General features: G+C 47.4%; 1 protein-coding gene across 3 annotated transcripts; it reads left to right on the forward strand.

Moving 5' to 3' along the window:
• The first annotated feature begins 23,046 nt into the window (after positions 1 to 23,046).
• CIMIP1 (ciliary microtubule inner protein 1) lies at positions 23,047 to 480,949 on the forward strand. Of its 3 annotated transcripts, XM_069651076.1 has the most exons (5): positions 23,047 to 23,118; positions 109,120 to 109,232; positions 270,820 to 270,901; positions 323,625 to 323,726; positions 474,501 to 480,949. In XM_069651076.1, exons 2-5 carry the CDS (start codon positions 109,141 to 109,143, stop codon positions 474,654 to 474,656), a joined length of 432 nt encoding a protein of 143 aa, XP_069507177.1. In that variant the 5' UTR covers positions 23,047 to 23,118; positions 109,120 to 109,140; the 3' UTR covers positions 474,657 to 480,949. The 3 variants fall into 3 exon arrangements, with proteins under 3 accessions (XP_069507177.1, XP_069507178.1, XP_069507179.1); XM_069651077.1 differs by lacking the exons at positions 23,047 to 23,118; positions 109,120 to 109,232 and adding an exon at positions 126,163 to 126,309; XM_069651078.1 differs by lacking the exons at positions 23,047 to 23,118; positions 109,120 to 109,232 and adding an exon at positions 219,928 to 219,956.
• Positions 480,950 to 576,716: the final 95,767 nt, after the last annotated feature.

Raw genomic sequence — 576,716 nt, forward strand, 5'->3', positions numbered from 1 at the left:
CCCAGACGGATGGGAAGCAGGAGTAGTGATATGCCGAGCATGGATGGTCCTTGGAGCCTGCAAAAAAGCAATAGAAAACTCTAAAAAAACTGTGCAAACCCCAAAATTGGTGAAGTTACTAACATGGGTCGAAGATAGAGGGGGACCCCTGCAGGTAGTGCCACTGGAAAGCCAGAAACTATGCTTTAGGAACAATGGCACAAGGAAGATGGGAGAGAATCAAAACTGCGGACGAATCTTTGAAGCCCCAGGAATGACGCAAGGGACCCCAGTAATTATGGACCATTACTGGGCGTGTGGATCCAAGGCATACATAAGACTACCGAAAAATTGGGGAGGCATATGCACACTAGTGAACGTCTATGTTCCTGCACTAGTGATCCCGAAAAATGACCTGAGTATTGACAGTTTCCCAAAAGCAGATGCTCATCTAAGGAAGAGGAGATCTGTGGAAATGGTATCCCGAATAAAGAGAGAGAATTACTTTTCTGCCAAATCAGAAGAAGCATTTCATGCAATCCCATATGAGCACAGGCTGTTTAGCCTCATCTCAACAGTATTCACAACATTGCTTTTGCCCCATGTCCAAGTTGGAGTAAATACGAAATGGTTTCAGATAACCAGAGGGGAGTTATTGCAGACCATCAACACTACCATAAAATGATTCACTGCAATCAAAGAAGAACTGAAAGCAATCTGATTGATGACCCTCCAGAACAGATATGTACTTGACATGATCACAGCAATGGATGGAGGTGTTTGCACAAAAATCGGAGAATCATGTTGCAAGTTTATACCTTCACATGATGAAGAAAATGGAACCTTAACAGAAGCCATAAGTATGCTGGCAGATCTGCAGAATCAGATGATTAAGGAAACTGACGTAGTAGATGATGACAGCTAATAATATGGCCTGCACTCCAGCCACTCACGTCGAAATGCCAGAAGCATACCCGCCAAGATATGTGACATATAAGGAGCAAATGAATCAACATAGAGCCCCGGTGGGGCTCTATCCAGTGCCCATCAGAGGGACATGTATACCTATTGAAGCGCCAATAACCAGACAACCGTGGGCTGCAAGGTATCCACTGAGACAACCATACCAGCAGATGACACAATACGAAGACTACTTAAAGACTGTCCCCGAAGAGGCCCACAGAGCCTTAATGGAAGGCTATTGGTGACGATATAAGAGCCTAGAGGTGACGTACAAACATCCTTAGAACGACAAGCAAAAGAAAGTACACAAGGACGAACTGTAAAAGAATAATGATATGACAAACGTATAAGAAAGATAGCACGTTGCAGCACAAAGAACGTACCCAGGATCGAATTGTGCAATTGACTGAATGCATGTAAATAGGCTTGGAATGCAAGAAGCTAAGTAAATGACACTGCTTGCAATGCTTAGTAGAAGTTTAGAGTGACATGCGCCAATTATATCTCTACCTCAAAGAAGCACGCTATATGAGTGCAACTCCATTTTGTAAAGCAGAACTAAGCCCAGGCTGCAAGGGGGCCACCAAGGCCGAGATTCATATTCCAGCTAAAGCCAGAAGGGAAGAGCGGAATCGAAACTCAGCAAGAAGTAGATCATGCTTGGGAATTCGAGGTCAACTCCAGGAAGGGAGGAGAGCGGCTACTCTGAAGACTCAAAACGTCAGAGCATGACTGCCAGCCAGTGAAGGTCGAGATAAGAGGCCCCAGGCAGGTGGCTAGGCTGAACAAAGAATCAAATATACAAAAAGAAGGAAAATTAAGCAGATTCATGGTGAACAGACATGTGACCAGCCAAGGGCAAAGAGGTACCAATGTCTGATGTCACCCAGAACCCGAGGATGCCATAACTTTTCCTGATAAGAACTACAGTTTCAAGGCCATCCTCAGCCAACTAATTGACACATAGCCCTAAAGGTACTGATTGATGGAAGGGAGGCAGGGTGAATCTTGGGGCACTCCGCATCTGGGTGTCTATTCTGCATGCTGCTAATTAAAGTGGAGATTTATGTCTAGGGGTGTAACCCACCCAATCACAATGGACCAAATAATCTAGCGTCCTATAGCTTGTATAACCAATGAGACGCCGTAGTTGTAGTGACGTCTATCACGAGTGATGTAGTGGGATGGGCGTAGACACCCACATGATGAGAGTTATCCAATCCGCATGCTCTTTTACCATATACAGATATCGCACCTATACTTAAGTTACCTTTCCGACCAATAGAAATTGGATGACAAACATATGAGTTTTACACGTCAAATGATGACAAATTTTGCCCATAAAAGTTGCTGTCTGAATGAAGAAGTTGGGAGTTGAAGCGAGACAGGCGATCGCATCATTGATGATTACCATTTGTGTCCCCGTCTTTTGTACTTGTCATTAAACGGACTTCCCTTTGCCAAACCATTGAGTTGTCCTTATTGAAGTGTGTCGGAGTAAGTGAATCCTGCACCCTAACCTCCTCAAGGTGCAGCTATCTTGTTTTACAGGTACTAGAGGGTGAGCTCTGACCTATGGCCCGTCAGAGGATGCTCTGCCCTCCTGTACAGACACTTTCAGGTTTCTCATATACCCTTCCTCCATGCGATGTAGCCACGTTTGTTTCACAGGGGAACCGGGAAGGAAACTCTACATTTCCCTGGTCTTTTCCTTTTTGGTGTTCCACGGTGAAATAATAAGGTTATAAGTATAGAAACTATCGCATGACCCGAGGGTTGGATTCTTTGTATTTGCTAATCCAATCTAGGGGTGAGAGATTTGTAAAGAGTGTGAACTTTCATCCTAATAGGTAGTATCAAAGATGGATAATGGTCCACTTCATGGCCAGGGCCTCTAGTTCCAACACAGAGTACTTTTTTCACGTGGGAACAGCTTGCGACTAGCAAAAAATATGGGGTGTTCCAATCCGTCGCATACTTGGGACAGGACTGCTCCTAACCCTGAAAGGGAGGCATCCATCTGTAATACAAACTCTTTAGAGACGTCAACTACCTTCAGGAGTGGGTTCTGGCACAGAGTCTGTTTCAAGGTGTTATAACATATATCATCTTCGTCATTCCAATGAAGTCTCTAGGGTTCAGCATTCTTGAGTTTATCTGTCAGCCGGACTGTTTTGTCCGAAACGTTGGGGATAAACCTATGGTAATATCCTATTAACCCGAGAAAAGCTCTAAGATCTCTTTTGGTCTTGGAGGTTGGTGTATCTAAAATGGATTTTATCTTCTCATGTTAAGGCTGTACTTTCCCATTCCCTACAAAGAAGCCGAGGTACTTTACGGCTGATTGGGCTAATCTGCACGTAGCTGGGTTAGCAGTTAGGCCAGCCCCTCTTAGGACTTTCATGATGGTATAAAAATAGAAGAGATGGTCCTCCCAAGTCTTACTATAAATGACAATATCGTCCATATAAGTTCCACAGAAATCAGAATAGGGTTGTAGGATTTGATCCATGAGGTGTTTGAAAGTGGCTGACGTGCTGTGTAATCCAAAAAGAAGGACTTTGAATTGGAACAGTCCAAGAGGAGTTGAAAATGCTGTCTTTTCTTTATCTGGCCCATACACAGGAACTTGCCAGTACCCTTTGGTTAAATTTAGGGTAGATAGAAAGGTGGCTGCTCCGAGTTTATCAATTAGGTCATCGATGCATGGCATGGGATAGGCATCGAAGTCCGAAATGGCATTTACTTGACGGAAATCTATACAGAATATCCAGGAACGGTCAGGTTTAGTGACCAACACCATTGGAGAGGACCATGGACTTGAAGAAGGCTCGATAATATTGTCTTTCAACATTTTCTTGACTTCCTCAATCACTATCTGTTAATGGGCTTCTGGCAGTCTATACAATTTTAAATGGACCAGTTTACCCTTAGATTTTCTAATATAGTGGTTTTTGCCTTTTACTCTTCCTGGCTTTTCTGAGAATACCTCGGGATATAGGTAACTAAATCTTTTAGCTCTTCTTGTTGTTGGATAGATAGCTCGGGAGGAATCAAATCGAAGTTATCTATCTCTTCAGGAACTAGACAGGCTAATACTTTGGCATTGGTGACTGATGGGTACTCTTTCCACACTTTCAAGAGATTTACGTGAAACAAATGGATCTTCTGTTTTCTGTCTGGTTGGGCTACTTTATAAGTACAGGTTCCCATTCATTCTACTATCTCGTAGGGTCTATGCCACTTGGAGACAAGCTTGTTTTCTGAGGTGGGTAGGAAGAGCAGTACACTCAAGGTTCAATTATGTCCATCCCGATTCTTGAAAAGAGGACTTCTATGATCGGCAACGGGTTCAGAGGGGCATGCAATGGGGTGTGCATGCTGGTTTTTTTACATATTTCGCAAGTTTGGATGAAGGTCTTCATATCGGTGTGGGTACCTGGCCCGTAAAACGTGCCACTAATATGTTCCTGGGTTTTAGATTGTCCCAAACGCCCCCCGGTAAAATGGGAATGCGCGATCTCCAGCACAACCTTCCGGGTGCTCTTGGGTATTACCAACTGTATTTTTTAAAGAATGTTTCCCTTCTCTAAGCCTTCTCCTTCCAGAATTGATTGTAGAAAAGCTTCAGCAAGAGCTGGATCATTTCGCTGGGCGAAGGCTAAGTCGGGATAGATGGTAGTCTCTTCTCCCTTCCTTTCATCGATGTTAAGAGATTTATGAGTTTCCCCGGAGCCTAAGTTACCTCTTTCTGTTTTATTTGGTTCACTTTCTTTAAACTGAGAAAATAGAGCTCTTTCCAAAATTCCTTGGGCAATTTGATCTCCACGACATACTTCAAAAGGGATTTCACTATGATTCTGTAAGAGAACCTTTACATCTCCCTGGAAGTTGGGATCGATAACGCCTGCTAAGACGTCTATCTTGAACTTCCACACTAGGCCAGATTTTGGGGCCAATCTTATGTAGCACCCCAGAGGGGGTATCAAAAGCAAGTTGGTAGGAATCATTCCTCTTTTCCTAGGAGGGATAATAGCTGCCCTACTGCTACAGATATCAAACCCTATTGATTCCTTGGTGGCAATGGAAGGGTTAGAAGCTATCTGACTATGTTTTTGAAATTGAAGGGTTCCCTCAATTAGTTTCAATTGAGTCACATCCCACGCCGACACCATATGTAAGGAACTCATGGTGGCAACAGTAAAGACAGACACAAGTGATCACAGTTCAAAGGTGTTTATTAAACTGTACAAATGGGTTGGAAAAATGCCTAATCCGAACCTAAATCTAAGATGGGAGCTAGATACGACCATCAAACAATAATAAGGCAGTCCTAGTGGCGTCTTGTCAAATAAAAGAACCTATACTAAAAGACCTATTACCAGTCCTTACAGCTAAATTCAAAAGGAGTGTGGGATAGTGTTTACAAGAAAAGAAAGAAGTTTTCACAAATGATAGGTCAGGATGTTATATCTGGGGGACTCCCTTCCCTGGGTTTTTAGCACGGGACAAGGCAGGACCTTTGAGCACAGCACACCCCTGGGCCTCGCCAGCACAAGGTTACAGTTTCTTTCAACAATGTTAGGACCTTCTGGGGCCAAGTCTCTTTCCTGCAAAGTCTATTGCTTTAGAGGTCCTGCTGAACCATAAACAATAAACAAAACAAAAGTTCCTTCGGCAATCTTTCACACAAGACAATTGCTCTTCGCCCCTTGGATCCCCTCAGCCGGGCTCCGATCCTTCTTTCAACGTACGCCTCCCGCAACCGGGTTCACTTTGGCCATTCACTCAAAATGTAGCACTCAACAATCGCACTGTCTTTCACACTTGTCACCACAATGTTCACGTGTTTATAACTGTATGCTCCCAATTTGCAGGCATCCCTCCTTTAGGTTCACATTTGCCAATTTCACAGTTCACTCAGTTTTATCCAGTGTGTCAAAGACCTTCGAGTGTACCAGGGGTTTTGCCCGACCCTCGTAGGACCACTTTGACATGCCACACTAGCCTCTCCTATGGCATCTTGGTTTTTGTAGTTTCAACAAATCAACACAACCCAAAAGGGCTTCAGTCAGAGTCCTCCGAATGAGCGCCCCCTTGACGCCTGACCACTCTCCTTCTGAGCCTTTTGCTAGGGTTTCTTTAAAGTTCAATTACACAAGTCTTTTGTTCAACAAGGTTTCCGCCTGCAACCTTGGGCCCAGCACAGTTTGGTTTTACTATCTGTCTTCTCCGACTCACCGGCTGTGCTGAAATGTTGGAGTTTCTTGTCTCTGGATTCAAGGATGGCACCACAGCAGCACACATTTCTCCTTGTTTTGACTATCAGCATGGGATGGACCTTTGTGCCGTTGACACCTGGTTGAGACTTAACTATTTGCTATGGGGGGATAGGTTTGCGCCTGTGTGAAAACAATCTCTACTGCTCCACAACCTAGGTATAGAAGGAAGGATGCAGTGTGGGGTACAAAGTGTGGAGTACTTGGGTCATTTATTTCTGCTGACGGAATTGTTCCGAAGCACAGTTTAGTTGAAGTGATAAGTCTGGTCCCTGAGTCTAAAGATAAAGAGCAATTACGCTCTTTCCTGGGATTGTCAGGGTATTATCAAAAATGTGTAGAACATTTTGCAGTTCTGTCAACACCTCTCAGATTGTTGCTAAAGAAAGGTGTTAGATACGTGTGGTCTGAAGAGTGCAAGTTTGCTTTTGAGAAAATTAAGCAGAGCATAGCCAATGCTCCCTCTTTGGGGTAATTTTCATCTAACAGCAAGGCATTTTTCACTGTAGTTTCAGCATTTTAGGTCCAGGGGCTTCATTGACCCAGAGTGGTAGAAAGGGGGAAGAACGTGTAGTGGCGTTTGCCTCACGGCCATTAAGGGGTGCGGAATACAATTACTAGGTTGTGGAGAGAGAAGCATTGGTTGTGTATTGGGCAATTCTAAATATTTTATTGTAAGATCAGATCACAATCCGTTAGTGCAGATAATGCCCAGTGTGGGGCGGAGCAAGGATTCCCCCAGAATATCAAAGTAGTTGCTGGGTTTTCAAGGATATGATTGTTGCGTTTGTTACCTACCTGGTAACAGAAATCCTGTAGCAGACTGTCTATTGAGATTACCGGTAAGCTCATCTGAGCTGGAAGAATCTGGTTGTGCTGATGAATTGGTGGTAGCGAGTATTGAGCAAGGTGCCATTGGTGAGGATGAATGGGAACTGTCAGGTGTATTGACCCACGTTTGAGTCATTAAGCTGTAACATTTGGTGCTGTGGGCTTAGCAAATCCAAGATGGCCAAAAAGCCCACATGTGTGCCAGAATCCAGGAGAACCACGCAGTTTGTACGCACACCAAAATGGTCGCCTAACCTTCCACCCACCAGTGTGAGCGTGATGGGCCAGGGGTGCCATGAGTGGAATGTGTGCCAAAGGAAAAACAGCAGTGCCTGTTAGCTTAAAAAGCCCTTTGAAATCACCTTGGTTTCTCTGAATGCAAGCTCAAAATGCCTATTCCAAACATTGCAGGATATTCAAAAATCTCACTGAACACCAGCAGACATTTGGCAGAATGAAGTTTTGTGTGCATACAAAATCTGGAAAGAAAAAGAGCCCAAAACAATGTTCATAACAAAACTGGCTGAGCTGTGGAGGTCAACAGCTTAAGTTAAACTGAACTGAAAACCACTAAAATCGAAATGTTTAAATTAAATGAGGGACCTACTTTTGAGTGTCACATAGTTTGTAACTGTTGAAATGTCATAGTTTTGAACTTAGAATCAGCATTCTAGCTGCATGTGTAAAAATTGTCAGTTTGATTTGAATGTAGAAAACTGGGAACTAAAGTGACATTTAGCTGAATTCTGCCTGACAACTAACCCCGACAGGAGAAACCTGCTCAGCCACTCTTCCCAGGCCTAGTTGCATCCTGCTTCCCCACCAAAAGGAGTTGACACCTCTCTGATTAGATTAGGGGAGGGGCACCGCAGGAGGTTGAACAAAGCCTTGTCCTGGACTCAGGCAAATGTTATATTGGGGGGGCCGTAAAGTGGCTTCCTCTTGGGAGAAGTGGGAGGAGAAGTGCCTCCGGGAGCCACCCGAGCTGGAGGCGGGGACAGGCAGAAGCTTCCCCCATGTGCTTTGGAACCCAAACCACACCCATCTGGGCCAGAGCATAATTTTAAAAAGATAGATAACTCATAGTGCGGACTTGTCAGAATTATATAAGTAATATCATTATTCTTGTGATTTTTCTGTGCACATTTTAAGAGGTGTTAGGAGCCTGTAGTGTATTCTGGGGGGTTGCTAGCGTAAAATAGGGTCTTACTCCAAATGTCTGCATGTTACAAATCTGACACTTCATCAATTAATGTCCATACTCCTTGCGCACATGTGTGTAATTTTTGGTAAATGTCCGATATTGGTAAACCAGTCCAAAAGCACAAAATGTTGTCATTTTTAATGCAAGCCCCCAGGAAGATCAAAGGCGGACAAGCATGGACCATAAGGAATATATAATGTGTACATGTAATTTCAACAAATTGTGTATCTGGGAAATATGTATTTGAATCAAATATAGATTTGTGGGCAAATTGACCAGGGGAGGATCCTCTGACCCATAAACAGACCTCATCATAATGACAATCCATTTCTTTCCCCCAATCATGGGAGAGGGGAGAATTGGGCCAATGACAAGTAGAGAGGGGCAGGCTTAGCTAGGCCCAGGCACACACCTATTTTCAAAACACATAAAAAGAGACTGCTGGGACAGGTAGAGACATTCAATTCCATTTTCTGCGGGACACTCTGCCGGGAGACTCCAGACTTCACATCCATCAATCTTCAGAGACCAGAAATTTACTTCAGAACTTAAAGCAAGGGCCTAAACCCACAAACTGAGAACTCTTCTCAGCAGGCCTCAGCATCCTTAAAATCATTTGCAAACTATTCCACAGCCGGACGAGCTGTCTGAATTCTTTTGCCAAGAACTTTTGCCAGTACCCAGAAAGCAGTGTTACATCCAGAATCCACTTGATCCGGACCGGAAAGCAGAGCAGACCAGACCCAGACCGCTGTGAGCAGAACCAGAGATCCGGATCGCTGTGAGCAGAACCGGTCTCTTAGTTAAAATAATCTAATGCAAGCTATTTTAACCTAAGTAGAACTGCCTCCTAGAAATCGTGTCATCTGTCATTTTTAAAGCTGCACAACTGTAACCTGTCAATTCTGCAGCTGCAAGCTGTCACCTGTCATTTTGAGTGTTACTTTAAATCCGAAAATCTACCTTTATTAAATCGTCCGTATCTCTTGAACCGTTTGGGCTAGGGACGTGGTTTAACTTTCATCTTAAAGCTGTGATTCTAGGATTCTACCGACTTCCTACTCCCTCTACGATCTGCGATTTTGGCTCAATTTCTCGACTTGTCAAAATAGCAGCTCCATTCTTTCCTTTGTTAAAAATCTGTTTGCAACCTGGTAATAACTCATAGAGCATTGCTAAAGTGAGCCTGAACTAATGCCAACAAGCATCTCTCACTCACCCTGAATCTCTAGAGGGAATTAAAATCAGTTAGCACAATTTCCCATCCATTGCCATCACATTTAAAAGCATTTTGGGCCTGTGTTTCAAACTTCTGCCTGTTTCCTCTAAGATTGCTGGGGGGGGGAACTGAATTACGTATTGTATTTGATTGTATTCCCGAAGACTGTGTGTGTTACTTCCATCTCCTTGCATTGCATATAGGGGGGGGGTGAATTGCCACCAGGGGAAAAGTGAACATATTATCTCTTGTGAAACCATATCAGTTTATTTTCTGTACTGCATTTATTCCACCTTGCGTTTCCTTGAAACCATAAAGCATTTCAGCTACCTCATCCTCTATACTACTCCTAAGTAATCAAGTGTACCACTGTAACATTACCCATTGTGGATCCACATCATATGTCTAAGTGTACTATCAGATATTAATTTGTTATAAAAGTGTGACACATATATATTGTTTAATTTTTCAAATAAACCTTTTAATTTGCAAAACAAACCTACTTCTTGGCTCAGTGGGGTCAGGGGGATTCTAAGAGGGGGGTGTTATACAAGGGTTGTCATCCAGAGTAATGAACTGGACATAAAAATACATCAATAAGGGTTTTGCTCAGCATCCCAGACTAGGCATTGACTTATCTGTAGTGTTGATTGAATATCGCTTACAGGACATGCAGTTGTGGAAGATGTCATTTTGAAAACAATCGTGGAATGGATAGTCTTGATGGCCAGACAGAGATGTGTTGGATTTGAAATTCAAGCCTTATCTTGGAGTTAAAGATGAACTATCTTTGGCTGGGACGAGAGTTAGGAGGGGAACAAAGATTGTGCCGCTGGACAAAAAAAAGGAAGAGGTTAATAGAGTTGGCTAACCAAAGGGCATTTGTATGTTAATGGCACAAAGAAGATTGTGTCAGAGCTATTGGTGAATGGCCATGGACAGCTCAGTGGAAAAACAAGTGGGTGATTGTGTGGAGTGTTCAATGAGCAAAAAGAGTAAGATGGTGTGTAACCCCCTTGATTCCTGTGAAAGTGCCATCTCAGCCATGGCAGAAGGTGGCTGTGGAAGTTATGGGACCGATTCAAGGTTTGGGAGACAATCATTTTTATTTGTGTTGGTGGCTTACCATTCTAAGTGGGCGGAGTGGGTAGGTGCAAGGGAAACCACCACTATTGAATTGACCAGGTTTCTAGAAAATGTGTTTTCAGGGAGGGGTTTCCCAGAAATTTGGTAACAGACAGCAGAGTACAGTCTTCCTCTGAGATGACGAGGACGTTTTTGAGTAATATATATCACACGTAAGTACATCTTTGTATCACCCCACAGCGAATAGTCTAGTGGAACGGGTGAATAGGTTAATGAAAGGGGGGATCCAGTTGGTATTGTGAGCTGCTTCGCCGTGGTGTGCAGTACTGAGACAGATGATTTGGGGTTACTGCACTACACTGCAATGGACTTAGTGACAAAGAAATCTCCTTTTGTCCCATTGAAGGGCCGTGATCCGGGGATTAAAGTGTGCCTGATTGGTTGGGTGTAGCAGTCCCTGTTTCGGTGGATTGAGTGCAGTTGATGAGGGTGGTGAAAAAGGGTCAGGAATATTACAAAATGGTTTTGGTAAATAATCCCTGATTGGGACTTAAATGTCTTGAAAGTACATTTTAGAACAAAAAAGGATCACAGCTTTGAGAGAGAGAGAGTGGTGATTGTCGAAGGTGGAGAGGTGTGGTCAAATGGCAGGTTGGCTCCCTACAAAGAGGTGATGGGGAAGCGATGTTGGTGAGAGTGGTGGTTTTTGGTGAGAATAGAGGGAAATGAGAATATCAAAAGTGATGTCAAATGCAATGTCTTGGATTAATTTGTTGCTGATGGGATTATCAAAAGCAATGTTAAAGACAATGTTTTGCATAAAGGTGTGCCGGATGGGATTAGAGTGAGTTGTAGAGAGAGGAGGGTTCCGGGTTGAAAGATGTTGTGCAATGACTAAACCATATTCTTTTGTACACTTTTGTTTACAGTGTTATATTTTTCATTGTTCTGTTGTTTCTTTTTGCTCTACTATTTTTACTGCTGTTTTTCCTCGAGGGGAAGAAGATATGTTGGGCTCAAATTCTGATTCTAGAACTGTCATGTTTGGACTGGGTTGTCAGTTATCCAGTGGACCAGCAGTTCGTACTGGGCTCTGTGGGCTCCAATATAAAGACTTGCTATACTTTTACCTGTCATCTTTTCAGGATTCCCACACGCTGTAGACATGGAAAGTGAAAAGGGACTACCTCAGAATATAGACCTGAATACACCTCCTTCCATATTATATGTAAGCCTGACGGCCATCTTAGACTGGACTGCTCAGTCCTGCACATGCACTCCCTATATGGTGATCAGACCAAGCTTACTGCTATAGTTATAGCTCACCCAGGACAAGGGAAGAACCTTCTAGGGGGGCTGTGCTACACCAGTTGATAGTGGCCCTCAGTGCAAACACTCAAACAGGCAAAAGCCAATGGCCTGCGTTGTGCCCCATCTACCTGTGTATCAATAGAAGGCCACAGCACCTCCCTGTCAGAGTCAGAAACTCACCTAACAAGTGAAAAATGATGAAATGTTTTCTCTTTTTCGAGAAATGGGGCGCAATGCAACATGTGCCCAGACCAGGAGAAGGGTGTCATTGTGTCAACGACAGCCAGTGTATTTCATAATTCAGGCTGAGTAGTATGCTGTTCAATCTATATATCCAAATCTGCTCCAGTCTGAACAGGTGTGATTTTATTGGAAGTCGAATCTAGGCCGATCTGTTTTTAATTGGTCGATGACACACCATTGGATGTCATCTGCACTGTGTTTGTGTTCAACAATGTGTTGTACCAGGGGTGCAGTAAGGACCACATTTCTAATCCTACTGGGATGTTCTCCTGTCCTAACTGAGATCTTCCAGGTGGTCATCCCGATCTAAATCAGATTTCATGGACATCAGATAATATAATTAATGTTAGTGGAATTGCAATTAGAGAATTTCCACAGTTGCCACTTGAAGTTATCTAACACACGATAGGTTGTTTTTTTTGGTGTGTAACGGCAAGCCCTACAGTTGCCACATGGATGGTTCCCCATTATAGTCATTCTCAAAATCTGCCCATATGTAGCAAGAGTGGTTTGACGCAGTCCATCTCTAGCAGAAAAGTGGGAGTACACAAGTTTATCTTTCACGTTGTAACCTTGTTTCGGGACAAAGAGTGAGGTACAACCTGTCGAAGTAACCAGATGCCAGTATTTTTTAATAAGCTGGTGAATTTTGTTAATATGTGATGAAAACGTTGTTACGCAAACCAACCTACCCCTAGGTTCAGGCAGGTCTCTCAGGGCCAGCAAGGTCTCCCGGTTGGTACACCGGTACCTCTTTGCAGCATGTGTAACAATTTTGTAGGGAAATCCACATTGACACAACCTTTCAGCTAGATTTTGCGCTTGTTTCTCAAAATCAGTGATAAACTTACAATTTTGTATCCCAACGGCCTTCAGTTGCTGGCTGCCATAAATAGTGTGTTATGTACTGTGGATTTCCTATACAGATTGGTGTAGATCAACCCATCCTTGCGGCCTATTTGAAGATCTAAAAAAGGCAAGGTGTCACAAGCAATGTTACTGGTAAATTTCAAGTCAGGGTGGCAGGAGTTTAGCCATATCTATTTTTTTTATTGAAGATTATATTTAAAAATGTTTTTAATACACATAGTACTTACATAATGTTACAGAAAGAAAGAAAGAAAAAGAAACAATTTAAATACACTTCATAATGTCCAAATACTAAATTCATTTGATTTCCTTACAAGCCAAAGTAAATACTCCACCCAGTTCCCAGTATTTAGTTGTGGCTTTTCCCGCTACAACTAAGTCAGAGTAACAGCCTTCCTAAACTCAATCTCAATCCCCGTTCTCTACCCCCTCCCCCGCAACTTAATTCCCTCTCCCAGCATGAAGTATTCGTCCAATTTGGATGACACCCTTCACACGTCCCACCAGTTCTTCTACTTTGAGCTGAGCTGTTTTCATCACTTCGTCCAGTCTTCCAAAGATTACTATCAAGAACTATACCTAGGCCAGAGTGACAGGTGGGAAGTAGTCATTAGTCTATGCCATAGGTCAGCTGCTATGAGGTGTGACGTGAGTTGATGAAGGGCAAGAATGTTGTAGTCCTCTTGTCAAATTCCTTAGGACAATGCATCCCCAGTTGTTGCAGCGACTCTGTTTCCTTTCCACATAGCTGCAGTGTCTGAGCTCAATGAGAATCCCCAATTTGGGTCCCACCAATTCTAAGGTCGGCAGGCAATTGAGTCTAAATTTGAGGTACCAGTCTCTCAGTTTCACCGATGGAAATGTTTTAATATACACATTCTGAGCTCACTCGTAGGCAGCTACAGAAATGTCCTGCCCTCTGTACCCTTTTAGAGGTTGTAGGTCTCGGAGATCAGCTATGTTATCCCTATTCTTAATCTTTGATTTCGACAGAGCATCAGAGACTGGTCCCTGGAGATCACGGTGTTCCATGAATTCTTTGCACCTTTTCTTAAATTTGTGCAAGAAGGGGTTAACTCCCTTACCCATGATGGAGTTCAAGTAGAAGTCAATCTGTGGTTGTTCTGCTCTAGCCATCTTAAAGGACAGGGTGAGGCTATGCTTAATTAGCTGGGCCCACCAAGATACTAGTCCCAGTTCCAATCTTATATGGCTGAAATCTCCCTTCCAGGGTGTCAAGAAAATTCTGCTCTTACCTTGAGTCAACTCGACTCCACACAGGACAGTTGCCGATATTTTAGCCCTGTAGAAGTTGACTAGGGGAAGCAAGGAAAATTCATACAGCCTGGTTTTAACTGCTTTGGCCAAGGACAGACAGGCCCCCACTTTCTCTTTCATTTTTCCTTCCTCGATTATACATCACTGTTTGTGGGAGACAGAGAATCCCAAGTATTGGATGCACTCCACTTTACTAACCCAGGAATCGTTGATTTTCCACTTGTAGCTAATTACCTTTTTCTTCTTGGTACAATTCACCACGTGCGATTTTACTGGGTTTACCGTGAGATTGTTTTTTGCTTTGCAGATCATAAGTCCTGTAAGGCAGCGCTGCCATCCTGCAGGAGTGTAATCAATCAGGACTACATCATCTGCATACGCGATGCAGCCCACTTGCAATTCCCCCCATCTACGGGTGAATCCCCCACATATTTGCTTTCTTCCACAAATCGGCTAGATACAGATTATAAAGAGTGGGAGCAACCACACACCCCTGTCAGACCCCCAAACCTATGAAAACAAATCTTGAGAGGGCACCTCTGCTGTTAACCCTCACTTTGCAGGTGGTATGCGAGTAAAGCATCTGAATCATTGCCTAAAGACCTGCATCGATGCCCGAGTTTGCCATCTTCTTCCACAATCGTGGAAGAGTCACATTGTCAAAAGCTGATGAGGGGTCTATGGCTGCTACATACAAATGTGTAGGCCCACTACCTTCAACCTCCTAGAGACAAGCGTGTAATAGAAAACCGCTCTTTAAGGTGCCCACTCCGCTCCTGAATCCGGTTTGTAATGGGTGCAGGCGGTGGGTAGCATCTGGCCAAGACCTCAGTTCTCGTAACACCATGGTGGCAAAGACATTAGAGGGCGTATCGATGAGTATCGATGAGTGAGAAAGGGCGACGGCTCCCTGGCGCTCCGCTATCTCCCTTTTTGAAGATTGGGATCAATATAACCATATCAAAAATTCCAGAAGATGTTCCTCAGCACATGTCCAGATAAAGATATCATCAATATAACATTGCCACATCATTATATTGGCTGCATGTGTGTTGTTATTAAATATATAGATCTCTAAAAACTCATCTGTTTGAATATTGTCAAAGCCAGGGGCAAAGGCTGCCCCATGTCAGTACCTTTTTCTAGGAGTATAGATTTTGGCCAAGGGCAAGAAAGTTGTTGCAGAGGGCTAGATCGAGTAGTGCTAATATGAAAGCAGCAGGTACCACTTGTGGCCCAGGTCTGGCATCGAGTCTTTTTCTAATCACAGTAAGTGCCTCACCCTGTGGTATATTTGCATATAATGCAGCTATGTCAAGCGTGACCAAGAATTGAAAGTTAGGGTCAATCATCAGGCCATCTGCATTCAATTATCCAGCCATAGAGTGTAGGAAACTCTGTCTCTTCAAGCAGTTGTGGCAAATCTTAAAACATCTTTTGCATGTTAATTCCAATGAACTAAAATGACTGTTTCCCAAAAGGGAATGCCCTTATTGCTGTGTGACTATCACCACAGAATACTCGTTTGCCTTTATCTGTCATCTACTGTTGGTCCAAATGTGTGTTCGTTTCGGTTTGATGTGACTTGGAGCCTGTGATTTGCAAATGAGAACAGACCAGGATGTCCAACTGGAGTGTTGGACAACTATTTGAAGACACCACAGCACTTTTCTTGGAACCACCTTACCTTAATCTTGCCATTGAACTTTGCATGCCATTGAGGACTTTGTTAAATGTGCTTATCAAAGGTAAAATAGATTCAAAGTTATTCCAGAATCCATTCACATTCGTAGACTTCAGCATACATTGTGTGTCTTGCAAAGTAAAGACAGACGAATACACAAAAAGCTAAGAACTGCCTACCCAGGTTCTGCCTCCATGGCGTATAACCCTGTGAGAACACCATTCTATAAAATCCAAACCTTTCATGCCCTATGCCCAGGGTGTTGTAGAAAGCTGAACGCAGGAATACTATAATGGCCTCTGTGCAGCATTCTTAAAGTTGGTGCCAGAACCTTTGTAAACACAGAGTAGACTTGAGGCCTTGAGGTTAAAGAGCAAGGCCCAGAGCTGATAATGGGTGGAGCAGGATATGAGAGTGTGTGTCAGTCAAGCCTAAGGATGCCATATATTTTCCTCTTTCTCTTGGGGGATAATTTGTTGGAGAGTTCCCCATCTTGAAATCGACTGTGGATATGAAATTGTTTATGCACTTTAGATCCAGCATCAACCTCATTCCCCTTAATTGATTCTGGACCATGAAAATAATCGAGTATGCACATCTGCCCCTTAGGTGTCCTGCTTCTCTGTGTGTTTGCCCATCCTGATAGTAAGGGCGGAAGATACCAGTCCTGACAAAAACACGAACAATGCCTTCAGCCTGCTCTGGTGGCCAGTGGTCAAAGGGCATGGCGATGGGGTTTGTGGGGAGTGGGGTGGGGGGGCAGGCTAGCAGGGAACATAGTTCCACTACTTTTTCGTACACTTTGACCACTGCTGGTGGCATTACCTGATCCACGAATGATGGTCTAATGAAGTGTCTATGCTATTAATCCCCTTCTATGAATCAGTGCTCATGCGCATTGACGTCCTATTTCCATCATGAAGAAACCGGTGTGCGCAGAACATGTCTATGCAGCGTTCCCGAGTCTGCCATTCTGCTCGAAAGGGGGAGTGCCATTCTGCTGGAAAGGGGGAGCAGAGGACCCTGGCCAGTAGCCCTTTTACTGTTGAATCCCAGCTCAGCCTGCTGCGACACCCAGCAGGACCACAGGGAGCAATGAAGACCGACCGCCCCGATGTCCCCCACCATACCCTGAGCTCAGATTTGGAGGTGTTACAAGACAGGCCCGGTGCTGAGTGTGTGCCTCCCTTTCATTGAAAGGGGTGGAGTGTGGGAGCAGCCACGCTCAGTTCCTGGATGGTGGTACATGAAAGTGTTCCCATGGGGAGGCTGGCACGTGATGAAGTGAAGACTGGGATGAGGGCGAGGGAAGTGACGTTAATGAGGCTGTATTTCTCTGGATAAGGCGAAGCTGCCATGTTTAACATGTCTGCTCTTCACGTTTGTCATTTATTTATTTATTTGTATTTATTTATTTGCATGTATAAAGCGCACAACAGCGCTTGGGCATCGCAGCGCTGTTACAGAAGGCTTACTTAATTGCATAAGTGCTAGCAAAAACATACAGGAACATACATGTTGCCTAACCCCATGTTGCAGGGCAGCCTACTTAGTTACATAAGTGCTTGCAAAAAGATACAGGCTGCCCAACATCATGCTGCAGGGCGGCATGGATTTAGTTTGCTAAGTATACTGGTGAGGTGGGTCTGATGATCCACGATGCCACATAATCCGTATTTTCATTGCCAATCTGTGCCCTTGTAGCATCCCGATGTGCGTTTCTAAGAGCCATTTGTACACAGATGACTAAGGCACCAAACTAAAACTCACTTTAGTTTGAGTGGCACAATCAGCCATCCTCACTAACCCAGTGCCAGTGGACCTGCCATCTTCTTTCCCAAGGATTTCATTTTGCTTTGCTAATATGAAAAATAAAAATGAATGCGATCTTTATCATAATTGTGTTCTTAAATAGTGCTCATGCGTCCCTGGAGACACTTATAGGTAATGGCAGGTGGATTGTGCCAGACAGCACTGACTTTTCTCTCTGCAGGGAAACGTCAGAATGTTGTGTCTGGTGTGTTTTGGAGCGGATGGAAGATGCACGCACGGCGCTGTGCCCGCGGTGCTCCCTGGCGCGAAGTAAAAGCATTAGGCGTCTCTCGCTTCGGCAGCGGGGGGTGTGGGGAGAGAATTCTGACGGCGAGAGGCGAGAAGGCCCTGTCAGGTTCAGGTCGGGCCGAGGCGCAGTGCCACGGCAGCAGACTGGCCTTCTCGGGCCGTAGGAGAGGGTGAAGGGAAAAGAGGAAGTCGGCGAGTGAAAGCGGCGAATGGTTGTCGAAGGCCTTGTGCTGTTGTTGTCTCCGCTGCCGCACTTGGCTCGCCACTTAGAGGGTGACCTCTCCACCTTTCCCATAACTAGATTCAAAGAACACCGTGATTACTGCAGAAGGATGACCTTGGCACGCAGCGCTCCAGCACACGACAAATGAGAGAACTTCTGCTTTTTTGAGACTAGTCTGTTTTTCACTTAAATTAGGAGCCGGGAGAATACCGCCGTAGTTTTTCCCGGTCGAGCTGCAGTCCTCTTTGTTATCTCAAAAACCCAGGGACTCCGACTTGTGTACTTTGCGAACAGCTACCGACATTCCTTTGAACTTCCAAACTGGCTGCAATTGTGGTGGAACTTCCAAGTCAACAAAGTAACTGGATAGACCCTCTAGCGATCAAGTTTATGGCAGGTGAGTGTTGGTAGAAATAATCACCATGGAGCCGAAATGTGTTATGACCTATTCTAATACATTGTCAAATGTATTCAATTCACTCTTACTCTCCTGATAATCCTGGCTATGCCTCTGCGGATGGCCCTCTTCGCCAAAACCATGCTGTCCCTCGTAGTAGGAACTTCCACTTCACCAGGCACGCAAAGCACAGTTTCGGTAGATCAGACGTGGTAAGCAGCTGTATATGCAGTGTCTTCCTCTCCACCTGTGGTGTTCCCCAGGGGTCTAATCTCTCGCCCTGGCTTTTCAACAATACCTGGCAACTCTCACCCGCTGTATTGCCATTTTCTGCCAGTGCTACGCAGACGACACTCAACTCATTTTCAGGCTGCCCGCGGTCACCTCCTCCACCTCTCTCATCACTGATTGCTTAACCTCCATCCAAGATTGGTGTGCCGCCAACAATCTCTGTCTTTATGCCAGCACGACAGAGATCCTTCTCATTGGCACACCATCACCTTCCTTTCCCCTCACTCTCAGGCCGGCCTCCCTTGGCCCTCCTCCTATCCCCACCTGCGAGGCCAAGAACCTTGGTGTCACCTTTGATTCCACACTCCCCTTCTCCGCCCACAACGCTGATGTATCAAAAAAGTCAAACATCCTACTGCACCTCCTCAAAGGTATTCTGCCTTTCCTCTCATTCCCCCAGAAGCTCACTGTCTCCCAAGCTCTGGTTCTCTCTAAGTTGGACTACTGCAAAGCCTCTTTCTTAATCTACCTGCCTCTACTCTCCGCCCTTTACAACTTATCCAGAACAGGACTGCGAGACTTGTCCTTGGCCTCAAGCCCTGGGATCGTATCTCTCCAGCTCTAAAATCTCTCCATTGGCTCCCAGTGGATGCAAGGATTAAATTCATTGTCCACAAGGCTTTCTGGGGCCTGGGTCCAACATACCTTCAGCTATCCCTCCGCAAATACCCCACATCTCGAGCACTCCAATCCTCTACCTCTAACTCCCTCAGGGTCAGTTGTTTCTCAAAGAAACAAGCTGGGGGTAGATCTCTGTCTTCGGCTGGGGCCTCCCTCTGGAACAGCCTCCCTGCCACTCTAATACTTGAAGAGAACCATCTCCGGTTCCGGAAGCACCTCAAAACCTTCCTCTTTGCTTCTGCCTTCTCCTCCCCTCTCCCCTGTTGATTCTACTCTCCCTCGGCACCATGCACCTGGCCACCCTCTGTCCTCCGGGCCCAGGTACCTGCTCATCTTGCCACCCTCACGCACTGCCACCGAGCCACCCCCTGCACTGGGGTCTGTATCTGTACCCATACAGCCCTCCCCTTTTCTTCCTGCACTTTCAGACCTACATGGCCTGCTGCCATAAACCCAGCACTTGCCACTTGCTGGCTGCACTCCCATTGTTTGTTGCCTTTTTATTTATCATTTTATTATTATTTTTGTTTTTTCCTTCTCGCTCCGCACTCTCCTTTTGTTCCCCCTTCCATGCACTTCTCTCCCTTCTCCCTCTACCCTCTACCCTGCACTTGCACGTTCTCAATGTCACTGGGCCTAGTAAGATCGTTGTTTTTGTTCTCCCCTGTTCCCCTTCCCTTGCCTTGTCGCGCTCTGAAACACTTGTGTATGAGCGCAATACAAATAAAATATCATATCAATTCAATTCACCTCCTTATTGCGAAGAAAAATCGAAGGGGCCCCTATTGAGTCACAAAACAGTATTAAGGGGCAATGTCTTTAAAGTGGTTAGCGCACCCTAAGAATCGCAAGTAGCCGGGGCGTTGATTTTTGTTTTTCTGGCAGGGACCAAAGGGGCCGCCTGCAACAACAACAAAAAATCCCATTGCAACCAATGATGGGATGTATTTCAAAAAAAGGTAGCAGGCGCTCTTCTCCAGAAAGAACATGGCATGATAACCTGTTCTGAGATGAGAGTTTGCAGCACACGCTTTTTGTTCACTGTACCTTTCACAGATGGGAAATATCCATTTGCATATCCGTCTTTGTCCCGCCCACATGGGCAGTCCAGCACCGAAATGCTATGGCAATTCCTCTCTGAACAAGAGTACCAAAAGCAACCCCATACACGTGTTTAAGCCTTGTTGGGCCTCATCATTGAGGTGAAGCTTTGTCTCTCTGAGCACAGTGAGCAGGGAGTCCAAGTCTGGTTGCCCCCAGGTAACTCAGGGTGACCAACTAAAATGATGGGGTGTACCTGCATTAACATGGCACAAGACAACATGTTAACAAACAGCATTCGTTCTAGAAGAAAATAAGGCTTTCTCACCTTCAACACATGAATTTCGATTCAATAACTTTAGGGCATGCTTTCAAGGGGACCAGTTTTTATTTAACGCATTATGGGCCTCATCACAAGTTGGTCTGTAGCCCTTAAATCTGGCGGTAACGGTATTACTGCCCGCATTTAAGGGCTTGCCCTATCAAGAGTTGGGCGCTAAATGGGCTGTTTTACCTCCGTTTTTTTTCTGGAGGTGAAAATCCCATTTAGCGCCCTGTTTTCGGTGGTATTACCATCGGCTGTATTAGCATGCAGTATTAGGGCCTCAAATGCCCCATTGGATCCAATGGACCCAATGGGGAATGGGGATTTACTGTTAACGCCCAACCTATGATCTAGCGGTAATACCGCCAGACCAGTGGGCGCTAACGCTATTACAGTTGGGCGGTATTACAGCCGAGATCCCGCCCGACTCGTGATGAGGCCCTATATGTGAGGTGCATGGTTTCTAGGTGGTTCAGGTTTTGACGGATACGTAAACTGGGGCACAGAGGATGAAACATTTTGAGAAAGCTATCAGGGCTTCTGCAAACATTCCTAGCCCCCAAAATGCTAGGAGTGCCATGGGTGCCAGCGAACATGGATCTTTAGAATGGTTGCACATATTTCCAAGCTGTTTTAGAGGCAGGGCTAGTGCTAATATGTTCTGTGGGTCACCTAGAGTCATCATAGTTCTTAGGTCTTACTGGATCCTGAAGTAACCCCAGGATATCTCTCACGATTGATCAAGGTGGACACAGAAGAAAGCCTGACAGAAAATGGCCACCGCCTGCAAGTATCTTTCCCTAGAAACTTAAGGAGGACCCGATCCACAAATGCACTAAAAAATCTATGTATGTTAAAAGCTGTGTATTCTGGAGACCACTGACTCCTTCTGAAGTCCGAGGATCTGTCTGTGGACCCAGCTGACAACTAAGAACCTTTCAGGGTTTCTGGAAACTCCTGTCTTTTAAAGCCTCACAAAAGGTTTGAAAATGTGTCAGTCTATTTAAACCATGTCAATTAATTTCATTGGGGCATATGATGAACTAGGAGGAGCTTATTCACAGCTCCCGCAGAGTGCAAAAATGCAGACTTTGTAGCAGAGAAGGAGGGTAGAGGGTTGTTCACAGGAGAAGACTAAGTACTTGTTTCCGAGATCTAATTTGAAAGATATTTTAAGAAGATAACATTTTTCCACTGAGAGACATTGCAGAAAAAAAGACAGCGCTCCAAATTCCAGGACAGAGTTGAAATACTCCAATCCCAGAATACATCTCTGATCTAGAAGCCAATCTGACCAAGAGTCCTGGTAACAGCAGCGTTATGGGGTTCCTTTGAAACGGATGCATAGGGAGAAAGGAAGGGTGTTAGTGACCTTGTGCACTTTCTCTTTCACTGGATTGCACAAATGTTGCAGAATCCATCACTAAGCACCAACGATTTGCCCCGAGACCTATTCTGATCTCTGTCATAATACTGCACTGAGGTTTGGATAGTCTACAGGGGGCCTATGGGACAGTCATCATTTGCCTCCACTGATCCTCTGCGGTCTACCTGTTCTTACAGATGGAGACACCTATATGTACTCTCCTGCCTGTGTAGAAAATAGCAAATGCTCTAAAATGCACCTAAGCCGCTTTAACTGCTAGATAAGCAGAAGATATATCCCCTGAGGTATCACAGCCTTGTCCAGCAGAGTCGATGATTTACATACTCAAGTAACAGCTCTTCCCAGACAAGGTTGTTTTTTAACCACTATAACCCTATTCTGATCTCTGTCATAATACTGCACTGAGGTTTGGATAGTCTACAGGGGGCCTGTGGGACAGTCATCATTTGCCTCCACTGATCCTCTGCGGTCTACCTGTTCTGACAGATGGAGACACCTATATGTACTCTCCTGCCTGTGTAGAAAATAGCAAATGCTCTAAAATGCACCTGAGCCGCTTTGACTGCTAGATAAGCAGAAGATATATCCCCTGGAGTATCACAGCCTTGTCCAGCAGAGTCGATGATTTACATACTCAAGTAACAGCTCTTCCCAGACAAGGTTGTTTTTTAACCACTTTAACCCAGCTCATCTTTGCCGTTAACTTCATATTCCACAGAGCCACTGATGCCTTCCCTGGTCATTACTCGGCACCCGTCTGCACCTCTTGTGGTGCCATAACACTTCACTGGGGACCCACAACCGTTTCACATCGTTTTGACCCAGGTAAGGGTGAACTTCTTTCTGTAATCCGAGGGTATTTCCTGATGCGCAGCCCAAACTAGCCTTCTTGCTTTTTGTTCCGAGCAGTGAGTCATGTAGCTACATTGTCCTACTAGCAACAAAAGGGGACGATGGGCAGGCCCAAAGGACACATCTCAAATGTATTCTATATGTTAAAACACTGATTTACTTCAATTGCGAGTAATTTCCCAAAAATAGTCTAATGCCATATTTTTACATGAAATTATTAATATTAATACATGATTCATTCATGCATTTATATGGAAAAACATGGTCTCAAGAACATCTCACAGAAATGACAACATAAATGAGCTGGCCGGCAATCTTAAAGGTGATTATTGCATCTTTTTCCATCTTGGTCGATAGTGATGTATGATCGTTTTTTATCAAGTATCAAGTATTAATTTTTGATTCACGTCTTTAAGTAAGGATAATAAGTTGTAGAATAAGCTCATTATAAAACAGAAACATTCGGTGATACAACTTAGCAATCAATGTTCACTGCCTTTGGCTGTGTTTTGATGCTGCCAAAGAGCTTCTTATCTCTGCATCATCTTCATCAGGCCAAACTGCATACATTAATCCCAGATAAAAGGGAATCCAAAAATGGGTAATCCAAATGTTCTGAATCGGAAACAATAGCAATGCTCCTAATTAACTCCTTAGTCATCATTGCTGAGCTGGTATAAAATAACAATATGACATGAATCGAGATGCCCTTCACTCCCCGGTTCACTCAACCACAATGACCATTTTTTTCTCGAGCCCCTCGGCGGACATTTATCAAATGATAAATCAGCACCATGAACTGGGACAACCCCGCCCTCTAAGACGAGGTAATAATACTTAGAGATGAATGAGGATGCAGAAGTTACTCAAACATCAATAATCAAGATGACTCAGGTAGTTGGCAAAAAGGTTCACTGTTTTAATATCAATTATCTAAAACAGGGAGTGCAAGGGACATCAACGGGCGTCTCACAGCATGATCTCAATGATTTTCATAAAAACATCATATTTATAATAAAAACTCATCATTGATGACATTGACCTACGTATTTGCTAACGCCATCCTACATGGCAAACTACAAAAACCTACTTAAGAAAGTGATTGGTTCCAAGAGAACATCTAAGTATACGTTCCATACTAGTCTAAAAAAAGTGATAGGCTCTTTAACATCAGGTGGGGGCAACTAATCCCTCCCCTGAAATAGGTCATCATGAACGTCACTTAATACACAACGTCCCATTGGTTACACAAACTATAGGGCCCTTAATTACGCAGCCCCCTACTATTGTTTGGCACTCTTACATCTGTCAGTACTTTTCCACCTACGTTAGCAGCATGCAGGCTGGACTTTCAGGTGCTGGTGATCTGGTCACACCATAGCTTCCCGCCTATTAGCATATCATCTATCATCACCTTAGTGGTCTGCATGACAATTAAGGCTTTGAACTCGGCCTTGGAAATGTTCTTTGCTTTGGAGAATTCAGGGGAGTAGAGGCACACTCTCCCTCCCTACGTAGCTGTGGTTCGTCATGTTTGTCCAACTTCATCCTTCCACGTGACTGAAGACCACAAATTTGAGCTCTAGTGTATTTAAAATACTATTATTTAATAGACCTCTGACGTCTTCCTTGTTTTCGTTCATGTCTTCTGAACAGGAGTTTCGTTCTTTCACATGATAGTAACTAATATCTGTTTGTCACAGTACAACATAACCTTGGCTTCTTGGGGCTCATCCAGCCTCGCCCTTCTGAGATTCTCTCCAGAATCTTAATTGCTTTTTCCACTGCGACATACTGGAAAGGCCTTTTCTAGTCCAGCTCTGCTATCATCCATACTTTACTTGCTCCTATATATGTATACATTGGCGCATGCTGCAATCTAGTCACTACTTAGCTAGCCTCAAGAATACTTTGTCTGCTTGCATTTCTTTGGATATGTACACGTGTAAAATTACTTAATATCTTCATCGTTTCTGTAGCATAAGCCTCTTCATCTTGAGCCCAAGATGTCAATTATCTTGGATACGTTCTTGAAGCCTTATAGAATATCTTCATTCTCTTGTCTCTGCATCTCTTCTATGTACGTCAGGCTGGCTTTGTGTGACATCACCATTCTGTTCTTCCAGACATTTGCTCTGTTTCTTCTGTGATTTCATTCAAATGGCCATCATACTGTCTCGTATGCAGGTATGATTTTCTCAATAGGAACCTTGCTTCCAGAAATCTCCTTGGTATCTGTATTTTCAATAGTACTGCACATGTCTCACACTCTGGTTCCCAACATATAGGCAATATGGGCGAGATGGTTGAGGTGGGGTTACTTGGCTCCTTCTCTACAACCCAGCTTTGATGTCTGACATAGCACACCAATTAATGAGATGAGGATCCTCTCAGAAATTAAAATGGAACACAACCCACCTGAATAGACATTAATTATATGTGTCACTTTGTTTTGGAGATTATTAAGCAATAATCAAGTGGATGTTACAATACATTACATCCCTGTTGCATAAGTGCAGGGTGGCTGAGAGGAAATGGAGGGCATCTTGTTCATCCTCTGACAAACTGGCCTGTTGCCTGCTCCAAAGGCAATACTGACTCTCTGTCCTCACCAAGAAGAGAGTCCACATTCAAGCTTGTGTCTCTGCGGCATCTAACAATTCGGCCAAACTCTTTAAAATCTGCAAGGAGCTGGCCAACCCTGCTGCAGTCTCTACCCCTCCTGTTGCCACCCAGGCTCTTTGCAAAGTCCTTGCCTCTCACTTTATCTCAAAAACCCAGGACATCCTGTCCACCCTCTAAACCCCTCCCTCTCTTCTCCCCTCTCAGTCTGTGCTTGCTGACCCTCCGTCAGCCACCCCCCCACCCTCCTTCTCATCCTTTCCTCTTTTCTCCCCTGATGAGGTCGCTAGAAAAAGTCCCATCTATGAAAGCCTCGTCAAAACAGGTTCATCCCTGTTCCTCTAAAACCATCAAGGACCACATTGACACCCTCGCTCCGGCCCTTGCTGACTTTTGCAACCACTCCTTTGCCTCAGGATCCTTCCCCTCCCCTCTGAAGCTCTCCCTTGTGCATCCTCTTCTCAAGAAACCTACATCTGATCCTTCTTGTCTGGCTAACTATCGTCCAATTTCCATTGCTCCATTTCTGGGCAAACTGCTGGAAAAGTTGGCCATCTCTCAGCTTAACCTTCATTCTGATTCTGTTGGCTGTCTCCATGACCACCAGTCTGGCTTCAAAGCTGCCAGAAGCACAGAAACTGCTCTCCTGAACATCCATGCAGATCTGCTCTCCAACCTTGACTCTGACATTCCCTCTGCCCTCATCCTCCTCAATCTCTCCTCTGCCTTTGGCACGTTCAACCATACCATCCTGCTCAACTGTCTCCGTGATAAACTGGGTATCACTGATCAGGCTGTGGCCTGTCTGACCTCTTTCCTCTCTGATCGACCTTCCCAGATCCGACTTGAGTCCTTCCTATCATCTATCTTCCTCTCTACCTGTGGTGTTCCCCAGGGTTCTAACCTCTTGCCGTGGCTTTTCAACCAATACCTGCCAACTCACGCCCACTGTATTGCCATTTTCTGCTCAAATTTCCAGTGCTAGGCTGATGACACTCAACTGATTTTCAGGCTGCCCTCGGCCACCTCCTCTCCTTCTCTCATCTCTGATTGCATAAGTGCCATTCAAGATTGGTGTGCCGCCAATGATCTTTGTCTGAATGCCAGCAAGACGGAGATCCTTCTCATTGGCACTCCTTCACCATCCTTTCCCCTCACTCTCTGATCGGCCTCCCTTGGCCCTCCTGCTACCCCACCTGCGAGGCTAAGAACCTCTGGGTCATCTTTGACTCCACACCTTCCTTCTCCGCCCACATCTCTGAGGTCTCTAAAAAGTCAAACATCCTACTGCACCTCCTCAGAGGTACTATTCCTTTCCTCTCCTTTTCCCGAGAAGCTCATGGTCTCCCAAGCTCTGGTTCTCTCTAGGTTGGACTATTGTAACAGCCTCTTTCTAAATCTACCTGCCTTTACTCTCTGCCCTCTGGAGCTAATCCAGAACAGGACTGCGAGACTTGTCCTTGTCCTCAAGCCCTGGGATCGTATCTCTCCAGCTCTGAAATCTCTCCATTGGCTCCCAGTGGATGCAAGGATTACATTCAAAACAATCTGCATTGTCCACAAGGCTTTCTGGGGCCTGGGTCCAAAATACCTTCAGCTATCCCTCTGCAAATACCTCCCCTCCCGAGCGCTTCACACCTCTACCTCTAACTCCCTCATGGTCAGTCGTTTTTCAAACAAGCTTGGGATAGATCTCTGTCTTCGGCTGGGGCCTCCCTCTGGAACAGCCTCCCTGCCACTCTAAAACTTGAGGAGAACCATCTCCGGTTCCAGAAGCACATCAAGACCTTCCTCTGTGCTTCTGCCTTCGCTCCGCCTGTCCCCTGCTGATCTGTTCTCTCTTGGCACTGTGCACCTGGCCACCCTCTGCCCTCCAGGCCAGGTACCTGCTGACCCTGCCAACTGCCTCCGGGCCATCCCTTGCACTGGGGTCTGTATCTGTACCGATACAGTCACCCCCCATTTTTCTACCTGCACTTATCAGACCTACCCTGTCTGCTGCCTTAAACCCAGCACTTGCCAATTGCTGGCTGCACTACCACTGTTTGTTGCCTTTATTATTTATTTATTTATTTATGATTATTCATCTATTTCTCCTTTGCTCCGCACTTTCCAATTCTCCCCTTTTCCATGCACCTTTCCCCTCCCCCTCTCCCATGCACTTGCGCGATCTCAATATTACTGGGCCTAGTAAGATTGTTGTTTTTGTTCTCCCCTGTTCTCCTCCCTTGCCTTGTTGTGCTCTGAAACACTTGTGTATGAGCACGATAGAAATAAAATATCAATATCAATATCAATAACCAGTGAAAATTCAACATTACCTTGAGAATATTCATAGTCCGTTGACAGACTGAAATGGTCACATTCGTTCACAAACTAAATTTCCAGGTCAAAGATATGTATGGTGAGTTATTGGGCTTGTTCCATATTCTAAAATAGAAGTAAATGGAGTGAGGGACAAAAATGAATCAGTCGGGCATGAGTAATATAGCCTCATACAAGAATGTAACACACACAGATGGACTCTACACTCCCTAACTTTCCTTACCTCCTAAAGTGCTCAAAACCAGCACGTTGTGTTGCATCCACTCGATCCACTCCTGTGGGGCTGAATGTAACGGGAAAAAAAGCTGGCAGCACGTTAAACTGTGCATCTGATATGCACCAACGTCAAGTACATATCACTTGATAGATCACGTCTTAGCTCGCAGCACAGGATTTCTACAAATCCGTCAGACTTTGCAGTTTTCAACCAAAGTTAAAAGTGTAAATGTAGGACTTGGTCCAAATGGGAGAATTCATACTTTGGACCTTTGACAAGAGAGTTAGCCAGCTTATGGTAAAAACTTTCTGGATATAATGAAAACAACTTTTATTAATTATCGAGCAATCACCAATTTAGCAAAAAGATGCAATTAGCATAGTTAAAAAGAAGACAGTGTGATAATCAAATATTGTTCCTTCCTCATCAAAATCACTTCCAAATTCCACTTCCTCGGTGAAGATTGCATTTTGCCAATTACTAACCATTGCAAGTCAGTATTCGCATCAGATGCTCATCTAAAATGTTTAACAAGATGTGTATGAGGTTGACAAGCGCTACATAGATCAAGCCACTTAGACAGTGCAGAAGATAAATGAGCTGGGTACTCCTACAATATAATGGAATAGTTTTGCTATCTCCATGCCTTCTAGTGTTAAAGTACAAGCAACACATGAACTTCATTTATAATATCCAAGGATTGTTGGTTCCTCTGGTTCACATAAGTGTGGACTAAATTTAGACACAGATTTTTGCACTCGGTCTAGGCAAACAATAAACATTCCAGAGTTCTTTTTGTGGCCAAAATGAGGTGCAAATGTGTATCAATACATCTTTTAACAGCATTACTAGCTGCACAAAATGTGTCGAAAGCCACCAAAAATTATTTTCCACCCTTGGTACTCTTATAAACCACCTTGAGTTACTGATCCATAAATCGGACCCTTTTTAAGGTTTTATTAAATGTGTGTTTCGAGTAACCCCTATTCCTCAATAGGTCCTTCAGGCTAAGAGTGTGGTCCATGAATCCCTCCAAATTAAGAGCAATTGACCATATGGTAGATTGTCACACATACTTTGAGGATGGAAGCAATCTAATGAAGTAGAGCGTTTCTGTCCATTGTTTTGACATGTAAACCCACTAATAATGTCTTCTCTTCAGTTTTGATTATTCAAACCAAAAAATAGAACTTGGCCATGGTCCCATGTCAAAGTAAGCATTTAATTAAAACTATATGTATTGATCAATTCATGAATGAGACTCAGGTCTTCTTTAGATCCTCGCTAGATGAAACAAATATCATCAATGTCATCTCTCCATTTGGATTTGTTTTGCCTGTATCAAACCATATCAGTTGCCCCATTAATGTGCCTTTTATTTCTGCAAATATGCCATGTTGAAAAATAATATTGTTTTAATCACAGCTAGTTCCGGTAGCATAACAAAGCAATCTACTTGGGATGCATTCTATATCTATGAGTTGCTTGAATGTGTTGAAAATAACGTCCAGCGCTTTCCGCTGTGGAATGTTTGGATGCAGAATTTCGATCTCTAATGTGAATAGGATTTCTTAGGCCTGTATGAAAGACATAACCTCAAGCACTGAGATCATTTGAATGTGATCACATTTAAGTGATGAAGAATGTATCACCCTAGGTCTTATGGAAAAAATACAAATTGTAAATAAGACTCTAAGACTGATGTTATCCCATCCTCTGCAGGTATGTCTATTGAATTGACCTTATTTTTGGGTCATTTTGGCAGTATGTAGATTTCTGGAATAATAGGAACTTGCCCAAATAATAACATACATTGTAATTAATCCACCAATTCGCAAATCCTTCAACCACAAACTCAGGATCCTCTTTCAAAAGATTTGTGTAGGGTCTTCACTTAAAGAAATATAGAACTCCCTGTTCTATATCTGACTTTCAATTTCTCGATTGTACATGAATTACAATGCAACCGCCTTAATGTTATGTTATCTTATGTTACTGGAACTCAAACTAAAGACTGCTTCCCTTTGCACGGTGTCCAAGTGCTCTATTTGCAGGTTTCTTCATGAGGTTCCTGTTGGTACTCAAGGCATGTAAGGAGATGCATTCTGTCTTGGCCATGTTGATTCGGCTGTGCCACGGCCTGTCCCTTTATCCCTTCCAGATTATATTTTCCAAATATACGTTTTTTGGACTCATGGTATCAAAAGGATTATAGGTACTGTTGTCAAAATGGTATTTAGACTGTGTTTTTCTCAGAAAACATCAAAATTACAGCTATAGTTTAGAAAAAATAGATCCATCTAGATGGAAAATAATATAGGACTTTATTTAATAAGCCTAAATCTGACATAGACAGGGTATGTAATGATACATTCAAAATTGGAATTTTTCTGGTTAGTATCTTCCTGTTTGTTGTCGCTGCCCACTGCCATGCAACCTGGTTTATCTATTCTTTACAGGGAGGGTCCTCTGTTGGACAGTTAAAGCTTTTTGAAATTAATAAATATTGGCAAACGAAAAGTAAAGGGTTTATATGCAAGGCTGAGGGCCTTGTTAGTCCTACCTTTTCATCATTATGGGTTTAGGTCTCTGTCTTGGTCAGCCTTAAGCCCTCTGGTATCACCTGGAGGTAAACTCCTGCCAGATGCTCTGCCACAACTAACCTCTGGCAGTCTCTCTCTTGGGTATTTCTTTTCTCATTTGCATGACACTCCCTGTTCTCTCAACTGCACCTATCTCAGGATCAGGCACTCAACAGTTCAGGGGGCTTTGCTAAACAAATGATATCACTGTCATGATTCCGACACAAAGAGCAGTTTTTGCTGAGAACCATCACGCAACTTTGACACCACCCCACCCCGCCTCCTTTTCTGCATCAGACTCCCCCTATTGCTAAAAGCATTACAGAAATATAGAGATGACACATTGCCATCTCAGTGAGCCCCACATGGGGGGGGGGGGCTTACATGCTGCCCCACTCTCTGCCATTTTCCAATCTGTTCTATGCTGAATCATTCCATCCTGTGCCACTGCCTCTCCAAGGTGTCATAAGAAGTCTGAATGATCTCTCTCCAAATACCCAATATATAAATATATACAATAAATAATGAATGGATGGAAAGAAAACGCTGTCTTTGCAGGTTTACGTAGGCAGAGAGAGTGACAGAATACTGTTGGCTTGTGTAGGGCATGACAAAAAGCTTTTATTTTGTATACAACTTAGAATGTGTTGGAGTCAGGTCACCAAATAAATATAGGTTCTGTTATGAGGGTATAGGAGTAGATGCACACATGCTCAAAATGTTCATAATGTTATAGGCTATGCATCTGATATGACCATAGTCCTGAGTTCCAAAGGAATTCTACTGTCAAAGTTCCTGGTCAGTCTGAGAACCTCTGACTGACATATAGAAACAAGAAAAATTCCCTCACACTTCTGTGGAAGTTGGTACTTGAGGTTCCTAATGCATGTCACTCATGAGCCTCGGCCCTCCTCGGTCATGGCCACCCCCACAGACCATTTGCTGTAGCACTCCTGAGCCATTTGCTATAGCCCTCACGAGCGAGCTATTTGCTGTTGCGCTCCTAGGCAAACTGCTGAAGCCCTCCCGAGCCACTTGCTTCCAAGAGCCTACCAAAGGGTGAAGCTTATCCCCTCCTATTTGGGTTTCCTATTGAGCCCCCTATCTCCAGTCCTAAACAGGCAAGTGCTATTTCTCCTTGGTGGGCTTGCTGATACCACTGTGTGCCAGGCGTTTGCCCCTGACTAGGCTCCCTCACTGTCTTTCCTCATAGCTTTTAGGCAGTGACCCTACCTTGTCTGGGTGAAGAGGACAAGGCTCTCAAACGTCTTAGCAACTGTCCCGTGCCTGCACCCAAGCTCATGTCTCTTGGGCTTGTCACCTGCATATCCATAACCCCTGTAGTGTTTGGTTCCACTGAACTGGCCAAGATGTGTTTTTTGATGCTGGTCTGTTTGCCTCCTTCTTATCCAACTCTTTCACCCTCCTTGGTTTCTCACATTAACCTGGCTCCTCTCTTTGCTTCTGTCATTCATTCTCCTCTAGTCTTCATCTTCTCTTTCCTCCTCTTCTGACTATTTTGCACTGCAGCCGCTCCATCAAAGATCTGCCTTTTCCCCTCCCGAATCTTGCGCTGTCTCAGCTTTTCTGTTCTTTATCCCTCCTCCACCATCATTTTTTCGCGCTTTACTTCACCTTCCTCTTGTCTGCATATCTTTGCATCCTCTACCAACAAGCGTATCACTACCAACCTTTCTACTCTCTCCTTCCAGCATGAGAGTTCTCAGACATGTTTGCTCTCCAACTTCCGCACATGCTCACTGTAAAAGCAGAGTCTCTTTTCTATTGAAGGAAATTGGCTGATTGAATTGGCAAACTCACTGGTTGGCTGGTCTGGGCTTGCCTGGTTGGTTATCAGTTTCTGTGGCCTCAATGTATTCTGAAAGTAAGCCCTCCCCCTCATTGACCTCAGAAGAGAGAAGTTCACTGCAGGTGTTGGGTATTTTTCCTCCATCTTCAGGTCAGGCACAAAGGTTGTAGCTGTTTCCTGACCCAATTGTATATGTGTGTTTGTGTGGGAGATGCCCTTTTTTTACAGCTAAAAGGGCTTAAACATAGGGATTGGATTACTGCCTGTGACGATGCTATCACTGGAACAGTTGTTTGGGTCTCCCTTCCAGATGTCTCTGAGAAAACGGGCCTTGCTTGATGTTGTGGAGTCCCCTTCTGCCCTTTTGCCCTCCATCTCCAGTTTGGAAAATCCAGGATCTGTTTCAGGCTTTCAGTGTTTGGGACTGGGGCACTATGGGACATTTAGTTCCGAATTCTCCCCCTTTAATATTGAGTGTTGTAGGGTTTTGGAGGGGAATGTTTCGCTTCCTGGCCTGTTCCCATTTTGTCCCTTGCCCTTTGTACTCCAAAACCCAAAATAGGAGGATCTTTGCATACACTACAGGGTCTGTTGACAATATCTTACAGGGTTTTGGGGGGATGCATCTTCTACACTCCTCCCAGAATAAGGGGATTCCCAGAAACAGCTGCAGTCAACGCTTAAGGATTCAATCCTACGTGACATCGTCGCATGGAGCATCAAAGCCAGTGGTTCTACTCTGGGGCCTTCAGGCAAGCCTGACCGTTCATCTCATGCTACAGGTGATGTAACACATCACCTGACAAGGAGAGACAGGGCTAATGGTTGTCCAACCTCCTCTCTCCAACAAAATGTCAAGAAATGACATCGCTTCTCCTGGTTTCCTTTGTATACTTGCGGTATTGCCTAATGCTTTGCAGCCTCCTTATTCTGGAGGGACGTGGAAACACATCCTAGGACATAAAATCTTATGTGCAACAGATTCTAAAAACTGCTGGGCTGCTTCAACCTCCTAACCAACTCAATGGCATCTTTCTAGGGCAAACAGGCGCAGAAGTGACATCACAAAATCCGTCATGCCTGAATGACATCTGCAACCCTTTTTATATATAGTTGGTACTATATGGGCTCCCTGGTCTGGTAAGCCTGGCCATCTGTTGCTAAATTGTTGACAGAGGGCAACCTGTAGGTGAATGACAGAAGAGGGCTCATCTGCTCTATGAGTGTGCCTCCGTTTGACTTTGGTATCAGGGGGCTGGAGACAGAGGGTAAGGAAAAAAAAAACATTGTAAATTCAGTGACACCACCGGGGTGAATGTGAGGGGGGTGCTCCCGAAATCCCTTGCTGGAATGAGAAAGGTATCTTACAATTCAAATGCTTGCAGTGATTCATAAATGGCAGCCAAGGAATGAACAGTAAACATTTCCACACATAAATGTGGTTTTAAACCTCTGCGCCGGGTAAGTAACCTTTACAGTAATAGATGCATAGGTAACTCCTCTCCAACTGCAGGCAAAAACCCTCACTGAAATAGTCAACCCTCAATAAATACAGAATACTCAGATGAATATAAATGGTAGGCAGTTCTTAAATATAAGTAAAACCATGCACACCAAACTTGAATGTTCACTACCCCAGCAGTGAGTGGTTATATATAAAAAAAAGAAAATCACAGGCCCAGACGCAACTTCTACTCAATTCTCCTCCCCCGCTCCAACGCAGGGCCTGAATTATACAATTCCTGGCAGTTCTTCATTGATGCCACTACTGGGGTAAAGTTCCTGACCAATTACTTTCTGGAAATGGCCACTAACTCAAACTTAATATTACCGTCTTTGTAAATAGTTCCTTAACACACTCTATTCCTAGGACTCACCGCTAACTAAAAAGTAGCATCAGACTTCCAAAAAAAAAACAAGAATACACAAAAAAATAGGATAAACCTTAGGGCACCACAAAAATTCAAAATATTGAGAAACACCACACAAATAGGCTTATGTGTGCAACCACAGGACTCGCTGGATGCAGTTTCAGACTCTGAGGAGCACACGCCCAGAGGACCTACGACTGCATTGTTCCGATGAGTTCTTCCTTGCTGATCCATCGCTGTATTCAGGTGATGCAGAGAGGTACTGGCAGAGACTAGCAAGGCTAGTTACTTGCTCTGCTTGCTGCTTCTGTTTGAGGTAGTGCAGCCTCCAGCAAGGGGATGGAGGGTGCCTTCAGGGGTGGACTGGGAACCAAGAGGCCCTGGAAATAATTTTCAAAGTGACTGCATATTACACATTTCCAGCAAGCCCAAACGTTTTCCTATGAGAACATGTGTACATTCTACACAAAAGAGGCACAGGGTGCAGAGGCCTACTGTGAAATCTCCAGAGTTCCCTGTAGGCCAGTTCCCTGTAGTGGGTAAGCTTCCTGAAGAATAAGTGCTGGCCCTGGCAGGTGTGCTGGGCCCACACTGGCTGGTGGGGTTGGAAGTGCAGCTGCTCCCTGGTAATACATGCTTTCTCAGACACAGGGTCAGCTAGTGGAGGCCAGGATGGCTGGGCCACTACCTCCTGGGACTCTTCTGTGGGTGACGTGGCTATGGCTGCTGAAGAGGCTTCTAATGTTTTCTCAGTCTACTTGAATGGGGATAGAGCAGATGCTTTGCTGGAGCAAGGTTTTGCAGGGGTTAAAAAGGGTCGGGCCGTTGCCTACTTCTCTTGTCTCTGGAATTAAAAAGGGTATCACATTTTACTTCTACACTTACTTCTACATTCACTTCTCCATGCATTTACTTCTTCATGCATTAACTTCTTCTTACCTTTACTGTATCTTGATCTCTTCATCTTCACATTGTCAAGGTGCAATGCATATGGTAAGGTTAGCTGTAGGGTTAAGGCTGGGGCCAAGAGGAAGGGGAGAAGAATATGAAAGGAAGTGAGTTACAGGAGGTCTCCCCTGTAATGAGGAAGTAAATGTTAGAAGAAGGGAAAGACAGAACAGAAGAAGTAAATGTATGAAGAGGGAAATCTGACGATGTGACTGTAAGGCTAAGTGAATGCAGAAGAAGTAAACACATACATCCCTTAAAAAATAAGGCTTCCTCTAGAAGCAGAGAGGGATTTTGAAAGTATATTTTGCTTGCACTATTTTGTTGCTCAATTGGTTCTGTACTGGCAACAGGGGTGGATAACCAACAGGCCGTGCTTCTTTTTCTATGTGAGGGCTCTCAGTATCGGTGTAGAGTTCTCTCGTTTTATAAACTTTTTGTTCCACCCAGGCAGGCGGTGACACCAACACATGCTTTAATGGAGATCTTGGGCACGTTTCCACACAGGTAAACCCACCATCTGAAGGAGGATGGGTGATGTCAGGGTGGATTTGATGTGTTTTGTCTCTCGACCGGCACTGGCTTCTTTGTGGTATGGAAGGTCACGGCGTAGACTGCTCCACATGCCTGGGGATGAATTAGAGTGCTGACACAAGGCAGGGCTTGTAGGTGCCCTTGACCATTCCTGAAACTCTGGAGCACCTTGGAAGCAGGGGGATCAGAGTTTCTGACTACTACACATCAGATCCCCATACACCAGTAGATCAGTTCTGGCCACTTTCTTCTCTGCAGGAGTAGAAGCTATCAGGGCTTGTTTTGCTTTGTTTTTAACACCCACAATACACTTGAACACAGGTGCCGGTGGACGCTGGATCATCAAGCGGAGGCTTGGGCAAAGAGCGTTTTACCAATCCATGACTGCTGTACTTGGAGCACAGCAGCCTTCTGCTTTCTTCTCTCTTTCAATGAAATGCTCCTATAAGGAGCCTGGAATGCCAAAAGAGGGTGTTGGCCTGGGTGGTGGGGGGGTATTCTTCTTTTTTTTCTGCTAGCCTTGACAGGCAGAATAGCTTGAGGGGCAGCAGGAACTAACGCATGGTGCCGGGACCTTAAGTTTCCTGTGGCCAGCCATCCCCACACTCCACGCAAGGAATTTGAACAATGCAGGACACTGGGCATAACAGGAGCAATCCAGCCCTCACTAAGATAACAGCAAGCTGGCCCTCTTACTATTGCTTGACTTATTGGCAGCGTTTGATCTGGTTAACCATCAAATTCTCTACCATCATCTGAAATCTGTAGCCCATTTTTTCGACAAAGCCACTACTTGGATTAGATCCTTTCTGGCAAATAGATCCATGAGGGTCTTCTCCCCATCGGCCTCAGCGGAACCCTCTCCAGTCCTGTGCGTGGCTCCTCAAGCATCGTGCATTTCACTTACACTCTATAAAGTATTCACAAAGCCGCTTTTCAATATTCTCGACTATTTGGGTGTCACCTACACTAATTATGCAGATAACACCCAAATACTCATCCCTATCACTGCTGACCACACAGTTGACACCAAGGCCTTAAACAATGTCTATCAGGTCATTCAGGCATGGGTGGCACAACACAGGCTCTGTCTCAACGATGAGGAGACAGAGCTACTCATCCTTGGTTCCCAACACAGATTTAAAAGACTAGATCCAGCATTCAAATCCTTCATCATTGATGACAATACCATCAAGGTATCCAATGACACGAAAACCTTAGGCATGTATCTCAATTCCACACTATCTCTTACTAGAAACACCAATGTCATAATCTCATCATGAGCCTACACATGTAAACTCATTACAGCATGTCGACCATTCCTCACCAGAGCCAACTCCACCATCCTTGCCAGAACCCTCATTATATCGAAACTCGACTATTGCAAGACCCTTTACTTAGGGACGAGCCAATGGAACCGTAGCAAGTTACGGATAACCCAGAACAATGCAATCAGGCCAGCACTAAATATTCAGAGGAATCAGCATATCTCTGACACTAGACATAGCCTACAGTGGCTTTCAGTGTTCCAAAGAATCTCCCTCAAAACTATTGCACTCACTCACAAATGCCTAGACAACCAGGCTCCAGAATACCTGGCAAACCTCTTCACACCCCACACCTCCATCCGCCCACATTGAGCTGCACTAGCACACTGTCTCTAACTACCTAGGTTCAAGCTTCAGAAAGCAGGGTGGGGCAGTTTCCTGGTTCTCACCACTTATTTGTGGAACTCGCTGTCCAATCCACTCAGATCTGAATCCTCCTTCCACTCATTCAAGAGTAAAGCTCAAATGTGGCTCATAGCGCAGGATTCTTAAAACCTCCACTTGTCACTTTGACTTTAACAAGCCACAATGCTCTCCTGTTGCCATGCCTTGCTAGGCTGTGCCGTTTTGACCTTCACCTTGTAACTTATCTTGTAAACATCCTGTAATTATTTTTGTAATCTATTTGTGTAATTTTGTAATATATGTTGGTATATCTGTGCTGCACACTATGAGATTGTAACCTTAAGAAATGCGCCCAGATGCCCTTGGCCAGGCGTGCTATATAAATAAATAAAATACAAATAAAATACAAATACAAATACTTTCCACTGGAGTGCTGCGAAGCTGCAATCGGTAGCCGTGTCTTATTTCCCTCTCCTCATACATCTCTGGAGCGGTCCGGCAATGCAAGACACCAGGGGTCTTCAGGAGTAACATGGAAGGTGCCGGAGGGGCCCCTCAACAGCAAGCAGGGCAGTGTTAACAAGGTGTAGGGCAAGTCACACATCTCCTCAAAGGATGCCAATGAAGCAGCCGTCTTGCTCAGTCGCATGTCCCCTCAGCTCGCCTCATACGAATGCAGCCTTTTTCCATAGATATCAGCCAGTGGGCTGCACTACTTACACCTGTCCCCAGAGGGGTGGGAGCAGAAGTGACACAATGTATGTCCTGAAGGAACTGTGGCCTCCCTGTTGGGATCCCACCATAGGCGGCCATTAAATGTAGTAGCGTATCAGGTGAGTAGCTGTGGCATCTGAAATGGTGGCTGTGTTTACATATTTTTTCCCTACAGGAAAACAATGCTTTATAACTACAGGGAATGTATACAATTTACAATTGAAATCAGGTTGTGTATTACGGTTAAAAACACAATGAGGATGACATGCCATTGAAAAACACTCCAAATTCAGTACAACATAGCAAAGACTATTACATATGCATTTTATCTTTGCAAAACCAGTAACGTTTTTTAGGATTTCAAAATGTGTCCCGGCCATTATTTTCCCTCACAGGGAGTGACTTTAGACTGATCACAGACCTTTCTTTTTTTGTTCAGAAAATGTATGAAGACTTGAGTGTGCAGTATCTTGGTAGTGATGCATAACAGGCACATAAACACCCAGCTGTTAAAAGTAGCATACTCTAAAGGCATATTTGTGAGACATTAGTAGTGTGATTGTTCAAATCAGAGGTGGTTGGAAAGTAGTCTACAGGGGTGGCCAGCAGCAACAGGGGAAGGGGGATCGCTACCTCAATTTCCCTCCACGGACCTCCTCTACCTGGATCCCTCGGGAATGTCATAGGGTGGTGCGGGGAGTCAATCAAGGCAAGCCAGCATCCTGTGTCCATGGTTAGGCATAGGGGATACGGAGCTGCTATTTTTTGGCTCCAACATCCGCCCTGTGCTTTCTCGGGACTAAACCTGGCGCCTCATTACGACCCTGCCCGTCCGGAAAGAACGGTGGCGGTATAAACGCTGCCACCGTTATTTCCGGACTGGCTTATTCAGAGTCCTGCAAGCGGGAGGGGCCACTCCCGCCAGGTCTGACCTGGCGGGAGTAAAGCCACCCGCCTGCAGGCGCAAATGGAAACACCGGCTCCGTCATAGATGGAACCAGTGTTTCCATTGTCCCCATAGAGTCCTATGGGACTCCATGGGAATGGGGACTTCCCGGGTCACCAGGGTCGTTATGCCACAGTGAATCTGGGAATCACAGAGGCGGAATGGTAATACAGGTCCGGCGGTAGCCTGCCAGTTTTTCCGGCACGGTTACCGCCAGACTCGTAATGAGGCCCCCTGGTCTCAGAGATTGCCAGTCAGCCGAGAGAAGGCATGAGTTTTAGTTTTCACTCCTGTAATCGTTTCAGACTGTGGTGTTGTGAGATGTGTTTGGGATCCTCAACAGTTCCTTGGCTTCTCCCTTGCTATATCCCTTTACCTGGGTCTCGGGACCTAAAGGCTTTTTCACTGTAGGCTTCAATAGAAGCAGGGAGTGTAACATGCCTTAAAACAGGAGGCTGGCCGCCAGCGCATCTCTGTAGGATGGGATGTTCTCTCAATTCCACCTCGCTTTCTAAGGGTCCTGGTTCTAATTCCCAACCCTCCATTCTCGTCACCCATATCAATGAATTACTATGATCTCAGGCCACGGACCTCTTTTTCCATAACCTTGACTTTCCTCCTCGCCCCCTCCTCGATGCTCTGCCCGCCGGTCGTACCTGCATCCTATGTTCGGTAACATCTCCTTGGCTCAGAGTGCAAGTCCCTCACTTTCGTTCCTCTTGGTCCTCCTCCACCTCCGACCCTCAACAGTCTTCTCCTGTACACAATCCTCCTTTGCTCTCTTGATGTCACCTCCAACCTGCTTGTTAATATAAATGTTTCTCCTTCCTCCTTCTTTTGCTCCTTTAGCTCTCTCCATGTCTCTCTCTGTCCAACCACCTCGCTCCTTCTGGTGGTCTTCCTCACCTTATCCATATGCTCCAGCTCCTTCTTACACTGTATCATACCAGCGTCGTGTCCTGCTGTCTGGCACCCTCTTTCCAACCTTCTTCCTCCTGCTCAAGGTCCTTCTGCTTTCACCACCATACTCCTCCAACTCTCAAAATCTATCTAAAAACCTTTACTCTGTAGTGGCAAAAATATGTTCCCCTGCTGTGCGGGTAGCTGGCTTTATAAAAGGCTATGCCTCAATGTCCTAAGCCTGGTTGGTTGGAGTGGCCACTTAATGGGTTTGAGCATGCTCAAGGGGAGGGGGCTGTGCAGAGCTGCGCCTGTGAAGGAAGTCCTTGAAAATGGCAGACACATATCTTGAATGGTAGTCCACATAGTTGCCTCCACTGGATGGGAAAAAGTGGCTGGTCTCTCTCCATGTCTCTTTCTGGAGGTGTCCTCCTCTTAGGACTTTGATTTAGCTGGCTCCTGTGATCCTGCCCTGCGGAGGCTGAAAACACCCTTCTTCTGCCTGCGGCATGGCAGGGACCTTTCTCTCACTTGCTTCCCTGTAAGGGGATTTGAATTTACTGCTGCCCCTCTAACTTTTAGCAGGGGAGGCGGGTGTAGATTCTTCATGAAGATCTTTTGTTGGAGCTGGCAAGTACTCCTATGCAGTATTACGGTCTTTCTTGTGGGAATCCTGCTTCTATGCTAGCAAATGTGTCCTTCTGTTCCATTGGGGGTTTTCCTTCAGTAGGAAAGGGGAATTGTGGGAGATGTTGCCCTTCCCACTCTGTTGCCAATGCCCGGGTAGCCTGGGATATAGAGGGGGTCTCTGCAGACTTTCTAGACTCTAGGGATCTCCATATGGATTTTACACTGGCATCTTCCTCCCATATCTGTAAGGAAATACCCCAAGTCTGGTCCATATGTTTCTCCTAACCAGGAGTTGGATTCTAAGAATCATGGTTTCTGGATTCTGAGCTTTACGGTCTCGGCTGGGTGGATTGGTTTTGGGATACTGCTGCTCCAGCACTACCCTCCAGCCAGAAAGCTATGCTCTTTGGTGGGCAACCAACTCTCCATCCTCTGCTTCAGCAGATGCAGTTGAGGAGGAAGAGCCTTCATTGTTCTTACACCGCAGTTACAGAATGGCCTACCTATTTGGGCTTGCATTATTCCTTCCCCCTTGCCTTTCACGTGGCTTTGAAAAACTGCCTCTTCCAGTGACAATAATCCCACTGTTTTATTACACATCATCTTTCAGCACTTGGTGAAGGACATTGCCCTTCTAAAATATTAATAATAATACACTAGTAATAATACTAATAATAGTAATACTAATAATACTAGTAATAATAACACTAGCTAAACTAAAGCATTTCCCAAGTGGCATCCATCTTGCATTACTGTTCTCCTTTGTGTCTCAAATGTGTTTATAGTTGGGGTGCACACTATTGACCCAAACAAAGGAATCAGTCACCCAAGTACTGAATGTCCACTCCTCCCTTGAATATCAAAAAGAGATTTAGTTAATGAAAAACGACATATTAAAAATAGGGCAACAAGAGAGCAAACCATAACCTTTACAGATATTGATGAAGCTCTGCTACCGAATGAACCCTCCTCATCTGCTCAGCCCCACCCCATGGGTAAGATATTTGAGGTGAACTCTGTGCACCCAACCAAAGTGTTACATGCATCACTAGCTTGCTCATATACTTGATGCTTTCCTGGGAAATGTGTAGGGTAGGGTCCATGCCACTAGCATGCCCCCTGCCCTCCAAAATGTGTCTCTTCAAGCCCGCAGGCTGTGAAAATATATGACTTCCCTGCCCCCTCCCATTGTTATCAAATGGTGAGAGCAGCTAAAGCATGGTGAAACCATGTTTTCATTAATGCTAAATCTAGATGTTTGCTCTCAGGCAGACCCCTACGTTGGTCACTGCAAATGGATGTGGTGGTCTTCCTGACCATAGGGTATGGTTAAGTACCTCAGGTTCCTAATACCCCTAACCTAGTGTCACACCCTCTGCCTATTAGGAGGTTTCTCCCCAATCCTGCTTTCCAGCACTGGCACTTCTGATCTTCTCGTCCGGCCCTGTATGTCTCACAGGGGCCATCTCCCATGTCCGTGATGCAACATCCTAGATCTCATCCTTCAAGCGACTGCGCCATCCCGTTCTGAGAAGGTGACCTACTGGTCCCTGGCCTTGTGCACCACTGAGGCGACCCTTAACATGCAGGGTTTCTCAGTGGCGCTCCAAGCTAAAGACTTCCCCAAGAGAACACTACCTCTGAGAGTTTTCCTCTCACCTTCTTCGCAGACACAGCCGGCAAGTTTTATCGGCAGAGAGTTCAAGAGTTTCCTCAACCAGAAATGCTGCATGCATGCCTGATGCCGCTCTTCACTTTATGACGTCGACACTGACTCACCACAGTTACCAACCAATCGACCTTGAATTCAGCTGTCTGGGGGTCAGGGGAGCCCCACCGGAGAACGTGCCACCAATTCCATCTCTCACTCATCCTGAGGAGAAAAATTGTATCTCGTCCCCCCACTATCCAGGTTCACACGTGGCAGCAGTCTCTAGGTGTCAGGAGCATTCTTCATTAGTCAGAGGCAGTCTTCCCCCACCGCTGGCATCCATCTTACAGCACTAGTTCAGACTTTCAGCCAGCACTCAATAGCGTCCCTCAGAGCTTAAAGAAACGGGTTCACATTTCAGAAATAAACACACTTCCTTCATTCAGATAGACACAGGCAGTGCTTAATTTGTAAAAAAATAAGTGCCAGTGCCCAAAAAATATTGGCCCCATAATGCCCGGTGGGGCGCCACCCGCAGTGCGGCGTGGCGCCGCCATCAGCACGGCCCCAGCACCGCCCTCAGCGCGGGTGTGCCAGCCTAGCCAGTTCAGTGCTAGACCTACCTAGATCGGCCCACCACTGGCCCATCACACTGCTGCCGCTCCATGTCACATGTTTGGTGCTGCAGCAACTGCTGGCAGAGGCTAGTAGTGGGATGGATGGGGAAGGACACAAATGGGTTTAGAAAGTATAATGCTTTAAAGTTGGAAAACACTTGTTATGGTAGGTGTAGTGGTTCCAGCATTCCGGCAAACCCAGAGGCAAAAGAGTGCATTTGAACACACTTCTAAGTTCTAGAACACACTTGTTAGACGTCTGAACCATACTTGCTGTCCTCAAAGTGATAATGTAGTTGATAAAATTGTTGCAAACGTCTGGATGTTATCTTATTTGTCAATTTTGTAGAATGACCCCCCACCGCCCGGCCCACCCACTCCCACCGCCCTGTTTCCCAAATGGCTCTGAGTGGAGCTGCGTTGCAATCATTGTCTCGGAACTCAGGATAGCTCAGCAGCAATGTGCTCGATTGGAAGCAAGACGACACGAAGCAACACAGGTTCGATCCCCGACTCCTTGCTTAGAAACCTCTGGGCATTAAGCGCGTTATAAATACACAACTAAGACATGCTCCTCCTGTAACTGCGCCTCGATGCCCCCGGGCTGTGTGAGCGCTTTAAAAATTCAAATAAATAAAAAAGCATTCTGTTTCAGTCACTGTTGCACTGTATTTGTCTCTACCCCTTCTGCCCCATCTGACAGTCTGTTATAGTACACCAAGTATTGCTAATCGGTTAACTCAGGAAGAGCACCCTCCCTTCAGCCCGTTCCTCAGTCACCTCATCCAGGTGTTTTGTGTAATCAATTTACTCTCATGCCCTTATCAGTCATCACATCTCATAAATGCATCCCCCTTCACCCTTCCTTCAAGCATGAGCATGGTATTGTATAACTTGGAAAAAGTAATTTCTGCAAGACATTGTTGTGAAATAGACGGCCTGTGCTACTTCTGCTTTAGGGCCTCTTTCCACCTTAACACATATTAAAAAACTAAATATGTTTTGTCACCCAGTATTCAGGAGCCAGAGGAGAATGCATATTCGGATATCTCCTTCCCACTGACATGTTCTTGACATACTTCACTATGCTGCGGGGTGTTACTGTAAAGACTGGAGGGGGGGTCTGTACTTCTGCTCTCTATATGGTAGAGGAGAGGCACAGAGGACCCCAGTCAAGATTCTCTATTACGGTATCAATGGATGAGCAATCAAGGCCTAGCTTCTCAGGAGGTGATGCAGGCTGGTTCTTAAGTGCAGTGTATTCCCCAAGCCCCCACAAAGGAATTTCCACACACTGTATTACTGAAAACACAGTTTTTATATAATTAATATGCAAGGTTATGTACACTATCACAATAACTCACTTTGTGCTCAGAAAATCTACCATGGAAAATATATACAGTTCTAAGTGTTACCACAATTATTATCAGATTTCATTAAAGTGCATCAACTGTACTCTGGTTAAAATGTCACACAAATCAATTAATAAAGGGAACCAATAATAGACATAGCAGGAAAGCAGTTGCTTAGAACAATTGGCAGAATACTAGCCTCTACCACTAGACACAGTTCTGTGTGGAGATCCCCCCACCTGGGCAACCTGTAAAATAAAGATATACCACAGGCCCAGTCCATATATTGTTCTATAAGTCTTATTTCCTTCCATAATGTTTCTACCCCCCCAATGTACCTGGTGGAGCAGAGTTCTTCGAAGAGGTGTTGATGGATCCTTCTTGAGTGACTCCCTTTAAAGCAGGAGCCATGGATCGTCGAGAGGCATCGAAGAAGGTGAACTTGGCATTGATGGCATCAATGAAAAGTTCGAGGGTGCCGAGACCACAGCATCGATCCAGGCGGTGCTCATCAGCGACGTCTTGCGAGGATGAGGTGTGCGGTGCACCTCAGTGTAGGATAGTTCAGGACCACAAAGAGTTTCTGAAGAACTGTGGGCCAACAAGGGCGTCGAGTCGTCGAAGTCTTTGTGGTCTTTGGATGGCGGAAACCCACCGGTGGAGTCTCCTCGGCGCGTCAGCGTCCTCGACTTTCTCCGGCGGGATAAAGCGGCCGTTGGTGCGGACAAGGGAGTCCTTCGATTCAATAATCTTAGGCAAAGGAGCGGGCAGCTCTGGGCGTCAGCGGCACAGCGTCATCCGGTCCCCTCTTCTGGGCAACAAGGCTTTGACGGGCCTCCAGCAGTTATAGCGATACTCCGAACCCTGAACAACGGCAATGGACTTTGACAGCGTCGATGTCCGGGTGCTTCACTTCGTTCTCCTCGGCGGTCCCCGTCTCCGGTCAGCAGCCTTTTGAGGGTCTGTCTTCCAGGGAGCTTCGGCAAAGGTTAGCAGTGCTCACTGGTCCCGCAGAGCACAGGGAGAGGGCACCTAGCCAGGTCCTCTCTCTGATCAGTCTTTGACGAACACAACAGCTTTCGGATCGGGTCGAAGCTAATGCAGCAGCAGTTCATCTTCTTCCAGCAGAGCGTCGAGGATCAGCATGTCCAGTTACTCTTCAAGTATAGACACAGCTTCTGAAAAATTTCCAGTGGTGAGAGGTCCCCAGATATATTATTCTGTCTCTCATCCACACTGCTGGGTCACACTCAGCAGCCAATCATACAGAAGGGCATTCATGCAGTCATTCAGGCATACAGTGCATACAGTGCATTCAGGCCATACTCCTCCCTCTCAGACACTCACAACAAGGAATGTGTATTGGGACAAGTACCCAGCCATTCAACACTACACACTGCATTCATACCAGGTTCGGGCAGGGCTGTCTCAGTCTTTGTCTCTCATACCAGAAACCAGACAGCCACAACAAGAAGTGCATATTTGTCACACACCCCATTCACCCAGGTCCCACCCACAGGGTGTACCCACAACATACAGTCACTTGGAAGGCTCCAGCCAGTCTGGCCTGGACTTCACAACAACACCACATATGGGACTTCCACCCAACAGCCAGTCAGGGGGAAGGGACAGAGTCAGGGCTTCCCAGGACTTCGGGAAAACAAGGTAACAGGCAATAGAAAGCAAGAGGCCACAGGGGCCATCTTGTTTCCTATCAGGAATCAACTGATTCCAATGGCAGGGTCTGGGTATCCCAAAATGGAGGATACTTAGAGCACCTGTCAAATTCAGCATGGAGCTGCCACCAGCCCATACCATGCTCTGTGGGCCACCCACAGGTGGCCAAAAACATATACTAGGGGCAAGGGTATCCCATGGGTCTGTACACCAAACCAAACACAGGAAAAGCTGCCCTGCCAGGAGTCCCACATGGACTCCTGGGCAGAAAACAATACAGAACATAACTGAAAAAGGACTATAGGAAACGGACAGGGAGGTCCTGTCCCTCCAATGCATTTCCAGCATCACAGTAACAGACACCCACCTTTATTTGAAGATTCCTATCTGAGGATTGAATGTGCTCTCCTTCGGAGCACATGCTCAGAGCATTTTGTACCCAGGTTAAGGGGCCACATCTGGTGTATAAACCACACATCAGGATAGAAAAAATGCGCTGTAATTATGGAAGAAAATGACAGCAAAAGACAGTTGAGAATTATACACGAATACTCAACTAGTGCTTTTATTTTTGACGACAGATTAGTGGGCACGTGCACCATGTTTATCCCCATCTAGTTTCCATGTGTCTATCTTTGCCTGAAATGGCATTTCAGAAGTTCATCTTTGCATGGGCTTTTCTTGCGAAGTGCAGCCGGTTCGGTTTCAGCCCAATACGTGCACCGTTCCAGACAGGTTCCCCTCGCTGAAGCTCGTTTGTGAACTAATGAGGCCGATAACATTAAAAGGAAGAGGGGAAACACCCAGGCAAAAATTCACAGTTCATGTTTCGCTTAGATGAATGCTATCCAGGGTCGGACTGGGGCATACAATTGTCTCGAGTCGGGCTCGGCACCAATGAAAAAGTGTCCAAAGTTGCAAATGACATCTTTTGTGACAGACTAGTGGGACCACGCTCCTGTCCGTGCCCCGCCCGGTCTTGGGCCTTGCCCTGCCTTGCCTCAATCACTAGGCTACCTTCCGTGGGGCCGCCACCGCCACGGCCATGCTGAGCCTGATGATGACAAAAATAGGTGCGCAGCGGCCACACGGAAGGTATGATTTTAAAAGAAAAACATATATTTGGACGGCTGGGGCCCATCACTTTCGAAGTGATGGGCCACAGCCGCCACTCAAAATAAGTTATCAAAAACATACTTTTGGGCACAATCCACGGGCCCGGCCGCCCGCGCAAGAGTCACCTGACTCAGTCTGCGGCAGCCGGCAGCCCCTGGTCACAGAAATTGGCCTGGGCCTGACATTGACTGCAGTCAGCAGCTCACTGCACAGAAACAGAAGCCTTGGTGCGATTGAGCCCCTGGTGGGGTCCTGACTCCTGGGAAGTCAGGACACCACCAGGGGACCGTGCCGCCACCCGGGTCCGACCTGGGCCTTGCCTGATCACTAGACTGTGACAGGCTCAGGCTGCACCGCACACACCAACAAGTGACTTACCTGCTTTGCCGAATGGGACTTGGTCTCCTGTCAGGGCCTCAGGGTGGGAGGGGCGGGTGCGCACACTGGCACCTGCACAAATGAAAAAGCAGGCAGAGTGGGCCCCAGGAAGCAACTAGGCTGCACCACGCAGCGCAGACTCTCTCTCTCATCAGTCAGGACCGACGACCCCACACCTCGACACCTTCACTTCACAGTAACTCGTGAAATGAAGGTGGCGCCGCACTGCCTCCTGTGGCAACAACAACACGTCACCATGTAATTTCACTGGCTCAGAGAAACAGCCAATGAAAACTGCACATTCTGTGTTACTATACAGAATGTATCAAATACTGCATAGTAACAACAGAATGGTAGTTTTCATTGGCTGTTGTTTGTAACAGTTTGTTGTTCATTGCTATTGCTGGCCCCTCCCAGGCCCAGCCAGCCATGGCCTGCAACCTGCAAGCACGAGAGAGATCGAGATCAGAATGACAAATCCCAATGATTTATAATCGAAGCAAAGCGAAGTCGAAGAACAAACAAAGCAATTGCACATGTCATGGCCCCGCATGAGTTCCGGTGCCCAAAAAAGAGTGCTGGTGTTGGCCACCGGCAACCACCCCTACAAATTAAGCACTGGACACAGGAAACAGGCAGTGTTCGCAAAACCTCCTACACAGGTGTCTCTTTCTTACGAAGACATAAAAATGGCAAAGCCTGGAAAACAAGATTTCACTTGAGTATGAATAAACTTTTTTAAAATAAAAATGTGAAAACAAATACATCAGACCAGTCACAGTTGACGTTAGGACAAACCAGATTAAGGTTTCCAATAATATCAATGCCACAGTCACCTTTGCGGTACCAATTCCAAAAAGTAAAGGTCCTGTAGAGTGATATCAAAATTGACAATAATTCGAAGCCACAAGCATCTCTAAAGTAATGCGCTTAGCGCAGACGGAGATTCGAACCTGTGACCCTGAGCTATAGTCCCGAACCCGCCCCAAGTTACGTATGTTAAATAATGATACTTGTTTTCCAGTCTTTGACATTTTTGTTTGTCTGTATATATAAAGTATCCTGGGAGGTAAAGGCTGGGTACCAGGATCCTCCATCGTGTGTTACTCTTACGAACTACAGGAGAATATAAATATCGTTATTGTCCACCACTGGCTTGTACCTCCCAAATAGTGGCAGTCTCCTACCAGAAGAGGCGCTACTGCCTTTGCTTCTGAAAGTGCAAGCTCTGCTCTGACCCTATCCTTTCCCTATTGCCTGCACACTGAGATCATTCCTAACGTGTGCTGCCACATAGAATGTATAGAATGCTCAGTTAAAATTAGCCGGCAAAAATGTATAACACCGAAAATTAAGAGATAAATCTAGCTTTTCTTAAAAATAACTAAACTTAAAATGAAGAAAGAAAAAAATAAACCAAATTTATTATAAAAGACATATAAAAAAATCTAAACTAAAAGAAAAAGAGCAGGTCAGAAGGATGGAGGAGTGTTTGACAGGATACATTGATGGATGGAAATAAGTAAGTTCAAAAGAAAGGGTTCTGCGCTGAGCTGGGGATTTAGGGAAGGATAGACAGCTTGTACTAGAAAATACACAACAAACTAAAAACAGACATTCCCTTTTTAGAAGAAAAATAAGTAAAGTTATAAAGTAAGCTCTTTTTTTCTTTCATGTTTGTCCTCATTCTGATTATGACAGTGTAGTAAAAACGTAGTGGCAATTCCATTACTGCCACTTTACCGCTGCATTACCGCACCAGGGTCCTACAGGTTTGGAGGTAAAGTGAAGGATATAACTGTGCATCCAGAATTGTCTCCACTCTACCCCAAACCCAGTGGATTTACCAAGTGATATTACTGCTCAATGTAAATCCATTGAAAATACACATGGAGTCCTATGCACTCCAAAAATGGGATTTAGCAACAATTACTGCCATGGGACTGAGCGATGGTAACTGGCAGTAATCTGGTGGCAAATCCGTGCAATTATTGCCAAAGTCAAGGCAACTTGATTTTACTGTGCACATTACCTGAACACAAAATAGCGATTTTACCGCTTTTTCTCAGTCCAGGCTATTATTCCCAGGACATTATAACATTGAATCACTGAGCTGCTTGAAACCCAAGGTCTCTTTAGGGAGCAGCCCTTCGTGATGGGTATGAGTCTGCTTAGCGGATGGATTGCTGACATGTCCTGAGAAAGAAATGGAAGACTAATGGCAGAGTTGGGTTGCCAGTGAATGCCTACATTTCAGAAGTCTTTGTTCATCCTCAGTCTCCTTCTGCAGTGCATGAACCAGAGATGTGCTCTCTTAGTCCCATGGTGTGTCAGCATACTTTCGTTTTCTTGACCCATGTGAACAGCATCAGACGACCATGGGCCATTGACAAGTTCATATCCATGGAAACCATTTCAAGTACATCTTGCCTCTTGTACCAGAACATCTATTATTTTACATGGGATTTGCAAAGTGCACCTTTGCCATTTACTCGCAGGTGCACGCGATAAGCAGAGCAGATCAGCGTCTACCCGCTTTGCTACTCACTGGCAACCAAGGGAGTTCTGCCAACATTTGTTGGAGCTATTGGTGTTAAATTTCTCAAGCGAAACATTGCTCTTGTTACCAGATTCTGGAGTCTGTGAAGACTGGTTACGAGGTAGGCGTGCAATCTGCACAGATGGAATTTGTATAGCCCCGCCTGGACAAGAGGACTGTCCAGACAAGTAAAGTCCTCTGATCTGTTTCAGGAAATGTAGCCATATTCTTGCCCAATTGCAACTAGCAAGTACATGCCTGCACTACCTTTGTTATCTGTCTGTCAAATGAGAGGTTTTTGGGCTACAACAGCCCTTCTTTTTAAGAGGAACTCCTAGCATGGGTCACACATGTAGCGCGCTCTGTGGTGCAGCCATTACCAAAGGCAGCTGCCTACAGCCAGCGAGGGGCACCCATCTCCCACAAGGCATTTCTGCACATTGGTTATAAACCCTGATAGGATAAAACTCGAGTAAGGAAGGGTTTTTCAAGTCATTCTTATTGACACAAAGAACGCTTGTGTGGCTTCCCGAATACAAACAGCATTCGCAGAGAATAACGGATCAAGAGACCTTTGTTGCACTGATTGGTTTACATGGCTGAACAATAAGCTGCGTAAATGTGGAATGCTGAGCTCCTCTGCAGCAACCCTGCTCATGGAGCTCACCAAGTATGTTTCCAATATGGTGGCCAGCCTCCATCAAGGCTTGGTCTGTGTCTGCACCGCAGAGGCGCAGGGCCACGGAGTTTGTGGCAATGCAGCAAAAAGTGCCGATTAACCAATCCAGCAACCCACCTGAAAAATACAAACCCCTAAATGTAGTTAAGCAGGTGCAGTCCCTGGGGACAGGGTCAGTCTGCTTTATAAGCTGCAGGCATAATAACAGTAGTGTGGGTGTTTGGAGGTGGAAAGGGGCTTTGAGAGATTGGGTGTGAGACCAAGAGGAGATTGAGGTAGAGACTGGGGCTGAAGATATAAGGTCAGAGGGCAGGAGAGGAGGAGGGAAGTGGTGAAGAGTGGGGCGTAACATCAGAAGGTGTGAGGTGGCTTGGAGGAGAGCTAAAAGAGCAGAGGATAGAAACAGGAGTATAGTGGAGTAAAGAGGAGTACAGAGGAGGGTGGAGGTGGCACGCTATTTCCTTCTTAATTATCTATAGACCCCCTATTCCCCTCTCATCCTTCTATGATGACCTTGACCACCTTCTCTCTCTTATTTCCCCCTCTCCCCTTACTGTACTCTGCGACTTCAACCATCACCTCCCCTCTTCCCAATAGCCTTCCCCTCTTTTCTCCCTTCTTGACTCCTACCTCCTCACTCCCCTCCCTACTTCTCCTACTCACTCCTCTGGCTCCACTCTTGACCTCATCTTTATCTCAACGTTCTCCTCCTCCCCAGTCTCCACCCTCCGCAACTATCTTTCTGACCATGCTTTACTCTCTTTCTCCCTCACTTCCCCTACCCCTCCACTCACTCCCTCCTCTTCCCCCATTTCTTTCTCTCGACGGGATCTCCGTAACTTTAACCATTCTCTCTTCTTAAACACCTGCTCTTCCTCCCTCCCCTCTCTCTCTGACTTCTCTTCTCTCTCTGCCAATGAGGCCTCATCCTGTCTCTCCTCCTCTATCTCATCTAGTCTCGACCAACGTTACCCCCTTCCTCCTTCCGCCCTACCCGTAAACCCTCTCAGCCCTGGCTCTCTCCTCACCTTCTATCTCTGCGTCGCCTCTTTGTCGCCTTGAGTGACGCTGGCTCAAGCTCTGCTCTCCTGCTAATCAGGGCTCCTATTTTTCTTACCACTCTCTTTATGACTCCTGCCTCAGCTTAGCTAAACGTACCTACTATTCTAAACTTCTCCAATCCCAAGCCTCCCATCCACGTCGCATCTTTCAGACCCTATCTTGTCTTCTCTCCCCGCCTACTCCTGACCTCTCTACTAATTCTCCTCTCTCCCCTTCTTACTTCGCCAACTTCTTCTCTTCCAAAATACTCTCTCTGCCATAACATTCTTTGCTCCCCTTTTTACTCCCATCCTCCCCCTTCTCTCCCCAACTCATTCCTCTTACTTGTCTGACTTCTCTCCTGTTACTCCTTCTGATGTGTCCCTCCTCCTGTCCAAAACTCACCCTATGCTGCTCCCTCCGATCCCCTGCCTATCCCACTTATTCCTAAAATGTACCCTCTTCCCATTCCCTACATCACCTCCTTCTTCAATATCTGTCTCGCCTCTGCCACCTTCCCATCCTCCTTCAAACACGCTACCATCATCCTCATTTTGAAGAAGCCCTCTGCTAAGCCCCATCTTGCATCCAACTTTCATCCAATCTCACTCTTAACTTTCCTCTCTAAGCTTCTCCAACGTCTAGTCTACTCTCAACTCTGTACCTTTGTAACCAATCTCTCTCTTCTTCCCCCTCTCAATCTGGATTCACTGAAACTGCCCTCACCTATGTTCTCAACTCCCTCCTTACTGCTTGATACTCTAAGCATTCCTCTGTCCTCATCCTCCTTGACCTCTCTGCGGCCTTTGATACCGTTGATCATCCCCTACTTCTCAACACTCTCTCTTCCTTTGGTATCACTGGCTCTGTCCTCAATTGGCTCTCCTCCTACCTCTTCAACCGTTCTTTTGCTGTCTCCTGGGGCGGTCGTACTTCTGCTACTCTCCCACTGAACTTCGGTGTTCCTCAATGCTCTGGTCTTGGCCCTTTCCTTTTCTCACTTTACACTTCCCTTCTCGCCCCTATCATTTCTTCTTTTGGTATATCTCACCATTTCTACGCCCATGACACCCAGCTCTACCTCTCCTTCTCTTCTTTCACCCGTGAACTCCACCGTAATCTTTCTTCCTGTCTTACTTCAATCAAAAACTGGATGTCATCTCATTTTCTCTCCCACTTTCTTATCTTGGCTAGCTTCCCTTTCACTCGCAACCTCCCAGATGACAGCGGCGGAAAGGGGGGAAGCATAACAAGCTAGCAGAACCAGATGGCAACAGGAGATTAGGAACATTGCGTTCAAATTTAGTACGTAGGTACTCAGCGCCCTGATTGTGCAACACCTGATGGACGATGCAGAGGGCCTTGAACTGAATATGCTGTGCCACAGGGAGCCAGTGGAGAGTACGCAGCACAGGGGATATATGAGACCCATAAGGGGTCCCCATTGCCACCCTAGCTGCTAAATTCTGAAGGCGCTGTAATCTGACAACTAGCCCCTTTGGTTGCGCCAAATACAGGAAGTTGCAATAATCCAGCCTGCTTAGGATCATAGCTGCAAGCACCGTAGGACGCATTCCAACAGGAATCAGATGCAGCACTTTCCTTAAGATTTTAAGATAAAATGCCCCTGATGGCATACTGAAGGCACTTGGGCTGTAAAAGAAAGGTCAGATGACATAGCCACCCCAAGATTCTTTACCTTCAAGGAAGGAACCTGAAGAGGACCCAAAGATAAAGGCCAGAAAGAGGAGATCCACAGAGAGGGTTCAGGGGGGAAACTACCACCAGTACCTCGGTCTTGTCCCCATTCAGTTTCATATTAAAGAGCAAAAATGAGCAAGGTCATGGGATACCTGGCTGATGAACGAAGGGTGAACACACACCTATGGGGGTTACACCTTGGTAAGTGTGTACACGTTCCTGTAAATGACTTCTGACAGAAATGTATCAGGACAATTCTGAGTACTGCAGTCAGATTTGTAATAAAACTGCAGTTTACGTGTTTGCAGATACACTTTTTTTTTTTTAACTTCTTTTTATTGGTTTTACAACATAAAAGGGATGGGAGAGAACAAACAGAACCAAAAACAAAAGTCCCCCTCCCGTTGTCTTTTCCCCCTCCCTCCCCCCCTCCCTCTCCCCAAAGGCAGCCGCAGTATGTTCATGGTCCTTTGCCGCTTCGGGCCGGCGCCGGTCGTTGTCAAGTTCGTGGCGGAGGGGCCAGTCTCCCAGTGGCTTTTCTCCTTTCCTCGGAAATTTCCCTTGGTCTTGTCTTTACGTGTAGTTGTTGGTCTTTCCCAGTTGGAGTTGCACTGTTCAGAGTCTGCGCAGGTCACAACCTCTTCTCTTCCTTCCCCTTAGTTCTCTCCGTTGTGAGTTATGTAGTGCCTCCCGACGTGGGCGGTTCAATTTCGTCGTTTCCTGTGTCCCCTGGATCGCTAATGTCAGTCGTATCGTCATCGCTTCTGCTGCCAAGCAGGTCTTGCACCAGGGAGTTCCATGCCTGTAATCTGGCTCCGCTGTTGCTCTCTCCCCTTTGTGTGGCTCTCGTCCAGACTGCCGTCTCCGCTATTGCCCATTTTTGTAGGTCGGCCCACCATCCTTCCTTCGAAGGGCCTTCACTCTTGTTCCATGCCATCGCTATGCGGCGTTTCGCTAGTATCGTCATTAAATCTTTCATTTTTGCCACGTGCGTCATCTGCCGGTGCCCTCTTGGGAACAGGCCCAATAGGTATGCTGCTGGTGTTCTTGCTGGCATCTGTATGTCTGCTGTCGACGCTTTTTCTCTCACCGTGTTCCAGAAGTCTGCTATTTGCGGGCACGACCAGAACATGTGCACCATGTCGGCCTGTTCGTCTCCGCACCGCGGACAGCTCCGGGATTGTCCTTCTCCTATCTTTGACATTCTCTTGGGGGTTAGATATGCTCTATGTACTATGTATATCTGCAGTTGTCTGAACCTGGCGTTTCTGGACACCTTTTTTGTGTACATGAGGACTTTGTTCCATTCCTCGTCTTCGAAGGGTTGTTGCAGTTCCTCTTCCCATTTCGTCCGTGCCGTTAGTGTCTTTTTGTTGGTGTGTCCCAGTATTCGCTCATAGAGTCTGGACACCGTATGGCCTCCTTCGGATATATCGTACCATGCCTCTAGTTCTCCTTCGGTGTCCTCGGGTTCTGGCATAGTGCTCCACCTCTTCTTTATTGTCTGGACTAGGCTATTGTGTAGGATGAATTGGCCCCTGTGTACATCTTGTTCATCCATCAGGGTCTGGAATTCAACCCACTGTCCGTCACGCCACAGGTCCCCAATTTGGGCCACACCCTTGTCTTCCCATTGTGCCCTGTACGTGGTCAGGCTGGCCACTCGGGTGTCCACCAGCCCCGCCAGTGGGATGTGTCTTGAGCAGGGGTCTCGTATGCCCTGTGTCTTCCAGGCTCTTTTCCATAGTATTCGGCCTAGTTGGGCTATTTTGGGCAGTTCTTTTGCTTGGGCGGCATTGACCCATAGTAATTCTCTCAGGTGATACTTCCGGAGTGCTGGCCCCATAATTATTGTGTCTATTGAGGTCTCCTCGCCCAGCCATCGCACCACAAATTGGAGTTGTGCTGCCAAATAGTAATGCTCAAAATCTGGGAGTTTGATGCCTCCCCACTCATAGCTTCTTTGTAGTGTGCTTAGTGCCACCCTGTTTCGTCCCCCTCCCCATAGGAAGGTTCTCGCTATGGTGTGTAGGCGCTTGAAAAAGGGCTTTGGTATGTTGTATGGGATGTTCGTGAAGTAATATAGGAGTCGGGGTAGGACTGTAATTTTTAGTAGTGCCGCCCGGCCTATCATGCCCTTTTCAATTTTGTCTAAAGCTATTTGTGTGTTACCTGCGTGTGTTTCCATGGTGTCGTGATAGATCTCCACTCCCAGGTATTTGAAGGTGTTCGGGGCCCACGTGATGCCCAGAGGTGGTAATTGATCTGACGGCACTGCTCGTAGGTCTGCCAGGGGAAACAGCACGGATTTTTCCCTGTTGACCACTATTCCAGATAACCTACCGAATGCGCGCAGCGCCTCCAGTAGGTCTTGCAGGTGGGTGCGTGGGTTCTGTATGTAAAGGAGTATATCGTCTGCGTATATGGATATCTGGTGTGTTTCCCCGTCTATCTCTATTTTTTTTTTTTTCAAAGTATTTTATTAGTTTCGTGGTAAGGTGAAACAATACAAACTCGTGAATTAAACAAGTGAAGAAGAAGGAAAGAAAGAATGAGATGGGGAGAAAAAGAAAACAAAAGGAAACTTATCTTAAACAACGATAGTCTTCGTGTGATGTGGTAAGTGAAGTTCGTGATGGTGGTTCAGTCCAGAGTGTGGCTTCTCAGGAAGTGGAGGGGAACAGCTGCAGGAGGCATATACTTGTGATGGTGGGAGCCTGTTACTGTGAACCGCAACAAGTGTTCAAGGGGGCTTATGGTCCGCATTGAAGAGCATGTTCGTCAGAAGGGCCCTCCAGGCGACCAGGGAGCCGCTTGTAGCTTCTCCGCTGGATGTAGTTCCTTCCTGCCAGGCTCTGGTCTCTGCAGCCGTCCACCTCGCCATTTCGTTTAACCAGCGCTCATGTCTGGGGCCCGCTGGTGTCTTCCAAGCCATCGCTATGGTCCTTTTGACAAGTATACATGAAATGTCCATTAGTTTCACGAGGTGTTTGAATTTGCTCGGTCTGGGGTATGTACCCAATAGGCACTCTCCTGGTGACCATTCGTATCGCTCCATGCCGGCGTCTCTGCAGGATTGCTTGGCTTTCGACCAGAGTGTCGTCACTTTGGTGCAGGACCAGAACATGTGGATCATGTCTGCCCTGTCGTTCCCGCACCATGGGCACACCGGTGGGACCTTCGCGTTGAACGAAGCAACTCTGTGGGGGGTCATGTAAGTTCGATATAGGACGTTCAGCTGTATCTGGCCAAATCTGGAATTTCTCGACACTTTCTTGGGGAATATTAGTGCTCTTTCCCATTCTTTATCAGTGAGCGGGGCTGCGAGGTCTGCTTCCCATTTTGCCCTCAGTGTCGGTCCCTTAGGGTTAGGTTTGTCGATGAGCCTGTTGTATAACCTGGAGACAGGTCTCCATCCATCAGAGAGGTCGTACATTTCTTGTAGTAGAGGGTCCGAGATTGGTTCCTCTGGCCAGGTGGGCCACTGATTCTTGGCGGTACGTTTGAGCCTATGGTACCAAAGGAACTGGCCTTTGGGTAGCCCTTCGATTTCTTGGATCGATTCGAAGTCCCTGAACAGTCCATCTTCAAACATATCTCCCCATGTGTATATCGCGGCTTCTTCCCACCTCCTTGCTATGGGGAGGTCTGCCTCCTTCTTGCACACATCTGCCATTATGGGATGGTCCGGAGAGTATGGGTGTTGCACCTTCCTGATGTGGCAAGTCCTGGTCCATATCTGTCTGCCAAGCTCGACAACCATGGGGGTTTCCGGAGAGCGGCAGATGGGAACCCATAGGATTTCCTTGGGAGTTAAGTTGGTGTGGTGTTGCTTCAGTAGCCCCAGTTCGGCTGAAGATTCGTCTGACAGCCATCTCGTGATGTGACTGAGCTGGGCGGCCAAGTAGTAGAACTGAAGATCTGGTAGTTTTATTCCACCTTCTCTGTGTGGGAGGGTCAGAGTGGCCAGTGACAGCTTATGCCTGTGAGGACCCCATATAAAGTCCTTGATAATAGCTTCCAGTTTCCTGAAGAAAGGGGGCCGTATGTAATGGCAAATATTCACAAAGAAGTATAAGAAGCGAGGGAGGATTATCATTTTGACGATCGCCGCTCTTCCCACCATCGCCAGTGGGAGTTTGGACCAGAATTTTATGGACCGTCGGAGGTTGGTGACGGCTGCTTCTGTGTTGTGCTCATGTGTGAGCTGTGGGGTGTGGCCGAGATTAATCCCCAGGTATCTGAACTTCTCGGGTTGCCATTTTATCCCTATGTTCGGAAGGTCCTCCGCTGAGACGTCTCTCAATCCGGCCAGGGGGAATGCTGAGGATTTGCGTCTACTAAATTGGATTCCGGAGTATCTCGCGTAGTTGTCGAGTACCTCCAGTGCCGTCGGTGCATTGAGCTCTGGGTCTGTTAGGTACAGGAGAACATCATCAGCGTACAATGATATTATGTTATGAACGTTGCCCACCTTGATGCCGGCGTCAAAGAGTTGCTGACGAAAGTATAAAGCAATCGGTTCCAGTCCCAGTATGTACAGCATGGGCGAGAGTGGGCATCCTTGTCTCGTGCCCCTCTGTATTTTCCAAGGTTCTGAAATTGTTCCGCCTGTCTTGACCCTGGCCACTGGGGAGTTGTAGAGAACCTGGACCCATCTGATGAAACCATTTCCGAAGCCAAAAGCCCGCAGGGCCTCCACCAACCACTCCCAGTAGATGGAGTCAAAGGCCTTAATGGCGTCAAGTGACAGTATCGCTAGATCTTCCTCCGAGTCATGAGTTTCGGCCATGATGTGTTGAAGCCTCCTCAAATTGGCTGTGGTGTTGCGACCTGGGACAAATCCGTTCTGATCCTCATGGATTATGGACCCTAGCACTTTAGCAAGTCTGCTGGCCAGTATTGAGGTGAGGATCTTGCTATCATAATTGAGCATGGCCAGGGGTCGGTATGAGTCGCAGTCAGTAGGTGGTTTGTGGGGCTTGAGCATGGGGATGATTATAGTTTCTCTCATGGTGTTGGGGAGGATCCCGTTTGTGTAAGCTTCCTGATAGACTTCGTGTAGGATGGGGGTGAGGATGGGTTCGTATGCTTTATAGAATTCCGGCGTGAGTCCGTCGCTACCTGGGGTCTTGGAGGTGGCGAGCGACTTGATGGCCCATCTTACATCGTCGGGAGTAATGTCCATGTCTAGTTCAGTTCTCTGTTCGCTGGATATTTGGGGCATATCGATCTCATCCAGGGTGTCTGTTATTTCGGTGGTGGGGATCCGGGCTTCATGAGCATATAGTTTTGAGTAGAACTCGGCAAATGCTTTGTTGATCCCCATCTGTGTCCTGTGGGATGCACCATCTGCATCTATTATTTCTGTTGGCAAGTGTTTAGGGTGCTCTCTTCTGCATAACCAGGCCAACAGCTTACCTGGTTTGTCTGATTCCCTGTGGGATCGAGCGGTGTATGTAGCGAAGTCAAATTTTTCCAGCCTGTCCCAGGAGAGCTGGCATTTTTCTCGGGCCGCTTTCAGTTCCGTTTCGACTCCTGGGGAGGTGTCAAGAGTGGACTCCAGGCGGGTGATCTCTGATTCTTGGGCCTCAAGTGATGTCTTTAGTTGTCTGCGGATGCCTCCAGCTCTAGATATGATTTCTCCTCTGGTGACCACCTTCATGGCTTCCCACAGTGTGCTCCAAGTGGAGACGGATCCTTTATTGATATCGACGTACTCCTCTAGCCTCTCGGCAAGGTCCTCTCTGAACTGTGGGTCCTCTAGTGTCGCGGAAGGCATTCTCCACATGGGAATCGGGGGTCTGGGTCCTCTCTGCCTCCATTGCATGATTAACGGGGAGTGATCAGAAATAGATCTCCCCAGATACTCTGTGGTTATCGCCAGCGGGGCTTCGTCACGATCAATAAACAAGTAATCTATCCTTGTGTGGACGTTGTGTGGGGCTGAGTAATGGGAATAACTCCTATCGGCTGGGTGCTGTATCCTCCAGATGTCCACTAGGTTGAGTTGGTCTAGTGTTTCTGCCAAGGCACGGGTTGCAGGGTTGCTAGATTGGGGGGGAGGAAGCGATCTGTCCATAGTTGTGTCCATAACACAGTTAAAGTCTCCTCCCCACAGGAAGGTTTGGCCTCGGTGGTGTGCCAGCTTGGAGCTCAGTGTGCTGAGGTACGACGGGATTCCATGTTGCGGGAAATATGTGTTAGCTAAGCAGATCGGGGTCTGCTCTATAGTTCCCCACATTATTACATATCTGCCGTCCCTGTCAGATTCGCATCCATGTAATTGGAAGGGCACATTAGGGTTTATCCATATTAACACACCCCTTGCGTATTTGGAATATGGGGATCCTCTCACAGTTCCTTCCCATCGGTCTGCCAGTTTAGACAGAGCGTCCTCGGTGAGATGTGTCTCCTGTAACATCGCTATCGAGACTTTCTTCCTCCTGAGGTAGGACTGTATGCGGTTCCTCCTGAGGTACGAGCCCATTCCCCTTACGTTCCACGTCATAACATTGAGTTGTGATGCCATTGGTGTGGTGTTCTGAGTTTGGCGTGGGGGGCAGCCGCGGCGGCCCAGTGTGGCATCAGAGCGTGATTGATAAGTTGTAAGTGATAGGCCTCTGGTTCATCAATTTTTGAAGCGTATCTTGTGGCCATCACGGTATTTTCAAGCATCAGTGGAACGAAGACTATGGTACTAACTGAACTGATAACATAACTCAAACTGGTGCGCCCAGCGACTACAACTATGTCGCGGTGCTCAGGCGCTCTCGCGCCGTCTGTGCCCATCCGGGAGTCGGGCGCGAGTTGGGTCGGGCAGAAACTCGCCCGGTTGGTTCTTTCGCTGGGGGCGGGGTTGCTGCGAGGCGGCGAGGCCAAACGAGGGTCGTTTCCATATGATATACTGTTAATTGAGTTACCTGCTTGGGTCCGGCTGTTTATGCTTCATGTGTGGGTGGTGTGGGGGGTCCCTGGGGTCCAGCCCTGCTCCCCCAGGGTTCAGTCTTCCCCACCTGGGTTATCTGCACCGTCGGCAAGGTTATTGTCTTCTAGCCACATGTTGGCCGCTTCTGGATTTTCGAGAAAGATTGCTCGCCCTTTGTGGATAACTTTCAGGCGGGACGGGTACAGCAGTCTATATTTAAGGTTCAGTTGGCGAAGCCTCGCTTTGACCGGAACAAACGAGTTCCTCTCCCTTTGTACTTTCTGGGTGTAGTCCGGGTATATGGAAATCTTAGCTTCGCCCCGTGTGATAGGGCCTGTTTCCCTGGAATATCTTAATATGGTTTCCCTGTCCTGGAAATTTAGTATCTTGGCTATAATTGGCCGTGGGTGTGATCCAGGGGGGGGTCGTTTCTGTAGGGACCTGTGGGCCCTCTCCACCGAAAATCCCTGAGTCAATTTGCCGGCCCCAATTTCCTGTAGCAGCAGGGTTTCAACATAGGACGTGGTATTTAGGCCTTCATTCCCCTCCGGGATACCTAAGATTCTGATGTTCCCTCGTCTGGCCCGGCCCTCGGCCTCCTCCGCCCTTTCTTCTAGGAATGTGACCTTCCTTTTCAGGTCCGAAACTTCAGATTGTAGGGTCGCCGCGGCCGCGGACCCCGCCTCTGTGGTTTTCTCCATGGCCGTCACCCTTTCCGTTAAGTTGCGGGCATCTTGGCGAATGAGTTGTATGTCTATTTTAAACTCGTCTATCTTGGAGTCGATGTGGGTCTTTAATGAGGCAATAGCATCCATTATCTGGGAGTGGTTATCTTTGGGGTCCGTCTCTTGTGAGCGAATGGTTTCGGTGGAGCTGGCCCTGGCTTGGGTGGGAGTCTTCGCCCTGGCTGAGACAAAGGAGTCCATGGTGGCGGCCCTGGTTTTATTTTTGGCGGCCATGTTGGGGACGTAATAGTGGTTGCCCCGAAGTCTTGAGTCTGGAGGGGTGAAGTTCGGGGCCGCTCTCTTGTGTAGCCCGGAGCGGTGTTCTAGGGTGGGTTGTGCCCTGGGAAGTTGTTGTTTCAGTAGTTGGAGGCTGTCCAGGGCGCATGAGGTGGGGCGCTCCTCCGTACTTCCAGGTGCTCTATCCGCTATCCTAGCACCTGCGTCGCTGTCCCTGGGCTTAGGGGTGATAGTGTTGGGGCGCTTAGGGTAGAAGTTGTCCCCTCTTGGTGAGGGAGTCCTGCTGGGCCGCCCGACCACGGGGACAATGCAGGCTGTGGTTGGGGAGGGTAGTTGGGGCCGTACTCACAGTTGCTCCTTGGCTCGGCGCACCGTCACGGCTTTCCGGGTCGTTTCCGATTTCCAGGCCTGGTCAAAGTAACGGGCCACAGTGGCCCAGCGCCCCAGCAGCTCCTCCGGCTCAGCCACCGAGCGGTGGCCTCCCTGCAGTTGAATGTAGGCTCAGGAGGGGGAAGGCCGGAGTTGTCCCCCCCTGGTGGAGGAGTCCAGTTGGGCGGCCCGGCTGCATGGACGATGCAGGCTGTGGTTGGGGAGTGCAGCCGGGGCTGTGCTCACGATTGCTCCGTGGGTTGGCGCTTCGTCGCGGCCCTCCGGGCCATTCCTGATTCCGGGACACCGGGCGAAGCAACGGGCCACAGCGGCCCAGTGCCCCAGCAGCTCCTCCGGACCGGCCACCCGGCAGCGGCCTCCCTGCAGAAGATTGTAGGCCCAGTAGGGGGAGGCCGATGGTGTCGCCGCGTGCTCCTGACCCCGGAGCACGCGGCGTGTTCGTTTTCGGCTGGGTCTCCGGTAGAGGGGAGAAAGTTGGAGGCAGGTGAGCTCCCCACCGCCGTCTCCAAAATGCAGTTTGTGCCTCGGTGGAGCTCCGGGAATAGGGCAACTCCGGCACGTAGTGTCGACCGGGGCCTTCCGAAGTGGTGGTAGGGGAGTAGGGCGAGGATCGGGTGCCAGCCGCGGTCAGGTGTTGGGATGGGGGCCGCTCCGCTGTGATGCTCCTCCGCGGTGTTCCCCGCCTGGATGTGCTGGCGGGGGTGCTATGCGGAGGCTTCGCTAGACTCCGTGAGCCGCCATCTTGGATCCAGGCGCGGCGGGGGGAGGGAGTGCGTTCGGTGATCAGCGCCGGCGTCTGGGGGGCCGGAAAGTCCGACCCCTCGAGGAGGATTTATGTGGGATCGCCTCACACACCGCTGCGTTCTATTCAGGGGGCTGCTAACCCGCTGAAGCCGGAGATAAATGATTCGGAAACGGCGTCTCGGCCGGAGCTCGGCGAATCAGCCTCTGCTCGCCATCGACTCCAGGCCACGCCCCCCCCGTCTATCTCTATGCCTGTGTCTTTATAATCCGTTCTTAGGAATACGGCGAACGGCTCCAGGGCCAGGATATATAACATTGGGGACAGGGGGCATCCCTGCTTTGTGCCTCGCTCTATGCCCCATTCCCTAGAGATTTGTCTACCCGTCTTGACTCTCGCTCTCGGGTCTTTGTAAAGTAGTTCTATCCATCTTGTGAACCCTTGGCCTATCCCATAGTGGGTGAGCGTTCCCAGGAGCCAGTCCCATCCCACCGAATCGAATGCTTTAATTGCATCCAGTGAGGCTACAGCACACTCCCCATCTTCTTGGTTTGTCTTTTCTATAACGTAGTGGAGTCTACGCAGGTTCCAGGACGTGTTCCTTTCTGGCACGTACCCTGTCTGATCCGTATGGATCAGGGTGGGTAGCACTCTTTTCAGGCGGTTGGCTAGTGCCGCCGTCAGGATCTTGGAGTCCTGGTTTATTAGGGAAATCGGTCTATAGGAACCGCATTCGAGGGGGGGCTTGCCCGGTTTAAGGATCGGGACTATTATGGATTCCGACATACTGCTCGGGAGTCTTCCCCTCTCGTATGCTTCTTCTAATGTTTCTAGTAGTCTCGGGGCTATATCATTTTTGTATTGCTTGTAAAATTCCCCCGGGAGCCCATCTGGCCCCGGAGATTTCCCTGTCGGGAGCTGGGCAATAACCTCCGTTAGTTCCTCTACGGTGAGAGGGGCATCTAATATTTGGGCCTGCTCCTCCGTCAATTGTGGGAGTTTGATTTCCGCGAGGGCTTCCCTCAGGTCCCCCTCCTCTGCCTCCTGGACCCTGGAGTATAAGTCCTCGTAGAACTGCGAGAACACCTCGTTTATTCCCTCTTGGGACCTTATCACCTCTCCTTCCCTGTTCTGAATTTCGTTAATTGGCTCCCGCTTAGTCTCCTGCTTGGTTAGCCAGGCTAGGAGTCTGCTAGGCTTATCCCCTTCAGCATGTAGTTTCTGTATGTATTTCCCGTAATCTAGTCGTCCCAATCTTTCCCAGGTCTCCACGCACTGTTGTCGCAGGGTGGTGAGGTTTTCTTGTTCCGCCCCCTCTTCCCCCGCTTGTCTCTCTGCCTTCTCGATTTTCCTTTCTATCTTATCTAGTTGTGCTAGGGTTTCTTGTCGGAGACCTCCCATTTTCCCCATCGCCTCTCCTCTGACTACCACTTTAAAGGCTTCCCAGACCGTTCCTGTGCTCTCCACACTACCCTCATTATGTTCAAAATAGTCTTCTATCACGCTTTGGATGTATTCCTGGAAGCCCGTGTCCAGTAATGCCTCTGCCCTCAATCTCCATGTTGGTATAGGGGCTCTCCTGTGTGTGTGCGCCCATGTGATCGTCTGGGGGGCGTGGTCAGATAGGGTTCGCGCGTGTATGTATGCCTCAGTGAATTCTCCCAGTGTTTCCCTGCCCGTGAACAGGTAGTCAATCCGTGTGAATGTTCTATGTGGGGCACTGTAATGCGTGTATCCTCTCTCTTCCCCATGTACCTTCCTCCAGACGTCTTCGAGTCCGAGCTGGTCTAGTATCTGTTGTAGTGCTCTCGCTGGCGGCGCCGCTCTCTTGTGCTTATCGTCCGACCTGTCCAGCCGGGGATCCAGAGTGCAATTATGGTCACCTGCCCAAATCATCGTTGCATTCCTGTACGGGGCCAGCCGGGGCGGGAGCATTCTGAAGAAGGCTGTAGCGTCGTGATTAGGGGCATAGGTGTTCACGAGGCATATCTCCCGGTTTTCTAGCATCCCATGGACTACCAGGATTCTCCCTTCCGTGTCTTTCTCCTGGTTGATGAGCTGGAATGGGACGCCCGGGGCGACCCAGGTTATGACTCCTCTGGCGTAGTTGGAATACGTCGCACTATACATCTGGCCTCCCCATTTTTCCTTTATTTTGGCCTGTTTTTCCGCCGTCAGGTGCGTTTCCTGCAACAGTGCAATGTGAGTCCTTGTTTTGTTTAGCCAGGTATAGATCCTTAGCCTCTTGACGTATGCGTTCATCCCCCTGACATTCCACGTGACAATTCTTAGGACATCTTGGTCTTTGTGGGGACTAGCGCTTGCGGCCTGCTCATTCCCATGGGCTCGCTCGGTGTCTCATTCTCACGATGCGTTCCTGCTGGGGATCTGTGTCCCTTCTTCTGGCAGTTGAGTTTTTTGCCTCGTGCCTCCCGCCAGCTTTTTGTTTGTGGGTGCTGTCCCCTGGATTTGTTTTCCTTGCTGATTCTTTGTGTGTGACAGCTGTTATTTCTTATTCTGCTCTCCTCCTCTCTTTGTGGGCTTTGCCTTAACTTCCCAACTGTTATAACTGTTAACCTAAATAACGTCAACAAACGCCCAGCCTCCCCTCCTCTGCTCGGGCTCCGTCGCTTTCCAGGTGCCGCTTTCTCCTCCTCGGCCTTTCCTGTCGCGGCGTAGTGTCTTGAAACTGACACTATAAACATTGTTTTTGCTGGGGCTTCTCTGTGGGTCTTGGCGGTTCCCCTTCTCCAAGTCTCGTGCTCCCATTGTAAGTCTCTTTACTATGGGCTTTTCAACTTGATGGTTGTCGGTTGCTCTTTTTGTTACTTCCCGGTAGGGCATTTCTACCGTCTTGTTCTTGCTCCTGTAGCGTTGAGTATGCTTGTCGTGCTCGGTTCTAATCTCTGTTTTGCTGGGGGTGGTTTCTGTTTCGCTCGTTCCTCTCTGCCGACTGCGGAATCCCACGCTGGTCCATCCACTCCTGGGCATCGGTCGTTGTCTCGAAGATCTGTGTTTTTCCGTCATGGAGTATTTTTAGTTTGGCTGGATACAGCAGCATGAATTTCACCCCTGCTGCTCGGAGGCGCTCTTTAGTCTGCCAGAACTGGGCCCTCTGCTTTTGCACCAGTACCGTATAGTCTGGATATATTGTTATCCTGGCCCCGTTCCTTGTGATGTTCCCTCCTTCTCTCGAGAAAGTCAGGATTTTCTCCCTATCCTTAAAGTTCATAATTTTTGCTATCATTGGTCTTGGTGGTGCTCCTGGGCGCGGTCTTCTAGTCAGCGCTCGGTGTGCCCTTTCTACTACGAAGCCCTGGGATAGGGTCCCTGCCCCTACTTCTTGGATCAGGAGGTTCTCTATGTAGTCCGTGGGGTCCCTTCCTTCCTCTCCTTCTGGCAGCCCCACTATTCGTACGTTATTGCGTCGGGCCCTACCTTCTGCGTCTTCCACTCTGCGTTCTAGTATATTAATTCTTTCCAGTGCTTCCGACATTTGTGTTCGCGAGGCGGACACTTCCACTGAGTTACTCTGTGCTTGTTGTTCCACTGTTGTCATCCTTTCCGCCAGATTTCTCGTGTCTTGTCTAAGAAGTCCCACATCTACCATCACTGCATCTAGCTTTCCTTCTATCGACGTCTTTAACGCCCCTATGGCTTCCAGTATACTGCTTTCCACTTGCCTGATCTCTCCCTGCGTGGCATATGACTCCGGCATGTCTTTCTCCTCGGCCCCTGGCTGCTGGTCGTCGTTCTTCCGGGTGAATGTCTCCATGACTGTTTGTCTCACTCTGCCGCTTTTAGACTTGTCTGGCATATTAATGCCCACTGCTCTTGGCCTGTAGTTGGGCCCTGTTCAGTTTGGCTCCGTTTGCGCTGCAGTGGGTCCCTTTTCAGTTCCCCCACTCGCTTCCACTCTTCCTGTGTGTGTTACCTTGTTATTAAGCGATATCTCTTTGAGGCTTTACCCTTTCTGTCCGTTTGCCGTGTCTTTCTTCGGTGTTCTCTTCCCTCTCTCTTTAGGTGTTTAGAGCTGGGTCTCGGCTTCCCTGACCCGCCCTGCGGTATGTTTCTTGTTCCTGGGCCCGGTTCCTGTGTCTCGTCGCTGCCTCTCCTCTCCGGATCTGCTAGTCACCTCTGCGGCAGGGAAGGGCTCTTCTTAGTCCGATTTGTGGGCTGCTTCCTGACCGTGGGTCTCGAAGCCTTCCCCCTTCCTCGTTCGATATCGCGCCGTTTCCGTGGTGCTGTCTCGGGCTTTCTTCCCCGTTGCTGCCGTCGGTGCCTCCTCCCGCTGCCGGTCGGGTGATGTTCCGATCCTGCTTAAGCTGGGTGTTGATCTGCTGTCTCCCTCGGTTCCGCTCCGGACTGGCAGGTGAGGACTCCTCTTCAGCAATCCAATTTGTCGTTGTTGCTCTCTTCTGCGTCGGTCGGGGGAAGCTCTTCTATGGTCCGGCCCTCGCTCTCCGTTCCTTCTCGTTGTGGGGTCCCTCGTTGCTCCGCTGTCGCTCACCTCCGTTTCAACGTGAGGGAATCTGCCTCGGTTCGGTCTGTGGGCCGCTTTCAATCCGTTCTGCCTTGTTTTCCGGTTCTCCGATTGTTCAGCTGGGCCTCCGCCGCTTCTGCGTCAAGGGGGGGCTCTCTCGGTCCGGTCCTCGGGTCGGCTCCCGGTCTCCGCCGCCTCGTCTCTCGGGGTCCCACGTCGCTCTGTTGGCTCTCCGCCGTTAACTCTCACCTTCGCTCTTCCGGGGCTCAGTCTGTGGGTCGCCCCTCGCCTCCGCTGCCTCACCGCTCAGGTTCTTCCGTTGTACCGCAGGGATCCTGCTGCCGCTGCTCGTCCCGCTTCGGCTGGGAAAAGCTGTTCTCCAGTTCCGGTCCGCGGGCCGCTCCCCGTTCTCGAGCCGTGCCGTCTTCACCTTCTCCGGGTCGGTGGTACGCGGCTATCCCTGCAGTCGGCGTCTCGGGTTTCTGCCACTCCGGTGGTGTTTCGGTCTTGCCTGCGCTGGACGTCGATCAGCTGTCTCGCCCGGTTCTGCTCCTGCTCTTCGGCCTTCTTCGTGCTTTGGGACGCGGGTCCTTTTTTCAGCGCTGCGCGTCCGCCATTTTGTCGGTGGTGCCGCGCGCTTCTTTCCCTTCTCGTTTTCACTCTTCTGGTCTCCGTTTTTCCTCGGGTCTTCTCCCGTGTGTGCCTTGGGTCTTCCGACGCCTTTTCCTCGCGTTTGTTTGTCTTTTTATTTACTGATATACGCCTTTCTCAGGATCTCTGGTCGGATCTGGCGGGAGCTCCTCGGAGTCTGCTCACTCTCGCATGGCCGCCAAGCCACGCCCCCTGCAGATACACTTAACTGAGAGTTACACAAGATACAACAGTATTTACACATTTTTCCGGTATAGTAACCAGTTTGTAAGTGACAAATTTCAAATATTTGTGACGTCATTCCAATGCTTACACATCCACTGAGCGGTCCTTGGGAAGGAGACCAGTGGATTTAGTGAGGTGATAGCATGTAATAATCAGCACATATACATCAAAACAATGTGGGGTTGAACAAGGACAACGCAGATAATCTAACAGTCAACACAACAGTGTTTCGGCCAGAAGGTGAGCTGGGATGAGCTCTGATGGTGTGGCCTTCATCAGGATGAGATATTCCAAAGCGGGAAGTATCTTGTGAGGTCTGTTGAGATAAACAGATGAGGTGTTATAGGAGTGGGCACATTCGCGGGTATCTAGCACAGGTAGAAGTATCAATACATGAAGGACCGGTGCTTACCGGAACTTGGGAGTGCAGTGGCTCAGGGAGTAGCAGTGTCAAGAGTACACTGGAGGATTTTCGAGGTCCTAGAAGTGGCTGTTCCTGTGGAAGTAGGAAGGACATGGAGGCTGTGTTAAACCTTAAAGAGTGGGGGAGCAAATAAGGGTACAAAGGGGTAAGGGCAAGCTTACCTTGAGGAGGCCTGTTACCACGTAAATTGTGGGTGGAACAGGCTGGCGTGATGAATACGCAAAGTCAACCGCAAGCGTGATCGGCTGCGGAAAAAAAGACACACGGGGCTAAGATTGCGGGCCTCGGAGTATATTAGGTGTCATGGTGCACGTGAGGGCTGGTGAGACGTGCAGGTCACAAATGGCCACGGGTGAGGAGTGTCGGACAAAATCACATGTGGATAACATTACATGTGTGTCAAATGAGGAAGTCGGCCTGAGCATGACTTCGAAAGGGACAGAAAGGTCCGTGATGTTAAAAAGGGGAGTAATTACAACCTTAAAAACCCAGGCGGCGGATTAGCAGGATTGCCAGTGCAGGATGTCATGTTGGGGTGAGGAAGGTCTAAAATGGAGGCTACCCTCCCGTTTTTGAGTGAAACATGCAGCCGAGAAATAGGAGCAAGGGATCACATAGCTGCAGTGGTTGCATGCGCGTACGCTCACCAACGGTTGAAGGAAGGATGAGCGCTGCAGAGCAAGCTGTCAGCGGTCGCGGTCCCTGGCTGTGCACGGAGTGAGCTGGGGAGCGGACTGTGATTAAATGGGGTGAGCGGCCATGATGAGGTGTGCGAGGCCGGGGTGCCCGTAAGGGTGCCTGACCAAAAATGGCGCTAGGTACCAAAGGCCAAGTAAAAAAACACACTCAGCCATGGAGGAGCATACTAGTGTGTACGCATACGCATGAAAAGATCCGTGGCTCAGGTAGGTAGTCCATGTCTAGGCAGGTGGGCAGTGGACGCCGCACTGCCAGGCTAGGATGCTGATTGGTCGGCGTCAAGGGTGTGGTGGTAATGGTGCCCAGAGCTGCTAAAGAGGGGTAAAGAAATGGAATGGATGATGTGAGCATACCAACATGTTTGGGTGACACATATCAATATACATATTTACAGGAAATGCCCCATTGAAAGTGGTTATGTTTAGCAGTGACACAAAACAAGAACATAGTAACCAAATGGGGTGGTGTTTCCAAAGTCCAGCGGTGCCACATGAGGTCAATTAGGAGTGGAAGCATTGTCTCAATTACAGGAAGTGGTTCCACTCTACACAGATGTTTAAACCTGACCTGACAGAATTTAATTTGTGCACGCATTTCTGTTCTAAACGGGTTAAGATTCCGTTGACGTCTCCCCCTCTGATGGTGGCAATAACTTTCTGTATTACCACCCATTTGAGATCCATATTGGTGTGATTTTTCTTGACAAAATGATCTACAAGGGGTTTATCAGGTACTTTGTTTTTTATGCACGAGCGGCGCTCGCATATCCTGGTCTTGACTGGTCTCATGGTTTTGCCCACATAAATGAGTCCACAAGGGCAAGTTATAGCATATATGACCTGTTTTGTATTGCAATTGGTATGGTCCTGCAGAGTCCTATTAATGTCATTATGTTGGAATATTTTGGTGGTCTCTGTGAATTGGCAGACAGTACATTTGCCACACCGGTAGTGGCCTTGTACGGGTGGAAGATTCCATAGAGTGCTGGTAGACTTGGTGGGCTCGATGAAGGTGTGTACCAAGGATTCTCTGATGTTCCAGTTTTTCTTGAAGGCACTTTTTGTAGTGCCTCCACGTTTCTGATGATGGGCCAGTGTTGTTTGATGGTCTTTTTAATGAGGTCACTGAGTGGGCTGAACATGGTGACGCATACCAGTCTGTCAAGTTCCTTTTTGGTTGTTTTGGTGAGACATATAGCGCGGTCGGTGTTGGTGGCCCGCTTCTTGGCGTTCTTGATAGCTTTTCTGGGGTACCCCCCATTCAGTTTCAGCCAGTTATGGCCCATCCACTCCCTAATACATTTCTAATCTTTTTAACCCTCCGTTAGGTTTGTGCCCGATATTGATCCTGTTCGGCTTCCTGACACATACCTAATGGGATTTAATTTTGGGCTCAATACTATGTTGCCTGATGGGTGCACAGAGTATGTTGTCAGCAAGTGGCTGGCATCAAATGCCTGATCGTGGTAGAGTCTATACTGCCTGATGGGATTGCATTTTGGGCCCATTGCTATACTTCTGGATGGGCTCGCACAATATACTGCCAGCAGTCAACTTCATAATAGCAGATGAGGGGAATCTGATTAACAGTCCTATGTGGCCATTTCTTATGGATTCCATTGCCCAAATGTGCCTGAAGGCTGCAGCACCATTGCTGTAATCTCTCGCCTGCTGTGTGAATGTATTCTTTCCGCCCTGAGACCTTTCCCTCTAAGCCCCATGGATTAATTAATTACCTGCGCTTCCTGATCCCTTTCACATCCCCACTATTTCAGCCCAAGCCCAGCGGTAACACTGCCCTCCTAATCTGGTGAGAGACCCCTCCCACAACCTCTACATGCTTCTCACACAAACCACTTGATCCTCTCGTAGAGTGGCCAACTGTCCCGTATGTTGCAGGATTGTCCCGTAATTGGGGACTCTGTCGCGCAGTTTGCAGAGTGGCTGTGTGGGACGCAGTTTGTCCCAACTTGTTTTGTTCCCAGGAGACAGCAAGTCGGGACAATCTGCGTCCAGCACAGCCACTCTGCAAACTGAAGTGGCCGTCTACACACCACGGCGCTGCCACCTGCTGCTTTCTTTCTCTGGGCGGCTCTGTGGCCCCGGCTCTAATGTGAATGACGCTGTGACATCCCACATCATCACCGCCTTGTGGGCAAATGTCCTGCAAAAGGATATCAAACAGTTGGCCACCCTATCCTCTCTTTGCTTACTGTTGATCTTCAGTCGAGGTTCCTGTACCCTGCTCGCCCCCTCTGTGGCCATGCCATTTCCCCCCACCTGCTCTCCCTTATCGCACTCTGCTACGAGTCCTGCTTTCCATCCACTCACCTAAACATGTGCCTGCGTTGCATCCCAGTTACCGCATTACACTCGCACATTGGACTTTTCACATGGTCTTTTATCAATCGGCCTTTGCAGTAGGGACCGCTATTCATACTGCCTAGTGGAGCTGGGGGGTGGCCCCATTCTTATGCTACTTGATGAGGACACAGACCATACTGCCAAAAAGGACTATTTGATTCTCAAGGACCTTAATGCAGTGGCGTCGCCACAAATCCAATTTAGGAGGGGCACATAGGGGGCCACAGACACAAGTAGGGGGGCCACAGACAAAAGAAGCGGGGGCCAAGTAGCGGGGGCCATCTATAAAAGGGCAAGGTGTGACGTCAGAAGCACTCCTGCAGAGAATCATTTGTGCACACCAAATACCACACCCCACTGCACCGCCTCCCCTCCCACAAGAATGTAGGCACTAATCCATTAAGTCACTAATGACCCATCATTAATGGTTCTGTGTGCTACATTCGGATTGGAGGGGCTGCTCTTGGCTGCCGGGGGAATTTAACAGCTCTTCATTGTTGTGTGGCAGCCTTGATTGTGGCCCTGTGCGGGCTGACAAAGCACTGTAGACAGAACAGAGAAAGTAGCCAGGCTGAGGTAAGCGGGGCATAAGGGGTGGGGCAGGATTTCAGAGGAGTGGCCCGGGCCTCTCCAGGTCCCCCTAGCGACAACACTGTGTTACTGCAAGTAGCTCTGACTTGCGCTTGGCTTGCTCCTGGAGGGGCCTTTGATTCACGTGACCCAGAATAGCCCACAGTATCTTCTTTGTGAATTGGCCTCAGGAGATTTTTGTGTAAGTAGTGGGTGTGAGATTTTAACTACAGTGTTGTAGGTGGGATCAATTCTCCCCAGTCTGTCTGTAGGCTGTTGTATAGTGCGACAAGGGGGTGACAGCTATACCTGATGATGGGATTGAGTTTAGGCTCATTCCTAAAAAAAAAACTAGTCATAGGCAGAACACCTTGTACAATATACACGCAAGTCAGACATCATCTGATTTCCACAGGTGGCCTCTTTCAAAAAGGACGCTTGCCTTACTATTTTGTTTTAGTTTTTTTGTGTGCGTTTTTCCCATTTGAGTTTCTTTAGTTTTCTATCCTTGACTGGCTGCCTCAAGATTTATCTGGAGGCATGCCACATGGGGAAATCCAATGGACGCCTTGCCTTTGAAATGCAGTAGACATGAACATTGTTTGTCACCCCTCCCCCCTTTGCAGTGGGATATGTGTAGCCATGTGTGAGAGGTGCAGATTTCCTTGGGAAGAGTGGGCAGGACATATACAGTTGCAGGAAGATTTCAGTAGTTTCCCAGTGGGAAATGAGAAGACAAATGAAGGACAACCATCACTCCGTGCGAACAGTGACTCAAGCCTGGGAGCAGTCTTCAACGCTACCAGGACAGAACGAACAGAACCTCGAGGACTAGGATAGAACATACACCGAGGCACAGGTTACCCATTGCCAAGCATCCACAAGATATGAACCAGGACATGCAGCATTCACCCATGGGTTGAGCAGATTTAGTCAATTCTTGAAACCAACAGGTCCTGAAGAAGATGATGCATGAAAAGATATATCATTGAAACTGGTCGGCCACAGACCCAGATGTCCAACCAAATAAGGGAGGACACAGATCTTACACTTAGGCCAAGAGGAACGACTGAATACTATTGCCCAAGCAGGACATTATAGTATGCACAGTTAGTTCTCTGGCATAAGGGACTCTGGCTTCCCAGCAAAAGCAGCCAATCTTTAAGTGGCATAAGAAGCAGCCACACAAATAACGGGGAGACAATATAATTTACTACCACTCTCACCCGTGAAAAAGTTTTATCCTAACACCCCAGAAAGGGTGAACAGACAACACCCCACATAGGGCAAATAAATAGCAATAAATGCACAGAGACCCACGTGGACTGCCTGTTTCTACTCTTTTTTGCTGTTTTTTACAGTTCATAATTTAAATTTTGTTCTTACAAGCTTGGTTTTTTTAGAAACGTATAATAATCTGATTTGTCTGTCAACAACTCAATAACTAGTGCTTAGCATCAGTTAAACACATTGTAGACTGAGGGAAAGTCTCTCCTACCAGTCCCTTTTAGATAGGCGGAGCCACAGCGCTATCTAGAGTAAGATCACCACACGAGGGAAAGGGTGTGCTTCAAAAGGTGGGCCAGCAAGAGGGTACACAATAATAGAGAAAAAGCCTTTGCTGATAGGCACCAACAAGCCAAATGTCAGCTTTTTAGTGTGTTATTACACTTCCCACTAAGCCATCTTACTTTCTGTATAACCTTGGCCAGCAGGTTAAATGCAATTCTTTGTGCAGGTACACTACCTCCTGGGCTATTTGGAACTTACTGGGATCTCTTCAATGGCTATATTGACCCACTTAATTATATTATTTGGATTGGGAATTGCTCATCAGCAAATCAATAAGAGCCTAAAGAAAATACTACTTTCCAATAATAGGGGTGTCACGGTATTCGTTTTATGACGGTACGATAACCTTCTTGCCAAATGACGGTATATCATGGTTATCGCGGTATAGCAGGTGGAGTTAACTGATAGTAACAAATATTTTCTAAAAGGTCATAAATTGACAGATGTATCATCACAAAGAAAACCAGGCACCCAGGGCCATAATTGGGCTTTTCAACATACTTTCCACTGAAATGCCTTGCTTCCACCAAACACAAACACACGTGTGGAGAGGAGGGCGTGGGGTGGAGGCCTGCTGCAACTGGCAAAGCAAACTGAATAGCTTTTCTTAAGTGGTCATTTAGGCTTTTTGCTTCCCCACTGGCTACTGGTGAAGATGAACATGTTGCCATCTTGATAACCTGCATGCCACAGATCAATGGAGGCTGATGGTAGTATACACTTGTGCACATACACATACACACACACACACACACACACACACTTTCTCTTTACGTTACAGCCTTTAGTTTACTTGCGGGCCAAAGGGTGTTCAGTAATCACTGACATGTTACCCTTTGGTATGGCAGCAGGGAATACCCACAGAGATTAGTGACTTTCGCAGTGTGACTTATTATATGTAAATTCAATTATAGAACCAGGGAAATCCCCCATTGCCATATGTTTAGAGAACATTATCCATTATAAATATATAAACCCCAAAGCCGCCACCCCAAAGTAAACCCTTTTCCTTCTTGGCACTGTATCTATTCTTCCTATTGCTAACATATTGATTTTGTGTAAGGCACGTGTGGTTTATGGAATGGCATTAAAAACTGCTCCAACTGAAACTACTTGGCAGATGGCACATCCAACAGTGCAAAACCAAGACTGCGCAGCAATTGCTTACTGCAGCATTTCCAAATCAGATTGAAAAGCACACTTAACGGTATGAACGGTATAACGGTATAAACAATGTGACGGTTATTATTGTTCAATTAAGTGGTTCACAGTATCTTTAACGGTATACCGTTATACCGTTACATCCCTAATAGTGAATTCATAAACTATTGTTCCAGCTCAGTGGTTTTCATCTGTAAAATATAGGTGAGACCAGAGATACATTAAAAATATTGATATTTTTGATTCAGCTGACCCCTCCCCCAAAAAACACCAGATGAGTGTGGTCTGTCCAGCACATGAAGGTCAGGGATTTTGTTTGCACTTTCATACCTCTGCACTGCTAATACTCAATCAAAAAAGTGACAGCAGACTTGTGTTTAAAGATCCATTTAAAGGATAAACATGACATGCCTGAATGATTCCAGGCACACAGTCAAGGCAGTACTTAATGTATTTTGTAGGGGAAACTATTCGGCTTCGAGTGATAAATAAGTATTTGGCCGAAGACGAATATCTCATTTTCAGCCGGAAATTCACGGGAATACTTACTCGAAGCCACATTTTGGTACACCCCTAATTGGTACATTCTGATGTGTAGGTCTCAAATTAAAGACTTAAGCCACAGAGATAGAATATATACACCCAACAAGAACATATACAAAAAGAAGACATTAGGGAGAGTAGTGGTTGGCGAGGAGAAAGCTCTTCAAGAGGAGGGGGCTTGCTGTAAGTGGACGGGGAGGCACATGAGGTACACTGGAATAAAGAGAGATGGAGTCTGTCGGGCTGAGCACATTTTTTGTAACATTTACAAGAAAAAAACACTTTCTTGTGATAGATTTTTAGAAAAAGTTTATTGACATTTCATTATTTTCTGCTGCACATCGCAAGCCATTGAGAGGTGCTGCATGCCGTTACCACAGTGACGGGAAAATAAGGGGGCACATTTGGTCGTGCTAGATGTCAAAATAAGATTCTTTTGAGAGTTTGTCATATCCAAACCTCCAAAACAAGGCTCATCACTGGGGTGAGACTTAGCAGTCAATTGTTTGAAGCAGGTTTCAGTAAGGGCAGAGCAAGGGACACACTCTTGCAGCATAAATCTGATGTTTGTAATTTAGTGACACTGCAGAGCTTACGTTGAACGTACAGCAGCAAATCAGAATCCCTTCCTTTTTTGTACCGTGTTCCGGACTTAGGTGTTTATTTTGCTCAGTATTGAGATCTCTTGCCAGGGTGTAATTAGGGTTGGAGAAGGCACTGAAGTGTTTGCTGTTGTTGTTGTTTTCTCCCTCCTCATCTATACATTTACTAATGCACTGCTTGCTGCATCAACTCAATTACTTTGTGGTGTTTGCTGTCTCAAAGACAACGATAATGATTATTATTATGACATTTCTGATAAGGAAGATTTGGATGGCGCTCTTTTCAGAAATGAATACTGTAGACCACAATAAAAGAAAAGACAAAATGATGCCCTGTTCTGCTGGATATACAAGCATGGGTAGCACACGAGCACCTTAGCCATCCCTTTCTGCGCCCCCCTCCCACAACTAATACTGAAACACTACTAAGTTCAGTAAATCATGGCTGAAGTAAAACTGTAACATACAGATGCAGAGTTAAAATTCAACAACAAGAAAATCAAGAAATGCTTTGCAGCATTCGCACAACTAATTAGAAAGAGCAGTTTTCTATCTTACAATTTCAGACATCACATTCTTGCAGCGACCGTGTTGTGTAGCGATGCACAACTGTTGTCTGCCACCTCTTGCGAAAATCCACTGTGTGAAGATAAAGGCTCCTAATCCCCAACACACACATATTCCCCCAAACAAGAGGCTTAGTCGTTTTCTTTTCCACGCAGTCGAGCAAACCCCCTTTCCATGCAGTGATTTTTTGCAGTGATTTTTAATTATGATGAAACTGACAGTGAGTCACTTGACAATCTCATGAGCTGTATGCTGGGGTTTGTCATCATTTCATAAAAGTGTTGCAAGGTAGTCTCGGCCCACCTATGTACTGCCTTTGAAGCAGGATGACCTAAACACACCCATGCACCCAATACTGCCAAACCTATGTAAATAGCAACATAGACCACCGTTCCAGCAATTGTGGGGTACAAAGTGAGTTATCACCCCATGGCAGAAGCACACAGGCATGTTGGCCTCTTTGTGAAAGTTCAGAACAATTGGCGAGAATATGAGTACTAATTTGACAGGATTTGGGGTTGTTTTACGTAGGGCTATTCTGATCTCTTGAGGGTTCAAGTTGGCTGAACTTACCTTTTCCATTTTCTCTCTATTCTTCTCCTCTTCCCCTCTTATTACCCCTTTATTCCCTACTTGTCCCGCTTTCTACTTTATCCCGCCCTCTATTTTTCGTTTTCTCTTTTTCCTACCCTGGTAATCGCCAGAACAGATTTGGTGTTTATGGTCACATGGTGCCTGCTATACCATGTTATTATATTAATTTATGATCATAAAATGTCTTTTGCTCATCTTTGTACTCTGTGGGTTTTAGACTATGTGAGCCTTGTGGATATGTGCTTTGTGCGACTTCAAATGAAAATAAAGAATGACTTAGGAGTTAAAAGCTCGAGCTAAACGTCCCATCCCAGGTAGCTCAGCTACTATTGTCTCTGGTGTCCACCCTCAAAGAAGGCTAAACGATAAGTATATACTTTGTGACCCACACTACCCTTATAACCTCACGCCAGGGTGTTGCAACCTTTAGATATATACAAAACCCATCAGCCTTGTATAGCATAGTCAATGTTGAGGGTCTATGGAAACATAGACCAAACCTTCTGGTGGCCTGTACTTTGCCGCCCCTACCCAGGCCATAAGATACACATCCATACTCCTTAATATATATATGAAATTTGAATCCATAACTACATATAATGGCTGGGTCTTATCAGTCAAACACATACACACACACACACCAACAATACCAGTCTACATGAACCAACTCGTTCCCAATCCACCTCCACCAGTATACTGTATGATCTGATAACTCTCACTGGGAGTGCCACGACCTCACCATCTTTGGAAAGCACACTTTAGGAACGAGTGACACACCCACTGACCAAGACCCTGGTAATGTCCTTGCGAGTCGTAGAGAGCTCAATCCCTACTAGACATTGAAACAAACTCCTTACCCTACTGCATCTGACAATGCAAAAACGAAATAAGTAACTAAGGGACTAAAATGGCAAGAGGGAGACAGATTTATATAAGAATACATTGTCGGGATCAGCAGTGGGATAGAGGGTGATATGGCTACTTTGCAGTGGGGGACTATGCCTTTGTTGAGGCAGAGATTATATTGTGAGGAGAGAGAGGAGGGTATTAGCTGAGCAATAGGGAAGTGGAATAGCAAGGCGAGAGTGGGAGTGTTAGGAAATGGAGCAAGTGTAGGGATGGGAACGACAAGTGGGTGGACAGTGTGTTGAGTCTTTTAGCGATCTTGGAGGATAGGTAGAGGGGAAAGTCGTCATCAGACAGAGGGGGATATGGAGAGGTTTTGACATCAGGGAAACCTGGAGAGTCATGGTAAGTTTGTGGGGGTGAGAGTGGAGGGAGTTTATACGGTCAGCATAGTATGAGGATTTAGTGAAATAAAGATCAGTACTGGGGGTAGGAAAAGTGTTTGTAGGCATTCAGAAGAGGAGGAGAGCTATCCTTGTGCTAGTGGTAAAGCTGATAACAACTGTCTTCAGATGTCGGATGGCTTGGGAGGTTCTTGGTTGTGGGTTGGACGAGAGGGTGACACGGAGGAAGCCTGCTGGTGTTTGTTAAAAGAGGTCACACGTGTATTATTGAACACCACAAATTCAAGTTCGATGTAATGGGCAAGCAGAGGGGAGAGGGCTTAGAGAGAAGACTTTGCATGGCCAGAATTAGGGCTGTGGAGTCACGTGTGAATTTCCTTTTGGTGATAAAGAAGAGATGTGCTGTGTGCATTGAGGAAACAGTGATGGGAATACGTGAGTGGCCAGAGAGAGCGGGGCAGGGGGTCCATGAAGTGAGCAGATGCGATGAATGTGGAGGATAGGAAGATGAGTCAGAGTTCCCATGAGTCTGAGTTGGGAAGGTTATGTAGTTTTGAAATGGGGTGGTCAAATATAAGTAGTCCGGCTGTAATTGGTGGGCTTTGCTAATTTTTAATCCATTGAGGTCGTCAATTATGACCAAGGAAACATCAGTCGAGTAGTATGTAATTCCAGGAAGAAGAGGTTAGGTGTGCCAGGTGGGTGATACATGAGGGGGATGATGGGAGGAGTAAGAGCAACAAGCTGAGCAGAGATGTGTTTGAGGGGGTGGGTCGGGACATAAGGCGTGCCTTTGCTCATTAAGAGGCCAACAGCAGTGCCTTTTCTGCTCAATTTGTTTGGGTGAATTGAGCAGAGCATGAACCAGTATCAATCAATATCGAGGACAGCAAAAGTTGCAGGATTATGCATGAAGAGATACAGATTTCAGTGGCAGCCATCACAAAGAGAAGGTGCATCTAGGTTTTTAGTGACTGGTTATGCTCACCTTGAGATGGCATTCAAGTTCAGAAGTGGTGCAAAAGGCTGTGTTGGCTGTGTTGGTGGAGATGGAGAAGGGTTGGGGAAATGGGACCTAGGACCCTATAGGGCCTAAGAGATGGAACCCTTGGATTATCTGACCATTTGATTGGAACGCCAGGTAGGGGGTCCTCTGGGGTAAGGGCACAAAGGTGTCAGGGGGACGAAGCAAAGTTGGTAGAGAAAATAATGACAAAAGTGGCAGTTCAGGTGCCCGTGCCAACACCAGTACAGGAGGAGGGAACAGAGAGCACACAGCAAGTTGTGAGTGCCACTATTTTAGTGCTCTGGGCAGAATGAGGACAAGAAAAGTGGGGCAGGGGGTTACAGTACCCCGGCCCAAAGTGGCAGCGAGGAGGGCCACAGCGAGGAAGAGGGGGATTTTGAGGAGGAATAGGAGGAGGGTTTGGACCCATGCGAAGTGGGTTTGGACGTTCTCAATGTTGGAATTGTTTAAGGTGGGGACATTTCGCAAGGGAGTGCAGAAGCAAGTCCGCGGTGGGGTATAGTTACGGGCCGCAGCAGCAGGCCCAAGGGCCCCAAGGACCTCAAGGAGCAGGGTACCAGCAACAGGGTCAAGGGTACCAGAACCAGGAATATCATCAAGGGCAATACCAAACCTCAGGGCAGTGTTGCCCCGGTAATCAGGGCACCAGGTGGGGAGGCCGCTCCCTTTTGGGGGCAGCAGTAGTAGGAGGTAGCCCCTTCTCATTCCCTGGAACTAGCACGTATTGTGATTAGGACAGCCCACAGAGAGCACTTGTGTGTCCGGTCCTGTCAACGACTATCCACTCTGAAGAGGAACCGTTGGTGGGGCGGAGATAGGAAATAAGCAATTCATCTTCATGGCGGATTCTGGTGCAACTAAATCTTGTATCATAGAAGGAAACTTTACACTATCCGGAAAATATCTTAATGCGCAAGGGTTCTCTGGCGTTATAAGGTTCCATACACTGAGGAGCAGGATGTAACGGCAGGAGGAAAGAAAGTACGGGCACCCCTATTATATTCTGAGAGTTCTCCTGTCAATCTACTGGGTAGGGACCTGCTAAGTATGTTAAACATGACCATATTTTTCATAGATCATGGAGTAGTGTGTTCCACACCTGGGATGTGTGCTGTAAGAGTGATGTTGATTAACCACACAATGACAAGGGAGGTGGTAGTCTGCAGGATTCCTGTGGACCCAGACATGTTTATCTATGGTATCACGGTACTTGTGAAAGTGGTACCCCAGATTGCCAAGCAATGCTGGTGAGTGCCTACTGATTTTATTTTTTGGCCAGCTGTGTTGCCCACGGTGGTGCAAGAATGATACTATTGCTGGACCTGCAGGGGTTGGTAGTGTCGGACAGAAAGATTGTCTTATTAGGGATGGATAGGGATGGGTGTCAGTGGCACACAGTGCTCTGTGTAGACCCAACAGTACAGGTAAAGGAGGTGATGACGATGAACTGTTTCAGAATAACAAAAAAGAGGGGGAAATAATACTGGAGATTTGCATCCCTTGTGACATAATGATATAATATCGAAGAGTGCAGTGTCCTTTAATGGCTATGCCCATTTTTTTTAGGAAGATTTACAGGATGTGCCCTCACAGTTATTGAACACAAAATCACATGATGTAGGGTTGTTGAAAGATGTAACACCTGTGCGTATAACCCTGAATCCATGTGCGGTGCTGCCCCGTGTCAGACAATAAGCAGTGTCAAGAGAGGCGGAGGAGGACATTAGGAGAACAATACATGCCCTACTGGATCAGGGTATTATCTTGCCATCCACATCCCTGTGTAACGCAGCAATATGTCCCATAAAAGAAAAAAATGGGGGGTAATTGGAGAATGATCCAGGACTTGCACCCTCTAAATGATGTGGTACAGAAAGAGTTTCCAGTAGTTCTAAATCCTGCAATAATTTTATGTAGTATCCGCAAGGATGCCACATATTTCACTGTAGTGGATCTGAAAAATGCATTCTTTTTGATTCGACTCCATCCTGAGTCAAGGTACCTCACAGCATTCACACCGGGCCAGGTGTGGTTCGAACATACTAGGTTAGCTCAGGGGTACTGCGAGAGCCGGAGTATTTTTAACAGAATACTTCATACTGATCTTGGAAACATTCAGGTGTCTAGCACTATTATCTAATAAGTGGACGATCTGCTAGTATCCAGTGACAGCGAACAACAATGTCGAAGGGACTCCATTTCACTCCTACAACTGCTGGCCTGCAAAGGGTACAAGGTTGACAAGGCTAAACTACAATATTGTCAGCAGGAAATAATATATTTGGGGCAGTTCATATCAGTGAATGGGAAGATGATACTACCCGAGAGGGCAGCATCAGTACACGCCACATCCCCAACCCGCCTCAGATAAGGAGATGCAGAAACCTTTGGGCCTTTGTAACTACTGCAGGGCCTGGATTTTGGATTACGCTGCATACACGAGACCACTTTCGCAGGCCCTGAGGGAAGCACAGAAAACAAAAGATCACAAGTTACAATGGACGACAGAAAGGTCGTCCACAAATGATCAGGAAGATGGACAGAGATGGACAGGGGCAGCAGTGGTACGACTTGAGGGAGGAGAGTACAAGACGGTGGTCATGAAAAGGTTGCCTACACAATATTCTGCACAAGCGGCCAGAACTCGTGGCACTCATCGAAGCACTGCGAGCATCGCAAGGGCGTCATGTTACGATATATTCCGACACGCTGGTCCCTCCCGTTGGAAGAGCAAGGTGTTCCAGAGGGCAGACGGAGCCCCAGTGCCACAAGCAGCACTATTAGAGAGGCTGACAGAAGCGTTATCACAGTCATCTGTTGTGGCGGTCGTCAAGTGTGCCACCCATATTCGTAGGACAGACGGAATTTCAAGGTGGGATGCAGTCACTGACACAGCAGTCAAAATGGTGGTGTACCAGTCAAGTGAAACGTCCACTGGGCACGCTGTGACTACCCCATTGACAGATGAGCACCCAGTGCCTTATACCGCACTGCCCATCTCCCAGATTATTGAGCTACAAGGAAGGACGCCTGAGTGGGAAGAGGAGTTGTGGGCACAGAGAGGATGTAAGCAGTCTCCTACAGATCTGTTTTGGAAGCAAAAGAGCTCTGGGAAGACAGTGATGCCCTGGGAATTGCTAGCTGTAGCATTTGAACAATTGCACTACCCTCCCATAGTTCGAAGCAACATATAGCCGCAGACATACAGGAGGAATGGTTCACACCAAATATGCAGGAGAGCATCAGTGAGATGGTCGTCCATTGTACCACATGTCAAGGTTTTAGCACAGGGATGACACTACAGACATTACGGCAATCGAAGAGTGTGTCTGACAGTTAGCATTCTGTGCTGCATGTTTTGTTACCATTGATACTGCACTTTATGATGATTTGCACTATGAGACCTTTTGATACTACTCATTTATTTACAGTATAATTTGACATTTTAGTGATTTGTGCTGTTTGTTCTTTTTTACTGTTGATACAACACTTTATGATGAATTGCGCCAAAATAATTGTTTTGGGTATGGTCCATTTTTGAATAGTACAATTTGAGAGGAATGCCATTATTAACCCTGGTTGCTGCAGGGCATGTGCAATTAGGCTTAGTTTGAAATTTATACTACCCCACTATCTTATTCTCTCTTGAAAATAGATTTACCACTTCAGTTTTAGGCAGTACCAAAACTGGATGATTATAATGTGGATTTCATTAGTTTTATGATCTACCATGTGTTATTGTGATTTTTTATCATTGTTTGTAATTGATGAATAAAATATGAATATGTAATTCCTGTCTGACTGAGCCTATCCCCTTTAGTTCACACATCGGAGTCGAATTTTGCAGTTTATTCTTTCTTTACCAGTATTTGCCCGTGTGACCACGCTCTTTGATTGTCTTGATTTCATATGCTCCCCAGGTCCACGACGAAGGGGATACCCATCCTTTGGTTTCAGTAAAAAGGAATAAGCCATATGTGTGTAGAAACTATCCCAGAATTTGTTTCTGAGAAGAACAAAATGGGGGATGTTGGGAAGGGGATAGCCCCACACCCACCTAAGGTGCTTTAAAGTAAGACCAGACACATTTGAGGTGCTGGATGATACAGGGGGAAGGGGGGGTCAGTGAAAGGGATGCTTTCCCATTCAGCAGCACCCTATGCTAATATAATCAGTTATAGTTTATTCATATGGTGTAGACCAAGGTACGGGTGGCATCGCTATTTTGCGTAGATATTAATATTCCTAGTTAGAAGAGAAGGCTTGCGCGGTAAGCGCGATAAAGGCGGCATTGCATGCACTAGGCCCAAATCCAGAAGGCTACAGAAATCTCCAATTATGCCCGAGCTCCCATGAGGAGAGTTTGCACCCCAACCTCCCACACTGTTTGATCATTGTTCTTGAAAGTGTTGCAAAGATGCGTCTTTCACCCAAGAGGAATGTGCCCTACAAGGCCACGATCAGAGGCCGATGCCTGGTGTAAATGTTATCTCACTTTGGCCAAAGCATGACCCGGTCCATTCCTGAGTGACCACAAGTGATAGCCCATATAACTGACTGAACCACAAGATCCCTGAATTCCATGAAACCAGGTGCCCTTTGACCACCAATCCCAAAGTAACAAGTCTTGAAATGTTCAAAGAGGATGGACGCGGTTTATCGTAGAAGCGGCAATAATGTGATTTGCATTGCGAGGTGCTGGGAGGGAGTCCTTGGAGCCAGATGGCCCAGACAGAGTGAGTGAAATGTGTGTGTGTCAAGGTTAAAGTACCCTAGAACCTCCTGTGTGTCCGTTTTAAGGCCTGCCAACTGCACAGTATGAGTGATAAACAAGCTGTATAGTAGGAGTATAATTACTTTGTTTTCTGATCTTCAACGTGAGATGAGCCCTGCAACACCCACGTGATAGAAGATTGACAGACTGGGCTAGGACCAATAAACTGCCATCCCATATGTATAAAGGCAGCACCTGTACAGGGTCCATCCAATCAGCCGAGCAGGTTTGCGTTGCATGTATTGCATCATTTATGATGATGATTTGCTTGAAAGGTTTCTGCTTGTACCTCTCTTTGGCAGAAGGTTCTTAGCAGCAGAGTTCTCTGTGCATGAGATTAAAACTTGTTATCCTTACAAGATCGACTTGGGCCTTTCTTCTCTAGCGGGTTGTATTCTCTCTGGTGTGAGCATTCAGGGCTTGCTTTCATGTTTCCCATTCCAATGCCCTATCCCTTACATAAATGCATTTATTTTTTATACTATAAATGTGTTGTATATTGTTGTGTGATATTTCGCTTTTATAAAAAGCCCAATTATGTGTCTGCAGACACCACGACTGTTCAGGGTGTCCGCACTCAAAATGGAGGTGCCCCTGGACACGCGCGGTGTGTACGGGCATATCTGTTCTCGCATGATGCACTTTTAATTAGTCCGCAGACAGCGCGCCTGTTCCACGGACACCCACGCGCATGCGCCCTGCGATTCCCACCTGCTGGGTGTCCGCAGACAACGGTCATGGCTGCGGATGTCCCTGGACGTCATCATTTGACTGGTGGTGCTGGGGGTGGCTGGGGAGGGAGTCATCATTTGACTGTACATGTGCGGCGTGACGGCCTGACCATGAACAGTGTTCATGCTCCGTGGACAGTTTAAAACTGCATTTTCTGGTCAATCTAGGTTGTTTCAAGTTTAAAGTTTACCCTTCCAGAGCTCCTAGAGCCATTCATAATTGATCTGGCAACTTTTTACAACTTTTCAAGGTCCATTTTCCACTCTGTAGTTTGCGGACAGTCGCGCAGTAAGCAGGCAGCTCCTCTGAAGAGACCCGCCATTTACTTTTCCTCATTCTCAATCTGGCTATCCAGGACAGAGCACCTGCTTTGGAGATCTCTTTTATTGAGCTTCTCATTTGCTCTAAATGCATCTGTTGTGGCCATTCCCCCTCCCCAGCCACCCCCAGCACCACCACCATCACCCTCTGAAGGGCCTAGACAGTGGAACAGGCATGGTGATACAGATCAGGATGAAGAGGAAGAAGATGAGGTGGAGGAAGTCCCTATCTCCAGCACCCTGTGAGTACTGGGTGTGGCAATTTTTCACCATCATTGGGGATGTCCCGAAGGCTTGTGCAGCCAAGGTGAGATGCACTGAGTGCAAAGTTGTACTCAGTCACGGAAAACCTGGGCGGTATTCCTACTGGACCACCTCCATGCAGCACCACACCAAAACTAACCACCCGGGTGCTCTGAGGAAGGCAATACCTTTCTCAGGGAAAAGTAGGTTGACACCCTTTACTGCATCTTCTTCAACTGCTCCTGTTACCAGAAAGGATACTCCTTGCAGGCCATACAGAACACCCTTACCTTTCGAGGGTCACAGTACTATGTATGCTCTGATCTGTAGACGGGGCAGGTTTCGAGTTCTTTCGCGGCTGTGGTAAAGGAGCACAAGAAACTCTGCCCCTTGCCTTAAATTTAAGGCCCACACAACATCTTCCTCTGTCCACCTGCCCCTCCGTCTGTGTGGTTGGTCCCTCACTTCCCTCCCTTCCCTCCAGCACCTTACGTTGCCTCTCCTGGAAAAAACACAAAAAACACAAAAAATACAAAACCAAAAAAACACAAAAAAAGGTTCCTTTAGGAGCTACCTTTCACAGTTAAAAAACAGAAGTGAGACAAAAAGTCACAGGCCCCCTTGCAGCCTGCATAGTCCGCGGACAGTGTGGTAGTGCGCAGACATCAGAAAATTCCAGGTGGGGGGCATGAAAATCATTCTAATTGTTTTTCATGCAAAAATGGTACCTCTTAAAAGAACCTTTTATTCTCTTTTTAACTTTCATTTTTTTAATTATTTTGTTTCATATACTAAACCAACAAAGATTCTACACAATGTAATCATTTTTTGTAACTTGCACAGAAAGTGCTTCATATTTTTTTGTGTATTTTTCATTCTTTTTAATGGAACCTCTAACGAATACTTGAATCCATACTTCATGGGTTCACAAAAACTGCTTCAACGCATTTTGAACATTTTCCAGAAAAATCTGTTTGCCCACATCAGTTAGAGGGACTCCATCACTCTGAAAAAATGTTGACAATATCAAATTTAATGTTTTCATTATGACAAGATGTCATGCTAACATCTCGTAAAAAAGCACACACAGCTTTATTCACTTTGCACCTTGCTTTTTCCAGTCTCGGACACAAAACATTCAAACGCATCCACATTTGTCTCTGAGCAATGCGAGAAAACATAGTTTTCGAATTTGGAAACATTTCTGTCAACTTTCCAAATGTATCCTTCTTTGCAAACTGCAATGAAATTCCGGTAACGTACCCCAAACTGTTTCCTCCACATTGAGCTACAATGATCTCTGGATATTTTAAGTGAACCATATTCTTACAAAACGGGAGTAAGTCGGGCCACTTCATTCATTGCACTCCATACCATGGCACTTCCAATTCTTGGAATCCAAGATTCTCAGCCAATCCACAGTGCTCAGAATAGACCGTCAGCCAATGGATCCAATTCATACACTCTGCATCCTCAAAGACATAGCCATACCCATCTTCAGTGCTCTCACCAAACAAAACTCCTGCCACCCTCTCTTCCTGTACACCACATTGAGGAAACCTGATTGGCTGATCCCCAATGTCCGCAGACACCACGACTGTCTGTGGTCTCCGCATTCCCATTTCCATGCCAGGCACCTTTAAAAGACCTGGATGTGCATGTGCTGCGCGTGGACTACCACAGTGTCTGTGAATATCATAGCATAGGGCAGCCCTTCTAACCTTTCCACTTTCATGTTTGTAACCCTCCCTCATTGGCTGCTTTCAAACAGTCACACATCCATCCACCAACAACATCCAAATACTGTACACCTAATCCTGTCATGTCAGTTCAACACTTCAGATGTACATTTGAACTCTCAGAGTACATATCACCTGTTAATCACAGCCTTCTGCATCTAAAACTACAGTGAAACTCTCCACGATTTCTATTTCCAGATTCAACAACATCTATATTTAACAATACATAGTACAGGTATGCTTATATTTTTTAAAGTATTTTCTGAAAACTCTTTTACAAATATATATATATATATATATTTATGTAAATATATATATATATATATATTTTGAAGGCTCCTGCTACTTACCCTATAATAAGCTTCTCCATAAGCATATTCTCTTTTTTAACCACTCCAGCCAAATCCATGCATTGCAGCATGCAGCATCTACTCACATCAAGCAGCAATTACTTACAATGCTGTTTATTTAAAAAATGTTCTTTTTAGGACCAATTTGATCAAAGGTAAAACATTTGTATGTCCGTTTATAGCAGCACTGTGTGAAACTTTTTTCTAACAGAAAGAAAAAACAGATGCAAAACATTTATAAAACATTTTTAAGTGGCTCTAGCTGTGTGCAAGTTAAATATATTGTCAGTACATGCATACCTGCCAACATGACCCATTCCAATCTATAGGAGCTTAATAAGTCTTCATTTTCTTCTTTGCATTCTTTCGGCTTCATCACGAGTTGGGCGGTAGCCTTAAATCCGGTGGTAACAATATTAGCGCCGGCAATACCACTCCGCCAGATCATGACTGCAATCCAGCCGAGATAATTTCAGTCGGACGCTATTACAGCCAGCCATAATAGCGCTCCTAGCGCCGGAAAACCGGTGCTAATACAGCTGAAAATACCCCCGGCAAAATGCTGGAGGTAAAAGAACACGTTAGAGTAACAAAGCCCCAGGTGGAAACAATGCACACAAGAGGCCTAAAAAAGACCCATCCATGTCCCACACACCCTCCCCAATACCATGTTGCCATTAGGAGCAGGGAGGAGACAGCAATAAAGCTCAAGGTGGAAACAATGTACATAAGATGCCTACAAAAGAACCACCCATACCCCACACACCCTCCCCAACACCATGTTGCCATCAGGAGCAGGGAGCCGGGATAAAGCCCAAGGTGGAAACAATGCACACAAGAGGCCTACAAAAGACCCACCCATGCCCCACACACCCTCCCCAACACCATGGTGCCATTAGGAGCTGCGAGGAGACAGCAATAAAGCCCCATGTGGAAACAATGCACACAAGAGGCCTACAAAAGACCCATCCATGCCACAGGGAGCAGAGGGGGAGGAGAAGGAGGATGAGACCAGGCCCACAGTTTGATGCCATTGCCCAAGTCCCGAAAGTGATTGCAGCCCTAGACTGCACACATGTTGCATTGGTAGCACCCAGGTACCATGAGCCATCCTACAGGAATCAGAAGCGTTTCCATTCTCTCAATGTGCAGATGACCTGTAACCCAGACCCAACTATCAGCCACTGCTGAGCTTGATACCCAGGGTCCACCCACGACTCCATGGTGCTGCTCAACAGCACACTGCCAACCTACATGGAGAGGCACTGAGCCCAATGCACATGGATAGTGTGTGAGTTCACACACTGCCTGAAATGCATACCAAAGTACACCGACTGTAGTGGGGGGCAGACCCACAGGAATCCTTGCATGCTACCAGGAGAAACAGCCAGCACCATCACAGCACCAGTTCCATGTATGTGTGGCACACAAGGACACCTGCACATGGCCAACACACCTGAACCCACAGAAGGTTATGGGCACACACTTTTGAAATCACCATAACATATGGGACAACAACCACAATGCACCTTGTCTGTGTTGCAGTGCTGCTTCTCCCCCTGTGACCCAAGAGCAACCTTACCCAGGGCACCCCACAGAAATGCTAAGTGAGATTAATGCAATACTCATCCACAAAACCACTGTAGATGATCCGGAAAAAACACAACCATGAACATCCCTGAGGGAGTGGCCCCAGAATGCCCATTTACATGCATGCAAAAAATATTGGGCCATGTAGCTAACGGCACAAAGCCACTGAGACAGCCACAACCCAATACATGATGGGAGCCTCATTGTGACATAATGGATGCACCACTGTGCCAATCAAACCCACAGGGTGTGCATAAAGAAAGTTTGCTACAAGAGACATGTCACAGATTGCAGAGCAAACCTGGGGCACATGAATAGACCATAATCACAGGACAAGTGGTAACATGAAGGTACTTGTTGAGCATGAGTGTCCCAAACAATTACATACACACAGTTCATCATCCACTGCTGCAAGTCCATTAACACCAAGTGCATGCAAATGTAACTGTCACAATCCCTGCCCCCAGCCGCCCGGCATATCAGGCTGGAGCCAGGTCACGGCCACCTAGTCGGCCCCTAAGGGCCTCTCCATCTCCACAGACACCTCCTTGGACTCAGACTTGGCACCTTTGGCACCAATCTCACACACAGTCCTGAGATCCACTTAGTATTGGACTTGCAATGTATTATGGGGCAATGGATGCCCCCATGTAATTCAGTTCCTTGAACTGGATGAGTGGTGTAGTCTTTCGGGTGTGGCTCAGCCCGGGGATACCTGGGATACCTACAGACTATTTAAACCACACCCGGCCTGAGAAACATGCTTTGCGTTTCTCTGCACCTGCAGCGTGACACTCACTGTGCTCGGATCTCCTGAAGAGGCACACTTCTTTCTTCAGTGCCAGCGCACCTGCAAGAATAAGTACTTTGTTGCCAAATACTAACCTCGAAGAGCATCCAACTTTTGTCCAGCTCTTCCCAGTCTTACGGATTCCTACGGCAGAGTCATCTCCATCTCGGCACGCCGCGCCCTACCAAAGGGGAGAAGAATAGAAGAAAAGACGTTAATAAGCATTCTGCAATACTTAGCTCTCTCGAATTTGCAAATAGAGTTTAATCCTTACCTGAACTCCCGTCGATGGGACAACTTCTGCTCCGGAGCATAAAAGACACATCAGGTTAGCGAAAAACATTTAAGAGGTGCCGCACATCACGCTTTCTCACCGCAGCTTACCTCCTCAGCTTGCTTCCGTGCTGGGTTACTGCGGCACCTAAAAGGACACGGAAAAGACGAACATTGGTTAGTGCTAAGGAAGCCAATAAGCATCACGCTCCGCATTCCTACTTACTTCAGCAGCGCATCACCATCCTCAAGACCTCCATCACCTAAGGAAGGAAAGACACAGTATTAAAGGGTCTAGAGCCATCAGAACTTTTTTAAGACTCATTCCAATTACCGGTCGGGCTGAATCCGCAGCAAGCCTCGTCCGCCGGGCCCGTGCCAGTGAAGCAACTAGGCACCCTCCAGCCTGCATCACCCAACGCACCCCTGCATCGAAGGCAGGACGGAGAGTGCCCCACATCGAAAAACAAGGTGAGGAGAGGTCTGGGGGAAGGTTGGGGCCCAGGGAAGAAAAGGGGGGCCAGACAAGGAAGACCAATAGGGAATTGACCTCTGATAATACTGTGTTTCAGGCCCAGTGCTTGGTTGAGCAAGTCCAGGGAAGGATTCGAAGTGGTCGGAAGTCCGGACCGGCTGTGTGGCATCCCCGTGGATATCAGGTGTGAGTTACAGTAACCTGCCACAGAACACCTCAATCAATGAAACTGGCTGCATCTATGGATGTATGGGTCACATCATGCATGTCCCTGAAGATGATAGATGTGTCCCAATCATGCAATCACATTGCATGTATCTGTTGCACACATAGATAACCACAGTGCATAGTGTATTGATGGGTATTCCTTGCGCACACATCGATGACTATAGTGCATAGTGTATTGATGGGTATTCCTTGCACACCCATTGAAGCAACCTAGACCTCATGTATACATTTCATCCTATGCAGGTGATTCCGGATAACTGCATCTCACATGGCTGATGACCGCTACGCGGAATCCACAAACTCCGGCAGAGCTGACATATAAAAATGCACACAGTCGTACCCACATATGTGTGGAAATGTTTTTGGTTTGTTAAAAGCATGTTCCCGGTGCGTAGACCATACTGGAGAGGCACAGATGTATGTGCCAGATAAAGTCGGAAAGATTGTACTCACCTGTGCCATGCTGCACAACATCTGCTGCTTAGGCATGTGCCACTACCCTCTGATGTTGATGCGCAACACCCAGGGGATGGGAGTGACGATGACCATGTGCCCGTTGCCGGGGCTAATTTACACAGGGATGGGGTGAGGGAGGGGAGATTGGCCAGACAGGCGTTGATTGACAATTTTTTTGATTTGGTGGATGGGTACATGTCACAACGATCACTTGTAAAATAAACAGCACTTGAACACAATCCTGAATGTCCGAGCTTTCTGTTATGTTTCAACTGGCATTAATTAGCATTGAACAAACCCCCTCCCCCCACCAACTCCCCAGCACACATTCCCCCTTCCCCCTCAAACTCTCCAGCACACATTCCCCCCTTCCCCACCAACTCCCCATCACACATTCCACCCTCTCCCACCAACTCCCCAGCACACATTCCCCCCTCTTCTCACCCCGACCAACTCCCCAGCACCCAATCCCCCTCGCCCCACCAACTCCCCAGCACACATTCCCCCTCCCCCAACGACTCCCCATCACACAATCGCCCTCCCCCACCAGCTCTCCAGCACACATCCCCCTCTCCCCAGCAAATCCCCAGCACACATTCCCCCCTCTCCAACACAGTGCATATGGGTCCATGTGCTCGGCCTTCAGGCCAACAGTGCAGTTTTCAGGTGAGCACCGTTGGGAATTCTGCATTCAATGACGCCTGGGTGACCCCTATAGGGAGCCCTCGGTGGAGGTTGTTGAGGTTGATGGCAGTGATGCTGCTAACTGTACCTGGTGCCAGAGGAGGTTATTGGCCTGTTCTGCATGTGCAGATTGCACCTCGCATAGTTCACAGACTCTCTGCCCAAACCCTGTGAGTGCTGCAGTACATCCCTCCACCACTTTACATGTGCAGGCATTGTCCCGCACCATGCTTTTTTGCACTCCCCCTGAATCACAGTGCTGATGGCCTTGATGTGGTGGTTGTGTTGGACGTCCATGCCCTCGATCCGCATCTGGCGTGCCTTGATCAAATCCAGGCGTGCCATGACTGTAGTGCCCGGCCCTGTTCCTGTATTACATGTGGGGCTGCTGGACCTGGCAGGGTTTGGGGGGGGGGCTGTTGCATGCCATGGTGGGCAATCTGGTGCAGCTGCTGTGGACGGAGGCGCTGCCAGGAGGTGACCCATATGAGGTTGTGTCCTCACCCGCCACTGGTGTGTGTGTGCAACAGCGGCGTACACAGACATGGAGACTGTGGCTTGCACTTTGCACATGCTCCGGGGTCCCTTCGGTTGTGGCCATTTGCTGCTCCGGACTGTGGATTGGTGTCAACACAGGTATGGCATGCTGCTCTTCACATGATGAGTTGCTGTCCTCTGGGGTGGTTGCACTGATGGCAACGTCTACCTCCTGTGAACCTCTAGTGGCTTGGGGCCATTTAGGTGGTGAGCCCTTGGTGGCTTGGGGCCGTTGAGGTGGTGAGCCCCTGGTTGATTGGGGCTGTTAAGATGATGAGCCCCTGGTGTGCTGGTTTGGGGTGTGTCCTCTGCCTTGGCATCTCCTACCGGGCCCTTCGTGGGGTAGTGGTGCTGGTGGAGGCACGTCTGGGTAGACATCGGGATGGGCCTGCCTCCTCGTCATCCACGTTGCCCTCTGATGATTCCTGCGTGCCTGTAGGGTACATGGGGTTTGGCATGAAGACAGGGCACCTACTATTATTTTCATGAATTTCATGGTTTACAGGGGGGGCAGTTTCAATCATGCTTGCGCCTAACCCGTTTAGTATTCATGATGTTGGAATTGCTGGGGCATACTACGTGGGTGGAGAACACAGTTCAGACTTGTTGGGTTGGCATTTTCATGTATTTGGTGCAGATGCAGAACTAGCATGCCGCTGTCAGTGAGGCATCATTTGTAATACACACGCCCACCTGACATTGCTATGCCCATGACATGGATGTGTGTTCCATGGTGATTGCATGTGTCCATTGGCTGCCCTACTGACTACTCTGGATAGCTGGGTTTGCTTGGGTGCACTGGTACAAAGGTGCCGTTGTGGGTGGCTGTAGTCTGTCACACGCACTGCACCCCCTCACAGTGCCCGGCTGTCTGATATTCATCACCGGTTATGGAGTGGTGGCCTACTTACAATCCTATTTGTATGGGAGGGTGACTCACCTGCAACCTCCTGGGTGCCAGTGCCTGCCTCTGCTCCTCCCACTCCCTCAATGGATGTCATGTCAATGAGGGTGGTACACTGCTCCTCCCATGGTTTCAGCTCTGGTGGTGGTGGTGATGGCCCTCTACCAGTCATGATGGACTCACTTCTGTGCTGGGCCAGGAGCCCCCAGACATGGACCTGCAGGTCATTGAATCACTTGCGGCAGTCCTCTCCATCTGTGGGGACACTGGCCGCCGCTGTGACCGACTAGCTGATGGATGTCCAGATCTGGGTGGCTGTGAGCCTTTCTTTTTTGTTGTGGCCCATAGAGCTCATCTTGGTGGGAATTGACCTCCTCCACCAGTGTTGCCAGTTCTGAGTCAGAAAACTTGGGTTTCTGCACCTGGTACAGGGCAGACCTGCCCCTCATACGCTCCTGAGACATTTTTAGTTTTTTTTGGTGTGGATGGCTACCAGCGGCTGCGATTTTGGGCGGATTGTGATTTCCAAAATGGCTGCTGCTTTGTTTCCCATTCTGTGGTGACACATTTCCTGCGGCGCAATTAGCGCACGCTCACAGACACAGTCGTAATGAGGCCCAATGCCTACTAAAACGTGACTCCATCGTCTTGCAAAAACTAAAAGAAGAAAAAGATACACAAAGAAAAGCAGACCTACTAATGAACCTAACACTAGGGTCCAATGCACAGAACATTTTCCTATGGAATTGCGCCATTATAAAATGCTTCTGTGAATCAGGTGCAATATGTACCAGTGTTAATATAACCACTATAAAGCAACCCAAAAAAATGTATGTTACAAAAAATGTTCCACCATAGAGTTCTTCACAATCTTATAAAAAAAGCTGAAAAGTCATGATTTACCCTTAAACACTACCGCAGGAGACTAATCCTTGAAGCTCTAATTGACACCGCATTTCTACTAAAGAGAAAACTGTATTTTAATCAGAATGAAGCCACTAACAAAATGAATTGATAAATTACAAAAAGTATTTCTAAACATGTGCAATGTGAATATCGATACCTTTTCAAACTTCTGTGAAGGTGAATGGATTCACACAAGCAGCACTGAAACATATTTCAATGAAGAGACTTATAAACAAAAAAAAACAAAAAAAACAATTGCCATAGACAGCGAAGGCCAAGGGTATGAAAAGGTAGAAGAGACCATTAGGAAACCCTTATAGAAAAAACATCCCAACCAAACTTTCAACAAAATGTTCCTTTCGCCCAAACAAACTGTCCAGTGTATGAATGGACGTGCAGCTCAATGTGTAATGTAAGGCAACTATCCTTCAAATGTGTACAACAATTCCTCAATTACTTTGTCAAACTAAAAGACAAAAGTAGAATGAAAATGTTACAAACCATGGACTCCTGTCCGGTGCACAGCCACACTGGCCTGCAAGGACATTCATTAGCCTGCATTTTGGCAACTGCTTGCAAAAGCACCTTCCTCCACATCAAAATGTTCACAACGCACCATTCCACTGTATGGAATCTTGTGCATAGACTATACTATGCAAAAAGACCCGCTCTAAAACTACAAAATTTAAATAACATTCTCCTACATGGAACAGCCAAAGACCTCCTTCATAAAATAGAGCACTTTCAAAGTAAGTACTTTGGATCCTCAAGTTGAGTTAGACAATTCAGTAACCTTCAGAAAACATTACCAAAAATCTCACACACACCAGCCTAACAAACACATACAAAAAGGTAATAGCTAAGTTTCAAAACACATCTGCTCAAATATCAGACCTAGTATGTGTCTGTTGTCGGAGAACGTTTTATAAAAAGAGCACAAAAACAGCAGATAAGGCTTACAAAATAGAGGACAATGAAGAATCCAATGGTTCCAATTAGCTTTATATCTAACAGCAGAAAATAAACACAAAATAACAGACCCCTCAATGTTTGCTGCAATCCTGTCCAGCACTTCAGGCTGCAGCCACAACCCACATTTTTTTCCCATTCAAACCTATCCCGATTTCGAAAAACTGTACCACATAGCCGGTCTCTGGTGGCCATGCCCACTTTAACCCCATTGTCAGTCCCTCGTGTTCATGGCCAGTAACCAGATTGTCCGGGTCATGGCCTTTGGCCCTATGGCCAGGGGCTATACTGCCCATGGCCAGGGGCTATACCTCAGTCATCAAAGGTAAATCACTATTTTTGTACCTACATTATGGCACTTTTAAAAAAATAAAACAGACACATTTGCAAAACCATGCTTTTGGATCATTGTCAATGCTCCTTAAAGCTGCAAAACGTAAGCACAAAAAATAGTCATATAACTTAGCCTCCACTTGACAAAATCCATTAAGACTTTGCACAAACATTCAAAATGGGGTCTATAATCTTTCTGAAAACCTTTGTGCAGATTTGTCAAACAGCAACGAAGTTATAATCCATCTACAAATGTTGAGACTCCCCTTCTAATTTTTCCCCCTCTTGACAGAATCCCACCAAACTTTGCAAAATCATTACAGATCTGAGTCTAAAATCGTTGTACAAGCTTTTGTGCAGATTCGCCAAACGGCACCACATTTAGAAGCCTTTCAAATATTTTGGGACTCCGCCTCTAATTTGCCCCCTCCTGGAGAAACAGCACCAACCTTTTTTGCAGAACCGTTCATGGTCAGGTCCAAAATGATATTGCAACATTTCATGCAGTTTCAATGAGTGACACCAAACTTATAAGCATTCCAAAAACTGCTTTTCACCTATCCTGTAATGCAGAAATATGCATGAGTGTCCCAGAACATCTTAGATGTTTGCGAACATCACAGAAATGTCCCCGAACATCTGACATGTTCGCTGACTTCGTAGAAGAAACAACACCTGATGATTGGATTTTTATGGCTATATCCCATCCCATCCTCATCACCCCTCACATCCCCAGAGATTATTTTGTTAGTTTGACAAGTGCAACGCTGCGTTTTTTAATATGTTTTACTGCAATGTCCTTGGACTACGTGCACACTTTCGGGACCAAGCTGCCGCTTCTCGTGCAAATTTGCTGCAAATCCGTCCAGCGGTATAGGCTATAGGAACGAGTATGCTTTTCTTTCCATTCTGTCTAGGAGGATTTAAAAAATTTATGGACCCCCCATAACCTTGCGCCCCCTTAACAAAATCGCATCAAACATCGCAGAATCCTACCATGTGAAAGTGACCTTTCAATGAGTTGAGCAACTTAACCATAACAACGGGGCCGCTACCGCAGGCCTTGTTAAAAAAAATAATATATATAGATCAATGTAAGACAATGGGCCTCATTACGACATTGGCGGTAGCCATGCAGAGTTATTTTTTTATCGGCACCCGGCATTCGGGATGTACAGGGGCATTCCAGCCCCGGTGGACCCGGTACATCCCCATTGCCGGGTGGCAGTAATAATTACTCCCCATTCCCATTGAGCCTGATAGGGCTCAATGGGAATGGCGAGGTCGGATGCACCGGCACCATTCGTGAATGGTGCCGGTCCATCCGATATGCTCTGCTCGCGGGTGCCGGTATGTTCGTCAGGTCAGACCTGGCGGGCGGAAAGGCACCCGCCAGCAGAACTCGTTGTTTGCCGGTCCGGTACTAACGGCACCGGTTGCTTACCGGCACTGTTAATACCGGACCGGCAACTTGTATTGAGGCCCAATGATGCACTATTTGTGTAAAAAATGTGTTTATAAAAAAAATGCAAGACTACTTTTCAAATGAAATACTTTCCTATTTATCTATTTATGTTACTCTCCAAGGTGGCAGGCATACCTAAGGTAAGCATGGCACTTAGACATTAGTGCTCTGGTAGCCTCAGACTATCATAACTGGCAGATATGCAGAGTCATTCAACTATGTGGATTCCCAATGTTTCTTCCTGCGCCCAACCCCCTTTAACAAAATGTGCGAAGCATTTCTGGTGTTGAGTCCCTGTCAGACGTGCAGGGCCTGGGCCCCAGTAAAGACCACCGGGCACAGCTCTCAATTTACCTGCATTTGGATGGTGACATCCACCTTTCACACGCTACCCCACCTCCTCTCTTCCTCGTCCCAGTCCTTAAGCTCATGAAGGCAGTTTGCCTTCCACCAGTCTGTATTCTAAAACTTTTGCCTTATATGTTCTCCCCCACACCGCACCCCGAATCCGAGGTAAAAAAAGGGATGATGTACCCACAATCCACCTTTACTGTTTGCTGTGCTGCACCCAGTTCTTCTACAGGGGTAGTTTGCTGGGCTTTTTGTCTCCTGCAAGCAGAAAGTCCTTGCAATTTTGCATCAGGTGCTGCCTCCTCTGCCAGTCTCATCCACAAACAGGTCATGGTTGAAATTTGACCAAAAAAACACTGGTAAGTAGACGGGCACCCTGACTTTAAGCTTGGCCGAGGGCAGCAGAATCAACAGGGTACTCGCCAAATATCCAGCAGGAGCCTGCACTGGGGCAAGGCCCAACTGGAGTCAGCGGTGAGATGCAGAGCACTGCAGGAAACATGCAGCAGTGAAGGTAAAACATTACTCTTCTGTGCATGTACGCTTGGTCAAGGCAGCGGCAGCAGCCCACCCCAGCACAGGCGCAAAGTGTAAAGATGGATTTATCTGCAGTGCTCTCTTGTTTCCAGTGCGGTGGAGCTGGACAAGTGGATGGATAGCTATAAACACATTGCGCAGAGCACAGATTCTGATTCTTCCACCTCTTCCACCTCTTATCCACCAGGGAAGAGCTCGGGAAAAGGGAGACATAAATCAAAATCCTCCTAAAGGATGAAGTTACTGTTAAAGAGACCGTACAGAAGGAACCGAGAGCTGCAAGAGACAACGTATGGAACAAGGGGTGCCAATTCACACATTCCTCCTTTTTTCCTCCCTGTGCATATCCTCCTCCTCACTATGTCATGCTGATAATGGGCCTCATTACGAGATGGGTGGTAGCCATGGTGCTATTACACCATGGCTGCCTCCCATACCGTGCCCGTGTCCGGTCTCTTTCAATGGGGACTTACCGGTGCAGTCCGACCCTGGCGGGACCGGTAAGTCCCCACTGAACAAACCATTCCCCATTCCCATTTGGGGGAATGGGGAGGGCACTAATAACAGGCTCGCGAATGGCAAGCCCATTATTAGCGCCCTGGTCCATTAGCGGGACCCGTAAAGGATGTGTTGTCCGACCACACATCCCTTGCGGTTCCCGTTAGGGGACCTCGGAATCGGGCGGTAGGGGATTACTGGCACCAGTCTCCTTACCGGTGCCCGGTATCCCCTACCACCCGACTTATAATGACCCCCAATGACTCCAAGGAAGAACCAGGTGCAAACACGGGAAAGCCATATGTCACGTTTTACAGTGCATGGTATCTTCCAAAAATGAACTCCTTCACCCCAATGTCAAACCCACCCATAGGTAATTCATAAAGACACTGAAAAATGGATTGCCTCTGATTACTGATGTTGAGACAACATCATGTGGGAGGAATCTTGATTGGATATCTCTTCCTCAGTTTATCATCAAACTCTGCCACTGCATGGGGGAAGAGCAGTCCCTACCATTATCTTTTAATGTTCTCTTGCTAGTATGAAGCCTGACTGGACCCCCTTCATGTCCTCTGAGGAGATGGTGGTTCATAATCCAGTCTATAGGAAGGTGGTGGGCACAAAGAACTAGCCCACCTATCCATTTGAACATGTACGTATGCCGTCTGTGCGGCTCAAGCATTATGAGGTGACTTCCAGGTGTTAAAGACCCGGATGGAGGAGGGATTTGACTGCGCTGCTCACCTAAACACCATGCACCAGAAGACTGCATTTCTCTCCGACCCTGTGTTCAGTGGAGATTGTGCTGCAGTTTGCAAGATGGGTACTTCAGACTTGTCTTGAAGACACATCCACAACAGATCCATCTCAGAAGTCCCTGGCTCTCCACCTTCCTCTCCAGAGAGGTTAACACTTCCTGGACCACTGGACCAACTGGAGAAGAAAGCGCATAGTGTTCATAATGTGGTTAATAATGAGGGTACTGTATGACAACAGCAATACACCTGCTCAACCAAACCAGTAACCACCTTCTACAGCTACATTAGGACACATCTCCCAACACTGTGATCAAGGATTAAATGCCTCCCAAGTCGATTTGCACTTAACTGGGCCAGCTCCCTACCAGATGATCAGTTGGACGAACAAGTCTGTCATATTTCCCCACATTGGTCCCTATCCATCATAGATCCTTGGATTCTCAACAGCATATAGATAGAATACACTCCCTGCCCTCCAGCCAGGTGAGTCAAGACACATTCGTGGGCCAAATGTTCATACAAAGGAGAAACAGGATCTTCTGAACATGAATGCCATCTGTGGGGTTCCCGGTCCCTAAGGGGCATGGCTATTAATCAACCACATTCTTAGTAGCCAAGTCTTCAAGGGGTTTCAGACTGGCAATGGACTGGAAGGGAGCAAATCTTTAACAAAATCACATTCAAAATGGAGACCCTGCAAAGGATCATACCTATTGTCACAGCAGGAAACTGGTTCAAAACCCTGTATTTTCTGGACACTTTCCTTCACATCAGATCAGAACATCAGATCACAGATTGCTGAGATTCGCCATTGTGGAGCAACATGACCAGATTACCGTCCTTGCCTTCAGGTGGAGATCTGCACCAAAGGTGTGCACCAATATCCTGCAACCCTTGGCATGAATGCTGCAAAGGGAAGGAGTAACTATCTACCCTCACAGTTACGTTGTACCTCAGTTCACAACAACGCCTCCCTAGTGTAAGGAACTCATAGTGGCAACAAGAAAGACAGACACAAGTGATCACAGTTCAAGGGTGTTTATTAAACTGTAAATGCAGGGTGGAAAAACACCTAAACTAAACCTAAATGTAAGATGGGAGCAAGCGTCGACCATCAAATGAAAATGAGGCAGTCTTAGTGGCGTTGTGTCAAAATAAAAAAGGGCCTATACTAAGAAAAACCTATTGCCAATCCTTACGCTAATAACAACATAGTGTGGCATAGGGTTTCAATAAAAAAAGAAGTGTTCTCAAATAATATGTCAGGATGTGATTGCCAGGGGTCTCCCTTCCCACGTTTTCAGCACGGGACAAGGTGGGTCTCCCGAGCACAGCACACACTCGAGCTTGCTCTTGCCCGAGCCGACAGTTTCGCTCCAGCTGTCGGGTTCTCCGATGGTTAAAGTATCTTTTCAAGAAAGTGTCCTTGCCTTCGAAGGTTTGATACTCTCAATAATCAAACACAAAGGTTCTGTTCCACATTTGGTTGTGGGTGATGGCTTCGCCCTTGGGTCCCCCTCTTCTGGGCACAGACCTCTCAGACTCATACTCAACTAATCAAACAGTCCCTTTCTTACTGAACTTTTGTAGATGACTTTTCACCCCTGGATCGCCAGGACCCCAATTGACAAGGAGGACAGTTGCCTTCTGCTTGTCTTGCAATAATTCTTGATTCATGAATCTTAATGTCCTTTTCAACAAATCTGCAGGGTTTACCCCTGCTAGTTGACCTCCCTCTTCCAGGTTCACTCTGGCCACCTTTTGCACACCGTTTCACTGTAGGTGTCCTTCGGTAGGTTCACTCTTGTCAGTACACAGCTCACACGGACCTCAGGCCTCGCCCCTTCTCATTAGCATGCCTCTGCCGGGTTCACTCTCTGCAACCTTTATGATACACAGTTCATGCATTCACTTCACTAAGCGGGATTCACTTCGCTTTCGCTTCACGATCATCCGTTGGTCAAAGACTTCCGATTGTACATAGGATTTTGCATGACCCTTGTATGACCACTTTGACCCTCCTTCTCACCTTTCGCCCAAGGCTTTCGGGTACCTGTAGTTCTACAATAGGGCAATCACCACGAGAACGCACCCTCATGGTGCCTGATTCTGCTCGGCTGGTTTTCCCCTGTTCTTTTAACAGTTCTTTGTATTCAAAGTTCAATTAGCCTCTTGCTACTTCTGTTCAGCACAATACGGTTTCTTTATCGGTTCTCCCCCTTGACTCACCGATTGTGATGAACGGCGTTGCTTTCTTGCCTGTAGAGTCAAGGCCGGTACCATGCATCCATACATATCTCCCCAGCTTGGCTGTCAGCAGAGGAGGTGCCCGAGTGCCATTCACATCTGGTGCAACACACATAGGCCATTGTTCCTGGCCTTACGATTCCTTCTCTTGAGGCTTTACGGGTCTCTGTTGATAAAGGCGAGGCCACTTCTCCCCCTGGTCTCCTCTCACCTTGTGCAGTCTTTTTCCTCCTCTTGAACTGCCAAACGGGACTGGCTCTCACGTCGTGCTGTCTGCCTTGCTCGTTCTGTGCTCTTGTGCTCGTCCTTTTATCCCTGTGGGGAAGGGAAAGGGCTGTCAGGTGTGTGTGATTCTGGTCAATTGCCTGACTTTGCCTGGCCCTTGTATTGGGACATGTCCGGTAAATGGCTCTGCTGTTAGTCTTCTGTGTCATGCAAAATAGTTTGTGTAGAAAAAGGGGGGGCAGTGTTTTGGAATGTCCTACTTGGTAGGCTGTGGAAAAGGTATTGGAAGGAGGGGGGTCCGTGTCTCACCTGTCGGTGCCCCACTCCCACTCCCCAAGGACCCCTCATCCATGTGATCCTCCCTCACTAGTCCACCCCCAGGAACTGGATCCAATAGCGATGGCCGTGTCCTGGCCACCTGGATGACAGATCCCTGTGGACTAAGCAGGGAGACACCGTCAGGTTTCTCACAATAGTCGCAGCGGCTTCCGACTGGTGAACATATCCCATTACCAAACACATAACTTTGCTGTTTTTATTTTCATGTTGTTCTCCTCCCTGTCATTAGCGAGTGCTAATAGTAATAATGGTCTCTGAAGTGGGCTATACCATCTGGTAACAGCCCCCTGCCCCTGATAATCCCTTCGTCTGGGTCATTACCTCGCGGCAGAGGGCCGCTCCCAGGTAGAAGAGCCTGCCTCGGATGCCAATACCATCAGCAGCTAAAACTGTATGTTTGATAAGACTGTGTCTGACCTCGGAAAACAGCTGAAAAGCAGCAGGTTTGCACTATAAGAAACACCAAAACAAACAAACGTAATATCTGATTAGGAAACTGCTGGATTAACGTTCCTATTACTTACCTGCAATCTTCATTACACCTAGTCCTACTCATCCTTGTCAAAGTATGTACTTCTGAGGTGCCAAAATGCCTTATCTTGAGGCTTGGTGTCTCCTATCCTCTCTCTGATTCTCGCCACGATCTACAGGACCCCTGGCCCGCTCTCCCACTTCCTTTCATAGTGGGCTGACCTCACCTCGTCTCTCCTGGCCTCTACCTCCAAGCTTCTCCTCATTGGAGACTTCAATATCCACCCTGACTCTCCTGATGCGGCAACTGGACTCTTCTGCAGCCTCTGTGACTCTCTTTCCCTCACCATTCTGCCCTCCAGTCTGAGCCACTCAGCCGGACACACCTTGGATGCTCTCATCTCAGCAGACATCCCCATCTCCAACACTCTCATTACACCTCTCTCTTGGTCTGACCATGCTCTCCTGTCCTCTCATCTGGATCTCTTGGGTCCCACGGCCAAGCATCTGTCCGCATTGCCAGTCTCCTTCTCTGTCGTTTGACTGAGGAAGCGAGTGTCAGTTGCTACCTTTGCCGCTGCTTTCATTCTCCCTCCCACTCCAGCCATAGGGCCTGATCACAAGTTGGCCGGTATCCCAGCTGGGATACTGGCCAACTTTATTAGCAGTAGCGCCCATCCGTCCAGCAGTATTTTCAGCACAATAACCGCTTGTGGTCATTGTGCCAAAATTGACATTTTTCTGGCATGTTTACCCCCCAGCTATGAGCTGGGGTAAACACGTCAGACTCAAGATTGAGCGAATCCTTAAATGCGGTGGTAACACCGTTACCACCGCATTTAAGGCCTACCACCCAGCTCGTGATCAGGCCCATTGACTCTTAGACTGATACAGCACTTGCTAACCTTTAGCTCTCCATCTCCAACTCCCTGGACATCCTAGCCCCTGTCATGAGGATCCGCATGAAGGCTGCCTCCAAGTGCAACACCTGGTTTGAGTCCGAGCTAGCCACTCTGAAACGCAAGTGCAGAGTTGCTGAAAGGAAGTGGCTGACTTGAGGCACATCCACTGACATACTGGCTTGCTGCTTGCACCAAAGGCAATACAGACTCACAATCAGCTCAACGAAGAGGACCCATATCCAAGCCCTTATCTCCAGGGCTACCAACAACCCGGCTGAACTCTTCAAAATCTGAAAGGAACTCACCATTCCTACTGCAGTCTCCACTTCTCCTCTGCCATCCCAGGCCCTCTGCACTACACTGGCCTTCACTTCACAACCAAAACCTGGACATCCTGTCCTCACTCTCCTCTACTCCCCTCTTTCTTCCCTCACCCGCTCTCCGACCTCCCTTGGCCCCCTCTGCCCTTCCCTCCTTCTCTCCTCCTTCTCCCCCATAGCACCGGATAAGGTCTCTAACCAAGTCCTCCAAACAGGTGCTCCCTTGATCCTGCAGAACTATCAAAGACAACATTGCCTCCCTTGTTCCAGCCTTGGCTGATTTCTGCAATCACTATTTTGCCACAGGCACCTTCCCACTACCGCTCAACCACTCCCCTGTGCACACTCTCCTTAAAAAGCCTTCTGCCGACACTTCCTGGCCGGCTAACTACCAACCTATTTTCATTACCCCCTTCCTGGGAAACCTCTTGGAGACTTTGGTCATCTCTCAACTGATCCACCACACTGAATCTGATGGTTGTCTCCATGACCACCAGTCTGGTTTCAGAGCAGCCAGAGGTATGGTAATTGCTCTCCTGAGCATCTGTGAAGACTTGCTCTAAAACCTCAATTCCAACTCTCCCTCTGTTCTCAGCCTTCTCTGTCTTTCCTCTGCCTTTGACACGGTCAATCATGCCACCCTCATAAATCGACTCTGTGATACCCTTGGCATCACAGACCTGGCACTGGACTGGTTGACCTCTTTCCTATTTGACTGATCTTCCCAGGTTCAACTGGGCCATTTCCTCTCCTCCACCAAACTCTCCACCTGCAGTGTCCCTCAGGGCTCTATACGCTTGCCGTGCCTCTTCAATATCTACTTTGCCTCTCTGGCCCACCTAATCTCCACCTTCTCCTCACTTGCAGTGTTATGCAAATGATACATAGCTCTCCATGAAGCCTCCCTCCACTTCCTCCTCTTCTTCTTCCTCTCTCATTCCTGACTGTCTGGCTGCTATTCAGGCTTGATGCGCTGCTAACTATCTCTGCCTTAATGCCAGTAGGACTGAGATACTTCCCATTGGGACCCCTCCTCCCTCTTTCCCTAGTGTCTCTGGCCTCCCCCTACATGGGTCCCCTCCCCTCACCCTCTTGTGAGGCCAAAAACCTTGGCATCATCTTCGACTCCTCTCTCTACTTCGTTCCTCACATCGTGGACCTTGCCAAAAAAGCCCACTTTCAGCTGCACCTCCTCAGAGTCATTCTCCCTTTCTTCACCTTCCCCCAGAAGGTCAATGTCTCCTGAGCTATGGTCCTATCTGAGCTGGGATACTGCAACAGCCGCTTCCTCATTCTGCCTTTATCCTCGCTTCGCCCCCTTCACCTAATCCTGAATAGGACTACAAGAATTATCCTTGACCTCAAGCATAGGAACTGCATCTCTCCAGCCCTAGAATCTCTGCACTGGTTCCTGGTGGCTGCAAGAATCAAGTTCAAGACCCTCTGCCTCATCCACAAGGCTTTCTGAGGCCTGGGACCCTGCTATATCCAACTCTCTCTCCATAAATAATACCTCCCTGCTGCAGCCCTTTGGTCCTCTAGATCCAACTCTCTGCAGATCAGATGATTTTCCAAGCAGAGTGGGGAGTAGATCTCTCTCTTTGGCAGGAGCCTCCTTCTGGAATGGCCTCCCTGCCCCTCTCAGACTTAAGCCGGATCTCAAGTTCTGGAAGCTTCTGAAGACCCTAATTTTCTCTTCTTCCTTCCCTCTCTCCCTCCCATGCTAATTCCCCCCTCAGCTGCAATGACGGGCTGCCTGGTCCCTCCTGAGTCCTACAGGGGCACCAGGCCCTCCTCGCCCAGGCTACCCCAGCAACCTGGTCTCCCTGATCCTGCCACCTCCAACCTGCACTTGCCCTTCCGGGCCCCCTTACCCTGATTAGCCTGGCAGGCTGTGCATCCCTACCAAGCCTGGTCCACCCCTGTCCTTGCACTTAGCATTTGTCCTCACTCCCTGCATCTCCTGGCACTTGCCCACCTAGTGTCCCCTTAGCTCTTGCCTTACCCCAGGGGCCTCCTTCTTGCCCTCCTCCTCCTCCCCCTTGCACTTGCCACCACTCTGCCTTTCACTTCCCTCCCACGCTAGCATTTTCCCTTCCGCGCGACCCGCACACACTCCCGAACTCCCCTCTCCCTGCACTTGTTGTTACTTCACTTGCACGATCCAAATGACACAAGGTCTAGTAGGCCCGTTATTGTTGTTTTGGTTGTTTTCTCCCCTACCTTCCTTTTTTTTGTCTTGTGGCACCTCAAAACACCATTTGATGTATAGACATTTTATAACTATCAAATACATAAATAAATACATGAATTACAGGAGCCCATTGTTTCACCCTTTAAGCCCTACACTTCTTTACTGAGTGAACATGAACCATAGCATCCCATCATGCATTAGTTAAATCTCCTTACTACATTGTGGGCTCGTTCCGGAGATGTGGTTCATAAGTACTGTGACGAGGAAGAGTAGGACTGGGGTAGTGAAAATTACTGGTAGTAGGTATATTACCTTTGCGTGCCACTTTTCCGGCCAAGTACTTACCTCTGTGGTGTACCAAAGATAGCCCATGAAATAAAAACACAGACTACTCAGGAAGCTGCTTACACACACTAACATCAATTTGTTCTAAGGACGACCATTAATCGGTCCACACATTGACTCCTGGTGCTACAAACTCCTCTAAGAAAAAGTGCTCGACCCCTACCTATGCAAGTTAAGGTGGTAATGTCTGACCAAAATATTTGAATCTGCTCAGGAAGCATCCAGACAAATGACCTGCATTGGTAATCCTTGGGTTTCTGACCACAATGCTGTCATCCCTCTTGACAATCTTGGTCCAATCCTACACTGGCTCTAGCAGAGGAATGTTCACTGCAGAATGTGCTGAAAAAATTGTTTGTCGAAACCATCTGCTGATGGTGGAATCAATGCTGATCTCCCTGGTGGTGCTCCCCCAAAGGTGAGAAACAGACTTTCTGACTGTCTGGAAGTTGGAGCTCTGTCACAATATGCGATGACTGGTGAACTTGACATCCAGCTTATGCCATCGCTCTTCTTCTGGAGATATGGAGATACGGGAATCATAAAAAAGGATGGAAGTACAATATCTTGGCTCTGGTAAACACTAACTTTCACCAAATGTTTTTAATGTCACTGGAGTCCACTGTTTCTAATGAAGGATTGTGTAAAGCCCTTAATAGCAAAGGACCATCCCAAGGAGGAAACCTTGCATATGCTATTGGTTGTGCCAGTGAAAAACCCTAAAGTAAACTGGCTACTAAGGTCTCCTTATCTGATCCCAGACTCCAGTGTCCCCTAAATGCCAAAATGAACACCCACTCAGCCTTCAGGGTGGACAGAAAACAACTCTAAATCCTCCTCAAGGAATTGCATTACCATAGGTTTGGAGCAAAGGAAAGCCAGAGAAGAATTATTATCACGTCAACATTCTTCCAAAGCCAGTCATATACTTTCAATGAAGCCAGCCCTCTACAGTTCTGAATTACCAAGGCTTGTTGAGGGGAAATACCCTGCTTATGCAATCACTGCATTTTAGTTTGCAAGCCCCCCACCATGGTAGCATCCTATTCCCTTGGGCAGACAGAACATTGAAGTTGCTTCCAATTCCACCGGAAGTGGGAACTGTGCTCTCCCTGGCTAGACTAGAGCCAGAAGAATAACCTCTGATTCTTACCACCACCTTGAGGAACAAGGGAAAAGTTGGGAAGGCATTTAGTAACATGGACAAGACTCCCGGAAGTTGGGAGTTCAGTGGAGAATCTAATAGGTCTATGAGAGTAGTGCTGAATTTTCTGCAGATCAACCCGAATATCCCTGTCTGAAGCTCTCTTGTCGATTATGGGGAGACCCTGCTCAAGCAGTCTGCTCCCCCATTATCCACCCTCTTGATATGGATCACTTTGAGGCAGGGAAGGTTATTCACTGCCCAGGTCCCCAACTCGACAGCTTATTGTCCCTGGGAGTAGAACCTCCCAGCCGGTTGACATGTGCCATTGCGGACATGTCTGTTCTGGTGAATACTGCTTTCCCTCGATCATCGGGGCTAAGAGCCCTGGCTGCAGCTGCCCGTGCCATCCAGTTGGAGGAGTTGCTTAGCTTCTGAGGCTTCTGATTTCCTTGATGCTGTAGATCTCCCAACATTGTGCCTCGTCCCGTACCCCTGGAGTCTGTGGCAATCATGGCCAACAACAGCTGTTCCAATTGGAACCCTTTCAAGAGATTGCTCCTTTCCAACTCCCACTGCAATTTGCTGATCAAACCTGGGGTAATTAAGATATGGGATGCAAAGTCCTGCCAGCCTGGATTCCAATGTTTTTGCAGGTGTGTCAGTAGTGGGCATATATGCATCTTTGCACAGGAGTTCATGAAGACACAGGCTGCAATGTGCCATTGGACCTATAGCCTCTCCCTGCCTGAGGCACAGTTCTGTGATAATAGCTCCCTTAGCACCCTCTGAAACCTTGCTGCAGCGCTGTCTTCTGTTAGTATCACCAGGCCTCTGGCCATCCATAAATAAACCACAATGATTTGGAGGTCTTGCGGTGGAATGAGATTATCCTTCTTTAAAAGATATTCCAAGTGACTTAAAGTTTCACAGGTTACTTTGATATGTTTCTTCAGTTGTCCCATGGATGAGGCACTGATCAGCCAGCCATACAGGAAAACCTAAACTCCTCCTGAGTAGAGAGCTGCCACCGCAAGACCGAGAACACGCCGGTCACTGGTTTGTGGCCAAATGGGAGGGCCATGAATTGGAAATGCATTCCTGCTGTTGCAAACCGTAGGAACCTCTGAGGTGCTCGTGAAGGTAGGGGTCCGGTAGATCCAGCAGTGCCAAGAAGTCTGAATCTCTGATCAGGGGGGTCATTCTCTACAGCTTTCCATCTTGGAATGTTGTGTGGGGATGTACGCATTCAGCTTCTTTAAGTCCAAAGTTAGCCTGGATTTGTGCTCTTCTTTGGCACCAAAAAGATGTTCCCCTCTTCTACTTGGGGACATCCAGAATAGCTTCCTTCATCCATAATTCCTTAATTCCCTGTATCATCACTTGTTTTACCCTCTGGGCAGAGGAGTGCAAAATGTTGCTGGAAGGCCCATGGGGAGCTGACCATTCTGGCAGGTATCTCCTATTGACAGTCTTTTTCATTCAGGTGTTGGAAAGCAGCCTTTCCCTTGCCTCTGCGAACTCCCTGAGCCTGGTTCCCACACTTCTGGCGTTAAGATTGCTTCTTAGAAAACCTTCTCTTCCCTTTTCCATCAGATTTCCTAAATCCGCTCCTGGATGAAGTCTGGGTCAACGCATCCTTGCTCACTCCATATGTCGCTGACTTGGCTTTGGGATCTGACTGACTGTGCAACGTATGATATGATATGGTAAGTCATTTATAACGTGCCTGTACACAAGTGTTTCTAGGCACGATCTGTATGTTTATCTGCATTAAGCACTCGATGGACTTTCTTTCCCAATGAGTCTCCAAAAAGTATTAGTCGTTTTGTACTAGACCAGAAACATAAAGGATAAGAAGTGAAAATATTAAACTCTATAACTAGTAACTGGATTCAATGTAAAACACCAAACTGCAATAAAATGCAAATATAAATGCTCCCATAAGATAGAGAATATGTTAAGCCTAGATAAAGCCTGTACAAGCTAAAACATTTGCACGTGCGCCAGTGGGTTGATGTTGGCATATGTGGTTTTCTGTTATATAAAATCAAAGCCATTTGTGTCTGTGTTTCATAAAGAATGCAAGCAGTAAGTTGCATTAGTGTAAATTTCAAGACCTATTAGACCTATTAAATACATGTTTATATTATAAAGATTGTATTCATTATGAGAATGTTACTTGTGTGCACCAGGACCGAGCGGATTCGCCTGTTTCTTTGCTCCCTATTTTGCTTTCTGCTTTTAGTGCTTTCTTGAAAGCGTACACCATCTCTTTATCTGAGAGAGCGTGGCGGTCTTTTCTTTTTCCGAACCCTTTGCTTTCTCTGTGTCTTTGTTGAAAAAGAAGAGGAGGCTCAATCGGTGTCCACCTCCGCGCCACATGCTTTCTTTTTTCCACAAGCTTTCTGGAGCGTATCTTATTTATTTATTTGTATTTATTCATTTATGAAGCGCGCTAAACCCAGGGCCATCAAGGTGCTGTTACAATCAGTTACACAATTTCTTGGGGGGAAGGGGAGAGAAATCAAGGAGGAGAAACAAGTACTTGTAGCAGATTTCTATTCTGGCACTTAGTCAGAAATACAATAAGGTAGCTGCGCTCTTGGCCATGTTTATCTGGCTGCTGGGCAACCGCACATGTGCTAATTCTGCCATGCATCCCAATCCAAGATGGAGATGATCCACCCAGTAGAATCGCGCATCCATGCGCGCATTGAACTGGGAGCATACACGGCCCAGTTAAACCAGTGGTAAGACCAAATAAAATGTACTGAACTCGAGAGCCAACATGGTCCCCTGTCCAGGGGCAAATTTAAGATAAAAAGCCCCATCAGCAAGACAGAGGGCACTGAGTAGGCTGGACGTGGCGGTGGAGCTTAGGGTGGGAAGAGCTAATGGCTGCAATGAGTGCATCAATGATGAGCTTTAGGGACAAATGTTCCATGTTTTTTAAGTTGATTTTCTCATGTAAGTTGTTTGTTTAGGTATATGGCTCTGACTGGAAATTGCATGGTCACTTCACCAGGTTTGGCTGACAGTGATTTTTCCATGATCAGTCTGTTTGAATGGAAAATCCACTCTCCACTTCCATCCATCCATCCCTTTGAAAATCTCAGTCTCTCCGGTACCCCTTTCAAAATATTCCACTCTACTCTGTGAACGTCAGAAGAAGACTTACCTTAAAATTTGGTGATGGTTAAGCAAAAGGATTTATTAGTTTGCTTGCAAGACAAACAGACAGCATCCTAGCCGTTACAGTATTCCCCATTGACTAATCCACCCCGCCTTCCAGATCCACCACTTAATAGGCCTTTCGGCACATTTTTCTCACCACCCGCCTAAAACAATGCTACCTTTTATCCCAAAACAAAGTCTGTCATCAATGTTCATGCCGAGTAATACCACGTCATGAACCACTTCTGGGTAAACTTAGGCAATCAGGTGTCTACTTCCAGTCTCGTCTTTCTCAGGTGAGGTGGGTAGGCCTTCCACCCCCATGACGCCTTCCGGTCCAGACGAAGATCCTATAATGTGAGCAGGTATGTACCAGCGACATCCATTGGCCTCCGTTCAATAACCTTGTCCCAGTGCCCTTTGTAGGGCACAAACCTCGTAATCCCTGGAAATGGTACACATGCGCAATTCGGTTCATGATGGACAAGTGTACCTAACGCCAACAGGGCAAAATGGGCGCAATAACCAAAGTCCGCTAGGAGAAAAAGGAAAACAATAAACAGTGGTATTAGGGGCACTGGATAATGTCATGCTGGGGTATATGTTTGACCTGATAAACGCCCTCAGCCCTACCCTGTCTGCTGTTTTTCGTGCCCCTGATCAGTGTTTCATTTATTTATTTGACTCAGGTCTGCGTTCATCCACATCTCTTCCTCTTCCATCTGCTTCTTCCTCTCTTACTTCTAAACTACCCATTCCTTTCACCTTTGATTCACTACTCCCTTATATTCCTGTCAGCCCTCTCGAATCTTCCCACCTTTCATCTACTACACGTCACCTTACGTCCACTCTCCCCCTTCACTGTAACGAAAACTGCTTTTGTCACAGCATGCAAAAATGAACTCTACACACTGCAGACCCTTCAACAAGAGCCTGAGAAGCGAATCCTATCATGCATGCCTTAAAAATAAAAGTAATTTATATTATCATATGGTTTAATTGAACTATAGTAAAAGAGTACAAATGCAGAGCAAAAGAAAGGCAGGAAAAGGTGTGAGAACATCAATCTACTGATCTTCTGATTCCATCTGCTCTCCCCTTTCTATCCCACCCCCCCCTTCACATGTCACCCCCAGTTACCTTCCATTACCACCATTCCTGTTCACCACCACTCGCAGCATGTCTTCTTGGCCTGGCTGGGGAGAATCGATGATGATGTCTCCTCTCCTTTGGAAGGGCTGAGTAACAAGGCCCACAGCCCTTATTCAATTTCAGTTTCAGCACTGTAACAATTCCACCCTGAACTCTGGCTACTCCCAGCAGGTCGCAGAGGAGTAGCTTGGGGTCCTGGCAGCTTGTTGGTTTAACAGCAACAGCAATTGGAAATGTAACCAATAACCTCAGGGTGACATAAAACATTTGGAAACATCTGCTACTTTATATGGCAAATGAAGGGTCACTCTTATTTATTTATTTAATAATAATAATACACATATAACCACCTATTGGTTTTGCATATAACAGATACACACACAAAGTGAAAAAGAAAAGAAAACCTAAAGAAGGACAGTCATTATTAAAAGTCTCAGATTTTCGTGCTAGAATTAAAAAGGAAAAAACAACAATAAAACTATATACAGTCATTTAAAATAACCCTTCTGAGAGGGCCCGAAGCACAGCCATACATATTCCATAAAATGTCATCATATGGTATATTAGGTTGATGTCATTACCCTCTAATATAATGTCCCACATGGTCATTACTTCATCACAGTTGGTCAGATTGTTGTATGCTTTCATGTGCTTGTTTCTTAGGGAGTTTAAGCTATTGCAGTGGCACTTAATGAGTTTAGCCGACTCAATTACAGCTTCACCACATAATCTACATAATCTGTCTTTACGTGCTATTCCCAATTTCGCCACCTCTGATATCCAATACTTCAGGGGCGTCAAATTTAAAGAGCAAGAATAGTCGTATTATCCTACTATTTCGATATGCAATGATGTACTTTTTTCGTCGTGTTATTTTCCATATAGTTTTGGATCTAAGTCCCACTAATGATATCTGTTGCTAAACGAACAACCTGTTCTTCCTTCGCCAAACACTGTCATTTCTTCTTCAACCATCTCTTCAGGCTCATGTTAGTGCATTTTATGTGCTCAGTTTCAAATCCTCTTACCCATCGACAATGTATCCGATGCATATTACCAAGTACACCAAATTCATTATATTTGTTTATGTTTTTAAACGCTTGGTAAACATCCACCATGATGGCTCCATTATTCAAGATGGTTAAATTTTCATAGCTCATGGTTAATCTCAGCTCTATTATCTCTTTTATACTCATTATGTCAAATTCTACAAGTATGTATTCTCTTATAAATGGAGCAACATTAGCCTATTAAACCATACATTATTCTTTTTGGAAAAGTGTACAGTGTAAATTGAATCACATCAAATCCCCTCATGGAGTCCTACTGGACTCCATGAATGGGGATTTACACCATTCCTCCGGCACTTGTAATCTGGCAGCAATGCCACCGGACCGAGTCCCTGAAACGGTAATAGCCTTTGCTGGTATCTTGGCGGGTTTACCGCAAGGATACGGGCAAGATTGTAATGAGGTCCTTTGTCTGGAAAAGTGCAAATGCTTCCCTCAATTAATTATTGCAGAGGCATCTACAGTGAGTTACTATAGTATATATATACTTTTACCAGCTGTAAAATTCAGGCAGATTACAAAGGTATCCATTGTTTTCTCTGCCAGCATAAAAATACATGCTGGTGGATAACCAAGCAGATTTGTCAGGCAGACCTGGAAGAGTAACCACATTTGTTTAGTCTGCTTGGTCTCCAACTTCTCCTGCCAAATCACACAAAGTTCTGTGTGGCAGAAAAAGTGGAGGTGAACACTTTTACTGCCTCTTTTTCGCCTCCTTGGAACTTGGAAAATGACCCGTATGGTTGTGGCATTATTCTTACCATCCTCAATGGAAGCCTACAAGTTATAGATAGCATTTATAAAATAACCATAACAAAAACTGCTACAGACACAAAGTAACATCAAATGTAGGAAAAGGTCATTGTTTCACATAGCTTGTAGTGTTTGGGTACACCCATAATTTCATGCAACAATCACACCCAAATTGTTAAAACCTTATACAATTCTAAGAAACAAGTGCCACATCAATAGTCACTCCTAGTAACCTGTTGCCATTGGTAATCGCTTCACATTTCAAAGCGCCCGCAGACCATCAAAATGGCAGCGGTGCACAGCATAAATCTCAATAACATAATATGTTACAAAGATAAAACCACACTGGGAGTCCATGTGCAGCCTTGGGTGTTTGTCTTTGAGGTGAGAAAGTCAAAGCAGAGGTGGGCTCTGGGCTTTTGTCCCTTGGCCTACTTTTAAATCTGCTTCTTCCCATGTCACATACACTGTTCATAATCATGCCTGTGTCTGTGCCCAGGAGTGGAGTGACACTATCCTGGGCATGTCGACGGTAAGCCTGCCAGCAGTGCCATCAAAAAGGACCCCCATCTAAGCTAAGGTCTCTGGCTTGAATAGAATCTCTTGCTCAGTGGGTATCTTTGGAGCTTTTTCCACCTCTCTCCCTCGCCCAGGCGCCACACAGATTGTATGAGCCTTTGTCCCTCTAAAGCCCAACAGTGAGAGGGTGCTGTAAGAGTACTCATCTACACACCTGAGTCTTATGTCCATGAGGCAGGAACGTTTGGAACTGATGCTTGATGGGATGCTCGGGGTCATATACTGTCAAAAGAGGTGTGGTATTGGGCCCACGTTTAGGGACTAGGCTCTCCCTGGTTACAGAACGACACAACACTCTCAGTAGGGATCTACGCAATGGCCCAGTCACGGAGCTTGTGCCTTTTCTATATTACCCTACTTTGCGCACACCGCGTCATGACACTTGTCATGATGCATTCCTTTCCAACATCACATCCCCCCCCCAAATTGGATAAAGACAATGCAATTTTCACAGCATCGTTAGTTTTGAGATCGCCGATATACCCCATCCAGGGCAAAACCTCTCCACTTTGTAGATGGCTGGGACTATTCTCTTAACACATACTGTGATTGACTGCTTCTTCAGCTCTTCCTTTGTGGTACATTCTTGGGGAAGCTATGGTTGTTGGGGACGCCTCTGTACTCTCAGTTTCGGGAGAGTGAGCTGATGACTCACTCTTGTTGCTACCTTGTCCCTTCCCTTCACTACCACCAGTTGACGTTGTTGGTGTTCGCTCTTTGACCTCCTGCCACACGGTGGGAGGTAGTTTCCTAAAATGAGATGCCTTGCGAGTTACCCTTTCATCCTGTTGGGCTGCCATGATCCTGCCATGGTCCGTGCTTACTATGGTCCAGGGTTGTGACTCATAGGAGGGCCAGCACCTCCTTTTCAATGTGTGCATAGTTTTGCTCAATCTTTGTGAGTGCTCTGCTGGTAAAAGCTATCGGATAGGTGTACCTTCTTGGATATGAGATGGTGCAAAAATCCATGCTGATTGCCTCCCATCTTGCGTGGCTGCGGGAAGCGCTTTCTAGTGGTTCTGGTGGTCCTTGTCATTGGGAAGACTAACAGGCTGCAAATGCTGCCATCAGGGCTTTAACATTCTTCTGTATGTTTGGAACCCATATTCTCAACTTGAGGTAGGCTTGAGTCTTCACCACCTCCTGGTGGCCTTCATAGGCTAGTCGAAGAGCTTGGTCCTCCAAGTCATCTGGTAGTACGATCCAGTACCCTTTTAGAATTAGGCCTTCTGGGGATACGGATAGCTTGTGTCTGATCCAAAATAGCCCTTAAAGCATATCCTGCACCACTGCTGTGCGATGAGTGAGAGTTGTCAGGAACAATCTCCAGTCCCCCGACAGTATGGCTCCCTTTAGAATTAGGAGGCATATATCGTCTTGTGTGCTATCAATGATTTCTTGAGGTTTCATTGCCTTATGTCAGGCACATGGGATCATGTGACAGACATGTTTGTTGGTCTCCTTCGCAGCTTCGCTCTCAGCTTGTGTAGCTGGCCGAGGGTGGCGGGACAGACAGCCAGCTGGATTTTCTGCTCCAGCACTGTAGGACACCTCTATATCAAATGGTTGCAACTGTAGCATCCAGCATTCTAGCCGGGCAGGATGATGAGACGCGGACCCTTTGAATATGTGTACTAGGGGTTTATGGTCCATATATACTTTGAAAGGGTGTCCGACTATCTACATGTGAAAATGTCTGCATCCCCATAGGAGGGCCAGCACTTCCTCTTCAATGTGTGCATAGTTTTGCTCAATCCTTGTGAGTGCTCTGCTGGTAAAAGCTATCGGATAGGTGTACCTTCTTGGTCCACTTGTGTCAGGACTGTGTCTAGCCCTAATGGGCTAGCATCAACTAGCAACTCAGTATTATGCAACGTGTCAAAAAATGCCATGGTCATGCCAGTCAGAAGAGTCTTGCATTTTCTGAAAAGCCTCCTTGTGTCCCTGGTCCAATTCCCATGGGACATCCTTTTTGGTCAGTTCTCTGAGTGGCGTTGGCACTGTTGCTAGGTCCGGGATAAACCAACCACAGTACGCTGCCATGCCGAGAAAACATCTTATTTCTGTGGCCGACAAAGGGGGGGGGGCCGTCTTCCTTGATGTCTGAAACTTTTGCTAGGTCTGGCGAGACCCCGTTTTCCTTGAACACGTAGCCAACGAACACCAGCCAGCTCTTCCAAAATTCACAATTCTCGGCATGGACTGTTAACTCTGATTCCTTGGGGCGTTGGAGGATTGTTGAAAAGCACCGATAGTGTTCCTATGGTGATTTTCCATATTCCTGGATGTCATTAATGACATTAGTGGCACCTCGTAGATCCTGGAGCACTTTCAATATTTCATTCTGGAACACCTCTGTGGCTCATGAGATGCCAAAGTTTCGTCACTGTACCCCTTGAAGCCCAGATGAGAGGAGAAGGTTGTAATGTAATGCGATTCCTTGGGCAGTTTGATCTGGTGGTACCCGGAACGCAGTAACTAACACCTTTGCTCCCGTCAGATTGGAATTTTATGATCAGACAGAAAAAAAAGGTCTGACCGTACAAAAAGTCTGAAAAATGATACCACCAAAGGTTCGAACACCAAAAGTTCGAACCTTTGGTGGTAGCATTTTTTCGGACTTTTTGTCCGAAAGTTCGAACCTTTGGTGATAACATTGTAGGTGAGTATAAAAAAATTTTAAAAGTCTGTAGGGGCTACGGGGGTGTCCCCCGCCAACACCCGACTCACTATACTGTGTGGTATAGTGAGCTGGGTGTTGCGGTGGACACTCCCGCAGCACACCCAAAAAAGAAAAAACAGGGCTGCGGGGGTGTCCCCCGCAACACCCCGCTCACTATACTGTGTGGCATAGTGAGCAGGGTTGCAGGGGACACCACTGCAGCTCCTGAAAAAAAAATGAAAATGACCCAGCGGCGCCGGTTCCCGATCACAGAAGTGAAAGGGAACTGGTGCCGCAGGGACTCCGCGTGTAAAAAAGGTAAGTAGGGTTTGTTTATGTTGGGGATGTGGGTGGGGGTGTGTTAAGGGTGTGGGAGTGTTGTGGGTGTGGGTTTGTAGGGGTTTTGAATGCGTGTTTGAATGGGAAACGTGCAAACCTTTTGTGCTTCGCACATTTCTCATGCAAACCTTTCCATCGCTGGCTTTTCCGTGACGGAAAAATCACGCAGATCCATCAGATCAACTATCAGTTTGTTGATAGTAGGGGTGATGTATCGCTCTCTACAAATCGCTGCATTTGGCAGGTGCATGTCTATGCAGATTCTCACTGCCATTAGCGGTATGGGTTTTGTCATGACCGTCATTGGGGATACCCAGAGTGTGAGGCCACACACCTTCTCAATAATATGAAAATCTTCTCGTTTCGTCAGTTCAGCTTCTACTGCCTCCCGCATGTGGAGGGTACCCTTCTGTGAAGCATGGCTTTTGGCTCCACTGTGGAGTCAATGCGCAACATTACCGTCCGATTTCTCAGGCATCCAATCCCTTGGAACAGTTGTGAGTGTCTGTTTAATAACCTTTCTATTTCAGAATGCTGAACGCAAATGTTCGGCCAACTTGCAGCTGAGTAGTGTTTTAATGCCTGCATCGACTATGTAGATTCAAGTGTGGCAGGTCTCACAATTGTATGTTAACATCGACTTACATGATCCCTGAATGGGTAGGAGCTTCTTGCAGATGTATGCAAATAACTTCACCGTTTTCAGTTTCAGTTGGGGCTGCAACAAGAGATTGATGAATCTTGATATTGGCATAACATTCACTTTAGCTCCTATATCAATTACCACCTGTGTTATTACTCCATCAGCTACGACCATGCAGTGTTGTGTTCAGCATTTCAACCTTTTGCTCTCCTTTTTAGTTTCAATTGCTGAAATTAAGTGAACTTTTTCATTTCACCTTCGACAGTGGTTTGCAGTTCTTTCCTGTGACGAGTTGTTCTCTGACTGTTCGTCTTCTCCACTCTTGCTGTCACTTTGTTCATTGGCTATTGTTCTTGCCTTTCCTTTGTCTTTCCCATGGGGGCTTTTTGTCATCTTCATGTCAGATTCCTTTCTTGGGGAGGAACTGCGACAGACGGTGGCAAAGTAATTCAGCCGGCTGTATTTTCTGCACATTGTTCCTTGGGCTGGGTAGGTCTCCCACTTGTGCCATGTTGCTCCGCCACACTACTTGGATGGTTCTGTCTTTCTGGGTGCCTGGAAACCTCTGCCTTTGTTTCTCACCTCAATGGCTACTATTGACACTGATGTAAAGCAGCCTTGGTATGCTTTGCAGGTGAAACACTTAAGGTTTATTCTTAGTTACATCACATTGGAGGACACCGCTGGGTTCCATTACCACTAGGTCATACTGGCATAGGCTGGAACCTTCACACACATTCATAGAACAACGTTTTCGGCAAGACTCCAATATTCTCACATCTCATGCAATCACAGATAAGCACTTTACAACCTATCTCCCTCTCTTACTTCAGACACACACACATAACAAATCTACCTCACAACACATCTCCTTATCTCACGATAATACAACGCACTTTCACACAGCAACTGCACCTTTTAAAGAGGGTGTGCTACTCTAAAAACATCATGGGGTTGACCCCACAGCCAACTTAGAAACACTGATGGCTCAGGCACGACCCAACCATCATTCAATGGAGGCTTGACCTCTCACTTCATCTCTGTGTAAATCACTATCCCACCTAGGACACATGGCGGTAGGCCCTACCTCCCCATGACAACTTTCAAGGAACCCTCCCTCTTCTAGAAAATGGTTCTTAGCACGACCTAACCATTACCACCCTGTAGAGGCATGACCTCTTACTAAATATATTGGGAAACTTACTACTCCCACATATATATCTGAGTACAGGCCTGACCTCACCCCCTTAACCATTGCTGAGGCACGACCTTGTATAACATCTGATTTGGGCATGACCCCTACTTCACATCCCTACTTTAATCTGACACCCAAATTCTCAATGTGGGAGGCACGCACAACCTCCCTTTAAGTATATTAGGCACAACCTCAACTTAAATATTCGAGGGTACACGACTCTTGCACATTTGCTGACATAATCACTCTGATTTCTCTGTCATCCTTGGTACATTTCAGATCACTTAGCGCTATACTTCCATCCTTACCAAAAATGATCTACATGTTCAAAGTATTACAATTTGACTTGGTTTTTCTAGGACCAAACAAAAACATGCATGGTGAAAAATCATGTTGTAGTGCTAAAAGTCTTTGTTGTATTGCACAACATAAAAACTGCAATGCCTTAAAAAGAATGACCTCTAGCCCACTTACACTGGCTCAAACATCTTGCTGTACCAGGCAAACATCATTCAAGGCAATAACTAATTTCTATAAAGTCCATAAATGTCCATTAGTAATGTACAGATACCGGCAAAGCCTAAAAATCATTATCACTAACTAACACAAACAGGATCTTCCGTTTCGCCACTCCTGGCATAATTCATGCTTTTCACTTAAACACACTTAACACAATGACTGTATTTCTAAAAAGTCGATAAAAGTCCATAGATGCCTGCAAATCCTTAAAAAGTTATATTCTTTATTGCACCATACGTTAATCATCAATTCAGCCAACTACTTCAACATGCCGCTCTAGCACACATACCTTTCATGCATGGCAATTCTAACCAGAACAGTGACATCTCATAAACCATGTTATACATTGTAAAAACGAATTTTTAAACAAAAGGATACTGCAGACGTAATATCACCCGATAACTTCATTTTCTTCTTCAGAATTATGCTCCATTAATGTGCACAGCACTTCACTGCTTTATATCACCCCTCACAAAAAAATTGCTTCTGTTCCCAAACAATTTCTCTATGCTCCTGATGCTGTCCTGCTAGCCCCTTGTGGCTGCCATACAACTCCTAGCATACCCTGAAACGGCGATCGGGGATCTCTTTGCAAGCCGCAGCTCCATTAAATGCACCGGCTGGTATGTGTCCTTTGACACTTGATGCTGCACCCACCCTTGCACTGGGCTTTAGTCCCTTTCATATTCACTATTGCTCTTTAGACCCTGCGCTGGGAAACCTCTTTGTTCAGCATTCCCTTTGATACTTCTCTGGAGTGCGTCTTCTTCTTCACTGGTGCCCTGGACAAGCGCTGGGACCTTCTTTCACTACACTTCCCCCTGCATTTTGCCCCTGCTTATACTCCACTTTGGGACTTGCTTCGCTCTTGGGGCATCAATTCACCTTTGGGGCTTAACTTCACTTCCCCACAGTGTTATTCTTACAGTTCGCCTGCAACATTCCTCTGAGCCTAGCTTTAACATCTTTCTTCTTGGGCTCTTAACACTCGTTTCCTTTTAATGTCTCTAGCCCGTTTCAAACGCACATTCTTATGTTTTCTCAGTAAACATGTTGCGCAGGGGACATCTATTATCACTCTCCCATTTATTACTGTGCCTTTCTATGCTGGCATTTCTCTTGGGTTCTGCGCAGGACACTAACTAATGGGGTTCTGCATTTGTTAAACTGGGTTTTTCCTCCCCCTGCATATCGCATTGGGTGATTACTAACCTTACTTTGGGCTTTTCTTCCCTGGGTGATGGGACTTACTTCATTTCTTTGGGGGGCAATGGTTCCTCTTCTCATCTTGCTGCTGCCCCCTCAGCAGACAGTTTCTTCTTTACTTTCAGCACGCTTGCTCTTTGTTTCTATTTTCCTCGTCGCCATTGTAGAAAGGTAGCTTCTTACTCTTTGTAGGTCAAACACTTAAGGTTTATTCTTAGTTACATCAAGATCTTACAATAGAGGACAGCAATGGGTCCCATCACCCAGGAAGGCCCACCTCCAACTGGCATAGACTGGAACCTTCACACACACTCACAGGACAACATTCTACAGCAAGACTCCAACATTCTCACATCTCTTGCATTCACAGATAAGCACTTTACAACTACAACATATCTCCCTCTCTTATTTCAGACACACACACACACACATAACAAATCTACTTCACAACAGGAACTTCTGGCTTCTCTGTATGAATCGGGAGCCTGCTCATGGCTGCTTTTCATTGCCATTGCATAGGCATCTGTGCGTTTCCTCTGGTGCCCTATTTCTGAGATCTGTTCTAAAGCTACATTCCGTTCAGCTAGAGTGGCCAGCTGTAACTTTTCAGACGATGATCCATGAGTGACCGGTTGCCGTACTATGGAGTTGTCATCTGGGAATTCACAGCCGACTGCCACTTCTCTCAATCTGGCATGGAAATCGTTGATTTTCTCTCCTGGCCTGTGTCGTCCTAGGCTCATTTGAATATTTCTGGCATTTCAGGCTTCTCTGTATCAACCGGGAGCCTGCTCCTGGCAGCTTCCCATTGCCGTTGCATGGACATCTGTGCATTCCCTCTAGCGCCCTATTTCTAAGATCTGTTCTAAAACTGCATTCCGTTCAGATAGAATGGCACTCTGTAACCTTTCAGACGATAATCCATGAATGACCTGTTGCCGTACTATGAAGTTCTCATTTGGGAATTTACAGCCGACTGCCATCTCTCTCAACCTGGCATGGAAATTGTCGATTTTCTCTTCTGGCCTCTGTCGTGCTAGGCTCATTTGAAAATGTTTGTAATTGTTACGCTCACCTGATATCCCCGGGGGCGTCTGGAGGCTCTCAGATCTGGAACCCTGGATGCGTAGTTGCCCAGTGCTGAATAATGAATCTTAGTTATTTGTAGGGTGAGCTATCTGTCCTGTGTTTCCTGTGCAGGGGCGCATGACATTTGTTGGCGAGCTGCCCGAGTTGCTTCATTGGTGCAAAACGCCTTCTTTGGGCCCAGGCCTGCTGTGACCCCGAATCTGCTGGTAGACAGGTAGGTTTGTGAATTGTAAGTCTTTGTTCTGTTTATGGTGGGAATTCGTTAATGTCTTAATCTCCTTCTTTTCAGGTGCAACGGTCTTGATGCTGGCGTGCTGGATGGAGAGGCATATTTTCTAGGTAAGAGAAAGTACGAAGCGCAGCGTCTTTATTGTCTTTTAAAGCTAACCTGTGTTTTCTTCTTCTTCTCCCCACACGCCGCTGTGGTGCTCCGAGTGGATGAGAGCCCGATGAAAAACAGGCCCCTGCATTCTGTTAAGGTAAGTACAGCACTGTGCGGTTGTTTAATATTGAAAGCGAACCTGAATTTGTCTCTTTTCCTTTGCAGATGTTGCTGTGGTGCTCCGGATGGAAGCGTGGCGTAGCGCAATGGAATTCAGGTAAAACTGATGGAATTCGATGTTTTAGAAGTGCGTGTTCTAATATTGTTTTTCCCTTTCTTGTTATTGCAAGTCGCAATGTTCAAACAGCAGCTGTGGTAGCGGTTTGCCGGAAGTCCTTAAACTAGTACTCACAGGTGAGTGATGTTTCTTCTTCTCTCGGTTTCCACAGAGTGCAGCCCAGTTGAGATGCTGAGTGCTGGATCGTGTTTTCTCAGGTAAAACAGAATAATCTTGTTCTTGCAGGATTACAGGAAGATGCTGAAGACCAGGAGCTGGACACAGTGAGCGACACACTGCTGGTTGCAGAATGACACGAAGCGTGTTCTGCAGTCAGGGTGTAGTTTATATAGCCCAGGTAAAGTAGTACCAGGGAAAGTAGTTCCAGGCATGCCACACCCAAAACACTAGACCACATGGCTTGGTTCTTACAACTAAACTGTCTGGGTGCTTCCATGTTGGATTTAAAGGCCCATGTACATAAATGTGACCTAGTTTGAACAGCTCTTCCTTCCCTCATATGAGCCTGGTGCCAAAGGTGCCAGGACTGGCTCCAGGAGCCCTTTTGCAGTGGTTTTAAGGCCCTCAGGGTTCTGGTGGGAGCCTGCATGTGGCACAACTTGTGCCCCCTCACAGTGGTCATGACAGTAATCTGGATTGAGTTTTGGTTTAAATTTGCTGTTCAATGCTGTCTTTGCCTACCCATAGTCGAGATCTAGTCTGTCGTTTGTAGCTAGTTAAAAAGTCTCAGGGCCAGTGTACGTAAGTTGAGAATCAAAAATGCTCTTTTGTCTTCCTCGCTGTGAACTTCCTTGATGTAAGGTGTAGCTCGAATTGTTTCAGCCACAATTCCCACCAATGGGGCGCTCCAGGTGCATATGGTTCAAAAGGCTTCATAAATGTGCCTTGGGAGGAGTCTAGCCATGTGGCGGCATCCAGTGGCAATGCATCATCTCCAGCTGCCCCTCCTGCTGATCTTGACACTCCTGTCTCGCTGGCGATGCTTGCAGATCATCTGCCATCCTTCCATAGAGAGGCGTTTCCTACTGTGTGGTAGCTGCTTGAGGGCTTTGGAGTGCCTGTATGCACACAACATGCAGTTGTTGGCTCTGTAGTGGGTCGATGTAGTGTTTCACCTGTCTCCCAGCATGTGTATTCTTCAGGGAATTGGGCCTCCCCACTTTGTATGCATCTTTAGGGAATCCGGCCTCCCCACTGTGACTCTCAGCCTCACGGCTCATCCCAAGCTGTCCTTACTTGTTTATCAGTGAAAAGATGCCGTCCTAGAGTTAGGACTCTCCTGTCCCCTGCACACCTTATTGCTATAAACACAGCCAAAAGTAAACACATATTCGTATAAATATTTAAACAAGTCACCAAGAAAGTAATTAAAAATACACATTTCTACAAAAAATGATGCTTCTTCAGTTGAGAACAGTGCTCAACGTGTTAACTATACTTGTTACACGTGGATTGACATCATTAATTATGTTTGAGTCATCTTTTAATACAGCTATTAGACTGCTGTTGGAATTAAGTATCTTTTTAATAACTAAGTTTACTATTACTCATTGTATTTGCAGTTTTGCTCCATAGAAGGGGTTTTCCCCCAAAACGCGCTGAGCACTGTTCCTCTCAATTAAAGAAGCTTCATTGTTTGTAAAAATATGCATTTTGAATAGCTTTCTTGGTGACTTTTTTAAATATTGATACCAATATTTGATTACCTTTGGAAGTGTTTACAGTAATATAGTGTGCAGGGGACAGGGTGTCCTAACTCAAGGATGCCATCTTTTCAGTGTTATTGTTCTCGCAACTCTGTGTCACCTCTCCTGCACCCAAGTGTCTGCTAGTGTTTCCTTGATAATCATTTCATGTGATTCCTCAAAAAGAATAGCTGTTTCTTTCTCCGGTGTAACTTAGTTGTGCATCACAGCCAGTTCGCTCTTTTCTCTGTGCTGCTCCAGCAATCTGCTTCGCTTCAGCATGGCTACCTGGTGGCAGTGTTGCCAACCGCTAATGGGGCTGACTGGCCTTATCTTGGGTGAAAATTAATTTGTTCTCTTTTTTTCTTTTGGCGCCCTGCTTGCAGGAACGATCTGCCACGTTCAGTGTGGGTAGTGCATCGTTTTTGCTGCTGATCTCCCCGCCGCAGGTGTGCGGCGCAAATGTGTCCACCGCGTCACGGTCATGATCGTGTCTCCAGAAGAAAGGATGTGGCAGGGCAAAATGTGCCTGCAGCATGTTGGGGCATGTGTAGGCAACACGCCGCCTGCATGAGGTACTAGCACCTTCGTCGCCAATGTGATATTGGGCCCACGTGTAGGGACTAGGCACTCCCTGGTTACAGGTAGCAACCAACACTTCTGTCCAATCACCTTCAGCCTCCGCCCTCCCCCTGCACTTGCCTTTGGGCACCCACTGGCCTGTGCTGTCTCACAGTCCTGCACTTATTGTACTGGCAGGTGACCACTCTCTTACCAAGTGGTCACTGCCTTGCACTTACCTGTTGCCCTGCAACTGGCTCTCTGGCACTTCCCCTCTGTGGAACCTCCAGCACTAAGCCCCTTCCCCTGTCCCTTCTCACTCTCTGCACTTTCAGGTTTCTGAATGTTCACAAGTCCTAGTAGGACCGCCTCTGCCTTTTGCTCATCATTATTAATTTGCCCATTGTCTTGTTTTGTTCCTTTATTCCCTCCCACAATTCCTTGATGTATGAGTTCCTAACAAATGCACAATAAATAAAATAAATAAATAAAGTAGTGGTCTACGCACTGGCCCCATCACAGGGCATGTGCCTTTTTTAAATTACCCTACGTTGCATGTACACCGGGTCGATGCTTGTCGTCATGACACATTCCTTTCCAACATCACAAGAGGGGCAGAGTTTGAAAGTAAAAAAAATGGGTTCCCTTCACCTCAGAAGTGTCTGGTATAAGGAAGAGGGTGTGGAGGTAATGTATCAATTAACAAAAACAATCATGGTGAGCAGGGCCGGCCTTAACTGCAGCAGAATCCCTGGTGGCATAACACAAATATGGCACCCAACCCTCCTAGCCCATGTGCCCCTGGTCATGCGGTGTGGACAGGGGTAGGGGGAGCGCCACATTTTTTAATATGCACGATGCAAAAGCATCAGCGCACCCTATTGTTATTAAATGCACTCCGCTCCCGAGAGTGGGGAGAATTTAATTTTAATAGGGCGCTTGCTGCGCCATTTACCACCACACCAGCTTGGGGGAGACCTTGAAAGACTCCCCAGAACTGGCATGGCAGGGGGCTAAAGGCGTCCGGGCGGTCACCCGAGTAGCGCTACTCTAATGTCATCCCGGATGGCGAGCCCTAAAATGTAAGAGGATCTGACCCCGCTCCAAAAGACTCTAGCTATATAAATTCCACGACGCAACACTTTATTCTGCCATACACGCTGCTCTGGCTGTTTCAGAACCGGCGTTGGCTGAGAATGGAGGGTGCCGGGAGGCATTCCACTTATTTACGATCTACTTACTATCCCCGAGAAACCTGTCACCAGACCGCCTCAAACATGCCAAGGAATGCACGGTCACTCAGCCAAGCCGTCTGGAAAAAGAACTTTGCGTTTGTGCTGCCAGCGTCTATGACGTCAACACGCAGAGTCTCTCTTGTTCCCACGACAACGGAAAACAATTGCAGTCCCTGAGTCAGGTCCCCAGGGCAAGGGGAGAGCTTCTGGAGCACAGACCGAAGATGGCAGCCCCCAAAGCCGTCCCGCAGGGATCTGACGCTGTCAAGCAGTGCAACTTCGTGGCGCAGGACCAGATATGGTATAACGAATAAAAGAGAAGTTACTAAAGGGAAAAAGCTGTATTTGGTATTTAAAACGATTACAAGGGCCTTCTTATTCAGACCTTTCAGACAATGATAGATACGAAATAATTATCCCGTTTAAACGTTGCATATACCTTTTATGATTAAAAACTATACATATACATAGGTATTTATTGAGCGCGTACCTAGCTTCGGGAAGCAAGGGAGCAATTTACACAGTGTGCAGGTCTCACTTTTTAAGGGCTTCTTCGTAATGTTGTAAATTTGACTTTGGTACATATTTCATTTTTTAGATTTCACACATTGAAAGCATTATTTTTACCATGTACATGTAACAATATATAGTCATTTTTATATTAAATAGTATTGTACAGAAAGTTGTATATTTACAAACTCGCTTCTAAAGACATAATAAAAAACAAGCTTTGGCAAAGCCACCAGTTATGGGTAGGTATGGTGCAGGCATTTTGGCAGGCACTGTCATAATGGTAATACCTGGCCATTAACCCTCAGAAGAGTGCTTAGAAATAAAACTAGCAGTACCTATATTGCACAAAGAGTAATGTTCACCATGACAACGGTAAATCAATGAGATCTCAGAAGGGTGTCTTTTGGGTGAGGAGTGGTAGGTTGTGGGACGGAATGGCATTAGGGATTATTATAGCCATGAGCAGTCAATGGGTGGGTAAAATACCCAATAACGCTGACAACCTGTGTTTCCCTCCTCTCATCTCCCTCCTATCTGTACTCCTTTGCAAATGTGTTTGCTTATAAGTGGTGCTAAAGCACTACATAATAGCCAATAATAATACAAACATAAGATCTGGGTGTATGTTTGTTTGTTTGTTTATTGATTTGTAGGGTGCACCAAACCCTTAGCTAACTGGGCGCAACAAGGTACAAGGATACTTAAAGCTCAGTTACACAGTGAGAAAAATACAGTGGGGCAGGGGGCCAGGTAAGGTACAGAGAATACAAGCAAATTTAAGGGCAAAGTGCAAAAATACAAACAGGTGCAGTGGAAGTACAAGGTTACATAGGCTGATATTAGGGTTAATGTAGCGGGGTTAGTCATACATCACTAGAGCGCAGCCAGTTGAGGTATATCTCATTTACCAAGGCCGTATCAGAGTCAAAATTGTCCAAAAGGGGAATGAGAATCTGTGTGTCATCCGCATAATTCATGTAGGTGACACCCAGTCTGTCCAATTTGTCGAATAGGGGCTTGGTAAATTTGTTATACATGGTTGGCGAGACGCAAGTGCCTTGCGGAACGCTGCATGTGGACTGGATCGGGTCCGCTGGTGCCATTGTGGAAAAAACTGTCATTGTTCTGTTACCTAGGAAGGACTGGACCCAGGCTATAGCAACGCTCGGGAAGTGGGCTACCAACACTAGGTGTTTGCACAGAACTGCATGGTCCACCAGGTCAAAGGATGCCGACAGGTCCATGAGGAGCAGCATGGTAATTTTTCCTTTGTCCTTGAGCTTGTCAATTTGAGTTTTAAGGTCGATTAATGCCGTTTCCGTGCCGTGTTGTTGCCTGAATCCGGATTGGCGAGAGCCTAGGAAGTTGTTAGCTTCAAGATGGTTCTGAATTTGTAGGTAGGCTACTCTATTATTTTAAGGAGAAAGGGTACCGTGGTGATGGGCCTGTAGTTAGTAGGGGTGGAGGGGTCAAAGGTCTGTTTCTTAAGTAGAGGTAGAACCCATGACTCTTTTAAGTTGCTTGGGACAGTGTTGGACAAGAAAGAGGCATTAATTAACTTTGAGATGAAGGGCGCTAGGTCTCTTGCGGCATCTTTTATAAGTTGGGTGGGATAGTTGTCACCCTTACAGTTAGATGAATGGAAACTTTGGTGAATCTAAACGGGGCTAGAGTGCTGGTGACTTTAGTGGGACTGGTGAGGCGCGTCTCAGTAGAGGGCAAGGAGACTTTTATATGGCAATTTTAATTTGAAGTGTTGTTATTTTGTTCTATATGGCTTGGGGTTAGCGCTGGCATTGGAGATTCTATCATTAAAGAGATCTTTTTCGGTGCAAATTATTTCTTTTTAGCAACTATTTGCAAAGTGGGTTAGTTTAGATTTGTTTTCCTCTGAGGGGGAGTGCCACCACAGGGATTCCAATTTTCTTTTTTGAAGACTTAATTCTTTAAAGTGGGGGGTAAACCAGGCATTGAGATGTGCCTGCTGTTTACTTTTGCATACTTTGAGAGGCGCAATAATTTCAAGGGCCCTAGTCATAGTGTTATTATATACCTCAACGAGGATGTTAGGGTCAGAATTACTTGGGAGAGAGTTAATGGAGGGAAGGTGGTGTGGTAAAAGTTTGTCAGGCGTGATATATTTTTTGGATCTGGTTGGGAGAGGTGGTGCAATAACTTTTGCTTTCAATACTTGCTTGTCTATTGCTACAGAGAAGTCAATTAGGTGGTGGTCAGTCCACAGTTGTGGGGTTATTTTGGTGATAGTAGTGGTGCAGTTCAGGTCAGCTACCCAGTCTAGGGTCCTTCCTTTGACATGTGTTGGGGTGAGGACTTTTTGGGTTAGTCCATGTTCTGAGAGTGTGGCCGCTATTGCTTGGGCTTGTTTGTCCTCTGGGTCATTAAATCCCAGGTTGAAGTCGCCCAGTATTAGTATTTGCGAGAAGTCTTTAGTGTTGTTGGCCAGAAGACTAGATAAGTCCTCCTCAAAGGTACTGGTAGGTCCTGGGGGTCTATATATCAGATAGATAGTTAAGGTGCGATAGCTGGAGATGGGCACTTTGGCTATGAGTAATTCACAAGATTTAAGTGGGGGTGGAGTCAGGAGTCTTATGGCGAGGTTAGCTTTAGCTATGATGGCTAGGCCGCCCCCTCTGGAATTAGGTCTTTCCACTCTGATTATTTGAAACTTCTCTGGTATCGCTAGTGTGAGGGCAGGACCAGCTGTGTCATGCAGCCAGGATTCCGTGACGGCTAGGATGTCGAGATAATTGGAGGATAGGAGGTCTGCTATTTCCGTGGCATGAACCACTAGAGATCTGGCGTTAATAAGGGCTCCAGATATAGTGGTCATGTTTATTGGCATCTGAAGTCCAATATCAGTCGGTTTAGGTTGGTTAGTTTTATTGTTACGTGTCGGTGGTCTAGGTGCCGACTCAAGGCCTAGGTTGGTGGAGTTGTAACTGGAGCGGGAATTTAGATTCTTGTTGCTACTGGTTCTGAGCTCATATAGACAAGGTAATCTGGTTCGGAGTCTTTTATTTCTGTCAGGAAGGGGATAAGGTGAGTATCTAGTTTGGGGCATGGTTAGATAGTTTAACGGTAAGATGAGCAGTAAAGATGTCAGCAAAGTCTTTCTGGAGAACATAGTTCTGTGAGGGCGCAAGTCAGGCTAGGCTAGTCCAACATTGGCATGGGTGAATGCAATTAGAAAAGGCTAGTTCAACATAAGCATGGGCAAATGCAGTAAAAATAGGCTAGTTCAACATGAGCATGGGTATGTAGCATGAGCTGCCATTTTTTTAAAACATACATACCGTTGAACCTGGCTGAAAATGTCACAAAGTATGTGCAAAATGTAAACTTGTATATTGCTTCCATTGTCTTGCACAAGTCCCTTTAAACTTGATCTTATTTTTGACTGTCCCTTAGTCACTGTCGGGCTCTAAGTCTTATCAACAACCCCTTCATCAGCTGGTTTACTCTTGTTCAGACATCCACCCCTATTATAAAGCCACTCTACCCAGGAACTGCCTTTGTAACCTACATTGTTATATTGTTTACCATGGACATCATTTCTCTTTGAAACAACATCCATAATGTGCAATTCCCTGTATTTCCCCAAAAGTAAACATTTGTGGGTTTCTGGCCTGCCGACGAAGCCGTAAGCCGTGTTCACCAGGAAGGGGAAATAAAAAATGTATGGTAGGCGAATGGACCTGAGAGGCGAAGGTGAAGGCAGGTAGCATTCCAGAAGTTTCCAAGTTTTTTGCTGCATCAGGTGAAATTATTTTTCCAGAGGATTTTTGCGAGATGGTGCCTGCCGAGGAAGCCGTAAACCATGTTCACCAGGAAGGGAAACCAAAAATGTATGGTAGGCGAATGGATCGGAGAGGCGAAGGTGAAGGTAGGTAGCATTCCAGAAGTTTCCAAATGTTTGCCGCATCAGGTGAAATTACTTTTCCAGAGGATTTTTTGTTATATGGTGCCTGCCAACAAAACCGTAAACCATTTTCATCGGGATGAGGCCACAAAATTATTTTCTCAACCGGTCCCGACACAGGGAACAAAACTTGTGGTTGAGTTGGACTCCAAAAACCACGTTTCAAGGCTTAGGAGGCACCGTTTCTTAGATATTTGCACCATAATGTACTACAGCAAACTACACCACTCCAGGGTAAGGCGGGACAACGACGTACAGGATCATTCATTTTCAACCATTAATGAGAGTATTATTATGTCGATCTACAGAACCTGTTCGGAGAACGGGTACTTCTGCTAGTGTACAATAAATATAAAATACAACATATGTCCTTCATTTTCATGATTTAAACTAGCAGAAACAAAGGAATAATTGAAATGAATGCTACAGAGCCATTTATCAAGGTGGCAGGGTGTTTATAAGAAGTGTTCAAGATGAGAATGTAGACATGACCTGGAAAGCTCCTCACCTTCAGCTTCCTGCCCCTCACACCCCTGTCACTATTATTTATTTATTTATTTATTTATTTATTTTATTGCAAATGTGTAAGGCGCCTATACAACAAATGGTGTTTCAAGGCACCACAAGACAAAAAAAGGAGAGGAACAAAGGAGAAAGATAACAATAGCGGTCTTAATAGGCCTTGTGACATTCAGATCGTGCAAGTGCAGTAACAAGAAGTGCGAGGGAGGGGGAATTCAGGTCTGTGGGAAAATGCAAAGTACTAGTGTGCAAAGGGGTGTAACCACTTTCTACTTGACACTTGCCCTCCTGGAAGTCCAGGAGAGCAAGTGCCAGTGATTGCATGGGGAGCAGTGGGTGAGGGTCCACATGCTAAGTGCAAGGGGTGGGGGTGGACTGGGTGGGGAGGCTGGTGCCCTGTAGAACTCAGAGGCAGCCATGCATTCAGTCACTGAGGCAGACAGGGGTGTTGGCAGGGGAGGTGCGAGGAAAGGAAGAAGTGAAAAGGAGAGTCTTTTGGTGTAGTCACAGGGATTGACATGCTGAGAATGGGGGCATGGGCTACATTGCTTTTGGGTAAATGTTAATTCAAGCATGTGCGACCTATTAAACTTCACATTTTTAGCAACTCAAGCAGGGGTGAGCATTTAGGCACAAAGGTTTTGATGAAGTTTCGAATAGTCTTGTTCAAGGCCTAGAAATGCTCACACTGCTCCTTTATCATGCGGGCAGGAAGCTTCCTTTACACCGCTAACCAGACTCAATTTTGGGTGGATGCCATTCACGTTCAGGACGTGGCCCAATACGTAACTTCAGCTACTCTAAACTGGCACTTCCCGTCCTTGATTGTGAGCTCTGTGTTCTTTAGGGTGTTTAGAAGCTGTGTATGGCAAATATCGTGCTGAAAGGCCCCTTTGGGAAACACTAAGATATCACCTTGGAAATGCAACACATTGGGGTTGTCTCTAAAGAGTCCTTCCATGATCTGCTGGAATACTGGCACAGCTGATGTGAGGTTGAAGGGAATCTATCCGTGCCAAATGGGGTGATGAGGTACTTTAGGTGTTTTGAGGCATCATGTAGCCTGATCTGATGGTAGGCCCTAGATAGGTCAAGGGTAGAAATGTGTTTTGCTCCCTCTTGGAGGGCTAGCATTTCCTGTAGCCTAGGAAGGGGTTGGCAGGCCACAACCATCGTTTCATTGAGGGATCGTGGGATAACACACATCCATATGGCCCTATTGGGCTTGTGGGCCATACCACTTTGCTGCATCATTCTTTTTTTCGATGGCATTGTTGGCACACAGGATGCATCGATTTTCTTTTAGCTGTGCTCTCACCATGAGTCGAATGTGATATGGCACCCTTTTTTAAAATGCTTAAACCCTTGAGGCACCATGGTTGGAGACTAACCACTTTGGCAAACAAGTCATGTGTGTCACTAGCCACCTGCGTTACTGTTCTGGGTCCATTGGGATCAAGTCTAATGCTCTTTTCTTTTTTGAGGTGCCAATGCAAGAGGGCAACATCTTTCCTGGCAACGTACAATTTACTATGTCCTCTTCTCTCCTTAAATTCAATTTTGGCCATGCATAGTCCAAGTATGTCTATGGTGGCACCGCCATAGGCTTTCGGGTTTATGTATGGGCTTGACAGATCTTCAAGTTCCCAGTAGAGTCTGAGATAGATGTCTGCTCTAATGAAAGTTTATTGGGATCTAGACAGTGAAAACTCACATCACACCACAGTGCATCCACATCAACCTCTTCTTCAGTGGCAATAAGAAGATTGACAATCTCTTCCCTTACTAGGTACATTTCATTGACTAGGTACCTGATGGACCCTGTCCTGCATGCCCTTGCCATGTAGCCCCTTCTGTTTCAAATGTTTCATGTAAGCACCCTCACTTGACAGCAGGAATTGTTGGCCATGTGGTCTCCCCCTCCTCCATGCAAAGCATGCATGCCTCTTTCTCTAGGCAACCTACGCTCTGCATACACAACCTGGTGTCATTCATTCTTGTGTTTTGGCTTTGGGGCATTGGGTGTTCTGAGCATACTTGGCTAATGGTTAACAGTGCTACGGCATATTCGATGGACTGTTCTACCATGCGAGCCATGTTGACAGCTTTTCTAGGGTTAGGCCTTTAAGTAGGAGGATTCTTTCTTGATGTTTATTGCTGTTATAGCAACACACTACCTGGTCTCTGATCAAACTCTCAGTCAAGGAGCCCAATTCGTAGTCTTTAGTGAGACTGTGCAGGGCAGCAATGGAGGGTGCTACTTTTTCATCGGTGCCTTGACTTTCCAGTACGATGTACTTTTTGCATCTAAATTGTTCCTTCTTGATAATGTCTTGGGAATCAACTGATCCTTCTCCTACATGTTTTGGAGAGGGGTTGCCAAAGATTATACGGCCCTCCACGCAAAGGCAATTCAGTAAGATAGCTTGTTTGCGTTTTGCATCAGAGTTTTCTTCCCCAGTGCTATGGTATATTATGTGTCAAATAGGTTTTTCCACTGTGTCAATGAGCCAGCACAATACTACAGTAAATAGATAACTTATATGCCCCCTTGACCGTTCTTAACACATGATAGGCTAAAATAACTAGCTAACATAATTACCCACAGCTGTTCTGCTGTAATGCTGTGTGGGGTTGTGCGTGGCTGCTTCTTCTGGTGGTACCTTGGTGCTGTTTCTGCTGCTCCCTCTCTTGGCATTTTTCTGTGCAGCCATTCTGTGGTGGAGGGGGAGGGCTCAATGCCCACACAAGCTTGATTCCTCTACGAGCTACGGCTCCTGTGCATTGCATTGTTCGTTTTGTTCCATTGCTAGTCTGCGATACTGAGCTAGGCGTGATATAGTATGGGGAACACAGGCCACACATATTTCTTTGCAATGATGCCGTACAAGGCACAATGCATTCCGGGGTGTGCCAGCCCTGTGCCTCTTCATTGCCAAGCAACGGTGCCTATCTTTTACTTTTTATATATAAAGAGATTTATATGGCTTGTATAGTTAGATTACAGATGCACTTTATCCTAATGGCGCTCCATTATTTGTGTTTATTGTCACATCTTGTGTACTTCACTGAGATACTGCAAATGCCAGTATATAACGATAAGAAGAAAAATGTTGAAGGAACACTGGGCCAATAGTAGAAAGATTTCATTAAAATGTATTCCACAAAAAAGTTTTGTAAAGGTTTTTATTTTTATGTTTGTTTAATTAATTCTGACTACTTATTGAGAACATATATGTTTAGCAGTCCTTATTCCTTTTTAAAAAAGCTTTATTGCTGTGTTGGAAAGTCCATAATCATCTTATGAGTCCTTGCTTGTCTAACAGGTTTTTGAAAATTCTTTTTCCCTCATTTGATAAATTCGCAATCCTCCAATAAGTCCTTCATCCTCAAGTTCTTGATCCTCAACACATGTTTCACCACATCAAGTGGCTCATCAGGACGACAATACACTAAAACGCAAAATATATACATCATATATAACTTGTAGATTCTATGCTATTCTTCACTGATTCACTAGTTTAAATTCACAATAATCGTACATTGGTTAATTACTGACGTTTGGCATGTTTCTGAGATCCCAAATAGTGTTCATTAGTTACATTCAGATCATCCTCAAGTGGTTGAAAATAGGATATTGTTGGTATTAGATATTTATATAATGTAAGCATTCAGTTGATACTGATGTTCTCTCTGTTTATGGGAAAAAGTAGGCCAAAAATGTACTATTGTTTTGGGTTGTGATGTATAATTGTAACTAATTGTAGTGGTAAGGAAATATTATAGTTCTTTATCATAATTCGATTATAGTTCAAATACAGTAATGCTAATAACTTATTATAGAATGCAGTTTGTTTTTTAAATAAAGTTCAGAGGATAAAGTGCTGGAAAAAAATAAAGGCTTCCGTATTTCAATACAATATATTCAAATGGTAGCTTACCTATGCTGCTGATGGGGAGACAAATGTGTATTGCTGACGGTTTTCCGCGTTTGTTTCATGCCCACAAATCGTATTCAGTGTTATAATACAAAACAGTGTTTATTTATATTGACGTTGGTGACGTCATCACGCTATGTGTTATGATCTCACTACGTCACATGGCAGCCATTCATAATATAAAACATTCTAAATCCTAGTGTATTTACAAACTCCATCTTTAGTGTCCATTAATGTTATAAATATGTAAAATGAAAACAAAATATAGATTCAGTATGTATAATCTGTAGATCTATGTTAGAGGCACAGAGTTAGTTTATGCAATTTATGACTATCGTGGTTATGTGTGTCTGCATTTGTGCCTATAAAGACATGTATGCATGAAGGGTGGCATTCATTTTAGAGTTGACCTAAAATATGAATAGGACAAGAGTAGAAGATACTTACTGGTCGATTCATGGAATTAATGTGCGCCGAAAATTCCCGCGCAGAGGTGCCAAAATGTGCGATTCACAGTAAAAGTGCGAAAATCGCAGGGAAACCAGCGCACATCGATTCATGGAAGTCCGTGTGCGAGAAAAACATTGGATGTGCGCTGAAAAAGTGTGCGGCGCATGCCGGCGCACAGGTCATCCAACGGCGTGCGCCACGGCCACTGCGAAATCGCACATAGCGCGGCGCACATCACAAAAGTAGGCGGAACACGGGGCGTAACACTCGGAATGGGGAACAACGCGTGAAAATATGGGCGTCACGGGGGAAGTACAGGAAGCAAGTGCGCGGAACGCCCACACGCTCGCCTACAACCCGTATTCATGGAATCGAATAGGGCAAACCAGCGCACGGTGAAAGACGTGCACAGGGCCAAACAAGTACGCCACAAGAAAGCAGGCGGTAGCGTCCCTGCGCCTGAAATAAATGTGCGCCAAAATGTGCGCTAACAAAAAGCACCCATATACAGCTATGATGAATGGTCCATACAGTGGCCCTCTAGGCCAAATGAGGTGCAAAGGGGTACCGACAAACACGGACACCCGCTGTGTGAAAAATAGCGTGTGCGTGTATTACGGGGTTTGCGGCAAGTTCCACACGCGATTGGCGTGGGCACGTGTATTCCGGGGTGCGTGTGAAGTTTCCCACGCGAATTAGCAGGGTACATGTATTACGGGGTTCGCGGGAAGTTCCACACACGATTGCCCTGGGTCCATGTTTTTCGGGGTGTGCGGGAAGTTTCACACGCAAATTAGCAGGGTACGTGTATTTCGGTGTGCGGGGAAGTTTCACACGCAAATTAGCAGGGTACGTGTATTTCGGTGTGCGCGTGAAGTTCCACATGCAATTTCAGCAGGGTACGTATACTCCGGGTGCGCTGCAAATTCCACACGCAAATCCAGTAGCCTACGTGTATTTCAGTGGTGCCGGGGAGTCCCACACGTGAATTGGCCGTGTGGGTCCTCCCAGCTGTTCCCTCTACACCCTCCACGGCCCTTGCAGGCGGGCCACACCACAGGGGACTACCCTGCACCCCTGCACATGTCCCGCAGGCAGCCCATCCACCATGGCCATGCCCCCCAGCCAACCCACATGTCACCTTGCACTACTGCCCACCAATGCATTGCTCCCAGCACCCCCACCCCTCACCAGTCAGGGGCACCCTCCACCAGGCCCCCACTCATGTCTCCCAGCACCCCCACCCCCCAGCACTGTGGGGCACCCTCCACCAGGCCCCCACTCATGTCCCCCTACACCCCCACCCCCCTGCATCCAGGGGCACCCTCCACCAGGCCCCCACTCATGTCTCCCTGCATCCCACCCCCCACCAGTCAGGGGCACCCTCCACCAGGCCCCCACTCATGTCTCCCTGCACCCTCACCCCCCTGCATCCAGGGGCACCCTCCACCAGGCCCCCACTCATGTCTCCCTGCACCCACACCCCCTGCATCCAGGAGCACCCTCCACCAGGCCCCCACTCATGTCTCCCAGCACCCCCACCCCCCAGCACTGTGGGGCACCCTCCACCAGGCCCCCACTCATGTCCCCCTGCACCCCCACCCCCAGGCACTGTGGGGCACCCTCCACCAGGCCCCCACTCATGTCTCCCAGCACCCCCAGCCCCCTGCATCCAGGGGCACCCTCCACCAGGCCCCCACTCATGTCTCCCTGCATCCCCACCCCCCAGCAGTCAGGGGCACCCTCCACCAGGCCCCCACTCATGTCTCCCAGCACACCCACCCCCCTGCATCCAGGGGCACCCTCTACCAGGCCCCCACTCATGTCTCCCAGCACCCCCACCCCCTGCATCCAGGGGCACCCTCCACCAGGACCCCCCTCATGTCTCCCTGCATCCCCACCCCCCACCAGTCAGGGGCACCCTCCACCAGGCCCCCACTCATGTCTCCCAGCACCCCCACCCCCCTGCATCCAGGGGCACCCTCCCCAGGCCCCCGCTCATGTCTCCCAGCACCCCCACCCCCCAGCATCCAGGGGCACCCTCCACCAGGCCCACACTCATGTCTCCCAGCACCCCTACCCCCCTGCATCCAGGGGCACCCTCCACCAGGCCCCCACTCATGTCTCCCTGCACCCCCACCCCCCTGCATCCAGGGGCACCCTCCACCAGGCCCCCAATCATGTCTCCCAGCACCCCACCCCCCAGCACTGTGGGGCACCCTCCACCAGGCCCCCACTCATGTCCTCCTGCACTCCCACCCCCCAGCACTGTGGGGCACCCTCCACCAGGCCCCCACTCATGTCTCCCTGCACCCCCACCCCCCTGCATCCAGGGGCACCCTCCACCAGGCCCCCACTCATGTCACCCAGCACCCCCACCCCCCAGCACTGTGGGGCACCCTCCACCAGGCCCCCACTCATGTCCCCCTGCACCCCCACCCCCTTCATCCAGGGGCACCCTCCACCAGGCCCCCACTCATGTCTCCCTGCACCCCCACCCCCTACATCCAGGGGCACCCTCCACCAGGCCCCCACTCATGTCTCCCAGCACCCCCACCCCCCAGCACTGTGGGGCACACTCCATCAGGCCCCCACTCATGTCCCCCTGCACCCCGACCCCCCAGCACTGTGGGGCACCCTCCACCAGGCCCCCACTCATGTCTCCCTGCACCCTCACCCCCCTGCATCCAGGGGCACCCTCCATCAGGCCCCCCACTCATGTCTCCCAGCACCCCCACCCCCCAGCACTGTGGGGAACCCTCCACCAGGCCCCCACTCATGTCCCCCTGCACCCCCACCCCCCAGAATCCAGGGGCACCCTCCACCAGGCCCCCACTCATGTCTCCCAGCACCCCCACCCCCCTGCATCCAGGGGCACCCTCCACCAGGCCCCACCCATGTCTCCCAGCACCCCCACCCCCCAGCACTGTGGGGCACCCTCCACCAGGCCCCCACTCATGTCCCCCTGCACCCCCACCCCCCAGCATCCAGGGGCACCCTCCACCAGGCCCCCACTCATGTCTCCCAGCACCCCCACCCCCCAGCACTGTGGGGCATCCTCCACCAGGCCCCCACTCATGTCTCCCAGCACCCCCACCCCCCAGCACTGTGGGGCACCCTCCACCAGCCCCCCACTCATGTCCACCTGCACCCCCACCCCTCAGCATCCAGGGGCACCCTCCACCATGCCCCCACTCATGTCTCCCAGCACCCCCACCCCCCAGCATCCAGGGGCACCCTCCACCAGGCCCCCACTCATGTCTCCCAGCACCCCCACCCCCCTGCATCCAGGGGCACCCTCCACCAGGCCCCCACTCATGTCTCCCAGCACCCCCACCCCCCAGCATCCAGGGGCACCCTCCACCAGGCCCCCACTCATGTCCCCCAGCACCCCCCTGCATCCAGGGGCACCCTCCACCAGGCCCCCACTCATGTCTCCCATCACCCCCACCCCCTGCATCCAGGGGCACCCTCCACCAGGCCCCCACTCATGTATCCCTGCATCCCCACTCCCCACCAGTCAGGGGCACCCTCCACCAGGCCCCCACTCATGTCTCCCAGCACCCCCACCCCCCTGCATCCAGGGGCACCCTCCACCAGGCCCCCACTCATGTCTCCCTGCACCCCCACCCCCCTGCATCCAGGGGCACCCTCCACCAGGCCCCCAATCATGTCTCCCAGCACCCCCACCCCCCAGCACTGTGGGGCACCCTCCACCAGGCCCCCACTCATGTCCCCCTGCACTCCCACCCCCCAGCACTGTGGGGCACCCTCCACCAGGCCCCCACTCATGTCTCCCTGCACCCCCACCCCCCTGCATCCAGGGGCACCCTCCACCAGGCCCCCACTCATGTCACCCAGCACCCCCACCCCCCAGCACTGTGGGGCACCCTCCACCAGGCCCCCACTCATGTCCCCCTGCACCCCCACCCCCTTCATCCAGGGACACTCTCCACCAGGCCCCCACTCATGTCTCCCTGCACCCCCACCCCCTACATCCAGGGGCACCCTCCACCAGGCCCCCACTCATGTCTCCCAGCACCCCCACCCCCCAGCACTGTGGGGCACACTCCACCAGGCCCCCACTCATGTCCCCCTGCACCCCGACCCCCCAGCACTGTGGGGCACCCTCCACCAGGCCCCCACTCATGTCTCACTGCACCCTCACCCCCCTGCATCCAGGGGCACCCTCCACCAGGCCCCCCACTCATGTCTCCCAGCACCCCCACCCCCCAGCACTGTGGGGAACCCTCCACCAGGCCCCCACTCATGTCCCCCTGCACCCCCACCCCCCAGAATCCAGGGGCACCCTCCACCAGGCCCCCACTCATGTCTCCCAGCACCCCCACCCCCCTGCATCCAGGGGCACCCTCCACCAGGCCCCACCCATGTCTCCCAGCACCCCCAGCCCCCAGCACTGTGGGGCACCCTCCACCAGGCCCCCACTCATGTCCCCCTGCACCCCCACCCCCCAGCATCCAGGGGCACCCTCCACCAGGCCCCCACTCATGTCTCCCAGCACCCCCACCCCCCAGCACTGTGGGGCATCCTCCACCAGGCCCCCACTCATGTCTCCCAGCACCCCCACCCCCCAGCACTGTGGGGCACCCTCCACCAGCCCCCACTCATGTCCCCCTGCACCCCCACCCCCCAGCATCCAGGGGCACCCTCCACCATGCCCCCACTCATGTCTCCCTGCACCCACACCCCCCAGCATCCAGGGGCACCCTCCACCAGGCCCCCACTCATGTCTCCCAGCACCCCCACCCCCCTGCATCCAGAGGCACCCTCCACCAGGCCCCCACTCATGTCTCCCAGCACCCCCACCCCCCTGCATCCAGGGGCACCCTCCACCAGGCCCCCACTCATGTCCCCCAGCACCCCCCTGCATCCAGGGGCACCCTCCACCAGGCCCCCACTCATGTCTCCCATCACCCCCACCCCCTGCATCCAGGGGCACCCTCCACCAGACCCCCACTCATGTCTCCCAGCACCCCCACCCCCCAGCACTGTGGGGCACCCTCCACCAGGCCCCCACTCATGTCCCCCTGCACCCCCAACCCCCAGCATCCAGGGGCACCCTCCACCAGGCCCCCACTCATGTCCACCTGCACCCCCACCCCCCAGCATCCAGGGGCACCCTCCACCATGCCCCCACTCATGTCTCCCAGCACCCCCACCCCCCAGCATCCAGGGGCACCCTCCACCAGGCCCCCACTCATGTCTCCCAGCACCCCCACCCCCCTGCATCCAGGGGCACCCTCCACCAGGCCCCCACTCATGTCTCCCAGCACCCCCACCCCCCAGCATCCAGGGGCACCCTCCACCAGGCCCCCACTCATGTCCCCCAGCACCCCCCTGCATCCAGGGGCACCCTCCACCAGGCCCCCACTCATGTCTCCCATCACCCCCACCCCCTGCATCCAGGGGCACCCTCCACCAGGCCCCCACTCATGTATCCCTGCATCCCCACTCCCCACCAGTCAGGGGCACCCTCCACCAGGCCCCCACTCATGTCTCCCAGCACCCCCACCCCCCTGCATCCAGGGGCACCCTCCACCAGGCCCCCACTCATGTCTCCCTGCACCCCCACCCCCCTGCATCCAGGGGCACCCTCCACCAGGCCCCCAATCATGTCTCCCAGCACCCCCACCCCCCAGCACTGTGGGGGCACCCTCCACCAGGCCCCCACTCATGTCCCCCTGCACTCCCACCCCCCAGCACTGTGGGGCACCCTCCACCAGGCCCCCACTCATGTCTCCCTGCACCCCCACCCCCCTGCATCCAGGGGCACCCTCCACCAGGCCCCCACTCATGTCACCCAGCACCACCACCCCCCAGCACTGTGGGGCACCCTCCACCAGGCCCCCACTCATGTCCCCCTGCACCCCCACCCCCTTCTTCCAGGGGCACTCTCCACCAGGCCCCCACTCATGTCTCCCTGCACCCCCACCCCCTACATCCAGGGGCACCCTCCACCAGGCCCCCACTCATGTCTCCCAGCACCCCCACCCCCCAGCACTGTGGGGCACACTCCACCAGGCCCCCACTCATGTCCCCCTGCACCCCGACCCCCCAGCACTGTGGGGCACCCTCCACCAGGCCCCCACTCATGTCTCACTGCACCCTTACCCCCCTGCATCCAGGGGCACCCTCCACCAGGCCCCCCACTCATGTCACCCAGCACCCCCACCCCCCAGCACTGTGGGGAACCCTCCACCAGGCCCCCACTCATGTCCCCCTGCACCCCCACCCCCCAGAATCCAGGGGCACCCTCCACCAGGCCCCCACTCATGTCTCCCAGCACCCCCACCCCCCTGCATCCAGGGGCACCCTCCACCAGGCCCCACCCATGTCTCCCAGCACCCCCACCCCCCAGCACTGTGGGGCACCCTCCACCAGGCCCCCACTCATGTCCCCCTGCACCCCCACCCCCCAGCATCCAGGGGCACCCTCCACCAGGCCCCCACTCATGTCTCCCAGCACCCCCACCCCCCAGCACTGTGGGGCATCCTCCACCAGGCCCCCACTCATGTCTCCCAGCACCCCCACCCCCCAGCACTGTGGGGCACCCTCCACCAGCCCCCCACTCATGTCCCCCTGCACCCCCACCCCCCAGCATCCAGGGGCACCCTCCACCATGCCCCCACTCATGTCTCCCTGCACCCACACCCCCCAGCATCCAGGGGCACCCTCCACCAGGCCCCCACTCATGTCTCCCAGCACCCCCACCCCCCTGCATCCAGGGGCACCCTCCACCAGGCCCCCACTCATGTCTCCCAGCACCCCCACCCCCCTGCATCCAGGGGCACCCTCCACCAGGCCCCCACTCATGTCCCCCAGCACCCCCCTGCATGCAGGGGCACCCTCCACCAGGCCCCCACTCATGTCTCCCATCACCCCCACCCCCTGCATCCAGGGGCACCCTCCACCAGACCCCCACTCATGTCTCCCAGCACCCCCACCCCCCAGCACTGTGGGGCACCCTCCACCAGGCCCCCACTCATGTCCCCCTGCACCCCCAACCCCCAGCATCCAGGGGCACCCTCCACCAGGCCCCCACTCATGTCTCCCAGCACCCCCAACCCCCAGCATCCAGGGGCACCCTCCATCAGGCCCCCACTCATGTCTCCCTGCATCCCCACCCCCCTGCATCCAGGGGCACCCTCCACCAGGCCCCCACTCATGTCTCCCAGCACCCCCACCCCCAGCATCCAGGGGAACCCTCCACCAGGCCCCCACTCATGTCTCCCAGCACCCCCACCCCCAGCACTGTGGGGCACCCTCCACCCGGCCCCCACTCATGTCTCCCTGCATCCCCACCCCCCACCCATCAGGGGCACCCTCCACCAGGCTCCCACTCATGTCTCCCAGCACCCCCACCCCCAGCATCCAGGGGAACCCTCCACCAGACCCCCACTCATGTCTCCCTGCATCTCCACCCCCCACCCGTCAGGGGCACCCTCCACCAGGCCTCCACTCATGTCTCCCTGCATCCCCACCCCCCACCCGTCAGGGGCACCCTCCACCAGGCCCCCACTCATGTCTCCCAGAACCCCCACCCCCAGCATCCAGGGGAACCCTCTACCAGGCCCCCACTCATGTCTCCCTGAATCCCCACCCCCCACCCGTCAGGGGCACCCTCCACCAGGCCCCCACTCATGTCTCCCAGCACCCCCACCCCCTGCATCTAGGGGCACCCTCCACCAGGCCCCCACTCATGTCTCCCAACACCCCCACCCCCCTGCATCCAGGGGCACCCTCCACCAGGCCCCCACTCATGTCTCCCTGCATCCCCACCCCCCACCAGTCAGGGGCACCCTCCACCAGGCCCCCACTCATGTCTCCCAGCACCCCCACCCCCCAGCACTCTGGGGCACCCTCCACCAGGCCCCCACTCATGTCCCCCTGCACCCCCACCCCCCTGCATCCAGGGGCACCCTCCACCAGGCCCCCACTCATGTCTCCCTGCATCCCCACCCCCACCAGTCAGGGGCACCCTCCACCAGGCCCCCACTCATGTCTCCCAGCACCCCCACCCCCCTGCGTCCAGGGGCACTCTCCACCAGGCCCCCACTCATGTCTCCCTGCATCCCCACCCCCCACCAGTCAGGGGCACCCTCCACCAGGCCCCACTCATGTCTCCCAGCACCCCCACCCCCCAGCACTGTGGGGCACCCTCCACCAGGCCCCCACTCATGTCTCCCAGCACCCCCACCCCCCAGCCGTGCGATTTGCCTGGGTACGTGTACTCCAGGGGTACGCGGGTAGTCTCACACGCGATTCCATCAGGGTACGTGTATCATGGGTCCGCGTGAACTTCCACACGCGATACCAGCAGGGTACATGTGTTTCGGGTGCGCGGGAAGTATCACACATGAATTTGCAGTGTATTTGTATTTCGGTGTGTGCGCGTGAAGTTCCACACATGACTGCACATGTGAGAATGGGGTACGTGTATTCCAGGGGTGGGCGGGATTATTTACTCGCGACTGGGCCTGGGAGAGCGTGTTATGTGAATTCCTGGGGTGGGCGGGAAGATTTACACGCTCGCCTACAACGCGCCAAAAAATAAAAGGACCAATCCTGAAACACGTACGCCAGCATGAAGCAGGCGCACGTCCCGCGCAGCATAAAAGAGTGCGCAAACAACAAACAAGCTCAGACGCCAGGATGAATATACCGTTCCTAGAAGCAGTGGCCGTGGGATACCGCAGGAGGAGGAGAAGGATAGTCAGGGCCAGAATCTTCACACCCAGAACCAGCCTATTTGGTATGCCAGATGACCAGGTGTATGGGAGGTACAGGTTTCCACCACACATAATACTCGACCTGGTCAGTGAGTGGGAGGATGCCCTCACATCACCCACCCTGTGCTCCCAAGCACTCAGCCCCCTGGAGAAGGTCCTCAATGTACTGCACTTCTTTGCTACCGGATCATTTCAGCAGACAAGTGCCATAGTGGGGGGGTGTCACAGGCCACGCAGTCACGGTGCCTACACCAGGTTTTGGCCATCATCACTGCACGCCCATCAGTCCGCAGGCACATATACCTGCCCAGAACAACTGCAGAAATTCCCCAAAGTGCTAGTGGCCATTGATTGCACCCATGTGGCTCTACGTCCCCCCAGGGCATCTGAGCACATCTATAGAAACTGCAAGCACTGGCATTCCATCAACGTCCAGGTAATATGTGATGCCAAGGGAATCATCACCTCAGTATATGCCAACTATCCAGGGTCGACCCACGACAGCTTCATTTACAGGATGTCAACCCTAAACCGGGACATGGAAGCTGGGCGGCATGGCGATGCATGGCTGCTTGGTGAGTAGAAATGCCACAGCACACGAATGCATGACAGATACAGAGTAATGCCAATACCCCACTAATGATCCCCATCACCACCTCCCCAGGGGACAGTGCCTACCCTCTGAGCACACACATGATGACGCCAATTCGGAACCCCATCACGCCTCCCGAGGTAAGATACAACACAGCCCATATTGCAACACAGGGCATAGTGGAGCGCACATTCGGCATGCTCAAGTCACGCTTTCGCCCCCTTGACCGTTCTGGCGGGCAGCTGTTATACGCTCCCCCAGTAGTGTGCAGGATCATAGTGGCAGCATGTGTCCTGCACAATGTTGCAACACGCCGGGGCCTGGCTGTGGACATGGTGGTGCCCCCACATCCCCAACCACATGCACGCCTGCTGCGCATGGGAGGGGAAAAGGCACGGGGTGAGGCAGCCCGTACGCAGCTGGTGGCTAATTACTTCACATAGAAAGCACACCCCTGTGGAATGCACACAGCCCTGGCACATACCATCTGACAATCAATGATGACTCAATCTGACAATTCTGATTAACAAAGGGACAGTCAACTGTCAGAACCATAGCAGCCTGAGATTGTTCATCTGGAAGTGTCACAATGTGTGCATCCCTACTTACACAAACACCACCAATACAGTGTCATCAAAAGACACACTTCCATGCAGCAAAAATGAATACCCACTTGCAAAATACAATATGAGAACAGTAGCATGTCACCCTACCCCTCCCCGGCACGGCCACACAACACACCATGGCATGTCATGCAATGTGAGAGCAAACAAATTAATCCCCACAACATGCCCCAAGTGTCACCAACTACAGTGTCCCTAATGGAAACTGGCCACACATGAAGTGCTCACAGTAATGCAGGACCAACAACACACATTACCAAATAGTTACCAAGAATACTAATCACCTACACAACCTCCAACCTACCATAAACATGACAGTACGGACTTAAAAAATTGGTAGCCTCACTACCTGATAATGGCAGCACTTCGAACACTTCCAAGTATACAGTGTTAGCGCCACGCAAGAGTGTAGGTGCACTGCTTACAACATGGACTCCAGTCCCAAAGTAGAACGCCTTGTGAAGACATGAAAAATGGACCTGAAAATTAGGAGGATGAGATGGATGCAGAGGCACATATCAATACACCATGCAGTGTACAATACAACAACAATATGCACTAGGAATGTATACACAGTATTGACTACAGACTGCCCACACATCAAATGGGAGTCCAACGTCACTGTGTAAGTCAATGTCACTTGGGCACACCCTTTGCAAGCCCATGGAAACGGGAAGCAGGAGGGGTATGTGTCACACAAACCCAAGCATCTGACCCAAATTCAGGACAAGCCTGCATGTGCCCAGCCACAATACAGCATATGCCCACGGAAACCACACAAGGCAACACACTGTCCAAAAAATCAAAAATAAAAAAAATAAAAAAAAAAAAAAATGGCCATTAATGGGCCCTGGAGGGTGGGGGATGCCACCCAGGAGGTCCGAGGACAGGGTGCACACCAAAACCCACCTGTGTGGATCTTGCGAAAAAAAAACACCTCCATGGGCTCATGGCCTGCACGGCTACCCTATTGTGGGAGAATCGCTGCTGTCGCTCTCCTCACCCTCTGCAGCTGAATCAGGAGGTGGTGGCACTATGGGAGGCAGCCCACGCAAAGCCCTAGTCTGGTCCTCCATGGCAGCAAGCATGCGGGTGTGGAAGGTCTGGTTCTGGAGTATAATTGTGCGGAGGTCCCCATGCAACAACTCATGGGATGCCCAGACCTCCGCCCTAGTTGCCTGCATCTCAGCTGAGAGCGTACGTGTGAGCCGCTCCAGCTGCTGTTCTGTCCTCGTGTTAGCTGAAGCCTCAAGCTCAACCAGAGTTGCCCTGAGCTGACGGAGTTCCACCCTCAGGGCTTCCCTGTAGCCCTGGGACTCAATGGAAATGGCTTCCCGCAGAGTCTCCAGTGCCGCCCGCCTGTCCCTGTTGGACGCCAACATGTCCTCCCTGTGTGACTGGCTAATGGAGTCTGTTGCCTGCTGTAGTTGTTCCATCAGCCTTTCTTGGGGGACAATGGAAGTGGCCACCCTATCCATTGCCTGAGCTATCATCTCAGTTGATGCTGCCTGTTGGTTTGCCATACCGTATATGGATTGCTCCCATGCGGTATTGCCAGGTGGCGTACGGCCACCGCGTCGGCGGGCACCACACCTGTCTGGGGCAAGGCGAACTGCGCCTTGCTGTGCCGGCACTGCCTGGGGCTGCAGGACTGCATTCCCCCTCTGATCTGCTGGCCCAGGAACAGGATCAGATGTAGCGGAGTGTGACCCTGGATCCGTAACCACCAAAGGCTGACCTACCAACACTGACATCCCCATTGAGGGTTCTACCTCTGGTGCAGGTGGGTTGGACAGTACAGAATCCCTCCCAGAGACACTTAACTGCGACGCAACATAGGTCTCATCATCCGAATCGACACCTGAATAGAGCTCGGGGGTGGTGCACCCAGAGACACCCCTTGAGATGACGGCCTGCAGCAAGTGTGGGTTCTCACCCACCACCACACCACGTCCCTCACTGGTGCCCGGTCGGGCCTGAGACCCCTCCTGGGTCTGCACCATCTCCACAACCCCAGCAGTATCAAGTGCGTCATCTCCTGCAAAGACATGAAAGAAAAGAAATGGGAACAGGCATTAGCAACATGGAACACAATTAGGGCTGAGAAACAACAGAAACAGTACTTCATTGACACATGTACCACATGACTATAACCCTCCCATGCATGCACTGTCACTGCGTATGAAGAGGAGGCAAATGGCACACATTGATGACACCAAGATGGAAGACCAACAAATTTGCTGCATGCTGCCTAGCAGTGCCATCACACATTGGCCTGTGATTGGCATGTCCAATACACATACATGACACATGCCATCACACAGATGGCATGTACCCTAGCCATGTCACACATGTGACAATAGGACTGAGAAATGCCTAGTGAAAGTGGTGGAATGCAGACAATCAGCCTGAATGAACACAGAATAACATGCAACTATGTTGTGGCAAGATGACAATTCAAGGGCAACTGGCGTGAGGTTGGGCTGAATGTCTACTGTTGCCAGAAGGGATACTGCAACACCCAAATCCTGGTGCGCAGAATGTATTGGATGAAGCACATGGGTGACCCAAACCACTCAGGCACACATCCCCTCACCTGGCACTCAATCAGAAGCACTCCCACACACGCCATGCACATGGATGACACACACATGCATGTGCACTCACCGGACAATGCCTCGTAATCTGGCAGGTCTCCCACACCTTGGATCTGTTCCTCCGTGACGTAGGTCCCAGCAACATACCCATGTGGAGTGAGTTCTATGTCCTCTGCCGGAGACCCACCTCCAGTCACTAGAGTTGCGGCATGACTTGAGGCCAGCTTTTTCTTTGCCCTGCGCTTAAGGTCATTCCAGCGCTTGTAGCAATCATTAGCTGTGCGCCTCACGAATCCAAGGGCACTTATGAGTTCCGCAATGGTCTTCCAGGTGCCTGACGTTGTGCAGGTGTGGTCTTGCATCCTGCAGTAATCACCATTTCGCTGTCATGTGCGGACACATACTCCACAAGTGCATCAAGTTCGACCCGATTGCAGCAGGGCTTCCTTGGTGGGCCGGACTGTGTAGCCGTGTCTGGGGCATCAGCCTGTACTGGACGAGCACTCTTCCTCTTCCGCTTGGAAGGTGGTGGTGATACTGAGTGTCCTACGCTGCTCTGGACACTAGGGGCAGGAGCCCCAGTGGACTGTGGACTAGGAGTGTGGGAATGAACACTCACCATGGGACTTGGTGCAGGCATTAGCTGAAGTGTGATGTAGTCAGGGGGAACGTCAGCAGGATGGACTAGGACCGACACTGTCCTGGCTGGGACACTCAGAGCTGGGGTGGATGGAGCCGCAGCTGCCCCTGCAGCCTCCCCACCCTGCCTACTCGGGGCAGCAGATGACATAGCTGCCCCTGATCCACGTGGGCTGGTGACACCAACGTGCACCGCCACACGTGGCCTAGACCTGCTGACCTGGAAGTCAGCCATGGAGTCACCCAGTGCCAGGTCTGGTGCCACAATGGGCTGGTCCAACAAGGGCTGAGCAGGGATGGTGTCAGCCACGTTACCCTCAACCAGGGGTGGGGCATGGGTGTCCCTGACTGGTCACCCACACATGGGGGGCTAGGGGCACCCTGCAAGTCCTGGCCACGTCCCCTACCGTATCCACCACGGCCACCTCTTGTGGCTCACCCACCTTTGCCACCCTTACCGTGTGCTCGCCTCCCAACCATGGCACTGATGTAGTTGTGCGTATGGGAGTTGCAGTAAACTATTGTCCTGGGCAATTGGGGGTCAAAGGGGTAGGGTACTAGATGGAATTTGTACCCTAGTGCTCTAGCAAGGCTGTATGTGACCCCTGAGGGAAGATGACGGGTCACGCAACGCACAGGCACCCCGAAAAAGGGAGATAATGTGCACGCAACCCCTCCTAGACCATGTGCATGGAAAAAAAACCTGGACTACGCTGTGGCACCCAGAAACACAAAAATGAACGTATGTGTGTCACACGCAGCCTAGACTGACCTCTGAAGGGGTAGGCAACGCACGGGGCAAGCACAGATGTCAAATACGTGCGCAACTCACCGTCTGCCAGGAAAACATCGCGTGTAAAATACGCGTGTGTGTGCATTGGCAACACCCCTGCCAAAAGAAGAATTGTACACTGTCTGAGGAGACAGGACAACAGGAGAAGTGAACTCTGTTTGAGGAAACAGGCCCAGGAAAAAGACAAGAAGAGAAAAAGCTGTCAGAGGTAACAGGGAGTACGAACTTGGAACGCCGTGAAGTAAATCGCGTGTGAACCGACAAGAAGTACAGATTTCACCCACTCGCTCTCCACAAAAAGCACATACAAGGAAATGGCGTTCTACACGTACCTTTTAAACATGCCCACACGTCCAGCGTCACTTCCGCGTTTACGCGCTAAGGCCCCATCCTCCCATTACACACAATGACACTCTGACGTGCAGTCATTGGACGTGTAACATGCACCCGTGTACAGGGAAAAGCCCGCGCACGCACATCACAGACGCGCATACGCGCTGTTGGCCTTTGGGCCAATGAATTTGCATATGTGTGCTGACGCGCTTACGCGCTAAGGCCCTTTCCTCGAATTACACGCAGACGTGCTGGATTTTCACGTGCCAAATCACTCTGTATCAAGCTGGCCACGTGTAAGCACACGGAAGACCACGCTCCTGCCCAGAAGGCCGAATTATTGCCCCCCAGAGCCCCGAGCACGCTCCCACCTGCCTTCTGCTGCTGGCTGATTGCCTGCTGCCCACGTGCCCTGCCATTTGCTGCCTGCACATCAGCCAGGGGTTCTGTTGCTGTGACCACCCCTGCTGGAACCGAAGACTCCCGACTGGGATTCCATCGCTCCACAGCCCAGCCCCATGACCCAGTTGCCCACCCACTCCTGCCTCTGGGGTTGTTATGTCGGGCACTGCAACATCTGGCACCACTGACAACCCCCGGCCAGAGAGGCAGGGGGGCACCAGCTTCACTGCCACCGAAGTTGGTGTCCTGGTGAAGCAAGTCCTGGGGCAGTATGATGCCCTCTTCGGAAGTTTGTGCGCCGACAAGGAAGGACGGACTCAGATCTGGACGGACATTGTGACTGCCATCAACGCGGAGGGGGTGGCAGTCTGCGACTTCCAACATGTCAAGAAGCACTGGGAGGACTTCAGGTCCAGGACCCTCAACAAGGCCTGGCGCCTCTTGAAGGCAGCGGATGCTAAGGGGCGCCGGGGCCACTTGTCGGACGATCAGATGAGGGTCCTGGAACGCATATCCCCAGCGCTCCACGTCCAGGTCCTTGAGAGGCAGACCCGTCTGGAGTCGAGCGGTAAGTGTACATGCATCATGATTGTAAGCTGTGCGTGTGGTGATGTGCCAGTAGTGTGCAGGTTGCCCATCTGTTTGTATGGGGCCGAGTATGGGTGGGGGTGTACAGGGCCGTGAGGCTAACACATGCAAGGGCTGTCATGTGTGAGACATGGATGGTGCTTGTGTGTGTAGGCTTGCATGCCAAATGCAGTTGTGTGGGCAAACATGTTTGGATGAATGTGTATGTAAGTAGGCATGTTTGTGATGTCACACATGGCTGTTGTTTTCAGCTGCATGTATCAGCACTGTGTACATGTGCATGTGTGTGTATTTGACGAGGGTGCAACAGTGATGCAACATGGATGCATGTGACAGCGAGATGTGGAAGCCTGATTGGCAGATGTGACATGGATGCCCATCTGAACACTGCGACAGTTGGCAGAGGTGTACACATGCATGCAAGTGTGGTGGTGTGTGTGCATGTGTAGTGCACTCCCTGTGTTGCATGTGATGTCTAGCTCACCTTTGCCTGCTCATGCTGTTGTATGTGTATGGATGGTGCAGGCAGTTGCGATATGGCTGTGGTATGGCTCGTGTGCAAGTTGAAATGACATGTGTGTTGGCGATTGTGATGCCATGTCTGAGGTTTCCCAATGCCACTCATGTACAACTGTCATGTGTGTATGTGTCCATTGTACAGTGCCCTGATGCCTGTGTTTTATTTCTCCCTGTCTGCAGCTTCAACTGATGAAGAGGGCGGAGAAGGTGCTGAGGAGCACAGCGGCGGGGATCGCACCGCCAGCCGGAGACGCAAGGCCCGGCTCCCCTCCCAGGTTGTGATCTCGTCGGGGAGTGAGGAGTCCGGTGCCGCGTCCCAGGCCGCAGCTGCCGGGGGGAGGTCCAAGAGGCGGAGGTCGGAGTTGGACTCCTCGGCAGCAGAAGGGGCAGCTGGGACCCCACAGGGCCCAACGGGGGAAGATGGCACAGAGTCATCCAGGTTGGTGGGGGGTTTGGTGGAGGAGGAGGCCGTGCAAGCAACAGAGATGGGGTCTGGAGGTGGGGATTCCACTGGTGCTAGTGGTGCAGTGCAGGACCAGGGACAGGAGGCAGCACAGGCCACCGCAGAGGTGGCTGTGTGCAATCCTGTCCCTGATCCTGTCACTGCATCATCTTGCACCAGCAGGGATGCCTACGTCCAGACCCATTTTCAGGCAGGGGATGAGCTCACAACAACTGGCCTTCCTCTGCCTGCAGACGTGGCTATCCGGGACCGGGTTGAGCCTCTCCTGACTGGTGTGGCGTTGCGTCAACGGGCCATGCAAGGTGACCTGCAGTCTTTTCATGAGGAGACCGCACGTCATCTTGAATGGCTCGTTGACCGCGTCGGCCTACTGGGACAGGTCACCCAGGCCGGATTCCTCCGTTTGATGGGGCTTGCTCAGACCCCCTCCTCAACTGAACCCCCTAAGCGCCAGTCGTCCTCCGTGCCACCTTCCCACCCATTAGTCACCTGGGTGCCCTGTGGAGCTGCCTCTGACGGTGCGGCCAGGCTGGTCGAGGAGGCATCCCTGCCACAGTTGGGAGTCGGACGTCCAGCAGGGGTGGCCACATCAACGACTGCACCCCAGCCAGTGGAGGATGTGCAGGCAGCAGGAGGCAGGGCACGGGCAGAGGCACAGCAGCAGCATCAACAAGGTGGGAGCCATGATGGCTCGGGGCCTTCGACATCAGAGGGACAGGCATCGGCCGGAGGGCAGGAGGACCCAGGACGGGAAGTGTCTTCCGTGTGGCAGCGGTTGGGCCACGCCATAGATGCGGAGCGGCAGCGGGCGGAAGAGGCACGGCTCACAATGGTCAGGGCGGAGAACTCCATGCGGAGGTCCCTGAGGCGGGCCGAGTGCCTCGAGGCAATCCGCAGGGAGTTGGAGGTGAACATGTCGACGGCCCTGCTGACCCTCGGGGTCATGGAGGAGGACTGCCTCCGGGACATTGAGCAGGAGTTCGATGATGCCCTGGCCCGGAACATCCCGAAGTGAGCCGTCGGACTAGCCTGCTGCCCTTGTAAATAGTTCTGTAGTTAGTGTTAGGTTTCTATATAGTTTTTTTTATTAGGTAGTGTTATTAGATAGGTTTCATTTCTTCTGTTGGGATCATGGACCCTGGATTGTTTATCTGTATTTAGTTGACTGTTGGATTTTCATTTTCGTTTTTATGATTTACCCATGGAGCAATGGTTTTCGATTTTAATTTTCCATTGGATTTACTTTTGTGAACTGTGACTTTGGACACCTTTCCTTTGGATTATGATTTGTGGTTTTACATTATTTCACGGACATGCTGCTTTTTTTTTTTTAAATTCCCATTTTTGTTTGTTTATTTTTGATTCAATTTATGTTTCTTTTAATACATATTTTTTCTTCAAACTTCAATGTGTAGTATCATCTCATTGGTTTCATGCATATCATGATATGGGTTTTGACATTCACTGACACCCATTGTGTGTATGTGAGGGACATGTGTTCATTTACAAACTTGCAATTGGGGTTCTATCATGTAATTGCCATTTCTAAGTGAGTGGATGCAATACTCGGGTGGGTGTTTGGCATTTGGAGGCTGACCATAAGGGCCAGGGATCTAGATTGTGATGACATGTTGGCTGGGGGACATGTGTGGGGGCCTGGTGGAGGGTGCCCCACAGTGCTGGGGGGTGGGGGTGCAGGGAGACATGAGTGGGGGCCTGGTGGAGGGTGCCCCTGGATGCAAGGGGGTGGGGGTGCTGGGAGACATGAGTGGGGGCCTGGTGGAGGGTTCCCCTGGATGCTGGGGGGTGGGGTTGCAGGGAGACATGAGTTGGACATGAGTGGGGCCTGGTGGAGGGTGCCCCTGGATGCAGGGGGGTGGGGGTGCTGGGAGACATGAGTGGGGGCCTGGTGGAGGGTGCCCCTGGATGCTGGGGGTTGGGGGTTCTGGGAGACATGAGTGGGGGCCTGGTGGAGGGTGCCCCTGGATGCAGGGGGTGGGGGTGCTGGGAGACATGAGTGGGGGCCTGGTGGAGGGTGCCCCTGACTAGTGGGGGGTGGGGGTGCAGGGAGACATGAGTGGGGGCCTGGTGGAGGGTGCCCCTGGATGCAGGGTGGTGGGGGTGCAGGGAGACATGAGTGGGGGCAGGTGGAGGGTGCCCCTGGATGCAGGGGGTTGGGGGTGCAGGGAGACATGAGTGGGGGCCTGGTGGAGGGTGCCCATGGATGCTGGGGGGTAGGGGTGCTGGGAGACATGAGTGTGGGCCTGGTGGAGGGTGCCCCACAGTGCTGGGGGGTGGGGGTGCAGGGGGACATGAGTTGGACATGTGTGGGGGCCTGCTGGCAGGTGCCCCACAATGCTGGGGGGTGGGGGTGCTGGGAGACATGCGTTGGTGGGCAGTAGTGCAAGGTGACATGTGGGTTGGCTGGAGGGCATGGGCATGGTGGATGGGCTGCCTGCGGGACATGTGCAGGGTAGTCCCCTGTGGTGTGGGCCGCCTGCAGGGGCCGTGGAGGGTGTCGGTTGAACAGCTGGGAGGACCCACACGGCGGATTCACGTGTAGGACTGCCTGGCACCCCCGGAATCCACGTAGGCTGCTGGATTCGCGTACAGAATTTCACTTGCACCTTGGAATACACGTACCCTGCTGAAATCGCATGTGGAACTTCCTGCGCACCTTGGAATACACATACCCTGCTGAAATTGCGTGTGGAACTTCCCGCGCACCTTGGAATACACGTACCCTGCTGAAATTGCATGTGGGACTTCCCGCGCACCCCGAAATACACGTACCCAGGGCAATTGCGTGTGGAACTTCCCGCGAACCCCGTAATACACGTACCCTGCTGATATCGCGTGTCAGACTACACGCGCAACCCAGATATACACGTACACAGGCGAATCGCACTGCTGGGGGGTGGGGGGGGTGGTAGGAAGGAGTGGGGGCCTGGTGGAGGGTGCCCCTGGATGCAAGGGGGTAGGGGTGCTGGGAGACATGAGTGTGGGCATGGTGGAGGGTGCCCCACTGTGCTTGGGGGTGGGGGTGCAGGGAGACATGAGTGGGGGCCTGGTGGAGGGTGCCCCTGGATGCAGGGGGGTGGGGGTGCAGGGAGACATGAGTGGGGGCCTGGTGGAGGGTGCCCCTGGATGCAGGGGGTGGGGGTGCTGGGAGACATGAGTGGGGGCCTGGTGGAGGGTCCCCCTGGATGCAGGGGGGTGGGGGTAGGGGTGCTGGGAGACATGAGTGGGGGCCTGGTGGAGGGTGCCCCTGACTGGTGGGGGGTGGGGGTTCAGGGAGACATGAGTGGGGGCCTGGTGGAGGGTGCCCCTGGATGCAGGGGGGTGGGGGTGCTGGGAGACATGAGTGGAGGCCTGGTGGAGGGTGCCCCTGGATCCAGGGGGGTGGGGCTGCTGGGAGACATGAGTGGGGGCCTGGTGGAGGGTGCCCCTGACTGGTGGGGGGTGGGGGTGTAGGGAGACATGAGTGGGGGCCTGGTGGAGGGTGCCCCTGGATGCTGGGGGGTGGGGGTGCTGGGAGACATGAGTGTGGGCCTGGTGGAGGGTGCCCCACAGTGCTGGGGGGTGGGGTGCTGGGAGACATGCGTTGGTGGGCAGTAATGCAAGGTGACATGTGGGTTGGCTGGGGGGCATGGGCATGGTGGATGGGCTGCCTGCGGGACATGTGCAGGGTAGTCCCCTGTGGTGTGGGCCGCCTGCAGGGGCTGTGGAGGGTGTGGGTTGAACAGCTGGGAGGACCCACACGGCGGATTCACGTGTAGGACTGCCCGGCACCCCCGGAATCCACGTAGGCTGCTGGATTCGCGTGTGGAATTTCACTTGCACCTTGGAATACACGTACCCTGCTGAAATCGCATGTGGAACTTCCCGCGCACCTTGGAATACACGTACCCTGCTGAAATCGCGTGTGGAACTTCCCGCGCACCTTAGAATACACGTACCCTCCTGAAATCGCATGTGGAACTTCCCGCGTACCCCGAAATACACGTACCCAGGGCAATCGCGTGTGGAACTTCCCGCGAACCCCGTAATACATGTACCCTGCTGATATTGCGTGTCAGACTACACGCGCAACCGTGATATACACGTACACAGGCGAATCACACTGCTGGGGGGTGGGGGTGCTGGGAGACATGAGTGGGGGCCTAATGGAGGGTGCCCCACAGTGCTGGGGGGTGGTGGTGCAGGGAGACATGAGCGGGGGCCTGGTGGAGGGTGCCCCTGGATGCAGGGGGATGGGGGTGCTGGGAGACATGAGTGGGGGCCTGGTGGAGGGTGCCCCTGGATGCAGGGGGGTGGGGGTGCAGGGAGACATGAGTGGGGGCCTGGTGGAGGGTGCCCCTGGATGCAGGGGGGTGGGGGTGCTGGGAGACATGAGTGGGGCCTGGTGGAGGGTGCCCCTGGATGCTGGGGGTGGGGGTGCAGGGAGACATGAGCGGGGACCTGGTGGAGGGTGCCCCTGGATGCAAGGGGATGGGGGTGCTGGGAGACATGAGTGGGGGCCTGGTGGAGGGTGCACCACAGTGCTGGGGGGTGGGGGTGCAGGGAGACATGAGTTGGACATGAGTGGGGGGCCTGGTGGAGGGTGCCCCTGGATGCATGGGGGTGGGGGTGCAGGGAGACGTGAGTGGGGGCCTGGTGGAGGGTGCTCCTGGATGCAGGGGGTGGGGGTGCTGGGTGACATGGTTGGGGGCCTGGTGGAGGGTGCCCCTGGATGCTGGGGGGTGGGGGTGCAGGGAGACATGAGTTGGACATGAGTGGGGGCCTGGTGGAGGGTGCACCACAGTGCTGGGGGTGGGGGAGCAGGGAGACATGAGTTGGACATGAGTGGGGGCCTGGTGGAGGGTGGCCCTGACTGGTGGGGGTGCAGGGAGACATGAGTGGGGGCCTGGTGGAGGGTGCACCACAGTGCTGGGGGGTGGGGGTGCAGGGAGACATGAGTGGGGGCCTGGTGGAGGGTGCCCTTGGATGCAGGGGGGTGGGGGTGCTGGGAGACATGAGTGGGGGCCTGGTGGAGGGTGCCCCTTGATGCTGGGGGGTGCGGTTGCAGGGAGACAAGAGTTGGACATGAGTGGGGGCCTGGTGGAGGGTGCCCCTGGATTCAGGGGGGTGGGAGTGCAGGGGGACATGAGTGGGGGCCTGGCGGAGGGTGCCCCACAGTGCCGGGGGGTGGGGGTGCAGGGGGACATGAGTGGGGGCCTGGTGGAGGGTGCCCCTGGATGCAGGGGGGTGGGGGTGCTGGGAGACATGAGTGGGGGCCTGGTGGAGGGTGCCCCTGGATGCAGGGGGGTGGGGGTGCTGGGAGACATGAGTGGGGGCCTGGTGGAGGGTGCCTCTGACTGGTGGGGGTGGGGGTGCAGGGAGACATGAGTGGGGGCCTGGTGGAGGGTGCCCCTGGATGCTGGGAGACATGAGTGTGGGCCTGGTGGAGGGTGCACCACTGTGCTGGGGGTGGGGGTGCAGGGAGACATGAGTGGGGGCCTGGTGGAGGGTTCCCCTGGATGCAGAGGGGTGGGGATGCAGGGGGCATGAGTGGGGGACTGGTGGAGGGTGCCCCACAGTGCTGGGGGTGGGGGTGTAGGGAGACATGAGTGGGGGCCTGGTGGAGGGTGCCCCTGGATGCAGGGGGGTGGGGGTGCTGGGAGACATGAGTGGGTGCCCCTGGATGCAGGGGGGTGGGGGTGCAGGGAGACATGAGTGGGGGCCTGGTGGAGGGTGCCCCTGGATGCAGGGGTGTGGGGGTGCTGGGATACATGACTGGGGGCCTGGTGGAGGGTGCCCCTGGATGCTGGGGGATGGGGGTGCAGGGAGACATGAGTTGGACATGAGTGGGGGCCTGGTGGAGGGTGCACCACAGTGCTGGGGAGTGGGGGTGCAGGGAGACATGAGTTGGACATGAGTGGGGGCCTGGTGGAGGGTGGCCCTGACTGGTGGGAGGTGGGGGTGCAGGGAGACATGAGTGGGGGCCTGGTGGAGGGTGCACCACAGTGCCGGGGGGTTGGGGGTGCAGGGAGACATGAGTGGGGGCCTGGTGGAGGGTGCCCCTGGATGCAGGGGGGTGGGGGTGCTGGGAGACATGAGTGGGGGCCTGGTGGAGGGTGCCCCTGACTGGTGGGGGTGGGGGCGCAGGGAGACTTGAGTGGGGGCCTGGTGGAGGGTGCCCCTTGATGCTGGGGGGTGGGGGTGCAGGGAGACATGAGTTGGACATGAGTGGGGGCCTGGTGGAGGTTGCCCCTGGATGCAGGGGGTAGGGGCGCAGGGGGACATGAGTGGGGGCCTGGTGGAGGGTGCCCCACAGTGCTGGGGGTGGGGGTGCAGGGGGACATGAGTGGGGGCCTGGTGGAGGGTGCCCCTGGATGCAGGGGGGCGGGGGTGCTGGGAGACATGAGTGGGGGCCTGGTGGAGGGTGCCCCTGGATGCAGGGGGGTGGGGGTGCTGGGCGACATGAGTGGGGGCCTGGTGGAGGGTGCCCCTGGATGCAGGGGGTAGGGGCGCAGGGGGACATGAGTGGGGGCCTGGTGGAGGGTGCCCCACAGTGCTGGGGGTGGGGGTGCAGGGGGACATGAGTGGGGGCCTGGTGGAGGGTGCCCCTGGATGCAGGGGGGCGGGGGTGCTGGGAGACATGAGTGGGGGCCTGGTGGAGGGTGCCCCTGACTGGTGGGGGTGGGGGTGCAGGGAGAATTGAGTGGGCGCCTGGTGGAGGGTGCCCCTGGATTCTGGAGGGTAGGGGTGCAGGGAGACATGAGTGGGGGCCTGGTGGAGGGTGCCCCTGGATGCAGGGGGGTGGGGGTGCAGGGGGACATGAGTGGGGGCCTGGTGGAGGGTGCCCCAAAGTGCTGGGGGTGGGGGTGCAGGGAGACATGAGTGGGGGCCTGGTGGAGGGTGCCCCTGGATGCAGGGGGTGGGTTTGCTGGGAGACATGAGTGGGGGCCTGGTGGAGGGTGCCCCTGGATGCAGGGGGTGGGTTTGCTGGGAGACATGAGTGGGGGCCTGGTGGAGGGTGCCCCTGGATGCAGGGGGGTGGGGGTGCTGGGAGACATGAGTGGGGGCCTGGTGGAGGGTGCCCCACAGTGCTGGGGGGTGGGGGTGCTGGGAGTGCTGGGAGACATGAGTGTGGGCCTGGTGGAGGGTTCCCCACAGTGCTGGGGGGTGGAGGTGCAGGGAGACATGAGTGGGGGCCTGGTGGAGGGTGCCCCTGGATGCTGGGGGGTAGGGGTGCTGGGAGACATGAGTGTGGGCCTGGTGGAGGGTGCACCACAGTGCTGGGGGTGGGGGTGCAGGGAGACATGAGTGGGGGGCCTGGTGGAGGGTTCCCCTGGATGCAGAGGGGTGGGGATGCAGGGGGCATGAGTGGGGGACTGGTGGAGGGTGCCCCACAGTGCTGGGGGGTGGGGGTGTAGGGAGACATGAGTGGGGGCCTGGTGGAGGGTGCCCCTGGATGCAGGGGGGTGGGGGTGCTGGGAGACATGAGTGGGTGCCCCTGGATGCAGGGGGGTGGGGGTGCAGGGAGACATGAGTGGGGGCCTGGTGGAGGGTGCCCCTGGATGCAGGGGTGTGGGGGTGCTGGGATACATGACTGGGGGCCTGGTGGAGGGTGCCCCTGGATGCTGGGGGATGGGGGTGCAGGGAGACATGAGTTGGACATGAGTGGGGGCCTGGTGGAGGGTGCACCACAGTGCTGGGGAGTGGGGGTGCAGGGAGACATGAGTTGGACATGAGTGGGGGCCTGGTGGAGGGTGGCCCTGACTGGTGGGAGGTGGGGGTGCAGGGAGACATGAGTGGGGGCCTGGTGGAGGGTGCACCACAGTGCCGGGGGGTTGGGGGTGCAGGGAGACATGAGTGGGGGCCTGGTGGAGGGTGTCCCTGGATGCAGGGGGGTGGGGGTGCTGGGAGACATGAGTGGGGGCCTGGTGGAGGGTGCCCCTGACTGGTGGGGGGTGGGGGTGCAGGGAGACTTGAGTGGGGGCCTGCTGGAGGGTGCCCCTTGATGCTGGGGGGTGGGGGTGCAGGGAGACATGAGTTGGACATGAGTGGGGGCCTGGTGGAGGGTGCCCCTGGATGCAGGGGGTAGGGGCGCAGGGGGACATGAGTGGGGGCCTGGTGGAGGGTGCCCCACAGTGCTGGGGGTGGGGCTGCAGGGGGACGTGAGTGGGGGCCTGGTGGAGGGTGCCCCTGGATGCAGGGGGGCGGGGGTGCTGGGAGACATGAGTGGGGGCCTGGTGGAGGGTGCCCCTGGATGCAGGAGGGTGGGGGTGCTGGGCGACATGAGTGGGGGCCTGCTGGAGGGTGCCCCTGACTGGTGGGGGTGGGGGTGCAGGGAGAAATGAGTGGGGGCCTGGTGGAGGGTGCCCCTGGATTCTGGGGGGTAGGGGTGCTGGGAGACATGAGTGTGGGCCTGGTGGAGGGTGCACCACAGTGCTGGGGGGTGGGGGTGCAGGGAGACATGAGAGGGGGCCTGGTGGAGGGTGCCCCTGGATGCAGGGGGTGGGGGTGCAGGGGGACATGAGTGGGGGCCTGGTGGAGGGTGCCCCAAAGTGCTGGGGGTGGGGGTGCAGGGAGACATGAGTGGGGGCCTGGTGGAGGGTGCCCCTGGATGCAGGGGGTGGGTGTGCTGGGAGACATGAGTGGGGGCCTGGTGGAGGGTGCCCCTGGATGCAGGGGGGTGGGGTGCTGGGAGACATGAGTGGGGGCCTGGTGGAGGGTGCCCCTGGATGCAGGGGGGTGGGGGTGCTGGGAGACATGAGTGGGGGCCTGGTGGAGGGTGCCCCACAGTGCTGGGGGGTGGGGGTGCTGGGAGTGCTGGGAGACATGAGTGTGGGCCTGGTGGAGGGTTCCCCAAAGTGCTGGGGGGTGGAGGTGCAGGGAGACATGAGTGGGGGCCTGGTGGAGGGTGCCCCTGGATGCAGGGGGGTGGGGGTGCAGGGGGACATGAGTGGGTGCCTGGTGGAGGGTGCCCCGCAGTGCTGGGGGTGGGGGTGCAGGGAGACATGAGTGGGGGCCTGGTGAAGGGTGCCCCTCGATGAAGGGGGGTGGGGGTGCTGGGAGACATGAGTGGGGGCCTGGTGGAGGGTGCCCCTGGATGCAGGGGGGTGGGGGTGCTGGGAGACATGAGTGGGGCCTGGTGGAGGGTGCCCCTGACTGCTGGGGGGTGGGGGTGCAGGGGGACATGAGTGGGGGCCTGGTGGAGGGTGCCCCTGGATGCAGGGGGGTGGGGGTGCTGGGAGACATGAGTGGGGTCCTGGTGGAGGGTGCCCCTGGATGCAGGGGAGTGGGGGTGCTGGGAGACATGAGTGGGGGCCTGGTGGAGGGTGCCCCTGACTGGTGGGGGGTGGGGGTGCAGAGAGACATGAGTGGGGTCCTGGTGGAGGGTGCCCCTGGTCTGGGGGGTGAGGGTGCTGGGAGACATGAGTGTGGGCCTGGTGGAGGGTGCCCCACAGTGCTGGGGGGTGGGGGTGCAGGGGGATATGAGTTGGACATGTGTGGGGGCCTGCTGGCAGGTGCCCCACAGTGCAGGGGGATCAGGGTGCTCAGAGACATGCGTTGTTGATCAGTAGTGCAAGGTGACATGTGGCTTGGCTGGGGGGCATGGTCATGGTGGATGGGCTGCCTGTGGGACATGGGCAGTGGTGCAGGGTGGTCCCCTGTGGTGTGGGCTGGCTGCAGGGGCCGTGGAGGGTGTAGAGGGAACACCTGGGAGGACCCACACGGCCAATTTACGTGTAGTGCTCCCCGCGCACCCCTGAAATACACGTGCCCTGATGGAATCGCGTGTGATACTTCCCGCGCACCCCTGGAATACACATACCCTGATGGAATCGTGTGTGATACTTCCCGCGCACCCCTTGAATACACGTGCCCTGATGGAATCGCGTGTGATACTTCCCGCGCACCCCTGGAATACACATACCCTGATGGAATCGCGTGTGATACTTCCCGCACACCCCTGAAATACACGTACCCTGCTGATTTTGCATGTGATACTTCCCGCGCACCCCTGGAATAAACGTGCCCTGATGGAATCGCGTGTGATACTTCACGCGTACCCCTGGAATACACGTGACCTGATGGAATCGCGTGTGATACTTCCCGCGCACCCCTGGAATACACGTACCCTGATGGAATCGCGAGTGATACTTCCCGCGCACCCCTGAAATACACATACCCTGCATATTTTGCCTGTGATGCTTCCTACGCACCCCTGGAATACACGTGCCCTGATGGAATTGCGTGTGTTACTTCACACGCACCCCTGATGTACTCGTACCCAGGACAATCGCATGTGATACTTCCCGCGAACCACTGAAATACACTTTCCCCGCTTGGCGTTTGCTGTTTGGCTGCCCTGTGAACTGGTCCAGGGTTAGCGCAGCCCTTTGCGATGAATTGGGAATTTTGAAGGCTTTTCCTTGCGCGAGGGCGTTCTTGGGGGCGTAACTGACTCTGCTGCTGGGTCGCTGCGGCACTCTGCACCACGGATGGTTTTGGAGGCTGGAATCCATGAATACGCTGTGCGATGAAATGGATTTTATCGCACGCTGCTGACGCAGTGTATCACATGGGGACACTGTGCGCGAGCCGCGTGCACCACTTTTGTGCGAAATTCTATGAATTACCCTGCTAGTATTATAAAGTTATGGAATTTACAGGTAGTCCTAACTGAAATAAACACTATTTAAGTGAAAATAATTAGTATAGTTTCAAACATTGGGTCAATTTCAGTTATTCAATAATTTGAATACAGTCATTCCTAAAAAAAAAAGCATAACGTTCATTATCCTCATTAAACCCGCTGGGCCCTGCATCCATAGTGTTGAACCATTTAGCTACACACTGTCTAAGGAGCAGTTCTGTGTTTCCTCCTATTTGCGGTAGAAATACAGGTTGAAGTCCTGTGTACTTTAATTTCTCTACTTTGTCCGGTTGGTGTTCAGTATTCCAAAGTTATGCAAACCGATACTTCGAATCATTATTTTTAATTGCTATCACGTGTTCTTGTGGTGTTAACTTCAACTGTCGTATGGTTCTCCCGATATACCATTTCTGGCAGGTTCATTGAATTCTATAAACCACAAATGTTGTATTGCAGTTAATAAAGCTTGTGATTTTTTGTATCCTTCCATTGGGTAATGTTACTGTCTTTAATTTGTCCAACATGAGCAGACAGATGTACTGTGTCCACATTTGTGGTTGCCTAAATTCTGTGATATCTTCCTGGTTGTTTGTTGTTATCTGGCTTTAAAAACTACGTCTGACTTTGCTCTTTATTGTTAGTGCTCTCAAATAAGTTAATAGCGGTTTCTCTGGTAGATATTTGCGAATGCAATTGTCCTTATTTAGTATTTTCCAATGCTTTGTCAAAATCTTTCTTACTCGATAGTTGTCACTACTGTACATAGTAAGTAATCAGATTTTATTTTCCTTTGTTTGTGATCTATTTTCTTTAGGTTGTAACAATGAGATCATGCTGATATTTTCAACTCTTTCTTGTGCTTTGGATATAATATTTTGTTTGTAACCTCTCCTCTGGAATTTGAATATTGTTTCTTGTGCATGTTTATCATATTCCATTTTGTCACTACAGTTCCTCTTAATCCTCAGACATTCTCTACATGGAATATCATTAATGATGTTCATAGGGTGATTGGTGTGGTATGAAGCATTGTATTCCTTGTGATTTAATTCTTCTAAAGAGTGGTTGTTATCAATATAGTTCGAGATCTAAGAATATGATTCTCTCAGATTTTTGATTCATACTAAGTTTGATGTTGTGATGCTGGAAATGCTTTGGAGGGACAGGGCCTCCTCGTCCTTGTCCTGTCACTTCCATGTTGGTGTTTATGTGTGATTTTCTGCACAGGAGTCCAATTTGGACCCCTGGCAGTGCAGCTCTTAATTGCTACCTTTTGTTGAACTATACCCCTGGGATACCCTTGCGGCACCCATGGGCAGGGTTACACCCTTGTACTCCTAATGTATGTTTTTGGGCACATGTGTGTTGTCCACAGAGCAGGGTATGGACCGGTGGCAGCTACATGCTGACTTGACAGAGGCTCTGAGTGTCCTCCATTTTTGTGACACCCTGGCCCTGTGTCAGGTCCAGGGGTGTCAGAGTTTGACTATCCTGAGGGTTGAAGGGAGTATTCTGGGTATTTTAACTTATGTAACATTATTTCAAGGATCCCTTTGGTTTCGGCCTTAATTTTTGTTTTCAGAGTAGGAAACCATCTCAGGCCAAGATGGAGGAAGTGATCTACACAGTGATTCATTCCAGTAGGACAAAGGCTATTTACTCAACATTATAAACGGCCTTTCATCAGTCTTTGCCCTAGAGGCAGGTCATGTTTTGTAATATCTCTTAAGTTAGCCCCATATACCCCCAACACCAAGATTTGACAGTTTTTACGGCAAGGAAGAATCAGAGGATCAGGAGTCGGGAAGAAAATGAGAGACAGAGCAGGAACAAGCAGCTGCAGCAAGAGATGAAAGCTAAATTCTAGAACTGTATTTCATTAACTTCACTTTTCGATTTCTCAAGTGAACTGTAAATAATTTGGAAGTCTGTTTGGACTGTAAAGTGGTGGCAGGCTTCAGAAAGCAGTCAAATTCAGCTAGACCGCACACATGTTCTCAAAAGCAGGAGATTTTGTTTTGTGAGGAGAATTGCAGAGTGAGAGAGCGCATTGGATTGCAGCCAAATACCTCAAATGCTGCAATCGCAGCGTGTGCGATTGTAGCACTCTCAGTAGCGCCCTGTTTACAGGAGTGAAGGAAGGCTTTGCGCAGGTTGCACAGTGACAAAACATGGAAGCTCTGTGTCAAGAAATCCTTGGAGACTTGTTAGCACGGCTTGTGGTGCAACGGAGCTTCATATAGAAGCTATCATGTAAGGAGGTCCCACTTGTGGGCGTACACAGTACTGCACATGTGCAGCAGAAATATTACTTTTCGGACTTAAATACTGTTTTCTTTGGTCACATGGTTGGTGCAGTATGTTTTAAAAACTGTTTCCTCTTAAGGATTGAGCAAAAGAATTAGTTAAACCCGGGAGGATAGCTCAGCGGCAACGTGCGCTCCTTGGAAACAAGACGACACGAAGCAACACAGGTTTGATCCGCGGGTCCGCTCTTAGAAACCTACGGGTATTAAGCACGTTATAAATACTCAACTAAGAAACACATTCCTGTAACAGCACCTCGATGCCCCCGGGCTGTGTGAGAGCTTTAAAAATGCAAAAAATGCAAAAATAAAATAAAGCAGAACCCTCTGTATCCAGCAATCAGGAAATACAGCTTATTATTGTAGTGCTTACATGAAGAGCTTTAGTGCAAAATAACTAAAGGTTTAAATGCAGACAAAAGTGCAGGAAAACTTCAGGAAAGAGTTTTTAAATAAAAGTTCACTCTGAACATCTGTTTAAAGAACTTTGCCAACCAAGAAGATTTTTAATGCAAAGATCCCTCTTTGCATTTGCAGAGGGAAATCAGGTACAGTGAGTTAAACCAAGGGGATGATGAGAGAGGAATGTATAACCTAATGTAAAATTCTTTCTCGCCCTCATGCAGATATCCTCAAGAGCCAAGATCGGCAATCTGAACAGTTTGTTATGTTGTCCACCTCACCTTTCACTTGGGGTGTTCTGGGCTCAGCTGTCTAAAATCAGGCTGAGTGTGCAACACCTTGAAGGCCCTTTGGGGCACAGCAGCTCCCGGGGACATCTTGTGAAAACATTAACCTGACACCCTGCCATAGGAATCAATGAATTGCTACACAAATTCAAGATGGCCACTGTAGCCTCTTGGTTTCTTTTGCCTTTACCCCTTTTTTCTCAAAGTCCTGAAAAGCCCTGGCTCTGTTTCCTTCCCCTCCATGGCTGTTGGGTGGGAGGACCCTATATCACTCTGAGGCTGCCTCCTGTCAGGCTGGCTGAAGCCTTCCCAGTGGCTGTGTTGTGGGTACACCCTTGTAGGTGGGACCTGTATGAATCGAGTGTGGAGTCAACTCACATTCTGTGTTAAAAGTGTATTGTTTTGGCTGTGTGATGCAATGCCTGGGCCAGCCCCGAGTGAAACTGGAGTGAATGAAGTGTAGTGCTCTGAAAGGCTGGGTGTTACCTCCACTCCACGTTCTGTGTTATGGGTGTTTGGTTTTGGGTGAATGGCCAGAATGCCTGTGAGCCTGATTGGTTGCCTTCCTGCATGAATGCACTTGTGTCTGACTGATTGGCTGGCGGAGCCTGGCTCAGCCTAAGAGAATGGTGAACATTTGTATATAACTAGGGACCCCTCACTCACAAATTTGTTCTGAAGCCGAAGTCCACTGAAGCTTGTATCCTGGGTCCAGTTGGAGAAAGGAGTCTGCGTCTACCACTCTTCATCAAATCTGAAGACTGCAGAGCTGATCCAAGGACGGAATCGAGAGAGGACCTGGAGATGTGAACTCTTCCCATGGCTATGAGGGACCATCGTGAAACTGCTGCTCTTCACCCAAAGTGTCCTGGAAGCCAGTGCTGTATGCCTGCCGTCCAGAGAAGGTACATTTGTTGGTCTAGAAGTAGAGTGCCTGGACATCCTGAGTTCAAGAAGTACATCTCTGTAGTTCAGGATGCAGCTTTCATTACCTAATAAGAAATTCGGTAGGGAACTGGCGCTGTGTGGTAGTTCTCAGTCGACAACGTTCCATCACAACTCCAATTACTTAAACATTTGCATATTAGAATAGGCACGGCTAATAACAAAGAGACAACTTTAAAAAGTAATTTCCCACTCTTTCCAAATCACCCCCAAATCAATCCCTGCTCCATCAAGTAAAAGTTGAAGCCCACTTTTTGGGGAAATAGTGTTGTGTGCCTAGTGTGCTGTGAGCATGTTTGTCTCTCCTTTTGTTCTGCAGGGTGGGCCCTGAAGGAGATGTTATGGGCACAGCAGGTGGTGGAGAGAGGAGGAGGGAGAGAGTGCTGAGCTCAGTGCTGTGCCAGCCCCTTCTACAAACCCTCTGTGTTTGTCCTTCGCTTTTCAAACAAAAAGCAGGAAGATGAATAGGTAACGTCTACGATGCGCTGAACACAGTAATACAAGCCCATGTGCCTAATCGATATTTGTCAGGTAGACTTTTCCCTTATTTTCTCAGCTCGCCTTTAAATGCCAGTGTCCAAAAAAAACATACCGTTTACTTACTCCAGTGGAAACCCTGTGTAAGTGGTCGCCTGGATGCAGAGCTGTACGCAGTTGCAACCCCTGGTATTATCTGAAAGGATGCGCCACTCAGGTACACAATGTGCCATTGAGATGCGCCCCGCGTGAAGGAGCTGCATCTGCAGGCTCTTTGACCCCACTTGTAAGGATGGTATTCAGCTGTTGATTTGAACCCCCCACCATTCACCTCTAAAGTGGCCGCCATTGACATGGATGATGACCTTAATTGAACTTCCACAGCCAAAAAAAAACATGTGGGTCGTGTCTAGGAACTGACCCCTCTGGTGTTTCCTAACCCCCCACACACTACCCTGGTTGTACCCACTGGAATTTGGTCCCACACGATATTGAGGACCAATACATGCACTGGCATAGAAATAGCAAAGACCCTGGATTTCCAGACTATTACCGAACTGTAGTGCTATGTGTCACGCCCTTTATCTCGGGGATGACCTACATGAATTTTATGATCTTCTTATGCAGATGATAAGCAGTATGGGGCGGTGAGTGCTGTGGCTCGGGTGGAGTGAAGCAGTGGGTGTGTGGGGGAGGGATGGATAAAGTTGAGGTTGACATTGTTTCTGCTGTATGTCTCCAGCACGTCCCTTCCGACCTGGGTGAGAGGGCAGCACTCTCTCAGCGAGCTCGGGGTCTCTCTAATTATCTTGGGCTGGTGCCAGGAAAGCGGCTACTCTGGCCGTGCCTCCCTGGATCCTGCAACCCCTGTGATTAACGAGCTTTTGTGCTAAACAGCTAATGGCTGTGCTGTACAATGACGTAGCTTTGGCCGCACTGGGAGAGTGGACACTGTTTTGCCGACACAGTTTTATAAATTGTCTCGAGGAGTGAGCAAATCAATCAATGACTGTGAGTGAGGTATGCCGAATACACCATTGAGGGACACACACACTCAAAATTAGACATCAGGGTGTTCTTGCAAAGCAGGTGAGGAATAGAAGCAGGTTTACTGTGTTTTCACATTAAAAAGGTTTTTATTTACTATAATGTATTTTTCTACCATAGCAATTTAAACTGGAGGTGTAACTTCGGCTTTGAGCAAGGATTCATCTAAGTACTTGTCTGAAGCCGATTAGCTGTTTTTGCAGCAGAAATCCGCCCGTATACTTACTCAAAGCCGAAGTTCGGTACGCCCCTAATCAAAACCAAAACATTAGTACATTCTTGGCCTACATTTTCCTATAAAAAAAAACAAACATTAGTATCAACTCAATGCTTGTATGAGACTGACAAAGATTGGACTAGCTGCACTCATAATGATTCTCCTGCCACTGCATATTCTCTAGATTACCTCATAGCACCCATCCACATGCTTGCTTGACATGGGTCCATATCTTTGTATTGGCTAAAATGCACACACCCGTCCTAAACTCCTCTGACAAATTTTCCATACCTGGATTTCGATGCCCCGAGGGCGCTTGGAGACCATACCAATGGGAAAAGGTGTTATACAAATGACAATTACAGTATATTACATATACCTATCTAATACCAACAATATCCTATTTTCAGCTACTTGAAGATGATCTGAATGTAATTTATGCACACAATTAGGATCTCAGAAACATAACAAAGGCATGTATAATAGTATCCCAATTTACTATTACTGTGTATGTAAATAGTGAACCAGTCAAGAATAGCATGGAATTTAAGGAGTGTTATATATGATTTTTGTTTTTCATTTTTGGTGTGTTATCCTCCTGATGAGCCACTTGATGTGGTGAAACACATGTTGAGGGTCAAGAACTTGAGGATTAAGGACTTATTGGAGAACTAAGAATGTATCAAAAGAGGACAACATAGTTTTGAAAGGATCAGAAGTTTAAAGACCTGTTAGAGAACCAAGGATTCATAAGAGGATTATTGACTTTCCAACAAAGTAATAACACTTTTTAAAAATGAATAAGGACTGCCAAGCATATATGTACTCAATAGGAAGGCAGAACTAACCAAATAAAAATACAAATATTTACGCATTTATGTTTCTCCATATAGATTTATATATATAGTGAGGGACCCAAGGGTCTTCTCACTCCTACTCCCCTTGGATCCTCCGCAAAGGTGGCCATGGAAAGGCCATCGCTCTTGGATCCTGCCCCTGGGGATGGAGAAGCGAGGGATGATCACTTGGATGGAGGGTCCTTGAGGATTGGAAATGGGGAACCTTTGGGCAAGACAGGGTATCCCCCTTTTCCCATTAATGACAAATCTAACCCTCCCCCAACCTTTCTGGGTTATTCTAAATCAGCCCCCCTCATTTTGCCACACATGACTTTTGACAATACTGGGACGAGGAAGAGGCGACTAGGAATAATGCACACCAACATGCACCACTTTGGTACAGAGACAAGGAAGACAGCCGCAGAAGAGTACCATAAATACATAAACTATCATATAATTTTAAAGATCAGGCAAGTCAAGTCTTGTTAACAAGCCTGACTATAGATAGGCAATTAATGGAAATGACACACACTTGCAACCCCTTTGCACAGCTCAGGTGTATACAAATGGTGTGTGCAGGAGAGGAGAGCGAGACGCTGATGGGAGCAGATGGAATTCCTGTTGCATCCATAGAAACACACCGAGGACTGGAGCAGCTGAGGGTCCGGACGAGTGTGAAATCGGAGCAGGAGCTCCATGGTGCAACGGCGAAGGAAAGGGAAGGAGACCAGATGCGATCAAGAGACTGCTCATTCTCCCGTGGTGCTGCAAGGAACCCAAGGGTATTCTCACTCCTACTCCCCTTGGATCCTCCGCAAAGGTGGCCCTGGAAAGGCCATCGCTCTTGGATCCTGCCCCTGGGGATGGAGAAGTGAGGGATGATCCCTTGGATGGAGGGTCCTTGAGGATTGGAAATGGGGAACCTTTGATCAAGACAGGGTATCCCCCTTTTCCCATTAATGACAAATCTAACCCTCCCCCAACCTTTATGGGTTATTCTAAATCAGCCCCCCTCATTTTGCCACACAGATGGAATTAATTAATGGAGGCAATGAATGGAAATGACACACACTTGCAACCCCTTTGCACAGCTCAGGTCTATACAAATGGTGTGTGCAGGAGAGGAGAGCGAGACGCTGATGGGAGCAGATGGAATTCCTGTTGCATCCATAGAAACACACCGAGGACTGGAGCAGCTGAGGGTCCGGACGAGTGTGAAATAGGAGTAGGAGCTCCTTGGTGCAACGACGAAGGAAAGGGAAGGAAACCAGATGCGATCAAGAGACTGCTCATTCTCCCGTGGTGCTGCAAGAGCGTGGGAGTGTTTAAGGGGCAGAGTGAATCTCCTTTTGCTAACGCCATCCAGTTTGTGACCTGTGTCATGCAGAAGAAGACTCCAAAGTGAGCTGGTGAGTTTTTCCAGTTTTACTGTAACCATGAGCTTTGGGAAGTGAACCGATAGTGTCAATGAAACCTGAAACTGATATAATGTAGCAGAGTGGTCGCGTTCCTTGTTAAAGGAACAAGCATGTTTTCAAAAGCCTCAGAGTGTTGCCAATCCTTTTTTTATGAACTGATTACATTTGGTGAAGTGGTCATGTGCCTGAAAGGAACGTTTTCAAAAGTCTTCAGCAACAGAATGAAAGTACTGAAAGCAATGTATTTCGAATACCAAATTAAAAGGAGGTAGGTGCACATTGAATACCGAACCCAAAGGGAAGTTTGACATTAAAACAGAACAGTAACACACTGAATGCTGAATTCATGTTGCACATCAAACAAACTCAGAAAAGAGTTAATATTGAATACCAAACTAGAAGGGAAATTTAGCAGTGAAGCAAACCACAACAAACAAACTCAAACCTTGAAGCTGAATACAATTAGCTACATAATACTGCATTAAACTATGAACTACAATTAAACATCATTGAATGATTGCTGCACAATGAAGAAAGTCTAAACTGTGAACCACAAGAAGTGAATGAAGTGTGACAAGGCTGCCATTTGGAAAGTGGTGTGTGACACATGGTGGAAGAGCCACGAGGAAGCCAAGGAGAAACCGGAGGAGCCCAGAGAGCACACCCTAAATCCTGAGAGCAATAAAGGGAATCAAGTGAAAGTAATTTGATGCCAAGGACAAAGTTCCAAGCAGCCAGTGTGAGACATTGAAGTCTTGGGTAAGGGGACCCTGAGGCTTGGCAAGTGTCTTGGGATTGGGATTTCAAGACCCTGTCTTTTGTTTGGGTTGCTGTGTTGGCAACCTGGGGAAGGGAACCCCGATCGCTTTTGAACTGGAGAAAGGTAAACATCAAGAGTCTTTTTCATGGAACTTTCATGTGCTTGGGGAAGGGGAGCTGAGAGGAAGCTGTAAGCTCGAAGAGGCTCAGAACTTTAAGTTGAACACTGCTTCTTTGGACTTTGACATACCTGCACATTTGTTTGGTCTAGTTCTGAGGGCAAGAATAGGTTTTGGACACAGACAGGCAATTAAATTGAACTATTTGATTCATACTTTCTTTAGTTTTATTCAGGTAGGGAAATCCCACCTTAGCATATGGCAAGTTAGAACTTCAACCATCCCGACATTTGAGTTAATAAATACCTTTTGTTAAACCTTTACGTCTGTTTTCTGTGTCTTGCTTCATGATGCCTTCACAAATGGTTTCAGTAGTGAGATATCCCTCAACTGATACATGTTTGAGGACCCTACAGTTTGGAAAATTAAGCATCAGAGCATCAGACCCCTCAATGGCCACTACAGACTCTTTTGGGTTTCATATCTGTAGCAGTAGGGATGAGATTTTTCCTCCAAATGAAAGAAGACTAATACCCACTGAGTTGATATTATTCTGCCCCTTGATACCTAGATCAGACTTGCACCCAAGTTAGATTTAGCTTGGAGTTTTGGGATTGATGTTTCGGCTGGATGATAGACCCAAACTTCTGAGGTGATGTCAAAGTGTTGCTACAAAACTCCGGACAGGACCAATTTCAAGTTTATCAGGGCCATAAAATTGCTTAACGTATAGTTGAGAGAGCGGTGCTTCCCAGATTTAGGGAATAAACAGAGAAGGAAAACATTAATGAGGAACCCAGGGTCCTGGAGAGGTTGATGAGATATTTGGTAGCCTTTCCACGCCTGAAACCCAAAAAGATTATGGGGGAGAATGAACCACCTTTCCAAATTTGGATAGAGCCCAAATAAACAAACCCCTTCTGACTGAGGCCTTTTTACAAGTGGTTTCAGAAACTGACGGCTGTTAGAAAGACTGGGGGACCTTTCTTCCTTTTGAAACATGGGTTTCTCTATCAAGGAGATACTTCTCCAGAGGGCAGGATAGGACACCAGTTAGTGATCCCCGAGAGTTATAAGAAAATGGTCTTAAAAAGAGCCCAAATGTATCTGAATTAATGTCATATGTCTACACTTCGGAGACATATAATGGAAAACTCTTATTGGCAAGGAACTCATATTGGTATTGACACTTTCATGCAGACGTGTGTAACATGTCATGAAAACAGCCAGTATGTACCATCTACCAGTTTCAGCAATAGAATAGCATGCCAAGAAACAGATAATAATTACTTTAGGTTTACAGCTTGATTTCCCTCACGGGATGGGCATCTATGTACTACCCCCTAAAGTAATAGGATTGAGAATACAACCCATACTTTCCCGGGGAGGTGAATTAAGTTTGCCCTTTTGAATTTCTCTGATGTCTCCAATGAGATCCAATGAAGCCAGGTGGTAGGAATTTAAAAGTGTGAAATCTTATGAAACCCCTCCACTGATCCAACCTTAAAGAAGAATTATTGGGAGAAGATCTTCAGCAAAGAGAGGAGTCAAGGCCTTTTCATTGATTCTTTAGGAAAAGAAAGATCATGTTTTCCTTGGGAAGCTATGTTGTTGTCTCAGCCAAACCCCCAAAAGACTTGGGAATCAAAAAAGATAGGGGAAAGGAGGTAAAGAAATACATTTCCGACAGTACTTCTGGAGAAATTCCAAGAAACCCCAAGATGTCATCTGATGCCCTATTCTCCTCACCAGGGTTACTTGATATCCATCTTCCCCAAATAGCAACAATTGTAGGGAAAGAGGAAACAAGATTCAAGACCTCAAATTTAACAGTAAAGAAAACCACAACAAACAAACTCAAACCTTGAAGCTACCCAATACTGCATTAAACTATGAACTACAATTAAACATCATTGAATGATTTTTGCACAATGAAGAAAGTCCAAACAGTGAACCATAAGTATTGAATAAAGTGTGACAAGGCTGTCATTCGCAAGGGCCCCATTGTCTCTGGCACAATGTGGCAGAGACACGGGGCAGCCAAGGAGAAACCAGAGGATCCCAGAGAGCACACCCTAAATACTGAGAGCAATAAAGGGAAGCAAGTGAAAGTAACTTGATGCCCAGGATCAAGTTCCAAGGATCCTGTGCGAGACATTGAAGTCTTGGGAAAGGGAGCCCTGAGGCTTGGCAAGTGCCTTGGGTTTGGGATTTAAAGACCCCCTCTTTTGTTTGTATTGTTGTGTTTGAAACCCGGGAAAGGGAACCCTAGGAGTGATTCTGAATTATATTGCTTTTGAACTGGAGAAAGGTAAACTTCAAGACTCGTTTTCATGGAACATTCGTGTGCTTGGGGAAGGGGAGCTGAGAGAATGCTGTGAGCTGGTGGAAGCTCGGAACTTTAAGTTGGACACTGTTTATTTTGACTTTGACATTGCTACACATTTGTTTTTTCTAATTGTGGGGTAAAGAATAGGTTTTGGACACAGACAGACTATTAAATTGAACTATTTGGCTCAGACTTTCTTCAGTTTTGTTCTGGTAAGGAAATCCAACCTTAGCATACGGCAAGTTATGCCTTCAACCATCCTGACATATAAGTTAATAAATATATATTTTTTAAACTTTAAGTCTGTTGTCTGTGTCTTGCTTCATGATGCCTTCACAGTACATACATTGCCAATTGCCATACTTTGCACATCCTTCTTGCAAAAAGTACACTCAGCCAGGCAAATTGACAGGGAAGTTGACCACACTTTGAAAATACTCAGACATCCTGCTACAATACAGAGACACAAGAGAGAAAGAACAAATACATTTGGTTGTCACCTAGCACCCAGTGGTCGAAGTGCATGAAAATAAGTAGTGGAACTATGTTCCCTGCTGGCCTGCTCCGTTCCTCACAAACCCCATTGCCACCCCCCCTCCCATGCACAATACAACCCCACTGCTGTTTAAGCGAATGTTCAGTGCTGTGCACTGAAGTGTATGTTTCAACTGCTTCCCACACTTTTATTTTAAAAGGAAACCATTACGGAACAGTTTCTTTTCAAAATAAAAGTATAGGCACAGTACAACTTTATTTTAAAAAGTAGAGGAGCACCGCTCCCAACTGCTCCTGCCCACTACGACCACTGCTACCACCCTGCGCTCACCCAACTGAATAGGATTGTTAAGGATCTACAACCAATTTTCCTCAAGGATGATGAACTGAGAGACATCTGCATAGAAGCTCCTCTAATTACATAGAAAGCATCCATGAAACCTAGCATAGTCTTTGATCAGGAGTACATTTTCACTAGATCAAGAACAAGAAAGACCTGCAATGTACCCGTTCATCATCAAGAGATACAAAACATGCCAGCACATCTGCACCAGATCTGCCCTAACAACTCAGCAGAACCGAACAATATAGATACAAGAAACACACAACTGCAGATCATCCAATGTTGTAAACCTCATCCATTGCAAATAATGCATTCAAGGAAATTACGTGGGTGAGGCCTGCAAAGAGCTGCATGAAAGGATGAACCTTCATAGATACACCCTCTGAAACCAAAAACAGAAACACCAGTGGGTAAACGCTTTACACAGCAGTGGTGGACTGCAAACTAAAAGAGGCCCTGGAAATCATTACTGGGGACCAAAGGAGGCCCTGGAAATAATGTTCAAAGTGGCCTCATATAACACATTTTCAGGAGGGCCAATGTTGTTCCTATGAGACAATTTGGAAATACCACACAAAAGAGGCCCAAGGTACATAGGCCCGCCGGGAAATCTCCAGAGTTCCCTATAGGCCAGTCCACCCCTGTTACACAGGATGGGCATTCATTGCAGGATCTATCTGTGATGGTTTTAAAAAGTGGCCTCTCAGATACCACACACTGAAGGACATGGGAGCTCAAGTACCTGAAGATGCTTAACCTAAAAGACATTGGTCTTAACATCGATATTAGATTCATGGCACACTATGGCCAACTGTGAGTTGAGGTGCAGCAGTGCAATCACATCACATCACAATGTGAGAAGACTCCTTTACAGCACCATTTTTCACCAGCAGCTGCCAGACGCTACTGTTTAGGATCCCTAATGCGTGAGGGGCACAGGACACCCACAACTGAAATCTTGGGCGTCTAAGCTCAAATGTTTGGCACCCATTGCAGAGCATGAGACAACAGCAGACACTGCACTGTCCAAAAATAATGTTTTTTTCATTTGCCATACTTCATACAAGCCAGGAAACCATTGAGTTGTCTCACGCCTCGCAAGGTTACACTGGAGACTGCATCAATTAAACCGTCGAACGCATTTTTCTAGTGCCAAATTGTATACCAGCCAGTAAGCCTTAGCTGCTGCATTGGAATTACTAAAATGCCCAGACACTACTTAGAGGCTGCAGAACACCTTTTTAGACTCTGTGATTAAAATACAAACAAACCCGTTTCCCAATTATGTGTTTTCAAACCACTCACTTAAATACGCCTTTTAAAGTAACAGAAGTAATTTGAGGAAAGTAGCAGGGCCCACCGTAACACTGCTTGCCCCTAACTAAATGGTTACGTGTGAAAAGAATCAATTTTATTCGCATTTTTTCTGTTAAATGCAACTCGCAGATTGTGTACTGTTTCCAACCCCTTGTGATCCAGGTGTTTCTATGGCCTTTTAGATAAGAAAGCAATTCTATGCTCACATTCCATTCATTCTGGTCCTCCAGCCAATGAAAGGTTTTTTGTTTCATTTTGATAATGATCTGTGCTGTGGCTTTCCTTTACAAATCATTTCTTTCTGCAACATCTGATGAAGACTGTGGGGACTTTGTAAGCTAATGTTTTGTTCCATCTCTGCATAGATTTTTCAGTTAGTCCAATAAAAGATTTCAACATCTGTAAGTAGGTTTCAGTACTTAAACACTACCATATATCAAAACTTAAAGTACCCCAGCACTCAGTCTCTGTGGAAAAATACATTTATTACACAATTATTTCATTAAAATAAGGCATTTACCAGCATGGATTTACTGCAGCATAGTAGTTCACTCAAGCCATTATTTATTTATTTGGTTTTTTATAATGTGCCTAATACCGTACCTGAGTTCAGTTCTAAAGGGCGGATTTGTGATTCAAACCTCTGTTTCCAAGACCAGCGCTTTGACCCTTTGCTAGCCTCTGTTCACTAATCTTTATCATTAGCTTATCACCACATGTTCCGTCTCCATCACAGAGACTTTGTCAGGCAAACTTCTGTTACCATCTTACAAAGCGATTATTTAGTTCCATGGCTCACCTTGCAGTTCACATTCTATTGCGTTCACATGACCCATCTGAGATTCCATGTGCCCACATCATGAAGAGTACGCAAAACACAAATATGTCAATTATATTACTGTAAACGGAGATATGCTTGATTGTGAGCCCCATGTTTTTTAGGTCATTTAAAACCTGTCTAAGGGAAGTATCATGCTGCAAGGCATCTTTGGCAAACACTGAGATATTGGGCCTTATTTCGACTTTGCCGGTTCGGATACAAGGGTGCTGTTAAACACAACGGGACCCTTGTTTCTAGACCGGCAAATTACAAGTTTGCCTGTCGGGACCCCTGCACCCAACAGGTGTGGCCCTGCCAGACGCAGCGGCCAAGGGAAGCAGTGAGGAAAAAAGTTCTGTGCCGCCCAGGTGCCTGCCATAGTGAATGAATAGGATGTCTTAGTTGTTTAGTTTATCTAGGAAACATTGTGGGCTATGCATGCCCTGACCTTCACTGCGATGATGAGCCCAGCTGACACACGCGGAGCCAGATCAACGGAGACGAACCAGCCAATTACTGCTTGGCATCCCCTATGGAGCAAGCCCATATGTAGGGTGCCTCCAATCAGGAGCACCAAAATGTCCTGTATATTGATGACGCTTTTCCTGGTTATAACCCCATGTTTGATGATGTAAGGCCAGAGCGCTCTCGAGCAGTGGAGTTCTTTGCTGGCACTTGTATTTTGTACAAGTAAATGTTGTTATTCTTCTAAAGCTATCTCTAGGCTTATTTCCCTGGATTGTGCATATAGAGGGACTTGCCTTCATAGGCCTAAAGTAACCAATGCAAAAGATCCAAAACAAACACCAAGGTGTATGTGGTGAGTAGGCTGAGGAGTGAAAGCAAAAGACATGCATTTTTTGAGTGTCGGGGACAGACCGCATGGCCAATCATTTCTGCTGTCCTGTGACAGGGGTTTCATGCCACAAAAGCTACAGAAGCGGCCACATGGCAAAGGCATGCCACAACCGCATAGGGTTCATCAGAAAATTAGCAATCTGCTTATCACCACTGTAAAGAAGGTTGATGTGGATGTAGTGTGAGTATTACCGGTAGGAAATTGCAAATGATGGCTGACTCTGGATCCCAATATACTGTGATTGGGGAAGACACCTGCCTTTGACTTAGCTCAGACCTTGAGAACCTGTCGAGTCCAGACAAACCAAAATCATATAATGGTGCCACCATAGACATCCTGGGATTCCTCATATTTGACATTGAATTTAATGTTGAAGATGGTAAATTGTACTTTTCCAGGAGAGGTGCCCCCTCTTGAGCTTGAGCTGGTGCCAACAGAAAGAACTAATCATCAGACTTGACCCCAACACAACAAACCAGTAATGCAAGTGCCTAATGACACAGGCAACTCATTCCCCAAAGTGTTTAGTCCTACCTGAGGTTGCCAGAAGGGGTTTAAGCAAGGGATGATCTTTAAAAAATCCAGGCCACATCAATTATGCACCATATTAGGACTGGCGCATTCAGGCTGAGAACCCAGCGGAAGGAAGAAACAGATGCCCTGTGCTACAGAAATGTCATTGAAAAGTCCTAGGCAGTGGAGTGGATATCGCCAGTAGTAATGGCCCTCAAACCCAATGGGGCAATATCCAATCACATCCAATAATCTGGACTTCCTTGAGGTAACAGAAACTTGGCTAAACCCGGCAGCTGGTCCAACCCTGGCTGGCTGACTTCAACTGTTCCACCACTATCCTCAACAATGCACCGTGTGCATGGTCTAACCACCACTGCATCACCTTCTACATCCAGAAAGACACTCACACCATCACTAAGGCCGCCATTGCCCCACAATCTCTGGCCAGGAATAAATGCAATATGTTAGACAACCTTCTACCTCTACTTCATCCTATCACTGGTCTTCTCCACAATTAAAATCTGGACCCCTCCTCCTTGGTTGACCTATACAACGGCACCATAGAACAGGTCCTAAATCAAAATGCACCTATGAAACTTAAAAAGGCAAAACCAGCTGCCCACTTAAACAAATGGTTCACCGCTGAACGAACAGCTCTACGTAATGTCAAACGACTATCTGAAGCCAGTTGGAGAAAATCACCCTCTATATTCAACAAGGAAAGCTTTGCCTCTGCAGCAGCCACTTACAAAGCGGCCATCACCAACACTAAAAGAGAGATTTACAATACCAGGATTTAAAATGCTAAATCTGGTACCAAAGAGCTCTTCTCTATTCTAAGAGAACTAGAGTCTCCAGCTCCTCCAAAAGAGGACAGCACCAAAGACAAAGCCTGCTGTGCGAACATCCAGAAAGCTTTATCAGACAAACTAGTCTCACTGCAAAACAAAATCAAGCAGCCACCTACCCAATCTGCCAACTCATCAACAGCCCCCCTGTCCTCCTTTCCACTTCTCCCCAGTATCCAGTGAAGAAGTGGCAAATGTAATCTCAGACCTCAAACCCACAAACTGCCAGGGAGACACTTGCCCTGCTTCAGTCATTAAGGAAGGCGCAAAAGAATTGGCATCTTTCATCACAGCTTTGATTAACTTGTCCTTCAAAAGCTGCGTGGTCCCTAACAACCTCAAAGAGGCATGGGTCATGCCTCTCCTGAAAAAACCTAACCTAGACCCAAACATACCGTCAAACTACAAACCCATAACAACTGTCCCATTCCTTTTAAAGATAATATATAGAGTAGCATATCTCCAAATACAAAAACATTTGGAAGATAACAATCCTCTCAGTCTACGTCAGTCTGGCTTCAAGCCCAGACATGGAACGGAAAGAGCCTTTCTGGATTTAAAGATCCAAATGGAGGAAGCCAAAGACAAAAGCAAGTTGTCCACCCTGCTCCTGCTGGACCTATCGGCTGTGTTGGACCTTGTGGACCACTGAATTCTGTCTATACATCTCACTTCCGTGGCAGCATTTTCACCAAATGCCACTAGTTGGATAGAATCCTTCCTCACAAATAGAACAACTGGAGTCTCTGCACCCACTGCGGCTGCGGAGACGGCTACAATCCACTGTGGAGTCCCCCATGGCTCTTGTGTTTCACCTACGCATTATAATATTTTCACTAAGCTCCTCTTCGATCTTCTTGATAACCTGGGTGTCACCTACACTAATTATGCGGATGACACTCAGTTCCTCATCACTCTCACTGGTTGCTATGAGAGAGACTCTGGAAAGCTTAGTGAAATCTATCTCGAAATGCAGGCCTGCATGGCCACACATAGCCTTTGCCTAAATGATGACAAGACTGAACTCTTGATCGTCGACACCCAAGCCCGTCTCAACAAACTCAACCACCTGTACAACTCCTTTAATATCGATGGCAACATCATTAAAGTTGCCAAAGAGGTTAAAACCTTCTGCATTTACCGGGATTCCACCCTCTCACTTAAAAAACAAGTTAACGCTACAGCCTCCGCCACTGCTTATACCAGTAAACCAACGCGTGCAACCCGTTGCTATCCACAAATAGCTGCCTCACGCTACCCAGGGCCTTGATCTTGTCAAAACTATATTATTATAACACACTATAACCTGGATAGATTACAAGTTCTCCAGAACAATGCCCTTTGCTTTGCCCTGAACATATGCCGCTCCTTCCATATCTCAACCACCAGACGCGACGCTCACTGCTACCAATATGTGACAGAATTAAACTTCGTACACTTGTCATAACTCACAAATGTTTGGCTCACGTAGCCCCTCAATATTTGTCAGTGTAATTCTCAAGGCATCACTCTACCAGATCCACCAGATCTACTTACCTACACTGCCTCAATATACCCAGGTATAAACTGAAGATGCCAGGGGAGTCTAGTTTCCCAGTAAATGCAGCCAAATGCTGGAACACCCTCCCGCCAGCTATTAGAGCTGAACATACCTTCTGGCCCTTCAGTCACAAAGTGAAAGATTGGCTCTTCGCCTAACCACCCCAGCGGCCACTCTCAGACTAAATCAATACTAGCCAACTTCTGCGTAATGACTTTTGTTACCTTTGCACCTGTGTTAGTCTTATCTGTCTTGACCTTCTCTTATGGGCTACCACGATCCAGGTTATATTCATACTGATCACTTTGCATCGATGATTGCCAGTCCTAGGACCACTTTTTGTAGCTTGTGCTTTCTATTCTTACATCACCTGCCATGTTGATTATTGCCATTACCATTCTGACCACCTGCAACCTGGTCCTAAGCACTATTCAATCTGCTGTAGTTGTAACTGTAACCAATCTGTTATGCTCAAGCGCCCAGATACCTCAGGGTTAGGTGCGCTCTTCAAATCAATAAACTAAACTAAACTAACAAAAGGTAAGTGGACTTCCGTGGGAACAAGGCTCAAGCGGAGCCAGCATACTGTGTAGAAATTGAGCTCTATGAATGGAGAACGTGAGAAGCATGGGTCTGCAGCCTGTCTTGTTTGGGGCCTATTACAAACGTAGTGGTTCTGCATTGTCCTTAGTCTAAGGACTCTTAGTTCCACCTTGATGACGGTGAATCCTTCTTCAGTATTGTTTGCTAGCTGGATCAATTCCCACCTAACGATCTGGAGCCATTTAGTGTTGGCCGTAGTCTAGATGATGGGCACAATTGGATGCAAAAAATGTCTCGGCGGAATTGTACAGTCTAAGTTTGTTGGGTATTTGCATGAGCAGATCAGAAGATGCTTGCGACAAGTAGTTAGAGAATTGCTTCTTTCTTCGGAGTCGCTCATGGCTTTCCTTTTCTGGGAGGATACGGAAGTCTGGAGCCAAAATGGTGGGTGCTATTTCTGTGGTTTCAGGCACTGGTTGATTCTCGTCTGGGAAGGGTCTCCCCTTCAGTTGTTGTTCGGGTACTACAAGTAGGGCCAAATGCAGCGTTGCAAGTGAACAGTAGCCCCTCCAGGTTGGTGGGAGGTGAAAGTACGCTTTCTGGCCACAGACTCAGTAGTAATCCATCAGTGCTGCGGTGCCTTTTCGGAGATCTGAAATGAGCAATGTTCGATTGCATCGTTTGTTTTATCCTATCGAGACCGTTCCCTCAATAAAGAAACAAAGCTCTCTTCTTGTTGCACTTTCACCGGTTTATCAATTGCTGTGACCCATGTCAGTTTTGCAACATGTTCTGTCCATATTTGTGCACATACTTTGTCAACGAGGGCTAGTGTTTTTTCTGACTAACCGACAAGTCCTTCTGCTTTGCACATGAAAGTTGCTTCTTGCCATTTATTGTGCATATACTGTGTCCCTTGTACAGCGAGGAATGCTTCCTTGAAACAGTTAGGGTTGGTGGAGCTAGTTTTGCATTTTTGCATGTCTGGCTCAAGTAATTGTAGATTAACACTGCATGCCTCGAAAGTGCCTTTTATCCTACATAGTGCAAGATGAATCAGACATTGGGGGTCATTCCGAGGTTGGAGGTAAGGGAAAAACGATGCCGGTAATGGATTACCGGCATCGCTTACCGCTACGGTCTATTCTGACCAACCAGACCGCTATTTACAGTACCGTAAAGTACGATGCAGTAAATAGCGGTCTTGAGTCACGCGCGCGACATGCCATTCCGATATTAGTGGCATGGCGTAAACCGGAGCTGATCACAAGTAATGCACACATGTAAATAACAGCCTCCTGAAGCCCGTAAAGTACCTTACCAGCATGGAGTACATACAGGCATCTCAGAGAAGGTGTTAAGAACTCTGAGCAGTGTTTACCAGAGCCACAGGTGCACACAACAGCACAGGTGTAGGCAATGGAGTCTGCCACAGCAGAAAAGGATCACACCCACACACCACACCCCCTCCCACACCAAGATGATACCAATAGTGGTAGCATTACTGAAGCAGGAGGCCCTGCTTGCAAGGCCTCAACTACAATAACAACACCAACAAAACCAGGTCCCACCACAGAGGAGACACAGGAGGAGAAGGAGGGTGAGACAGGCCCAGCATGCACCACCAATGCAGCCACCGTTACCACCCCGGCAGCCCCCAATCCCATGCATCAGGTCCAGTCCCTCAACCTAACCCCTGAGCAGATCCACACCTGTACCAGCTTGACTGTGACACCATCACCACCATAGTCGACCTGAGACATGACAACATAGTGAGCATCATAGAAATACGCACCGCCATCCCCCCTCAACTGAAGGTGGTGTTCCACTTCCATGCCACAGGCACCTACCAGCACACAGTGGGGCACATGCATGGATCACAACCGTTCATTTCACGGACACTGAACCAAGTGCTGGATCACCTCCTCAAGCACACAAGGGGCTACAAATACCTACCATGGACTACCCAGGATATATACGATGCAAATGTTGGCTCCCATGCACTGGCAGGCATGCCAAATTGCATAGGTGCCCTTGACTGCACCCACGTGGAGTTGGCGGTCCCGCATGGCATGGAGGTGGCGTATCGCAAACGCAAGCAATACCACTCCACCAACGTGCAGACAGTATGCAACGCAAGCAAGATCATCACACATGGGTGGGGCCGACATTCAGGATCAACTCATGACTCAATGGTCCTGCTGAACTCCACGCTACATCGCTACATGGAGCGACATGCAGGACGACGTGCCTGGCTGCTTGGTGAGTTGCCTGACTGTGCCTTGGCAGCGCATCAGTGTCATGAGGTGGGTGCCTGCATACTCAAACCGGGTGGAAATGTTGACACCAGTGCACAATGTTCTTCTTTTCCCCAGCTGAGCGTGGAGAGCGGTCGCCGGTGGCCTGAGGGGATCAGCAGGCCTGGGAAGCCCTGCCTGGGCCTCCGTGAGTGTGTTTTGTTTTTTTTTTTAAAAAAAAGTTGAATTGTACCTCGCGCTCCTAGCGCGGTGTTTGTGCCTGCTCCTGCTCCCCCCTCCCACTTCCTGGTCTTCCTCTCCCTCCCCGCCCGCCCACCCCCCCCTCTGATTGGCTGTGTGCCTGCCTCCCCTCTGGCCTACTCGACGGCCGTTCCCCGCGCTCGCTTCTTTTCCCCAGCTGAGCGTGGAGAGCGGTCGCCGGTGGCCTGAGGGGGTCTGCAGGCCTGGGAAGCCCTGTCTGGGCCTCCGTGAGTGTGTTTTGTTTTTTTTAAAAAAAGTTGAATTGTACCTCACGCTCCTAGCGCGGTGTTTGTGCCTGCTCCTGCTCCCCCCTCCCACTTCCTGGTCTTCCTCTCTGCCCGCCCACCCCCCCTCTGATTGGCTGTGTGCCTGCCTCCCCTCTGGCCTACACGACGGCCGTTCCCCGCGCTCGCTTCTTTTCCCCAGCTGAGCGTGGAGAGCGGTCGCCGGTGGCCTGAGGGGATCAGCAGGCCTGGGAAGCCCTGCCTGGGCCTCTGTGAGTGTGTTTTGTTTTTTTAAAAAAAAAGTTGAATTGTACCTCGCGCTCCTAGCGCGGTGTTTGTGCCTGCTCCTGCTCCCCCCTCCCACTTCCTGGTCTCCCTCTCCCTCCCCGCCCGCCCACCCCCCCCTCTGATTGGCTGTGTGCCTGCCTCCCATCTGGCCTACTCGACGGCCAATCCCCGCGCTCGCTTCTTTTCCCCAGCTGAGCGTGGAGAGCGGTCGCCGGTGGCCTGAGGGGATCAGCAGGCCTGGGAAGCCCTGCCTGGGCCTCCGTGAGTGTGTTTTGTTTTTTTAAAAAAAAGTTGAATTGTACCTCGCGCTCCTAGCGCGGTGTTTGTGCCTGCTCCTGCTCCCCCCTCCCACTTCCTGGTCTTCCTCTCCCTCCCCGCCCGCCCACCGCCCCCCTCTGATTGGCTGTGTGCCTGCCTCCCCTCTGGCCTACTCGACGGCCGTTCCCCGCGCTCGCTTCTTTTCCCCAGCTGAGCGTGGAGAGCAGTCGCCAGTGGCCTGAGGGGATCAGCAGGCCTGGGAAGCCCTGCCTGGGCCTCCGTGAGTGTGTTTTGTTTTTTTTTAAAAGAAAGTTGAATTGTACCTCGCGCTCCTAGCGCGGTGTTTGTGCCTGCTCCTGCTCCCCCCTCCCACTTCCTGGTCTTCCTCTCCCTCCCCCCTCCCCCCCCCCCCTCTGATTGGCTGTGTGCCTGCCTCCCCTCTGGCCTACTCGACGGCCGTTCCCTGCGCTCGCTTTTTTTCCCCAGCTGAGCGTGGAGAGCGGTCGCCGGTGGCCTGAGGGGATCAGCAGGCCTGGGAAGCCCTGCCTGGGCCTCCGTGAGTGTGTTTTGTTTTTTTTTTTTAAAAAAGTTGAATTGTACCTCGCGCTCCTAGCGCTGTGTTTGTGCCTGCTCCTGCTCCCCCCTCCCACTTCCTGGTCTTCCTCTCCCTCCCCGCCCGCCCACCCCCCCCTCTGATTGGCTGTGTGCCTGCCTCCCCTCTGGCCTACTCGGCGGCCGTTCCCTGCGCTCGCTTTTTTTCCCCAGCTGAGCATGGAGAGCGGTCGCCGGTGGCCTGAGGGGATCAGCAGGCCTGGGAAGCCCTGCCTGGGCCTCCGTGAGTGTGTTTTGTTTTTTTTAAAAAAAAAGTTGAATTGTACCTCGCGCTCCTAGCGCGGTGTTTGTGCCTGCTCCTGCTCCCCCCTCCCACTTCCTGGTCTTCCTCTCCCTCCCCGCCTCCCTGCCCGCCCAACCCCCCCTCCTCTCCCTCTGCCTATAACCTCCCCCCTCCTGGGCAGCCCTCTGCCCGGCAGCCCCTGCGGCTAAGGGCCCCAGGCCAAGGGCGACTCCTACAGTGCGGCTCCCTGTGTGTCTGCAGGTGTCCGCAGGGGACGCCAGGCGCCAGTTCCACCTGTTCTCCGTTCCCCGGCCCACCCCTCCTACTCCTGGTTACATCCGCATGGGGCCTTGCCTCACTGTATTCACAGTTGTGGTTTACTAGGGTGTTTTTTTTCTCCCCTCGCAGGATTCTCAAACTTAGGTGGCCCGGTACCTAATACGCATTACTGTTTTTGCTCTGATTTGTGGTATACTAGGGTGTTTTTTCTCCCCTCGCAGGATTCTCAAACTTAGGTGGCCCGGTACCTAATACGCATTACTGTTTTTGCTCTGATTTGTGGTATACTAGGGTGCTTTTTCTCCCCTCGCAGGATTCTCAATCTTAGGTGGCCCGGTACCTAATACGCATTACTGTTTTGCTCTGATTTGTGGTATACTAGGGTGCTTTTTCTCCCCTCGCAGGATTCTCAATCTTAGGTGGCCCGGTACCTAATACGCATTACTGTTTTTGCTCTGATTTGTGGTATACTAGGGTGCTTTTTTCTCCCCTCGCAGGATTCTCAATCTTAGGTGGCCCGGTACCTAATACGCATTACTGTTTTGCTCTGATTTGTGGTATACTAGGGTGCTTTTTTCTCCCCTCGCAGGATTCTCAATCTTAGGTGGCCCGGTACCTAATACGCATTACTGTTTTTGCTCTGATTTGTGGTATACTAGGGTGCTTTTTCTCCCCTCGCAGGATTCTCAATCTTAGGTGGCCCGGTACCTAATACGCATTACTGTTTTGCTTGCTCTAATTGTGGTAACTTGTGCTTGCCGCTCACTTCCTGTCTGCGTGCTCTCGTTTCGTCTGTCTACCCCCCCCTCCCTCCCTCCTACTCCATGGTGCTCTCCGTCTCGCCTATCTTCTCTAACTGCTTCTCCATTGACTATCCTGCTCTCCTCACTAAATCTGGTAGGAAAAAGTTTAAAAAGGACATCCTGGTCTCCAACCCAGGCCTCCCTATCGCTGACACCTACACTATTGCCTGCTCTAGGGAAACTCTCACTGACATCCTCTTTTTCGTGCCTTCGCCTGACCTATGGACCCTTCATATGGTCTCTGTGCTCTCTCCTTTCTCCTCCTGTCCCATTAATGGTGGCACCCGTTGGGATGTCCTCTTGGCCCCCTTCCGCTCCTCCAAGGCCATCCTTAATGTCTACGCTAATGGGACCGTCTTGGTCCAAGGCCCTCAGGCCAACCTTCACCTCTTCGATAGACGCTTCCCACACCTCATCAACTTCCTCTCCTCTCCTGCTGTCCCCCCTCCTCTATCCTTGGCTACCTTGCCTCTACCCTCCCTCCCTGCCCCCTCTCGTGCTCCTTCTTCACCTCCTTCTTCAATACCTCCACAGGGCGTACCTCTGATCTGTACCCCTCCCCGGAAGTTCTTCAAGGATGGCAGCCTTCTCCACATTGCCACACTAAACACTCGCTCTGCCATCAAGCACTCCTCCAATATCTGTCACCTTCTTGAGGAACTGGACCTCGACGTCCTTTGTCTCACTGAGACATGGTTCACAGCCAGCTCTGCCACCAGCTTTGACACACTCCTACCTGATGGTTACAAGATCCTCTCCGTGCCCAGGCCCAACCGTGCAGGGGGTGGTGTTGCCCTTATCTTCCCTGAGTGGATTCCTGCCACTGTCACTCCTACGCAGACCTACTCCTCTTTTGAATGCCTTGTCTGCCAACTCTCTCTCTCTCCTAGCCATTCCCTTACCGTGGCTACTATCTATCGGCCACCTGGTCAAATTTCCTCCTTCCTCTCTGAGTGGGCTGACCTCTCCTCCGCACTCCTGTCCTCAACCACTCAACTCCTCTTTCTTGGCGACTTTAACATCCACCTTGATGCCTCCAGTCCCCCCACTGGTCTCTTTCGTGACCTCTGCGTCTCTCTCTCACTCTCTATTCTCCCATCTGGGCCTACTCACTCTGCTGGGCACACTATTGATGCTCTGATCTCTTCTGACCTTCCCCTCTCCGTCCCTCTCGCCACTCCTCTCTCCTGGAGTGATCACTTTCTCCTATCCTCCCACCTCACCCTGCCTACCCCACAGGCAAAGCCACCCTCTTCACTGCCACCCACCTTCTCGGTCATCCGACCCATGAAGCGTGTGTCAGTTGAGGCTTTTGCTGCTACCTTCTCGCCCCCCCCTGCCCCTTCGGCTGACTCCCACCCTGACACAGCCCTCTCCATGCTCCACTCTGCTATATCTGTTACTCTTGATATCCTTGCCCCCGTCATGAGAATCCGCCTGAAGCCCAAAGCCAAATGTAACTCCTGGTATGACTTGGATCTCGCCACCCTAAAACGCAAGTGCAGGGTTGCAGAGAGGAAATGGCCTGCTTCATGTTCATCCTCTGACAAACTGGCCTGCCGCCTGCTCTAATGGCAGTACCGGCTCTCCGTTCTCACCAAGAAGAGAGCTCTTATCCAAGCCCGCATCTCTGCGGCATCAAACAACTCCGCCGAACTCTTTAAAATCTGCAAGGAGCTGGCCAACCCTGTTGCAGTCTCTACCTCTCCTGTCCCCTCCCAGGCCCTCTGCACTGCACTGGCCTCTCACTTCATCTCTAAAACTCAGGACATCCTGTCCTCGCTCTCCTCCTTTCACCTCCCTCCCTCCCTACCCGACCCTTCCTCTGGCCCTTCTGCGGTCACCCCTCCTCCCTCTTTCTCTGCCTTTCCACCTTTCTCTGCTGACGAGGTTTCCAGACAAGTCCGATCTATGAAAGTCTCGTCTAAACAGGTTCACCCCTGTTCCTCCAAAACTATCAAGGACCACATCGACTCCCTGGCTCCTGCCCTGGCTGACTTTTGCAACCACTCCTTCGCCTCTGGAGTCTTCCCTTCCCCCCTCAAGCACTCCCTTCTGCACCCTCTTCTCAAGAAACCCTCTTCCGACCCCTCCTGCCCGGCTAACTATCGCCCTATCTCCATCACTCCCTTCCTGGGCAAGCTCCTGGAGAAACTGGCCATCTCCCAGCTTAACCTCCATGCTGAATCTGTTGGTAGTCTTCATGACCATCAATCTGGCTTCAGAGCTGCCAGAAGCACGGAAACTGCTCTCCTGAACATCCGTGAAGACCTGCTCTTGAACCTCGATTCCAACACTCTGTGTGCTCTCATTCTGCTCGATCTCTCCTCTGCCTTTGACACTGTCAACCATGCCATCCTGCTCAACCGTCTCCGGGAAAACCTGGGTATCACTGGTCAGGCTCTGGCGTGGTTGACCTCTTTCCTTTCAAATCGACCCTCCCAGGTCCAACTGGGGCCCTTCCTCTCCGACATCTTTTTCTCCACCTGTGGTGTCCCCCAGGGATCTAATCTCTCTCCCTGGCTGTTCAACCAGTATCTGGCACTCCTTGCCCACTGCATCGCCGCTCTCTGCCCTAATTTCCAGTGCTATGCGGACGATACCCAACTCATCTTCAGGCTACCCTCAGCCTCCCCCTCTCCTTCCCTCATCTCTGACTGTCTGTCTGCTATCCAAGAATGGTGTGCCGCCAATGACCTCTGCCTTAATGCCAGTAAGACTGAGATCCTACTCATCGGTACTCCCACTCCCTCCTTCCCTGTAGCTCTCTGGCCTGCCTCCCTTGCCCCCCTCCCTGCTCCTACCTGCAAGGCAAAAAACCTTGGGGTCATCTTCGACTCCACACTCTCCTTCTCTCCTCATATTTCTGACGTCGCCAAGAGGTCACACTACCAGCTGCACCTCCTCAGAGGTATTCTTCCCTTCCTCTCCTTCCCCCAGAAGCTCACTGTCTCCCGAGCCCTGGTTCTCTCGAAGCTGGACTACTGTAACAGCCTCTATCTTAATCTGCCTGCCTCCACTCTCCGCCCTCTGCAACTCATCCAGAACAGAACTGCGAGACTTGTCCTTGGCCTCAAGCCCAGGGACCGTATCTCTCCAGGACTGAAATCTCTACACTGGCTCCCAGTGGCTGCGAGGATAAAGTTCAAAACCCTCTGCATTGTCCACAAGGCCTTCTAGGGCCTGGGTCCTAAATACCTTCAACTCTCTCTTCCCAAATATCTTCCTTCCCGAGCCCTTCGCTCATCCGCCTCCAATTCCCTCAGGGTTAGCCGCTTCTCGAAGCAACGAGCTGGGGGTAGATCTCTCTCCGCGGCAGGGGCCTCCCTCTGGAACAGCCTTCCTGCCTCCCTGAAACTTGAGGAGAACCGTCTCCGGTTCCGGAAGCACCTCAAAACCTTCCTCTTTTCTTCTGCTTTCTCTCTCCCTCTCCCCTGCTGAACAGCTAATTTAATTCCTCACTGAAACTGCACTGATCCTGCAACTGGACCACTCTAAACGGCCTCGGCCCTGGGCCCTGCCACTCTCCACTTGCACTGATGCCCTGGAACCCCTTTGCACTGCGGGACTGTCTCTGTATCCCTACAGCCCCCTCCCCCAGCACTTGTTCTGCACTTACCTCACACTTGCCACCAGCTGGCCCTATTTATTTATTTATTACGTTACGCCACTTACCTTGTACTGCACTTCCCCCCTCCCCTTCCCCTTGCACTTTTCCCCCTCCCCCACCCCTGCACTTGCGCGATCTGAATGACACCTGGCCTAGTAAGATCGTTGTCTGTCTCCCCTTGTCCCCCCCTCCCTGCCTCGTCGCGCCTTGAAACACATGTGTATAGGCGCGTTACAAATACCATATCATATCATTCATATATCATATCATATCACCCCACCAAACACTGTGCCACAGAGCCAGTGTAACGGCACATGACTACAGAATCCCACATTGATGAAGCAAGGCCCACACCTAACACTACATGACCAACAGGTGACAAGGCCACATCCCACAACACATGCACCACTCATCGGCGGCCCTCACACACAGTATGGGCATGTAGGAAAACACACTGCATATACACTATGTGGCTGCCTCCAGCATATCACCACACCGAAGAGTCATCCCTGGGAGTGGATTGAACTGAGGTAGCAGGGATACCACACTGCATCACCGGTTCAGCACACCCATAGTGTGGAAGACACCATAGTACGGATCAGTGCAGTATGATGAATATGCTACTGACTACAGCCAACACACCCAACTATGGAATCTCACAGTACTTAGCACTTCAAGGATCTTACCCCAAGACTGCTGCATGCATAAACGATGCTTGTTCTACAAGATGTGCATGCCATAGTCCATAGACCATCTCGAAGAAGCTACCCCCTACATCATTCCATTGCACAGGACACATAGCGGGTCCAGGAATGGGGTCAATGCATCCATGGACATGTGCGTATGGGCAGAAATTACCTGCTGCCATGTAAGACTAGTTCAGTTGTCCACCGTGAAAGTTCAAACACGTACCTTCATTCCCTACACATGCAGGTGATGGTGGCTGTCCCTTCACGCCCTGGCTCAGGACCCATGTCAGAAACCCACAGAACAGGCCTGAGGAGGCCTACAAAATTGCCCATACCCGTGCACGTGTGGTGATTAAGCAGGCACTTGGCCTGTTGAAGGCACAAATAAGTTGCCTCAGCCAGTCGGGTGGGGCACCCATCTACTGCAATGAGAAGGTGTCCAAGCCCCCCATGTCATGTGTAATGCTGCACAATATGTGCATCCCTTGGAACGTGCCCTTGTCCCCTGACATGGGACTGCTACCACCAGATGATGATGAAGGGTAGGAGGAGGAGGAAGGGGCAGGACAGCATCATGGTGCTGATGCACAGGAGGGACATGCCGTGTGGCAAACATTGATTGGATGTTAAAACGAAACACAAGTCAGCAGAGGGTGTCATGACATGGGGACATAGGGCACTGGGTGTGGGGATACATGTACACCATGCACTGTCAGATATCAGAATACACATGCTCAATGATTAATGTCCACACAGGTTTACCTTTGCAACACAAACAGTGTATTGAAATTGTACGTGCATAAGTGTATAACAAACCCTCCACCACCTCACCCACTTCCCCCTCCCTCCCAACTCCCCAACACACCCTCACCCCACTCCCCCAACACACTCCCCCCCTCACCCCCCAACACACCCTCACTCCCCTCCCCCTGCCCCCCAACTCCCCAACAGTAGTCCCATGGTGTCCATCTAGGCCACATGTGGTAGGTATGCAAGTTACTCCGCGCTCCCGGGGCCTGGGGGAGCCATGTCCCGGCAGTGCTGGGGACGGAGTGAAAGACGCAGTGGGCTCATCCAGGTTGAGTGACTGGTCGAGGGGGTGTCCTAATGCTGAGCCGCTGAGAAGGACGCGCAGCCTCAAGGGCATCAGCAATGCGTCCGAGGACTTCACATAGACGGTTTGTGCTGTCCGTCACCACCTGCCGCATTGCCCTTAGTTCCTCCTGCCACTCCTCCCTGCCCTGGCGATTGTCTTGCATCACCTCAGTGATGAGGGCAGTGAACTGCGCTGCATGCTGCGCATCAGCTGATGGGGTCTCGTCCCTGCAGGGGATTGGGCTTCCATGCCCTGACAGGGCTTCAGCTGGGGGACTAGGCACAGGATTGGCCTGTTCCTGTGCTTCTCCACGGCACATTGGCCAGGTGTGTCTGGCTCCCCTGAGTCACTGCATGACACCTGTGGGTAGTTGCTGGCCTCTGGGGTGTGGACGACTGGGTATGTTCCTCCTCTGCCGCTCCACAGGTGGACAAGGGGCTGTCCACGGTTTCCAGGGCGGCAGTGGCTGCCACCTCCCCAGCGATGCTGGACTCCTCGGACCTTGTGGTTGACAATGTACCTGCCACCAATGCAGGGAGGGGTGGGGGTGGTGCACTCTCCATGGGCCTTGTAGGAGCCGGTGAAGGTGTGTCCTTCCTGGCTGGGATGCGGCGGACCCTGCCTTTGCCCCTGGAGGTGTTGGGACAGCTGGTCTCGTGGTCCTCGCTGTCATGCTCACTGCCTGTGGGGGTAGAAGAGAGGGGCAGCATGAGTGATGATTTGAGACGCAACTTACATTCATGGCTACATTCACATTTTCAGGCATTTGGGGTTTATGGGCATTTGGGTATGAAACAGCACTACATTCTATTTATGGGTGTGATATGTATGCAGGTGTCGGTGTCACTCTTCCTGGCCGGGTACTGTGCAGTCTGACTTGCACATTGGCCACACCAGCTGCACAGTGTGCATCATGGGATGTGCCAGTTTGTGCACTATGTGTGATGTGCGTTATGCCCTTGCACTTGGAACTTGCGTGGGTCGCAGTTGGTTCGGCATGATTTTAATGGGGGGGAGGGCACCATGCCGTGATTCCTTGGCCGGGCCTTGGGAGTGTATATCAGGGAATTGGCATTGGCAGTGTTGACTCTGGACACTCACCTCCATCAGCGGACGACAGTGCCCCACACTCCATGTTGCCGACGCCTTCTATTGATTCCTGTCCGATCAGGCCGGCACACATCTCCTCTCATGGCATCAGTTTCATGGGGGAACTTGGGCCCCCTCCGGTCTCCTGTGCCTGGCTGCGGTAGGCCGAGAGGTTGCTCCGCACCCTCAGCCGCAGGTCGTCCCACCGCTTGCGGCAGTCCTTAGAGGTGCGGGGGGGTGGTGCCGACTGCACTCACCCTCTGGGCCACTAATGCCCAGATGTTCTTCTTCCGGAGCACCGGCTCTCTGCGCATGTCCCCGCTGAACAGGATGTCAGCGTGCTCCTCAATGGTGTCAACCATGATCTGCAATTCGTCCGTGCTGAATCGCTGCTTGCGGAGCCAATCTGCTGTCTTCTTTGGTGCTTTTGGCATTCCTGCTGATTCTGATGGCCTTTTCCAGGGTTCAAAATGCTCCCAGGGGTACTGCCTGTTGAGGATGGCAATGGATTGTATTTTTAAAGATGGCCGCCGCGCTCCTTCCCGTACCTGTGCGATGACGATATTTCCGGTTCCGTTGTTTACGGACATCGCTGTTTTCACTTTGTTCTATGGCGGTATTATTAAGTATGGTGCACTTCATGCCGGTAAGGGCTTTTTCGGGCCCTTTTGCACCTTGGCGCTAGGTATTTAACCGGCATGGCGCAAAGCTTGTGCCCGCGAAGTCGTTGTAGGCCGCAATTAGCGGTCTGTTACCAGATCAGACATGTTGTTTGCTCCATGCCGGTAAAGCCCGGTACGTACCTCCAACCTCGGATTGACCCCCATTGTGTTTCATTTCATGGTATTAAAACTTTTGGGCACCCCAGATGTGAATGTAAGCATCCCCCAATAAGGCAGTTAACCCCCCTCAATGAGAGGCAATAAAGGACACACCCCAGGTGGGAATGAGACCACGACCAAGTGCGGGTGAAGTTAAAAGGTTTTATCTAAATCGATTTAGGGCATGCAAAGGATTCTGCAAACTCAGAGTGCTCTGTCTGACAATAGCAAAGACAGTCATACTTGTTACAAAAATACGCCATGCGTGATGTAAGCTATAGGGGCCACATAGTCTTTGGGATTGGGTGGCATTAGCTAAACTATATACAATGTGTAGTTGTGCTGCTCCAGGATTGGTGAGCATCTGCACGGTGCCAACGTGGGGTAGACGGGTCAGCTGGGCTCTTCGAGGTGGAGCTGTCAGTCCGGACGCAGCTTGTATTGATGATTGGCAGCTGTACTGACACTTTGCCCTTGTGGCCACACACCCACAATCATTCACTATACTATACAGTTTGTTGTCCTGTAAATCCTGTAATGCATTAACCTAGGATCAGAAAAGGGAGACAAAAACAACAATATGCAATGGGAAGTTCACTAATACATCATTGTAAAGGCACCCTTGGTAAAAGGGCCTAGTCCCACGAGTCCAGGTGTCTCGTCAGGGGGCACAAGATAAGCTGCGTTGTCTCTCTATCCTGTTAGATGTAGTGAGGGATGGTTTTATGGTATGTTAGGACAAGGGTGAATACCTAGCTCCATGGCCCGTTAAACTTGGGGTGAACTGGAATACCATTGGGTCAATAAGGGCATGTAACTGGTACCTGAGAAGTGGTGGGGTTTAGGACCAGGTAGCTCATAATTCACATGGCCAGGCCGTGGTGGCCTCTGACATGGGGGAGGTAAATACTTGAAGCGGGTCCAGCAGGAATGTGGGGAGGTGAGGCTGTGCTGCTCAAACACCAATGAGCCTTGGCGGGAGGAGGGGGAGGTGACCTTGTAACTCTGAGTGTTTCTCTATTCACAGGACTGCACACTGTACCCGTGATGGGGGGCGATTGTTAAAGCTGGAAGCATTAGGGGCATTACACCTTTCTTCAGTTTCACATATGTTTGCATTCGTAGGTTCACAATGCTGGGGTTTTGTTATTAGCACAAATATTACATATCATCTGTTGACATTATACTTGCAGTTCATAAGAACGATAACCATATAACAAACGTAAGGTAGTGTTAGGTTGGGTTATGTGCTTGGGAACAAAAAGAGCGATGTGTTTAATCTAACATTTCGATTGTAGTAAAAACTGCTCAGTGCCCTAAATGGGCTACATATAGTACAATCATGTGATATCATGTCATATCCAGGTATTTTACATATTGCTTCTTAATCACCCTCTTCACAATAGCAGCAAACGTTAGTCAACACGACATAGATTTTTCGAGTGATCACACATTAGGGTTCAGAGCACACAGTGTCTTGGGGTGGGTGGGGGTCATGGGCTCCAAATATCACAAACACTCGGGGTTAGGTGCAGGGTCGGGGCATGTAGTGTTGGGATGGTCTCTGTTATTTTCCAGACTCGTTGACTACAAGTCCGGTCAAGCCTGGGGCAATGATCTACTGCGGAAGGTAAACAATACAGTGTTTGTTCTGTTATTTGTTCTCGTCTGGTTGCTTGTGAGAACGGGCCTTCAGCGGATCTGCCATGAGGTGGAGGCTGGGGGAAGTTCAGGCCTCTCTGTGCGTGGTCAAGTGGGGGCTAAGCTGCATCTCTGTGTGTAAGCTATTCTGCATGTGTTGGGATTTAACACTCTTAACAATAGAGTCTTGTTCATTACAAAATGGTGTCTATGGGTTTATAGTCATAATGTCGACAACAAAAATGTCGACAGTCAAAATTTCGAAAAACAAATGTCGAAAAAAAAAATGTCGACTTTTTTTTTCAATGCATTTTTTTTTAAATGGGGGGTTCCCCCCAACCCCTCTTTTTAAATTTTCTTTTAAATGTTTCCCTTTTTTTTAACTCCCGAACCCCTAAAATAAATATATAATTAAAAAAACCGAAAGTCGACATTTTTTTTTTCGACATTTTTTTGTCGACATTTTTGTCTGTCGACATTTTTTTTCGAAATTATGACTGCCCACCGTGTCTATGCTATACCAGGCTATTTGTTCATGCAGCTTCACGCATCGATCGCAGCCACCCTGCCTCTCGGGCCCATGTGCATGGGGGGGCTGCCGATGAGTCATGAGCTTCACCTCGTTGGGCATGTAGGTGAGGGGGGGTCCTTCCGCCCTGTCCTCCCATACATCTCCCCCCTTTCATTACTTAAGTAACAAATACTGTAATTCGCCCAACCTCTGGCGTTCCTTCTCATTCATAACTGCTTCCTCCCACGCCGGTGTCCCTTTTATTGGCATTTAAGCTCTACACACCCCTCGGAGACTCTCCCCCTTCTAGCATATTCGTCTGGTGTTCTGGTCATGCATATGCATCCCACATCTCCCTTCAGGTCTACCCACACCTTGGTATACCATTCCCGTTCCAAAGGTTCCTTTATTGTTGTGTGATATAACCTATCCACTACGTCCCCGTCATAATATAATGGCACCATTCTATATTTGGGTTCAGGATCCTCACCTGTTTGTACTTGTGCCTGCTGCATGATCTGTGCTGCTCCTCTGGCGCTGCCCATTGTCACCATCATCATTGCACCGTTAGGGACTGTGTTTGCGCAGCGTCTAAGACCTAGCTGGCACACACAAAAAATCAGGAGCAAAAATACAAAGATGGGTACCAGCATCTTGATAGTCACTCCCAGCCATGAAGGTACCCAGGAATAAATGTTGTTGAACCACTAGCTTGGGTCTGCTCCACCTTCCTTCTTCATGTGCTCCCCCAAGTTGTGCACTGCTGCGATAACGTGTGATAGCGTTCCAGTATCCGCGTCTTCAGAAGGTGCGGATGTGCCGCATGCGCTCCCAATTTTTTGGCAAACACCTCCATCCATCGCCGTTAACAGGTCTAGGACATACCTGTTCTGCATTGTCATTAGCCTTAGGGCCCTTAACTCCACCTTGATCACGTTGAACCCTTCTTCCGTGTCGTTGCCCAGTTGGATCAGCTCCCAGCGCATGATTTGCAGCCATTTTGCATTGGCTCTTGCCTGGATACTCGGGACGAGGGAGGCAAAGAATGTTTCGACAGAGCTGAATAATCTATACCTGTCCGGGATCTGTGCCAATAGTTCTAAGGAGGCCTTAGATATGTATTTGGACGATCTCTGCTTTCTAGATATCACACCTTGTACGTTGTCCGCGGACAGGGCATACAGTGGTAGTTTTTCTGTTGGTTGTGGATTGTTTGGGTAATGGGCAGCTGGCAGTCCTCCTCCTCACCATCAGAGCGGAATGCAGCGTCGCCAGAGAACATGTGCCCCTCCAAGATGATATGAGGTGCTAGTACGCCTGTTTGCCGCAGACCCAGTAAGTGTCCATGAGGGCTGCTGTCCCTTTCTTCATATCTGGGATTATGAGCGTTCTGTTACAGTTCTTATTTATAGCCATGTCATTTTTCCCTTCACTGATGAAGCATAGTTCGTATGTAATTTCCTTTTGTAGTTTAAACGGCTTTTCTATGGCTGTCACCCATGTTAGCTTTGTGATGTGTTCTGTCCAAACCGGTGTGCAGGTTTTCTCGATCCATTGTAGTTTTTCTGTAGACAGCCCTCGAAGTGCCTCTGCTTTGCATGTTATTACTTCATCCTTCCACTTGTTTTTAGAAATCAATGTTCCTTTTATCACAAAAAAAGGGTTCTTTCAGGCAAATCACTCCTTTGGCTCTCGAGTAGCAGGTTTTCTCATTCTACAGCATTTCAAAAGATACTGTGTGTGCCTGGAAGGTGTTCTTAATTCTACATAGGGTGAGATGAAGGAGTCACTGGGCATCTGCAAGAGGCAGTTCTTTAGGCAGCAAGACCTTAGGTGTGCCTGAGGCATGGGGAATCAAGGAACATACATAACAACTCTCGTTGGTTGTCTGTTTTGCAGTGGAACTCATGTCTGCATACCACGTATTTGACTGATGTGGATGCCTAGGGTCTTCTATTGTATCTAGCCCTATGCCGGAATATTCGTCATATTTTTTCCTCCCCACCCCTCTTCTCCTTCTGCTGCTTTTGAGTTCTCTTTTTGCATCTTTTGCTGCTCGCAGTGCTGTGCCTTCTTTACCCGCCCCCCTTTTCCCATTCATCATATAGGATCAGGAATTCCTCTGCCATTTCTACATTTTCTTTCTTCCTACCTGTGGGGGTTTCAGGTTCTGCGGATGGGTTAGCTGTTGGTGTGGGTAAGGTGGCAGTAGTGTCATATAACCATGATATAACGTGGCATTGTACTGGGGAGTTGGGCGTGAGGCCAACCTATTGCTGGTGTCGTTTGGGTGCTGTGCATGGTCAGGGTGGGTGTCATAACGCCATATAAGTTGAAAGCTGTCCAAAATTAAATAGGCTCACTCTTTAACCATTTTCGTCCCATTCTCCATGTTGGTTCCATTCCCTCCCCCCTCATTCATCTCAATAGAGATGAATGCAACAGCCCAATAAACAACAAGGCCAAACATCAGTGTAAAGAATATGACTGCACACACAAACAGACCACACTCATACGAATATCTACGTAAATCAAAATTCTCATTTCTACTACTATGTGCCCCAACATTGTCCGTTGCGGGCTGCCCGTTCGTTGCCATGGTTCCTCCTATACATTAAAACATAAAGGTGTATTAAGCATCCTCAATCAATTATATGTATATCATTTTACATTAGGGAATGAGCATCTTCAAACAATTATATGTAGATATATCATTTTACATTAGCAAATGAAAGAGAGGGTGAGAGTGGGAGAGAGAGAGAGAGAGCTTTTACTATTTCATACTTTACAATTTCTGTACAGTTTTTATATCTTACAACTTGTATCCAGTTTATTCTCTTTCGAGCGTGTGCTTTTATTCATACATATGATGTAGTCATATCTATTTTTTTCAGCTATTATGGCATTTCTTCTGTGGTTTGCACCTGTTTGTCCTGTTCTTGTGTGACACTATCATAAGATTTTCATACATCTGTCAAATGTTTCCAATACTTCAGGCCCTTCACCTTCACCGCTGTGGGTGTGCAATAAACTACCTCGTATGGGCCATGAAATCTTGGGGCATTCCACCTTTGTACGAAACTCCTGACATACACCATTTCCCCTGGCATTAACTGGCCCGTTTGGTTTTCTTCTCTGAGTGTTACTTCCTTGTTTCCCTCCTCGCGTGTGAATGGTGGTGCGAGCTGTCTTGCTATCATGCGAGCTGCTTTGGTAAGTTTTGTCAGGTATTCATTAAACTCTTCACCGAGTATAGTAGTGCTTCTATGGGCGTCTGAATGTCTCCAGAGTGGGGAGTGTGCTGTGTGCATGCGTCTCCCTGTCACTATTTTGTGCGGTGACAGGTGGTGGTCCTTGCTAGGCTGATTTCTCAGCTCAAACAAGGCAAAGGGGAGGCAGTGTACCCAATTCTTTTTAAATGAGAAACACAATTTTGATAGCCTTCCCTTCAGGAGGCCATTTATTTTTTCAACTATGCCCTTACTTTGTGGTTGATAAATCGAGCATAGTTTGTCTTTTATTCCTAGCAATGCCGTAACCTCCTTAAAATGGTTGTTGACAAAGTGTGTGCCATTATCCGAGCGAATTACGTCACAAATTCCCCAGCGAGGGAATATTTCCCTCACCAAGAACTTTGCAAGACATTTGGCATCTGGACGTGCACAGGATTCTGCCTCAACCCACCTTAAAAATGGACAGACTACCACTATCATGTACCGTGCTCCATTGCACCTTTCTCCCATATCTGCAATATCAATATGCAGCTCTCTGAAGGGGCCTGTTGGTTTTGGTATGGCTCCTCACAGTGTTCTTAAGGTCATGCCTGAATTATATATTTGGCACGTTGTACATTCCATTGCCAGTTTTGAAAGTTGGTCCTGTAACCCTGGGATGAACCAGTGCTCTTGTATTTCTGCGGCAATATGCTGTTTTGCATTGTGCGCGGGAAAGTGTAGTTGTTGGAAAGCTATTTCCAAAAATTTAGTTGGCATTACCACCTTTCTGGTGTTATTTTGATGCCATAAGAGATCTGTTGCTGACTGGCTGCATCCCCTTTTTTCCCACATGTCTTTTTCTTCCTCAGTTGCCCCCTCCTGCAGCTCCAATATTTGCGAGACGGCATGGCATTGTAGCCGTCTGGGAGATTCTCTTCTACATGTTTGTGTATCAAGCACTCACCTGTCCTTTCTTTTACTAAGTACGAGGCCTCCTTGGCGGTGGCGTCCGCTGCTGCGTTTCCCAAGGAGATGACATCTGTGTTGGTTGTATGGCCTGGCACTTCACTATGGCTACCATCGTTGGGCCTTTTAATGCCTCAATAAGTTCTTTTGGGAGCTCTGCATGTTGTACAGGAGACCCATCGGCCCTGTGAAATCCCCTCCGTCCCCACCTTGCTAATCCTCCTTGCACTGTAGTAGTCATATAAGCTGAGTTTGTATAAATCGTAACTGCACACCCTTTCGCTGCATGCAATGCTTCAATGAGTGCTATCAGTTCTGCTGCTTGTGCTGAGTAATGGGCGGGCAGGCGCTGCTGTATTAGCACTTCGTACTTGCCTTCTTTTAGCCTTACAACAGCTATTCCTACATGTTTTTCTCCTGTTTCTGAATTTATTGACGCTGACCCGTCTATGAAGAATACCTCCCCTTCATTTAGTTCATTTTCACTCACAATGACCGCTCCTCCTTCTTCCCCCTTGTATGTTGCACCGTCGTGTGCCTGCATGTCTTCCACAGTGCATGGTTCTTTAATGACTCTTGCATGTCTTTTGTGTCAGAACTGCTGTCATGAGTGACCCTTTACAATCTGAGAATAGGTAAAACTCAAACTCATAATCTGGGTTCACGAGTACTGGTGCGCTCGAAATTAGTTCTTTGAGTGAGGTGAAAGCATCATTGAGTTCTGCAGACCAATGTATTTCTGTGTTCTCTCTTTGAGCTTCTTTGATTCCCGCAATAAGTCTTGTGTATGCTGCGTAATCTAATATCCATGCTCGGCAGTAGTTACACATGCCGAGAAATGTTTGCATTTCCTTCACTTTTTTTGGTCTTCCTAATGCTGTGATGGCGGCTACTCTGTCTGGTATTATTTTCTTGCCGTCTTTTGAAATTAGTTGTCCCAGGTACACTTTTCGTTGGCAGTATTGCAGTTTCTCTTTGTCAACCTTGTAACCTTTGTGGGCCAACAATGTTAGGAGAGTACTCAAGTCTTTCCTACACTCTTCCTCATTTTTGCTGCAGATCAGCAAATCATCCATGTATTGCTGCTGTCATATTCCCGAGATCTTCATTCAGCATTCTATTGAATATGCTGGGGTTCTCGCAGTAACCCTGGGGTAATCTGCAGTGCTAATATCTTTTTCCTCCAGTAAATACTGTTAAATACCTACACTCTTCTGCAAGTGGTATTGAGAAGAATGCATTCTTCAAATCCACCACTGTGAAGTGAGACGCATCTTTTGGGATGCTGCACAGGATAGACGCAGGTTTGGGGACCAAAGGGAACTCTTTCTGGATGACGTCATTGAGGGGGCGTAGATCTTGGATCATCCTCCCAGCCCTTCCTTTGGCTTTTTTAATTGGGTATATTCAGGTGTTACATGGTGAGTTTGAGGGCACTATTATTCCTTGCGCTAATAACGCACCAACCGTTTCTTTTATCCCTTCTTCTGCTTCTCATGATAGGGGGTACTGTTTTACTCTGGGTAGTAGGGCTCCTGGTTTGAGTTTTATTTTAACTGGTGTAACCCCATGCAATAGTCCCACATTGTGGGGGCCGGTGGTCCACAGTTTACTGGGCACGCATTCCATGTCGCCATTAAAGAAAGACGGTGCTGCTTCCACCATAATCATCAGTTGCACTGGCACTTGTCTTTCCTGTATCATGATATCACAGGGGATTGCTATTTCCATTATTATTTCCCCATCACTTTCTGAATCTGTGAAGAGGTCTTTGTCTGATAAATCTTGCAGTGCGATGTCGGCATTGATGCACAACACTGTGCGCCTCTCGCCGCCGTGTATGTCCATTGCAATGACTGCTATTCTTTTGGCTGAGATCTGAACTGCGTGTAAATCCAAGGACATTACTGTCCCAGGCACTATCTCCGGGCGTGCTATTGGACGGAAGTTAAATTCTGCAGGCACTCTCCATTCTAAGTTTTTCAGTTCTAGAACCACCCGAGCTAATGTTTTCAACCCTTGAATGAACATGTCAGGGTCTACTGGTATGCCGCGTACTTCTGGCGCTGTTGCTCACGTGTGTACCACCAGCATTACGCGCATAGGGCAAATCCTTGGTGTTGATCAAACTATTCCTCTCTCTGTGAAAGATACGGTCATTTTAAGTTTATTGAGGAGGTCTCTTCCCAGTAAGTTAATTGGGGATTGTTCGTAGTACGATAGGGGTGCTCTGACTGTTTTCCCCCCCACTGTGACATCCAAATCTTCTGTGTAAGGAACTTCGACCACCGCCCCAGAGAACCCTGCGTCTCCAATTTACGATTAGATAGCGGAAACCGGCCTTCACGCAAACATGATTTCTCAGCTCCCGAATCCACCATAAAAATGTATTGTTTGTTCCCTATCTCCGCCCCTATCAATGGTTCCTCTGCTGCATTGAGGGTCACTGATAGTACTGGACACGCAAGTGCCCTCTGTGGGCTGTCCTATGCTGGGTGTCTCGTGGTCCCCCCTTGGCTGAAGACATTACCCGACACTACTGACACTCCTCTATATGGTGCTGGTGTACCGTTTGCTGTCGTGGCGAAAGGGTTACCCGGTGTGTATAGTATATGTTCACTGCATTGTGGGTGCTGTTGGTCATTACGTGGTTGTTCCCTGTGTTGTTCAGGGTACCTCTGTTCTTGCTGTCCTTGTGCCCCTCCTATTGGTAATCCGTACGGACTTCCCGGGTGCGGGTGTCCATACGGTTGGTCATCTTGGTAATCTTGGTTTGGCCTGCTCCTGCATTCACGTGAGAAGTGTCCCCACTTCCCACAGTTCCAACAGTTCCCTTGCCCCCCCTAGGTCCTTGCCCCCTATACCTGCCATTTCCTCCGTACCCTTGACCACCCCTGCGCCCTCTGTACCCACGTCTTCCTCACTTGCCACTGCGATCCTCCGTACTCCTCTTGTCCATTCCACTGTGTCTGCCCGTTGCCTGCCCAATTCGCTGCCATGCCCCCTTGTATCGCTGCTAGTCCCTCCTCGCCCTCTCTATCTGGGAGGAGTGCTGCTACAGCTGCAGCGACCTTCACCAGTTTCGTTTCTATTAATTTTGCCTCGTCTGCCAGCCTTTTCTGTGCAATTTCCTTCTCCCTTTCTATAATTCTCTTGCAGTGGTGCACTATTATGCTTTGAATTTCTGGCCAGCCTTTCGCTTCAATCCCTGCTATTTTGTCGAGTGCTTTTTGAACTTCTTTTGGGAGTCCTCTTTTTATTATAAAGTAAATAGTGACGTTGATTGATCCAAGGCCATACCCGTCTCCGCTCTCCACATCTCCTGCACCCGAAAAATGAAATCCATAGCATCTTCCCCATCATTCATGGTACATTGCATTACTGATTGTAAATCTGGTGTGTCTGGGAAAGTTTCTCTTAAAGCATCCCAGATTCTCGCACGTACTGTATTAAAGGAGGCTCCATCATGACGGTCACAATCTAGTGTTAACCCCGGGAAACCAGCCTTTGCCCATACTCTATCTGCTTGGTCACCCACTGCCGATACCAACAAACTTTTGACATCAGCCACTGCTAATGGCACTCCTGCGGTATGCTTTTCAAATGCATATATCCATTTACTTCCTCCTCCCGATAGCGGGGGCAATGATTTTAACAAGTTTGCCTTGTCCATCTGAGCCCACGGTATGTAATTCGGTCTCCCACCTCCTCTATGGATCAACGGGAGCTGTAGTTTTCCTTTAACTCCTTTTCCAGTACTCACCTTCGACCCTTTTCTCCCCAACGTAGCCATTCTTCCCATCCTGTTTCTTAACCTCCCCGTCCACTCCTCTTCCATGGCTCTCCGATGAGGTGTCTCATTCAACCTTTCTAATCTACCTCCTGTTGCCGTTCCCAGCCTTCCATTTTCCTGCTCATCGTCCTCTATATCACACCACAGTTCTTCCATTCCCCCAGTAGCCATTCCTTCCTCTCCTGTGTTCTCGTTGAGATCATGTGTTCCCAGTTCTATCCTAGTTGGTTCCTCCTGTAGTCTGAAGAGTATCTCTCCCTTTTTCACCCTTCCTCGGATGACCTGTTCAGTGGTGGTGCTCTAGGTGCTCATTCTGTTCTTAATATACTTGTTCCACTCTGTTCACATATGTTTTGGATTCTAGATAGCTCATCTCTAGCCATCGAACGTCTGGAGTCTAAGTCTTCTGTCAGTTTTGCTATGTCCACTGCAGGAGTACTTACCTGTCCACTGGTCCTGGGGCAATCATATGGTGGTGGTGCAGTTGGTCGTGCGGTGTGTGCGGGGGTCGTGGTAGGCACATACATGGGATCACTACACCCCTCGGTGGGCACTGGTTTGTTTAGGAGTGAGTACAACTGTGTTACTTCTATTGACCCTTCTTTCCCCCATCCTCAACTTCCCCTTCGTTTGCCGCCAAGGGAGTGATGGTGAGGGTGGGCTGGTCGAGCGATGTGTCTTTCTTTTTTGGTGGGGGCACTTCTTTAAACTTTCTCCACAGATCTAGTATTTCTCTTCTGTTATGAAACTGTTTCCCCTTGTATGAATATACATGTGGCTACCATATCCAGGACACTTTTATCAAATGACCCTCCTTGTGGCCATACTTGAGGCAATCCCTCTCCTTTTAGTTCCGTGACCCATTGGTCATGGTACTTGGTTATGCGTTCTGCATATCCAGGTAGATTTTTAAAAATATGGGCTAGAGGTGTTTCTGCCCCGATGTTGTCTTTCTAGTTGCTCATCCTCCTATGTTATCTGTTACTTCCGCTGTGCCTTCACGTGTATGTGTGCGTGTGTTCTAGCACTAACAATATTTGAATTTTAAAATGCTTTTTTTTCACAATACATCTATCTTGAAGCTCCCCGGGTCACACTTACAATGACCATATCACAGAATTCCCTCTTCGTTTCAATCATCCAACAATGTTATTTTGCAGTGCAGTTTTTGTTAACATAAATGGCATAGCATGTTTAACACAAAACAGACATTTAACAAACACTTAACGTACAACATGTGACATAGACCCTCCCTTTTCTTGCCCTAGAATGTTTCTTTAAAAATACTCTCTGTCCCTCACCCAGTTCTTCCCTTCGACCTTTATAGGTTATATTCTTTTGCCTAACCTTAATTCACCCACAATAAAGAAGAAAGAAAGAGAGAAAAAAAGCAGTTTTCTAATGTATACACCGTGTCTCCCTTTTCTGAGACACCACCATTTCTATTTCCACTATTTCATTTATTCCCAGTACTAGTCAAGATAGCACTATGTGGCACCGCCTTCTACCCCCTTGCAGTGCTAGGTTCCTGTCTTTCTTCTTTTTTACCTCACTATCCTAATGACCATATGCAGAAAAAGAGAGTAGTATTAACGTATTGAAATACCCATTAGTTCACCTCTAAGAAAGTATTTCTTCCTTAGCTCACCTGACCTCGTATACCCTGGTTTCCCTCCCACTCCTTTAATTGTCACTCACACTTAATACTCACTTGCCCGTCTTGATCCAAGACTCTCCGGACTTGGTCCGTCCAGGCAGCGCTGCCTCACACTCAAGGGCTGCCCCCGGCGAGCGGTACTAAGGGTTTTTTGGAATGGGACCCATACCCTCTCGCCCGACTGCGTGCGCACGTCTAAGCGTACCAGTTGCCATAGGCGGGCAGCTCCCTTGAGCGGGTGTGCCATGCGTCTCCACTTCGGCCGGGGTCGTCTTGTGCCAAAAGGGGACAATTAAGCCGAATCACGTCTATGGGGTCACCACTGAATTTAAGCATCCCCCAATAAGGCAGTTAACCCCCCTAATGAGAGGCAATAAAGGACACACCCCAGGAGGGAATGAGACCACGACCAAGTGCGGGTGAAGTTAAAAGCTTTTATCTAAATAGATATAGGGCATGCAAAGGACTCTGCAAACTCCGAGAGCACTCTGTCTGACAATACCAAAGACAGTCATACTTATTGCAAAAATACGTCATGCATGATGTAAGCTATAGGGGCCACATAGTCTTTGGGATTGGGTGGCATTATCTAAACTATGTACAATGTGTAGTTGTGCTACTCCAGGATTGGTGAGCGTCTGCGCGGTGCCAACGTGGGGTAGACGGGTCAGCTGGGCTCTTCGGGGTGGAGCTGGCAGGCCGGACGCAGCTTGTATTGATGATTGGCGGTTGTACTGACACTTTGCCCTTGTGGCCGCACACTCACAATCATTCATTATACTATACAGTTTCAGTTGTCCTGTAAATCCTGTAATGCATTAACCTAGGATCAGAAAAGGGAGACAGAAACAACAATATGCAACAGTAAGTTCACTAATACATCATTGTAAAGGCACCCTTGGTAAAAGGGCCTAGTCCCACGAGTCCAGGTGTCTCGTCAGGGGGCACAGGATAAGCTGCGTTGTCTCTCTATCCTGTTAAATGTGGTGAGGGATGGTTTTATGGTATGTTAGTACAAGGGTGAATACCTAGCTCCATGGCTCCTTAAACTTGGGGTGAACTGGAATACGATTGGGTCAATAAGGGTATGTAACTGGTACCTCAGAGGAGGTGGGGTTTAGGACCAGGTAGCTCATAATTCACATGGCCAGGCCGTGGTGGCCTCTGACACGGGGGAGGTAAATACTTGAAGCGGGTCTAACAGGAATGTGGGGAGGCAAGGCTGCGCTGCTCGAACACCAGCGAGCCGCAGCAGGCCTTGGCGGGAGGAGGGGGAGATGGCCTTGTAACTCTGAGTGTTTCTCTATTCACAGGACTGCACACCGTACCCGTGATGGGGGCGATTGTTAAAGCTGGAAGCATTAGGTGCATTACACCTTTCTTCAGATTCACATATGTTTGCATTAGTAGGTTCACAACGCTGGGGTTTTGTCATTAGCACAAACATTACATATCATCTGTTGACATTATACTTGCAGTTCATAAGAACGATAACCATATAACAAATGTAAGGTAGTGTTAGGTTGGGTTATGTGCTTGGGAACAAAGAGAGCGATGTGTTTAATCTAACATTACGATTGTAGTAAAAACGGGCTCAATGCCCTAAATGGGCTACATATAGTACAATCATGTGATATCACGTCATATACTGGTATTTTACATATAGCTTCTTAATCACCCTTTTCACAATAGCAGCAAACGTTAGTCAACACGTCATAGATTTTTTGAGTGATCATACATTAGGTATCAGAGAACACGGTGTCTTGGGGTGGGCGGGGGTCAAGGGCTCCATATATCACAAACACGTGGGGTTAGGTGCATGGTCGGGGCATGTTGGGTTGTGATGGTCTCTGTTATTTTCCAGACGAGTACGAGTCTGGTCATGCCTGCAGCAATGATGTACTGCGGAAGGTAAATGATACAGTGTTTGTTCTGTTATTTTTTCATGTCTGGTTGCTCGTGAGAACGGGCCTTCAACGGATCTTCCATGAGGTGGAGGCTGGGGGAAGCAAGTCGATCCGCAGCCACCCTGCCTCCCGGGCCCAGGTGCATGGGGGGCTGCCGACGAGTCATGAGCTTCACGTAGGTGGGCGATGTAGGTGAGGGGGGGTCCTACCGACCTGTCCTCCCATACAGATGCATGCAGTATTAAATAACAAACATAACACATGTTGGGTCGGGGAAGTGTCGTTTGGTGTGGTGGTTGTAGTTTCTTGGTTTTCTGTCTAGGAGGCGCGATTTGTTTCGAAATGCATCTTATTGCACATGTATGTTGTGTGAGGTATTGTTTGAATTACTTTCCTAAAATTGTGGCAGCTCTGTGGGCATCTGATGCTCTCCAGACCGGCGACAGTGGTGTTTGCATACGTCGGCCAGTCACTATTTTGTGAGGGGACAGGTGGTGAACCTTGCTGGGCTGTGTGCTCAATTGGGGTTAGCAGTAAACCCAGTTTTTCTTTAGGGTGTTGCATAGTTTGGACACTTTACTTTTGAGGAGGCCGTTTATTTATTCTACCAATCCATTCACTGGTGGGTGGTAAATGTAGCACATTTTGTGTTTGATCTCCAATAAGGTTGTTACTTCCTTAAACACCTCATTGAAAAAGTGAGTCCCATTGTCTGATAGTAGGACATTACACACTCCCAATCAGAGGAACACTTGTCTAACAAGGAATTTCGCTGCACATTTGGCATCCGGGTGAGTGCATGGGCCTGCTTCCACCCACTGAGAAAATGAACACACCACCACAATCAAATATCGTGCGCCTGTTGCACCTTTCCCCCATGTCTGCATAATCTATGTGCAGGTCACGGAAAGGGCCAACAGGGCGGGTCAAGGTGTCCCATAATATTCTCAATGTCATCCCTGTTCTAAATATTTGATATGTGGCACATTGGACCACCATTTGTGTCTCGTGCTCCTGCAAATTCAGAATGAAACAATCTTCCTGGAGATCGGCAGCAATGCGTTGTTTGGAGCTGTGGGATGGGTAGTGAAGCTGTTTGAATGCTGTATATTGTAGCTCGACAGGCATCACAACCTTTCCTGTTGCCTGCTGTCTCCAAAGGAGGTCTGTGGGTGATTCAGTACACCCATGTTTAAGCCAGAGGTCCTGCTCTTCTTTGGGTGCTCTACGCTGCAACACAATGATCTGTGCTGTGGGGAGTGCTGTGTATGCATCTGTGGTGGAGGGCACAGCCATACTGGTTAGGACATATTCTGCTCCCATATGTACTGGAAGGTACGCTGCTCTTTTGGTCGCCGCATTGGCTGTGGCTTTCCCCAATTATATTTCATCTGTGTTTTGAGTGTCAGCTGAACATTTAACCACTGCTAGTACTGAGGGTTCTGCGAGGGCTGAAATCAATGTGTTTAGTAGGTCTGCATGTTGTACCTGGGGAGCCATATGCTTTCCTGAACCCATGTCTTCTCCACCGGGATAGACCTGCATGCACTGTAGTAGTGATGTATGCAGAGTCTGAATAAATGGTAACACAACATCCCTTTGATGCCCGCAGCGCCTCGATCAGTGCTACAAGCTCTGTGGCCTGTGCGGAATAATGTCTTGGCAACCTTTTCATGATCAGTTTCTCATACTCCCCCTCCTCAAATCACACTACAGCTGCCCCAACATGTTTTTCACCTGTTTCTTGATCAATTAACGCTGACCCGTCAACAAAGAATAATTCCACTTCTTCTAGTGTGCTATCCTTGGCTTTGGGAATGTCACCCCTTTCCCCTTCGGTTCCATGTGTTAAAATCGCTGCAAAAATGGCTGTGAACACAAAATATCGCTGCAAGAATGCTGTGGTTTTGATGCCGTAATCCATGTAAAGGATGCGGGGGACACCCCTGCAACCCCTGGACCCATTATACCATTTAAGTGGACCGGGGGACACCCCCGCAACCCCTGCTCCCCTTAAATGTTGTAATGGGGTACACCTTTAACGGGTCCAACCACAGCATTTATGACACACTTTTTTTTACAGGTGATATTTTTGCCACAATTTTATCACTGCATACATTCCCCTTCATATGTTGCACAGTCATGCTATTGCATGTCCTCTGTAGTGCATGGTTCTGTCAGAAATGTCGCTGAGTTTACTGTTCTGCATCGCACCACATGAATATTTTGGCTTCACAGGATTATTTCATATGCAGACGCTCTCTTTGTGGTCAAAGTGGATTTTGAGCATTCCAGTATTGCAAACAATGAGTGCTCACCTACCAATGTTATGGAGCATCCCATCACAATAGTGGAACTTTTTTAAATGGCGAATGCTTTAGCAGTGAGTGCCTGTTCACAAGCGAACTGTCCCTGCATAACAGAATCAGGTGTGCCACCATAGGAGGCCAAAGGTTGTGTCCCATGGCGCTTTTCTGTGTCAGTACTGCAGTCATGAGGGTGCCATTGGAGTGCGAAAATAGGTAGAACTCCTGTGTATAATCTGGGGTCGCTAGAACGGGTGCTGTTGAAATAAAATTGTTTAGGTCATTCAAGGCAGCCATCATTTCTGCTGCCAATTGGATACTCGTTCCTTCCTTTTGTGCCTCCTTGAGCCCTTGCAGGAGCGGCCTAATGTATGCCGCATAGTCTAGAATCTATGCTTGTCAGTAACTGCAGAGGCCTATGTAATTTTGTATTTCTTTTACTGTAGTTGGTTTAGGAGTTGCACATACTGTGGCAGCTCTATCAGGTATTATTCTCTTACTATCTTTGAAAATGAGTTGCCCTAGTTAGAGCACCTCTGGTAAACAGTACTGGAGTTTGTTTTTGCCTAACTTGTGCCCTTTCTGAGACAGCAACTGGAGTAAGTCAATGGAGTCCCTGCAACCGCTCTCTTCACTGTCGCTGCAGACCAGTAGGTCGTCTATGTATTGAATGATCATGCTGGGCACCTGAATGTTGCCAAGGTCTTTGTCTAAGATTCTGATTAAAGATGCTGGGGCTTTCACCGTATCACTGGGGCAAGCAATGGTGTTTGTATTGCTTTCCTCCCAGGGTGAATACTGTAAGATACTGTGATTCAGGTCCACTAGTGTAAAATGGGTGGCCTGTTTCAGGATACTGCACAGGATGGAGGCTGCGTTGGGAACAAGAGGAAACTCCTTCTGTACAATGCCATTAAGGGGGTGCAAGTCCTGGATCATCCTCCAACTACCCCCTCTGGCTTTTTTGATTGGACAGATAGCGGTGTTGCATGGTGACGTGGAGGGCCCTATAATTCCCTGCCGTAGCAGGGCCTGTAGTGTCTCCCGAATCCCTTCTTCTGCTTCTCTGGACAGGGGATACTGTTTTACTCTTGGTAACACTGCACCCGGTTTGATTGTTATTTCTACTGGGGTCCCTAACTTTAGCATCCCTACATAAAGTGGGTTTGTGATCCATAAGTGTGATCGAACCTGCTGTCGGTCATGTTAACAGAATGGGTGGAGGACAACTAACAATTGCCATAAGCGGGCTCTGTACCGTCCGATATTGTACCATGATGTCACATGGTATACAAATCTCCAGTATTATTTCTCCATCGTTGTTCCCATCATCAAATAGCTCCTCTTCTGTTAGTTCTCTCAAAGGTATATTGTGGTCAATACATAACACTGTGCATCATTGGCACCCATGGATGTCTGTTCCCAGTACCACAAATCACTTTGCAGACACCTGTAACTCTTCTAAATCTAGGGACAAGATCGTACCAGCAACCACCTCAGGGAGTGCTACAGGTCAGAAAACAAAATCAGTAGGTACTCTCCACTCCTTTCTTGTAATTTGGGCACTGCTCTAGCAAGCACTCTAAGGCCGTAGATGAACATATCTGGGTTCACAGGTATCCCTCTCACTACCACCTCATTGGCCACAGCGTGTATTACCAGCATTGCCCAGAGCGAGCACATGCCTGGGGTGGCACAGACAACTCCTCCATCCATGAATGAGATTGTCATGTTTAGTTTACTGAGCAAATCTCTTCCCAGTAAATTGACAGGGGAGCTTTCGTAGTAGAGGAGTGGGGCTCGGATGATTTCCCTCCAATTTTGACATCTAAATCTTCTGTATTAGGAACCGTTACTACAGCCCCAGTGATTCCCTGCGTGTTGAGAGTTTTTCCTGATAGCGGGAAGTCACCTTCACTTATGCATGACTTTTCCACCCTGAGTCCACCATGAAGATGAATTGCTTATTTCCTATCTCTGCCCCCACCAGTGGTTCCTCTTCTGAATGCAAGGTCATTGATAGTACTGGACATGCAAGTGCTCGCTGTGGGCTGCCACAGTCGGGATAGGTGCCTGTCCCTGGAAATGAGAAGGGGTTCCCTCCTACAATGGTGGCTCCTTGGTAGGGGTCCACAGCACCGTTAGATGCTGTGTTGAAAGGGAGTCTGCTTCCCTCAGTCTGTGCATTGGGGTGGCAGTGAGTGTTGTTGCATGGCCTGCTGTTGTAGTGGTTGGAGATATGGGCCAGGGATCTGGGGAGGTAACTGAATGTATGCTTGGAGTACTTTGTATAGAATCATGGTTGACCCGTGGATGGGCCCCTGTGGGCTCCCGTGGTGGCGGCCTCCGTAAGGTGACTGATTATAGCTGTAGTTCCCTCCTTGTCTACTGCAACATTCTCGGGCAAAGTGAACCCACCTCCCGCAAGACCAGCATTGTCCCTGTCCACCACCTCATGGCCCTGGTCCCCCGGACCCTGCTCCTCTTTGCCCTTGGAACCCACCTCATCCTCCTGGTTGCTCTCCTTGCCATTGGGGTCCTGTGTATTGTTGATTTCCTCCCCACTGTCCTTGCTCATTGTCTGCCCATAATGCTGCCATTCTAGCCTTTTTAGCAATAGTGGCACGCCCCTCTTCTTCTGTCTCTTCTGGGGGCGGTGCTGCTGACACCGCAGCTACTTTCACTCGTTTATTTTGAACTAGTTTTGAATAGTTTTCTTTTCACGCTCTTTGATCCTCCTACAATGGTGCACTATGATGCTTTGAATCTCAGGCCAACCTTTTGCTTTCACCCACACTATCTTATCCAATGCCTTCTGTACTTCCTTTGGGAGCCCCCGCTTCACAATAAAATAAAACAAAGCCGTTGATTGCTCCCAGGCGCTGCTCGTCTCTGCTCTCCACATCTCCTGAACCAGAAGAATGTACTGCGCAGCATCTTCCTCATCCCCCATTGTGCATTGCATTATGGATTGTAAATCAGGGGTATCTGGGAAGGTCCTCCGCAGTGCATCCCAAACACGTGCCCTGATATTATTGAACAATGCCCCGTAATGCAAATCGTTGCTCAGTGTTACCCCTGGGTACCCTGCCTTCACCCACACTGATTCTGCCTAGTCTCCAACCACCAATACCAATAGACCTTTAATGTCTCCTATTGCGAGGGGCACTCCAGCTGTGTTCTTCTCGAATGCATAGATATATTTCCCCGCCTCTGCTGTGAGTGGGGAGAGGGACTTGAGAAGATTGTTCTTGTCCATTTGTGCCCACGGGACATAATGAGGGCGTCCTGCACCCTTGTGAATTAGGGGCAACTGTAACTTCAATTTGATCTTCCCTGTTTTCTTTGCTAATGCTATTCTCCCAAACCGTTCCCTCAACCTACCATCCCACAAGCTTCCTACCCTTGGTGTGGTGTGGGGGGGGTACTCCCTCGGCCCCACCTACTGCCCCTTCCTCTGTGTCATCAAAATCTCTCAAATATTCCTCATCCCCCTTTGCCAATCCTACATTCTTGTACTCCAGGCTATCCGTCTTTCCTTCCTGTTCTACATGTACAGCCCTTATAGGTGCAATGTCAACTCTGAACAAAATGTCGCCAGATTTTCATTGCGCCCCAGGAGGTATGGGAGGGGTGCCTGGGGGCAGCATCAGGACTTCTACTTCACTTGCTGTCTTGCATGCTGCCCTCAATCTAGCTAATTCTGTGCGTGTGGTGGGTAGTGCCACTTTGAGGTCTCTAGTGTTCACCCCTGTGTGAGTGGATACTGCAGGGGGTGCATCATACGGAGGGGGTGGGGCGGTACCGGGGTCTGCTAAAATCGTTCCCCCAGAGACAAATATCAGGTTTGTATATCCCACTGCTGGTTTAGTCAATAATGGATAGCATTTCTTCGTTTGGTTTCCCCCTTCTCACCCTCCCCCATGTCGGTCACTGTCTCTTTGTTTGGCATCACCCTTCCTGTCTCTAGGGCCTCTGTTTCCTCGAACATCCTCCACAAGTCCAATATCACTCATCGGTTCTGTAATGGCCTTCCCTTGTATTTGGCAGTTAAATATGTTGACATATGGTCTAATGCGCACTTATCCAAGGATCCCCCCTCTGGCCAGGAGTGGGGCATTCCTTCCCCCTTAGTTCCCATCACCCATTGACTGTGATAGTTCTTAATTTTGTCATGGTACAGGGGTAGGGCCTTGCATATGTGGCTTAGGGGCGTGTCTGTCCCCATGGTTGTCGTCTGTCTAAAGTGCGTGTCCACGATATGTTCGTACAGTATCTTCCCCGTCAGTCCACACCCTCAAGTCATGCAGTGTTGGTCACTACTCCTCGACACATGCACGTTACAATTCTCTCTGTACTGTCAGTCAATATGGTCACGATAATTTTTCTATCAAAAAATATATACCTTGAACTATTTTCGCCCCCTCGGAGCATCCCCATACACTCCCTACACGCCTTCTCTACTCACTTCTCATCCACACCATACATGCCCCTCCTGGCCTCCTCCATACATATGGAAAAAAAGACACTGAAAATAACGAACTAAAATAACATTCTAAAACAACAACCACAAATTTTTCCTGAGCCCTCTATTTACACGTGGCTCCTAAATTTCTCCTTATTTTTATTTCCCTGCACTGGTCGGGACAGTGCACTGTGGCTGCCACCTTCTCTCCTCATACGGAGAGGCTTCCTTTCCTTCTTCTTTTTTATTCTCCATATAACTTGAAAACTAGAATGTATAAAAAAGGCCATAGAAAACCTTAATAATCAAAAATACACATTATCCATCCACTTTCCTTCATCGTGTGTTCCCCTCTGTCATACTGCTCCATACCCCAACCCAGACATTGTTATTCCTTGCAATCTATACGCATGTGTCCACATTTTTCCAACAGCTTCCGTTCACGGGGAATCCACAACAGGTCTGGGCTTCTCCCTGGGGCGGCACCCCGCTCCAACCAGCAGGTGGGATTTCTGCAAAGCCGGCACCCACAAGGACCACTTCTGCTGCGTATGCGTTTTTGGGGGACTGGTCACTGTAAGTGGGCACGGCCATTCCGGGGAGGCCACCTGGATATGGCTGCAAGTACAGGAGCTAAGGAATCAGGTCATAGGGGTCACCAAATGAAGGCAAGTTCCTATATGCACACTCCAGAGTAAATGTAACCCACTAGGGAAATAAGCCAAGAGATAGCTTTGCAAGGAAAACCAGGTTTAATCATACAAAATACAAGTGCAGCAAAGAACGCTGCAGCTCGAGAGCGCTCTGGCCTTACATCATCAAACATGGGGTTATAACCACGAAAAAAATCATCAATATACAGGACATTTTGGTGCTACTGATTGGAGGCACCCTATTCCTCCTTGGCTTGCTCCATAGGGGATCCCATGCAGTAATTGGTTGGTTCTTCTCCGTCCACGTGGGTCAGCTGGGCTCATCATTGCGGTGAAGGTCAGGGCATGCATTAACGACAATGTTTCCTAGCTAAACTAAATAACTAAGACAGCCTATTCATTCACTATGGCAGGCACCTGGGCGGCACACGAAAGAGGTGCCAGGGAGAGTGGAGGATAAAATACAGTCATACTGACCTGTACATTCAAGGCTCCCTTGATATTGCAGTCCCAGCACCCAATGTGTCCCCTCTAGGGATTCATCTTTGATTTACCCTTCCTGGTATCTGGAGACGTGTGTTACTGCTAAGGAGAAATACAGTCATGTGGGCTTTAGATCTGTAGTGGGCACTTTATTGAGGTTAGGACCTGGGGGTGAGGTGATTATCAGAGAACAGAGGGAGTAGGGGTTGGGTTAGTGATGTGCGGCCAGCACCGGACTGGCTGGGTGGGGTTAGAAGCTCAATGGCAGTTTAGTGGAGATGAATGGACATGTCGCAGGGCCTGGTACTGTCTCACGCTCTGTGTCTGGCACATTCCTAAAGGCGATACTGAGTATTCGCAACACTGCACAGAGAAAAGGGAAATGGACTTTCGTGGGAACAAGGCTCAAGCGGAGCCAGCATGCTGTGTGGAAATTGGGCTCTGTGAACAGGGAACGCGAGCAGCATGGGTCTGTGGCATGTCTCGTTTGGGGCCTATTACAAAATGGCGTTGCAGAGTGGAGGCATTTCTAGTGCTAAACATCAATTTCTATGCGCTACAAGGTCTCTGATTGGAACCAGGTGGTACAGACTGTTCCCCCCTTGTAAGTTACATTGCCTCATATGGGGTTCACCTTATTTGGAAGCGCCCAGGGGGGTGGGATAGGTTCATTTCCATCCCCCACCTACTTGGCTATCCTGCCCTTTTCCATTGGCGACAACATATGCATATTCGATAGACTGTTCGGCCATGTTGATGGTGTGTTCTTTGGTGATGTATTGGCATCCCAATGTACGATAAATACAAAATATGTTACTAAAACTACATTTACAATATTTTAATAATTTACAATAGCATAAACGAAGGAATAATACCCTTTTACCAATAAGAAAATAAGAAGACACAATTTAACATCACAAAACTCATGGTTTTGTTGACATAGTGACATTTTTTTTAATTTCTTTTTTATTTAATGTGTTATAGTTCATAAGGAACTTTTCACATAAACACACGATAAAACATCAATCTAGAAAATCATATAAAAACAATTTGACTTCAACTCAAGCTTCACAATATACCACATTTCAAGCATTACATTACAATTAATTTCACATTACACACATGATTAAAAAAAGTAGTGTACCAATTCATTAGCATAGCTTAATGACTCGTACTAAACTTCCCCTGCGTTGGCGTCTAAGGGTCCAATCCTCACTAGCCGTTCTTGCCAATGGTGATAGAATATCTTTTAAAAAACGTATTGCAACCAAAAACCATTTAAAAGATGCATCCGTGAAAATGCGTTGCCAGAGCCACCCTGTGGGAACCTCCTTATTGTCCTTTAAACGATGAGAAAAAGTAGTCTGGCGTTGGATGCTCAGTTCACGGCAGTAACCCCTCAAATGTTGTATGGTTTCTATTGAGTTTTCCAGTTTGCAAAATCTACAACTCCTCATGTTGCAGCATACACTGCCTCGGGCTCCCAATATTTCATTAGTTGGGAAAAAGTTCAGGTGAAATCGCAAACACTGGGCAGGCCAGTATTGCCCCGGCCATTTCCTCAGACGGTATGATAATATATTATCGCATCTCTCATCTAACAGTATTCCCTTGAATAGGTGGCACTTCCTAACACAATCAATCCTGTCAATCCAGTTGGTCTCCCAAACTCTCTTTTTCACTTTCAATGGATTCATTAGTAAGTACTCCACCGAGGCATCAATGGCGCTTAATATTTCTAAGCACTGACAGTGCCATTCTATGAGAGAGGCCAGGGACTTACTTTCTAACCCACACTTTAGCAGCACCCAGCTTGACCCTTCTTCCGCCAGGTTGATCTTTTCTAGGAAGTTTAGATTTTTCCACTTAACGAGAGCTTCCAGTGAAACTAGGCCCAGTTCATACCTTATAACCGGGGCTGGAACACTAGCTGGTAACTTTAAAATGTTCCTCCAGAACGCTCCTTCAAGCTTACCCCATTGCCCATCCAGGAAGAATAATGTCAACCATGCACCATACGTCACCACACAAATCACCTTTTTGCAATAGTACTCTCTTACAGGGATTATCGAAAAATGCCCACATTTCTTGTTCAGGAAAGCAGCCTGTGGGGCTAAAGCGATAATCTTTTGTTTCTTTACAGCTTGCTGCTGAGCTCTATTTTCTTTTGGGAAGATTTAAGAACCCAACTTTACAAAGTATTCAATTTTCTCTAAGGGTTTCTTGCTAATGGACCACTTGAATTGTCCTCCTGCCTTACCAGGGCCCTTTTACATAATCAGGATTTTCGATTTGGGAATGCTAATCGTTAAATTGTTCTTTTTTGAGTAAACCTCCAAAGCCTTCAACTGACGCTGCAACCCGATAGACATGTGGTCCATTAAAATCAGGTCATCAGCATACAATAAATAGTTGATCATTGTAGCGTTTCATTTTGGGGGAAAGAATTTAATGTCAGAGAATGCTTTGCCCAGATCAGACAGAAAGAGTATGACTAGGATCGGGGCCAGTAAGCAGCCTAATTTCAGGTCTCTAGCCGAATTGATTGGAGCAGATAATCTGCCCTCTCTATCCAATCAAACACACATGAAAGTGTCCGTGTGTAATGAAATCAGGATCACCAGTAATGCTTGAGGACTACCCCAATTCTCCAGTTTGGCCTATAACTTGTTCCTTAGGATGGTGTCAAAAGCCATTGAGAAGTCTATGAAGGTGACATAAAGCTGTTTATTATTTTTAATTGCTTCCTTCTTTAGCAGTTCCAACACAAAGCCGTTCATCTCTGTCCCGACGCCTTGGCAGAACCCTGTTTGGAAAACATCCATCCTTCCATTCTGTTTTGCCCAGTTTTGCAGGTCTCTTAAAACAAGACTTGGTAATCCAGAAGGGAAATAGGCCTGTAGTTGGAAGTGCTTAGACGCGAGCCCTTTTTAAATATAGGGACTATGATTGCTGTTAACCAAGACTCTGGCACAGCTTTCTTCCTGAGTATTGTCCTAAACATAATGTCTAGGACTCCTACCCAAATTTCTGCATTATTTTTACGGACACACATTCGCAGGCCATCTCGTTCCGGAGCTGAAGATTTTTTACTCCTGGAAATTAGGTAAAACAAATCCTCCAAGTCCCATGCCAGCTTCAAATTTATTATTCTTTTCGTGTCCACAAGTCAATCCTGATCTATATCACCATCTCGTTTATAGATCTCAGTGAAGTGGGCCTCCACATTTTTTCAGAACATTGATTTATTTGAGAACCTGTTTGTACCTTATCATTGTCTTTAATTAGGTTCCAGAAATCATGCGTGTTGTTACTTGCCATGGCCTCCAGCATTTTATGAGCGTCCCTCAGCATCAACTGGTGGCGGTAGTATCGTAACCAGGCCTTGTAGATCTCCTTCAGGCGCTTCCTACCCGACATGTCTTCTTGGGAGAGCCCCTTAAGGGAGAGCCGGAACTCTCTCTTTTTTAGCACAATCACCCTATTGAATTTGTGCCTGTGCATCATTTTACCCTATTTCCTTTTAATCAGGCAGTTATAAATCTGCTCCCAGATTCCTCTAACACCCTTTCCATCAAACCCTTCCTCAAAATGGCTGTCAAACTCGCCGGAGGCCAAAATACTGTTGAAGGCCATCATCTCATGCTTGTTCCAACTGATTTTGTTCCCCCCCTTCGTTTACATCTAAGTCAAAAGCGTAGCCTCTCAAGGTCTGCTTTCTCGTGGTTATTGCCCATACAATTCTAAGCGGCAGTTGGACGCTACTAATGTATCCTCCTTGGGCAACGACTCTATCTCTGAGTAAATAGTCTCTGAGAAGTAGACGTAATCCAAGAAGTTTCTTTGGGCACCCCTCTCCCACATGTGGTGGAGGACTTCATCCCCATTGATGTTTCCATTGGGGATTAGTAACCCCCAATCCTCCATAAGTTTCCCCCAGACCTGGCCCCTTCCCGACTGTGCTCTTCGGGTCCAGAGGTGTCTTTACCAACCGGCCATTCCACACACCTACTCTTCAGACCTCCACATATTATGGTAGAATTTAGGCCTCTACCAACCCAATTGAACAAGATCTCCTCGACTAATTCCAAGAGGTCTTTTTGAGTATTTTTTGCATTTTTCCAGTAGATTTATTCCAGACATGCTTAATTCCCTGTACATAGTGGTTAGGATTGGCAATACTCTCTACCTCCGCCCAGACCTTTTTGGACACTCCCGTCAGCAGACCTGCCGACGGGTGCCCCATGTCACATCTAATGGCTGGTGTAAGGACAACAGAATACCCATCAATGGCAGGAGCCTCGGTCAACCAGCACTCCTTAAGGCTAAAACAAGTCCGAGTTTAAGAGGTCCACATTGCCGGTCTGAAACAAGTGCGAAAAAGCCCTACAATTAGAAGGAACCAAACCAAGCCGTGTACACCCACCAATGGACCTCCTTCATGTTTTTCTTTAAAAAATAGTCTATGCTTGTTGGCTCATGAGCTGGCATGACTATCTGTTCAAAAAATGATTTTATTAAACAATCCAGGATACGTATAGAGCTTAGAGGGACTGTGCCCGTTAAATGGTTTACTACTTGTAATAAAACCATTTCATTTGATGCAAATGTTCACAGGGAATGTTAGTATTGTGTTAACGCAGTGATTGATCTCAAGTCCAAAAATGTAAAATATGGTTTAATGATATTATTAGTGAAATCTCAGTTTAACTACAAAAAAGGCCTTAGGAAAGATATTGTAAAACATTTTTTGTACGAAAAAACATTATTTTAAATTGTTATTTAAATGTACAAAGGTTTCTATGTTTAAAATATATCTATTCAAAGGTGCATATGAGAAACGTCTGTAAGTACTTATTTTTTCGTTGTTTGAGGAATTTGTTGATTTGATCAGAAAAATCCACAAATAGGGTCGTTTCTCCATCATTACACCTCATCCCTCTTCATTGCCCCAGTCCTTATCGTGTGAGGCAACTGCCTTCCAATACTGGCAACTCCTGGCTGAAGAAAATACCTCGTGTTGACCCCTGACCGCTCCCCTGTGGCGTGGGGGGGGGGTATAAGTTACCACGGAATCACAATTCCACCTGTTTTCCCTGTCTTCCGGATGGATGACGTCCTGCGGGTAAGCATGGCGTCTTTAATGTTCTTTTTTTTCTTTTGTCTCCTTGACATACAGTTTTATCTCAATTCTGTTTCCGAATCTACGAAATGTGCATGCATTGCTATGCTATGAACGCAATACAGATTGCTGGAAACTCTGGATCGTGCAGCGTTATGCCTTAAAACATCTCACAGCACTAGGAGGCTGTACCTATGTTAGTTGAGTGCTTGACATATGCCACCTAACATAGCATAATATAATGCTCTATAGTTAAGGTGTAGTGAAGCGCTGTACAAGAAACGCACATAAAAAACAACGTACACATATTATCGTCCCACCTCCACAGACCTGACGCCTTGTCTGTATATCGCCTGAGGCTCATCAGACAAGCTTTTCTTACCGCTGTTCGCATGTGTGGGTAATTAGTATTTACATCTCTCTGTGGTGTTTGAATGAACAGACGAACTTGTTTTACAGACACAACCATAGCAGGGGTAGTCATAACAATAGCAGCAAGAGGCAGCTGTGCCCGCAAGCCGCGTTATGACAAGTGAGCCAATTACCACATTCCTCGTGCCACTCATGGGCGATGAAGGAAGATAGTGCACCCCAGTAACACAAATAATTGTCTGACGGCCATGGGTCAAAGACAAGGAAATATGTGGAGGGCGGTGTTAACACCTGTACTGTTGTGCTCTGGGCAAAACAGAAACCGGAGGGAATCATTTGGGAGGGATCAGTGGGTCTGTTCCAAGTGGTTCCAGGGAGTTACTTCTTGCATGAGTGCTGCCGTATAAAGAGCCTGGGGAGGCCCGACTTTCATCACGATTGTGAGCCATTCTCCTTTTCTAAATCCACAGAGCCACCCGCTCTGCCTTGATCCAGTTGACCAGTCACAAACGGCTTCTTGGGAATCCAGTCGCTGGCATGGAGGTTGCTGACCTTTCACTGCAATGTTCTGTTATGTTGAAGGTACTTATATAGCGCACTGTCACCAACGGAATTGGTCCCAAGGCGCTCTGTAAACAGGAAGGTTGGGTATGGTTAGTCTGGAGGAGGGGAGCAGGAGAGTGGGAGAGGTGATGTACTGTTGGCAGCTTCAGATCGGTATACACTGAGTGCTGGGATTTTTGATGCTAGTATCGATTGTGCGAGACCTCGAGTGCGGTAGGTGATGTTTATGTGTTGTTGATGCTGCGTGGTTAAGTGCGTGCAGATTGCTGGGAGAGAGATGGTTGTGTGGCTTTGTGTGGTTTAAGCATGCAGAAGATTGAGGGTTGGGTTAGTGGGGTTTGTGTCCCGATTCAGGTACTTTCTGATTCCGTTATAGTTGTATCCCTGTGTGTTAGGTTGATGCTGGTTCCTCATGGGTCGACTCGCTTTGTCGGTGTTGCTCTGACCCATGTGTATCATAGTGGGTATTGTTTGGGTTGATGGGTGCGTCTGAGCCTTTCTTCTGGTGTGGGGGTTGGTTTGGTAGTATCTATATTCTCTTATTATCTGGTGTGACAATGGTCAACACTTTAGATGCAGAGCCACATCAGAAGGCGTTTTTGGGGCGTGTGGTTCCATACAGCATCATTTACCCCCCCCCTTTATCAACCATATTCATTTTTAGGGCAACGCACACACATTCACACACACACACACATGCACGCCCCTCCCTCCAACTCCCAGGAAAAATACACATAGCAGGCCTGTAGCACTGTTATGCATACAGGGAACCTGCTAGAAATTTCTGAGGGCCTGTGCATCAAAAGGGAGGCAGACCACCTGATTTGCATATGTATTGACATCATCAGAAGTGACATAACAGAAAATAACATTTGAATGAGTGTCATTTGCCTTTCAGATGCTAGCACATCACTGGTCGTGAAATTTCCATGTGTAAACCAAGAGACATGCATTTCCGATGCACACTATATGAATAGTATTATTGTACAAGTAGCAACTGTATAGTCTAGCAAACCGTGAGAGCAGATTTTTTTTATTAGAAAAAGATGCAAACTGAACCACTTCTAGGGACTCTCAATTTTGGCGTCTGAGAAAAAGTGACATTAAACATTTGTCTAGGATGGCACACTTTGGTTAAGTGTTGAAGCAGGGATTTGGGCACAGTCAACTATGTAAGCATTTGACCAGATATATTTTCAGTTTTCGTTCATAAGTATTTATTAATGTTTGGTTTCTTAAGGTTAAATAATGAACTTTAAACCAATGTCTTGAAAAGTTCACAAATGGCACAAGAAACTAACCTAGCAACATATACATTGTTATAGAAACACACGGTGCAAAAGGAATATCATTATAGCTTACATTTTTAATCTTGGATGGAAGATTGCAGCAGGAGCTTGCAAATGTATGTGAACCTAAACAAATTTCATTTAGGTTTTAAAACTGTATTCACAGAGAAATAAAATGCAACACATTATGCAATCATCTACTTGAGTCATTATTTCACACAGCATGCAAGTTTATGCTCCCCTTTCATTTATTATCACTCATGATTCACAACTCTTGATAATAGTACTTCCCCAAGCACCCAGTGTCTGGGCTATCAGCCTCTAACAGCTCTTATTGTAAATCTCTGCTGCAAAAAGGGTGACCTCGGTAAAGCCACTGGGCTCCCTTGCCATTTGAATTGTTATGTGAACAATTGTGAAGTCTGAGCTGGGGAGGTTTGAACACTTTATCCTGCTGCAGAGGGGCAAAGTCTGGACTTTAACTCATCGCAGACAACCGGTATGCGGGATGCAGGACACAGCCCATTAAATCAGGAAAGTCTGATGGCCTTCCTTCCTCTTCCCCTTCCCCTCCCCTTGTCCCTCCTCCTCCTCCGTACCCCGGTCCCATTTGGGCAGTAGGCCCTTTTTGTTTGTTGTCCCTAGGGTAGCCCACTGTTGGTCGCAGCCCTGCGGTGAAGGACCCTGAGGCTAAGGACAGCTCCAGTGTGGCAGCTCCACATTGTGTCAGCCGGTATCTGCCATTGTAGTGTAAGTGATTTCAATCCGGCACACACCCAAGTCACGCCCAGCGTGTAGTGCGCAATTGAAAACCTTATTTATTTTTATCTATAAGTTCAATATTCTGAACAATATACCACTCATATCGCACTCTTCTCCTGGAACCCCCCCGGTCACACTGAACCAGGAATCAGGCTAGTATGCAAAGGTAAATATTTATTTATGTATTTAGAATTCAAAACACAATATATTTTAATAGGTAAACAACAATCACCAATGGGGTGACAGAACACTGAATAGTTTCTTTAATACACTAGGAATCAAGGAATGAGCATAAAACAAATGCAGCACAGAAAATAATACTTTTGTGTTTGTTTGGTATAGATGGCGCTATGGTTAGGGGTTCCTCCTGCAACACCCCTCACCCCCCAATAGGCAATTAAATGGATGTGAGGAGAGAGCAGGTAGTCAGGAATAGCACAAAGCAAACAGAATATCACTCCCACCTTCCACCTTCTGCCTTGAAGCACAAGAGAAAACGGAATTGACTTTTCAGCTCTCAGGATGGCTTTGAAATTGTCTTTGGAAATGACTGAGCAAAAACACCAAATGTGGTCAAAAATACTTAAATTATTATAAATTCCTATGGGAGCCACTTTGAACAGTTGCACGCAATCACAAACAATGATTTAGTCAAAAGAAAACATTTGAGATCTCAAAGTCCAAGTAGGAAACAATTTAAAGCTATTTCACACGTGTAAAGACCTTTCAGAATTTCAATTTGCGGCAGACTTTTCCTTGCGCGATATTCGCTATAACGGGTGAAGCGCACTGTTTTGCACTGCGGTTTTGGGTTCTATGTATAGCTAAGGATGTTGGGTACACGTAGGCGTTTCGCTTCTATCATAAGAACTGAGGGAGTTATAGAGGTTTTAGTGAAGGTCGTTTTTGTAAAATAGGCGCGAGAATGGAAAACAGAAATTCGGGTTTAGAAATTACAGATATGTTTTCTTATGCTATATTAAAGACTACAAAAAGGAGAATGCCACACAGGAAGGTCATTCATGGCCGCTCATAAAAGTTCATTTGTGATACTCTAGTTTCCATTTGGTTTGGGAATTACTTTTCTTAATCAATCAATAAGAGGTTAGGGTTTAGGAACACAGATGAGAGAAAGGTCAGCCCAAGGATAGTTCTAGCAATACTATGGTTCTGAATTAAAGATGGGATGGGTTTGAGATAGGGATCATACAATGCAGATATATTAGGGTCACTTTTCTTCCTATTAATACTCACAAAATAAGTTATTAATTTGGACCATCAGTTCTGGTCATGGATTGGATCTGTCAGGGAAGAACACCACATCAGGCACGGTACTGGATCAGCTATGCCGGTCACTGGATTTGTACGGAAATCAGCCTCCTTGTTTGTGGATATTTCAATCAGCTGGATAGCGAGTTCCTCAGGCAAGTCTTGTGGTAGCTAGCCAGAGAATTTCAGGATACTAGTTCAAAAGGCCTTCTCACACCACAGTGCTTCACTGGGTTGCAAGAATAAGTTTGAGGATTTAGGCCTTGCTGAAATCAATAGTTCTCTACTGCTTTGCAAGAGTCTTGACATCTGGATCTGGAAGGATGTTAAAGCTGGATGTAGAATGCTGGATCAGAGTGCTTCACCGGAATCAAGAAAGTGAGTGAATCAGTGAGTCCCTATGTGTTGTCAGCTTTCTCTATTTATCCTTTAAAATGACATCACAAAATGGGTGTATGGGCCGGCTTAACTAAGCTTTCCCCTGTGAGCTGGGATCGGATCAACATCTCATCTCCATCTTGCAACTGAGTGATTGGATCAAGGCCAGATGATGTCACATTTTATGGTTTGCTCTACAGTTCTTAGAAACCTCCCTTTAGCTACTAGTTCCAAAATGGGATTTCATCCTAAATACATATTTCTACATTGGTCACTTTTACACAAATCACCCACAAAGATGCCATATTTTATGTAGTGTCTGCTCATCAAAATCCTGCAGCTGTGGGGTCTTGTTTCACCTATCTACAGAATGTTGTCCTTTTCGCCATGAATACATTTTCCACATTTTCTGCAAATTACCACAAAGGTGCGCGTTCAACATGGGGATGTGTGTGTACATTTTCACAATTCTAATATTAATACATTTCACATAAAACCACATATATTGCCATTCCTGTCCAGAACATGTTACACGGTTCTGCCGCCTCTTAAAACGTGCAGCCAAACTAACAGATATGTCCTTAGTATATTTTTCACCAAGTTATGAGTCTTTAAAAATTGTTCTTTGTTCATGCTTAACAGCAAATGGTGTGCCCATTTGTGTCTCCCTGCAGTCCAGGACAGCCCCTTTCTTTGTGAGTCCCTTCCAGGAGCAGTTTACAGCCCCTTTCGAAGCTCTGCCATTGTTCCTTCTCTTTCTGTAGACAAAAGTCTGGGCTAACCTGCAATTAACATCTCCCAGTGAGTTTCTGCTGAGAGGATTTTCCCTCTCCCTGGGAGAAACCTGCTTTTCCCGTTCTTGCAGCTCAGCCAGGCTAATTTATTCTGAATTAAAATCCAGCAAAACCAAACTTTTTGCATCAAATCACATAAATATATTACTTTCTTAGCTTTCAATCTGTGGGATTGTTTGCTGGTCTGCACTCTGTTTGCTGGTCACGGAGCCCACTGGCACATTTTCTGCAGTGTGCTCTATGGATGGCAGGTTGTGCATCCATTCTTTTGTGTGTTGCAGGACGCGGTTTTTGTATAATTTTGGTGCACACGAGGGTTTTGCTGCCATTGTAGCAGTTTCTTTCACCATAGCTAGCAGGGTGATGCCGCATAGCACAGCGGAGTGGGTCAATACATCCCACAGTAGCATGAGGGCTGCAGCCATCAATCTGCTGCATCTCTCCAGGAAAGTTGAATCTGGGTGTTTTGCATTGTGCTGTGTTTGAAACCTGAGCCTTTCCCCCCCTTCTAGGAATGTTGAATCTGGGTCTTTTACTTTGTGCTCTGTTTGAAACCTCAGCTTCCACCCCCTCACCCCCCTTCTTGGAAAGTTGAATCAGGGTGTTTTGCATTGTGCTGTGTTTGAAACCTGAGCCTTTTTCCACTGTTCTAGGAACGTTGAATTTGTGTGTTCTGCATTCTGGTAACTGTGGCACTGCTACTGGGTCTCTTTAGGCTGCCCCACCTTAGATCCCCACGCAAGTTGTGCCATTCACTGTTGTGTGTTACTTGTTCTCCCCTTAAGTCTTCCTTTGTTGTCATCCCAGCTCCCACCCTGCGCATCCTGAGTTGTGTGCCAGAGGGCTATCCGCCTCTCTCTTCCCTCAAGCCCGTCCCCTCCCTACTACCTCCTTGCACCCTCTATGGTGCTCGCTGTTTCTCTCATCTTCTATAACTGCTTCTCTATCTCCAAACTATCTCTCTCACTAGGTCTGGTAGGAATAAGTTCAAAAGGGACATCCTGGTCTCCAACACAGGCCTCCTTATTGCTGATACCTACACCAGCACGTCCTCCAGACAGACCCTTACCGACATCCTCTTTGTCGTTCCCTCTCCCAACCTATGGACCCCCCATATGGTCTCTGTTCTCTCCCCTTTTTTCCTCCTCTTCCATTAATGGTGGCACTCGGTGAGAGGTTCTCCTGGCCCCCTTCCACTCCTCCAAGACCATCATTAATGTCTATCTGAATGGCAAGGCACTGTCTTGGTCCAGGGCCCTCAGCCCAATCTCCTCCTTTTCGATAGGCGTTTCCTGAATCTTATCAACTTTGTTCTTTCTCCTGCTTCTCCTACCTACACCCCTCTGGATCCTCCTCCACTGCCCTTTTTTGCCACCTCTCCGGTACCCTCTACATCCTCTCGGTCTACTCTGCCAACTTCTTCCTCCGCCACCTCTCTGGTGCCCCCTTCATTCTCTCTGTCTAATCTGCCATCTCCTTCTTCCTCCTTTGCCAAATCTCGGTCTCCTCCACTACCTCTGCAGGGCATACCTCTTGTCTGTACCCCTCCACGGAAGTCTCTGAAATGTGGCACTCTGCTCCACGTCGCTACTCTCAACTCTTGCTCTGCTGGCAAACACTCCTGCCGACTCCTCGAATAACTTGATCTGGTTGTCCTCAGTCTTACTGAGACATTGGTTCATGGCCAGCTCTGTCACAAGTTTTGACACTCTTCTCCCCAATGGCTACAAGATCCACTCTGAACCCAGAACCAACCTTCCAGGTGGTGGAGTAGCTCTGATCTTTCCGGAGTGCATCCCTGCTTCTGTCATTCCTACGCAGGCCTACCCCTTCTTTGAATGCCTGGTCTGCTGGCTCTCTATCTCTCCTGACCGCTCTCTTACTGTGGCCAGAATCTACAGTCTACCTGGCCAAGTTGTCCTCTTCCTCTCTGAGTGGACTGACCTCGCCCCCTCTCTCCTTTCCTCTACCTCTCACAACTTCTCCTCTTTGGAGACCTCAACATCCACCTGGATGCTTAAAACCCTCCTTGGGGCTCTTTTGCAATCTCAGTGACTCTCTCTCTCTTTCTAGTCTACCCTCTGGGCCGACATACTCCATCGGGCACACTCTGGATGTTCTCCTCTCCTCTGACATCCCCCTCTCAAACCCTCTCACCACTCCTCTCTATTGGACCGACCACTTTCTTCTCTCCTCCCCCAGGTGAAGCTGACCCCAGCACTGCCACCCACATTCTCGGCCATCCGGCCCATGAAGTGTGTATCAGTGGAGGTTTTCGCTGCTACTCTCCTATGCCTGCGGCTGACCTACACTCTGACACAGGCCTTTCTAACCTGCATCTCTCTATCACTAAGACTCTTGATGTCCTTGCCCCTCCAAGTGCAACTCTTGGTAGGACTCTGACCTCGCCACCCTTAAACGCAAGTGCAGGGTGGCTGATAGGAAGTGGAGGACATCAGGCACATCCTTTGACAAGCTGGCTTGTCGTCTGCTCCAAAGGCAATCTGTCCTGTCCAAGAAGAGAGCCTACATCCAAACCCGCATCTCTGCGGCCTCTAACAACACAGCCAAACTCTTCAAAATATGCAAGGAGATTGCCAATCCTGCTGCAGTCTCCACCTCTCCTGTTCCCTCCCAGACCCTCCGCACAGCACTGGCTTCTCACTTCACCACTAAAACTCGGGACATCCTGTCCCATCTCTCCTCTTCCTCCCCTGCTACCTCTCTCGGGTCCTCTCCGGCCGCCTCTCCCTCTCCTCGTATGTTCTCCTCTTTTCCCGTGTTCACTCCTGACAATGTTTCTAGACAAGTCCAATCTATGAAAGTATTGAAAATCAGAGGTCCAAAACAATACAGCCCTTTACCTGATATTTGCCAATAAAGAGACAACACAGAGTGTATTGTGGTGTGCCAAATGCAAGGTAAACCAGCTTTTATTGGAAGAATGCAGCCAGGGAAAACACAAGATCAACAGCAAAGCTCTCTCTCTCAAATTGCTGGTGAGTCCCTCTGATGTCATCATAATCACTGAGCTATGAAAACCTATCTCTACTGCTCATTGGTCCTAATTGCTAAGCTACATATAGTATCTATATGTCCCACCCTACTGATTGGGTAGCTCTCTATCTAAAGTCCCAACCATTAAATATTCCATAAAAATGTACCACCTCATCATGCTTGAATATTATTGATAAGCTCTAAATAACTTCTCCGGTGAAAAGGACATATGCTCATCGGATTAACATGCGGTCACACTCTCTGTGAACTGGCGTCTTGATGACATGTTTATGTAGATGGGAAGAGAGGACAAGCGTATCGCCTTTGTTCTGAATTAAATAAAACAGCCCATGTTATATCCGCCATGATGTCTCTGAGTTTTAAGGACCCGTTCTTGCTCATATTCCAGTAATTCCGGCCCTCTCTATTCTTGCAACAGTAACCACGCCATTCTGTTCTTAACACATTTATGAATAACTGTTATTATGAGTAATGCTGCTTTCACCATGTGACTATTATGTTGCAGTAATTATTTGACTTTTTAGCCGCATTCGCGTTTCTCTGTCATGCCTAGCCAATCGCTGAGAAATGTATCTGTCTGACACTTAGGACATTTCCTGAGATGTTCAGTTCGTCTCATGGACTTCAAATAATGGTCTGTGTTGTCGTAACTTGATTTACCTTAATAGTTGAATGCTCACAATGGTATCTTGTTCTGTTATGTAAACCTCACCTATGGTGTCCTGGGCCTTGACATTCCTTTGAGGCAGCTACCTTGAAGCCACTGCATCATTTTCCTTAATTAAATGTATTTGTTTCCAATAGCGTGCCTAGCTGGGGGCCTCTCTTAAAGCTACAGAGATTAATTCTCTACTGTGCTGGTGCAATTTAAAATGGAAACTGCTTGTCACATTTTTTCATCTGCAGGACACATTTGCTTTGGTATCTACCGGTTTCCTGGTGCATGCCTGTCACATCATTTCCCTCCCTATGTGTATTCAGCAACCATATCTGCCTACAGTTTACTGCCCTACTTGTGTAGTGAGTCCCTACCTTGTGTACACGCCTTCCTGTCACCTATTCTATTCTATTTTAAAACACAGTAATTGTGCAAGATAATGCCTTATTTGTTCCTTACATGTGTGGTGCAAAAATAACTATTATTTGTGTCAGCTGCATTTCCAGAAGAATTTAAAGTGCAGTTTCAAATTTGTCCTTTCTTATCTTATAATGTCTTTTCTTCTGAGGAAGGCAGGGGGCAGTCTGAACATGCTCTCTAGTCAATAATTGGCCTACTACATTACCCCCTCTGGCCGAGTCATCTCCTTGTGTGCGTATTCTGCTGGACTGCATGTCATAAGCCAGCACTTGCCATTGTTGTCACATTTCATGCAGTGCTCATTGTAGTTATGGGTAGCTTTAGGGCATGTAACCAATGCTCCAGGTTGTCTAGCTGGCTGGCCAATGGGTAAATGGATCAGTAAACTTCGTCATCAGTTTGAGTGTACTGATGTACAGTGTCAGCCACATTAACCATTAATCTCATTTGGAGTACTTTCTTGCCAGTCTTTTTACATTGGCTTATTGCTATTCTCAAGTTGCAAAAAGCCATCAGAACTAGTACCAAAATTGCCAAACGAAATGTAATGCATCTCTCAGCCAGGTAGGCATCCAGGAGAATATATCATTGAAGCAGCTATCATCCTCAATGTCACTCACTTCCTCCTCCATTTTATTGTGCAGCTCTTTCAAGGAGTATAGGGCCTCTGTCAAGGTCCCATTCTCCTCATCATGTGCAGGAACATATGTACAGCAACTTTGCGCACACTCCGCTATGGCTTTGAGGGTCATCAATCTGACCGCTCTTAACTCCTCCTTGATGGCATTGAAGCCTTTTATTGTGGCATTAATAGTTTGTAACAGGTCCTACCTAGTTATCTGGATTCAGTGCTGATTGCAGGACAGGCATTATTAGAAAGGATGTGAAGAATGTTGTTGTTTTACCAAACAACTTATGACTCTCTGGGATTTCACTGAATGTAGCATTGGCCTCCTTGGAAAAAAGTTTGTTCTTTTCGTGCATTTTAGGCCTAGGGGGGATCTTTTCTTCCTGTTGTGTGCCATTGAAGGAAAAGTCCAAATGTCAACCTCACGTTGTGGTATTACTAATGCTGGTGCATTTAGTAGCACTATTGTACATATGCATCCCAGTTGGGTGAAAGCTGCATCTAAGCTCTTGTACCGCAGGCCCAGTAATGGTCCATTAGTACAGCATTGCCCACTTTCATACCTGGTAAATCCATAATACGTTTGCACCCTTCATTGTTACGAAGCTTTACTGAACCATTATTTCTAAAGCATAATGTCGGTACTTGTAGTTTGGTTAGGGGTAGTGGTCCTGCTTCATCTTCCACCCATATTAAAAAGTTAGCAATTTGTTTCCATTGCTTACGGCACACTCTGTCTGTGTTTCTTATCACTTCTATTGGCACAGTCCATACTGCCTCTGCTTTGCATCCCATTATTCCATTCAACCCATCCTCCCGATGAATATAGTTTCCCTTTTATTTGCAATTGTGGTCTGTCGGCACAATGAGGTATAATATTAAACATTGCCATTAAACACAAGTAAAACTGAACTCCTCATAGTGGCTACTGCTCCAAAACTAAAAACCCTGGCCCCAGAGTATGCCAGCTTCACTATTCTTAATGCCATCATTACTGTGTCAAAAAAGGTAAAAACCCTTTGGTAAAAAACGTTTGATTCTGAGCTCACTTGAAGCAACATGCGGCGCAGGTTCGGAGCTCTTGCGGCCTTGTTAATAAGTTGCTTGGTAACATCCACCCTTTTGTGTCCCAGGAGAATGCTGCCATCCTTGTCATTGCCCTTATAAACTTGCGCTTAGATTACCACAACAGTCTTCTGAGTGGCTATTCTCAGGCTATCCTGTCTTCCCTCCAGGTAACCCAAAACAGCGCAGTTCGTGCTATTACTGGCTTGTCTAAAGGCGCACATATCACATTGGCAAGACAGGACTTGCACTGGCTTCCGGTAAAGCATAGAGTGACCCATAAGATTCTCACTCTGACACATAAGTGCATCTCTGACACAGCACCTAAATACCTCTCTGCTCGACTCAAGCAATATATTCCCTCGAGAACTCTAATATCTAAGAACCAACTTAGACTGCTACAGCCCCATTTCAGAGTGGCCTCTGTAGGCAGTCTCAGCTTTGATGTGCAAGGCCTGATTGCTTGGTACTCGCTCCCACTGTCTTTGAGAACTGTCACTACGAAGACTGATTTTAAAAAAGGATTGAAAACACTGTTATTCAACCACCCTCCTGATTAAACTTAATGCTTTCTTTTGTCTGGTACCATTGATTTATCGATTCTGGACTTCTTACTCTGACTCTCTACCTGTCTGTTTTGTATTGTTTTACGTGTGCCATGAGGCCTGCGGGCATGTGTCGCGTTATATAAGAAACCTAATAATAATAATAATAATAATAATAAACAGGAACATAAGGCTATGAAAACATTTGTACAGTTTACTTAGTACCGGGCAATAGTAGATTATTATTTTTCAATGGTGAGTTAAGCGAGCTGCATATACCTCTTTCAATACATTTGCAACCAATTATAATGACAATAATAAAAGATTTTGATTGATGACTTTTTTCAAATGACTTCCACTATTATGTTGTTCATTGAAAAATATATAAATATAAAAATAGTGCTAATAAAAAAATTAAAATATAAAAATGTGCAAGATAAAACATAATCCCAATAAAAATGTAATGAGAAAAGTAAAAATAAGAGTCCATTATAGATGTATGCTCTTGTGAAAAAATAGTTCTTAATACTGTGCTGGTGATATATTATTCAAAAACTCCTCAGCATCAACTCCTTTCTTACTTTTCCAGTGTTAGTTCAGCGTCAGTGTTCCTCAAGTGGTGCAACGTGATATATATCTCCTTTATTCTCAAGTTCCTTATTCCTTTTATCTTCTTTCTCAACATGCATTTGGGCTCTTCTCGTAGGTCTGTTCTCATTCTCTTCTCCCTCAGGATCCTGGTAGTTGGGGAGGGAGCCGGCACTCTTGTATCGTTTTATGTTGGCTATGTTGACCCACAGAAAAAGTTGATAACTGCAGCAGTATTCAATTTTATTACATCTTTTTCTGTACATTTAGTGATACCTTCCTGCCTTTCCCTTTCCTGTCAAGAAATGAAAGAGAGAGGTATTTAGCCATGGACATCAAATAGTCATGTAACTCATTTACAAGCAGAGTCACAGTGTTTTGGGCATCTGTCTGCACGCGCATAATACAGCTTGTCTTTATGCAGCATATCACACAATCTTGCTAACCCGTGATGCCCAACAGTTTTGTTCACTTTATAAATGTAAAATAAAGAAATAAATACATCTCCTCGACCCTCCCCTTTTTTCACTATGTATACAGCAGTCCTGCAAGGAGAATCTGATGGCACTATCACTGCCTGCTTAATAAGTACATTTATTGTTTCATAAATACCCTAATCTGCTTCTTTGGACATTGGATGCTGTTTCAGTCAAGATAAATTGATTTTTACTGCTCCAATCCCTTTTAACAATCCCACATCATATGGACTGGTCGTCCGTAGTGTGCCGGGTACCCTTGCCAAATCTTCTTCCATAAATGATGTTACCTTTTTAGCTAGCATTATTTGTTGTGGCACCTCTGTATACTCTATTCTCAATTGGCATGGTATATTTATCTCAAACAATACCTCATCATCAGAGTCACTGTAGTCAAACAACTCATAATCTGTCAACTGGGTCAGTCTGTGTGATGCGTCAAGAGCTATTACTGTGTGCCAACTCACCCCTTCCTCAGCAGTGCCGTGTAGAATCACTCTATCCTCCCTCACTACAGCCATCTCTAGCTCGATTATAACCAGTTCCCCTTCAGTTTACATAGGTAGGTATCTGTGTTCTGAATTAAAAGTCTGTGGGCAGTCTCAATAACTGTCCCTCACTGTGGGGAAGTCATGCTAACATCACTTGTACTCCAATGAAAAATACTTCAGGATCTACTGGTACTTCCCTCTGTACTTTCTGCCCATGAAAGGCTTGTATGTATTCCTTTGCTGTCTGGAAATATATGCCTGCTGCACAGCATATTATGCCATCCTTTGTGAATGATATTGACATATTGAGTTTGGCCATAAGATCTCTTCCCAATATGTTAACAGGTGTCTTCCTGGAATACAGGAATGAGATAGCTACCGTCTGCTCTCCTACTGTCACAGGCAAACTGTCAGTGAAAGGAACCATTTTTGTGCCCCAGAAAAGCCTTTAGTGTCCATGAATATTCCTGACATCGGAAGTCTGCCCTCTCTGACACAGGATTGTGTTGCCTCAGTGTCGACTAAGAAGGAAAGAGTCCAGTCATCTATAGATACCTCCACCCTTGGTTCCTGTTCAGGGTCTATAGTTGATGATAGAATAGGGCACATCAAGCTATTCTATAGGCTGTCCTATTGGGGATACATGTTCAGTCCTGTCCCTGTAAAAGGGTTCCCACCAACCGCTGTCACTCCTCCTATCCGGGGTATGTGTGGACAAATGTTTGTATCCCACTGTGTGACTGCTTGTTGTGATTGTGCTGCATTCTGTGGGTGCCGTGTCAATGTCTGCTGTAGTTGCTGTGGTGCTATATGTGGCTGTATCTGTGGCCCTTGTGGTTGCTGCACATGCTCTGATTGCATCTTATCTGGTGAATATTGTGCGTAGTCATAATAGCCAGAGCCTTGCTGTGGTGCACCATATGGTGCTGGATATGCCATCACCGCTCTCGGCCCATACTGCATTGCACCTTGCTGCATTGCTCCTCTGAAATGAAATGCGCCCTACTTTCCAACATGTCCAATGTACTGCTCCAGTGCCCCCAGGTCTTCCGAAGTGGAGTTGTCCCTCACCAAACCCAAATCCTCTCCCTCTGTGAACAAATCCTCTTCCTCCTCTCGGGTAAAAACTACTCTCTCCTCTTCCTGCAAAATAACCACCCATGCCCTGCTGTGGCATGACAGCTCCCTGTCCCTTATTCCTGTCTCCTGTATTTATCAATACCGCTCCTTCTACCGCCATTTCGGATAATTTCTTCTGCATCACTTTTGCCTCTTCCTTTTACCTTTCCTCTATTTTCTTTTGATCCTTCTTGTGCTTTAACCTACAGTCATGGACAATAGTCAATTGTATCTCTGGCCATAATCTCATTTCAATCCCCACAATCTTTTTTAACTCTCTCTGTACTTCTTCCGGCAGTCCCTGACATAAAATATGACAAAACACTGGTATATTTTTATCCCAATGATCTTTAGTTTCCAAACACCAACATTCTCAGTAGGACCCATCTTCCTAGTCATTATGGCGCTCATGTTAGATTGGTCTGGAAATAGCACCCTCAGTGCCTTCCATATATTAGCTCTACAATTATTGAATGGTGACCCGTCATATTTAGTGGTGTTATGTTCTGTCACTGCAAAATAGCCTGCTCGCTTCCACACATCCTTTGCCTGGTCACCCAATATGGATGCAAATAGGATTTTCATGTCACCTATGGCTAATGCTATCTCAACTGTCTCTCGCTCTAGCTTGTAGATCCACCTGGCCACCACTGCAATCAGTGATGGCAGCTTGTCCATCAAGGAATTTTTGTCTGTCTGATTCCATGGAGTATAGTGGGGCTACCCTAATCCCTCGTGGAGCAGTGGGAATTCTGTTATGCCTTTCTTACGCAAAGGTGATGATGCTCGAATTCCCCTTTTCAATGTCTGAGCTACACAGTGTCGCTGGCATCCAGGCATGTTTCTTAAGAAATGGTCTTGATTTATGCATGGGGAGTACTGATGTGAGGGGTGGATATAGGCTCAAGTTTGTTCCCAGAAAATCTCCTATCTCTCCTAGGCCTGGTACTGTGGTATCCATTTGTGGCGCTTGCGCTGCCTCCTCTCCCCCATCTTCATCATCAGTTTCTACCTAATCTGTCTCTCTGTCACTTTCTCTACTCTCGTCATCCTCAAATATGAGATCAAAACTCACTCCCTTAACAGGCCCCCTTTCATATGTTGCGTTCATTATCTCTGACAACACAGTTTTGCTCCTGATCTCTGAGGTTATTGTCCCACTCCCTTCTCCCCACATCTCTGGCATCATATTTCTGCTCATCTTTTGGCTCATCTCCTTCCTCATTCTTTCAATTTCTTCCTTTTCTCTTGCCATTCTCTTGTTCTTCTCATTTAGCCTCTTTATAATCATCCCTTTCTCCCACCTCCCTTTTCCTTATTTGTCTTTCCTCTTCCTCTCTCTGCATCTTCTCTGCCACTTCTCTCTGTTCCCTCTCTTTCTCCTTTTGTGCATTTTGCTCTATCTCTTCCTGTGTCTCCCTCCTGACTTCCTACCTGGATGCTTCCTTCATTTCTTCATACTCCACTATCTTCACATAATTATTTTATGTGCCTTACCTTACCCAATATTTTTCCTCCTACTCATTTAGCTGGCTCCATCATTGTCTCTCCACTATCTCCATTACCTATGGGTCCGCTTCTTACCATGTGACTATCTAACTGCATGCCTCTCACTCTCCGGAGCTCTTCCTTATCTTCTCTTGGCTGCTTTTCTAAGCTACGTAACCCTCTATATTCTTCCTTATCCCTTAACTGTGTCTCTGAGCCATGCTTCATTCTCCATTGGCAATAATGGCGCCTTTCCTTTTACCAATTTCACTCTCCTCCTACTATCATCACTTTCCTCATCAGGGGATTCATATCTGGGATTACTATACAGTACAGCTGCTGCTTGTACTGGGTATATTCCTGGGATGGTCAGGGCTGGGGTGCTCTCCTCATATGGAGGTGGTACTGTGAATTGTGTGTGGGCACTTGTCTCAGCTGATGATGGCGGGGCTGTTGGCTGTGTGCAAGCGCTCTCCTCAGAGGGAGGAGGCGGCAGCACTGTGGGCTGCTTGCGCTCCCCCTCACACACATTAATCATTAATTCCTTCTTAGGCACCTCTGTTTCTCCCTTAAAGGCCTTCCAGAGCTCTAATAAATCTAGCCTGTTCTTAAGCTTCCTGTCCTTGTGTATGGCATGTAACTATGTGTACGTATGTTGGAGTACATCTTTAGAGTGAGTGCCTTCTTGTGGCCATGAAATGTACATCTTTCCATCAGTCCCTTTCTCCCACTCAGCATGATACTGAATGATTTTAGTACTATATCTAGGGAACGGTTTGCATGGACGAATTATTGGGGTATCAGACATGGTGACAACTTTTAGGAGCATGCAGCTTGGCACTTACACAGAATAAACAATACAAATAGTGGTCAGCTTACCATTAATCAGGACAAAAATAGTCCTCACAATTCTCTCACACTTTCCCCTTACACCTCCTCCCCACTTCAATTATACACCACCTATTAAATCAGTTTTCATTGTCTGGGGTCACGCTCCAATATCCAAATCCTACCTCTGGGTCACAACAACAAAATCTGCTCACAATCTAAATGTTCCTACTTACCCCATCAACCTATACCAAACAATTCTATCTGCTATGCTCACAACACACAAACAAAAGCACCTCTACAGGACCTGCCTTACAACACAACACAATGCTGGCAATCTACAATTTAATCAGTTAAACACAATAAAACACAATAACATACTGCTGTCTTCCATTTTTTTCTTTTGCCCCGGGGTATCCTTATCACTCTGTCTCTTTAACTCTACCCTCAAAAAAAGGTTGGGCCCTCAGGAGCCCTACTGTGCAGCCTTCCAAGACCTTGTCAAGGGATATCCTTTATTAACTTTGCTGTTTCTTAAATACCATACAATACATTTCCTAAACCCCAAATGTTACCGTGCACATAGCATATTCACTTTCTATGTATCTTTGAGGATTGTGGGCACTGGGGTCCCCTCAACTTTCCAGCTCCACCTTTGCTTCCAGCAGATGGTGGAAGACCAGACAGGATTCCACTCTAAAGCTGGCTCTTGCTGTCCTCCTGTTAAGTTGTGCACACATGAAATAATGCTCTCCTGACCGATCTGCTGTCCCAAAAGGAGGGTGGTGGAGGGCACCCAAAGTCCACAAAACTCCAACCGTACTCTGCTACCAGATGAAAATCAGAGGTCCAAAATAATATAGCCCTCTACCAGGTAGTTGCCAATGAAGGGACAACACAGAGTAGATTGTGGCATGCCAAATGCAAGGTAACCCAGCTTTTATTGAAAGAATGCAGCTGGGAAGAACACAAGATCAACAGCAAAGCTCTCTCTCTCTCAAAACCCTCACCACCTTGAACAGAAAATACAGTTTATATAATGCCGGTGAGTCACTCTGATGTCATCATAATCAATGTGCTATGAAAACCTATCTAGAGCTAGGTAGACTGCTTATTGGTCCTAATTGCTAAGATACATATAGTATTTATATGTCCCACCCTACTGATTGGGTAACTCTCTATCTAAGGTCCCTCCCATAAAACATCCCATAAAAATGTACAACCTCATCATGCTTGAATATTATTGGTAAGCTCTAAATTACTTCTCCGGTGAAAAGGACATATGCTTATTGGTTAACATGCGTTCACATTCTCTGTGAACTGGCTTCTTGATGACATGTTTATGTAGATGGGAGGAGAGAACAAGTGTATCGCTTTGTTCTTAATTAAATAAAACAGTCCATGTTATATCCACCATGATGTCTCTGAGTATTAAGGACCTGTTCTTGCCCATATTCCAGTAATTCTGGCCCTCCCTATTCTTGCAACAGTAACCGCTCCATTCTGTTCTTGGCACATTTATGAATAACTGTTATTATGAGTCATGCTGCTTCCACCATGTAAATACTGTGTCTGGGTAATTATTTGTCTTTTTAGCTGTATCCGCGTTTCTCTGTCATGACTATCCGATCACTGAGACATTAATGGGTCTGCCACTTAGGAAATTTCCTGAGATGTTCAGTTCATCCCATAGACTTCAAATAGTCTGCCGTGTTGTCGTAACTTGATTTAGCTTAGTAGTTGAATGCTCACAATGGTATCTAGTTCCATTATGTAAACCTCCTCTACAATGTCCTGGGCCTTGACATTCCTTTGAGGCAGCTACCATCCAGCCACTGCAGCATTTTCCTGTATTAAATGTATTTGTTTCAAATACTGTGCTTAGCTGGGTCCTCTCTTAAAACCACAGAGCTTAATTCTCTGCTGTGGTGGTGCAATTTAGAATTAGCTACTGCTTGTCATGTTTTTCCCTCTGCAGGACACATTTGCTTTACTATCGACCGATTGCCTGGTGCATGCCAGTCACATCATTTCCCTCCCTATGTTTATGCAGCAACCTTATCTGTCTACAACTTTCTGCCCTACTTGTGTAGTGAGTCCCTATTTTATGTACACACCTTCCTGTCACCTAATCTATTCTATTTTAAAACACAGTAATTGGGCAAGATAATGCCTTATCTGTTCCCTACTTGTGTGGCACAAAAATAACTATTCTTTGTGTCAGCTGCATTTCCAGGAGAAATTAAAGTGCAGTTTCAATGTGTCCTTTCTTATCTTATCATTTTGTTTCTTCTGGGGAAGGCAGGGGGGGGGCAGAGCCTGAACCTGCTCTCTAGTCAATAATTCCCCCACTACAGTATCATCCAGGCAGGTGTTACCCTGCTCCTCCCGAACCATCAAGCACCACGTTGACACCCTCGCTCCAGCTTTCGCCGATTTCTGCAATCACTCATTTGCCATGGGAACTTTCCCCTCCCTCCTAAAGCACTCCCTTGTGCACCCCCTCCTGAAGCAGCCTTCTGCTGATCCTTCCTCTCTGGAAAACTACTGCCCGATCTCTATCACCTCTTTCCTGGGAAAACTCCTGAAAAAGCTGGCCATCTCCCAGCTTACTCTCCATCCATACCGAATCTGTTGGTTGTCTCCATGACCATCAGTCTGGCTTTAGATCAGCCAGAAGCATGAAACCTGCTCTCCTGAACGCCCATGAAGACTTGCTCTCAAATATCGACTCTAGCCTTCCTTCTGTCGTCATTCTCCTTGATCCTTCCTATGCTTTTCACACATCAACCATGCCATCCTGATCAATCATCTCCGTGATAACTTGGGCATCATGGATCAGGCCCTAGCCTGGTTGACCTCCTTCCACTCTGATAGACCATCCCAGGTCCAACTGGGGTCCTTTCTGTCCACCACCTCTCTCTCCACATGTGGTGTTCTCCACGGCTCTAACCCGTCTCCCTGGCTTTTCAATCTTTACCTGGCACCTCTGGCCCATCTCATCTCCACCTTCCCTCAATGTTATGCAGATGACACTCCTTCTGGCTCCACTCAGCCTCCCCTCCTCTCTCGCTCATTCCTGATTGCCTATTCGCGATTCAGGAATGGCGTGCCTCTAATTATCTCTGCCTGAAGGCCAGTGAGACTGAGATCCCTATCATTAAGATCCCTGCTCCCACTATCCCTCTTTCACTCTGGTTCCTGAAGGCCAGTGAGACTGATATCCTTATTATTAGGACCCCTGCTCCCACTTTCCCTCTTTCACTCTGGCTACCCTCCTTGGGCCCTCTACCTGTGCCTTCTTGCGAGGCAAAAAACCTTGTTGTCATTTTTGATGACACCCTCTCCTTTTCTCCTCACATAACGGATGTCTCTAAGAAGTCCCACTGCCAGCTGCGCCTCTGCAGAGGTATTATTCCTTTTCTCACTTTCCTCCAGAAGCTCATTGTCTCCAGAGCCCTGCTTCTCTAGGCTGGATGACTGCAAAAGCCTCTTTCTAAACATGCCTGTCTCTACTCTTTGCCCTCTGCAACTAATCCAGAACAGGACTGCTAGACTTGTCCTTGGCCTCAAGCCCAGGGATCGTATCTCTCTATCGCTGAAATCTCTCCACTGGCTCCCCGTGGCGGCAAGGATCAAGTTCAAGACCCTCTGCATTGTCCACAAGGCTTTCTGGGGCCAGGGACCACACTACATCCACTCTCTCTTCCTAAGCACTTTCCTTCTCAAGCCCTCCGCTCATCCACCTCCAATTCTCTGAAAGTTAGACAATTCTCCAGGCAGAGAGTGGGGGTAGATCTCTCTCCTCGGCTGGTGCTTCCCTCTGGAACAGCCTCCCTGCCTCTCTCAAACTTGAACCGGACCACCTCACGTTCTGGATGCAACTCAAGACCTTCCTTTTCACTTCTGCTTTCTCTCTCCCTCTCTCCCCTGCTGCTTGTCTGCTGCACTAACTGGTTACCTGGCTTCCTTCTGGAATTAACGGGGGACTAGTCTCCTTCACAACCGGTAGCCTCACGCACTGCCTCCAGGAAGTCCACTCACTAGAAACTGTATTGGCAACCCTACAGTCCCCTGCCTCCTTGCACTTACTTAGAACCGGCCACCCCGGCAGGACTTACTTGAGCTTTGCTTCTTGCACTCTCCCTTTCCCTCCACCTTGCACTTCTCCTCTCCCTTCCCCTTGCACTTGCACAATCTGAATGCCAAAAGGCCTAATAAGATTGTGTGTTTTGTCCTCCCTTTGTTCCCCCTTCCTTGTCTAGTCGTGCCTAGAAACGCTTATTTACAGGTGTGTTTTAAATGACTTATATCAATAAATGCCGATTGGCCAACTAACAGGTGACTCAATTTGCACCATGAATATCTCTGTAGAATCTACTGCTTCTTACTGGTTTTTGGTAATATTTGTATTGATCTACGTAGGCCCCTTGCTTTTTCCAGCTGTATGAATGCAGTCCAGTATAATGTAAAGTGGTTTTTGATAACTCAACCCCTGCTATTTGGCACTAGGTCCTGTAAAAGTGGTAGGGAAGAGGGAGAGGCAACGTGTGGAGCCTGACGTGTTAATGAGCGCAGATCTAAAGAAACTGTTCACTGTGTGTTGGTATGTTTCAAGGTGAGTTGTGGTGAGAGGTCCTGGGGGAAGGGGTACATCCAGAAGGGAGCCCTATGTGTAATTATCTTCCCCAGTTTGCTACCTACAAGTTTGCCCTTAGAGCGAGGATGGGGTGAGGGTTGCTGGAGTATTGTGTGAGACAAGCTTGCAGGGGAGGTGTAGTGTTCGGATGGTTTTTATGTGTTCAGAGTATGGTGTACATGCAGCGTCTGAGTGGATAGTTGGTGTGTGTTGTGTAAGGAGGACAGTTGTATGGTGAGCAGGTTGAAGAGAAGTGCAAATGATCACTAAGCTATGCATAGAAAAAAAAACATCCATCAAGAAGCACTGCATAGAAAGCAACAATCACGCAAGTAGCAATATATGGGAGGCAACAATGTAGGAGTCATGTACGTGAAGCAACAACCCAGGATCAATTTCCATGTGGTAACAGTCTAGAAGAAATATGCACGAGCAGCAATCAAGGAGCAATACAGCTGAAAACAATTGAAAACACAGGCAAGGACAGACCACTAAGAAAAGCTCCAACATCATCAGCACCAGGGTTAATAGCAGGGTTTGACACTCAGGCGAGGTTCGAAACTCACCTGCAGCAGGATGCATAGGATAGGCCAGGGATTTTAAAGTATTATTCCAAGCAGCCAGTTGACTGTCCCACACAGCCAGTTGACCGACCCACACAGACCTACGGAGGTCTACCTGTAGAGAAAGTATGCATGCAGAGCACCAACAAAGGTATAGATGTTGCCACCTTGGAAACACACATTTTTGGCGGTTCTATGTAATATTTCCACATTTTAAAGCCTGACCACACAAAAGCCTGTTTTTTGGGGCCGTTTTTGTGTTGGCTTTAAAGTGCGGCAATATTACATACTGGCCCCCCTCCTTTATCACCCACCAACCCCTTCCTGCCTCAAAACACCAATTCTCCCCACACATACGCACACAGACACATTCACGCATACACGCACACACACATTCTGTCTAAAACGTACCTCTCACTCCCACACCGAGTCCGTTGTGGTTCACAGAGCCTGTTGCCCTTGCGCACGCTCGTGTGTGCAGGTGCGTGACAGTTCTATTTAGAAAGACTGCTATGTGTGGTCATGGAGCAGTCTTTCTAAATCGTTTTTTTTTCTTTTGGAGAAAAGAAAAAGGTCTTTTGAACTGGTACCCTTTTTGGCATTAAGTAGAGCTGAAATGCTCTAAACACAATACACTTGCTCCATGCCTGGCCCGACCATGTGCAAAGACACGCGGGTGTCTTTTAGGGTACAAAGAAGAAAGTTGTTTGTTAGTCACAGAATATTGTCACATCACAGTACATTTCAGACATTGCAGGATGTCGAAAGCATCCTGAAAGCATGGAAAAAATTGCTTAAAGTTGCAAACATGTCATGACAAAATGCAATCCTGCATAGCACGCCATAGCGAAGTAAAACGTTGAATATGGGGTGATGCAGAGTGGGAGTGAAGGTATAGGCATATGTACTTTGTCTCTCTCGTTCTATTCTTTCCGTCCATTTCTTTCCCCCTGTCAAGTAAACACATTGTGCAGTTTCCTTAACACACAAACATGTTTAGGCAGTGTAATGTTCTCAGTAAAGCAGGGTTATAGCAGTTGTGGGTGCCTTTCCCCGGCTTACTACGTGTGAGAGAAAATAAAATAACCACCCCTGTCGGGGAAGGAGGCACTGAGACCCAGCTGCAAGAGTTCAAAGGATGGTTTATTTCTCCAGCTAGGAAATAACCCAAAAAAATCCCACCAACATTTACATCAGAGCTAGTATATATATTAATTAAAGTAACTCTAACAAAAAATGGTAAATGGACTCGATTGGCCAGGCGGCGTGGAGCTGTAGGTGTGGGTGGCATCTCTTCCTTTTGGTTGGCTGAGTGGCTGACGAGATGATGGACGTCAAATATCTTGGGATCCACGCAGGTCAGGGTCCGGTCACTGTGGTCACTACCTAAGCTAATATGTTGCATTCGAAAAACACTAAATTATCTAAAACATTTTATGCTACTTTTCATATTTCTACACAAGTTACACATAACAATTATTGTCAGTACAATTGGGTCATTCGTGGCTTTAATTGGAGGCATTGACCTTATTGTGCATGTAAAAGAATCAAGCTGAGTTTACATATCTGGTAAGTTTTTAGACCTATTGGTATAAGTAAAAACATATATTGTGATAAGATGCTTAAGGTCAGTAGTGGGTGTGTTGGGTGGGTTTTGCAGCACAGCCGAGGGTCTGGCACTTGAAAGAAAATACCTTGCAGGGAGTGCAGGGTCAAGATGGCAATAAATTGTTCTTAATGGGGATGGGTGGCTGGCAGGTTTATGGGAATGAATCGAGCATAAAGTGCTTAGCTCATTCTGGTTCACATGCTGGTTCTCAGGCGAGCAGTGATCTCAGAGGAAGAAAACTGTATCATATTGTTTGTTGCAATTTTCTCCAGCTTCTGCGTGAGAATGGAAGTGCAGAGCTTTCCTTCGCAGTGGGAGTGCAAGGGTGGGGGCCAGCCAGCTGCCTGCGCGCCTTGTGTGTGTGTCTCTGTCCTTGGCTGCTGCGGTGGAAGGGGAGCTGAGCATTGCTGTACTATCGCAGTGAGGGCTGTTTACCCAAGATGGCGTCGAAAGGGGGCACAAAAGATGGATGCCCCGTGTCCTGCTCAGTAGTCCCATCTGTGTAGCAGTCAACCGTGGTTAACTTTACATAAGGGCAAGGGGCAATCCCACTACCGGAGGCATGTGGTCCAAGCCTTATACTGAGGAGCGTACGACGCCAGGGGGCCTGAGGACCCCTCGCTCCCATACATTCCCCCCTTTCGTTACATCTAAAGTAACAAACTACTTATCTCGTTCTTTCCGTTCTCCCTTCGGTAGCGCTCAGCTTCAGCCACAGCCTCATCCCAAGCAGGTGTACCCTTTATTGGCATCCATGCTTTACACACACTTCTTAAGCTGTTACCTCTTCTTGCGTATTCTTCTGGGGTGACCATTAAGTATATTCCACCATCCCCATCTAAATCTATCCAAACCTCGTTATACCACAGCAAGTTCTTTGGTTCTTTAATGGTAGTGTTATGTAGATTATCAACCACGTCCCCATACTGCCTATAGATGGCAGTCATCCTATACTGCGGTGTGGTGTATTCTCCAGTTTGTACTTGGGCATCTATCATGATAGCCACCGTTGTCTGTCGGCCCACTGTTACCATCATCATTGCTGAATTAGGCATATTATTTCCACAGCATCTTAGTCCCAGTTGGCACACACAGAATATTAAGAGAAGAAAGACAATAATGGGAATGAGTATCTTCGCTGCTATGTTCACCCATGATGGTATCCAGCTGAACAGATCGTCGAACCACGTGTTGTTGTCTGCTCCACCTTCTGCTCTCATTCTTTCTCCTAAATTATGCACTGCTGTTATCACGTGTGACAGTGTCCCGTTATCAGCATCTGAAGTTGGTACGAACGTGCAACACGCCCCCCCCAATTTTTTTGCAAACACCACCGTCCATCGTTGTGATAAGATCTAAGACATATCTGTTTTGCATCGTCATCAGGCGCAGTGCACGGAGCTCTATTTTCATGATGTTGAATCCTTCTTCAGTGTCGTTGGCCAGCTGGATCAGCTCCCAGCGTGTTATCTGCAGCCATTTCGCGTTTGTCCATGCTTGAACGCCTGGTGCTAGAAATGATGCAAAACATGTCTCTGCAGATGAGAAAAGCCTGTACTGCTGCAGAATTTCAGCAAGGAGTTCTGACGATTTGGATGAAATATAATTGGATATTTTGCTGCGTGATAACTTGGTTTTCAAGGTTTCTTCTGACAATAGTTCGTATGCTGGGGGCTCTGTGATTGTCTCATTGGGCGCTGTCGATGTTTCAGCCGATTGCCCTGCTGCCAATATGTCAGCCGATTGCCCTGCTATCGAACTGTCAGCCGAAGGCCTTGCTGTAAACTGAACGTGGCTCTCTGGTATCACCATTAATGCTGAATGGAGTGTGGCTAGGGCACAAGTCCCGCTCCAGGATGCTGGGAGATGCAGGTAAGCTCGTTTGCCACAGATCCAGTATATGTCCATTAATGCAGCAGTGCCTTTTTTCATATCTGGCATTATTAAAGTCTTATTGCACTGTTGCACGGTTCCCATATTCACCTTCCCTTCTCCATGGAAGCAGAGTTTGTGCAGTATTTCCTTTTGAATCTTTATGGGTCTCTCCAGGGGTGTGACCCATGTCAGCTTGGTGATATGCTGTGACCAGATGGGGATGCACGTTTCTTTTGCCCACTCGTATGTTTCATCTGGCAGTCCTCGAAGCTCCTCAGCTTTGCATTTAATCGTTTCATCATGCCACTTGTCGTCTGCATACCTTGTCCGTTTTATAACGAAAAATGGCTCTTGGAGGCAGATTACTCCTTGTCGTCTGCTGGTGCATGTTTGTTCGTTTTCCAATTTTTCGATGGCGACTGTGTGTGCCTGAAATGTCTTTTTTATTCTACACAGCATCAGATGAATCAAACATTCGGCCTCAGACAAGGGTACTTCCTGTGGGATTAGCATTTTTGGGGTTCCAGTTGCATGAGGAATAAGTGAACACACATAGCAACTTTCATTACTTGCTTGTTTTGCTGCGGTGCTCATGTCTGAATACCATTTATTTGATTAGTCAGGGTGTCGGGGGTTCTCTGTTTCATCTAACCCCAGGTTATGATAAATATCGTATCTGTTTTTTCCCACCCCCCTTTTTCTCCTTTTGTTTTTTAATTGGGTACCAACTCGTGAATATTGCAGCGGGAATATTCTAGACCATGCTTCATCTATGTTGTTCATGGTGACATGTGTGTATTCAGTAGTGGTTTCTGGTGCAGTGTGTGTGCGCATGCTTGTATTTCTGGAGTTAGTCAACCAATAGTAATCGTCATTTACATTCAATCCAAGCTCTATTTCCTTGGCCATAGTATTACTCAACAAAGGAATAGCAGTTTTGTTTACATGCAATTGTTCATAGGGTGACGTTGTCTTTATACTATTCGATTCAATGTCATAAGTGTCCTTCAAAATAGTTGTTGCTCCACTCCATATTAGTTTAGACCCTGGTTTTGTCATTTTAGCCCCGTTCTCTCCTTTGTTCATTTCATTTGCCACGTATAGAACAACGTTATACCAAATCAAATAAAACATCATTATTGCAAATAGTATGGCAGCATATTTTATAACACATTCCAAATTATTTAATCTACTGGCCCTAGTGGCATCCCTATTTCTATCTAACATCTCAGCCTGCTCAGCCGTTTCATTGCATTGGCTCATGTTGAACTTATGTGGGTGAGACAAATTTGTTAAGTCATCATGAAAAGAAACATATTTGTAATTGTTCATTCTTTTTCATCTCCTTGCTCAATTAGGCATTCAAGAATTTATTTTCATTTATCATAAAAATAATGAAGAAAAATAGCGAAAACAACACCATTTACATGAGAAGGAAAGAAAGAAAGAGAGAGACAAAATATGTAAAAACATTTGCTTTTCCACTATACTTTCCCTGTCTAAGTTGCAGTTTTCATCATGTCAGACTGTGTTAGCTATGGCATCCACACAGTCGGTTTCATTTTGGGGAAGTGCGACCATGTGTGCCCTTCTCACATCTGAGAGGTGCATCAGTATTTTAACCCCTTTACTTTAACTGCAGTTGGGGTGCTGTACACCACTGTGTATGGACCATGAAATCTTGGTGAATTCCACCTTCTTACAAAACTTCTCCCCTGGCATTAAAGGCCCCTCCGGGCTATCTGCTGCCGGCATGGAGGTGTCTGTTGCTACATCTTCAGTAAATTGCGGAGCAATTTGCTTTGCTATGCTGCGTACTGCACGTGTTAGCTGTGCTAGCTATTCCTTAAACTCTTCCCCCAGCACTGTGGAAGCCCTGTGTGCATCCGGCGCCCTCCTAACAGGAGAGAGCGGCGTGTGCATTCTTCTTCCCGTCACAATTTCGTGCGGGCTTACATGGTGACCCTTGCATGGTTGATTTCTGAGTTGGAACAGTGCTAGGGGCAGACAATATACCCAATTTTTTTTCAACGTGCTGCATAATTTCGATAAATTGCTTTTGAGCAGCCCGTTGATCCTCTCCACAACTTCATTGGCCATTGGATGATAAATTGAACATAGTTTATGTTTCACCCCCAGAAGGGAGGTTACTTCTTTGAAGAGGTCATTCACAAAGTGCGTGCCGTTGTCTGAACGGATCACGTCACAGATTCCCCACCGTGAGAATACTTCTCGCACAAGGAACTTTTGTATCAGGATGGGGACAGGGGCCCGCTTCCACCCACCGTGAAAAAGGGCATACTACCTCAATCAAGTATCTCGCTCCATTACATCTTTCTCCCATATTGGCGTAGTCGATATGTAATTCTCTAAATGGACCTCTAGGGTGTGGAAAAATGCCACGCAGAGTTCGTAATGTCATTCCTGAATTGTAAGTTTGGCATGTAGTACATTCAATCACAAATTTAGACAAGTATTCGTTCAGATTAGGAACAAACCAATCCTCCTGAATATCTGAGGCGATGTGTTGTTTTGCAACGTGAGCTGGGAAATGCAGTTGTTGGAATGCTACTTCTAATAATTCTACAGGCATCACTACCTTGCCTGTCGTTTCCTGTCTCCAAATGAGATCTGCGGCTGATTACTTACACCCTCGTTTGCCCCACAACTCCTGCTCTTCCGGTGGGGCCCTTCTCTGGAGTTCTATCAATTGTGCTATGGGCGTGTTACTGTATGCTTCTGCTGTTTACTCTACTGTGGCTGTTTTTACAACGTACTCTGATGTTGGTGTCTTGTTGAAGTACGAGGCTACCTTCGCTGCTCCGTCGGCTGCCGCGTTCCCCAATGAGACGGCGTCTGTGTTATTGGTATGGGCTTGGCATTTAATCACCGCTACTGCAGATGGCTCTGCTGAAGCTTCTATTAGTTCATTTAGCAACGTGGCATGTTGTACGGGGGACCCGTCTGCTCTTCTGAACCCTCTCCTTCGCCAGCATTATAGCCCTGAGTGAACTGTGGTGGTGACATAAGATGAGTCTGAATATATTGTTACGGCACAATCTTTGGCTGTGTGTAACGCACTGATTAGTGCGGTCAGTTCAGCTGCTTGCGCAGAGTAATGCGAGGGGAGGCGCTTTTGAACAATCACTTCGTATGTGTCTTCTTCCATGCGCACTACTGCCATCCCCACATGTTTCTCTCCTGTCTCTGAGTTTATGGATGCTGACCCGTCTATGAAATAGATTTCTCCTTCTGTAAGGGCATTTTCTCTTGCTTTGGGAATGTCATCGCCCTCTCCCTCATTCGTGCTACCATCATGTTCCTGTAAATCCTCAGTTGTTCTTGGCTCTGTAATGAATGTGGCTGGGTTCACTGTCTTGCATCTGACCACATGTACATTTGGACTTGATATTATTATTTCATAAGCAGAGGCTCTCTGTGTTGTGAGAGTAGATTTTGATCTTTCCAAGATAGCAAATAATGAGTGTTCCCCATATAGCGTCACTGAACATCCCATTACGATCATGGCACTTTTTTCAATGGCGAAGGCCGCTGCAGCGAGGGCCTGTTCGCAAGCGAAATGTCCCTGCATTACTGGGTCTAATATTCCACTGTAGTACGCTAATGGTTTGTGGTCTAGCGATGTCTTATGTGTCAATACTGCTGTCATCAATGTTCCATTGCTGTGTGAAAACAGGAAAAATTCCCTTTCGCTGTCACATATGACCGTTACGCCACGGAATGGTGCACCGTTTGCGGCTGCTGCAAAAGGGTTATTGTTTATGTTCTCTACCGGGTTTTGTCTTGCCATGGGCTGTAGTGCGTTTTGCTGTTGTGGCTGCTGCTGTGGCTGCTGTTGTGGGGCTGGCTGTCTTTGTTGCATTTGGGGGTCATAGCAGTACTGATCTTGTTGTCTGGATTTGCAAGGACTGGGGCGTCTGAAATAAGGTCTTTTAATCGAAAGAATTGGGCAATTGTCTCTTGTGTCCATTTTATTGGGGCTCTGTTCTTTTGTGCTTCTTTCAGTGCTTGTAGCATTGGCCGTGCGTATGCTGCGTAATCGAGGATCCATGCTCGGTAATAGTTACATATGCCAAGAAATTTCTGCATGTCCTTCACTGTTTTTGGTATGATAATGTGTCGAATGGCAGCAGCTCTGTCTGGTAGTATTCGTTTTCCATCTTTAGATATTTGCTGACTGAGATATACAACGTCTGCAAGGCAGTATTGTAACTTTCCTTTGTCCACCTTGTATACCTTGGCGGCCAATACGTTAAGCAGTGTTATCAAATCTTCTCTAAACTCTTCTTCTGTTTTGCTGCAGACGAGTAAATCGTCTACGTACTGTATAATGGTCCTCCCTTCATCTATGTTGCCAATGTCTTCTCGTAGTACTCTGTTAAAAATGCTTGGGCTCTCGCAATACCCCTGTGGGAGTCTGCGATGTTCATATCTGCTGTTTCCTAACGTAAAAGCTGTAAGGTACTGTGACTCTGGTGCGAGTGGCACAGATAAAAAGGCATTTTTCAGATCAATGACAGTGAAGCAAGTTGCCTCTTTTGGTATACTGCACAATATTGATGCCGGGTTAGGCACTAATGGGAACTCTTTTTGGATGACGTCATTGAGTGGGCGGAGGTCCTGGACCATTCTCCACGCCCCTTCTTTCGCTTTCTTAATCGTAGAAATCGCTGTGTTGCATGGGGAAGTTGATGGCACTGAGATACCTTGGCTTAGGAGTGCATTCACTGTTTCTCTAATACCTTCCTCTGCTTCTTTGGATATTGGGTATTGTTTCACTCTGGGTGGGAGGGCACCTGGTTTCAGTGTTATCTTTATGGGAGTCACCTCATGCAATAATCCCACATCGTGTGGCCCTGTGGTCCAAATTTCAGGTGCTACCCTGGCCATGTCTTCCTCAAGACTATCGGTGGGGCCTTTATGTTAGCCATGAGTGGGTTGTGTATTTCTCTGTATTGGATCATAATGTCACATGGAATGCTTATTTCCATTATTATTTCTCCATCCCCCTCGTAATCAGTAAACAATACTTCATCAGTTATATCTTTTAGCATTATGTTTGGCTCTATGCATAGCACACTTCTCCACTCGCGTCCCTGCGTGTCCAGGCCTATGACCACAATGCGTTTGTTGTAAACTTGAACTGCCTCAATGTCTATAGATACAATTGTGCCTGGCACTACATCTGTTGGTGTGATTGGGTGGAATATGAAGTCTGATGGTATTCTCCACTCTTTTTGTGTTATTTCAGGCACTACTCGGGCTAATACCTGTATTCCATAGATGAACATGCCCATGTCAATGGGGATCCCTCTTACTGCAACTTCCTTTGTAATTGTGCTTATTATCAAGAGTGCTCGTACGGGGCATACCCCTGGCGTCGAGCACACTATTCCTCTTTCAGTAAAGGCTATGGTCATGTTTAACTTACTGAGCAAATCTCGTCCAATCAAATTGATTGGCGCGTCTTCGTAATATAATAAGGGTGCGTGCACAGTTTTTCCCCCTACTGTTACATCAAGATCTTTTGTATAAGGAACTTTTAAAATAGCCCCAGAGAACACCTGCGTCTCCAAATTTCTTCCAGAGAGCTGAAACCGCCCTTCTGTGAGGCATGATTTTTCTGCTCCAGAGTCTACCATAAAGATAAACTGCTTGTTTCCTATCTCTTCTGCCACTAGTGGTTCCTCATTTGCACTTTGTGTGGTGGATAGGACTGGACACGCAAGTATTCCCTGTGGGCTGTCCTAGTCTTGGTATCTTTGCTGACCTGGCACTGAAAAAACACTGTCACATATGACCGTTACGCCACGGAATGGTGCACCGTTTGTGGCTGCTGCAAAAGGGTTATTGTTTATGTTCTCTACCGGGTTTTGTCTTGCCATGGGCTGTAGTGCGTTTTGCTGTTGTGGCTGCTGCTGTGGCTGCTGTTGTGGGGCTGGCTGTCTTTGTTGCATTTGGGGGTCATAGCAGTACTGATCTTGTTGTCCCCCCCTCCCCATTGGAGCTCCACAAGGGCTACCTGGGTGTGGGAAGCCCCACCCCTGTTCATTGTTCATGGGCTGCTGCTGCTGATGGTCGCATTCTACAATCTCGTGAATAATGTCCCCATCTTCCACAATTCCAACACGACCCCTGTTGTCCTCCCCTTGGTCCTTGCCCACCATACCCTCTGTTTCCCATTCCTCCGTACCCCCCCACTGCCCGCGGTACCCACCTCTTCCTTGGGCGGCCTGTTCTGCCACTGCGATCCTTGGCATGGCTGTTCCTCTCCGTTCCACTGTCCTTGGTCCTCTCCAACCCACTGCGCTGCTATCCCAACGGGCCTTCCTCCCGCGTTTTCCTCTCCTTCGTTTCCTCTATCTGCGGTTACGCTGGCAGTAATGGCAGCAACCTTCACTAATTTCGTCTGTACTAATTTTGCTTTGTCGGCCAGCCTCTTTTGCGTGACCTCCTTTTCCTTCTCTTTGATCCTCCTCCAGTGGTGTACAATTATGCTCTGTATTTCAGGCCACCCTTTGGCTTCGATCCCAGCTATTTTGTCCAAGGCCTTCTGCAACCCTTTCGGCAACCCCTTTTTAATGATAAAATAGAATAAAGCTGTTGATTGATTCCATGCCGTACCAGTTTCCCTTCTCCATAAGTCTTGCACTCGCAAAATGAATTGCGCAGGATCCTCGTTCTCCTCCATTGTGCACTGCATTACTGCATGTAAATCTGGAACGTCTAGAAATGCACACCGCAATGCATCCCACACTTGTGCTCGAACATTGTTGAATGGTGACCCATTGTGTCGGTCACAGCTCATTGTTACTCCCTGGAACCCTGCTATTTCCCAGATTGTGTCTGCTTGGCCCCAGATTGCTGATACTAATAAGCTTTTCACATCACCTATAGCTAACGGCATGCCTGCCGTGTTCTTCTCAAATACATGTATCCACTTAACTGCCCCTCCCGTCAGCAGGGGGAGGAGTTTTAACAGGTTGGTTTTGTCCATTTGGGCCCACGGGATATAGTTTGGCCTACCTGCTCCTTTATGTATCAGTGGCATTTGTAGTTTCTGTTTCTTTCCCGTTTTGCTTATCTTCCCTTTTTTCGTTTTACTTACCAGTATGTTTCCTATCCTCACTGTTCGTTGTCTTAATCTACCTTGCCATAATGGTGGCGATAGTGTGTCTGGGTAACGGCAGTTTGACAGTGGGGAACCCTCTGCGGCAGCTGCTCTTCGTATTCATCTAAATCATCCCACATTTCTTCTATTTCTGACTCCAGCTCGTTGTTCGCCTGTTCGCCTCCCAGTTTTCCTTGGGTTCACTTCCTTGTCTTTCACCTTGATCTCCACTTTGTAGACTCTCCGGTGTATCTGGGCGTATAATTCTCACTGGTTTGTTATTGAATTGCACAGGAACTGCCCTGACTGCCACGCTTGTTCTTGTCTCTGCTGCGATGACGTCCCTTGCGATGCTATAGATTGCCCAGATACCGAGGCTGCTGGGGTTGCATTGCTTGCTGCCCCTATCGGGGGTGTGAGATCTGCCAGTGACAGCGGGGGTACCTCCCCTCCCCCTGGTAGCATTTGCCCTTTGTCACATAAAGCTCTTAACTGTGTTATTTCCAGCGTCCCCAGATAGCACGATCCTCCCCACAGTGAGAGACAATAATGGACTCTCCCAAGATGGGAATAAGGCTAAGACAAAGTGCGGGTGAGCTTAATGGGAGTTTATATGAGTCAGAATAGGGCATGCAAAGGACTCTGCAAACTCCGAGAGCGCTCTGTCTGACAATAGCAAAGACAGGCGTATGTATTTACAAAACGCGTCATAAGAACCTACACACTATAGGGGGCACAAGTTTGTGGGGATTGGGTGGTGACGACTAACTGCTGCTGTGATGTGGTTTGCCGTGGTTGGTGGACGTCACTGGTTACCCACGTGGGCCGGGCCAGGCCGGGCAGGTCAGCTGGGCTCATCCGGGCGGTGTTGTTGTGCCAGCCGTGACCAGTGTCAGTGATGAACGTCTTTCTTGGCTTTCTGCCCTAAAGCCACGCACACCGCATTCATTCAATATTGCAATATTATCTTCCCCGGAAAATCTTCCAATAGGTTATTCTACAGGTTAATGCAACACAGGAGGAATGCACCTAGAGTGGGGTCTTTTGGTGATACATCAATACATGGTTACCATCGTCCTGTTGACCGGGTATCATAGGTCGCGAGGTTGGGTCTCAGGGCAAGGGACGAGCTGTCCAAGTTATCATGTCTCGTTAGAAGTCATTATGAATGTGTTCCTACAGTGTTGCTATAATATTGGGTGGCCTAATTTTACAGGGGCCATTAACCTGGGGTGAGCTGGTGGGTCGTGGAGCCTAAGAAAGGGCACCTTCGGGCCTGCGTTTATGGCCGGGGTTTACTGCTGGGTTGTAAATAATTCAGGTGGCTGGCCGCGACCCTGGGAGCTGCGGCGGAACGTGAATGTTTGAAGCGGCTCCAGCCGAATTGGGGGAGGTAAAGCAGAGCAGCACAGGCCTCTGCTTTCCGTCTGGCAGGCTTCAATGGGGAGGAAGGGGGGAATGGCCTTGGATATGCCCACAATGGTATTTTCCTTGTGCGTTGCAGATTATGTGGAAGAGGCATAAACATTCATATAATGTACAATACTCATTGAGTCTTTTCAAAGCTTATGTTTTCTACATTGTTATTGCCTTTTACATGGCCATTTCAAATGCGTTACCTATACCCATTTTGCAATTAATAACTATATGTTAAGTATTTAACAACCACAACTTTTTGTTACATTTCTATACATGTACGGTAAGCGAGGTAGTAGTAAGGTTGGTGGAGCACGCAGGAACAACTGGCCAATGAGACTGATGGCAGTGACACATGGTGAGCTTGGACATTCAAATACATATTGTGCATTTTTGTGCACCATTTACATGAGCTCCCAATGGGGTTGAATGTGTCTTCCTTTGCACTCTAGCAGCATTAGTTCAGTTATGACATGGGACCTTGGGGTGCATTCCTCGCGGCGAGTCATATAACATGAAAACCCTGGGATACTTTTACCATTCGCGCATAGCTATGGGGATGTGGGTACTTCAACCAGAATGCCATATAAACACACATTCTGCTCTCTTCCTGGAGGTTACATGTTTTAATCAAAGAAGGTCCCAGAGAGTAGAGTTTCGTCACGCGCAGGTTACATATTAGTATTTGGGGTCTCTACCTATGTCGGGGGACCATGTTACAGTTCTTTTCCACCCTGGCCCTGCTGGCCGGGTCATGCTGAGGGCAGTGATACACTGCGGAAGGTGAATGTTACAGTGTTTGCATCTAGCACTAGCTCATGTCCGTCTGCTCGTGGGAACGGGCTCTCAGCGGATCTGCCAGGGAGCTGCGGCCGCAGGGACAAGTGAGACTCTCCAAGGGTGGGGGCCGCGCTGCGGTGCACAGGGCTCATGCCATTTTGATTTCACTAAATGGTTTCCAGGGCCTAGCTTAATACAGCATGTTTGGTCAATGTCTTCAGCCAGTGGCCCACCCGCCACCTGGGCCCTGGTGGCAGGGAGAACCCCCGACGAGCCATAGACTTCACAAGGGGGAGAGGCTGCAGGGGAGGGGGGTCTCTTCCTCCCATACATTTCCCCCCTTTCGTTACTTAAGTAACGAATACTGTAACTCCCTCAACCTCTTGCGTTCTTCTTCCTCAGCTACAGCCTCATCCCATGCAGGGGTGCCTTTTATGGGCATCCATGCCCTACACACTCCTCGCAGGCTTTCTCCCCTCCTAGCATACTCGTCCGGGGTGCAGGTCAGATATATACAACCTTCATCCTCTTCCAAATCTACCCACACCTCCTCATACCATTCAAGTACACGGGGCTCTTTAATTGTAGTGTGCCACAGCCTGTCTACTACATCTCCGCTGTGGTACATGGGCACCATCTGGAATCTTGGTGTGTTTTCTGTTCCTGTTTGTACCTCTACTTCCTGCATATGTTGTATCGTACCGCGAGCGTTGCCCATTGTCACCATCATCATTGCACCGTTTGGTACTGCGTTTGCACAACAGCGAAGGCCCACCTGGCACATACAAAAAATAAAAAGGAGGAACACTACTGTCGGCATAAAAAATTTAACAGTCATCCCCAGCCATGATGGGACCCAGGAGAAGATGTTGTCGAACCATGTGCTTGCTTCTGCTCCACCTTCCATTTTCATTCTTTCTCCTAGGTTATGTACGGCGTCGATCACGTGGGAAAAGGAACCATTATCTGCGTCTTCGGAAGGTACGAAAGTGCAGCAAGCACTTCAAATTTTTCGGCAAACACCTCCGTCCATCGCTGTTAACAGGTCTAAGACATACCTATTTTGCATGGTCATTAGTCGCAGTGCTCGCAGCTCCACTTTTATTACGTTAAATCCTTCTTCAGTGTCATTCGCCAGCTGGCTCAGCTCCCAGCGTGTAATTTGGAGCCATTTTGCATTTGCTCGTGCCTGGATGCTAGGGATGAGTGAGGCAAAGAAAGTCTCTGCAGAGCTGAATAATCGATATTTGTCCGGGATCCGTGCCAGTAGCTCTGAGGATGCTTTTGATATGTAGTTCGATGATCGTCTGTTTCGTGACAGCATCTCCCCCTTATTACCGGAAGACAGGACATATACTTGTGATTCTGCAGTTGGTTGGGCCTTATTCTGCTGAGGGGTCTCTCGCATTTTCTTGCTCCCATCAATGTGGCTTTCCGGTATCACCATTAGTGCGGAATGTAGGGTGGCCAATGAGCAGCTGTCACTCCAGGATTGTGGGAGGTGCAGGTATGCCTGGTTGCCACATACCCAATAAGTGTCCATGAGGGCCGCTGTTCCTTTTCTCATATCCGGGATGGTGAGGGTCTTGTTGCAATTTTTGTTTACCCCATGATAGCTTTCCCGTCTCCCTTGAAACACAGTTCAAAGTTTATTTCTTTCTGTAGCTTGAAGGGCTTTTCAATGGCCGTCACCCAAGTCAATTTTGAGTTGTGCTCCTTCAATACTGGTGTGCATGTTTTCTCTATCCACTGCAGTTTCTCTGGTGCCACACCTCGCAGCGCTTCAGCTTTGCACATTATTTCTTCATTTCTCCACTTATCTTCTGAAAATAATGTCCCTTTTATTATAAAGAATGGTTCTTCCAAACATATCACTCCTTCTGCTTTCGGATAGCAGGTCTTCTCATTCTGCAGCATTTTAAAAGTTACCTCGTGTGCCTGGAAGGTGTTCTTAATTCTACATAACATGAGATGAAGGAGACATTGGGCATCCGCAATAGGCAACTCTTTTGGCAAGAATACTTTTGGTGTACCTGAAGCATGGGGAATGAGGGAGCAGACCTAGCAACTCTCCTTTGTTGTCTGTTTTGCAGTTGCACTCATGTCTGCATACCATTTATTTGTCTGGTGGGGGTGTCGTGGGTCTTCCATCTTGTCGAGTCCCAACCCATAATACTCGTCGTATTTCCTCCTTCCCGCCTCCCTTTTCCTCCTATTATTTCTAAGATATCTCCCAGCTTCATGGGCGAGGAGCAGTGTAGGCCCCCCCTTTCTCTCCTCCGCCCCCCTTTCCCCATTCATTGTATAATGCTTTGTATCTTACTGTCATCTCTTCATTCTCTTTCTTTATACTATCAAGCAGTGTGTTTTCTGTTGTGGGAGTGGGCACGCTGGTGGGGGTGTTATAAAGCCATGATATAACAGAAGGGTTGCGATCATTTAGACTGTGGGCATTGTAATCAAATGCTTTCGGCAGGGAAGTTGTCTTGTTTCGCATTTTTTCCTGCAGTCTTTCATTTGGCGAGGTAGCAACATTGGGCGGTGTCGTGTAATATCCCCATCCAAGTTTAGATCCTTCCCACACCAAAAAATCACCTTCTTTAGTATTTGCAGTTGTGGTTTGATTTGTTACATTAATCCCGTTAGAGATGAACGCTATAAACCAATAAGTAACCAAGCCAAACATCATTGCAAAAAATAATCTAATGCATACAGACAACCCACACTCATACGAATATCTACATCTTTCAGCCAAAACGTCTCTACATCTAATCAATCTATTCGTTGCAGACTGCCCGTTTGTTGCCATGGTAGTTCCTGTTTGAGATATAAAAGTGCATTAAGTACGTGCATGTAAACATTTTTGTTGGCACTGTATGTACCAGGAGGTCATAAAAGGGAGATGGTTGGGGGGTGGGGGGGTTTGCACAGAGAAGGGAGCAGACAATACATATATTTTACACCGTTATTTTCACTTAAACACAAAGTTGTTTTTTTTTTTCTTCATTTATCTCGATCAATAACCTGTAATAGAATTCTTTTGTTAACAGCTTTATATATAAGTTACACTTCTTCATTCATATGTTCATGTTCGCTCATCATTTTCATTATTCTGGTTTGCTGTTGTCTGTGCCTCTCCGTCCACCTCTTCCTGTACACTATTATATGCCTTTCGCACATCTGTCAAATGTATCTAATACTTGAGCCCCTTTACTTTTACAGCTGTAGGTGTACAAAATACCACTTCGTACGGCCCATGGAACCTTGGGGCATTCCACCGGCGCACAAAGCTCCGGACATAAATTAACTCTCCTGGCATTAATTGTACCTGTGTTTCAGGTTCCGCAAGGGACACCGTTGTGTTCCCTTCTTCCCTTGTGAATGGTGGTGAGAGCTGCTTTGAGATTGCACACGCTGCCCTAGTTAGCTTCTTCAGGTATTCTGTGAATTCATCTCCTAATATTGTGGCACTTCTGTGTGCATCTGAGTGTTGACGCAGTGGGGAATGTGCTGTGTGCATCCGTCTCCCTGTCACAATTTCGTGCGGGGAGAGATGGTGATCCTGGCTCGGCTGATTCCTCAGCTCAAACAGTGCAAGGGGTAAGCAGTAGATCCAGTTTTTCTTCAACGAAAACACAATTTAGACAATGGGCCTCATTCCGAGTATGGCGGTAAGGGATAGCGGCCACCGGTAACGAGACCGGTGGCGGTGATCCCTTACTGCCATACTCCGAGTTCCCTTTGCGCCCTCGCCCTTAACGCCTGCTTTGAGCAGGTGTTAAAGTCGAGGGCGCAAAGGGGCCTCCAAGCCAATAACGGTGACCGTAATGAACGGTCACCGTTATTTGCATCTTCCCCATTCCCATTGAGCCCTATGGGGGCTCATTTGGGAATGGGGAAGAGCCTTGGTGAATGGGGAATTACTGCCCCGCCGACCTTGGAATGGGGCGGTAATTCCGCCATCCACCAAGGCGCTGCCGGTCCGGGTACGGCGTCAACCAAGGCGTTAATAGCGCCATTGGTTAGCGCCGTACTCGGAATGAGGCCCAATCTCTTTTCGACAACGCCGTTACTTTGAGGATGATAAATCAAGCACAGTTTATGCTTTATTCCCAATAACGCGGTCACTTCTTTGAAGAGCTCGTTCACAAAATGAGTGCCGTTGTCTGAGCGAATTACATCGCAAATTCCCCAGCGCAGGAACACTTCCCTTACTAGGAACTTTGCAGCGCTCTTAGCATCAGGTCGCGCACATGGACCCGCTTCCACCCACCTGGAAAATGGACATACAACCACTATCATGTAGCGGGCCCCATTACACCTCTCCCCCATGTCTGCATAATCAATGTGCAGTTCTCTGAAGGGCCCTGTTGGTTTTGGATTTGTCCCCCTGAGTGTCCGTAGGGTCATCCCAGAGTTATATATTTGGCACGTTGTGCACTCCATTGTCAATTTAGATATGTGTTCCTGGAGACATGGCACAAACCAATCTTCCTGTATCTCTGCTGCAATGTGTTGTTTAGTATTATGCACTGGAAAGTGTAATTGCTGAAATGCTATTTCTAACAGTTTGATGGGCATTACTACTTTTCCTGAGTTATTTTGGCGCCACAATAAGTCTGTTGCCGATTGGCTGCACCCCCTTTTTCCCCACACCATCTTTTCATCACAACTGGCACCTTCCTGCAGCTCTAGTATTTGTGATATGGGCATGGCATTGTTTCCTTCTGGAAGCTCTTCATTCGTCTTGTGCTGCAATAGGTACTCGCCTGTTCCATGTCTTTCAAAATACAAAGCCTCCTTGGCAGCAGCGTCTGCTGCCGCGTTCCCCAAAGATACAACGTCATTGCTGGACGTATGTGCTTGGCACTTCACTATTGCTACCACTGTTGGATCTTTTAGGGCCTCAATCAATTCCTTCAACAGTTCAGCATGTTGCACTGGGGTCCCATCTGCCCTTCGAAACCCTCTCCGCCCCCACCGGGCTAGACCTCCGTGTACTGTTGTCGTCATGCAGGCTGAATCTGTGTATATTGTTACTGCACATCCTTTAGCTGCATGTAATGCTTCTGTTAGGGCGATAGGTTCTGCTGCTTGGGCTGAGAAATGGGACGGAAGGCGATACTGTACTAGTACTTCATACTCACCTTCTTCTAGCCTCACTACTGCTAGTCCCACATGTTTCTCTCCTGTGTCCATGTCAATCGACGCTGACCTATCCACAAAGTACACCTCTCCCTCGCTCAGGGCATTTTCACACACCACCGTGCCCTCTCCCGTTTCCCCTGTGTATGTTGCACAATTGTGTTCTTGCATGTCCTCTAGTGTGCATGGTTCTGTGATGAATGTTGCCGGGTTTACTGTCCTGCACCTTACCACGTGAATATTGGCGCTGGACAATATTATCTCATAGGCAGTTGCTCGCTGTGTGGTCAGTATGCTTTTTGATCTTTCAAGTATTGCAAATAATGAGTGTTCCACAAACAACGTGACAGCGCACCCCATTACTATTGTGGCACTTTTCTCAATGGCGAACGCGGCGGCGGCGAGAGACTGCTCGCACGCGAAGTGGCCTTGCATCACCACATCTAATGTGTCACTATAGTAAGCCAATGGTTTGTGTCCTACGGAAGTCTTTTGTGTCAGTACAGCTGTCATAAGAGTTCCCTTGCAATGTGAGAACAGGTAAAATTTGCGCTCATAATCAGGATTGGCGAGTACTGGAGCACTCGAGATCAGCTCTTTTAGCGACCCAAACGAGTCACTCATTTCTTTTGACCACTCTATTTTCCTGTTCTCTTGCTGGGCCTCTTTCAGTGCTTGCAGTAATGGCCTGGTGTAGGCTGCATAATCTAGTATCCATGCTCTACAATAGTTACACATTCCCAAGAATGTCTGCATCTCCTTCACTATGGTTGGTTCTCTCACTGACCTTATTGCTTCTACTCTGTCAGGTATTATTCTTTTCCCGTTTTTTGATATCAGCTGTCCCAGGTACAGCACTTCTGACTGACAGTATTGTAGCTTCCCCTTGTCCACCTTGTACCCTTTATTCGCCAGCACCTTCAAGAGGGTTACTGAGTCTATTCTGCACTTCTCTTCACTCTGTGCGCAGACGAGCAAATTGTCTACGTACTGAATGATCGTGCTTTCAACTGATAAATTACCCAGGTCTTCGTGTAGTATGCGGTTGAATATGCTTGGACTTTCACAGTACCCCTGAGGTAGCCTGCAATGCTCGTATCTCTTCCCCCCTAATGTGAATGCTGTCAAGTATCTGCTTTCTTCTGCCAAGGGGATGGAGAAGAATGCATTTTTCAAATCAACCACTGTGAAATGTGATGCCGTTTTTGGGATGCTGCACAGTATGGATGCAGGGTTCGGAACCAAAGGGAATTCTTTTTGTATGACGTCATTTAGGGGGCGTAAATCTTGGATCATCCTCCAAGCCTCTCCCTTTGCTTTTTTGATCGGGTAGATACAGGTGTTACATGGGGAGTTTGAGGGCACTATTATCCCCTGTGCTAGCAATGCATTTATTGTCTCTTTTATCCCTTCCTCAGCTTCGCGGCACAATGGGTAGTGTTTCACTCGGGGCACAATTGCCCCTGGTTTGAGTTTTATTACCACTGGTGTCACTCCATGCAACAAACCTACATCATGGGGGCCTGTTGTCCACAAATTGTTTGGCACCAGTCGCATGTCATCATCAAAAAAGGACGGTGGCGTTCCCACCACTGCCTTCAACTGGACGGGTACTTGTCTTGTCTGAATCAAAATGTCACAGGGCATTGCTATTGCCATTATTAACTCGCCATCACTCTCTGCATCAGAAAAGAGATCCTCATCAGATAAGTCTCGTAGGGCAATATCAGCATTGATGCACAGTATAGTGCGCCATTCACACCCGTCTATGTCCATCCCAATTACTGCAATCCTTTTTGCTGATACCTGTACAGCATGCAGGTCTAAGGATACCACTGAACCTGGTGCTATGTCTGGGTGTACTATTGGGCGGAAGATAAATTCTGCGGGTATTCTCCACTCTAACTTTTTTAGCTCGGGAACTACTTGGGCCAGTGTTTTTAAACCTTCGATGAACATTCTTTCGTCCACTGGCATGCCGCGTATTTCCGGTGCTGTTGCCCGAGCCTGCACCACCAGCATTACGCGTAATGGGCATATTCCTGGGGTTGAGCACACTATCCCTCTTTCTGTAAATGATATTGTCATGTTAAGCTTGCTAAGAAGGTCCCTTCCGAGCAGGTTAATTGGTGATTGTTCATAATACAGTAAGGGTGTCTTTACCGTTTTACCCCCCACTGTCACATCCAAATCTTCTGTGTGAGGAACTTCAATTACAGCCCCAGAGAACCCCTGCGTCTCTAACTTCCGGTTAGATAACGGAAACCAGCCCTCACGAATACATGATTTCTCGGCTCCCGAATCCACCATGAATATGAACTGTTTGTCTCCTATCTGAGCCCCTACCAATGGTTCCTCCGCTGCATTGTAGGTGGTAGATAGAACAGGACACGCAAGTGTTCTCTGTGGGCTGTCCTATGCTGGTTGTCTCGTTGTCCCCCCCTGGCTGAAGACGCTTCCTGACACTACTGACACACCACTATAGGGGGCTGGGGCTGGTGCTCCATTGGCATTCGTTGTGAAAGGGTTGCCTGGGGTATAGTGCATAGTATCGTTATTTTGTGGGTGATTCTGTGTTCTGTAATGATGTGCTTGCCTTTGCTCTGGGTACCCCTGTTCTTGTTCCCTTTGTTGCCGTCCCATTGGAAGACCATATGGGCTTCCCGGGTGAGGGTTGCCATAGTGTTCCATCTCTTGAAATCCGTTGTTTGATCTATTCCTGCACTCTCTGGAAAAGTGCCCCCACCTCCCGCAGTTCCAACAGCTTCCCAGCGCACCTCTGGGACCTTGCCATCCATTTCCTCCGTTTCCCCCGTACCCTTGTCCACTCCCTCTGCGACCCCTGTACCTACCTCGTCCCCCTCGAGGGGCCCAATCTTGCCACTGTGGACCTCCACTCTGCTCCTGCTCGTTCCACTGTCGTTGCCCTGCTCCTGCCCAATTCGTTGCCATCCTCCCCTGTATTGCTACCAGCCCCTCCTCCTCCTCTTCTCCCTCCCTGCTGTGTGGAAGCGCGGCTACTGCTGCAGCGACCTTCACCAGTTTTGTTTGTACTAACTTTGCCTCGTCTGCCAATCTTTTTTGCGCTATCTCCTTTCCCCTCTCTTTTATTCGTTTACAGTGGTGAACTATTATGCTCTGTATTTCAGGCCACCCTTTTGCTTCAATACCTGCAATTTTGTCAAGTGCCTTTTGTACCTCTTTAGGGAGCCCTCTCTTTATTATAAAGTAAAATATTGATGTTGATTGATACCAGGGCGTGCCCGTTTCCGCTCTCCACATCTCCTGGACCCGAAAAATGTAATCCATAGCATCTTCCCCAACATTCATTGAACATTGCATGACTGACTGCAAATCTGGGGTGTCTGGGAATGTCTCTCTTAATGCATCCCACACCCTTGCACGTACTGTGTTAAAAGAGGCACCATCATGGCGATCGCAGTCTAACGTTACTCCCGGGAAGCCAGCCTTAACCCATACTCTGTCAGCTTGATCCCCAACTGCTGATACTAGCAGACTTTTCACATCACCTATTGCTAGAGGTACCCCGGCTGTGTGTTTCTCCAATGCATATATCCACTTGCTTGCCCCACCTGATAGCGGTGGTAATAGCTTTGACAGATTGGCCTTATCCATCTGAGCCCAGGGTATGTAATTCGGCCTCCCTCCTCCCCTGTGTATTAGTGGGAGTTGTAACTTCCCCTTTGTTGTCTTATCTGTACTCACCTTCATTCCGTTCTTTCCTAGTGGCGCCATTTTCCCCAAAATATTCCTTAGTCGTCCTGTCCACTCTTCTTCCATGGTTCTCCCTGGACACGCGCCCTCCACCCCTTCACTTCCTCCTCCCATTGCCATGCTTAATATTTCACTCTCCTCTAAGTCCTCTTCTATATCACACAATAGCTCCTCTCTCCCTCCTGTGGTCCTTATCTCATCGTCAGTACGCTCCCCCCTCTCCTCCAGTTCAATTATTCGGGATGGTTCTTCTTGTATCCTAAACAATATCTCCCCCTTCTTCCACCATTCCTCAATGGTTTTATCATGACTCTGTGCTCTTGATGTCAGCTCTGACCTAGCAGCATTAGTCGCAGTCTGTTCACATATGCTTTTTATCTTTGAGAGCTTGTCTTTTGCTACAGAGAGCCTGGACTCTAGGTCTTCTGTTAGTTTCTCTATGTTCACTATTGGTGTACTTACCTGGTCGCGCTCTCTATGACTTTCATATGGTGGGGGCGCTGTTGGCCCTCGAGTCATAGTGACTGTTGTTGGGGGTACATATGTTGGGTCACTGTATCCTTCTGCGGGCACTGGCTTATTTAGTATTGGGTACAACCTAGTTACCTCTACTGGTGACTCCCCTTGTCGTCTTTTGGTATCAGCAATGGATTGTCAGTGGTAGATGGCAGATCAGTACCTAACTCCCTTTTCTTGGGCGGGGGTACTTCTTCAAAAAATCTCCATATGTCTAATATTTCTCACCTATTATGTACCTGCTTCCCCTTGTATTTTAAACAAATGCATGTAGCTACCATATCTAGGACACTCTTGTCAAATGACCCCCCTTCTGGCCATATTTGGGGTAACCCTTCCCCCTTTAGCTCTGTAATCCACTGATCGTGATATTTCTTAATACATTCAGCATACCCAGGTAGATTCTTACAAATATGGGCTAATGGTGTTTCTGCCCCCATAGTTCGAGGTTGCTCGATACGGATGTATATCTATATATATCTTTATATAGATTTATCACCAGATATCTCTAAGTATTTGTGTATCACTGCTTGTGGGGACCTGCGTGTGTTTCCACCACCTGAACAATATAAGAATGGCCGCGCACAGCCTCTATTCTGTATACTTTAGGGGGCACATACAAAAGCAAACCACCCTTCGTACACCACCAATATCTTCAGCAAATTTACCCAAAAATCAAAAAAATACCAGTCACTTTACTGCATTGCGCTCTTTCTTGTAAAATTTCTTCTGGTCACACTTACCATGACCACACAATAATTATGCACTTATGACCACTTTTACACATTCATCGTGACACATATGTCCTGGCACATATGATGCGTACACACCCATAGGCAACACTCTATTCACAGCTCAATTTGTAATCCCTTCCTCCCTTGCTAGCTGTCCCTTTCTTTCTTAATCTGATATCAATTTGTCTTGTAGTTTTGATATAAACTCATCTTTCTACTTAGATTATCTTTTTTTTTTTTTTTACTAACCCTGTTTTTTCCCCGTAAACCGAGAGAGAAGAATAGAAAGAATAGCAGTCACTAATGTATTCACTGTGTCTTCCTTTTACCAGACACCTTTATCTTATTTTCACTTCTTCATATATTCCCAGTACTAGTCAAGATAGCACTATGCAGCGCCGCCTTCTACCCCCTCGCGGAGCTAGGTTCCTGTCTCTTTATCTCTTTTCACCTCTTGATCCTAATGGCCATATGCAAAGAAAAAGTAAAGAAAGCCTAGCGTGGTTCTTAGTAGTCCCAAAGTGTCCACTTTCAAACAACCTCGTTCCCTGTCCTGTTTTCCTCCCCCGCTCCCTTTATGGTCGCTCGCACTTAATACTCACGTGCCCGTCTTGAACCGAGAGTCTCCGAACTGGGTCCGTCCAGGCAGTGTTGCCGTACGCTCAACGGTCAGCCCCGGCTCTGGCGAGCGGTACTCAAAGGGGATTTTTCAATTGGGATCCCGTACCCTCTCTCTGTTGAGTGCGCACTTCTGAGCGTACCGGTCACCGTTGGCGGGCAGCCTTCCGGAGCCGGCGCACCGTGCGTATACCTTTTCGACCAGAGATTTTCGTGCCAAAGGGGACGGTAGGGATATATATAATAAGGAAAAATAATCATCACACTGTCGGGGTCACCACTGAAGGCGAGCGTCCCCAGATAGCACGATCCTCCCCACAGTGAGAGACAATAATGGACTCTCCCAAGATGGGAATAAGGTTAAAACAAAGTGCGGGTGAGCTTAATGGGAGTTTATATGAGTCAGAATAGGGCATGCAAAGGACTCTGCAAACTCCGAGAGCGCTCTGTCTGACAATAGCAAAGACAGGCGTATGTATTTACAAAACGCGTCATAAGAACCTACACACTATAGGGGGCACAAGTTCGTGGGGATTGGGTGGCGACGACTAACTATACGTGCAGCTGTGATGTGGTTTGCCGTGGTTGGTGGACGTCATTGGTTACCCACGTGGGCCGGGCCGGGCAGGTCAGCTGGGCTCATCCGGGCGGTGTTGTTGTGCCAGCCGTGACCAGTGTCAGTGATGAACGTCTTTCTTGGCTTTCTGCCCTAAGGCCACGCACACCGCATTCATTCAATATTGCAATATTATCTTCCCCGGTAAATCTTCCAATAGGTTATTCTACAGGTTAATGCAACACAGGAGGAATGCACCTAGAGTGGGGTCTTTTGGTGATACATCAATACATGGTTACCATCGTCCTGTTGACCGGGTATCATAGGTCGCGAGGTTGGGTCTCAGGGCAAGGGACGAGCTGTCCAAGTTATCATGTCTCGTTAGAAGTCATTATGAATGTGTTCCTACAGTGTTGCTATAATATTGGGTGGCCTAATTTTACAGGGGCCATTAACCTGGGGTGAGCTGGTGGGTCGTGGAGCCTGTTAAAGGGAGCCTTCGGGCCTGCGTTTATTGCCGGGGTTTACTGTTGGGTTGTAAATAATTCAGGTGGCTGGCCGCGGCCCTGGGAGCTGCGGCGGAACGTGAATGTTTGAAGCGGCTCCAGCCGAATTGGGGGAGGTGAAGCAGAGCAGCACAGGCCTCTGCTTTCCGTCTGGCAGGCTTCAATGGGGAGGAAGGGGGGAATGGCCTTGGATATGCCCACAATGGTATTTTCCTTGTGCGTTGAAGATTATGTGGAAGAGGCATAAACATTCATATAATGTACAATACTCATTGAGTCTTTTCAAAGCTTATGTTTTCTACATTGTTATTGCCTTTTACATGGCCCTTTCAAATGCGTTCCCTATACCCATTTTGCAATTAATAACTATTTGTTAAGTATTTAACAACCACAACATTTGTTACATTTCTATACATGCACGGTAAGCGAGGTAGTAGTAAGGTTGGTGGAGCACGCAGGAACAACTGGCCAATGAGACTGATGGCAGTGACACATGGTGAGCTTGGACATTCAAATACATATTGTGCATTTTCGTGCACCTTTTACATGAGCTCCCAATGGGGTTGAATGTGTCTTCCTTTGCACTCTAGCAGCATTAGTTCAGTTATGGCATGGGACCTTGGGGTGCATTCCTTGCGGCGAAACATATAACATGAAAACCCCGGGATACTTTTACCATTTGCGCATAGCTATGGGGATATGGGTACTTCAACCAGAATGCCATATAAACACACATTCTGCCCTCTTCCTGGAGGTTACATGTTTTAATCAAAGAAGGTCCTGGAGAGTAGAGTTTCGTCACGGGCAGGTTACATATTAGTATTTGGGGTCTCTACCTATATCGGGGGACCATGTTACAGTTCATTTCCACCCTGGCCCTGCTGGCCGGGTCATGCTGAGGGCAGTGATACACTGCGGAAGGTGAATGTTACAGTGTTTGCATCTAGCACTAGCTCATGTCCGTCTGCTCGTGGGAACGGGCTCTCAGCGGATCTGCCAGGGAGCTGCGGCCGCAAGGACAAGTGAGACTCTCCAAGGGTGGGGGCCGCGCTGCGGTGCACAGGGCTCATGCCATTTTGATTTCAAAAAATGGTTTCCAGGGCCTAGCTTAATACAGCATGTTTGGTCAATGTCTTCAGCCAGTGGTCCACCCGCCACCTGGGCCCTGGTGGCAGGGGGAACCCCCGACGAGCCATGGACTTCACAAGGGGGAGAGGCTGCAGGGGAGGGGGGGTCTCTTGGACCAATCCTCCCATACAGGTTGCATTGCTTGCTGCCCCTATCGGGGGTGTGAGATCTGCCAGTGACAGCGGGGGTACCTCCCCTCCCCCTGGTAGCATTTGCCCTTTGTCACATAAAGCTCTTAACTGTGTTATTTCCATTTGTGTGTGTGCTAACTGGCGGTTCTAATCACCTGTTAAACGTGCTATGTCCACAGGAGGCGCACTCGTGGGGCCATACAGGCCTCCTTTGTCATATGGTGGAGGTTCGGGGGCTGTTACCCCGCCCTGAGAAGTGGCGGTGGGTGGTATATACAGGGGTTCACTAAACCCTATCGCTGGCCTAGTCATTAAGGGATAGATTTTTGTTACTTCGGTTGTAGTTGTTGAGCATTCCCCTTTTGGTGTCCCGCCTAATTCTTCAGGTTTTTTCTGCTTTTCTATCATTCGGCTTGTACCTACCTCTGCCGTGGGGACAACTTCCTTGGACATTCGCCATAAATCTAACACTTCTCTCCGGTTCTGTAACTGTTTCCCTTTGTATCCTGCTAGTAAATGTGTTGATACTAGGTCCAACACTCTTTTGTCAAATGACCCTCCTTCTGGCCAAATTGGTGTAACCCCGTCTCCTTTTATCTCAGTGATCCACTGATCGTGATACTTCTGCATCCTGTCGCTATATAGTGGAAGGTGCTGGCAAATATGTGCCAGTGGTGTTACTCCCCCCATGGCAATGTTTCTTTTCCTTTCTTGTGTTTTCTGGTACCCTTGAATCTCTTCCCACCTCTCACTTGGTAGGTCAGTTACGATATGTGAAAATAGGTTCTTTATCAATGCTCACAAATATGGTATGTCACATTAGCTGTTCTTCTTGAGAGGTGTTACCTGGTCACCTCTCACCATTTATTTCTTTGCCTATTATTCATTAATCACAAATTATTTGTACTGAAATACTTTGGCGTGTTCAACAAGACATATACACAAAGCAGACCAACAAACATATAATCATGCAACATACACATGCACTGCCTGCGCGCATTTGTTCTTTCCCTATTCCCGTTACTGTCCCTGGCTTTTCTTCTTCCCTATTCTACCTATTATTTCGTATTCACTCCCCACCTCTTTCACCTTTATTATGTCTCAAGATTTCTTACCTCCATGGAAAAAGAATATTCTAAAAACTACTCCGAGTCTACTCGAGACCCCTACTATTTTCTCTTTATCTCTATTCTGCACTTGGTCGGTACAAATGTTATGCAGCGCCACCTTCTACCCCTTACGGGCTAGGATACCACTTCTCTTCTTCTCACTTCTTACAACACCTAATGGTCATATAAAGGATAGATCAGAAAAGCCTCACCGTCACTCACGCAGACCCTATTCTTAACTACCTTCCCTTTGTTGCTAATTCCCTTCTTCCCGTATTTCCCCTTACCTTCCTTTGGGGTCTTTGCAACCGGGACTCCACGTGTTCAGTCAGGTACCCTGAGGGTCGCCGCTCACGGCCGGACCTCGGTCAGGTCCATCCCCCAACCAAGCCGTGGCCTGCCTTGGCGAGCAGCTTTTTCGATCGGGTATTCGTCAACCAGGAACCCTTGACCCTTTCTTCTTGGTGTGCACAGTCTGGTCAACCGCGGAGGCGATGGTTCTGCTGGGGGGTGCCCTGGATCTCGCTGCCGGGCGGCACAGGCCTCAAGGCACCTCTCTAAATCACGTCTGGGTCACCAAAAATGTAGGTGCCTTTCCCGGCTTACTACGTGTGAGAGAAAATAAAATAACCACCCCTGTCGGGTTAGGAGGCACTGAGACCCGGCTGCAAGAGTTCAAAGGATGGTTTATTTCTCCAGCTAGGAAATAACCCAAAAAACTCCCACCAACATTTACATCAGTGCTAGTATATATATTAATTAAAGTAACTCTAACAAAAAATGGTAAATGGACCCGATTGGCCAGGCGGTGTGGTGCTGTAGGTGTGGGTGGCATCTCTTCCTTCTGGTTGGCTGAGTGGCTGACGAGATGACAGACGTCAAATATCTTGTGCTCCACGCAGGTCAGGGTCCGGTCACTGTGGTCACTACCTAAGCTAATATGTTGCATTCGAAAAACACTAAATAACAAATTATCTAAAACATTTTATGCTACTTTTCATATTTCTACACAAGTTACACATAACAATTATTGTCAGTACAATTGGGTCATTTGTGGCTTTAATTGGAGGCCTTGACCTTATTGTGCATGTAAAAGAATCAAGCTGAGTTTCACATATCTGCTAAGTTTTTAGACCTATTAGTATAAGTAAAAACATATATTGTGATAAGATGCTTAAGGTTAGTATTGGGTGTGTTGGGCGGGTTTCGCAGCACAGGCGAGGGTCTGGCACTTGAAAGAAAATACCTTGCAGGGAGTGCAGGGTCAAGATGGCAATAAATTGTTCTTAATGGGGATGGGTGGATGGCACGTTTATGGGAATGAATCGAGCAGAAAGTGCTTAGCTCATTCTGGTTCACATGCTAGTTCTCAGACGAGCAGTGATCTCAGAGGAAGAAAACTGTATCATATTGTTTGTTGCAACTTTCTCCGGCTTCTGCGTGAGAATGGAAGCGCAGAGCTTTCCTTCGCAGGGGGAGTGCAAGTGTGGGGCCCAACCAGCTGCCTGCGTGCCTTGTGTGTGTGTCTCTGTCCTTGGCTGCTGCGGTGGAAGGGGAGCTGAGCATTGCTGTACTATCGCGGTGAGGCCTGTTTACCCAAGATGGAGTCGAAAGGGGCACAAAAGATGGATGCCCCGTGTCCTGCTCAGTAGTCCCATCTATGTAGCAATCAACCATGGTTAACTTTACATAAGGGCAAGGGTCAATCCCACTACCGGAGGCACGTGGTCCAAGCCTTGTACTGAGGAGCGTACGACGCGAGGGGGCCTGAGGACCCCTCGCTCCCATACACAGTTCACTGTCTTGACTGCAAAAATACGTTAACATGTTATTACGTGGTTTGTATTGTAACAGAAAGTTCACTTGCTTCTCCTCACTCTTGCTTGGAATAATATTTGTTCATATTTGTGTTTTACCTTCAGGAAGGACCATGTGGTAATAGAGCTGGAAGCTGCAAAGAAATGGCCCACTAGCTGGGGATTTTTGAGTACATCATATCAGGAGGTAAAGTATTATCTTTAAGTGGAGCAACTAATTTATGCAGTTAGAAGTGATTGGGAGTGTTGCTTTCATTATAACCGAAACTGCTGTATTGACTTAGCCCCACTTGTTAAAAAGACATGCTTGCATACTAAGGGTAGATGTGTGCTTTTTTTGTTTCATGAAAGTTGTATATTCAATTCCAATTATTTTTTTCTACTCGTTTTTAACATATTTGATTTTTGTAATCAAGCATGTTTAAAAATGAGAACATCCAATGTCTTAAATTGGGACCAACATCTGTGCTTAGTGATAATTCATTGTTGTCACTGATGGCCTTAATAACACACCAACTCCCAGAGACGGTTCAAGGTTTTTACAAGAATTCTTGTAAGAGCCTTACAAGGTTGTCCTTCGCTTTCTGGTCTAGAAGAAGTAAGAGCCCCCTAACCCCGGCATCCCTATTCCCCAGGTTAGCATCTAGTGCTTGTTAACCCCTGTTATCAAAATTCTGGCTCGCTGTCATGAGGGCTTAAAGGCGTCCGCCTTCTATTTCAAACCTTCCCCATGGACTTCCGCTGTGGCTCGTAGACTATTCAAAGGTTGGTTCCAAGGGGTTGTGGGGTTGTATCCTCCACACACTCAAGCCCCATTCTATCACCTTCCTATCATACCCTGATATTGTTCTCCCTATTTCTCTCTCGTGAACTTTATTCTCTTCCTGCTAATCTTATCTCACTAACACCACCCACCTTCTCTCCTCTGTCTTCCTGCGACTTCCTTCTCTGTCTCTCTGATGTCTCTCTCTTTCTCTCAACCTACCTCCACCCTCTGATGTTACTCCTTGCTACTCTATCCCTTGAGGCTCTCTACTCTGATACTACCCTCCCCTCCCCACTACACTGATACTCTCCCTTCTCCACTCCACTACTACTTCCACCCCACCTTCTACTCAGTCAATGTCCTTTCACTCTCACAGTCAGCTTCCACTCACCCTCTTTCATTAACCCTCTCAATCAACCACTTTACAGACACTCACAACACAGTACCACTTGCTCTGACTAACGAATACTTCCCCTTTTCTGAAAATCGCCTTCACACTCCTGCCCACCATCCTTCCAATTTCTGGTCTCTTGGTCTGCCAACTCCACTTCCTCTGATCTTGCCTGGACAACCCATACCTTCCTGTTTCCTGTCCCTACTTTATCCTCTCCCTTCTTCTCGCATTGGTCTGCTTCCCTGGGCCAATCTCGCCTTATCTTCCCTGCTCGGGAGGTATGGTATGGTATGGTATTGTTTATTTATATAGCGCCTATATACAGAGGCAAGTGTTTCGAAGCGCTCAAGGAGGGTGGGACCACGGGGAAAAAACAACAATCGCTCAGAGTCTTTAAAATCTGAGACGATAATAGTCTGCCCAGGCAGAGTAAGTGCATAAAATACATTTAACAGTATGGGATGTAGAAAATAGGCCTGACAGCGATTCTGCAATTGTAACTGTAAAAATTATGGGTGAAGAGAGGGGAGAAACAGACAGACAATCTTCAGGCGTGGTGCGTACGGATTGAGCAAGTGCACAGAGGGTCACGGGGAGAGGAGGGTCAAGTGCACACGGATGGTTGAGACTGGGTTAAGTGCAGACAGAGTCACATTCTTGGGTTAATTTCTCAGTGCGTTAAGTGTGGGTGGGGTGTAGGTCGCTGAGGTAAGTGCGAGAGAGGACTGGTGGGGTCCTGGGGACCAGTGAGACTCTCAGGTACATCAGGCAGCCAGTCAGCATGCTAAGGGATAGGCGGGAGAGAGGGAAAGAACGGAGAACTAGGTTAGCAGGGTAGAGGGACAGAGAAGGAAGGGGAGAAGGGGTAGGTCTAGAGGAGTTTCTGGAATTTCAGGAGTTCCGGCTCCAGACATAGGGTGGCAGGGTGGCTATTCCAGAGGGAGGCACCTGCTGAGGAGAAGGATCTCCCACCAAATCTCAGCTTGTAGAACCGGCTCACTCGCAGAAGGTTGGAGGTAGATGAGCGGGGGGCTCATGAGGGACAGTATTTAGGTAGGCAGCGTGGAAGGTAGGTGGGCCGCAGTCCTGAGAAAGCCTTGTGAACAATCCAAAGGGTCTTGAATTTGATCCTTGCAGCCACGGGGAACCAGTGGAGGGATTTCAGCGCCGGAGAGATGCAGTCCTTGCGCTTGAGGCCAAGAATAAGTCTCGCAGTTCTGTTCTGGATGAGTTGCAGAGGGCACAGGGCAGAAGAAGGGAGGTTGAGGAAGAGGCTGTTTCAATAGTCCAGCCTGGAATGAACCAGGGTTCTGGAGACAGTGAGCCTCTGTGGGAAAGTGAGAAAGGGTAGAGTACCTCTGAGGATGTGTGGCTGATAGTTAGACTTTCTAGAGATGTCTGAAATATGAGAGGAGAAAGAGAGGGTGGAATCGAAGATGACCCCAAGGTTTCTTGCTACGCAGGTGGGTGCAGGTGTAGGGCCAATGGAGGCCGGCCAGAGTGAAAGTGGGAAAGCAGGGCCAAGAACGATATCAGTCTTAGTGGCGTTGAGGCAGAGGTCATTTGCAGCACACCATGACTGAAAAGCGGACAGACAGTCAGATATGAGCGAGGTGGAGGAGGTGGCTGAGGGTAGACTGAAAGATAGTTGCGTGTCATCCGCATAGCAATGGAATTCAGAGGTGAAGGTGGCAATCACCCGTGCCATGACAGCCATATAAGTTGAAGAGCCAGGGGGTAGGTTATAACCCTGGGGAATGCCACATGTAGAGAGAGTGATAGTCGAGTGAAAGGCTTCTAGTTTCACCTGGGATGGGCGATCAGACAAGAAGGAGGTTAACCACTCCAGAGCCTGACCTGTGATTCCCAGGGTGTCGCAGAGATGTACAATCAGGATGTTGTGGTCAACCATGTCAAAGCCAGAGGAGAGGTCAAGGAGAATGAGGATAGAAGGGGTGTTAGTGTCAAGATTTGAGAGCAGGTCTTTAGGGGTGTTCAGAAGAGTGGTTTCCGTGCCTCTGGATGCTCTAAAGCCAGATTGATGGTCATGGAAGCAACCAATAGATTCAGTGTATAGGGTCAGTTGAGAGATAGCCAGTTTCTACAGGAGTTTGCCCAGGAAGGGAGTGATGGAGATAGGGCAGTAGATTGTCAGAATGGAGGGGTCAGCAGAGGGTCTTTTGAGCAGAGGGTGCACAAGGGAGTGCTTCAGTGCAGTTTGGAAAACTCCAGTGTAGAAGGAGAGATTGCCGAGATCAGCCAAGGCAGGTGCGATGGAGTCGATGATGTCCTTAATGGTTTTGCAGGGCAGGGGTCCACCTGTTTAGATGAAGCCTTCATAGATCGGTCCTGTCTGCTAACCTCTTCCGGTGTGACAGGTGAGAGAGAAGAGAGGGTAAGTGGAGGGGGGCCAAGGGATTCTCTGGTGTTGGTGTATGCTGTGGTGTGGAAGAGATGGTGGAAAGGATGTCTTGGCTTTTTGTGGTGAAGTGTGCAGGCAGGCCGACCAAAGATCCTGGGTGGGCGTGACAGAAGAAGATGCAGCTGCAGGATTGGCTAGCTCCTTGCATCCTTTGAAGAGTTTGGCCGTGTTGTTTGATGCTGCAGAGATGCAGGCTTGAATAAAGACTCTTTTCTTGGTGTGGATGCAGAGTCGATAATGCCTTTAAAGCTGCTGCAGGCTAGTTTGTCAGATGGTTCACCTGACGCATTCCATTTCCGCTCAGCTGCCCTACACTTGCGTTTAAGGGCAGCCAGGTCGGAGTCAAACCAAGAGTTGCACTTTTTTGGAAGGCTTCAGTCAGACAGGGGCAAGGTTGTCAAGGGTGTTGGATATGGAGAGATTGAGGACAAGGGGGAGTGGCGTCCAGAACAAGCCGAGGCAGTAAAGCAAGTCAAAAGAAGCCTCTCACAAGAGCCTTGTCTAGCTTACCCTGTCAAAAACAAGGAGTTCATCTTGGACACAGGGTTCTCGAATACATGATTGACACCAGTATTATATCAAAAGCATGACAAGGTCAATAAAGTCATCTCCAATGGAAGCAAGACTTTATCCTCTGTGGAGGAAAAATTCAACGATTGTGAGAAGGCACTCCTGGCAACGGTGTGTGCATTGAAGTATTACTGCCCATTCATCCATGGGAAACACATCATAGTGGTGTCATGGTCATGAACTCAGGGCACAGGCATGCAGGGGTCGCATGCACAGGAGACCTGGGTGGACACTGTCCTGGCACCTTTGGCGCCAGGCTCATGAACAAAAGTAAAGAAGAACATCCATTTAACACCAAAAAGCTTTTATTATGGACATAGCACTTCAGATGCATTAACCTTGAACATTCCATCCATTAAGCAGGATGCATTAACCTTGAACATTCCATCCATTAAGCAGCCCTAAGTGTATTCTTGGGTGTGGCTGCTAATGGATTGCCTTTGCACATGCTCACTCTCTAGGAGTGGCAGGGTGTGGCTGGTAAGCTGGCCCTAATGGGTGTGCCCACGATCTCAGCTATATAAGCTGCCCCGATCCTCAAAACAGACGCTTTGCGTTATTCTGCCCTTGCAAGCAGCGTAACGCTCCTGGACTTCATGCTTCCTGCCAGCATACTTACCAACTGGGGAAGCTGTTCTTACCTGTACATCTCTTCGGCGAACCAAGTATTCATCTTTACACTTTCCGGAACGCCGAAATCTTCATCTTGGCACCGCAGCACGACACGCTCCATCGTCGACAGCAGTGCCTGCAAGGAAAAACCGAAGACAAGGTTAGACATTGAAAAAACAGTCAGTTTAAGGTTGCGCTTCGCCATACTTCGTACTTTTCCTTAAACCATCACTTACCTGCTGTTGAACATTGTGGTAGCATCCATCTTCAATCCGGCCACGTCTCGCGTCTCACAGCTGCATTGACGCCGCATTTCCATCTAAGGGAAGAAAACAGAAGAGAGACATTATTGCGGGCATAAATAGGAGCAACATATAAAGACATTAAACAGAACGAACAGCATCACAAGAGCTCAAGAAAGACTTACCAATCATAAGGAGAAGCATAGTCACAGCTGGACTGGACTAATCCTTATCAGTGAAGGAAACTAGATCCCATTCGACACACCCCTGCCAGAAGTAGCAGGATGGAGAGCTTATCTTCCATAATTCACAGGTGAGCTTTATGGGCCGGCGCATGCTCACAGAAATTGTTCTTTGGGGTAAAGGGTTAGAGAGGTACAACAATCACAGATTGGCGCACCCACACACTCTTATCTCCACGGAGGAGCAGTATCACCACATACTACCGCTCACAGCTTTTCTACTGAGAGAGAGGCCTGAAGGGGGTGTTTCAAGTTCAGGGAGGGCTGCAACCATGCCCCAGCGCCACCACAGAGACCAGGTGAGCGTAACAAGTGGAGACTCCACACCAGCCTTAGCAATACCTCCAAAGTGACACAATCCAAGCCGGAAATGTGAGTAATTCCAGAATTACTTCATGGATTCTGTCAATGCAAGGCTTTCCTGTGGAGGTCGGGTATGGCCAAACAAGAAGAGTCCCCTCGAGCAAGGTCTGGCTGACTTGCATGATTGTGTCAGAGAAAACTGTCTGCAGGACAAAAGTCTTAAAACCCAGGATAAGATGGTGGCATACTTGAATTCCCTGCACAAAGTCTATGAAGAAGACAAGTGCCAGGGAATGGCCACAGTTTATGTGGACGGGTGCTCCTACCATGTTGACAACAACAAGGAAATGAACTGGTGGCCGGCGTTGGGAATGCCTGGGCGAATGATGCCCGGGACCCTCTGCTGGGTACAAAATCGGTCCCCGTAGTGTTCAGGTGGCAGAGTTAATGGCAGTCCATCAGGCCACCCTCACTGCCGTCCAACACCAACTCCACCAACTGGTCATAATCTCTGACTCAGATTATGTCCGGAACGGGTTGGTGGAGCACCTGGTTAATTGGAAAACCAGATGCATGCTATGTGCTAATCACAAACCGGTTAAACATGGCAAGCTAATACACAATATTGATGATCTCGTCACCTCTAGTGGGATGACCATCTATTTGAAGAAGATCAAGGGTCATTCTAGAATAGAGGGGCCAGACAAAACTGGAAATGACCTAGCTGATCAGCTGGCCAAAACCGGAGCCATCCAGGGGGATCTCCTCGAGATTGAGTCCGTGTTGGGGCAAATCCAGGTCACTCTTGTCACTAGGTCCCAGAAAAATGCTCACAAGGAACTCTCAACTGCCCAGTGGAGTAAGGAGACCCTAAATGCTGATTTAATCATGGCACAAAAAGGGGATCCGATTATTGGAAAATGTTATCAACACATTGAGGACCCTGAGAACTTTCCTCTGACGGATACTGATTACATTGGGAAAGAGGACCTCAGGGTGTTGATGAAGTGTCCAAAAATTTTCCAAATCCAAGATGGTTTGTTGGTAAGGAGATCCATATCTGGTTTTGACCAGTGGGTGGTCCCTATATCATTCCGAAGCCTGATGCTAAGTCACGCCCATGATGCGGCCTAGCCGGTCATCGGGGGTTTCACACTACTTTAAAAATCTTGCGGGAGATTGCATACTAGCCATACATGGGGCTGGACCTTCACCAATATTTGAAGGGGTGTCTTGTGTCTGCACAATCTCAGCCAACTTCACTCACACACCGAGCTCCCCTCCAGAAGAGGGGGATGACACTGCCTTGGTCAGACTTACAAGTAGATTTCATCAGGCCCGTGATTCGCTCCGCTAGGGGAAATGAATACATGCCAACAGTAACATGCTAGTTTACCAAATGGGTGGAATGTCTCCCGGCCCCAAATTGCAAGGCAGAAACTGCAGCTGCCCTGATGATCAACCACATCTTCTTGTGTTTTGACCTATCCCAAAGGATTGAGTCAGAGCGAGGTAGTCACTTTACCAGCGAAGTGATGACGAAGAGCGGATCGGAAGTGGCCTCTGAATTACGAGAGGTGCGGCTTGATCTGGAAATCAGAATTCCTGCCTGATGTACAGCACACCGAGAGGTCCTTTTCTCTAATGTGCCAGCTCGTCAGTTTCGCTGTGCCTGTGCCTGGAGGATACGACCTGTGTAGGTGAGCTGTGTGTGAGCTGCAGACTTTGTGGGTGCTCAGAGCCCACTGACACTGAGCCGCCCCATTGAGGTATGCAGGGAGGGCTGCCTTTGGCCCTGTGGGCTGTACATTGCGAGGGCTGTCTCAGGGTGGTAGTCAACTGAGGGAGTAGGTGGAGGAGAGTAAGAGGAGGCAAAAGCAGCCACTGTTACTTTTTTCCATGAGCAACTTTGAAGCCCGGTGGCTGTGGCGGATGTATTGCTGCAAGAGGAGAGGAGAGCTTAAGGTATGTTGAGAGAAGAGAGTGGTCAGTCCAAGAAAGGGAGGTAGTGAGAGGGATAGAGAGAGGGATGCCAGTAGAGATGAGGGCAACCAAGGTGTGGCCCGCAGTGTGCATGGTGCCACAGGAAAGGATAGAAAGGGTGAGAGAGTCGCAAAGGTTACGCAAAGGACCTGAAGAGTCAGGAGAGTCCAGATGGATGTTCAGATCACCCATCTGGAGGAATTGAGTGGAGGAGGAGAGTAGGGAGGAGACCAGATCAGGCCATTATGAGAGGAAGAGAGAGGACTGACATGGTGGCTGATAGAAGGTGGCCATAATGAGAGAAGATTTTGGGAATAGTGAGAGTCTGCAAACAAGGCACTCGAAGGAGGAGTGGATGATGGACACAAGTATCCATTCTTAGATACTTGTAATAACTGTAATGTAATAACTGGGCAGGCTAAATTCAATTTTCAGCAGGACAGGAGAAATACATGCAGCAACTGGGCAAGCTATATTCGATTTTCAGCAGGAAAGGGGAATAAATTGTAATAACTGGGCAGGCTAAATTCGATTTTCAGCAAGACAAGAGAACTGCATGCAGTAAATGGGTGTTACAGATATCAAAATGAATGACAAAGCAATTAAACCCCACCCCTTTTTGGCTTGAGGGTCCGCCATGGCGGGGTAATGGCAGCCTGCATTGGGAAATGGATTTGCTTGTGTTAGGTAACCACGCTGTGGTTGAATTCATGGTAAGTTTTTGCACAATTCTGTACTTTTTGTCAAAGAGCCGCTCTGTAGCATGTTTGCAGCAGTATGGGTTGGTAAGTTCAGTTGTATCTGTTTGCTCATGTGTACGCTGGCAGTGGCTGGTGCACCACATTCCCTTTAGCTGTGTATGGTCTTTGATGCTCCTTAGAGTGGTTCCCTCTCTCTGTTAGGTTCACTTGAGCTTGTGACTGTTGTGCTCTAGATGGAGGGTCTGATGGGCTGTCATATTGTGCGTAGTTGTCCCACACCATGGCGTGATGTTGTGGCATGCAATAAAAAGAAAGAAACAGGTCCGCATTTTAGGAAGCGAGATGGGGTGATTCACAGTGGTACTGTTCACGTACATACATGGACCTGAGGAGACGGCAGGAACAGGGGCCCTCTCAACTGACACCTTCCACCTCTGGGATAGGACTGACTCTTGCTTCCACCCAGGTATGCCCCCCACCCCAGGAGGAGAGCGGTTTCCATCACCTCTTGACCATGTCAGCGTGCAGAGGCACATGTTTCACATGTAATACTGCTTTTATAAGGCTCAACCATTTTTGTAGCTCCAGAACAGTCTTGTATCAATAGCTCACTCAATGATCAAAAGATAATAATATTAAATTGCCAGCTTGATTACTGAGGCTCAGGGTCCTTTTATTTCAGAGTTTAATGCCAGCAAGCTTAGTCAGACACTCTTTTTGCAAACTTGACAAGCAGCAGTGTACAAACTGAAACAGTAAAACTCTTGAAAACTGTACAAAATACACTGCTCAGCTGTCTGCTTAGTAATTCCCCACACGTGTGATAGGGAGCCAGCCTCACCCGTGTTGGGAAGGCAGCCGCATCAGCATATAGTAGGAACAATCAAAGACAGTTTTTCCCCCTAAAATATCTCCTAGTGAGCGAGAAAGGGCACATGGGCTCGAGGAATGAAATAGAACATGTTATGTTAGTGTCCTCATATTCCCCGTTTTAAGTATTGTGCAAACCCTGCAACCTTCACTCAATGGAAGATGGGATGAACTATAGCAATGATGTTAAGTAAGAGCACCCGGAGCATCAGCGAGTATACCAAGCGGCTCAAGATGGCGCACACGCGAGCTAAAGCTTTGACCTCCTCATAGGGTGCCATGTAATAATGTCCCCGCAAAATGTCTCCTGACAAAAAAGTCGCCGTTTTTTGCGGAGACATTATTACATTGAACATGACGGGGACACCTCTACAGCTCCTGAATTTCTTTTTTTTTTTACAAGGAGAGCAGGGGGCAACCCGTCCCCATACATAATGTCACCATATATAATGCTGCCAATGGCTTTTCCCGGAGACATTGGGCCCCATTACGAGTATGGAGGTAGCCATGGTGCTATTAGCGCCATGGCTGCCTCCATACCGCAACCCGGGCCCGGGTTCCTCGAATGAGGAATTACCGGGCCATCGCAACCTTGGCGGACCCGGTAATTCCCCATCCGAGGAACCTGGACCCGGTCCATCCCCATTCCCATTCGAGCCCCCATAGGGCTCAATGGGAATGGGGATGGAGCCAACAACGGGCCCGTTAATGACGGGCCCGTTGTTAGCTCCCAGGTCCCCTCGCGGGACCTGGTAAGGACGCCTGGTTTTTGCAGGCGCCCATTGCGGGTCCCGCAAGGAGACCTCGTAGTAGGGCGGAACGGGTTTACCGGCACCGGCACGCCAACCTTATAGTGAGGCCCATTATGTATGGGGACATAATTACTTGATATCCTTTATAGGACGTATGTGATGAAAAACACTAGAAATCCTTTTCGAGCTTGTCCCATTACAGAATATCAACCTATTTACACGTTTTCAAACGTTGCTCAAACAGCGAGGTCATGAGCTGTGTGGACCTGCGTTCTCCTTTCAAGAAGCCATGTCATCATTGCTTTCGGATAATGGGATTTCCCAGCACCCGCTAACGTGCCAACTCAAGCACATCCAGAAAAGGCCTGCCTCATATTGCCTTCAGAGGGAATTCCAGACACACATTCATGTTTTAGGAATGGATTTCTTCAAGGATGTTCTTGTCCTCTCAAAATAAAATGAATTTGAGCATATCCTCTGACATGTTTGCTACACCTTGTGCAGAGGAAGTTGTGCAGAGGAAGTGACAGCCCCCTTAAATATGTTGGGTCCCCGGTAATGCATGATACTGACAGGCCGATTCATGGAATAATTAGCGCGGCGTAAGTGGGCAAAAACGTGCGAATCGCAGTGGAATAGCGAAAATCGCAGTGCAAGTGCGAAAATCGCACGAAAAGCAGCGCACGTCGATTCATGGAAGTCCGTGCGCGAGAAAACCAGCGGATGTGCGATAAAAAGTGCGCCGCGCACGTTGGCGCACAGGCCATCTAACAGCGTGCGTCAGGTCACAGCGAAAATCGCACAGGCCACAGCGAAATTCGCACATAGCGCGGCGCACGCAACAAAAGTAGGCGGAACACGGGCGTAACACTCGGAATGGGGAACAACTTGCAAAAACGTGGGCGTCACGGGGGAAGTACAGGGCACAAGTGCGCGGAACGCCCACACGCTCGCCTACAACACGTATTCATGGAATAGAATAGGGCAAAAAAGCGCACGCTCAAACCAGCGCACAGGCACAAACACGACCGTCACAAGAAAGCAGGCGGTAGCGTCTCTGCGGCTGTAAGAAATGTGCGCCAAAAGGTGCGCCAACAAATAGCACCCATATACTGCCATGATGAATGTCCTATACTGTGGCCCTCCAGGACAAATGACGTGCAAAGGGGTACCCACAAACACGGACACGCTGACAAAAAATACGTGTGCGTGTATACCGGGGTGCGCGGGAAGACTCACACGCGATTTGGCCGGGTACGTGGATTTCAGGGGTGCCCGGGAAGTTCCACACGCGATTACAGCAGGGTACGTGTATTTCAGGGGTGCGCGGGAATTTCCACACGCGAATAGCCTGGGCGCGTGTATTTCAGGGGTGCGCGGGAAGTCCCACACGCGATAACAGCAGGGTACGTGTATTTCAGGGGTGCGCGGGAAGTTCCACACGCGAATAGCCTGGGCACGTGTATTTCAGGGGTGCGCGGGAAGTTCCACACGCGAATAGCCTGGGCGCGTGTATTTCAGGGTTGCGCGGGAAGTTCCACATGCGATTACAGCAGGGTACGTGTATTTCAGGGGTGCGCAGGAATTTCCACACGCGAATAGCCTGGGCGCGTGTATTTCAGGGGTGCGCGGGAAGTCCCACACGCGATTACAGCAGGGTACGTGTATTTCAGGGGTGCGCGGGAATTTCCACACGCGAATAGCCTGGGCGCGTGTATTTCAGGGGTGCGCGGGAAGTCCCACACGCGATAACAGCAGAGTACGTGTATTTCAGGGGTGCGCAGGAAGTTCCACACGCGAATAGCCTGGGCGCGTGTATTTCAGGGGTGCGCGGGAAGTTCCACACGCGAATAGCCTGGGCGCGTGTATTTCAGGGGGCGCGGGAAGTTCCACATGCGATTACAGCAGGGTACGTGTATTTCAGGGGTGCGCGGGAATTTCCACACGCGAATAGCCTGGGCGCGTGTATTTCAGGGGTGCGCGGGAAGTCTCACACGCGATTACAGCAGGGTACGTGTATTTCAGGGGTGCGCGGGAATTTCCACACGCGAATAGCCTGGCCGCGTGTATTTCAGGGGTGCGCGGGAATTATCACACGCGATTTGGCTTGGTACGTGTATTACAGGGGTGCGTGGGAAGTCACACACGCGATTAGGCTGGGTGGGTCCTCACAGGTGTTCCCTGTACACCCTCGACGGCCCCGGCAGGCAGCCCACAAAACAGGGGACTACCCTGCACACTTGCTCATGTCTCCCACCACCCCCACCCCCCCAGTCACCAGGGGCAGCCTCCACCAGGCCCCCACCATGTCTCCCACCACCCCCACCCCCCTGCCACCAGGGGCACCCTCCACCAGGCCCCCACTCATGTCTCCCACCACCCCCACCCCCCAGCAGTGCAGGGGCACCCTCCACCAGGCCCCCACCCATGTCTCCCACCACCCCCACCCCCCAGCATCCAGGGGCACCCTCTACCAGGCCCCCACCCATGTCCCCTATCACCCCCACCCCCCCAGTCACCAGGGGCACCCTCCACCAGGCCCCCACTCATGTCTCCCACCACCTCCACCACCCCCGCCACCAGGGACACCCTCCACCAGGCCCCCACTCATGTCTCCCACCACCCCCACCCCCCCAGTCACCAGGGGCACCCTCCACCAGGCCCCCACTCATGTCTCCCACCACCCCCACCCCCCCAGTCACCAGGGGCAGCCTCCACCAGGCCCCCACTCATGTCTCCCACCACCCCCACCCCCCCAGTCACCAGGGGCACCCTCCACCAGGCCCCCACCCATGTCTCCCACCACCCCCACCCCCCAGCAGTGCAGGGGCACCCTCCACCAGGCCCCCACTCATGTCTCCCACCACCCCCACCCCCCCAGTCACCAGGGGCACCCGCCACCAGGCCCCCACCCATGTCTCCCACCACCCCCAACCCCCAGCAGTGCAGGGGCAGCCTCCACCAGGCCCCCACTCATGTCTCCCACCACCCCCACCCCCCCAGTCACCAGGGGCAGCCTCCACCAGGCCCCCACTCATGTCTCCCACCAGCCCCACCCCCCAGTCACCAGGGGCACCCTCCACCAGGCCCCCACTCATGTCTCCCACCACCCCCACCCCCACCCCCAGCATCCAGGGGCACCCTCCACCAGGCCCCCACTCATGTCTCCCACCACCCCCACCCCCCCCAGACACCAGGGGCACCCTCCACCAGGCCCCCACTCATGTCTCCCACCACCCCCACCCCCCCAGTCACCAGGGGCAGCCTCCACCAGGCCCCCACTCATGTCTCCCACCACCCCCCCAGTCACCAGGGGCAGCCTCCACCAGGCCCCCACTCATGTCTCCCACCACCCCCACCCCCCCAGTCACCAGGGGCAGCCTCCACCAGGCCCCCACTCATGTCTCCCACCACCCCCACCCCCCCAGTCACCAGGGGCACCCTCCACCAGGCCCCCACCATGTCTCCCACCACCCCCACCCCCCAGCAGTGCAGGGGCACCCTCCACCAGGCCCCCACTCATGTCTCCCACCACCCCCACCCCCCCCAGTCACCAGGGGCACCCTCCACCAGGCCCCCACCCATGTCTCCCACCACCCCCAACCCCCAGCAGTGCAGGGGCAGCCTCCACCAGGCCCCCACTCATGTCTCCCACCACCCCCACCCCCCCAGTCACCAGGGGCAGCCTCCACCAGGCCCCCACTCATGTCTCCCACCACCCCCACCCCCCAGTCACCAGGGGCACCCTCCACCAGGCCCCCACTCATGTCTCCCACCACCCCCACCCCCCAGCATCCAGGGGCACCCTCCACCAGGCCCCCACTCATGTCTCCCACCACCCCCACCCCCCCAGTCACCAGGGGCACCCTCCACCAGGCCCCCACTCATGTCTCCCATCACCCCCACCCCCCCAGTCACCAGGGGCAGCCTCCACCAGGCCCCCACTCATGTCTCCCACCACCCCCACCCCCCCAGTCACCAGGGGCACCCTCCACCAGGCCCCCACCCATGTCTCCCACCACCCCCAACCCCCAGCAGTGCAGGGGCAGCCTCCACCAGGCCCCCACTCATGTCTCCCACCACCCCCACCCCCCCAGTCACCAGGGGCAGCCTCCACCAGGCCCCCACTCATGTCTCCCACCACCCCCACCCCCCCAGTCACCAGGGGCACCCTCCACCAGGCCCCCACTCATGTCTCCCACCACCCCCACCCCCCCAGTCACCAGGGGCAGCCTCCACCAGGCCCCCACTCATGTCTCCCACCACCCCCACCCCCCAGTCACCAGGGGCACCCTCCACCAGGCCCCCACTCATGTCTCCCACCACCCCCACCCCCCCAGTCACCAGGGGCAGCCTCCACCAGGCCCCCACTCATGTCTCCCACCACCCCCACCCCCCAGCATCCAGGGGCACCCTCCACCAGGCCCCCACCCATGTCTCCCACCACCCCCACCCCCCAGCATCCAGGGGCACCCTCCACCAGGCCCCCAGTCATGTCTCCCACCACCCCCACCCCCCCAGTCACCAGGGGCAGCCTCCACCAGGCCCCCACTCATGTCTCCCACCACCCCCACCCCCCGCCACCAGGGGCACCCTCCACCAGGCCCCCACTCATGTCTCCCATCACCCCCACCCCCCCAGTCACCAGGGGCACCCTCCAATAGGCCCCCACTCATGTCTCCCACCACCCCCACCTCCCCAGTCACCAGGGGCAGCCTCCACCAGGCCCCCACCCATGTCTCCCACCACCCCCACCCCCCAGCATCCAGGGGCACCCTCCACCAGGCCCCCACCCATGTCTCCCACCACCCCCACCCCCCAGCATCCAGGGGCACCCTCCACCAGGCCCCCACTCATGTCTCCCACCACCCCCACCCCCCCAGTCACCAGGGGCAGCCTCCACCAGGCCCCCACTCATGTCTCCCACCACCCCCACCCCCCCCCAGTCACCAGGGGCAGCCTCCACCAGGCCCCCACCCATGTCTCCCACCGCCCCCACCCCCCAGCATCCAGGGGCACCCTCCACCAGGCCCCCACCCTTGTCCCCTATCACCCCCAACCCCCAGCAGTGCAGGGGCACCCTCCACCAGGCCCCCACCCATGTCTCCCACCACCCCCACCCCCCCAGTCACCAGGGGCAGCCTCCACCAGGCCCCCACTCATGTCTCCCACCACCCCCACCCCCCAGCATCCAGGGGCACCCTCCACCAGGCCCCCACCCATGTCCCCTATCACCCCCACCCCCCGCCACCGGGGGCACCCTCCACCAGGCCCCCACTCATGTCTCCCACCACCCCCACCCCCCACCATCCAGGGGCACCCTCCACCAGGCACCCACACATGTCCCCCTGCCCCCAGGTCCTGACGATACTCAATCATGGCAGTAATGGGCAGCATACCCAGCACAAACACCCAGGCAAGGATTGCATCCACCCACATAGTGAATGCAATTACATGATACAACCCCAATGGCAAGTATGTAAATGAACACATGTCCGTCACACACACATACACAATGGGTGCAAGTGAATGTCAAATCCCATATCATGACATGTATGAAACCAATGAGAAAATACCACAAGTGAAAGTAAAAAAAAATTGTATTAAAGATGTGAAATAAGTAAACAAATCAAACACACAACAATGGGGATAACAAAATAAAAGGTCCATGTCCGAGAACAAATGTAAAAAAATTAAAAAAATTAGGAATCCAAAAACAAATGTAGACCAAAGCAAAATCATGTGGAAGGAAAATAATGAAAAACCATTTCCTCATGGTGAACACAATAATTAATAAAAGAAATGTCCATTCAAAAAGCAAACTATATACACGAAAATTCAAGGGTCCATGAGCCCAACACCATAAATGAAACCTACTACTACCTAATGAAAAAATATATACAAAAAAGTGGCCATTGTCCGAGCGGTCCAAATAAATAAAAATGAATAAAGGAAACCTAACACTAACTAACTAAATAACTATATACAAAGGCAGCGGGCAAGTCCTGCGGCTCACTCGGTGATGTTGCTGGCCAGGGCATCATCGAACTCCATGTCGATGTCCTGGAGGCGGGACTCTGTCCTGGCCCCGAGGTCTCGCAGGGATAACCCCATGTCCAGCTCAAACTCCCTGCGAGCTTCCTCGAGGCACTCAGCCCGCCTCAACGCCCGACGCATGGAGAACTCCGCCCTGACCATGGTGAGCCGCTCCTCTTCCGCCCGCTGCCGCTCCGCACCTATCCGCTGGACCAACTGCTCCCACACGGAAGACACCACCATCCCAGGGTTGCCCTGCCCTCCGGCCGATGCCTGCCCCTCTGATCTTGATGGCCACGAGCCATGATGCCTCCCACGTCGAGCCCGCTGCTGCCTCCGACGCCACTGCCTCTGCCAGCACGACGGCATCCAGGCTGATGGAAACCACCGACGCCGTCGTGCACGTGCCCTGCCTGATGATGCTGTCACATCTTCCATCTGCTGGGGTCCAGTTGCTGTGTTGTCCACCCCTGCTGGACCTCCGACTCCCAACTGTGGCAGGGATGGGATCCCCACCGAGCTGGCTGCATTGGTCGGGGCAGGTCCACAGGGGGCCCTGGTGGCATCTGGGCTGGAAGACGGCAAGGAGAACGACTGGTGTATAGCCTGCACAGAGGAGGAGAGGGCCGCCACATTGGCCAACACATGCAGGAAACCCCCGAACATGGCCGATCCCAATTGGGCCACGTCGGCACGGTGCACTTCGTGATGACGTGCGTGCTCCTCCCGGGAAGCACGCACGGCATCACGAATCACAGCTGTGCGCATCGCGACCCCAATCAGGACCTTCTCCGCACGGCCAGGGGTTCCCACGTCCGCAGGTGGAGGGGAGTCAGGTGACATGGACATCCCCTCTACCTGCGGACGGGCCTGGGACGGGGCATCCCTGCTGGTGCATGGTGGTGCACTCACAGGGTCAGGGACAGCGACATGCACAGGCCCCTCCACAGTGACCTGTGCTGCCTCCTGCCCCTGGCCCTGGACTGCACCACTTGCACCAGCAGGGATGCCCCCACCAGGCCCCATGTGTGCCCCAGTGACGGCCTCCTCCTCCTCTGTGCAAACCACCAACCTGGATGGCTCCTCACCGTCTCCCACCGTAGCAGGCCCCTGTGAGGGCTCACCCACCCCTTCCACTGCAGCCGTGGGGGCATCCCCGCCGCCTTGCTCCACAGCGCCGTCTCCGCCCTCTTCTTCACTAGCCGCTGCGTAGAGGGAGACAAAGAACACAAGCATCAGGGTACTGTACAATGGTCCCCTAGACAGGAAGCAATAGCAGATGACCACCACTGTCAAAGTACACTTCCATCATGTCCCTCCACAACACATGGGTCAGTCCAGGCAAAACACACACAGTAACAGGCATGCTGCATGCCATGGACATTTCCATGCATGTCCAATGGACTCTTGAAACATTCAATGATATGGAACTCACATGCATCATGGCTCATGCATTTCACATGCACACACTTCACCTCAGTCACATCCATCTAGCCCCAAACACAACAAACACAGCGGATACAAGGGCAATTTGGCTGCTTCACTGAATCTGTGCATTGTCACGCACATGTGTCATGCAGCCATGGCATGCACAAGTCACAGAAACGCAGGTCAGCCACACAGACATGGCTACCACATATGTACCTGGCATCGGCACCCATCCCTCACCCCCACCCATGTCCCGGTACAGAGACTGGCATGCTCTCATGTTCAAAATCTGCATGGGGGTCCCCATGCGGCATTTGAACACATGCAACAACCATGTGGGTCACACATCACTGGTTGCACATGCATTACCATGATGTCCATGCACACATACATGCATACATGGCCTATGGCACACATACAGGCAAGTATCATAGACCCAGCACACAGCAACATGCCCTGTGTCACACAGTAATGCTTGGACACTTACCGCTCAACTCCAGATGGGCCTCCCTCTCAAGGATCTGGGCGTGGAGCGCTGGGCGTACGCGTTCCAGGACCCTCATCTGGATGGAACTCATGCGGCCCCGGCCCCCCTCCACGAGGCGCCGGGCCTTCACAAGGGTCCTGGACCTCAAGTCCTCCCAGCGCTTCTTGATCTTCTGGACGTTGCGGGTTGCCACCCCCTCCGCGTTGATGGCAACCACACAGTCGGCCCAGATCCTCTCCCGTCCATCCTTGCTGGCGCGGGACGATCCAAAGAGGGCATCATACTGCCCCAGGACATGCTCCACCAGGACACCAACTTCGGTGGCAGTGAAGCTGGTGCCCCTCTGCCCCTCTGGCCTGGGGTTGCCACTGGTGCCAGATGTGGAAGTGCCCGACATGGCAACCCCAGAGGCAGGTGTGGGTGGGCAACTGGGTCCTGGGGCTGGGCTGTGGAGCGATGTAATCCCAGTCGGGAGTCTTCAGTTCCAGCAGGGGTGGACACAGCAACTGGACCCCTGCAGATGGCTGATGTGCAGGCACCAAATGGCAGGGCACGGTGGCAGCAGGCAGGCAGGCAGGCAGGCAGCAGCAGATGGCACGTGGGAGGCTGCTCGGGGCACGGGGGGCAGTAACTCGGCCTTCTGGGCAGGAGCGTGGTCTTCCATGTGTTTTCGCGTGGCCAGCTTGATACGGAGTGATTTGGCACGTGAAAATTCGGCACGTCAGCGTGAAATCTGAGGAAAGGCCCTTAGCGCGTAAGCGCGTAAGCACGCATACGCGATTCTATTGGTCCAGAGTCCCTCAGCGCGTAAGCGCGTATGTGACGTGACCCGCACGGGTGTTCCCCACCCAGCACGTGATGACGGAGCACACGTGTAAATACTGCACGTCAGAGTGTCATCGCGTGTAATTGGACAAAAGTGCGCGTACACGCGATTGGCCTATGTATGTGTATTTCAGGGGTGCGCGGGCACTTACACACGCAAGTACGTCAGCGCACCTGTATCCCGTTGTGCGTGTGAATTTCCACACGCTATTGGACTGGGAACTGGATTTCAGGGGTGCGCGGGTCACACGCTCGCCTAGAACACGCGCAAAGCATGAATTTGCGCACTTTAACAATAACAAGCCAGACGCCAGGATGAACATACCGTTCCTAGCAGCAGTGGCAGTGGGCTACCAAAGGAGGAGGAGGAGGATAGTCAGGGCCAGAATATTCACACCCAGAACCAGCCTTTTCGGGATGCCTGATGACCAGGTGTATGGAAGGTACAGGTTTCCACCACACATAATACTGGACCTGGTGAGTGAGTGGGAGGATGACCTCACATCACCCACCCTGTGCTCCCAAGCACTCAGCCCCCTGGAGAAGGTCCTCAATGTACTGCACTTCTTAGCCACTGGATCATTTCAGCGGACAAGTGCCATAGTGGGTGGGGTGTCACAGGCCACCCAGTCACGCTGCCTACACCAGGTCTTAAACATCATCACTGCACGCCCATCAGTCCGCAGGCACATATACCTGCCCAGAACACCTGCAGAAAGGCATGCTGCCGCCCTGGATTTTTACGTTGTGGCACGATTCCCCAAAGTGCTAGGTGCCATCGACTGCACCCATGTGGCTCTACGTCCCCCCAGGGCATCTGAGCACATCTATAGGAACCGCAAGCACTGGCATTCCATCAACGTGCAGGTAGTATGTAATGCCAAGGGAATCATCACCTCAGTATATGCCAACTATCCCGGCTCCACCCACGACAGCTTCATTTACCGAATGTCCACCCTATGCCGGGACCTAGATGCTGGGCGGCATGGCGATACATGGCTGCTTGGTGAGTATGTATGCCACTGCACATGCATGCATGTTGGATACTGAGCAAGGTCACAACCCCACCAATGATACCAATCACCACCTCCACAGGGGACAGTGCCTACCCTCTCAGCCCCCACATGATGACGCCAATTCGGAACCCCACCACGCCACCCGAGGTAAGATATAACACAGCCCACATTACAACCCGGGGCATAGTGGAGCGCACATTCGGAGTGCTAAAGTCACGCTTTCGCTCCCATGACCGTTCTGGCGGGCAGCTGTTATACGCTCCCCCAGTAGTGTGCAGGATCATAGTGGCAGCATGTGTCCTGCACAACGTTGCAACACGCCGGGGCCTGGCCGTGGACATGGTGGTGGCCCCACATCCCCAACCACATGCACAGCCGCTGCGCATGGGAGGGGAAAGGGCACGTGGGAAGGCAGCCCGTACACAGCTAGTGGCTAATTACTTCACATAGAAATCACACCCCTGTGGAGTGCACACTGCCCTGGCACATTCCATCTGACAATCAATGATGACTCAACCTGACACTGATCCTGAATGTCTGGAGAATGAACCGTGAATACCATATCAGCCTGAGATTGTTCACCTGGAAGTGTCACAATGTGTGCATCCCTACCCACACAGACACCACCAATGCAGTTTTGTGGAGTTACACCTTCAAGCAGCTAAAAAGAATACCCACTTGCAAAATGCAACAAGAGGACAGTGCCATGTCAGCCAACCCAACCCCAGCACCGCCACACGACACACCGTGCCATGTCATGCTATTTGCAGGTAAACAAAGTAATCCCCACAACATGACACTAGTGTCACTATGTACAGTGTCCCTATTAGAAACCTGCAACACCTGAAATGCTCACAGCAATGCCGGACCAACAACATACTTGAGCACGTACTACCATTAACATGACATCACAAATTTTACATATTAGTAGTCTCACCACCTGGAAATGCCTGCACTCCCACCACCACCAACTGTGCAGTGTTGGCGCCATGTAGAGTTGTAGGTGCACTGCTGCCAACATGGACCCCATCTCCAGACTAGAGGTCCTTGTGTAGACATGAGGAAGGGACCTGCAAATTGGGAGGTAGACACAGAAGATGAGTTACACATCAATGCAACATGCAGCAGTGTACAACACAACAGCAATATGCACTAGGAATGTATACACAGTATTGACTACAGACTGCCCACACAGCTCATGGGAGTCCAACGTCACTGTGTAATTCACTGTCACTTGGGCACACCCTTTGCAAGCCCATGGAAACAGGAAGCAGGAGGGGTGTGTGTGACTCAAACCCAAGCATCTGAACCAAATACATTACAAGCCTGCATGTGCCCAGCCACAATGCAGCGTATGCCCACAGGAACCACGGAAGCCAACAAATCGTCCCAAAAAAATAGGGAATAAAATAAATAACAATAAAAATAAAAATAAGAAACAATCAAAAATGGCCATTGATGGGCCCGGGGGGGTTGGGGAGGCCACCCAGGAGGTCCGAGGACAGGATGCACACCAGAACCCACCTGCGTGGATCCTGGGAAAATAAAACACCTCCATGGGCTCATGGCCCACACGGCTACCCTGTTGTGGGAGTATCACTGCTGTCGCTATTATCACCCTGTGCAGCTGTATCCGGAGGTGGTTGCACTATGGGAGGCAGCCCACGCAAGGCCCTAGTCTGCTCCTCCATGGCTGCAAGCATGCGGGTGTGGTAGGTCTGGTTCTGGAGGATGAGTGTGCGGAGGTCCCCATGCAACAACTCACGGGATGCCCGGACCTCCGCCCTCGTTGCCTGCATCTCAGCTGAGAGCGTACGAGTGAGACGCTCCAGCTGCTGTTCTGTCCTTTGGTGTGTTGAAGCCTCAAGCTCAACAAGAGTGGTCCTGAGGTGAAGGAGCTCCTGCCTCAGGGCTTCCCTGTGGCCCTGGGACTCAATGGAGATGGCCTCCTGCAGAGTCGCCAGTGCCGCCCGCCTGTCCCTGTTGGACCCCAACATGTCCTCCCTGTGTGACTGGCAGATGGAGTCGGTTGCCTGCTCTAGTCGCTCCATCAGCCTTTCTGGGGGGACAATGGAAGTGGCCACCCTATCCATGGCCTGAGCCATCATCTCGGATGATGCAGCCTGTTGGGTTGCCATACCATAAATGGATTGCTCCCATGCGGTATTGCCAGGTGGCGTACGGCCACCACGTCTGCGGGCACCACACCTGTCTGGGGCAAGGCGAACTGCGCCTTGCTGTGCTGACACTGCCTGAGGCTGCAGGACTGCATTCCCCCTCTGATCTGCTGGCCCAGGAACAGGATCAGATGTCGCGGAGTGTGACCCTGCATCCGTAACCACCAAAGGCGTAGCTGCCAACACTGACATCCCCATGGAGGGTTCTGACCCTGGTGCAGGTGGGTGAGACAGAACAGAATCCCTCCCTGGAACACTCACCTGCGACGGCACGTAGGTCTCATCCGAATCAACACCTGAGTACAGCTCAGGGGAGGTGCGGCCAGAGACACCCCTTGAGAGCACGACCTGCAGCACTTGTGGGTTCTCCCCCACCACCACACCACGTCCCTCACTGGTGGTTGGTCGGCCCTCGGACCCCTCCTGGGTCTGCACCATCTCCACAACCCCAGTAGTATCAGGTGCGTCTTCCCCTGCAAAGACATGAAAACAAAGAAATGGAAACAGGCATTAGCACCATGGCACACAATGAGGGCTGAGAAGCAAGAGAACCAGTACTTGATTGACACATGTCCCACATGACTAAAACCCTCCCATGCATGCACCCTCACTGCGTATGAAGTGCAGGCAAATGGCACACACTGATGACACCAAGATGGAAAATCAACACATTTTCTGTATGCTGCCTGGCAGTGGCATCACACATTGGCCTGTGATTGCCAGGTGAAACACACATGCCATCACACAGATGGCATGTACCATTGCTATTGAGTGAAGATGGAGAGGAGGGCAGCACCTATTCATTCAGTCCAGTTCCCGCATGTAATTGCTTTTCTAATTCTAACAGGTCAGATTTTTCACCTGGAGCTGCCAGTCTGAAATGGTCCAATTGCACAGGGACATGTGTGTACAAATGATATCCAGGTAACAAAGTCACTCCACTTCACCATAGCCATGTCAGACATGTGACTAGTGGACAGCGACATGGCTAGTAAAAGTGGGGGAATGCAAACAATCTGACTGAATGAACAGTGAAAAATAAGCAACAATGTTGTGGCAAGGTGACACTTCAAGGGCAACTGGCGTGCAGTTGGGCTAGATGTCTACTGTTGGCAGAAGGGATAATGCTATGGCCAAATGCAGCTGTGCAGGAAGTATTGCATGAAGCACATGGCTGACCCATACGACTCAGGCGCACACACTCTCACCTGGCACACAAACAGAAGCCCTCACACACACACCATGCACATGGATGACACACACATGCATGTGCACTCACCGGACAATGCCTCGTAATCAGCCAGATCTCCCACGCCTTGGATCTGTTCCTCCGTGACGTAGGTCCCAGCGACTGACTCATGTGGAGCGAGTTCCATGTCTACTACTGGAGACCCACCTCCAGTCACTAGAGTTGCGGCATGACTTGAGGCCAGCTTACTCTTTGCCCTGCGCTTTAGGTCATTCCAGCGCTTATAGCAATCATTGGCTGTGCGCCTCACGATTCCAAGGGCACTTACGATGTCCGCAACGGTCTGCCAGTGTGCCTGGCGTTGTGCAGGTGTGGTCTAGGATCCTGCAACAATGACCATCTCGTTGTCATGTCCGGACACATACTCGACAAGTGCATTCAGTTCGTCATCCGTGAAGCTGGGCTTCCTGGACGGGCCGGACTGTGTAGCCGTGTCTGGGGCATCAGCCTGTGCCGGACGAGCACTCTTCCTCTTCCGCTTGGAAGGTGGTGGTGATCCTGAGTGTCCTGCGCCGCTCTGGACACTAGGGGCAGGAGCCCTGGTGGACTCTGTATCAGGAGTGTGGGATTGCACACTCAGCATGGGAGTTGGTGCAGGCATTGGCTCTAGTGTGATGGTGTCAGGGGGAATGTCAGCAGCATGGACTAGGACCGACACTGTCCTGGTTGGGTGTGTGAGGGCTGGGGTGGATGGAGCCGCAGCTGCCCCTGCAGCCTCTCCGCCCTGCCTCCTTGGTGCAGCAGATGACCTTGCTGCCCCAGATCCACGTGGCATGGTGGCATCAACGTGCACCAGCGCACGTGTCGTAGCCCTGCTGACCTGGAAGTCAGCCATGGAGTCAGCCAGGTCTGGTGCCACAATGGGCTGGTCCAACAAGGGCTGAGCATGGATGGTGTCAGCCACATCAGCCTCAACGGGAGGGGGGGAGGAGGGGATTATGGGTGCCCGTGACTGGTCCTCCACACATGGGGGGACAGGCTCACCCTGCAAGTTACGACCACGTCCCCTACCGGATCCACCACTGCCACCACTTGTGGCTCTTCCACCTTTGCCACCCTTACGGAATCCTCGCCTCCCAGCCATGGCACTGATGTTAATGTGCGTATGGGAGTGGATGTAGACTATTGTCCTGGGCAATTGGGGGTCAAAGGGGTTGGGTACCAGATGGTAATTGTACCCTAGTGCTCTAGCAAGGCTGAATGTAACCCCTGGGGAAAGATGACGGGTCACGCAAAGCACAGGAGGCCCAAAAAAGGGAGATGACGTGCACGCAACCCCTCCTAGACCACGTGTGCAGAAAGAAAAACCTGCACTACGCTGTGGCACCCAGTAACACAAGAATGAACGTATGCGTGTCACACGCAGCCTAGAATGACCTCTGAAGGGGTAGGCTACACACGGGGCAAGCACAGATGTTAGATACGTGCGTGACTCACCGTCTGCCTGGTAAACGAGCGTGTAAAAGGAGCACGTTTGGTTGGCAACACCCCCGCCAAAAGAAGATTTGTACGCTGTCTGAGGAGACAGGACAACAGTAGAAGGGAACACTGTTTGAGGGAACAGGCCCAGGTAAACCAGTAAAAGAGAAAAAAGAGAAAAAGCTGTCAGAGGTAACAGGGAATACGAACTTGAAACGCCGTGAAGTAAATCGCGTGTGAAACGACAAGAAGTACAGAATTCACCCACTCGCTCTCCACGAAAAGCACGTACAAGGAAAACGTGTTCTACACGTACCTTTTATACAGGCCCACACGTCCAGCGTCACTTACGCGGCGTGTACGCGCTAGGGCCATTTCCACCAATTACATGCTTTGTCACTTCTGCATGTAGGTCCATTTCCACCAATCACACGCTTTGTCACTTCTGCGTGTAGGGCCATTTCCACCAATCACACGCGATTACACTCTGACGTGCAGTCTTTCCACGTGTGCTCTGTCATCACGTGCTGTGTGGGAAACACCTGTGCGGGTCACGTCACAGACGCGCTTACGCGCTGAGGGCCTTTCCTCAGTTTTCACGCTGACGTGCAGGATTTTCACGTGCCAAATCACTCCGTACCAAGCTGGCCATGCGTACGCACACGGAATACCACGCTCCTGCCCGGAAGGCCGAACTACTGCCCCCCAGAGCCCCGAGCACGCTCCCACCTGCTGCTGCCTGACTGCCTGCTGCCCCTGCACTGCTGGGGGGTGGGGGTGGTGGGTGACATGGGTGGGGGCCTGCTGGCAGGTGCCCCACAGTGCTGGGGGGTGGGGGTGGGGGTGGTGGGAGACATGGGTGGGGGCCTGGTGGAGGCTGCCCCTGGTGGCTGGGGGGTGGGGGTGGTGGGAGACATGGGTGGGGGCCTGGTGGAGGATGCCGCTGCACTGCTGGGGGGTGGGGGTGGTGGGTGACATGGGTTGGGGGCCTGCTGGCAGGTGCCCCACAGTGCGTGGGGGTGGTGGGAGACATGGGTGGGGGCCTGGTGGAGGCTGCCCCTGCACTGCTGGGGGGTGGGGGTGGTGGGAGACATGGGTGGGGGCCTGGTGGAGGATGCCCCTGCACTGCTGGAGGGTGGGGGTGGTGGGAGACATGAGTCGGGCATGAGTGGGGGCCTGGTGGAGGGTGCCACTGGTGGCTGGGGGGTGGGGGTGGTGGGAGACATGAGTGGGGGCCTGGTGGGGGCTGCCCCTGCACTGCTGGGGGGTGGTGGGTGACATGGGTGGGGGCCTGGTGGAGGCTGCCCCTGGTGGCTGGGGGGTGGGGGTGGTGGGAGACATGGGTGGGGGCCTGGTGGAGGCTGCCCTTGGTGGCTGGGGGGTGGGGGTGGTGGGAGACATGGGTGGGGGTCTGGTGGAGGATGCTCCTGCACTGCTGGGGGGGGTGGGGGTGGTGGGTGACATGGGTTGGGGCCTGCTGGCAGGTGCCCCACAGTGCGTGGGGGTGGTGGGAGACATGGGTGGGGGCCTGGTGGAGGCTGCCCCTGCACTGCTGGGGGGTGGGGGTGGTGGGAGACATGAGTGTGGGCCTGGTGGAGGCTGTCCCTGCACTGCTGGGGGGTGGGGGTGGTCGGAGACATGGGTGGGGGCCTGGTGGAGGATGCCCCTGCACTGCTGGGGGGTGGGGGTGGTGGGTGACATGGGTGGGGGCCTGCTGGCAGGTGCCCCACAGTGCTGGAGGGTGGGGGTGGTGGGAGACATGAGTCGGGCATGAGTGGGGGCCTGGTGGAGGGTGCCCCTGGTGGCGGGGGGGTGGGGGTGATAGGGGACATGAGTGTGGGCCTGGTGGAGGCTGCCCCTGCACTGCTGGGGGGTGGGGGTGGTGGGAGACATGGGTGGGGGCCTGGTGGAGGATGCCCCTGCACTGCTGAGGGGTGGGGGTGGTGGGTGACATGGGTTGGGGCCTGCTGGCAGGTGCCCCTCAGTGCGTGGGGGTGGTGGGAGACATGGGTGGGGGCCTGGTGGAGGCTGCCCCTGCACTGCTGGGGGGTGGGGGTGGTGGGAGACATGGGTGGGGGCCTGGTGGAGGATGCCCCTGCACTGCTGGGGGGTGGGGGTGGTGGGAGACATGAGTCGGGCATGAGTGGGGGCCTGGTGGAGGGTGCCCCTGGTGGCTGGGGGGTGGGGGTGGTGGGAGACATGAGTGGGGGCCTGGTGGAGGCTGCCCCTGCACTGCTGGGGGGTGGGGGTGGTGGGTGACATGGGTGGGGGCCTGCTGGCAGGTGCCCCACAGTGCTTGGGGGTGGGGGTGGTGGGAGACATGGGTGGGGGCCTGGTGGAGGCTGCCCCTGGTGGCTGGGGGGTGGGGGTGGTGGGAGACATGAGTGGGGGCCTGGTGGAGGCTGCCCCTGCACTGCTGGGGGGTGGGGGTGCAGGGGGACATGAGCAGGTGTGCAGGGTAGTCCCCTGTTTTGTGGGCTGCCTGCAGGGGCCGTGGAGGGTGTACAGGGAACACCTGTGAGGACCCACCCAGCCTAATTGCGTGTGTAACTTCCCACGCACCCCTGTAATACACGTACCAAGCCAAATCGCGTGTGAGAATTCCCGCGCACCCCTGAAATACACGTACCCTGCTGAAATCGCGTGTAAAACTTCCCGCGCACCCCTGAAATGCATGCGCCCAGGCTATTCGCGTGTGGAACTTCCCGCGCACCCCTGAAATACAAGCGCCCAGGCTATTCGCGAGTGGAACTTCCCGCGCACCCCTGAAATACACGTAGCACACTGGGAGACATGAGTGGGGGCCTGGTGGAGGGTGCCCCTGGTGGCGGGGAGGGTGTGGGGGTGATAGGGGACATGAGTGTGGGCCTGGTGGAGGATGCCCCTGCACTGCTGGGGGGTGGGGGTGGTGGGTGACATGGGTGGGGGCCTGGTGGAGGCTGCCCCTGCACTGCTGGGGGGTGGGGGTGGTAGGAGACATGGGTGGGGGCCTGGTGGTGGGTGCCCCTGCACTGCTGGGGGGTGGGGGTGGTGGGTGACATGGGTGGGGGCCTGCTGGCAGGTGCCCCACAGTGCTGGGGGGTGGGGGTGGTGGGAGACATGGGTGGGGGCCTGGTGGAGGCTGCCCCTGGTGGCTGGGGGGTGGGGGTGGTGGGAGACATGGGTGGGGGCCTGGTGGAGGATGCCCCTGCACTGCTGGGGGGTGGGGGTGGTGGGAGACATGAGTGTGGGCCTGGTGGAGGCTGCCCCTGCACTGCTGGGGGGTGGGGGTGGTGGGAGACATGGGTGGGGGCCTGGTGGAGGATGCCCCTGCACTGCTGGGGGGTGGGGGTGGTGGGTGACATGGGTGGGGGCCTGCTGGCAGGTGCCCCACAGTGCTGGGGGGTGGGGGTGGTGGGAGACATGGGTGGGGGCCTGGTGGAGGCTGCCCCTGGTGGCTGGGGGGTGGGGTGGTGGGAGACATGGGTGGGGGCCTGGTGGAGGATGCCCCTGCACTGCTGGGGGGTGGGGGTGGTGGGAGACATGAGTGTGGGCCTGGTGGAGGCTGCCCCTGCACTGCTGGGGGGTGGGGGTGGTGGGAGACATGGGTGGGGGCCTGGTAGAGGATGCCCCTGCACTGCTGGGGGGTGGGGGTGGTGGGTGACATGGGTGGGGGCCTGCTGGCAGGTGCCCCACAGTGCTGGAGGGTGGGGGTGGTGGGAGACATGAGTCGGGCATGAGTGGGGGCCTGGTGGAGGGTGCCCCTGGTGGCGGGGGGGTGGGGGTGATAGGGGACATGAGTGTGGGCCTGGTGGAGGCTGCCCCTGCACTGCTGGGGGGTGGGGGTGGTGGGAGACATGGGTGGGGGCCTGGTGGAGGATGCCCCTGCACTGCTGGGGGGTGGGGGTGGTGGGTGACATGGGTTGGGGCCTGCTGGCAGGTGCCCCTCAGTGCGTGGGGGTGGTGGGAGACATGGGTGGGGGCCTGGTGGAGGCTGCCCCTGCACTGCTGGGGGGTGGGGGTGGTGGGAGACATGGGTGGAGGCCTGGTGGAGGATGCCCCTGCACTGCTGGGGGGTGGGGGTGGTGGGAGACATGAGTCGGGCATGAGTGGGGGCCTGGTGGAGGGTGCCCCTGGTGGCTGGGGGGTGGGGGTGGTGGGAGACATGAGTGGGGGCCTGGTGGAGGCTGCCCCTGCACTGCTGGGGGGTGGGGGTGGTGGGTGACATGGGTGGGGGCCTGCTGGCAGGTGCCCCACAGTGCTGGGGGGTGGGGGTGGTGGGAGACATGGGTGGGGGCCTGGTGGAGGCTGCCCCTGGTGGCTGGGGGGTGGGGGTGGTGGGAGACATGAGTGGGGGCCTGGTGGAGGCTGCCCCTGCACTGCTGGGGGGTGGGGGTGCAGGGGGACATGAGCAGGTGTGCAGGGTAGTCCCCTGTTTTGTGGGCTGCCTGCAGGGGCCGTGGAGGGTGTACAGGGAACACCTGTGAGGACCCACCCAGCCTAATTGCGTGTGTAACTTCCCACGCACCCCTGTAATACACGTACCAAGCCAAATCGCGTGTGAGAATTCCCGCGCACCCCTGAAATACACTTACCCTGCTGAAATCGCGTGTAAAACTTCCCGCGCACCCCTGAAATGCATGCGCCCAGGCTATTCGCGTGTGGAACTTCCCGCGCACCCCTGAAATACAAGCGCCCAGGCTATTCGCGAGTGGAACTTCCCGCGCACGCCTGAAATACACGTAGCACGCTGGGAGACATGAGTGGGGGCCTGGTGGAGGGTGCCCCTGGTGGCGGGGGGGTGTGGGGGTGATAGGGGACATGAGTGTGGGCCTGGTGGAGGATGCCCCTGCATTGCTGGGGGGTGGGGGTGGTGGGTGACATGGGTGGGGGCCTGGTGGAGGCTGCCCCTGCCCTGCTGGGGGGTGGGGGTGGTAGGAGACATGGGTGGGGGCCTGGTGGTGGGTGCCCCTGGTGGCTGGGGGGTGGGGGTGGTGGGTGACATGGGTGGGGGCCTGCTGGCAGGTGCCCCACAGTGCTGGGGGGTGGGGGTGGTGGGAGACATGGGTGGGGGCCTGGTGGAGGATGCCCCTGCACTGCTGGGCGGTGGGGGTGGTGGGTGACATGGGTGGGGGCCTGCTGGCAGGTGCCCCACAGTGCTGGGGGGTGGTGGTGGTGGGAGACATGGGTGGGGGCCTGGTGGAGGCTGCCCCTGGTGGCTGGGGGGTGGGGGTGGTGGGAGACATGGGTGGGGGCCTGGTGGAGGATGCCCCTGCACTGCTGGGGGGTGGGGGTGGTGGGAGACATGAGTGTGGGCCTGGTGGAGGCTGCCCCTGCACTGCTGGGGGGTGGGGGTGGTGGGAGACATGGGTGGGGGCCTGGTGGAGGATGCCCCTGCACTGCTGGGGGGTGAGGGTGGTGGGTGACATGGGTGGGGGCCTGCTGGCAGGTGCCCCACAGTGCTGGGGGGTGGGGGTGGTGGGAGACATGGGTGGGGGCCTGGTGGAGGCTGCCCCTGGTGGCTGGGGGGTGGGGGTGGTGGGAGACATGGGTGGGGGCCTGGTGGAGGATGCCCCTGCACTGCTGGGGGGTGGGGGTGGTGGGAGACATGAGTGTGGGCCTGGTGGAGGCTGCCCCTGCACTGCTGGGGGGTGGGGGTGGTGGGAGACATGGGTGGGGGCCTGGTAGAGGATGCCCCTGCACTGCTGGGGGGTGGGGGTGGTGGGTGACATGGGTGGGGGCCTGCTGGCAGGTGCCCCACAGTGCTGGAGGGTGGGGGTGGTGGGAGACATGAGTCGGGCATGAGTGGGGGCCTGGTGGAGGGTGCCCCTGGTGGCGGTGGGGTGGGGGTGATAGGGGACATGAGTGTGGGCCTGGTGGAGGCTGCCCCTGCACTGCTGGGGGGTGGGGGTGGTGGGAGACATGGGTGGGGGCCTGGTGGAGGATGCCCCTGCACTGCTGGGGGGTGGGGGTGGTGGGTGACATGGGTTGGGGCCTGCTGGCAGGTGCCCCACAGTGCGTGGGGGTGGTGGGAGACATGGGTGGGGGCCTGGTGGAGGCTGCCCCTGCACTGCTGGGGGGTGGGGGTGGTGGGAGACATGGGTGGGGGCCTGGTGGAGGATGCCCCTGCACTGCTGGGGGGTGGGGGTGGTGGGAGACATGAGTCGGGCATGAGTGGGGGCCTGGTGGAGGGTGCCCCTGGTGGCTGGGGGGTGGGGGTGGTGGGAGACATGAGTGGGGGCCTGGTGGAGGCTGCCCCTGCACTGCTGGGGGGTGGGGGTGGTGGGTGACATGGGTGGGGGGCTGCTGGCAAGTGCCCCACAGTGCTGGGGGGTGGGGGTGGTGGGAGACATGGGTGGGGGCCTGGTGGAGGCTGCCCCTGGTGGCTGGGGGGTGGGGGTGGTGGGAGACATGAGTGGGGGCCTGGTGGAGGCTGCCCCTGCACTGCTGGGGGGTGGGGGTGCAGGGGGACATGAGCAGGTGTGCAGGGTAGTCCCCTGTTTTGTGGGCTGCCTGCAGGGGCCGTGGAGGGTGTACAGGGAACACCTGTGAGGACCCACCCAGCCTAATTGCGTGTGTAACTTCCCACGCACCCCTGTAATACACGTACCAAGCCAAATCGCGTGTGAGAATTCCCGCGCACCCCTGAAATACACGTACCCTGCTGAAATCGCGTGTAAAACTTCCCGCGCACCCCTGAAATGCATGCGCCCAGGCTATTCGCGTGTGGAACTTCCCGCGCACCCCTGAAATACACGCGCCCAGGCTATTCGTGAGTGGAACTTCCCGCGCACCCCTGAAATACACGTAGCACGCTGGGAGACATGAGTGGGGGCCTGGTGGAGGGTGCCCCTGGTGGCGGGAGGGGTGGGGGTGATAGGGGACATGAGTGTGGGCCTGGTGGAGGATGCCCCTGCACTGCTGGGGGGTGGGGGTGGTGGGTGACATGGGTGGGGGCCTGGTGGAGGCTGCCCCTGCACTGCTGGGGGGTGGGGGTGGTAGGAGACATGGGTGGGGGCCTGGTGGTGGGTGCCCCTGGTGGCTGGGGGGTGGGGGTGGTGGGTGACATGGGTGGGGGCCTGCTGGCAGGTGCCCCACAGTGCTGGGGGGTGGGGGTGGTGGGAGACATGGGTGGGGGCCTGGTGGAGGCTGCCCCTGGTGGCTGGGGGGTGGGGGTGGTGGGAGACATGGGTGGGGGCCTGGTGGAGGATGCCCCTGCACTGCTGGGGGTTGGGGGTGGTGGGTGACATGGGTGGGGGCCTGCTGGCAGGTGCCCCACAGTGCTGGGGGGTGGGGGTGTTGGGAGACATGGGTGGGGGCCTGGTGGAGGCTGCCCCTGGTGGCTGGGGGGTGGGGGTGGTGGGAGACATGGGTGGGGGCCTGGTGGAGGATGCCCCTGCACTGCTGGGGGGTGGTGGTGGTGGGAGACATGAGTGTGGGCCTGGTGGAGGCTGCCCCTGCACTGCTGGGGGGTGGGGGTGGTGGGAGACATGGGTGGGGGCCTGGTGGAGGATGCCCCTGCACTGCTGGGGGGTGGGGGTGGTGGGTGACATGGGTGGGGGCCTGCTGGCCGGTGCCCCACAGTGCTGGAGGGTGGGGGTGGTGGGAGACATGAGTCGGGCATGAGTGGGGGCCTGGTGGAGGGTGCCCCTGGTGGCGGGGGGTGGGGGTGATAGGGGACATGAGTGTGGGCCTGGTGGAGGCTGCCCCTGCACTGCTGGGGGGTGGGGGTGGTGGGAGACATGAGTGGGGGCCTGCTGGAGGCTGCCCCTGCACTGCTGGGGGGTGGGGGTGGTAGGAGACATGGGTGGGGGCCTGGTGGTGGGTGCCCCTGGTGGCTGGGGGGTGGGGGTGCAGGGGGACATGAGTGGGGGCCTGGTGGGGGCTGCCCCTGCACTGCTGGGGGGTGGGGGTGGTGGGTGACATGGGTGGGGGCCTGGTGGAGGCTGCCCCTGGTGGCTGGGGGCAGGGGGTGGTGGGAGACATGGGTGGGGGCCTGGTGGAGGCTGCCCCTGGTGGCTGGGGGGTGGGGGTGGTGGGAGACATGGGTGTGGGTCTGGTGGAGGATGCTCCTGCACTGCTGGGGGGTGGGGGTGGTGGGTGACATGGGTTGGGGCCTGCTGGCAGGTGCCCCACAGTGCGTGGGGGTGGTGGGAGACATGGGTGGGGGCCTGGTGGAGGCTGCCCCTGCACTGCTGGGGGTGGGGGTGGTGGGAGACATGGGTGGGGGCCTGGTGGAGGATGCCCCTGCACTGCTGGGGGGTGGGGGTGGTGGGAGACATGAGTGTGGGCCTGGTGGAGGCTGTCCCTGCACTGCTGGGGGGTGGGGGTGGTGGGAGACATGGGTGGGGGCCTGGTGGAGGATGCCCCTGCACTGCTGGGGGGTGGGGGTGGTGGGTGACATGGGTGGGGGCCTGCTGGCAGGTGCCCCACAGTGCTGGAGGGTGGGGGTGGTGGGAGACATGAGTCGGGCATGAGTGGGGGCCTGGTGGAGGGTGCCCCTGGTGGCGGGGGGGTGGGGGTGATAGGGGACATGAGTGTGGGCCTGGTGGAGGCTGCCCCTGCACTGCTGGGGGGTGGGGGTGGTGGGAGACATGGGTGGGGGCCTGGTGGAGGATGCCCCTGCACTGCTGGGGGGTGGGGGTGGTGGGTGACATGGGTTGGGGCCTGCTGGCAGGTGCCCCTCAGTGCGTGGGGGTGGTGGGAGACATGGGTGGGGGCCTGGTGGAGGCTTCCCCTGCACTGCTGGGGGGTGGGGGTGGTGGGAGACATGGGTGGGGGCCTGGTGGAGGATGCCCCTGCACTGCTGGGGGGTGGGGGTGGTGGGAGACATGAGTCGGGCATGAGTGGGGGCCTGGTGGAGGGTGCCCCTGGTGGCTGGGGGGTGGGGGTGGTGGGAGACATGAGTGGGGGCCTGGTGGAGGCTGCCCCTGCACTGCTGGGGGGTGGGGGTGGTGGGTGACATGGGTGGGGGCCTGCTGGCAGGTGCCCCACAGTGCTGGGGGGTGGGGGTGGTGGGAGACATGGGTGGGGGCCTGGTGGAGGCTGCCCCTGGTGGCTGGGGGGTGGGGGTGGTGGGAGACATGAGTGGGGGCCTGGTGGAGGCTGCCCCTGCACTGCTGGGGGGTGGGGGTGCAGGGGGACATGAGCAGGTGTGCAGGGTAGTCCCCTGTTTTGTGGGCTGCCTGCAGGGGCCGTGGAGGGTGTACAGGGAACACCTGTGAGGACCCACCCAGCCTAATTGCGTGTGTAACTTCCCACGCACCCCTGTAATACACGTACCAAGCCAAATTGCGTGTGAGAATTCCTGCGCACCCCTGAAATACACGTACCCTGCTGAAATCGCGTGTAAAACTTCCCGCACACCCCTGAAATGCATGCGCCCAGGCTATTTGCGTGTGGAACTTCCCGCGCACCCCTGAAATACACGCGCCCAGGCTATTCGCGAGTGGAACTTCCCGCGCACCCCTGAAATACACATAGCACGCTGGGAGACATGAGTGGGGGCCTGGTGGTGGGTGCCCCTGGTGGCGGGGGGGTGTGGGGGTGATAGGGGACATGAGTGTGGGCCTGGTGGAGGATGCCCCTGCACTGCTGGGGGGTGGGGGTGGTGGGTGACATGGGTGGGGGCCTGGTGGAGGCTGCCCCTGCACTGCTTGGGGGTGGGGGTGGTAGGAGACATGGGTGGGGGCCTGGTGGTGGGTGCCCCTGGTGGCTGGGGGGTGGGGGTGGTGGGTGACATGGGTGGGGGCCTGCTGGCAGGTGCCCCACAGTGCTGGGGGGTGGGGGTGGTGGGAGACATGGGTGGGGGCCTGGTGGAGGCTGCCCCCGGTGGCTGGGGGGTGGGGGTGGTGGGAGACATGGGTGGGGGCCTGGTGGAGGATGCCCCTGCACTGCTGGGGGGTGGGGGTGGTGGGTGACATGGGTGGGGGCCTGCTGGCAGGTGCCCCACAGTGCTGGGGGGTGGGGGTGGTGGGAGACATGGGTGGGGGCCTGGTGGAGGCTGCCCCTGGTGGCTGGGGGGTGGGGATGGTGGGAGACATGGGTGGGGGCCTGGTGGAGGATGCCCCTGCACTGCTGGGGGGTGGGGGTGGTGGGAGACATGAGTGTGGGCCTGGTGGAGGCTGCCCCTGCACTGCTGGGGTGTGGGGGTGGTGGGAGACATGGGTGGGGGCCTGGTGGAGGATGCCCCTGCACTGCTGGGGGGTGGGGGTGGTGGGTGACATGGGTGGGGGCCTGGTGGAGGATGCCCCTGCACTGCTGGGGGTGGGGGTGGTGGGAGACATGAGTGTGGGCCTGGTGGAGGCTGCCCCTGCACTGCTGGGGGGTGGGGGTGGTGGGAGACATGGGTGGGGGCCTGGTAGAGGATGCCCCTGCACTGCTGGGGGGTGGGGGTGGTGGGTGACATGGGTGGGGGCCTGCTGGCAGGTGCCCCACAGTGCTGGAGGGTGGGGGTGGTGGGAGACATGGGTGGGGGCCTGGTGGAGGCTGCCCCTGGTGGCTGGGGGGTGGGGGTGGTGGGAGACATGGGTGGGGGCCTGGTGGAGGATGCCCCTGCACTGCTGGGGGTGGGGGTGGTGGGAGACATGAGTGTGGGCCTGGTGGAGGCTGCCCCTGCACTGCTGGGGGGTGGGGGTGGTGGGAGACATGGGTGGGGGCCTGGTAGAGGATGCCCCTGCACTGCTGGGGGGTGGGGGTGGTGGGTGACATGGGTGGGGGCCTGCTGGCAGGTGCCCCACAGTGCTGGAGGGTGGGGGTGGTGGGAGACATGAGTCGGGCATGAGTGGGGGCCTAGTGGAGGGTGCCCCTGGTGGCGGGGGGGTGGGGGTGATAGGGGACATGAGTGTGGGCCTGGTGGAGGCTGCCCCTGCACTGCTGGGGGGTGGGGGTGTTGGGAGACATGGGTGGGGGCCTGGTGGAGGATGCCCCTGCACTGCTGGGGGGTGGGGGTGGTGGGTGACATGGGTTGGGGCCTGCTGGCAGGTGCCCCACAGTGCGTGGGGGTGGTGGGAGACATGGGTGGGGGCCTGGTGGAGGCTGCCCCTGCACTGCTGGGGGGTGGGGGTGGTGGGAGACATGGGTGGGGGCCTGGTGGAGGATGCCCCTGCACTGCTGGGGGGTGGGGGTGGTGGGAGACATGAGTCGGGCATGAGTGGGGGCCTGGTGGAGGGTGCCCCTGGTGGCTGGGGGGTGGGGGTGGTGGGAGACATGAGTGGGGGCCTGGTGGAGGCTGCCACTGCACTGCTGGGGGGTGGGGGTGGTGGGTGACATGGGTGGGGGGCTGCTGGCAAATGCCCCACAGTGCTGGGGGGTGGGGGTGGTGGGAGACATGGGTGGGGGCCTGGTGGAGGCTGCCCCTGGTGGCTGGGGGGTGGGGGTGGTGGGAGACATGAGTGGGGGCCTGGTGGAGGCTGCCCCTGCACTGCTGGGGGGTGGGGGTGCAGGGGGACATGAGCAGGTGTGCAGGGTAGTCCCCTGTTTTGTGGGCTGCCTGCAGGGGCCGTGGAGGGTGTACAGGGAACACCTGTGAGGACCCACCCAGCCTAATCGCGTGTGTAACTTCCCACGCACCCCTGTAATACACGTACCAAGCCAAATCGCGTGTGAGAATTCCCGCGCACCCCTGAAATACACGTACCCTGCTGAAATCGCGTGTAAAACTTCCCGCGCACCCCTGAAATGCATGCGCCCAGGCTATTCGCGTGTGGAACTTCCCGCGCACCCCTGAAATACACGCGCCCAGGCTATTCGCGAGTGGAACTTCCCGCGCACCCCTGAAATACACGTAGCACGCTGGGAGACATGAGTGGGGGCCTGGTGGAGGGTGCCCCTGGTGGCGGGGGGGGTGGGGGTGATAGGGGACATGAGTGTGGGCCTGTTGGAGGATGCCCCTGCACTGCTGGGGGGTGGGGGTGGTGGGTGACATGGGTGGGGGCCTGGTGGAGGCTGCCCCTGCACTGCTGGGGGATGGGGGTGGTAGGAGACATGGGTGGGGGCCTGGTGGTGGGTGCCCCTGGTGGCTGGGGGGTGGGGGTGGTGGGTGACATGGGTGGGGGCCTGCTGGCAGGTGCCCCACAGTGCTGGGGGGTGGGGGTGGTGGGAGACATGGGTGGGGGCCTGGTGGAGGCTGCCCCTGGTGGCTGGGGGGTGGGGGTGGTGGGAGACATGGGTGGGGGCCTGGTGGAGGATGCCCCTGCACTGCTGGGGGGTGGGGGTGGTGGGTGACATGGGTGGGGGCCTGCTGGCAGGTGCCCCACAGTGCTGGGGGGTGGGGGTGTTGGGTGACATGGGTGGGGGCCTGGTGGAGGATGCCCCTGCACTGCTGGGGGTGGGGGTGGTGGGAGACATGAGTGTGGGCCTGGTGGAGGCTGCCCCTGCACTGCTGGGGGGTGGGGGTGGTGGGAGACATGGGTGGGGGCCTGGTAGAGGATGCCCCTGCACTGCTGGGGGGTGGGGGTGGTGGGTGACATGGGTGGGGGCCTGCTGGCAGGTGCCCCACAGTGCTGGAGGGTGGGGGTGGTGGGAGACATGGGTGGGGGCCTGGTGGAGGCTGCCCCTGGTGGCTGGGGGGTGGGGGTGGTGGGAGACATGGGTGGGGGCCTGGTGGAGGATGCCCCTGCACTGCTGGGGGTGGGGGTGGTGGGAGACATGAGTGTGGGCCTGGTGGAGGCTGCCCCTGCACTGCTGGGGGGTGGGGGTGGTGGGAGACATGGGTGGGGGCCTGGTAGAGGATGCCCCTGCACTGCTGGGGGGTGGGGGTGGTGGGTGACATGGGTGGGGGCCTGCTGGCAGGTGCCCCACAGTGCTGGAGGGTGGGGGTGGTGGGAGACATGAGTCGGGCATGAGTGGGGGCCTAGTGGAGGGTGCCCCTGGTGGCGGGGGGGTGGGGGTGATAGGGGACATGAGTGTGGGCCTGGTGGAGGCTGCCCCTGCACTGCTGGGGGGTGGGGGTGTTGGGAGACATGGGTGGGGGCCTGGTGGAGGATGCCCCTGCACTGCTGGGGGGTGGGGGTGGTGGGTGACATGGGTTGGGGCCTGCTGGCAGGTGCCCCACAGTGCGTGGGGGTGGTGGGAGACATGGGTGGGGGCCTGGTGGAGGCTGCCCCTGCACTGCTGGGGGGTGGGGGTGGTGGGAGACATGGGTGGGGGCCTGGTGGAGGATGCCCCTGCACTGCTGGGGGGTGGGGGTGGTGGGAGACATGAGTCGGGCATGAGTGGGGGCCTGGTGGAGGGTGCCCCTGGTGGCTGGGGGGTGGGGGTGGTGGGAGACATGAGTGGGGGCCTGGTGGAGGCTGCCACTGCACTGCTGGGGGGTGGGGGTGGTGGGTGACATGGGTGGGGGGCTGCTGGCAAATGCCCCACAGTGCTGGGGGGTGGGGGTGGTGGGAGACATGGGTGGGGGCCTGGTGGAGGCTGCCCCTGGTGGCTGGGGGGTGGGGGTGGTGGGAGACATGAGTGGGGGCCTGGTGGAGGCTGCCCCTGCACTGCTGGGGGGTGGGGGTGCAGGGGGACATGAGCAGGTGTGCAGGGTAGTCCCCTGTTTTGTGGGCTGCCTGCAGGGGCCGTGGAGGGTGTACAGGGAACACCTGTGAGGACCCACCCAGCCTAATCGCGTGTGTAACTTCCCACGCACCCCTGTAATACACGTACCAAGCCAAATCGCGTGTGAGAATTCCCGCGCACCCCTGAAATACACGTACCCTGCTGAAATCGCGTGTAAAACTTCCCGCGCACCCCTGAAATGCATGCGCCCAGGCTATTCGCGTGTGGAACTTCCCGCGCACCCCTGAAATACACGCGCCCAGGCTATTCGCGAGTGGAACTTCCCGCGCACCCCTGAAATACACGTAGCACGCTGGGAGACATGAGTGGGGGCCTGGTGGAGGGTGCCCCTGGTGGCGGGGGGGGTGGGGGTGATAGGGGACATGAGTGTGGGCCTGTTGGAGGATGCCCCTGCACTGCTGGGGGGTGGGGGTGGTGGGTGACATGGGTGGGGGCCTGGTGGAGGCTGCCCCTGCACTGCTGGGGGATGGGGGTGGTAGGAGACATGGGTGGGGGCCTGGTGGTGGGTGCCCCTGGTGGCTGGGGGGTGGGGGTGGTGGGTGACATGGGTGGGGGCCTGCTGGCAGGTGCCCCACAGTGCTGGGGGGTGGGGGTGGTGGGAGACATGGGTGGGGGCCTGGTGGAGGCTGCCCCTGGTGGCTGGGGGGTGGGGGTGGTGGGAGACATGGGTGGGGGCCTGGTGGAGGATGCCCCTGCACTGCTGGGGGGTGGGGGTGGTGGGTGACATGGGTGGGGGCCTGCTGGCAGGTGCCCCACAGTGCTGGGGGGTGGGGGTGTTGGGAGACATGGGTGGGGGCCTGGTGGAGGCTGCCCCTGGTGGCTGGGGGGTGGGGGTGGTGGGAGACATGGGTGGGGGCCTGGTGGAGGATGCCCCTGCACTGCTGGAGGGTGGGGGTGGTGGGAGACATGAGTGTGGGCCTGGTGGAGGCTGCCCCTGCACTGCTGGGGGGTGGGGGTGGTGGGAGACATGGGTGGGGGCCTGGTGGAGGATGCCCCTGCACTGCTGGGGGTGGGGGTGGTGGGTGACATGGGTGGGGGCCTGCTGGCAGGTGCCCCACAGTGCTGGAGGGTGGGGGTGGTGGGAGACATGAGTCGGGCATGAGTGGGGGCCTGGTGGAGGGTGCCCCTGGTGGCAGGGGGGTGGGGGTGATAGGGGACATGAGTGTGGGCCTGGTGGAGGCTGCCCCTGCACTGCTGGGGGGTGGGGGTGGTGGGAGACATGAGTGGGGGCCTGATGGAGGCTGCCCCTGCACTGCTGGGGGGTGGGGGTGGTAGGAGACATGGGTGGGGGCCTGGTGGTGGGTGCCCCTGGTGGCTGGGGGGTGGGGGTGCAGGGGGACATGAGCAGGTGTGCAGGGTAGTCCCCTGTTTTGTGGGCTGCCTGCAGGGGCCGTGGAGGGTGTACAGGGAACACCTGTGAGGACCCACCCAGCCTAATCGCGTGTGATAATTCCCACGCACCCCTGTAATACACGTACCCAGCAAAATGGCGTGTGATAATTCCCACGCACCCCTGTAATTCACGTACCCTGCCAAATCGCGTGTGATAATTCCCGCGTACCCCTGTATTACACGTGCCCTGGCTAATCGCATGTAAGACTTCCCGCGTACCCCTGTAATACACGTTCCCTGGACAATCGCGTGTTGAACTTCCCGCGTACCCCTGTAATACACGTTCCCTGGACTATCGCGTGTTGAACTTCCCGCGTACCCCTGTAATACACGTACCCTGGCTAATCGCGTGTAAAACTTCCCGCGTACTCCTGATATGAAGGTTGCCCGCTTTGCGTTCCTTGTTTGGCAGCCCTGTAAACTGGTCCAGGGTTAGCGCAGCCCTTTGCGATGATTTAGCGATGTTGATGGCTTTTCCTTGCGCGAGGGCGTTCTTGGGGGTGTTACTGGCGCTGCTGCAGGGTCGCTGCGATTCTCTGCGCCACGGCTGGTTTGGGAGCATGGAATCCATGAATACGCTGTGCGCGGAAATCGGTTTCAGCGCACGTGCCTGGCGCAGACAATTGCACGCGGACACTCTGTGCCAGCCGCTTGCGACACTTTTCTGCGAAATTCTATGAATTACCCTGCGAGTGTTTTCACCTTGGGCCTCAGCAAGGCTATCAAAACACCCCAAGAAGGTTTCACAGTCAGTAGGAGGAGAAATGTGGGGCACCCGAGAATTTTATTTTGTGGGTTGTTGTTACCCTTTAAAGTTGTGGTCGGTTTCCATGTTCTATCATCACTTAATTCTGACTCTTTTTTTGCATACCTTGCAAAAAGTACCATAGAATGTGTGTACTGAAAGAGTCCCATAATGAGTTTAACCATCATTGGTAGAAATGGCCCTGAATTAAAGGGAATCGATTCAGAGTTGGCACAACCACACTGCCTACGATCCTTGTCCTCACTGGAGAAAACCTTTGAAGCAGGATGGGCGCCTGCCAATGTTAGCTCCACTGGGAGAGTGTTGAAGAGATGGCTAGGCTATAATGGTGAAACATACTGCCTGTCCTCGAGTGCTTGCATTAGAGGTAATCTGGCAATACACATTAATAATGTAACACTTCATTGGAGCAGCTGGATTTCAGAACCTGTACTTAAGCAATAACTGCTGAGGTGGCAGGGGCTTTACTGCCTAGTAATGGCCTGAGGTCTAAGCTACAGGTGCAAGCAAAGAGAGGGCCATGACACAGTCCCCAGTGTCATTATCAGGTGGCAGACGTCCCCTTGTATCCCAACACCCGAGAGGTTTATAACTATTAGCACCATAACATGTTTTCTTGGTTATGAATAAGTTGTAAAAAGGTTACGGCGGCTGTTTGAACTTGGGTCGAGTACTCTGGCGCCATGCGATTAACACGCGTAAACCCCCTTTCCCCAAACCCTTGGTGGTTATTACTTAATTACAGATGTCTCGAGCAACACTGGGGTGATCCATTTGAATTATTTGAGGAACAGCCATACCTGCACACAGAATGAGGAGCAGAAATGTGGAACTTCGAAGCTCTTGCCTCACAGGGTGCACAGTGCACTCATTGGGGGCTCTGCAAAAGAAGAATTGTTGATTCAGCGCGGTGGCATGAGTCTGACATTAGTGTAACATGAGAGACCGTGAACATTTTCAGCTGCATGAATGGGAAACACTGATGTACCATGTTCTTATGAATAGTGGTCATTTGCAAACAGCACGTGACACAATGTTTTCAAACACTGACATGTTTTGGCGATTGACATGGCCCAAAGTTCTATTCAGTTTATACTGGACACCACAGGCGCAACTAGGATGAACCATCTCCCTCCAATCTAGACAAGGCACCCTTGGGTGCCCTCAACTTTGGAAAAAGCCCTTCTTGTGTCAATTCTGCTCATACATCGCTGTAATGACATTTGCATTAGTGTTGTAAGAGCAGTGCACTGGTAAGGTGTAGCCCCAGCCCCTCCTTTTATTTACCCTGCAGTGAGGTGAAGAGAGTCCCAATGCATTATGTTGGGCTCAGGGTGATGATGACTGGGTTTCCTCCCAAAAAGGCGTCCTATTGTGATTTCAGGGACCTTTTCATTGTTTCTGCTTTGCTCCTGGGTGGAATTAGGTATAGCTTTTCTGTCAGACATGGGGAATGGCAAATGGGTCACGAGGGCAAGTTCCCCTTTAATAAACATGTATGGCCTGATTCATGGAAAAGTGCGCATTTATTCTGCAAAACATGCGTGCTGAGAAGGACTCTGTGCGACCCTGTGCGCAGAAGTTTTTCTGCGTGCTTTGCATATTCATGGAATTGTTTGCGCAAATTAATCATATACGCAAGTCGCGACCCGAACGCCAATGACACGTCCCCACGCAATTCCAAAACAGCCAGAAAAAGCTACCTCTGCGTGCTCCCTGATCACGCATACCTGCACCCTGTAAACAGTGCCTGGGCTCCCCCGCAAGCAGGTCGGCACCTTGGGGACCTTGCGCACGGGCCCCGTAACTTTCAACTGCACCCCGTAAACATGCTTAGGATTTTCCGTAATTCGGAAAAAACTTGGAATTCTGTCTGCAAACCCCTATAATCCATTGCTGCCCGCTACACTTAACTTAGATCGGAACCCTGGTTGTGTACAAACACACACCCAAATGCAACACGCAATCCCATCTCTGTGCTGTGATTCCTATGCGCAAGTACCTCTATGACTGCCTTCGGGTGGCGGATGTTATAAGGACTTTGCGTGGCGTTTTTCCTGCCGAGTGGTTGCGTTGCTGGGTGCATGAATATGTGTTGTTTCATGGAATTGTGGGCGTTCGATGGACTGCCTGCCGTCCCTTGTAACACACACTTTTTTGCATGTTCTTACTCATTTTTAGTGGTCCGCCCCATTCCCCACCGTCTGTGCATGCCACACCCACACTTTGCATGGTGTCTCATGCAAGGAACTCGGCCACTCGCAGGAGCATGCCGGGCCACCACAAAATCCACGCAAGTCCCAGGGTATTCCCATGCAATTGATTCCATGAATAGAAGAACAGGATTTTGCATGCAGTTTGTAGCACAAGTACCTCATTTCCTGCACAAATAATTCCATGAATCGGGCCCTTAATGTTGAAAAGGTCAACATCTTAATTGTCATGTTAAGTCTCTGATGAGTCCAAATCCCCACTGGACCACAAAGTTGATTAATTCATTAATTTTTGAGAGAAAAGGTAAACTAAATACATTTTAAACTGTACAAACTCGTTGCTTATTTCACAAGCAAAAAATGTTTACTTTTTGTGGCACCACAAATTTTATTTGTTTAATGCATAACAAGAATCTGCATATCTGTTTCAAGCGATGATAAAAGTAGGTAAGTGACTGGAAAAACAAATCTACATTACAAAAGAACAAAGAATTGGGAAGACCAACAGAGACATCAGATTCTGAAACAAACAGTGAAAGTGACAAAGGCTTGGAAGACAAATCAGAAAAATCAACAGAAATACCTAGCGAGTCTTCAACAAGTAAGGAATGTCCTTCTTTAGAGGAACTTGGAAGGTACAAAAAGACAACAAGACTAATTCCGCAACAGAGGAGCTCATTAGATTCAGGAACAAAGAAAATAATAAACACAAATACTTTGACAAAGAGGGGAAAGAGTGGAGGCTCACGGAAACGAAAGAGGAAACCAAAGAGGGATGCAAACAAGATCTCGGAGACAAATGAACAGGTGAATATGGTCCTGAACCTCTCAGACCTACAAGTCGATTCAGGAGGTTAAAATTGAAAAAAATATTTTGAAGACACTACATTCAAAAAGAAAGAATTACCAAAAGAATCAATAATATCAGGACTCTATGTAGAACAGGTAGAGGATACCATTGACCTACTCAACATCCAAGATGAAGAAATGACAAGGGAACGCTTCATAGAAGAACAAGAGATAGATATCTATCAATCAGAAGAAACAGTTCTGAAACCTAAATCAAAGTTTCTACCAGTACTGGCAGAGAATAATGCAATAGAAATTTTCCAGAAAGCAGTTGTGGCAGAATTTAGGCACAACTCTTTAACAAACAAAAAAATAAAATTACACTACAACTTAACATTTAAAGAGAGGGACGCCCTAGATAAATTAGCAAAAAACATGAACCTAGTCATCAGAATGGCAGACAAAGGAAAGAATATTGTCCTTATGAATAAGGAAGATTACGTAAAAGAAGGAACTAAACACTTCAATAATAAAGATTGGTATGAAACTCTAGAGAAAAATCTAATAATGGAGTTACAATCAGAATGGAAACGGATGAGTCAAGAGTGGTTTAATGAAAGCTTGCTAAATTATGAAGAAGTGGCATATATGAGCATAACAAAACCAGTGATGGCCATAATATATTTTCTCCCAAAAATACATAAAGATTACGATCTGTTCCCAGCATGCAAACCAATAATAAATGTGATAGGATCCCTAACTGAGGGGATCTCGCAGTATATCGACATACACCTGCAACCATTGACAACAAACCTAGCATCATTCCTCAAAGACACAAAAAATGTTATACAACATCTAGCGGACATTCCATTGGAAAATGATTACATATTTGTTACTCTAGGCATAGTCTCGCTTTATACAAGCATAAAACATGAAAAGGGTATTGAATGCACAGATTTCTTCTTAAAAACCAGATCAATTTCCTACATAAAACAAAACGAAAAGATTTTGAAAATGCTGAAATTTGTGTTGGGAAATAACATCTTTACTTTTGACACAATAATGTACAAACAGCCACAAGGAACAGCAATCGCAAACCTATTCATGGGTCACTTTGAACTGAATCATGTCTGGCTACATAAGTCCTTTAATGAGCAGAACAACATTGTATATCGGGGACGCTACATTGACGATGTCCTTATGATTTGGAGCGGAGAAGAGATAGCACTCAAGGATTATGTCGACTACCTCAACAAAAATGAGTACAACATACATCTCACAATGGCAATAAGTAAGGAAAGAATACAATTCTTAGATCTTGAACTATACATTGATGAAGGCAAAATACAAACAAATCTGTTCATCAAGAAAACAGCAGTTAATAGAATCTTGCATGTGGACAGCAATCATCCTTCTAATATAATAAGAAACATTCCGTATAGGGAAATATTAAGAGTAAAAAGAAATTGTAGCACACAAGAATAATTTGAGAACCATGTGAAACAATTAAAGATTTTTTTTTAAATTGAGGTTATCCTTCAAATCTCCTGAACCAAGCACTTGCGAAATAACAGAACATCACAAGAACAAATCTACGAATGGATAAACAAAAAAAGCAAGAAAAAATGATCAAAGTCAACTTCATAACCACATAGAGCAGTGACGTACAGATCACAAAAAGGATTAAAAAAACATTGGAATATCCTTAAAACAGATGAGATTATCATAAAATATATAGATGAAGACCCAATATTAGTCTTTCGGAAAGCACCAACACTGAAAGACATGATAAATCCTAGCAATCTCAAGAAAAAGACACAAGGTAGTCTTAGCAGCTATATGAATGTATCACCCCATACAAGGAGATACAAATGTGGTAATTACAAAACTTGCCCTCAGACCCTCAATGGTGTAAAAGAACAAATCCTACCAAAATGGAAAAATTAGAAAAATCAAAAAATGAATTAATTGCAATAGTATTATGGTTTTCCATATAGATAAAGGAAACCAAATCACCACAAGAGTAAAGAAAACAACAGAATAAAAGAAGAAAACAATAGTAGTTTAACCAAGAGAGTGACAGAAATATGGTGAGTAATAAGAAACAGAAAAATATTTGTCTCATATAAGTAATGTCATCTTTAATATACATAAAGCAAACAATCACAAATGTGTGAATATATTTCCCTCAACAGACTGTCTCCTGAGGCACCATGGAGACCGATCCATGGAGAAATATGTGTTGAGAGAGAAAACAACAGTTGAGAGAGAACATATTAGTCAATGAAGCTGTTAATTGACCAACAAAGTAACTAATTGGAAAAAAAGGAAAAAAAATCACCAATATTACAATTAATAAAGTCAATGAAAAACAAATTGACCTGAAAGCAAAGGAATTCCTGCAAAATCTGTTAGTCAATGTGTCAGAAATTGATAACATGCATACGGGTCAACGAAATACAAATTGACCTGAAAGCAAAGGAATTTTGGTTAAAACTGTTAGTCAATGACTCAGAAATTGACAACAAGAACTTGATTTGAACAAGATTTATATTGGGGTAAACATGTAAACTGTGGAAAGGAATTGTTTTGTTTGTATCAGAGTTATTTTGAAACCAATGTTTCTAACTTGGAATTCTGACGTAAATAAAAGCACAATGTACACAAAAATGAAAAATGACTATTACTTTAGGAATTTGAATTTGAAAAAGGTTGGCGCACTGCAATAAGGTTCAAACCAAAGTAAAAAAGTCAATGTATGTTATTGGTACGGTCACCGCGTGCTGACGACCAAAACAAACATCATAAAAGAAATAATGGACTCGCCCCGGAATATTACTTAATACTGGCCGGAAACTCTTCAAAAAAAACATTTCTTGAACTACAACCCTTAGAAGTGAATACATAATGGAAAACAAATCCACGCGTTCCAGAATTCAAAGACACAAACAGCATGACTTTCTCTTCCCATGAAGCATAGTTACATCATTTGGATAATCAAATTGCTGCACACGCCATCCTTTTAACTGTTTTTTGCCCCATAATCTGCAAACACTACAGCCAGTTCAAATTGCCCTACTTGGCGTGATCAATCAATCAAGTATAGAGTTTCTTTTTCTTTGCATTATGATACTTATAGTTTTGCATCTTTAAACCATAAGCCTAATGTATGGGTTTTGGTATCCTGCAGCTCCTGATCAAACAATCCAATAGAAATAGAAACCAGGCCACAGTTGCAGAGACAGGGCTTATTTCTAGACAACTGTGCTGAAATGGACAGAGAAACTAGCATAGTATGTCCATCCCAGAATTTGGCCCATGAGGGCAGAAACCTCTTGGTTTTTATAGGGTTTTTCACAATGCGCCTCATACAGAAAAGTGAGTGTGATTGTAAGGGTGCAGAAGTACGAGTCTGACACAGTGGTGTTAAGGTGAGTGGCAAAGACTTTAATTGCGGTATAAAAGTAAAGAAAACAAAACCTATCTTGCCCTATTTCTAAGAGGGGTATCCCTGCCTCAACTAAAGGTACTACAGAATCTGTCAGGGTGTGCAAAGTCTACTGTCCTGTGTCAAAAACCTATTTCCTTCCCTTACAGTATGATTTATTTCATTATATATGGTTTAAAAAACCTTTACAAAACATCAGAAAAACACAATTCACACATTTCATCACATTACAAATCTTCTTTAAAAACAACATAGCCAATGATATATTTAAAACATCAAGATATACTCAGAATTGGAAATGTCTATATTGCAAAATAAACAAAAGGAGAATATTAAAACTATTATTAAATTGTGAGAAAAATGATTTCTACATATCGTTAATAAAATATCCTGAATTGATGTATCGCAAACAAACAACAATTTAAAAGGAGTTGACAGTTAATTTCAATTCAAAAGATTTAAAAAAAGGCTGCTACTGCTATTGTTTCATGAACATAATCCCCATCCAAACTTCTCTGCCACAGATATTCCTCTGTACACCAATGAGTGCCAATTTCCCAAATAACACTTCCTCATCTCATTAAGTGCTGGACAATTTAAAATCCAATGCTGTGTGGTTTCTTTCATATCTGTGTTCTTAAAAAATCTACAGCTAGATTCAGCTACCATGATGAGGCCTCTTCTCAAAGAGATTTCGTTGATAGGTAGAATATGCAAGTGAAATCTAAGAAAAATTCCTCTATACACATTATTAGGAAATCTTATCAAGTATGACAACAGCGTGCCTCTTTTCTTATGTTCATTGCATAGATGACTCATTGTCAAGTAGCTGTGAAATATTCAACTGTGTCAATCCAGTCTTTATCATATAAAGGGGTTTTGGCCTTTAATGGATTAACAATCAAATCTTGAATGTTCACGGTTTGCTGTTGCAGAATCGTTTCACTAGCTAAGTGAGGGGGCTTCAATAGTTCCAAAATGAGACTGTGTTTTGAGGGAATGCCTTCCTTCCCCAGGTTGCAGTCTCATTCTGAAGCAACATAAAGTTCCAGGTTCACCAAGTTCTTAAAGTACAGTTCACAAGAAATGTCCCTTGTTGGCCATCGTTGTTTTCACTATGGTATCCTTGGGCTGTAGGTTTCTTCAGCCTTTCCGACTGGGGAATCATTCCCTTCCCCCTGGCCTCAATTCACAATGTCAGGGGGATGTCGCATTCCCCTAACCCTTCTCAGGTTTTTGGTCCCTCAAGTCTCTGTAGAAGGAAGGTCTCCCTTCCCCTAGCCTTTCTCAGGCTTCTCTTCAACACAATGATTAATGGGAGAATGTCTCCCTTGCCCTGGTCTTGCTCAGGCTTCTCAGACAGTTCAATTTGGGTGGGGAAATGTTTCCCTTCCCCTGGCCTTGCTCAGGCTTCTCAGACAGTTCAATATTTGATGGGGGAATGTCTCCCTTCCCCTGGCCTTGCTCAGGCTTCTTGGGCAGTTAAATATTGGTGGGTGAATGCCTCCCTTGCCCATGCCTTGCTCAGGCTTCTCTGACAGTTCAATATTAGCAGGGGAATGTCTCCCTTCCCCTGATCTTGCTCAGGCCTCTTGGACAGTTCAATATTGGTGGGTGAATGCTTCCCTTCTCCTGACCTATAAGAATGATGATGAGATATCTTCCTCTTATGGGTGTGGGTCCCAGACTCACCTTTCTTGCTTGACCTTTCTCCTTGATAGACTTGGTTCGCTTTCATTCCAAGTGCTATTGTGCAACCCAAGGTATGACAAAGTCTCTCTCTGTTGTTCACAGTCCCAGATACTGTATTCTTGGTTTCTTTCTCCCCTCGACTTTGCACCATGTTCTCGGGGCCCCGGTTCCTTCACAGAAACATGCACACCTTTTCTCGTGGTCTGTGATCATCCTGGGTTTTCCTTAATGCTATGACCAGCCGTGGAGCTTCCCCAACTCTCGTGGTCTTTTTTCGGTCATTGTTGTTCTCCCTTCTCGTGTTCCCCAGTCTTTAGGAACGCCTGGAGCTTCTCTCTCGGGGGTTGTCGAGCGGTTCTCCCACTCTGCACTGGCCCTGGACCTTCCCGGTCCCTTCTCAGCACCCTGATCCCTGGACTGTGCTGGTTCTTGCGGTTCCTTCAGGGAGGATTGGATGACTTGTGCAGTCCTTCTTCCCTTTTTTGTATCATCAGAGTGTTTGCATTGACTGCAGCACATCTCTTGGTTCTGCGGGCGTTCCTCATTCCTCTGCAGTTCTTCTTTGTTCCAGTATTGACATGATTATTCTCTACTGGGGTAGGTAGAGTCTTCCTCATCTCAGTTTTCTCATGCACTCCATATGGGTAGTCCCCACTCTTCCTCATCTCATTATGTCTCCGGAGGATGCGGTCTTCTGTTCGGCAAAAACATATGGAAGTATTGGGAATTACAGAGGCTTGTCTAGGATCAGGAGGATGAGGGAAGTAGGTGTGTAGTAGGTACAGTATTCTCCCATAATAGTTGTCACTGGTCCCATAGGGGTGGCTTTCCCCTCCCATGAGATCCTCCCGCTGAGTACAACCCCAGGGGGACTATCGGGTAGCAGCCTCACCTCCCTGGCCTCATGGGAAGGGGCTCCCCCCATGGAAACAGTGATAATACCCTTGGATTCAGCACAGATACATTTAGTCAGTTACATGAACAATTAACTTCCTAACGATACAGTCCCCGACCTTGTAGGGGATGGTCTTACACCACCATTTGAGACCTGAATAATTCTGCTCGGCTTACCCACATGAGATAACCCACTGCCTTCAGCAGATCTTCTATCCTAGGTAATACAGCCTGATTCAGAATCTGATACCCACGTGACTCTTGTATCGGTTCTTAGGCTGTACTGTCTGCCTCAATGATGATATTAAGCTGGGAACTGGTCATAAAATGTGCGTGGGAGGGAGCACACACAAACCATGCACACACATTATGGACGTTTGTGTGTGTGTCAAAAAATCAGCCTTCTCTTCACGCCATCTCCCTTAATTCCACTGTGGCTACCACGTCATCTGCTATCGTGGCAGGGGCTTTGGTCTGGCCTATTTACGTCTATTACCCATGCAGAAATAAAAATACTGTCAGCTTTGACAGGGTACACTATTATAATTGTTCTAATGCACTTATGCAAAGAACATGGACCACCTCTTCAACCCCACTCGCCAGGGACTGGCCCCACCATAAAGGGAAGTCTCTGTCAGTCATTTCTCTACCCCACTTGAATTAAGCCATCACAGAAAAAGACAATCAGGGTAATTTATCAATAGGAGTATAGAACTTTCAGCCTCGACCCATGCACAAGACTGATGAGCATTTTGACACGCTCAGAAGATATCATGTAGCACTCAATAAAACACCTATATAAATAATAAATGCAAAGCTGCCCCAGTCCATCAAAGCACCTTAATGGCAAAAATGAATTTGCAAATGCAAGCCCAGTAAGTTGACTCTGCACCCCTGTTGGACCCACGATCACCCTGCTGCCCTCCTTCAACTGGCCAAGGCAACTGCAGTCCAGGTGTTACAGTTAAAAAGGACAGGATTAGGTTGTTAACTCCCCGAATATTCCAGCCTCAGGCCAAGAGGGATCAAGTCTTCCACACCACGATAACAATCCCCAGAAAACTTGTAGAAGACCTCAAGAACTTTGAAGCATCCTGGACCAGACTGTGGCTCCAAGATTATTCCATGTCTTAATCTCAGGGTCCAAAAAATGGTCATCAACTCCTGTCAAGTCTTCCAGGTGCTTGGCTGGTGTTCACAGGCTAGGAGATGTTTTTCTTGCAGGCACATGGCTGCAGTGCAAAGGGTAGAGGGGTGTTTTGGTTGGAAAAACCTTTTTGTATTTAATTTAGGAAAGTCATGGCAGGATGCTATTTCTTTAACACTCTTGACAGTATGTCGATCCTGCCCCAAATCAAGATGGAGGGAGAGTTCAGGACCTAGCCTGAATTGAAATTCCCAAGCACTCTGGAACCTTTCCCAATATCCTTACATCCCTGAATGTCTGAAGAGCAGTTCTCCCGAGAAATCGGTCAGTTCAAAAGAAGATTCCAGTCTTCCACTTCAACATCTGGTCAAACCAATACTGTTGGAGTACAGTGATTACAGCTAAGTCTACTAGCATTGAGTATTTGAAGCGTTGTAAGGTTAGTGCTGCTATGTTCTAGCTACTTGGGCAAAAGCGTTGAAAAAGAAGCAGCTCGGCGCTTGCGCATAAGTTGCTGTACTTCTTTCATTGTTTTGTTCAGCGTTTTTTAGAAGAGTGCGCCGCTTAGCGCACTAAGCTCTGCTTGAATTAGTGTCCCCTATACAAAGGTATGGTTCGCATGCACATTCAAGAACGTCCTAGGAGAATTTTCATTCGCTTGCTACATTACGGCTGTGATTATCTACTATAGTCTCTGCTGTACAAAAGAAACTCACACGCTCATCACGCTGGCCATCACAAACCCTTTTGTATGGGACTTTCCCAAGGAACTGAATATTGGGCATACATTTCAGTGAGTGATTTTCCCATAGTCACTCGGAAGGGTTACCCTCTTGGAAAACCTGTAAAATAGTTGTATATATCATTTTCTTTCTGATATAAAAAAAGAAAAAAAGATGGAGCAGAAAGCTTTTTGGAGAAGAGATTCAGGGTGCCTTGGGATGCCTCGAGAAGTACACATCACTCCTAACCCTTCCCTACAGGTTGGTGGAGGGATGCTCATGAAATGGTTTACGGCAGGAGGTACAGGAGATGTAGGTAGGGAGAGACTAACAGCTTGTTTTCTTATCTCTTTCACATCTGCAGTCCTTGACTAAATCAGAAGAAGATGAGACTGTCTGTTTATTATTTTGCCCACTTTCCCTTTCCCTTTGGAGGGGTTTCCGACTAGTTCTGATTCAGGAGGAAGCACATCTCCTTAAGGGGGATGGTGAGGTTCAGTAGCTCTTGCAGAGCTCATCCACTGTGACCTAACACATCTTTGAATGTGTAATTAAGCAATTTGCCCCAAGCGGCGGGGGCATTACCGAGTCAGGTAATGCCCCCATCGCGAGGGGCATATTGCTATTAGTATCCCGGCCTGCAAGATGTGCATGACTGGGGCACTAAAAGCAGTTTTTCTGCCCCGAAAACCTGCTGGATTTGGTAACAGAATTTTTTTATTAAAAAACGTCCAAGAAAATGGCATCGGAAAAGGGAAAACAGAATCCGTTTTCCCTTTCCATGGTGGCCATCGGGAGCGGACACACTGGGAACAGAAGTGTTCTCAGCGTGTACGCTCCCAAAAGACGACAGAGAAGAAGGTAAGTGGGGTTGAGGGTAAGGAGAGGGAAAAGGAAAATAAAAAATATAAAAAAAGAAGATGCACCAGAATCCCGGCGGGGGACGATGGTAGCCTCCAGCCGTGTGAAGGCGCGGAGCGGGTATGGCCCCACTGCGTGCCTCCACACGGCTGGAGGCTGCCACACCAACTGCCGTGGGCAAATGAGGCAGAAGGTAAGTGGGGTGGGGAGGGCAGGGAGGTGGGAGGAACGGGGAAGAAAAAAAATCCTTACCTGAGTCCCCGGCAGTGGGCGAAGGCAGCTTCTTCGCTCTGGGGATGCTCGGAGTGGGGGTGGCCCTGCTTCGAGCCTCCTCATTGGCTGAGGGGCTGTCACACCCCCTGCTGTGGACAAGGCGGCTGGAATCCCGTCCGAGAATCAAGGGATTCTCGGCCGGGTAATGACCCGGCAAGAGCTAATCAGAATGCGTACTCGCTGGGTACTAATGGAAAATATTACATTTGTATCAAGGGATTCTCGGCCGGGTAATGACCCGGCAAGAGCCAATCAGAATGCGTACTCGCTGGGTACTAATGGAAAATATTACATTTGTATTGGAGACCTGGAAGCCATTGTCAAAATCCCTTTTCAGACCTGGCAAAAAATGCTACTCTTTACAAAGGGTATGCCCCATAACGCTATCCCCTCGACCATCAGAGTTTTTTGTACTCTGCTGCTTTACCGTTTTATCAGTATTCTAATTATTTCTGATGGATTCTGAATTACTAACCAATGTTATACTTATTTCATCTAATCAAATACCATCAATGTCTCGAAACAAAAAGTAATTTTAGAAATGCTATTGCAAATGTTGAGTTCTGTTGCGACATAACGTCTTGCAGATGTGAGGTGAAGAAGAGCGATTCTTACATTTTGTTAATTATTTTAATAAAACACACAATGAATGCCCTACTGTTAATCCTTTGTTTTAGTTGACAAAAGATGCAAGTGGACGCAAGACAGAATCGGATCAGCTGAAGGTTCCAGAACATTTGAAAGTCCGCACAACTTCTCCACTGGAAAAATATATCAAGGTTTGATGGCACAATCAGCAAACATGAAGTAATGGCTAACGTATGTGGTAGGAATGAGTAATGGACCTCAGTTTTACATGCATTAATGGCCTCATTACATGTTTGGCGGCATCTCGGCAGCAAATCCGCAGAGTTAACCACCAAACAGATTTACGTTTACTGCCACTTTGGTGGAATAACCACCGGATTATAAGTGGCGGTATGGCGGTGTAAGTCCCCATTAATGGAGTCTATAGGTCACCTAGGGGATTTTGGCAGAATTACCACTGGCGGTAATATACCTGGCGGTAATTCCACCAAAATTGCAGTTTTTTGGCATTAAGGTGGCGGAATTACATCCATTCCAACATTCTGCTGGAGGTTGTTCATTCACTTCCAAACCCATAGTTCGGCAGTGCGGTAATGCAGCTGATTTCCACTTGAACCAGGATATTTATCTTCCAGTCTTTCATTGAAGGCTGCATAATACTACATCTGAAGAGACTTTACATACCTTGGAATTGACAAGGGGTCTAACATTGCATCTGGTGAAACCTGGCCCTTTGTTTGTAATGCCTGTATGCACTGGGAGAATACTAAGGGTACCATATTCACACATATGTGTTTTACTACCCCTACCATCAGACCTATTTGACGTAGTAAATGGTGTGAGATCAAGAGAGCCACAGTCCAAAATGTCCGCAGACCGCAGGTTGCAGACCTTTGACCTAGTCTCCCATGAATATCTTCCTTCCTTCTCGAGCTCTCTGCTCATCCGCCTCCAACTCCTTCAGGGTCAGTCGCTTTTGCAAGCAACAAGTTGGTGGTAGATCTCTTTCTATTCGGCTGGGGCCTCCCTCTGGCACAGCCTCTCTGCCTCCCTGAAACTTGAGGAGAACTATCTCCAGTTCCGGAAGCACCTCAGGACCTTCCTCTTTGCTTCGGCTTTCTCTCCTCCTCTCACCTGCTGAACTCCTGACTGAAACTGCACTGGTCATGTTATGTTATGTTATCTGTATTTGTAGAGCGCACGGTCGCCCAAGGGCATCATGGCGCTAGAGAGGAGAGCTGCTAAAGGGGGAGGAGAGCCACAAAGTAGAGAGCTAAAACAGAAGGGTCTTAAGTGCTCTTCTAAAACCAAGGTGGTTAGGAACATTTCTTAGTACCGAGGGGAGATTGTTCCAGAGTTTAGCAGCTGCGATGGAAAAGGCCCTACCGCCAACCCTTTCACGATTTAATCTTGGGACAACAAGAAGATTAGCAGTGGAAGAACGTAAATCGCGTTCAGGGAGGTAATGGGAGAATTTTGTCTGCAGCAATTCAGCTCCTTGGCCGTGAATAGCCTGGTGACAATGCATAGAGATTCGAAATGGACACGCTGGCCCACCGGAAGCCAGTGAAGTTGGCAAAGCACTGGAGAAATATGAGCTCCATAGGGAGTGCAAGTGGCTAGTCTGGCCGCCAGGTTCTGTATGCGCTGAAGCCGCTGTATTAGGCCAATCGGCTGCGACAAATACAATGAGTTGCAGTAGTCCAAATGCGAAAGAACTAACGCAGCCACCACAAGGGGGGGGGGCGATTGGCTTTCGGTATCATGGGTAAAACCCTCTTCAGAACCCTGATCTGATGGTGGGCGACTTGGCACACAGCGCTCACTTGGTTAGACATAGAAAGAGAGGCAGAGAGAATAACACCCAGGTTTTTCACTTTGCTTTCTGGACTAGGAAGGGGGCCTAGAGAAATGGGCCAAAAAGCAGAAGTCCACAGTGAGGGATCCTGGGGATAGCCCACCACCAGTACCTCAGTTTTGTCACCGTTAAGTTTAAGCCAGTTCTGATCCATCCAGTCACTGACGGCCCTCAAGCAGCCATGAAGGCATGACGACACCTCGGCTTGACCTTGATGTAGCCGGATCAAAATGTGAGTGTAGTCAGCATAAGAGTAACAGTTGAGGCCGTAAGAATGGATGAGGCAGACCAACGCCCAAATATAGATGTTAAACAGGATCGGGGAGAGTGAGGAACCCTGTGGGATATCGCAGGTGAGAGAACAGGATAAGGAATGAAAAGGGGGCATAGCAAGAGTTTGTGTGCAGTCTGAGAGAAAAGAAGTGAACCATGCAAGGACTGGACCGGATATCCCGATCTGGGCCAGGCGTGACAGCAGGATGGGGTGGCCAACCGTGTCAAACGTGGCTGACAGATCCAGCAAAATCAAAGCACCGACTCCACCCAAGTCAACCAGCCTGGACATGTCGTCCTGCATGGAAACCAGCACACTTTCAGTACCTCTCCCTGGTCTAAAGCCTGCCTGCGCAGGATTGAAGATCTTAGAAGATTCCAGGAAGGAGGATAGGAGGGGAGTGATAAGAGATTCCAAAGGTTTGGACAGAAAAGGAAGCAGGGAGATAGGGCGAAAGTTAGCCGGGACTGTGGGGTCAAGTTAGGGCTTCTTGAGAAGGGGGATAACCCTCGCAGATTTCAACTCCAAAGGAAACCAGTCCTGATTGACAGGAATCATTGATGGCTGAAGTAATATCTGCCAATAGGTCTGGGGCGATCTTCTTCATAATGGTAGCGGGAATAGCATCCTCGGAGGAGGATGATTTAATTCTCAAGATAGCCGCTAGGACCTCTGTCTCAGTAAAAAGAGGGAAAGTCGAACAATTGGCCGAGGAATCAATGGGGCGTGCAGGTAATGACATGATGGCATGCGGAGTCACTATCGCAGGAGATTTCACAATATTTGAGCGGATCACTTCAATTTTATTGATAAAAAATGAAGCAAGGTCATCACACAGCTTTTGAGAGAGTTTAACCTTGGACGTAAGGGTCTCAGAAGAGGCCAATGAGTGCACAATGGAAAACAGGGTTTTGGGCTGACATAAGGCAGTTTCAATTTTCTGAGAGAAGAAAGTAACTTTAGCCATTTTAACACTGGCCAGGTAGGTAGAAAGACAGAGTTTGTAAGAATCTCTAAGCACGGGATCGTAGTTTTTTTGCCATTTGCGCTCCATTTGTCTATGTTTCAGGCGAGCAGATTTAAGCTATTCCGTGAACCAAGGTTGGGGAGGTAGCCTGCGACCTTGAATTAGTTTTAGTGGGGCGCAAACATCTGCAGCAGCCACAAGAGATTGAGAGAGTGATTTTAAGGATAGTGGCCTCAGAGCGGCACGGTTGATAGCTATTTGGGCACTGAGTGCCTTAGTATCAACCGAGCGCCAAGAGCGTACCAAGGTTTTAGGAGGGAGGAGCTTACAGGGTAGATTCGCCAGTGTAAATGTGCAAGATACTAGATGGTGGTCAGACCATACCACTGGTTCAATAAGGCCAGGACATAACAGGGAGTCCTTGAAGAATACTAAGTCATGCGTGTTCCCATGAGAATGAGTGGGGGCTTGAATCAGTTGATGTAAGTGCAGATCAGATAAGCTACCAAAAAAGGAATTAATCTCATTTGATCTTGGTAGCCTGCGACCTTGAATCAGTTTTAGTGGGGTGCAAACATCTGCAGCAGCCATAAGAGATTGAGAGAGTGATTTTAAGGATAGTGGCCTCAGAGCAGCACAGTTGATAGCTATTTGGGCACTGAGTGCCTTAGTATCAACCGAGCGCCAAGAGCGTACCAAGGTTTTAGGAGGGAGGAGCTTACAGGGTAGATTCGCCAGTGTAAATGTGCAAGATACCAGATGGTGGTCAGACCATACCACTGGTTCAATAAGGCCAGGACATAACAGGGAGTCCTTGAAGAATACTAAGTCAGGCGTGTTCCCATGAGAATGAGTGGGGGCTTGAATCAGTTGATGTAAGTGCAGATCAGATAAACTACCAAAAAAGGAATTAATCTCATTTGATTTTGGCAGATTAAAGTGAAGATTGAGATCACCTAGTACCACTAGATTGGTGTACTGTAAATTCAGGTTGGCCACTAGGTCTACTAGACCTTTCCCGAAAGACCCTATGGGTCCGGGAGGGCGATATATGAGCAAGAAATGACTAATGCAGGAAGGTGCAATGACACATCTAAAAAATAAGGCTTCCATGTTAAGCTTGTGGGAGCATGATAACTGGGTAATAGTATATTTGTCACTGAAAATAACAGCAACCCCTCCCCCACGTTTGGTGAGTAGGCAATCATGGTGAATAATGAGGTAGGCAGGGGGAATGGCTTGGACCAAAACAGGCGCAAAACTCAGCGTCAGCCAGGTTTCTGTCAGGCAAAGAAGAGCAGGTTGCCTACTGGATAATAGTTCCCAGATTTCATTAGTGTAAACTGGGAGAGACCTGGTATTCAATAAACGTAACGTGGGAGTTCCTGTGATGGACCCCATGCTGTTAGTAGTGGTGATGATGGGGGCGGGGGCCATAGTAGGGAGATGGTGGTTCCACCCAGCTGGCCAGATAGTATCTGGTGTGGCAAAGGAGAGCAGGAGGTTCCTGTCAGGCAGTCCCTCCCGTCCCCTCCCGGCACGGACAGGCTTGCCTTAAGCGCACCTGTGGCGCGCCCGCTGCGCCCGCCCTCTGCGCAGGCAGTCGATCCTGCACATATGTGCAAGGATCAGGCCAAAACTGAGGCAGAGGGCTGGAGGAATGGGCGTAGAAAGAGGACTGAAGATTAGTCCTGGCCCGATGCACACACCCCTAGGCTGCCGTGGTCGTGCTGCCAAATGACCTGCGTACAATAATAAAAACAAAGAACTTTTACTTCATTCATCCCACTTCATCCACCCCACTGGTCACCTGGCAACCCTCTGATCTTGGGCCAAGGTTCCTTCCTTTGCCAGTTCCACACCTGCACTGCCTCTATGCCAACCCCTGCACTAGGGGCTGTTTCTGTATCCCTGCAGTCCCCTACCAGCTCTTGACACTTGATGCCTGCACTTGCCACACACTGGCCGCCCTTTTACCTATTGTTTTTTTAATTGTTTTATTTTTTTACTGTTGATCCCCCACCTTCCTCCCACACTTTTCCCTTTCCCCCTCCTCTGTACTTGGCGCAATCTCAATGTTACCTGACGTAGTAGGATCACTGACGCTGTCTTCCCTCTGTTTCCCCTCCCTTGCCTCATCGCGCCTTGAAACACTTGTGTATAGGCGCGTTATAAACGCCTTATCATATCATATCATATCATATCATATCATTTCATATCATATCATATCATATCATATCATGATCCTTCACCATTCACTATGATATTTGGGCTGAGGGGATTTGAAGTCCAGCAGATCTGGGGAGCCAATGGTTGCAGACCCCTGACCTGGAGCATGGTTTGCTAGTTCTTGGCAGACATGTATGCTAATGTCACAGGATATTTAGCTTAACAAACGCATTTGCCTATTTCAGAGATCAGTAGGGTGGCTACATGGGTGCCCCTCTGCCCTTTCCCGTGTATTATACTGTGGTGACCTGTCCTCTGCAGAACCTTCGCTTCTTTTTGTCATGAGTGATTATGTACTGAGCTGCACCCATGTGTAGGCTCCTCCTCACAATAATTCTGCTTAGAATGTGTGCACACTGAGTAGACGTGCCTCCTGCTTGCTCCATTAATAAGACCACATAAAACATGATGTAGTGCCACCATACATGACCTGTGATCCTACATGGGCAGAGCATATTTTATTATGTCTATGCCCGTAGGCTGTTAGACTTTATGCCATGGGAGCACAGAGGACCCAAAGGTCTGTTATGCTCAATATGGTGATTGGACACATACGCATAGGATGTATACCGGTTGACTTGCCATAAGGTGCGCAGATCAAACAAGCAGAGCCCTTGGCAGGCTGCATGGTCTAATGATAGACAGCAGGGAGCTCTATCTAGGACTGATGGTTGGTGGTGCATTGGGGAAGCTGCTGTTTGCTTCTTTCTTCTGTACCACTCCCACCCTCTCATTATGCCATCTCCTTCTCTCCCCATGCACCCCCATCCTCATGCCCTACCTCATCTCTCTCCCTTTCTCTTTCCGTCTCCCCACAGCTGTGACCTCTCCCTCCTCTGCCCATCTCCTCTCTCCCTTTCTAGCTCTCCTGCCCATCAGCTCTCTCACAGCTTCCTCTCCATCTCCCCCACTCCACAGCTCCCTCTCCTCTCACTGTTTTCCCCCTGCCACCTTCCTTGTCTTTTCTCTCCAGTAGGTTCTCTCTCTCTCTCCCTCTCTCTCTCTCTATCTCTCCTCTCTCCTCTCTAGCTTCCCCTTCCTTCTCTCCCCTCTCTACCAACCTCCTTCCCACTCTCGTTCAGTGTTGGATAGAAACCTATCTCACACTTATGTAAAATGTTTCTTTCGATTAGGAAGTTCAGCATTTTTTGTTTTGATTCATAAGGCTGCAGAAAGGTTTGCTGAAGTTACTCTTCACACAGATCCCCCCCTGTATTTGTTTGGGCCCAGGCCATAGTTGATCTTTAGAGATAGGCGTGATGGGTCCTTCAGACCATGTACCTTCGGGAGTATACAGATTGCTGAATGATGCTGAGTAGGGTTGCTTGTCTTTTTTTTGAACTTGCTATGAGCTATTCTTGAGCCGCTCATTTATTATTTTTCTGGGACACTGGACGTCTTTGCTTTTAGTCTCTAATGCTCTTTTTTAATTCATTGATAGCTGTAGGTTTACTTATTGGGTTTTACTGTTCTTTATTAGTACCCAGCGAGGGAAAATCAGATTGTTTCAAACTATCTGATTGGCCCTCGCCAGATCCTTATCTGCCCGACAAGGCGCTCACCGCTGCAGCCCCAGTGTTCCTTTCGCGAGTGGCTGCCATGGAAAGGGAGAAGGGACTACGTGAAGTCCCATTCTCCCTTTCCATGGTGGTGATTTTCTTTGTTTGGATTTTGTTTTTCAATGGCCACGATGGAAAGAGAGAAGGGCCAGCATATAATTCCTTCTCCCTGTTGCGTGGCGGCCATTTGTTTCTCATTTTTTTCTTTTTTCCAGTTGTGTAACACTGACAGCGTCTCACAAATGAAACAAATCTATTAGCACTCCGGTCTTACGGTCTGGAGTACTGATAGCAATAAGCCCCTCGTCGTGGGGAGGGGGGTGCATTACCACTTTAGGTAATCCATTGAGGCCTGCGTTAAGGCCCTTGCTTTACACGGGGCTATACCTATGGGCCCGGGGCATTACTTGAAGAAGTAAGGCCCCCCCTGCTCCGGGCTTATTGCCTAAATAATTCCCCTCAAGAGATTCCGTTTTGTTAGGACATTGTTCTTGCACTCTGTGAGGTTTTCAGCGCGCGTGTCTTTATACATGTTTCTAAAGTAGGTGGCCCTTATCTGCCCATTATTAATAGCTATTTCAGGATTCTCGTATGTTTTAAGCTTTCCCCACAGTTCTAATTTGCTTTTCATTGCAGTGTCTGAGCCAGCCTGCTTGCCCTGTATACTAATGCATTCTTTCTTATTGTTGATTTATATTAAGCGTAGCTCATGGTTTTCTGAATCCTCGTGTTTTAGGTTAAACCATGGGTCCAGTTGCTCACTGTGTTTCACATCTTTTGGTGTGGGGTAGGGGGTGTTGTAGCATGAGTGAGTCTCTTGACTGATGAGAATTTCTGGTACGTCTCTGGCATCCTGGTTTATGTGGGCTGAGGTCTGCTTGTAGGTTTGATTGGGGAAGGCACTGGTCATGAGTCTTAGTTTGAGTGGAGAGTAGACATGCATTTGTCTTTACTCTCTTCTGTCTAATAAAGTGTGGGAGCAGATAGTAAAGTTTCTTTAGAGGGGCTGTTCACGTTGGGTTGCTCATGGCGCTTTTAATGTATAGAACCAGTTGACAATGCTCTGAGAGTAGTGGAACCCCCATTGATTTCGGAGGGGACTAAACCCGTCACAGCATAATTGATTATGCTGCTGGCTGCTGCCCTGAGTAAGTACATTTCCCAAAGGGATCACTTTTCTTCCCTCCCATTCAGGAGGCGCTGCCCTATGCACCTGCACAAGGTTTGAGCTAGTGCTGTTATTGTAGCTATTTGTGTGTGTTAGTAGGCTACTGTGGTAGGGTGCAAGCGGTAAGAATAGCTGTTTGGCCTCTGGTTTGAGATAAAGTTCAGGTCTGAGCCTGTAATTGCATTCATAATCCCATACAAGAGGATTTCCCCTGTCATTGAAACGTAACCATACCAGATCATGGTCCGCCCATAGGGGGAAGGGGATCCTATATGCGTCACAGCCCCGTGTTCGTCACCACTCGACAGAAATCACATACATCACCTAAGTGAACAGCCTGGTATGGAAGGGCTTGGGGGCAGCTATTATATGTGCAACCCCCTGTGGGGACCCCCACCCCGAATCCTGGACTGGAGAGAGCTGGTGAAGCCACTTAGCATTCTTACTCCTACCAGGACCGCCACCTCACCTACTCCCTATATAGGCAGCATGGCATCCCACTGCAGTTCAGGGCTTTTATGTTGATTGCACAAGAAGATCAGAAGCACTTCAAAGCTGTGCAACTGTCAGTGATGAGCTATACAACTATAACATAACACAAAAGTGAGAACCCAGATATCCCAGAATTCAGGAAAAGCGACTCTTGAAACCCTGCGTGCCTTCGTTATCTGGATTGTGTTAAATGGCATTTGCATCTGCTGGGACGTCGAGTATTGTGTTGTGCTCAGACAGGTCCGTCCTGCTCGGAAATGTCATGGTCACAGAGAGCCACTGATTCAGAGTTGGCCTTTTTTCAAGACAAACAGGTCCCGCCGGCTTGCTTCAGTAGTCTGAACAAAGTGTCCTTCATTCCTGTTGAATCTGTAATGCAATTAACGGGCTCACAAAGCTTTCTTTGGGAAATTATTAAACGGTCTCGTCTGGCATCTGTGGCAAGGGAGCCAGTGGGGATGTGTGTGGTCCTGCGGCAAGTTTCAGAGCCAAGTTCCGAGTGGATGCAGCCCTTACACGGTGTCTGCTGCCCACGTCTACCTTCTCATTGTGTTATGTCACTTTCACTGCACCAAACACCACCATAGTGGTCTTACGATGCTTGTTTTCTCTAGTGCCCTGAGGTGATGCCTGTGTTATGTTATGGTATGTTGACTTATATCATGCACCGCTACCACCACCGAGGTGGTCTTTAGACTCTGCAAGAAAGTGGACCGGGGTTGATTAGTGAGGGTAGAGTGATCGGATAGGTCCAGAACCAGTAGAAACTGGCATCTGTGTGTGTTGGATTACAGATGGGTTGAATGTGGGCATTGGCTTGTTGTATCCGTAAGCATGAGGCCTAATGCCTGGCTTGTTTATTGTATGTGAATGCCTGGTTATGTTTGGTGTGTGTGTGCTTTGTGAGTAGATTGGCTTGTATTTAAGCTTGTGGGTGTGTGCACTGCCTTGTTGTATCCTTAGGGGTAAGGTCCACTGCCTGGGGATGTTTTTTGTATGCAAGCGTTACTTATTTTGGGTGTGTATTTGTCTGAGATTTGTGGGTAGAATGGCTGGTTTTTAAGGTTGTGGTTGTGCGCAGTGCCTTGTTGTATCCTTAGGGGTAAGGTCCAGTGCCTTGGATGTTTGTTGTATGCAAGTGTCACTTATGTTGGGTGTGTGTTTGTGTGATTTGTGGGTAGATTGGCTGGAATTTAAGGTTGTTGTTGTGCGACTGCCTTGTTGTATCCTTAGGGGTAAGGTCCAGTGCCTTGGATGTTTGTTGTATGCAAGCGTCACTTATGTTGGGTGTGCGTTTGTGTGATTTGTGGGTAGATTGGCTGGTATTTAAGGTTGTTGTTGTGCGACTGCCTTGTTGTATCCTTAGGGGTAAGGTCCAGTGCCTGGGGATGTTTGTTGTATGCGAGCGTTGCTTATGTTGGGTGTTTGTTTGTGTGATTTGTGGGTAGAGTGGCTGGTATTTAAGGTTGTGGGTGTGCGCACTGCCTTGTTGTGTCCTTAGGGGTAAGTTCCAGTGCCTGGGGATGTTTGTTGTATGCGAGCGTTGCTTATGTTGGGTGTGTGTTTGTGTGATTTGTGGGTAGATTGGCTGGTATTTAAGGCTGTGGTTGAACGCACTGCCTTGTTGTATCCTTAGGGGTAAGGTCCAGTGCCTGGGGATGTTTGTTGTATGCAAGCGTTACTTATGTTGGGTGTGTTTTTGTGTGATTTGTGGGTAGATTGGCAGGTATTTAAGGTTGTGGGTGTGCGCACTGCCTTGATGTGTCCTTAGGGGTAAGGTCCAGTGCCTGGGGATGTTTGTTGTATGTGAGCGTTACTTATGTTGGGTGTGTTTGTGTGCTTTGTGGGTAGATTGGTTGGTATTTAAGGTTGTGGTTGTGCGCACTGCATTGTTGTATCCTTAGGGGTCAGTTCCAGTGCTTGGGGATGTTTGTTGTATGCAAGCGTTAGTATGTTGGGTGTGTGTTTGTGTGCTTTGTGGGTAGATTGGCTGGTATTTAAGGTTGTGGGTGTGCGCACTGCCTTGTTGTGTCCTCAGGGGTAAGTTCCAGTGCCTGGGGTTGTTTGTTGTTTGCAAGCGTTACTTAGGTTGGGTGTGTGTTTGTGTGATTTGTGGGTAGATTGGCTGGTATTTAAGGTTGTGGGTGTGCGCACTGCCTTGTCGTGTCCTTAGGGGTAAGGACCAGTGCCAGGGGATGTTTGTTGTATGCAAGCGTTACTTATGTTGGGTGTGTGTTTGTGTGCTTTGTGGTAGATTGGCTGGTATTTAAGGTTGTGGGTGTGCGCACTGCCTTGCTGTGTCCTTAGGGGTAAGGTCCAGTGCCTGGGGATGTTTGTTGTTATCAAGCGTTACTTATGTTGGGTGTGTGTTTGTGCGCTTTGTGGGTAGATTGGCTGGTATTTAAGGTTGTGGGTGTGCGCACTGCCTTGTTGTATCCTTAGGGGTAAGGTCCAGTGCCTGGGGTTGTTTATTGTAAGCGAGCATTACTCATGTTGGGTGTGTGTTTGTGTGCAGTTCACCATGCCTTGCTTCCTTTGCAGCAGCTTCCTGTTCTTTGGACTAGTGTCAATCAGTGGGATGCAGAACATGGATGGCCATTACATGGCCGCGTCTTAAATGCTTTGCTAGACACAGGTTATCTTCCACAGTGCCTAACGTCGGGTGTTAGTGCACGCACTGCCAGAAATCTAGCAAGGGCCCTAACGAGTCACTGAACCACATTTCAGGATGGAGCCTAAGAAGTGCGAGCAGCTAAGGAGACTTTGAAAGACGTGTGTGGCCTGTGTACCTAAATGAGTGGCCTAACAGATGCAGTCAATACTTTTTGACCTGACATGAAAAAGAGTGAAATCTATTTTTAAAAGTGTGACAACTAAAATATAATCAGCAAGCAGTAAAAAAGAATCGACCAAATCAAAATAGATCAATGCATGTTCCAATATCTCAGATGCATTCATTTTTATTAAATCATTGACAAGACTTCATTATAATATGGTACAAAAATGAAAGCTTTTGTTCTCATCAGAAAATCACAAACTAACAGCCTAACTCCAAATGGCTGAAGGTGACAGTGTGATTGTAAAGGTGGGCCACATCGCCATCTAGTGGCGAACAGTGGTGTTGTCATTCCATTGTTCATCGAATTTTATCATGAGAAATCAGGTCGTGGTGACAAGGCAGAGACCCCTCTGGAGACCTGCCACCGTAAAGCTCTGAGTACACCACTGCGTAAAGCATAAGTAATGTGAACACATTGCCGTTTAGGGCAGGCCACATCACTTTTCTTTTACAAAGGGCAGTAAGGCTCTAGGAATATATGCAGTCCGGCTCCTATCTGGCTGAATAACCCAAAAGGTATTTGTGCACGGTTCTATGTGATCCCTTACCCCACCCCCCATTTATATATATATATTTTTAATTCATTTTCCCGTTACAATTGTTTCGGTAAAAGATAGCTTTCTGAAATAGATTTCGTTAAAATCACTGGATGCCTTTGTGCACACGTATGCAATATCTATACCTGGTAGAGAAGCAACAGAGCACTGTACAGTAAAAGGGAGACAGTGCAAAAAGGGCGGGGGTGTTGGGGCGGGGATGGAGGCTTTGATGTGGCACCCTGCATCCAATGATCCGAGGCTGGGGAGAAGAATGGCGTGTTACGGCTCTTCTGCAGCATGAATCTGGCTATATATTGCGGCATCAACAGCAAACTGTACCCCCCTAAATTCTTCAATCCTGATCTTTGTTGTACCGTAGCTGGATCAACATACACCCCAGTTGTCAAAAACCATCCCCTTTCTCTCTTTATCCTACTCCACCACCCCATGATGGTTTCATGTGTACCCTCCTTGCCCAGCGATTCACCACTTCCCTGTTACTTTCCTCCGCAGACTACCGTCTGGGTGCCCAGGCAGGTGCACAATGCGCCAACTTCCAGACAAGCACTGGTGCTCTGGGAACACTAGAGAGGTGATCTGGCGATGTATGAATGATTTTTAACATAACCGATTGTCAGAGTATATCTTTGTGGTCGATGGTAACATTTTGAAACATTGACTTTATATCATAATCCACGCCCCTCATTTACCTCAAGCCAAACCAAAGGCGGGCTTCCATTCACAAACCGATGGCCAGCTGCAATGCATTCTTTGCACCCCCCCTTTAGGCATATGTGGGGAGCCATTATTTTGTTAGGTATAAGATCATTTCTCATCTTAGCAGATCTAGGTTCCGTGCACATAACATTGTGCAAGCCTAGACTCACTCTGCACAACTCTGCGCATGCGTCAATGAGCGGTTACAGGTAGGGGATGAAGAGAAGTGGGCGAAAGGGTCACAGGGTTCTCTCAAATGGGTTTGTCTTGGCGGATTGGCGGGGGGGGGGATTAGGGGCAAGGACAGGGAAACGCCGTTTAACGATAAATGGTAAGGCAAGTGGTATGACATAGCGTCCTTCTGCCAATAATGCTGTCCTCGCTGTGCATGGCTCTGTGAAAAGAAAGCGGCCGAGGGATGTTAGTGGTGTAGAGGGGAAGGCAGGTGTGGAAACCTGTGGGGATGATGAGTGCAGTGGGAAGCAGCCGTTCTGTGTGTCAGCTCTGTTGTGTTCAGAGCAGGTGGGCCATGGGCTGGAACGGGTTCTCTGTAAGTGCGGTCCCAAGGTTTAGGGGGTAGCTATGCATGTATTGGAGGTTCAGTTTGTTGTAGGGGGTGGAAGAAAGGAGCAGCTCATTTCAGTGAGTCAGCCAGATTAGGGATGGGGCAAAATTATGGGACCCAGGCCTAACCTACTATCCAAAAGTCACATTGGGAGATGCCTCTCCTCCATATGCAAGGATCTACAGGTAAGTTTAAAAATGCCAACATTCTTTTACCTGTTTCTGGACCTGCCAACTTAAATTGTAACCAAGCAAAGCATTTGCTGAATGCCGTTCACCAAGTTCATTTTTGTAAACTTGACTGTCCCTGAAATAAACCCAAACTTGCATTAACGTCCACGTATGGGTGTCAGGATAGGATAGCGCATGGGCAACTTTTATTTCTTGGAAGCAAAACAACGTAGCACAACACATGTTCGAATCCCGATCCCGTGCTTAGAAACCAATCTCTGGTATTTATCATTATTATTATTATTATTATTATTATTATTATTATTTTTTTTTTTTACATTTGTATAGCACACTAAACCCTCAAGCATCAAGGCACTTTTTCATGATCAGTTGCATACAAAGGAACAGACATAATTGCTGTAACACAGAGTACAGAAATAACATAAGCAGATCAGTCAGTCCATGGATTAAAAAAGCTAGGCAAATAGAAGAGTTTTTAGCGATTTCCTGAAGGCACAGTAAGATTGTTCTGTTCGCCTGGTAGGCGGGAGTAGGTTCCACTGTTTGGCTGCAATGGTTGAGAAGCTACATCCTCCAGTTTTGGCCCGTTTGAATTTGGGCTGAATGAGATAGTGAGTGTAAGCTAGTGGGTCTAGATGAGGTAGCTCTGGAGGGTTTCAGAGGTAGGTAAGATGCGGCCTCCTGGTATATATATCTGTGATTGATTGATAAGGTCTTAAATCGAATCCTTTCGTGGATGGGGAGTCAATGGGCCTTTCTTATTACTGCCATGATGTGGTCGAGTTTGGGTATGTTCAGTGCTGCTCTGAGGGCATTGTTCCGAATGACATGCATCTTCCTAATGTTATGCTCTGAGGTGTCTGCATATAGCGCATTGCAGTAATCAAGTCTTGAGCCTATGGTGGCGCAGCCAATTGTGAGCAGTTTTCAGTGGACAAGAAGGGCCTGGCTGCATTAATGAGCTTAGTTGTGTAGGCTGCAGAGGAGGTGATGGAATTCACATGGCTCGTGAGGGAGAGTGTGGTATCCAAGTAAACTCCCAGTGTCTTCACGGACTGAGAGGCTGTAATTGGGATGCCCTCTATGGCAAAGGTGGTGTATTGAGGGTCAAGCTTCTTATGCATTGCTGAAGGGGCCACCAGGAGGATCTCAGTCTTTTCATTGTTTAGGCAAAGACGGTGTGTGGCCATCCAGGTTTGAATGGTTGAGTAGAAGGAGTTCAGTGAGGTGCAGTCTTTAGTGTAGTTGCCAGAGAGGGGGAGTAGAATTTGTGTGTCATTGGCATCGTTTGAATAAAATATGCCAAGTCAAGGAGGGTGAATAGAGGTTTTGTAAAGATGTTGTACAAGGTTGGTGAGACACAAATCCCTTGTGGGACACCACAGGAAATGGGTGCAGGAGGGGCGCTGGCATTCTCTGCGAATACCCCCTTAGATCTCTCCCCTAGGAAGGAGGCAATCCACCTTGTGCCTTCAGGCGAGAAGTTTGCTGCTGTGCTCTGGTGATGGCAAATTATTTTGTGATCCACCAAGTCAAAGGCAGCCGATAGGTCGTATAGTAGGAGTAGGGCAGGTTTGCCCATGTCTCTGAAGTCATCCAACTAATTCTTAAGGTCCAGCAGTGCTGATTCTGCACCATGGCCCGGGCGCAACCCAGACTGATGGATCACTAGGATGTGATTGACTTCCAGGTAATTCTGGATTTGCAGGTAGACTTCCCTGTCTAGCATTTTTAGGTAAAAAGGGACAGTCATGATAGGGCTGTAGTTAGAGGGGTTTGAAGGATCTAACTTGGATTTTTTAATGAGAGGGAAAACCCAGGCTTCCTTGAGGCAAGGGGGGACTATTCCAGGGGAAAATGAGGGATTAATGAAGGAGGTTATGAGGGCTGTGAGATCCTCAGAGCAGTCTTTCATGAGCGCTACATGGCATATGTCTCCTTTGCATCTTGAGGGTTTAAGACGTTTAAGGATGTCCTTAACCTCGGCAACAGAGACATTGGTGAAGTGAAACACAGGGGGGTCCTGCATGTTGGAGGCGAGGGGGGATATAGGAGAAGGTGGTTGGCTAGCGGGTGTGAGTAGGGATTGCTTTAGGTCGATTTTTTGTTTTTGCAGGGTGCTGATTGTTCACTTGCATGGTGTTCTGAATGTTGGTGCACCATAGATCATCTTTGGTGATGGCGGAACGGGGGTTGGTGTGTGTTTCAAGTTCCCTAAGGATGGTGAAGATCTCTCTGGTGTCAGATTTAGAATTGGCAATACAAGAGTTATATGATCTGGTCTTGGCTAGAAAGATAGCGGGTTATAGTGTTTGGCAGCAGAGGTAAACACTAGCTTCCTAGACTTGGTTGAGGACTTTTTCCAGTTGGCTTCAGCTAGCCGTTTATTGGTTCAGAGTTCAAGAAGGTCTTGAGTGAACCAGGAGTTCCTGTAGTCAGATGGTTTTTCCTGGTAATAATGGGGCAATGGTGTTAATTGCTGTAGTTAGGATAAAGGAGTACATGTCAGCAACGGTGTTGGGGTCAATGAGAAGAGGAGATTCGGGTAGGAGTGAGCTAAGCACCAGGACAAGACCTTCCCTGGTGAGGTTTTGAGCTTTTGGGTTAGTGTTGGGGGCAAAGGGGAGGTGGCAAGGTTGTAGTGTACGATAGACAACATGGAGAAGCAGATCATGTGGTGATCAGACCGTTGGGCACGGGTTGTTGCTCGAGATTGCAACCTGGCAGTTGAGGTCTGGATTTCAGTCGAGCGCGCAACCTTTGGAGTGTTTAAGGCACAGACATGATGTAGTCTACAGATATGGCGGTAGTGTCCGTAGTGTCGTTGTAGCCTAGGTTTAAGTCTCCTAGGAGTAGGGTTTTGAAGGTGGGCTTACTGTGGGCAGATAAGGTGTGAAGTAAGTTCTCTTCAAAGGAAGGTGCCTGTTCTGGGGGTCAATAGACAGTCTGAATAGTCACTGTGTCAGTGTCTGAAATGGGCAATTTGACTGAGAGGATCTCACAGTGTTTGTTAAGGGATGTGTTAGTTGTTCTGATAGTCGGGGAGTCCCTTGCTATTAGTGTGACTCCTCCGCCCCTGGTGCTGGATCTGTCACATCGGTGGATATTGAATCCTGGGGGATAGCTAATGAGATTGCTGGGTCTGAGGCAGTGTGTAGCCAAGTTTCAGTGATGGAAGGAACGTCGAGACATGAAGAAGTGATCAGGTTATTGATGTCCAAGGCGTTCGCTGGGATGGACATAGCAGTATATATGGTGCATTGGAGTGGCACCTGTGTGAGGTGTGTTTCTTTGGTCTAATTGGGGCAGAAGGTCTGCATGTTGGAACTTGTGTAGTGTGCAGAGTGGAAGGGTTTTCGCAGGTAGGATTGTGGAGGTTGGTGTTTTTGGTTGTTGCATTTCCCTTGTGCAAGGTGGTCACTTTAGTTCTAGACCTAGGGCAAGGGGCTGAGCGCCCACACAAGCATTTGTTTCTAATGGCTGTGTGCTGCGGGCAAGTGTAATCCTGTAGGCTGTTAGTGAAGCTCTGGGGGTCGGAATTGTCTTGGAGAGGGTAGTGGAGTGCAGGATAGGAGGATAGCACAGGGGCAACATGCTGGTCTTGGACGCAAGACCAGGTAGAGCAACAGAGGTTCGAATCCCGGATCCATGCTTTGAAACCGAACTCAGGTATGGTATTAGGCGTGTTATAAAAAACAATTAAATAAATAAAGATATGGACCCTAGCCTCAAGGGCAGTATTGTGGCGAATACGTAGCCTAAGACAGTGGTTTGTTACCTGGACAGCTGGGGGCTGAGTTAGGTAGGGTAGGTGTAGCAGGCGTGTAGGTGCGAGAGAGATCCTCTGCATTCTGTTGGGTTTGCGCGAGGGATTGGCTGAAGGACACACAGAGAACAGTTGCTGGGTAGTTTATTTTGGTGGGCTATGTGTTTGTAGGGTGGGGCTTAGGCTATACTCTGAGTTGGCCACAGTTTGATAGGGCAGTGCCTGTCCTCGGGGGTCAGGCATGGGGTGCCTGATCAGTGTTACGCCAGTGTTATGTGAGTATTAAGCGCATTAAAATAGAACAATTATAAATTATAATTAACTTAATTTATTATAATAATAATGATAAATGTTTTGGTGTGGCCTAGGCAGTGATAGTAAATCACCAAAGTGGTTGTCTTGGGCCCTCTTCCTTCGCCTTCCTGTGAGGCAAAAATCCTTGGTGTCCTTGGTCTCTCCTTCTCGCCTCACATCATGAACCTTGCCAAGAAGGCCCACTACCCGCTGCACCTCCTCAGAGATATTCTTCCCTTTCTCACTTTCCCCAGAAGCTCACTGTCTCCAAAGCCCTGGTTCTCTCTAGACTGGACTACTGCAACAGCCTCTTCCTCAATCTGCCTTCCTCTGCTGTCCACCCTCTGCAACTAATCCAGAACAGGACTGCCAGACTTATTCTAGGCCTCAAGCCCAGGGACCATATCTCTCCAGCCCTGAAATCTCTACACTGGTTCCCTTGGCTCCAAGGATCAAGTTCAAGACCCTCTGCATCGTCGACAAAGATTTCTGGGGCCAGGACCCTCATTACATCCAACTCTCTCCCCAAAATACCTTCCTTCCCGAACTCTTTGTTCGGCTATCTCCAACTCTCTAAGGATCAGACGCTTCTCCAGGCAGAGATTGGGGGATAGATCTCTCTCCTCTGCAGGGCCCTCCCTCTGGAATGGTCTTCCTGCCCCTCTCAAACTTGGGCCGGACCACCTGAAGTTCCGCAAGCAGCTCAAGACCTTCCCTTTCTCCTCTGCTTTCTCTCTCTCCCTCCCCTGCTGATCTACCTGTCTGCAGCACCAATTGGTTGCCTGGCTACCCTCAGAGCCTCACAGGGTACCAGGCTCCTCCATGATTAGTCTCCACTGCACTGCCTCTGGGCCTACCGTGCACCTACGGGCTGTAGCTGTACCTCTATAGTCCCCTGCCTCCTTGAACTTACCGAGAGCGGTGCTGCCCTGGCTGCACTTACTCAGAGCAATTGCTGCCCTGATTGCACATCCCACTTCCCTCTCCGTGGCACTTCCCTCTCTCCCTTCCCCCCTGCACTTTGCGCTTTGCACTTGCACGATCTGAATGACACAGGGACTAGTAAGATCATTTGTTTTGTCCTCCCTCTGTCTTCCCTACCTTGTCTAGTCGCGTCTTGAAACACATTTTAAATGACAAATCATACCATATCATAACCCTAATGACTGCATAGGAATGGACAACACTGAACATTTTTTATAAAACAAAACAAGTCTTATCTTAGTAAGGCAGATCAAATGTATTGCATAGAAAGAGAGAGTTGAGTTTACTTGTAGAATTTTAACCAAGGGTAATATAGAAAGCAATGATACAAAAAAGACAGGTTGATACCTACAATAAGTCAATTTAGCTATTTTCCAGCTTTTGTATTTCTTAATTTTTTCAGGTAGAGGTAATTTAAACAGTCAACCATGGAATTCATTATCTGTCAATGTCTGCTTTTCTTATTTGTGGTGACTTCATAAAGAGGCTTGCACTCCATGAATTAACCCCATGAATTGCAGTCTGAAATATTTAAATGGGGTACTGTAAACTATGTGTGGACAGGAGAGAAAGAAAGGACCACTATTTGCCTATGCTCGGGAAGGCATGCAGGAATGGCATAGTGTCTGTCATGGTAGGTGCAATCATAATGTGGGCTGATGGGTAAGAGGCAGTGTAATTGTGTGCCCATCTTGACTGAGCCTGGTGTCTGCTATTGCCATCTATGTTTAAGCTATGGATAGGAAACATAGCCTTTCACGTGTGGGACAATTTTATTTTGAAAATGAATAAAACCATTGTTCATATTTCCAATCATTCCCAGTACACGTCTGGGCAGGTTGAAATAGAGCCAGCCATGCACCAGCCTGATCCCTTCGTGAGATCAGCAGCGGCGCAGTCATCCACATGTTGGGCTTGTGCCTCTCGAAGGCCGGTAGGGAGAGGGAACACTTAGTCATGTGTTAGGTCTTTGACTTGTGAAGGCTGGTGTGTTAAGGCTGGGATCTCCCTTTATATTATCAATGCAGGACTTAAAGTCGTGGAATTGCAAGGTGATGTGGGCTCGAAGACCATTACCGGTGGAATGTCTCACACTTTAATATGGATACCAAGACATATTTTGAGAGGGAACTAAAGCGCAACAGTTGTTTAAGCATCCCTAAGTGGTCCCATGACAGTTCCAACACTTTCATCCAAACCCGGTGGTTTCATCAACTGCAGACTGCATTCTGAGGCTTGCAGGTTTGATTTGTAGGCCCAAACATATACATTTAAATCAAGAATTTAAATTAAGAATCTTTAGATTTTTATTCCATTGGAACACTTGGATGATCTGTAAAACAGTTGTATTTTTATAATGGTCTGTAGAAGTCTTTTTGTATTATACACACCCTGGGATAGGCTTTGTATATCTGACTGATTGATACAGTATGAAAGAAAATGCATAAGGATTTCTAAGAGAAAGCAAGGTCAATTCTTGCGCTTGATTGAAACATTGTAAGCATGTTATAATACAGGTTTGGTTAACCAAATTCGTTTTTAGTAGCTTCGTTCACACATCTTAATTCTTCTGGAAGCAATCATTCCTCATATTTGCTGAAAACCAAACATTATCACTTTTCATGGGGATTTAATTGGAATGTTTATAATGTTAGATACAAAGGATCTACTGATCAAGAGGGCCATGAATTAGTTTGGTAAACAGACCAAAATGTACTGTGTGTGGGAACTACTTTTAATTGAACAGGACTTCGTTCGGGGGAACATTTAACAACCTATCCCCCTAACAAAATTCATGCAATTCATTATTTTACGTGCTCATTGTCTTGGGTAATTTCCGTCAAATCGGCTCACACACCACAGTCTCACTCCCACTCTAATGGACAAGCAACAAGGTGTGTTGTAAAAATAATACTTTTATGTGAAATGCATCAGAAGATAATTTACAGAGGGCTCCCAGTGTTAGAACAGAGGAAATGAAGCTGAAACACTCTTTTGACATAGAACAGTCGAGCAAATCACTTGTGTCTTTGTTTCTTTGAACAATTAACATTGCAATTCTATTTGCAAAGAAACATTTAAATCAAACACACACCATTCTATCAATAGGTGGATGTTTATTCTGAATGAGAATTGATTAACCTTACATGCAAAAAGTTCAAATCGCAACATCCTTTTCAGTCAGTTTATCTTTTACTATATTTAGAAAACAAAGGGCAAATCACAAGATCAGGAACGAAAATAGTAAAGCACCCAATTGGTCACTCAATTATTGGCCTCAATAGTTCACCTTTGTCAAAACACCTCGATTTCCGTGCTGTCTTAAATTACAATGTAGTTGAAATTAAAATGTCAACTTTAATTACTACTGAACAACTAAGACAAGAATGCATCTAACCAACAGGTGAATATTGGAATTCTGTTACCCCTTTCACTATCTCATTTTCAACCCCTTTAAGAACTAAAACAAATAAGTTAGCTCGAGAACTTTTAAGCTATGGTCATCACAGGGCAAACAGATTTCATAATCAAGGCATCAATCAGCAAAATGTGCTGTACACTCATAGTTCATGGAGCCGGCTAGAACCTTTGCTTATTTTAACCTAAAGAGACACATAATCCCAGGATATGATGTTTAAGTATTCTTTAAAGGCATCAGTTCACTAACCTTTCAAATGTATTTACTGGAAACAAGGCGAGAGGACTTTGCATAGGCTGGTCACTTTAATGGCTTCCTCGGGAAAATCTCTCCTGTCTGCCTGGACATCAGCAAGCCCCCAGCTAGTCTCAGGGATCAACTTTACCATCAAGCACTTCTAGCTCACCTCCTAAGCGCCGGATTTCCTTTGCTTCACTCCTTGTCTGGAATGGGTCTCCCCAAAATGCCTCTTTCAGGATGGGTTCTTTCTCTCTTCTGTTGGAATCAGTCGGTCTCTTAGGTTCTCTGCCACTCTTTCTAGATCCAATGACTTTCACTTCAGGATGTTTACTCATTAATAACTCCATTGGGTTGGCCTATATAAAGAGAAGCACCCCACCCCAAATGAGACATGTAGGATTGCATTAGTTTCTGTTGGTTCTCCATTTCGATTGGAGGCTCAGATTTTATGATTCTTCATTTACGTACTCTCCTAACCTCTTGATTTGCCAAGATTGTGAGAGTTTTTTTTAGGCATTGGAGAATTGTACACATTTCTACTCTTATTTAATGTGTAAGATAGCAACTGTCCAATTTTTTCCCACCTTTTAATAAAATGACATCATAAAAAGGACACTTTTTCCTAATTAAACAAGTATGGGGTTACTAAATAACCATTTGTAAAATCTTCTCACTTTGAATAGATCATTGGACTTTGCAAAGTGGGCTTTTTTTTACAATGCAAGTTTAAACTGGCTAGCATAAACTCAAATGGAGTTATCAAAATAATTTTTTACATGTTAAAATATAGATCCTTAGCTATAAAAACGAACATCTTTTGAAAAAAAAACTTTGGCCGATCAGTCTTTCCATTGGCTTTTCTCTAGAATTGTTGATAGACTATTAGCCCTCCGAACTCCTGAAAGCATCACATTAAAGTATCTGCTTTCAAGCACATTCTGCATATTCATTTCTTCATTTCAGCATATTGCAGCTTCAAGGCTGGGATGCATTCTTAAAGACACTAGTAAAAAGTGTGTGTCTTTGAAGGAAAGATTGATTCATGTTATTTGAAGCAAAAACCCCTTCACCTTCCTGTTTCAAAACATAATCAGGGGCAGATGACCAGCCTGCTTCACCTTCAAAGTTGCAAATAAAAGGTGTTTGAAATTTTACAATGCATTTTTGTTCTCACAGTCTGGCAGGATGGGGTGTGCAATCGGAATCTGATCTATTGTAAACTTAACTGAAATAATGCACACGTATCTCCCTCCTCACAGTCTAGCAGTCTGTACATATTGTCACCTTGAGTTCAGTATCCACTGGATAAAACGAGGCCTTGATTTGGATCTCATATGTGACCATGTTGTGGCCCGAATTTCTCTTATGTTTCTCCAATGCCTGTCCATAGTTGCTTCCACTGGTCTGGTTTCAGATGTGTTTTACATCACACCTTTTCAGAAGAATACAACCTACCTCGTAATGAGGCCCTGTAGTATATTTCCATACAGCTGTACAGAAGCAGACAGAGAAAATGGCAAAGTATCCCTGTCCCAATAGTGTGTCCCCGAGCACAGAAACCTCAGGGTTTTCATAGGATTTTACACAGTAAGCCTTATACACAAAGGTCGGTAAGATACATTTATCTAATTACCTTAACTTCCTAATAGTACATCCTTTGTCCTTGGAGGAGATGGATTTACAGTACCGTTCAGGTTCTGTATAATTCCGCTCAACCTACCCTCATGAAATAACCACTGCCACTAACAAGTCTCTTACATTCAACTTGATAAATCCGGATCTGGCATCTACTGTCCACGTAACTCTTGATCCGGGTTCTCAGCTTTTGTAGACTGCCTTCACTGATGACACTGAGCCGGAAAGTGGGCATACCTGTGCCCTGGAAAGGGCCTAATGTAACTTTTGCACGGTCCTATGAGCTTCAGTCTGCTTGCCAACCAATCAGCTTCCTCTATGTGCCATGTCCCCAAACATGGCTGCGGATGCAGCGTCATCTCCTATCATGTCCATTGTTCATGTATATCCATGGCTCAGGAAGAAATAAAATGCTTTCAGCTGTGACAGTTCCCCTCTTTTGTGGTTTTTGTTAGCACAAATACCCAGGTAATTTTATATCTTTGACCCTTTATGTCTCTCGCTACCTCCACTAGGGTCTCATTGTATCCCTTTTGCTGTCTATCCAAATTTATTAGTGTTCTTTAATGTGCTGTTGTACAATTTCATATATTATGGAATAGTGTCATCTTTCACATCACTTTTAGAGGCAGTATATTTCAGTTGTATACTATTGATAATCAACAATAGCATCCTTTCATTGCTAATGCGAAGAGAGTGTTCCTGATTGTTCCAAATGTGGCACCAGCAACAGAATAAAAAAGGGGAAACAATACCTATCATAGCAATGGGAAGCCTTATCTATTTGTAACCGTCAGCGAATTTAACCTATTTTTTTACATGTCATATTACAACAAAAGTAGTACACAGAGTGATCACTCGAGACCCAATTCAAAATTATTATTTTCTTGACTGAAGGTAGCACCTACTATATATAAATTCTTCTTCACATCAGACAGTTATTGCACTACTGGTAGAAATGTGTTTCAGTTCCCTAATTAGTAGGGTGTGATAGCAGTACCTGCAAAGGGTGCACAGAGCTATCATCTGAAAGGAGCTTTCAAGTGCCATTCTGCAAGAGCTCCTTAGCACTTCCCTCCCAGCAGACTCTTCATGTGACAGTCAATATGTTGCCAGGCTTTACCTTTTCCATACATTGGATTTCCTGAGCTTCTTTCGGCCAAGAAGTCAGGTCTATCCCTATTGTGATCCGCAAGTCCTGCTTCATTTCAGGTACACTGAGCACCTAATGATTCGCATCACCTGGAATCTGCACCTTGAGATTTATTCGTGCATGATCCCATCACATTCCAGAGTCCTGGAGTCAGTCAGTATGTTGGAGCCCAAGTTCCTTAGACAGGCCTGTAAAGGATGAACAAGCATCCCACTGCTTTAACATCTCAGTTTCAACTTGTAAAGTAACATATGTGCCTACATGGCCACAGCATCGCTGGTACACCCAAATCGCCCTTCAGCATTCCTGGTCAGGACTGGTGGTTGACATCACTGTGGATTGATCTGAGCTGGTCATTCAGGGAATCTTGCACTTCTCAGCAAGCAATATCCCATTTGATTCTCCGGCCTGCATATGTGATGTTTGTATTAAGACTAATTAATACATTTTGCATTAGTCTACTCAGGTTCTCTATACCATGTACTTCTCCTAGGTTTGCTACTATATTGGCCAGTTGTGACTCCATTATTTGTTCCAATATTTTGTACATTTCTCCTAATTTCTCCTCATGTACGCTTTCCCTGCAAGATATCCCAGGCTTAGGTCGCTGAGTTGATCACATCCCAAATTCTTCCTTGTAGGCTTCTTTGACTTTGCCTTCTTTCATAGAGCATGCCCTTCTGCTGGATTCATTTGAGTGCTGCTTCTGTTGAACAATTTGGAAAATTGAATGTTACTTGGAAGTTCAATATTGGTAAAACGAAATGCACTGAACTGAGTGTGGCATTCAACACTGTCCACTTTTCTGGCAATTTTTGTTCCAGAGTGTCTGTGGTTGGATTATCAGTGCTTCTTTTAGGTTTTTGGTTTTGGTAAAATGATACAGCCCTCACTGAACCACATTACACATGTTTGCTCATTTATATGGTAACCTCTACAGACAGTGGATTTCTTCATCTCCCGCACAATGATGTTGTGTCATCAGTTCAGTGCAGACTTCAATGGGGTAATAAAAACATCAGCCTTCTGGCACCTTTCCTTCCTTGAAATGCAATTCCTGGTGCTACCATCATTTCTGGCTTTTTTGGTAAAGACATGTGTTGATAAAGATCCCGTTTAAAACATTAACTTACCCACACAGGGTCTTTGCTGACTGGCATGTTGCTGAAGGTCATCCAGTGCATGGCGCTGCTGTGCAGATGTCCTGTTTCTAGAAAATACACATATTTAAAGTAGTGTGCAGTTAGGTTTGTTGGACTTTCTTTATCACACCAGATGACTTCACTTCAGTTTTGGAATAGGTTTCTTCCTATCCCATTCTGAATTGGGTGCTACTTTTGCAAGCATTTTGTGCGCCCAGTCAGGTGGTGCCCACTGCGGCAGAGCTCTACGTGTAGAGGGTATCCTTCTGTAGGCACACTCCTACACACCAGAAATAAGTCACAAGAAATACCCAATCCCACATTCCCTGGAAGCAGTCCCACAGTTTCTTCAGTGCTGAATTACAATGGAGCGTTTTTGCCACCATGGACAATTTCTGATCCCCTCTTTGGTTATTTCTAATGCACTCTTTTTTCAAGCATTATTGCTGGCTTCTCAGGCATTAAAGTATCTATTTTTGTTCTCTCACCTGAGTCCCTGATAAGCAAAGAGACAAAGACAGTAACCCCACTAGTAAGCAGAAACATCAAAAGCAGCCATGTTGCATCAATTGTCGGCATTGCGGGTTTACAGTGACTGGCATTAATCTAGGCATTGCCATCCTTAAAACGAACTGCTCTGTCTGTGGTTAACAGCATGCCAAGAGGACTAGATTACCTGGCTTCTTGGCAGTTCTTTCTGCAGTGATATTTCACAAAGATCCACTGGCTAGGTTGAAATGATTGGCCCAGTGCTGTTGACCCCTTTGCGAGGGCCTCCTGCACCTGCTGGTAGACACATTTAACAATTGTTTCAAATTTCCTGCAGAAATTAAGCACTACATCATCCATCATCTGCACATTGCCCATACACAAGGGCATTGATGGAACTTCTGGTAGACACATTTACCTTCCAGTTAATATCTTACACAGGCTCAATCCTGTCATCCTGTTAGCTATGCCCCACATGCACATTAGCGCGAGCATCAGTAAGTCCATCTATCCACTGCAAGGCAGATTCTGCACATATTTCCACAGTTTTATTTTTTTAGATTGCCATTTTGTCTTTCCACCAGCTCGGCTTATTGTGGATGATAAGAACAATAGAGCTTCTGCTGCATATTGCAAAAAATATTAAGTGCTTTTCACGTCTCCTGTACTATATTCAAAGTGTGTGCTTCTCTCACTGTTGATATTCACTGGCACCCCGAATATAGGGATAAACTATCAGAGCCTTTACCATAGCAAGAGTATCTGCTTTAAGGGCCTGATATGCCTCTATCCATATCCTGAAAACTTCAACAACAACCAGCTCAAGCCCTGACATTTTCGGCACCTGGATAAAATCACACTGTAGTTGTGTAGATGACGCCCATTGAGCTGGGTGTGCCCCTTGACCCACTTATGCTGATTTCCCTATAATTTGCAGTCGTTAAATGAAATACTGACAGGGCAATTGCTCCTCAACCTATGAAATACCTGGAGCATACCATTCTTTATCTGTGATACCAATGCACCATTCACAAATGCCACAAAGTGCAGCATTCATGCAAAATAATGCTTGAGTGCTTTGAGGACTACCAAATGTCCTTCACTTGTTCACTAAAGCTTATCATCCCAAAGGGAACAACCAGCTCTGCAACATTGCAGACTGCACTTGCCTTTGAGGCAAACGTTCCTTTGCCAAGTTTTTGAGGGAAAGGGCAGATGTGTATGCTATTTCATCTGCAAGAGCATCACCTCAAATGACGTCATCTCAGGAGGAATGTAGTGTGGCACATTTTAGCATTGCTATTTCTTTGGATGGGATTATCGATTCTAAGAGGAAATATATAAAATGGGCATATTTTATTGGTATCTCTGCTGCTGTTAGGAAAGCTCTCTCCTACCACAGACTTCCATAATCATGTTCGACCCCAAAAGCACAACACAAATCGGTGAAAACATTCACTTGTTTTTCCTTTGCTACAATTCATACATGCATTAATGCAATTAGCTCAGCCACTTGCTGTCATGAAGCATCTGACAACTATGCACATTCTATCACTATTTCTGCACTACACACTGCATACGCAGATTTTGAATCCTCTTTTTCATTTCTCACACATGAAACAGGATTTTGCAGCCATGATTTTGCAATGGGATTTCCTGCAAAACTTTCCATGGTCTAGTTAGTACTGATGTAGTTAGGACACAGTGATGCGGTTCTCCATATGCCGGGCATGGCAGTAATAAGGATGAATTTAGCACTGGACAGTGTGTGAGGGTGACATGAGCTGAATCAAACAGTATTATTTCCCGTCTTGAAGTCTACAAACAATTAGTTTTAGTTTTGAGTAACAATGTTGTGACTGCATATGGTGCTGCTTCAATAAGGGAGGAACCTGGACCTATAGTTTCAGTGTTCTTGTCTGCCAGGGAAGCTCTGGCTACAGATTGTAGGCATGGCTGTAGCACTTCTGCTATGGAATTTAATGCTTTAATGTTATACACTGCCAACAAATGTGTGTCCCCATGGTTCTGTGTTAGCATAACCTAGTTTTCATGACAAGTTAGAATACATTGCTTTTTGTAATCTGGCAACCCAAGAGCAGGCGAATTTGCCAATACTCTCTTTATGTCAGTGAATGCCTTTTCTGCTTCCTGTTTCTATGGTATGCTGTGGGTGTGCTTAAATCTTTTAAAAGTGTGTTTAAAGGTGTGGGTGTGTTAAGGTAATCTTTTGCCTTGGCTTTATCATCACTGCATAACCTCATGTCACTGGTGGAAATACCAAGATGTGACTAAAAAGGACCTCATGTGGCTAATCGTTACTGAATTGGGCACATTTGAATCCTTTTATGCGCTCCTAGTGCTTCATCTTCCTGCTGATATATGTTGTTCTAACTAATGCACTTGCTCCTTATGTAACTGCATTTTTTGTTTGGAAGTTTGGTGTCCCCTTTCCTGCCAGAGTGGTTAATAATACTAACTTGTCTTGTTTACACACTTCATATGAAGGTAATGTGTCCCACAGATTGCCTACATTTTGTACCACCACCCCCGAAACTAATAATGTTAATGTTAAAGGATATTTGTACTGCACACTATCTGCTCTGGCCGCTCTGAAAGAGGGAGGGGGGTGAGTTAGTGGGAATAACCTGGAAAAGTGCAAGAGAGCAGTGATGTGCTGTTGGTGGCCTCAACCCAGAATTCCGTTGGCTGGGCTTGGGGTGTTTTCCAGTCAGTAGTCGTTGTGCGCTGTTTTACGAGGCTGTGTGTGGTTTGTTTTGTTGTTGCAGTGTAGTGAAGTTTGTGCGGATTGTTGTGTTATAGGTTTGTGGTTGTGTTTGGTTAGAGTTTGAGTTATATGCAGAGGGGTGAAATTGTTAGTGGATTGGTTAATTGGGCAAATGCTAACGATCACAATTCTATCTAAGTGTTGCCCATACTGACATTTTTAAACCTATCTAGATGCAACGCCAGCTAGTGTTTATGATTATGTCTAGATGCGACGCCGGCTAATGTTCATGATTTTGTCTAGGTGTAGCACATGCTAACATTCACAGATCCATCTAGGTGTGGCGTGTGCTAATAATCACAATTCCATCCAAGTGTGGCATATGCTAATAATCACAATTCCATCTGAGCCTGGCACATGTTGAATTTCACGATCCCTTCTAGATGTGACGCTGGCCAATGTTCACGATTTCATTTAGGTGAGGCACATGCTAGCATTCACAATTCCATCCAAGTGTGACATATGCTAATAATCACAATTCCATCTGAGTGTGGCACATGCTGACCTTCACGATCCCTTCTAGATGCAGCGCCGGCTAATGTTCATGATTTCATCTGGGTGACGGTGGCTAATGTTCATGATTACGTCTAGAGGCGACGAGGCGACGCCGGCTAATGTTCACGATTACATCGGTGTGGAACATGCTAACATTCACAATTCCATCTAAGTGTGGCATGTGCTAATAATCACAGTTCTATCTAAGTGTGGCATATGCTGACCTTCACGATCATATCTAGATGCGACACCGACTAATGTTCACGATTACGTCTAGGTGTGGCACATGCTAACATTTACAATTCCATCCAAGTGTGGCATGTGCTAATAATTATAATTCCTTCTAAGGGTGGCACATGCTGACCTTCATGATTCCGTCTATATGCGACACCGGCCACTGTTCACGATTACGTCTAGGTGTGGCATATGCTAATAGTCACAATTCTATCTAAGTGTGGCACATGCTAACAATCACAATTCTATCTAAGTGTGGCATATGTTAATAATCACAATACCATCTAAGTGTGGCACATGCTAACAATCAACTGATCAACTAGACATTACTTCAGGACTTCTGATAAGAGGTTTGAGCTTTCTGTGTACACATGAGGTCAACATGTCCACCTAGGTTGATCCCTGTAATTAGTAAAAACGAAGATATGATGACTAAATCAATGTATTGGGACCAAATAGAAGGTTGAACATAAATCGACAACTGTGAAATATGTGGCTGCTGGTGGTATCCATAACAATTTGGTTGATGCATTGGGTGGCATGGGAAAGAATGGCAAAACAACAGTATTTGCTGCTCTTACATCTTGCACAAATCTATAGACCCCGTGGCCAGGATTCTTTATGGGTAGGATTGTTGTCTTACATGGGCTTATGGTTGGCACAGGTATTCCACGGTCTAATAATGGGTTTATTGCTATTGCGGTTTTCTGGGTGACAGCTTTGTAGTAATTAATGAAATGCACACTGGTTCTATGTTACAAATTAGCCCTACTTCATTTTCATGCTGTTACTATAATTCTTGGTCCGGTTCTTAGGTAGCATAGACCACTTTTACTGATGACGCTGGCCCAGAAAGTGGGCGTACTACACCCTGACACCATTTGCATGGATTTATGAGCAACCACGTGTGTGCCAACCAATCGGCTTCTTCACTGCACCACCTCCCAAAACATGCCTGCAAATCTCCTAATCTGGATGCAGCTTTGCTCTATCCATGGCTCATGCACGGTCATGGCTGATTCAGAAATAACGTGCCCCACTTCTCTGAATGCCTATTTACTGCATAGCTGTAATCAAGGAAATGGGTGGTTATTAGGATGAGATCATTGATGAAATCAAGTTGCTTTTTTTCTTTCAGAAGAAGTACACTTGGCTTCATTTTGAAGGAAGAGTGGCTGTTTTACCCCTGTCATTGTTGGTCGTTCTTCCTGTACCAGTCCTGACATTTTTTTTTGCGTATCATTCCTTCACCAAAGTTTTGGCTGTGTTCATGCATGTGTCTATGAATGAAGTTCCCTTGTATATTTTGTAGAACACCTGACGGATGCTTCGGCTGAGGTTTCCTGAACTTTTCTGACTGATACGTTGGCTGGATCTTGACACAGCCTTTTTTTGGGTGCTGCGCTCCTTCTTGACTCCACGCCAGCCTTATTCATTATTTTGGTTTTTCTCTCTGGTGATCCCTCTTCTACACTAAGTTCCAGTGGGTTGTAGTGATTGGAATAGCCATTGGGAAAACTGGGGCATACAGCTTGGATTCACCTCACCCACTTGTTTCACACAGAAGGAACAACCAATCTTTTGGCCAGTTTGTGCATCTGTGAAAGACGTCATGAGTGCTGTGGCAAAAGGTATCCTAGACAATGCCTCTCACCTGACACTCTCTGTCCTCCAGGCAAAGCCCACACCAGCACTGCCACCTACCTTCTCAGTCATTCGGCCCATGGAGCGTGTGCCAGTTGATGCCTTTGCCTATACCTTCTCTGCTTCTCCTACTCCTGTGGTTGTCTCACACCCTTACACAACCCTCTCTAATCTGCATCTTGCCATTTCCAACACTCTGGACATCCTTGCCCCTGCTATGAGAATCTGTCTGAAGCCTACCTCCTAGTGCAACTCCTGGTATGACTCCGACCTCGCCGCCCTGAAACACAAGTGCAGGGTGGCTGAGAGGAAGTGGAGGGGTTTGGGTGCATCCTCTAACAAACTGGCCTGCCGCCTGCTCCAAAGACAATAAAGACTCTGTCCTGTCCAAGAAGAGAGTCCACATCTCTGCAGCCTCTAACAACACATCCACATTCTTTAAAATCTGCAAGGAGCTGGCCAATTCTTCTGCAGTCTCAACCTCTCCTGTTCCGTCTCATGTCCTCTGTATGACCCTAGCTTCTCACTTCACTACTAAAACACAGCACATCCTGTCCTCGCTCTCCTCTTCCTCTCCCTCTACTGATCTTAGCCCCCCCAGGGTCCACTTCTTCCTCACCTCCTCCTTTCTCCTCTTTGTCTCTGATAACACCTGACAATATTTCTAGACAAGTCTGAACTGGTGCTCCCCTGCTCCTCCAGAACCATCAAGGACTAGATTGACACCCTCGCTCCAGCCTTGGCCAATTTCTGCAATCACTCTTTTGCCACTGCTGCTTTCCCCTCTCTCCTCAAGCACTCCCTTGTGCATCCCTTCCTTAAACAGCATTCTGCCGATCCTATCTGTCTGGCTAACTATCCCCGATCTCTATCACTCCTTTCCTGGGCAAACATCTGGAAATGTTGCCCATCTCCCAGCTTACTCTCCACACTGAAATTGTTGGCTATCTCCATGACCACCAGTCTAGCTTCAGAGCAGCCAGAGGTATGGAAACTGCTCTCCTGAACACCTGTGAAGATCTGCTCTCCATTCTTGACACCAGCACCTTTTCTGTCCTCATCTTCCTTAACGTTTCCTCTGCTTTCGATACGGTCAATCATACCATGCTGATCAACCAACTCCTTGAGAACCTGGGCATCACAGATCAAGCCCTAGATTGGCGGACCCCTTTCCTCCTGGACCGACCCTCCCAGGTCCAACTTGGGTCCTTCCTCTCCATCACCTCTCTCTCCACATGTGGTGTTCCCCAGGGCTCTAACCTCTCACCCTGGATCATCAATCTCTATGTGGCCCCTCTGGCCCACCTAATCTCCACCTTTTGCTCTAATTTTTAGTGTTATGCGGATGAAATGCAGCTCTCTTTCGGCTTCCTACTGCTTCCTCTCCTCTCTTGCACATTCCAGATTGTCTATCCGCAATTCAGGAGTGGTGCGCCTCCAACGATCTCTGCCTTAAGGCCAGTAACACAGAGATCCTTTTCATTGGGAACACTGCTGCCACTTTCCCTCTCTCACTCTGCCCCCCCTCCATGGGCCCTCTTCCTTTGCCTTCCTGTGCGGCAAAAAACCTTGGTGTCATCCTCGTCTTCACCCTCTCCTTCTTTCCTCACATAACAGACCTTGCCAAGAAGGCCCACTGCCAGCTGCACCTCCCCAGAGGTACTCTTCCTTTTCTCACTTTCTCCCAGAAGCTCATTATATCCAGAGCCCTGGTTCTCTCCAGGTTGGACTACTGTAACAGCTTCTTTCTCAATCTGCCTTCCTCTACTTTCCACTCTCTGCAACTATTCCAGAACAGGACTGCAAGAATTATCCTTGGCCTCAGGTCCAGGCACTGTATCCCTTCAGCCTTGAAATCTCTCCACTAGCTCCCAATGGCTGCAAGGATCAGGTTCAAGACCTTCTTTATCACCCACAAGGCTTGCCGGGGTTGAGGCCTGCACCACATTCAACACTCTCTTCCTAAATACCTCCCTTCTCGAACCCTTCGCTCTGCTGCCTCTAAATCTCTGAGGGTCATTCGCTTCTCCAGGCAGAGAGTAGGTGGCAGATCACTTTCCTCTGCAGGTGCCCCCTCTGGAACGGCCTCTGTGCCCCTCGCAAACTTGAGCCGGACTACCTGAAGTTCCGGAAGCATCTCATCTCAAAACCTTCCTTTCTCCCCTGCTTTCTCTCCTTCCCTCCCTCCCCGGCTGACCTACTTGTCTGCTGTGCCGACTGGTTGCTTGGTTACCTTCAGAGTCTTACTGGGTACCTGGCTCCTCTTGACCATTCTCCACCACCCTGCCTCAGGGCCTGTCATGCACTAGGGGCTGTATCTGTAGCCTCTATAGTCCCCTGCTTCCTTGCACTTACCCAGAGCTGCACTGCCCTGGCTAGACATACTCAGAGCAATGCGGCCCTGATTGAACTCCCTGCTTGCACTTGCCCCTTCCCGCTTCCCCTGCATTTTGCATTACTGCACTTGCACAATCTGAATGACACAAGGCCTAGTAAGATCGCTTGTCTTGTCCTCCCTCCGTACCTTCTCTCTTCTTGTTGTGCCTAGAAACATATGTGTACAGGCGCATTATAAATGACTTATCATATCATTATGCCCAAGATCACATGCACGCACAGGCATATGCGCCACAACCAGTGCAAACACAGAACATGCCAATGCAGCCATACCAACCCATGACACATGCACACCAAGCACAGGAATATATGCAGCCACCTCAACCAGCCCAGCAAGCACCTATGCAGCAGAACATTGTAGCCACGACACACACAGACTCCACGATGCAGACTCCTGTACGGAAGTTGGGGGGAATGACTGTAGTGGGGGGAAATACTTTTACTGGGACAGGAATGACATTATATCCACAATAGGACAGCCCACAGACAAACCTGATGTGTTCAATCCTATCCGCTACACCTGATCCGAACTAGGAGCAATGTATAGGGGTGACAATAGGTGACAAGACTTTCTCCTTTCTTGTGGATACAGGGGGGACTTGATCCTGTATTAGGGAGGGGAGATACTCAATGCCAGGCATTGCCATGAATGTACAGGGATTCTCTGCGGCTATAGATTTGGTTCCTTTTACTGACGAACTTCCAATTTCCATAGGAGAACATGACATGAATATACCGTTGTAAACATAATGGTATACCGTTGTAAACATAATGGGTGGGGACATGATGAGCCGATTTAACATGACTATCTCATTCACTGATCAGGGGATAGTATGTTCAACTCCAGGAATTCACTACATGAATCTGTGGGAACTAATTCAGGCACACTGTACAGAGAGGTGTGCATCAAACCTCAAGCTATTTCAGTACGGATTGGAAGTGCTGATAGCATGGCTTCAAAGGATACAAGGTAAATTGCTACATATACCCAATGAGGTTTTGCTCAGACGAGAAGAAATGTCAGATGATACCAATAGAACTGGAGGGGGTTATAGTAAAGGAAGGGAGAGTAGTATTGCAAGGGACTGACAACACAGGACAAGGACAGTAATCGCGGTAGGAAAAGGGTTCAGACTAACTAATTTGACAGATGAGGAACTGTTTTGGAACTGTTTTGAGACAATTATTCAGATCACGAGATGTGTTCTTCATGAGCAGTGCCCATTGGATGAGGATACATTACAGGGAAGTACTACAGAGAATGGCTTTTCTGAAAAAGGCATTACCGCCATTTCTCGAGGAAGTCTTGGCATAAGTACCCAATGTTCTATGGACTAGCGGTCCATATGACGTTGGCCTGTCAAAGGGAGTACGAGCAGTCAAAATAAAGCTCAAGTCAGGGGCTATCTTACTGAGGGAAAGACAATATCCACTGTCTAGGGAGGCAGACAAAGGCATTCATGAGACAATCTCTGCTTAATTAAAGCAAGGCATTCTAGTCCCTTTCAGAGTCACCGTGAAATACAGCTGTGTACCCAGTGAAGAAGGAGACAGGGTGATCATGGCGTTTATCCAAGACCTACGTCCTTTGAACCAAATTGTTGAGGCACAATTTCCGTTAGTTCCCAATTCAGCGACAATTCTATGCAGCGTTCCCCCGGAAGCTACCCATTTCATGGTAATAGATTTGAAGAGTGCTTTCTCCTCTGTACCACTCCACAAAGAGTCACAGGACTTGACTTCCTTCCTATATAGAAACCGGAAGTGGAAACACACAAGATTACCACAGGTGTACTGCAAATAACCCTCGATCTTCAATAGGGTTCTTCTGATAGACTTAGGGAACATACAATTGGAGAGTACCGCCATTCAGTATGTAGACAACATTTTGATTTGCAGCAAGCCTGAAAAGCAGTGTCGACATGACTCGGTGCACTTGTTGACTGTACTAGCAGAAAAGAGTTACAAGGTAAACAAAGAGAAACTACAATATTGCCAGGTGGAAATGTTGTACATTGGACAGTTGATATCACAGGAAGGGCAAAAGGTAACTCCAGAGAGAATGGAGGATAGTGCAAGGCAACATGCTGGACTTTGAAGCAAGACCACGTAGAGCAACAGAGGTTCGAATCCCAGATCTGCGCTTAGAAACCGAACTCGTATCGGTATTCAGCGCATTTTTTTAAAAAAAATAAATAAATAAGAGCGGAGGCATTCATTAGAACGCTATTGCCACAGACAGTGAGAGCGATGCAACAATTCCTGGGCCTCTGTAATTATTGCAGAGCCTGGGTATTTGACTACAGCACATACACAAGACCCCTATTAAGTGGGCTTTGTGAGGCACAGAGATGGGACGGTAATCTGTCATGCAAAAACAAAATTACTGAACCATTTGATGAGCTGAAGAAGGAAATATGCACAGCTCCAGTGCTAGAGATTCCCAATTACAATGACAAATTCTACTTGTTCTCACACTCCAATGAAGTAGTGATGACTGCAGTACTCACACAGAAGACAACCTTACGACACAAACTAAGGGCTTACTATAGTGGATGTTTAGATCCAGTGATGATAGGACATTACCCTTGTGGAGAATCTTTGGTTGCAGCTGGGTTTGCAGTAGAACAGTCAGCCAGTATCCCAATGTGGTGCAGCACCACACTTGACAACCCAGAGAGCATCTGGATATGAAGTGACCATTTTGAATCCGACGATAAAAGAAGTTGGATGCAGAACTGTAAACCCAGTGACATTTATAGCTGAACCAGTAGAGGAGAGAGATCATGTGCATGACTGTATTATGTACATGCAACAATATGACAAAAGCCCTAAAGTGGGGGAGAATGCCCTTGAGGGGGGAGAAATGCTTTTTATTGATGGGTCACTATAGACCAGACGACGGGAGAAATACATACCTGGACAGAAGTGGTAAAAATTAAATTTGATGGACAGCAGAAGTAGTAGCAAGCGCAAGATTGCCTTCACATTTTTCAGTGCAGGCAGCAGAATAAGTGGCTCTAATAATAGCATTAGAAGTGCACAAAGACAAGGGGCCTCATTAGAAGTGTGGCAGTATCCAGGTGGTAAATCCACTGGAAAACCACCAATTCAAATTGATTTACCGCAACTCATTCCGGCGCTATTAGCGCCTGATCCCCGAGTTGTGGTAAGGCTGTTACTCCCCATTTTGTTAAGCATCGATAGGACTCTATGGGGCAGAATCGGCGCTATTACTGCTGGTGCTAATAGTGCCACAAATGGGTGGAAAGTGGCAAGATTTACTTCCAGCTAGAAACTGGAAGTAAATCTGCTACTTCCCGGCCAGACTTGGGATTGGGCAGAGCAGTAATAGGGTAGTGATAGCGTTACTGCCACATTTTTTCCGCCACACCCAACCCCTGAGGAGGCCCATGGAGGTTGCAGTGTATTCTGATTCATCCTAGTTGACATCTACAGTACTTGCTGAACTATCATGATGCAGAGGAGGGGCGTCCGGCATGCTGATGGCACCCCAGTGCAGCACGCGCCCCTATTGGGCAGACTCATAGACATGCTACAACTCTTATCAGCCATAGCGGTCATAAAGTGGCAAGCACACATGAAGGGGGAGGACTTAGTCTCTCATGGCAAAAAACCGCAGATGCAGAAGTGAAGCGTGCAGCATATTTGACAAAAAAAAGAGTTTGACACTCCACCTAGCATACACATACGCGTACACAACCTGATATTGAAGGAAGGGTATAGCTATTACCTGACACACAAATAATGGACTTTCAACAAAGGTACCATTGGAAGAAAAGGAATTAAGGGTAAAGAGGGGTTGTTCAATATCCCCTACAGATGCATTATGGCGACAGGAGTGTACAGGCAAACTAGTGATTCCAGTAGCATTTTTGAAGATTACACTCATGCAACTGCATCATCCCACGCACGTAAGTAGGGACGTACTTGCTGCACACATTGGGGAAGAATGGTTCTGTCCAAATATGGCGGGGCATATAGCTGCATTTATAGAAAATTGTACTGTTTGCAAAATGTATAATGCGGGCCATACATTGCCAGTAGTGGGAGGAGCAATACCCCAGCTGATTGGGCCTTTCCAACATCTCATTTGGATTATGTAGACATGATTCAGGTCTGCCAATGCTACCGCTGCATGATAGTAGTTGTATGCTCTTCTTCCCAATGAATTGAAGCTGGTCTGTGTTCACAACCTGATGCCCTCAGGGCGGCCAAATTCCTCGTTAGAGAAGTGTTCCCATCATGGGGGTTGTGCAAGGTTCTGCAGTCTGACAATGGACTTCATTTTGTAAATGAGGCCTTTGGACATATAACAGCCCTACTGGGGATCAAGCACAGGTTTTTCTGTACTTATCACCTGCAAGTCAATGGAATATGCGAGTGCCTCAATGGCCTACTAAAAGAGAAAATAGCCAAAATCAAACCACATTGAAAAAGGGATGGCTTCATTGCCTGCTGCACCTAGCTTTGTTTGCATTGCGCAATCAGCCTGGATCCGACCACCATTAAACCCTTCATGAAGTGGTGACAGGGCAACATACATATGATTACCTCGCTTCGATGATGTATAGTGCCTCTTTTTTCTCTTGATAGCTTCACTCCCGGTGGAAGAGGTCGAAGAAGATTGAGGAAGACCACACACCAGAAACAATCTTTGAACTGCTTTATCAAGGGGATTTGGTATATTTGTGAACATTTTTCAGGCCTTGGTTCAAACCTAGGTTTGAGGGACCCTTTGCCGTAGAGCCGGCCACTGACCATGCAGTGAAATTGAGTGGCAAGAAAGCCCAGAATAACATTGAATGTGTGAAGTCCAGCCTAGGTGAGACCTCTTCCCGTCGCTGTGTAGGCGATTTGAAGCTAGAAGAAGAACAAGACAAAGGAGAAGCACCACAACAAGGATTGACTAGGACCATGATTAGAGTTAGGGTAGAACAGAACACAGAGCTAGATTAGGCACACTGTCTTTCCTTCACATCAGGTATTCATCGTGAAAGGAAGAGGACTGCTTTAAATGCATGATTTCTTACCTGCACACACCCTTTAAAGAGCACTTTATTAGATTCGTAATTGAGACAGAACGGGTAGTACCACCCAGATTATTCTTTCATGCCTTTCTTCTTTATGTGGCTCAGACATATCCACCTCTGACCAAAAGAGATCCATCTGTCATCACGCTGTTAAGCAGTTCCAGAATCCGTTTGGTATGGGAATGATTGTTATTTGCAGCCCTTGCCCAATATTACAGAAGGAGATCTTATCTAAAACACTAAAACAATAATAACGTGTTTTTGAGGCTTTTCAGGTGGCTTTACAGACTTTCAGAACAATACAAAGGACATCCGGTACCACAGAAATTGGAACTTTAATTTGACCTACTGTGTTGATGCTTTGTGACTTCTGTTGTCTCTACCTCTTAACCCTCTTTGCATTACGCAGGATTTTATTTTTGCATGCACATGCTTTGACTCCTACTAATGCAACCCCCATCCATGCTCTTACAGAAGCCATAACCTTCCAGAGGACATGTGACAAATTCTGCCAAAGAAGTAAAAAGATTTAATCACACTGCAGATGTAGACATTGAACAGGTACATTCATATATAACAGATTTGGCCCACATCTCCAACAACATGTGGTACAAACACATGACCAAGGTGGGGGAAAAAACTATGAAGGAGAGCTGTTACATATGTTCTCTCATCCGATATCCCATGAGTACATCAAGAACATTCGTAGCAACTGAAATTCCAACTGCCAGAGCACAATGCCTCATGCACCTGTCGCTCTGCACCACCAGATGCTGATTTCAGGGGAGAAGGGCTACATTAAGATGGATGTCACAGAAGACATTCCCGTATGAAGACAGATATATCAAGACTCAAGAGATGATAGATGACTACTGGAGTACTGACAAAACAATATAGTACATGCCTGATGGTCCACACAATGAAGAAGCCAAATTAATGACACAAAGAGAATTACAATGCCCAAAGACAGGACAGAAGGAGATAGGAGGAATGCCAGGATGCTGAGAAAGACCTCAGTTACTAGTATACGGACAAGTATATCCAACCGAAGGATGGAAATAGGGAATGGTGGGGAGCAAAGCAAATGCACTCCTAACAGTTTCAGTAGAAGTGGTAGAAAGGGAAAATGACAGTTGACTCAAGGAATGGGAACCACGTGCAACACTGCTCACCTGGGGGGAGAAAGAACCCGGTCCTGTACCAATTCTACCACTCGAGAGTGCTTCATTGTGTTTCCAGAATGGTGGCCCACTGAAGGTTGGAGAGAATAAAGGATGCAAGCTAGTATCGAAGATACCAGGCATGAAAGTCAGCACTGCAGTGCTAATTAACCACTACTGTGCTTGCGATTCAAAGGCATACATGCAGTTGCCGCCTAATTGGTGAGGAGTATGCTCTCTAGTGCAGATAAACACACCAGCACTTGTAGTACCATGGAAGGACATAAAAGTAGATAGGTTCTCTAAGATGGATGCTCATCAAAGGAAGAAGAGATCTGTTGAGCTGACGAGTGAAGAGAGGGAACTATGCATCATCAAAGATGGAAGACTCAGTTGACGCAATGCCACCAGAGCATAGGCTGCTCAGCAGTACTGAGATGATCTTTGCGTCCATTGTTCCAGCAGTCGGGCTAATGTGAATACTAATTGCTCTAGATCACAAGATGGGAGCTGATGCAGATGATACACTCAACCATTAAGGGGTTCAACACCATCAAAGAAGAACTGAGAGCTGTCAGGTTAATGGCCCTACAGAATCTATACATTCTAGACATTCTCACTGCTATGGGAGGAGGTGTTTATGCCAAGATCGGGCCTTCTTGCTGTAATACATTCCTGCCCATGGTGAAGAAAATGGGACCCTAACAGAAGCTATCACCCAACTATCAGACCAGCATGCTAAAATGGAAGCAGAGGCGAATGCTATAGGGCCAGACGATGAGTGATTATCATACATCTGTTCATGGATACCATCATGGATGGCAAATGGACTAAAAGTACTGATAGCAGAATTTCTACTAGTGTTATTTGCCTTTTGTGTCATCAGAGTAACAATATCACAATCCAAGAAGACTACTGAAAAGACTATAGGGATGAAAGTATTACTAGACTTAGTGACACAAGAAGATGAAGAAACAAAGACTTGTAATGCGCTGAACTCACAACTGACGCAGTAGCCTCTGTTCCCGCCAGGCACATTGTTCAAGTTTCCTTTCAATTCACTCGACTATTGGGGAAAATGGGTATGGTGCAACACTGGTGGAGATTGCAGCTATATGACCTGGAGTTTGGACGACCGTGCGAAGTATCATGGACTTCTAAGAGGAGTAACGAAGGTCTGAATCTGTGAATCAAGAAGGTAATTTGAGGGGGGATTGAAATGGAAGATCCAAATGTGGCCATCGTGGCCCCCACTCAACTTGCCACCCAAAGGCAGAGAAATGAGAGAGGTACATCACTCCTGGGCCCTTCATTGCCATCAGTGATGTATTGCAGATATGTGAAACGTTATTCGCTCAGACAGCCATTCAAACCGTACCTAACTGAAAATATGGAAGAGACACAGTTGTCATTGATTGAACAAGTTGACTGAATATAACCTCGAAAAGCTTATGAGGTCACTGCTGACATCACGGCATAGATGCATTAGACATGAAGCATATAGACATCCATGCATGAAGCTACAAAGACAATCAAAGACAGTGTAGTTTATTCCTCCAGACAGACCCTTACCAACATCCTCTTTGTCGTTCACTCTCCAGGACTATGGACCCCCCATATGGTCTCTCCCTTTTCCTCTTCACCCATTAATGGTGGCACCTGATGGGAGGCCCTGCTGGCCCCTTCCACTCCTCCAAGACCATCATTAATATTTACCTAAATGGCACCGTCTTGGTCCAAGGCCCTCAGACCAACCTCCTCCTTTTTGATAGACGCTTCCCGTGCCTTATCAACTTCCTTTCTTCTCCTGCTGTCCCTTGTTTTCCCTCTCTTGCTCCTCTGCCTCCTCCATCCTTGCTACCTCCTTGGCTGCCTTTGCTGCTTCTCCGGCCACCCTGTTGCCTCCTTCCTCCACTACCCCTCGGATACCCACTCTCCACCTACCTTGCCTTTTCCTCCTTCCTCCTCTGCCCATCCTATGGGGCAAAGGAGGGCATACCTCTGACCTGTACCCCTCCATGGAAGTCCTTCAAAGGGGGCAACCTGCTCCACATTGCTACTCTCAACGCTTGCTCAGCTGTCAAACACTCCTCTGACATCTGCCTTCTCCTGGAAGAACTAAATCTGGATATACTCGGTCTGACCGAGACAGGGTTTACGGCCAGCTCTGTCACAAGCATTGACATTCTTCTTCCTGATCGATACAATATCCTCTCCATGCCCAGAACTAATCGTCCCAGTGGGGGTGTAGAATGGATCTTCCCGGAGTGGATCCCTGCTTCTATCATTCCTATGCAGGACTACTCTTCCTTTGAATGCCTGGTCTGCAGGCTCTCTATCTTTCCTGGCCTTTCTCTCACTGTGGCCACTATCTACAGGCCGCCCGGCTAGCTAGCATCCTTCCTCTCTGAGTGGGCAAACCTCTCCTCCTCCCTCCTCGCCTCTACCTCTCAACTTCTCCTCCTCTGAGATCTTAACATCAATTTGGATGCTTCATGTCCTTCTGCAGGTCTCTTTCACAACCTCTGTGACTCTCTCTCTCTCTCTCTCTCTCTATTCTTCCCTCTGGCCCGACTCACTCTGCAGGGCACACCCTGGATGTTCTGATCTACTCAGACCTCCCCCTCTTCAACCCTCTCACCACACCTCTCTCCTGGAGTGATCACTTCCTCCTTTCCTCCCACCTCTCTCCCTCTGCCCCTCAGGACAAACGGACTCCAGCACGGCCACCTACCTTCTCAGTCATTTGACCCATGAAGCATGTGTCAGTTGAGGCTTTCGCTGTTACTTTCTCTTCCCCTTCTGCATCTTTGGCTGACTCACATCCTGACACAGCCCTATCTAACATTCATATTTCTAACTGTGGCACTCTTGATGTAGTATTACCCCCTGCATGAGGATCCGCTTGAAGCCCAAATTCAAGTGCAACTCTTGGTACGACTCTGACCTTGTCACCCTCAAACAGAAGTGCAGGGTGGCTAAGAGGAAGTGGGGGGCAACAGGTGCACCCTCTGAAAAACTTGCCTGCTGCCTGCTCCAAAGGCGGTACAGACTCTCTGTCCTCGCCAAGAAGAGAGCACACATCCAAGCCTCTGTCTCTGCGGCATCTTACAACTCGGCCATACTCTTCAAAATCTGCAAGGAACTGGCCAATCCTGCTGCAGTCTCTACCTCTCCTGTTCCCTACAAGCCCCTCTGTATGGCTTTGGCTTCTCATTTCATCACTAAAACACAGGACATCCTCTCTACCCTCTCTTCCTCTTCCATCTCCTCCTCTACTCCTCACCTGCCTGTGGCCACCTCTTCTCCTCCCTTCTCTTTCTTTCCCTTGTTCACCCCTGACAACATTTCTAGACAAGCCCAATCTATGAAAGTCTCGTCAAAACAGGTTCTTTCCTGTTCATCCAGAATCATCAAGGACCACATCAAAACCCTTGTTCCATCCTTGGCCGATTTCTACAATCACTCTTTTGCCACTGGAACCTTCCCCTCCCCCTTAAGCACTCCCTTGTGCACCCCCTTCTAAAGAAGCCCTCGGCCGATCCTTCCTCTCCGTCTAACTATCACTCCTTTCCTGGGCAAACTCTTGGGAAAGCTGGCCATATCCCAGCTCAATCTTCACACTGAATCTGTTGGTTATCTCCATGACCACCAGTCTGGCTTCAGAGCCTGGCCGACCTCCTTTCTCACTGATCAACCCTCTCTGGTCCAGCCGGGGTCCTTCCTCTCTTCTATCTTTCTCTCTACCTCTGGTGTTCCCCAGGGGTCTAACCTTTTGCCCCTGGTTTTTCAACCAATACCTGGCACCTCTTGCCCACTGCATCACTGCTCTCTGCTCCAGCTTTCAGTTTTATGCAGATGACACTGAGCTCTCATTCAAGCTCCCCTTTAGCGCCTGTACTCCTTCTCTCATTACAGAGTGTCTGTCTGCAATGCAGGAGTGGTGTGCCACCAATGATCTCTGCCTTAATGGCAGTAAGACTGAGATCCTCCTCATCGGAACACCAGCTCCCTCCTTTCCTCTCTCTCTCTGTGGCTGCCCACTCTGGGCCCTCTTCCTGCTCCTACCTGTGAGGCTAAGAACCTTGGGGTCATCTTCAACTCCACCCTCTCCTTCTTTCCTCACATCTCTGAGGTCTCTAAGAAGTCAAACTATCAGCTGCACCTCCTCAGAGGTATTCTTCCTTTCCTCACTTTCCCCCAGAAGCTCACTGTCTCCAGAGCTCTGGTCCTCTCTAGGCTGGACTAGTGCAACAGCCTCTTTCTGAATCTTCCTGCCTCTACTCTCTGTCCTTTACAACTTATCCAGAGAAGGACTGCAAGACTTGTCCTGGGCCTCAAGCCCAGGGATCATATCTCGCCAGTTCTGAGGTCTCTTCATTGGCTCCCAGTGGCAGCAAGGATCAAGTTCAAGACCCTCTGCATCATCCACAGGCTTTCTCAGGCCTGGGGCTGCACTACCTCCAACTCTCTCTTCCTAATCATCTCCCTTCTCGAGCTCTCCGCTCATCCACCTCCAACTCTCTGAGGGTCAGTCGATTTTCCAAGCAGAGAGTTGGGGGCAGATCTCTTTCTTCGGCTGGGGCCTCCCTCTGGAACAGCCTCCTTGCCTCTCTCAAACTTGAGCAGAACCACCTTTCGGTTCCGGAAGCACCTCAAGACCTTCCTCTTCGCTTCCGCTTTCTCTCTTCCTCTGCTCTGTTGATGATCTGTCTGCTCCACGCACTGGTTACCTGGCTACCCTCTGAACTTGGGCCCAGGTCCCTGCATGTCCAGTTGCACCTTGCACTGCCTCTTGGCTCCCCCAGCACTTATGGTATGTATCTGTAACCCTACAGTCCCTTCTCTCTGTATTTTCTGATTACCTGCACTGAGCGACCCACTGGCTGCACTATTTGATTACCTGCACGTCTCCCCCACTACCCCCCACCCCGGGCACTTCTCCCCTTACACTTCCCTGCACTTGCACGATCTGAATGACACAAAGCCCAGTAAGATCATTATTTTGTCCTTCCTCTGATTCCCCCTCCTTGTCTTGTTGCGCCTAGAAACACTTGTGTACAGGCGCGTTGTAAATGCCATATCATATCATTGCATGTAAAGTAATGATAGAAAGGCCATGTCTAAGTGATGAAGAGTGGTGGAGAGTGATGTTTGAAGTTATCGATAATAAATAATTTTTTGCTTTGACATTTTTTGGGAAGAGATCGAAAAGAGACTTTCTGAAAATGGTGGAGAAATTGACCATACATGATCGGACAATTGTCGAGCAAGAGACTATGGGCCTCATTAGGACCCAGGCGGATTTCGCGGTGCTAAATGCACCGCGAAGCATGGCGGAAAGCCGCCGATAGCGCCATGGGGGTTGGCGGATTTACCGCCCCATTCCGACCTCGGCGGAGCGGTAAATCCCCAATCCCCATTCTGCCCTTCCCCATTCCCATTTTTGCCCCATAGGGTATAATGGGAGTGGGGAAGGAGTTAATTACGCCACCGTAAAATACGGTGGCGTAATTAACAACGAGGTCCCGTAGCGCCATGGTTTTCTCCGCCTGGTAAAACCAGGCGGAAAAGGCCGCCATGGCGCTACGGGAACTCGTAGTATGGCGGAGAGGTACGCCATGCACTACGCTGGCGTAAAACCCTCTCCGCCAGGGTCCTAATGAGGCCCTATGTGAGGTTTCCAATTGTGCCACTTGTGTCTAATCTGATTTAGTACCCTGATGGAAAAAGCGAGAAATGTTGTTCAATGAATTTTAAAGTTTGTAATGAACTATAAGAAATAAAATTAAAAAATGTCATATCACAAAACAAATACTTATGAGTCATAGTAGTTAGAGAACCGACACACTTACACCAGTAAATCTTTAGCTAAGCAGGAGCAGCAAGATGCCAAGAATACGCACAATGAACTTGCACATGCTTAATTGCAACTAACATGGACGGCCATACGAACAAACATGGAAGCCATAGGTGCATTAAAGTGAATGGGGAAAGCAAGACAAACTTCAAATAGAGGGAGCGGACAGCCTGATTCATCTAAAGGCAGTCAGAAAGAGCTTCCAGCACAGCCACAGTGCACATCCTAGCCAAGGACAAGCAGAGACAGACAGTTTCCAGTTTACCAGGGCGATAAGATACCTGCAAGGACTATAATTTAAAATCTGCATAATTACAAGCAGCAGAGCTCCATTTTGTGGTCCACCAGGGACATCATTTAAGGGTCCCAGGGGTCGCAATTGTGGCGCCTGAGGTATCGCCTTGCCACCCCTGTGGTCTCCCTGCTACTCCTAAAAAAACTGGAAAGTTGTTTTACAAATTGAAGCTCCTGGGTTGTGGCCATTGTCATGTGCCTCTTTGTTTCTAGAGTGGCTGGCTTTCTTGTTCAGGCTTGTTTAAAGAAACAGGGGGTTCCACAAGTGTAACACTTTGAGCAGTGACCCTAAATAAGAAAGAATAGGAATAACAAATAATGTGCCTTTCTGGAATTCTATATAATATTTGCTAGACTCGTGAAGGGTTTATTTCAGGCACACTTCAGGGGGTGAGTCACTGATTTAGTGTGTTCTTAAACACCTCAAATTCACAATGCAGACAAAATCCTCCAAAAAGCGTTCAGAGTAGAATAAGTATCCATTTCGGACTATGTATTGTGCTTTTTGCAAGTTGCAGTTATATCATGTTTTTTTCTGCCGATACATATGGTGATCCATTCTTGTATGAAATGTATATCATGTTACATGCTATTGTAAACATAATTTTTATAGTGTACTTAGAAACAATGCTTTGTGATGGCACTACCTGTTTTGTCAAGGGGTAAACGGTCGTGTTGCATCACTTTCCATGATGTCACATTGGTGTGGAGGTCAAATTACATCACTTCCTGTGATGTTATCAGAGGTCAAGAGGTTAGGTGATGTCACTTCCGCAACACCTGGCATTTTGATGAAATGACAACCCTGTGGTCCACACACACGTGACCTGGAAGAATAGGAGAGTGCCTATTCATTCGAGGTGGACGGAGAAAAGGTGTTCCCATCGTGCCAGAGGTGGAGAAGTACAATTACTAGACGGGTTCAAAGCTGGATGTACGCTCTTGGTTCTATGTTCTTTCTTCATCATACATTTTAACAAATGCCTTTTAAACGTGTATAAAATTACACCCCCAAACGTCCCCGCCACAGATTTTTTACTATTCCCGACCCCCCAACCCTTTATCTGCCCTTCACCACCCCCCCAAAAATTTCACTGTGCTTTTTCGTAATTCTATACTCGTTAGAAAGGCAGTCGTAAAAATGACTGGTAATGAAAGGACGGAATACCACGCTCTCAGGGCTTAGGCGATCAGAGATGGCAACTTATTGGGAACACACAGCACCTTTTTGTGCGTTCCCATTGCCTTGAACAGTTTCACTCTGCCTGGTAGCTGTCCAAGGTCACAAGGCTGATACGAAACATTCTATCCAATTCTTACCTCCCTTTCACGTTAAGCATACTATGTTGCAGTGGCCAATAATTTCCTTGTTAACCTGCAACATTATAATTGTAACGTTTCGACGTGGTCCTAGGAGGAGCCACCAAATATGATGATCCATTAACCAGAGTTACCCTTATGCATTACATATATCAATTTCTTAAACTGACCAAGTCCCTGCCCTGATATGTTTTTTTGGTACGTAACTTGTTTTATGATGTCACTAGTCTATAAAACGCTGTAATCCATGTTTGTAGGACGAGAACGTCTGGAACGAGATGGTGTGATCCCTGTCATTTTGATTGATAATAAAGACAGTAAACTTTGCCCTAGGGTTGATTCTTCTGTTCTTGCGGTGGGGATTTTGTTGGAGCTCAAGTACCGTCTTGCTGGTATTCGGGGTAGCTGCTAAGAGTGCCCCTGGCGCTCCTTTACAAGGTCACTCATCGAGCTTGAGAACTTCATCTGAAGGGGCGCTATGTTTACACGCCCCCTCTATTTTCTGTGTTTAGTTGATGTGCTGTGTGCAGGTGTCTTATTTGTATTGACATGTCGTTGGATTTGCTGCTGCATCTGCCTTGCCACAGGTGTGTTCTGTAGGTTTTCTCTCCTACCCATGTATCAACCAGTAGCAGCTTCTATGAGTCTGGTGGATTACCTGTTTCCAGGGATGTCATCTAGGGACCGCCAGGGGTCGCAATTGCGACCCCTGAGGTATCCTTTGCTACCCCTGTGGTCTCTCTTAAAAATAAATCTTAGTGAAAAAAGTGTATTTTTTTATTGCAAGCTTCTAGTTTGTGGCCAGCGCCATGTGGCTCTCTGCTTCTGGAGTGGCTGGCTTCCTTGGTCAGGCCTTTAAAAGAAAAAACAAAAAAAAGACGAACAGTGGTTCCACAAGTCTAACACTTTCCGCACTGAACCTAAATAAGAAAGACTTGGAATACCAAATAATGTGTCTTTCTGTAATTCTACACAATAATTGCTAGACTCACTGAAGGTTTATTTCAGGCACACTTCAGGGGGTGAGTCACTGATTTAGTCTGTTCTTAAACACCTCAACTCAGTCTTTCATCCTTCTGATGTCAATACAAGAGTACCAACACAGGTTGGGTGTTATTGTATGCATATTTTTTCTATATAAAGCGCTTAAGCGTAAGTGCTATATAATAACACATCATTATCATTTGGCCATGGACGTCTGATTGCATTCACAGTAATTTGGTAATATAGGACTGTACATATTGATCTTAACGATACATATGGCGATCCATTCCTGTATGTATCAAATTATAGTGCTATCATAAGCATATTTTTCGTAGTGTACTTAGGAACAATGCTATGTGATGCCACTTCCTGATTGTCAAGGGGTGAAAGGTCATGTTCCATCACTTCCCGCGATATCACTTCGGGGTGGGGTCAAATGACATCACTTCATGTGATGTCCTTCAGAGGTCAAGGGTCGTGTGATGTCACTTCTCCTACCCCAGGCATTTTGGTGAAATGACGTCCCTGCCTATTCCCAAAAGATAGTAACTGCACCGGCACACGGATGATCCTGCCTGCCTCTGTAAGAACATACTGGTTGCATTGTGGCAGGCTCTTTCCATTGCTAGACTCTTTGGGTGGCCTTTGAGGTCATAGAATTATATTTCAAAGGGAATACGTGCTACTCCAAACCCCTCAGCTTCCAACCCTGGCCAAAGAACAAACGAAAAGAAACTTAAAAACACTTTTCTTCCCCTGCCTTTCACTTCTCAGCCGATTCCCAGATGTTTTATTTAACAGAGCACACACTTTTTAATGCGCCTTGATAATTCCGCCAAAGTAAACACAGCAGTGACTCGAGCAGCCGAGGCCGATTGGCATTTAATTACTGATTAAGTGCGTGCTTCCGTTTGCCCCGTCATCTTTCTCCGTGAGTGACTGCTGGATGCGCGCCTTTTCTCGCCACAGTATGAATCACCTCCATCGCTAATATTTGCAGTAAATTATCCTAACCCCATGCTGATACAATTTGTACAGCTTCAATCCCCAACTACACCCCTAATCACAGACCTAGTCATAGTACTTTTTTCTGCGATGCAGAATTCATTTTCCACAGATATGCTGTAATTAGATCAGTTAATTTGGAAAGAAAAATAGAGTTTTTCAGTCGCAGAATTTTCCATAATGCCTGCTTGTGTGGCCGGTCCCTGTTCCTTCTTGGCTTGTAAAAGCCTAATTCACTGTGCCTTTTGTGTTCTCTAATAAAGGGAACCGGCTGGCGGCGGGTGTGGGACACGGCTTCCAGAACATTCCAATACAAGTCACATCTCCCTCATATTATCACTGTGCAAGATATTCTCTGCGCCTTATTTTAAGCGGTACACATGCCTGTTGTGTGGCCGGCGGCGGTCATGCGGCCGGCCTCATTGGTGCTGGGGGGCCCAGCACCATGCTGGTTTCCCGGGGTCACGAGGACTTACGTGATGTTGCAGGGCAGGGTCCTGAGAGGCTGTGGGGCACAGCCTGGGTGCCTGAGCACCATGGTTGCCGATAGCATCCAGAATGGTGGATGCCTTGGCTGGATCGTTGGCACCAGGCTGGTCTGGGGGGCCCAGACCATTTAGGACCTGCAGAGCTTTGGTCACTCAGCGTGGGGCCTGCAGGCCAGGTCCGGAGGACCGTGATCACACAGTGTAGGCCTGCGGGCCCACAATGAGAGATGGACACAGATGTTCCATGATTGGAGTCGGCAGCCGTTCTGCTGTACGTGCCTGCAGGGGCTCTTTTTATTAGCTTCGGCCACACACATGGGAGGGTCATACATAACACTCCTCCTTTTTCATAAGAAACAAATCAAACGTTGCTGAGACATACATGAATCCCACCCGTTACAGAACGACAAAGTACTTTTCACTTTAGAAATTGCGGGGTAGACAGTAGGATATGCCACTGACACATACATAGCTACTCTGGTAGTTACAGACATAGCACATACTAACCCATTCTAAACATACGCAGCGGGTGACATCAGCATAGTCCCCTGATGTACAGAGCAGGGCAGTGAGACGCAGGTCGCAGGGCGTCCAGGCTGTTCCATGTGCTGTTGATAGGGCACGGTGCTGTAGATTGGGCACGGGTTGACAGTATATCATGACATCACTCATCCCCCCTCTTCGCGATGTTCCCCCAGTCAGGAGTGTCTCTTTCCTCCAGGGGCGCAGGAGGGCACACAAGCTCTCATGATGAGCTGCAACGCATACCCTGCCCGTTGCACTGCTTCTAGGTGTCTGGTGGCAGGGCTGCATGGTTTGGCCGGACACAAGTTGTTGGCTGAACTCAGGGGGGCCAGCAGGTACCTCTCCCAAGCCCCCGTTGGCCTGGTCCTTCGATAGCATGGCATGCAGGGCGACACCAGTGGCAGGCAGTCCAGGAACCTTGGTGGCTCGGTTGTCGAGGCCACCTGTGGGGCAGGCAGGGTGTCTGTAGTGTAGTGGCTCGCATGGTGTTGATGCTGCTCGTAGGGCAGGTTGGGTGACTGCAGTGGCTTGGTGTTGAGGCCACTTACAGGGCAGGTAGGTTGAGGTGGCACAGTGTTGGGGTCGCTTGCTGCCTAGGTCTCTACCACCTGCAGGCAGGAGATGTTCACCTTATCCCCTTCCGTCGCGATCCTGCACCGGTGATAGGACAACACTGGTGGGAAGGTGCAGAGAGCTGGGAGGGGCTAGCAGCCACTTGCTTGTTGTGTAGCTCCCCCAGGCAAAACACTGCATGAATTTGTGGTGCCATGCCTACCCTTCTTACTTTGCTGATCCAGACTGCTATGAGGCGAGGCACAGCAATAGGTCAACAATCACCTGTTCTTTTGTTGTTGATTGCCTGCCAATTGCTCTCTAATGTTGCAGCAATACACTTCAGCTGCTTTGGACCTGAGCATTCCTTCTCCATTTCGCCACATGGCCTGGGCCTTCTGGAGGGCCATCTGTTCATCTTGCATCATCTCCGGCAGGGAGCATGCCATTTTTTTTTCATTGCCCTGATTTGGAGCTCCTCTGATTCTCTGCAGGGCCCAGTATCTTTTTTTAAGGCCATATTCTTTCCGACATTTGCCCTGACTTACAAACACAATCCCAGCCTCCTGGCCCTGGTACGTGGTAAGGGTGCCGGAGATGGAGCTGGAGCATTGGGGTACCTTCAGCTCCGACTTGGAGCACATCACTCTTTCACCGCTGGACCCGGGATCATGGTGGGCGGGGGCTCTGGCGGTTCTCCCATCTGCTCCTGCTGGAGCACAGCAGCCACGCTCCCGACCAGAGCCCTTCTTTTCACGTCACCGCCGGGCCCAGGATCCCAGTGGGGGCTACGGCGGGAAGGTGTTGCAGCTTGCAGGCACTCACCTCCTGATCCTGAGCAGGACGTTCCCTCTCTGCTTCTGCGGCCGCACCATTTCCCCCCCCCCACGGCGGATGATGTCACGGAGGGTTGCAGGCTGGCTTCCTCTTCGCAGCTGCGGCCGCACCATTTTCTTCGCCCCCACGCCGGATGATGCCGCGGGGGGGGCTGGCTGCCTCCCTGGCCGCACGAGCACCCTCATTGCAGAGGGCCGCGGCCAGGGAGGATCGCAGGCAGGGCTCCTCTCATGCCCTGTCTGTCCCTTCCTTTCTGTGGTGGGGGCAGCTCCACTCTCCCTTTTCGGGAGCAGCCGCACCAGTTCTTCATGAGGGGTAAAGGGGGGCCCACAATTCTTTACTTTGCTGCAGGGGTGCCGCAGGGGAAACAGCATACCTCACCCCCGGCGGGAGGAGTTCCTTCTTTCTTCGTGGCAGCTGACACTCGTTACCCCTCCCTTGGGGTGCACAGTTCTTTCTCATGCGGCCGCAGGGGTCGGGGGGCCTGCAGGCATGTTCCAATCCCGGCCGCACGATCACCCTCCTTACAGAGGGCCGCGGCCGGGGCAAAGACATGCAGGGCATACCCAAACTCTGTGGCGGTGGCTTGCCGATCCTCCTCACTTCTGCCTCCTCTCCCCTCCCACCAAGAGGGAGACAAAACCAATGGAGGGACAAGGATGGAGCAGAGGCATCACGGGGCTCTTCACTCCTCGTCGCCATTGTTGTGGGGTTGGCGGCTCTTACGCAGCTGGCCTCATTGGTGCTGGGGGGCCCAGCACCATGCTGATTTGCCGGGATCACCAGGACTTATGTGATGTTGCAGCGCAGGGCCCTGAGAGGCTGTGGGGCACAGCCTGGGTGCCTGAGCACCATGGATGCCTGGAGCATCCAGGATGGTGGGTGCCCTGGCTGAACCCAGGGCACCAGGCTGGTCTGGGGGGCCCAGACCAGCTAGGACCTGCATGGCTGTGGTCACACAGCGTGGGGCCTGCAGGCCAGGGCCGCAGGACTGTGATCACACGGTGTAGGCCTGCGGGCCCACAATGAGAGACGGACACAGATGTTGAATGGTTGGAGTATGCAGCCGTTCTGCTGCACGTGCCTGCAGGGGCTCCTTTTATTAGCTTGGGCCATGAGAAAGTCATGGCCCATCTTTAAGGGGCAATACACATGGGAAGAACACATCGCCTTAAAGGGTCAATACACATGGGAGGGTCATACATAACAATGCCTTCTTTGACGTTGATCAGGAGCATCTTTGTGATGATCATGAGCTACACCCCCATTTTAGACCGATTCCCAGAATTGCCTTATTTAGAGTGATGGATGGAATATTTTGAATAAATCCTAACCACTTGCATTGCTATGGGAATAAAGTTAAAGGCTATGGGAACCACTCGAAACACTGTTTTCAACCTACCAGGCCGTTATGTACGGGAAAAAGAACATATGCAAATCAGACCTGGTTCCACACCAAATGGGACACTCCATCCTGAACGTCTATCCCTTCTCCATGAGATCACAAGTAGCCCCAGCCTAGTCATCGCCAGCCTTTGTGGTATGTCCAGCATAATTGCATAGCTGATTGGTTTTAATATGTCTTTCTCCTTATCAACTTCTAAAAAGCATGTTAAACCCTATGTTTCGACTAGGGCATGCTACTGTGCAGTCACCTGTTGCAGTGTGAGTGGTCACAGCACGTCTCTAGCAAAGATGGCTGTGATCACATTTGTTGCCTCAATAAAAGGGGCAAGCGGCTTCTCGCTCACCAGTTACTGTCACTCTTAAGCTGACTCCTGTGTCCCACTGTGTTGTGTGCACTGTAGCAGGGGCTGCCCTCCCCGGAGCCCTTAACAACCGGTGAAAAGGGTCTTAAAGTGCTTGTGTGTGCTGGCCTCCCCGGCGCACACTCTTGTCTGGCTCACTCTGGGGGAGTTCCTGGCGGCAGGTGCAACCTGTGGCGCGGCCGGCCTTCCCAGCACGTCGGTGGTTCCTCCTGGTGGAGTTTTTCCGCTCTGTGAGGGGTTCATCAAAATGCTAAAAAAAGAAAGTGTGCCCTACCGTGGCACGTGGAGAGGCACCTGTCTGGCAGGACAGCCCGTGCACTGCCGATTGACGCCCACAGCCCATCTGGTCGACTGGCAAAACAGAAGAACAGTCCCCTGCACTCCCACCGCCACAAACATCTCAGTGCTGGAGCGCAGGGCGGAAAATAAATGTATAAACTTAATTGGCGAAGCAGCCTGACGGCTGTCCCACAGCAGCCACTAGTCCCCACCATGGCTCTCGTTTCAAGAGTGCTCTTGCGGCAGAGGAAGGGAGGTGCAGGGAGACAGCCTGGGGAAAATAAAAAATAAATAAAATAAACCTGCAGCAGGCCAAGTCAGCAGGAAGAAGGGGACAGCCATCCAGTAGGCCAAATACAGACCTGCTGCAGACCAATGGTGGTCCTGAGAGAGCGTGGATGCTACAGCCTGCCTTACAGTAAAGTTGGGAATAGGGGAAGCTGCACCAGCGCCCACCAGCTATCACTGTCATCCAAGGAGCCCAGCTCCATTGCCCATCTGTGTGGGACAGCACCCAAACACAGTGGCCATTTCTGCCACGGCCCAAAGTGGGTTGCTCATGTGGCAGGGTTACCAAAGGTCCAACAGGAGCACACCTGCAAGGTAAGAAGACCAGCAGGGGCGCATCATGATGCAGGGTTCCATGTTTGCCAGTAATGGCAGAGAGGCCGATGCCCTAGGGGCTGGGCTTCCAACACCAGGATGCTTCATCTTTCTGACACCAAGCCCAATCTGCCAAAATTTGATATGAAGATGAACCCAGAGACCCTAGGACCAAGTTGGACACATTGGCTGGAGAGGCTAGATATATTTTTTGAAGTGGCTGAAATAACAGATGATGCCAAAAGGAAGACACCCCTGCTGTTCTGAGCGGGGAGCGAGGTTCATATGTTGTACAGAGTGCTGCTGCCATGTTATGGGTTTTAACAAGCTGCGGGGAGGGCACTGTCCAACTATTTTGCCCCTATGGATAACATTGACTATGAGTGGTTCCAGCCATGGCAGGCTGCTCAGGGGCCAACAGAGTCCATTGATGCATTCTACACCCTGCTGCGCCAATTGGCAGTGACGTGAGTATTTGTCGATGAAGGAGAGTTGCGGGCCCAGATAATCCAGAAATGCTGGTACAATAAGTTGCGCACCCAGATACTGAAGGAACCAGGAATTCCTTTGGCATGAATTCTCAAGCTAGCAAGAGCCTAACAGCTGACAGAGATGCGGTCAACCCTGTTGGAGGTGGCTATGAAAGGGCTGTAAGTGGAGAAGGTACACGTCATCAGGACCACTAACAAGAAGGCTGCTCTGGTGACATGCGCCGGGCGGAGCCACGCAAAAGAAGGGCAAGGATGAGGCACTCCAGAGACTGTGTGAATTCTGCGGTTGAGGGTTGCTGCATGTAGGGCCGTGACCGGCGGTGGGGCGATAGTGTGGCTGGTGCCACAAGGCAGGACATTATTCCAACTTCTGCAAAGCCCTCTGGGCATCAATTACCAGGGCCAGAGAGCCTGAGCCTTGGAGAAACAGGAGTGCCAATATAGCAACCAACATGGCACTCATCACGTAGGACACCAACTGGCAGGAGGAGGAAGTCAGAGAACACTGAAACGAAGACAAATTGGTAGCCGTAGTTGAGTATAACTATGATATCGAAGACATGTTCATCCTGTCAGAGCAGGAGCCAAGACCACCAGCAAGTGGCTTATGGGTGGTAGAGCAGAAAAGGCAGCAGAATAGGGCACAAAAAGCCTGTGCCAACCACCACAGAAGTGCTAGTGGCCAGGGCTGGATGTGCAGAGGAACTCTGAAGCTGAGTGGTGTTGACGTTACATATGTTTACGTTAATGTTTTGTGTTCCTACCCTTGGCATGGGATGTTGTGGCTAAGGCACGCTAATGTTCAGTGACGTTTTGCAGTGTGAGTGAACAAAGCACATCTCTAACGAAGAAGGCTGTGATCACGTCTGTTGCCTGAATAAAAGGGGCAAGCGGCTTACCGCTCGCCAGTTACTTTCACTCTTAAACTGGCTCCTTTGTCTCATTGTGTTGTGTGCACGGTAGCAGGGCATGGCAGTGCAGTGTTGTAAACAAATGAAGATTTATTTACTCATAGTCTATGGGGTGGGTAGAGGAGCAGCTGCATGCCTCTGCAGGAAACCCCGTCCCGCTACCTCCTATATGTTGGCAGCCTGAGATCGTGCCCTATCGAATGTATCCCCGGAGGGACGACAATCTGAGGGAGGAACTCCCTGAAGGAATATAAAAAGAGTATAGAAAGAAGCCTGTGACATCATAAGAGAGTATGAACAACATCTCAGGATACTGGCTGAAGAGCATGTTTGGATCCTACAGAAACTAACGTCAAAATAAAGAGTCAAGTGAACTTTTAAATACGAAAAAGAAGATTATACATGCACAAAGTGCTGAAGAGAATCTACCGTTCATTAATTGTACTGACACTGAAACGCAAGGTAGACTAAGTCATCATAGAAGCTGGCTACACATAGTGAATAGAATGCAGGCGAAGCCGCCATTATATAGAAGCTGGACATCTGTATCATGAATTTAATAATAAACCAGCACCCATGAAGAGGAAAGGGAAAATTGTTGCAGCAAGAATAAGCTGAATCGTGGAGTTGCATGGCAAGGTTGTTTGGCCTAGAGTCAAGATTGAGGCGGCCAAGGTTAGATATCTATTCTGGAAAGGAGTGAATGAGCGAAGGATGAATCATCTCTTGTTAAGGTGCAAAGAAAAAACACCAAGAATGCAAAGTTTAATTCATTTAAGACATTTAAAACCTGCAAAATGGACCAAATCGTGGTCTCCTGTCACGTGAGCCTTGGATGAAAATAGAGTCGAACATGGAGTCCTAGAACACGATAGTGAGTGCCCACACTCCCATGTATTCTCAGAGACAAGAATAAGTATAATTTGCAAGGCCAAGTTCAAAGACAATCTTCATGGCAGAAGGCTTGTGTGATGAGAGATGCTGGGCTAATTGGGTGGGAGGTAGAGTCAGGCCGCATCTCCTTGCACCTGGGTCTGGGCCTATGTGCTGCTAAGTGAACCGAATGTTCCAGACATGGCACAAGTGTGCCAACCAATTGTAGTGATCCATATAACGAAGGACCATATAGTTTGAAGACCAATGAGAAACTGTGTATCTAATGGTTTTGAAGATGACATGTTTAGAGGTAGGCATATGTTGTCTACCTGACAGTGGGCAGACAATCACAATCCTAGTACCTATATAATGTGTACTTAGATGTTCTCCTTGATCCCCAGTAGGTGTTTCATTATTTGCCACGTAAAATGACGTCACCTCTGATGTATTTTGAGTATATAACCATGTTTTTGTGAAAAGATTGTTGCGAGAAATCAAGCGTACTTCCGTTGATGTTCGATGTAACTCCCTGTTTTAGATAATTGTTAATAAAACAGTACTTTGCCACCATCCTGAGTTGGTTCGGCTATTTGGACTCTGAGTTATTCTGCAAACCCATCCATTGCATACACGTTCCTAAAGGGCCCTAAGTTCACGTTTGTGGTGCCGACATTCTTTAGAGCCCTCATTCTCATTGAAGAGCTTTCCATATTATAGTACTAACAAATTAGCTCAGAACCCTGCCATGTTTTTGATTCATGATCAGAGTCGTTCTACACCACCTCATTCCAGGCCAGCCCTCAGCCACACACTCCTTGATCATTCTTCAGTGAAGGATTGATTTTTTTATTTTTATTCTTATAAAGCACTACAAACCTGGAGGCCTCAGAGTGCTACACAATAACAAAAACATACCAACAAAGTAAACATAATAAATAACCCAAAAAATACATAAGAGCAACCAAAACACATTGGAGGGGACTCTGAAAGCAGAGAACATTTACAAGTGGTTGAGTATCACACAACAAGTCTTAGATTTAAAGATCCCATTGGTATATATTACACATATTTAGAAACCCAGGGCCTAACCACCACACAATCCCTGATCTTCAAGGTACACCAGCCATCAATTTTGACTCTGCGTAAAAACTTAAGATCCAAGCTTCTAACTATGCCCGGGCCTGTTCTTAGGCGAAGCCATGCAACTACTTTGTTTCGAAGAGCTTCCCAGGTTCTCTCTCACAGGGCTCATCAAAATTGGTGATTCCTATTGCCAGTGACCATGTCTCCAATTGGGCCGTCCTCTAGGATAGTCATATAGGACTTTCTTAAACGTAGATTAGCTGGTTTAGGGGCAATATACACAGACCTAGTTATTCCAGCGAGGCGCAACTCTATTTTTTTAGTGGTGGAAGAGGAAATAGTATTGCCAGACTGTGGAGGGTCATTTCCTATCGTGGCTAACAAGGCAGAAGCAGTTCTTGCTGGCGACGTTACAGAGTGGTTCAAGCATGCAGGGGTACCCAGTGTGACTTGTCCCTGAGTATAAGAGTTCTCGACAGGAGAGTCAGTTTGCCAGAAGCTGTCCACTTTATTGATAACCATGTGTGCTACTGGAGATGCATAGGAGTCAGAAGAGCAGAGTTTTACAATTTTAAACAAATTATGTCTTTTGACCGATTTCTGAACATATTCCAGCCATGCTGTGAAGTCGCAAGGATTGGTACACTTGTACAGCTTGGCAATTTTAGCCTGAAAGAGCTTCCATGGCTCAGGCGAAAGATTTTGCTCAGGGTACAGGCCAAGGGGTGAAGTATGGTCAGAATTGATGATAGAACTATCTTTATCTGGAGAGTGTGTTCCAGTAGCAGGAGATATCAAAGAAACGCGGCAACTTTCTATCAGAGAAGCTACCCATAACAGGAGGCAGTTCTGAAAGAATTTCAGCAGTAATAGCCCCAGAGAACAGGGCTGTGGCATGCTCAGGGACCTTAGTAGAGTCAGGCAATTTCGGTTAGCTTAGCGTGGAGTCTCTGCCTCCTATGCAGGCTAAAAGCCAGTACTTCGGAATTGCGATTTTTGCCAGGCAGTGGTAAAATTTCCATAGCCTTTGAAATCTCGGAGCCCAGTTTTGAGGACATTGGGACATGTAGAACTGGAGTCCGAGGGTTCGTGGGCTTGTGTAGGGCAACATGTGGCATTGTGGACATTAAATATAAAAAAGGCAGAAACTGCTAATAGAAAATAAAAAACAACCAACACGTGTATCCGTTGGTTATTACAACAGAAAATATCTAACTACCGGCTTTCCACCCTTCATCCAAAAGCCGCAGGAGGGACAGGCGAGCGCACTAGAAAGCTTCAAAGGCACAATGGTGAGGATAAGGCAAACTGATGCCCGGAAAGCCTGTGCACCCATGCGGCGAAGTCCAGCAACGGCAGACGGAGAGCAGAATTCCGTCCCGCGCTGAGGGATCCAAACAGCCTAGAAAGTTAGAAGAAAGGACCTACTGACAAGCATAAGGAACGTCAGGCCGCACTGGCGGAGATGGGGAAAACATCAAGAGGTTTTTGGATGGGCTTGGAGTAATCATTAAGTAATCATTAATTGGACTCGGTTTTTGTGGTTTTGCAGACCGTTCGATATTGATTGCTGCACCACTGGAGGTGTGTTTTCTGTGGTTTTGGCTTTCCTGTGTTCGCTGGGCTATTTATCCTGAGTATTTATTTCCAACTTTGTTAAACATTTCATAGTCAAGTACATGTAAATGAACAGTCGATGTATCGGAATGGAAGCATTGGAAGAGGAAGAGGTCAGAGCAACAGTTTGCATACTGAACAATATGATAAGCATAATCACAGCTCTGCCAGAAAGAGCCGAGTCAAGCACTAGTAGCATGGTAGCCAAGAGACTCAGGATCTGTTGTTTTTGCCAAACTCCTGCCAGTTGCATGACCACATAATACTCCATCCGGGTGCATTGGTGACTACCACATCCCCATCATGTTGCATCCCAAAAACCATACAGATAGCACAACAGTCAAGACATGAAAAGCACAACATGGGACACATAACGTAGATTACGGAACCACATATCCAGAAGACTAATAGTGTGATCATTCAGATTTCAGCAACACGCCCCCACCTTCTCACTGATCAATCGTACAACTCATTAAACTATGCCCGCATATCCAGGCACAGATCATCTTGGTCTTTTGCTCTTATACATCACTTTTTCATGCCTGAATAGGAGTTGGAGGTATGCAACCCACACTTCTGCCTGAATTTTATTCTTGTATTTCGTTAAACCCTCAGTATCTGCTTCTTTGCTAACATCAGTACCCTTCAGACCCAATGATGTATCTCCCTACCAACAGGCGGGCTGTCATCCAACGAATGTAAGATAGCCAATTCCGGGTTTCTCACCAATCAGTTACTCATCACACAATCAACCCTGCCCAACGTGCCTTCCCAGAATCCTTTGACTCTGCCAACCATCCCTGCAGCGCCACCGTGTAGGAGAGAGACCAGCTGCCAGACTCACCGCGTAAGATCCCCTCCAGCTACGTGCTACATGTGCCATGGCTCCAGTGCTTGGACACATCTGGCTGCAGCATTTAGCACCCAGATGCTCGCCCCCTGATCCACGATCCACCATTATGTTCCACGTGGAGCTCCGACTCTGTGGAAGCATTCAGAAAATGGCCGCCGCCCGATGGGCCTAGCAATGTTTATCTCGGTTGCCTAGCAACCTCCAGAGCAGCTTTTTTAGCCAATCCAGTGGGACCGGAGGCAGAAGCCGGCCCCACACAAGTAAGGCCACCAGAAAAAGACCTACTCCTGTCCGTGCCTGTCCAGGACTGTCTAGGACCACGGCACAGAACTCTGCTACCCGCAGCTCAGCCCTATCCACTCCATCAGAAAACAGATTCTCCTAATTACCCCCTAGCCGACATACCTACTTTGACACACCTAAAATGTATCCTACCGACTGCCACAGACCCTCCACGCTCATCCAAGGTAAGCAGTTTGGTACCAATCCACTCCATATACATGCTTGCTTGGCATCCAGACTAACGAGGCTATGTGCCCGCACAATTAGAGTCACACTCGACTTACTACCACCATCCACAGGTAATCGAAATGCCCGCCTACAATCTAGGCTCCTGATCCCTACCTCTACTGCAAGAACGCCCTCTCCCAAGTAGGGGTGTCACGGTATTAGTTTTATGGCGGTACGATAACCTTGTTGCCAAATGACTGTATATCATGGTTATTGGGGTATAGCAGGTGGAGTTAACTAATCTTAACAAATATTTTCTTAAAAAGGTCATAAATTGTCAGATTTATCATCACAAACAAAACCAGGCACCCAGGGCCAGAATTGGGCTTTTCAACATACTTTCCACTGAAATGCCACCCCTTGCTTCCACCAAACAACACAAACACACGTGTGGAGAGGAGGAGGGTGGGAACCCTGCTGCGACTGGCAAAGCAAACTTAATAGCTTTTCTTAATTTGTCATTTAAGCTTTTAGCTCCCCCACTGGCTACTGGTGAAGATGAACATGTTGCCATCTTGATGATCTGCTTGCCACAGATCAATGGAGGCTGATTGTAGTATGTGCTTGTGCGCAAACACACACACGCACTCTCTCTCTCTTTACGTTACAGCCTTTAGTTTACTTGCGGGCCAAAAGATGTTCAGTAATCACGGACATGCTACCCTTTGGTATGGCAGCAGGGAATACCCGCAGAGATGAGTGAATTTCGTGGTGTGATTTATTATATGTAAATTCAATGATAGAACCAGGGAAATCCCCCATTATCATATGTTTAGAAAACATTATCCGTTATAAATATATAAACCCCAAAGCTGCCAACCCAAAGTAAATCCTTTTCCTTCTTGGCACTGTATTTATTCTTCCTATTGCTAACATATTGATTTTGCGTCAGGCACCTGTGGTTTACAGAATGGTATTAAAAACTGCTCCATCTGAAACTACTTGTACCAAGACCCTTTTTTTTACATTGCTTTTTTGCATTTGAAGTTCTTTAACTTACCATTAAGTAAATGCTTTTTAGTTAACGTACGAATGCGCAGGCAGGATTTTCCAGCTGTAGCAAAGTAGCATTTTGAAAATTGTCTCTGCACATATTTAGCTGATCCTCCTGGAATCTAAGGCGGCTGCAGAATTAGTCTTTAATGGCACTCACTCGTTGATCGCCTTGAATGAAAGAGTGACTAGTGGAAGTGTTATAATGCACATTTTGAGCAATGAGCTTGCTGCTTAGTCACAGGTCATCGCTTTGAAAATTGCCCTCGACTTGCATTTTTTTGGAACCACATGGCATGGGCATCATGACCCGTCGCTGCAACAAAAAGTTTGTTTTGACAACTCTTTATCCCGTTTAAAGGGAGAAAAGTCACTCATGTGCGGTCTGGAAGCCCATGTCATTGTGTTTCTTTTGTCAAAATGTCATAGCCAACACAGACAAACCAAACGGTTGCATAGTGATCTAAAAACTATAGCTTATTTACCATCTGCCTGGTGTATTATGAAGGTCTGATGTTGGAGTCACCACTGACCATGTAATACTAAAGTGACAGCGTTCAGTGGGCGCTGTTGATTTCTTTTTTGATTCTTGCAATACATGTTCATTTTCCTTCTTAGGAAGATAGTGGCAAAAAAAAAAAAACCTTTGAAAATGACAGTTAAAATAAATATTGGCACAAATATGGCCTATACCACCACCTCACCAGAGCCCCACCATTACCGTTTTCCCCAGGTCTGAGTGTATTAGAACCCTTGTGATGCGAGTTCAGAGGGAGGAATGCTTTCATGGGTGGTGTGAGAAATTGAGAATAGACCTAAGAAATATTTCACCCCCATTGCTCTGGATACTTCAAATTGAATGTAGATTCTGTCCTGCCTGTTTGAGTCCAGTGCCATATGCAGAAGGCAGGTAGGTGAAGGATCAAGCGAAGCAACAACTCTAGTGCCAATGTGCAAATCTACACAGAGGACAGTGGGGGGCAGTTTATTTACTAGCAGAAAGCATTGATAGGCCCAGTGTTCACACTACAGAAGGGTCGGACTGGGGCATAAAATTGTCTTGGGCACCAACATAAAAGTGGCCCACAGTTGCAAATGCGAATTCATTCCTTTTGGAACACTGTTTGAATAGTACCCAAGGGGGAGATTTTTGATAAAATGTGATGCAAATTGTACATTTAAAACAATATTTATTCAGCAATAGTGGTCAAAACTTTTAGCCGCATAGTGAAGTCCCTCATCAAACTTGGCCACTTTGGCCATAAAAGTGCCCCACTTTGACCCAAAAAACTGGCCCACACAAGCATTTTGCGTTTTTGGTTCGCCATGGGCCTGTTGCCCTAAAGGCCAGTCCATGCCTGGTCTCCAGAGATAAAGTTGTTTGTGGACATGCATCAGAAGGGCATCCAGTTCATTCCCCCTTTGAATTCTGGGATTTGTAGATCCCCATCTTTCAAATCGGTGGGAAAACTACAAATCCCAGAATTCTAAGCTAAAACAGAACTGGATGGCTATCCGATCCATGACCATGAGAAACTTAAGTTCCTTGAATCTAAACCTTGGAGAGAATAATTCCATATGCATGACTTCACTGGCCGTCCTTTTTTTTACAATTTGCACAGCCAGAGCAAGAGCTGTTCCAATGTGTGTTTGCTCAGTGCAGTAGGATCTTAACTTGCTGAACTAATGGCACATGATACCGGGAATAGCCTGAACCGATACATTTCTGCTCCTGCTGGCTGAGTGGTTGCTAAGCAAAGTGCTCCTGGCTCCACTGTTTTGCAAGTCACTGAACGTTTTATTACATTTGTTTACATACGAGCAAAAGGAAAAATAAAATGATCACTTTCAGTTCAGGCCCTCAGCTCACCCTCGTGATGTCCCTGTGGTCTTGCTAATTGCAAATTGAAAATCGGGACAATCACCATAGAAGATCTGACCTGTAACGCGGAGCAGCACGACTGTGTGAAAACGTTTACAATCTTTATGCTGCCTTTAAAATAAATAATGCCTGAAACAAAATAACTGTGTTCTAGTTTACCCATGAAATCCAGGTCCGGTGGAGTCTACGAACTGGAGTCTCAGGTATGCGTATAGAGCCAGTCAGTTAGCTCATCGTTACCAGCTTTGCATGGGGAACACACAGGTTCAGGCACTGGGCAGCTTTTAACACAATTTGTGCAAAGTCGGCTCATCTTTGACCCGACTCTACTGATCACAGAGAAAGAGCGGTCACAGCAGAAAAGCTGCATTTACTAATGTGGCCTCACTTACCCTATGCTCTTGTCTGCCAAACAAGGCCCACTTGGCAGACGGCACATCCACATACATGCCAACATTCTGGCGCACCTGGTAGGGAGATTTCGTCAGGGAAATCGGGAGATGTAAATTTCCCCATAGGAATACATTGGGGCTAGAATGATTACAGGCGGGAGAACGTGAAAAATAGATACATTTTTACTTAAAAGTCAGGAGTCACCCGCCTAAATCGGGAGGGTTAGCATGTATGCATCCAACAGTGCAAGACCAAGACTGCACAGAACCTGCTTACTGCAGCCTTTCCAAATCAAATTGAAATGCACACTCAACGGTATAAACGGTATACAGGTATAAACAATGTGACGGTTATTATTGTTCAATTGAGCTGTTCACGGTATCTTTAACAGTATACCGTTATACCGTTACATCCCTACTCCCAAGCCACTATCACTATCACTCATATCAAACTACGTATTGCTGAGTTGCACCTTCATGGTGCCCACCACTCCAGAAATTGGGACCCCTGATGTGATTACTGTGATGCCACATTTCTCCACCCCAATGTTAATTGCAATGTGCTAGATCTTACCACATCTGTGCCCACCACTCCAGAAAATGGGACCCCTGATGTGATTACTGTGATGCCACATTTCTCCACCCCAATGTTAATTGCAATGTGTTGAATCTTACCACACCTGTGCCCACCACTCCAGAAAATGGGACCCCTGATGTGATTACTGTGTTGCCACATTTTTCTACCCCCAGTGATAATTGCAATGCCCTGATTTCTACCCCCACATGGGTCTCCCCAGCCAAAAAGTCTGAATACTAAGAACATCAATACTGACAAGGTCAGAACCACCCATGCATCGACCAAACCTGTCACCACGTCCCCCCTAACAACACCTCCCCTCCCATTCTCCACAGAACCGCATCTCAAATGCACCATGGTCAATGCCAGATCCATCAATGCTCATGCTCTAGACATACATGACCTCATCACCACCCACAACCTCGATCTCCTCATGGTCACAGAAACCTGGCTACATGAAGCCTCGGGCCCTGCTATCTCTCTTGCACTCCCCCCGGCTACGCCATCATCAGACAAGATCGCCCATCCAAAGTTGGAGGTGTAGCGCTAAGAGCCAAAGACTGCTTAGCCATTAGAAAGATAGAGAAATATATGAGCAATAACAGTGACTACCTCCAACTCAAACTTAGCCTCTCCCCTCACTGCACCATCGCCATACACCTTGTCTACCGCCCCCCAGGTCACCTAGGTGACTTCCAGCCTGCAATCACCCACCTCCTCACAGATAATCTCAAGAAACCTCCCAAAGTTATCCTTCTCTGTGATGTCAATCTAGGTCTCCATGACACGAAGGATCCAGCTGCTAAATCCCTCAACTCAGCCCTTGAGACTCTAGGATTCAAGAGCACTATCTCCGACCCCACCCACTCTCTAGGTAGAACCTTGGATTGGATCGCCCAACATAACTGCCCTATCACCATCACAGGAAATGCCCTCACCCCATGGTCTGACCACCAAATCATCACTTTCAGCATACCCACAACTAACTCCTTTACTCCTTCTCCTCAAACCTTACCACCTGCCCTTGCAAGAAGCTCCAGCCAGATAACTAAAAAGAGATCACTACCCATCCTCTGAGGCCCAGCCTTTAGACCACCCTTCTCCACAGACCCAGAAACTCTCGCACTCTCATACGATGCCGCCATCAAATCAGCTGTCAACGCCATAGCCCCGCTCAAGCCCCGCAAACAGAAACCCACGAGTCACTCCAATACTTGGTTTTCCCCGGACCACCTCATACTCCGCACTGAAAAATGTACAGCCCTGACTCAATGGCAAACCTCCCACTCAGATAAAGACAAACTCGCCTTCAAAGCCAGCTCTAAAGAATACAAGACGGCAATCGTCCTTGCCAAAGCAAAATCTTTCGAATCCAGAATCTACGATGCCAATTCCAATACCAAAGAAATCTTCTCCATCTTCAGAGAATTAGAGAACCCTACGCCTGCTCCCCTAAACTTCACCAAAGATAAGATATGGTGTGATGAAATTCAGACAGCCATGCGCAACAAACTTAGCACACTCCAAACTGAAATCCAATCCACTAAGCACCTGCTCCCCACTGGCACCTTCTTCCCCCCTACTCCTCCCCACTCTTCTCATTCAAAGCTATATAGGATCAAGACATGATCAACCTCATGAGGACCCTAAAACCATCCAACTACAAGGGTGACGCCTGCCCTGCCTCCATTATTAAAGACTATACCAAAACCCTTGCACCATTCCTAACTGTGTTCGTCAACGCCTCATTCACCACTGGGAAAGTCCCCTCCTGCCTCAAGGAAGCCTGGGTCCGCCCCCTCTTGAAAAAACCCACTCTCGACCCCACCTCCCCCAATAACTACAGGCCCATCACCACTGTCCCTTCTTGCTCAAGATACTGGACAAAGCAGCCTACCTGCAGGTACAGCACTTCATTGAAGAAAACAAGCTCCTTGGGCTACGCCAATCTGGTTTTTGCCCTAGGCACGGGACGGAAACCGCCCTACTTGACCTAAAAAACCAGATGGACGATGCCAGAGACCGAGGCAAACCAGCCCTACTCCTACTCCTCGACCTCTCTGCAGCATTTGACCTCATAGACCACGATGTCTTATGTCACCACCTTTCCACCACAGCCAGATTCTCCCCCGACACCACGACCTGGATCACCTCCTTCCTACAAAGCAGAACCATGCAAGTACTCTCTGCCCTAGCCTCCGCTTCACCCACCATCATGCTTTGTTGAGTTCCACATGGCTCATGCCTCTCTCCCACCCTCTACAACATCTTTACTCGCCCACTCCTCGACGCTATGGGTATCTCTCCTACACAAACAATGCGGACGATACCCAGATCCTCCTCACCCTCACGGGCAACTATAACACAGACTCTGCTATGCTTAACAACATTTACAACACCACCCAGGTCTGGATGGCAGCAAACGGACTATGCCTCAACTCGGACAAGACGCAACTCCTCCTTGTAGGTTCCCCCGACACACTAAAAAACCTCGACTCACAGTTTAGCCACTTCACCATCGACTCCATTAAAATCCCAGTATCTGACTCTGCCAAAATCATTGGAGTCTATTTGGACTCCAATCTATGCATGAACAAACAAGTCAGTGCTATCGCCTCCTCAGCAGCCGGTCGGCACCAAACTAATTAACGCTGCTAGGCAATTTCTCTCCAGAGAGAACTGCACCAACCAAGCCAGAGCCATCCCTGGCTCAAGGCTAGACTACTGCAATGTTCTCTTCATTGGAACCTCCACTAAAAAATTGGATAGACTACAAATCATCCAGAATAACACTCTCCGTGCAGCTCAAGGCATCTCAAAAAGAGAGCACATTACTGCAGCCAGGAAAGCAGCCCACTGGTTCCCACTAAAAGAGAATTCTATTCAAGACTCTGACACTGACCACAAGTGCATCTACCACTCCGCACCTGAATACCTCTCACAAAGGATTCACCCCTCCACCTCCACAAGGCCAATCAGGACACCCTACTCCAACATGCTATGTGTGCTCATGGTAAGAAGAATTAGAGCAGGTGGCTCCAGCTTCCCCTACCTAGCACCTTCACACTGGAATGCCCTACCTCCTACCCTATGAGGCGAGGCTTACCTCATGACCTTTCGCAAAGACATGAAAACTGTGCTCTTCACATGAAGCATGCCATAACCTTGAGTAGAGCCTAACCTGCTTTCACATAAATGCACCTTTCTTGCTTGAATATTATATGTATCCTAATGTATATTTGTTCTATCTCTGTTCAATGTATAACTTCTGCTCCCTTTGTGCCCTCTCCCTGTAACTAAGCTCCCCTCAAGTAACAGCGTCTCGATGCCTAAGGGCTGCTGTGCGCTATACAAATGTAATAAATAAATAAATAATCCCAAAGCATATGCCTCAGCTCCAACGTCAAATGACCACAGCCCTAAAAGAGATCTGTGTCAAGCAAGCCGAAGCTCTGCATCCTTGTAGGGATCCAGTATAAGAACGTGTTTTTCGATTTCAGTATATTCTGGATAAGTCTCAACGTAGGGTCAATTGTGGAGTGAAATAGGTCTACTCTCCAGTTCTCGCGCGGATATATCCTTGTTCCGTTTTTCTACCCACTTCCGCTGTAACCAGTCCGATACATATCAGCATGAATCCTTTTCTCAGGCAGGAGGTTAGTACAGAAACCAACTAGTTTTAGTGGAGGCACAAACAGCCTACAGAGCTAGGATTTCTTTTCCAGACCCACAAATCTTTATCCCCACCTTGTGCTATTCAGCAGACAATGACAACCCCGCAGGGACACCAGCAACAAAAAAAAACACAGACAAGTAAATAGAAAGGAGACAAGATGGGCCAAAGTACCACAAACAAGAACCCCGCCAGTGGTGCCAACAAACTGACTGATTTATTAACCCATGTTCTCCTTTCTGCTCCTCCAACATAACTGACTCCACCACTCCAGACCTTGAACTAGCACACTACGAACAAACAGTGAATCAATACTATGTTCACACTCAGTATCTCTAGATGCTGAAGCACACCTAGAACGAACCACTCACATAGTTCATAAAACCATCAACAACGCTACTACACACCAAGATACTGGATGATCTTACAGCTACGGCCACCCATGACTCTGGATCCCTTATGAACACTATCTAACCAGTGCACACAACCAAACCCACCTTAACCCACACAACACAACAATACCAACACAAGACACCACCACACACCTGAGGCACTGAATCTTACCCATACGGTTACAATGTACAAGGCCTCTCGCACAAACTACCACATGCAAAACAACACTCGCAGACACCAGTTCCTCCTGGTTCTGAACCTAACCGCTCACCCTATCCCCACTAACCTCCCCACCCCACACTTTTTCATATCCACACGAGCACCTGGAGACTGCCCCTGCGTGGTAGCAGTGCACGGTATAAATCAACCTAGCATAACATTTTATATCTAGTGAATTATTGCCTTGCCTGTTGACCTTCCACTACAGCATCGCTAATTTCCATCACATTTCTGGAGATCCAATTTTTCCAGTATATCAGTTTGTTATCCACCTGCAGGACTGGGTTGTAGCATAGCATTAGCGCTGCATTCAACCAAGGAATCTGCTCATTGTCCAGCCCTGTGGGAAGGATTCGCATGGTAAGTTACTTATGTTAAATGGTGAACACAAATGCACTTAGGTGTGTACATTGCTGGGGGGCCCATCCAGTAAGAAACCCTTTGAAATAAAAATCCCTGGGGAGTTTTTCGAGATCAGGGTACCCACGTCTGCCCTGCTTGACACTTCATATGAGGATATGGGTTGTGATCTTTGGCACCTCTCTATCTCCCCATAGGAATGTTTGGAACACTTTCTCTTTTGTTTTAAAGACACACTTAGCAAATGCCAGGGGGAATGACTGAATTAGGTAGAGTGGTTTTGAGTGAAGGGCCATTTTAATTGCATTTACCTTGGCCTAGATGCCCAACTACCAATTTGTCCCACCTCACAGTGTGCCCCTCCACTAACATATTCACCATCACTATCAATTATTACATAATTATGTTGACAAAAAAGAAGTTTACATCTAGACTTTACTATTCCTTCTAATCAACTACAATCCTATTTCTCATAATGGCTTTTATGGCAATAAGTCACGTGGTTGGTCATCTGACCGCATAACAGGAAGTCCTTCATTGGTCCCTGGAGCTTGCCCAAAGCCTGCCTTACACCAGTTGACCACTGTACTTGGTACCTGCCTGAACCACATGATGCCAAATCGCTGGCGAAGAGGAGCCACTGTCATCAACCAACTGCCACTTCACCACCGCTGCCCCCGGCCATTCCATTGACCCACCCCTCAGATGCGCACCCGTGGTCACTTGATTGCTCATGTGATCGCATAACAGGAAGTCCTCGAAGGGCGTCCTAAGCCCTGGGCAGCATACTTGTCCTGCATCTATATTTACTTTTCTTTCTTCCATGAGGCCGCCAACCACCCCTAAGCAGCCTCTCTCTCCTGGTCGCGGCCTGTCAACTTCTTATGAGGCTTTGTGCTGTTTTTCCACCTTCCCATGATCTACTTTTCCACCTTTCCGATTATTCTCCCCCTCTATCTTTGTTCCTACTTTCCTCCCCATGCCTGCCTATATTCAAGTTCACTGCACCACGCATTCTTCCCACAATGCCTCTCAATTGTGTCGTAATCTGCTAATCTCATTCCTGTCCCTTCTGATTCTTAATTTTGTCCTATCTCTATTGGCCTTCTAAATGCATGTTCCATTTGCAACAAAATCCACTCTATCTTTGATTCTTTTTTCTGTCTCAACCTCCACTTTCTCTGCATTACTGAAACCTTGATTCCTCCATAAGACACTCTTACAACCAAACTTTCCAGTTTTTCTCACTCCCCACAACACTTTGGCAGAGGGAGTGCTATTGATCTACTTTATCGCTCTCCCTACTCTGCGATACCTTCCCCATACTCCATTCCACTATCCCCATCCTTTGAATATCTCATTGCATTGACGAAGCCTCACACTATTACCTTTCTAATTGCGTATCATTTTCCAGGCACTCTCTCCTATTTCTGCACAGACCTTGGGCCTCATTCCGAGGTTGGCGGTAAGGGGTTCATGGCGCCGGTAAGTGTTCCTATGGGGGCTCGAATGGGGATGGGGATGGGTTCCCTGAATGGGGAAATACCGGGTCCTCCAAGGTTGGAATGGCCCGGTAATTCCACATTCAGGCAACCCGGACATGGTATGCGATAGCGCCATGGCTACTTCCAACCTCGTAATGACCCCCCTTGACTTGCTTCTTTTATCTCTTACCTCCTCTTCCTTCTTTCTTCTTAAGCGCCTGGAGACCATGCAAATGGTAGTGGTGCGCGGTATAAATCAACATAATAGAAGATAACATAAATTTAATCTTCATCTTCTTACCGTTCATTCATCAAAAGCGCCCTTTCTTCGCCTACTAGATTCCTATAATCTTAGTCAATATCCATCACCTATATCCCACACCTCAAGCTCCTCCCTTGATCTTATTTTCTCCACCATTCCACCTACCTCGTCTGCTTCCACTAACTCTTTCCCTCTATCTGATCACTATTTTTGCTTATTTTTTCTTCTCCCCATCTCTCCTAATCCCACTACTAAAACACAAGCCTTTTTCTGCTGCAACCTCATAACCTTGGGCTCTCTTTCTGTTGACATTGTCCCCTCTACTTCTCTTACCTCCAACATTGATTCTCTCTGGCCTGCTCGTCCTTTCCGTCCTTCCTCCAAACCTCCTCAACCCTGGTGGCTCAATCCTTATTTTATCTCTTTAGGTACTACTAAGGCAAGCTGAACACTGTTGCAAAACAACTCATTCACCCACGGTCCTTGCCTCTGTCTACCATTTACTGCACCTGCAACTTCTCTATGGCTTGTGCCAAAAACAATAATTTTCCAAATGCATTATTTCTACTCACCTCACAATCTCTTAGAATTTCTGAACAGTATCCTTTCAACCCATTTCCTTGATCCTTCTATGTCCTCTTCCCTCACTCCCACTATTTTATAAAAAAAAGTTACTTTACGACTCTCCTCTCTCTATCTTTATCAATCCTTCTCCATCTTTCCTGCCTGCTGTGCCATTCACACTGACTTCTTTCACACCACTTTCTGACTCTGACACTTCTTTTTACCTTTCTAGAGCCCATTCTACTGCCTTGACTCTGCACCCCTTCCCTCTCCCCTCAACACTAAAATCTTTCCCCTCTTGCTTCCATTTCTGACATCCCTTTTTAATTTTACACTTTCACAAGCTACATTCCCCCTGTGATTCTAAGGCTGCTGTTATCTCACCTCTCCTGAAAAATCCTTCTCTTGACCCTTCCTTAGCTTCCATCCTGTGTCTCTTGTGGCTTACATTTCCAAGATTCTAGAATGCATGTTTACACTCATGTTAATTATTTTCTTGATCAACACTCTGTCCTCCCACAAACCCAATCTGGATTTTGCCCACTCCACTCCACCGAAAATGCCATACTCTCTGTGTCTAATTCTCTTCTTTCTGCTGCCATGCTAAGCTCTGGTCTATTCTTATCCTTCTAGATCTTTCTGCTGCATTTGATACAGTTCATCACTGTACCCTTCTATCTACTTTACTTTTCTGGGTTTCTCTGGCTTCATTCGTCATTGGTTTAAATTGTATTTGTCCGATCGTTTCTTTTCTGTCTCCTGGGGTGGTAACATCTCCCCTAGTTTCCCCTGACTCACGGTGGCCCCCAGGGGTCTGTCCTGGACCCCACTCTTCTCACTTTACACTTCCCCCTTTCGTCCGCTGTCTCTTCCTTTGGACTCTCTTCTCACTTCTAAGCAGATGACTCTCAAATGTTTGTTTCTTCCTTTTCTGATTCTCTCCATGCTACCATCTCCTTGTCATCCAATCTCGGATGAAAACACTTTCTACATCATATTGCCTCAAAAATGGAAATTCTATTCTTACCTGCCTCCACCATCCCTCCCACGGGTCCTCCTCCTTCTAGTCTTTTCCCTCCCACTTCCTTGTCCTTTTAACCAACAGCCAGACATTTTGGTGTCTTCTTTGGTTATTTCTTTTCTCTTTCTGTATACATTTCTAACACTGCTCGTTCCTGCCGCTCCAACTCTATAACAACAGCAAAGCTTGCTCGTTCCTCACTTTTAATGATGCTAAACTGTTGATTACTTCCTTGATTTTATTTCTCGACTGGCCTACTGTTACCCACACCTTTTTGGTCCTGCTGCTTCTCATCTTGCCCCTCTATGCACTTTCTTCAATTTTGCTATCCATTCTCTCTGTGGTCTTTCCCCCGCACCTCTATCCTCCCTTCTCTCTCCTCTCTCTCTTGGCTATCCTTACAGTCGGTTACCAGACATTTGATCGAAAAAAATTGGTCGACTGGACAAATGGTCGAACCAATTTGGTCGAAAACCAAATGGTCGAATTATTCATTTATTTTTCCCCCCCTTTTTTTTCTTTTTTTAGGGGGGTCCCTCCAACCCCCTTTTTTTCTAAAAAACCCCTTTTCCCCCTAAACTACAACCTTAAAAAAATATATATAAATAAAAAAAAAAAATTTGACCATTTGGTTTTCGACGAAATTAGGTCGACCAAATGTCCTGTCGACTAATTGTTTTCGATGAAATGTCCAGACACCCTTACAGTCTCGTCTATTGTTTTGGTTTCTCTGCATTACTTTTAAATGTCTTCATGGTCTTGCTCCCCCTATCTTTGCTTGCTGATTTCTCTCCATGTCCCTGCTCACTCCTGTTGGTCCCAGTCCCAGCTACTGCTACCTATCCTTAAGCGAGCCTGTGCCGAGTCCCGCTTTGGCTCGTTCTCCCTATTTTCTTCAACACACTGGAACTCCTTGCCACTCCATATCAGCTCTAGCCCTATTTACTCTCAGTTTAGCTCACGTCTTAAAAGATATCTCCTCTCTAACATGTCTTAATCTACTTTCTTTTTGTTTTCTTATGTTGTTTTATGCATTCATTGTACAGCGCTCGTTTGTACGGTGCTTTGGTGAAAGCGCCTCATAAATTAATAAATACACAATACAAACACAATTTGTTAATTAGTGAGAGGATCTCAGCTTTTGACCAGTTTACCTTATGACCTGACAACTTTCCACCCTCATCAACTGTTGTTTATAGGGGGCACAGCACTTCTATTCATCCTCTCAGTGCATGTCCTCCGTATATCCCCTTACGTGTGTAGCTCTGTCTTACGTAGACAGTTAGATGTTGTGAGGCCATTTTAAATAAAAAGGGCGAATAGTGGCATCCTTGTCTGGTACCCTTTTTTCGATGGGATGTATCTGACAATACCCCATTGGCTCAGATGCTAACTGCCGCAGACCTACAAAGACAATTGAATATTTCTATGAAACTTCCCAATTGTCTCCTGTTCCAGGGGAACTCTGTAAACCTACAGCTGACCCTGTCAAATGACCTGTCTGCATAAAACAGCAGCTATACCCATGTAGGTCATTGCAACGGTATCGATCGGTAATCGATTATTGTCATATCCCTGTCTTTGCTGAAGGAAGCCTGTTTGAAAACACTTAATGGTCTTGCTTATGCAGCTTTCCAATCCATTAGCTGATATTTTAGTAAGTATTTTAGCATCCATATCAAGCAAATATGTGAGGCAATAGTTTTTGCTTTTAGTATGATCTTGTTTGGGCTTCATGACCAGAGTTGGGGGGCTAGTTCCCCATGCTCCATGAGATAATAAAACAGCCGGCATAGGACAGGGACAATGCAATCTGAGAAAGTGCTGTGGGTGACTACTATCAAGGCTGTTATCATTCACCTGTTACGGTTTCCAAAGCTATCTTTTTCTAATATTCAATTCCGCCCAATTGGCCAAACTGATCAAGAAGAATCTATTAACATCCAAAGGGCATTTTTCCCCAATGAGGACCACATGATTTTCATAATATCAAGGGCCACTTAAAGAAATCTAAAAGTCATCAGACATTTTAGCTATGCCAAATGCATCTCCACTTTATGCCCTTTCTACATTCACAATAATAGTGTGCATTCAACAGTTTTGCCAAGCTTCTAATAATAGACTTAAATATAATATCGGCCTTCATTCTAGGACTGAAAGTATTCTCTCTGTGTCTTGACTTCGCTCATCTGCTTGAACAGTTTGTGTGACTTGATGCCATCCTTGGCCTGGTTTCCCTTTATGAAGTGATGTACCTGGTGCTCCATAGAAGCTTGACAATCTTTTGAAGTTGGTATATTTGAATCCCTCTCAACATTAGATTTTTAACTACATGTAGGTGGTCCGACCAGCTGCGCTAGGGATGTGACCATAACGGATGAAGTGCTAGAGTGGAGGCAGAGAGAGAGAGGGAGGGTAGAGGCGAGGGAAAAATGTTAGCTTGAAGGCAGATGATCGGTTAAGAGGCTAACTCGGTGGCGAGGAGGTAGGCTTTAAGTTTGGTTTTCAACAAATTGGTGTGGACTGTTAGCCGGAGGGCCATGGAAGGGAATTCCATGCAAGTGGCATGTTGGATGAATCAATATTTATACATGTTGGCAAGATTATTCTATCCCTGTTAATGAACTATATTTTGTTTTCAAAATGCACAAAGAGTTAAAAGAAATAAATTCCAATTCTCATTAGCTGTATTTGTAAGATAATTAAAACTATATATTTTAATTCTAAATGATTTGTGTAATCTGTACTTGTGTGCACCTGGTAATTCATGCACATTGAAAGATGCATTTTTAGCCTAAAGTTCTTTTCAGATCAGGTAGTAGTAATGGGCTGGTACTAATGATCCAGATATGTCCATGGAGCTGTGTGGGTGGAAGCAGGGGGTAGGTGGCGAGCTTCTATGTGCTTGATGTTTCATATATTTTCGTGGGTGTCCTGTTTACTCCCTATTTGTTCTTGTTGGGAGTAGTTCCCTATTTTTAGGGAGTACAGTGGCTGGTATGTTGCTTATCCGTAGAGTTGGACATACCAGTGGGGCCTGCTTATTTTGAGTCTTCACTCTGGATCTTTGCTCCCCAATCTTTGTATTCACCTGTGTTCCAGTCTTCCGAATGTATGGCTTATCACTTTGGCAATAAACACTATGGGCTTAATTCACTCAAGCCTTTTATAATGGTGCAATCCCATGGGAAAACGCTCTGTGTATCCGGCCCTAAATATGCACACTTCTTTGTCCGGCAGTTAGTATGGATCATACGTTTCCACTCATTCTGATCATACCCAAAAGTCTGTTTGGATGGCCATTTTACATGAAATACTGTCTCTGCGGGTGTAATGCTCAATTACCGGACGAAAACCCCACAAACCTGTGATAGAGATATTAATTCCATCTTTTTTTTCTCGAAGACTGAACCAGTTGATCCCGAAGGTTCCCCCCACCCCCTAAATGTAAACCAAGTGGGTTCTTGGGTTGCAAGATATTTTGTAGTTCTTTTATAGTTTGCCTTACTTTGTGACTATACTTTGCATAGGTAATTATTGACAATTGTAGAGGGCACCTCTGGTTTGTCAACAGGAGTATTGAGTTGGTATCTGTTGGATTATCGAGCTCACTTCTAGGCATGCTTCACAAGTCGTTTAGGATAACCTTGCTGCTCCAGGCCTGCCTGTGGTCCCCCTGACTCTAGAGGCACAGCAAGGTTCATTCAATAGGGACGAAGGACAGAAAGCTGCTGCCGTCGCCGTCCACAAGGTGCACTGGGGGAATTGCACACTTATGGATGCGATGCATGCAGCGAATTAGCAATGCACCCCAGCTTGGCTGCCTCCATTGACATCTAGAACGCACAACTTCTTCAGTGCCCAGCATAAGTGAAACACACATTTTATTTCTGCATGGAAAAAAGAAGCCACAGTATGCTAATAATATGTCATACCTATATACATACACATGCAATACTTCTAAAGGATAGTGAAGACATTTATAAAAAAAAAAGCAAAGAGCAACATTAGGAGGGATTGACCGGCTGGTGAAACCAAACAGTTCCCAGGTGCAGGCAATTGTGGTATAAAAGGACACAGTCCAAGAAGCACACCGTGGAGCCACATTTACAGTGCTGTTCTCATCAACACACGTATGTGGTGTTAATTGTGATCTTTGAAGGATGTGTGGCAGAACAGAGAGAGAGGACAAAAAAGACAATTGGCTGTTGAAACCCGTAGCATGTCACCAAATAATCCACCAGGGAAAAAACAGACATCAGAGAAAAGGTTTATTTCTATACAGCTGTGCAGAAATGGGTTGGAAACTGGTATAGTATCCCCGTCCCAAAATTGTGCCCCTGAGCACAAAAACCTCAGGGTTTTTATTCAGTTTTACAAAATGAACCCGATACAGAAAATCAGTATGACACATTTATTTTGTTACATCAACAATGGCATTTCTAACAACACATCCTAGTGGGGCTGGCTTTACATGACCTTTCAAGCTAAATGTAACACAACTCGGACCACCGACAGGACACAGATCACCGCCTTTTCAGGATCTTTCCATCTCACCTAAACGCATTAACACTGCCGACTCAACAATAACACAGTCATTTTCCGGTTCAGAGGCAGCTATACCCACCAGAGGTGTAGACAGTGCCGAGCCTGATTGGGCAAGGGCCACCCTAAATGTGTAAATGCCCACTCAGAAGCACTGTGTGGGCATTTACAGATATTAATGTCCCTGCGGTGGGCCCAACTACATTAGCTTCAGGCCCGAGATGTTAGACGATCATGCTACTGTTCTGATACCCACCATCATGATTTAATGCGGGACGTGCAGGTAGGTGTACCTGAGCATTGGCCAGCTCATTACTTCATCCTCGCACAGCCTTATGGGCACCCGTGTGCTTTCCAACCAATCCGTTTTTAGTCCACATCACCACGTTTTAGCATGGTTGCTGCTCCTACATCATTGCCACAATGATGGCTCCTGATTGGCACAACCAGAGGCTCATTCACGTCCGTGGACCTAAAGTAAAACATCCCCAGCTTCAACAATGCCCAGAGCAGGGAGGTGTAGGAGGAGGAGGAGGAGGAGCAGACATGCCTCCCCCTTCAAGGGCATAGCTCAGCAATGAACAAACATGAACATTTTGCAAGCTGGAAAGTGAGACCATCAAATCCATCCTCGAGGTCACTAAGGATGACATAGACTGCAATATCCACATATGGACTTCAATACCCCCCTGCTGGCAGTCCTGTCATTCTGTGCCACAGGGGGATGTCAACATACCACCAGACTACTGCATGGCATGTCACAGCCCACCGTTTCTCTGATACTCAGCCAGGCCCTGGATGCTTACCTCTTGCCCCATGCACATCCCTACATCTCCTTCCCCACAACATAGGCTGACATCAACAGTGCCAAAGCCAGTCTTTTCTCTATTATGACTTCTCACATGTGCTGGGGGCACTGGCATGATCTCACATACCCCTTAATCCCCCACCCAGTAAGGGAACCTGTATTCAGGAACTGGTAGCAGTAACACACCTCAGTGTACAAATGACCCGCATTGCCACCCTGTGCATCACGCAGTTCTGTGGCCACCTCTGCGGATCAATATCACTCCATGATCGAGCAGAAAGCACCCTACCATGCCCTCGCCTGGAGTCAGACAGCCAAATGCCGATTTGGCTTCTAGGTGTGTGACACTTCGACTCCTTTACCCAGCCCTGCCTCTTTGTGTCCTTACACATTCCTTCCTCACATTTCCTCCTAATCCCATGATGTCAAACAATAACAGCAATGTGGCGTGCGTTCACAGGGGTGAGTGGCGTAATTCAGAAGTTTTTGAGGGTCATTGTATGCACAGTGCTGTAGATCAAAGTCATATGTCTGTGTCTGACATTGCCAGGGGATACCGGGTAACTGCTCCTCTCATGGCTCCTAACTGCTGTCTGTGACCCCAGAACCCAACATTAGAAACACTCTAACCAGGCATACATTCAGATCCATGTCTGCAGGGACTGGGCATTTGGGCTGCTGAAACCCCATTTCCGATGCCCTCACAGCATCAGTAGTGCTCTTCAGAACAACCCATAAAAGGTCATCAAGACTGGCATTCTGCGCTGCATGTTTTGGAAGAAAGCGATCATGCACTGGAATCCTTTTCCATATCTGTGGCAGAAGCATCAAAACAGTGACTATCAGGCCGAAGACACTGATAAAAGGAATGGGTGAATTGTATTGCAGAAACCTTTGAACCATTTGTTATATGGAAATGTGTCCATGGCCACACATGAGTAGAAGTCAACATGTGCCAATGTTGCCAAACACCACACTCATTCACTTCTAATGCAACCAAGGATTATTAATATTTTAGTTGACAAAAATGGTGTGAACCCCAATCCTCAACAACACCCACCTCCTCCTTTAAGGCACACAGCATCCACTTCCTCTCTTAGCCCCAACTCCACCACCCCTTCCATTAACCCTAAGAGCACTCGACCCCTCCCATAAGGAAAGGTGAAACCAGAGTTCATGGACTCAGCAGCATTCCTTCCCTTCCCTTCCTACCTAGTGGCTAGCTCACAAGTTATGAGCTGTCAGCGTGGGGCCATCGTGCACTTTGCTGGTTCAAATCCAGCAGCAGGCTGACGACACCATGCTTCATCCTTCTGTGGTCGATTGAATAATACGGTTAAATTGCATAATCATAGCAGCTTTTTACAGAGCTTAGAAGTGTAATGAATCCCGCATGAATTTCCATATTAGAACACAGATAATAATTATTCCTGTGGCTCTGGAGATTTTCCACATTTTCTGTTCTTCTGCACCGTGCATTGGAAGGAGAGGTAGCACCTCACCATCTGCTTCAGACACACCACTGCCTTTCAATTACCATGGATAACCTGCACTGTCCACTTTGCCACCTGTTCTTGGGTATCTTGTCCCTCCCGCATGTGCAAAGCCTGACTAGCCCTGCTGGGGGATGGTATAATAAAGAATGTAGGGTAGCCAAAAGTAGACTCCTAAGAGCATTCAAAGCTGGGAAATCAAAGAACGAGATTGTGTACCATAGAAATTGTATACACAGACATTAGCCTCATGTAATAAAAGGGATTTGGAAAATAGGTGGAATTAGTTTATGGCCATCGTCAAGGCCAAAGATGCATGAAGATTTTGGCAGTTCTTGATGGCTGGGGAATTGATAAACTCCTCCCTCAAACCACCACCAATTGGTCTAGTTTACCTACATTTAGCACGTGCATAAGTGTAATTACCCTGCTTATCAATTGTCTATAAGTACCCTAAAATCTATGGGAGCCCTTGGGCTTGCAGGACAACTGTCTTTTTTGGAGGGGGAAGTTGAGGTAGCCATACATTCCCAAAAGTCTAGAAAAGCTCCTGGCCCCGACCAGGTCCCGGTAGAGTTGTGTAAAAGCTGATCTAATATCTGATCCCTTTTTTAACCAAAACGTTCAATAATATCAATGCAGGTCTTGGTTTTCATCAAAGCTGGCGAAGTGCAACCTTATTCCTGATATTTAAAAAGGGTGACCACTCTGACCCAGCAAGCTATCCACCAATATCACCAACGGATTATTTAGCCAAAACATTCGGGGAAGTGTTAGTGAGTCGTATGGAGGAGTGGGCAACCGAGTCTAACATTTTCGTAGATGTACAGGCTGGTTTTAGAAAGGGTCCATGAACAGTTGGCCCAAGTAATAGAAACATTTGTGATTTTACGAACCCAGCCCCAATATTTTGTTTTTATTGATTTGAAGACAGCATTCGCTAGTGTCCCTCGAATGCTATTGCGGAAAGAAATGTTAGTCCTCCACCTCTCATAGCAGCTGTTTACAGGTTTTATGATGGGAATAGTGCCAACATTGAATTTGGTCTTGAGGGAGGATATACGCAAACTTTCCCAGTGGAGTAGGGGGCTAGACCGTGGGTGCGTACTGGCCCCGTTTTTGTTTTTTATATATCTAACCTCCCTTGCAGAGGATATAAAAAATCGGATCACAGACACACCATCAATTGAATAAAAGACAATTGGCATACTTTTATTTGCAGACGATGCAATTTTAATCTCTAAAACATCATCTGAAATACAAGCACAGCTAGATGTTTTTAAACAACAATGCGAGATAAAGCGGCTGTGTATTATTGTAAAAATAAATATATATGTTCTGTAGAAGGATGTAAATCAGTGTAATATTATGAAATCTCTATAATCTGCAAAATTTGAAAAAGTATCTTTCTTTGACTATCTGGGGGTCCGAGTATCTGAAGAGGGAAGCTGGAACGCCCACAAGGAAACGAGTGCCGCAATCCTGGTAAAACAGAGGGGTGGGGGTAACTACGAGATTCTCCAAACGATACGGTGGCTGTGTAATTGTGACCTCCTTGGAAGTATATCACTGCCAAGCTATGTCAGCTTCTTTATATGGGGCAGAGACGTGAGGAAATACTCGTTTACACCCACTAGAAACAGCAGAGAGTGCATTTTAAAATCTCTGCTATCCCTTCCTGCGAGCGCACCGAACGATGACCTAAGAGTAGAACTTGGCTTTAGAGGCATAAGGTTTGAGGCAAGATTCAAGCCTCTCTTATATTGGTCCAAACTATGAAGTTTACCTAGTTTGACATCCTTTAGGACATTCATAACTCCTCAGGGTCGGTATCGCTCCCATGGTTTTCACATGTCTGTGATACATGTTTAGCACTGGACATGGCTTATCTGTGGGATGATCCAGACAATATTAGTAAAACAACCCAGGGTCTGATAAATGATCAGTATAATGATTATTTTTGGCTCTAATATTATGAAGAAGACATTGACATGTGTAACCCTACAGCGCAATCTAACAACAAAAAATAGCCTCGGCCTAGAGAAATACTTGGAAGAGTTGGAAAACTTTCCGTGCAGTAATTTGTTTATGAAGATGAGACTGAGGATTCTGCCTCTGGCCGAACGTAAGGCAAAGTGGGACCCAATAGGCATACAAAATCCCTGCTGCAGCTTTTGCCCTGATGTTACCAAGGATTTAACGCAGTTCCTTTTATTTTGTCCAAGGTATAGTCTACTGAGGAAATTGCTTCTCACTCCATTATTCCTCAGTTCTAACATCAACACGAGCAATGACGCCAATAGGTTGTGCTGTTGTGACAACGGCAAAAGTTATTTCCTACATTTTTAAAGCTTGGCTCATAAGAGCCAAGAAGGATTAGAGTCCTATCCATGTATACATGAAGTTTTTGGGATTCTGGGGCATGGTATGACAGATTTTAGAAATGTCATTTATTTGACCTTGTACACCATTTTATGGGTATACTCAAACATTATGATGACATTGCAAAATGCTGTGATATTATAAATGTGTGCCATGTTTACAATCGGCTGGATCAAGCATATTTTCATCTGTACTTGTTTAAATATTTATTTGTATATATTGTATGAGTTTTTGTGATTGTTTTATGTGTTTTGCTTTAATGGCTAAAGCCGATAATGAAGCTGTACAAGCCTCAGTCCTGCCTGGAGTTGATCGTAAGGGATTAACTGAGCGGTAAGGGCATTTGCCTGTACCATCAGTGGTTTCATGTCTTAAAATCACTGCGAAAATGGCTGTGATTACAAAATATCGCTGCAAAAATGCAGTGGTTTTTTGCGCCACAATCATGTAAAGGTTGAGGGGGACACCCCTAGAACCCCAGACCCATTATACCATTTAAAGGGAGCGGGGGACACCCCTGCAACCCCCACTCCACTTAAATGGTATAATGGGGTACATCTTTAACAGGTCAAACCACAGCATTTTTGCGTTATTTATTTTAACCGCAACATTTTTGCCGCGATTGTATTACCTGATACCCTATCAGCATGTTAAAGATCCATACCATCATCATCTGTTATTTGCTGGTCCTTACCCTCAAGATGATGATGGGGGTGATCCTGGTGATCCTGGGAGTCCTGCTCCCCTAGATCGTGCTGGACCCCCGTGATCGCTTCCTCCTATACAGCAGATTCCACTGGCACATCCTCCCATGACTGCAAGTAGCTGAGCTAATATTGGAGAAGGAGGAATAAAAGATTCATATCACCGGGAAAACAGGATTTTTACACATTGAGAACAAAAATGGTGTGCACATCTGTGTGCAAATAAAAACGGTTTGAAAAAGTAAAAGTCACTGCTCACAGAAAAATGTCAGGAAAGCAAAACATGATGTGTGGGTTGATAAAGAAAAATGTATATGATGTTTCACCCACAAAACTCCAGTGACATTTGAAGAGCAACTTTGTCTTCATGGGAAATGTGAGCCCAAGGCAGACCCTTTTGCTGGCTGTGGGCAAAACTTCACAAAGGACAACTCCCACTCTCAGCTTGGTTCTCACATATGCCATATAATGACGAACTGCAATAAAATGTCCTGCTAAAGGCATCGAAATTCAGGGTTCTCCTATCCTGTTGGCTCTGAAAGCACAGACTTCAAGAAAAGTCACCCTTGGCTCGAGCACGACAAATATGTGTAAAAATGGGGGCACCCGCTTCAAAGAATAAGCTTCACACACAAAGGAGACTGATAAATGCACAGGCTGGCCCACGGAAAACAAATGGCCGGAAGGCAGGAGGCAGGACCATTTGCCCCACATGAAGATTCACAATTTATTTAAAAGGACTAATATCATGTAGGCCTTTTTCTCAACCATCATAAGGCAGATAGATTTCATCTATGTACCATTTTTTATGTAATTTCCAGGCGATTTTGGAGATATAGAATTCTTCTTCCTGTGACTCTGGGAACCTAACGGCCATTTAAACTAGGTTGCTGGCCGATCTGAACATGTTCCAAATGTGAGAGTTGGGGAGCGGTTGGAAAATGAAATTAGGGATATGCTTAATAACGTACATATTCATAACTGTTGTAATTTTTATGGAAATGGCAGAAAGGTGCCACATGGCCGTGCAATGTGGTGCAGATTTGGTGGTCAGCTTATCTAATTCTCCATGATTAGTTGAAACAGTGAATATGTTTAATTTGGCAGTTGCTAGTAAAATTATGAAGTTATGATACATAACCAGCTTTTGCCAAAATGTTTAAAGGAGAACAAAGGATGGTGACGAATGGGAATTTCTAACAATTGTGAAGATAGATGGATATTTCAGCAGTTCAAAGACTCTACTATTATTTAGAAAAATATTTATATTTATAATTAAAAACAGTATACAAAAAATACAAACATTGTGCCTCATTACGACTCTGGCGGACAGCCGTGACTGTGTTACTGGCACGGCTCCTGCCGGATTTGCTTCTTTTCTGGTGTCCTGAAATGGGCAATTACTGGGGTATTACAACCCTGGCGGACCCGGTAATTGCCCATTCCAGACGCCTGAATAAATTCTTCCCCATTACCATTTGAGCGCCATGCGCCTCAATGGGAATGGGTAAGCCGCATGCACCAGCACCATTCATGAATGGTGCCGGTGCATGTGGCATGCTGTGCTCGCTGGTGCCGCTCTGCCCACCAGGTTTCACCTGGTGGGCAGAAAGGTACCCGTGAGCACAACTCGTAGTTTGCTGGTCCAGGAACTACTGTACTGGCAAGCTTACCGGTACCATAGTTCCCCGAACAGCAAACTTATAACAAGGCCCATTGTATCACATTAATTCATACATTAATACTTATAAAAACTATTATTAAAAAATAGTCTGTGACTTGCTTTTCCTTTTATTAGAGCTCTATAGTTTTGCTGCTTTTTTTATTAGCTTTTTAGGGTAACCCCTCTTTTTCAGTTTTACCATGAGCATATTAGCCTCTTCTTCATAGGACATGTTTTTACTGCTATTCTCTTTTAACCTTAAAAATGGACTGAAGGGGCTTCCCTAAAAAGCTGCCAAAAAAAGCAGCAAAACAAGCTTTTAATAATAATAGGGAAGCCTTATTAAAAGAAAAAATAGAAAAACCTTAAAGTGACAGAATAATATGCGCAAACACCTTCACTTATCAGAGCTCTAAGTCCAGCGGTAGCAGTGCCAATAAAACCAGCAGGCTGCCGCCGGACATTGCAAGATTTACTGGTGTGTAGCTTGCCAGATTTACCGGGGCATTACTGCCCCGGCGGTCCAGAAAGTCGGGCGCCAGAAAAGGTAAATCCCCATTCCCATTGAGTCCCATAGGACTCAATGGGAATGGGGACCATGGAAGCACCTGCACTGTGTGCAACAGTAAGACTGCGAGTGGGTGCCATCCCGCCCACCTGGTCAGACCTGGCGGGCAGGACGGCAGCCACTTGCAGACTCGGAGTGTGCTGGTCCTGTAACAACGTAATGAGGCCAATGGTGTGCAAAATGAAAGCGTAAAGGGATTTTTGTGGTTTCATTTTGCACAGCACTCATTCGAAAAATGACCCCTTAGATTTCATCTGGTTCCAGAAAATCGTATTGATTATTGTGGTACTGGATAGATAGATCAGGGTTGATAGCTCATGGGTTAAGTGATCACCCCTGATATGGGACAAGACAGGCAAGCACATTAGAATTCCGTCAGGGTCGACACAGTCAACTTTCCTTTTGAGAGCGATGAACTGAATAGCATTAATCAGGGAAATGGCAGATAATGTTACAGCGCTTAGAAGAGGGAGGGAAGTGTCATGGAGCGCTATGTAAAAACCTAATGTTCTTATTGTGTCTATTTAGTGAGTCAGAAGCGGGCGATGGGCACACTGTTCATTCCACTGTAATGATTTCAAAGTGGTACTAAGATCAATGTTGCCTTCTCCCCTTCCATGGCTGATTAATCCCCACTGGGCATTAGGGATTGTGACAGTATGTATGGCATTGTACTGTGCCTTTAACGAGAATGTCACGATTACTTCAGGCATTGCAAACGAAGCGATTGTAATAACATACATCAAAACTGCCTCTGATAAATATTGTATAGGACTCCAGGTCTGAATATGATAGTGCAGACCCAGAGTGCATTATTATGTATCATGCATTATTGATAAAATCACATTTAGAATACATGAGCCGTAGAGAATTGAGATGATCAGAGGCATCTTGGCTTATTCTCATCTTGTGCATTTCCTATCAGTTTCGCCTTTATTTGATACTTGAGCTGTCGTTTTCTGTTAAGCATATAGTACCTGTTGCTTGCTAGCGATGTGCGTTTAGTACCTGTTGCTTGCTAGCGGGGCGTATATAGTTCCTGCTGCTTGCTAGCAGGGTGTATATAGTCCCTGTTTCTTGCTAGTGGGGTGTATATAGTCCCTGTTGCTTGCTAGCGGGGTGCATATAGTCCCTGTTGCTTGCTAGCGGGGTGTATATAGTACCTGTTGCTTGCTAGCCGGGTGTATATAGTCCCTGTTGCTTGCTAGCGGGGTGTATATAGTACCTGTTGCTTGCTAGCGGGGTGTATATAGTACCTGTTGCTTGCTAGTGGGGTGTATATAGTCCCTGTTGCTTGCTAGCCGGGTGCATATAGTCCCTGTTGCTTGCTAGCGGGGTGTATATAGTACCTGTTGCTTGCTAGCAGGGTGTATATAGTCCCTGTTGCTTGCTAGCGGGGTGTATATAGTACCTGTTGCTTGCTAGCGGGGTGTATGCTATATACTTCTATGTGATCTGGTCGAATTCTTTTCTCCGAAGTAGATTTCGTCGATTTGTTTATTTTACAGGTTGATTTTGTCGCAGATATATGTGGCGGGAGCCACCCCCGTATCCCCAGCCCTTAAGCCCCCAACATTAATTATTCTCCTAAACCCACCCCCACATATATTTGCAGCAAATACAATGACAAAACATTGGACGAAATCTACGTCGATAAATTCTACTGCGGCAAAAACGACCTATCCTATGTTGTACACATCCCATAACCGAGTGATCTGGTGTGACTTAGTCACACTCAACTAATTCTCTCATGTGTTACTTAGCTTTTGTTACCATGTGTGGGTCACGTGGTCAAAGGAGACTTTACACAGGTGCTTTCATTGGGAGTCATACTGAGCCAGCAGTCACGTTGCCTGTGTCGTGTTGGCACTTGTTAGTGGCGTAACAAGTTTCATGTTATTTTATGCTTATGTTCTGTGTATTTCCTGCGTACACAAATGCCACACAGGACAGCTTGGTGACCGAATGGTTTTCTGAATTTCGTTTTTCGTCCCTGCAAATGAATTCCCACATCACATATGAAACTGGAGTTAGTGTCTTATGTTATGGTACGTTTTTTAATGCATGTATATGTACGTATAGCATATATGCCACCTGGTAGCTGCTTGGAAGCGGTTGCAAGCTGCATGCAATTTTCAGCAGCTCTTCTTTGGAAATCCAGTAAGCACCTGTCACCAAGTGTGATAACCAAACCAAACAAAGGAGGCATCCCTCTCTGGAACCCATTTGCAGTTTGGAAAACCTCTGTGCAGCCCTACGTGTTAAAGGACGAATGACGGGTAATATATATTCTGCATCAGTAAGCACCATTGCTCGAAAAACAGATCCACCAGAGTAAGGAGTATGTGTTCACTCTCTGGCCTGTATCGAGTAACACCTATGGATCAATTTCTGATTACAGTCTTGTGCTTCCTTTCTGCATCCTATATTGCCAGTGGGGTGTATTCGCCCCATCTCTCTCCCATTTCCATATGCTCCTGAAAAGCCCTCAGTACTGGGAACAGATGGGAAACAATCGTAGATGTGTCCGAAAGCTTGAACTTGGCCTTACCCACCATCAGCTGTTGGCTTCACTGCCATGGTCTCCCTTCTCTGCTCATGGAAACTGGCCACACGTAGGCTGAGCTGCACTTCACTTGTGACACACTTCTTATTCTTTACAAGAAAACTCCTTTTAGAATTGCCCTCTTCCTGATAGCTCACTGCTCCTGTTTTTCGACCTACTCACATTTTCTTTGAGTATTTTAGGAATTTTATGTCTAGTTCTGCCCTTTATTCCAAGTTTGATAGACATACATTGTGCCATAAGTGTCTTCTTTCTGATCATCATTCAACTGGTACTTGCTGTGCACTGTGTCATGGGAGAAAGAAAAGGTGCAGACTCTTCCGGTGGATTGGTGAACTTCTTTAATAGCAGTCAGCAAAGCCAACAAACACAGGACAAACAGCAACCCAACAGTTCAATGAGACTCAGCGCACCAACAGCAACCCTCATCCCTTCCCAAGGTGCTTGGAGCTTTTATACAGAAATGCACACATGCTTTTCAATAGAAGGTGTTGTTCGAGCATTGCATGATATCGACATGCAACAATGTTTCAGTTTGCTGTTCTCGGGTTCTCAGCGTACAAGTCTTAGGCATACAAGCCATTCTCATGCCTGAGCGAGCACAACCTTGATACTAGCAGAAGACGTTCTATACTATATTTGAGCAGTTTCTGCGGTGCATGCTACTTTTGCGGTCACACGATTCAGAGTGAGATGATCGGCCTGATATTTGTAATTCTACCTGGTGAAGCCACTTGGCTGGGTAAGATGGTTCTCTAAAAGACACTTCGATATGCCAAACAGGAAATATGACAGAAGCGAGGACTAGAGATGTGGACAACCTTATGCAGTAGAAGGCAAAGCATATCTGAGGTTAAGACATGCACACTACAATATAGGACAAATGCAGTTATGGCAGGTAAGCACTGTTAAACATGACAGTCAGCGAGTGACAGAACCTATTCAGTAGACCAACTGGAGGGGTACCTGAAGAGTTTGACAAATGTAAATTCTCATTTCCCCCCACAACTGTGAGATGGACTATTGAAAAGGGTGACTCATTCACCTAATCAGAAATACCAACATTTTTAAATACAGAATATGCAGACCACAGACGTTCTACAACTTTAGACTGAGCAAGAAGACATCTAAGAAACAGATAAGAAAGCCTATTCTTACACGTAAAGGCATTTCAGAATGAAGTGCCCCGCAACGCTGAAGGCGACTCTTTGAGTCTGCATATCATCTCTGTGGTTTCGGGTACAACCAGAGGCATCTGAGGGATAAAAAGAAAATTGAATGATGGTAGATCAACCTCTAGAAAATGTGTGGGGCTAATCCGCACACATTTTCCTATGCTCACTGTGCAACATACACATAGACCTGTGTACTCTGGGTGGACACATCCCCCTGTCATATTTAGTTGGCATATTACAGCCAAGAATACATCAAGGCATCTCAGAAGGGGAGAAGGGGTAAGGCAAAACCTTCCTCCTGTCATGGCCAGTCTAATTTACTAACATAGGCTCCATGGATCTGCCCTGCCCTTTGTTTTATCTGTTGGTGGCAGCTTTGCATACTAATCAGTTAATTCAAGCAGGCCCATGGGAGGCCTGGTGGCAGGACTAACAAAAGACAGGAAAACTCAGGTTTGGTTCATTAAGGTAGACTTAGCCTACACCAATTCCTGGGCCCCATTCTGCTTTAAAAGAGGGTCAAGCCCCTCATTTGGAAGATCATTTGAAGTCATTGCAAGGTGTAAAAAGAATAACTCATCATTGGACCCTGGCTAAAGGTACACTCTGCCTAATAGCTTCTGGCAGTGAAGGAAGTCCAGGATTTCCAAGAGGGAAGCAAGATCCCTCCCCTAAACATCTCCCCGGGAATAGAGGGAGATACTGAATACAGAGGACCCTCCAGCAGCTCCTGAAACAGTAGCCAGCCAGCAGACAGCATGCCCTCCTAGGCTCTGCAGCAAGATTCCTAGGTCGGAAGTGGCAGAGAGTCTCTGAACCAAACTAAGGACAAGTCTGTTTGCAACACTCTGCTCAGCATTGGGCGTCCACCTTAAAGGACGACACGAGCCTCGACCAATGCTTCAGACCAACCAACCAACACTGAGACAACGGTTCCTGACCCCCGAGCCACTGTGCAGGCCAGCCTGCAGCCGTCCAGCCCCACTCTTCAAACTGCCTGCCGCCTGATAACCGCAGCTGGCTCCCATCTTGAACTCTGTCTCAGAAGCTGCAAAGCACCCTGAAACTGACTTCACCCTGTTGAGCACCAAGAACTTCTACAATCATGAGGTAAATTGTGGATCTGTCCCCCTGGTCCTACTCCAAAGGCCCTGTGTGCCATTTTATGACCCATGGCTCCCTTTGTGCTGAAACCAAGTATCCTTGAACTAATGTGATTAATTACTTTACCATCTACCCTCCTGTCAGAACCCAGAGTGCATCCCTTTTCCTTCTTGAAACTGTGTGTCCTCTGCATTCTTTTACAGGGTGGGTTGCATCCTGTAGTGTGATAGAACTGTCTGTTGTGATAATAACAAAGTAGATATTATTATACAACCTTGACTGGACATTCCCTTTTATCATTGGGTAATAATTGTATTTTTGCTGTGCTGCAACTATCCAATGATCCACGACCTTGCAGAGATAAGCCTGCCATTCCATCCACATTACCAAAATTGGACAAGGAGGTTTATAATTTGCTTCTGTTTCCAATCAGTTTAGATTCCTTCTGGTGTACTAGAGGTGTGGGGCTGGTTGATGGTTTAAAAACCAATATTAATCCCTGGACCACTGCTGCCCCAGAAGCTGATTCGTCACAACCATTGATTATCTATTGCTTGGTATCAGACATCTGGTACATATCCGCATTCAGTCCTGTTGGTTTTCTGTTCCTGGTTCTTTTTTCTCCATACAGGGCCCTGCACCTTGAACCTCTCCCCACATCTCTGTTTCCACTTCAAAGACTTATGGTGTTTCTTTAAAGGGATACCCAAATCTGCGCAGGGAGAAAGACATAGTCTGATGCACGAGTCTCATCATAGGAAACCCTGGCTTTCCTGATGAGCAGAAACACTGTCCCGGATCTGGTAGCAAGCCTAAACAGAGTATAGACAACACTCTAAATGCTCTGCAGCGTAAATTAGTGGAAACTCCTACATCTACAATGTTTGGGACTTAGGGGAAAGAGAAGTGAAGGACGCTAACACAGAACACACCCACCACATTATCGAGAGGGTCTATGCTTTCATTCTACCAGATGAAGGAGCTTATGAGACTCTTCAGAGCGCTGTGCTTTTCATCTACCATTGACTTTTCATAGGGCTATTTAATCCTCCTAACATGAATTCATTGGTCACTTGTGGATTTCTCATTCCTCATTCCAGGATGACTATGGTGCACCCAGAAATTACTTTTTCTTACACAACCTCTAGACTGTTGTTGCAGGCACGAATCAGTCCTCTTCAGGTTTATGCAGATTGGAGGTCCATCTTTCCTGGGCTTTATTCAACATTCAAGTCCCATGATCACTCACAGTTGCTGAGATCGCAATTAAAATCCCCAGAAGCCCCGCTTTTAAAGCCATTTCACAAATGTACGTCTTCAGATTTCAGGTAGGGTACTTGCTGGATGTGATAAGGTGAATCCTCCTCCTCTACTTTGGCACTTACCCAACAGCCAGTTCGGATAGTGCCTCATGTGAGCTCTTCAGCATCCATGTTGACACCTATGCTGTCCATTATGGCACCTTTACCTTCTCAGAATACTCCAGAGAACCTGGGACCAGTCCCGCTGGACACTGAAGATGTATTTACCTCCCCTGACCAAGGCCAGGATACTTACCATCCAGAAGACCTACCACATTTTTCTGTGGGTGAGAGCCATGGGATTGTGTCAAGGATCCTGGTGCTAAAGAGGTCTTCCTTTGTGATAGAGGAGACAGGAATGTTCTCCCCGGTCATGAAAGATCAGGCATTATGAATCAGGATATAGTCATTAAAGTTGCACAGCCCAGTTGACATAATTACTGTATGCCCGCTAGTAGAAAACAATTCAGATTAAAGGTTACGCCGGTCTAATGATCTTCCTACATAGTATTTATTGGCAACAGAGTGAAGAGCAAAGAGGTTAGACCCCTCCATAGATTCACCTTTGGATAAAGAAGAGAATTTCCTGATTATTATTGTACAGAACGTTTATTCCAACAGCTCTGTGTACATGAGACAAGCTAACCCAGTCGTGATTTCGGAAGGAGACACTTTAACGTTTTGAAAAGAACTGGGCTCTCTAGTTAAAGAGTTGCCATTAGATAGACAGGACACGTTCGTTGTGTGCTTTCAAAAGCTGAAGAAAAAAAAGTATCTTTACGGCTCTTAGCCGGCCATCCAACATACTAAGGAAGGTGGGTGGCCGGGGTCCACAGCCCTTTCTCTGAACAATCTTATGATGATGAGTACAGTTTCCAAACTCACCCTTCCCTCATCTCCCAATTCCCAGTTCCCTGTTGCACATGTGGAGCAAAGTTTCTATGAGAGTGACAGAGAGGGAGAAAGGGGGAGAAAGAGAGAGCGATACAAAGCGAGAGACAGAGAGGGTGAAACAGACATAGAGGGGGTGGGTGTTTGACCAAGGCAATATGAGCAAGTGAAATAGAACCTGTTTGCAAGAGGCCAGTGGGAGGAGCGTGCAGAGGAACCAAAATTGTTTCACCTTGCAAGGTCGACTTTCATGCATTTTTGTATGCCTTCCATCTATCCCCACTCCCCCTCATCAGCATCCAACTAGACCCAAAGCGCCCTAGTACATCTGATCTTGGACTCTCTCCTATGGATAAGACATTCTCGAGTGTCTCCACCAATCTCATAGAAGTTGAACAGCGATCAGGTCTTGGGTATTTCTCGCCTGCATCCTTAAAAACGAGAGGTTTCACATCTATCATTTCCACTATCCCATTAACAACCCCACACTTTTTTCGAACAGAGCCATGTGCTGCAAGACCAACATACATGGGGGAAGGGTGCTGTAATGAACACTTGCCATTACATTACAGTGGATTGCTCGGTTATTCATTGAGTCATGTAGATACTGCTGAAAGTAGTATTCCCCTAGGTGCTGCAGAAAGGTGATAAGCCTGATTCAAAGGGACAACATTGGAACAAGAAGCCCAAGAAAAGATCATAAAACTGTCATTTGACAGAAAGGAATTATTTGCTGACACTACTGATGATTTGTATGAATGTTTCTAAAGGATAGTCCAGGGAATGGACTGTGGCAACCGTATAAACCTTACGATGATGAGCAGATTCACTACTTAAATGTAAATTGAAATAATTGTTATGGCTGCAAGTTTGTATACATAAGGGTTCTTGCTTGCCTTTGTACCATATTTTGGCATCCAGAAGAACATGTTATTATTTCCGCGCCATCCCTTGGTGTTTTGTATTTCCCTCAATAGGATCAATAGGAGTTGTTCTCCGGAAAATGAACAGTTTGTAATCCAAATGTGTTAGTGAGTAGGCTTATTTGCTTAAGTGTTACTTCATTTTCAGACAGAGAGCACAATTCCTTTCTTTATTTTACAAAAATCATAGAAATGTATGATGCACATAAATACAACTACATTTGTTAATCAAAAAATAATACACTACATAATACAACCTCTTTTAGCATATGCACATAGAATCAATATAAATGGACCCTGCATTGATCTACATACACGCTTAAGACAGGTGTTTCACAACTAAGCGCTTTCTTAAGGTTCTGATTTATGTGTAAACTGCTTTGTTACAGTGTATTATCTCACAGTAATGTTACACTCTCAGCGCGTACAGGCATATATGTCATTACAAAACTTGAAAACAAGTGTAGATGAACAAACCATTCTTGCAGTTCAGTTGTGTTCAATCTTTATTTTCGTTAGATTGTAGTATTGATAAACTGGCCTCCCTTTCTTGGGTGCTTAATTTGCCATTTGCCTTCATAACCTTGTTGAAATTCACTGGTTTCGCTTTGTTTAGGGTTAGCATTTGGTACTCCATCCACCATTAAACAACCCCAATGGCAAAATGGCCATGAAAAGCCTAATTTGAAATACTGTGAGCTGGAATACTCATCACTCATTTTGAGCAAACAACTCTTTGAATACCGGATACGCAACATATGAAACCCTAAACAAAGCAACAGCTTGCTTCAGAAAGCTTGCAGTCCCCAGGAAATCTTTCACCATTCATTGATACACTACGCCTGATGCTCGCTTCAGAAAGCTTGCAGTCCCCAGGAAATCTTTCACCATTCATCGATACACTACGCCTGATGCTCGCTTCAGAAAGCTTGCAGTCCCCAGGAAATCTTTCACCATTCATCGATACACTACGCCTGATGCTCGCGTCAGAAAGCTTGCAGTCCCCAGGAAATCTTTCACCATTCATCGATACACTACGCCTGATGCTCGCTTCAGAAAGCTTGCAGTCCCCAGGAAATCTTACACCATTCATCGATACACTACGCCTGATGCTCGCTTCAGAAAGCTTGCAGTCCCCAGGAAATCTTTCACCATTCATCGATACACTACGCCTGATGCTCGCTTCAGAAAGCTTGCAGTCCCCAGGAAATCTTTCACCATTCATCGATACACTACGCCTGATGCTCGCTTCAGAAAGCTTGCAGTCCCCAGGAAATCTTTCACCATTCATCGATACACTACGCCTGATGCTCGCTTCAGAAAGTTTGCAGTCCCCAGGAAATCTTTCACCATTCATCGATACACTACGCCTGATGCTCGCTTCAGAAAGCTTGCAGTCCCCAGGAATGCTCGCTTCAGAAAGTTTGCAGTCCCCAGGAAATCTTTCACCATTCATCGATACACTACGCCTGATGCTCGCTTCAGAAAGCCTGCAGTCCCCAGGAAATCTTTCACCATTCATCGATACACTACGCCTGATGCTCGCTTCAGAAAGCTTGCAGTCCCCAGGAAATCTTACACCATTTATCGATACACTACACCCGATGGGTTTTCTTCGTTTCCTCAGCTACACCGTTAAATCAATACTTTATCTGACGCAAAAACTGGTATTCATTGGGATTTGATTGGAAGCATCCAAAAAGAGAAGCACAGTGTTTCAGGATATTTGTTCTCATTTCATGACATGATCGATATGAAACAGCTCTTCTATTCTATAAGCTGCAATGCCCCATGAATCTCTGTGTTCGAGCATGGCAACACAACGTTCAACAATAGCAACAAAACTAGTAAATTGGTAATAAAACCCCACATCACAATCTATCATCCTTCCCTCTGGTCCCTGCCATCTAGCCTTTTTCCCAGTGCCCCTGGCTCCAAACCTCCTCAACATTAATAAAGCTGAGCTTCCATCTTGACAACAAGTAAACTCAGTATTCAGTTTTTGATTCTTTAACCTCAGCTTCCTGAGGATAGTCCTACTATAGCTGATGTTTCCTCACGGAGTCACAGTCATCAATGCCCTAATCTGATCCATGCTGGACTATGGAACCAATGCATACATTGGCCTTCCCTCTGCCCTATTTTGCAGACCACAAACAATCAAGAATGCTGCTGCTTGCCCACTCCTGCATCTCAACAGAGATGAACACATCATGTCTGCTCTTTCTTCCCTCCACTGACTGCCTTTTCCAAAGCATATCATCTTCAAATCCCTTTGCATCACCCATTGCACCAGCTACAAGACTTTCCCAGCTTCCTCAAACTAAAGTTTCTTCAATGCACTTATTGCGGGTGTTCCGATGTGCATGTGCCCTGTGTGCACCGACGTTCGGTGGAGGGCGGTGGCATAATAACTCTGTGTGCACCCATCACATCTCAGGTGCAGTTGATGAGCGCGTAGACTCCTTCTCCGTTGCCCATTGCTCCTCTCTCATTGCTCACAATTCTCCATATCCGCATTGTTACCGCATAACAGTAGCTGGAGGCACGGCCGGACTGGGGTAAAAAATACACCGGGGCAACAATAAAAAATAAACAAATTGGTGATAGCCGCCAACTGCAACTCTTTACTTTTCAGGAAAAAACGTTTGCATAATACCTAGACAGATCTTTCATACAATTTGTGAGACATTGTGCATTCCAAAGCACATTGGGCCAGTATTGTTAAGTTATAATTACAAGCTGAATAGCGTGGTCCTCTGTGCATTGCACTGTTGCATTGTAGCCAAGTACAAGCGTGGCTTGAGGTGGGGCTAGGTTACAAGGCGTGTCCCTCTTCTCATCCCAGTGCGCTCATCCGTTGAAAACAGGTCGATCTTACAGGTACAAGTATACCCAATCTTTGAGGGTTTAGCACTTTAAATAGTAAGGGGTGAGGATCAGGTTAAAACTTCTTCTTGGAACCACTTGCCCATTCTCCCGTTATTGCGTTTTCTGACTTGTGTCCTACAGTTCTTATTCAATGTGCTTTTTGCGTTTATGTTGTGCTGTTTGTTCTTGTTTTTATGTGTGCCGTTTGCATTTGGGCCCAAGGTGCGTTATAAGTCCATAAACATCAGAGAGGTGGACACCACAATGTTTACTCACTTCTATTCAATGTGTTCATCTCTCAGTTAGTTTCCAATAATTTTGACCTGGAGCTGCCAGTTTAAACTGGTCCTATAGCACAAGGACCTCCAACGACCTCTGCCTTAATGCCAGTAAGACTGAGATTCTGCTCATCGGCACACCCACTCCCTCCTTCCCTGCAGCTCTCTGGCCGGCCTCACTTGACCCTCTTCCTGCTCCTACCTGCAAGGCAAAAAACCTCGAGGTCATCTTCGACTCCACACTCTCCTTCTCTCCTCACATTTTTGACGTTTCTAAGAAGTCACACTACCAGCTGCACCTCCTCAGAGGTATCATTCCTTTCCTCTCCTTCCCCCATAAGCTCACTGTCTCCAGAGCCCTGGTTCTCTCGAAGCTGGACTACTGTAACAGCCTCTATCTAAATCTGCCTGCCTCTACTCTCCACCCGCTGCAAATCATCCAGAACAGGACTGCTAGACTTGTCCTTGGCTTCAAGCCCAGGGACCGTATCTGTTCAGGACTGAAATCGCTACACTGGCTCCCTGTGGCTGCGAGGATTAAGTTCAAAACCCTCTGCATTGTCCACAAGGCCTTCTGGGGCCTTGGGCCAAAATACCTTCAACTCTCTCTTCCTAAATATCTTCCTTCTCAAGCTCTTCGCTCATCCGCCTCCAACTCCCTCAGGGTCAGCCACTTCTCCAAGCAACGAGCTGGGGGGAGATCTCTCTCTGCAGCAGGGGCCTCCCTCTGGAAGAGCCTTCCTGCCTCCCTGAAACTTGAGGAGAACCATCTCCGGTTCCAGAAGCACCTCAAAACCTTCCTCTTTGCTTCTGCTTTCTCTCCCCCTCTCCTCTGCTAAATCACTGAATCTTCACTGAATCAGCAACTGGGCCACTCACCAATCTCGGTCCTTGGCCCAGCCACTCTCCCTTGCACTGCCTCCCTGGCAACCCCTGAACTGTGGGACTCTCTCTGTATCCCTACAGCCCCCCTCCCAGCACTTGTCTGCACTTATACTGCACTTGCCACCAGCTGGCCCTTATTATTTATCTTGTATTTTACTAATCACTTTGTACTGCACTTTCCCCTCCCTCTTTCCCCCCTTGCAATTTTTCCCGTCCCCTCTACCCATGCACTTGCACGATCTGAATGACACCTGGCCTAGTAGGATCGTTTGTCTGTCTCCCCTTGTTCCCCCCTCCCTGCCTCGTCGCGCCTTGAAACACTTGTTTATAGGCGCGCTACAAATGCCATATCATATCATATCACTCCCGCTCCCCTGTCACATCCCACCGATGCAAAGCAGTTGCCTCAAACTTTGGAATTAGTATCCATAAAAATCAAAAACATTTCTGATCACTTCTCTTTCCACTGAGCACTAGAAACCTGGCTTTTCAAGCACATACTATTTCTCTTTTCTTGTCATCTGGGGCCTCTGGGAATGTTGGGCTGTATAAATACTAAAAAATAAACATATAAGTAAATAAATATTCCGTGATGCAGATGGGTGATTGGGCAGACTTGAGTTGAATTTAGCAAAAAATGTCCCAAGAGGTATATATGAAAATATATATAGTTTCCAATACCATCACACAGCAGATGAAGGAAAACGTTTTGGGATGGCATCAGATTTCTTACCTTCTCCTAAGAATTGTTTTTTCTCAGCCTCCCTGCCCCCCAGTCTTCTCCATAACAACGGTCTTGTGACCATACAGTTAAGGTGCAACACTAGGCCATCTACCTATGGCTCTTTACAGACAGCATCTTTACACCAGCACACATACAGTGCTAAACAATATATACTAATGTAAACCTTCCTTCCTCAGTAGAGAGAAAAGAGGTTGTTGTCTTCCCAGACAGTTCTATCTCTAAATTCAGCCTGTTGATGGCTGCATACTAAAAAGACAGCGTTTATTAGGCTGATTTCATCTCCTGAGGTAATCACCCCACCCCCTGCCCATCCACATCCTCGCCCTTGGCAACCCCCCATTCGAGCATGTGCGCACGCATGCACACACACTCTGCCTACTCAAATTGATGCCTGCTCATTTTCCTGCATGCCTAGTCTGCAACCTCTAATTCTCTGAACCTACAGTACTATGATCCTGATGTGCATTATACTGACTGCTTCTCTACTGCTCGCTTGAAACCCTGCGACAAAAGAAAAAAGAAATCACATGTCTTATAACTCTTTCTATTCTCTAGAGTGCATCCAACTGAGAATCCACCAATTGCACTGCCTTTGAGTGCTTTTCGCTAAAGTTGAATTTAGGTGTGCCTCCAACTGTACATCCACCAATTGTACTGCTGTTGAGTGCTTTCTGGCTAAAATCGAATTTGGTGTACTACCAGTTTGTTAATGATCTGTTAATGATCTGTAAATCTGGGCATTTCTTGCGTGCTCACTGATTTCTGTCTGTTTGGCCACCTACAGTATTCTACAATTGCATAGTGATTCTGACCCTCCCCGCTGCTATCTTCTGGCCTCGCCCTCTCCTGTCATGCCCCCATGGTGCTCTCCTTTTCCCCTATATTTTCTAACTGCTTCTCCATCTCCTATCCTCCCTCTCTCACAAAGTCTGGAAGGAAGAGACTAAAAAAGGCACTCCTGAGTTCCAACCCTGGTCTGCTATTGCAGACACCTACATCAATGCTTCCTCCAGACAATCACTGACATTCTCTTTGCTGTTCCTTCTTCTAACCTATGGATCCCTGTAACCTCTGCGATACTCTTTCCCTCCTTTCCTTACGTCTGGCCCAACCCACTCTGCCGGACACACATTGGATGCTCTCATCTCAACAGACACCCCTCTCTCTAACACTCTCACTAGCCCTCTCTCCTGGTCTGGCCACAGTCTCCTCTCTTCCCACCTTGGCCTACCCTGTCCCCTGACACATCCATCTACACTGCCAGTCTCCTTCTCCATCATTCGACCAATGAAGCATGTGTCAGTCGCTACATTTGCCACTTCTTTCATCCCTCCTCTGCCCCCATCATTAGACTCTCCTTCTGACTCTGTTATAGCTAACCTCCATCTCTCTATCTCCATCACCCTGGACATCCTTGCCACTGTCACGAGGATCCGCATGAAGTCTGCCTCCAAATGCAACTCTTGGTATGACTCTGACTTGGCCGCTTTGAAATGCAAGTGTAAAGCTGCAGAGCGGAAGTGGCAGGCATCTAGCTCATCCTCTTACAAAATGGCCTGCCGCCTTCTCCAAATGCAATACCGTCTCTCCATCTGCTCCAAGAAGAGGGTTCATATCCAAGCCGTACCTCTGGAGCCACCATTACATGACTGAACTCTTTAAAATCTGCAAGGCACATGCCAACTCTACCACAGCCTCCTCCTCTCCTACTCCCTCCAAGGCCCTCTGCTCTGCACTGGCCACCCACTTTTCCTCCAAAACTCTGGATATCCTGTCCTCTCTGTGACCTGCACGCCCCCGCAGCCCTCTTTTCCTGCCTCCTTTGGCCTCCCCATCGCCCCCCTTACTCTCCTCTTTCTCTCCCATTAAACCAGATGAGAATTCTAGAGTTGTCCGCTCTATGAAAGTATCCTCTAAACAGGTGCTCTCCTGCTCCTCCAGAACCATCAAGGAGAATATTGCCTCTCTCTCTCCAGCCTAGGCTGACCTCTACAACCACTCATTTGCCCCTGACTCCTTCCCTCAACCCCTCAAGCACTCTCATGTGCACCCTCTCCTAAAAAAGCCATCTGCTGACCCTTCTTGCCCGCCTATCACCCTATTTCTATCACCCCTTTTCTAGGCAAACTCATGAGAAGCTGGTCATCCCGCAATTGATCCTCCACACCAAAATGGCCAGCTGCCTCCACAACCACCAGTCCGGTTTTAGGGCTGCCAGAGGCACATAAACTGCTCTTCTGAACACCCGTGAAGACCTACTCTCTAACCTGACCTCTAACACTCTCTCTGTTCTGATCCTCCTCAATCTCTCTTCTGCTGTTGAAACAGTCAACCACTCAGTCCTCATAAGCCATCTCCATGATACCCTTGGCATCACGGACTGAGCATTGGAGTGGCTGACCTCCTTCATTTCAAACATACCTTCCCAAGTGCAAATGGGCCCTTTTCTCTCAACCACCTCGCTCTCAACCTGTGGTGTCCCTTAGGGCTCTAGCCTATCACCTTGCCTCTTCAACACCTACCTGGCCCCTCTGGCCAACCTGATCTCCACTTTCTCCCCACATTTCCAGTGTTAGGCATATGACGCACAGCTCTCGGTCAATCTACCTTCCTCTACCCCCCTCCTCCCTCATACCTGACTACCTCACTGCTATTCAGGCATGGTACTCTGCCAATGATCTATGCCTTAATGCCAGTACGACACAGATCCTTCTCATTAGGATGCATGCTCCTTGTTTCCCCCCACCACCCGTTGGCCTGACTCCCTGGGTCCTCTCCCCTCAGCCACTAGTGAGGCAAACAACCTTGGGATCATCTTTGACTCCTCTCTCTCTTTCTCTCCACACATTACAGACCTTGCCAAGATGTCCAACTTTCAGCTGCACCCACCCAGGGGCATTCTACCTTTCCTCACCTTCCAAAGAAGCTCAATGTCTCCAGAGCCCTGGTTCTCTCTAGGCTGGACTACTGCAACAGCCTCTTCCTCAATCTGCCTCTTTCCTCCCTTCGCCCACTTCAACTAATTCAGAATAGGACTGCAAGACATATCCTTGGCCTCAAACCCAGGGACGGCATCTCTCCAGCCCTAAAATCACTCCACTGGCTCCTAGTCACTGCAAGGTCAAGTTCAAGACCATTTGCATCATCCACAAGGCTGCCTGGGGCAAGGGACCTCTCTACATCCAGCTCTCCTCCCTAAATACCTCCCGTCCAGAGTCCTTAAGTCCTCTGGCCCCAACTCTCTGCAGGCCAAACTTTTCTCCAAACAGACAGCAGGTGGTAGATCCCTTTCCTTGGCTGGTTCCTCCCTCTGGAACGGCCTCCCCGCCCCCCTCGAGCTTGAGCCAGATCTTCTTAAGTTCTGGAAACTTCTGAAGACTTTCCTTTTTTCCTCTTCCTTCCCTCTCACCCTCCTGTGCTAACTCTCCCTCTGCCACTGCAACTGGGGCTTGGCCCTTCAGAGTAATACAGGGGCCAGAACACTCCCCTACTGGTCCCCCAGCATCTCCTGCCAGCACTTGTCCTTGGACTTCATTGCCCGGACTAGCCCGACCTGGTCCATCCTGTCCACTGCACTCATCTTCCCTTCCCCCCTCTTCCCCTGGCACGTGTCGCTTCGGCCCACCCAGCACTTGCCCCCCCCACCCTTGTGGGCACCTCACTATGGCACTTATCCATCTACCCCCCTTCCCCCACATTTACCACCTTGTCATGCAATGCATGGCGGGATTGTCACAATGCCAATGTAACCATTTTTTGTTCTTTTGTTCCCATGTCCTCCCCACCCCGCCACAAATGTCCAATAAATAAATAAATGAACAAACTCTATGTGTGAGGTCCATTTGCATCTGTCCAGTCAGTGGAACCTACATTAGGGCTCCCATAGGTGTTGTAAGCGCTGCTGTCGTAGACTTAAGATTACCATCTTCTTCTTTGGGTCGCCTTCTGAAATCTTTCCTATTCGATTTCTCTGACAATCTGTGCTTTGGAGTTCAGTTGGGAGCCCAATATGGTACTAGACTAGACTAGTTCTTAGGACTAGAAAGAAGACATCAATGTGTAAGAAGTGAATGCCATTCCCTTGGCCATGAAGTTTTTTCTTCTGGTATTTTAGGGAAGACTCCCCACAAATTAGGGAACATCACCAGCGTGTATTGCAGAATATGTTTTTGTTGCAAGAACCAACAAGAATTGTCAGTCCTACGCATCATTGATGGAGAAGGGGTGGAATTCCTTAGGGGACGTGTTTTCCCTATATTGGATGGGAAGGTTCTTACATCCCTTCCGTCTGACGCTGTTGATTCACAGGGTATTACGAAGAACAGTGCTAACATTACCTAACCTGAAGGTTCTATTGAGGAAGGATATTCTGTCCCAAGAGAAAGGATAGAATCCACGCCTCTCCACCATTGCTCAGCACAAGAGTTGGTTACTTGATGAGCTGGTTTAAACTCATGAAGGGATTTCTGAGCCTATCGTTCAGATTTAGTGTGTGCTAGACAAGAATCAATCAGGAGGTAATACCAACGCAAGTGAATGCACCTCTGTCATTGGGTACTAGAGAACAGCATTAACACTCTAGACAGTCACGTGTTTCATGTTGCATTGGGTCAGGTCTACCATCAAAGTTCAGTCTTGTAAACTCTGTAGTTAGGTCGTTGAGGCCTACTTGAAACTGAAACAATCCCTTTCCTCTTCAGAATGAGGCAATTAGACAGCACTATACAGCCACTTTCACCCTTACCCTCCTGCCAGAGACTCTCTGCCTCAGTAGAACTTGAAACTGGTTTTGGACTCCTTGATGAGGAATTATTTGGGCGGACGGCTTCTTGTGATCTTGACCCCCTCTGCTGGAAGACTGCCTTCTTATTTACTGTCACCTCTGCAATAAGGGTCAGCGAGGTCCAGGCATTATTGTGGAAGGAGCCTTGCGCTGTCTTTAATGCTGACAAAGTGATTCTTAGGACAGTTCCATCCTTCACCCACTCCCTCCCCCGACCCCCCAAGACCTCCCACATTCATTTGAAGCAGAGCATGTACCATCCTCCTGATAGTGATACGCTTCTCCCTCCTGATCCTCCGGCTCAGGAATCCCTCCACGTTTTGGATGTGGCAGAACGTTAAAGTTCAGTTGGATCAGAACTAGACCTTTCCATAGGTCTAATGATCTTTTTTGTCACCATTGCGATTGTGTTTCCACTAGTCACAAGGCATCCAAGGGCACTGTTGCTAGAGGGATTGTGTCATGTATCCCTCAGCAATATCTGCATGGTCTTCCCATTCTAGAGGGACTGCGTTCTTATGACATCAGATCCATGACAGCCTCAGTTGCTTCCCAAAAGCCTGTGCGAATTTTGGATATCTGTTGGGCGGCCACCTGGGTTCCTCTTCATGTGCTCTGGAAGCACTAGTCCCCAGTCGTTTCTTCCAGGTGAAAGGCATCTTTCATCCACAGCGTGCTGTGTAATGTATTTGATTGAAATCTCCTTACACGATGCACTTCCTCCCCATATGTTACCAAAAAGCTGGGAAGGAGATGGAGCTATTTGGATGAAGAGAAACAAAAACTTAACTTCATAGTGATTGTGGTCTTATTATTATTATTTTTTTTTATTTAAGCATTTAGCGTAAATTAATACAAACTTTTTTGCTTTATCAGCCTAATTAGTCTTTCTCACCAAGACAAACGTTCGAGATTGTGGACTTATTAGTCTGCGGCTCTCCCTTTTTCACAAATTCCAACCAGCCATCTCCTTTTACAAAAGCCAGGGTTACTCTTCTTATGCTTATTGTAAAAACTGGAGAACAAGCAGCTGGATGCAGAGCACTGTTATGCAGCTCCTGAGTATCTAGGTGTGTGATGGGGGCTCTGCATTCTTAATTCTATTGCCGCTCTGAGCTGGCCTTTTCCGTCAATGGTTGAAGGAGAGAGAGTCACACAGTACCTGAATCATTGTGAAGGTCGTCTTTTGATGGTTTTCTTTGAAACCTGCAGTGAAGATAAACTCATCGGGATTACAACATCTGGCCCCCTGCTCAAGAAAGCACACTCTCAATGGCACTTGAATGTCATGTTGGAAGCTCTTGCTCACAAACCCTTCGAGGAAATGACTGTAGCTATTCAAATAGTCACTTGGAAGACAGTCTTCATAGTGGCCTTGACATTAGCTAGACGAGCTTGCCGGTTGCAGTACCTTTCTTTATTAGGAACATACACAATATTTCATGGGGATAAAGCGATTCTTCTCGCCTAAAGTCCTCCCCATCGATGAGTCCTCCATTGATTTCGAAATGATGCTTCACAATTGGAATGTACAAAGACCTACACACTTATTGGTGACAGAACTAAACCATTCTGCGAATAAGGTAGGCTTTTGTCACCTTTGGAGTTGGATGTCCTTGCATTCAGATTCGAAAGCCTTTATTGCAGTTTCTTGCATTAAGGAATGATACATGACTAAGGGTTAGGCCTGTAAGAGATGCAGTGGCCTTTTAAAGGCCTGCTCTTCTAGCTGAAGAGCAGCAACATGGGCCGCGCCGCTCGCCTTTTGCAAATATTATTTCTTAGACACTAACTGAAGGGCAGATGCCAATTTTTGCTCGCTGGCCCTCATGTGTGACACGTGTTTCGACCATTAGGTCCTCTTCAAAACAGGGCTTGATTGACAAATTATTTTTGCTTCACGTTCTTCTTAATATAGAGACCGTTCAATTAAGTCTTTGATTTGCTCACACGCCAATTCCTATTGAAGCCTCCTTTTTAGGGAAGGCAGCTTCGCGCCCGTCCCAACATTACCTTTAGGGTTCTTTGCTTCCAGCATGAAAGAATGGCGACATTCCAAGAGTAGCGGAACAAGAGACTCAGAGGACAGAAGCTACTGCAGTGAGTAACTTTGACTGTTTTATAAGGGACGTGCATTCTACACAGGTGATGCCTATGTTTCGTGTTTGGAGGCAGTTTAACGCAGGAATTACATGAATGAATGGTGTGTACGTTATCGTAGCCAATGTGATTAATCCATTACGTCGCTGCATTTTAATTTCACTATTATTCCCTCTCCTAAACTATAAGAATGTGTGTTGCAAGATCCAGATGTCACATTGCAAATGTTGCGGGACTGCTCGCAGGCTGCAGGCAGAGGTAAGATAGTCCAATCTAAAAGAACCAATGTGCACTCAGAATGGAGTTGATCCAGTCAAGGTGTGGGCATGTAACATCTAGAGGATAGTCAGCTTTACTCATTATGGGCAATGAACACTACACCAAAAAGGTGATACAATTCCGGAATGACCTTAGGAGGTTTGTACAATTGCCGTGACCGTTTAAGTGCAAGCAAATGAGCCAGATTAGATCTCTGTGAAATGGCGACTTCCAAGTCACATTTCCACCCAGAATAGTCTGTCTTCTCTACTTAGATGGAATTGGCTGCTTGTTTATTTCCCTTTGCTTTGTCCTAAACTTACCCAGGTTCTTCTGAACGGCAATCAAGGCTGCTCTGATATATTGTTTCTTAGGTGAGGGGCAGGACCTCCCCATACACTCATTCATAGTTCCACAATCTGCTTTTTTCATGGATCTCTGAGATATTGGGTGGCTGTCTTCCTGGCACCATGACCGCAGCATGAATCAAATTGCAACCAATCAGCCATGCTCCGTGCTGACAAGAGAACACGGTTTTGGAACCTAAGAATGTTCACCTCGGCTGTGAAAAAACCCCAGAGCAGCCTTCTACTAAACTCTCCAAAGGCTTATTCACTGAGATGAACGAGCAACATTCCGTACACATCAGTTGCCCCGCGCTACAACGGAAATACCAAGAGAGTGGGCGGAAAGATGTAAGCGACCCTTGGCATCTGGCACCCATGGAAGGGGCAGTCAAGGTAGGTTGAATCACACTTATTAGAAGAGGAGTGGGAATAATGCCAGGCATGTACTGGAGGCCCAGGCATGCAGGATAAAAGGAAATGCGAGCACTCCCATTAAACAATGCACCACTGAGGAATTACTCATCCATTTATCTACATTAATCATTCATTATTAATCAGTTTTAAAAGACTTACAGCTATGTCTGACGCGGACGGCGGCCCGTCGCCAGGGAGTTTCAATCTCCAACTAGTTTAATGATTGTTTTCTTACTTTTAGGCATTCAATCTTAACTTCTGATTTCTTTTATGGGGCTAACTGAATACATTATTCTAAGACAGTACAGTGCAGCAGTGTTCGAGGCCCCATAGAAAGTCTTCATATTCTTCATTTTAAAACTGGATTCATATGGCATGAAGCCTTTTGTAACACGTTGATTTTTTGGAAAGATACTCTTCAATTCTGAAGCACAGACCTAAGAAGCCGGCCACAAACCCCTTATTGTGCACCTGCACACAGCTCCCAATCTCTTCCTCGTTTGACAAAATGCTTTCGGAATAGGCTACACTTTCTTTGTAGACGTTTTTAAATTGAATGTACTGTGTCAGTGTTTAGCAGGGGCAGTGTGTTTTCAGGATCAGTGATACATGGTGTGTACCAATTATGTCTGATAAATCCCATTTGTTTTAGTGAGCTCTGAGGCGTTGGTGCTCGCCTTAAATGCCAGGATGCAGGACATGCAGAAAGAGAGGCCACAGTAATTCAGCATTGTGATTCTGGCAGAGTTGCGTTTGTAGCCAGTTAGATCTTGGTCTGTCTGGCAGTGGGGCGGACCAGGACATGGAAGGTCACAACGCTTCACCAGAGTCAGACATTGCTATTTTTCCATGTTTCTCAAGATAACCAGTCCGATGGAACCCTGCACAACTGCTTCACATTCAGGAAGGTGGTGACTGGTGCAGTACGAACACCAAATTACATAACAAAGCATAACATAACATAACAGAAGACAGATGGCTCAACTCCTGCAATATGCAAAACTGCAGAGTAATGACTGGAAACTAGAAGGATTTAAACAAATCATAATCACCATCATTGCTCTGGGCAACACTCCAAACCATTGTTTTTCAGCCTGGCATGCCTTCACAGAATGGGAAAGACCCTATACCAAGCCGGTACTACCCCACCTCAAAAAGGACAGTTCAGCCAGAACTGCTATGTCATATCCCCTCTGCACAAGAGCAGGCCGAACTGTGGTGCAGCTGTCAGGTCCTCACTGGTTAAATTCTACAGGAGCTGCCAAACCCTGCAGGCCTGTGAGAGCGACTCGTCTACAACAAATTTATTTCTCTGATAAACTCAAAACGTCCTCCGGGTAAAGGAGAATTTGATCAAATTTAAATTAAAAAAAAGAGTGTTTTTTCAATTTGGTTAGAGGTCTACTGACAAGGAAGAAGAAGAGAAAAAAAGTATTTCTTGGTGGTAGACCCTTCCCTATGACATCCTCCCCCTTCCCATATTTCTTGGTGGTACACCCTTCCTTATGACTTCCTCCACATTCCCATATTTCTTGGTGGTACACCCTTCCCTGTGACTTCCTCCCCCTTCCCATATTTCTTGGTGGTACACCCTTCCTTATGACTTCCTCCCATTCCCATATTTCTTGGTGGTACACCCTTCCCTGCGACTTCCTCCCCTTCCCATATTTCTTGGTGGTACACCCTTCCCTGCGACTTCCTCCCCATTCCCATATTTCTTGGTGGTACACCCTTCCTTATGACTTCCTCCCCATTCCCATATTTCTTGGTGGTACACCCTTCCCTGCGACTTCCTCCCCATTGCCATATTTCTTGGTGGTACACCCTTCCCTGCGACTTCCTCCCCATTCCCATATTTCTTGGTGGTACACCCTTCCCTGCGACTTCCTCCCCATTCCCATATTTCTTGGTGGTACACCCTTCCCTGCGACTTCCTCCCCCTTCCCATATTTCTTGGTGGTACACCCTTCCCTATGACATCCTCCCCATTCCCATATTTCTTGGTGGTACACCCTCCCTTATGACTTCCTCCACATTCCCATATTTCTTGGTGGTACACCCTTCCCTGTGACTTCCTCCCCCTTCCCATATTTCTTAGTGGTACACCCTTCCTTATGACTTCCTCCCCCTTCCCATATTTCTTGGTGGTACACCCTTCCTTATGACTTCCTCCCCCTTCCCATATTTCTTGGTGGTACACCCTTCCCTGTGACATCCTCCCCCTTCCTATATTTCTTGGTGGTACACCCTTCCTTTTGACTTCCTCCACATTCCCATATTTCTTGGTGGTACACCCTTCCCTGTGACTTCCTCCCCCTTCCCATATTTCTTGGTGGTACACCCTCCCTGCGACTTCCTCCCCTTCCCATATTTCTTGGTGGTACACCCTTCCCTCCGACTTCCTCCCCATTCTCATATTTCTTGGTGGTACACCGTTCCTTATGACTTCCTCCCCATTCCCATATTTCTTGGTGGTACACCCTTCCCTGCGACTTCCTCCCCATTCCCATATTTCTTGGTGGTACACCCTTCCCTGCGACTTCCTCCCCATTCCCATATTTCTTGGTGGTACACCCTTCCCTGCGACTTCCTCCCCATTCCCATATTTCTTGGTGGTACACCCTTCCCTGCGACTTCCTCCCCCTTCCCATATTTCTTGGTGGTACACCCTTCCCTATGACATCCTCCCCCTTCCCATATTTCTTGGTGGTACACCCTTCCTTATGACTTCCTCCCCCTTCCCATATTTCTTGGTGGTACACCCTTCCCTATGACTTCCTCCCCCTTCCCATATTTCTTGGTGGTACACCCTTCCCTGCGACTTCCTCCCCATTCCCATATTTCTTGGTGGTACACCCTTCCTCATGACTTCCTCCCCATTCCCATATTTCTTGGTGGTACACCCTTCCCTGCGACTTCCTCCCCATTCCCATATTTATTGGTGGTACACCCTTCCCTGCGACTTCCTCCCCATTCCCATATTTCTTGGTGGTACACCCTTCCCTGCAACTTCCTCCCCATTCCCATATTTCTTGGTGGTACACCCTTCCTTATGACTCCCTCCCCATTCCCATATTTCTTGGCGGTACACCCTTCCTTATGACTTCCTCCCCCTTCCCATATTTCTTGGTGGTACACCCTATGACTTCCTCCCCCTTTCCATATTTCTTGGTGGTACACCCTTCCCTGCGACTTCCTCCCCATATTTCTTGGTGTACACCCTTCCCTGTGACTTCCTCCCCCTTCCCATATTTCTTGGTGGTACACCCTTCCTTATGACTCCCTCCCCATTCCCATATTTCTTGGTGGTACACCCTTCCTTATGACTTCCTCCCCCTTCCCATATTTCTTGGTGGTACACCCTTCCCTATGACGTCCTCCCATATTTTTCTCTAGGTGGCAGAACTTTCTCTGAGTGCCTTGAGAGCTTATAAAAACAAGAAGCCTATCGGCTGTCTCATAGCAACCTCTACTTGAAGTGCAAACTTAAAGTAACAATGAATAATCCCAAAAACCCTTGTATGTCTACTCAATGTTGCTAGGGTTTATTCACTATCTTCCTAAAATAAGCTTTCTAATAAAACTATAGGCCTAACTGCCCCTAACCAACCCTGTTACCTTCTATTCCTATACACTTTAAAAACGTGTAGAGTGGCAAAAGGTGTGCCTTCTACCCTGATAGAGTACTGCCCTAGCCTTCACAGCTAGTCGGCGGGTACATGATTGCTTAGAGAAGTTCTTTAGCGGAGTGCCCGTAGCACGTAATGTTGGGAAGACTTGAAGTGAACTCTGTTTCTTTCTCTAAAATCCTAGAGTGCACTGCCGAAGATATCATATTAATCCGCGTCCTTTTTTACTCTTGCTCTGGTTTATAATTTGGGAGACATTTTCCCCAAGTGCGTATCATTCATTGCTTCTGGCGTTACTTGCACTGCCCATTAGTGCTTGCCCCCCATGTTAGTGTCTTCTAGTTTGTGACGCTCATCTATGCCTGTACTCTTTGCCAGTGAGAAATGCTTTCATACGCTACTGCGCCACTGTGCTCCGCTTGTTGGGTAGAACACTATCCCCTCCTGAGGTCCTGACTTGTTACTTAGTCATGAAGACCCTCAACAGCTGTAACACTACTTCCGTAGCAAGAGTCTGTCTTTGGCCTTCTCTTTGCGGAGTAGCATCCTTGACAGAAAGTGTTGAGGCCCTGTGGCTTCTCAACAAAGAGTTCATTGTAACCACCTTTGTGGTGCGTTATTTTTGGGGGTTAGAGGCACTGCATGAAATAAACCACAATGCATATAGCAGGTACAGATTATGTGGCGTGGGTTTGTTGTTAATTGTATGTGAGCATTTGGATTGGAAACCATGTGCCCCTTCCTTTCTTGACTGGAACATGTCAAACACAGTTTTCAGTAACGCTTGTTTTGGCTTTTCAGTATTTTTTGTTCAACATTGATACTAGGCCCAAAACACTGGATCAAGTTACTGAGGACCTGGCTCCTATTATTGCTTAAAATGAAAGGCATTTATTGAAAGCCTAAAGTGCTCGAATATGCCTTTAAATTCCAAACCCTCAAGATTCGAGACGCCTTCCTTCATAATGGTTTGGGCTGGTCAGGTTTTCAGAATAAACCCAGTCACGGATTACAAATGTTTTTACAATCTGTAAACAAAGAAACTTCCTAACTTCCCTTAGCAGATGTCCAACTCAATCCACAGTCCTCTAATAAGATCCCACCAACGTTTCCTGGCAGTAAAGCAGCCTCCCAACTTGGTATACCATAACATATCCCCTGCAAATTTCTGCTGATGGGACCGTGTTAGACCAGATAGAAGCTTGGGTCTGTAGCCAAAGCAGACCCAGTGCCTACATCTGGGTTCACCCATCTCACTTAGGGTTATTAGTGGAAAACAGACCAGCAAAGGCTGGAGGGCCGTTGGACACTGGTCTGGGCAACCCACCCAACCTCTGTTTTTTAATCTCTCGATGCAATTACAGAAGGAGAAAGATCATAGGAAATCCAGGCTTGATCCCACTACAAATGGAGCAGTCCAATCGAACATTTAGGTCCTATGCATTTATTTATTTGTTTAATTTATTTATTTTTTCCATTTGTAAAGTGCCTAAGCCCTCAGGCATCAGGGCGTTGTTGCATACCAGTTACAGTTGTGCACAGCTTCGGGACATAACACGATACAAACGAATGTCAGTGGTCACAAGGGGGATAGACCGTGTCTTGCAGTGGTTAGGGAAAGAGCCAAGTTTTCAAGGCTTTGCGGAAGGCCCAGTAAGATTCCTGTGTTCTGAGATCCATTGGCATGGGGTTCCAAGGTGTGCTGCGACTGAGGGGAAGATTACTCCTCCACATTTTGCACTTTTCACTCTTCTCTTGGAGTGGTTAATTTACCAGAGTGGAAGGATCTTTTTGGGCTGTTTGGTTGTGCTTCAGTGATTGTGACAAGGACTGTGGGGCAGTTGTGCTCAGGCATTTGTGAGCAATTGTACAGGTTTTGAATATGGTCCTTTGATTGGTACCCAGTAAATTTGTTTTCTTGCGGCTGTGAAATGTTCCCTTTTGGGAAGGTTGAGGAATGCTCCCAGGGTGTTGTTCTGGATTATTTTAAGCGTATGTAAGTTCTTTGTGGAGGTTCCTGCAAAGATGGCATTGCAATAGTCTAATCTAGTGACTGTGATTGCTATGGCAATGGTTAAGCAGCTCTTTGTGGTGAGGAATTGTCTTTCCACATTGATCAGCTTGGCAGTATATACCCACGAGGTTGCAATGGCGCTCACTTGTCTGTTTAGGGAGAGCGACGCATTCTGCATTACACCACTAGCAACCACAGACATGTTTCCGTTTCGTTAGGAAGCATCAGTGAGGTCTAACTTGGGCCGCTAGGAGATCAGACCAGTTAGAGTGACTTGCACAAAATAGGAGAGTGATTGGTGGAATGTTTTGAACACATCATAAACTGGGGCATTGCTCTGAGCAACACTCTAAACCACTTTTTATCAACCTGCCAATTCATTGCAGATATGCTAATTAAGTCCAACCTGCTCTGACCATGCCAGGAAGGTGATGGAATATTTCGGGACAGCTACAACGAGTTCTTTCTGTTCTTCAGACGCCTCCCATAACCACTTTCTGGACTAGATTTGTGTGCAGGTTGCCATACTTTAGCAGACAGATATCTTCCCAGGGAATGTAATTATTGACTCTGGTATAACAAAGCGGACTATAACTTTAACTGAGTGAAGTGTCAGCCACACACAGAGAAGCACCGTCTTTCTAAGAAAGGCACACTGATCGTTGGAAGGCACTCATTCGCTGTTTTTCTTTTCTTTCTAGATTTCAGTCAGCTTATCCTCACCCCAATATCTCAAACACCAGTTCTGAACAGGATATTTCCTTTGATGGCCAAAAAAACACAGAGGTATATACCCAGGGAGGAGATTGAGGTCAACAGATTTACAGCTGGCCTTCCATTTGGAAGAGTGAGCCTCCCCAGACTCCTTCAGGTGGCAAGGATTAGTCAGGGAAGACGAAAGCTTTATGATCCTGATCCCAAATATACAATGTTATATGGCATTTGCATAGTAGCTACGCCATTGGTATGGCCTCGAAACGCTCTGGGGATGAACACCGTTCGGAAGTTCTGTGGTCCGAGATGTGAGATGTGCGATTCCAAAATACGTGTGTGCATTTTTAGCAGTGCCAAGGTAGATAGGGAGTGGCTACGTCCCTAATATCAGGCCGTGGAAATCGGATGAGAGGGTGGTTGCTGTGACAGACTGACAGGAGAGTAGGAGAGTCAAGGAGACTGATTATGTGCACAACTGGACTGCATTCTGTCGTGGGACTCAGTTGCATTTTATTGGAAGTTGTGATGTGTGTTTGGATGGGTGAAGTCGAGTAGTGTTTATTGCAGATGTATGAGGGTGGGTGTCTGTGCCCTGGGAGGGATACAGCTATGCTCCACTGTGATGGAGTGCTAGACGTTCCAGTAAATCAAGGCTGACAGCTAGCTAGAATGCAGTCTTGCAGTGCTTATCATAAGGCCTGACTGCAATGCTTTCCATCGGGGTCTATGTACCACATTATTAATTCATCAGGTGTCCCCGCATTCCCGCCGGGGGGTATTAGTTCACCCAAAAGATGCACTAAGTCAGTCACGATGTAGAAGGGAAAAGCCAGTTTTTGAGAGGCTTCTGGAAGGCGAGGTGCTCCTCTATGAGGCGGATGGCAAATGTGATTGAGTTCCAGATGGTGGGTGCTTGGACTGAGAAAGATGCACCCCCTATTCTCAGTGATTTTACCACTGGAATGACAAGGAGGAGTGCTGCGCCTGATCTCAGGTTTCTGGTGGGCCTGTAGCGTGTGAGTTTATGTTGCATATATTCTGAGCCTGTTTTGTGGAGAGCTTGTGGGTGATGCACATTGCCTTGAAGGTTGATCGTCCCCTGATCGGCAGCCAATGAAGGACACAGAGGGTGGGTGTGAAATGTTCTCTAGGGCCTAAGGCAAGAAGGAGCTTCACTGCAGTTTTTTTTACCCATTGGAGTTTTCTTAGTTATGATATGAGAGCCACCAGATATAGGCCATTAGCATAGTCTAAGCGTGAGAGGACAATAGCAACAATCGCAGCACCTCTGTGTGGGAAAGTTAGGTTGGGAAAGATGCATCTAAGAGTACACATGTGTAGGTAGCAGCTTTTTGTCACACAGTTGGTGTGTTTTGATAGTGTCAGGTCTGGGTCTATAATGCATCCAAGACTTTTTACTGTGTTGGAAGTGGTGGGGTGGGCCTAGAGAGAGTGCCGATGGGGTGGGTTGGCGGAAGAGGGCAGTCTTCCCACAGAGCATGATCTGGTTATTTTCTGGGTTGAGAAGGAGGTGATTAGCAGTCATCCAGTATTCAGTTTCTGAGTGATATAATGCGAGATCGAGGGGAGATGGAGGAAAGGCCCTTTGGGATCTTGAAGAATATGTGGGTATCATCTGTGTAGATTTAGTAGCAAGATGGGTCATAGGATCAGATGAGAGCAGGGAGGGGGCTCAGGTAGAGGCTAAAGAGCAGAGGGGAGAGAGAGTCTTCCTGTGGCACTTTGTGGGCAACAAGGAAGGGAGTCAAGGAGAAAGAAAGCATGTGTGTTATTTGGGATCTGTTGGAGAGGAAGGAAGTTATCCATTTCAGAGCTGTGTCCCTTATGTCGAGAGAGTGGAGTCTGTCTATGAGGTTGGGGTGGACAATGGTTTTGAAGGCCGCCGAGAGGTCGAGTAGAATTTGTACACTGCAAACCTCAGAGTTCGAGTGTCTTTTAAGATCATCCCAGGTGGAGACTATGCACAATTCAGTTTCACTTGGAGTTCTGAAGCCGGATTGGGCAGGATCGAGCAGTTGGTTGGATTCTGTGCAATGGCATAGTTGAGAGTAGCTATGAATCAGTTGTTTGAGATGGGTCTATAGGTGGTCAGTACAAGCGGGTCGAGTGAGGGCTTTTTGAGCAGAGGTTTGATGTACGAGGCCTTGAATTTTGCTCGGAAAGTGCCAGAAGTGAGAAATGTCTTAACAGTAGATTTTGCGATGCCACTGGCACAGGTTGAAGATAGGATTTGTTTTAGTAGAGTAGTGGGGCATGGGTCTCCAGGGGATCCTGAGGGGTGGCTGTTGGATAGTAGCTTTAGTAATACAGGGTGGGAGAGAGGAGAGAAGGAAGAGAAGAGTGGGAGGGGGGAATAAAGATCTGATGTTGCAGTTGTGGTCACCTGGGATGGTGAGTGATGCTATTTTAGTGATGATGGAGATGTTTCTTGCTAGGACTATGTTGTTGAAGTGGTCTGAGAGGGAGTCACAGAGTGTTTAGGTGTGGGTGCTGGTGCATGCTGGGGCAATGAATTCAGATTTAGGCTTTCAGAGTTTTTTTTATAGGTGTTCGGTGCATTGGTGATTCTTTTCAAGTAGTAGGATTTTTGCCTTTGTGTATCTATGCCCAGTAAGGTTTGAGCTGGCGGCTGTAAGATATTCTGTTCGGCGGCGATGGGTTTGCACACCATCTGCATTCCAGGATGTGGTTCTGGGTTTTGAGAGTTTTGAGAGCTGAGGTGAGCCATCGGGGGAGAGGCCATGTCTACTAGAGAAGGATCAGACTGGTATGAGTGGGCTGAGTGCTTCCGCTAGCCAGATATCAAAGTGGCAGATGGAGATCTGGCCCGACAGGTGGGGTAATAAGGTCAGGGAGTCAAGTAGGGAATCTGCTAGGTCAGGAGTTACTTTGATTTTTTCCAGTGAGGGGAGTGGATAGGTGTCCCCTTGGCTGACAAGGGGTGGGAGGATCTACAGTCAAGAGAGTGACGAGGATGGCTGAGTGGTCCATCCAGACGAGTGGGTGAGGTGGCAGTGAGGCGATGAGTTCTGGAGAGCTGACAATTGCATCTAGGGTATGGCCTAAAGAGTGGGTAGGGCCTGATACTAGTTATGCTAGATATAGCATTTCCAGGTGTCCAGTAGGGATCGTGTCATGGGGTTATGTGGGATGTCAAACCAGATATTGAAGTCCCCTAGTATTGTAAGGAGGGGGTGGGAGACCAAGGTGCTTGCTAAAGAGTCACTAAGTGTTTCTGCAAAGCATCTGCTGTTGCCTGGGGGTCTGTATGTGAGGAGGAAGCTATGAGTGTGTGAGGGGCTGAACAGCCATTTAACGAGTTGCAGGCTTGTTCCTCGGAGTATGAAATGAGAGGTGGGATTTGTAGAGGATGGCAATGCTACCTGCCTGCTGGTTGTGTTATACACAATAAGATTGTATTTAAATCGAATGTTTTAACTTTTCACAGATAGATTATAGGTAATCTTAATGTAATTATGTCTTGTGAATTAGCCTTTCTGTTTCAGTGTTTTTAACAGGAGTTGTATTTATTGTGCTTCCTTGTAACTGTGATATCATGTGTTTAGAACAATATTATATGCTATGACCTATTTTATGAAAGGCTAATTCATTTTTGCCAATCCATAATTTAAAAGAAATAAGGCCTCATGTGCAATGGGCTCGAAGTCTTGCGAGAACCAGGTTGTGGTAATAAAGAGTATATCAGTGCCTTCAGATAAAATGAGGTTGAAAATGTTGTGATGATTTTTAGCAACAGATCTTGCATTGATCAAAATGCACTTTTGCTTCCTGATTGATTGAGTGTTACAGGGTTGTAGATGCTGGAGGGGAGCTGGGTGGGGAGCCGAAGCTTTTAGATGGAAGGGATTGGGTTGGTACAAAAGATGGGGGGTGAAGGCTGATGCAGTGTAAGCTGTAGAGAGTGGTGGGGGCTGTTAGGAGACTTCCCATGGAAGGCTGCAGTATGCATTGTAGTAGAGTCTGAGGGAGAGAATGGGTACTGGATCCGAGATGTGTTTGAAGGTGAGATGTCTGTTGGGGGGGCCTGTGGTTTCTGTTGGAGGGAGAGGTGCTGGTGGCTGTGTGCATTGTTGGTGAGTGTGTGAAGAGTGCTTGTGTGGTGGGAGCCCTCTGGGTAAAGATGGGTGTAGTGGTAACTAGGGGAGGGAGTGAGTGGAGGGGTGAAGCGTGGAGACCCTTGTTTGAGGTGTGAAGGAGGGTATTGATTCTGTGGCAAGTAGGGGTTTGAGAGGGTATGCAGGGTTTCAAATGAGGTTCACAGTCTTGTTTCCAGTTGAGGGGGGTCAGGCGTGACTACCAGGATAGGTATTTAGCCTTTGGGAGGCAGCAAGGGTGTATGTGTGGGGGGTGTCTTGGCTCTGGAAGTGAGATAGGGTGAGGTATGTTGTGTAGTAAATGCCCGGGTGGCACAGTGTCTGTTCTTTAGAAGTTTTGGGGGTGCATGGGGCTTGTGCGTGAGGGTCAGGGGAGCTGTTGAACATGGAGTGGCAGCAAGGATTAGATGTAGAGTGTTTAGTTATGCAAAGCATGGATCAGGGATGTGTGATTGTAGGTTGGAATGAGTGATGGGGAGGTGGTACAGAGGTCCAGAGAGGGAAGGGTCTGGTGAAGGGGAGGGTGCTGGGAAGGTAGCCTGGGTGAGGCCAGAGGGGATGATCGAAAGGGTGATGCTGGAGGGGGGTTGGGGGGCTAGGTTGGTCGAAGTGTAGGTTGTGTCCTCTTGTGAGTCCTAGAATGGGATGGGGGAGGTGGCATGTAAAGATGGGCTCTGCAGGGGGGCGCTGAGGTCTTTGATCACCACAGTAATGAGATGCAGTTATGCCAGTCCTGCCCAGGAGGCACTGTCAGGGAAGAAAATGGAATCTGGTAGACACTAGCGAGATGATTAACAAAGACACAAATTAGTGTCAGAATATTTTCCTTGCTCCTGTGTGGCTTGCAGTGTAAGGTAATGTAAGTGGTTTAGTCTATCACACCTCCGCCATTTTTGTGGCCTCAGTGACCATAGCCCTGCAAGAGGGAAAGGGTAGTTGCTATTGAGATAGAACAGAAGGAAAGCAGGCTGTAGGTTGGCTGCTGGTGTCATTCTAGGTGGTTTGTGGTCATGATACGTGTGGGTTTCTTGCAGAAGGGCACGTCCAAGATCCATTTAATGGAAGACATCATTTCAAGACCAGGTTAGCTGGTGTGCCATGTCTGTCAGATCTAGTAATGTGAGTAGTGGAATTATTCTATGAATTTGGTATTTTCGAGGCAGATTCCTATTGTGTGCAAGGGTTCCTGTGGTAGTATTGTAAGGTGGTAGGAGGAAGAGATGTGAGTTGTTTCGTGGGTTAAGAGAGGGGAATGGGTTAGCTATATGCGAATCCTTGATGTTTCAGGCTGCAAAGAACCATTTTAGTTTCAGTACATTGTTCATTGTACCATGCCAATTGTGTTGCACTGTTGTCCATTGGGATAAAAGCGATATTACCGTTCTGGACCTGTTTAATGGAGTGGGCAGGGTGACCAGCCTGAATCAGTCTGATCTTCCAAATCCCTTGGCTGAGGCATAGTGTGGGGGAATTTGAAATGTTGATGAGACTCAGCAGGGAGAGGGCCCACCTCTAAACGTCCTGGTTGGCAATGTTGTTGTTCAGATTGATCTATGCACTAAGCATCTTTCGGTCTTATTCATGATGTTGAAAGGTCTGAGGCGTTTGGCCTTAGTAGCTGCATGTCCATGTGTCTCATTCTTTACAGCTTGACGATGTCTCAGGAACTGGCACATCTGATGGTTAGGGTTGATGAGCTTATGGCTCTTTGGAACGTGCATATGTAATGGATGGGAATAATTCTGAGTCCAAATAACCATACAAACTCAAGAATATTGCAAGTTACTTTTTTATTAACAATTATCTAAAACAGGGAGGTTATAATGAACATCAATGGACGTACGTTCACTCTCTCAATGATCTCCACAAAAAATACAATTCTTATACTCAATTATGCGTCAGAGTGACATCATACTACGTGGTAATACTGAAAAACCTATCAAGGGTCGGGATTGGTTAAGGGAACCATCTAGATATACACTCATATAGGAGCTAGGATTGTAATTGGCTGTACTTTTTCAGGTGGACAACTTATGCCTACCTCTTAAAACATGTAATTTCAGAAACATTAGATACACAGTTTCTCATTGGTCTTACAAGCTATAAGGTCCTTCGTTATTTGGAATGATACAATTGGTTGGCACGCTTGTGCCATGTCTGGAACATTCAGTTAATTTAGCAGCACGTAAACCCAGACCCAGGTGCAGGGAGATAGGACATGAAGCTACCTCACCATCCAATTAGCCCAGCATCTCACATCACACATGCCTTCTGCCAAGAAATTGTCTTTGTACTTGGCCTTGTATAGTACTCTCATCTTTGGGAATGCACAGGAGTGAGGGCACTCGCTATCGTTTCTGAAACTCCAAGTTCAAACTCTATTTCCATCCTTGGCTCACATGATAGAATACCACGATCTGGTCCATTTTGCAGTTTTTAAATGCTCTAAATGAATTAAAACTTGGCATCGTTTGTGTTCTTTCTTGTACCTTAATGCGAGAAGATTCATCCTCTGTACACTCATTCTTCTTCAGAGCAGATAGGTGACCTCGATTTATAGAATCTTGACTTCAGGCCGGGCAGCCTCGCCACATAGCTCCATGAGCCTGCTATTCTGCTGCAACACAGCTTTACATTCTCCCTTCATGGTTTCTGGCCTATTTATTTCATGATACCAATGTCCAGTTTCCATACAATGGCGGGTCCACCTGCATTCTATTTACTACTCATTGCTAGCCAATATTATAACTTGAACTATCTTGCGTTTCAGCGTCTGTACAATTATTGAACTCCTGTTTTCTGCAGGACTTAGTTAACATGTAATCTTCTTCTTTTCCACATTGATAGTTCACTCGATTCTTTACTTCGTCCTTTTTCCTCTAGGATCCATACATTATCTTCATTCAGTATCTCGGGACGTTGTGAATACTTTCTTATGATGTCATCAATTAATTTGTTTAGCTCTTTCTCATATTCCTTCAGGTAGTTCCACCTGTAGGTTGTCATCACTTCGGGGGTACATTCAATAGGGTTGTCTCAATGGGTATCTCCTTCCAAATACTCACTACGGTATTGGTACGATAGCTGGTGTCAGGCAAGGCACCCTCTCATGTCTCCAATACAGGGGAAGCAGGGGGCGTGGGATCTCCTGCAGATATTCACAGCTGCTCCTCTACATTCCCCCCTCAGGCTGAGCCCTCAATCACCTACTCAAGTTTTTCACTTTCTTTTTATCATCTTTTGAAGAAGTGTTTCTTGGGTGTCCATATGTTCGTCACCCCCTCAGAGTGCCCGCTTTTTATTGTGGTCATCCACCCTCCAGGTCATGTAACTAAATTGTCCATTCGGGGTACAATAGACCGAACATCCCACTTAATTCTTATGATCCTTCAAATACCAGAATTGTATTCCTTTAGGTGCCACAATACTTGCTTTTATGTCATTTCTGATGGCATCATCGGTCAGCACCTTGTCTTCTGGCTCATCATTTGTGTCACTCTTAATCTTCATTCCTACTGCTTTCTTTGCCGTTTTTTCACATTGCCCAATTATTATCCTTATCATACAGAATCCAAATATTATTATCACCAATATTGCTTAGAGGAACTTGAATAAGTTTGCCATCCAATAAGTAATCCACGAAAACAGGAGTGCAAATCAACTGTCATCTCCAAAGACCTCTGTCTCATCCACCATTTTTATGTGTAGGTCTGTCAACATTGATATGGCCTCTGTCAAGGTCCCATTCTCGCCGTCATGAGATGGTATGAATGTACAACATGATGGCCCAATCTTGGAGCAAACACCTTCTTCCTTTGCTGTAATCTTGTCAAGGACGTATCTATTCTGGAGGGCCATCAACCCATAAACCTTATGGCCCTCAGCTTCTCTTTAATGGCGTTAAATCCTTTATAGTGGCATTGATTGTTTGCAGCTACTCCGACCTGGTGATCTGTAGCAATTTGCCATTCACTGCTGTTTGGATCCCAGGCATGAACATAGATGAAAACATCACCACAGTTGTGCTGAACAGTTTGCGCTTGTCAGGAATGTCTTCATAAGCCGTTTGTGATTTTTGTGAGAAATAATTCAATCTCTTCATCTGCCAGGGTTCTATTGACCTCCTTTTTCTTGGTGATCATCCACTTTTGAAAATTCTTCAATCTTCAGGTGAGGAATCGCCAATGCTGGAACATGGATATGTACCAAGGAACACACTCCACCCCAAATCATGGGCAGTTTCATATATACTCTAGATCTGCAGGCCAATATCGATCCATTAAAACCCTCTCCTCATTCCTGGAACACCAATTATGTTCTTGCCCCCCTTATTATGTCCAACATAATTAATTAATTAATTAATTAATTCTTTCCCTGTCTCTGAAAGTGCAGTGTTGCATTTACCAGTGGGACTACAGACACTGGGCTTGCTTCATCCTCCACCCATATCAGCAGTTTGGAGTACTTGGCCCAAGACTTTAGACACTCATCATTCACCTTCTGTACTCCTTGCACTGCAGATGAGCTGCACAGGACATCATTCCATCTTCCCATCATTTGTTTGTACTCACTCGTCCATAAATCAGCAGTTGTGAACGTTCCCAGCATCCAGGCATTCCAGTCTTTTCCGTCATGTCAGAACAGTTAATTCTCTTAAATTCTTCAACAATCACTGTGTCTTGTCCTGCAGTAGGATACACAAGCATTCTGTCTGTCCATCCAGGCTCTTTCATGAAGAAGACTAGTCACACCAAAGAGAGTGAGACTGAAATCTGCGCGCACTTTACAGCAAAAAATGGCCAAAAAAAAATTCTAATAGAAAATACTGTTTTAATGACTGATACAATATGATTAATTTGAGAACATCAAAAAGAAATGTTTCATAAGTAAGGTAGCAATTCTACATACAGTTCATAATATACAGAAGATATAACAAAAGTAGTGTAATTTATATTTATACAGATAATGTATTTTACAATTTCTCAAAATTAAAATGAAAAGAAACTAATGAATTAATTCCTTGTATCAAAAAGGAAGATATACACTTAAGTTCGGTAGTGGTTTCTAATTGTATCCTTTTCTGTCAATACGACACATTTCAGGCTTTGCTGCCGTTCATCAGGTATACCAATTCATACGTTCTGTAAAATAAAGAAATAAACACATATTCTCCTAAAAATGAATCTGGGTATTCATCTCTCTTCCAATTTCTAATCAGAAACTGACGTTTTGGTATAGTACTGGTGAAATTTTTTCTCCTTCAAATAATTTCTACAGAAAGTACGTTTTCAGCCTCTTGAACTCTCTACAAGTCCATGCACTTCCAGCTAAAATTATTAACGAGTACCCAGTGAATTCGAGTCCAAAAGAAATATGTGCTAACCACACGTCATTTTATCATCCTTCTTCTTGGTCATCTATTGAGTCTGCACCTGCAGAAATTCTTCTTCTTGTCTTGCTTCTTGATCAACGAGCGCGGAAGGGAGGGTCTCGCATTTGTAGATTAGTACTTCTCCTAAATGCAACCAAGCTCTTCTTCCTGATACCATAACTGCAGAAGGGGTGACTTCCTCAACACAAAAGGGACCATTGAACCTAGTTTCATGCCATTTACAGGAGAAATTCTTTATGAGGATCTGGTAGCCAACATATAACTTTGGTGGTGGCAATAGTTCACTTGGATTTGGTTACTGGACTGTCCACTTCCGTGTTCCTTGACCCGTCCCTCTGATGTTTGACTTGATCTGCAATGAATGAAACACTGGTGGTCATATATCTCACATAATTGTGTGCATCACTCATGACTCTAGATGGAGGCTTAAGAGGTTTCCTCATGCGATGCCCTGTCACTAACTTGTCGGGCATAAGCTGGTGGTCCGCACCTGGCTGATTTCAAAGGACATATAAGGCTATGGATAGGCAATATAGCTATCCCTTCTTCAGAGTTAATTTTATCTTGGCTATCCTCTCCTTTAGGAGACCGTTGAGTCTCTCACATATTTTGTTCGCTTGTGGATGATAAGTGTTAGGAAAGATTCTCATTTATTTGAAGTTTTCCAACCAGTTGTGTACCACCCAACTTTTTGCTGCTGTTTAAACACCATAGTGTGACTTTTCCAGTGTAGCCTTCAGCTGCACTCCCCTGGGCTTTTCACTCACTTTGTTATGGGGAAACTGAAATGCCCTTAAAGACAGTCAATACTGGGAGACTTTCCAATGTTGGAACTTTTCTGCAACATGTTACACGTGCACACCTTACAGTACCGTGTCTTCCTGCCATTTCCAAAGGCCCTAGACACCATCAAAGGATTTTTTAGCAGAAGTGTAGATGTGCCTTGGACAGGGCTGGTGGCAGCTTATCTTTTCATGCATTTGTAAACCTTTCTTGCCATGCAAACCGCGGTTACCATGGATGGCACAGAACGGTTTCCTGGCTCCAAAAGGGCCATATTACAAGGTTCTTTTTTCTGTCCTTTGGCCATCTTCCCCCTTCACCTCCCCCAGGTTGAGGCAATCCGGGCCAGTCCTTATTTGGGCACGCATTGTCCCGCGAAGCGCCAAGCTTTCACAGGCTTCTGCATGCCTTGTGTGTGTGTGCCCCAGGTTGTGGGCTGGACTGTCTAGTTGCAATCCACATCTTGGGTGCCAGAGAGTCTGGTGTGCTGTAAATGACTAGGACCATCATTGTCTGTGATTGGTCAACATCTGGTGTGCCTGTATGTGAAAAGAGCTTCCATTGGGTCCTCTTCGTTTTGGCGTGAAGGAGATTCTGGATAAGAGAATGCTCCAAACACCCATACCAGGTCGATCTCTGGAGTTCTCACTGAACGAAGGATAGGATCCAAGTATCCTGAAACTAAGAAGCTGAGTCGATGTACCACTGTTGACCCACTGGAAGGATTGGCACCCTGAGCCCGCTGTTGTCCCGCTGGGCCCCTCTGAATCTGAACAAACTAGAAGGTCTGCAAAGCTGCTTGGACCCATTAGAATAGTGGGTCAACTATTCTCGGCACCTTCATCAAACCCTGCTAATAATCCTTTTTGGTAGTGTCCCTGGGCCAACCATTGGGCTGACCAGCTTGTGCTGGACCTTTGCTCTAACACCACGGCCGTTTGGAGGAAATCCTTGAAACTTGGTACATCGCAAGCTCTTTCTTAACCGCACTCTCACACTGAATTTCGTATACTTGACATTCCCAGGTGAAGAGTAAAGAGAGCGCACCCGAACCAGAGTACATGCGGTTACCGTGTCACACAGGTGCCTTGCTGCTGTGCCCCTCTGTGCCTTGAAGCCTGCTACAGTCAAACTGGCCTGAGGCATCCACCAGGAGCGGAAAAATCGACACTGTCCCACTGGGGAATCAATGCTGTAACTTCGAAGCTGAAAGCATCAGAGCCGCACAATTGCCGCATTTGAACCTGCAACCGAAGTTTGGTCCAGAGTTCACCGGGGGTTGGTGAGTACTTGCAACCCTTACCGGTGGTCCCACTTTTACGTACAAATGTCCCACTGTCCTTTCCATAGATAGCCTGAGCTATCAAACTATTCCCAACTCCTGAATCCTGTTCTGCCCTTTTGGGGAGACCCTCCACAAATATTTGCATCTTATTCTCCATCACCTCACCCACCTTCCTTCCTGAGCTGCTACAGACCCTACAAGAGACCCTGTTTTCGCCCTTCTGAACTATCGCATGCACCTGCACTAGGCTCCTCTCAACATAGGGAATGGACTGCCTGTCAGTTAGGTATTGAACTTTGCAAAACTTCCTAGAGACAATTCACACAGCTTGCTTCTTTCCCTTGCAGGTTTCGGGCCCATTCTGTGCGTTTAACCCTTTAGGCCACTTGGTCTTGTATATATGTATTTTAGTAGGATTGTGTTGGTTTAAACGTATTACTGTTGATAATTACTGTGTGTTGAAACTCAAAGGCCTTGAATAAATGTATTTGTATTTTTATTATATATATATATATATATATATATATATATATATATATATATATATATACACACACCTGACTGGGAGTGATTTGTAAGTGTTATTTACTCTGTGTGCTCATTGAGGTCTTTCAGTCACCCTCACCCCTCCTGAGACCTAGTCTTGACTGCCGCCAATGCTACATTGATTGGTGGGGCTTGTCCGGAAGGCTACCCTGTCCAAGGAACTAGGCTGGCTTTCTGAACCTCTGTTCACCAGGTCAGAGTTCAGCAATCCATCTTAACAATAAGCAGAAGAAAACATATGCTTTATGCTTAATAGAAGGCCTATTTGTTCAAATAGCTCATTGACAAACTATGGCCCATTATCGGATCTTAGTACTTCGCACAAAGCCAACCTTGAGAAGACTTCGATCACTAAAACCTTTGATACACAAGTGGCATCAGAGTGTGTACAAGGACCGGCTTTGATCCACCTGGAGAAGGAACACACCACCATCAATAGATACCTGTATCCATAATATGTCTGCAGCTTATCAACATAATCGATATGCAAATGTTGAAACTGACCATTCGGTCGAGGTATTACTTCTGTAGTTGTTCTCACTGTATGCCCAGCAGTAAACTTTTGACACACAATGCAATTCACCATGAACTGTACAAGGTGTTCCACTAAATTAGGATCAAACCAGTCTTCTGCAATTGTGGCCGCAAGACGTTCTCTGGATATATGCGTCAGGTAATGCAATTGCTCAAATGCGATTTTTCAACAATGCCATTGGCTTTCCAGTGCTTTTCTGTCTCCATAATGCTTCTGTGGGGGATAAAGAACACCCCCTACGTGTCCATAGCTCTTCTTGTGGGGCTCTACCCCAAATCTCTACAATTTGCATAATTGACAGCATATTAAACCCCTCTCGTACTAGCATGCTTCTTTTTAAAACTTCTTTAGTATCTTCAGTATCAAAACTCAAAATTTCTGGAGAATATGCAACTCTTTTGGCTTCTATGTCTGTAACTTGTTTTCCGCAAGAGATAAAGTCTGTTAGTTTAGTATGTGCTGTGCATTTTATGACTGCTTTAGCTACTGGTAATTGTAATGCCTTAATGAGCCTGACCAATAAAGACGAATGTTGCACTGGAGTGCCTTCTGTGCAGAGATAACCCCTCCTTTTCCAGCGTGTCAGATCTGCATGTACGGTTGACGTCACATAGGTGGAGTCACTGTACACTATCACTTCCTGCCCTTCGTGTTTCTGGAGCGCAACAATAAATGCTACCAATTGTATTCCTGGAGGCCCCCAGCCGGCTCATAGAGCCGAGGTTTGCTCCGAAAGTACTTTAAGACGAGATAGCTGCACCCTTGAGAGGGACGGGGGTGCAGATTTATTACTACAACACCAATTAATAAGGACAATTCAATGGTTTGGCAAAGGGAGTGCGTTTAATGACAAGTACAAAAACGGGGAGTCATGGAAATCAGCAGTGATGCGATCGTCCTTCTCGCTTCAACTCCAATGAACTTCATAAAAATCATAGCATTTATACCGAAAACTTGTCATAATTGACGTATCACACTCAAAAGTTAATATGCAATTCTATTATTTAGGAAAAGGTAACTTTAATATAGGTACTATATCTGTATATGGTAAATGAGTGAGGGGATTGGGTAAACACTGTCAGGTGGGCGTCTAAGCCCTTCCTTAAAAGATGACTACTGTAGAAATCACTAAATGTACAAATTCCCATTGGTTCTACTAACTATTGGACCCTAGATTATTTGGTCCAGTGTGATTGGGTTGGCACCAACCCCATACATACATTTCCACTTTGCTTAGCAGCATGCAGAATGGTCAGCCAGGTGCAGGGTGCCCCCTAGTTACCTGACCTTTCTCCAATTAAGGTTACAATCAATCATCGCTTCAGCAACTATGTGTCAATTATGTTACTGTGGTTGGCCTTGAAACTGCATCTTCTGTCTGGTCTGATATCTCTGCCTGGGTGGATGCCAAGCGTAGGTGTGAACTCGTGCTTCTCCTCGCTCGGATGGTCACGTGCTTCCCACACATTGAATTTGTCTAGTTTCTCTTAATTTGTGCATTTGATTCTTATTCAGCTTGCCACCTGCCTACGCCTCCTTATATTGACCTTTCAGAGACAGGATATTCTGTTCTTAAGTTTCAGTTATATGTAGCTACTGTTCATTCCTTCTATTGGTATGACCTTGGCTCTCCTGGCATGAGTTGCATCTGCCGAGTTTTGCCGAGTTTTGATTCAGCCGTCTCTTCTCATTTTGCTAGAATATGAATCTCTGCTCATTTGGCCTTTAGTAATCTGTGTTGATTCTGCTTTGTTTGCAAAGTGGAATTACACTTATGATACTGTGCTTTGTTTTGAGGTAGATCATGTATAATGGCGCTTGCCGCACTATTCTTCTACTTACCATTGCAAGCTGCATTGTTTTCTTAGCTTTCTTGCGGTTCCAAGCATATGTACAGGTGTTAGCTGGTTGAATATCTTTATCCTGTTTACAGCTTAAGCTCCTATTGTATTTCAACATCGTTCTACCCTTTTAGGTTCACGATATCCTTTTTCATGGCGTTTCCTCTCTGGGTTTCATTCTCGGGTTGTCATTTCTTCTACTTGTACGTCAGTCCGGGTCCTCGTGACATCACCATTCGTCTTCCATTAACACCTTTTTGGTTTCTTCCGGGACTGTACTTAGGCAATCTTCAATTCGTCTCATTTGCTGGTAAGGTTTCCTTAATGGATACCTTACTGTCCATGGTTTTCTTGGTATCAGTACTTCAATAGGTGTTGCTCTTCTTTAAGGTACTGGGCAGAGCCCTACTGTGGCTCTCTGCTGATTTATCTGCTCATCATACGTCACATATTTGGGTGTGAATGTTCCTGGTACTTCAAAATGGGAGACTGGTTTGCAGGCTTTATTTAGGACCTCCTCTACACTCCCCCTCGGGGTGATTCATCGACCACTTTGAACTCCGTTTTTGGATTCAACTTACTCGATTCTTCTGTATTTATCTTCACTCCATCTCCTGGGTTAATTCCTTCTTCATCTTCGGGGTCTGCACATGATGGTTTGAAGAAGTGTCTCTTTGGAGTCCATATTTGTATTACTCCTTTCAGGCTTCCTGCTGTCCTTACATGATCGTCTTTATTCCATGTCAATAGTTGACATTGTCCATTAGGGCTACAGTAAACCCATCTTCCCACATAATTTCTGTGCTTTCTGGGATAGAGAAACTTTGTTCCTTCTGGTGCGTGAATGCTGGCCTTATTTCTTCATCAGTCAGGCCTTTGGGCTTCCATCCTGGCTTGACATCAATCATGATCTTCATCCCTATGGCTTTCTCTGCAGTCTTCTGGCATTGCGAGATCTTGATAACACAAAATCCTAGCAATATCATCACTAACAGGGCTCCCAAGAACTTGAATGTGTCTGCCATCCATTGTGGGACCCACGAGAATAGTGATCCAACCAGCTGTCATCATCAACTTGGTCAGTTTCATTGATCATCTGGATCGGCAGGTTTGTGAGCATACCTATGGCTTCAGTAAGGTTTCATTCTCCTCATCGTAAGAAGGTATAAATGTGCAACATGATTCTCCAATTTTTGCACAAACTCCTCCATCCATGGCTTTGATCATGTCAAGGACATATCTGTTCTGGAGAGTCATCAGTCGGATGGCTCTTGACTCTTCCTTAATCGCATTGAATCCTTTTATGGTTGTTTTGATGGTCTGCAGTAACTCCCATCTGGTTATCTGCAACCATTTAGTATTTACTCCAATTTGGATTCTTGGCATAAAAATCGTTGTGAAAACTGATGAGATGAGGCTGAACAGCCTGTGTTCATATGAGATTGCATGAAAAGCTTCTTCCGATTTAGCAGACAAGTAATTTTCTCTCTTCATCCGAGTTATCCGTTCTACAGATCTCTTCTTCCTCAGGTGAGAATCTGCTTTAGGGAAACTGTCAATATTCAGGTCACTTTTCAGGATCACCAGTGCTGGAACGTGGACATTCACTATTGTGCATATACCTCCCCAGTTTCTTGGCAGTCTGATGTATGCCTTGGATCTGCATGACCAATAATGATCCATAATTACTGCAGTTCCATGCACCATTCGTGGAGCGTCAAACACTCATCCACAGTTCTTATTCTCTCCCATCTTTCTAGTGCCATTATTCCTGAAGCAGAATTTTGGGCTTTCTAGTGGCACTGTCTGCAAGGGTCCTCCTCTGTCTTTGACCCAGGTCAATAGTTTTGCAAGTTTCAGCCACAATGGCTTGCAGCCATTATGCACGGTGTCAACAGTTTCTTTGTAGAGTCCAGTGATCTCCCAGGCTCTGCAAATCACCACTCCCATCTGGTGAAAGCACTGTTCCCCAAATCTGCATTTGGGCTCTATTCTTCCACTTTCGAGCTTCCTCTGGAGTTTTTCCTTGGACATTTAGTCTCGGGTTCACTTCCCATCTTATTCCTGCTCCCTTAACTCCAGGCTTCTCGTACCTGATCACATGATTCCTAGTATGAGCTCTGTTTCTTTTCTTAATGTCTTGAACATAATCATCTTCGTCAGGATAGGCTGTTTCAGTTGCCCATATTAATGAGGCATCACTACCCATGAACTGGCCTCTGGTCTTGCACATTGCTACGTGTGACATACAGTGTGCTGTCTGGACATCGATTTCTACAGCTAGGAAAATCTTGGATTTCCCCATGCTGTATGGTAGGAGTGCACAAACAAAGCATTCCCCTTTCTGAATTTCGTCTTCCAACTTCTTTCATATGCTGGTACCAAATGTTGTTTCCCAAATGTGCTGCGCTGTCCAGGTAGTCGTTTAGTTCATTGTCATCTCCATGCATGCTTCTCTTGATTCTTAGTGTTCTCCTGTAGTTTGCTATAACTACATCCCTAAATGCATCTGTATGGCTCTTTCTTGCTGGAGGATTCTCCGGTATCCCGGTCCATGGCGCAGGCCTCCTCATCTGTGCCATTTGAGTGGATAAGAGTCTGGCAGCTCTTTCCCTCTCTTCATATATCCTTTTCTGTTGGGCTAGAAGTGTTCGCATCCATTCTGGCATTGGTCTAATATATGGTTGTACTGTGCAACTGGTACTGGTCCCCTGTGTTGGAACATATATGTTTGTCAATACAGTCTCTGGCCTTTTATTCTTCAGCTCCTCTGGTATTTTTCTTGCTTTGTCTGTGAACGGCCATACTGCATCTACTATCAGTTGTGTTCCTGCAGGGAGCTCTTCTGAGTTGACTCTTGTTTTCTTAAGGGTTTCTGATATGACTGCTTCTGTTGGCTTTCTTCCTATCGCTCCTTCATTGTTCACAACATCTGCTGTGGAGTTTCTTATGGCAGGCAGTTTCTTCTTCTCTACTGTTTTGGTTTGTGGTTCTGCAGTCATTGACACTAGGCCTGTTTCATGAGCATTCAGTGGTTGCATACGTGTGGTTGTCAGTAACCTTTCTTCATTCATTCTTTGCCGACCCTGTCTCTGGCTTTTCTGTTTGTTTGTTATCACAAGTGTATGTGTATCATTGCTAATCACATCAATTTCAAGTTCATTCACCCCACCATCAGATCTTTTAGTGACTGGAATGACTATGTAAGGTCTGGGTCCTTTTGTGGGTTTCATGCGTGCATCATTAGGTGGGTGCACTGGAATTGGAACACTTTTTGCACCAATAAAAAATGTAGTTCTGATTGTTAATGACAGTAAAACAATGATGAATATGATACATAAATACATTATGCCTCTGTATGTCAGGCGGCAGCATTTACTTCCAGAGAAGCGTGGTTATCTCTCCTCCTGCGGGAAGACCAGATTGCTGCTCTGGACCCCCATCTAGGTCATTCGCCAAATGTCACTTTAATTGTATTCCCTTAACCAATATCGTCTTTTGAGTTCTGGGTTTAAGAGTGTCGGGTGCTCCACAAGTGTCCCCCTCTTGCGGGTGATGAGTTGTCTTTTATCTCAGGATACAGTTCCTTTGCTAGACTATGGGAAAAATCAAATCAACTAACACTTCAGTAAGTCCTTTTACTGCGCATGTTCAAAGCAATTAAGCTCCCAGTCCACTCCTTGGATTTGCTTCAGTCCTGAGGACATATTATATGCTGATCAGTATAAAGAAATAAGGAAAAACAACAACAAATGCAATAAGCAAAGTCCTTTACACTGCTTCTTCGATCTGTCCCTCAGCAGAAGGCTTTTGAATCTCCTCAATAATTCTTCTGATGGTTAGAGAGTTCTACTTGGAGCACAATTCCATGCAAGAGCACCCCCATCTGTGAAACATTAGCTGGATCTCTGATGAATGTGAGGACGTCAACATCGATAGGTCTCCCCACTAGCTCTGGAAAGTCAGTGACTAGGCAAAAGAGGACCTTGTGGGCCAATCTGCTGTCCTCTTGTGACAGGGACATTCATCCTGTCTTGCTGGGGTTCAGTATTATCTGTTCTCTCCTTGATGTAAACAATGTCTGCAGTTCCCAGTCGAGTGTAGTGCGACTAGGATCACAATTTTATTTAAAAGTTGGCTTAAATGTTCTGTTTTTGCTGAGTCTAGAAGAAACGTGCGTGTGTCTGTTGTTCTTCTGGCAAGAGTTGGACAATCTTTGATTATATGAAAGAACAATGTGTTGATAAGCTCATTTATTTCCGTCTGTGTTTGGGACATTTGGTTTCTTCTCACTGTACTCAGGAAGTAGGGGAAATTGTTCGGCAATGACAGTAAGCAGCCTTCTTATTGTCTTTTCGTTCTCAGGATCTTGAAGAAAGTCAGTGACATTGGTGAGACTCCCTACCAATGACGGGTATGATCTTAGCACTAGATCAAAATAGGTGACCACATCCTTAGTGATGTCTCTACTGTGGGACACCATAAGTGATTCCGAATAGGGACTCGGTGTGGAATGAGTCAGGATACTGTATTTGCGTCCAATGTAAGTGTCCTCGGTCAACATTTGGTATATTCTTTTCTCATCAAGGCTTAAGTGTGTCTCAGTCCAAAGTTCAAAGTCAACAGACCGTGTTGTGACTAATGCATGACATTTTCTTCTTCACCCTCCAACTAGAATGCACAGAGTGTCTGTTTTTATGTCCTTATCCCCTTTTTTGCTTAGAGGAAGTGTCCAATTTAAGCCACAATTTACAATAAGTTATTTGTCTTTGTTTGGCTGCTCATGCGTCCTGCTTCCTCGTCATGGATCTCGTCTGCACGTGCTGTTGTTCTTCCCTGTCGCTTGTCAACTCCTCTCGTTGGGGTACAAACAGGGGGCCTTCTCCGATGTAGGGTTTGATATCGCGGAGAAAAATCCAAGCTCTCCTGCCTTGTAGTTTCACTGCAGATGGAGTGCAGTCCTCCACTGTGAAGGGACCATTAAATCTTGGCTCGTCCCACTTTTTCCTTGTATGATTGCTCACAAGGACAGTATCACCAGGGAAGACGGGTGGAACACTTAAACCCTGAACTTGGTCTGTTGTAGTATCTCCTTCTGTGTTGCCCTGCACCCTTTTCGTCATCGCTGCAGCTGGACTGAAATTACAGTAAGGCAAGATGTCATGCAGTTCAGATAGTTTTGCATTTCAGACTCTAAAATTTCTCCTGTTGACTGGGCATCACATCTAGCTCTATCTCGGGCTGTCAAGGGAGTTCTCACTCTTCTTCCTGTGGCTACGTGTGTCATAAGATGATGGTCAGAACCGGGTTGGTTCCCAACTGCATACAGTGCCAAATGAAGACAGTGCAACCATCCCCTTCTTAGAGTCAGCGTCAACTTGGCTGTCCTTTCCTGTAACAAGCCGTTGAGCTTCTCACAGATGCCGTTACCTTGCGGATGATACGCCAACGAGAACTTGTGCTTTATACCAAGCAGCAAGCTAATCTGTTCGAAAATTGCATCAACAAAGTGAGGGCCATTATCTGATCTCATGACCTCGCACATCCCCCACCGGGGAACACCTCTCTCTCTAAAAATGTGTCCACATAGGTAGAGTCTGGGTGTGTACATGGACCTGCCTCAATACATCTAGAGAATGGAGACACCACAACAATTAAGTATCTGTATCCGTTACATACTTGAATCATGTCAACGTAATCGACATGCAAGTGCTGAAAAGGTCCTTTTGGCCTTGGGATGACTCCTCTCATTACTTTTAATGTGTGCTCAGCCATGGATTGCTGGCAGATTATACAGTTCACTATAAAGATTGCAACATGCTCAGCTAAGTTTGGAATGAACCAGTCTTCAGCAAGCGTTGCTGCTAGATTCTCTTTTGTCATATGTGTTGGATAATGTAACTGTTCCACAACAATTAAGTATCTGTACCCGTTACATACTTGAATCATGTCGACGTAATCGACATGCAAGTGCTGAAAAGTCCCATTTGACCTTGGGACGAATCCTCTCATTACTTTTAATGTGTACCCAGCCATGAATTGCTGGCAGATTATACAGTTCATTATAAAGGATGCACCATGCTCAGCTAAATTTGGTATGAACCAGTCTTCAGCAAGCGTTGCTGCTAGATTCTCTTTTGTCATATGTGTTGGATAATGTAACTGTTCCAGTGCTATTTTTAATAGGGCTACAGGCATTGCTGGTTTACCAGTGCTGTCTGTTGCCTCAAGCTGCCAGAGGGGTTTAAAGAACACCCTCAACATTTCCAAAGGTTCTTCTCTTCATGTGGTGTCTCTCCTTGGAGTTCCATTAGCTGTGTTTGGCCAAATTACTGTAACTTCATGTGCAGTTCATGTAACCATCATTCATTCGTTGCCATGGATAACTTCCACTGCCATGATCGTTTCACTTTTGGATGCCATACACTTGGCTTCCGTGTCTGCTGCTTGATTTCCACGTGAGATGAAATCTGTCTGTTTCATGTGGGCGGCGCATTTCACAACCGCTATGCCCACTGGGAGCTGTAGTGCCTTGATCAGCCTGTCCAATAAGGCTGCGTACTGCCCTGCGCACCGTCCGCTCGGAGGTAGCCCCTCCTTTTCCAGTGCGATAGGCCTGCCCACACTGTTGACGTCACATAGGTGGAGTCACTGTACACCGTTAGTTCCTGGTCTGCATGATTCTCAATGGCGAGTATCAACGCCAATAATTCTGCAGCCTGTGCGGAATACTGAGATGGTATTCGTGCACTAATAAGTACTCGAAATTCTCCATTTGCTGTGTGTTTCACCACAGCAACACCAATATATCTTTGTCTGTCACTTTGATCGATCCTCAAAGACCTGTCAATGAAGACGATCTCTCCTTCTGCCAAGGCATTTTCCTGCATCCTGGGGATTTCTTCATAGAATTCTTCATAGTTCGCACAGTCATGTATTGGATCTCCTTCAGTGACTGGCTTGGCTATGAACATAGCTGGGTTCACTATCTTGCATCAGACGATCTTATTCAATGGATTTTATATGATCACTTCATAAGCCGAAGCTCTCTCAGATGTCAATGTGCCCTTTGGTTTCTCTAGAATGGCAAATAGTGAGTGCTCGACGTACAATGTCATGGAGCATCCCATCACAATGGTTTTAGCCTTCTCTATGGCGAACGCTGTGGCAGCTAAACTTTGTTTGCAAGGACAATTATATATCATTACTGGGTCTACATTCCCACTGTAGTATGCCAGGGGCTTGTACCCCAACGTGGTTCTCTGTGTGAGTACTGCCGTCATAACGCTGCCATTCGTGTGTGAAAACAGGTACATTTCTTCTGCATAATTGGGGATTCCTAGGGGTGCTGTGCAAATAGTTCTTTTTATTTCAGAAAATCCTTTCTCCATAGTCTCAGACCATTCAATCTTTTCTTTCATAACTTGGGCCTTCTTTAGGGTCTGAAGTAATGGCTTAGTGTAAGAGCTATAGTCAAAGACACATGCCCTAGCGTAGTTGCATAGGCATAGAAAGCTCTGCATCAGTTTTTTCGTGTGTGGCTTGGCCGTGTTCAGTATGGCTTCATCCCTCTCTGGGGTCACTCTCATTCCTTCATGTGAGATCAGCTGGCCTATGTACAGCACTTCTTGTTGACAATGTTGTAACTTTTCCTTGTCAACCTTAGAACCTTTCTCAGCCAGTATAGTCAACAGCTGAACAGAATCGTACCTGCATTGCTCTTCCGTGGTGCTGCTAATTAAGATGTCATCGACGTATTGCAGGACAACACTTTTTAGTGCAATATTGTAAAGTCCACCTGCAGTAGTCTGTTAAAGAAAGATGGACTCACAATAACCCTGGGGCAGTCTCGTGCTTTTCAGACGCATCTGTCTGAATGTAAATGACGTCAGATCTTGTGAGTCACGGTGCAACGGGATTGATAAAAATGCATTTTTCAAGTCAATCACCAGGAAATATTTTGCCTCAATGGGTATATTACATAGAATTGTAGACGGGTTAGGGACTAAAGGGAACTCGGCCTCAACAATATTTATTGGGCGTGAATCCTGGATTAGCCTCCAAGACCCACCCCTCTTTGATTTCTTGATCGGATAAAGCAAAGTATTGCATGACGATTCTGATGTCACTAAGATGCCCTGCTCCATCATAGCCGAAATTGTCTTAAAAATCCCTTCATCTGCCTCTCTGGACATGGGATATTGTTGTGCTCTTGGGAGAATTGCTCCTGGTTTCAGTTTAATTTGTACTTCTCCCACCCCTTTCAATAGGCCTACGTCATAGGGGCCTGTGGTCCACACTGAGACAGGCACCTGGGCCATGTCGTGATCAAAATATTCAGGACGGTTTTGTGCCAACATCATTCTCTGAGGTACTTCTCTTTTGATCATTTTTACCCAAAAGGTGAGACTCACTTCCAACAGTGTCTCTCCCATATCTTCTTTTTCTTCAAACAGATCGTCATCGGTGACGTCAGTCAATCGATATCCTTCTTCAGTGGCAATTACTGTGCACCATTGTCGGCCGCAGTCGTCATAACCGTCAATCAAGGCCACTCTCCCTCGTACTGCAGCTGTGTTTATCATTAAGGGAAATACTTGTCCCTTTTCCACGTGCATCAGTATTCTTGTTCTAAATGGGAACTCATCAGGGGTTCTCAAGATTCTGTCTGCAAGGCCTGGCAATCCTGCCATAAGCGCACGCATAAAATATGCGAATATTTCTGGTTCTAATGGTATAGCCCTCATGGCTGTGTGTCCTGCACATGCTCTGATCATAGTGCATTCCTGGAGTTGAACATATTATGCCCTCCTCCGTGAACAAGATTGTCATGTTTAACTTTGTCATTAAATCTTGACCCAAAATGTTTACTGGGGTCTGACGTGAATATAGTAAAGGCCCATTAATTTCACATTCTCCTATGGAGACTGGAAGTGCATTTGTGAAGGGAACACGACTTGTAGCTCCTGTAAAACTCTGAGTATTTATGGCCTCGCCGGACAAGGAAAACTTGCCTTCACGTATGCACGAGTGCGTTGCACCCATGTCAACTAGGAAGGAATATTCTTTATCCCCTATGAGGACATCCACCCTAGGTTCCCTGTGAGGGTCTGGTGACACTGATAGCATAGACCACATCAGGGTTCCCAGTGAGCTGTCTTAGTCCATAAACAATGTTGGCCCACTGTGTACTGGTGGATTTCCCCCATTCCCATTGCTACTTCCCATTCCAGGGTTCGTGGTCTGCCCTGTGCTCATCGTCTGCGATAGTTGCAATGGTGCCTGTTGGGATTATCCTTGTGGAAAATTCCCCATGTTCTGAGTATGCACGCCTTGTTGGTGCTTGGTGTTGCACCATGTGATTCTGTGCAATACCCTGCTGTAAAACTGCAGGTGGATTCACCATGCCTGCTCCTGTTCCTTGGCTGTGCTGAATCATACCTTGGTTTCTGCATGTGCGAAATAAGTGCCCCATCATTCCATACAACAAACATACTGGCGGTGGTCGGATCATCTGCCCGTTTGACATATCTTGATTACCATTTTGCATATTTTGAAAACCTCCTTGATTACTTTGGAAACCTCCCTGATTACTCTGCCATCCTCTTCCCCTAAATCCTCTTCCCCCGGAGTAAAACCCCATATTGCCCTGATTATTCTGCTGTGGATAAGTCACTGGTTGTATGCTCGATTCAGCTGTGCTAGTTATCATGGCTCCCTCAAGAGCATATTTTGACAGTTTCTTCTGCACCAATTTCGCTTCCTCACCCTTACGTGCAGCTTCCTTTTTGCGATTCTTTTCTTGCAGCAATCTGAAATAGTGTGCGATGGTCAGCTGTATCTCAGCCCAAGGCTTGGCCTCAATTCCCACCAATTTCTTGAGCTGTTTCTGTACTGGCTCTGGCAGCCCTTGAAACAATATATGGTAGAACAGAGGTATAGATTTTGTCCAAGATTCATGAGTCTCGAGTACCCATGCATCTTGAAAATTCTGTATATAAATTAACAGATCCTCAGACTCCTTCATTTTTCGCGTTATTATAGCTCCCATATTGGAAGTATCTGGGTATAGCACTCGTAGCGCTTTATGTACTGCGGCTCTACAATTGTTAAATGGAGCTCTGTCATGCGCAGTATTAATTGTGGTTATACCAGGGTAGCCTGCTCATGCCCATACATCGTCTGCTCTCTCACCAAGTATGGCGATTAGAACACCTTTATTATCCCCTATAGCTAACGTTGTTCCCTCCTGTCATTTTTTCTAACTCATGTATCCACTTTCCACCTCCCGATGTCAGCATTGGAAGCTTGTTTTCAAATGTTCTCAAACCATGTGTGGCCATGGAATATATTGTGGTCTTACTCCCCCTTTCTCGAGTAACGGAAATTGGGATACACAGCCCTCGCTCTCTTCTCTCATTGTTATCCTGTCTATTGCTGGGTAATATTCCTGCATCACCGTCTGCCTGGTAGGGACCTAAGTCTGTCCACATAGGATGGTGACGACACTCCCATCTGACCGTGAGATACTTCTTCATGTCGGTCAGACTGTGTGGCTGAATCTGATGCTCTTGGTGCAGACTCACTGGTGTCTGACCATCTTATTCCTTTCTCTCTTCGGAGTCGTCTTTCGCACCGTCTCTCCTCCTCATTTTCCTTGTGTTCCTCTTTTTCTGCGTCGGACATTGTCTGTCCCCAATTCGTGCAACTTCTTGTACCTTCTTGGTTCCTACTTATTTCTAATCTATCCAGGGATAGTTCCCCATTCCCACTACTTCGGGTGACATCCTCAGTGTCGTAAAGTTTAGGGCTCTGCAGGCGCTCATCTTCCCGATCCCCTTGGGGTGTTTCTTCTAATCCCATTTCATCATATATTCTATCGATCGTTTCTCCGATACTTCTGGTGTCGAAGTCATCTTCCATATTTGCCCTAGACATGCCTGTTACTGAATTGTACGCAGGAAAACATTCTTTGATGTCTTCCCAATCTACTACTGGAGCGGGTTTTCTAACCTCTCTCCCCAGATATTCAAGATTGCGTGCTCTCTGTCTCTGCTTACTTTCTATGTCGTCATCGAATTCTCTGCGCTTCCTCACCTGTTCTCTTACTCTTTTTTCTTCCTTTTTCTTTTCATTTCTATTTTCATCTGCCCTTTGAATGTCCTCATCTCTTCGTCTCTTTATTCTCTTCTCTCGTATCCTCTGCTCTTCCTCTAACTTATGCTGCTCATGTCTGTCTTGATCATTGGCTGCTCTCTGTTTGTGATCGAGCTGTCTTTCTTGCTCTTCGTGATATAACTGTTTTCGTCTTTGCCTATTGTTTTTCCTTATTATTACGTCTCTCAATTCTTTCTCTTTCTTCTTTCTCTGTACATTATCTAACCTCTACTTTTGTTTTGTTCATCAATGCCTTCGCCATTAAGTTTCAATAAAATTTGTCCTCCCATCCATTCGTTTTTTGCGACTGCTATCTCATCAGTTCTATCTTTGCTTCCTTTCATCTCTTTCCTTCTCTCTCTTTGTCGAGAGATGCACTTGTCTGTGCCTGATCCCTTCCTTCGTTATCGCGTCTCCCCTTGCCCCATGGGACTATGGAGGTAATACCCTTATCCTTAGCTTTCCCTTGATTGTCATCACTACTTTGCATAGGTGACTCATATGCCGGGTTGCTATACCCTGTGGCTGCTTTAAGCTCTCTCAGCGGGTATAATCCCTCGTCTTTACTTTCTTCACCCTTTGTTTGGGTTGGGGCTGGTGGCACGGTATGCGTCTCACCCCCCCCGTGCATACATTAAGTATCCAATCTATTGGCGGCTCCTCTTCCTTTCCCTGTTCATACATTTTCCAAAGTTCTAGAACAGCGAGGCGTTTGTCTAACTTTTTGCCCGTATATGTGGCGTGCAAATATGTTGTCATGTGTTGCAAGACACCTTTAGATATGGACCCACCCTGTGGCCATGGCATAAACATCTTGCGGGCAGTTCCTTTAACCCACTCTGTACTGTATTTCTTCAGTTTGGGTGCGTGTTTCGGCAACTGTTTGCATATATGTGTCAATGGAGTTATATCCTCCATGCTCAAATCTGTTCCCTTTCCTATTATATAACACTTGCCAACACTTTCGCGTGGCTTAAACAGTTCCAACAATATGAGCCAGCACCAAACACTGCAAGCTCCAATCCAAATTTTTCACAAAATGTTATACCTTCTAATTTACTCGGAAAACATCAATTCATATGCGATATTATCTCAGCTATTCAATCGCGTAAAATTTTTATCAGTTTTCTCAAATGTAAGACAGATGCTTAACAGACTAGACGAACACCAGCTGGTCACAGATATCTCTCCCTCTAATAATTACCACTCCATGGAGTCTAAACATGCCCCTTTCACAACGTCTTTAACCGTTGTGGTAGTCTAATCGTTCCCCCTTTAGCTGGGACTCTGGGTACACGTTTCTTCTAGCCGCTTGTATTAAAAGCGTAGGAATAAGGCGAATCCTCTCACTTCTCGGGTGTCTTCCCCGGTATCCTCTCTCTTCTCGGGTGTCCTCTCCGGTAACATTTATTTACTTAATAATTCTCTAGTCATCATTCCCTTTTATATATATACATTCTTCTCTACTTCTAAATATATTTTGTTTTTTCCGCCTCCCTCTGTTACCTTTTCCCTTTACTTGTTCTATGGCATGCACATTTGCCAAAACATTCAATCTTTTTCACTCACCGTTTGCATGGTTCCTCTCTGGACCCTCGGGATCACCGCCTTTGTTACTGCCTTCTTCGGCTCTTCACCCGCTCAGCTGCCTGTAGGAATGGGAGGGGATAATGTGGGGAACACGGGTCCCTTCAGGCCCTGGTCTGCAGTTTTTCTTACACTACCACTGTCTACGAGGAACTTCACAGTCTACTCAGCCAAATGGCAAAGGACTCGTGATATTGCTGAAGACCTAGAGTTACTTTTTGTCGACGGTCAATGGGTGTCTTATTTTAATCAATAATCGATAATCGATAAACCAACCATCCTCTGCTACCAAGTGTACTCCAGAGACCCCCGGCCGGCCCATAGAGCCGAGGTTTGCTCGAAAGTACTTTAAGACGAGATAGCTGCACCCTTGAGATGGATGGGAGTGCAGATTTATTACTCCAACACCAATCAATAAGGACAACTCAATGGTTTGGTAAAGGGAGTCCGTTTAATGACAAGTACAAAAAATGGGGAATCATGGAAATCAGCAGTGATGAGATCGTCCTTCTCTTCAACTCCAATGAACTTCATAAAAACCATAGCATTTATACTGAAAACGCGTCATAATTTACGTATAACACTTAAAAGTTAATATGCAATTCTATTGGTTAGGAAAAGGTATCTTTAATATAAGTACTATATCTGTATATGGTAACAGAGTGAGGGGATTGGGTAAACACTGTCAGGTGGGCATCCTAAAAGTACGACGTCCCATTTGTTCTACTAACTATAGGACCCTAGCTTATTTGGTCCAATGTGATTGGGTTGGCACCAACCCCATGCATGAATTTCCACTTTGCTTAGCAGCATGCAGAATGATCAGCCAGGTACAGGGTGCCCCCTAGTTACCCAGCCTTTCTCCAATTAAGTTACAATCAATCATTGCTTCAGCAACTATGTGAAAATTATGTTACTGTGGTTGGCCTTGAAACTGCATCTTCTGGGAAAGTTCTGATATCTCTGCCTGGGCGGATGCCAAGCATAGGTGTGAACTCGTGCTTCTCATCGCTCGGATGGTCACGTGCTTCCCACACCGTGAATTTGTCTAGTTTCTCATAATTTGTGCATTTGATTCTTATTCGGCTTGCCACCTGCCTATGCCTCCTTATTTTGACCTTTCAGAGACAGAATATTCTGTTCTTAAGTTTCAATTATATGTAGCTACTGTTCGTTCCTTCTATTGGTATGACCTTGGCTCTCCTGTCACGAGTTGCATCTGCAGAGTTTAGATTCAGCCGTCTCTTTTTGTTTTGCTACAATATGAATCTCTGCTAATTCGGCCTTTAGTAACCTGGGTTGATTCTGCTTTATTTGCAAAGTGGAATTACACTTATAATACTGTGCTTCGTTTTGAGGTACATCATGTATAATGGCGCTTGCATCATTATTCTTTTACCTAGCATTGCAAGCTGCATTGTTTTCTTAGCTTTCTTGCGGTTCCAAGCATATGCACAGGTGTTAGCTGGTTGAATATCTTCATCCTGTGTACAGCTTAAGCTCCTTTGTATTTCAACATCGTTCTCCCCTTTTAGGTTCACAATATCCTTATTCATGGCGTTTCGTCTCTGGGTGTCATTCTCGGGTTGTCATTTCTTATACTTGTACGTCAGTCCGGGTCCTCGTGATGTCACCTTTCTTCTTCCATTAAGACCTTTTTGGTTTCTTCTGGAACTGTACTTAGGCAATCTTCATTTCGTCTCATTTGCTGGTAAGGCTTCCTTAATGGATACCTTACTATCCATGGTTTTCTTGGTATCGGTACTTCAATAGGTGTTGGTCTTCTGATAGGTACTGGGCAGAGCCTTACTGCGGCTCTCTGCTGATTTATCTGCTCATCATAAGTCACATATTTGGGTGTGAACGTTCCTGGTACTTCAAAATGGGCGACTGGAGTGCAGGCTTTATTTGGGACCTCCTCTACACAATTATGCCACTTGTGCTGAGAAATGAGACGGTAGTGTCGCACTCGCTACTACCTAAAATTCACCATTTAATCTGTGCCTTACAACTGCGAAGCCTGAATGCCTCTCCCCACTAGTTTGGTCAATTTTCTAAGAATCATCAATAAAGAGAATCACCCCTACCACTAGAGCATTTTCTTTCACAATGGGTATATCATCATCGAATTCGACATCATTTCAACAGTCATGCACTTGATCACCTTCTTCTACAGGTTCAGCTACAAATGTGGCTGGGTTCATGTTGTACACCTCTCTACCTTAATTGCTGGATTAGAAATCATTACTTCATAAGATGAAGCTCTTTGTGACATCATTGTACCTTTGGGTTTCTCTAAAATGGCAAATAAGGCATGCTGCACATAGAGAGTCATGGACCAGCCCATGGTAATACTTGTGGACTTCTTAATTGGAAATGGGTCAGCAGCCAAAGGTTGTTCACATGGAAAATGTCCTTTCATAACTGGATCTAGAATCCCAATGTAGTACTCCAAAGGCTTATACCCTAGGGTTGTTCTTTTTGTGAGTACTGCTGTCATTACGGACCCATTGGTGTCGGAAAACAAATAAAATTCCTTGCTATAGTTGGGTATCCCTAAAACTGGAACTGTACAGTTTGCTCTTTTTAATTCCTCAAATCCTTCCTCCATTTCTTCAGTCCATTCTATCTTTTCTTTTGCAAGTTGTGCTTTCTTAAGCGCGTGCAAACATGGTTTAGTATTTGTTCTATAATCGAACACCCACGCCCTGCAATAATTGCATAAACCCAGAAACTGCTGCATCTCCCTCACTGTATTTGGCTTTGTGTCTTCATGATAGCCTCAGCTCTTTCAGGTGTCACTTTCTTTCCTTCATGTGAAACTAACTGACCTATATACAACACCTCTTCTTGGCAATACTGTAATTTCTCCTTGTCTACCTTTTATCCTTGCCTGTCAATATAGTCATTAACTGAACAGATTCTTGTCTACATTCATCCTCTGTTTCACTGAAGATGAATATGTCATCTACGTACTGAATTACAGCACTTTTGAGTTCAATGTTACCTATATCCATTTGTAGAACCCTGTTAAAGATTGATGGGGACTCACAATACCCTTGAGGTAAACAAGTATGTTTTAGTCTCATTTGTCTGAACGTAAAGGAAGTAAGGTCCTGTGAGTCCTTGTGCAACGGGATCGAGAACAACATATTTTTCGAATCGATCACTGTGAAATAATTAGCTCCAACTGGGAAACTACACAATATTGTTGCAGGATTAGGAACTAATGGAAACTCTGCTTCTAAAATCTGATTAAGAGGGCGGAAGTCTTGGATAAATCTCCACGATTCTCCTTTAGAATTTTTAATCGGATGTACTGCAGTGATTCTGATGGCACTAGGATTCCCTGATTTATCAGTGCTGAAATAGTCTTAAACATGCCTTCATCAGCTTCTCAAGACAAAGGGTACTGTTTTGCTCGTTGTAAAATTACTCCTGGCTTGAGTTTTTTTTTTTACTTTACTGCTCTGTTCAATAGGCCTACATCATATGGGCCCATTGTCCAAAGGACACTGCACAACTTCTCTAACTCTTCCTGAAAGAACGCTGGTTGTTGCCTCACTAGCACTATTCACTGTGGGACTTCCCTCTTCTCGATTTTTATCCAGTATGTAATGCATATAAAACACCTTGTCATTGATAAGCTTGTCTCTGAACATATCTTCATCTTTTATGTCAATCTTTCTGTATCCTTCTTCAAGAGCTTTCACTGTCCTCCATGATCTGCCTTCATCATCTACTCCTTCAAGCATTGCTACTTCTCCTCGTACTATAGCTGCTTCCAATTCTATAGGAATAGTCTCTCCTTCTTCCTCATCCATAAGAACTTGTGGTCTGAATAGGAACTCATCAGGTATCCTCACAATCTTCCATACTAATCCAGGTAGCCATGTAAATAAAATGCTCACCCCATACAAGAAGACTTCTGGATCTACTGGTGCTCCTCGTAAAGCCACATGCCCTCTAAATGCCAATATAAACTCTCCTAAATGTTAAAAGTGTATTCCTGGAGTGGAGCACACTATTCCTTGATCAGTGAATGAAATCGTTAAGTTTTGCCATTAAATCGCTTCCCAGGATGTTAACTGGCGTCTGTCGTGAATATAGCAAGGAGACAGACATGTCACATTCCCCTATAGAAACAGGTAACCTATCAGTAAAAGGAACTAAATTCGTGGCTCCAGAGAACCCTTGAGCATGCATGGCAATACCTGACATTGGATATTTTCCCCATTTTATACAAGAGCGAGTTGCCGCAGTGTGTACAAGAAAATAAAAGGATCTGCCCCCTATCGTCATATCGACCCTTGGTTCCTCTTGGGGGTCTGGTGTTACTGATAGTACTGAACACATCAAGGCACACTGTGAGCTGTCCTATTGAGGGTACAAATTCATCCACATCCCGGTAGAAGGGTTTCCTCCTACCACAGTGACACCCCCTATCCTAGATGTTGATATATGTCCTGTATTTGCATTCTGTTGTGTTTGCATGGGTGCTTGTTCTGGCTGCCCTTGCTTTGGGTGCACTTGCATCAACCCCTGCTGTTGTGCCTGCAGTGCTTGCTGCACCTGTGCCTAATGGGATGTGTGATCCTGGGAAAAGAAGTCTCGTGTTTATGTACTGTATGCTGGTGGATAATCTGTCCCCCCTCTTAAAGATTGCCCATTTTGTTGCACTCAGCTTCTACATACGTGCAAAATATGCCCTGTCATCCCACAGTTCCAACATACTGGGGGTGGACCTCTGGCAAACCTTCCTTGAGTATTCTGACTTTCATTCTGGGCATTTTGAAATCCACGTGGGCGTTCAGAAATCCACATTGGGCATTTTGAAATCCGCTTCTTCTTCCTCTGAAGCCTACACCTCTACCTCGTGGCCAAAACCCATACCCACTTTGATCCATTTGGTGTGCATTGCTCACCTGTGTTGAACCCATTATTTCTTGCGTCCCACTCCTTCACTTGTGAATACTGCCCCTACTATACCAAACTTTGACAATTTCTTTTGAACTAACTTAGCCTCCTCAATCTTTCTGTTGTCATCATTCTTATTGTTCTTCTCTTGTAACAACTGACAATTATGCACAGTAGTTAATTGTTTCTCTGCCTATGGCTTCGCTTCCATCCCTACTTGTTTTTTCATTTGTCTCTGCACCATCTCTGGCAATCCCCAACACAAAATAAGATAAAATAGTGCCACTGTTTTTTCCTACAGTTCACCCATTTCAAGCTGCCATTTCACTTGAATATCCTGAATTTAAGCAAGAAGGTATTCATCTTCCTTCAGTTTACATGTCATAATTGCACTGATATCTGATGTGCCAGGATACTGTACCCCGAGAGTCCACCAAAAATCTGCCCTGCAATTATTAAATGGCGATCCATCAGGCACTGTGTTTTGTGCTGTCAAACCCGTATATCTTGCCCATCTCCAAATGTCGTCAGCTCTCTCTCAAAGAATAGCTGGCAATAGACCTTATATGTCTCCTGTGGCCAGTGAGTTTCCTCCTGTCATTTTATCTCATTTGTATATCCATTTCCCAGCCCCCGAGGTCAAACTAGGGAGCTTGCATTTTAAGTTATCGATATTCATTTGAGGCCATGGAATATATTGTGGTCTTGCCCCCCCCTTCTCTAACAAGGGCAACTGTGAGAAGCCCATCCCATTGTCGGATCACACTATTCATTTAAGTGGCACAGCGAGTAGAGTGCTTGCTTTGACATCCATGCAGAGCTTGCTAACGCAGGTTTGAATCCCGGCAGGGCCAAACTCAGCCTTTAATCCTTCCGAGGTCAATAAATGAGCACCACACATCATGGGTAATAATAAGCAGCACTTAGATACCCGAGGGTTCATAGCGCTATATAAATGCTAAATTATTATTTACCTTCTGCAGGGGTAATCATTCCTATTTGTCTCTGTGCAGGCAACGACCACAGCCTACTCACATAAGGTGGAGAATCTCCCCTCTCACTACATGATTGTCTTTGGGGAAATTCAGCATATAATATAGGATCCGGCGTTCTTTCCTTAGGCTGTTCCAGATCTGACCATCTTACCTCTTTATCCATCTGTTGACCCTCCAGGGGGAAACACATACCCTCTCCCTCCTTCTCACGACCTGACTCTTTCCTCGTCTGACATGGCTAGACCCCAACTAGTGTGACTATCATCCTCCTCTTCTCTATTTAAGCGTAATCTGGTCAAAGACAGTGCTTGGTGTTCATCTCTAAACATGTTTTCCTCCTCGTCCTGTGGTTTAGGTATCAAGGATCGGCGACTGCTCCCTCGAGCCCCGTACTTGCTGTCCTGTCTTATTTGCTGATATATCTTATCAATCCATTCTCCAATACTTTTCATATATTTCCTCTTCCTGCGCTGCTTTAGGTGTTTCTTGACTTTTATTCTCTCATCGGGAGAACTTCACTTATCTTGTCCCATTGTCCCTGCATTTCATCGCTTGGTCTTATTTGGTCTTTAAGAATAAGGCTGGCATCAAGACCTCACTGCCTTCTATTCTGTTTTATCTCTTTGTCCACTTCCCTTTGCTTTCTCGCATCCCTTCTTGCCCTTTCTTCTTCTTGCCTTTGTTCTTACCTTCTCACTTCCTGTCTTCATTCTTCTTCTCTCCTTCTCTGTAATCTTTTTTCCTGTCCTTGTTGTGCTTCTTCTTCCTCTCTCTTTCTTTCTCTTCTATATCTTTCTTCTGTCTCTTTCTTTCTAGTGTCGTACTTCATTTGTTCCTCTGCCCATTGTCATCTTTCTCTTGCTCTTCTCTATATATCTGTTCCAGTCCATCCCTGCATTTTCTTTCTTGCTCATCATCCCAAAATCTCTTTTCTCATTCCCTATCATTCTTTTCTTGCCCGTCTTTGTCTTCTCTTTGCCTAACGTCCTCAATGCTTTTCCCATCTAACTTGAGCAATATCTGTCCTCCCATCCATTCCTTCTGTAGGAGCGTTACCTCATCGGCCCTATCCTTTTCTCCTTTCCATCTCTTGATTTCTCGGTCTATGTCTTTCGATAGATTCGCTCTCTCACCTCTTTATTCCTTATCTCGTATGAACTTACAGGCATCTTCCTTCCTTTTGCTCTCTCTTATGGACTGTCATCACTACTGTAAGCATGGGGTTCATATGTTGGGTTACTATACCCCACTGCTGTTTTTAATTCCTGTAAACAATAAACTGCTATCTCATTGGTATCTGAGCTTTTAATTTGGGGCAAAGTAAGAGGACCTGAGGGCTCAATGCCCTCCCATTAATGCTGATAAAGCATCCACTGCTCGAGTGGCAGGTCCTCTTTCTCCTCTTGGTACATTTCTCAAAGTTCAAAACTGCCAGCCTTTTCTCTAATTTCTTTCTTGTGTACGCACTGTACTGTTGGAGCATGGGCACATGTCTTGGTAGTGTTTTACAAAGGTGCATGAGAGGAGTGTCCTCCATAATGACAAGTCGGAATTGACTGTCAATACCAGATCGTTAATAATATCTCTATCTCAATGTTTATTGCTCACCACTTTTAATCTCAAAACAACAAATATGAGCAAGCACCATTAATCGCTTCTCAATCCTCTTTTGTTTCAAAAACCTATCTGTCTTCTGATTGGTGCCAATAGTTTACTGCACCTTAACTCAAAACAACGGCACTTTCAACCTTTACAGCTTCTTACTTCTCAAAACTTCACACAACAAATGATACTCAAAACAATAACACAATACACATTAATAATCCTGGTGATCACCTTCCCTTTTCCTATTTTCCTACAACCATTTATAGAAAGACGTATACTCCCCCCGCCTCCAACCGTACTACCTTATACGTCACCTTTCACAGTCCTGACTGTGCATATTCTCTCTCTTAATATTACGATTGGAATTTGAAATGTCTTCTTCTATTTCCCTTGAAATAGCCTTACTTAGGCGTTCCTTTAACTACACAACATTTCCTTTTACCCATAAATATCACAATCCGGCCCCTTTATATTGCCATTTGCCTTAGTCTACTTACATCCGTTAATCAACTCGAGGCCTTCGGTATCGACTCCTCCTCCAATCTGACCACTTCGCTTTCCGTCCACGGAGCGCCTGTGGAAATCGAGCAGGGATTTATTCAAAGAGGGACCTGCCCACCGTCTTGGTTCTCCTTGCAAGTTTATATCTATCGGCCGCTCTCCACAGGAAACTCCTCGATCTTCTGGCTAAGTCAAACTAGTTAGGATCTGGAACCATCCGCACTGCTACCACGTAAGTTTATGGCGCTTTGGAACGTGCATATTTAATGGATAGGATTACACCAGAATAATTCTGAATCCAAATAATAGGACAAACTCAAGAAGATGGCAAGTTACTGTTTTATTAACAACTAGCTGTCCCCGGCCACGCTTTGCTATGGCTCAGTCGGGCTCTGGCGGTTCTCCAAGTTGAGGCAGTTTAATTTTCCCAGCGGCGCAACACATTCCTTCGTTTCTCCATTAAATTTCAGAGCTTTGCAATAAGGACACACTTCAGTCATGGTGCCGATGAGAACATGTTGGCTCAAACTATCATCATCGCCTGGGTTGTATGCAAGGGGATTGTAATCGCGTGATTGCTGAGCATGGAGTCATGTTTGATGCTGTTCTGCTGTTTCTCGTTGATGTCTTTTAGACACTCTCAGCCTGTCGCATTCATTCTGTTGAGAACAAAGCAGATCTGAAGCTGCAGAACGTGATCGCCGTGCTCACAACTGTGCATCCTAAAGTCTGGCTGCACGTCGCTCTGCTGCTTCCTTGGCACGTATTCGAGCCATTCTAAATCGGAAACATTGAAATGGAATCGTAAAATAGCATATGTGGCTTTTATGTCCAACAGATGGCGCTGTTTTGCAGTAAAATGTTCAGTATAGCGTGTGTTGCTTTTACATCCAACAGATGGCGCTGTTTTTCAGAAAAAGCATGTTTTTACCTGTCACAGGTGTGACATCTATGTATAGTAGGTATATAAAAACACGTGCCTATTTGAATGCAACGTTGTGTAAAAATTTCAAAGCAATTGGTGAAGAACTTTCAGAGATTTAAGATTTTGAGCAAACGAACATTTACATTTTTATTTATATAGATAGATTATCTAAAATAGGGAGGTTACAACGAACATCAATGGACTTACGCTCAGTCTCTTAATGATCTCCACAAAAAATGCAATTCTTATACTGAATTATGCGTCAGAGTGACATCATACTATGTGGCAAAAGTGAAAAACCTATAAAGGTTCGGGATTGGTTAAGGGAAACATCTAAATATACACTAGCTAGGATTGTAATTGGCCATGTCTGGAACATTCGGTTCATTTAGCAACACATAAGCCCAGACCTAGATGCAGGGAGATAGGACATGAAGCTACCTCACCACCAAATTAGGCTAGCATCTCTCATCTCTCATGCCTTCTGCCATGAAATTGTCTTTGTACTTTGCCTTGTAGAGTATTCTCATCTTTGGCATGCAAGGGAGGGAGGGCACTTGCTATTGTGTCTGTAACTCCAAGTTCAAGCTCTATTTCCATCCTTGGCTCACGTGACAGGAGACCACGATCTGGTCCATTTTTCAGTTTTTAAATGCTGTAAATGAATTAAAACTTTGCATCCTTTGTGTTCTTTCTTGCACCTTAGCGTGAGAAGATTCATCCTCCGCACACACGTTCTTCTTCAGAGCAGATAGCTGACCTCGATTTCTAGAATCTTGACTTCAGGCCAGGCAGCCTTGCCACACAGCTCCATGAGCCTGCTGTTCTGCTGGGACACAGCTTTCCATTCTCTCACCAGGGTTTCTGGTTTATTTATTTCATGATACCAATGTCCAGTTTCTGTACAATGGCTGCTTCGCCTGCATTTGATTTACTACTCAGAGCTAGCCTATATGATGACTTGAACTATCTTGCGTTTCAGTGTCTGTACAATTGCTGAACTTCTGTTTTCTGGAGCACTTTGTTAACGTGTAATCTTCTTCTTTTCCACGTTGATACTTTACTCGATTCTTTACTTGTCCTTTGTCCTCTAGGATCGATCCATTATCTTCATTCAGTATCTCAGGTTGTTGTACACACTTTCTTATGACGTCATTCCTTCAGGGAGTTCCTCTTGTAGGTTGTCATCACTTCGGGGGTACATTCGATAGGGTATTCTCAATGGGTATCTCCTTCCAAATACTCGCTGTGATATTGGTACGATATAGCTGGTGTCAGGCAAGGCACGCTCTCGTGTCTCCGATACAGGGGAGATATGGTAGCGGGATCTCCTGCAGATGTATACAGTCAGGGAAAATGTTTTCAGCTTTATTTGAAGATCTTTGAGAAGAATTTACCTGAGGAGCCAACTGGCTGAAACATCGTATAAGGTTCCAGAGAGAGATGCATTGTTCCTTTCAAATACTCTTGATCCTAAGGACAGGGCTCAATACACTAATTTTGTTAATTAAACTATTGTTCAATAGATATAGTTTTTATGTCTTTTTTGTGGGGAATCTGCATTTCCTCCTTCCCTATCTTACTGGATTCTAGGTGAAACTGGGTACCATCCTGTATCCTCCACACATTTCCCCTTTTCTACACTTTTCTGTCTAACCTCCTAACGTGTTTCAGCAGAAAAATATCATTTGGTTTTCTCCCTCACAGGTGAAATGCTAGTTTTGATAAAATTATTGCATGCAAGAACCTTGTTCATGTTCTTGCTATAATATTTGAGGCCGTCATTCTTTTTGAACGGTTTTGTACAGTTTTTTACTGTTATTTGTTGCTATAGGGCAAATGCAGTAAATGTAATTGGTTCTATGTCTTATTTTCGCTTTTTGTAGCTCGCAGAACAAAAAGACCGATGATTGGCCCGATTTTAGACGGACTACAAAAGCGAAAATACGATGTTGCTTCGGCCCCCACCCTCTCTGGTGGAATTTGTTCGAAATCAGGGGGTTTCTCCCCCTAAACCTCATTCTCTCAGCCCCTGCTGCCTCCCTCGCCACCCGGGCCCTGGTATGTCTGTCAGCCCCTGCGCACACTCGTGTGCATCAGGGGGTGACAGATTGATTTAGAAAGACCGCTCTGTGCGGTCACAGAGCGGTCTTTCTAAATCAATCTTTTTTTAAATCGTCTTTTTAAAAACTATTTTTTAATGTAAGACTATTTAATTTGGAGTCTAAAAATCTTTTGTTTATCTGCTAATACATTCTTGAGAACATGTCATCATTTCTTCAATCCTTAGGCTCCAGTCCCCGAAAATAGTTCAATAATTTTAGCTACAACTTTCCAAAAGCTCAGTCTTACAATATGCCCAGGGATCAAGAACTTCAGGTAACGTGGATTCAGGTGTTTTATGGACACCTGAAAACTGATTTCTCAAAGGTGTCCTCTCTGTAGTGTTAACTTGTGTACTCGTGATCATGGACACATTAATGTGTACATTTACCTATGAGAAAGATCACCAGTTTTATAATTATTTGAAATCTGTGTAATCCAGTAGTGTATCAATCATTCATACGAGAGAATATATCTGCTCAACCCTGTATAGAAAACTGCAATTCAGTACTTTCAGAAGCGTGCACATTATTAGGTGTGCTTATTTGCCAAATATGATATAACACACAAATCACTCTTCTGTCAACTGTAGCTGATTCTCCCCGATCTGCTCTTGAGGTTTCTGATGCAACATTGGGTGATGGAACTTTTGCCCTTCTCTCCTTTCTCCCTACCTTGCAGGAAAGCCTGACTTTAAGCTGATCCAAACACTACTCTTTAAATATATGATGGCTCGTGTAGATTTGGTCAGAGCACTATTGCCCGTCTCTTGGCCCGGCTGGCCCGGCAGGCCACCACCACTCAGTGCCATATTTGCTTCCTGCATACTTTGGTTAAGAAGAAAACTCTTGTTTAAGGCCAGCCAGTAGGCCTCCCTGAGTCATCAGCTTTGGCATCAGCTTTTCTGTTCAATGAAGTATTTATTAAGGAAAGTCTGACAGCAGATTGGTAAGGTGAAAGGAGTACCGGATTCTGGGCCAAGCGACAGCCCACAGATCCTTTCCAAACGGCGTGTTGCTGCTCTGTGTTAGCACTGATTTTGAACTGTTTAAAAGTTAGGTTTTCTATCTGATTTCGTCAACACTCAGCATCTGTCATGAACATTGTGTCATAGGTTTTTTTTTGCTGTTGACTGATGATGTCTCTTGTGTACTGTTGGTTGTGGCTGGTGCCTTCATGTTTTTGATTCTCTGCTGTTGCCATAGCTCTTCTGAACTTTGCATACGTGTCAAAGGACGCATGAAAGAGCGCTCACTGCCAGGAATGGGAAGGGTCCTTTGCCCCTTTTGATAGTATGACATTTTGTCAAGCCAACCTGCTTTTACAATGTGGGCAGATTTGCTGTTTGCAAGGCCTGGTGCCTGCTATCCCTCCCCTGCTTGTAGCACCCTTGGGGACCGTCTCTGGGTCCCCAAGGGTTTCTATAGAAACCTGGCCTTCTCATGCCATTGGTGAATTAGTTTTTAAAAATTATTGTGATTAATAGAAAATACACACAATGTACTCATGCGTGTGCTTCATTTTTAGGTTTCTCCGTCTCCAGCAGTCCCGAAAACAACCATGGGGTTAATCGGTTGGAGATCGACGGTCCCTGGGCTGGAATTGGAACGGTACGAACCGGTTCGACACGTCAAAGGCAACTTCTTTAAGCAGATGAATTGGCCAGCAGAAGGTGTGGATTAACTTCACAACACTGCAAGCGCTCCAGTTCCATTCAGAGTTATTCCAAGTGATCTATCTGCTGAAACATTTTATAGCATAATCAGAGAACGAAAGCATTCAATGTATCCCGGCAAAGTGTGCATTTATCAACCAATGTACAACAAATTAGGCGAAGCAGATCTGTTGAGCCCCTAACATCATCAAAAAAATGATAGCCACTACATGAGCTCACTGGAACAACGCAGCTGAGAACCCTGTTGGTCACATGTTTGGCTCATGCCGGTCCGGAAACAACAGTGCAGATAAGCTTACGTCATTGTTGTTTCTGGACCGGCACACCACAACTCTGCGGGCGGGATGTGAACATATTAGTGGGCTGAGAAAATAATAAGGTGGCTTGCACTACTCTCTCCAAGACAGGGATAGGGGAATGTGGCTTCCACTATACTTTCCCCAGAGAGGGGACATAGTAGCGAAGCTTCCACTGCTCTCTATCCAGGGCAGGGATAGTGGAATGTGGCTTCCACTATACTTTCCCCAGAGAGGGGACAGAGTAACACAGTTTCCACTGCTCTCTCTCCAGGGCAGGGGTAGGGGAAGGTGGCTTCCACTATACTTTCCCCAGAGAGGGGACATAGTAGCACAGCTTCCACTGCTCTCTATCCAGGGCAGGGATAGGGGAATATGGCTTCCACTATACTTTCCCCAGATAGGGGACAGGGCAGCGTAGCTTCCACTGCTCTCTATCCAGGGCAGGGATAGGGGAAGGTGGCTTCCACTATGCTTTCCCCAGAGAGGGGACAGAGTAGCGCAGCTTCCACTGCTCTCTCCAAGACAGGGGTAGGGGAAGGTGGCTTCCACTATGCTTTCCCCAGAGAGGGGACAGAGTAGCCCAGCTTCCACTGCTCTCTATCCAGGGCAGGGATAGGGGAAGTTGACTTCCACTATACTTTCCCCATAGAGGGAACAGAGTAGCGCAGCTTCCACTGCTCTCTCCAAGACAGGGGTAGGGGAAGGTGGATGATATTTTCTCTCTTGGGCAGGGATAACTTTCTCACTAAGGCAGGAACTGAGTCGGGTGAATTTGTCTCCACAACAGGGAGACAGTAGGATGGCTTTCATTACTCTCTCTCCAGGGCATGTACCCACCCGAGCCGGTTTGGGCCCATGGGCGGACTGTGAAGGGGAATTTGCACAAGTGCTTTTCAGCCTCAGTCCGTCACTTTGGTCGGTGTTCAAGTTTTGTAGGTTTGGTGTCCACTTCTTGATTACTCCAGTGAGTGCTAAATTACTGGGTACCAACCTGGCATCAAGGTAGGCACATATTTTGCATAATGGGAGGTTAAGTGTTTGGAGATGCTTTGTTCCTTAACACTTCTTAGCAGGATCGTCATTTAGGGGTCACAACTGCGACCCCTGTGGTCTCCCTTGCTACCCCTAAAAAAAATGACTTACAAAAGACCCCTGTGGTCTCCCTTGCTACCCCTAAAAAAAAAATTACTTACAAAAAAAAGGTTTATGCAAGCTCCTGGGCTGTGGCCAGGGCCGTGTGGCTCTTTGCTGCTGGAGTGGTTGGCTTTATTGTTCAGGCCTCTTAAAAAAAAATAGGGGTTCCACTAGTCTAACACTTTCATCAGTGAGCCTAAATAGGAACAATAGGAATAACAAATAATTTGTCTTTCTGGAATTCTATAGACTAATTATTAAACTAATTAAAGGTTTATTTCAGGCACACTTCAGGGGGTGACTGTTAACAGTCACTGAGTTAGTCTGTTCTTAAACGCCTCAACTCAGCCTTTCATCCTTCTGAGGTCGATACACGAGTACCAACACAGGTTGGGTGATATTGTATGTGTATTTGTTCTATATAAAGCGCTTAAGCTTAAGTGCTATATAACACATCATTATCATTTGGCTATGGACATCTGCTTGCATTCACAGTAATTTGGTAATATTGGTCTATACACACTGATCTTTTTTTAATGAAACATATGGTCATCCATTCTTGTATGAAATGTATATCTCATTATAGTGATATAGTAACCATATTTTTCCTAGTGTACTTAGGAAAAATGCTATTTGATGCAACTCCCTGTTTTGGTAAGGGATGAAAATTCGTGTTCCATCGCTTCCTGTGATATCACATCGGGGTACGGTCAAATGACATCACTACCTGTGATGTCCTCAGAGGTCAAGGGTCATCCGATGTCACTTCCGCCACCCCTTGCATTTTGGTGAAATGATGTCCCTTCTGCTTAGCTGGAAATTCTTTTTAAAGGTGAATGGATCCAAGCGTCATGGGGATGCATCTTGCCCCGAGCACTGAAATAGGGTGTTAGTAGTCATAAATGGCAACATGATCCATCACAATCTGTAGGTGATTATCCAGTCCAGCATCTTTCTTTGTATTCTGGGACTTGCAGTGCCACTTTTTCCATTATAAAACTCAGACTAGAAATCCCAGAATTCAAAGAAAAATCCCAGCCTGGAAAAGCACCTACAGATTGTAATGGATCATGTTGGCAACTATGTCAGTAGTTCTTGAGGCCTGTGCAGTTAGTTTGTGAAGTAACGCTTCCTTCCCTGCATTATTGATTATTCGTATTATGTAGTAAACAATATTTAGGAAACCAGGTGGCTTAAAGAAAGTCTTTAGAGGTGTTTTATTATTCATGCTCCAGTGAACGTGAACCAAGTTAAGATCAATATGGGTAATTTCCGGTTTGGGAAAATGTACACTTTGCTGTCAGCAGATTGTTGATCTCTTTTTGGGGCGGTTAAGTGCACTTATTGGTAATGTGCACATCTGAAGCACCTGCTGGTGTGTGAAATACAGTGCGGAATCCTGCTGAAGGGGCAGTCTCGTGGCACACGCGTTTGCCTTCGAGGCAGCACACGCCATTTCGGTTTTCAGAACTGCTATAATGTTGTGGTCTGGCAGCTCGAGTTTCCGAACTGCTGTAATGCGGGGGTCTCACGTGTTTATGGGCAAGAGTAGATGTATGGCGCAGCACAGACTCCCCCATGCGCATATCAATTAGGCGGGTAGGCGTGCAGGGATTGGCTGTCTGGTGGGATGACTGACAGGTTCGGTGTAGGAAGGAAACTGTTTCTGGCATTGATTACGTTTGAATTGCATTTTCCTTGCCCGATGCTTAGAACTTGCTCCAAAATCACATTTGTAAAAATAGAACACTGTAAAAAGGGAGAATACTTGTTTTGGTCTCAACATTAATCCTGCCCTTCCTTTGCCATTTGTAGTGCCTGAACGTGTCTTTTTTAGGCCACTCTGACTCAACTGTTTGGTGTGCCCCAGTTTGTGTGCCATTTTAAAGTGGTGTAAATGCTGAGACACACAGCAGGAAGATCCCCATTGTCCACCCCCACCTCCTGTGGCCAGTGTATTACAATCACATCACGCAATAACCACAGACACTTTGTACGGTTATTTGGAAGAAACAAGGTCAAAGTTTTATTTTAGGAGCAAACATAAAAATGGGATGGTCCACATACTATCACATTACATAAAAAGGGTGAACTATGTCATCCCTGTTTGCCAAAGGCACAAGGGGACTCTGCTTCTGGTTTACTACCAGGCACTTTTCGGAAACACTGACACGATGTGCTGTTAGCCAAAAGCCCTATAGGGGAGTCAGTGTCCGTCGCTGGATGGGGCTCTTGCCTGGCCATTCCTGAACCACTAACAGCTGAAGCTGCAGCGTAAAAACACCTTCACTGGCTAGGACTGCCCCGACACTCTACCTGAGACAGAAAAAGGAAATTAGAAACAAAATACCACAACACAATACCATCATACTATACAATTTACAAATAATTCTTACTACATCAAGACTGCAGTCCTTCAAGATGCAAACAGATCACCATGTTTACAACCACCTATTCTAACTCCATTTGATGTACTTTATTACTTACTCTTTTCTATTAGCAAATTGACAATTTACTTGAAACCTAGGGTGTGGGTATCAAAAACGGCGGGGGCTGCTGGACAAGAGACTGACTCACAGCAGACCCCGCCTTATATGCGTCCCCCATGCGCCTGCCACTGGAAGTCAGGCTCTGGGGGACGCCTCCGCTGCCTCCACTGGGGAGTAAGAGTAGAGGCTGACCACCCCCCTGAAGGTGGCAGCCAGAGGGGACCAGCCGCTATGTAGGCTGTCCCTCTAGCGCCCCCTAGGGGGGCCGGTCTGCCTCTAATCGGGAGATAATTCACACATTCAAATGCATGGCCCCAATTAGCATAGAGATTGCTGTATGTTAGGGGAATGTCTTTGGAGCACTTTTACAATTGCGTCTTTTGTAAATTGGGGCAAAAAGCCACACACTTGTATAGTTTCAAAAGTTACAAAATGCTCAGCATGGTGTGCGATGGCGCGCCAGCAAGCATCCTATTCAATCTGGTCCCAGCTTGTCCAGCCCAAAGCCCTCGCCAAAGAGACAGTTAGCTCACTTCAAGTGTTAAGTTCCACATACATGGTGAACTATTAACCCGCACCCTGCCACAGCCCAAAGGGGACCGCTGATGCATGGACTTATTCAAACACTTGCCCAGAAGTTGTTGGAGGCCATATTGCACGAGCACTAACAAATAATAAAACAAGTGAACATACATATACATTCTAAGCAGTGCTTTAAATGGAGAAAAAAATAACTAAAGGCACATGTCCCTTTTACGCACAGCCTGTTGTTTGCAGGCAATGCCCAGTGAGATTAAATAATGTGCCAATGAGCGCACACCTTGGTAAAGCAGTGTATGTGAGCTCCTTTCACACAAACTCCCAGTTTGTTGTTATGCATTGTGTTAATAAAGTTTGCATATCTATATTAACTTACACTTTCTTTTTTGCACCACATTAAACTAGCTGTAAACTAATCTTTATAAGGGGAGTTTTATTATTGCTCGCTTTCATTGCCTAATAAGAAATGTTTTAGGTAATTGGAGCTGTGTGCGAGTTTTCAGTCGAAAACGTTCCATCCCAACTCCAATTACTTAAACATTTACATATTAGAATAGGCACTGCTAATAACAAAGAAATATGTTGAAAAAGCAATTTCCCAGGCTTTACAAATCAATCCCTGCTCCATCGAGGGGCACCAATGGTAACAGGTGAAACCCACTTAGCAAAATAGTGTTCCACGGCTACTGTACTGAGAGCACAGCAGCTGCATGTTTGTCTCTCCTTCAGTTCTGCAGGGTGGGCTCTGCGGGTGGTCGAGAGAGGAGGAGAGAGAGGCTGCTGCTTTCCTCAGCAAAGGCTGCAGAAGCGTAGTCCTTTAAGTTGCCATAAAGTAAAATGAAACGCTTTCATTTTCACCTCGCAACATAGTTGAGTACTGGTACTCTCAGGCGTTGAGAACTGCTGGTACTCACTCACATGTTAAAAAATAAGAATTGCAGGTACTGAAGGCTGGGTAGGACTGGCCCATTTAAATCACTGATCCTAATGGCAGTGAAAGGGTTACTGCTTTGACCAACCAGTGCCTTATGGATGTGACAACCGTGACATGTAGCACTTCCCAAGGCCCAACCCAGTACAGTGGACAATCTCTTGATAGTCACATAATTTGAAATGTTTATGTTCACAGTAAAGGAATGGAGACTGTTAACAGTCAATTTGCAGATCCGTCCCATTTTCAAAGCTAGCATTTGGTGCCATGAGGGGTGGATAATATGGCACCAGTGGGAAGCTGAGGGGCACACTGAGCACCAGGGGGGAGCGGAGGGGAGCAGCTGCCCCCCTCACACTCCTAACTCCTCCACTGATCCGTCCTCTTGATGAATGGGACTGCAGGCTGCATACACTGAGCATTGCCATCGAGTGCCATAAACCATAACATGGTTGGGTTTTTGATCTGATTGATGCCCATTTAAGTCTTAGTACCCCTTTCCATGTTATCCCAAATCCTATTCCGTGCTGTGCGCTCAGACGTGCTTGGGTGTAAATTAGTTCTTTGCCTAATGTAATGTTTAACCTGATCTTCTTCTTGGGGTTTTATCAGCTGTATAAGATGTATTCATGCTTTGGAGTTTTCTCATGAATGGAATTCTGCAGGTTTTTTTAGTCTCCAGCTCTGTAATGGCTGTTCATCCATGATATGGAGGTGCTTCTTTCTTCCTCAACATTTCACAGGATTTCTGAAAAGAATCAAGAGTCTTGCCAGTGTTCTGCTTAGTTCTCACACTTAAAACTCTTTTACATACTTGTTTCATTGTTTTAAGTTGTACTTTAAATTGACGCAAAAATATTAAAACAACATGCAATATTAACTTGCTTGAAATAAAACTATGCATGGTTTCCCTGCTTGCCTTATTTTCTCTTATTGTGGAGCAGTGGTCTGCAACCTGAGGGCCTCCAGATGTTTTGGCCCACAACTCCCATGATCGCCCACCATTGCCTATGTTGACAAGAGCTGATGGAAGTTGCAGTCCACAACATCTGGAGAGCGACAGATTGCAGGCATCTGGTATAGAGATGTGTGTATTCTCATCAGTCGTTACCCAATGATATGTCCATAAATGGTCATTGTTATGATGGTGCACGGCCATTAAGCCCTTTTAAAATGGCTGCACCCTCTGTCCTTCCTTTCCAAACTAGAAGTGCCAGGTGTCATACCCCATTACAACAAAAATAGGCGTATTCACTGTGCACTGTCCTTCAACCAGTAAGGTGAGAGCCTCCAACATGTACCAGCACCTGCTTCTCTGCTCCATAAGTCTTGCCTTTGTGTCTACCTCACCTTACCATGTGGTGCGATATGTGGACCTATCTGATTACTGTGCAAAGATCACGGCAAGTGCCCAAAATATTGAATTTATTTGTTGTTGAATTTGTTCACTTTTTCTTGCAAATGAATGCGGGGGATACCCCCACACCCCTCACACCCTATCCCTAATTAATACCCATACCCCACAAGCGATCTATATTTGCGACAATAAGTTCAAAGATTTGATTTAAAAAATCCCATGTTTTTGGCCTTGCAGTGATGGGGATTTGACTTGTTTGTATGATACCCAATATGCAGCACTAACAGCTTTCCTGGGCTTCCATGCTGTTGAAGGAATAGCAACTTGGCAAAGCTGGACTTTCCACTGGATCCCAGAGTCGTTGTTTCAAGGGCACCTGATGCCACTGGAGAGAATACACCACTGCAGGAGAGCAGGAGTCATTTGTGAATGATCGATCCAGACAGTGGAGGAGGGAGGAAGAGGAGTGTCAAATGGATTGTCCTTAGGGATGATTGAGGGGATAAGTCAGCCTTGCCTTACAGGATCACACAGCCATGCTGTTATATACTAAACTGTCCACCTAGTGGGCCTCTACATGCTAGCCCTCCAGAAGTAATGTTGCCTTCAGGGTACCACATATATTTGCACACACTCGGATTTTGCGTTTTCAGGCATCAATAGTGTATCTTTTGACATTCTGTACCATGGTATGCACGGTTTGCAGTGTGTCCCCGCTTCAGGGAAGGCCTTGGATGAATGTGGTCAGTCTCTTCCTATCTGTTATTGGTCAATCAGCTTCATGGAGCCGAGATATATCTTCCCGCAACTGTGGTCCTGTAGCTGTTTGTCCTCGCTGAAAGACGCACATAACAAATCCTTTTAAATATACTGCTCAGATTTTCTAATCACCTTTTTATTTGCATGGTCCACTCCCCTTTCCTTCATTTCGTTGGATTTGTCTTTATTAATACTGCTTTTCTTTCTCTACAGTGCTTCCAGTGATGTATCCCTAATAGATCCTTCAATTCAATGTAACCTTACCTTCTTTTCTTTTTCTTCTTGTTTTTCTCCTTTCTTCTTTCCATTGTTTTTCTCTTTTGTTTCTTGACTCTTTTTTTCTATTTTGTTTTGCCTTGTCACGTCTATTTTTTGCCCTTTTTATCCTTTTCTCTATCTTTTCCATTTTATATCATCCCTTTCCCGCCTTTTTTCTTTTTAAATTCATGATATCTTGTTTCCTCATTTTCTGTTCTTATTTAGTTTGGATAATCATTATTTCTGTAAACCGATGTTTTAGTTGTTTGATTATGACAGCATTGAATGTAGCGTTACTTTAAAGCTTCACTCTTGGACCATTGGAGAATAGTATTTTTGTGTACAGAAGGCCAGTGAATCCCGAGTGAAATGAGTACCGTTATAGCTGGTTAAGAGCAGTTAAAAGCTGTAAGAGTAATGCACATGAAAGTGATTACGGTGATAGCATCCAGGCTACTGTGTGGTGCATGCCTGTGTGTTGGACACCATGTTTGCGCTACAAATATAATGTGCTGAAATGATGTACAGTGTATGCATTGTGAGAACAATCTTGAGGAAAAAAGATGTTCATCGGCCTGGGGTGAAAAACCATTTCAAGATGGATGACAAATTAGAATACCAAAGAATCAGGGTCCTCATTTCTATGTGCATAACATATTCCAACAAATCGGCCAGAGATCGAAGATGAACAGTTACGAAAGCACAGGTCACTAATGCCTAGAGCAGAGAGGAACATGCGCTGGCCACAAATAAAGACCCAGCATGAGAAACTATACCTAATATGTGGGTTTAAGAGTGTGGTGAGTTGTTTAGCAGTCACACACCATTTCAAGAGATTGTGTAGGCACTGCACAACCCTTTCCCTGTTTCTTTGGAAAAGCGTATACACTTGACTGGATTTCAAGGAAGCTAATTAGCTGCAGCACTCGCAGTGACCCTCTGTGGTTTCTAATTAAGAAATAAACCCTACGCCGTTGGGTTGCTCTGGCTGGCAACGCACTGCGAGCCTGGGGTAATAGACCCAGCAAAGTGAGGGCCATTACCAAGGGGTCATAGCCATTTCCAGACTGCAAAGCTCACTAGCTTAGTGTTCATCGCCATTAAATCTCTCTGACCACCAAACGAGGTGCAAAGGGCACATTTGTGATGGAAAAACAACTTCGAATATGGCCAGCATGGTAATAGATGCCACTGCTCCAGCCGAAGAACCCTCTTCTATTTCCATGGCACTGGTGTGATTGAATGGAGTGTCAGTGGCTAAACTATGGGAAGGGTTATGGCCCTGGGTGAGCAGGTAACACATTTTTGTTCTTTTTATTGTATATTTTAAATGTTGGCGTGGTGTGGTTGGATTGCTGGTAGAAGCAACCTTCAGCTAGCTTATAATGTAATGTAAGTGGTCTTGTCTAGTGCCCTTCTGTCACTATTGAAGGCCTCGCTGTATTTAGCTCTGTAAGAAAGGAGATGGGAGAGGGTGATTATTATGACAGGGAGACAGGCAGATACAAAAACTGTGGTGTTGGTTGGTGCAGGCCTGATATACCCAGTTTGTGCATGGAATATGCTTTTTATGTGTATGGAGAAGAAACCTGGGAACATGTCATGCATGAGGAGAAGCCCAAGATTTGATAAACTACATCATTTTGGGTGTGGTTAGCCGCTGATGTGGGAGAGTGTGATAGGTTGAAAGAGGAAAGTTTAGTCATGATCAGTGAGTGTTGATGTGCTAATGACTAGGGCTGTGGCGGCCGTCACTCTGGGTTTGTGTGTGTGGTTTAAGGTTGTAGGAGATATTACAGGGGAGTCTAATAGGCAGGGAATAGGGGTACGTGTTACAAGGTCAAACAACCTATAACCCTGCACTCCTACCCAAGGCCCTTTGCAGATAGGACCACCAAGGATATTCAATGTAGACCAGGGGTGCACAACTGATTTTGACAGAGGGCCGAAAGTACCTTACATGAGGGCTATAGTGGGCCGAAAAGTAAATGTGGGTGATGCGGTAGGCGGGGTGTGGCAGGAGGCTTTTTAAACCCCCAATTTGTACTAAACACATGGAAAAAGAATGTTTTTGAGAGGTAACGATTTTTATTTGCATTTCAAACTTACATTTTGTACTACACATTTTCCATTGTTATAATTTATTTCTATTTAGTTATTGTATCTCGCCTGTTTAATTAACTTATATATATTTTATTGACCCTAGATTGGACATGCCGTTATTTTGGACTGCTAAAGCTTGCTATTTGGTTGCCCAAGAGGAGTATGGCCTTCGTTGAGTCAGGTTTCCCCAAAAAAGCCAAAGATGAACATCTCCTAACTGTGCCTGTTTTAGCTTTATTATTGGGTTCACTCTTGGAGTGCAACACTATGCCCCATGGCCCCCTCACCCCCAACCAAACACTATGCCCCATGTCCCTCACCCCCAACCAAACACTATGCCCCATGGCCCCCTTACACCCAACCAAACACAATGCCCTATGGTCCCCTCACCCCCAAACAAACACTATGCCCCATGGCCCCCTCACCCCCAACCAAACACTATGACCCATGTCCCTCAGCCCCAACCAAACACAATGCCCCACGGCCCCCTCACCCTCAACCAAACATTATGCCCCATGTCCCTCACCCCCAACCAAACACTATGCCCCATGGCCCCCTCACACCCAACCAAACACTATGCCCCATGGCCCTCTCACACCCAACCAAACACTATGCCCCATGGCCCTCTCACCCCCAACCAAACACTATGCCCCATGGCCCCCTTACACCCAACCAAACATTATGCCCGATGGCACCCTCACCCCCAACCAAACACTATACCCCATGGCCCCCTCATCCCCAACCAAACACTATGCCCCATGGTACCCTCACCCCCAACCAAACACTATGCCCCAGGGCTCCCTTACCCCCAACCAAACACTATGCCCCATGGCCCCCTCACCCCCAACCAAACACTATGCCCCATGGCACCCTCAACCAAACACTATGCCCCAGGGCCCCCTTACCCCCAATCAAACACTATGCCCCATGGCCCCCTCACCCCCAACCAAACATTATGCCCTATGTCCCTCACCCCCAACCAAACACTATGCCCCAGGGCCCCCTGACCCCCAACCAAACACTATGCCCCATGGCACCCTCACCCCAACCAAACACTATGCCCCATGGTCCCCTCATCCCCAACCAAACCCCCCACCCCCCAAATCAGCACACACACAAACATGCACCCATACAGACCCGAACCCCCACCCCCCCAAATCAGCACACTCAAACAAGCACCCATACAGACCCAAACCCCCACCCCCCAACTCAGCACACACACAAACATGCACCCATAAAGACCCGAACCCCCCACCCCCCAACTCCAAACCCCCCAACCCCCAACTCAGCACAAACACTCTCAAGCATGCACCCATACAGACCCGAAGCCCCAACCCGCGCATATCAACATACACACAAAAAACATTCAAATCCAAACATTCATATACATCCGACACACCCCCCACCCCCACATCTCAACATACACACAAAAAACATTAAAATCCAAACATTCATACACATCCGACACACATCCGACACTCCCCCACCCCTGCATCTCAACATACACACAAAATACATTCAAATCCAAACATTCATTCACATCCGACACCCCCTCCACCCCCGCAGCTCAACATACACACAAAATACATTCAAATCCAAACATTCATACACATCCGACACCCCCCCAACCCCGCATCTCAACATACACACAAAAAACATTAAAATCCAAACATTCATACACATACGACATACATCCAACACCCCTCCACCCCTGCATCTCAACATGCACACAAAATACATTCAAATCCAAACATTCATACACATCCGACACCCCCCACCCCTGCATCTCAACATACACACAAAATACATTCAAATCAAAACATTCATACACATCCGACACCCCCCCACCCCCGCATCTCAACATACACACAAAATACATTCAAATCCAAACATTCATACACATCCGACACCCCCCACCCCCGCATCTCAACATACACACAAAATACATTCAAATTCAAACATTCATACACATCCGACACACATCAGACCCCCCCTCATCGCAACATACACACACAAACATAAAGCAAAACAAACCCGACACACAAACACAAACAGACCACTTACCGGAGACGTGCTGGAAGGCAGGCAGGTAAGCGGCAGGTAAGCTGGAACGCTGGAATCGTACTACGGCTGGCGTGGTCGAAGGCTGAAATGCCTTCTGGCATCAAGCCTTATGGACCACGCCAGCCGTAGTGCTGGCCCTCCATTGGTGCAGAACACACGCATTACGTGGTTCGTAGGAGCCACGTGGTGCGTGTGTGTGCTGAGCCAATGAGGGCCAGTGTTTTGTCCGGCCCGGAAGACAACAAAGACTTTCCTAATGGAGGGCGGCCGCCCATTAGGGAAGTCTTTGTGCCTCGCGGGCCGGACAAAAGAGCATGGCGGGCTGCAACTTGCCCGCGGGCCGTATGTTGTGCACCCATGATGTAGACGAAAGATCTTGCCATCTGATGAAAATATTTGTAGGTTCTGTAAATGCACTAAATACCCTGAAACCTTGAAGCATCTCGTTGCATATTGTCCCGCATTGCATGTCAAACGCTGCAAATACTTTTTGCTACATTTTGGACACTTGAAACTCATTGACAATGAAAAACTCTGGTTGCTAATATTTGATGATAAACAAATGTCTATCAGACTAGCTACTATTGGCTATTTGAATGAATTGGACTTGTAGATTTCTACTTCTTTAATAACTGTATGTGGAAAGAGACAATTTTTATGAGAACTTATTGTATAACTATGAACTTTTTTTTATAAATTGAAAGGTTGTATATTCAGCCAAAACAATAAAAAACAAAAAAAGATAGGACCAATTTCTCTAGCTTACAAAGCCACCTGTCAATCCCCCCTCTCTCACTCTCTTGCTCTCACTCTCTGTCTCAGTTAGATATATTGTATCCTATGAGCAACAAAACAAGCATGTGCGAGTTGCAGATGAGGCACACAGGCAGTCTCGAAACTCTAGCTATTACTATGTGCCACCTGCTAAGGTTTATGGGAGGCAAGAAAGTTTGGTTCAGAGGAAGGGCTGTTTAAAATTTGAGGAATATTGTCACCCATTTCACTTTCCTTAGTATGTTTGTTGGCACATCGGGAGATACCCCCAACCTCACTCTGCATGTTCGGGAGCTGTGCTCAATGGTCTGCTGGTTACTCCAGATGAGGAATATGTTTTATGCTGGCAAATATAGCCCTCATTTGGAGTAACTTGATTGGTTGTGCATGCCTGATTAAAATACTCCATGGAAAAGTAGGCACCATGCAGAAAACAAAGATCTTTATTAAAACCCCTACAGCTGGGAGAAGTAATTCAAAAACAGCCCTTCTCTGAACTAGTCCGGCCCACTGCTAAAATTGTTTTTATACAACAAGAAATGAATTACATTTTGGGCAGGTCAAACAAACTGATTAGTGATTCTTTTTCAGGCCCTTATGGATAAAATTCATTGTACTCCTCTTACTGAGCCCATACATTTTCTAAAACCAAAACCCACACCGCTCATTACTGACATCACACCCTGAAATCTCCCTCCCTTAGTGACCTCACCATGTGCTGGCCAGTTGAATAGCTGCAAATACAAGTTTTAACTGGATTTTGTTCTGCTTGAAGATGAAGCTCGGCACGGCTCGGCACCCAAGGCCGAATAGAAACTATACCATTGTCCATTGTACTCTGATTGGTTCTCTTGTATTTCCCTATCGTTTGCCTTACTTTGTGCCAAGTCTAGTTATAAAAAACTCTGCGAGGCAATGCTAAGATTTGTATATTCTGCTATTTAATTCTTATTTTGCATTACATGTTACTGCCATAGTCTTTACACCTGGTGTTCTGGTCAAAATCCCCCTCCAATGGGAGAATCCTTTCCTTGCATTTCAACCTTGGAGGTTTCGGCATTAAACTATCTTTTGTGTTCAGCAAGCCCTTCCAATTTGCATATGTTTTGGTAAATTTAGCCTTGTTACGTGTTCTGAGGCGTGGAAGGCCTAGCTAATTATGAGCCATTCTGTGGCATCCATTTTAAAGAAGATGGCTGCCTAATCATGAATGTTTCCTTATGTCCAATGAGTGCTATGTTAGTTATTCATGTATAAATGGATATTTGGATATTTGAACTGGTGCATTTTCTTCATGATGAGTGCATATATGCTTTGTGTCTAGGGAATGTGCATTTTGTGGCTGCAACATTTGTGTTAGTGAACCTGTCCTGCTTTTAGCCCTGAGGCAACAGTGGGGGACAAGGACAGATTGACCGTCTACGTGCACGAGGTAGTAGTGATGTAATATTCTTTTGCGTCATTGACTATGCTGTGGTTTTGAAATATATTCCTTCTTTATGTTTATTTTGGGCCTATCAAACCATAGCCACCCAATTGCTCACATATATAGCCCATGACTTCTCCATTACACCATGAATGTTACCAACCAGAACTGCCTGAAAAATGGGGCGTCTGTGCTATTAGCACCCCACACAAAATGCCTGGTGTGCTAAGGGCCAGTACTGTACGTGATGCAATGGATTGCAGTGAGCACACATCCTGTTGTTTCACACTTATTAGGTTAACAGATTAGTTAGCCTCTCAAAGTTGGGTGAATATTTTGGTTCAACCTGGAAGTCCCACACTTCAAGATTAGGAAATATATCGAATATGAATGTAGTTCTTACAGTACACTAAATAAATGCGCATTGTAACATTGATTTGAACAACCTGTCAACATGGACAGAGCAGAGGCCCTCATTGTGAAAGCTAGTAGAGCACTCACTCAATTACGGGGCTAGGTTCATCCCATCAATGATCCTTAATCAAGGATGTCTTTGCTGTACTCAGTGATTGAGTGAATTGACTTCCTTCACACTAGTTCTACATGAATGGGGTAGAAAATGAGAACTGGCCTGGTTGTAAAACGAGCCTCCAAGGTGGCAAAATAGTTGTTTGCTGCTGGGTGAAGCAAGATGATCGCTGGGCATTTCCATCTTTGAAATGGCCTACCTCAATATTTCTTAGTAAGGTGGTGCTTGGCCCCTTTTGACCTTGATACTGCTAAACTGAAATGGGACCATTTCTTCCACTTAATTGTCAAGAAATTGTGGCATTGATATTTTTAGTATTTGTACTTTTTTTCAGCGAAGACTAGACTGTGGTCTACTCAACATGCATGCAATGTAACACTACAGTATGACATGCCTTCCTTATTTAACAAATAATTCTCCTGCAACTATATGAAGAAAGGTTTATCAGCGATATATACTTGCAATGAATGTACCATTTAACATTTAATGTTTACCCAATGTGCATGCCTGGTATTTCATAGCCCCCAACTACAATCAGTTGCTCCAGGGATATATAGTTGCCTATAAACACGCTGCTCACACCACCTTTGAATGCAGTGTCCCAATGTTAGTTGGCTGACCTACACGTCAGATTCAGTCCTAATGCCAGCAACCACATATTCACTGACAGAGCAAATCACAGTGCATCGTACAACCAGCATATAAAACTGCCAACTATAATACTAAAATGCTAGTAATCTCTGTCAGGGATTGCCATTTGCCTACAGTCGTAAATATAGTGTATCATATAACGGGCTGCCCGGTCGGTGACTGCGCGCTAACTAGCCTTTGAGTCGACGGGGGTGTTTTGGTCGATGACTGCAGGCTATCTAGGCTTTGAACTGACACGGGCCATCCTGGTCGGTGACTGCGGGCTTCTAGCCCTTCAGCCGACGGGGGGCATCTTGGTCGGTGACTGAGGGCTTTCAAGCCTTTGAGCCGCCCAACCTACAAGTCTCATCCTTGAACATGTTTCTTGACTCCAATGCCTTATGATTACACTTTAAAAACAGCAATGCCATGAAAACTACAAGTGCCTCTTGCATCTCGCCCCCCTTCGGCCTATTTACAGAAAGCTACGGTTCATTCTCCAAGAGTTCAGCATGATATGGCTACTTAAGACTCCCCAAGAGACATAAGATCCTTTTGGGGTACCACTGGCGGGAAATCGAAGATCTTGGCCACTGACAATGTATTGAAATTTATCCCACCAATCATGTCGAATCAAGATATGCAAGAACTGCTTCTATAAACCTTGAAGTCCTTCCAGACTCAGCTATTATAGAGGAAGTAAGACAGATGGAGAGTCCTATCTCTATGATGAGGCCCAAGTCCACTTTATCCTATTTGCAGAGAAACCCTTTTTATCTACCCAAGATTCTCAAAATGTAGAACTGTGGAAAAAAATAGGCCCCTCAAACAATTTCCAGGGACAGAATTCCCCTTTTTTGAATGATGTTGTTCTACCTTTGCCTGTATCTCAGAGTGAAGTAATCTTAGTTCAAGAAACACAAACACAGGCACCACTAGTGGTTCATCAATAAAACTTATCAGCTTCCCCGATTATGTATCCAGAATCCTTGAACTCCTCAAATAATTCTTCATTATCCTCTGCTATATCCTTTGTGAATCCAACTCCCAGGCGTTCCTTTGGAATAAACCCCTAGGGATCATTTATCTTCGGAATTTCACTTTACGGACATTAATAATGGCATTTCAGTCCTTACTAAAATATTCGAAGCATTGGGACTGATATCGAATAGACATTCACTTCTATTAAACTCACTAACGGTCAAAGTTATAGGAATTGAAGGAAAGATTTCCCTGATGAATTCCACCCCCAATATGCATCAATGTTCACCACATGTGATTTCCACAACTGATAAAAGCCTTCATGTCTCCTTGATATACAGTCCATCATTAGAGACTCCCTTAACAATAACAAAGGACATCAAGGGAAGTGGGGATCCTATTCCCCTTCTAAAAGATGGGTCCACCACTGTTGACATCCTCCTGGTCTCAGCTGATTCCGTTGGCACAACTAGGCTGACGGAACAGCAGAGTTCAGAGATTGAAGAGCCACTGTTTGAAATATTTATGAATTAAAAAAGAGGCGTAAGAAAACAAAATCAGAACAAAGCATGAAGAAATCCAAGAATCAACCCCCATTGATAAAATCAATACAATCTGTCTCCAAGAGGTTTCTTGGATCACTTACAGCTCCTTCTCAAAGCCAGGGTTCCATTAAATTAGGCAAAATGAAAAAATAAATTGAAAACAAAAAATAAATCTGTAAAGGTTATGCCATGGAGCAACTTTGAAGTTGAGGCAATAGACTTAAATGAGCCAGCCGTGAATTTAAAACCCCACATCCCCTTCAATCCGGCTCTGAACCTTGAACACCCCCCCCTTATAATCCTCTTCCTCTATCAAGCATCGTTTCAGATCCTCACATCATATCAATTGATGAAGAACTGTGTAATTTATCCACATATTCGATCTCTGCCCACTCAGAACCTATGGGCCCCCCTGTTGTCATCGAGAACATATCCTTCAGAGAAGTACAATCTAAAGATTGTATAGTACGGCAAGATCACATCCCCTCTAAAAATGATTTCCTTACGTTAGAAGAAAAAATGATACTTATTTAAAAAAATCTAGCGAAAACATCCGGAAAACCTGATCGTATCTATATTAAAGAGATAGATAATCGAAACAACTCAAAGTATGACTTGCAAAGAGATAATAGTGAACACCAGAGGGATAATGTAAGACTTTCAAACCTGTTTAAGAGTAATAAAATTGAACATGTAAAAATAGTCATCACCAGTCGGATGACCACTACTCCCTATACCTGCAAATGCAAGATAGACATAGTCGTGATCCTTACTCCAGTAGAACGAATGTTCTAAGACTTAAGTCATCAATATCAGGGCTAGAAGCAATCCAGACAAGAGATATAGCGTTGGTGCAATACACTGACCACAACACTTTAGATAAAGTTAAGCTGGTGATCCCTTCAAGACTAATTAGAGAAGTAATATGGGCTGCAAAGCACCACTTCCTGAGGGGGGGATTTAAATTAGAAAAGGACCTGTGTACTTTTGGCTCATTTAAGGCAAATCCACATGGCGGGTCTCTGCGTTACTCAGTCTTTGAATATCTGCCCCTACGTATCTCTTGCTTAGACGCTCAGAGCAAATTAAAAAGGGAAGTGGAAATTCTGCAACACTCCTCTTCCAGTGCTCACCCAGATCGATTCAGGCTAAGCGGGGCTCTGGTAGAGCACAATTACGCCTCTAGACAATAACACCATAACTGTTCTACAAAAAGAAGCCTCAGACTGACCTCTTGGAACACTAGGGGCTTTATGCACCTGTTGTCTGAGAACACTACGATGTTGGCCGAGGCGGACATCATTTTACTTCAGAAAACAGATGAATGGTCTCCGACCTGGGATAACCACATTGTTTGTTGCGTTCCTGCTATCAAACACATTAAAGGGAGACCCCCTGTCTTAAGGTCTATTAACAGCTTGCAAAATAGATGCCGGTGTAACCTTGGAGGCATGGGCTGTTCCTAATCCCTTTGTCCAGCTCAATAGACTACAGGCCTCCCAGATAGCGGGACACACCAGAGAGCAGTCAGCCCTGCTTAACCCGTACTGGAACCCACTCGCTTTTTCGTATAACCAGTTCATAGCCGTGGTAAAGAAAATGCTGGACCTTTGTCAAGCAGATAATTGCATCTCCAAAATCTTCATTGCAAGGGATCTTAACATTAGCTGTATGGAGGCACAAAATAAAATGTTAACTACTAGAGCGAGGAACTGGTTGGACCTAATGCCCTCTCAGTTTCGTTAGCCTTGGCGCTTATTAACTACTTGCTGATTTTAAACATTCGGCCAAACAATATTGACTTGTTTGAAAATGCCATGAGCTGTGTAGTTTACCTGGCAAGCTCTTTATTATGTAAGTTTTAATCAGGTATTCTTTTCTCTCTTTTTTTCTCTTCTTCTCTTTTCTTAAGACTAAGCGTTTTAAAAATTTGACAAAATCTTTGTCTTTTACTTTATTTTGTAAACTTGGATTGAAAGGCAGTAAATGAACAGCCAAACAATAATAAAAAAAATGATGTCTATAATGCTCGTCTATTGCAATTCAGTGTCCCATTTATCACTCATGTTCAGATTATGCTTTGAATCACTCCCATACAATTGAACGCTCTTTGAGGCCATATGCTGGCAGACAGGCACTTAACAAATATCCCATAACATAACGCAACACAAAAAATACATTTAAGAATGGCCGCCATTGAAAGGGAGGCTAGGGCTTTGTGAAGAGCACTTTGTCCATTTCTGTTGCAGGCCAGGGCCAGAGCAGGCATTGTCAAGAGATCCCCAACTAGGGTGACCAGACGTCCCGGTGCACCTGTCCCGGTATTTGGTGCTCTGTCCACCTTTCTCAAGATTAGGTTTCCTTTGGAAACAGTAGTGGTCCCGTTTTTTTGTAGCAGGTCTTTATAGCTGGCAGGCAGCAATGCACAACCTCGCACAGAAGAGAAGCTCAATTTTACAACTTAAGATAGTGTTTGTTTTTGATAAATGAATTATAATATGTGTTTCTTTGAACGGTGACACTGAAATCCCCTTCTCCTCCAAACGCTACTGAAGTGTAGTGCCTTGACAGCCACTTTCAAGAGCTAGTCCTACTTTTATGTTAGTAGCCCTGTCCAGGTTTTTTACTTTTTAAATCTGGTCACGCAATCACCGAAAGAGTCTTGGCAGTCTGCCCCAGGCCCCGTGCTGCACAACGTGCGGCACGATGGAGGGCCTGGGGGGTTAGGCGCAGGGTGGGGGATCCTCCCAACAGGCGGGAAAGCAGAAGGGAGGGGCAGCCAGAACGGCGCCCCCACCCGCGGAGTGGCCAAAAGGAGACACAAGGAGTGAAAAGCAAGGTGTAAAAGTATCAGGGGGGTGGGGGGACAGGAAGGGACAGGGGCGGCCCAGAATCACCACAACAAAAGGTGGAAGGGGTACAAATACCCCAGAGAAGAAGGAGCAAGACACAACCAGGTTAGGAGCTCACCTCACTCGGGTAAGCTCCCAGCCCCTGGTTAAAGGCGGTGAAGGATTCGTTTCCGTCTTGTTCGCTTTCGCCTCTGCGGGCTTAAGCGACGTGGTGTCGGTTTCCTCTCTCTCGGTCTTGCCTCTGCGGGCTTGATTGAGAAAGAGACCGCCGGAGGAGCGGAAGAAAGGGAGACTCACCTCGTCGGGTCGACGCTTCCAACATCGAAGAGCGGGACCAAGGAAGGCGAAACGAAGCAAGAAGACCGCCACAACAACATCAGGGAAATCCAGTGCAGCGGAAGCGGCGGTCGGAAGCAGGAGAAGCCGGGAGACGCCGTTGCCGGAGAACCGGGGAAGAGGAAGCAGGTGCCCGCAGAAGAGTCGGAGGTCAACGACACAGATCAGAAGCGGACTGGAGCAGGAGAAGCCGGGAAAAACACGGCGCGGGATAGGAGAGCCGAAGAGGAGGAAGCAAGCGACCGCGGAAGCTACAGAGAACAACGTCACGCCTCGGAGGCGGGACTAAAGGTATACAGGAGCGGGCCTTAAAGTGGCAGTACACACCGACAAGCGCCGAAAGAGCAGAATAGAAGGGCGGAGGATAACGAGGGCCAGGTGGCACAGGGAGTGAAGGCTCGAGCTCGTGCATCTCGGCAGAGCCTGCTAACACAGGTTTGAAACCCGGCAAGGGCAATTTCAGCCTGCCAACCTTCCTGACCTGGAACAAACACCAACAACAAACGGCAGTTTGATTCATTTTGACCAAGCCAGTTCGCCGTAACACGAGCAGTAAGTGGCGTGACTGGTACCTCAAAGTTGGGGCGGTTACACCAATCCTACAGCCCCAAAAAGATTTACAATTTTCACCAGAAGCAAGAAAAGGAGAGGAATGGAGGAAAAGCTAAAAAGAGCGCAGGAGTTCAGCGCATGGGCCAAAAAGGCAGAGAAAGACTATGGAGCCAAATGGGTCTTGGATGTGATGCAGAGGGAGGAAAGGGCTAGGGCAATGTCGCCCCTGCTGCTGGAGGATTCCACAGACAGCGACGAGGAAGCGGCGGTACCCCAAGGTCAGAAGAGGGCAAGAGGAACAGTGGAAGAACCCCAAGAACCAGAGAGGCCTAAGAAGAAGCAGAAAAACAAAGGTATCGTAAAATTAAGCAACAGTATTAACAAAATGATCAAAGTATTAAATGCAAATGTCGAATGCATGAAGGCCCAGGGTAAATCGCCCAGAGCCAAAAGGGGTAAGGAGGAGGAGCAAGAGGGAATGGAATCAGATTTGGAAAGTAGCGAGGACGAAGAGAGAGACCATTTGCGAGCATGGGTGAAGAAGAAAGGGGTAATAAGAAAAGGAAGGAGTACGGAGGACAGGACAGATGGAGGTGGAGGGGCAGGGGGGCAGGGGCCAGCAGGCAACGGGGCCAACCCCCCTACGCCAGAGCCACCCCATAGACCAAACACTACACCAGAGCCTACCACAGCAGTAGGCAATGAGCCAACCTCGAACATGACAAAGTATGGGAGACCCACTATAGGCAAAGATGCCCAGGGGCGATCGTTGAAAGCACAAGCCTGGCATATTAGCGACAAAATTAAGGAAAAAATATGGAGAAAAGAATTAATAGACATATTCACATTGCTAGATGTACAGAAAAGGGGTCACGACGTAACAAAAGAGGACATAAAAGAGGATGAAAAAGGGCTATTGAAAAGGTCAGCAGTAGCTAGGAATTTTGACAACTGGACAGCAGCATTCCAGATAATGTCATCTATCATTTTACAGAAATTCCCCGAAGACGGCCCATCGCTGGTCACTTACCAGCAGAGCGTACTGAAGGTTTACAAAGCATTTGGGGGGGATGCATGGAAAGAATATGATCATGAGTTTAGGAAGGAGATGGATTGCTTCCCAGATATTGGGTGGGACGAGGAGAATTACAACCTGTATATTTTCAATGTATTGAAAGAGAAGTGGGACACCAGGGAACAGCCAAATACGGGTAGCTACTACAGGAGGCAGTATGGTTATAATGATTACAGAAGAGATTACAGATACAGCAACAGGAGGTTCGAAGGTAGCCGCGACAGGGCAAGCGAACAGAATTTTCGGAGTAGGCAATACGAGGCGCAAAGAAGCTGGCAGAGCAGCATACCACCGACAGCACAAGGGGGTGGCAGGGGAGAGAATGGGGGTACAAGAACACAGCCAGGACAATGCAGGAATTTCGAGAAAGGGGTGCCATGCAGCTGGGGGAAAAAGTGCAGATTCAATCACAAATGCGAGAACTGTGGGGGGGAACATGCTACCATCAAATGCACAAGGCCAGCATACAATAAGTACAGGGGGCCAGAGAAGCGGGACTAGAAGGGCAGGCGAGAAAGGGGTCACTCCAGTAAAACTGGAAGTAATGGAGAAATGGCTACGGGTATTTCCAGATCAAGAATTAGCAGAAACAATCAGGCAAGGGTTTCAAGAGGGTTTTGAGATCCCTTTTGAAGGACACGGGTCTACAAACACGCCCAAAAATCTGAAGTCAGCGCTAGCAAACAAGGAGTTGGTGACCAAGAAAATCAGCAAAGAAATCGAGCTAGGAAGAATAAGAGGCCCTTACGACTCCCCCCCGTTCAGAGAGTACATATGTTCACCACTAGGGTTAGTTCCAAAAAAGGAGGCAGGCGAGTTTAGAATGATCCACCACTTATCATACCCAACAGGGACCTCAGTTAATGACGGGATCAACAAGGAGGCAGTATCAGTAAGTTACGCAGACTTTATGGAAGCCGTACACATAGTCAAAAAAGCAGGAAAGGGAGCATGGATGGCAAAAGCAGACATAAAGTCGGCATTCCGTCTCCTACCAGTAAGAGAAGAGTCCCAGAGGTGGCTATGTATGCAGTGGGAGGGCAAATACTTTGTGGACAGGTGCCTCCCAATGGGCTGCGCCATTTCATGTGCTTATTTTGAGAAAGTAAGCTCATTCATGCAGTGGGCGCTTACAAAGGAAGATGAGGGGGCGCAAGTGGTACATTACCTAGATGATTTCCTATTTGTGGGGCCACAGGGCTCAAACCAGTGCCAAAACACACTACAGAAATTCATAGCATTAGCTAAAGAGTGGGGTTTTCCATTAGCAGAAGAGAAAACCACAGGCCCAACACAAGCAATACAATTCCTAGGCATCGAAATAGACTCACGAATGGGGGAATGCAGGATCCCGAAAGAAAAGGTAGCAGACTTACTAAGCAAAATCAAGGACCTGGGAGGGAAAAGCAAGGCCACCGTGAAGGAGCTACAATCACTGGCAGGAAAACTGAACTTCGCAGGAAGAATCATACCGCAAGGTAAAATATTCCAGAGAAGGTTAGAGCTGAGAACAAGAGGGGCCAGAGAAGGACACCACAGGGTGAGAATTGGGGAAGGTATAAAAAGAGACATGAAGGTATGGGCAGAATTCTTAAAAGAGTTTAATGGCGCAGTGATCTGGCGCACACCGATAAACGAAGAAAACGAAAGGGTATTATTCACAGATGCAGCCGGGGGGTTTGGGTTCGGCGCAATTCTAGGGGCGGAATGGTGCGCGGAAGAATGGCCAAAAGAGTGGCAAAAAGCAGAATGGACTACTAATATTACATTGTTGGAAATATTCCCAATATGGGTAGCACTATGCGCATGGGAAAAAGAGCTAAGATGCAAGGATTTAAAGGTGTGGTCAGACAACATGGCGGTAGTGCATGTCATAAACAACGGGAGCGCCTCATGCCCACTAGTACTGGAAATAATGAGGGTTATAACCCTAAGTTGCCTTAAGAATAATGTCAGTATACAGGCAAGGCATATTGCAGGTGAAGCAAACACGGTCGCTGACGCCTTATCTCGCTTTCAGTGGGACAGGTTCAGAGAATTGCGGCCGGATGCAAGAAGGGAAAAAACGCCCACACCAAGGAAGGCATGGGTACCGCTGGAAGAATGGGAGGAAACACGGTCAACTACAAGGTTGACTCTGAAGAGGAAAAAGAACCACAGGAGCAGACGGTAGAGAAATTGGCCAGGAACGCCATAACTTACAGAACCGGTGAGCAATATAAGAAGCATGTAAATAATGTATTAAAAGAAACAGGAGCCAAAAAAATCGGGGACATCACAGTGGCAATGTTATGTGACTTTGTGGGGAGCGCATTTTCGCAAGGAAAGAGGAAAAGTTGGGCGGCAGCACACCTAGCGGCGATAGCATACACAGTGAAAGTGGCCGGGATAGCAGACCCGACAACAAATTCACGAATAAAATATGCAATGAAAGGGTGGGCAAAGTTAGAGGGAAAGACACCTGACAGCAGGAGGCCTCTGAATTTTGAAAAGATGACAATACTGTTAAAACTATTACACAGCACATGCAACAGCAGCTATGAGGTCAAATTGTTTAGGGCAGCATTTGCTTTGGCATATTACGGGGCACTAAGGGTCTGGGAGCTAGTAGCGCGGAGCACAGCGGCAGGAGATGGCTTAGCAAAAACGGACATATGCATAAGGGCTGAAGGAATGGCAATACTCTTAAGAAAATCCAAAACAGACCAGGTGGGGAGGGGGCGGACAATAGAACTAAATTGTATCAAAGAAAGGGAGCACTGCCCAAGGTGCATCACCAATCAATTCCTCTTAGTGCGTCCGGAAGTAGGGGGCCAGCTACTGATACATAGGGACGGCAAAGCCCTAAGCAGGTATCAATTTCAGGCGGTACTAAAGAAAACTATAGCCAAGGCGGGGTGGGACAAGGCAGAATTCGGGACCCACTCCTTTAGAATAGGTGCAGCCACATCAGCATGGGCAGGTGGTTTGGGGGCAGAGGGAGTAAAGAGTATCGGGGGCTGGAAATCGCAATGTTTCAAGAGGTATGTGCGAGTAAACATGGTATGATTCATTTCTCATTCCCCACGCAGACAAGACACTCTACAAATCAGCATGGATAGTCGGCCATTCATTTGTGACGAGAGCAGGCAGATGGATCGAGGAATACAGAGAGGGCCTGCATTTCAAAAAAACAATCACTTCATGGTGGGGCCTCCCAGGGATGCATTGGGAGGACATCCACGACAGGTTGTCAGACCTGATTGGATTCAGGGACCCACCCGAGTACTTGGTCATCCACCTCGGGGGGAACGATTTAGTCAGAACAAACCGGGGCAAGCTAATGCACGACATATGCGAATCATTAAGGGCAATAGCACACTGCTGGGGCAAAACGAAAATATTCATGTCAGAGATCATAACCCGCAGAATCTGGTACGGAGCACACAAGAGGCAGGCCATTGAGACGGCACGGAAAAAGCTGAACAAAGGGGTAGAGAAGTACTGCAGGAGCACAGGACTCCATTACATAAAACACGGGCTATCACAGAACGACCCCGACTGGTTCCACCAGGACGGGGTACACCTGTCAAACAAGGGCTGGGGTAGATTTGCAGACAACATCTTTCAAGCACTAGCATCACAGGGTTGCAAATAAGGGGGCGGTAGGGTCACTGTTTTGGGGGGACCTGAGCGGTTTTAGACAAGCAACCCCTCAGGTGTGGCGGCACGTGTCCAGGAAAGGATGCCACAGGACATCGAAAGGGAGGCCAAAGGAATGGGGGCATCCCAACCCCTGGACACGAGGTGCCCAAAAAAGTGTTAATTACTGTACAGCGGTCATAACCAGTGTACAGTACCATTATTTGTATATAATAAAAGGCCTACGGCCATTTTTAACTTTCCACACAAACAGAGCTGTCGCGTTATCATTCATGGGGCAGGGCACATGACAACAGGGTCAAGAGCAGGGGGGGGAACCCACACTACTCAGCCTATGCCCCAGGCCCCGTGCTGCACAACGTGCGGCACGATGGAGGGCCTGGGGGGTTAGGCGCAGGGTGGGGGATCCTCCCAACAGGCGGGAAAGCAGAAGGGAGGGGCAGCCAGAACGGCGCCCCCACCAGCGGAGTGGCCAAAAGGAGACACAAGGAGTGAAAAGCAAGGTGTAAAAGTATCAGGGGGGTGGGGGCACAGGAAGGGACAGGGGCGGCCCAGAATCACCACAACAAAAGGTGGAAGGGGTACAAATACCCCAGAGAAGAAGGAGCAAGACACAACCAGGTTAGGAGCTCACCTCACTCGGGTAAGCTCCCAGCCCCTGGTTAAAGGCGGTGAAGGATTCGTTTTCCACCCAACCCACCCTACAATAAAGGAAAGAAGAAAACCGGAACAGGAACGCCGAGTACTTCTGACGGTACACGGTAGAAGAAGAAAAAGTCGTAGGCGGCGGCACGTGTCCAGGAAAGGATGCCACAGGACATCGAAAGGGAGGCCAAAGGAATGGGGGCATCCCAACCCCTGGACACGAGGTGCCCAAAAAAGTGTTAATTACTGTACAGCGGTCATAACCAGTGTACAGTACCATTATTTGTATATAATAAAAGGCCTACGGCCATTTTTAACTTTCCACACAAACAGAGCTGTCGCGTTATCATTCATGGGGCAGGGCACATGACAACAGGGTCAAGAGCAGGGGGGGAACCCACACTACTCAGCCTAAGGGAAGAGGGCCATTGGAGTACTGGACATGGTCCAGGTACATCAGATTTTTGTGATCTCGGAGTGGGGGAACCTGAAATGAATGGCGAGAACTAGAGCGAGAGGGGACAGTAGGCAGTGAGGTATGACGTTGACAGAGGGCGGAGTGGGCAGCACGTGGCTCAGACTGATTTGATCATTAGCTGTGGCTTTTGAGCAGCCTGATTGTCTGTTACACCCGCCCACGGTGCTAATACATTTTAAACCATGCAAATAGTTGCATCATTCAGTGGTCGTGTCCCACCGTGTAGAACCACACTGGCGATTGAAAAGAACCTCAGCAACATTCTTGTTCAATGTTCCCAACCTCACGTTCACTATTTAACTAGAAGTGTCTCGCAAGCGAGACAACATTGAAAGTTATTTTATAGTTTCTTGTTTTTGTTAGCTTTTTCACGAATCTTTTCAATTAAGCCTTTTATGTTAACCTGCAATGTGTAACATTTAATTTCAGCATCATGCACCATTGACGTTATCAAATCATTGTATAAACAATCTGTTTATTTAATGACCGTAGATGCCCCTTTGAAAAACCTTTTTGGGAGAGATAGACAGATGTGTTCATGAATTAAAATAGGAAGTGATGCAGAAGTAAGGTGGGCACATCCGTCGAAAATATTTAAAAGAGGTTAAGCAGAAAACAGCACCAACCTTTGACAGAATGTTATCTTCATTGAATCATTTTCCTCAATTAAAAGCATGCGGATATTTAACCTTCACTGCTGGATCAGGTGCTTCATGCTTTATTGCAGACTTTGAGGCAGAGTGTAGAGTGCACCTGCTATCATTGCATTATTAGTAAAAACATTAGGAGATCGTGATATCTGGCACAGTACTGACACTGTTTTTCATTATCTCCTTTTTGCTGTAAGTCCCTTGTTAAGGATTCGAAGAGTCAGATATGGAATTTGCAATTGAGCATAGCACCCAGCCCCCTGTTCTACACTCTGATTATTTCTTGGGCTGATGAGAGTGTTCTGTACTCTCGCAATGATCGGAGCTGGTATGGACATATAGGAGGGCTCTAGTGTTGTGCTCGCACTTCACGAATGGTTACAGTTATGGCTGGTGCATTAAGCTCTGACAAGGAACAGGGCAGGAGGGGGCATGTAGTTTGAACTGTTTTGTGCTCTTGCAATGATCAAGACAGATAAGGGCATATATTTTGGCTGGTGTATCACACCTTCACTAGGACCAGGACAAGTATGGGCATATAGTCGTGACTTGTGTATTACGCTTTCACTATAGTCAGTTCATGAATGTGGACACAGTTAAGTTTGGTGTATTTTGCTCTCACTATGATTAGGGAAGGTAAGGGCATACCTCACTTGGCCCTCCTCCTACCCCACCTGCGTGGCTAAGAACCTCAGTCATCTTTGACTCCACACTTTTCTTCTCCGCCCACATCTCTGAGGTCTCTAAAAAGTCAAAATTCCTACTGCACCTCCTCATAGGTACTCTGCCTTTCCTTTCCTTCCCCCAGAAGCTCACTGTCTTCCAAGCTCTGGTTCGCTCTAGGTTGGACTATTGTAACAGCCTCTTTCTAAATGCACCTGCTTCTACTCTCTGCCCTCCACAACTAATACAGAACAGGACTGTGAGCCTTGTCCTTGGCCTCAAGCCCAGGGATCGTATCTCTCCAGCCCTGAAATCTCTCCATTGGCTCCCAGTTGATGCAAGGATTAAATTCAAAACCCTCTGCATTGTCCACAAGGCTTTCTGGGGCCTGGGTCCAAAATACCTTCAGCTGTCCCTCCGTAAATACCTCCCCTCTCAAGCTCTTCGCTCCTCTACCTCTAACTCCCTTAGGGTCAGAGCTGGGGGTAGATCTCTGTCTTCGGCTGGGGCCTCCCTCTGGAATAGCCTCCCTGCCCCTCTAAAACTTGAGGAGAACCATCTCCGGTTTCGGAAGCATCTCAAGACCTTCCTCTTTACGTCTGCCTTCACTCCCTCTCCCCCCTGCTGATCTGCTCTCTCTTGGCACCGTGCACCTGACCACCCTCTGTCCCATGGGCCCAGGTACCTGCTCACCCTGCCACCCTCCTGCACTGCCTCCTGGCCACCCCTTACACTGGGGACCGTATCTGTACCCATACTGTCCCCCACCTCCCCCCATTTCTCTTCTCCTTCTGCACTTATCAGACTTACCCTGTCTATTGCCTTAAACACAGCACTATCCAATTGCTGGCTGGATTACCACTTTTTATTTACCTTTATCATTCTATTTATTTTTATTTATTATTATTTCTATGTTCTCCTCTGCTCTGCACTTTCCACTCCCCCTTCCATGCACTTTTCCCCCTTTCCATTTCCCATGCACTTGCATGTTCTCAATCTCACTGACCTAGTAAGATCGTTGTTTTTGTTCTCCCCTGTTTTCCATTCCTTTGCCTTATCGCGCTCTAAAACACATGTGTACGAGCGCAATATAAATAAATTATCATATCATATCATATATTTGACAACCTCCAACTCTAACTCGCTTTTAACTATGCCTTCCTCCTTCAGTTGTCTCAACCTCCTCCCTAACCTTTCATTAACTTCAAATATTTTCTCACACTTCTCTACAACTCCAAACTCCTCCTCATCCTTTTTCATAAATCCAACCTGTTCCTCAAAATTCTCAAATTCAATATCTTCCTCAAACTTCTCAGCTCCAACATCTTTATTAAACTTCTCAACTCTAACTTCCTTTAAAACTACACCACCTTCTGCCTCCTCCAAGGTGACCAATTCCTCTGTAGACTTCACAGGCTCCTCCTCAAACTGTGTAATCTCCACAACCTTCTGTTTAACGCCTCCTCCACTCCCTCATTGATTCTACCCTCCTTCTCACCGCCTCCTCTTTATTTTTTGGTCAGTCCACTGCCTGGGCTCCATAGATCTTCTCACCTAGATGTCTTTTTGGGAAATGACCCTCATGTCAAATCCCTCTCTAGGTTATTGGGATCTTGCCATCAGACCTTCTGGGCACGTGACCCTCCCCTGTTTCTTTCCTGATCTTCTCTTCAAGTGGCCAGTTGCCTCTTTGGGCTACCTGGATCTTTTCATTTAGCTGTCTGGGTTAATGCCCCCGCCAAACAACTCTGTGAGCTACTTGATATGTCCCAGCGAACGCTCTGAGCAACTGACTTTCTTCCACTTCCTTCTCACCCTCTCTCACCACTGCTCCACCACACTCTGCTTCATTCCACATAATTCGCAACACCATCCTGCTCAGTCTCCAGCTCTCCACAAAAAGAGCTGGGCTGTCACTCTTTGTATATGAAGGCAAACCCTCCACCTGCAATGTCTTTGGGGTATGCGTTTGCAGGTATAGGCCCTTTAGATCTCTGTACAGGGACTAGCTGAGAATAACCAGCATGAGTGTTGACCCATTAATTCCCCATGACTTGCCAGAAGCTTTAAAACGACAGGTGGCCATCTTGGAGATGAGTGGGTTATGTGATCTGGCCCTGGACCCTCGCTGTAGGCTGCCTTTCTACTTCTGTGTCTTGGTGTGGCTTCTTTTCTCCGGAAACCAGGTTTGCAATGATTTATTTTACTCTCTTGTTTATTTGTTATAGAGGGGGGCCAGTGTTACATTTGTCTGAGTCACATGCATACAGAGGCACTCCTTTTCTCGAGTCTATGTAATTGCGTTTGACCACATGCACCAGTGTACCCCTTTCCAGCTGGTCCAGGTGATGAAGGCGGGCCTCTCCCTACACTTGTGTGTCCCCCTTTGTTAAACCCATGTGCGTGAGATTCCCTTAGGGATCACATATCCCCTCAGTTGCTGGATTCTGGGATCTGTGCAAGTCATGGTCTCCATATCTAGGTGGCCATGGGTGGCAGAGGCTTTTTTTTGTCTCAACAACAGCACCTAAGTACCCACAATGGGGATTTTAATGTTAGTTTCAATCCCGGCCATAGGTTTAGTGCCCTCACATTCAAGTTTATGGATTTTAATTCTTGCTGTGGGCCATCTATGTATGCTGTAGTCAAGATTGCAATATTTTATTTTTGGCACAGCTTCACCCTTAATCACACTATGCCAGGTGTCTACAAGTGAAGGATCGCTGCTATGAGCCGGGGTAATGCAGAGGTCACCCATGGGGCTTTAGGGTCAACCCACTAGGCACCCTGAATCCCAGCAGGGGACTGCATCACAACATACAATAAGCATTAATAAGGCCCCCACCACTGTCCCCATTCCACTATTTGACATCCCCTCTACCTCTTACTAATAATCAACTCACTATTCAACCCCTCTCTGATACTCCTATGATTGTTCTGGCTCTCTAGTAAGCCCAGGGTCCTCTCAGCTCCTTCTTCCCTGACCTAAACCTTCTCCTTGAGTCACTTCCAGCAGCATCCCCATTGTCATACTGGGGTATTTTAAGCTTCACAATCCCTGTGCAGCCATCCACCTTGAACTTAACTGCCTCCTGTTCACCCACTCCCTCTACTGCCTCCCCAATCAGCCCAACCAGTCGAGTGGGAACTCCAGTGTCCTTGTCTTTCTCTCTCCTTTTCTCTCCTTCTCTAGCCTCTCCATTGAGCCCCTCCCTCTGATCACTCCATTGTTCATTTTAACATCTCAATCCCTCCACCCCTTTTCCTCCCATACCCTCTTTAATGACCAAGATGAAATTCAAGCAGGACTCTCTTGACTTTTGCCTTGATAATATGAGGAGCTCCCATCAGTTTTCCATGTTTAGGCCCTTCCATTGACTTTGCAGTTGCTGACTTTCACTGTACACTTATCACTCCCTTCGACCAACACTATACTTCACACACATTCACTGCTTCCCATATTCGTTATCTACCCTGGATCACCACTGAGATTCTGACCTTTAAAACAAACATGCGCCATGACCTACGGCCCTGGCGCAAATCGCAGACCAACCCTACTCCTAGCCTTCTAAAATTCCCTTGTTTTCCTCACCTCTGCACTGGGCTCTGACAAAGTCTCCCACTTCAAAAACCTATTCTTCTCCCATCACAATCATCCCAAAAAAAAGAACCTTCCAAGTGGTAATACCAACGGGATACTGCCAGGGCTATTAGCATTACCGCGTTACCGCCAAACCCCCCTGCCGCTATTAGCGCCGATTACAGGTTTAGTGGAACAGTATTTCCCCATTAGGCCCAATGGGGAATTTCCGGCGCTACTACCATTGGCAGTAATAGCGTACAGTAATAGCGCATGGTAATAGCACCGAAAATCAGGAAAATCATGGCAGATTTCCCCCCAGCTCACAGCTGGGGGTAAATCCTGCCAAACCGGTGATTTGGCGGTAATAGCGTTACCACTGCATTTAAGGGTTACCAGCAAGCGTGTGATGAGGCAATTAGTCTCATTCCCCTGCCCTTATCTTTCAGAGCTACTCTCTCTCTGTGCTGGACTCTTCCCTGCCACCTTCAAATCTGCAACTGTCCTACCCCTTTTGAAGAACCCATCTGCTGTCCAAGACGTCCCCGTGAACTATCACCCAAAGGTCCTTGAGAGGTTGGTCTTCAACCAGATGGCTGAGGACTCAAGGATAATGGCCTTGAAGATCCACTTGAATCTTGCTTCAATAGTAAACACTTGATCGGGACTGTACGCATACAAGTCTCCAACATTCTCTATTCATTTATATTTTATTTGTTAATTTCTATCATGCCATAGCCCGCAGGCATCAGGGCGCTGAGACAGATAACACTAATGTAACAGGAAATGGAGTTAGCTTAAAGCTACTCGAAAAGGATTGTTTTAAAATGTTTTCAAAATGTGATGTATTGTTCTTGACATCGCATAGATGTAAGCCAAGTCCAGCCAAGGCATGATTATGGCTCGGACTAGGGTTTGACAATTTGTTTGTGATCCAGTGGATTTAATTGTCTCAAGATTCTGCGGTGATAGTGGGCATTCTTTATGACATTATTAACATGGGCATCCAAGTTGGGGAATGCTTCAAGTACTGTGCCTAGTGTTTTAACTTTATCTACCACCTTGATGGGCAGGTGTCTAATATGAAACTTGTATATGCTTGTTTTAGCTTGCTCATGGCTTGGTTTGTTCTGAATATCAGTTTTTGAGCTATTTAAGCACATTCAGTTATTAATCATCCATTCCTGGATGATCGAGTAGATGTGACTCAGATGTGTTGTGTCAGTAAGGTAGTCACCGCTGAGATCCATGGTGAGCGGAAAATCGTCAGCATAGTTGGTGATGTTGAGGCCCATGGCTTCCAGTTTTTCACATAGGGGCTTTATATAGATGTTAAAAAGGGCCTGAGAAATGCAGGCCCCTTGGGGCACTCCGTAGCTGATAGGAACAAACTGGATCAGAGCAAGCTGTACCCCAGCATAGTCTAGAGGTTCTTTCACTAAATAAGGAGCTTATCCACTGAATGGCGTGGCTGGAACAATTTCCGGTGTCAGCTAATGTATCCAGCAGTCTAGGATGGTCCAGGAGATCAAACGCAGGGTAGGAAGAGTAGTCCGGTTTTACCCTCGTCTAATCTCCCTAACATTTGTGTCTGCAAGTGAAGCAAAGCACTTTCAGTCCCGTAATTGCTACGGAAGCAAGATTGGTTATAGTGAAAGACAGATGTAGTTGGAGTGTTGCTGCCTTGGGCAAGATTTTAAGCAGGAAATGGGTGTTGGTTATCAGTCTTAGGTTCGTAGGGTCTTTAGCACTAAGACCTGGCTTCTTAATAATAGGCGTGACTGCTACCTTCTTGATGGTAATAAGTACGTTCCTATGCAAGAAGGAAGCATTTATAAATCTGGTAAAAAAGGGCAAAGATGTTAATGTTTTTTAGAATAATCTTCGTCGGGAGAAGATCTCCTATACAGTAGGTGGGGCTAATGTTTGCTACCATCTTGGCTGTATCGTGGATGGTCATGGTCTTGAAACAGAAGCTTGAGGTCTCTGTGATTCTCACCACTCCAATCTCTCTTAAATGCTCATAATTTTGGATCTTCTTTCTACTCTCAAAACTGTTAACCACTCCGTTCTGATTTCACTATCACCTCTTTGCTGATGACACTCAAATCCTTTTCTCTTTTCCATCTTTCTCCTCAGCCATCTCGGAACAGATTACTATTTGTTTAATTGCAAACCCTCAGTAGATGGCTCTCTACTGCCTTGTGCTGAACTCTTCACATATGAGAGTCGTCTCTCCCAGCTTCCAACTCCATCCCTCCCCTCCCCTGTCCTCTTCCAGCCTGACCTCCTTGCTCCCATGCCCGAGTGCCCGAGGATTGCAAACTTGGAGTCCTCTCTAATAGCCACCACCAACTGCAAGACATCATCACTACCACTTCTCCCGCTAGACAAAGTCCTAAACTTCACTAATTGCTCTCTACAAGGTACCCAGATCCTACCACTTCTCCCCACTGACACCATGCTGTTTGGCTCTCCATGCACAACATTTCATTTTTCAAGTTCCTACTCCTAGTCTACAAAGGTATCAATGGCCTTGCTCCTCAGTACCTAGCTGATTGTATCTCTGTCTACCAACCATCTTGTTCCCTCCACTCCTCCTCTGCAGTCAACTTCACTGTTTCATGCCACTATGTGCCTTCTCTCGCTTACACTCTTTCTCCCTACTCACCCCACTCCATTGGAACTCACTGCCCATCACAGTCAAAGCCAGTCCAAGTGTGGATCTCTTCAGTACTTGGTTTAAACTTCTCCTACTTGCCAAAGAGGGAGCTCCCCCTGCCTTCTCGGACAGCATCCCTACCACACCCAATTATTCTCTCCAGTGCCTCCTAAGAATGTAATTTTGTATGTCTGCACAGTATTTCTCATTATTTGAAGCAAGTCTCCCATGCTGATATTACATTTGTAAGTAAACTGTTGGTTAATTATTTTTTTTCTTCCCTTCACTGTGTACCACTTCGTTCACACCTTCATAAACCGGCCTGGCTCACCACTTGTTCTCCTCTTTGTGCTACTACACAGGTACCCTCCTGTCCCAGGGAATGCCGCTGGCAACTGTACATGTGTTATTGGAAGTAATTTCTGATCAAAATTGACATTCCCGTTCTTCAAATAAATACAAATAAAAGAAAGCAGGCATATTGTGTTGTGTGATGAATCCAATGGAGTCATCACTGATCTCCCGGTGGTAACATCCTCCTATGTCGCCAGGGGACAGCGGCCGCTACCTGATCCTTACCCTGGGGGGCAGTTATATGAGAGCAGATCATATGGAAGGAGACAGCCTCCAAGGAGATGTCATGGCTTTATTGGATGAGACATGGTATCCCCCATTTGCCCTTGAAGATGATTATTTTATGCCTAACAGCCTCATGGCCTATTACCGTACGTCTACACCCCCTCTTAGGGAGAATAGAGAAAACCTTTCCCAAAACCATTTAGAACAAACTTCCATCTCTGGTCTAAAATAGACCACCTATTTCAGTTCTAATTATTCATCATATAGAACTGATTTATCATTCAGAGCTATTGAAAGTAATTTTCCAAGTAACCTACATCAACCGACAACAATGAATTTTTTTTCCCACAATCACCTGAATACTGGGATGAGGAAGAGGAAAAGAGCAATGCGGAGGGGAAGGAGTCACAAGCTCAATGAGAGCTCCAGTTGTTTTAGGAAAACACTTGTGCCCAGGAGATTTAAAGACTGAAGGTAAAGATTTAGAGGCTGCTGCTGTTTGGGAGAAGATGCCTACCCTCTCTGTGAGGCTCGAGACACTTGGAAGCACAAACCGGTGTGGCAGAGCCGAACAGCTTGCCAGCAATGGAGCAGAGAAACGCTACAAGAACAAGATGTGCCACAGACACGGCAGTAGCCAGTGGAAGACTCCAGGATATTCACCGGCCACAGAAACCAGAGTGTTACCTACCAGGACCTGAACTGAGGCAGGCGTACTGAGTCAAAGCCATGGGAGACACCAGAATGAGGAGAGAGCAGTCCAGAAAAGAAATTAGGTTGAACAGCTTTGCCAATTGAGCGCAAATGGGGCTGACAACGCCAACAAGAGTCGGTGTGTCATCCCAAGCACAGTGGGGACCCCAGGGTGTTTCGGCGACCATGCCTAATACAAACAATCATAATTAAAGACACTGAGAAAGACAAAGGAAAGAGACTGAATGAGAAACAACAAAGTGTATTACGAATAAGACCCCTAACAGTATGTGAATGCATGGAATGCAATTGCATGTGGAATCCAAATCGAATGATCTAACAAGAAGATATATTATTCCAAAAAAGGTATGCACAATTGTGGAAGTAAAGAGAAACAGCGTGTGTGAATACAAGAAGTCCTGGCAGGAGAGTACACCAGGCAAATACATATTGATGGACTAACTCCTTCCCCGTACAAACTGTTCCACAGGCGTCGGCAATGCTACCAAGCCTAACCTACTGAAATATAAACTCATGCCACTGACAACCTATCGCGCCATTTGTAGCTCTTGGCCTCCCCTGTTGTCAGTATACATGGTTCCTGAATACCCGCACTGAAGAGCCGCACTGCGCTACACGCATCTGATTGCAGGCCTTCAGTTCACAGCGACTATGATAATATATGGAATGGATGTATCATGGCATATTTGGGCTCATATAGATTAACTACCGCATTGTGAAGACATGCTCTTATAAGGGGGCCATGTATCTTATAGGTTCTATTCTGTAATATCTGTAATATCTGGATTAGACTTGCCTAGCAGACACTCACTGATGCTAAAGTCGAATTAGCCTATTTTGCCCCTTGCATTGTTAGCTATATTGCCAAATGCCTATTGCTGTTGCCTGCATTGTTAGCTATTTTGCAAAATGCCTATTGCTGTTGCCTACATTGTTAATTTAACCTAGTACCCTAACTATTCTAGCCTGCATTATCTCACTCAAACTTGCCAAGTAGACACTTACTACTGCCTAAATCGAATAAGCCTATTCCACCTAAGGGCAATTGCGGATGCTTGCACTGCTGATCTACCTATTACCTTAACTGCTTTAGCCTGTACTATTGACCTATGCCTGCCTAGTTAACTCCCTCCTGCCTCGGCAAGGCTGCACTCGCCCACGTTGCCTAATACCAATGGCCCTAGCAACTACTCATATCCTTCCTCAACATGCTCACCACAGTTCACAACCTTTGCATTCTTCAGACCTCCTTCACCCTCAATTTACTACTATTGTGCATTACCAGGTTCTCTCCATTAGACGCACAAGCGGATATAAATTCTACTAAAATGTCGTTAGATGACCTACCCTAAGCTGGACAATTCTGCCCATTCTTAAGAAACCCATGCACCTTAAGTTCCAGAAATTCCAGACTACGATCCAGACTCTCCAAACTCTTCGAACCACCTATCAGATCTCTACCCATGATAAACAAGAAAACTAATCTCCATACAAACCAGAACGGCCCGATTGCCAACCAGATTACCATCAAGTCAAACCCTTACACCACTACTAAGTTCCACACTGGGCGTAATTCCAAAAAACAAAACTTAACATGCACCAATAGCCCTGCTACAGCTACAACCACCGCCCACTCACTCAAAGGAGCCCTAATAAACGCCAGGTCACTGGTTGCCCATGCTACAGACATCTCAGACTTAATACATATTGTGTTGTGTGATGAATCCAATGGAGTCATCACTGATCTCCCGGTGGTGACATCCTCCTATGTTGCATGGGGACAGCGCCCGCTACCTGATCCTTACCCTGGGGGGCAGTAATATGAGAGCAGATCATATGGAAGGAGACAGCCTCCAAAGAGATGTCATGGCTTTATTGGATGAGACATGGTATCCCCCATTTGCCCTTGAAGATGATTCTTTTATGCCTAACACCCTCATGGCCTATTACCGTATATCTACACCCCCTCTTAGGGAGAATAAAGAAAACCTTTCCCAAAACCATTTAGAACAAACTTCCATCTCTGGTCTAAAATAGACCACCTATTTCAGTTCTAATTATTCATCATATAGAACTGATTTATCATTCAGAGCTATTGAAAGTAATTTTCCAAGTAACCTACATCAACCGACAACAATGAATTTGTTTTCCCACAATCACCTGAATACTGGGATGAGGAAGAGGAAAAGAGCAATGCGGAGGGGAAGGAGTCACAAGCTCAATGAGAGCTCCAGTTGTTTTAGGAAAACACTTGTGCCCAGGAGATTTAAAGACTGAAGGTAAAGATGTAGAGGCTGCTGCTGTTTGGGAGAAGATGCCTGCCCTCTCTGTGAGGCTCGAGACACTTGGAAGCACAAACCGGTGTGGCAGAGCCGAACAGCTTGCCAGCAATGGAGCAGAGAAACGCTACAAGAACAAGCTGTGCCACAGACACGGCAGGAGCCAGTGGAAGACTCCAGGATATTCACCGGCCACAGAAACCAGAGTGTTACCTACCAGGACCGGAACTGAGGCAGGCGTACTGAGTCAAAGCCATGGGAGACAACAGAATGAGGAGAGAGCAGTCCAGAAAAGAAATCAGGTTGGACAGCTTTGCCAATTGAGCGCAAATGGGGCTGACAACGCCAACAAGAGTCGGTGTGTCATCCCAAGCACAGTGGGTACCCCAGGGTGTTTCGGCGACTATGCCTAATACAAACACTCATAATTAAAGACACTGAGAAAGACAAAGGAAAGAGACTGAATGAGAAACAACAAAGTGTATTACGAATAAGACCCCTAACAGTATGTGAATGCATGGAATGCAATTGCATGTGGAATCCAAATCGAATGATCTATCAAGAAGATATATTATTCCAAAAAAGGTATGCACAACTGTGGAAGTAAAGAGTAACAGCGTGTGTGAATACAAGAAGTCCTGGCAGGAGAGTACACCAAGCAAATACATATTGATGGACTAACTCCTTCCCCGTACAAACTGTTCCACAGGCGTCGGCAATGCTACCAAGCCTAACCTACTGAAATATAAACTCATGCCACTGACAACCTATCGCGCCATTTGTAGCTCTTGGCCTTCCCTGTTGTCAGTATACACGGTTCCTGAATACCCGCACTGAAGAGCCGCACTGCGCTACACGCATCTGATTACAGGCCTTCAGTTCACAGCGACTATGATAATATATGGAATGGATGTATCATGGCATATTTGGGCTCATATAGATTAACTACCGCATTGTGAAGACATGCTCTTATAAGGGGGCCATGTATCTTATAGGTTCTATCCTGTAATATCTGTAATATCTGGTTTAGACTTCCCTAGCAGACACTCACTGATGCTAAAGTCGAATTAGCCTATTTTGCCCCTTGCATTGTTAGCTATTTTGCAAAATGCCTATTGCTGTTGCCTACATTGTTAATTTAACCTAGTACCCTAACTATTCTAGCCTGCATTATCTCACTCAAACTTGCCAAGTAGACACTTACTACTGCCTAAATCGAATAAGCCTATTCCACCTAAGGGCAATTGCGGATGCTTGCACTGCTGATCTACCTATTACCTAAACTGCTTTAGCCTGTACTATTGACCTATGCCTGCCTAGTTAACTCCCTCCTGCCTCGGCAAGGCTGCACTCGCCCACGTTGCCTAATACCAATGGCCCTAGCAACTACTAATATCCTTCCTTAACATGCTCACCACAGTTCACAACCTTTGCATTCTTCGGACCTCCTTCACCCTCAACTTACTACTATTGTGCATTACCAGGTTCTCTCCATTAGATGCACAAGCGGATATAAATTCTACTAAAATGTTGTTAGATCACCTACCCAAAGCTGGACAATTCTGCCCATTCTTAAGAAACCCATGCACCTTAAGTTCCAGAAATTCCAGACTACGATCCAGACTCTCCAAACTCTTCGAACCACCTATCAGATCTCTACCCATGATAAACAAGAAAACTAATCTCCATACAAACCAGAACGGCCCCATTGCCAACCAGATTACCATCAAGTCAAACCCTTACACCACTACTAAGTTCCACACTGGGCGTAATTCCAAACAACGAAATTTAACATGCACCAATAGCCCTGCTACAGCTACAACCACCGCCCACTCACTCAAAGGAGCCCTAATAAACGCCAGGTCACTGGTTGCCCATGCTACAGACATCTCAGACTTAATACAGGCAGACAACTTGAACTTTCTTGCCATCACTGAGACCTGGTTGCATGAAGCAGAAGGATCCATACTTGCGCTAGCTGTCCCAGATGGCTACACTATCCTCAGACAGGATAGAGATAAAACACGAGGGGGAGGCATTGCTATCATTGCCAAATCCAGCCTCTCCATGAGACTAGCTACAGCCCAATCCACCCAATCTTGCGAGGTCCTTACAGTGAAGCTTCCATTGATCAATTCCCAGACCTTAAGCATTCACTAATCTACAGGCCCCCTGGCCCTGAATCTAAGTGATCCAGCCGCGACTGAATTTACCGTGGCCGGAACGTTTGCATGAGAAAGGTGCAAACTACCAAAGGTTTGCACCTTTCTCATGCGAACACACAAACATACACCCACGCACACAACACACCCACAACACACCCATAACACAATCCCGCCCACACCCTCAGCACACCCCCACCCACACCCCCAACATAAACATAGCCTACTTACCTTCTTCTTCACGCTGGTTTCCTGCGGTGCCAGTTCCCTTTCACTTCCGTGATTGGGAACCGACGCCGCAGGGTCCTTTTCCTTTCTTTTTTTACGGGGGCTGCAGGGGTTTCCCCCGCAACCCCTGCTCACTATACTTTAAAGTATAGTGAGCAGGGTGTTGTGGGGGAAACCCCTGCAGCCCCGTTTTGTTTTCCTTTTTTTTCACAGGTGTGCTGCGGGGGTGTCCCCCGCAACACCCTGCTCACTATACGACACAGTATAGTGAGCGGGGTGTTGCGAGGGACTCCCCCGCAGTCTTTTTTTTATACTTACCTATAATGCTACCACCAAAGGTTCAAACATTTGGTGGTTCGAACCTTTGGTGGGAGCATTTTTCAGACTTTTAGTCCATGCAAACTTTTGGATGCGGTCCATTCGACTGCATCCTTGACCCTACTGGAACATTTGAGAAGGACATCTACGACATACTCTCCAACACCCTCAAAACGTCCTCCCAACCTCTACTTCTAGGTGACTTTAACTTGGGCTTCAATGACCCTCTACACAATCATTCAACAGCCACTGCCAATATCCTGGCCGAACTTGGTCTCTCCCAAAAAAATCTGTAAACCTATTCATCAATAAGGGAGTACACTCTACTGGGTAGCCAACCACAACTGTACTGCCAATATCACTTCTGTATCACCTGAACTCTGGACTGACCACTTCCTCCTTTCATTCACCCTCTTAACCTCCAGACCCCTTCCCCTAGCTACCACTGTTGCCCCACCTTGCCTAACAAGAAACAAAAAGAACATTACAGTGGACAACATGACCCCTGCCATCCTCCCTACCCTCAATGCGCTTGCAGACAATCTAGATCCAGAAAGTCTGGTTAACGAATATAATAAAATCGTGCTAACCTCACTTGACACCATCGCCCCACTCAAACTTAGACCTAGCAAGCCCAAGACCAACTTGAACAAGCGGTTTACCCTGCAGCTAAATTGCCCTATCTACGACAATTAAAGAGGAGATGCGAAACCTCCTGGAGATTCCTCCCTTCAGAAGCAAACAAGACCAAGCTATCTGAAGTCTCATCCCAATATAAAAAAGAAATCTGCCTAGCCAAACGCAATTCCTATAATAAACACATCTCTAATGCCAAGTCCAATATGAAGGAATTATTTACTATCCTTAAGGAATTAGAGACTCCCATCCCCACACCTGACACCTGCATCAAGGATAAAACATGGTGCTCTGACATACAACAGGCACTGTCTAATAAAGTATCCAACCTCCAAAACAAAATAGCCTTAAAAAAAGCTTCAATAAACCCTCCTTCTCACTTGCTTAAAACCATTCTAGACCAATCCTCTAAAGGACCACCCCCTGACCCCCCACCTGTTTCAGCTTTACCAAAACATCCATATTGGAGGTAGAAAAAGTTATTCTCTCTCAAGCCTTCCAATTGCCAGGGAGACCTCTGCCCAGCCCAGTTGATAAAGGATGTAGTTTGAGACCTTGCCCCATTCATTTCCAAACTCATGAATGCCTCCTTTGCATCCGCCATGATCCCTACTAATCTTAAACAATCATGGGTGCCCCCATTGCTAAAAAAGCAAACTCTTGACCCACTTATACCTACTAATTTCTGTCCCATCACGACAGTGCCTTTTCTCTTAAAAATTAGGATGAGATTGCCTACCTCCAAATCCAAAAATACCTGGAATGCCACAAACTCCTTGGAGCACGACAATCTGGATTCTGCCCATTACACGGAACTGAGACCGCCCTCATCAACCTCAAGTCCCAAGTCGACGAGTTTAGAGACAAAGGGAAAACGGCCCTCCTTATACTGCTTGACCTCTCAGCTGCTTTCGACCTTGTAGACCACAAGGTCCTATGCAGCCACCTAGATTCAACTGCCCACTTCTCCAAAGACGCCATAACCTGGATTGAGTCATTCCTGAGCGATAGGACCATGAGGGTCTTCTCCCCTTCAGCAGCGGCTGACCCTATCCCGATCACGTGCGGGTTGCCCCAGGGATCTTGCGTCTCCCCCACATGGTACAATATATTCACCAAACCCCTTTTCGATGATCTGGACCATCTTGGTATCACCTACACTAATTATGCAGATGATACTCAGATTCTCCTCCCACTTTCAGGTGATTACACTAAGGATTTGGCTTGGTGAATAGTGTGTACCTCATCATCCAGGCACGGATGGCTACCCATGGTCTATGCCTGAATGATGACAAAACAGAGCTCATCATCTTGGGTAACCACGCCAATCTCACTTAACCACTGCTGCCAACTTCTCACTCAGTGCCTCGACGTTGATTGCCTACTTACTGGAGATAAGATCCATCATAGTGTTTTCCCAGAGCCGCAGTGCCGTCCCCAGTATCCATCTGGTGTGGTGTGCCACTAGGATCATGTGTATCCACAAAACCTCTATTTGACTAGACTCTATCGGCATTTCCCATACCAACTATGCCAATGATACCCACATTATACCCCCCCTCTCTGGCAACTACCTTGAAGACTCCACCTTCCTAAACATTGCTTAAATGACCAACCAGGCCTGTATGGCCACTCACCATCTCTGCCTTAATGCTGAAAATGCCCATTTTACCTCTTTCAATATTGATGGCATTTTGATCCCGGTCTCCTCCTCTGTGAAGACACTGGGAGTTACCTGGATGTTACTCTCTCTCTCACCCACCAAGTAAACGGCATCACCTCCTCTGCCGCCTCCACTACCAAACTGATCAACGCATCCAGACCTTTCTTATCCTCAGACAGCTGCCTCACAATTGCTTAAGCTATTATCGGATCCAGGCTTGACTCTTGCAATGCACTCTTTGCAGGCACAGCAGAGTACAACATCTGGAAGATGCAGGTTATTCAAAATAATGCCCTTCAGGACAGCTCTCAACATCCCCAAACCATTGGCTCCCTATTCTTGAACAGATTTTATTTAAAACCTTGTCAATCACACATAAATGTCTCTCCAACGTGGCTCCCGCCACCTCTCACAGAAAATTATGAATTCAAACTCTTCCCGACCAACTAGAGTGGTTTTAGGTAGGGAAATTGCTCTTAAAGCAGGGTTGCAGAGGCATTTTCCCAACCCTTTTATTTTCAATAAAAGTCTTTAACCAAAAACATGGCTAACCTGTGTCCATTTTCATTCCTGACTCTTCACAGTTGCCTCTCTGGTCAGGGTAGGTAAGGGCATACAGTTAAAGTTGGTGTATTGTAATCTACCTATTATCAGGGAACCCATGTAAATATATTTCAAGCTAACATACTGGTTCTCACTATAATCATACAAGGCATGGGCACACAGCTAAACCATGTGTATGAGATCTCGCTGTGACCAAGCTGATTGTGTTCAGGCAGGCAAGACCTCGGTGCAGCGCATTCACTCTGGAGGATGAGGTGTCAGGTCCCGCAGGACTAGGTATTCACAGGCAGCTGTAGCAAGAGGACAGATGCTTGCTCTTCAGAGGTGCGTACTAGTATGTCCTAGCCACATACTTGGTGCGTACTAGTATGTCCTAGACACATACTGCACATTCTTTCCAAACAGCTGTCTTCATGTAGCTGATATTCCTATTGGTGTAGGATGGATATACGATCCTATAGCGGAGTTGGGTACATTTGTTGGCCTCGTGCTTGGCACAATGATTTGATAAGAATACCATAGCGTCTCATATTCTGGAAGTTTGATATCTGTTGTATGCAGCAAGTCAACCTTCCTAACTTCAGCCTGTAACTTCTTCAGTATGCTTGACTAGTGCCGCATCGAACGCCCCCGCGCCTTCCTCCTCCAGGCTTAGCGACTGACATTAAATGTCACAGAAGGATAGGCATTGTACGCAAAGTAAGCCTTTTTCTTCCAAAACCATTTCTTTAAAAAAACTCTTCTCGAGCTGAACAGCACAGAATAAAAAGATCTATTCTTCCCATGAATGATATTTTAATGAAAGAAATAGCTTCCTTTAACACAATTCTTCACATTTGTCTAAAAAAAAAACCTGCAGTTCCTCCGCCGATCGGGTGCTGAGGCGCCCGGAGCAATGATTTCCGCCGACGCTCGGCGATGAGTTCAATTTTGCCTTATATATTGATGGAAGCTCTTGCACGCCTTCCGTGTTTATATTTCACAAAGGGAATTGTAAAGACCTTGGTGGACAATTACTTTGAACTCCTCAAACATATGCAGTTTGAGCTGAAATTCACAAAGAAAGGAAGATGAAAGGGATAAGAACATCCCCCTAAATTGATAAAAGCCAAATGATTATATTTTGAAGTCACTGGTGATCTTCTTGAGCAGTCACTGAAATAACTCCATCCAGCCTGGAGTTTCTGAAGAGCTGCCTTTCAGGAAGCCACCCCTTCCCACATTATACCAGGCAAGGCCATCAGCTACCAATCAATTCTTCTTCATTTTTCTCCAGCTATGGAGGAAAATGACATTTTTTCTGCTGAACTATCGAGGGCTTTTTTCTGCAGGTCAATTTGGCCTTCCTTCTATTAAAACTCAAACCGCAGTCTTTTTTCACGCACTGCCATCACTTATTTCCCCAAGTAATTTGGATGTTGACTTATCAGAATGTTTTCCGTGTGTTTCTGTATCTTTTGCTTCTTCTGGGACCCTCTTTTAGGCCTTTTTCTGATTTTTAGCATTCTGTTTTTGTGTAGAAAGGAGGGGTGTCTATTATTTTCACATACAAATTATGCTTAAGTTCCTCTTGAAAGGAAAACACCTCATTTCGGTTGGTTCTTTTGATTTATTTTAGACCAAAAGTAATTGAACGTGTATATTTATAAATATATATTTATATAACAAACAGGAGGCTGCAGCAAGCAGGCGGACCACACTCCAGGTGTAAAGATGCCGAAAAAAGAGTACAGTAACAACCAAGATTTAATACCTTGGAAGTTTATTGGTACTGCACACAGTAAAAACAGAGCACAAGGAAAAAAAGGGGGAGTTAATGCATTTCACGCTCGCAGAATGCTTGATCACATATATATTACACGGCCTGCGGTAGCGGCTGTGTAGTTATGGTTAATATTCTCAACCCATAGGAAGAGCCCTTTTTTTGGGCAGGTCATACCTTTGGTGCAGTTTGACGAATCCTCACCAAAGTTTGAAAAAAAAATATATGGCCAACACTGAATGATTATGCAAAGGGCGGCTTAGTCAAGGGGGGCATAGTTATGGGGGTCCCAAATCCTTTGCAATCCTGATAGACATAATGGAAAAAATATTTTGCTCACGCCTACAGCCCAAACTGCTGGGTGGATTTGCACCAAACTTGCGAGAGGAGCAGCGGTTTCATCCCAAAGGCGTGGTTTTGCAAATCTGGTGTAAATCCACCCAGTATTTTTTTTTTAAATGGCCAAAAAGTAGCAAAAATAAATTTGCGATAGCTGCGTCCGGTTCATGGACTCACTTCCTGATTCGGTGTCTGCAGACAATAAGGACCAATCAGAGATCGGTGTGATGCTCGTGTTCATTGTACGCACCCACTGATTGGTCATTTAAAAACATGAAGTGCGTGATCACTTTGAAACGGATGCCATGTTGGATTTGAGAACTGCACCTGTAGTCTGCAAACATTGTAGTAAAAATCACATTTGTCAAACTAATTAAACAGTGTCTAGGGAGGTGAAGGGTGATGAGGATGGGCTATGGCCATGAAAAAGCCAGAAATTCGGTGTTTTTCCATCTCTGATGTCCTCGAACATCTCAGATGTTCAGGGACCTTCCTGTCATGTTCACGAGCTTGCTAAAAGTTCGAGGACATCCATGCATATTTCTGCATTATAGGGTCGGTGAAACACACTTTTTGGATGGCTTATAACTTTATCGCCACTCAATGAAACTGCATGAAATGTTGCAATATCATTTTAGACCCAACCCTGAATCGTTCTGCAAAGATTGGTGCTGTTTCACCAAGAGGGGACACAATTAGAAGGGGGGGTCTGAAAATGTTTGAACGCTTATGCATTTGGTGCTGTTTGACAGATGTGCATACAAGTTTGCAAAAAGATTTTAGACCCAACTTTGAATGTTTTTGAGTGAGATTTTGTCAAGAGGGGGGCAACATTAGAGGGGGGTCTCAACATTTTTAGATGGCTTATAACTTTGGTGTTGTTTGATGAATCAGCACAAACGTTTGCAAAACCATTATAGAGCCAACTCTGAATGTTTTTGCAAAGTTTGAATGGATTTTGTCAAGTGGGGGCAAAGTTATATGACTATTTCTTGTATGTATATTTTGACACTTTTGAAAAAATAGAACATGGAGGGATTTGCAGGTAACTTGTGCAAGGAACATTGGCTTGGACCCGAAAGCATGGTTTTCGCAAATGTGTCTGTGTTTTATCTTTTGGAAAGTGTCATAGTGTAGGTACAGATAATAGTGGTATACCTTTGGTGAATGAGGTATATCCTGTGGCCATGGCCCGTTGGCCATGACCCGGACAATCTTGCCAGTGGCCATGACCACGAGCTGCCGGCAATGCGGTTAAATTGGCCACGGTCACCAGGGACCCGCTATGTGATAAAGTATTTTCGAAATCATCATAGGTCTGAATGGGAAAAAAGATCTGCTTCTGGCTACAGCCCAAAATGCTGGTCGGGATTGCAGCAAACATGTGCGAGGACCTGAAATCATGGTTTTGCAGATGTGTACTGTGGCTTATTTTTTCCAAAGTGTGAAAATGTAAGTTCAATAAATGGTGATATAACTTTGGTGGCAGATGGCTTGACTCTGAACAAGGACAAATGTGTACTCTGATTTGGTACTGGTCTTCTCTAAACCTCCATGACTAACACCTCCCAATGACTTGGTGAATATATGTGGATTTTGACTCTTTTTCTGTTTGACTATTGCTTATTGGGGCATGAACAAAGCTCTTGGTTTGAATAGTTAACAAAATGTTGCTTGCGGCTGCAGCCCGAAGTTCTGGAGAGGATTGAAACAAACTTGCCCGAGGAGTGTCAGCAACAACCTGAAATTATGCTTTTGCAAATCTGTCCTGTGTTTTATTTTTTCCAAAATGTCAAAATGGAAGCTAAAAAAATAGGGATATAACTTCGGTGCCTGGACAGTAGGCCTGGCCCTCGGCAAGGAGAAATGTCTGCTTTGATTTACTTATTGGGGCATGCAGCATGGGCGAAGCCCCACGTTTGAATGGGAAAACACATTCTGCTTGACGGGATTGCAGCAAACTCGCACAATGAGCATCAGCAAGGACCTGAAAGAATGCTTTTGCAAATCTGTCCTGTGTTTTACCTTTTACAAAGTGCCAAAATGTAAGTACAAAAAATTGTTATATTACTTTGGTGCCTCTGCAAGGACAAATGTCTACTCTGATTTGCTTATTGGGGCACGCATCATGCCCCATGGATTTAGCCATAGCTGCATGCCATTAGCACTGGCAATTGGTCACATTCTGAGGGGTTGCCAGACATTTGGTCGAAAAAAATTGGTCGACCAGACAAATGGTCGAACCAATTTGATCGAAAACCAAATGGTCGAATTTTTTTTTTTTTTTTTAACCCTTTTTTTTTTTTGGGGGGGGGGTCCCCCCCAACCCCCTTTTTTTCTCTAAAAACCCATTTTTTTACAAAACGAAAACCCGAAAAAAAAATATATAAATAAAAAAAAAATTCGACCATTTGGTTTTCGACTAAATTGCGTCGACCAAATTGCAGTCGACCAGTTTTTTTCCGACCAGTTGACTGGACACCATTCTGAGGGTATAGTGGACACTGAACTAGAATACAGGGTAGGAGTAGTGGATAACGGGGCTGGTTTGGTGGGGCTGGGGTCACGGTGCAGGAAGTTGTGCTGCCAAAGCCTGATAATCAGTCCTACTAGGCTCTTTGCAGCTCTGCTTTGAGTCCCAGAGGATCTTCAGCCACGAGGGACACCAGAGTGCTGCCCTAGCCTGCCCCAGTCCTGCAGGCCTGAATTAGAACATCGCTGTGGAAATGAAAATCAGCCTGTGAAGATGGCCGCTGCCGCTGTTTACAATGCCATTCCTATGGCAACCAACTCTAATAATGAATTCACCTTCGCAGGCCCGGAGTGGCTCCATCAGCTTCCTGCATGCCGCCCTATAAATAGCCAGACGCACAGCCGGCAGGCGAAGCCGTGTTGCGAAGGCTTGATGATAAGGCCTGCTAGGATCTCTGCAGCTCTGCTGTGAGCCCCAGAGGATCTTCAGCCCCAAGGGACACCAAAGTGCTCCCCCAGCCCTGGCTGCAAGTCATGAGCACTGGCCATTGGTCACATTCTGAGTGTATAGTGGACACTGAACTAGGATGTAGGGTAGGTGCAGTGGATAACGGGGGTGGTTTGGTGGGGCTGGGGTCATGGTGCAGGAAATTGTGCTGCCAAAGCCTGATAATAAGTCCTACTAGGCTCTCTGCAGGTCTGCTGCGAGCCCCAGAGGATCTGCAGCCACGAGGGACACCAGAGTGCTCCACCAGCCTGCCCCAGCCCTGCAGGCCTGAATTAGAAAATCGCTGTGGAAAAAGTAATCGACCAGTGAAGATGGCCCCCGCCGCTGTTTACAATGCCATTCCTCTGGCAACCAACTCTAATAATGAATTCACCATTGTGGGCCCCAATTGGCTCCCTCAGTTTCCTGCATGCCGCTCTATAAATGGCGCGATGCACAGCCGGCAGGCAAAACAGTGCTGCAAAGGCCTGATTATAACGCTGACTAGGCTCTCTGCAGCTCTCCTCTGCTCGCAGCAATTGCCCATCTCCATGTCAACATCCACCATGACCATGCCAGTTACAGGTAAGCCACTTGCCCTAAAAAAAGAGCCTGCGCAGCAGACTCCTCGCTGGACCTCGGTGCCTCTCTCTGCATCCCCTGCGACCTGGTCAAGGCTACCCCCCTGAGCACCACTCTCCTCCAGAAGTCCGCACACCCACCCCCTAATCCACATCACATGGCCTAGAAGTTTGTCTACCCGTAACCGTAGGCTGGGCCTTAGGTTCCAGCTCCCTATTGAGGCACCCAGACCCACATGCCTCTCTGCTCCCACAAAGCCATCGTGGACCCAGTGACCATAACGCCTCCCTACGCCCACCCTACATCTACTAACCAGTGGCTCCTTATCACCTACATGCAGCTATGCTCCTCCTCACCCAAGTCTACTGACCTCAGAAGGATTTAATCTACCGGACCTGCATTCGCCTCTTCCTACCTAGGTGTCCACCCTTCTAACAGCCATCCCTCACTCAAAACCAGACTCTCAAACCACAAAACTGCCCACTTCACTAATGCACGCCAGGCACACAATCTCTTCTGCCACACCTCCCACATGTGATGACATTCCTACTGCTGCATGGCCACCTACCTCTGTGCCCACAACAGCTGTCACCATACCCAACCTCTATGATGCTGCCCTGCCACTAACTGCTGCCACTGCCACTACTGCATGCCCACTTGTTGCCATGTCACCAATTGTTGTCACTGCTACTACTGTATGCCCACTTGTTGCCATGCAACCTACTGTTGCCTCTGCCACTACTGTATGCCACTATGTTGCCATGCCATCAACGGCTGTCACTGCTACTACTGTGTGTCCACTTGTTGCCATGCCACCAACTGTTGCCACTGCCACTACTGTATGCCCCTATGTTACCATGTTGCCAACTGCTGTCACTGCTACTGCTGTATGCTCATATGTTGCCATGCCACCTACCGTTGCCTCTGCTACTACTGTATGCCCATATGTTGCCATGCTAGCTACTGTTGCCTCTGCTACTATTGTATGCTCATATGTTGCCATGCCACCAACCGGTGCCATTGCCACTGCTGTATGCCCTCATGCGGCCATGCCACCAACGGAGACCTACATGCCTATTTCTGATGACGGTAACACTATTATTGCTATAACCGCGCCTGACACTACCCCACCCCATGCCACACTGCTATCTACACCTAACTCGTCTAACCTCCATAGTACTCACATAGTTCACAGCACCCCCTTCCCATCCCCGCACCTAACATAGACACCTTCCTTAGAACCCCACCCCTACCTCCTCCGTACACCACCTTTAGTTGTGCCCTATCAATGCCTGCTCCCTCCCAGCTCATGCCCCAGAGCTACAAGAACTGATTTCAACCCATAATCTCAACCTCTTTGCCGTCACAGAAATTTGGCTCCATGAAGCGCCTGCCCCCGCCATATTGTTTGCATTTCCAACAGGACCGACTGCACGCTACAGGAGGTGGGGTAGCCCTCATAGTCAAGGAGTCTATCCCTAAAGATCGAAAAACCAGTCACTAGTAACTGCGACCACTTAGTCCTCAAATTTAACACCTCGCATAACTGCACAATCACACTACACATGACCCCTTTGCTGACTTCCATGCAACCGTCACACACCTTCTCTCTGACAACCTGAAGACCTCCTCTAAGGTCATCCTGGCAGGAGACCTTAACGTAGGGCTCCACGATCCCAAGGACGCTCCAGCTAAATCCCTCACGAAGACCCTGGAAACCCTAGGCTTCAAACACTCCATCTCGGATCCTACTCACATCAAAGGTTTTACCCTAGACTGGCTGGCACACCACAACTGCCCACCAGTCATCAGCGCTAACATTCCCCTCCCTTGGACCGACCACCACCTCATCCAGATCACTCCCTCCTCCCCCAACTACCAAAAACCACTGCCATGCCTCTCCCTCCCTCCGTCGCCAGTAGCTCATGCCTACTCGCTAAAGATAGACTCGTACCTAATCTACAAGTCCCAGCCTTGAGGCTCCTGTTCTCTAACGACCCAAACTCATTGGCCCATACCTTTAACACTATCTTAACAGAGGCAGTGGAGGCCATTGCTCCACTAGACGCCCGGAAAGCTAAACCTACCAAACATTCTAACGCATGGTTCTCTCCGGAACTCCTAGAACTACGTTCTAAGAAACGGGCAGCCCTATCTACCTGGCAATCCAATCACTCTCAAAGGAATACAGAAAAGCCATCATCCAGGTCAAAGCGAACTCTTTTAATACGAGAATTGCCAATGCCAATCCCGACTCCAAAGAAATCTTCTCCATCTTCAGGGAACTGGAAACTCCTGCCCTGCCCACCTCCCCCCCCAGGCCATATCTAGAGATGAAACCTGGTGCTCAGACATACAATCAGCCATGCTCAAAAAGCTAGATATTCCTTCACAACAGAATACTTACCAACCAACACCCAACTAACCCCCCCCTTACACTCTCACACACTCCCCCTTCTATCCAAGTTGCCCCTGACACACCACTTTTCCCATTCAGGGATGTCAACGAACTGGAAGTCATCACCCTCGTGAATAACATCAAACCCTCCATGTGTAAAAGGGACAGCTGCCCTGCCACCCTCATCAAAGAGTGTTTTGACATCACCCTTACTCACTGCATTCATTAATGCCTCCTTCGCTTCAGGATCGGTCCCATCCAGCCTCAAAGAAGGGTGGGTACACCCCCTCCTAAAAAAACATCACTCGAGACTAACAACCCCAACAACTACAGACTCATAACCACAGTCCCCTTCCTATTAAAAATCCCTGACAAAAAAGCCTACCGTCAAGTCCAGCACTTTCTAGATGCTAACAACATCCTTGGCTTCTGACAATCGGGCTTCCATTCTGGTCACAGAACGGAAACGGCCCTGCTCGACCTAAAGAACCAGATGGATGACATCAGAGACATATGCAAACCCACCCTACTCCTCTTCCTAGACCTCTCGGCCGCTTTTGACCTGGTCGACCACAAACTGCTCTGTCAACACCTCTCCTCCTCTGCACACTTTTTCACCAGCGCCATTGCTTGGATCTCCTCCTTCCTCCAAGGCAGAGCCATGCGAGTATTCTCTGACCAAGTGTATGTAAAACCAGCCATCATCCAATGCGGAGTACCACAGGGCTCTTGCATATCCCCTATGTTCTACAACATTTTCACAACACCTCTCTTCAACATACTTGATTCACTCAATATCATGTACACCAACCATGCCGACAACACTCAAGTTCTCCACCCTCTGTCCAGCGACTATGTGGCCGATGCCAAGACCCTCAACACCACCTATGCCACCATCCACACCTGGATGGCTGAAAACTGGCTCTGTCTCAACGGTGAAAAGACAGAACTATTACTATTGGGACCGACTGACACCCTAAGAAAGCTTGACAACCGTTACTCATCTTTCATTATTGACAACACTGCTATCCCAGTAACCCAGGCAGTAAAAACACTTGGGGTCAGACAAGTTAGCGCCATTGCCTCCTCTGCAGCTTACTACAGCTTATTACACTAAACTCCAAAATGCAGCTAGGCCATTTCTCTCCACTGCTAACTGTCTAACCATTGTCAGAGCCCTAATTGGTTCTAGATTAGGCTATTGCAATGTCCTCTTTACAGGCACCTCCTCAAAAAACCTTGACAAACTGCAAACCATCCAAAATATCACCCTACGTGCCACCACTGGCATCCCAAAAAGGGAACATATCTCAGCAGCCGGACGACAAGCCCACTGGCTGCCTGTCCGCGAACGTGTCATCTTCAAAACACTTGCCCTTACCCATAAGTGCATCCATCACACAGCCCCGTCCTACCTATCACAGAGAGCAAACATACCACTTTCCTCCAGACCCACAAGAACACCTTACGCTAACCTGTTGCTTGTACCCAAAGTCAAGTGTGCCAGAGGGGGTGGCGTAAGCTTCCCCTTCATCGCTGCTAGGCAATGGAACTTCCCCCTGCTCTCCCTCATATCTGAACCCTCACACCTTGCGTTTCGCAAGGCGATCAAAATGAGGCTATTCGCCCAAACCCTTCACCTAACCAGCACTGTCTCCATGCTAGGCCTTGATGTGCTTTCATGTAATAACAGCTAAATGTACTGTGCCATGCCACGATATGCTATACACCTTGTAACCCTACATGTAGCCATATCGCCTCCATGTCACATATCATGTACCTATGTATGCACACCGACCTGGAACTGTAACTAAACCAATTCCATGTAATAGCGCCAGGATGCCCCTGGGCTGTTTGTGTGCTTTATAAATGCAAATAAATAAAAATAAATAAATGGTTGAGCCTCATCCCTTAGGCAACTCAACCATTACTTGCATCCTCAGCATGCACTGCTGATAACGACACATCTCAGTATGCGTGGCAAAATATGTTTGTTAATGGAGGGACTGGTAAAACTGAAAAACCCAAGAAATGTGTGTTATGGTAAGCTATGCAACCATATGTCACGCCACTGCCATGCACTGCAATCATGTGATTTGTGATGTCAAATTTGATATCCTGGGTGAAAGTGTTAGCAGTGCATGGCAGTGGTGCGAGTTATACCACCTCTATGGCTTATTGGTGGAAACTGGAACTATGAAATTACAAATCATTCTGTTATTGATTGCAAGGATTGGAGACCCGATTTTCGCATCCATTTTGTTTTTCAAGTTTTATAGAGCCTGACCAGCCTTAGTGTGTGTCGGAGCACTGAACAGGAATACAAGTTGTAATAGTAGAAACAGATATCACAAACCAATTAGATAAAATAGAACCAGTAAGACCAATGAAGCTGGGCCAAAAGTAGTAATTGGATGTGTTATTAAAAAGTATTGAGAGAAAGAATGAATTAGCACTGAGGGCAAAGACATGAATCACAAAGAAATAGTATTGAATGAATCATACAATGACGACTAGAAATAATGTAACTTTGGCTAGATTAAAATTAGGGGAGGGGTACAAGAGCAAGAAAGCTGGCAGGCGGAGTAGCATACCAGGGGGGACAATTATTTACATGACATAGAAAAAGAATTCTTGTGACCACCTAAATAGATATTTTGTGATGTGTGCGTTGCAGCGATGGGTGTTTGCAGATGCCGCGGGAACCCTGAGAGGATATCAATGAAGCAGGTTTAATTGGTACAAAAGAAGACAGTAAGAAGTTGTATCAAGCAAAAGGAAACGTTCTGACATGTTGAGTGTACAGTTTTTCCAGTTGGCCAGAAGGGGCACCTCTATGCAACATTACCGAGCCCGTGAGGTCAAGTCATTCCAGGTTAATCATTTATTAGAGTCGAAGGTAGAACGTGTACATTGGTACATATGCCCAAATTCTCCTTGCGTCTAAAAGCTGGTTGTTATATATATATGTATATATTTTCAAGGTGAAAACGTTAGTTGCAGGGACGTTAAGGTGGGAGCTTAATGCAACAACAAATCCCCTGAAATTCAGCTAAAGCCACCTTCATTTCACATCCGCTGTTGCACAGCCTATGACCACAATGATAACATCACAGGTGACATCACTAATGACATCATCTATACCATCTATGATGACTTCACTGATGACATCACACTTGACATCACTGGTGACATTGCTAATAACATCATATATGATATCAATGATGTTAACTAATGACATCAGGCATAAGATCACTTTAGATATTGGCCCATACTTACACCTCCCTTTTATTTCTTCCTATGTGATATTAGGATTTTAGAATAGTTCATAAGAATGAGCACATTGTTTAAAACAGTAAACAGCTACACATGCACCATATCACTACCTGTGAAGCTTTCTTTTATAGTACTTTGGTAAAAGATGATATCTGAATTATAAATAGTATACTGCTTAGAATGTTCCGGTTTGTGGCAAATGTATCGAAGACATGTTCACTAAAATATAATCTGTAAATACATTTACAAAAGCATTAATAGAAATAAATCAAGGCACATGTTAAACTCTAATACTTTGCTACGTTTTAAAATAAACATATTTAAATACTCAATAGTTTTATTGTAAGAAAAATGTGTACACATATTTTCTAAATGGCATGAGGAGTGCTTTATAATAAGAAACAACTATGTATTAGAACATATTTTAAGATTTCCATACATGAGTATTGACTTTTTTTTATTTTTACTCTAAATGTATATATGTATAGAATTTAAATGAAGTTTTGAATGCAACATTTACTTGAAGACATGTACATAGATGTGTATTTCTTTCTCGTGTCTTTAGTGATTAACATGCTAAAATTAAAATCAAACACATACTGCACAATGTAAAACTAATCTTTAAATAGTATCCAATTTTTTATTACATTGACTTTTGTGTATGTCATAGATGTCATTAGTGATGTCACCAGTGATGTCATCTCTGATGTCATCATCATTGTGGTCATAGGCTGCGCAACGGGGGTGCAAAGTTAGGGTGGCTTTAGTGGAATTTCAGGGATTATGTTGCGTTATGTTCTCACCTTTATGTCCCTGCAGCTAACGCTTTTTCCTTGAATTTCAAGGGATTTGTTATTCCATAAGATTTTTCCACACATGGCTAGTGGCCACTGCCTCCGGCCATGCCCACTGGACTAGGAATAGCCAACTCAATACATTTATCTTTTTATCAATACCAATAAATGCTAAATATTGAATTCAAAAATCTGTTATTATCATATCAAAAATATATAAAATACTGTTTTTTAAAACATTTAAACAAACACATATATTCATATTCAAATCAAACTGAATCACTCCTACCATTCATTCCATTTTCATTTTTTCAAATCAATAACATATACTATTTGGCCTTTTAATAATTAGCCACTAGTTCCAATTTCAACAATAATAAAAGTCCTCCACCAAATGGTCTGATGGTTCCGTCTATGTGCTCCTGGTCACACAGACATAAGTCTACACGTGTTTCGGTTGTCTTTCAGGACGTCACCAATCTTCGCCCCTTTACTCTTGCAGCCTTCGTCAGTACCAAAAAATGGGGAGTTTCCTTACATTATGTAGTTCTATTCTACCACTTGTTATGATAGTTCTATGACAGGCATTGTCTATTCCTTCCTCTTAGCCCCCCCCCACTTGATCATATTCCTCTCTTTGCTTCTATGACACAGGAATACCTTTAAGAAAAATCAGAATCTTAGGCAACGCTTGGTACACACCTTCAGAGATGTGAGTCATGAACAGACAGTATTGAACCAGTGGGGCCTAGCACCTATAACGGGACATTATAAATGCGGAAATTGCATCTCATGTCCACTGACAGAAACACGACATGAGTTTAATCATGGGACTGTAAAGTGGAAATTGAACACACACACGAATTGCTGTACAAAAAATGTTATCTACATCATCAGATGTCTGTGTAATCTTTTGTATGTGGGCAAGACGACAAGAGAGGTTAGACAGCGCATAGGGGAACATCGCAGCTGTATCCGTAATAGGATAGCTGATAAACTGCTTGTCGATCATTTTGTCCTGCAACAGCATAAAGACACTGACCTTAGATGGTTTGTCCTACAAACTGTGAAGATGTCCAAAAGAGGTGGAGATATGGCTACCATACTCCACAAGATAGAACAGCGGTGGATATACCGTCTTGATACGGTGAAGAACGGTCTCAATGTTTCCGTAGAGTGGGGTGCTTTAATTACACACTAGGCATTGGACAATTTGGGCCAAGTCTCCGAGTAAGAGGGGTAGGAACCATTGGTGATCTTTAATAACATTATGCCACCACAATTGGTAGGGTGTGCAAGAAATGGAACGGTCGCAAAACTGTATCATTACAGCTAGAAATATGAGTGGGTATTCTATACAACATGCTCCATCCAAGTGACTAGAAGATTTTTTTTCTGAAATTGACGATTGGGAGGCTAAAAATGTATTGATAGACTAATTCGGTAACCTTGGAGTTTCAAAGTGTTAGTCATGTATAGGTGGCTTTTCCAAACAGAGAATGAATTGCTACACTTCAGTATGGAAAGGTTCCTAGCATGTACAGATCAAAAGATACGTACGATTTTGTGAAGGTAGTTTTTCAGAAATTAAATAATGACTCAAAATGGCAAAATGACACTTTTACAGGTTTCAAATCTGAGAAGGGACACACGATTCTATGATGCAGTTCTGGACAGGTTAAAATGGTTTGAATCAGATCATTTTAAACTAAGAGATTGGTTTTGCACAGTTCTGGCTGAGTACTAACACTATAAATTTGAAATAGGCCGTCAAGGTCTGATCAGGTTTGGACTGGACTCCTGGCGGGTGGTTCTGAAGTCACAGCTCTCTGGGTCAGCTCTGCTCTGCTGGTCTGGTCTGGCACTCAGCACTGCACGGCGGTCTGGATCTTTGGTTCTGCTGGTCTGGATCAAGTGGATTCTGGATACAGCACTGCTTTCTGGGTACTGGCACAGGGTTCTAGCCAGAATCAAACAGCTCAGCCCGGCTGTTTGAATAATTTGCCAAAGATTTTGAGGCCTGCTGAAAAATGATTCAGCTGGTGGTTCAGGTCCCTCTGCTACAAGTTCTGAAGTCTGGATTCTAGGTTCTGGTGTCTTCTGGATATTGTCTGGTACGGCAAAATGCTTTGCAAGAAAGTGGAAAGTGAATGTCCCTTCCTGGGTTTCAGTGTTCCTTTTATGTCTTTTGAAAATGGGTGTGTGCGTGGGCATAACTAAGCCTACCCCTCACAACTTATCATTGGCCAAGCTCTCCTCTCTCCCTTGATTGGGGGAAGGAATGGAGTGTCATCAGGCATCAATTTTATGGCATACAGAAAGAACACTCCCCTTGTCAATTTGCACACAAATCTATTTTTGATCCAAATAGATATTTATCTATGTACCATTTTTCTAATATTATATGTCCAGTTAACATATTTTCTGTAGCACCAAACCATCCCATCCCTGTCTTTGTAAGATGTCGTGTCCACTTATGACAGAATCCTGCCCTTTTCATCAAGAACACAACCTCTAAACTTTTCCAGAATTTACACAAACATGCACAAGTAATATGGGCATCAGATGATAAAGTGTCAGATTTTTAACATACAGACATTCGGAGTAATACCTTATTTTCCGCTACTACCCCCAGAACATACCACAGAGTCCTAACACCTCTTAAAATGTGCACAGAAAAATCACAAGAATAATGATATTAATTATATAATTTTGACAAGTCCGTACTATGAATTATCCATCTTTTTAAAAGTATGCTCCTGCCCAGAGGGGTGTGGTTTTCCAAAGCACATGGAGGAATTTCTGGTTTGTCCACTTCCTCCAACTCAGGGTGCTCACAGAGGCACTGCTCCTCCCAGTTTCTTCCAAGAGGAAGCCATTTATGACCCCCCCATAATTTAACATTTGCCTGAGCCAAGGAAAGCTCATTGTTCTGTTTCCCTGCTCCCAGGTGCTCCTCCCCTGATTCAATCAGAGAGGTGTAATCTCCTTTTGGTGGGAACAGCAGAAGGCAGCCAGGCCTGCGAATGCAGTTGCTGGGCAAGTTTCAACTCCTGTCGGGGGTACTTGTCGGGCAGAATTCAATCTCTTCAAGCCAGGCTTCAGCTAAATATCACTTTTGTTCCAGTTTTCTTCATTCAAATCAAACTTACAATTTTTACACATGCAGCTAGAACGCTGATTCTAAGTTCAAAACTATGACCTTTAAACAGTTGCAACCTATGTGACACGCAAAAGTAGGTCACTCATTTATTTTAAACATTTCGATTTTAGTGGTTTTAAATCCAATTTCAGTTAAGCTGCTGACATCCACAGCTCAGCCAGTTTTGTTATAAACATTGTTTTGGGCTCTTCATCTTTCCAGATTTTGTATGCACACAAGACTAAATTCTGCCAAATGTCTGCTGGTGTTCAGTAAGAATTTTGAATATTTTGCAATGTTTAAAATAGGCATTTTTAGCTTGCATTTCAGAAAAACAAAGGTGATTTCAAAGCGCTTTTTGAGCTAACAGGCACTGCTGTTTTTCCTTTGGCACCAGGTTTCACTCATGGCGCTTCTGGCCCATCATGCTCGCACTGGTGGGTGGCAGGTCAGGCGACCATTTTGGTGTGCGCAAAACTGTTCGGTTTTCCTGGATTCTGGCGCAAATGTGGGCTTTTCGGCTATCTTGGATTTTCTAAGCCCACAGTACCAAATGTTGCAGCATAATAACTTGAACGTGGGTCAAGACACCCAACAAGCCCCCCCGCCCGACTGCACTTTGATTTCGAGTCGAGGGGGAGTTGGGTGCAAAGGATGTTTTGATCCATGCGCTGGTATGTCCGCATCATCTTCTTCCGATTCCGCAGATGGCACAGTTCAGCATCTTCTTCCGATTCCGCAGATGGCACAGTTCAGCATCTTTTCCGATTCCGCAGATGGCACAGTTCAGCATTTTTCCTTCATCAGGGTCGATCGATCAGTTCTCCTTGCCGGTCCTGATGGGAGTATTGGGCGGTACCCTGGGCCCCTCAGATCTTTGCTCTCGGTCCCCGGGTCGTCCTCCTTCGTCAGTCTCCATGGTTTCATCTCTCCTAGGATGACAAAGTAAAGCGGCAGAAAAACATATTCGTAGACATTTCTCCCCCAATATAGATATAGTGGGGCGGTATATACATTTTATGAATCAAGAGACATTTGCATTCTTATTTTAAAAAACAAGATATAATCAGGAGACATTTGCATTCTTGTTACTATATTTTTGATATGTGGAATATTTTAGGGTTGGAGTTTTTATTGATCTGGAGCGGCCCCCTCTGGGATTCCAAAGGATTCCTCCAGTTGTTGCAGAGTGTGCCTGGGATGGCAACACTTTAGCTGATTAATATGGACCCACTTGTCTTCCCCTTCCGCCAAACTGCCTTTGGGGATGCAGATCTTGTAGGCGACTGGGGAGATCTTGTCTACAATTTCAAAAGGTCCCTTCCATGTAGGCAAACATTTCCGCTGTTTGGCCTGGTTCCTTTGTAAATTGTATAGATAGACACGGTCTCCCACATTGTATTCTTTCCTAGTGGTATTCAAATCATAATAAGTTTTCATACTCTCAGCTGATCTTTCTAGATTCTGCTGAGCAGAGGCAAAAGCATGTTGCAGGTGTTTCCTTAAATTCTCCACCTACTCATGAGTTGTGGAGGCATTAATCAGTGTCTGCTCTTGGGTCCTGAAGAGCAAATGCTGGGCAAGCACCATCTTGCGGCCAGGCATCAGCTCAAATGGTGACATTTTAGTTGGAGATGAAGGGGTAGATCTGATGGCCATTTGGACAAGAGGTAATCGGATATCCCAACTTGGCCCAGAATCTGCCACAATTTTTTAAAATATGCTCACAATGGTTCTGTTGTATCTCTCCACTGCACCAGAAGAGGCTGTCCAGTAAACAATATGTAGTTTCCTTTTAACTCCCAGCATCTCCCACATCTTAGTCATTACTTCACTGGTGAAGTGGCTACCTCTGTCTGACTCAATCCTTTGGGGTAGACCAAAACGCGAAAAGGTGTGGTTGATCATCAGGGCAGCTGCTGTTTCTGCCTTGCAGTTTGGGGCTGGGAGACATTCCACCCATTTAGTAAATAAGCATGTCACCGTCAAAATGTACTTATTTCCCCTAGAGGAGCGAAACACGGGGCCTATGAAGTCGATTTGCAAATCTGACCATGGCAATGTCACCCCCCTCTTTTGGCGAGGCGCACGGTGTGTGAGGGATGTTGGCTGAAATTGTGCACACACAAGACACCCCTTGAAGTATTGGTCGAGGTCCTGCCCCATGTGTGGCCAGTAAGCAACCTCTCTTAAGATCTCAAGTGTTGTATGAAACCCCCTATGAGCGGCGGTGGCCGCATCATGGGCGTGACTTAACATCAGGCTTCGGAATGAGGTAGGGACCACCCACTGATCATGGCCAGCTTGGGATTTCCTTACCAGCAAACCGTCTTGGATTCGGAACATTTTTGACATTTCATCAACACTCTAAGGTCCTCTTTCCCAATGTAATCGGTATCCGTCAGGGGAAAGTTCTCAGGGTCCTCAATGTGTTGGTAAAACTTACCAATTATTGGATCCCCCTTCTGAGCTGTAATCAAATCAGCATCTGGGGTCTCCTTACTCCATTGTGCAGTTGAAAGATCATTGTGAGCATTTGTCTGGGACCTAGTGATAGCAGTGACCTGGATTTCCCCCAACAGGGACTCAATCTCTATTAGATCCCGTTGGATGGCCCCGGTTTTGGCCAGCTGATCAGCTAAGTCATTTCCAGTTTTGTCTGGGCCCTCTACTTTGGAATGACCCTTGATCTTCTTCCAGTAGATGGTCATCCCATTCACGGTGACCAGATCATCAATGTTTTGAATTAACTTCCCATGTTTCAAGGGTTTGTTATTAGCACATAACATGCCTCTGGTTTTCCAATTAACCAGGTGCTCCACGAACCCGTTCCATACATAATCTGAATCTTTGATTATGACCAGTTTGTGGAGTTGATGTTGGACAGCGTGAGGATGGCTTGATACACAGTCATCAATTCTGCCACCTGACTACTTCGGGGACCAATTTTGTATCCAGCGGAGGGTTCTGGGGACTCATTCACGCATGCATTCCCTACGCCGGCCACAAGTTCTTTTTCCCCGTTGTTGTCAACATGGTAAGAGCATCAATCCACATAGACAGTGGGCATTCCCTCACACTTGTCTTCTTCAAAGACTTTGTGTGGGGAATTAAGGTATGCCTCCATGTTGTCCTTGATTTTTAGACTTTCGTCCTCAAGACAGTTTTCTCTGGCACAATCATGCAAGTCTGCCAGACCTTGCACGAGGGGACTCTTCTTGTTTTGGCCATATTTGACCTCCAAAGGAAAGCCTAGCATTGACAGAATCCAGGAAGTAATTCGGGAATTACTCACATTTCCGGCCCGGATTCGGTCACTTTGGAGATATTGCAGAGGCTGGTGTGGAGTCTCCACTATGATGTGTTCCCCCTGGATAAACGGGCGGTAATTCTTCAATGCCCACACCGTTGCCAGGAGTGCCTTCTCACAGTCGTTGAATTTTTCCTCCACAGAGGATAAAGTTTTGCTCGCATAGGAGATTACTTTATTGACCTTGTCATGCTTTTGATATAATACTGTAGTCAAACATGTATTAGAGAACCCTGTCTCCAAGAAAAACTCCTTGTTTCTGACAGGGTAAGCTAGGCAGGGCGCTTGTGAGAGGCTTCTTTTGAGCTGTCTTACTGCCTCGGATTGTTCTGGACCCCATTCCCACTTGACCCCCCTTCAAGAGATGAATCAGGGGTCTGGTGATCTCTGCGTAGCCATCAATGAACTTTCTGCTGTAATTAGTCAGTCCAAGGAGGCTCCTTAGTTCCCGGAGAGTTATGGGGTCTTTCAGTTTCTGAAGTGCTTCCACTTTCTTTTCCTGGGGACAGAGACCCTGAGGAGTAATCTCATGCCCCAAGAAATTACCACAGGTTCTACACCACTGTGCTTTCTGAAAGGAAAGTTTTGCTCCGGCGGCCCTGAACTGTGTCAGAACATAACGGATCTCCGCTATGTGTTCCTCAACAGATGAACTTTTGATGAGGATATCATCTACATAAGCCAGGTTACCCCTTGCACCCAGGTCGGGCATGGCCTTATGTAGGAAAATGTTGAATTCATTGCCGGAGTTGAGGTATCCGAAGGGAGTCCGGGTCCATGTGTACTGCTGGCCCCCAAAGGTAAAAGCCAGTTTGTATTGGTCCTCCCTACTGACAGGCATGGTCCAGTATCCATTGGTCAGGTCTATTGCAGTGAATACCTGTGACCCCTGGATCTGGGCCAACCCTTGGTCAATGTAGGGAAGAGGCCATCGGGAAGTATGGACCCGTTTGTTGAGCTCCCTAAGGTCGGCACAGAGTCTCCACTGGCCGTTTGGCTTCAATATTCCCAGCACCGGATTATTGAAGGTGCTGTGGACTGGACGGATTATTCCCCGGGACTCAAGGTTCTTAATTATTTCAGTAAGGGACTCCATGGATGCGAGAGGCAAGCGATATTGCTTCACAAACACTGGAGTCATGCCAGGGTCCGTGGAAATTGTTGTTGTGTGGATGTCGGTGCGACCACAGTCATACGAGTCTACCGCAAAGAGATCTTGGAAATCCAAGAAAACATGTTTCAACTTTTGCTTCTGTTCCAGAGTCACACAGGCATCAGCTAAGTTGACTCTCTCTTCCACCATCTGCCTGAAGCCTGGAAAGACTTCTGGTTTTGCTATCTCAGCGGCCTCCTCGAGTTGGGTGGAGAAGTCCCTGGTCAGAGTGCTGATTTGGACTAGAGGCTTCAGGTGGGAAAGGCAGTCCTCATGGACCTGAAAAATCACCTCATCCCTCCTGAAGTCACAAATCACATCTTCCTTACCATAAGGGCAGGAAGTGTACACCAGGAAGTTCCCCCCATGCCGGGTAAAGATCCTGTCTGGTGTTGTATTGTCATCGCTATCACTGTCAAAACAGTCCTTGGGGATTGGTCCTAACAGTTCATTTCCTAAATCAATGGAGAAATGTCGGTCATCAACCGCCATTCCAATAATGGTGCCTGCGGTTAGAGTAATACTCTTTAAGTCGCTGTTCTCCACCTCTATTGGAATGGTGTCATGTTCTATGTTGACTAATGGTGTTGGGTTTACCCCCCAACCCTTGCTGTTGGAGAGAATCATTTAGATGAATATAAGCATCAGGGTTTTTCAGTTTTTGTCCTCTTTTAACTTTCACTTCCAGGGAGAATTGTCGGGTCCTTTCTGGGATGGTGACTTCCTCTTTAACCTGAATTTCAACTGCATAAGGTAGCAATTGAGCTGACCTAAATGCTTTTTCTGGAACATCAAAGCCCATGGGATTATCCTCTAATTGGGACCAAGCTTTGAAGTTTATTAGGTCCAAACCAATGGCACAGCGATTGAGAATGTCACTGCCTAAGTAAAAGGCGGCAGTGACATCCCGCACGACCCAACAATTATGGACTATGCTCTTGTTGCCAATGGAGATTTTGAGCATACACCTGCTTGGCAGGAGATGTTTGGAATTGGGTGTTTCCAGATCCATTTCCCATTTGTCTATCAGTTTGAATGTGGGAATGGCTAGATCTTTTGGGAGTTGGCGGAACATGGCTTCGCTGATGAAGCTCTTACCGTTGTTTACACACACTCGGGCGAGAACAGAGTCCTTCCCATCATTTAACTGAACAGGGATGAACAACTGCTCTCCAATTTGCTGAATATCAACCAGGCTCTGAGCTGATTTCACATCTTTCTGGACTATTTTAGTGGGAATGTCTGATTGTGGATTAGTAAAGAATTTCAGAGTGTTTCCTTCCAGTGTGGAATACCACCTTAAACTGGAAGGAAGGTTGATTTTCAGAAATAGAGAGGACCCCCCATCACCAGTCTGTTGTCCTACTGCTATTACTGTCACGTCTGGAATTTGGTTATTCTGAAAGTGAAATTCGACTTGGTGAGATTTTTGTTCAACCATGTGGCATGTGCCGTTTAAACTTACATGGTTGACGCTCTGTTTTAATTTTATTGGTCGGCTAGTCTGGGTCCAGAGGACCTTGTTCACGCAATCTATTAGGGGTGACAACCTTCTCAGGAGGTCATTCCCTAGTAATCAAGGGGTGCCCTCTGGAGTCACTACTATGACCGGTTGTTTCACCTTTTGTCGCCCAATTTTAATGTCCAAATCTGCAGTCCCCTCGACGGGAAGTTCCTTCCCGTCAAAGTTCTGAAGTTGTCCAGGAAGAGAGGTGAGAGGACTACAGTAATTCTCCCCCCTTCCTGCATTTAGTTCATCAAAGGCCCTTTTGGACAGAAGAGTAGCTTGGGATCCAGTGTCCACCAGTGCCAAAATTGTACCCTGCCCCTGTACTTGTACCGGGGCATAGTATCTTCCCTCCTTCTCCTCAAGGGGGCACAGATAATGCACATTTTTGGACAACTGGTGGGCTAATTTTCTGGTTTTGGACATTGAGAGAGAAGAGATTTGGGCAGAGTTCGGCAGGGAGTTTTGGGAATCTGAAAGAAAAAGTTGGGCATTGGATATTGATGCGGTTTTTGGTTCCCTTGGTTCCGGTTCTGGGCCGCCCCCACTTTTTGGAGGCAGTCACCAGGATGGGTTTGAACTAGGGGTTTTCGGTATTGTTGGTTCTGGGATAGAATGATGGGCGGGGACAGCTCAATCCCCACATCTACCCAGTCTATGGATGCAGTTTTTGGTTCCCCTGGTTCCGGTTCTGGGCCACCCCCCCTTTTTGGAGGCAGTCACCCGGATGGGTTTGAACCAGGGGTTTTCGGTATTGTTGGTTCTGGGATAGAATGATGGGCAGCGACAGCTCAATCCCCACATCTACCCAGTCTGGATTGGAATCCCTTGGGACCCATTTTCCCTTGGGAGGAGTTCCCCCATCTCTGAAGGAGAAGATCCTTTTCCCAGGATCCTCTGAGGATCCCTCTCCCTCAAATTGGAAGACCCGTACCTCCTCCACAAAATGGGTCTGTTTGGGTCCTTTGTTTCTCCTACCTCCTGTCTGCTCCTTGGGTGGCAGACTTTCAGGGGTAGGAGATTTTGTTTCCGGTTCCTGGGTTTCCAGGGGCTGTTTACAAGTGGGGAAGGAAGCTTCCTCCAAGGCTTTACACCCCCCCTTCCCCTTGTGCCTCGTCCCTGGGAACCGGTGGGTTATCGTGGTGCTGCCCCCGTCATTGTTCTGGAGCACCAGGCCCAGAGTTTGGGGCATTCTGCGGTGGCATGCTCATCTGAGGGTTCTATTGAGCCCTCAGTATGTGACTCAGATCCCGTGCCATATTTTGGACCTGACACTTTTCTCCCCCAGGCTGATCCCGGGAAGGGTAGCTATCCCTTCTCTGGTAGTACCCCGGGTTGGGAAGATTTGGGTACCCCTCCACCCTTGGCCTCCCCTCTCCTGGATTAGGTGGTCTGGGCTCAGGGAATTGGGGAAAGAAGGATGGATGATTTTGGGGCTGGAAATTGGGTGTATACCTGGGAAAAAAGTTCTGCCTGGTTGGATCCCCCCTCTTGGGCTGGAGGGGTCCACACATACCCCAGGATGTGTCGGTCGCCCTTGTTGCGGGGACTTGCATAGTCAGGGGAGAGAGGGACCCCATTTGTGGGACTACCTCCTTGGCTGAGAATTATTCGGTGCAGGCTGGTTTTTAGGCCCCCCCATCTCCAAATCTAAAATGGGGGCAACCTTTACCTCTGCCACCTTGGCAGCAGCAGGGGTGCTGGTCGATTTGGGGATTTTCTGAGCATTATTTTTATTTTCTATGGGTTTCTGCACCTCATAGATCCGGGTAGCCTGTTCAATGACCCATTCTAGTGACCTTTAATCGTGAAAATCTCTCACTAGGTGGGTCATTATGTATTTGGGTAAGGCATGGAAAAACGTATTTACAAACTCTTTGCTGTCCGTGCGCACCCTTCTGGTAGTCTGCGCAAAGGCACGCTTCAATTCCTGCACAAATTCTTGTGGGGCCTGATCCTCCCCACATTGGAAATTGTAGGCTGCCTTGCGAGCCTCTTGGGGATTTCTGTGAACAGAAAAATGTTTCAAGATGGCCGCCCTATATGTGGACCATCTTGAATGGTTTTGAATGGTTTTGGCCCTACAGCCCCGCAAAGAAACTGGAGTTTTCTGGGGACATACTGAATGCAGCTACTGCTGTCCTTCAAATGGAAAGTCTTCATCATTTGCTCATAAAGCTCCAAGTGTTCCCAAACAGAATACTTGGCGTTCTTGTGATAAGGGGTGATGACACTCCTTATTGCCTTAATCTGTTTTAAGGGGTCCTTAAGAAAGGCCCTTTTTGCCTTATTGGCCTTTTTGGTTCGGGTAACCCTGGTCCATTCATCCTCTGACTCAGAAGCACTGCTCCCAGAGGTGGCCGTCTGATCTTCCAGGCTCTCCCGGATTCTGCAAGCCTGGGAATGGCTGACAGAATGTGGGGACCTGGTCTCCTGTGTCCTGTGACGTTCAGAGGAGTCTTCAGATTCCTCCTTGCTGCCAGGATTTGATGGATACCCCCCCACTGACCTAACTGGGCAGAGGTTTTTAGGATGCCCTTAGTGGGCCTACTCTCCTGGGGTTCCCCACTAAATTGCACTGTGCTTGTGTGACCATACCCGGATGCCCGCCCATCCATTCCTGGGAGGTACTGGCCTATGAACCCCATACTTTTGGCTGGATAGTAATCTGCCATCCCGTGGCCCTGGGCTCATGTGCACCATGGGACATGGGGGTGGCAGAGTCCAAGGCCGGGGAGAGATGAAGGCCTCTGGTACTAGGGCTCCTGAGGTTATGCTCAGGTGTTTCCCTTTCACAGCGAACTTCATCTCTGTCAGCCCCTGCTCCCTGTTGCAATGCAAGAGCCTGGGCTTTCAGTTCCTCAGTTAAGGCCTTACTAGACTCTATCAGTCTCTCCTGCATGGCTACCTGTTGCTTGAGCCTATCATTGTGCTGACAGAGAGCCTCATTCTCTCTCTGTGCCTCCTGGTTGGTCCTGGAATACTGGGCCAGTCTTTGCTGCAGGAGGGTTACCTCCTGCCTGAGTCCCATCCCTACTGGCCTGTTCCTTTCTTGCCAGAGCATCTTCCACCCTCCTGGTGTGCTCTAGCAAGTCCTGATGCTCTTTTTGGAGGTCATCCAGCCCTTGGAGCGCCAGGTGATTTTCTTCAATTTTCTCTTTTGATTGGCAGACTTCCTGGCCTAAGGAGTCCCTTTCCTGACTAAGAGCCTGTATCTGTGCCGCCAGGTTGTCCCTTTGCCTTTGGAAGGCACCAGCTTTCTGTCGCTCTTCCTCAAATTCTGTCTGGGTATCCAGGTCTTTCAGAATCAGTTTATTGCTCTCCTCTTTTTCTCTGTCCAATTGGCTTTGCAGGGTGGCTACCTGATTTGTGCATGCCCTGTTGAAATCTATCTGTTGCTCCAGCTTTTTCTGGCTCTGCACTAGGGAGTCCAAACCTTCTTGGTACTCCTTCTGCAAGGCCAGAAATCTGGTACCCTGGTCAGACTTTTCCTGTTGCAGGATACCCATATCCTCTTTTATTTTAATGATATACTGCCTACTATCATTTTCTGACTCCTGGCTTCTCTGCAGCCTCTGCTCAGAAGAGACCAGGTCAGATTGGGCCTTCTCTAATGCCATCTGTTGCCTATTTGCCAGATCTTGGCCTTCAGCACATTTGTCCTGCATGGCTCCCATATATAAATATAAATATGCCACTATCCAGGCAATCTTGTCGTGCTCATCTTTGGCTTTAGGGGCCATATATAGTTCACTCAGGGCCACATGTAATGGACTCTGATCTCTCCATATGTCTGACCCTGTTGCAGTGATCTGGGGTGCGATTGCCTGCAACCACGCCGCCTGGTCATGTTCAGACCATTCACCTCTCACAAATAATTTATGTAAGAGGTCCTCTCTAGCTATCTTGATGTCTACCAGTGTCGTCATTCTGGAAATTGATTTCCTTCCTGACTTACAGAAGTTTGTATTTTATTTTGCAAAACAGACTGTTTCCTTAGAGCGTTCCTTTGAGGGGTGTTTTTACAGCATAACACAGTGTGGTGATCCAACAGGATTTATGTATCCTATCAGTAAGCACACTGTATCAAGCTGCACAAGTGATAGATCTAATCCAGAATCCCCGGCTCGAGCCCCCAATCTGTTAAGTGACTTCAATTCAGCAATTCCACTAAGTCAGTGCCTCGCCTGGGACTCCCAAGGGAAGCCCTTATTTATATATTTTTTATGACAAGTTATAATCTGGATGATAAACCCTTATATAATGCCCCTCTCTTTGAATCCCCCTGACCTCACTGAGCCAAGAAGTAGGTTTGTTTTGCAATTTAAAAGGTTTATTGAGAAAGTAAACAATATATATATATCACACTTTTATGAATAAATTAATATTTGATAGCACACTTAGGCATATGACAGTGATCAACAATGGATGATGTTACCCTAGCACACTGATTTAATTACTTAGGAGTTAGTATAGGGAGGATAAGGTAGCTGAGAATACTTTTATGATTTCAAGGAAATGCAATGATGAATAAAAATGTAGTACAGAAATAAACTGATAGGGTTTCACAAGAGATAATATGTTCACTTTTTCCCTTGTGGCAATTCACTCCCCCCTATGCAATATAAGGAGATGGAAGTAAAGTACACAGTTTTCAGGAATACAATCACAATACAATACAAATTTCAGTTCCCCCCTAGCAAGTTTAGAGAAACAGGGATGGTTTTAAACACAAACAAAAGTACTTTTAAATGTGGTATGCAAAGAAGGGAAAAATATGCTAAAAATGATTTTAATTCCCTGCAGGATGTTCAGGGTAGATGATAGCTATTTAAGATTAGTTCAAGTCACACTGTCAATGATTCAGGAATTATTATCAGAGGGAAAATGGATCTCAGCAGTTAGGAGCAAGCGACGGCTATTTTTGACAGGAGCTAATTTTTCAATTCACGGCAATTTAGTCGCGTGCGTCGAGCGCGATTACGGAATAACTATAAGGAAAGCTTAGAATCTTAGCTTTAAAATGAAATCTCGTTCCTAGCACGTACGGATCAAAAGATACAGACGATTTTGTGAAGGTAGTTTTTCAGAAATGAAATAATGACTCAAAATGGCAAAATTACACTTTTACAGGTTTAAAATCGGAGAAGGGATACCCGATTCTATGATGCAGTTCTGGACAGGTTAAAATGGTTTGAATCAGATTATTTTAAACTAAGAGATTGGTTTGGCACAGTTCTGGCTGAGTACTCACATTATAAATATGAAATAGGCCGTCAAGGTCTGATCAGGTTTGGACTGGACTCCTGGCAGGTGGTTCTGAAGTCACAGCTCTCTGGGTCAGCTCTGCTCTGCTGGTCTGGTCTGGCACTCGGCACTGCACGGCAGTCTGGATATCTACTTGTCTGGATCAAGTGGATTCTGGATACAGCACTGCTTTCTGGGTACTGGCACAGGGTTCTAGCCAGAATCACACAGCTCAGCCCGGCTGTTTTGAATAATTTGCCAAAGATTTTAAGGCCTGCTGAAAAAGGATTCAGCTAGTGGTTCAGGCCCCTCTGCTACAAGTTCTGAAGTCTGGATTCTAAGTTCTGGTGTCTTCTGGATATTGTCTGGTCCGGCAAAATGCTTCGCAAGAATGTGGAAAGTGAATGTCCCTTCCTGGGTTTCAGTGTTCCATTTATGTGTTTTGAAAATGGGCGTGTGCTTGGGCATAACTAAGCCTGCCCCTCACAACTTATTCATTGGCCAAGCTCTCCTCTCTCCCTTGATTGGGGGAAGGAATGGAGTGTCATCAGGCATCAATTTTATGGCATACAGAAAGAACACTCCCCTTGTCAATTTGCACACAAATCTATTTTTGATCCAAATACATATTTATCTATGTACCATTTTTCTAATATTATATGTCCAAACCATCCGATCCCTGTCTTTGTAAGATGTTGTGTCCACTTATGACAGAATTCTGCCCTTTTCATCAAGAACACAACCTCTAAACTTTTCCAGAATTTACACAAACATGCACAAGGAATATGGGCATCAGATGATAAAGTGTCAGATTTTTAACATACAGACATTCGGAGTAATACCTTATTTTCCGCTACTACCCCCAGAACATACCACAGAGTCCTAAAACCTCTTAAAATGTGCACAGAAAAATCACAAGAATAATGATATTAATTATATAATTTTGACAAGTCCGTACTATGAATTATCCATATTTCTAAAATTATGCTCTGGCCCAGAGGGGTGTGGTATCCCAAAGCACATGGTGGAATTTCTGGTTTGTCCACTTCCTCCAACTCAGGTTGCTCACAGAGGCACTGCTCCTCCCAGTTTGTTCCAAGAGGAAGCCATTTACGACCCCCCCTAATTTAACATTTGCCTGAGACAAGGAAAGCTCATTGTTCTGTTTCCATGCTCCCAGTTGCTCCTCCCCTGATTCAATCAGAGAGGTGTAATCTCCTTTTGGTGGGAACAGCAGAAGGCAGCCAGGCCTGCGAATGCAGTTGCAGGGCAAGTTTCAACTCCTGTCGGGGGTAGTTGCCGGGCAGAATTCAATCTCTTCAAGCCAGGCTTCAGCTAAAGGTCACTTTTGTTCCAGTTTTCTTCATTCAAATCAAACTTACAATTTTTACACATGCAGCTAGAACGCTGATTCTAAGTTCAAAACTATGACCTTTAAACAGTTGCAACCTATGTGACACTCAAAAGTAGGTCACTCATTTATTTCAAACATTTCAATTTTAGTGGTTTTAAATCCAATTTCAGTTAAGCTGCTGACATCCACAGCTCAGCCAGTTTTGTTATAAACATTGTTTTGGGCTCTTCATCTTTCCAGATTTTGTATGCACACAAGACTACATTCTGCCAAATGTCTGCTGGTGTTCAGTGAGAATTTTGAATATCTTGCAATGTTTAAAATAGGCATTTTTAGCTTGCATTTCAGAGAAACAAAGGTGATTTCAAAGTGCTTTTTGAGCTAACAGGCACTGCTGTTTTTCCTTTGGCACCACGTTTCACTCATGGCGCTTCTGGCCCATCACGCTCGCACTGGTGGGTGGCAGGTCAGGCAACCATTTTGGTGTGCGCAAAACTGCGCGGTTTTCCTGGATTTTGGCGCAAATGTGGGCTTTTTGGCCATCTTGGATTTTCTAAGCCCACAGCACCAAATGTTGCAGCATAATAACTTGAACGTGGGTCAAGACACCCAACAGTATGCTGTGTTCAAGATTGGTTTTTGATAACACAGAGAGAAACGTGTAATGCTGAAGAGAGTGTTTCTGCATATGGCGAACTGAGTATTCCTGTGTCATAGATACAAAGAGAGGAATATGATCAAGTGGGGGGACAAAGAGGAAGGAATAGACAATGCCTGTCATAGAACTATCATAACAAGTGGTAGAATAGAACTACATAATGTACGAATTAGGAAATGGAATTTGGAATGGTAAACATCCCTCATTTTTATTCCCAGAAGATAATCATTAGGAAGTGAATTCCAGAAAACAACTGCTGGAAATTGATAGCACTATTGAAAGATGTAAGTAAATAGAAGCTTCTATAATACCCCTACTGATATATCACTGGATTATTATGAATAATTATACGTTTTATATTTTATAGGAGGGAATCTGAACTATTTGATTAACCTAATCTCCGGATGTGTGACACAGAGAGCAAAGAATCTTCCTTGAAGAAATAGAAATTGGAATATACTTAGAGATGATTTTTTGGAGTAAGTACAGTACTGGATAAGTACTTTTTGTGTTTGTTTGCATCCTGGGTGGGGTCAGACCTAACTGACCACTATGTAGAGATGGGAACAGGATTAATCCATTTATCAATGATGACTGAGTGGCAAGAACTGTCCACACTCTGACACATTGACTTAATGATTACTGTGGAGAATCATATAAAACACATTCAGTGTGGTTCAAATTAAGAGGGAACAACCAAAAAATTGTTTTAAGCTTATTATGGGCTGTTTTTAGATTTTGACATTATGTATTATGTTTTAGGTGGTGTTATTCACCCTACTTGTCGCTAATGGGAATAAGGAAACTCCCCATTTTTTGGTCCTGACGAAGGTTGCGAGAGTAAAGGGGCGAATATTGGTGATTTCCTGAAAGACAACCGAAACACTTGTAGACTCATGTCTGTGTCACCAGGAGCACATAGACGGAACCATCAGACCATTTGGTGGAGGACTTTTATTATTGTTGAAATTGGAACTAGTGGCTAATTATTAAAAGGCCACATAGTATATGTTATTGATTTGAAAAAATGAAAATGGAATGAATGGTAGGATTGATTCAGTTTGAGTTGAATATGAAGATATTTATTTTTTAAATGTTTTAAAAAAACAGTATTTTATATATTTTTGATATGATAATAAAATATTTTTTTAATTCAATATTTAGCATTTATTGATATTGATAAAAAGATAAATGTATTGAGTTGGCTATTCCTAGTCCTGCTGGTCCATTTTTGTTGATTGTGAGTATATGAGGCCTGGAGGATCAAGGACTTTAATCAGGCACCCCTTGTGTTTATAAATATTTTAGAACACTGTCAGACCACTAGCTATGGCCTTTGGCACAGTAAGTGAACATATATCTTTAAGTGAAATATACAAATGTAGTTCATTAGACCTTCTCCTTAGAAGAAAGTGCGCAAGGCAAAATAGCATTAGACTTTTAAAAAAAGTCATGAACACCAGTAAATTAACCAGAGAAAGGAAATGTTCCAGTAAATATACTGGTAAAATATAAAAGGTGCTCACCTTTCAAACCCAGCAATCTGTCATGAAATATTCCCTGGAAAACAAAATCCTGATACAAAACAAGTGGTTGTGGTCTTGTGAGTAATCGTCTGCACTGGGAACATGACAACCTGAGTAAAATCCTGGTAGCCCAAATACTTGAGTAATACTTACCAACCTTAAAAAAAATCCAAGGGGATGCGTCCACCCTCTGAAAAAAATGTATGATGTCCACCCACGTGTGTCCTTTACTTGTGCCCTGAAAATCAGCCACACTCAGGGGAAAATAACTGCACCAGTGTCCAGGATTGCAAATTGTCTTGCCACGTCATGGGCAAATACTCATGACTTAGCATGACTTATATGCCCTCTCATCATTTGACCACCTCACCCCCATGTCTGGCTTTCAACAATAGCCTACTTTCTAAAGATAACTTGGAAAAGTACACATACCATAGTATCACTCAAATATATAAATCCTTATAGAACTATTTTAGGCAAAAAGTGTACAATTTTGTCATTATAAGCCTCAGTTTGGTTGGGAGACTACACATATCGAAATGCAAATCAGAACAAGGCACAGAAATTTCTCTGAGTACAAAGATTTCAAGGACTGACAGTACCACAGTTTAAAAAAATAATAATTTGAATGCACATTTGGTCACCCATCCATGCAGGAACCGGGACTGACCCTGCTTAGCTTCAAAGCGGGACTGACCCTGCTTAGCTTCAAAGTGAGGAAAGGGCCATGTTTCTCTAAATGGTCTTGTAATGTCGGCTTATTTATTAGGTAACATGGCCTGAGGAGGCTGGCCAATTCCCCACTTTGAAGCTAAGCTGGGTCTGTCCTGGTTACTGCATGGATGGGAGACCTGGATTGCTATTGTGCCACTGGCCATGCCAGAGATGTTTCACCCCAGATGTCACTATAGCTGTACAAATATATTTTTTAAAAACCTATAACCGTGGGTATGGAGCTACAGATAGCTGCTGCTATCTGTAGTTTCTATATCTGCGAATACCAGAAGAACAGTTGGAAAAAAATGCTTTCTTCTCCCCTCGCCTGCCCTCTCCCTTTCCCCCCACTACACACACTGTTTACGTGATGCAGTTTGCTTTGAGATGTCGGCTATTTGTGGATATAGCAGATATTACAGAAAAGCTTTGTGTTGCAAACTCAGTCCCTGAACCCCCTCCAAATTCCAAATTTCACTTGGTGCCCTCTAGCTATGCCCCACCTCTAGACTGATGGCTTTTGCATTTTTTATACCTTCAAATGGCTTTTTCCCTATGTTTTATATTCCCATAACCTAGACTATAACTGCGGCTATCACTCACATTGAGAAAAAGAAAAGATGGCGGCCGTTCCTTTGTTAAAATAACCCGGTTTTGGTAATTTACCCGAGAAATATCTATTTTCTCCTTCAAATATTTAAAAACCGACTGCACGGAATAACACCAAACCACAAAAAGTCCTCTTTTAAATGCTTTGTTTCCAGGTTGTTTCGGACCTGGTTCTAATCTTCCAGCGGTTTGGGCTGTGCGATCCGGCAAACATTGGCCCTGTGTGTCTATGGGAACATGGATGGCAAGTAGGCAGCCACTTTGGAAAACATTTTCTTTTTGTCTTCCTAATAACTTGAAATTTTTTTTATGAATCTTTTCAAGACTCTGTAGTCTGGGGGGGCCGTGAGTCCCTAATTACTTTCGGAATTTCTGCCGAATCCATTACTCAAATCAAACGTCATTAACAATAGAATATTTCAGGTTTTCTATGGGAGTCTGACTCACCTTAACTCAAGGCGCCCTATAATACATATGCTATATATATATATATATATATATATATATATATATATATATATATATATATATATATATATATATATATAAATATAGGCATAAGCCTGGAGTCCCCAAAACGAAGCACCTTGCCTGCCAAGTTTTAGGAAGGAAAAGAGAAGGTGAATGGGATACCTGGGAAATGAGATGTTGCACAAGGTGGCATGGCCGTCGCTTGTAGGAGGTCTATAGGTAGATGTTCATACTATTTAGTGTGAGATTTGAGAGGAAGGTAATTTTAAGTTCTTTTGAGAAGATATTGCAGGTGGCACAGGGAGCTAGGATGATTTTGGGTCATATAGAATTCTTTCTCTGTGGGGCAGTATGAATTGAGGTTTTGTTGCTTTTCGAATCCTAATATTTCCAGTAAGAGACCCTTGTGCTCAAGAGCCACGAAGATATTTAGATGAGTTTGGATAGGCTGCTTTGTAGGTTATACACGCCGTTTCTAAGAGAGCATAGACTTCAATAGGGAGAGTGAGCGAGGGATGCTGGCCCGATATGGTTAAAAGTGTCCAATTTCACTTTTCTGAACATTTCACCACATTTTTCTGCAGTCATATTCGGGTGGTAGCCCTCTACCTCCCCTGATTTTGCCACCCCCTTAAACTTCACCCCTACACACCTGTTTATGTTATGCCCTGGCCTGCAGCCTGCCATACACCTGCTGCAGTAAAATGCGGTGAGCCATGCTTCTTTGAAAATGTAGCATGTAGCAGAGGAATGAGGGATCCCAAATTGGCATGCTCCTGAGATCATCCTGCCAGTTGCATGTTGAATTACTTTCAGATTAGACATGCTTTCACTGCGTCCACTTTGGACGTTTTCATTTTAAACGTGCAGTTTTCACAGCTGTTTTTTTTATTTTTAAATGTGTGGGGGTCCCTGGTCAGTCCCTCCCTCAGCCCACCCACCTAACCCAGCCCAACACCTTACCCTGACACCCACCACTCCCCAATCTCCTACCCCAAACAGACACTAATATATATATATATATATATATATATATATATATATATATATATATATATATATATATATATATACATATATATATATATATATATATATATATATATATATATATATATATATATATATATATATATATAATTCTGAAAAACGACTGTGGAGAACACTGCACTTTTAAAATGCAAATGTGTAAAGTGGTTGCGTTGAAAAAAATGGCATACATGCTTTTGAAATAGCAATCAGGAATTTGATAATGCAGGTCAGGAGAGCACTCGGTAATCCAATCTCCCAATACCAGAGTGTGCATGACTGTACATAAGCCATCAGTATTTGCTTCTGGATACTGGTGTTGTTTGGACGACTGCTAGCTGTTGTGTGTGCACAGACTACGGATGCCAGCCTACCATGAGGGTTACTGTTGGACCTCGATCCTTTGACTCCTCCCCGTTCCACCTGCTTATATCAACTGGGCTCCTGCGCTAAAGCGGCACGTAATCAGTATTTGCTTGTGGATACTGGTGATGTTTGGATGTCTGCTACCTGTTGTGCCTGCACAGACTATGAATCCCAGCCTACCGTGAGGGGGTGACTGTTGGACCTCAATCCTTTGAGCGCTCACCAATCACCCCTACTTATATCAGCTGGGCTCCTGTGCTGAAGCAGTGTGCAATCAGTATTTGCGTGTGAATACTGGTGTTGTTTGGATGTCTGCTCCCTGGTGTGTGTGCACAGACTACGGATGCCAGCCTACTGTGATGGTGACTGTTGGAGCTCGATCCTATGAGCCCTCCCCGCTCTGTCTGCCTATATCAGCTAGGCTCCTGCGCTAAAGCGGCACGCAATCAGTATTTGCTTGTGGATACTGGTGTTGTTTGGAGGTTGGCTACCTGTTGTGCCTGCACCGACTAGGAATCCCAGCCTACCGTGAGGGTGACTGTTGGACCTCGATCCTTTGAGTCCTCCTCACTCTGCCTTCTTACATCAGCTGGGCTCCTGTGCTGAAGCAGCATTCAAGCGGCACACCAGAGCTGCATGACGGTGCTGTGTGCAGTGCTTGAGAAGCATGCTAAATGCAGTGCCATAATGCTGTCAACCGGTAGTGCAGCAGTGCGTCTGTGCAGCATTGGCTGTCTTTCAGCTCTGTCCTCGATACTGTGGTTTGTTTGGCAATTGAGCCTACCATGGTTATTCGTAACACTGTTGCTGACACTGTGGATTAATCAGTAAGTACACTGGCGACTGTTTCTAACCAGGGTACCACTCATACCTATGATCTACACCAGAATCTGTTGGGCCCTATCCACACACGCTACACACAAACAACACAGGACACATGGGTATCACGTCTTCACACCTTCATTTCCTCCATACAACTAACTCCTTCCTTCCTATCCCCCACCCCTTTCTCCCTCCTCCTGCCCTTCCCTTGTGTTGTGAGTCCACCCTTTTTAAAGGGCTCCTGCTCCGCTTCCCGCCGTAACACCCCCCCTTGATTAACAGGGAGGTTTGCGGTCTATATTTGCTCAATGAGGCACGTGAGTCTCTGTGTCACTCGCTGAGGGCGGCCTGGTGATTCACAGGTTTCTCCGTCCTGTTCTCTGACTGGGTGGATCTCCGGTTTCCTCCACTCTTGGTTCTTCTTCTTCCATTATTGTTTCTTTGGCTGGTTCGGTATCATCTTGGTATAGCTTGGTGAAGAACGAGGCGTTGCGGGTTATCTCTCCTCCATTTCCCATCGCGGTGACCATCGGTCCTTCCACCTCAGCCACCAGGAGTGGTTCTAACCCGTATCGTGAGTCTGTCTTCTTTTGCTTCCTTTATCGGACCAGTACGACTTCACCTATTGGGAACTGGTGTTCCTTTGCTCTCCTCTTTTGGTGCGCCCACTCCTTTGACTTTCTTTTCTTCTCGACATCTTTCTCTAATTTCTGCATCTTCTTCTGGCGTGTAGTCTTCAACTTGTGGAAGCCGAGTCCTCGGCTTGTATTTTATCATAAGTTCCAGGGGTGTACGTTTAGTGGTCTAATGTGGGGTGTTTCGGTAGCTTCTTAGCATTTGGTCGATGGCTTGGGGTAACGACGTCTGATCAGTGGTCGCTTTCTAGCGGGTCCTCTTGATGGTGGTTATGAAATGCTCCACCATGCCGTTGGCTTGCAGCCACTGTGAAGTGATTCTCTAGAGGCGGAAGCCTAGGGGGGTTGCGAACCGGTGGAAGTCTTGACGCTGGAATGGTGGACCATTGTCAGTCTTCACGTTGTGAATCCCCCATTCACGGAAACAGCTCATCGATCACTCCCACAATGTGGTGGAATGCTGTGGGCTATACGTGCTTTATGAGCGGGAAGTGTGAATACTCGTCCATTATCACCAGAAGGTATCCCACTTCCTCTAGGGGGCCATAGATATCCATGGCTACTCTTTGCCATGGTCCTTCCGGTAGGGGTACCGTCTGGAGTGGGCATGGGAGCTGTTAGCTGCTTTTTTTTTGCAAGGTATGCAATGCATAAAGTTATCCTCTACAATGATGTCCATATATGGGAATCATACTTGATTCCTCAATGTCTTCTTTGTATTTGCGACCCCCCGGTGGCCTTCATGAGCTATGTTCACCAGCGCTTTCCTCAGGCTCTTAGGGGCTACTAGGTGGTCAGTTGTAGCGAGCTCGTTCTGAATCTTCGCCATCCTGTGCAGATCCTTTTTTATCCAACTCCCAATTCACAAACTGTTCCTTGTCAAGTTGTTTCCACTTGTTGGTGTCTCTCAGGCCTATCGCTGCTTGGATCGTGGGATCGGCCCTAATTTTTCTGCGAACTTCCCGCCCCTAATGGCGGGGCGAGGGCATTAAACGATAAGTAGTCATCTGCCTCTTTCACTAACTCTTCATCCACTTTTCCTTCCGGGTGTCTGGATAGGTAGTCGGCTGGATTGGCATCACTCCCTTGCTTGTGGACAATTTGATAATCATATTCCTGTGGTCTGATGCCCCACCATTCGATGCATGGGGGCATTTTAGTTTTGAGGTTCCCAAACAAGAGCAGGGCCTGGTGGTCCGTGATGAGGATATTCTTCTTGCCAATGATGAAATTATGGAATTTTTTGCACGCCCATACTGCTTGAGAGTACACCTGTTCAATAGGTGTCAGTGCCCTGCTGGCGTATGCCACTATCTCAGTTTTGCTGTGTTCGTTTGGGTCCATCTGAGCAAGTATAGCCCCAGGCAAATCAGGCTGGCGTCGACAGTGAGTTCTGTGTCCCATTTTGAATTGAAGTAAGCCAGTTGGCGGTTGTTGGCAAGTTCGCTTTTAATGGTGCGGAATGCTTCTTGCCATTGTGCGTCCCACTGGAATGGGGAGTCTTTCTTGAGAAGCATCCGGAGGGGGTCCGTGAGTGTGGCCTAGTTTGGCAAGTAGCAGGCACAGTATCCTGCTATCCCCAGCAAGGATCGTAATTCAGCGACCCCAGTGGGGGCATCAAGATTCACAATGGCACTTATTTTGTCAGGGTCAACCATGATTCCTTGATCAGAAAAGATGTGCCCAAAGAAACGCTGGCTCCTTTTGTTGATGGCACATTTGGGTCCATTGAGGGTGAGGCCAGCTTCGTGGAGGATGTTGCATACTGATTTTAGTGCTGTGTCATGTTGTTCTTGGGTGATCCCGAATACCAAAATATTGTCGCTGTAGTTAAGCACGTTTGGTACAGGGGAGATCCACCTCCGGATAGTCTCCTGAAATATTTCCGCCGACGACGATATTCCAAAGTTGAGCTGCTTGTAGCGGAACAGTCCCTTATGTGTTGTGAAAGTGGTTGCGGGGTCAATGACTAGCTGGTGATACCCCTGGTTGAGGTCTAGTTTGGAGAACTGGTGGCCTGGTTTAGTCTCACCAGCATGTCCTCGATGTTGGGTCCTGGGTGCCTCTGGCCCTGGATCGCAGTGTTGGGAATTTGCATGTCCACGCAGAGGCGTAGTCGGCCATCGGCCTTAGGTACTACTACTAAGGGGGACACCCACGGTGTGGGGGTGTTCACTCTCTCGAAGATGTCGTTGTCGAGGAGGAGTTGTAGCTTGTGCGTTAGTTGGGCCTATAGATGGAAGCCTACTCTGCGCCGGGGCTGAGGCACCAGGCGGACCGTCTGGTCAATGTAGAGGGTTATGACCGTATCTTTCAGCCTTCCTACTCCTTCGAACAGTTTTGGGAAAGTCGTTTGGAGTTCCTCCATGTCGAGTTCTTGTTGTGATAGAGCCCTCAGGATCTGAGCCCCTGGAAGCAGGCCTTGTATGATTTCTGACGTGTCGTAGTGGATGTCAATCAGAGCTAGGTCTCTGGCAGTCCGGTAGCTGAGGCGGCATCTCCCTGCCGTTAGACTGTGGATGACATGAATGGTGGTAGGTACTCGTCGTCCTCTGTGGAGTATGTCACAGTGGAATTGGCTATGGACTGGAGCAGAAGAGCTGCTCCCCATTGAAATATGCATGCTTGAGATGAGTACAAGGGATAGGTACTTGCTATTGCACTCTATGCTCTCTCGTTCATGACGTTGACTGTCGCAGCAGTGTCTTCAATGAACTGGTTGTTTAGTCCTCCCATCTGGACTGCGACCTACGGTGCTGTGCTGTTGTCTGAGGTCTCATAAATTAGTCGTACATATTTTTTGCTGTACCTGTTGTAGTAGGGTTCCTCTGCTGGGTGTTCTTCTTCATCAGGTGGTGGGTTCTAATACGGGTCACGTGCAGTGTATTCCTGGGCATGTCCTTGTTCTAGAGCATTGCTTGCTTGCGGGTTGGGCGCATAGTCGTATGCGTCTGAGTATCTCATTGGTGCATCAATGTTGAGGTTTTCCACTGCTCTTATGAACCCTTGGTGGGTGGGGTATAATAATAATAATAATAATAATAATAATAAATGTATGTGAAGGTACTCCAGCCTGGGCGCATTCTTCCGCCGTCCCTTTCTTGATACGACCAAGGGTTGGGTCCTCTCACTGGGTCGTATCTTCTGTTCAGAGCAGATGATAGTGGTAGTCTGTATGCAGCCAGCATTGGTGTCTTTTACCTGCACATCACTTGAAAGTGGTTTTCTTGTCCACACGCCATGCAGATCTGTCCCATGGCTGGGCGTTGTCTCTCTCCTGGGGGACGTCGGTTTGTGTTTCTGGATTCTTGGCGTCCCAGTGTTCCGGTGTATCGGGTATATCCCTGAGGGTTGGTAGGTATGGCCGCAATGGCTATCAAGTTTCTTTGGGTTCTCTATGGCTGCTGCTTGTACATCTACTCTTTCGTATACCCTTTCGAGGTCGGCTATTTCTTGCAGTGGGAGGGGTTTCTTCAACAAGGGTTTCTGGAACTGTGAGGATGTGCATCCTTCTATTACTCTCAGCCTCATGACTTCATCATCATTGAAGTTGGCAAAGTCGCAGTGTGTAATTTTCTTCTGAAGTCAGAGGATGGATTCACCCATTATTTTGTGTGGTAGATGTGCGCACTGATTAAATGTATATCTTTGATAGTCTCTGTTGGGGAGGGCTATTAGCTTTCTGTTAACCGCAGCAATGAGACGTTGATATGTGGTTTTCTCTTGGGGTGGGATGGTTTTCAGGATCCCTTTGATCTCTTTCCCTGTCAGGTTTGCAAACATGTCCACTTTATTTGGTGTGTCCTGGTCACCTATGGCTCTCATAAAGTCCTATTAAACTTTCCATCCATTCTTCCCACCTTTGGCCCTGGTAGTGATGTGGTTGTAACATGAATGGGTTGGGGCACCGTAGAAATGTGGCCCTGGATGTTAGGCTTGCCCCCAAGGTGGTTTGGGCTCCTGCAGCTGCATTTGCTCCTTCTGACATTTTGCTGCAAGGGGCGTGTCCTTCTTATGTGGTGGGTTGTACAATTCTTTGAGGCCTTCTGGCGACTTCCTTTCGTGTGATTCACCTCTGCTTTCGCCTCTCCCTCTTGGTATTCTCACTTTCTGGCTGGGTTGTTGTGGTTTCCCTTATTTGCTCTGCTAGGTTTATCGTTTCCTTGTTATCCCCCCTTTCTTTTATTCATTTTCTGTTTTTTTTACATGAGGCCACGTGTTGCTTGTATTACGCTGGCTCTAATATGTAGTAATTCTTGTGGTGTGTGCTTCCTGCTGCCGCTTCACTCCTTACTGATCACCCTCCTTGTATTGTGTCCTTGTTATCCCCCTTTCTTTCCTCTTTTTTTATTTAAACAAGGCTATGTGTTATGCAGACTTGATCATGCGATGGCGCACGTGGTGGGTGCTTCCTGATGCCGCTGTGCTTCTCCCTGTTTGCCCCCCTTGCATTCCCCGTGGCAGGCCTCCTTACCGTGGTCTCCTTTGGGCGGATGCAGTGCTGCCTTCCCGGCTTCGTGACAAGTGCTCCAACGCTGGTCTCCTTCACTCCACGGCATGTCCCTCCTCACACGACAGCTGCCGCAGCGGGTCTCTCGCTGCTGTGCCCTCCTCGGTCTGGCCTCCTCCTTCTCCGGTGCTGGTCTTCTTTGGGCAATGGCGCGTCACTCCTCACACGCCAGCTGACGCAGCGGATCACCAGCCATTGCTCCCTCCGTCAGCCTCTCTCTATCTTCCTTGCGGTTCACATCATTGGGCAGCTGTCCCCTCTCTGGTCCGCATGGTCTCCCAGCAGCAGTGGTCAGGATGGCAGTGTCGGTTACGGCGCCTCTTTGCCAGTTGTTGGGCCCTATCCACACACGCTACACACAAATGACACGGGATGCATGGGTATCATGTCTTCACATCTTTATTTCCTCCATACAACTAACTCCTTCCTTCCTATCCCCCACCCCTTCCTCCCTCCTCCCGCGCTCCCCTTGTGGTTTGAGTCCGCCCTTCTTAAAGGGCTTGTGCTCCGCTTCCCATGGTGACGGAATCGTTCATGTCTCCCTAAAGTAATTAAGGCTCCTTCTTTTACTTTGGTTTTGGACACGTCAAAAATCACTAGGTTCTTTCCCACTCGAACCTTAAGTTATTCTGTTATGTCTGTGGCGCTTGATTGTCAACTATTTACTTTTCTTTTACGTGTTTGGGATCCAAAATGGTGGAAAATGTTATTAACACAATTATGGGGGCTGCTATGGAATTTAATGGTTGCTAGGACTTGACTCTGATAGCTTCAATCTCCTCTGCTCCTTGTACATCCATGCAAGAATTATTTCATGATATGCCAACTGCCTCTGTACCTAAGAAGGTACTTTGTGAATTAACTCAAGAGGACTTTACGTTGCATTGTAATATGGATGAGGTAATGGGCAAAAGTATATTACGTACCCCTGAGATGCCTATTTTTAATTCCATGCTAGAGGAGATTGATGCCAATGGTTCTGTTGGTATGGCTGATATGCAACCTGCAGTCCATAATGCAAACTGCAAACTCTTGCTGGAGCTATTAATTACAGTGCTTCATGCACAGAGTTTTTAGCCTTAGAACAACTATTGAACCTCTTAATTGAGAATTGTGATTTGATTAGAAATACTACGAACGAACATACAAACATGCTTATGCGATTAATAGAGCTAACTAAACCTACATGGCCGCTAACTGTGGCACAAACTCAGGATTTGTCAAGTGAGGTAATATCCACCCGTTGCGTGTTGCTGTTACTTCTAGCATGTCTACGGGGGCTGAAATTGTGAATGAACCTCTTGTTTACTCTCCGGGATGTATGAGGGTGAACCTGGCAGCTCAGAAGTTGTTGTGGTGGCTGATGGATCTAATGAGCCACTTGTCTCATTAGATACTTGTGGCCTCACTAATCTAAACAGGAATACAAAGAAAGCAGCCTGTTGAAAATGAAATAAATGGACAAAGGTCACATTGACCCCTTCAAATCGAACGTGCTACCTGTGGTAACTGTGACAATAATATTGAGGTTGTTAATTTGGTGGATGATTTGGGGCAGGGTAATGCAAATAAAACAAACAATTTGCGGATAGAAAAGTAAGAAAAAGAAGAATATGGTCACTTGTCAACCTTATACTAAAGAAAAGAGACATTTGTAACCTATTTGGAGCTACATATACTAAAGGCACTAACACCTTGTACAAGCCAAGTAAAAGAAAATCAGTAAAATAAGCAAACTCTTAACTGTCTATCATTCTCAAAGACATACATCAACTCTTCCAATTGAACCTGCCACACTCTACCAACTAGCTGCTCAACGATCATGGGCTGTGGAGTGACCCCTACACTTTCTAGTCCAAAATGTAGGTGCACAGCGTCTCGTGTCCCTGATCAATTGGAGCATCCACCTCCCATTATGAATGGGCCTAATCCTGGTTCTGAAAGAATGACTCACAATGAGGTTCACTGGCTTAATAACTCTAAGAGATGCACTGATGGGGAGAGGAGTCAAGTTAGCACCCCTACCATTTACTTCCCGATCCAGGGTGGAGATTCTGCGATCCCTGAGACCTGCCCATATAATGTCTCTATTAGGGAATTTAAATACCTGGGTATACGGCTCAACCTGACACTTGGTGGGTTCCTTCAACTTAACTTACAACCAGTAATTGACCAGTTCAATAGAGATACTGCCCACTGGCAATCACGCCCCCTATCACTAATGGGCAGAGCTGCGCTATTCAAGATGATGACCCTCCCCAGACTACTGTACGCACTCCAAAATGCCCCACTTGTCATTCCCCGAGACACCTCATTGACAGACACCTTCGCACACTGCTGTGGGGTGGGAAGCAACCCAGAATCGCCCTTCATACACTTCAGCGATCAGTTTGGGAGGGAGGCATCGGTGTACCCTGCATACGCACCTATTACCTTGCAGCTCAGATCGGGGTAGTAAACGACTGGATACACGCAGACCCCGCACTCCCCCATATCCGCATTGAAATAGAGATCATGACCCTGTTAACCCCACTGTAGATCCTGTACGCCACCCACGACCAACCCCCGATGTTACCCAGAATGACACACCATATTTGCCAGGCCTGGCGGGAGGCGCACAAACTAATTGGCTGGTAAGGTAAACCAACACTATCGCAACCCCTATGGCACAACGCGCTCCTCCTGGAAATAGTAAAGATGGGCTCCTTCGGTCACTGGCACGCAAAAGGGATACACACATTAGCACACGTGATACAGGAGGGTCACCTTCTCGACTTAGAGGCCATGCAAGAGCAATTCGACCTCGCACCCATGGACCGGTTCTGACATGCGCAGTTGGCCCACGCCATCCGCACCCAATTCCCTGATACGACAACCATACCCCCCTGTACTCCCATTGAGACTAATATCCTCCGGCAAAGCATTGCCTCCAAGGTCACTTCCACGCTCTATCAAGCCCTTAACTCCTTCGGGGCTACTCAGCTCGACGGGCTCAAGGAGAAGTGGGAAATGGGTATAGGTCAACTGGAACCAGAAGACTGGGTTGATGCATTAATCTCCCCTAGAGAAATTGGTATAGAATCTAAACTCAGGCTAATACAATTAAGAATCCTTCACCGCTCATACCATTCACGCACAGCCATGGCCAGATTGGGGGGACTGGAAGACGAGACATGCCTCAGATGCAAAACGGAACCTGCCACCTTCTATCATATGATATGGGACTGCCAGGTGTCACAGGTCTTCTAGGGGAGCTGTATTAACACGATCTCTGCCACCCTGGCGACACCAATCTCTAGGGATCCCAAAATGATACTCTTAGGCATCGGGGTGAAGTGGATCTCTCAAAATATGAAAAAATGTTTTTACCGATAGCATTTGGGGCAGGCAAAAGATTAATCGCGGCTAACTGGGGCTCTGTCGACCCTCTGACATTGAACCGCTGGAGTAAAGAGCTGGACAGATGTGCGGCCTCGGAACGCCGGATACATAATGCACGGGGCTGCCCCCGCAAATTCGAAAAAATATGGGGTAAATAGCTTGATGCTCACTGAAACTCGTTAATGAAAGTAGATCTGTACCGCTGTTAACACTGGTTACCTGCCTCATCCCACGAATGTCTGACGACTCTCAGCCCTACAGGGCTCCTCTTGTGTTTGAAATTGCCATACTGCCTTGGTCAGATGTATGCCCACGATTCATGTTTGTTTTGTTGTTATGTTGTTTAAAACTCAATTGAACGGGTAATCAGAGTGCAAAGGCTGTTGCATAGGCCGAATGACTTCATACTGAATCTATCAACATTCTTGGATTCATGTCACTATATTCCTCAATTACGGGTTATTTCCTTGAGGAACATTAAACTAGTAGAGATACCCTATAATGACGATCTGGCTAAGATAATCATACATTTCTATCAGGAGTTTACTATAGATTTTATCCAACAGTGTGAAGTAGACTTCTACAGGTTGGGATACGAATGCACAATTAGAAATACATTGGAGCATGAGGAGAGGGGTCATTTTGAGCAACATTATTGGGCTGGTGTTCCTGCTCCTGCTATTGGTAGTGGATATGAGGCTTGTGCCGGCCCTTTGCGGGCACCGGTCATTAGGATTGCTACTAATACTAATGGATCGATATTGCTCCATCTTGCTGATCCCATGCTATACGGGAAGCAGAGAAACATGTGGATTTGTTGTGGCTATCCGGCTTCCTTCTGTTCAATTTATGAAGGATGGCTCTACACACAAACAAACTACAATCTGATTAATGCACATAGTGCTACTTCTACCTTGCTTTTGTTGGGTGATTTTAATGCGATGCGATAATCCCCTCTAATACATATCATTCTGAAGCTATACCCATGTCTGTGTTATTGCACACTACTTGTGATAGGAAGGGAACTGCCTGGGCAAAATCTTTTAGTACTCACAATCTGTACATGCTGAATGGTAGACGTGATCATGATTCACCAGTAAAATTTACTAGGCTATTGGGTAGGTCTGCCTGCACCGTTTACTATGTATTTGTATCTTTAACTTTATACCAAAAACATTGATCTGATTGTATTGCCAAGAGAGCAAAGCGATCAATTCCCATTAATGGTGCTGCTTGGCTATTAGGCAATGGGCCTGCTTACAGATAGTGTTGGTACTTTAGCTATTAATTATGGTGGGTATAGGATCTCATGGCATTCCACAAATATAAATAAAGATAATTTGCAGCTTGAGTCTATTCAGTTTGGCTCTCCCTTTTGGAATACTGAGGTTGACTTGGGTAATGACCGGCATATTGAAAGACTAAACCCTCTTTCTTCACCTGGTTGTGGACTTAAGTTATCGGTAGAAAATGACACAGTGTTGCATAGGTTTGTTATCCACGATTATCCTAAAGTATTTCTTGGTATATTGGCACCCTTAACTAAGCCTGACAACACTAATTGAACTATATGTGGTATTAGTAGAGATAGGTTTGACATTAACCTCAAGGATGCCAAATGGTCTCTCCGTAAAGGCCTACATAGTATTTTTGTGCATAATGGTGACAGAACCAGGTTTGTGGGACTTGTTAAGGCACGTAAATGAATACTATACGGCGGTATTAAAAAGTTATCATAAGAGACAAAGGATGGAGAGATGGCAAACACTTACTATGCCTATATTGGAAATGGTTGTAAAACATTTTGGCATTTGGTTAAGCTTTGCAATCAAACCCCATTATTAGCTAATGTTAGTAAGGAAAATTAGGAGACTCACATAAGAACGAATTTTGGTAAACCACCCACTGGCATCTTTGAGCAAGATCTTAGAGAGGCGTACTGGGATTTTACCTTGACTGTACAGGAAAGCAAGATCATTTCTACTTTGAAAAACCTTCGAGCTCCTGGGCCACATGGTCTCAGTAATGCCCCTTTTTAAGCCCAATCCGGAGTGGTGGGAAATGTTGCTGTATCAACTGTTCAAGTGTATCTCTGTCATGAATATTCTCCCAACCTCATGGCGTGAAAGCATAATAGTTCCCGTTTTTAAAAAGAGCTCATGACGTGAAGCAAAATACTATAGACTTTCCGCCATGCTAGATTTGCCAGCAAAAATATTAGCAAGATTATTACTTGTGGAGCTGATGAATTGGGCTGAGGAGAATAAAATAATCCCCATGTTTCAAACTGGTTTTGTCAAGGGGGCAGGTACACTCATGAATATCCTGACCTTGACTAACTTGATTGAATATTCGTGGTTTGTAAGAGGGCAATCTACGTACGCTGTGTTTGTAGAATGTAGCACAGCATTCGATACTGTCTGTATTGGGAAGTTATGGAGAAAATATTTTAATTGGAGAATCCCTTTAGGATTAATAAAAGATGCCCATCTCTCTATATACTGAGGCAAAGGTCAAAATCAGACTTACAAATGAAGGGTCTCTCATGATATGACTAATACGCATGGGGGTCTTAAATAAGGTTGTATATTGGCCTCACTATCATTTAACCTCCATTTAGGAGATCTATCTGCTGCACTGGGCAATTGTAGTGTTTCCCACCCACGCTTGGGAGGCCAAGATCTCTTGGCTTGGTTATGCCGATGATCTTGTTTTTCCTGGATCTTACTCGCAGCGGCCTTCAATGTGCTTTGGACAAATTACAGTGTTATTCAGAAGAAAATGGCCTGGAAATGAACATTATATTACGCTGTCGACTGGTTGGATTGCACCAGTCTGCTGGCAGGACCTTTGTGGATATCTCACTAATTTGCTTTAAGTAAATGTTCAACATTTTCCAAGAATTCTTCAAAAATAATAATAAGTTCAATTAGTTGTAACCAAAAAATATTTTATTTAGAACTCTGCATTTGTCTGAGGCCTTTAGCAAGCATTATATTGTCCAATGCATTTCGGTCTGTGCTAGACCTTCATCAGGGACTATTAGTGATCAAAAGATAAAGAATAAAAAATAAAGGTCATGTTATCTAATATGTTAATAACAGCATACATTTTCATTTAATCCAATACAACATTTTACATTGTACTTAAAGTTTGCTCCAAAATGTTTCTGTATTAAACGATGCTTCTAGTCTTAGGCCTGTTTGTATTCAATTCCTTATTGGAGAATTATCCAACTCTGCTTCACTCAAACATGCTTGTTTATATTTTGTTATATGCCCTTTGTGCAGCTTGCTTCTGTTCTTGATAATCTAAATGATAACCAATGTATACTTTAAATTTCAGCAAATATCTAGTCACAAATGGTTCTATCAACCAGAGTTTCACTTGCTCTCAAAAAGAGTCTTACCTGTAGTAAACAGATGTAGAAGCAGCCGGGCACCTTGCTCGCTTGAAAACGCGTTGCTGGTTGCTCGGGCTGCTTTTATAGTGCAGAAAATGGCGCCGGCGCGCAACGTGATGACGTAATCAACGTGATGACGTCATCGCATGCCGGCGGCCATTTTGAAATGTTGAAAAAAAAAAAAGAAAAAAAAACCGACAACTTTAATTGGATGTCGACTGTTCCTTTGTGTGTACCAATGTACATATACAAACTTATAATGTGTTTAACTTCTGGGGTATTAGATCTTTTTTAGTTTCACACATAATTGGTTTCTTAGAGTATTAACTCTATATTCCTGAACAAAGTAAAACCAACTACAATTCACAATTTCCATATTATGGTATAATTGCCACACATAAATTGTTATATTATTAGTTATTTTCTCATATGAATTATTGCTGTTGCAATTCCACATGAGGTTCTGTATATGTTGTTTCAGGTACATGTAACGCGACTATCAACACTTTAACTTACTTAATATGAACACCCAATGATACGAACCAATTATTTACTGATATGCTCCTGGTTGCTATATACTTCAACTTTGTATACATATTTTTGGACATTAAATAATTAACAGCATACTCACATTCATGTGTTGGTACCTAATTTCAACGTAATTTCATTTCATTAAATTTACTTTAAAGAAAACATGCAAAGTTACATTCCTCATTGAGGCCATCCGGATGCATAGAGTTGAGTTTTTCAATCCAGTAGGTTTCCTTCTGATTTAGAAGTCTGTTAATGTCAACTCTCTGTCCTTAAGTAACTTCCAATACATCCAAGATTTGAAATTTAGATTTGGTTAATACCTCTTCTCTACCCATAGTTGTCACTTTGGAAATAGAATCATTGATCTCTTGTATAGGATAACCTCTTTGTAAAAATCTCTTTGCCATATCTTGTATTTGCTTACCACATTCCACTTCATCTTGCACTATTTTCTTAACCCTTAACATCTGGCTGTAAGGGAGACTTCTAAGAGTATTTTGAGGGTGAAACTTAAACGATGCAGCAGATTATTACGATCGCTCGATTTTCGGTACAAGGGATGGGTAAGTTTGAGATCCTGATTTGACACAGTGACATCCAGAAAGTTAACTTCTTTTTTACTATAAGTTGTTGTGAATTGTATATGTGTGTTGATTGTGTTCAGGAATCTTGTAAATTGTACGACCTGTTCTTCACTTCCTTGCCAAATTCCGAATACATCGTCGATGTATCTTCCCCAGTATTGGAGATGATGTTTCCAAATGTCATGATTCAGTATATTCTCTGTTTCGAATTTGTACATAAAACTATTGGCGTAACTGGGTGCCATTGTGGCTCCCATAGAAGTTCCACTCGTCTGTAAATAGTACTGTTGTTGGTATCTAAAGTATGAATTTTGTGAAATGAAATCCAAGAGAATCATTAAAAATTCCTTAGATGCTTCTACCCCTCTAGTATTTAGTAACAACCATTCCACCGCTTCTTGTCCTTGATTATGAGGAATTGAGGTATACAAACTACGTACATCTGCGGTAAATAAAATACTGTTCTCATTCATGGTAATGTTCGTGAGAATATTCAAAAAATGAGTGGTATCCTTAATGTACGTGTTAGTATTTTGTGTTATAGGTTGCAAAAAATAATCCAAATATGTACCTAGAGGTTGTAAAATGCTGTTAGTGGCTGATACAATAGGTCTGCCTGGTGGTAATGAACATTACCAAAACCAAGCTATGGTCTTTTGTATCAAAAAGATCAAACAGGTATAAACTGAGCTAGCAACTTGGCACACAAATGATTGAGCAAGCTCCTATGCATTATAATCTCTGCCTCACCTTTGTTCAATCTCTTACCTGGGATTTCACAATGACGGGCTGGAAGTTAAGATTTGACAATTTACTGCAGGGATTTTGCAATTTGGTAAGGAACATGCTGGCTTCTTTCTGATTAGCCTGTTTGAAGTGCTTATTGCACCCGGAGAAGGTGACTCTTCTCACCCTCTTCCATCAGGATAAATTATGACAAGTAAAATCCGCATCACTCAAACCTCTAAGAATGTAATGATCAGAGGAAGATTTGATGCAGTGTTCTTCCGATTCAGGGACGTCATTTCACCAAAATGCCAGGAGTAGCGAAAGTGACATCACATGACCCTTGTCCTTTGATGAAATCACAGGAATTAATAACATTTGACCCCCACTCCAAAGTGACATCATGGAAAGCGATGGAACACAACCTTTCACCCCTTGACAAGACAGAAAGTGGCCTCACATAGCACTGTTCCTATGTACACTGCAAAAAATATGGTTAAGATATCACTGTATTGTCATATACCTTTCGTACAATAATGGATCACCATATATATCATCATCAGTGTGTATAGGCCCATGTTAACAAGTTACTGTGAATGCAAGCAGACATCCAAAGCCTGATGATAATGATGTGTTCTTACACAGCACTTACGCTTAAGCGCTTTATATAGAACAAACATACATACAATATCACCCAACCTGTGTTGGTACTAATTTATCAACTTCAGAAGGATGAGTTGCCCTTGCCGGGATTCGAACCTGCAACCTGCAGATCACACACACACACACATATCGCTATCATCCAGGCTATACAAAATGAGCAATTGCATGTCTGAATGTTCTCAAAGTCAGAAAGTAAATTACACTCTGTAGTGGATACCATTAAACTGTTAACTAAGATTTAACAGCATGCCAGTTCATCTGAAGGTCTGGTGCAAAGTTGGCCACATGTCAAGCCTGCATGGATCTACTTTTCAGGCTATAGAGGTTGGCAAAATACATACCATTGGAAGGGTTCACAGCTGTGTATTAAAGAATTCAGAGTAGTGCAGGGAAAGCTGCACACTCACATGGCATCCCCGTACTCTGGGCACGTGTTACCTCATACATGCAAACAAATATCCTGAACAGTATGCCATGCAGATAGGAAACATACATTACAACAAAGCATTAGTTGTGGCACAATGAAATCAAGGGCCACTTAATGTGCTATGGTCAAACATTTGTACACTGTACACAAGCTTTTAGGCACAAGGATTTTGTCAACTGACCCGAGGACACCGAGATGGAATGTCTTGTGATGATCGTAACAGAGACAACAGTAGAAAAAAACATGCTATCTGTGCAACTTGCGAAAAGCGAAATACATAGTTCAAAATGGATGCTTATTGTAAATGCGTTTTGCAGGTTTTTGTCTGCATTGTGAATTTGAGGTGTTTAATAACAGACTAAATCAGTGACTCACCCCATGAAGTGTGCCTGAAATAAACCTTTAATGAGTCCAGCAATTATTGTATAGAACTCCATAAAGACATTATTTGTTATTCATATTCTTTCTTATTTAGGGTTACTGCTCACTCCTGAAACAAACAGCCACATGGCCATAAATATTTTATTTTTTGGGGTGGCAGGGGAGACCACAAGGGTAGCAAGGGGGACCACAGGGTCACAGGGGCGACCGCTGGCGAACCCCATTTTAAAATCACACAAAATACACGTTTTGATTCCTTTGTTGGACTAGCTGGAAATATCATTATGAAATGGTGCAATGCGTTAGTTTTCAAATCCCCATCGTTTTCTTCAGGTAGTCACCCAGTGACACGAGTAACAAAAAAAAACCTGCACATTTCTTTCCCATACAGCCTCATTTTATTGTGAATATTAATTGCAGGCAGTGGGCCCTCAATGTTAGCACTTGCATGATGTGGGGTCCCATGGATGCAATTTTAAGCACGGTGAGGGAAAAAGGAAAGAGTAAGGAGAGGCAAACTCACTTATACTCTTTGAGCCTCATTTTACATGGGGCAGCACGTTAAATGGAGATGTAAAAGTGAGGTGTAAAGCTTTTATGCCTCCATTTAATGTGCCATCTGTTTTTGGAGCTCTGATGAGCTGTAAGTGGAGCTCGGAGCGGAGATAAGATCTCCACGGTGCAGTCCTCCATCTTGTCAGTGTGCCTCGTTGTAGCCTGCATGACATGTCCACGTGGACATCTATGGAAACCGCTTCAGTTATGCACCTGGTCCAGAGCGTATTTGCAGTGGAAAATGGAAGTGTAAAAGAGAACTTGCTGCGGTTTCTCTCTTTCCTTGTCTACTCTGTCTCATGGACCTATACAATTTCATGCAGGGGACCCAACAAAAAAGATGTGGTAAATGTTGTAAGTCCCCGCAAGAAATTTAGATTTCGTATGAAATGACACTGTTTCATTTTCCCATCCGGATCCCTTCACATAAATTGAAGGCAGCAGGAGTGGAGCAGTAATTTTAATGCATGGAGAATGCAGATGGGATTTGCTTCTCTCTTACATGTCTGATTTTACAGGCGAGTAGCTACATTGATCTTTTTTTTCCTTCTGGGCAAATCTGATCAGTAAGGGGATATCTAGCAAAGTGTGCTTAGAAGACAGCGTTTGCAAATGGATTCCTATGTAATCTGCCTGGTCTTTAGCACAGGATAAACCAATGCAAATGCCATAGGAATCCATGTGTTTCCCACTTGCATGAAAGTGTGTTGCAGAGTAAAGCCCAACACATTGACGAGACTGTGGGGGAATTTTTGAACGAGATTCTATTCCGCTCCGTGGCCATCTTTGCTTGAAAATGGGCTGGAGCGTTAAATGAGGCATACAAGCAAAATGCCTGGCATTTACACCTCCATTAACCCCAACGCCCATTTTAAAATGAGGGGAGGGTAATAGAAGACAAGTGAATCATCACCTTAAACTCTATTGTTATTCCAGGAGTGCATGCACTCTTATTTCCATATAACCTGGAATAATTGTTAGTTCTGGGAGGAGTTGGTTTTTCAAGGCTCTAGATTTCTTTGCTAGCTTTGTCAGGATAGCTGCATCGTACTTTTAGCTTTGCCATGGAATGTATAGAAACAAGCATCTATGTGCTCCCTATATCTCCCCTAGGCTTACATAGGGGCTCATCATGAGTTTGGCGGCAGCCCTTAAATGCGGTGGTAGCACTGTTACCGCTGCATTTAAGGGCCTGCCAAACACAGCTTCGGCTGATTTCAAATCCGCCGATAATTAGCTGATTTTTGGCGCATTTACCGCCGGCAAGAAATCCGCCGGCAGTAAAAGCGCGAAATTTCCCCATTGAGCCCAATGGGGAATTCCCAAATGGGCTCAATGGGGAATGGGCAATACCCGTTCCGCCAAACCCATGATCCGGCGTTAATAGCGCCGGTGGGTTTGGCGGTAGGGCTAATAATACCAGCGCTATTAGCGCCGGCGTTACCGCCCAACTCGTGATGAGGCCCATAGTCTTTTGTAATAGGATATGAATGGTGCAAGGTCAGCTTTACAAGACAGGAGGGCTACAGGCCCATATGAGTCTTCCTATTCTTCCAGAATATCCTGGGCTGCCACCACACACCCGTGATCCCATTCTCCTCAGCACCCATTTGAGAATAAATTCAAGAATTACCATACCCCCATACTTAGTTCCACACCTCTACATGCATGGTCCCCTCAGATCGACTTGAACCAGTCTGCCTCCCCTTTTTTTCTAGGAGGCATGGTAATACATTTCTAATTCCTCTCCCCAGCCTCCAATACCTTTCATTGGACTAGCTGGCAATACTATGTAGAAATGGAACAATGCATTAGCTTTGGAAGTCCCTTTGACTTCTTCGTCAGATGCAGGAAGAGCCTGTTTGATGCACCAAAGAATGACTGGGCAGCACTAACGCACCATGCCTGATCACAATATTATGACTTTAGGGCTCCTTCTGAGTATGGGAGTGTGATAAAAAAGTGGCAGTAACAGAATTACCAACACTTTTACATCATCAGCAAATTCCCACTTTGGAGGAAAGGTGGAAGAAAAACCTCCATCATTTTACCTCCAAAAATGGTAGCATTGTGAATCCCCTTAATGTCTAGTTCTAATATGTTTGGCTATATAAAATGTCTTCATAAGGTGCTATGCCATTTTATCAAATTTCTTTTTTTCCTGTTTAATTTTGTAAAATTAATTTAGACAAATATGCATATGCTTAATTTCTCTTTTTAGGGCTTTTTGCTGACTTGTATGCCTATTTCTCTTTCTTTTTCGCTTCCCTTTTGACTTTCCCTTTTTCATTTTGCTTCTCCTTGTTCTTTAGAGGGGAGACCTCCACACTGCCCCCATCGCACACCCTTTTTTTGTTGCTTTTTCCCCTCCTTCAACTTGCATTTTCGGCCCCTTTTTAGTTCATTTTTTTCCTATTCTTAATTTCCTTAACAAAGGGACAGCACATTTCCTTAGTAGGTATCAGCTACTCCCATGTGGGGTGCAGACTCGTGGCCTTTTGAAAGGTATAGGATGAAAGAAACGTGGGGCACATAGCTGGAAGATTTCCGAATCCTCCACATTGCCTCTTTTTCCTCTCAGTGCCTCCCCTCTCACTTGAAGATGTTGCATTGGGGAGTTTGAGCACTTCTAATAAAGGAAGCTGGTGAGGCTGGTGCTCTTTGTGTGTCACTCAAATACGTGCTGCTCCTTAATAAAAACGAGAGCTTTAGACACATGCTAGATATCCCCTTACTGATCAGATTTGCCCAGAAGGAAAAAAAGATCAATGTAGCTACTCGCCTGTAAAATCAGACATGTAAGAGAGAAGCGAATCCCATCTGCATTCTCCATGCATTAAAATTACTGCTCCACTCCTGCTGCCTTCAATTTATGTGAAGGGATCCGGTGAAGAGGGCAAAGTGCAGCGTATCCGCAAGGCTCCCTCATTCACAGACTCTTCTAAAGGCATTGGGTTCCTCCCTCTTTTAGGACAGTGTCCTTCTACATATGCTTTGGCTTTTAAGGCCCATTTGAGAATCTTTTCCATTAAGGGGGCTCTTCAAAGTCAGTGTTGGAAGCGGTCGAGGAGTTTGTTAGAAATAAACCTACATCTGATCTCTCATCAGTGTACACAGGCCTGCAAGATGGATGTTGGATTGGAACTTTCTAAGTCCCATTTTAGCCTACCTTGCCACGGGTTCCTCTTGCCACCAAAACATCCCAGAAGGGTGGTGAGACGCATGCCTGTGATCTCGCTGAGAGCATCCTCTGACTTGTATTTCACTGCCAGCTAAATAGCCGTACCCTGCAATCAAGGATGCAGAAGATGGGCTCTTCCTGAGAAGCAGTGGAGGACAAATCAGTCCATGTTCTGACTTGGACACAACCTCAACAAAGGAGATGGAGCGAGATCCCTTCCTCTTCCATCTTTAGACATGTTCCACAACATCAATAATGCCATCTCTAGGAGGATCTGACATCTGGATCACTTTCATCAGAGTGTTGGGCCTTTGTAGAGGTTTCCACAGATGGGGAGGACCTTTTCATGCAAGTCAAGGAGAGGGTTTCACCAGCTCAATGCTTCACATTTGGTCAAGTAAAGGCTGCCAATGACTGGTATATTTTAAGTGATGCTCCTAAGGGGATGTTGGAGGCCAGAAGACCTACTTGTTTACTTATATAGCTCATGTTTTGCTCTCAGTGTGAATCAGATACCCTTCTTTTGTTGATGTTATTATGGACTTCAACTGGTCTCAATACAGGTAAGGAAGAAGGGTATCTTGCAGTGACTTCTCTTTGCAAAAGGAAGGTGCACAAGTGCAGTTTTGGTTATGCAGTTCATTAAAGGTTCAGCCAATAACTTTATTCTGGAATCTATAACAAAACTAAATGGGTGCTAAACCTAGTAAGCAATTATCTTAGGGGTCACTCTTTTGAGCAGTTCACAATTGCAGCCTGAAATTGATTGTGTATGCTGTCAGTTTTTTGTGTGGCTATTATGTCAGTGTGAAGGACTACTCAAATGCACTCCCTTTGTTTGTTGATCCCCTTGTATACAGTGTTTGCCCTGAGCACAATGCGAATGAGGGGTTAGCCCTTGTTTCCCACCTATGGTGGTTTGAGATCCATCTCATACAAAAGATTCAACTTCCAATATTTCCCCAGAAACACTTCTTTCCGGAACAGAGTATGGAAGGGCGGAAGGGGGTTCTATAGGTAAAATGCTAAAAGAGCTCTTAGTTTCTAAATTTCACTTTGAGATGAGTAGGGGTTCAATGCATGAGGTATTAGGGTTTCTGAAAAGATTTCAGCATTTTGGTGATAAATAATTTGAGGTGGGCCATATTGGTCAGCCACGGACCACCAATGCAACAGCCTGAGTGAAGTGAGGGCCATTACCATGGGTACATTGCTGGCCAGTTTACCCCACCCAAAGGTTTTCTTCACCACAACTACCCCATAAAAACATCTACAAGGCTAATGGCACCTTTAAGTGTTTTTCTTTGAAGAAAGTATGCTTGTTATGTAAATGTGTTCTCAACAAAGAAAAGCTGTCCCAATCCAAAATGGTCCTAATGGGAAAAAGAAAAGGTAGCTTGGAAAGTTTTTCCAGTTTCCATGGAAGCCTGGGTGCCCAAGAGGCGAAAAGGTATGAGGGGTCGGTATATTGACTGATTGTACATTGATTCCCTGCAGGCCTATGTCATCGAAACTCGGTTGATGTCAGTGCTTGGGGGAATCATTTTGTCCTTTGTTGCGCTCCTTTCCCTCCAGTTCTCTGATATGGGGGAAACCCCTGCAAGCCCTGTTCCCTCCCTGCCCATCCCCTGCATGCCCAAGCATTTATCAGGTGGGGTACAACTCCTCCACCCTGGAATATATAGGAAGCACAATACGTGAACTAAGGACTCGCATACGCGAACATCTATCCTCAATAGAGAGCCAAGATGTTGCCTCACCTTTAGCACAGCATTGGCAAAGACATCACCAGATGAATGATAAAAAAGACATTAAATTTGTGGGACTTTAGAAAGTTCCCTTAGGTCGACGAGGGGGAAACCACCAAACACTTCTGAGGCAAGAAGAAGCAAGACTTATCTGCAGATTTAGATCTGTAGAGGTCGGACTTAATACAGACAAAGAGATGGCTATATTTCTGTGAGATAACTTTGGGTTTGGGCCGTAAGAGCCTGAGTTTTGTATAAGGATCACTAATTGTTTATTCAGCATGATAATGCTTTGTCTTTAGGTCATATCTTGTTCAGCCACATAGGAGGTTATATGCGACCTGCACACATCGTAGGACAAGAATGACCATATGGGAAAATGAATTACCATGTTTATAGATTATCATATGTCTTCTCTCTCCTAACAGGGACGGAGGAGTGGTGTAGTTTATACTGCTCTCCTTTTACAGGTAACCACTTTTTCATTTAATCTCATGGCACATGATACTGCACCTAATGGCCAAACGGAATTAGGAACTCTAGGTACACCCCACATTGCACTTCAGCATGGTTTTCTAAATAATCTCACTGGAAACGACTTGATGAGGTAATTGGCATGCGCCCAGTTGTTTTTTAAATTTGGCACCTATGAAATGCAACCTTTTTTTTAAAACATGAGGCACCACTGGCTAACTCCCAATGACAAAACACCACCCTGTGTGGTATAATGAATCAATGTAGCCGTAAGGTCAGAACGAGCAAAATGGTGATCAACAAAATAATAAATAAATTGTGCACCTTCCTAGTGCATTTTATGACTAAATACCACCTCGGGCGCCATAGTCAATCCATGTAACTCCAATGTATGCAATAAGTGAAACAGTGACTCAAAACACATTTACCTAAAATCCAGGGTATTTATTTAAAAAATCCATCTTGATAATGACGTAAGTCAAAGCACAATTATAAATCAGGCCCTCATTCGCCTTTCTAACACAATAAATGCTCGAATATATAACACTGACGGCTAACTATTGGAACTGATGCACAGGGTTACTATATTGACACGGTTCCCCTTCCCAAAACATGGCCACCATAAATGTTAGTGAACGTGATAATAAAAGAGGGACTGGCGTAACTATGCCTACGCCAATATACAGGAGACTAAAAAGAACATTTGGTGCTTTTGGGTACTCGTCCGACGCGCGGGGACTAAACTGGATTTTGGTCAGGTAAGCGCGACCCAATTAGTGGAATCTAACTGGTCCATGCACTTTAATTGAGCGAACCACGCAACTATGAACCGTGCTGGATGTGCATTTTAACTATAAAAAGTTTGAGATCTCACAAATACTGATTTTGGGTGTGCACGCGAGTTACTCTGTAAGGAGCATCTGTCTAAACGGTTACTCTTCTAGCCGAAGCCAAAACTCACCATTGTATAACAATAATGTATGAGTGAATTAACATAAACCATACCGGAACCCGGACTAATAATAGCAAAACAAAGTACTATTCCCTCTTTACATTCCCGGCGGGAAATAGTGCCTGCCAAGCGGGTCAATAAGGGGAAGTAAGAATGCAAGTAAAAGAAACTTTAAACATAGCTCTCAACTCAAGTTCTTATCGGTTCTCCCTTTGACTCACCAGCTGTGATCAACCGCTTGGCTTTCTTTGTAGCTGGAGTCAAGGCCGGCACCACGGTAGCAGGAGTATAGCTCGCTCATGCTTATCAGGGTAGATATGCCGCGTGTACCGCTGACATCTGTTGCAACACACTTTGGCTATTGTCCTCGGTCTTACGGTTTCTTCTGCAGAGGTTTTGCTGGGTTTTGTCAAAAAAGGCAAGGTCGTGTCTCTCCTCGTCAGCCTCTCGTTGTTTGCCACATTTCGCCTCCTCTTGAACTGCCGGGTTTGAATAGCTGTCTCGTCGGGTGGTCTGCCTTGCTCGTACTGTGCTCTCTTGGTCCACATTTTATCCCTGTGGGAAGGGAAAGGGCTGTCAAGTGTATGTAGTTCTCGTCATTTGCCTGACTCTGCCTGACCCTTATGTCAGGCAAATGGCTCTAGTGTTAGTCAATTGTGCAAAAGTGTTCATGTTAGAAAAGGGGGGTGGGGCAGTGTTTTCGAATGTCCTACGTGGTAGGATGGGGAAGAGGTATTGAAGGCAGGGGAATACTGCGTCACACCCATCAGTGTCCCACTCTCTGAGGACCCCCCATCAAGGTTATCCTCCCTCACTGGTCCACCCCCAGGAACTGGAGCCATTAGCAATGGCCGTGTCCTGGCACCTGGATGTCAGATCCTCAGGGACGAGCTAGGGAGACAACTTCAGGTTTCTCACAATATGGAGCTACCACCATTTTTACTGCTCTGCCAAATTCCAAGTTTAGAGAGGGATAGGAGGAAATAACCCCAACACACATTTGAAGATGTTTACTTCAGAAAAAGTGAGGAACTATGGCTGGCGTAATTACTGCTCCAAATCTATGAAGCTCCATAATGGGAAGTAACAACAACTCAGGATCTGGAAAATGTACCTCTAGTTCCGAGTCCATCAATGTTTTACTAGTGTTATGGGTAAACAAATTTGGCAGAATTGCCACAGGTAATTCTGCAAACTCCTAAAGACGGCCATTCTATTTTACAAATATAGAAGGAGGTATCTGGATTGGGAGCTAGGTGGACAGCTGGTGGGGAGGGCGGTAAGGACCGATAGAGAGGAGCGGCTGCAGGTCTTCCAATGCAAATGCGAGGAATGTGGTCTTGGACCACCAGTTAAAGAAAACACTTCATGCATTACTAGTTGCTGAGGCACCAAGGTCTTTTTTAAACACAACACATTGCTGTTTCAAAATAGACATAATATGCAGTGAATGGTTCATGCATCAATTGTTTTGATTTTGTACTAAACACATCCAGAATACATTGCTTTATGTCACACCAGGGATCAAACAGATACTGCAGCATTGTTCCCATCAACCCTAGCCAGCACAGTCAATAGTGAGGGATCATGGGAGTTGTAGTCCAAAACATGTGGAGAGCGAAAGGTTGCTGACCCATTTACCTCAGGTAATATATATTTTTCTGAACATTCTTATATCTTCTCACCGTCCTCCTTCCTCAAAATATAAAAACCTTCTAGTGCTCAGTAAAATGTAGCCCGGATCTATGCGTCGACAAATAAGGCTTGACCTGACTGGGGAGGAGCTATAGATGGCACCTTTAGTATAGATAGACAAGTATTTGCCTGCCATTGGCAGGTGACAGCAGCTTTCTGAGGCCACATGGTTCCTCTGGTTCCGTCTGTGCTCTCTGACTATTTCAAGAAATGAGAATTGCCCGGACAGGTAAAGATCACCTCAGAATGAACCCAATCCTGCTCCCGAGTCAAACCTTTTTTTCTGATTTGCTCTAAGATTTAATGCCACTTTAACCATCAGGGAAAATCGACAGCACCTTTATATGTCTATATACAAACATATATATTTTTACAAAACTAAGATGAAACTGGAAACATCTCCAAATGGAAGGTGGCAGGAAGTTTGATTAAATTGGCCCCGGTAGCACGTTACTGGCCTAACCTTTTACTGTTTCATTGAGAATATTAATAAGTATTCTCTGTGCCCTTTCTTGTATTAAAATTAATTGGATGGCCCCAGTGATGAAATAAGGTCCTTTCTTCAATATTTAATGCAACCTTTCAAAAGTCACCTCAAAAGTTGCATGACGTCGGTTTTCTCATTCAAAAGACCCCCCAACCTCACTCCACATGATGTGCGAGGAACTCTCTGTAAGTGATACTTTCTTTGTTATGTTCATTAAAAGTATGTTATTGTTTTTTTCATATGTTCTAGTCTGTGAAATCTTGATTCATTTTGAACCAGCTAGAGTGTGGGGCTGCCTGATGACGGGGCGCGCACGCAGCGGCGTGACGTTGCACGCCGCCGCATGCAGCATAAATAAACGGGGCGTTTCCTGGCCGCGTCAGAGCGACCGGAAAGCCCGAATCGAGAGGATGTGTGTGAGAGAGTGCTTTGGGGTCCGGGGCTTACGGACAGCGCCAAGGGTCACAAGCAACCCCCAACATGGGCTACAAGTACAAGAACGCAAATGTCCAAAAGGAAAAAACAGTACTACTACAAACAATGACAGTTACATGAAGCCATGAGACTGACCTTGCCTTAGTGATAGACCTTGCACTATCTATGCATGGGTCAATTTG

This window comes from Ambystoma mexicanum, chromosome 3p (genome assembly GCF_040938575.1).
Source record: "Ambystoma mexicanum isolate Mex_15411 chromosome 3p, UKY_AmexF1_1, whole genome shotgun sequence".
In the NCBI taxonomy this organism is placed as follows: Eukaryota; Metazoa; Chordata; class Amphibia; order Caudata; family Ambystomatidae; genus Ambystoma; species Ambystoma mexicanum.

Coding starts and splice junctions, on each gene's coding strand:
- CIMIP1 (XM_069651076.1), top strand. CDS start 109,141: ATGAAGTCTGGGTCAACGCATCCTTGCTCACTCCATATGTCGCTGACT. Junction 270,902..323,624: donor TGAGTACATCATATCAGGAG/GTAAAGTATTAT, acceptor CCTTTGTTTTAG/TTGACAAAAGATGCAAGTGG. Junction 323,727..474,500: donor CACTGGAAAAATATATCAAG/GTTTGATGGCAC, acceptor CTTCATTTTTAG/GTTTCTCCGTCTCCAGCAGT.